This window comes from Neodiprion lecontei, chromosome 6 (genome assembly GCF_021901455.1).
Source record: "Neodiprion lecontei isolate iyNeoLeco1 chromosome 6, iyNeoLeco1.1, whole genome shotgun sequence".
Lineage (NCBI taxonomy): Eukaryota > Metazoa > Arthropoda > Insecta > Hymenoptera > Diprionidae > Neodiprion > Neodiprion lecontei.
The window spans coordinates 1,422,073-1,922,735 of NC_060265.1; the positions used below are offsets into that span (position 1 = coordinate 1,422,073).

A 500,663-nucleotide genomic window follows, 5' to 3' on the forward strand; every position below is an offset into this window, starting at 1 on the left:
TTCCAGCACTTTTTAAAATCGCGAAAATTTTCGCTAAAAATACAAAGGGGTTAACCTTCCTTTTTTTTTCACCAAAAAATTTTTCGTCTCAGAATTGATTCGTATGACTCTTTCCCGATCAATTGGACCACCAGGAACTCACAAAACGCAGCAAAAAGAGCGTGGGATCAACAGGAGAGAAGTTACGAAGGAAAAAGCACCTGCTGAAAAATGTCGAAAATTCGGGTTTTCGTTTTTTGGCTGTAACTTTTGATGCGTTGATCGCAGCGTATTGGGACTGCGCCCAATCGATTTCTCTCGCGAAATTACGTCGGAATAGTGCCAGAAAGACCTGATTCCAGCACTTTTTAAAATCGCGAAAATTTTCGCCAAAAATACAAAGGGGTTAACCTTCCTTTTTTTTTCACCGAAAAATTTTTCGTCTCAGAATTGATTCGTATGACTCTTTCCCGATCAATTGGACCTCAAGGAACCCAGAAAACGCAGCAAAAAGAGCGTGAGATCAACAGGAGAGAAGTTACGAAGGAAAACGCACCTGCTGAAAAATGTCGAAAATTCGGGATTTCGTTTTTTGGCTGTAACTTTTGATGCGTTGATCGCAGTGTATTGGGACTGCGCCCAATCGATTTCTCACGCGAAATTACGTCGGAATAGTGCCAGAAAGACCTGATTCCAGCACTTTTTAAAATCGCGAAAATTTTCGCCAAAAATACAAAGGGGTCAACCTTCCTTTTTTTTTCACCAAAAAATTTTTCGTTTCAGAATTGATTCGTATGACTCTTTCCCGATCAATTGGACCACCGGGAACCCAGAAAACACAGCAAAAAGAGCGTGGGATCAACAGGAGAGAAGTTACGAAGGAAAAAGCACCTGCTGAAAAATGTCGAAAATTCGGGTTTTCGTTTTTTGGCTGTAACTTTTGATGCGTTGATCGCAGCGTATTGGGACTGCGCCCAATCGATTTCTCTCGCAAAATTACGTCGGAATAGTGCCAGAAAGACCTGATTCCAGCTCTTTTTAAAATCGCGAAAATTTTCGCAAAAAATACAAAGGGGTTAACCTTCCTTTTTTTTTCTCCCAAAAATTTCTCGTCTCAGAATTGATTCGTATGACTCTTTCCCGATCAATTGGACCCCAAGGAACTCAGAAAACGCAGCAAAAAGAGCGTGGGATCAACAGGAGAGAAGTTACGAAGGAAAAAGCACCTGCTGAAAAATGTCGAAAATTCGGGTTTTCGTTTTTTGGCTGTAACTTTTGATGCGTTGATCGCAGCGTATTGGGACTGCGCCCAATCGATTTCTCTCGCAAAATTACGTCGGAATAGTGCCAGAAAGACCTGATTCCAGCACTTTTTAAAATCGCGAAAATTTTCGCCAAAAATGCAAAGGGGTTAACCTTCCTTTTTTTTTCACCAAAAAATTTTTCGTCTCAGAATTGATTCGTATGACTCTTTCCCGATCAATTGGACCACCAGGAACTCACAAAACGCAGCAAAAAGAGCGTGGGATCAACAGGAGAGAAGTTACGAAGGAAAAAGCACCTGCTGAAAAATGTCGAAAATTCGGGTTTTCGTTTTTTGGCTGTAACTTTTGATGCGTTGATCGCAGCGTATTGGGACTGCGCCCAATTGATTTCTCTCGCAAAATTACGTCGGAATAGTGCCAGAAAGACCTGATTCCAGCTCTTTTTAAAATCGCGAAAATTTTCGCAAAAAATACAAAGGGGTTAACCTTCCTTTTTTTTTCACCCAAAAATTTCTCGTCTCAGAATTGATTCGTATGACTCTTTCCCGATCAATTGGACCCCAAGGAACTCAGAAAACGCAGCGAAAAGAGCGTGGGATCAACAGGAGAGAAGTTACGAAGGAAAAAGCACCTGCTGAAAAATGTCGAAAATTCGGGTTTTCGTTTTTTGGCTGTAACTTTTGATGCGTTGATCGCAGCGTATTGGGACTGCGCCCAATCGATTTCTCTCGCAAAATTACGTCGGAATAGTGCCAAAAAGACCTGATTCCAGCTCTTTTCAAAATCGCGAAAATTTTCGCAAAAATACAAAGGGGTTAACCTTCCTTTTTTTTTCACCAAAAAATTTTTCGTCTCAGAATTGATTCGTATGACTCTTTCCCGATCAATTGGACCACCAGGAACTCACAAAACGCAGCAAAAAGAGCGTGGGATCAACAGGAGAGAAGTTACGAAGGAAAAAGCACCTGCTGAAAAATGTCGAAAATTCGGGTTTTCGTTTTTTGGCTGTAACTTTTGATGCGTTGATCGCAGCGTATTGGGACTGCGCCCAATCGATTTCTCTTGCGAAATTACGTCGGAATAGTGCCAGAAAGACCTGATTCCAGCACTTTTTAAAATCGCGAAAATTTTCGCCAAAAATACAAAGGGGTTAACCTTCCTTTTTTTTTCACCGAAAAATTTTTCGTCTCAGAATTGATTCGTATGACTCTTTCCCGATCAATTGGACCTCAAGGAACCCAGAAAACGCAGCAAAAAGAGCGTGAGATCAACAGGAGAGAAGTTACGAAGGAAAACGCACCTGCTGAAAAATGTCGAAAATTCGGGATTTCGTTTTTTGGCTGTAACTTTTGATGCGTTGATCGCAGTGTATTGGGACTGCGCCCAATCGATTTCTCACGCGAAATTACGTCGGAATAGTGCCAGAAAGACCTGATTCCAGCACTTTTTAAAATCGCGAAAATTTTCGCCAAAAATACAAAGGGGTCAACCTTCCTTTTTTTTTCACCAAAAAATTTTTCGTTTCAGAATTGATTCGTATGACTCTTTCCCGATCAATTGGACCACCGGGAACCCAGAAAACACAGCAAAAAGAGCGTGGGATCAACAGGAGAGAAGTTACGAAGGAAAAAGCACCTGCTGAAAAATGTCGAAAATTCGGGTTTTCGTTTTTTGGCTGTAACTTTTGATGCGTTGATCGCAGCGTATTGGGACTGCGCCCAATCGATTTCTCTCGCAAAATTACGTCGGAATAGTGCCAGAAAGACCTGATTCCAGCTCTTTTTAAAATCGCGAAAATTTTCGCAAAAAATACAAAGGGGTTAACCTTCCTTTTTTTTTCTCCCAAAAATTTCTCGTCTCAGAATTGATTCGTATGACTCTTTCCCGATCAATTGGACCCCAAGGAACTCAGAAAACGCAGCAAAAAGAGCGTGGGATCAACAGGAGAGAAGTTACGAAGGAAAAAGCACCTGCTGAAAAATGTCGAAAATTCGGGTTTTCGTTTTTTGGCTGTAACTTTTGATGCGTTGATCGCAGCGTATTGGGACTGCGCCCAATCGATTTCTCTCGCAAAATTACGTCGGAATAGTGCCAAAAAGACCTGATTCCAGCTCTTTTCAAAATCGCGAAAATTTTCGCAAAAATACAAAGGGGTTAACCTTCCTTTTTTTTTCACCAAAAAATTTTTCGTCTCAGAATTGATTCGTATGACTCTTACCCGATCAATTGGACCCCAAGGAACCCAGAAAACGCAGCAGAAAGAGCGTGGGATCAACAGGAGAGAAGTTACGAAGGAAAAAGGACCTGCTGAAAAATGTCGAAAATTCAGGTTTTCGTTTTTTGGCTGTAACTTTTGATGCGTTGATCGCAGCGTATTGGGACTGCGCCGAATCGATTTCTCTCGCAAAATTACGTCGGAATAGTGCCAGAAAGACCTGATTCCAGCACTTTTTAAAATCGCGAAAATTTTCGCTAAAAATACAAAGGGGTTAACCTTCCTTTTTTTTTCACCAAAAAATTTTTCGTCTCAGAATTGATTCGTATGACTCTTTCCCGATCAATTGGACCACCAGGAACTCACAAAACGCAGCAAAAAGAGCGTGGGATCAACAGGAGAGAAGTTACGAAGGAAAAAGCACCTGCTGAAAAATGTCGAAAATTCGGGTTTTCGTTTTTTGGCTGTAACTTTTGATGCGTTGATCGCAGCGTATTGGGACTGCGCCCAATCGATTTCTCTCGCGAAATTACGTCGGAATAGTGCCAGAAAGACCTGATTCCAGCACTTTTTAAAATCGCGAAAATTTTCGCCAAAAATACAAAGGGGTTAACCTTCCTTTTTTTTTCACCGAAAAATTTTTCGTCTCAGAATTGATTCGTATGACTCTTTCCCGATCAATTGGACCTCAAGGAACCCAGAAAACGCAGCAAAAAGAGCGTGAGATCAACAGGAGAGAAGTTACGAAGGAAAACGCACCTGCTGAAAAATGTCGAAAATTCGGGATTTCGTTTTTTGGCTGTAACTTTTGATGCGTTGATCGCAGTGTATTGGGACTGCGCCCAATCGATTTCTCACGCGAAATTACGTCGGAATAGTGCCAGAAAGACCTGATTCCAGCACTTTTTAAAATCGCGAAAATTTTCGCCAAAAATACAAAGGGGTCAACCTTCCTTTTTTTTTCACCAAAAAATTTTTCGTTTCAGAATTGATTCGTATGACTCTTTCCCGATCAATTGGACCACCGGGAACCCAGAAAACACAGCAAAAAGAGCGTGGGATCAACAGGAGAGAAGTTACGAAGGAAAAAGCACCTGCTGAAAAATGTCGAAAATTCGGGTTTTCGTTTTTTGGCTGTAACTTTTGATGCGTTGATCGCAGCGTATTGGGACTGCGCCCAATCGATTTCTCTCGCAAAATTACGTCGGAATAGTGCCAGAAAGACCTGATTCCAGCTCTTTTTAAAATCGCGAAAATTTTCGCAAAAAATACAAAGGGGTTAACCTTCCTTTTTTTTTCTCCCAAAAATTTCTCGTCTCAGAATTGATTCGTATGACTCTTTCCCGATCAATTGGACCCCAAGGAACTCAGAAAACGCAGCAAAAAGAGCGTGGGATCAACAGGAGAGAAGTTACGAAGGAAAAAGCACCTGCTGAAAAATGTCGAAAATTCGGGTTTTCGTTTTTTGGCTGTAACTTTTGATGCGTTGATCGCAGCGTATTGGGACTGCGCCCAATCGATTTCTCTCGCAAAATTACGTCGGAATAGTGCCAGAAAGACCTGATTCCAGCACTTTTTAAAATCGCGAAAATTTTCGCCAAAAATGCAAAGGGGTTAACCTTCCTTTTTTTTTCACCAAAAAATTTTTCGTCTCAGAATTGATTCGTATGACTCTTTCCCGATCAATTGGACCACCAGGAACTCACAAAACGCAGCAAAAAGAGCGTGGGATCAACAGGAGAGAAGTTACGAAGGAAAAAGCACCTGCTGAAAAATGTCGAAAATTCGGGTTTTCGTTTTTTGGCTGTAACTTTTGATGCGTTGATCGCAGCGTATTGGGACTGCGCCCAATTGATTTCTCTCGCAAAATTACGTCGGAATAGTGCCAGAAAGACCTGATTCCAGCTCTTTTTAAAATCGCGAAAATTTTCGCAAAAAATACAAAGGGGTTAACCTTCCTTTTTTTTTCACCCAAAAATTTCTCGTCTCAGAATTGATTCGTATGACTCTTTCCCGATCAATTGGACCCCAAGGAACTCAGAAAACGCAGCGAAAAGAGCGTGGGATCAACAGGAGAGAAGTTACGAAGGAAAAAGCACCTGCTGAAAAATGTCGAAAATTCGGGTTTTCGTTTTTTGGCTGTAACTTTTGATGCGTTGATCGCAGCGTATTGGGACTGCGCCCAATCGATTTCTCTCGCAAAATTACGTCGGAATAGTGCCAAAAAGACCTGATTCCAGCTCTTTTCAAAATCGCGAAAATTTTCGCAAAAATACAAAGGGGTTAACCTTCCTTTTTTTTTCACCAAAAAATTTTTCGTCTCAGAATTGATTCGTATGACTCTTTCCCGATCAATTGGACCACCAGGAACTCACAAAACGCAGCAAAAAGAGCGTGGGATCAACAGGAGAGAAGTTACGAAGGAAAAAGCACCTGCTGAAAAATGTCGAAAATTCGGGTTTTCGTTTTTTGGCTGTAACTTTTGATGCGTTGATCGCAGCGTATTGGGACTGCGCCCAATCGATTTCTCTTGCGAAATTACGTCGGAATAGTGCCAGAAAGACCTGATTCCAGCACTTTTTAAAATCGCGAAAATTTTCGCCAAAAATACAAAGGGGTTAACCTTCCTTTTTTTTTCACCGAAAAATTTTTCGTCTCAGAATTGATTCGTATGACTCTTTCCCGATCAATTGGACCTCAAGGAACCCAGAAAACGCAGCAAAAAGAGCGTGAGATCAACAGGAGAGAAGTTACGAAGGAAAACGCACCTGCTGAAAAATGTCGAAAATTCGGGATTTCGTTTTTTGGCTGTAACTTTTGATGCGTTGATCGCAGTGTATTGGGACTGCGCCCAATCGATTTCTCACGCGAAATTACGTCGGAATAGTGCCAGAAAGACCTGATTCCAGCACTTTTTAAAATCGCGAAAATTTTCGCCAAAAATACAAAGGGGTCAACCTTCCTTTTTTTTTCACCAAAAAATTTTTCGTTTCAGAATTGATTCGTATGACTCTTTCCCGATCAATTGGACCACCGGGAACCCAGAAAACACAGCAAAAAGAGCGTGGGATCAACAGGAGAGAAGTTACGAAGGAAAAAGCACCTGCTGAAAAATGTCGAAAATTCGGGTTTTCGTTTTTTGGCTGTAACTTTTGATGCGTTGATCGCAGCGTATTGGGACTGCGCCCAATCGATTTCTCTCGCAAAATTACGTCGGAATAGTGCCAGAAAGACCTGATTCCAGCTCTTTTTAAAATCGCGAAAATTTTCGCAAAAAATACAAAGGGGTTAACCTTCCTTTTTTTTTCTCCCAAAAATTTCTCGTCTCAGAATTGATTCGTATGACTCTTTCCCGATCAATTGGACCCCAAGGAACTCAGAAAACGCAGCAAAAAGAGCGTGGGATCAACAGGAGAGAAGTTACGAAGGAAAAAGCACCTGCTGAAAAATGTCGAAAATTCGGGTTTTCGTTTTTTGGCTGTAACTTTTGATGCGTTGATCGCAGCGTATTGGGACTGCGCCGAATCGATTTCTCTCGCAAAATTACGTCGGAATAGTGCCAGAAAGACCTGATTCCAGCACTTTTTAAAATCGCGAAAATTTTCGCTAAAAATACAAAGGGGTTAACCTTCCTTTTTTTTTCACCAAAAAATTTTTCGTCTCAGAATTGATTCGTATGACTCTTTCCCGATCAATTGGACCACCAGGAACTCACAAAACGCAGCAAAAAGAGCGTGGGATCAACAGGAGAGAAGTTACGAAGGAAAAAGCACCTGCTGAAAAATGTCGAAAATTCGGGTTTTCGTTTTTTGGCTGTAACTTTTGATGCGTTGATCGCAGCGTATTGGGACTGCGCCCAATCGATTTCTCTCGCGAAATTACGTCGGAATAGTGCCAGAAAGACCTGATTCCAGCACTTTTTAAAATCGCGAAAATTTTCGCCAAAAATACAAAGGGGTTAACCTTCCTTTTTTTTTCACCGAAAAATTTTTCGTCTCAGAATTGATTCGTATGACTCTTTCCCGATCAATTGGACCTCAAGGAACCCAGAAAACGCAGCAAAAAGAGCGTGAGATCAACAGGAGAGAAGTTACGAAGGAAAACGCACCTGCTGAAAAATGTCGAAAATTCGGGATTTCGTTTTTTGGCTGTAACTTTTGATGCGTTGATCGCAGTGTATTGGGACTGCGCCCAATCGATTTCTCACGCGAAATTACGTCGGAATAGTGCCAGAAAGACCTGATTCCAGCACTTTTTAAAATCGCGAAAATTTTCGCCAAAAATACAAAGGGGTCAACCTTCCTTTTTTTTTCACCAAAAAATTTTTCGTTTCAGAATTGATTCGTATGACTCTTTCCCGATCAATTGGACCACCGGGAACCCAGAAAACACAGCAAAAAGAGCGTGGGATCAACAGGAGAGAAGTTACGAAGGAAAAAGCACCTGCTGAAAAATGTCGAAAATTCGGGTTTTCGTTTTTTGGCTGTAACTTTTGATGCGTTGATCGCAGCGTATTGGGACTGCGCCCAATCGATTTCTCTCGCAAAATTACGTCGGAATAGTGCCAGAAAGACCTGATTCCAGCTCTTTTTAAAATCGCGAAAATTTTCGCAAAAAATACAAAGGGGTTAACCTTCCTTTTTTTTTCTCCCAAAAATTTCTCGTCTCAGAATTGATTCGTATGACTCTTTCCCGATCAATTGGACCCCAAGGAACTCAGAAAACGCAGCAAAAAGAGCGTGGGATCAACAGGAGAGAAGTTACGAAGGAAAAAGCACCTGCTGAAAAATGTCGAAAATTCGGGTTTTCGTTTTTTGGCTGTAACTTTTGATGCGTTGATCGCAGCGTATTGGGACTGCGCCCAATCGATTTCTCTCGCAAAATTACGTCGGAATAGTGCCAGAAAGACCTGATTCCAGCACTTTTTAAAATCGCGAAAATTTTCGCCAAAAATGCAAAGGGGTTAACCTTCCTTTTTTTTTCACCAAAAAATTTTTCGTCTCAGAATTGATTCGTATGACTCTTTCCCGATCAATTGGACCACCAGGAACTCACAAAACGCAGCAAAAAGAGCGTGGGATCAACAGGAGAGAAGTTACGAAGGAAAAAGCACCTGCTGAAAAATGTCGAAAATTCGGGTTTTCGTTTTTTGGCTGTAACTTTTGATGCGTTGATCGCAGCGTATTGGGACTGCGCCCAATTGATTTCTCTCGCAAAATTACGTCGGAATAGTGCCAGAAAGACCTGATTCCAGCTCTTTTTAAAATCGCGAAAATTTTCGCAAAAAATACAAAGGGGTTAACCTTCCTTTTTTTTTCACCCAAAAATTTCTCGTCTCAGAATTGATTCGTATGACTCTTTCCCGATCAATTGGACCCCAAGGAACTCAGAAAACGCAGCGAAAAGAGCGTGGGATCAACAGGAGAGAAGTTACGAAGGAAAAAGCACCTGCTGAAAAATGTCGAAAATTCGGGTTTTCGTTTTTTGGCTGTAACTTTTGATGCGTTGATCGCAGCGTATTGGGACTGCGCCCAATCGATTTCTCTCGCAAAATTACGTCGGAATAGTGCCAAAAAGACCTGATTCCAGCTCTTTTCAAAATCGCGAAAATTTTCGCAAAAATACAAAGGGGTTAACCTTCCTTTTTTTTTCACCAAAAAATTTTTCGTCTCAGAATTGATTCGTATGACTCTTACCCGATCAATTGGACCCCAAGGAACCCAGAAAACGCAGCAGAAAGAGCGTGGGATCAACAGGAGAGAAGTTACGAAGGAAAAAGGACCTGCTGAAAAATGTCGAAAATTCAGGTTTTCGTTTTTTGGCTGTAACTTTTGATGCGTTGATCGCAGCGTATTGGGACTGCGCCGAATCGATTTCTCTCGCAAAATTACGTCGGAATAGTGCCAGAAAGACCTGATTCCAGCACTTTTTAAAATCGCGAAAATTTTCGCCAAAAATGCAAAGGGGTTAACCTTCCTTTTTTTTTCACCAAAAAATTTTTCGTCTCAGAATTGATTCGTATGACTCTTTCCCGATCAATTGGACCCTGAGGAACCCAGAAAACGCAGCAAAAAGAGCGTGGGATCAACAGGAGAGAAGTTACGAAGGAAAAAGCACCTGCTGAAAAATGTCGAAAATTCAGGTTTTCATTTTTTGGCTGTAACTTTTGATGCGTTGATCGCAGCGTATTGGGACTGCGCCCAATCGATTTCTCTCGCGAAATTACGTCGGAATAGTGCGAGAAAGACCTGATTCCAGCACTTTTTAAAATCGCGAAAATTTTCGCCAAAAATACAAAGGGGTTAACCTTCCTTTTTTTTTCACCAAAAAATTTTTCGTCTCAGAATTGATTCGTATGACTCTTTCCCGATCAATTGGACCACCAGGAACTCACAAAACGCAGCAAAAAGAGCGTGGGATCAACAGGAGAGAAGTTACGAAGGAAAAAGCACCTGCTGAAAAATGTCGAAAATTCGGGTTTTCGTTTTTTGGCTGTAACTTTTGATGCGTTGATCGCAGCGTATTGGGACTGCGCCCAATCGATTTCTCTCGCAAAATTACGTCGGAATAGTGCCAGAAAGACCTGATTCCAGCACTTTTTAAAATCGCGAAAATTTTCGCCAAAAATACAAAGGGGTTAACCTTCCTTTTTTTTTCACCAAAAAATTTTTCGTCTCAGAATTGATTCGTATGACTCTTTCCCGATCAATTGGACCACCAGGAACTCACAAAACGCAGCAAAAAGAGCGTGGGATCAACAGGAGAGAAGTTACGAAGGAAAAAGCACCTGCTGAAAAATGTCGAAAATTCTGGTTTTCGTTTTTTGGCTGTAACTTTTGATGCGTTGATCGCAGCGTATTGGGACTGCGCCCAATCGATTTCTCTCGCAAAATTACGTTGGAATAGTGCCAGAAATACCTGATTCCAGCTCTTTTCAAAATCGCGAAAATTTTCGCAAAAATACAAAGGGGTTAACCTTCCTTTTTTTTTCACCAAAAAATTTTTCGTCTCAGAATTGATTCGTATGACTCTTTCCCGATCAATTGGACCACCAGGAACTCACAAAACGCAGCAAAAAGAGCGTGGGATCAACAGGAGAGAAGTTACGAAGGAAAAAGCACCTGCTGAAAAATGTCGAAAATTCGGGTTTTCGTTTTTTGGCTGTAACTTTTGATGCGTTGATCGCAGCGTATTGGGACTGCGCCCAATCGATTTCTCTCGCAAAATTACGTTGGAATAGTGCCAGAAAGACCTGATTCCAGCTCTTTTCAAAATCGCGAAAATTTTCGCAAAAATACAAAGGGGTTAACCTTCCTTTTTTTTTCACCAAAAAATTTTTCGTCTCAGAATTGATTCGTATGACTCTTACCCGATCAATTGGACCCCAAGGAACCCAGAAAACGCAGCAGAAAGAGCGTGGGATTAACAGGAGAGAAGTTACGAAGGAAAAAGGACCTGCTGAAAAATGTCGAAAATTCAGGTTCTCGTTTTTTGGCTGTAACTTTTGATGCGTTGATCGCAGCGTATTGGGACTGCGCCCAATCGATTTCTCTCGCGAAATTACGTCGGAATAGTGCCAGAAAGACCTGATTCCAGCACTTTTTAAAATCGCGAAAATTTTCGCCAAAAATACAAAGGGGTTAACCTTCCTTTTTTTTTCACCAAAAAATTTTTCGTTTCAGAATTGATTCGTATGACTCTTTCCCGATCAATTGGACCACCGGGAACCCAGAAAACACAGCAAAAAGAGCGTGGGATCAACAGGAGAGAAGTTACGAAGGAAAAAGCACCTGCTGAAAAATGTCGAAAATTCGGGTTTTCGTTTTTTGGCTGTAACTTTTGATGCGTTGATCGCAGCGTATTGGGACTGCGCCCAATCGATTTCTCTCGCAAAATTACGTCGGAATAGTGCCAGAAAGACCTGATTCCAGCTCTTTTTAAAATCGCGAAAATTTTCGCAAAAAATACAAAGGGGTTAACCTTCCTTTTTTTTTCACCCAAAAATTTCTCGTCTCAGAATTGATTCGTATGACTCTTTCCCGATCAATTGGACCCCAAGGAACTCAGAAAACGCAGCAAAAAGAGCGTGGGATCAACAGGAGAGAAGTTACGAAGGAAAAAGCACCTGCTGAAAAATGTCGAAAATTCGGGTTTTCGTTTTTTGGCTGTAACTTTTGATGCGTTGATCGCAGCGTATTGGGACTGCGCCCAATCGATTTCTCTCGCAAAATTACGTCGGAATAGTGCCAGAAAGACCTGATTCCAGCTCTTTTCAAAATCGCGAAAATTTTCGCAAAAATACAAAGGGGTTAACCTTCCTTTTTTTTTCACCAAAAAATTTTTCGTCCCAGAATTGATTCGTATGACTCTTACCCGATCAATTGGACCCCAAGGAACCCAGAAAACGCAGCAGAAAGAGCGTGGGATCAACAGGAGAGAAGTTACGAAGGAAAAAGGACCTGCTGAAAAATGTCGAAAATTCAGGTTTTCGTTTTTTGGCTGTAACTTTTGATGCGTTGATCGCAGCGTATTGGGACTGCGCCCAATCGATTTCTCTCGCAAAATTACGTCGGAATAGTGCCAGAAAGACCTGATTCCAGCACTTTTTAAAATCGCGAAAATTTTCGCCAAAAATACAAAGGGGTTAACCTTCCTTTTTTTTTCACCAAAAAATTTTTCGTCTCAGAATTGATTCGTATGACTCTTTCCCGATCAATTGGACCACCAGGAACTCACAAAACGCAGCAAAAAGAGCGTGGGATCAACAGGAGAGAAGTTACGAAGGAAAAAGCACCTGCTGAAAAATGTCGAAAATTCGGGTTTTCGTTTTTTGGCTGTAACTTTCGATGCGTTGATCGCAGCGTATTGGGACTGCGCCCAATCGATTTCTCTCGCGAAATTACGTCGGAATAGTGCCAGAAAGACCTGATTCCAGCACTTTTTAAAATCGCGAAAATTTTCGCCAAAAATACAAAGGGGTTAACCTTCCTTTTTTTTTCACCAAAAAATTTTTCGTCTCAGAATTGATTCGTATGACTCTTTCCCGATCAATTGGACCCCAAGGAACCCAGAAAACGCAGCAAAAAGAGCGTGGGATCAACAGGAGAGCAGTTACGAAGGAAAAAGCACCTGCTGAAAAATGTCGAAAATTCGGGTTTTCGTTTTTTGGCTGTAACTTTTGATGCGTTGATCGCAGCGTATTGGGACTGCGCCCAATCGATTTCTCTCGCGAAATTACGTCGGAATAGTGCCAGAAAGACCTGATTCCAGCACTTTTTAAAATCGCGAAAATTTTTGCCAAAAATACAAAGAGGTTAGTTAACCTTCCTTTTTTTTTCACCAAAAAATTTTTCGTCTCAGAACTGATTCGTATGACTCTTTCCCGATCAATTGGACCCCAAGGAACCCAGAAAACGCAGCAAAAAGAGCGTGGGATCAACAGGAGAGAAGTTACGAAGGAAAAAGCACCTGCTGAAAAATGTCGAAAACACAGGTTCTCGTTTTTCGGCTGTAACTTCTGATGCGTTGATCGCAGCGTATTGGGACTGCGCCCAATCGATTTCTCACGCAAGAGTTCGTCTACTTACGGTCAGAATAGATCAAACCCAGCACTCTTCCAAATCGCTAAACAATGGATCGAAATCATATGGAACATAGATTGATTTGTTACTTATGTTCTGTGTTTCAGGACATGAAAGTGACCAGTTTCGTCGACTAGGGAACGAAATCATCGTTGCACCAATAGCTGCGGAAATAGGCAGAAGATACGATTAAGTCGAATTGTTCGTTTATTTTAATTCAGGACACATACGACGGTAACAATATGATACATAGTGTATTGCATTCTGCATAGTGCGTTGCACGTGCATTCAGGCCGGAATCTCAATCATACTTACAAATAACAATAATAATTGTCTTGTATAATATTACACATATCTCGATTCAGATAATTCACATTGCACTCTTTCTTGTACATACAATAGTTAGAATTACTATGGAATGCTCCTCATTAAATCATATTTTTGCATCTCTTTTTACCTTTATCTTTCTCACTAGTCGGCAACTTGTAATGTACTTATACACACCGACACTCGAACACTTGTACTAGAATTAAGGCATGTTGAATAAATTGTCTATTAACTGAAACTGATCCTTCATCGTTATGAAATTATGATTTTTTCCCCCACCCATTTAAAAGCCCACTGCAAACTTCACATCTTCCGGCCGTATCTTTCGACAGGTCGCTCGCAACGAGTCGAGAACGTGCGCAGTGGATTTCTCTCGTGAATTTACATTGATGTAGGGTCTCAATAAATAGATTCCAGCAGTTTTCAAAATCTGGAAAAAATGCAATCCAATTAGTTTTACTTCTCTTTTTATTCTCGAAGCAAAAAATTTTCCAGCCCCGTATCGACATAAACGACCCTATTCAGACTAATCGCACTCTCAGGAATGCGACGAGGATATGATATCCCGAATTATGCTCAATCTGGTAACAGCTCGATGTTCCGCAACAGTTTCCTTCCGCTGCTTTCCGAGTACTCATGCAGCATTGAGTCAACGCTACCGTGAATACCACATAAGCTTAGTCGGTAAGAGCGTGAATGATCGTAATTCTTTTTCAACCGTTAGCGTAGCGACGAAGTGAGTTCTATTCACGAGTAACTCTAACAGATGGAACCCTGACTTGAGCCGATCCGTCCTTCCCTCTGTGCCAATTCCTGGTACTCTCTGGGAGTATTTTGTTTCACTCTATTGACAACAAACAATCCACATGTTATTTCCACACTGTGACGGCGATCCGTTTAGACCGCGGAGATTAAATTTTTTTAAATTGCTCATAATTGAGTACCGGCTGTAAATCGTCTCGCGGGCACTTCTGCCATTAATTCGTATTCAATCTGGTTTTCGTCATGCCTGCGTGCATCATATGTGTCGGCAGAAACCTCGATATGTTTTTCTGCAAGCTTTTACTTCTAATACGATAAAATATCGATGAACGTTTCAATTATTACACACAACATCAGTTCAGTTAACTAGTTCAGAATCACACTTTGCACAATAATATATTCATTGTGTTTTTGTTTAACAAGCGTATAGGTGAATGTGTTCATTTCTTACATTCTGTGCATGCTCAATGTTTATAATATTCTTTCTGATAATTATACACATGATACATGCATCGTCTCTGCAACTACAAATTATATTCTGATATGCAATTTGTCACAAGTCATCCGTGCAATCCTTGAGGTAAGCTCAATCTATTCGTAGCTTTATATTTTCTTATTCTTACTTAACCTCGACAATATCAAGCTCGTGTATCCATCGTCATCGTCGATGTTGTTCAATTGATTTCACCTTGCTCTCCCATTTAAAACCAAAGTCACGAATCAGTCAACTCATACGACACGGCAGAATGTAGATGAAATTGTCTCGTATACTGTGAATCCCTGTAACATTTTATTTAGCTCTTAGCTCGAGTCTTGGCTGCTTCTCATTCTAGTTTATTCTCAGTTTGTAAATGTGTTAAAAAAGTAGAACATTTTTCAGGTTTAGTGTTCAGCGTTTCTTTCAGGCTCGAAGCATGCCCAATAGATTGGAATGGCTCGACCATGGATAAGGTGTTTCATTGGAGCCATTGCGATATCGACGATGTTTTACTTCTACTTGTTCTCGAACGGTGAGTATGTATCTGCCGATATGATCAGGAATCTGGGCATCGTACTGATTAATATTGGCCGAATTAAAACAACATCCTAAGCAAATTATTTGATCGACGGTTTTGACATTTTCTCAGTTGCAGAAAGTGACAAATCCAAAAAAGCACTTCAGGCTGATCTCAAATTTAGAAAAGTATATACTAGCATAAACGAACCACATAATCTCACTGGCTACCGAATGCCCGACGAGCAGCCTCAGCCTCGAAGGAATGTGGAGGTAACATCGTTTCACTTGTCCAGCTCGCCTGTGGGTGATTCTAGAATATAGCATAGTCCGTTACTCTGTAAATGCAGCTGCATTTCAATAATGATATCCTAAAATTAACAGACCGAGTGCAGCATCATCCACGTAGCGATGGTATGCGCAGGATACAACTCGACATTTACTACCGTAATTGTGGTCAAGTCCATTTTATTCTATCGAAGGAATCCTCTTCACTTTCACTTCATCGTAGACGAGATTGCCAACACAACTCTTTTTACGTTATTTGAATCATGGAATCTACCGAATGGTCAGTACATCTATACTTGCTGTTAAACAAAGTATTCGCTAGTTATAATTCTGTGAAATCTTGATTTCAAAATGACATTTCCATTTTATAAGTACAATAGTTTTGAATAATCTTCTAACAGAACATTCTTCCTCAATTTCAGTTCAACTGAGTTATTATAAGTCCGCAGAATTGGTACCGCGAGTAGCTTGGATACCGAACAAGCATTACTCCGGAGTTTACGGTCTGCTAAAACTGATTCTTCCTGAGGTACTAAGTGTTGATAAAGTGATAGTACTTGATACTGATGTTACCATTCTAACGGATATACTAAGGCTATGGAAATTGTTCGACAACTTTGAGTCTCAGCACCTCATAGGATTAGTAGAAAACCAAAGTGACTGGTATTCAAAACCGTCAGCAAGAAACCCGTTTCCCTGGCCTGCATTGGGTCGAGGTTTCAACACGGGGGTCATTTTGATGCACTTGAAGCGACTTAGGAGTATGGAATTTCTGAAAATATGGGAAAAAACGTCGCGAGGTACCCTAGAAGAGATTTCCGAAACTCATCTCGCCGACCAAGATATAATAAATGCTGTGATAAAGAAGTACCCCAGTATATTGTACAGGCTTGATTGTACGTGGAACGTTCAGTTGAGTGTTCAAACATTGAGTGAAAATTGTTATACTAACACGAACGAAATAAATGTAGGCTACTTTCTATTCACTGTTAAGTCATCGTCTCATTTATCAATAATTTACGAACATACAGAAATTATTATGCTCAGATTATTCACTGGAATTCACCAAAAAAACAAGACGTGACCAACAAGCATATTGACGACTTTCGAAAGGCGTATCAAATATTTTTAGAGCTGGACGGAAATCTGCTGCGAAGGCAGCTTTTCCCATGCCAAAAAGCAGACGAGCGAGTTTTTTCCCAAAACTCGGTAAGTTCGATTGTAAGAATTTTTGGTATATCACGTTCTAGAGAAAGTCACCTGTATATAATTCTTTAGTTCAGTGATAATCTCTATAAATGCTGTATTCTGCCTTGTTTCTTGAACCTTGAACCGGGCTTATTTTTCAGGAAACTGGTCACGGCACGTGTCAGAAATTCGAGGAAAGTTCGCGAATTAACTATCGTACGTATTTGTTCCTTCTCGAGTACGAAAACAACTTTCGGTACATCCCAGACGTGACTCTGATCACGCAGTGTAGTGGAGACCGGTTAACGCTTTTGGAAGATTTGTGCAAACGTTGGAGAGGCGCGATATCCGTGGCCCTGTATTTTACGGACGCAGACACTTATAATTTCATTAAATTTGTACGGGGTTCGGAGGAGCTGAGCAAACGAAGAAACATCGCCTACCACGTCGTCTACAAGGAAGGGGTAAACGTGTTTTCTGCACTATCATTGCACGAATTGTAATCGGCGGCCACACCTAAACGTAAAATAACAATCTTCATTCGCAGGACTTTTACCCGGTAAATTATTTACGCAACGTAGGAATGTCGCACGTGACTACATCCTACGTATTTCAATTAGACGTTGACTTTTTACCCTCCAATGGTTTATACGATACACTGATGAGCAGTATTGTCTCCCTGCGATTGACCCAAGATAGACAAGTTGCGTTGATAGTACCTGCCTTCGAAACCGAAAGATACAGGTATCAAGATTTCACGTGCGGTAATCCGCAATCCTTAAATAATGCATAAATATATTGCCCACTTATGGAAGAAACCCTTATTATGCTCAGGTTCAATTTTCCCGAGAGCAAAGAAGCCCTCGTTAGGTCTCTGAACCGTGGTATGTTTTACACATTCCGATATCACATCTGGTCCCAGGGACATGCGGCAACGAACTACACTCACTGGTGCAAGGCTTCTGAGCCATACGAGGTAAATTATACAAGTACGATGTGAGTTCTAATATTTAGAAGTTTTTTACCTCAACGCGATTGCCAATTAATCTTTTTCTATGCATCAGAGTCGTTATTTTTCTTGCAGGTTGATTGGGAGCCAGACTTCGAACCGTATGTCGTGGTTCCGAGTTCGGCTCCTAGCTACGATACCAGATTCGTTGGTTTCGGTTGGAACAAAGTCTCGCACATAGCTCATCTGGCGGCGATGGGATACAGGTTTGGAAATTTTTATAACCTGGTGAAAAATATATTATCAGGCCGTCAAAATTTTCTAGAATTTATACTTTCGGATACAAAAATGGGCTGTGATGTTATTAAAAGTATCCTGAAATTTGAAAAAAATCAAGTTCAATATACGGCCTGGAGGTTTATCATGTTTTACGTCGAGGTAAAAAATTACAGGCAATGACTTTACAGGTTCGTCGTTCTACCTGACGCGTTTGTTATCCATCGTCCTCACGCACCGAGTTTCGACATCGTTAAATTTCGACAGGACTCGTTATACAGAAGGTACCGAAGTTACTTTTGAGGAAAACGCGTTTCCTACAAGGATGCATAACTTCATACCGCTTGGATTGTTTTCATGTTGACTTTCTTTTATATTTCTTGACTTTTATTTCAGATGCCTGAAAAAATTGAAAGACACTTTTGTCGACGAGTTGTTAAGGAAGTACGAGGCTAGTGCTGTTTCCAATTTGAAGAAGCGATCCCGTTCATCCGGGACAAAAGTACGAGATGAAAAGGAGCAAAATGCTTGATTCGCCGTCTCTACACTCTGGAAATCACCTCGCCAAGTAATATTAATCTGGTATTTAGACAAGGAACGCATGATTCGCATACTACCTACACTCAGCTCTCCAGAGAAAATTGCGTTCACTTTTACTGTACCAAATGCAAAGTTTGACACGAACGTGCAGCAAACCGCCAAGACGTTTAAAAAAAAATTTAATAAATAAATAAATTAATATTCGCGCGCGACAATTTTGAAAATGACGTAAATTCTTGAGTTGCGATTACCGCTTCTTGCTCTCTCTCTCTCTCTCTCTCTCTCTCTCTCTCTCTCTCTCTCTCTCTCTCTCTCTCTCTCTCACACTCTCTCTCTTACTCCTATTGTAGCCAGAGATTCTAAATTTTTCCCATTAGTTCCCGTCTACGGGAGAAACTTAGTCCTCTTCTGAGGCATAAGCCGATTAATTACTTATCACTCGCCCCAGGTTTCCCAACTTTTCCCATCCCAGAACTGCGCGAGCTCCATTCTCTTATTGTTTTATTGTGTCGAGGCCTGATGCTACTTTTGAACCGGCAATGAAATCTGTAAAGAAATTGCTTTTCGTGTTGCCTGGAAACCTGGTACTAGTCGAGAAATTTTAAATTCACAAACTTTTGGCTATCTAGAATATTTCAGCGGGATTGATTAGTTTACAGCGCAATGCACACAGCTTGCGTTGGGAAGAATTTATTCCACTCCGAAGACACTGAAAGTTTAGCGCCTTCGAAATTTATACCTTGAATGCAAAGCGCTGCTAATAAACACCTCGCGATCAGACATGCGAATTTACTTCCGAAATGAGGTTCTAAGCCATTAAGCGCGATGGGAAGCACTCAAAATGGTTTGGCGGACTGGCAGGTATTAGATTAAGTCAGTGTCTTGATTTAAAGGTCCCAAGAAGGCGATTTCCCGTGATTTGGTGTTTTTTTTTTTTTTTTTTTTTTTTTTTTTTTTTTTTTTTTTTTTTTTTTTTTTTTTTTTTTTTTTTTAAAGGGAGAAGAACAACGAAGGTTCTTAAAATTTCGAATGTTTTTTAAACGCAAATTTGAAAAGTACCAGAAAAATTTGTTGTCGTCAAATTGTGTGTTGAAATACATTTAAAATTTGAAGAAGCTTCGTTGTTTCTCTGCATATCAAAAAAAGGAAAATAATCCCCGTAAATCACCATTTTTAGGCATCTAAACCAGGACACCGCCTTAATTCCAAATCGATCCCGGTGTAATATCATATAATATTTCTGAATACACCTAATTACAGTACCATTACAAAACTGAAAAGTGCAAAAAATGCGTGTAGATTCGTAGAGAAAGAAAAAAAGCGAACGAAACAGTAATGTTCAATTTCAGAATTCTCTCAGCGGCGATGAAAGAGGAAACAGGCTAGGGGGTCGGATTTTGTCGGGCGAAAATCCTGTGCCATGGATAAAATATTACTCATCTCCGAAGACGTGGAAGTCCCGAAGGCTTCACAGGGCGTAACTCGTGGTCGGCCAGAGAATTGAAGAATAACTGGTAGCTTCGAAGTGATAGAATGAAAACAGGAATGATGCGAAATGATAAAAAGTCAGCCAGGCGCATTTCAAATCGAGTACAACGCGTACATTGAATACATAACTGTCGATAACGTGGAAACAGGAATAAATCGCGATCGGTTGAATAAATCGGCCTGATCGATTTTCCCGATTCAGCTCCAAACGCGGGTTTGTACTCGACATTTTCGCGCTGCATCGTATTTCGAACGGAAATGTGCTACTCGCATCTCCCAATGCAATTTAGTTGCCGCAATTCGCAATAAACTATACCAAAAACTAAAAAGACTGATGTTCAAACACGCTGCTTAGTCAAATGGATTTGACGGACTTTCAGTTGGGCGTAATTAAACTTTATTTGGCAAATAACTGAGGTTTATAATAACGAGAAACTCCGGGCTTTACTAACTCGTGATTTCAACAGTACCGAGTACTAATTATTCTAATGCAATACCTCTGTTATTTATTCGCGTGGTTTTAGCCTGATTAGCCCGCGTAGTGGAATTCCAATATTGAATCATCCGCGTATTAACTCGCAGGGACTCGGCGTATAACGCGATCGATCGATCATTACAGATCTTTCAGAGTACGTGAACGAGTAATTATTTCATTCATAGATCTCGGCGCTGAACACTCGATATGATCAATCCAGCCGCGCCAAAATTTCGTCTGATTATCCCGTACGCTGTTCACTCTCCGAGTTTGTTGAATTATTTTCACACAGTGCCTTGTACTCTGGTACCCTGTACATATTATACAAATATGTTTATCAACTCAAAACCAGCTCCGATCACTCGCAGTATTAATTCGAAATATTATTATAACTACGTTTCGCTGCCCGCAGTCACGGAGATTTGGAATTACGCTTAGTAGGCGATACGACTACCGTTAATTTTAATCATTCGATAATCCAACTAATTGTCTGCGGATAAAACATCTTTGCTAAGAGTTTCTGCATAGTTTTTACAAGCGAATGGCTCGTTGCGCCTTCTTTGAATCCCTTCGAATAATTCTATACATTTTTCTGTTGTTTTTTTATTAATGCATATAACTGGTTGTTCAAAGGGATTTTCAAAGAAATAATTCACTGTACCGATAGATAGACAGATAGATAGGTAGACAATTGTACGCGTACGAGTAGAATAAGAGGAGAACGGTTTTACGTACCGTCTTCGTTTCCTCGTTCGGCGGAGTAGCTTGTGAACCAAAATTTTAAGGACCAAAGTTAGAATTATACACAAAAGGTTAATTTTTAATATCGAGTAAATTTTATAATAAAAGTTAATCGTATATAAAACACCTAGGTATAGATTATAGTCAAAGTATACAACGAGGATATAGAAGATAAGAACGAAACAAATAAACAAATACCTTTGTAAAGTTATATCGATCGTGTGACACTTGAAAATTTATATCATATGTTACATACGTATATCTATGCGTAGGATTGATTCGGGGAATATTTATTAAAATTTTATGATCCACCATGAAGTGTACAGAGCGGTTATTTAATTTGAATGCTTCTTTTTTAAATATTATACAATCACCACTATATTATAGGTAGATATTAATCGTTTATAAAATATTTATGTAATATTTACACACCCCAACACCAGATTCATTTTTATGTAATACGACACGTCCCAGAAATTATTTTCTATACAAATTATTATTATTATTATTATTATTATTATTATAACGAAGCACTCGATGAAAACATTTATATTATTGAGGCAAGCTTCGACCCTACGTGCTAGTTATTAGTTAGATTATACAAGTATTGTACCGTATTGTTTTCTCTCTATTATGCATCTACGTATTATAATTTTTATTTTAACGACATAATGAACAGGCATATGTAATGTTAATCTCTCAATTACGTTGACATTTTCAGGTATTACATCTTCCTAGTTACACGGGTGACCCGTTAATTTTTATTCTCGTCAATAATTATTATTATTGTAATTCAAGCAAGAAAATTAAAAACAGAAACTTATTCCTCGATACAACTATTCGTATATCCATTTTAATCGTCGACTTTGTGCCCTCCCGTCGTCTACGATTTACCCATGCACTTATACCTATAATCATTTATGTATTTACATTAAATCGCTTATCGTTTATACACCAAATCCAACGCCGATTCGTTATTTTACATATTCATTTACATATGTATAATACCGTCTCTCTTTTCAATAACAGCAATATAGGATTATGACGTAGAGAAAAATCGTACAGTATTGTTTTTCCATTTCCAACAAACAATTTAAAGTTTCAAGTGATCTCGATGATAGTTTACAGCTAATGAATGCATCGTATCGCATAAATAAGCGCGAAAAGATATCGCGTGGAAAAATTCCGGCCGCGTAGCTTCTTCCTTTCGTAGGTATCCGAAGTTGACGGAAGTACATTTTGCGAGGGTAACGCGCATGTATGTATCCATCCGAGTGCCGGTGTTACAGGAGTAAAGAGGATTACGGGGATAAGGGATAGAAGCGGCAACGTGCCCTGCGAGTTCGCTCGGCAGAGTACCGGTTACGTTTGAAGCGTTAATCGAGTTTCTTCGGAACCGCCCCGTTTCAAGAAATAACGAGAGGGTGGGAGGGAGAGCGACCTTTGCTCTTGTCGCTTCGCTTTCGCAGCTCCTCCGGCTCTTCGCGAATTAGTTTATGAAGTTGAGAGGCGGTTTTTCTTCTATTTCTTTCATTTCTCCCCCTCGGTGTACGGGTAATTTAAATTTCTCACCGAGATCGAGACGCGCCTGTCTGACGACTAGTGTATATTACAGGTACAACGCGTAATACCTGAAACGACGCTGCGAGACCTACAAAAAAGTTAACTGCGTCGCAAGGAAGCCTCGGTATGAAGGCTGTATGAATTTGATTCAGGCCAGGACGGGGTCTTGATTACGAGGATTTTCGGAAGGCCGGTTCAATTTTCGTAAAGAGAGAGAGAGAGAGAGAGAGAGAGAGAGAGAGAGACGAGTGTCGAGATGAAGCTGTGAAGCGGTAGCCGAGCAGCAGTTGGGGAACTTGGTAAATAATTACTTGTTTTTCTGCGGTCCTTGCAACGAGAATAATTTAAGTAGCTGTAACAATGGACTGAGATCCGACTGCTAAAGTAGTCCACTTGTCATTGCGGTGGGCGCGTATAAATATATATACGTACAGTCGAGTCTCCTGAATTAATTATCAACTCGCCTTTGTTACTCTCGAGGAAATTACTGCCGCGTAGGATCCTTGCAGATTCAGATAAGGCGCAGTTCTCTGTCTCTCTTTCTCCTTGAGCTCTTCCGACACCGAAAAACGGTGGAAAACAGGTCCATTCGAAATACAAATGGGGCACGGTCTTTGCTCGTTAACTCAACTTGGGCTGTGCGCAATTTCGCATCTCTGGCGTCAAGTTTCACCGATATATACATATATATGCATACGAAATTACTTGTTATAATTTTTCCTACAATCCGACTACGCGAACATTCAATTCCGTATCGCGAAAAAGACGACGTTTTGCCACAATCGTAATAGATACATATCATTTTCATTTCATCACATTTATCGTCTTTTTTTCAACCCTCCGTACCCCCGTACGAAATTCCCCTGCAGCACAATTATCGCCGTTACACGGCGTTCAGTCAAAAAGTGCTTATCTGAAATGCTAATGGACTCTGCAACGACTCGGTTGCCGGCGGGCCATAAAGCAGCTGCAGCGAGGGGAATCGGTAAAACACGCTATCGGACAAATAAAGCCCTTCACGTTGAGCGTAAAAAGTGGATGCTTCGCCCTTCTTCCTTCGCCCTTCGAAAAGTGCTTGGGCGCAGATGTGCGAAACGGCCCAATCAGCGGTGACAAAAAAAAAAAAAAAAAAAAAAAAAACCCGACCAAAATGTAGATTTTGACACACGGGTCTTCATTCTCAATCCGAAACTCGACGACCCCGTCAATTATAAATTCCCAGGTCACGCGGACGGATAAAGTTTTTGCTGAAACGGGACGTGCACGAGGGCACTGTACTAAATAACTAACAATAAGTTTCGCAAGTCCTCTGTATGAAACTGTGAGGCAGGTATCTACGTGCGTGGAATTCTGATTGCGCAAAATTCTCTCTCTCTCTCTCTCTCTCTCACTCTCTCTGCTCAGCGTATCTCGGGACGAGCAACACCCCTGCACACTTTGTCTATTGTTTTTGCCCGGAATTGCCACCCTTTTTCCACTTTGCAGCCACACTGTTCCCTTTTATCTACACACAGCGTCGGCTAAGTGAATTCGCAATGAACGTTCGCGGATTTTATCTTATCAGATTTTCAACTCTTTTAAATTTATTTACCAGTATTTCTCGTACATGTTAAGGGCAAAAAGTTTGTAGGAAGAAAAACGAAATTTCCGTTACCGAATGTTTTAAAATTGCTCTTCCTGGGTCGAAATTATGCTTTGGATATCACGATCGTTCCCGCAAATGATCAAAGATGGAAATGGAGCGTGGATAAAGTAAAAGATGAGCGATGCGGACGATTGTGTGAATAAAAGATGAAATGGAAACAAAAGAAAATGGATGTAATGTTTGAACTTTTATTGATCCCAATGGATCCATACACTAACAATCTACTATATGTAATAATACCTATCTATATCATTTAACTATAAAAATTATACGAAATTGTTAATGAGAATAATATAAATTCATTGTGTGTACATATTGACGTGGGAATATTTTTTTCTGTTAATTATACCCTTGGTATAACTGCATGATCACTTTGTTTGACATTATTATTATTATTACTATTATTGATGATGAAAAATCGTCTAGTGTAATCTCTCTACATATTAGCAAAAGAAGTCGATATAAAACTGATGATGTAAATTTGACATAAATCGTTTAAATTGATTGATCAGTTAATTATTGTACGAATAAATCTTTATAATCTAAATGCTTCAGCGCGTACAATAGTTTGAAACTTATAATTTAACATGGGTCCCATACGTTTAATTATACAATAATAGACGATAAATAACCAAATATAGTGTATAATATAATATAATGAACGTGATATAACTAATTAATACCGAGTAGAAGAAATTGACGCAATAAAAATCATACGCATACATATTGTGCGAGATTAAGCACCCGTTAAATGCGATCATTGTTCTTCTCTTTCTTTTCTGCTCGTCAAACTATAATTTAGTTTAATTTTTTTAAATCTTTAAATTGTATCCTAACAGACTTTTAGTTTCCCTAATGGCGGGTCAACGTTACACTTATATTGTCAATTAAAAACGATCAGGGTTCACTTGTAAATACAACAAGGAATGCGCGTGCGTATTACAGCTGCAGCTAGCCACGAGTACCGGTGAAGAAAAATCTCTGTGTTTCAACTTGATCGTTGGACTTGAAATTAATTAATGCAGATCGATTTTTAAATTCAAGTTAATTATACCGCCGTTTTGCAACGCAGTTTTAATCGATTTCTACGCAATAATATCTGATCTTTGGACGAATGATTGCCGTTGTGATCACGTTAAACATAATAAAACGACATCAGCTCGGTGAAAAGATTTCCCTCCGTGTATGTATTGTTATTTGTTGTTTCCGTCGTTATACGCGACAGCTGCACGGAGCTGCAGCAGCTGATCCCTGTGTAACATGTTATATTAATAACAGTAATTATAACTACTTGGAAAAAATTCACATTATTCATTATTATCGTTACATACTTATATAATAATTATTTTTATATATTTATATTAATATTTAAATATACCTATATACATATGTATACGCGTTAATGCTAATATATTAGAGTCATTTATTGTAATTATTATTACGTAGACCATAGTTATAGAATTTGAATTAGTAATTAGGAATTAGGTGTCCTGAAACAATAACTGTTAGTTTCGCGTAGCGAGAAAGCGCGAATTGTTATTGAGCCAGTCAATGTTACACATGTATATATATATATCTCATCGATCTGTGTTACAATATAGTAAACGACGTTATATCAGTTACAATATTTAATCCGCGTGCTGCGAAAAAGTGACAAGTATTTTAACAATCACGAGAAGCGATGTAACTATATATTATACAAATCCCTTTCGATCGTTAATCCGTTGTTCATCCGCCTTGATTTCCCTCTTTCTGTTTCATGAATTTTGTCCTTCAGTTATTACAATCCTAAATTTAAAAAATATATGATGTGTGTGTATATATAATAATAATAATAATAATAATAGTATTAACAACAACTATTATTACGTATTACGCTAAAAGGAATATGTGTGTATATGTGTATCGTATAGATATCGGCTCGCCTATATATGCATAATGCATGGATCGTAGAACGTTGCAAACGGGGTGGGAAGTGGCGAATATTACATGATTCAAAATACAAAATTACAAAAATATATTCGTGGACGTCATCCCAGCCTAACGAAAGTCGCACGTATCAATCGTGTCGCATATATAGTAATAATGTATAATTCGCTATCAAATCTTTTTTCCCGAGCTAATATGCATAAATTAGTGTATTTACATTGGACGACTTCCAACTGGGATGAGCGAACCGCGACTCTTCTAGGCCGCTTAAAATATTCACGACATCGAAGCCTGCTGCTGCTGCGCATCATGCGTCGCGGATAGATGCGCGAAATTTTTGCGCCCCCTTTTTAAAAAAAAAAAAAAATACGAGCTTAGGAGGGTGGATAATAAGCGCGAAATTTAATTTCTTTTTTTTTTCTCCAATCAACACCGGAAGGAAGGTGGCCAAAAAAAGGAAAGAAAAAAAAAAAAAAAAGAAACCTCGGGCGGTAATGTATGCAGGGCACAAATTGCAAGATATCTGGGGTACGTTGGTGTGTACTTACGTATACGTGTCGTTTTTACGCCGCCACTTCCTCCCCGCGCCGTATAATATGTACACACATAACGTGTATATACCTACATATATGTAACTTAATTCTGTCATACATTCTGCGTAATACTGAACAGTTATCGTATTGTGTATAATATGTGTACAATATAATTCAATATTGAAACGGATAATCTGAATCCGGGGTTTTTCACCTTGTTGTTATCATTTCTTACTTCTTTTATTCTGTTTTATTCGCATACATGTTATTATATTATGAAATTGTCGTTCGTGTCTGTCTGTGATTGATTTTCCCTGTGACACGGGTGAAATTCATCGCGAAATTACGGAAAAACTTATTTGGCATAAGTAGCATGAAAACGAACGACTTTGGTATATCTGTAGCAGGGAAAATCGAGGGGGCGAGAGATAAAACTGAAGGAAACCGCCGTTATGAACGAATGGTTTGAGCGTGTGTTATAATTGATTTTTCGCCGCTGCAGCGAACCTTGTACGTACGCGTATTATTAATAACAAGTAATCCATCAATTTGAAGTTGGCTCTCGACATTGTGGAAAACAGAAATGAAACACACAAAACCAAAAAAAAAAAAAAAATGTAAAAAAGAGATTGAACAAAAAAACATTATATTTTCGCAAAGAAGTATAAGGAGGCTGTTGTTGCCGTATGAAAAATGATTGAGTGCCTAACCGAGCTGAATAATAAAAACAGCGAGAGTTAAAATAACGCGTTCAAACACCATCAGATAAAATGTCGCATTTCACGACGAAAGGCATAAATTATTATTGTATTATTATGATTTTTATTATTTTATCACCTTTCGTATATCGTGTGTACAATATTCAACGATCACTGAATTCAACCGCAGAATTCGTAATATGTCTATTTATTGAGGAGAAACATTATTCCTTTGATTTCAAAGCTGTCACTCAAGTTCATACGTGCGTTTCTTTTGTGTTTGATTTAATTTATTTTTTTTTAAGAAAGAAAGAAAAATAAAATCGACCGACTACAGTCGAGACTTTTGCGCGAAGTTTTCTGCAGCTTCAAAGTTATATATCAAAGACCTTTGCTGCTTCGTTGTATGTTTTATATATATTATGTACCTATACCACGCTCATCAACGGAGTTCTCTTGCAATTTATGATAATTAACTCGTGCAAGATGATACTCGCGATTATTTTCCTCTCTAGGATCTTGTTACTTTTCCGAAGAAATATCACGGAGCAATTAAGATTTTTTTAGCGGTGCATTAATTATCGTCACAATTATAATCAACGCGAATGGGTCAACGAAATTGCCAGTGGTGAATAATCGCAGTCTGCAATTGATGATTTCTTACATCTTAAACGTCAATTTTACTGAATTTTTACAATTACAATCGTGCGTAAATGGGAAAAAGTTTTTCTTCAATTCAAAACAATTTTCAATTTTCAAATGCTTAATATTATGATTGTAAATCCTCCATAATCACTACTGCATTATTTCGTGGCGCAAGGATCCCCCGAATTTCAGACAATCCATCCATTTGACGTATGTTGTTATTTGTATTACTAGTATTATGTCAGTAGTATAGTACAGTATAATAATACCAGTAATACCAACAAGTGACGCAACGATCCCCCGATTTTCAGAAAATCCATCGAGTTGATGTATATTATTATTGGTATTACTGGTATTATTATAATTATTATTACTTTTATCGCCAGACATTTCAATTGCGTTATAAAATAGTAGGGGAAATCGTTGAATGACATCGTTTTTTACAAATGAATATCACCCTAACAACAATGATAACGGTAATTATGATAGTAATAAATTTTCGACAGTCAATTCGAAAATAAGAATAATTCAAAAAATAATAATAACGACAACGATGTTATGAAAGTATTCTCTATACGTCGCATATCTTATCTACTAATTTATGATACAATATATCGTTATACATACATACCATATGAATATACGAACAATATTCATCGTGTAATTGGTTGATTCGTACAATTATTGATCATTTATGTATGATATATACGATGTTGAATTATACAATAATCGTATATAACATACATAATTGCTGTACAACTAACACGTAATACTAAATTGTTTAGGTTTCTCAACGTTTGTGCGTCGAGAGTTTCTTTTTTTTTTCGATCTTTTGAAATGGTAACTATACCATTCACTTTCTATACAACTTACAAACAGTGTAGTAGGATATAGTATATGTATAGACAGTTGAATATACACTTGGCAGCACACCGTTGGACAATGACAATTGAAGAGTCAACGAATGAACGGAAATTAAGAGGAAAAAAAAAGAAAAAAGAAAAGAAAAGCCAACAACGATAACAAGTAAAAGAAATACGGAAAGAAAGCGCAGTTGATTGGACCAATTGTCGTTACGTCAATTGTCACAACTGTCGATTCTTTCGTTACGCGGCGTAAGCGACGTTGATTGGTACAAGGCGCTGATTGGAGAAAAGGTTAAATAAAAATAGAAGTAGAAAATAAAAATGAAGAATTACATTAACAGTACCCGAGAGAAAAGTTGTAACGTTCTTACTATACTCGTTTTCACTAGCTTCTCGCTTTGAATAACGTAAAGACGTATCATCATCCGGTATCCGGAATCCCGCACGTTTCATAAATTCCCCAGTGAACGCAGGGAAAACGGAAAACGGAAAACGGAAAACGGAAATAAAAAAAGAGAAAAGAGACAGATATCGTCGAGGTAATTCGCGAAACACCCATGTTCCGTACACACGTCGCGGCCTAGCCGCCCCTTCAGACGGCCAAGATATCCCGAGCTTTTGTCGTCTGAGGCGTCCGACATCGCCCGGGATTCCGGGGTTCGCCTCGCCTCGGATATTTCCTGGCTCGGGTACAAGAGCCTTTGGGTGTCCCGACGACGGGAATACCGGCGTCTGTCTCTCACGCCCCCGGAGTTCTTCCCGTTTCCATCCCTCCCACCCTTTTCCTCTCTCTCTCTCTCTCTCTCTCGCTCGTTCGGGGCGTCGCGACGGCGGCGACGGCGGCGGCACTCCTGCCAATTGGATGCCGACGGTCTGCTCTTTACTCGCGAGGACGCGGGGAGAAGAATGACGGGGGGGTAAAAAGGGAGAAGAAGAGAAATATTGTATTTCCCGCCAAAGTATCTTACCCTCGACGATGTGTGCGCGACGAGATAAACGATACGTGTACGTGACAGTAACCGATGAAAATCTAGCTCGGTGTGAGTTTCCTCTTCGTCCGCGTGCCTCTGATTTCCGGCGGAAATTCAACTCGAGGTGCAGCTACGCAATAAACGGGTATAACCGATTCGGCGTTGCTGTATATACTCTTTATCTGCTTCTCTTAATGTCAAAAATTTCCTTCGTTTGGCGGAAATCAAAGGCCTCGAACGAGTCTCGAGACGAGTTAAACGTAATCCGATATTGGGTCCGTATCCGTTACTGGGTGTGTTCGAATATTCTTGCTTTAAGGCGGTGGTGGCAGCAGGTGAAGAGAAAAAATACAAATATTTGGGGGTCTGAATTTATAAACGTCTGAGAATTTGCGGTAGCCACATAATAATATTCTGACCACTTTACGAACGACGCGTTGATGTATAGGAGAATTTCGTTGACCGGAGAAATGCAAATGTTAACGCGTCTCGCATGCATGTATAAAGTTGTGACAGGAAGGTGGGAGGCTGGTGGGATTTCGCACACGCTTTGTAGAAGCCTCACGTTTCGCTTATGTGCGAATAACGGTCTCATCTCAACATCGAGAAAGGGAGGGAGAGAGAAAAAGAGAGAGAGTGTTAGAGAGAGGCCACCTTCACATCGTTTCCATTCAACGTCCAGATCTACAATTAGGCGTATACGTCGAAGAACTTGATCCCATTTTTGAAATCCGGAAATCAGCAGGGTTGCTCCAAAATTAAATTTTTCCTCTTCCTGATGGAAACTTCGCCAATTGTGAAATAAAAATTTCTGAACAAGCACGTCAATGATTTGGAGTATTATTTACAAGAATTAAATTTTCCAACAACCCTGCAAAGATGTAATACAGGTATATTGTAAAACTATAAACTAAGAGTTGTTTTAATACATATGAGATAAAAAAAAAAAGAGGAAAAAGAAAAAAATATCACTGAAAAATGATTCTATACAATAACCTTCGATCTGCACCGCGGATGGGTGAAACAGTTTCTGTTCGAGTTTTGTTGTTTTGTTTTTTTTTTTTTTTTCACATTCTCTGCGGGAAGCCCTTACATGCCGACGACTATGCGAAACAAGAACAGAGTGTACATCGTAGTCCAGTAAATCGCACGTATCCGTCTTAGCACATGATAGTAGTAATAGTAATAATATTGTAATAAAGTACAGCGATTAAACGACGAATAACAATCGCGCACACACTCGCACACACATCGTTTACATTACAAGTTTGCGTAAAGGCACTACCGGTTAGAAGGATTGACGGTACGAGACGATCCTGAGGGTCCTGAGGGCGCGTGGCGTTGGCCGCGATTCGTCGCGGCTCCACCCTCATACCTCGGTTCCGTCCTCGCCCTCGTCCTCGTAGAGCGGCCCGTTCGCGGATTTCTTCTTGGGCTTCGGGGGCGGCCGCGGTGGAATCTTGCGTCCGAGGGTGCCGCCGCCGGCTAGGAAGGGCACTTCCGTCTCGTCGGCAAGCTTGGAGGGCCACTCCGGGGCACCCTCGGGTGCGGCCCTGTCGTTGGGACTGGCGGCGAGGATGTTAGGCGTGCTTCGCTGTATCGCGGGATGAAAGTGCGCCGTCGGGGTGCCGGGAAGAGGCCGCCCCCGCATTCCCGAAGGTTCGGGACTCTTGTTTAGGGAGAGGACGGAGCTGCCGTCGGCGGTCGTGCGTATGCCCAGGTTGTCGTATACGGGTTCAAGGCCGTCGGGCGATGTGGGCGGGGCGCTGCTCCAGCTGGGGGCGCGGGGCCGCCGCGGTATCGTGACGTATCCGTGCCGCGGAAGCACGGGAGGCCCCGAACTGTACGGAGCGGCGCTGCGGTTGTGCGGCAGCGTCTTGAACCCCGGCGGAAAGGAGGCGATGGTTCCGGTCGGACTGAAGCTACCGGGCTGCGAGGGTAGCCGCGAGCTGTCGGGGGCGGTGGAGGCCTGGCTGGTCGGGGAGGCCCCGCGGCCACCCGAGAAGGCGAGGAGATCCGGAGGGTACTGCCGGTAGGTGGCGCCCCTCGGCAAGGTCGATCCCTGATCGAGTTCCGGCGTCGACCGCTCCCTGTCGTCGTCTCCGACACCTCCGGCTGCACGGCGCGCGGCGAAGAAGCGTCGTCGCAGTCCCGTAGGAGTGAAAATAAAACAGAAAGAAAGGGGATGAAAATTAATGTAAAGATCGAGGAAGGTAGCGAGGCCGGATTACTTGGCCGGGCATTGACGCGTGATAAGCGAGGCGTACTGACCGAATACTGATTCGTTGTCCAGAAGGGTTCGGTTCAGCTCCGTCGTCTCGGTTCCGTGGGAGGTCACGGACGGCGCGGCTTCGTACCTCCGGGGCGGTTTCACCACGGGGTTGATCGCGGTTATCAGGGACTTCTCCTGATCCCCGAGGCCGTGATGTTCGATGGCGTTCGCCTCGGTGCTCTTCTCGTTAGGCCGGGAACGCTTCCGACAACAGTAGCACGCGCAGAGCACGAGGGTCAGGAGGACCAGGACCAGGAGGGCGGTCAGCCCGAGGCCCAGGGCGAGGGCCAGGCTGACCCCGGACTCAGTGTTGCCCACGACGTCGCCCAGGACGGTCAGCGTCACGTTTTTCTTCTCCGAGCCGCCCGGGCTGACGGCGCGACACTCGTACTCTCCCTTGTCGGCGGACGTCGCTTTCGGGATCGTCAGGTTTAGCCAGCTTCCGGCCTTCGACAGGACGTAGCTCTTTGTCTCGAGAGGGTAGCGTCGACTCGAATTGCTCAGCTCTCGCTGGCGTAGCCACCACGTAACCTCCGGCAACGGGGTGCCAAAGACCTTGCAGACCAGGGTGACGTCGCCGGGTCCGATTTCGACGAGGGGGGCAGGACCGACGTAGACGATCTTGGGCCGGCAGGCGAACTCCTCGCTCTTTATCCCGCGCCAAATCCTCCCGGCGAGGTTCGGAGGTTGGGCGCAGGTCGTTTGATCTGTATAGAAAGTGGTGTTCATCAGCCAGTCGCGGAACTCCTTGAGATGACAGTCGCACTTCCACGGATTTTCGTGCACCTCGAGGCTCCCGAGTTTCGGAAGGTTTTCAAATATCTGTTTCCTCAGGTGGGTCAGGTTGTTACGGTTGAGGGCGATCGCATGGAGCCCGGGTAGGTTGACGAACGGGTGTTGTCCGATGCGCTCGAGCCGGTTGTTCGACATGTCGATCCTCTGGAGGAAGGTATTGTTTACGAAGACACCGCTCTCGAGTTGCTGGATCAAGTTCGTGTTGAGATACAGGATCCTGAGCTTGTCGGTATCCCCGAAGGTCCCGGGGCGCAGGACCTTGATTTTGTTGTGAGACAGGTCGATCTCGATAACGATTTTCAGACCGTTGAACGCGCCGGCGTGAATCGTCTCTATCCCGCAATCGCGGAGCGTCAGTTTCTGAAGATTGTCGAGTTTCACCTCGAGGAAGGCGTCGCGGCGCAGATTAACCAGCGCGTTCCCCGTCAAGTCGAGGCTCTGGATCACCGAGGACAGCCAGTTCGGGACGGTGGTAAGATTCTGCTGGATGCACTCGGCCGACTTCCTTCCCGAGATCCACTTGCACTTGCAGGGTGCTTCGCAGTCCCAGTCTTCCTGCCCGCCGCAGATTCTCGCGGTCGCCAGCAGGAAGCCGACGAGAAAAACTAGCGTCGAATCCATGGTTGCTTGTCGCCCGGCTGTAATCAGAAAAGAGAACGAAACGTCAGGTAAGATTTCGGCTACAGCGGTGCCGTGTTTCTCCATTCGCATCCCGAGGGCGATGACGGAATATCCTCACCCCCTCCAGGCCTGTCACTGACGCTAGCACAATGCGCGAAGCCCGCCACCCCAGAGCAAGAAAGAGGAACACAGATCCTCCCGATTGCTGTTGCTGAAGGCTCAAGGAAATTTTCAAACCTGAGAGGCTTAAGCTTCGGATATTAACCGAAATGGCTTCGAAAAACGGGAAGGCGTTCCTCCCAGGTCTGGGTGCGAAATATGACGGAGGAACGAAGGGAGGGATCGAGTCGAGAGAGAGAGAGAGAGAGAAAGAGAGAGAGAGACTTGTACGCCACAGTAAATAACAAACGATATTATACCGCCGCAAAGCGCTCTTCCTCTTTCCGTTTTTACCCTTTACCCTTCACCCTCTCCCACGACGTTTCCACGAAGATAGTTATTATCCAATTACGTCGAACGTGCTCTACTAGACGGTCTTCAAACTGCAACGTGCTATAGGTCATCCAAGTCTCATTATATCCGAGTTCCGTCAAAGGATAGGAGAAAAATTTCAACTTATCGTTAGACATATTGAGAATATCATTGTAGTTGTTAACTTTGCTGTTTTTGCGGATTAGATACGCAATTACCTGTAACACAGTTGCGTTCGTTACCAATTGCACTGTGAAGCTTGCCGAGTCAAAATTCTAATTAAGTTTCCAGCTAATTATATACGCGGACAGAATAGCGGGTGTGTCTTGTTCCGGATTGCAATGGACACTCGACCTTCTCCGATTACTAATTAATCAAAGACAGGCGCGTTTGCAACGTTAGCGTCAAAGGAAGAATGGGGTGAAACAAGAACTCGCACAAAGCAGGCGGCGGGGAACAATAAATGAAATGTGGGATAATGGAGACAGAATACAGGCCGAGCCTCTTCCAAGGGAAGGCGAGCCTCAAATGCTCGGCTGTGAGGCGGGACGAAATCACCGAAAGTCAAACTACCGTCGGTTAGAAATGTAGAAAGACCATAAATACGGAAAGATGACCTGCAGAAATATAAAGAAATTTATAAATAAATTTATACCGACATTCTTTTTTTCAGAACGGCCAAAATTACGAAGGACAAAATGTTGAATTGCGAAAATATCGAAGAGTCGAAAAGTCGACTGTTCAAATGTCAGCCTCGTTCCTTCGTCGAAAATTTACGAATCCGAGTTTATGAATAACGACTGGCCAAACTTACTCGAAAGATTGGAATCCCGAAAAACTCGCTAAAGACAGAATGGCCAAAATGGCGAAAGGTCGGATGCCGTCAGAAACCCGTGTATTCTTTGCAACGCCACGCATATCCGATGGCCGGTGTTTAGTGCCATCTGGGATAAGTCTGCGTAACTATGATAACCGTATTGCGGTCTTTTGGCTTTCTGGCCTTTCTGCATTTTATGGATCGTAATTTTGCTCCTTCTCAACTTTGATCGTTGACAACTAATTTTTTGGGTATTGCGGCTATTCGAAATAATACCCGCTCTCAATTATTAATTTCGAAACTTTCAATTTCCAATATCTCGACATTCTGTGCTTCGGTCATTCGGAATATGCCGACTGTTCTGAAAATACTTTTTCGGATAAGCGAGCGTTCGGTTAAATGAACCTTCGGGAAAACAGTTATTCTACTCCGTGATTTATCGAAAATCCCAACTTCGGTACGCTGATCATTCGTTGTTTTAAAATTCGTATCTCGAAAATATCGGGTTTTCGCCAAGTCCACTTTTGAATCTTTCAGGATTTTCACCCCCATCCTGAGTACTCGTATGTTAGCTCGTCGTGGCAATCGTAAAATTAAAAAAAAAAAACCCCGTATAAATTACGGTTTTCGTCGTAGGCACGGATCGACGGATCGAGTTGTTCAGAGGAAAACAACGATTCGCGACGAGTGTGAGGGAAAGGGTTCCCGTACGTAGTTTTTAGATCCTCGCGCTTTCCTCGCTGGATTTTAATTCCCGTCCACTCACTCCGCAGGTCGGGCAATTACGAGGTGATGCACGGCCGATCGAGCGGTTCTTGGATTTGTTGAACGCAACTCGGAACAGCCGTCAAGACTCGCGAAAGGCAGACGCAACGACCCCGGGGCACGCGACAACGTTTTAATTAAAGTTGACCGACGAAAACGGTTCCAGGGTGCAGGGGCGAGTCGCTGCTGGTGCCGGTGCGCAAAGTTTACCCAAGACAAAGAAGGAGGAAAAACCAACTCACCGGTTGCTTATGCACCCACAGTTATACACGTCCCGGTAACGTCCGGAATATTAATTACTCGCCCCGGGTCCATTAATTAGTCAAATTACGGCTTGACTTTGATACCTTAAATTTGACCCGCGACAAAATTGTGTGAGCGGTGATGAACGACGGTAATATGAAATAAGTATAGGAACTCGGTGTTTGGACAAGAAAAGTGCTGTTGGCCTAACTCCGTAATTCATGTAATATTATATACCTAGGTATATATTGTACATTAATGTGAATACACGGAACTCTGCAGTTGGTTAATTGTATTTAATTCTGTCAACAATTGGCACGAACGGTATAATCAACGGCTTCTGTGCCATGCAGGCTGTAGGCAGTGGCTCTCGAGAAGTGAAGCATTACTGTATTCATCATCGCGGGTTACATAGACCGGGTGAATGAGTGTAGAGCGAATGAGTTACGAGGGTAGAAAATTTACCAAGTGGGTATTGTGCGGATTGTTGAAATAATTTTATATACCTGCGGGGAGGGATTTGGCAACACTGGTGGGTGCTATTTTTTTTACATCCCCGGATCGCGTCACCGGTGTCAGTGTGTGTTTGCGTCACGCGTAATTAATGGTCTCCTATGTAAAGCTGGGACTAATTACACCTGAGTGAGTAAAAATTCAATATGTAAATGAAAACATTTCTGCACATGGCATCGTATCGCCTCCTTCTCTCCGCCCAACCGGTTTTCCCTATGACCGTGTCGTTCGTTAGCACGCGTGCGTGGAATGGAAACAAGGAACATGATACAGCGAAGGGGAGGTCGGCTCGACAACCCGGGGACGCCCGGGTAAAATTTGACGGTTCAACGGCGACGAAGAGCGTTAACACTCGGCGATAAAAATGATCGAGTTATGGTGCAGGTGGGGTGAACAACGGGACGGGAGTGGGGGTCAATCAACGCAGTTTAATGGCGAAAAAAACGCGCGTGACGGCAGAGAAAAAAAAAAAAGAAAATCACTTATCCCGAATTTTTGCACGTCAAAGGTGATGAGCGTTTCGATGAAAAGAACGGCTCGCCCCGGTCACGGTTCCATTACGCAACAACGCGCGAGACGCCATTTTTTTTTCCCCCCGATGAAAGTGAACGCGATTTTCGGCGAGAGGAGATCCGAGGAGAATGTGAAAAATCGTAATATGTCGAGCGGGGTTATCCTGCACAGATGTATACTGTACGAAATAGCCGAAAAGCTGAAGATGAGTTTATTTTATTTTCATACATTTTGAACGAGGGTAAAAATACTAGGGAGCTACGGTGGGATCAAATAAAGAATAATAAAAAATAAGATAAAAGCGTTATTACGGGTGCATGGAACGAGGTAAATCCCGGAGACTCAGCGGGAAGTGGCGGCCATCGGAAGAAGTAGAGGAGGGAGAATGAGATCTCCGAATCCCGGGCCAGTTGCTTGCTTGGGGGTTCAGGGGGTTGGGGGGTGGTCTCTATACCACGGCGAGTGTAACGACGACATTAAATCCGAAGCACTTTCTCTCGGAAATAAGGGGTTTCACGGGAGACGGGGGTGGGGGTGGAGGAGCAAAGCGTGCCTTGCTCTCTTACGCACAGCGTTTCGTAATCTCAAAATATGGGAAGCGACATTGCCGCTTTAAGGTGCAGGTGTGTGTATGCGCGTGAACTTACAACGTCCCCCGCCCCCTCCGTCCTCTGGGAATTTTGACCCAAGGTGCCGCCGAAGTTAAATTAATAACATCTCGCCCTAACCGCGCCCTCGTTCTCCTTTTATTATTGCATTAAACTCCGCGGTTATAAACCACCGTGCCGGGGAATAAATTAATAATTGAGGGTACACCACGGCCTCGGCATCGCGTCGGCGAAACATCGCCTCGTATTTGTCATAGACGTATCTACGCAACAAGTGTCCTTCTCACTAGTCCCGTCGATGACGGTATCAAGGAGTACAACTTATTATCGGCGAGCGACAAAGGGTGGGTGGTGGGGGTGCGGAAAATAAAATCGGCAAAAAATAAAGTACAAATAACGGGAATGAAGAATTTACATCGTGTGCAGGTACTGCACTCAGATCCTAATCGTAATAAACAGCTACACAAGGGTGAGGGTGAAGGTCTATAACCACCCTGCAGGCGGGCGTTGTTTCAGAGTTCCGCTTCACGCAAGAGCTTGCTAGATTAATAACGACCTGCACGCGGGACAGGATGTGGCAGAGGTAGCTAGCTACTCGTGGCACAAGATTGCGTTCGTTCATGTGAGCCGTGCACGTAGCCGGGTACCTTACTTTGTATTCACTGCAATAATGGAAACACGATGTAGGAATTAGCCAAATATTTTCGTTCAATTGACCTACGTTTGGATAACTGGGGATAGTGATCACAGCTGCACTGCTCGTTACAACGACGAGGTATTTGAAATTAAAATACATGACGCAGTGTTGCTGAAAGATGCATTGTCGCGATGAAATGACACTAAATCGGTCAGCGGTTCGTCATTTTCCACATGAAAATTTAACGCTCGTTATCGAGTGAACAAAGTGAACGACCGAGGCTGCGAGTCTAGACCCCAATACGCCTCTATACTTCCTCCCGGAGTCAATATACACAAAGTATCTGGGTCGTTCCCTTACGTAAAGGGCATCGAAGGTAACCGGAATCATCTGTTACGAGGCAAATTGACATCGGAGCTTATAAGGGGGGTGGAAAAATGGCCGGAGCTGCTTTTGATTGAGGCTGCCGGTTCCTTGAATTTCCTTCACCCGCAGCAGCACGAAGAATCGTGTAACACGTAACGTCATCCGCAAACGAATTGCACGACTTATAAAACGTTCTTTGACTTCCGGACAAACGCAGCGCGACATGATATCGACAAGAACGAACGAACTGACGCGTGACACGCTACCATATTTTTGTTACGTTACGCATATCTGGAGGGGTGTGTGCGGTTCGAACCCCCAGATTTTTACCGGGACACCCCGCGACTCGTACAGATTTTACGATGCTTCATCGACTCTCCCATACTTCGGGCTAAATTTTCCCCAGCTATACAGCGTGAAACGGGGTCGAGTTGAAAACGGATTGGCTCCCGGACGAGACAGATTGACGTTTTAAATTGCCCCCCCCCTTTGTTTCAGGGTAATTGATTGCGTCCAGGGAAAATATTTCAGGTCCGTTCGTCAACTCAATTCCACGGCATTTAATTTCGCGAAAAAATGATAATCCAGAGGAAACACCGCGATCTCGCTCGATCGAATCGCGTTGTCATCGTCACTTTGTAACACAGTGCTTCCCAGGGTCTGTTACGCTCTGTTTGAATTACACCACCGCATACACGCCCGTTCTCAAACACTCGCTACGCATACAATTGTGCCGCGGAATTGATGCGACTTGAGGGTTTCCGCCCGCGTGTATTATCCATAAATATACATGTACATTTCGCTCCTGGAAGAGCAAATACTCCGTAGGGCGCGTGACCTTTGTCACAAACGATCGGAGGCAGGTATGGTTGTTGATTCAAGGAAGGTAGGTGCATCAAAGCAGCCGCGATGTGGATCGTGTTTTAATAATTACAATCGGAGTAGGTACCTACTCTGCGTTCCTCCTGTTTCCGTTGCAAAAGTGGCACACTAATTTTAATCGGTATTTACACGAGGGCTCGACTCTTCTGCCCGCGTTTGATGACGAAATGGATACTGTTAAATTAGAATTAAGCGTTTCCTTTGGCTGGATAAACGTGCAGCGGTTCGTTTCCACCCAAGAACTTTAATCACAGTCATCAATATACGGGTTCGGCGAAACGATCGTTCACGCAAAATTTTACCCCGTGACGAACTTAATGCCAGTGAGGTATTGGCCGTATTTTTCTTGCGTTACCTTCATCCGATCAGTTTTCTCTTACTCTCTTTGACCGGTGAAAATGATTACACGATTACCCGAACGTGAATAAAGATAAAAGGAAGATGTACCGTCATCTGTTAACGTAGAGAATAAAAAATTTTCGTCTTTCTTGAAAAAAGATGTGAATAAAATGGAAAATAAGAAGCAAGGGGTGGAAAAAGATTGACGCACGTCTGGAACCTCGGCGAAAAGCTTCTTTCTTAGGATTGATATTTATGAACGCACTTCATTTCGGACTATTAATAACAGACGCATAAAATCAATGTAGCTAAGAGGTGAATAAGAATGATTGCGATAAAAAAAAAAAAAAAAAAAAAACAGCATAAAAACAACGTTTAATTTTACCCTTATCCATAATTCAGTTGAACATTTTCCACGCTACATTTTCCGCCTCTGTACCCCGAAGTTAATGAGGCAGGGTTGACCGGAGGAAATTGGAAAAGCGTTGCCGTAAGAACGAGCAAACAAATAATGACATCAGACTTTCGTCTCATGCTAGGGGGGTTGCTTCGTAGGTAGGCAAAACACCAACATCGACACCGACGTCAACGGTGAGATGCGAATGTCGCGTGTCGTTTATCGTCACCTCACCCGCCATGGCACAGAGCTTTTTGAGAGAGGTTCAAGCCTGAGGCCATCTTACTCTCCTCGGTATTCACGAGGGTACAAGCGGACGGTTCTTCCTTGAGCTCATCCTGCTCTTAAATTTGTACGGGTTTTATTCATCCCCTTCCCGACGTTCCTCTCATACCATCTTAATCGCACCTTTTCCACAAGAGAAAAGGTAAGAAAAGGCAGAGAAGCGCAACTCAATTGGTTCGTTACTTTGTACAATTTAAATAAAAAGGGGAGTTTACCGTTTCGTATATTACAGGTGTACGATACGCGTGGTCGTCTAATGAGAATTCGAATTCATTCTTCCTTTCTTTCTTTTTACTCTCGATGGTTTTGCATATCCTCTCTCCCTCTCTCTCTTGCTTTTTTACCTCGCTCTTATACCACGCCAATCCCCGCCCCGAGTTTGAAGTAATTAAATATACGCGATATGTTAATTACCGGGGAATACATTACGCGCAAGAGGGGCTCGCGGTGCTTCGGCTTCAACCACGGTGTGCGGCTCTCGTGACTGCCGAAGGTGGGAGCGGCTGCCCCCCGTTCTCCAGGTGGGCGGCGGTTGCGGTGGTGGCCTACCTGCCGCATCGACCGCAGAAACTCTACAATGCCCCTCGTGCCGCATCCAGCATTAGGAGAAGCCTGAACTTAGTCGATCGCCCGAGAGCGAGTTGGCAAACTTGGCCGTGGCCGTACCATTCCTCATATTATCGACTAGCGAGTCGTTGGTCTACGGCCCCGTTATATGCACCGTGTAAATCGTCATCCCGTGTATCTCTCGACCACCGTAGGGCTCGCCCGGCGACCAACTTCGTCCATCACCAAAGATCCCGGAACTCAGAGATCTACCGACGTCGGGACTCGGGGCAGGAAACCTTATCGAGTGCGGTGAAACCGAGGAGAACCGGGAACTCCGTCCTGACCCCGGGAACTGTAGCCAACACGCATCGTTCTAGCGGATCAGTGTAAACCCGGAAATACGTCCTCGATGAATCGAGACTGGAAACTCGAAGCAGGGAACTTGGAATGTAGGGGACAAAGGGGATGCGATACTTTTATTCGTCGAACAGACACGTCAAATAAGCCTTGCTCTTTTTTCACCCCCCTTCCTCCACCCCATCCCCCTGAAAGTGAAGACAGGTTTGCGGAACAAGCGTTGAGGCGCGATTCTCGGTGGACAAGAGCTGGCTTTAGGCTCGATTATCCAGAGGTTCAGGAATCGAGGAATCAGTGTAACGGATTCGGAAGCTACAACGCCCGGTCCCCATTAGGGGATAAGTCAGGGTGCTGGCGGGACGTTGCGGGCGAAGCGGAGGCGGGAGGTAGAGAGATTGGTGGCTAGGATGGGCATCTCAGTTTCGGGCTTCTAGTTTTGTTGTTCTTGAGAAGGTCATTCCGGAAATCCGAGGAAATAGCCCCAAGTTCCCAAGGATGTATATCCTCGGTGTAAAACGGCGTGGAGATAGATAGAGAAATGGAGAGAGCGGAAAACAACTCCGGTGTATAATTTGTCACGGCGGTGAGAGACGGAGACAGAGAGAAAGAGAGAGAGAGAGAGAGAGAGAGAGAAGCGTTAAGAGAGACGGAGTAGTTAACGCTCGGTATAACCGGTATTTACCTTACTTCCTTGCACGGGGTTGAAATCGGGCGACAAAGCGAGTGTACGTACACCTAGACCATCGTAGATACATCACCATGCGAACGCGAACACGGACGTACGATATTTATGCATATAGACGAACGAGTGCAGGGTACTCAAGTTTTTGTGATCGTTAAAGGAATGTTCAAGTTTTCCAGTTCTACGCGGCACCAAACGAAGATTGTAAACCGTTCCGGCAACGACCCGCGGAGTCGTTAGGGGTGCCACACTGATGACGGTGTAAAAAAAGGAGCCGATGGGGTAGGAACAGAGTTGAAATATATAAATTCGTAGAGGGTAGAAGAGTGTTGGAGCGCCGCGTGGAAAATGTCTGCGCGCATAAATCGGGAGTGTCGGCGTATCGCGGCCGTTTGATCAGGGGTAATTTTGTCGGATCATATGATTTATATCTTTCTATAACTTGGTGCCGCGAAGAGCGACCTGACGAAACGCCGTTCGAATATTTTCTTTCCCCGCGAACGCGATGGTCCTATTGATTCGTTTCCCTCAAAAGAGTCTCGTGGCTTCCAAGGTAAGGGAGGAGGCGAGGTCAATAATATCAGTTCGATCGGACGACGAGCAGGCACGACAAAAAAGTTAATGGTGCCAAGTCCTGATCGAAGGCTAAACCGTACACGGTACAGAACCGACAATATCACCGATGCCCACCTACCACGGAGAAAGCGGCTCTGGTGGAGAAGAAAGTTCTTTCGAGCTCAATACTTCAATTCAAATTGACCATTCTACTGCCGACATAAAGGCAAGCCTTTTATTCGATCGAGCTCAAGCGATGGCTGCCGGCTGGCTATAGCTGGGACATCGAGATTTGATATCACTCGCCGACCGAACGACGTCGCTCGACGAACCAAAGTCCGTCAAAATCTCGGCACTCGCGACGTAACGACGAAGGTGCGATTCATTGGTGAACAAGAACGAAACCCTTGGTTTCCTCGTCGAAACTTGAACTCCTCTGGATGTTCAGGCAAAGGTTACAGACCGCAGCTACTCCTGCAATTTGGAACAATAACTCGTAAAAGGGGCAGGCACGTCATCCCGCGCTGGATAGACACGTAGCCGAACGTGTTGGTGCGGCGCACTTTGCACTTTCGCAACCCCGATATGCCAAAGTAGTCTTATTTCCGCACTTTATCGGCGGAGTGCAAACGCGGCCGGAGGCCAGGCGACGTCACTTATTCGCCGCACACTCTTTCGGGACTCGGGGTGTGTTCGACCTGCAACGCCGTAGGCGCAAGATAAGCGACGACATCGACCCCCGCGGAAAAGGGAAAGGGTCCCAGTTTTCGTCCAGTCGGAACGACGAAACGATTCCGAGATGCGCAGAGTTTATTTCAGCGAAACGCCGTGCGGGAAATGGAACGACTGTTTTCTGCATCGTGGCGTATGCAGTTGCTCGAATATCCCTCCCTATAACTCGAGGCCTGCAGACAGTCGCCGCTGCCAGGTCAGGTCGCAATCTCGCGGTTCGGCACCTGCGCATTACCATTTCATTCCGCCGAACGTCATCCCGTCGAATCCCGGTCGACTGGATTTGTGCAACGAGCTTTTTGGAAGTCGAATTCCGATTACAGCCTGCACTCCAAGTCGTTTACAGTGGACTCGAAATAACTTGCCCATTTGTTTTCCGCGTACCTACCTATAACGCAAACCCGGTTGCGAATCGAATTATATGTATACGCTATATCCATCAGTCAATTGCAAACGGAAGCGGGTTAAATTGTGAACTCAAATTATCGACTGATGGAAGTTCGGTTTAGGGTTGAGCCTCGCGAAGTTTCTGAACCCCATGAGCCTAACTCCTCCGTTGCGTTTCATTGTCGAGTATACATGTAGGTATGGTTTCTCTTTCTCTCTCTGTCAATGATGCTGAGCTTGCCTCTTTTTCTTTATTCCTTTTCCTTTCTCCCCACTTTCACCTCCATCCCTTCATCCTCTTTTTTTTTTTTACGAACGTGTGTAGACTCGGGCCTAAGCACACTCCGTTAATGTTTTACGCGCGGCACATTTGCGGAGCTGATTACCCCCTTGCCAAATGAATTCCACGCCAGGGAATATAAACATTAGCGATCCCTACCCCGGCGAGAACGGACGCCACGGTTTTTTTTCCCGTCCATTTCTCTCTATTTGTTTTATTTTTCCCATTTTTCTTTCTTTTTTATCCTCGCCAGAAAACACTAGTTTTATACGATTTTCGTTATTTTATGACTCTGACACATGTCAGATTTTACACGAACGACGACGATGCCGCCGCTCTTTCCTCCGATCGCAGTCACACTGTGTCAAATAATGCAGGAACTGCGGAAGATGGGCATTACAGACTCACAATCAGCCGTATTGCGGATAAGACGGAAGGATATTTTAGCAAAACTTTACCTTTAATTGATACTAAAGGAGCGACGGATACATGGCAGTTGGGTAGGGTAGGGTAGGGTAGGGTAATAGTAGCCCGGATATAATACAGAAATTATTGGAAAAGTTAAAAGTATAAGTTAGTTGGCAAGTTATGAATGGTTAAATATGATAATGGCCAAGTATACAATGGCCGTACCAACCAACCCGCCTACCCCCAACTCCTTTTTCTTCTTCCTCTTCTTCTTCTTTTTCTTCTTATTCATTTTTTCCTCTCGGGGTATTGGAATTGAAAAATCTTTAACGTTATCGAAGAAAGTAACTAAGTGCATCTATATAGAAAATTGGTAAACGATCAAACAGCCCGGTCAGGTAATATTGGATGCTCATTTTCCTGCAGGGTCTAGACCAAAGAACCGCCCACTCACAAGCCGAACTCAACCCCTTGCGAGTTAGCTCGAGACTATAGAATTCATTAAACCTTTCGCATGTCTTACGAAATAACGTATACAACATACATTATAACCCCCGCACGTGCGAATAGGTAAAGGTATGGATATAATAATGTATCTACTTATCGAAAGAGCCCCCCCCCCCCCCGATGTGTGTGTCTAAATTAAATTCGTCCGCTCGTTCCGACTGATGCAGGTATGTTATACGGGGCGTAAAATTCACACGCGTATCACTCCCTCGAACTTTTATTTACCCGCGGGAAATTACCATTTTAAGTATCCGCCACCCCGTGCCGCGGTGGGGCTGTGAATCGGTGACCCTGCAAGCACTAGCTTCCCCTCGCTCTGAAATGGCCGATAATTGCAGTTATGAACGACAAATGATCCGATACGATTAGTGGAATCCATCAAACGAATATACGTCAGTTTGGAGCATTGATTTTGGTAATTACGGACGGTCATTTTTCTTATTTTTAATTTTTATTCTTTTTCATTGTTGTTTCATGGAGCCATTTTTTTCGGTAATGGACACACGTATATCGACGTGACGCACGTGTTTAGCAAGTTCCAATATTCTCGTCACGTAGTTGAACAGAGTCAGAGATACTTCCGATTACTTTTTCAACTATTCTCCCGAAACTATTTAAGAATTCCAGAAGCGGCGAGTCCGCCGTAGAAGGACTAAGAGGGTGAGGGGGAGGAGGAAGGAGAGGAGAAGGGGTCGGTGCACAAAGGCGTAGTGTAATCTTTGCATCTTCTCTGAACGTTATTTAGCCGGAGGGAATTGCAATTGCTAACAAAGGCCGAGCAGTTTTACCCCGTTGCTGTAGTAATAACAGCACAAACACACAAACGCGCGCATGCCCGGAGAAAAAACGTGGATTTATCTTCGCATAGAAAAAAGGATTCCACGGCTGGTACTCCGCAGGCAAAAACCGGTAGAAAAATACATTCTCTTATCGCATCCTCGCGTCCTCGCGGCAGTGAACGGGGCGCCTCTTCTGAACCCGGTCATTGATCGAAGGTCATTTAATCATGAAAGGAATGATCCATCCCTCGGTGACTGTACGTCTTGTTGTTCGTGCACTGAGCGCGGTCGCAAACGACTTTCGAGATTGGTCGTCCACTGCTCACGGAGCACTGATCGTCAGAGAGCAAACAGCGGGCCGCGAGGATTTAGCGTCCGTTCGAGGTTGACGGTGGCTCTTTGGCGCCGAAGCTCGACTGGACGGAGAAAGGATTCGAGCTTATAATATCCAGCTCGGCCATTAGAGCTGCCCGCAACCAGCGCCGCGTCGGCGGTTCATTGTTATCATTCATCATCATTATCGGCGTTCTTATAAATAGACACCGGCTCGCGGCTAACAATCTCCCTCCTCCTCCTCCTTCTTCTCGCGGCACATCGTTGCACCACCTCCAGACTTCACTTATCTTCGGCTAGGGTCAGACCGTGAATTAAACGCATGACCGCACGATTTCACCGCCAGTCATGAGTCGACCAGCGAAATATCATACCCGTCCAGGAATCATCAATCATGCCCAGTTTATACAATCGGTCGGGTGAAATAGTTGGACGTCCTCTCCTTGTCACGCGTCGTTAGCTCGTCGGGAAAATTCAACTCGCCCCTAACACCCTTTTCCCAATTCGGAAAGGTAAGCAATTTGCTCACAACGGAAAGCCAACCTTCGTTCCGACTTGTCGAGTACCGATCGTACGTTTCGTGCCGTGGACACGAACTGGAACGGCAATTATACCATTCAACGCCAATTCTATCCACAATTGTCGAGATGTCAACGGCAGTCATTCGTGGAAAAATCAGTAGGTTAACCGGACGTTTTCAGCAATATAGTATCGATGGCACTGGTAAGAGGTTATACAGGTAACTGTACGAAAGAACGTTTGCCAAGGAAACATTTCACCATATTTTGAAACAGCTGCATACGTTCAGAAATAATGCAAACGCGTGAAGTTAATTGGATTTATAATTCTTGGTTTACACTGCAGAATATTGGCGTGCAAAAACTGGATAATCCGGGCGAACACATTGGTTCTGGGATTACGCACGAACAATGCATCAACCTACCGGTAGGTACAATGTGAACAAGTCCCGACCGAAGGTATCGTTATCGTGGTTAAAAAACAACGAGGTGAGAGGTAATTTCATAATAATTGCGTGCATATATATACACATGTAAGCTATTGCGTGATTCGCGTGACTGTAGCGCATTGTCTGGATTAAAATAAATGTGATAATAAAAGGGCACCACCACGGCCACCAGTAGGTATCAGAAACAGCAGGTGTGCACAAGGGATTTCAAAGGTCTGGGAGTAGAGTAGAGATTATATAACGGGAGAACTCTACTGAAAAGCAAACAATTGAATATCGCGCGGTGCCCCGATCGACAAATTCTATTCAAACGCCGCCCCCTTCTTCTCCCCCGTTTTCATCCCTTCAGAGGTTGTAAGTTTTCTTCGAGCCAAACTTTCGTCATAAATAAAGATGGGAGGTATCCATGGAATCTAGGGGCTACGCGGCGCTGCAGAATCTCGGAGCGTGCAAACAAATTATACAGTTTGCTCACCGCTAACGAGATTGCTCCCCTCCCCCCCCCCCGTCCTTCTCCTCCTCCGCCTTAACCTTCACCAAATTGCTCAACTTGATCAGCTCTCATACGAATATAGGTACATGTATTATACGCGTCCGGACCGATGATACCCCCTTTTCTCTCTCTTCATTTCAATGATGCTCAACGTGATGAAATATTTACCCAATCTTCAATAATCTTATATACGTTATATCGAGAATTTTCGTAACAGTTTGTTCAAGTACGTACGATTCACTGCCACGTTAGCCGATCATTTCGCACTTAAATAGATCCACGTACCTGTTTTACGTTCAACCGATACTTTGGCACACTTGAACGACCAATTTGATCGCCCTCTAAAGCGTAGTCAAACTGCACCATCGACCTGACCGTCTGACAGGATCAATTGTTAGAACATGAACTGAGATGTAAGTGATGCAAAATTGACTTATTCCACGATTGCTAGTTCTTCAAAGACTACAGGTTTGATGTTCACGATCCCAACGATATAAACGTTACGAATGATCATTTTCTCTGTCACTGCAAAGTCAGTTTTTCCCTCGTGAGACGGTCGTGAAAGTGACGTCGGTACGTTACAGAAAAAATAGATAAAAAGAAAAAAGGAAAGTATGAAAGATGCGTATCCTCGATAATTCAAGAGCGAATTGGGACTCGCCTTTCCTTCCAATCCTCGCCTCGCTACCAGGCGAACGGGAGCCTTAACGGTGTATATTACAGGCAACTGACACCTCGGGCGATAACCACGTTAACTCTGCACTGCCACACGCAGGAAGATGAGGTAGAAGGCTGAGGGTAGAGCGGGCAATGGCTGGCTCGACACCGCACAGGTGCCCCTGGAGGACTCGTGTTTGGCTATTAATATGGATACCATGTCGATACACACCTGCTGGCTTCCCCGAGCGAGAGAGCCTTACTTACGATTAGACACGCGGGTTACGCTTGTACCTGTGCGTGGTTCAGGAGGATCGGGAGGAACGCGAAGGAAATTTGTGAACGTCACAATTTCATACTGAAACGAGACTCGATGTCTCGAGTTGTCTGAGATATTGGCCAAGATATTGAGGAGGGAATCCCGACACCGAGGTCATAATTGCCGGTCGATACGACATTGAAAAGGCGAGATTCGATTGGCTGACACGAAGCCGCACCGCAACGTCGTCCAAATGTATCGATGCAAGAAGGTATAAATGGAAGCTACGGCGAGTGTTCAATAAAGCCTGTCTACCGTCTGGTGGATGTTTACAACTTTTCGAGATCCCTCAACGATGTAGTACGTAAGTAATCCGTGATGGCGCACGTCGAAAGGATTGCATATAAACTTTTCAAATAAGACCGTCTTCAATAAATCAGAAACGCCTTGAGCTGCTCAGCTTCCTCTCTCCTTTGCTCCGGTATATTCCTAGAAGTCTGATATTGTGAAGAGTATATTACGCACGCGAGGAGTCCGCCGAACTTCGGCGACTTGGTACACAAGACGTTACACACAACTTTTGCGAAACCACCCGCTTCGTCCTCCACCAATACTGTCTACAGTTATAAGCCACCGAACACGAACGCGACTTTCGTTATGTAAATATTACTCGCGCGTGAGTCTATGATACGAAGAACTTACGCTTGCACCACGAAAACTGGGGGAAAGAAAGGGGAAGCACGAAGAATTAAGGGTTACGAATTATCCCGCTACCTCCGAACCGACTCGCGAAATTTTTGAAAAATTTTTATCCGTCACTCGCGGTTTCAGTTCCCACGCATTCGTACACACACCGACACTGAGAAAATAAATTTTAACCCACCGCCCTTCGACCGAATCGCTCGAGAATTCCGCGACATAACAAAGTTGATGTATCGAAAAAAATTTATCGTGGAGGATTTGGCAGAGAAGGAAAGAACGTACAGGGGAGGCAGGGGGGGGGGGGGGGGGGGTTTGAAAAAGGAAACAAAAAATCACGCCCACGAAAAAACGACTAAAATGGTTCACGCGAATCGCGGTGCGGTAGCCCTGCTATAAACCGCGGCGTAACGTACCTTCTAATTTAGCCCCGTTGCCTCAACCCATTGAACAACAATTCTGCACCCGCCCGGCGTTCTTCTCCTCTTTTTCCTAACCACGACGACTAAGTTATAAGTGAGCGAAATAACAATAAAAATGAAAATGAAACGCGGTGTTTCACCGAACCGTGTTGTATACACTTTATACACCGCGTTAAAGCAGGAACTAAATTTTCCTCCTTTTATTTATATAAGCGGACGCAATGGCGGAAGTTCCTACCACCCCCGTGTAAATACTTCACGGTATTCGACAAATTGTTTGTCGCCCTCCCCGGACGCTCTTCTTTCTTCTTCTTTTCGCGTTAAAAACACCGCTGAGCCGAAGAAAGAGACAATTATAACGGATAATTAGAGCTCCGTCGAGTTTCGCGGATGCCTTACACGCTACGGGACGATCGACGATCCTATCTTTGGGTCTCGACCGATCATAGACAAAGGGTCCGTATTATATTCTCATTTAGCGGCATACCCGAAGCGATGGATCACCTGTATGAAAGTGCTTTGTTACGAGGCCCCTTCGGCCGGTTAAATTTCACCGGGAGAAAGATCGGTCCGGAACGAAGATCAGTGGCGGTCGAACCTCGAGACGTATCATATGTCTTCGGAACGACCTCAAGTTAGCCCCGAAGCTCGGACTCTTCTTCTCGGTCCGACGTAGAGTCTCAAAAAAAAAAAAAAAAGAAAGAAAAAGAACCGTCGCCGTCCTCTTCGCCATTTCGAGATTATTTTCACACTTTTTCCAATGTTTTCTTTTCGTTCCTTTACCCCCCTTTTCTTTTTACCTTGCCAAAGTTTGAATCCGACCTCGCTTTTATTCGCCCGCGAAATTAGATGCTGGAAGCGTGCGAAACTGACCTCCTCGTTTCACCCCCGTGTTACTTATCGCTAATTTTCTCCTTCTTTCTCCCGCCGTTTATTTCAGCGAAATGGTCGAACGCCCGGTTGCAACGGGGAATTTTCTAGCCCTGTTATTCCCGACCCTACCATCGCATCCCAAAACCGACCGACCGACCGACCGACCGAACCACCCACCCCCTGCACAGCCCTGGTGTGCTACCTTAGCCTTGCTTCCGTCTTGTGCCCCGGAAAACGCCCGAAAGATTTACGACGGGCTCTCAATAGCTTCGAACAGCCGTTGGAATGGTGTCAAGCCCCGGGTAAATTGTAGATATTTTTTTTCGGTCCAACACCCGTATAAGCTGCTAGATGTTAAAACGAATCGTGCGAATCTTGGGTTTTGTTTCGATGAGATGAGAGACGAGCTGAACCGACGTTGCAAAATATCTAAACTAGAAAAGGATACGCTCGGTCATAATTCCCCCTCGTCTAACCTCGAGAGGTGAAACTGCGAGCAAAGCTAAACACACCGAGGGGGCCACCGGTATCCGGATGTAAGCTTGGGCGAAAGGAAGAAAAAGTCGACGGTCACGAGTCGATTGTGCAAACAGCGGGGACGATAACAAAAGACAAACTTTGACGCTCGCGGTTTTCACCCACCGCCACTCTCCACTCACCTTTTATTTCCTGCAGACACAGCTATGGCCCACTAACTCGGTCAGGTCTGGCTCTCTCGTGGTTGATCCTGCAATAATAAACCTCGGGGTAAATAAAATAAAAGCCATAATGCGAAAGGGAAAAGAAGGAGGTGAGAAAGAAAAAAGAAGAATGGTGAAACAAACCGAAAGAAATACAGAAGCACGGGCCAAAGTTCGTAACCGAATCACGAGACCCGAAAAAGCGATGACTGACTCCGAAGTAATCAAACTCGAGTCGCCAATCAGACGATGCCTCAAACGCATCGCGCGTCACGTCTCCGACGAATTCGCCCGTTCCGAAGAATCGTCCGGATCACAGTCGATTCCCGGACAGGAGTTTGAAACGTGATGATACCCGCGTTGTTGTATTGTTGTAATTAATAAACACCGGCACTTGACACTCGCAGAGTGCTCCGAACGTCGAACAGCAAATACGAGAGAAACACAACAGTCTGGAAATATTTACCGAGACCAAATCGAGGTACCTTGTATCGGGGAATAACAGTAAAAGCGGCAATGGCTGAAAGGATTGCGTTGGGTTCCGCAGACCAGAGTAAAAGTGGATCGAACACTCGTTTGATTAGAGCGCTCATTCCGAGTTCGAAGGAATTGAAACGGTCTGCTCGACGCCATCGTCGTTCGGGTCGGTTTGATATCGGATTGTTCGAACGACGTAATCAGGCCGCCTAACTGGAGCTGGTGGACGACTCGAAGAAACGCAGTAACAGGACCCAGGGCACGCGTTTAAAGGTCTTCCGCCCCTAATTTGTTCGGGAATAAACGATGGCAGTCCATTCGCGACGGGAGGACCGTCAAAGAGTCGGACAAAGAAACCTCCTCGGGGAACGAAGAGCTCGGACCGCGGACACCGAGTGCTAGATTTCCGTTTCAAGATATGCAAAAACAAGGTAATAGTATTCCGGGATAACGAAGGGCGCATCAATCACGCCGTGAAATCCAAGGTTAATTGCCACGGCCGGGAAGTCGTATCAGGGAATATACGTGGAAATTCGCGTTAGTTGCTCGAGGCATCTGCAGTACCCTCCCCTATAAATTCAGGCCCGCGTTAAGGGGCAAAAATTTTTGCTCAAAATAGGCCTGCGCCCGGGTATTTTGCGCATACCAACGGTGCCAGGGGGTCTAGGTCCCTCGGTTCATCAGCCGGCGCATCCATCTACCGGGGCTGAGACAAATTAAATGTCCGGAATAGAAGCGAGGGTTGATGTCGGGGCAAGCTCAGTGGGCGGTTTGACTCCGGCCGGGGTTAAAAAGGGTAGTTCGCGGATTATGCATGTAGGAATGGGAGAAACGACGTGGGATGCGAGGCGCGCGGCTACGAGGCTGGGAAAATTCTGGCCAAGGCTTACAAGACACTTTCAGAGAAACCCCTTAATGTTTCTTCTTTGACGCCTTTCTTTGGGCCGCCTGCTGAAACCCTGCGGAGTAGTAACCCACGCGAATATTACACCCTCGCAATCGTTCCTCTCTGCGAATTACACGACACACGGATCTCGCCGTGCGAGATGCGAAGACTTTGATCAGGATAAACGAGCAACGTCGATTCATTCGAGCCAACATCGGAGGGGAACCAGTGCGGGATGATCTTCAAGGTGTTATTTGTCGATTGGACGGTCAAAGTGATCCGGCGATAATGTTCGATCTCTGAATTCACACAGAAGCTCGAACTTGCGACCGCTCGACGTGGACAATTCGAAAATTTGTCGAGCTTCCGCGGGGTCTGAGCGCGAAACGAGTGACCGTGACGAGATTCGAGATTGAACTTGTTACGCTGTTTCAATACGCCTTGACACGAGTTACGTAAGACCGAGATCCGTAACGCTGTCACCAAAGTTTGGCTACGGTCGGGTGGATATTCCCGAGTTTCCCCGTAGGGTTTCCGCCCTCGTCCTGCGTGTCAGGGATCGTCCTACCGTCCTCGCGTTTCTCGAACAGATGCTCACTCCTCGGAACCACTTGATCCGCTTCACGGAAAAGACAGATAGCACCAAGCAGACAAGTGAACATTTATAATGCACGCTGCTCTTGGCTGCAAATTTATTTAGATGTAAGCCTTCTTATATGCCATCCTCGGGACGAAGATCCGCGGTAAGCCAGCCGAGCGGCTTACCTCTGATTTATCCGAAATTCATGGATTTCGAGTTAAAAGTTCACTCCGGGGTTCCAAGCCTCTCGTTCCTCTCTCGCTGCAGCCGGTAACGGGCGCTGAATTTTCCCAACAACGACGCGCTGGCTAACCGAGCTGAGTTCGTTCCCTCGCACTTCGCAACTACTGTACTCTAAGCGTGTGGCGTACGCGGGGATAAACGCTCTCTAGCGGAAATGGCCGATCGCAGCTAAAAGCAGATTTGGATCACTACACGCTCTTCGAACTTCAAACTCGAAGCTCAACGCTTTCAGCTTACCATCGACATTTTCGACTTTCATTTATTTCGTAAGGTTGATACGAAGCAAACGAAAAAAAAAAAAAAAAGATAAAGAAAAACCTCGAACGTGAATTTTGCCAGTCCTCTATATTCCAGTTGGGGAAGTAAGGCTTGCGTAACTTATTTACCGATCGTTTCAAAACGGAAGAATGAGTAGCGAGCTCCGCAGTGAGATTGTCTGACGAAAAGCAAAAAAAAAATCGAATACACCGAGTTGCCGGTGAGTCTGTATCGCTCCTTAATCAGACGCGGAAAATTGCTTTTGCAATCAAGGGGGCGTAAGGAGACGTTAGGCGGTAGAGGGTGAAAACCGCGTTGCGAGAGAACCTCGAGGAGGGAACGTGCCTCGATTCGTGTACCGGGTACGGTATACGGTATACGGTATATATACGCGGATGAACATTTGCGAAACGTTTGTAGAGGAGAAGCGGCGAGACGAGATCTGGTATTCCTTTTCAAAGGCGAACTTCATCCACTCCATTGCTCTCTCAGGCGGCTGATCCAATCTGGTCTAACTTAGCAGAGACGGGCGTTAGACGTAACAATTTTTAATTAATTAAGGAGACGGCGGTGCCACGTGCGGTAGGAAATTCCCGTTAATGAGTTCGCTCCTTGCAGGGATCTTGGGTCAGATCCTTCCAGGGGCCGAGTTCGGGCAGCGCGAGGCGAGAAGGCGGGGGTGAATAATTGTATTCCGAAAGAGATCTCGAAGGCGAGGGTGCGGAGAATAAAGGCGTCAGGATCCGTGGGGAAAAATACACACGGCGCGGTGGCGCAGAAACGCGTACGTCCCATTGTTTTGAGAAACCCGGACACGATTATTCCAAGATGGCTGAAATCCAGAGCCCTCCTCGCCTCCGGCAGATGATAACCGCAGGCACTCGATCCCTCGGCGAGAAAGCACGCGTCGCCCCAACGGCGCGCTCCGCGAAGCGACATGAATAAATCTGTCGTGATTCAATCACATTTTGAAAACGGTGCACCCGTGACCGGAATCGGAAAGCCAGGCGGCACCCGATCGGTCGGGTCGAGAGGCAGCCGCCGTGTAAGTGACCCGCCCTTTGCCCCGGGGATTTGGCGCGCTAATTCGAGCCGGAAGCCGAGGCCAACCCTTCCGTCGGTCCCTGGGCGTCGGACGCTGGCAGGCGGGCATCTTCGCGTTGGAAGTGTCCGGCGGCCGGGTGATCCGTGAGTGCAAATCCGTGAAAAAAACTCCTCGCAACACAGCCTGCAGCCGGTATACGCGGTCCCTCGAGTTCTCGGAGAACGCGACGCCCCCTCGAATTTGCATAATTAGGGCTGCAAAGGTCCGCGTCTCGCTTCCGGGTCTCAGACACAGCCGGCACTCACTCGCGTGCTCCGCTGTATTTCATTACCACCTTTTCCGTGACCCGCGGCACGAGAGACCCATTTCTTTTTCCCGACGACCCGGTCAATGCCCGTTAAATCGGAACTCGGACTCGGGAAACGTTCGTACCTTCTCTCGATACACTCGATTGCCGCTGTCTCTGTGGACGGGCTGCTTTTCGCGGATTTCGAGAGGTTCCTCAAGACTCGACGATCGTTGCACGCGTTCCGGAAGCCCGTTTCCTTCACAGGGTGTTGATTCTTCCAAATCATCTCAAGTATCGGTGATCCTCTTTCGCGCGAAATCTCTCGCGTAATAACCGCGACGATAATTCGTCTTCGAGCCGAACGAATTCTCACGCTTGACGCGCGTATATTCGGGAACGATTTAGTCCTCGCTTGAGTCTGAGGATTAAGTTTGTTTGCTCGGGGCTTTTTTGCTCGAGTGAGTATGTGGGTGCAAGGATCGGCGCGTTGGTAAGGGAGAATCCACAGCTTGAAAGCACTTTTTGTACACAGGCATCCGCGGCGGTACGTGAGAGTGAAGGCGCGGTGCCGTGCGTTACAATAACGTACGAGATCGTAAGCCCTTGCCTCTTTGCACAAAGATTTGCAACTCCGATGTAGACGGGCAAGTACCGAGGTGTTCAAAATTGGTCCTCTACGCACGCGTTATTTTCGTCTCGCGCATAGAGGCTTTTTCGTCACTCGGGCTTATTTTGGCTTATCTTGAATTTTTCCCCGTCTGTTACGCAGCTTTTTTTTTTCTTTTATTTTTGTTTGCCAAGCTTGTTCTCCGACTATTTCACGATTTCAGCCCTCGTTTCTTCTCCACAAGGCTCGAGAGAGACGACCCGCGGAAGAACTAGAAATTCAATTTTTCAACAATGTCGGATGTTTTTTGTTTCAAAATACCGGCAATTTTTTCCCGCGAATATTCTGTCCTATCAAAATTACATGTGCAGCTGGTATAATTTCAGGGCAGAGTCGTGAGGTGGTGACCCATTAAAAAGGCGATACATTCTCGGTTGCAGTCGCGCTAATGTGTAGGGGGGGAGGCGGGCCGATAAGGCTTCGGGCGAAACGCTGGGTGATTTTCTTTTTTCAGCACTTTTGGACTATTAGTAATATTTATAACCGGCCATTTCGTGCGTCCTCCCCGCCCACCCACCACAACTGCGAGCCACGCTAATTGCACCTGTTCCTGAAAATAATTATTATATTACATACATTCTCAGACCGGGTTGCAGCGGCAACGCGACGTGGTGAAAATTTGAGGTAGTGAAATTGTAAAAAATTACCCAAAATTAACATCCGCGTTGCAGGGATTAATGCAAAGCATGTAGCACTGTTCGGTTGGGAAATTTTTTGTTGAATCGGAGAACGACGAAAGAGAAGAAAAGCGGGTCGATCCTCGATCGGGCTGAAAAAATCTGCGGGCAATATCCGCAGCCCGTTGCCAAACGCCGTCGTGGAAACTAATCTGATTAAAGGGAAGGACTGCGAAGGTATTCCCATAACTTCCCTGATTATCGCTGCCGCGAAGTCTATTTAATTGCAGATACGACGAGGATGACGACGACGACGACGACAGCTCCTGTCCCCACATGTCGTCGACGTCGACGTCGGTGCCGCCCGGCGTTACGACTTTCCCAAGTCCGTACGGACGGTGGTTCGTCGTTCCTTGGAGCAAGACTTCATGCCACCGGTCGGGAGTTTAACGGCAGAGCTGCACGGCACCGTGAAAATTACATTCCAAATATAATGATACCCGCCCGTTTATATTGCTCGGAGGACGAGGACGAGGACGAGGACGAGGAGTGTTACGCGAAAGTAAAATCTGACCGGAGGGGTATAATACGTCTAGGCGTGAAAGAGCTTTTCACAATTCGTCAAGCGGTATCTTTCCGCGTCGATTCATGGAGACAAAGTTTATTACGCAGACGACGAGGAGGGGTTTTTGTCGCCGATGAAAATTCGGTGTGAGATATTAAATTATTACACCCTACACCTTGAGCTTAGCATCAATTCCGACCCTCTCGTGTAGAAGTTACATTATACGTATTGCAGAAGCACGAAGCATAAACGGCGCCAGATGGGTTTACATCGGAGTGAATAAACGCCGAGTTTTCACCCCGCATTCTCCGGCAAGTAGGTGTCGTTAAATCGGTGCTCCGACAAAAACCCTCTTCCTTTCTCTGAAAATGAATGTCTATAATCCACCGCTAAACTTTCAACCGAGGCGAGGTTAATCCGAGTGCAGAATTTTCCATACGAAGGAGGAAGACCAAACTTGGGATACCTACTCGACGGTCGAGGGGGGCGATTTGAGAGATTTTATTAATCGTTCGGTTCTCTCTCGACGAGAGGTAGCAGTAAGACTTTTTTTCTTTCTTTTTTTTTTTTGCAAATCCCTGCAAGCTCAGTGCGGCAAACGGGAAAAGTTCGAGACGGATACGCTGGGAGGGTGGGTAGGCAGGAAAGAGAAGAGAATAAATTGATTTCCAGCTAAGGAAAATCTTGCGCGGGGAGGCACGAGAGGTCAAGAAAAGACAAAAAGAAATAGAATGGCATAATAAGGCCCTGGAGAAAAACAAACCATTATTTCAGGTCACCCGAACTTTAACTGCCTTCCGATTCGCGTCAAGCTCCGTCGTTTTGCCGTAGAAGCGGCCGGCGGAATTGGCGAGATTTGATTTTCCTCGAGCTGTCCGAAAAAAAATTCCTCCACGCGATCAACGACGAGCGAGATTTCACGGGGTTAGATACCGTCGTCTTGGCTTCCGCTTGAAAAACGGGATACTCGCCGCGGGTCCCAGGTCGACGGGCAGTCGGAAATGAGAATTCCCGAAGGACTTGTGTTACCACCGGTAAGCAAGGGACGGCACGGCGTCACTGAAATTAGGATAAAAATTTCCCTCCGCTCGAGACAGTAGCGACAGGGTCGAGTTAGCATCGATGATCCAGGCTGACGATGAGCCGAGGGCTTGGTTAACGCCGATAGAATCGATTTCATTCGGAGAAGAAGGAAGCACGCAGCCGGATGGGTGTTTATTCAGGAACCTAGGCTACGGTCTCGAGAAGATGGTGGTTGAGATTGAAACCGAACTGTTTTCAATCAAAGTACCTACCTACCTAACCACTTTCCACGCCCTCTTTGAGAGGACCCGAAGCTCTGATTGAAGGGATATACATGCGCATTATATACCGGTCGCCGACTATCTACTTCTAGGTTCGGCTTACCGCAGCTACTCTTTTCCATTATCAGCTGCAAGATACTCGATATTGAAGACCCCGTCTCGGAGGAGCTTATATACCAGACCGATCCCCGCCCCTCCCGCCTTATACTGCTACTTAACTTTTGAACGCGGGGCAAAATTGCATTTGCGTTTACTCTTCGAACCTCGTGACTTCCTCCTCCGCAGACCGCCTTCCTCTCCACCTATTATTGCCTCTTTATCCTTGACATTTCGAGTCTGTCGTCGGAAATTAGTCAGAGAAAATTGCCTCGAGCCGTGCCGAGTGACGGTGAATGAATTTTCCGCAAGTCCGACTGTATATTCTTTAGAATCAAATTATCCCAAGTAATCGTCGATGTTCACGATTGTAAAATTAGCAAATTGTTTCGCATCCCGCGGAAGATGAAAAGGGACAATAAAACGTCTAGGATTATTTGCCGTTCGAACGAAACGGTCCTATAGTCCCGAAACCTTCACCCGCATTGAGCCACCAGCCCCTGGTGGCAATACCGTTGAGCTTTTGTCAGGGCGAGGTGATTTGCGGGAAATGGCCGGCCGAACGACTTGCGTAACTTATGTACATACGCGTGTATACGTGCACACGGATTTACAACACCGGTGTAGGTCAGATTTAAGAGGTGTTGTGTGCGCATTGTGGAAAAGGGGACGCAAGGACCTAACTAAAATGTATACCGTGTTTCGCCGGTGAGAAATGCCAGCCGATTTCAGTTTATTAGATTCGCGTATCTCAATGAAAGCGGGGCAATCAATTTCGGCCCGCTCTCCGGGTCCTTAACAAGAATGCCATAATGGAAACGGCGAAGCACATGTCTTACCCGAGGCGTGAAACCATTTGTATTCCCCCGCGCGTCTTCTACATTATATAATAATATAAACAGGCTCAAGGGAGATGCTCCGGAAAAATCAAATCGTCCAAAAACGCTGCACGTATCCGCTCGAGGTTTCTCCTCTCTCACTTGCAGCTGATGGCGCGTCATTTTTATTCCCCGGTTAACCGGATTATCATTTTACACGATACGGGAAAACACGGCAACGCGTAACCGATATTATTTACAGGCAGAGACTTGCGATGTACGCGCGGAAATACGTTGGAAATTAGTACTCGAGGTGTATAATTGACAAGAAATGATAACAACAACGATAAAAAAAAATAATATTAACAATAAAACCACAGGGACTAATCAAGCGGGGCAAAGCAGCGAAGCAAATAAACATTTTCATCGCCTTCGATTCGGCTTTTGGGACGTGCTTTCGAGGATTTTCGAAGCTAGCTGGGGCTTAGCGTAAGCCCCCAGGGTAAATTGCTAGCAAAGGAGGAAGAGGAGGGCCCTCGGCAAGCAGTTCCGAGACTCATGGGTGGCGTGAGCCAATTTATGGTGTAACAAATGCGTTAATTTTCAACTGCAGGGCGAGGAGGGTGATATGAATTGCTTCGTTCAGGAACACAAATGGAATCTGCACTTTAAACATCGCCTTATAGGCGAGGGCACATATTACATTTTCCGAGCCAGGAATGATGATACGGAATTCAATATTACCAGAGACGGAGAAGAAAAGAAAAGAAGATGAAAGAAGAAAAAAGAAGAAGAAGAATGAAAAAAAAAAAAAAAAAAACCGCTCCTCTCCAAGGGCAACCGATTTCCCACTCAAGAACATCTCGTCCCGGGCAGTCAACCACCGTTCCCGACAGCCGGGACTTTCAAGCGTCTCTTCGAATAGGACAAATTTACACAAACAAGGGAAAGTTAATTGCCTCCGACGCGAGAAACAAAGTGCCGTCAGACGCGTGACGAAAATACCCGTACTCATCGCCGTCGCCTAGAATCGGCTCATAGTTTACTAGCGTCTCGTGGTTCCGCCCGTAGAAATTACGCAACACGCGTGCCGCGCGGCTCGAAAGATTTTGATTAGTTGTTGGGATGTCGATGTTCCAACAGTCGGAGTCAGACGATTGTCCCCAAAAACTTGTTTTTCTTTTAAACTTTTTTTCCGAATTTCCTCTCCTCACGCGACGAACGTTCTTTTCACGAAAAGTGAGCGACCCCAAAGAGCACATCGACTTTTTCCTCTCCAATGTCTCAGTGGCGCATCTCTCGAGCCTCGACGCAAACAAGAAGAAGGGTAGGTGAAGAGCGTCGCTATCCAACGTTCCTTATACCTGTGTATTATACATATACAGTCATACGGGGGAGCATAGATTCGTGGGGCTGATTTTTCCTCCTCCTCCTCCTCCTCCTCCTCCGCCCCCGGACGTCTCGCCTCTCCTTTGGCTTGTCGTGTTTGCCTTTGAATCCTTTCATGCTTCATGAACAAGTTTGAATTGCGAGAACGGGGCACGGAGAAGGACGGCATTGTGCAGATGAGGAAAGGAGAGACTCGAAGATGAGGAAATGGCAGGGCGGCGTCTTTCTATCCTCGCTTGTCTATCTCACGGTAGACTTGTGTGTATTCCTCGAAGCGTCTCGTGCATTGATTTTTACAATTGCCGGCGCACACACGGGCGCGATGATGCGCGTGTTACACAACCTGGACGTAGGTTTGCACGTATACGGAGAGGCGAATAAGATGGAAAAACGCGAGGGCAAAGCGCGACGTGCGCGTTCGTCAGGCATGGAAGTAAGGCAGGGTGAAACAAAGTGATGAATTCCTCGGTAAAAAATTCATGAGAAAAGTACTAGCAGCCGCACGACGGAGAGAAAAATCCTCCTCGAGCACTCGCAATGATAAAAGTTTTAAAGTATGTAATCTCATCCTTGTCGAATGAATGGACGCGGAAGACGGGCTTATACCTGCAGTTTCCTGGTTATTATTCTTCCTCAACTTTCGAAATACGGTTCACAAAAATTTCCCCGGTACCGAGATTTACGACTGCTCCGTTCACGTGGGACCCGAATGATTGCGGAAAAAACTGACAGGGAGCGAAGGGAGGGAGGGGGGGAGGGGGGAGGGGGAGAAGTCGAGAATTTTCGTAATTAAAAACGTCCCGGACAAAGAGAGAGAAGGATATGGAATGAAGGGGATCGATGAAGCGAAAGGAAGCGATACCAGGAGGATGCCGACAAGGCTACGTTTTTTCGTCTCTTCCTACGTTCGTTCGGTTTTTCTTTTTTTTTTCTTTTTTTTTCTTTCTTTTCCCTTCTTTCATTTTCTTTTTTGCACGCAGGAAAACGTACGGTCGATTTATTCATGGAACCGTCGGGGAAAGCAATTCAGGTTCGAACTATAAATTTATTACAAACTCGGCCAAGGGCTAGTGAAGCAGAATCCGCGTCGAATACTGCAGGCGCTTGTATGTATATATATATATATAGGTAGCTACGGGAGTATAAATAAAAAAAAAAAATAAAAAAAAAAACGTCAAATCGAGCTAAGAAAGAAAGAGGAAAATATCCGCGCGGACGTTATATGTCCATACATATATATGCGAATCTCTCTATGCGCACGCGAACGGTTTCGAACCAGTTTCGCGTAGGTCGGGGTCGCTTCCACTTCGTCCTGAATAGCGGCCGCTGCTGCAGACCGGAAACAGAAGTCCTAATCAATGCAACCGGGTCATGGTGTACTAGCTATAGGAAATTCCTCAAGTTATAATAACGCCCAAGTTCCAGAATAGAGATTGGAAGGCAAATACAGACTGTGTAACAGCTTGGCCACCCCCCCCCCCCCCCCCCCTGCCGTTGCCGAGGAGACCCCGCAGCGTCGCGACGTGGTCCGTAAAATTGACCAGCTGCCTATAGAGGGAACAATTTTCCACTTCAAACTTTACCCGGGAGCATATCTTCTCTCGGAAACTGAGAGAATATAAGACGTGGAGAAGGAGGGAACGAGAATGGAACCGATATCGACGCTGCTTCGCTATAAAATAGATACGCAAGAAAAAAACGATTCTTTATTCAAATATTAAGGATCGATTTCATTTGTTTATTTTTTATTTATCCAACCCGTGATTTCGATCAATTTCATCTCTGCAGAGATAAGATGAACCGACTACGTCGTCGCTATTTAATTCAAATGAAACTCCAAAACGACGTTCCCTCCTCCACTTAATTATTTTCACCCGACCACGTGACTAGTTGTAAAGGAGCAATAATAAAAAGTAGTACTCGGGTATCAAATTATTATTTGTAGATTTTTTTTTTATCATTCCGTTAATATCTATCGTAAATATTTGTCATAGGAATTTTTCCAGATATTGAGAATTCGACGATTCACTACCGATCTTTTTAGATTTTGCAAACAAAAATATCCCAGTACCGTCGACTTCGGATGCGGTATGAGAATAAATGAACGGGAAAAACGCTGACCGATCGAGTATCGGAGTCGAGTAGATTTGCTTAAGAAGGTTTAAGGATCGGGAATTCTTTGAGGGTGGTTTATCCGACGAGGAGGCGGGCGGGCGGAATTATCCCGGGGCTCAACGGCTGCAGTTCCTCGAGTCTTATACGTAGGGTGGAAATGAGCAGTCGTAAATAAATTTAAGTGTAATTGGACAAGGGATCCTACGCGTTAGCTCCGCAGGTTAGCGGTACCTTTGCGTAGGGGGGTGGAAGAGCCGAAGGAAAATAGGCAGCGGCAGAGGCAAGGGGGGGGGGAGGGAGAAGGGGCCGAGAGAAAAGGCACCTGCGGTAGGTGCAAGAGAGGGCGAACATTTTCGAGCGGGATTCAATCCTAATACGAGACATCAAATCGTTGTTAAACCGTGATGGATAAAACGGGGCGAACCAAGGGCACGGATTCCGCGCACCTACGGCAAAAATGACACGAGATGCCGAGTTGGGGTGAAAGAAGGAAAGTCGAAGTGGAGCGGAGGGTAAAAAACGAGACAAAAGAGCGTAAGATGCTTCCGCGTTAAAGTCCACTTAATCCTAGCAAAGAGGTCGGCGAAAATCCTGATCTACCGCCGCATTCTCGAGGAGCAGCAGAAGCAGCAGCCCGCCTCCTCGTTTTGTTGCAGAAGAAATAGGTGAAAAAGAGGAAAACAGAATAGAGAAGGAATTAAAAAAGGAAAGCAGAAGAGACAAAGAAAGGAGAACGGACGCTGCAATCGGATTCTCAAGCTGAACTAACATCTACCGATTATGGAAATCATGGAATGTAAGCCGTGATCGCTTCGTCCGCTTCGGTATACAGCTTGCAAGGTACGCTGGATAAGGTGATAGGGAAATGATTTCCTAAGTGAAGTCTCAACTACGACTGCAGTCGCCTTGCAGGGAAACCGTCTTTCGCAAAACTACACCGAGAGGTCGGTATTCACCTTCAAAGCACAAGTCTCTGTACCAAAGACGCAGAACCATTTCAACGTGATTAACGACACCGGAGGTGTACAAGAAGACGCCGGAATCGAGTTCGCTTGGGAATAAACTTATCGTCAAACGGTGTGAATTAACCATTCGCTTTGGAAATTGAATCCGAAAAGTTTTCTCGACAACACTGTTGAGGATTTCAGGGGGATGAGGAGCTTCTTATACGTATCTGGTCGATTTTCAAAAATTACTACGCATGAATACAAGCTCGTCGATATGTGCGTCAACGTGTAGAATATCTACCGCACTCTACGTACCAAAACGAAAAAAATTAATCCGTATGGAATTGAAAAAATGTACAAATTTGAAACATTGAAAAGTCAAATTTTTCTATACTTCGATATATTTCGATTGTTTGCATTCCGAGTCGAAATTTAGCGTGCACTTTAAACCCTACGTAAGACCTCCTAGGTAGGGTTTCAAGATAGTAAAATAGGTTTTATTTCAATACAATATCAGACCCTATTCTGACGCTAAAAATGTCCGAAACTTCCCGATTTATCAAGTTTCGGCTCAAAGTAGGGTCTGTTTAGAACCTACTTTAACCCTCCAGAGGTTGGGTTAGACCTGCTTGCTCGAAACCCTCCCTTAACGCTCAAAATCCTAACCCGTTGATAAAGGTCCATCGATTCCGATTGATTATAGTTGAAACACAAAAACTACGCCTAAAACCTATGAAATCAAATTAAAATCCCAATAGGAATTGGTTCATGCGTGCGTTCAATCGTATCTTCGACCTACAGAAATGGTCGTGTAAATGATTATTAATAAAATTATTAATAAAAAAAAAAAGAAAAAGAAACAGAAGAACGAGAACAACAATAACCAGAGGATTCGCCAAATTTCCTCGAGTCGTCACCCAACTGATCATTCTACATTCCGACCCGAATTCCGGCAGTTTCGTTTGACCTACAGCCCGAGAAGCAGAACCCGTTAATTAGCGGGTTCCAGATCCAGCCAGTCGGGCAATTAAAGTAAAATTATTCCGACGAATCGAGGTTGGGTCATATGGAGAGTCGCGTGGGTGGAGATCCTAACCTGGGCCAACGGAGGCCTGATTAAGATACGCTGGAACGGGACGACGGCACGAGCAGCAAGCGGACATCTGTCACGCACATATTAGTATATCGTCGAGGGGCGGGGGTGGAGGAAGAGGAGTCGGTACTGGGCGTAGGTCACTCACAGCTGTCCTAGGCGGGCGGCGACGAACACGGGGCATTAATCATATCGAGGTTTCCCACCCCTGCAGCAGGCACTCCTCGCCAATAACTGCCGACCCGAAACCCCCGACCGGCGTCCAGGGTGTTGGTTCGCGATGCACGCACCCTGCGGACTCCCGATCCGCACGTCTCTCGGTCCAGACTCGCGCGTGCTGCCTGCATCCCGCATCCTGTGATACTGGTTGCAATTTCTCCTGCCACTGCCGCTCCGCACATTTACGTCAATCACACGCACGGCTTCCCGGCTGTGCCCGATACTCCGTCGCTTAATCGCACCTCGGCACTTTGCGATCTGCGACCGGCACCGCGTGTCTACTGCTCTTCTCCAATTACCTCCACTTACATTCGCTGTTCGCCGTGTTCATTGGAAAAGAACCAGACCGTGTCAATTTTCGCATCTTAGGCATATATGGAATATGTCGACTGTTTGAAAACTCGTAATAATATTGTTATTTTAAATTTACCCAAGATTATTCGAACAGAGGTTTCCGGAACTTCTGCGCTAAATTGTACGATCGCAGGAGTATGACGTGACGAGGATGGAGACGCGCGAAGAAGGTGAGCAGATATTCAGAGACGAGTATATCAGCTGGCGTCCTTTCGACGCAATTTGAATTTTTCGCAGAATCCGCTGAAGGGGGGTGTTTCGTCGTTACAAAAGGCATCGCGATAAAATTTCACGATATTATTTTCACCCCGCCCGACACTTGGGAAATATCCGTTATAAAATACATATTTCAAGCTGAATTTCAAATAAAAGGGGGTTTGGATTTTATATCGGTATCGAGTGAGTCACGATTCCGCGTTACACCCGCATATATATATATTTTTTTTCATTTTTTGTCCCCATGTTTCTTTTTTGTTCTATTCCATTCCAATCGCGATCGATTTCGAATTGTTCCTCCAGTATTCAACGGGTGAATAAAAAAATAAAAAAAAAAACACGCCACAGAGAACAGAATCAGCGAAATAAGGACCGTGCAACGGAAGTGAAAAGGACCGGCAGGACGAGGTTCAATTATGTAGTTGTCACGTGTTTGCAGCACAATTCCGCTTGTTCGTTAAAGCCCGTTGAAAATTACACAGCGACACCCTGGGAACGGTAAAAATTACCGTCAGGAATTATCCGCACAATTGAAAAGCCCGGGGATAATATCGCGTGACTCTTAACGAAATTTGTAATTCCCGGGCACGCGGTGACCCCCGAGTCGAAAGACGGCGGCGGTTCTTTGAAACGGTGACACGTGCTCTTCCTCCGCTCGTCCTTATAGTGGTCTAATATCTGCGTCACGCTCTTCTTATCGCGCCGCACGTAGGGAGACTAACGGGTAAAATACGTAAATGGCACCGGCGGGAGGTTAGCGACTTCCGACCGCGATCTCCGTTTCCTTCGCAAGGCGTACGTACTTGCCGCACTGCCGGGTGCTCGACTCGCAAAGATGCTGATGCTAATTTGCTCGTTAATTTTCAACGCAGGGTCGGCTCGACCGTGTGGAATCGGCTCAAGATGCGAATGACAGAACTGAACCGAAATCATTATTTCGCAGGAGGACCGCGGTTGTAATTGTCGCCGAGTTGTCTTCGCCCATCGGATCCTCGTCAAGGAGAAGAGGAAGTCTTCTCTGCGACAACAACGAATAGTTTCATCGTCTCAATAAGTTTTCATTATCGTCATCACCCACTCGCTTCGCAGTTTATACGTATACGTATATATATACTCCATGAATCGTCTCATCCTCGAGGAAAACGAGACGCGACGACGGTAACACCACCAAGGGTGAAGGAAATATAATTACTCCGAGATTATTTACGCCGCTTAGCACTTCTCCTCTTCCTCCTTACACTCGGCGAAGGGAGAAACTTCCTTCAGGCGCCCCGCTGACGGAGTTTCTTCTTCTTGCCGGAGTCCGGGTTTTGCCGCCAACTCTTGCACCCCGGGACTTCTCGAATAATTAAAAGAACGTTGATCACTTTTGTTTACTCGCATTTCCGGGACGCGGACACGATCAACGCCTCGGGAAGCCGAGGGTCGAAAGAGAAAGAGAGAAAGAGATAGCGGAAGGTCGCCAAGGATGAACTGGAAAGTCGTCGAGCGTTTGCATCACGGGGAAAACACAAAGCGCAAGCGACCCTCCGGCGCTGGACGGAGGCAAACGGAGTGAGTCTAAAATTGGTTGGAAGCTTTAGGCAGTTGGTGTAAACCTACACATGGTAAACCTGACATGAGGTGCCTCCGACCGTGAAACGGGCAAGTCAAACAAATCAGTTAGGCGTTTAATTTCGCCGAGGATATATCTTTGATGTTTCAAATTTTCGGAAGCGAAACGTTTGTCGATCCCGACACTGTGCGTCGATTCGATTTCACGGGTTCGGTATGTACCTTGTTCACGTTCGGCGGCGTGCTTCCACGGTTCTCTTTGGATTAATTGGTATCAAACTGAATTTGAATTTCAACCATAATACGTCAACTATTATACGTACGTACACATACATATGTACAAACCGGCGATCAAGAACCTCACCGGCTGTGGTAAAACAGTGAACTAAATCTGGTCGAGAAAAATCTTTCCACGAATGTGAACATGCGGGAGTTTGCCTATATTTCAGTACCGTTTTTGCTTTGGCCAATTTTATGTACCACTTCATGCGTGCAGCGATACGCTAGAGAGAAAAAAAAATAAATAAAAAAAAAGTAACACCGATTTTGCGAAGGTCTGTTTTTCCGATACTTCAAAATACTCGCGACTGATGAAATTCCTGAAAACTTCAGTGTCTGCAATAAAGTTACAGTTTCCTCGTCACGAGGAATGCGGCGGCCGTCGAATCGCGTTTTGTTCGCCCTTAGGAGGTCGCACCGTTTCACCAATTAAAGAAAACGTCGGCGTGTTATCGACGAATTATTATAAACATCGGTGTCGAGGTTATCGTCAAAAAAACAAAAAAAAAAAAAAATACCCCAGAATTCTTCCACCCGGTGAATTTTCTTCTCGGAATATAATGAGCTCGTCGTCTCCTTTCCGCGGTTTAGCTACATAATCGGCAAAGCGAGTGTATATAATAACAATATTTCTCTGCAAGGGTGAGGACGGGATGGAGGAGAGTGGAGGGCACCTCGAAACGGGACGCAGGAAGAAGGGTAGCGAGATAAGGGAGGAGAGAAAGGAGGGAGATAGATAGATAGCCGAGGCAGGCGCCCGTCTTTTGTCCGTAGGATGCAGCGGCTGCGATGCAGATTTCGATGGAAATGCACAAAGGGCGAATCGTATCTGGGTCTGTGCACCAACCCCGCGTATAATAACACTACCAACTATACGGGGCATGGTAACTATACGTTGCAGGGTCTTCCGCCCCGACGCACCTCTTTGCAACAGCAGCAGCACCAGCAGCACCAGCAATGGATCTCGTTCGCATTTAAACAGAACGCGAACGTCGTAACTTCGTCTACAAATAACGTCGACGGGATGGAACGAGCGAGATACCGCCACCTCGCCCAGCCGAGTTCTCCACGAGCCTCTGGAGTAGTACTAACTCGAGTTATAATGAGCAGTTACATTTGCGAGCTGCAGGTTAGGAATAAGCGTTGACATTTTTTAGGGGTAGTGGTGGTGGTGGTACGTATATCGATTTATACTACCGTACGAATTCTAGGCGCACGACGTGAATTTTTCGAAATACTTTCGGTTTTTGAGGTAGAAAATTATTTTTATCACTCAGTTTTGGAATTCTAAAAATGAGTGAGAACGATAAGGCCAGCGATTTTCGCGTCAATATAACGCTCGCCTTTCTTCAGGGTTCGTGAACGGAGATTGACGTTCGTAGGACGAGAAGCTTCGGTAGAAAGATTTAACGCCAAAGTTTCGATCAAAATCGGTAATGAATATTAAAGAATTAGAAAGGGGAAAAATCGCGTTAACGTCAATCTAATTTCGTTCGATTCGCCCCTTTTTTCTCTTCGAACTTCCTCACCTTCGTCACTCGATATTCACTCAACTTCCCAACGAATGAGACGGCATTTTATTATAGATTACGAAGAGAATGGAAAGGGGATGTGGGGGGATGAGGGCGCAGCATTGTTCCACAGTTCGATATTAATACACGAGTTATAAACAACAAAGGAAGAAGGAGGAAATAACGGCGTTCGGCAAACTTGATGTTTCTGTATCAAGTCGGCAGCTCGTTTAATGATTCTTATTGTCGTCGATTGTCTGAAGCCGCATGATTAATATCTTAGAATTAGAGCATCGGGGTGAGTTGGTGCATATATAAGGTGTTAAAGGTAGGCACATCAAGCTTGGTTTAATAATTCACAATCAACCGGAGTGTCGAGTTTACTGCGAGGGATTATTTCCGACGTTTATTACAGAATACACACATATATACAGTACACACAACGAATAGAGGGCGCTAATAAATTGAACTAATTTCATTACAGAAAATTTACACTTGTCTCATCATCCGTTTCATCGCCTTCCCTCCAACGTTCAAAGTGTCTAACGAACTTGTAATAAGTAATAATTAACATGCTATTGTGTTTAGAAACTGTCGTTCCAAACACGTGACCTCCCCAAGTTCCCCCTTTCTAAAACCCTTGTCAAATTCTCCCATCGATACTCACTTGTGTAAATATCTAAAAATCCGGCAAACCTGCGGATGAATTTCGTCACCTGAGAACGCGAGGGCTTCGTTACATTTTGTACTATAATTAGATTTCCATCTAATTTTTTCTTCACCACTTGCAATTCTTTCTTCTTCCCCCTCCCTTCCTCATCCACCTTTTCGGAAGTGCCGCAGCCCAGCGCTCAAAGTCGCTTCGGTTTTACGTCTAGAAACGCGTAGCTGTGCGGAAGAACGCAGAGCAGAACAGAAGAGAGGGTGGTTTACCACGTTAGGTATACAGCCTGCCTGCCTGCCAGCCTAAAGTGTAATTTAATCTTTGTGATGAAAGAAAGAGAGAAAGAAGAGTTCCAGAGGGGAAGAGGAATGAAAAGGGAATTGAGAAGGAGAAGAAGCAGCGGCGGTGAAAGGCCTTGGAAACTTGAATGAAAGTAAGAAGGGGGGGGGGGGGGGGGGGTCGGAAAACGTCCAGGGATCTGGTCAATCCAATTCACCGCAAGTATTTTTTAAGCCACCTCTCAAGTTTCTACCTACCTACCAACCTCTTGCGCTTTGCTTCATTCCGCGGCTCGTCTTTCACTCTTGATTCTACCGGACTGTTCGCACAGGCGTTGAACCCGCGGCTCCGACGGGAGGGTAGAGCTGGTATTTTTTTTTTTTCTTTCAACCTTTTTTTTTCTTTTTCGGGTAAGGAAGTAAAAATCAACTCTCCTACAGCCCGCGGCATGAATGCTGATGGATTATTGCATGTCCCGGTACCGTTACGATATTCCACTCAGTCGCGACAAGGGAGGACCGCCCTTACATTTTACCACGCGTTTTTAATTCGGCCGGGTAATAAAATAGGAATGCTGTTGCCCCGCGGCCCCTCGGCAGCGATACCCAAGGAATAAAGCCGCCAGCTGCGACTCGAACTTGGATGGAGGATCAGATCACAGATTTACGATCCAGGATATCTGATGTACATGCTTCTTCCTCTTTATTGGACATACGCGATATATCGACGCACCGGCCATTTCGGAATGCCGATCGTTTCGGGGAAACACTATCGCTCCTGATTAGCCGAGGCGCGCGTGACGGTTACGCGATCGATATCACGGACAATAATATTCGGGAAATGTCTTTTCCGCGAAAGGCGAATAATCCTCACTCCCAATCATCCTGAGAGGTTGAATTATCAATCGTATATGCACATCGGCGTCGAAATGACGCGAACGAATCCATTGAAAGGAAGGAAATAACGGAGGACGAAACGTAGGGAATTATTTTTCGACACACGTCGCGATCCGCCCAAGTATCGGTTAAATAGTAATACCTACAACCGTTGGAAAGGGGTGTGTAGATTCGAGTGCAATCTCGTAATGGCGGTGAACCAACCTATTACCAGGCGACTAATATAACGGCGCCCATTCGACCTGCGGAATAATAAACGCGATGGATGTACATATGTATACATATACGTACGTATGCAGAAGTCCGAAAGTCGACATGTTGGAAGTCACGAGGTAAAGTGAGACGTATAAAGGCGATGAGACTTTACTTCCAACAAGTTTTAAAATCGTGCCACGAATGAAACTGATTATTTGACGGTTAAGAATGAAACATTTTTCCGAAGCTGTCGAAGTCACGAACATACAGACAGGCAGACATATCGTTCCAGATTTCCAGCAACGATTCTCATTCAAAATATTCCCTCGTCGTCCTCCTAATCCACGTCTCGATCACGATGTTCGGGCGTCAGAGATCGAGAGCCTCGACCAGGTCCGGTTGAAAAATCACTCGGCATCAGTTGTCGTCGGTCGGGAATCCGCAGAGATAGCAGCTCGGTGGTTTTAGATGGACGAACGGATAGCGGTGACCAGCACGAAGCCGGCTGACTAGCCTCGAGGAACAAAGGAGGCCTGATACTTAATTTACCGGCTCACGAGGTGGAACAAGGCTCCCCGAAGAGCCTGTCCGTCCTTCTGTCAGTCGTATAAATATTTAACGGACTTACCAACAAGTCAAATCAGCCGCGTCCACCTCCCTCGAGTCGTCCTTCAGGCCCGAACCTTAAACCCCAACGTCTGCGTGTGTTCCACCAGTGATCGATTCGTGATTCGCCATTTCAAACTGCGAAACTTCCGACTCCTCGTTCGCCGATCACTCGCAAGTTCGAAGCCGAAGTATCGACGATTCATCCGGTGATGAAATCAAATCGTCGCGTCCCCCAGAAATGCTCCTCCGTCGACGAGCGTTTCAAAATCGACGCAATTAGCCGAAACATGGCTGCCACTTTGCCCCCTCGACCCTTCTTCGTGCCAATCAGCCAACAGCACGGGCACAATTCCCAACGACGTAAATCCCGCGCGATTCCGGCTCATTAACAGGCCCACCAATGGTCCGTGCGACACTCCCGATCCACTGTGAGTACCAATGTCGGATATTGAATTTGATTGAAGTTTGTTCGCGGTGTACTGTCGAATACCGATTCATTTTTTCCCGCGATGCTCGCTGTCCTCGAATCGAGTTTCAGAAGTACGATTAGGTATACAGCCTGCAGAGTTTCACCAGCATTTTTTAGGAATATGCTTAAGAGGCGAAACGAAAATCGACAGATTCGATACGAAGGTCTTTGACAATTTGCGAGCAACGAATTTCTAGCGCGATAAGTAACGCGAAGAGAATTTCTATAACACGCTTTGCTCACTCAGCGTAGCATCAGAGTTTGGTACAAGGTTCGAGACTCCCTACGTCGAGGCGCAAATTTATCATCAGCCAAACGGCGATTCGGTAGAAGCGATTTTGGGATAACTGGATGATCGTTGTGACGAAGAAATGAATCGAAGGGGGAAATAATTCTTGAATTATTACGACTCGTCGTTTTCAAACAAATCAATTACATCCCTTGTGCCAAAAAGTGAAAATGAAATACGAAAGTACGTCGGCGACGCGGATCGATTGAGGTTGGAAAAATTTAATATCCACAAGTTGACTGATTTTTCTCAGGGTTATTTTCACTTCACTTGTTAGTGGTATCGATTCGATTCTATTCGGTTGCCGCGCCTGCGGGTTTCGAAGAACGAGGCTTTAGGATTGCCACTTGATTCTTATCGCAAGTTTAGCTCGCCTCAAGTACTGCTTACTTATTTGGTTGTCGGCTCCCGGAAAGTGCGTCTTGAAAATTGTAATTTCCTTTATGAACGGGCGGCCGAAATCCCAGCCTGTCAGAACGGAGAATATATCCGATTGTGAACCGCTTCTCGTTTCCACTCGAGTATTCAAGATTTTATTAAGCTGGTCCTCGTCGCGTTTTCACTCCAGTTGTGTCGCCTAAAATGTCGATTCGTTTTCCGCGCCACGCCGCGTATAAAGGCAAAGAATTTAATACCCCGCAAGGAGATTGCAAACGTTACGAAAACTCCTGCTTTTTTCTGAACTCGTAGTTCTTTTGTAGACTGTTTTTTTCAATATTTCCCACCAATTTTTCTTTTTTACTTGGAGTAATTAAAAGATTTCAGCCGATAATTGCATACCGTGTCAGGTTACGAGAAGGGCGTTTCGTTCGTGGTCGAGTATTCGTAACTGTGATAGGGAGTTGCAATTTTATTGGTGAAAAAAAAAAAAAATAAAAAATAACAAAAACAGATAGAGCACGAGGGGAAATGTTTGTTGCCTGTTGACAACCGGAAAGATTCTAATAAAAATAGACACCGATGCCGGTTATAAATTGCCGCATCAATGCTAGGAGAAGAATGACAAATGATTATGTTTTAAATTAAGGGTGTAGGTATCTGTGGGTTCAGGCATGGAACGAGAGAGAGAGAGAGAGAGAGATAGAGATTCATAGTCGGAAATTATTAATCATCTCAATATATGATGATAATAATAAAAATACGAAAATACCTAGCTCGCAGTTTTCCGAGGTTCTAACTCATTTCACGTCTGGAACTTGCGTCCCCGGTTCTCTTACTTCTTCTTGTTCTTTCTTCTTCATCATCTTCTTTCAGGACCTTCGGACAATATTCCATCCGTCAACAATACAGATGACAATGCTGCCAGGGAGTTTCGCATCGTTTCGAGAAAAGCTCTATTCCGCGAACTCGGGGAAAGGAGTAAAAGCGCGCTTGCGTTATTTCCACGCGATCGTCAGGCGAATTCAATCCTCCGGAGTTCGCCAGCAGCGTGACTATTTGGCTCGGACTCAAGGGCCCGAAACTCGGTAACACACGACGACGATCACACCGTGTAGAACACCTACGGTACTCTCATTTGTGTTCTGCAACTTTCCCGCAACTACGGGACACAGCTAGTACAATAAGGCAATAGGCGCGACGTAATGTCCTGCAATTTCCAGGCGCAACGGAAGGCCGGAATGTCCGTAGGATATGCAACCGCCATGAAGTCAGCCGCGCTTCTCCGTCCCTCGGCGAAGGTAATTCTTTCGCTTGGTGAAACTCGGAGATTTATATTTGATTCGGTCGGCTAAATTTATCCCTTACTTTTTCATTGCGAAGCTGAGCTTTACAACGGTGTATCTGATACGCTGCGCGTATATCCGATGTCTTTCCGTACAAAAGAAATAGATACGACAGCGGCGAACCATCAAATATTCAGGACCTCGTGTTCGTCCGCTTTCTAGCCGCGCTGACGTAACCTCGTCTCGCGGAATAACACCGAAAGTGGATTAATTGCGTGAACGGTGTAAGAAACGCCTCGGAACTTTCCGTGGCTCCAACTCATACGCGTCAAAATGAGATCCGTATCTCCTCGTGTGTGTCTCTATCCTTGTTTTTCATCTGGAGTTTCTGCGTTCGAAAATTCGTGTGTCTACAATTCCCGGAATGGATATATCCGCGATAGAACGAACGAAGAAATCCTATCCGTCAGCAATTCATTTCCTTCGGAGAATCATTCTCGATGTATACGATTTGATTGGTCATAATATTGTTTCGATAAAACACACCGTTACCCAATGTTTGAGGACCAATTTCATCCAGATTGGTTTTTCCGGGCTTCGCCGGCATGAATTTAGTTGTACGAGGAAGTCCTTGGATACCGTACGTAAGAAGGACGAACTGTAACGAATTTCGGTTCAATATTTATACGATTTCTTCTCAATCTATTAATCGCAAAGCATCGATGACGCATTACTTTCACAGTACTCTGTACGTTCGGACCCACTGACGCCTCTTGGAGGGCCCGAGGGCCTCATCAGGTTTCGACGTCTGGGTTTCAAAGGCAACGTGTGACTTGAGAAAGAGCAGAGAACCATGTATCGTCGATTTACGATGTTTAGATAAAGAAAACCCCGCGGTCCTCGCTAAGCCAGCTAAAAAATTCCAAGAAAAAAAATTAAGAACTCTTCATGGGAACGAGAAAAGTGTCTCTCCCCTAGAAAAAGGCGAACCAATAAAGCTCGAGAAAAAAAAAAAAAAAAAAAACTACCCTTTCTACGTAAGCAGGACCTGCATGTCACTTGATTGAAAAAAATCTAGTTTTTTAGTTGTAATCAAACCAGAATCCAGTCAACATCAATTATCCACAACAAACACATCACCAATTCCATACATTGTACGTTTTCCTTCCAATATCTAAAAGATTTCGCGAGTAAAAACAAGACGTATCGGAGTTTACGGATTACAAAATTGCGTCTATTTAAAACCGAGCTTCGTTCGTCCCCTGACGTGGATTCCGTCGACTAGCCAAGGACGCATTATCCTCGAAGATCAGAGCGGGGTTCGCGTCGTCCTTCCTTCTTCCCACGTTCGGTGTATACATTATTATACCCCGAACAGCAGGTTGGAGGTAGCGTTAAAGGGACCAGCTTTCTATTTACCCGGTGACTATAACGCAGGAACTTTGTCAGGTTCAGAGGCAGGCAGCGGTTGGCTTACTTACACAAGACTTTAGATAGAGGCTGCGGTTAGTCGGTGATTAATTGCGAATCAAGGGTTGAAGTTTGACGTTTCTCAGCTCGTCGCCGGCGAATACTGCATGGAAATCACTCTCCGACGACTCGGTTCAGCCGCTGCTAATTTTAGTTCTCCCGCAGTCGCCGCGTATCTCTCTCTCTCTCTCTCTCTCTCTCTCGCTCTCTGTTTAACATATAATAATCCGTCGGCATGCACTCGGTAAGTGCACGGAATACCGATAACCGCACAGCTTTCGTCGTTCTCCAACCCTCTCCGTGTTTCTGTAACTTCTCTGTATCTCTGAACGCGCAATTAACCCGTTTCGTTAGCTTCTCGAACGATCCAAAGAGCCGTCGTACGTACGTGATGCAATGTAATTGAGCGTTTAATCCACTCTGTCGATTTCATTTACCTTCAGGTAACGGGCCACGGTTTCAACGTCTGTATATCTTCGTGTATAATAAACTGCACGTGTGATGAAAAAAATAAAATATATAAACCCAGCGGGTTTAGGCACGGTAATTATCAAGGATTGTTTCATCGAGGCGGCTGAGGTGTCAACGTCATTCGAAATCATTTCGTGATCTCCGAAATCATACTGAAATCGATAATGTTGAAACAAAATTCTGCATTAGTAATCATCGAAATAATCATTGTTATTTATGAGAAATCATTTGAGATTGTAGAAATCTGTTTCCCATTTCAAGAAACCATATGAAATCACGCAATCAAGGTATGATTCATCTGTCAAGTAATATCTCGCAATAGCTCTGTAAGAATAAAATGTAAGCAATCACGAAATACGTAATCATGGCGTCAATTATTGGTCCTGCGAAACAGTACGTGATGATTATTCATTCGAATACCGGTTAATATAGCTTTCTTGGTACGGGAGTGAAGTTCAACGATCCATTATTCGAATTCTGATTATCCACTGCTTGCATAATAATTTCGCTGTAACGAGTCAAGAGTTTTTTTCCGGATTGCCTATAATTATATCTTCTTAACGGATGTTAACACGATGCGATGTCGAGGTAAAAAGCTTCTCGGCGATATTCCATTTCAGCCATTCTTTTTTATTTATTTATTTTTTTTTTGTTACAATTAGTAATAGAAAAGAAGAAGAAGAAAAGTATAACGAGCGACCAAATAAAAGCGTAGGAATGCTTTTAAATCTCGCGGCTATGCTTCACTTTTTAACAATTATCTCAATTTACCGAAAAAGTCAAGAGAACAGACAAAGAGAAAAAAGACAAAAAAAAAAAAATTTAATGAAAGCTCAGCGAAAGATACACAAAATGGTGAGCCAAAAGCAGAGCGAAAGGGGAGAAAAAGTACAGCCACAAACCCGCCTCATGAAGAAAATAAAAAGCACCACTCCATTCAGTATTCACAGACACCAATGCTAGTCTTGGATTTATAACCGAGCTGCTACGTAGCGAATCAAAAACGTGCAAAGTTGCGTCTGAAATATTCCTTAACAATACACTTTTTTGTTCCCCAGTGTAATTCCGCGTCCTCGAGGTTTATGGCGTACCTTTATACATAAACGTGTAACGCGAGTACTTTCTTATTTTTTTTTTTTTTCTCTCCTCACTCATTGAGTCTCGTTTACGCCGCTCTTCCTATTCGCCCCCCCCGCCCCTTCCCTGCAAGTTCACCTGCAGCACGGTGAAAAAAGTGGGTGGGCAAAGGTAGATAAGTTATACTTTCTCGCAGGTTCAGGTCGTCGTCACCGTCGTTAGAGGCGGCGGCTTAGCCGAGGTTCGACCGAGGCGTTAAAGTACCCGCAGATTTTATTTGGCACGGATTCAAGATCGTAAATTGATCGCAAAAAACAGCGTAACACGAGTCCCGCGTATGATCCATATATCATCGGGATTAGGTAACTCGCACATGGATGAATTTACACGTATGTACGCCGGTAGGTTAAACACATACAAGTACAGTTTGGCTTATTACGGTAAGTAGAGCCTTCAGACCGCCGCTACTCCAAGTTCTCCGATATTTTTCAAGCCGACGTTTTACCATTTTACCATCCGCGTACGTCCGTACGCGCGAATTCCCAGAGCGCGAGAGTTTGAGTAATTTGTCTGATACGTTGGATCTTACGAATTCGCATTAATCTTTATAAAAGGAATCAAAAAATACATTATATGTCTATACATGTATAAAAAACGAAATAGCAAGCATTGGATAAACGTGAATGAAAACGAGAAATGGAATGGAATTAATTCTGGAGATACCTGTAACCCCCAAAGCAGAAAATATCGCAAATCCGCGATTCTGCAGACGTTATTCGTCACTATTTCAGGCATATCCCGATTCCCGTGGATCGTTTAATCATCGTTAGCAATCAGAGGCCGTACCCCGAAATCTATGAGCGAAGCGGAAAGATGAGAATAAACACAAACCGAGAGAGACAAGATGGATGCAGAAAAATTTCTCCACCTTAGGGTGTTTCAGTCACGTACAAGTTGATTCATTGGCCCGGCTTATCGTCTCGTTGCGTACCATACTTATTTATATTTCAAGACCGCGTGTCTATATACGTTGTACGGCTGTATATATTTATAATGTAAACCTTGATATCTGAAAATTTGCGACCTGCGATCCTGAGACATTGACGGAAATTACTTTTTGCCGCCATTGTCAGGTGTCACATTGTATAAAATGAAAAGAAAACAAGGCATGATAGAAAAAAAGAAAAACTACAAAAACGCAGTTTGCAGAAACGAAAAATTCTTCTCGAAAATTATTAATGACTTAATAGTGGCTGTACGCAAGCACGTATAATATACATATATTTCATGGTGTGAATAAGCCGCAACGGCAGCGCGTAAGGTTTCATTCGCTTTTCTCTCTCTCTCTTTCTTGAAAATTGGCGTTGGTGTGAAGAAGAAAAACGTGTGTTAATCGATCAAACTTTGCAGAGCTCAACCTGCAGCAGCGAGTCTGCGGAGTATTTCCGAACACCGTTACAAGCAGGTTAATCTTGACGAGCGAATGAATAAATTGAGTTACGTAAGAAAAGCAGGATTTACTAACCGTTGAAAGAAATTATTTTTCGAACAAACCGCGATGTCTTGATTTTCGAGATCCGTGCCGAGAAGTTCACAGAAAAATTAAACCCGAGAAATTGAATTCAGACTCTTTCCAGTCGTTATTTTATTTTTTTTTTCTTCTTCTTTTCCTTCCTTTATTTCTCTTCCTTTCTTACAAGCACAACCTTGCAGTTCGGAATTTTCAACCGTAAGCTGAGGGTCTGTCGTGACACCACCAACATGGGGTGAATATAAAATGCAAAACATCACGTCGATTGAATTTCGCACGATATCGTAGCACGATTGGCACGGATCTCCGACGTACCTACGAGTTGCGCGTTATATCAAATGATATTGATATATTCGAGAACGAATCGAAGGATTCGCGGTTGAAAATCAGTCAAAATTACATGCGGATCGTGCGATTTTGCAATATTTTTTTCAGTACGGCATTCGCGAAGAAATTTCTTCCGCAAGTTCGACGCAGCTAGGCGAGTCGAAATTCTTTTTCCCGTTCATCTTAATCTGCTCTGATGTTCAACAGCGCGGTGCGAAAAACGAACAACAATCTTACGGCGAACAATCGACAGCCAAAGTCGTAATTAACGGATTCGTTACCACTATCGGAACATTATTTTGCAGACGAGTTTTGTGTTATTAGGAAAAATTTCTACCCCGAAAGAAAATCCCGGATAAATTTCTACCGAATCGATTATACGTATACGGTATATTCCGTACGGAATCAACGTCGCTGAATTTCAGTTTCAGCGACTCGAAATTGGCGAATTGGCTCCCGGTATTCTTGGATACTTGCGGGGATGAGGCCGGAACACACAACTTAGATTGGAGATGGAATCGTGCCATTTCCGGTTACCAAACTCCACCCTCCTCGCTCCCAGTTGTTACTAACGAAGCGGTGCCTCCATACATTTGCCTTTCACCCTCGTCGGCGGCTCCACGCGGCTATGTTGCAAAACCCGTCCGGGAATTTCCTCGGAGTTAAAGCGCCAAAGGTGGTATAATATCTGCCGTGAAGGGAAATTCGGCTCGCCGGATAAAAACCATTACGAAATTTCTTTTCTTATCTAATTTTCTTCCCTTTTTTTCGTCTTCATCCGTACCTTTCTTCGTTTTATTCCTCTTCTACGTACACACACACACACACACATATATATATTTTTGTTATATTTGCTGCAGGTATAAAACGTTTTGCAAAAAATCCGAGAGACTTGCAGTCTGGACAAACTGTTTAAAAATAATTAAATTCAGATATGCTCGGTAAGCGTCGACGCTGCGGTAAAAATGAGTCAAAAATAATAATAATCGCGGCGATGAGAGGAAATCAGATAATATCGCCGCGTAGTCGTCAATGAGACAGGGGCAGGGGGTGGGGGGTTTGTTATCGTTATCGGTATGTTATTTGATCAATTTGTTTTTATGTTTATTTATTTTTTTCCAACTACTAATTGAAAATTGACGATCCATTAAGCATCCCGTATATCATAAATCCTTGTTATAGATACGGTCTATATTTATATGTATATATATATACATATATGTAATACAAACGATGAAAAATACGCGATCCCTAAAGAGATCCGTTTGCAAGTAAATATGTGAGAAAGTGTGTGCGTAGATGTATATATATAAAGGTAAATATAAAAATGAGGCATAAAGCAGGGTCGCGTATTCTGTTGAAAGCCTATTTGCTTTAAATAAACGATACTTTATATTTCCAGTCGATACAACAACGCGGGGGGAACGTTTCCACCCCTTGCAACTCGGTGTAATCGATGCCGTAAAGGCTTTTCTCGAGGCACACGGGCCTCGCCGCAATCTCCTTTCAATTTCCACCATATTTTTTTCATCGCTGTTCCCGTATTCCTTTAAAGGTAATATATATATATATATATATATATATATATATATATATATTATCCGCTCCGGAAAAATACGTGGTATAATACGAATCAATTATGCATGCTTCATGAATTAACGATTACATCACATCAGTTTTCTGAAAATTTTTCTCAAAGAAAGACAATGATACCCTTTCACAAGTACGTTACAAAGTGAAATGCGGAACAAGGCGAAGGCGGAAATTAGGAGCGAGGCAAAAAAAGAAATGAAAAGAAAAGAAAAGAAACGAAAAAGAGAAGAAGAATAAAACCGCCTCGAGCCCGAGAAACGTAGTAGGAAAAACGCGAAAAGTGAAGCGCAGCAGCGTCGTAGGCTTCTGGAACATACTCGCGGGAATATCGGGTCAAGTTGGCCTGAGGAATAAAGCGGCGCAAAAAGCTAGCGGGTTGACTACTTACGTAGTAGCTTCACCCTCCTCCCCCTCACCCCTGAACACGAGTTCACGTTGAAGTTCGCCTCGGTTCAGGTGCTTAGGCCTCAGCTCGAGCTCCGTTCTACGGGTGGGTATAAAAAATAAGGCCACGCGCGCAAGAATTGCTCGGTGCAAAAAAGCTCCGCGCTGCAGCAAATGTCGAGATCCGGAAAACACTCTGCCACCTTTTCTACCGCGTTTAGATCCGGACTGCGAGATTACCCAACGTTTTCTCGCTATTGTGCCGTTTGATCGATCGTTCGCAATTCAGGATATTCTCTGTTCTACTTCAAATTTACTGCAACAATTATTTCATAATACAATATGCATACGATATACATATACGTAGATACGTATAAATATATTTCTCCAGGTGTCTCAGAATCAGGAGGTTCTGATAATAATCTGAATGTTGGGAGAAAAACAGAAAAGAATATGTTTCGGTACGAATGGACGGAATAAAAGAGCGCCTAAGGTAGGTGTTGCAGTTATCGACCATTTTTCGTTGCATCTGTTTGATCCCTGGTTCCAAAATTACCAAGAAATAAATTTGTAGTGTTCAACCCTCTAGCGATTGATTTCAGTAATCGAGAAATTCACAATTTGTGCCGTCAATTTATAATTTTGCAAAATAAAATGTTCAACAATCGGGTCTAAGCGTGTCAATAACCGATACGCACTTACCTCAAGTCCAAAACCGAAACTTTTATCAAGCGAGAAGAAAAAGAAGAATCGGCACACGATTCACCCTTCCAAAGCGATACGTCGAGTCTGATTTGATTCTTGATTTCCGAATAGGATAATAATTCAGCAGTCCGCACCGTCCGACGACTGTACATTTTCGTTATTCAAAGCGTGTTTTTCAACGCTGCAGCAGCGGGCAGGCTGCGCGTGAATTTGGAACGGAAGGAGTTCGCCGGAAGTTGGGTCAGTTCCGGGGTGGTAGAAAAATTTTTGCAAACGAAGCTACGACAGGGCGAAGCGGTCCGGGGGGTCAAAGGGGTGGCTCATAATCGGGGTAATGGGAAAACAAAGCATGCTACACGTGTGCTGCGCCTGGAGCGAAACAGCCATCGCGGTGCGATGTGACGGGCATGCGTTATACGCGACGCTTTCCATCCCCCTGCGGTTCGAGGGTTGGGAGCAGCTAGGAAACGGGGCACGTCTCCCCTTATTTCGGGGGCGCGAACGCACGCACACACGGCTGTTCGAAGTCAACGGCCTTGTTTGGCACCGGAGCCGCACGCTAAGTACTCTGAAACGTTAAACTGACAATGAGACTCATTGTCAGTCGTGGTGACGGCGGTGGTGTCGGAACGCCGCGGAGGGAGGGGGAGGAATAGGGGGTGCGAGAAACCCGGTCGAGGGAAAATGACGGCGGAAACCCGGAGCGAAAGGAAAACTCGGTGAAACTCGGCGTGATTCTTGTAATGCCGGGGTACCCCTGACAATAAGTCGAAATTACCTGTGATTCCGTGTTTCATTCATAGGTATACCCGGCAAGAAAAGATTTAATTTTCGCAAACGATGAGACGACGAGACGATGTCTTCGTTCCTCTATTTTCTCATCGCCTTTGGCTGTATTACCGAACAACGATTCGAAGAGGCCGTACCTGGTGTACAGTTGCGCGATCCGAGGCTGCAGGATGGATCTCACTGGGATGAATCAAACCTCGATCGTTAATACTTACTATCTACTATACATTATACACACCTATAATCTACTAGGCAGGTATGAACGATAATCTGCTGGGCAATCTGATTAGTTTTCATTCGGCGGAATCTGCGAGACGAAAACCGGGCTCTGAGGCGTGGAAAGTCAGGCGTGACTTCGACTTTCGAGTCCCCCGTTCATCCCCTTGGACCTCCCCCCAGTTCGCAGATAACCAAGAGACGATTTCGCGAAGCGTGGAAATCGCTACGGGACCTCTGCCAATCAGTCGGTCGGCAAGAATTGGCAATTTCCGTCTTCGAGGAGTGTGGAGACAATGAAATTAATCCGAAGCTTAACGGTTGAGGCGCAGGGAAGCGGAAGGACAGGATAGGGAGCCGGGAATGCACCGAGAATTTCAACCCTCGGCGAATTACGCATCGAGACGGGTTTATCTCCCCGTTGCGAAACGGCAGCCCGGTAACGGTGCTGCAATGCATCTGCAATGACACGTCGACTAATGCGTTATCGTACCCTGGTCCGAGGACACGCAGGTCCTTCTAATGGACTCCGGGTGGTTCCAGTAAGACCCTTTCGGTCACGGAATTAATTTTTTTTTTTTTTTTTGGGGACGGAAGTGCAATTTTACATTTTCTATGTACTTTTTAACGCTGTTAATGAAACTAAAAACAACCCCTAAAATGGGGTGAAACCGAGGTGAATTATCAACATTGTTTTAGACAGTGTTCCGAATATTTATTTTAAGACGGGACGATTTAAGGCCGAGAATAGATGCAAGGAGGAAAAAAAGTATCCCTGTGGATTGGATTTTCTAAATCTAATGACCATTCCAAGATCTTTGTTTGTCAACCAATAAATTCCAAGTCTTTTTGGTATACGTTTTATATTATATATTCATTTACAACGACGATAAACTATTATGGATTCGCGAAAAATCCCGTTCCGTTCCAAAGTTTGAGTAATATTTCAACCCAGAGATGCAAAAAAATTCAGGGTTATGCACGGAGTATAAGAAAAATGACAGAAAGAGTCAAGGTATAAATAACGAGAGGTACAAGGTAACGGCGATCAAATAACACCCCACACTTGCTTCCCTTTAACCGATCCTCGTCTCTCTCTCTCGCTCTCTCTCTCTTTTTCTCTGCTCGTCTTCGACGTCAAGGATATCTTGAATGCCCCCGAAATACAAAGCTAGCCATGCACACTGCGTCGTGCGTTTCTCGTCACCCCCATTCATCCAATCCTCGTCTATTATACCTCAGCCGCGTGTTGCGCGGTTCTACCCCCGCGTACAGGGTGGAAAGTATGATACGGCCGGCATCCGTCGGCGCCATACTTCACTCACCCAAGTATTCATGGGGTTTGCCTCGGTTCGTCTCGGCCCCGACATACGCGGCTCTACCGGCACGTAGGTATAGAGTCGGGCTTCCGGCTCGACCACAATGAGGCTGCGAGGGTCACAATAGGCCTCGACTCGCCCTCCCGAATCACCCCCTAGAATTTCCCGCATGCAGCTTTTAGCGTCCCTTCCTACCCCGTTTTCACTCCTTCGCCATTTTTCATACCCCATGATACTTGATTGTCGTTGTAGGTTCTTCCGCCGCTGAAGACAATGAAATACACCCGTTGCACCGGGGTTGCTTTTCCAACCCTCCGGCGTGATGAAAGACGGTGCGAAACCTCTCAAAAGAAGCTGCAGGCTTTTAACCTCTTTCCAGGGTTTAGAGTTTTAAAAGCCGGGGAGAGGATTCTTTTTCCTTTTTACGGTGAGACGGGGCAACAAGTTATCCCGAAAATCAGTATCCGTTCGACGTAAGACGGCTTGATATCGCTCCCCGTCTTTTCATTCTCTTCTTTTCGCACGGTTTGTTTTTGTATAATTAAATTAGCGAGGGCTACGCGGTGACGTTTGCGACACGGCTTTACTGCAGTGTCAGGCGGTTCCTTGGCGGGGAAATTATTGACCCCAAGACGGTATAAACGTCGCGAAAGGGGTGAAGACCCGAGGCCTGGTTCGGCGCAAAAAAGAAGATATCTCAGCTTCTATCTACTCAATTTTCTAATTTAAAACTCCCAAGGCAACTTTATCTCCTGTTTCTTCTAAATTAACTTCCCTTTTTTCATCCTTTTTTTTCTGCCCCCGTGACTCCTTTATTCAGCTGATCCTTTTTTCCCTTGTCCGTCATTCCGTTAATCCGTTTCCCATCACTCTTAAGAGTTTTTAGATTGCGTAATAACCTTTCTGAGTGACAAGTCTCTACGCGACCAGGGAGAATATCGTAGATATCTACTCACGGAATATATATATATATATATATATATATATATATATATATACATATGTATTATTAAACAGGTATATTATACAATAAAATTCCAATAGTATAATTTTTATGCAAAATCTTCTTCCAAGAATACAGTCAATCTTACTATCAGTTCATGTGAATAAGAAGAATATTGTATAAGACAGAATTTGTGTAAGATAACGAAAAAGATTGAGACTGCATAACGAAGGTTTGTACAACAAACGAAAAGAAGGAGTTTGTCTAATATCACTTTATAAGTTATAAGAAAAAAAAGTGAAAAGAAAAATGGTGTTGATACACCTTTAATGAGGTCAGCTGACGTGCGATGAATTTTCTTTCAGAACTTTTACGACGATCTTTTATTTTTCCAATAATTGATCCTACTTTTCAACCGTAAAATCTAATATTCGAAAAGAGTTTCTTTTTTTTATCGCAATGAGATCAGAAATTCGAAAAAAATTGTTCGAAGACGGTGAGATTGGTAAAAAAAAATTCCATATCACGCAATCGATCGTAATAAACCAGATTCACGCTGTAAAGACTGCAGAAGATACGACTGTTTAAATTACCATCAACGTACCAACGCCTTGTGAAAATATATCCGTTCTCTTCTTCATTCTCTCATTCCCTCAATTCTTTCGTACTAACTTTTTTTTTTACGCTCTCTTAAAAATATTACCGGATTTCAAATTCGACGAAATATCGATGTGCCCAAATACTGAAGAAAACGGAATGCAGGGCGTTCAAATAGATTGTAACACGAAACCGGCAATGATTCTAATAATATTAAAAAAAAAAAGAAATTAAGCGCCCACCCGAATAGTCTACAAATGGCCTCTTTAAAATTACAACTCTCCGCGGCGCTGCAAATAAAGTTCCTTTCAAAATATTCCGTGCTTTATTTTCCTCGCGATATTCCCAGAGCGAATATTCTTCACCAGCAATCGCGTAAATATTCGCAAGATAAACGGCAGAAGCCCGGGACGCGACGTCGAACTGTCGCTAGTGCATGTTTATGTAATCTCCAAAGTTACTTTGGAAAAGTTGGAAGAGCTAGAACCGTCCTTGCGGAAACTAGATAGGTAGAAACCCGGCCGAATATGCGAAAACTATACCTAAGAACCAGGCGCCTAGATCCCCGAATTTCGCAGGGTCCGCCCTTCAACGAGTGACGGGATCAACGATCAGCCGTCGTTTTCGCGCGGCGCTATTTTCCCGCATTTTTAGTGCGGAAGGTGGCTGAACGGGTTTCGGCGTTGCCTACTTTTATGCCGGAGGGTTGCGCGTGCAAAGATCGCTTTGAGAAAAGTGTAACGGGCGAAGGGTTCGGACGACGTTAGGAGACGAGGGCCAGCCGGCATCGGTGAAAATATTTTCACCCTCAATCCTGGTCTTAGAAACAGCATCGGCAGCTCTCATTCAACTCGTTCTCCCTCGGTCACTCTCTCTCTCTCTCTCTCGAAAAATACACGGTCCACCCCGAGGTAAAATTTTGATTGGAGGGGGGTGGCGAGTTTGTTGATTTATTACCGGGATTCATAATTATTATACCCGGGATGAAAAAATCTGACGGCAATCCGCCCGGAGCTTCCGCGTCTGTCGGACGGACAGCATATTATACTCTCGTTCCGACACAACGCAACGATAGTCACCCTCTTTCCAAAAGCCTGCTGATGCTGGAGGTAACGAAAAACGATAATTCCGAGTAAAATGAGTCGCGTTATTTATTTTTCATTTTTTTCCTCGAATTTACATCATTTCGTTATCATTACTCTCTTTACACGTGTCATCCTCGAGTCCGAATGAAAGTGACAAAAAAAAAAACTTGTCTCGCTCAAATTGAAAACCAACTCCACTCTCGTCACCTCTTCAATTTTATTTCTCTTTACACTGTTTGCTTATTACACATGCGAAAATAATTTTTCCCCCGCCCCCCTAAATCGGAAATGTGCCCGGTCAATATTTACAAACTTCCGTGCCTACCACAAGCTGTTTATCACAGAATAACGTTCGCCGTATAAACTGTTAAAAATCCGACGAAACTTGCACGATTTCATCTGAAACCTTGCCATTTCTTGATCTCTGAGTTCTTCCATCGCTTCCTCTTCTTCTATGCCATTGGAATCGTACCTCTTCCGTTGTTACATCGACCGACTAATCCGTGCGTACGACGTATGGAACGGTAAAAAACCACAGTCCGTTGGAGAGTAACGGAATGACGCGATAGGTGAAAAAGTAAAATAGTAGAAAGACGTTGGGAGGTTTCACCGCGTGGAGGCAGATGGTGGTTTTATGGGGTGGTATGCGCTCACAGCATCCGGTTGGGGGAGGACGATAGCGGGAAGGGAGGGACGGAGAGTGTATAGCGTTTATGAAAAAGCAATCATTTATTCCTGACAACGTCATGTTTACGTGTAACTGGATATACACACGCATACATGTATATCTATATATACTTGTGTATACGCAGGCAGATGGAATGTATTTACCGTAGTTCATATATACAACCTAATGTGTGCATACCTATACGCATACGATACGTGTATAAAGTAAAACCCGTCACCCGGTCTGCCCCTGCAGTCGTTTATAACGCTTTTCCGCGCAACATACAAACACTTTTCATTCTCGGCACGCATTAAAATCGCAATTCATAAAGCTTGAAATACTCGTGGCATTTGACGTCCAGCGAATATAGCCGCCGTTTCTCCCGATTCTCCCGGTTTTCCACGGTTTTCACCGTTTCTCCGGCAAACCCGAACGAACACCGACGTAGCTGCCGACCGGGACGAAATAAAGATAAACTATTGCTCTCGCCGCCTTCCATAAACACCCTACACCGAGCGAAACGCTCCGACGCTCCCAGGTCCAAACGGAAAAGCGTAAATAATGATTACAATAATAACAATGATAATAATAATATTAAAAACAACAACAGAAACAACGATAATAACGAAGGACTGGAATTAAAATTTATCACGGGTAAAAGGGTATAATGTATAATGGTGAAACCGTGCAGTGACAAACGAAAGGAATTTTTTCACGAACAAAGGCTCAAGTTTACGATGAAAGAGATCCGGGCTAATTGCGAAAAAATCTGTCTACCTTGTCGCGGTGATATTTTCATTTCTGAAAAATAAATTTAACATTTTAGTTTGACGATTGTCAAGTTTTCGCTTTCTTTCATTCTTTACCACGCCCCTAGGTTTGAACCCGCGATCAAAATTTACGTCCGCCTCTTTTATCCTGTAACATATGTGTAGGGATGTATGAATAATCAGGTAAACGACACAGCGTAACGATAATTCCCTAGAAGAAAGAAAAAAGATCGGAGGGCCACTCTCGCATTTCTTATTACAGCTGAATTACCATCATTATCATACAAACAGGATTTCTTGGATCCTTTCGCTTATCGTTAGTGTACAGCATATATATATACACACACACACACACACACACACATACATACACTCTCCTCATTATTTTTCTCCGAACGTTATCATTATTGATCTCATTATCGTTGTTTTTTGATGTAATTATTATTATTATTATTGTTATTGTTATCGTTATCGTCATCATCATCGTCGTCGTCGTCAGCATTACGATTATTGTTGTTACTAGTATTGTCAATCACCGCCGTGCGCGTTTTCATCAACGAACGGACTATCGATCGGGGTGCAACGGCACGATTCACGGCTGGCTATACGCAATTACTAAGCAACACAACTGGCGATAGATAGAGAAGATAGAGAGGATAGAATAGAAGAGAGAGAGAAGGAGAGAGGGTGGGGAGGGGGCGATACTGTTCTCTAATAAAGTCACGTTCACCGGCCATTCCGTTTATTGTGGGGATGAAAAGTGGCGGGGGTTGGGGCAGGTTCAGGCTCAGGTGTGAGAGGCCGAATCCTGGAGACCGGTTCGTCTCCTGTTCCGCAGCAATTAGAGTGACAATGGACCAGGACTGTCCGTCGTTGATCAATATTGAAGTTAATAGTAACGTTATCGTAATGATTCGCGCTGAGGAAAATCCGTTATTTTGCAATCTTCGAATTGTCCGAAATACGGTAAACCGTGTAATAAAAACGAAACACGCTAATACATCGAAATCTCAATTCCTTAACAATCGTTCCAGGATTACGAAAAAAGTGATTTTTTCCCCCAATATGTCGTCTTCGCGATAACGTTACACCAACTTGAAATAAGTAAAAAATTACATTAAATTACACAAAAATTAATAATAAAAAAGTACACACCGTCCGTGACGTGACCATAACGACACATGGAACATGCGCATCCATATACACGAGTGCACGGGAAATTATAGACAATTGCAATACAGCGCGAAGCGGTAACCGGTGAAAATTCATTGAACCTCCAGGTATTGCAGAACAGTGCGTGTTCCTTGTCCAATTGTTTAATTCCCTAGCGGTTAGGTTGTTGCGATGCAGGATACATAGGTCATGCGGTCTACGTACGTAAAACAGAGATAGCGACGTAGTCTGATGCACCGTTTCCTACAAATTGGCAATATATTTCATTGGTATCAGCTCGGTTGTCCCCGGGGCGAGATTCGCTCCCGATAAGACCGAACGCAAGACCAGACGACGCGGTTTCTCCTCCGCGCATTGCATTCTGAGCGTATGTATAACGTACGGTTTCTCGCATACATCGTGCATGGTACGATAAAGCGCTGAAAAGGATTTCGAAGAGGCGAAGCTCGTGGAAGCTTTTCGCGATGAAAGCGACTATACGCGGTGCATTAAAACAAGTATGTATGTACATACGTGTAGGTGCCGAGGCGTTGTGGTCCTAAGTAGAAGATGGGCAAGGACTCGACGGCTATACGGCGCTTCCAAGAGAGGGTCCGCAGCGAGCCCTTGACGTCGCCCGGAGCAAACGCCAACACCGTTTCACCCCCTCGAGAGTGTGAGTGAGAGAGAGAGAGAGATGGTAGAATGGGTATTAATTGCCGGCAGAACACAGGGCTTCGAGTGCGGCTCCCTTTACCACTTCGGTTCGTTAAGGACCAGCCTGGATGCGTCAAGGATCCGCCTGCGCTACGCGCGGTGCTTATAAGTGCCCTTCGGTATCGGTGACTGCTGAAGCGTCACTTCTATATGCGGCAGCTCCACGTGCGCATTCGCGATTGGCGAGCTTCCAACCGGGGAGGGGGAGGGAAAGCATGCGGTCCTAGTCCCAATTCCAAGTCAGATGTGAGATGAACGTACTTTTTAAATAGAGACAAAGAAAGGAAACGAACTTAAAAAAACGATGTTCGACGAGAGAGAGAGAGAGAGAATGAGGCTGCGCAGGCTTCGGGGACAAACGAGCGGCTATACAGTATCACAGCCGGGTTATTTGTCCGGTGTAATTAAGCGGGGCGCAATTAGACAGAATAAACGGTGAAAGGTTGTCTGGCTTCGTGCGTATCATCCGTCCCGGGGCTTAAGGATGAGAGAAGCCTTAGACCTGCTGCCGACGCGACCTCCCTGGGACTTTCCCTTCTCGCTCCCGCTCGGCGTCTTTGGCATCGTCTTCGACGGGTTCCCCGATCCGCATCCCTATCCCCTCCCCCTTTCACACTGACAGCAGCTTATCGCGACCTGTCAGCGCCCTCGTTAAATTTAATACGACGTCTGATCGATCCTTTACGTATAATTTATTTCTAAACGAATGATATCGGCTGGTAGGAAAAACTGCATCGCCCAGAAATTTTCAACAAACTGCAGCAATCTGTACGCATGCATATATACAGATTGTATAGAAGTCGCGTATTTCAACATTATCGAGAAAATATTAATGAAGAAAGCCAAGGGCGTGAAAGTTCCTAATAAGACCCAGGGTGTGCGGTGTATAACAGCATTGTGGGCGTAATTTTACCAGCCTGTTATCAAAGAATGCCGAAGGAGTCTGGAACGAGTGTGAAACTTCAGAGAGGTTGATGTGACGGGGCCGGTCGAGGAGGAAAGGGAGGGGAGGGCAGCAGCATTGTCATCGTGAAGCGGGAAAAAAACGACGAGGGAGAGGGAGAGGGAGAGGGAGAGGGTGAAGATGCGGCACGCCCGACGATTTGTGGCTTTCGCGTGGTCGGCGATAACGCCGTAGGAGCTTGTACTTTACAAGTGATAATAAATATGCATAATTAGTAGAGTAGGAGAGGAGAGGAGAGGCGTTTGTTAAGGCCGCGGGCTTGCGATGGTTCTTTAAAAGTGTCGGCCTTACCGCCGCCGCCGGCGCGAGGAGAGTAAATAAGAGTTCTTCTCCCTCTCGGCGGGACTTTTCCAAGGAACAATATCGTCCCCATGTAATTAGAGAACCCCCGTCAACCCCCCCTTTCATCCCGCCGCGCGATATCTATACCCTTGCAAGAAGACGAAGGAGAAGAGTCGGCGGCTTCGTCCTACAACCGACGTCGCCGTAATTTCCAACTTCGGTAAAAAAAAAAAAAAAAATGTCGATGGTATCAACGTATTAAATCATGAGGTTCAAGTTGGTAACTTTCGGGAAAATAATTACTCCGCGCCTTTAGGATTGTCCGATACATGTTTAGTTAGCCATGGTAAACAAAACGTACTCACATTTCGAAAATTCAATTCCTAGAAAGTACGTTCTGAAATTTCAAGAATGACGATTTTTCTTCCCGATGTTCCGTTACCGTAATGTTACTAACTTCAGCCTCTGTTATTGAATAAATGTTCGATGTCCGATCATAGCTAAGTCAAAAAACTCACCAAACGCTGGTATTCACCACTGGAGCATGAATGAGGGAAACCAGTCTCAAAAATTGGATGAAAATTTCTCACAGCCTTAGCGGGTTCGGATTTCCGTCTGTAAAGTAAAAAGCAAACGAAAAAAAAATTAACGCGTTGATCTTTCGTTGGTAGGAGGAAAAATTTCCATGCCCGTGGAATTTTCGGAGGTTATTTTTTAGGCGGGAGGAAAAAAAAAAGGGGTGAGCGAGAGACAGTCACTCCTCGACTTTGAGGGATGGAGCTGGAGTTATTTTTTATTTCGGAAAAGCTGCTTACACGGGCTTAGGTCGGAACATAAATCATAAAATATTACAATAAGCTCAAGTCGCGGCCCCGCAAATCTCCGGGAATATTCCCCCCCCCCCCCCCCCCCCCTTTTGCCCGGCGCGGGCGGTGAACGCCAGTCTGGACCGCGTCGTATCGGCCAAATAGCCGGGCAATTTGTGGTTCAAGGAAGGCTGTAACAGGAATAAATTATGGCCTGAGTGTGCGGTCGCGTTATACGTGGGTGGAGATGTTTCCTTGGTGGTTCGCTTTCGCCTGATTTCGTAAGCCTGTTTTCCAGGAACACCCGAGACTATCGTCAAATAATCCTGAATTCGTATCTTCGTGGAAGGCTGTTCGAACCCCTGTACAAAATTATTATTATAGACGTATTTTAGCGCGATGCAATGATTGCCAAAGGCAAATATGACCGCAGGTCAGTCAGGCGCGGGTTTACCTTGGATCGGATTAATGGAACGGACGGATTAATTTGAAACGTTTGATACGCCCCCGCGTGTATTTGCCCAAACGCGAAACTCATTAGAGAATCAAAATTTGAGTATAACAATTCGCGGGATATCGTGATTTCGTCCTTCCGAAATCACTGCCCGCATCTCCCTTTCGGAAAATTATATGGAAACGCGAGGTAAATTTCGCACGTGGAATTGTCTCATTCAGATAATTGTTACGCAACTAACGTTGAAATTGTAAAAGTCTGGTACAATATTTTCATCCTCGTTCTTGCCGCGCTGTTTTCTCTTTAGCCGATGTTACACTTACGCGTGCTAATTGCATGCAGGTGATGCGGAATTTAATTAAGATAGATGTTGCCATCGTCGAGTATCGCAGCGCTCCGAACAACGTCTGCCGCAATTAAGGGCATACGCGTTGCACCTCTCAAGTATACGAAGAATCGAACTTTTTTCGAACGTTATACCTACATGACACACCTATTCTAGGCCAACGGCGAGAAGAGAACACGGAGAAAAGAAGTTGCTCGTTAAAAGAAAACATTAGGAGCGATAGCGAAAATCGTGCGTAAAAAAATTGGAACAGATATAGGTACATCACGGATGTACAACGTGTACACTGTAAGTACAGTTTTCAAAATCTGAGGGACTTTGATATGACGAATACTGGTTCAAGTTGATAATTCACAAGAGATCGAGGTCGAGACGCTCGTTCGAGAGAATTGGTAGGATTTCAGTGGTCCTACAAATCACGTTGGTCGAGAGAGAATAGAATAAGAAAGGGAGTGCGAGGGAGTGTGTGTGTGTGAAAGAGAGAGAGAGAGAGAGAGAGAGAGAGAGAGAGAGAGAGAGAGAGAGAGAGAGAGAGAGAGAGAGAGAGAGAGAGAGAGAGAGAGAGAGAGAGAGAGAGAGAGAGCAGAGTGTTCGTTTCAAAGCTGTTAATTTCACAAAGCGCCAATCGATTTGTTGAACGTCTGCTTTCCGCGAGTGCGGGTATCGGTTCATCCACTGCTTAGATTAAAGTTCCTAGACTGTGATCGGGGAGAGGGAATCTCTTTTTCTCTCTCTCTCTTCGTTCCACAAAGTTTCAAAGCCCGCAAAGGAGGGAATAATCGTAATGTTGGAAAAGGAATCTGTCGACGCCTTAGCAGCTGTTAAGATCGTTAAGATTTCCAAATAGTGTCTTAGGTGATAATCTTAGGCTTCCGAGTATACAAAGTCCGAAAGAACCGCAGGTGTTTATAGATATGAAAATTGATTATGGTAAGGTAATTTTGGTACAGAGGGAACTTTGAAATTTTGAAAAATCGCGAGACGCGGAAATTCGAGAGTACCGGTTACGCGTGCGGAGAAAAGAATAGCTGCGGACACATCGTCGACGTAAAAGCTGTTGGTTCACGGGTGTGTACATCTGCTACGCCGTCACTTGGTCCTAAATCAAGCGTGAAATCGCGGATATCTTTGCGACTCAACGCGCCGATTTTCCTCGATGGAATTTTTCCGAGGTTTCTTTCATTTTCTTTTTTTCTTTCGTCGAGGTTTTCTTCGACGCTTGCGAACGCAAACGGATGAACAGATATTTTGAAATTCATTTCAAAACGATGTAGCAAGCAGCGACGCATGACTCGACGACTTCTCCATCTTTCGTTCCGGGAGACTTGACACATCATCTCCGTTTCAAAATATTCCTCCACCTCGCCTTCGCGTCGCCGTATATCTGTAATATATTAGGGAAAATACTGTACGCACATCTGTAGAAGAGAACCGCGAAATATTCAAAGGGAAATGAAGAGTACGAAGGACAGAGATAAATAAAGAAAAGAAAAGAGATCTGCGAAATTGGGTTTAACCCGCGGAATATTCCCGCTCTTGTCACAATCTTTGACACGTACCTCTCTCTGCAGTTTGCCGCGGTGGATCTTCTTTTCCTCTTGGCAAAGCTCGCGTGTCAGAGTACAAGGAGAAGAAATGGCAGAGCGAGATGGAGTAAAGAAATTCCCGCGTTAAATCCGCGAGTATTACGCGTGCGGGACGTTATCTGACTACGGTGTATAAAAGCGGAGTTTGATTGATCGCCATGCACCCGGTACAACGTATAAGAGCGTAGCGCCGCTGCTGATTAGAGGAGAATTCCAACTTTCCGCACCTCGCTTCGTGCAAGTAATTGTTAATAATACACCAGCCTCGTATCGAGTAATACGCGAAAGTATACTTTTAATAATGTAATCGATAAGATAATCGAAACGCGAATCCAACGATTTTCACACAAAAATTTGAAGAAAACTTATTGCCGAACCGCGACCAATTTCAACGGACCAAAATTTGCACTTCATTTTCTCTCCTACTAGTTTCCGAGTAATTATACGTCCCTGAGAATAATTACTGTTGTACGAATAGCGCATTCTCAGAAAGTTATATTCTGCTTTGATAAAGGCCGCATTGTACGTATGCGATTGTCGACACGACCGCAGCGACCGCAGTTATATTCTGCGGTTTTACTCGCGTTGCAGAAACGTTCGGAATTCTTGTACCGGTGTGCTCATAGAACTCTGAAGATATTCCGCCACGCCTGTTGCTAAGTCGCAGAGCGGGAAACGCGTTCAAGAATAACTTTTGCAATCCCGTTTACGGTTATTCCGTGAATGTCTCGCCTCGTTATTTCTTTGCAATTTTTTTATAACAATCGCGTAACGTGTGTGTCTTGTTTTGATAAACTTGGATAAATTTGTAAATTCGCGCATACGTAAATAACGTACTACGTCGTGTTACGTACAATTTCATTCAACGAGTTTAGACAATTTGACAAACATTCATTCTCGCTTAGGCGTGACGGCTGAAACTTCAACGTCCCTTTGTTTTGAATTCCTCGACATTAACAGCTTTCACCATCATCTCCGTCGAAACACCGAGAGACCGAGCCATTGCCATAATTGTTACTTATTCGCTCGAATATCTTGACGTTCCCTAGAATCTGTCTGAGCACTGAAATTCCCCCGACATTTCTAGACTTTCCAAAATTCCACATTTTTCACAGCAGGTCGCAAACGAACTCAAGCGTATAAATAAAATATCAAACCATAAAAATTTGTCTTTAATCTTTTACCCGAAGCTTCGCCTCTCGTAATACTCCATACGTAATTCAAAAATATCTTTCAAGGGTACAAGAGACGATCTTAATTTCTATCTCGGCGGTAGGTGAATCACGTCTAAAAAAATCGCGCGCATTGTTCGTCAATGTCAACGACTCGTCCGCAGAGTTTATCCCGCAGGGCGTCGAAGTGGATCGAGCTTGCGGATTCTCCCTGCTGCCACATTTCTCATTACACCGTGTTATTAGCCGGTGCGCGGGTTTTAAGGGCGCGGGTAAAAGGTGGCGGGGGGACGAACTCGTCGAGGAATGAGAGGGACGTACGGTTCGCCGGTTGTTAAGGAGTTGAGTTAAGGACCCACAGCGCCTTCCGAGCACCCTTGGCAAAAGCCATTTCCGCACGGGGAGAGCTAAATTTCAAACAAGGTTTCTTCCCGTTTCACCCCTTTCTTTTCGCCACGTGTGACGCAGTGAAACATCTGTGAATTCGATCAGCCCTATAGCCGTACGCGTGGGTTCTATAACTCTCTATTAAGCTAGAGACGGTGACAATCCGGCCCAGTTTTCTTCCTCGTCTTCAGGTTTTTTGTTTATTTTTTTTTTTTTTTTTTCCACCGTCCTCACTTTCTCCCCGATTCTTTCATTCTCCGCGCGATAGTAGAGAAGGAAATATCTTTTTCCTGAAAGGATCTTTTCCCGAAAATAAATCGGCCGAAAATAGAGACACCCGGCCACCTTCGGATCCAGAAGCTCCAGCAGCTTCGGCACCCTCGACGCCACCGCGAGATCCTATCTGAAATTCACCCTCGCGCCATGCGGCACGTGCCGAAATCCAATTCGCAATTATTATTATACTTCTTCTCTCCCCCCCCCCCCCCCCCACCCTGCCCCTCCTCCACGCAGCCAGTAACACCCGAATAATTGACCTGAACAGAACGCTACCTACTCTGATATTAAATCGGGTATTTTTGACAAAGATTTTTATTACTCTTTTACTTTTTCAACCAGTCGCACGTAGTTATACGCTAAGGGGTATTGCGAACGGAATGATTGTTCGATTGTAAAACCGTTCTCACGCGGGTACAGAAAAATGGCAAGTAAAATTCAATTTTCAACACTCGCAGCTATTGTGGCTTTATTTTCGTTCAGTCATTTGAATTGTACCTAAACATTTTACAGTGATTCAAATTCAGGACAATTACATATATTCAATATAACAAATTACTCCGCGTTCGGCACAGATGAAAATCATTCAACGAATCACCTCGTTGTTAATAAAATTGACTCGAATAATTTTATCCGCTCATCGATGAAAATTGCGGTCGTTTTTTCCAAGCAAAAAAACATCACGGAACGTAAAAGCCATATCTCCTACCGCGGCGGTAACACACAAGGCATATTAGTAGACACAGTTGACCGCATAATCGGTGAAAATAATTATTTTCAATCACACGATTGCCAGAAATAAAATTGATTGGCGCGAGGATCGGAAGAAAGAAAGAGAGGGGGACAAAGTCGGGGGTTGATAGGCGTTATATACGAGCATACATACACAGGGGTATATATACAGACATATATATCTAGCTACTTGGCTATGCCACATCGCATTTTCAACTTGGGAATTATTCATGTCACGTTTCCCATATTTTATGCCGGATTGGCACCAGCCGCCGATTACGAGTGAGGAAAGAAGAGAAGACGGAGAAGGAAAAAATGAGGGAGGAGAAACGGAAAAAGAAAAAAAAAAAAGAATTGACGTAGAAAATGGTTAGCTCTAGCTCTGTGTGCGAGTGTGTGTTTGTGTATGTATATCGCACGTTGTACACAGTTGCCTGCATCGGTCACCCCGACTGATTATCACCAAAATGCAATTCATAGTCGCGCCCGCACTCGGGAAAGTAATTTCATTCGCCCTCTACTCCGATTATATTACATTACAACAGTTGCACAAATAGAGACTTTCGACCCCCCTTTTTTTTTATATCGTCAAATAATCAGCATTTTTTCTCGCCTTCGCGCTTTTACACACTTGGTCGCCGAACAAAGAATTTCATTATCAAATACTTTCGAAGGATTTTCTGTGAAATTGTTTTTTTTTTTTTCGTTTTTCCGCCGCAATTGACGTATCTTTACACGAATCCGCAACCCCGCGGTGTAAGAATATACGCGGCCGTTGTACGTATAACTCTCGGTTCAACTTTCAACCCTAATAGAATGGGTGTATCCCGACGTAAAACCGTGCGCGGGAATAGTGGAGGATTTGGATATTGGATAAAGGAAAGCTCGGCGATGCGCGGAGTGACTGATTTCTGTTATTTCCTTCGCCGCGAGGAGCTTTTGCACTACCTACAGTACTTTATACACGCGGGGGATCGATCGATTCCGCGCGCACAATTTTTGCATCCAGCCGTAAAAGTGAAAATAAAAAGAATCGATAAAGGTACGCTGCACTAGTCATTTCCATTGCGAATATCCGTAAGCGTGTTAGCAGCTTTGCGCTGCTACAATGCGGTATTGCAATTGCTTCTCAGTCGGCAAAGCGGGGCGGTGAGAAACATGCAGGACATCCCGATTGTGTAACCCGCGGGATCCGCGTTATATACACGTTGTATGTGTACATGGAAATCGTGCGACGTATAACAGGAGGTGGAGAATTTGCCAATTTTACGGTGGTCGCTTGCCAAATTGAAAATTAGCGAAGCGTCCTCTTCAAGCAATATATCCGCTGCCGTCACGTCGTTCGGGTTTCGTCAATTAATTGTCATTGATAAATTCCTCGCGAGAATACATCGAGGCCCGAAATTCACCCGCAGTAAAGATGCGAGCCTCGAATTTCCGTTGGAAAAAAAAAAAAAAAAAAATTAGCACAAATGGAAAAAAATCGCAGCTTCTTTCGATTATGCGCAATTTGTTGTGATAAAAATTGTGATAGATCGAACATAGACGAAAATCCTCACTCCGTGGCTTCGATATCCAAGGATCCGAATAAAAAAAATACCGCCCTTATCCTACACACAATCCCCTGAATCGAAATTGTCGTTTGCAGCATAAAATTGCACGTATGAATCTTGGAAGCGGGCAACTCGGGGTGTTGTTATACGTATATCACCGCATCGTATCCTGTATTATGTATATCGCCGAAAGGTATTTTAGTTTTGCAATTTTCGCGTTATTACGCGTCTGCTGTATTATACATGTCCGTGATGCTCGGGACTTTGCCCACCGTGCGATTTTAACGCAAGCGATATTGCACGCCATTTCGCGATTCTGCACTGCGAGAATAATGGAAATCGAGCGTCGCGCGCTGCACCTGATTTATATAATCGTGACAAATCTCCGATCGACAACGTGTAGTGTAATAATAATAACAACAATAACAACAATAATAATAATCGTTGCTGAATCGTCGCGATTCGCACCAACTGATTTGTACCAGCAAACTAATTGGTGTTGGAAATGGTAGATTTTTACAAAACTCAAAAACTGAAAACTACGGGAGGGGGGTTGAAGAAATTTAAAGAATTATTAATAGGTATAATTATAGTCGTTGGATTGAATTAAAGTGCAAAAATAGGAAGTGGGAGTTTCATCAAAGAGAATGGAAATAAAAAATAGAGAATCAAAAGAAAACAAGAAGAATTGAGCAAAGAATAATTAATTTCACAATTTATATCCGACGACTCAAAGGTAAAGGACGCATCCAATTATGCATCAAGAACGAATCCTTTTTATCCTTTTCTTTTTTTTTTCTCTTGGTCTGCCTTTCGCTCCGAACAAAACCAAGCTGCTGCTACACGTTCAGCTTTGCGAAAGACGTGGATTACAAAGAAGGTTAAAACGGCAAGAAAATAAACAAACATAAAAAAAAAAAAAAACAAAATAAGACGAAAGCACAAAGAAATGAAGGAATGAAAGAAAAAGCACCATCACTTTGAGAAACGTGACCCACACTTGGTGGAAAAAATTACATTTTAACGTACATCGTTGCATCCTGGTATTATTAAAATGCAAGCCGAGAATAATCGAGCACATAGAACGAGAATAAGGAGCCCAAAAAAATCACTTTGAGAAATATTTTCGATATGAAATAAATATTATTATTCCGGGTGTGATATAAAATTGCAACGGTCGGTTGAAAATTGGGAAAAAAAAAAAACTGCAACGTGACACATTAGTCACAAGTCGAAGACGTTGTTTTTCATCTCTTCTGCATGCTGCACATCCCGTAGACGCTAAGCTCAGGAGTTTCGTCAGATTGCGTCTGGCGCTTCCCTATTTTTCTCCTTTTTCTCAAGATTCTCGATTTCTTGGCATTCGATGAGCAACCCTCATACACAACGTACGCGCAAAGTTACGGCACGGCGGCTACGCGTCCCGTATTTCAACGAGACGAGGACCCAGCCGGCCCTGGGGGCCCCGAAACCCCGGGGCGCCGAATTCCCGATCCACAAAAGGTACGGGAGAAAAAAGCGTGCCGCATAATTCCTCGCGGATAAAGGGATAAAAAATAAATAAAAAAAAAAGGAAAAAAAAAACAAACAACAAACGACAAAGGAAAAAATACAAAGAAATACGAACGGAGTTGAATTTGACGAATCACGAGGTTCGTGTACCGAAATTTTTCCTTCAGTGCACTGCCTGAATTGAAATTATTCATTGATACGCCGACGTTGTAAACGCCGCAGTGTATAATTGAGGGTAAATACCGAACATATTAGGTACAATTCGTTTTTTATAATATACAATTAATTGAAATATCGATTTTCACAACGCGTGACCTGGTCGTTTCCGTTAAAATATAACAGCGGTACACCTGCGGGATATGTAGAAATAGGTAGCGGTATGTGTACGCTACGGCCGCACGCGAGAATTTCGTATAGTCCTATCGGCTCATGTCTTATACGTGGATTATTTCATACATATAACATATATATATATACATATGCATGTATATGTATATTGCAGTATGGTAATAATCATACCGCCCGCGCTATTAGAATAATGATTTGAAAGGCAAATTCTAGGCCGTAAGATACGTATAAATGTACGTGTAGATATATTATATTTATACATGTGTATGTGTGTATATATATACATATGTATACACATATACAGGGCGCAAAGCAGCGTAACACGGTGTAATGCAAATTATCATACTTACAAGATAAGAACACCGGTGTACATATAACGTACGCTATCTTAACCATAAAGTACTTGTCACCTTTCGCAGTGTCAGGAGGGGGGAATTGGTGGGAAAATGTATGGTAAATTTCCCGCTTCTTACCACTTTTCTTTCTCGTCTGCTAGATCGTTAGGTTTTGACGAGAAATTCACACGAATCGAATGATTGTAGGTACTATTGACGGAAATTGTCGCGCGCGATCAGTTGTGCACTAGGATAATTATCTGACTTTCGCTTTCTAATTTTAACAACAAAGAAGAAACTTGCCGCGAGTATTGAAACAAAAGAAACGTAACGAAGGATTTCATTAAAAGCGTTGAATTTTCATCCCCTGCGAATTTGGTAAAAAGAGCCGAATTGACGGGGGTGAAACTCGTTTCCGACCCCACGCCGCGTGTCGCCCGCTACCGATGGTTTGGTAATTTTGATCCTGGTTCGATTCACATTGCAGGCAGACCCCGCCTCTTCTGCGTCCTGAGCGTTCTTTGACACCCCGGATTTCGGTAACGTGACGGCAGCTTCGATATCTGCACAAGATTAACAAAATATACCGTTGCACTTATCGGTGAAAGTGAGTCGGATTCAGAGTCGGAGAAAAGAAAGAGGAAAAATGAGGGGAAAACTGTTTAAGGACAATGTACGATCTTTGTACTTGGAAATTCGTGGTTTTTTTTCCGCCTCATTCTGTAAAAAGTTGTAAGAGAGAAGCAAAGAGAGAGAGAGAGAGAGAAAGAAAGCGGCAAGAAAACAAGCAGGAGCTTAACTTAATATTTGGTATTTCCAGTATATTTCCGATCTATTTACCGTGGAAGCACGATGGTAAAATTTATCTGCAAACTTGGTGGAAATTGTACGAGACGAAAGTAAAACGAAGAAATAACGACGGACGGGATACTGCGGTGGTATAACGAACCTCGAACAAAAAGAATAATGTATATGTATATTGTGTATATACACGTAAGGAAATCTCTCTGCTGCAGAGAAAAAATTAGTTGAAAACTTGAGGGATTTCATCGAGTACTCCATACTGCGCCGCGCGATAGTATTAAAAGCTGTATAGGTACGAAAGGTATACGTACATGCATACGTAGACGTGTACGTACTACGCTGTATTAATCGAAAGCCATAGAGGTAAAAAGACGGCGGAAGAGGGATCTTCGATTGAAAGGAAACCTTTAAAATAAACAGAGATAACAAGATCGATGGGAAATTACGATTCCGATATTACATTTTCATTGAAATTTATCTGACCAATCGAATCTTGTGTAAAAAAGGCTGACGAACAGTCTTGCGGAACAACAAGATATGTACAAGAGAAAAACAAAAATCAATCACAAGCAAAAAGAAAGTAAATAAATGGCATGGAAAAAAAGAGGAATAAATAAATAAATAAAAAAAAAAAAGCAACTCAGAAACGAATCAAAAGCTGAGGGGCAACGAAAATCCGAAACAAACCGTGAAATTAATGAACGAGTAAAATTTATAACCCGCCACACATTTGTCGTCCAATTAATTATTCAAAGCGAGCCAGTACGCTCCGGCAGGACAGCGAGCCGCTGTTCGGGTGGTCGAGTATTCCCGTTTGCAAGATAGATGACTCCATGTACATGCGCACATGCATACGTGCGTACGTATATACACGCACGTTTCAATTGTCACGTATAAGTCGTACGTAGCGCGTGTGCGATGTAGATAGTATGCATAGGCAGGCCGCATGCCCCGATCACGTGTACGTCACTCGTGGTTGTCTATAAGCGTGGGGCAAGAGTGCGGTTCAACACTTAAATGTTTAACCTATAATCAACTCGGAAGGATCGTGAGGGGGGAAAAAAAGAGAGAGAGAGAGAGAGAAAGTTGAAAATAAAATTTAAAAAAAGGAAAAAGATCTCAGATTCGGGAAGAACCGGAGAGAAACACACACCCGTAAGAGTCAAAGTTTAAACTGCGCTGCTCGAGATCTGATCGGTAGCGGGACTTTGGACTCGAAAACTTTTCAATTTCCCCATTCTTATTTCTTTCTCATTTCCCACCTTGGCTACTCTTTTTTCGCCAATTTTTCTCACGACCAGATCACAGGGGTGAGAAAACGTATCGCACCGTCGCGTCGTTTTATATAAATATGTGCCTAAAGCGAGATAGAATTGAAGAGGGTTGGAAAATATTCACGGTATATACTTCCAATCTCTTCTTTCTTCGTCTTGAATATGTTTTTCTACCCTCGTCGCTGCAAAATTCATAAGTACAGTTTTACTCGGATTGAGAATTCGTCCCTTGACTCTCCGTTCGTAAGCTCGACCGACGATGCTCTTCCAGAGGAGACAAAATTCCAGGAGGAATTGCAGTAGGCGTGAATCGAGGCGCAGCAGGAACAAACTCCCGGTATGCCGAAAATCCTGGCGTTGATCCTTTCAGCGGTGTACACGCAGTTTCCCGCATAAATCATGTGTTATTATATTCCTTCAACCGGATGCTTTTAGTTTCATTCCTTTCCTTTCTCTGTTCTCTGGATCTTAATGGATCTGACCTTCTCGATTTTTCCCCAACGCGTGGCATCGATGCCCCGCTGATCGGACGCATCTCTCCTCCTTTTCCTACACTCTCGACAACCCCAAGCGCTTGTCCTGCTGCACTACGCTCCGAAACCTACGAAGCTTTTGGGTCTTCGAACAGCATCGAACTGCAGGATCTTGGCGAAGCCGAGGGTCGCGCTTCGTCTTTGCTGCATATCAGCGGCGGGTCTCGAGAGTCGATATCGCCGCTCGTAAGGGGGGTCGAGAAGGAATGTTGATGTCGAATGAGCTGAATTAATGGATCTACGTCAGGCGCAATAACAGAGTCATCACCCGCCGGACTCGTACTGGCTCTACCAGGTTCGCCTGACTGGCTGTTTGCCCGCTGCTTGGCTGCTTGCCTGGCGTTTCTCACTTCCCGACTTTCATCCCCACCCTGCCAGGTTTGCAGGGTGTTTTGCAGTTTGGTGCGCTCCCCGAAGCCTTCTTGGTTAATTGCCACCGTCACTCCGCCTTCGAAATGAACAACCCGCTCGGCCGGCTTATATGCAATCCGGAATCACCGACCACCGCTAATTTTCGCATGTATTCGCACACCGCCCCGGGAACCGAGTTCACTTGTTATGCATCCGATCGGCCAAATTTCATTACAATTATGAAGAACGGCTCGTTTGGTGGCCACGATTATCGCGTCACCTTGTTATCATTTTCGGTTTTCGGTAACATGTTTGATGAACGTGTCTGTCTATACGACGAAGTCTAGACTCCTCGGCTCCCACAGGACTCTAAAATACCTTGTCGATTCAACATTGTTCAACGATGAAATAACTTTCATCGCTAATTATTCAATTAGTCTCCACACAAATCGCGATCAGAAAGACTTGAATCCGAGTTTCTGAACTACTCCGTTGATCAGTGCACGCGGTATAAAAACCTTTAACCTTCCAACTTTTCCGCCCGACGTCGAAAAATGCTAAATCTGAGGAAAGTGTGCAGAGAAATAGAGACGCACACGCAGCCTAGGTTATAACCAGCATCCTCCACTTATCCATTTTATACCAGCACGTTTCACCGACGACGGTGATAATTTATTCAAACCGTGTCAAGTGTCGGTCATGATATCTCGAACGTCGCTGCATCCATAATGCAGGCGGTTGTACCTACTCCCTCTCTCCTTTCGTCCGACATTTTACTCGGAGGTTGCAGAAAACTGGGTACTGTCGTGAAAAAAATCACAAAATACAAGTAACAAAAAAAAAATAAAATAAAAATAAAAAACCCAACAAAACACAAAGTACAGGCTGAAAACGTGAAAAAAGAAAGAGTCTATACGCGGATAATCTGTCGCGGCACGCGAGCTTAGCGTCGCACGGTTACAAGGTAGGGTAGCCTCGATACACCTCGAGGGAAATGAAATAGAGCGGTGGTACGAATTAAAAGAGAAGCTGAATATACACGACTAATAACCGTGATGCGGTAAACGTTACGTGATGCTCACTCGTCTGGCGCTCGTTAATCCCCCATCACGTCTCCATATAATTTTCGGATGAGCTCGAACCGACGCGACGCGACGCCTAATAATCCATATGAACCGGGGCACCGCTGCAAACATATCGGCGACCCTCTGTTCTCCGAAATTCGAAGGCCGAGCGAGGGTGGACGGCGATCGGGATGTAGCGACGGCCTGCAAGGCTGCCAGGAAAGCGGCAGCCGGCCTCAGTTAAGGGCGTATATCACTCGTTTGGTTACCCCGTGGGATTTTCCCGTGTTAGCTCTTCCATCTATCCGTTACTATGTATATATGCAGACGTGTTTCACACTCGGTCACGTCGCTGGCGGTCGGGGGTCGTCCCACCGCTGCCACCAACGGTGCCGTCGTATCGACGTTACAAGCTTAAGCCGCTTCCAAACCACTCCTCTCAAATTTGAATAAGTGTTTTTCATCGACGAGGTGGTGGAAGGAAGAATTCAGGTGGCAAAACGAGACGAACGGTTTCAGGCTTGATCAATTCTTCTTTGCGTTACGGGACGTTTTTTTTTTTATTTTTTATTCTATTTTAGTTCGCCGAAAAGTTTTCGTTCTTTAACCGGATGGAATAAAATCTCACTCTCGCAGCACTTTGAGACGCTGAATCGTGACTCGCGCAAGCTTACCAAAGTTCGCGCCACTTGGAACACTCGCTCTCGTTACTCTGTGCAGAAATTGGTACCAACCAACCAACCAACCAACTTCGGGGTTTAACACACTGCTCAAAGCGCGCACAGAACTGCAACTTGTCTGCAGCATCGCGCCTCGTTTCACGTAACAGAGTAAAATATACACATCGCACCGCAGCACCAGCAGCAGCAGCAAGCTGCAGGGTTCTCTTGGTCGGAGGAACTGCATTCGCCGCGGGCTGTTCGTCCCGCCGTACTGCTCCAAGACTAGCCGAAACTAAATCAAACTTGATTACAGGGTATTCCATACGAACCGGAACCATGCAGCTGATTAATTTGCAATTTTTCATCGACATATCCGAAATGCGAGATCAACTTATGCGGAGGAGTTGAAGGACAAGGAAGAGGGAAAGTAAGCCGAAGTGAGCTCAAGTCCTCTTTTCGTTTCAATCAGCCGTCTTACCACCGAGTACCTGGTAAGGACGACGACGCGACAAAGACGAGACTCGTCGTCGGTGTGAAAAGCTCATTTGGTATTCTACAAGGATAATTTTATTCGAATCCATTAGACATGGCGTCAAGCGTCGCGCCGCCGTCGCGACCGTTCCTTAAGTCGCGGTAAACGCAGACGCTAATATCTCATCTTGGCTTTCTTTCTCCCTCTCTCTCTCTCTCTTTCTCTTTCTGCTTTCTCTCGCCCTCCTTATCCAATCCTTTTCTCTTTCCCGAAACGGGCCTCCGGCGCATCCGAGGACGCGGAGCACGTCTCAGTAGCGCAATTAGGCATCCGTAGCGTCGTCACCGATCGGTTCACGGCGAGCGCGTGCCATTGAAATCATTACTGGCGCTTTGTGTCTCTGCACGCGTGAATCGTTACGACGCGAGGAACGACGAAATGTGAGGGGACGAAGACTCTTTTCATGTGGAAAAATCTCACACGTTATACATGTACAAGTAGGTAGGTACGTACGCCTGTAACAAGCAGCCCGGTGTCAACGCCGAGTGGTATTTTTTACCCGATCCCCGATAAGCCGCGCATGCCGCGGCAGGCGGGAAGCTCCTCTCGACCCAAATTTAAAGTTGTCTACTTAAAAGTTTTCATTACCTCCACCCTCCTCCTAGACCCGCCGGGGTGTTATGCCGAGCTTGATCGAAGATATAACTCCTCGGCGAAGCGAGGAGTCGACTGTATTTATACGTATGCTGCCTCGTCGAGAATCAAATAATCCAGCTTACAGTCGCACGTAGGTATTATTATATTCTGTACGTACCAAAGTCCAATTAAAATATCCTTCGCAAATTGTAAATTTCACCTTATCTGGACTCCGGCATCATCGGGGGTGAGAATTCGCGAGTTCGGGTTCGTCGACTTCGCACGATGAAATCGCTCGGCGGCAAAGATTGGAGTGAATAAAAATTAAAAACGTCGCCTAAACAAGACATTCTGTTTCAGATAACGCGGCTCGAGTCGACCGATATTCGCAACGCGTGTTGTTACGATCGTTTCGACAGTTGCTGTGGTAAATTTAAATTTCGCCTTACTTCGTGTCAACTCGCGATTGGGAATATAATCGCGTACGTAGACGTATGTGACGCCTCGGTTTAAATGTTGGGAGGAAAAAGTCTAGTATACCGTAATGTGCGCATGTGATACACAATTGAATATCGAAAAAATACAGGCGGATTTCGTTTTTCGACCGTTCAATGGAAAAACGGCGAGATCGGGAAGCATTATTTTATCCTCCCCGGCGCTCATCCTCTCTCTCTTTCTCTCTGTCTATCTCCGTCTACCTCTTCGCCATTTCAACCTTAGTCCCAGGGGGCTATTCGTGAAGCAGTTATTTATTCAAATTGATGAACCCGAATAGCAGGGGCCGAGGAACGTTGAACGTTGAACGTTGAGCGTAGGATTACCGGTTCTACGTTAGAGACTGCTACAGGTATGCTGTAACGTGAATACCGATTCTTCGTTGCCAAAGTGTAGAAAAGAGGGGAAAATGCAGGGTCTGCTCGAATCGATTATTCGCAAAGTGGGTTAATAAATTATCAATTAATCGTGGCTTCAGCTATCTCTCCGCCCGAGTCGTACCGCATAAATTAATAATAAATCGACAAAGAGCTGCAATTTATAATAATTATGCATGAGGGCAAAGGAAGAGAAAATAAAAGAAAAAAGAAATAAAAGAAGAAGAAGAATTTCGCCCGAGCTCAGAGACCCCGCAGGAAATTGACCGCGTGGTCAGAATTGTTCGATCTTGTCTGCACCGCGGTCGTGGTGGAATTTTCACACCGTGTGGTAACATTCCTCGACGACAACGTACCATTCCAGTTTCTCCAGCTCCCGCGTGTCAACAGAAAGTAAAAATTTTCAAATTCCTCGTCTCTGGGTCGGGTCGACTGACCCAAAGAAAAAACGTTTAACAAAAGACGGTAAACCCCCGCATATGACACGAATACCCCGTATGGAAAGTGTAGTGAATGTTTGATTACGAAAAGAGACGAAGTGAAAATTCCCAGTAATTTTCAAAGCTTAGGCAATATACGTTATACATACGTACATAATATGTATAAATTAATTTCCCTTTTATTTACTTTCACATATTCTTGCAGCCCTCCACTCAGGTTCCTCTGTTTTGCGTAAAATTGCAACAGCACGTGATCATAAAAGAAGTTACGATAGGGGTTTATTTGCAATTCCAGTTCCCCGAGAGCTTCCAGCAGGGGGAGGATGGAGATGGGGTTTGGGGTCAGATCGTGAGCGCAAAGAGCCCTTGGCCAACCAAGGTCCTCGAGCGGTTCGCCCCGGTCGAGTGTCGTGGAGGGTGGTTTGGATTTTATTAATTCCAGAACGACCGCACAACGCTTTTCGAGGAGGGACGGAAAGGAAGCTGTTGCGCCCGGTGTAGCGCCTTTAAGACGACGATGAGTACGGCAAGCGTCGAGGCGTGTTCCATTATTCATTCAAAGGGCGAGGAATAAGGGAGGGGCTGAGAATAACTCGCGGAATAAAGAGCGCGACGTCATTAAATTATTTAAATTCTCATTCCATCCCTTGCGCGCAATCAAATTACATTGAACCGAAGGCGCTCTTCGTTTCGTTTCACTTCGGCCCTGGGATTGGTGCAGCCGTGCAGCCGATGCACAATTTTGCAGACAAATGGGAGGACGGAGACAAGTCAAGGTCACGCGGAGAGGGCGAAAAGGAGGAAAGCTGGGCTCCGTTTTCACTGAAACGAAGCTGAGGGTGGAAACGGGGGAACAAACACGCATCGTTGCCATCCCCCAAAGTTTACAGGCATGGAGAGGACGGGGAGGTTTGCGTCACGCGGTTGCGTGCGAGGCCTTCCTTTGTCGATCCGGCTGTCCGAACCTAGAGGTAGGTAGGCAGGTAGGTAGGTAGGTACGTGAAAGGAGAAATGCGAAATGAGAAAACTAGAAACAAGGAGCGAGAGGTATACCAACTCGTCGGACGAAACTCCTGCCTCCGCGGCTTGGCACGAATTTCCCAAACCAAGACGAATTTCCTCGGTCTCGCTCTCTCCCGCTCTCTTCTCGGCCAAATTCCGCTACGCACCTGGGGCGTTTTCAATATCCGCTATTGCACGAAGGGCAACCGCCACCCACATACCCCAAAACACAATCAATACTCGGGAACCTACAAATTATCTCTGGCTCTGCTTATCCTCCCGATGATCCTTCAAGGCGCACTACAGCCTACAAATATGACGTTTCATATTTAAGAGCACCGGAGTCCGAACTGACTTTGATAAATGGTCCATCCGAATCCAGGTGTTATTTGCTGCATAGCGAAACTTGACTCATCTTCGAAACGACGAAATTAAACAACGGTATTCCTTTCGAACTATTTACCCGTTCCGTGTACTACCTCTTATACTCGGAAGTAGGAACCAGACAGCGATATTCATGGTTTCCGAGAGCTCGAGATTCTATCGCAGAGCTTCGCTTCGCAAAAATTGAGATACCAGTGGCCTCTTACCTCGCGAGCGAAACTCGACCCCGAGAATCGTGGCCGGCTAACGGAAGTTCCTAGGTACCTTGAACTAATAACAAGCTGGACTAGCTTGTTTTGGAACGGTGCACAGCTGGACGGTTCGCAATATCCGCCACTGAATCCACTCGTATCAGTTTCGGAGCTACAGTCGACCCTTGCGAAATTTATGCTCGGGAAATTTCGCGTAGGACTGTCGACAATCCGTTATTTTCATCGCGCCACATTAGGACTTCCGCGGCATTTTCGAGACTCGGCGTAGCACGCGTGATACAATTCGAAAAAAAGAAATATTACGCGAGATATTCGGTCAGCTTTGAAAGCCGGACCCATTAGCCTGCAGCCCCGAATCAGCAGTTAATTGACTACTTTCCTTCATCGTGCTATTTCTGCTGTTAGAATTTATCGCTGCCCTGAATCTGGCGTTATTCAACGCTGAGAGAGTATGTTGGTGTTGGTTGCCAATCAAGAAACACGGCATAAATCATCTTGCTCCGCCTAGTGCGCCGCCGTTGATGCATTTTACGAGTATGAATATTTGTGTGCAGCCACTTTTGAAACGAGGGTAAGTAGGTACGGGACTTTGATCGAGGCGCCTGCACACCGGCGAAGAGTTTGACTCGGGAATATTATCGAAACGAAATCTTGATCGACTGATCGGTGCATGATCTAATTTCATTAGGAAAAAGAGAAAGAGAGTTATGTTAACTGGCTTCTTCATGTGCGTGCGATAATTAAGGAGGCCAGTTATCGTGAATCACTCTTTTATCTCGAGATACATATCCGAGTTTGGCTACGTGTTCGCCTGGCTGATAAAAGCGCCGGGTATACATTACAGCGCCTTTTGTCAACTATCAACTCGTACTGTAGTCCGATGTTTCGTATTATCGCCCACTACGTGAAGTGCCTATACACGAAAAACGTGAAAGGCTGAAATTTCAAGGAAAGTGCTACACTCGTATTTCCTACTCGCCCACCCACCCCTTTGCTTCTATCCCGAAAACGAAAAGTGGGTAAAAGAAAATTCAATTCACCCAACGTGGTACGGCAGCAGCAGCAGCAGCAGCAGACGTGGTGGGATCTGATGTCACGTGAAATGGACAGGGGTGTTGTTTTCTCCGGTACCGTGTAGTCTCTAACCGTACAGGCATATCCGGCGCTTCGGTGCAATTGATGTTTTTGAGTAAACAACCGGGTGTTGTACGTTTGGCTGGGCAGATCCTCTCTTGCACCCTCCCATCTCATCTGTTGCCCAAGGACGAAGTTATATTTCTACAGGATTCGCTATACGTGACAGGGACATCAGCTTATCATGTTTGTCTGTCAAGTCCGAAAAACATTTCCCTAAAGGCTCGACTAGTCAACCGCCTCGACGCGCGACGTTACGAAGGCCTGTATGAATAAATTATTGACAAGTGAGAAATGAGGATTTTTCGCGTTTAATAAATAATTACCGTGCTGCGACACCCGCCTTTGACACCGATCGAACCCGTTTCGTGCGAAATGTATCTTGGCCGGAGGAACGTTATTCTTCGAATCCCTTGTCGCGGCGGGTCGACAGTGCGATATGGGAATGAGGTAAATATGGACGTGTGCCGTAGGAGGGAGAAGAAAAAATGGCGTGCTTCGTGGCACGGAAATCGCGTGTCGGGGAAGCACGCCGTTCGGATCTGTTTCATGTAACGACGTTACAACCGTCGGTCAATTGAAGATTTGAAACGCCTTCGAAACCGGGACGAATTTCCGTGTATATTTTAGGATCGGAGATTCGAGAGGTAAAACTTTCCCGCCACTCGACCCACTCTGACCTAATGAAATTGGAAAGGAAATGAGGTTAGGGACGCCACAACGCCCAAGGCTAGGCAAAAGGTCTAACTCGTGCTTAAAGCAGTTCCGAAATTTTCAACGATCCTTCCTTTCCAAATACACGCTCTCCACCCGATCCTCGTTTCCGTTTCTGAATCGACGTGATCGCTTTCGGTATATAGAGATAGATAGATAGATAGATAGATAGACAAACGGATAGATAGATGGAGTATTTATTGAGGATCAAGACCCCCCAAGAACCGGTGAATAGTAGAGTTGAGGATGGCATAGCACGGTAGCAAGATGACGGACAACGAACTGGAATTGCATCCACAAAGTCACTGAACACCTCGTGTAGATTACCAACATTCTTCTCGTATTCCAAAGTCGTCCATAATCCATGGATAAGAATGAATAAACAGCGTGAAACGAAGAACCAAAATAAACTACTGTGCGAACGAGCCGCGGCTGTTTTATGGATTTCCGCAAACTTCCTCCGCGGTAAAGAGGGCAAAGAGAAGTAGGGAGCGATGTGGCCCTGTAGGGTTTTAAGGTGGTTCAAAACAAAGCTCTCTCTCTCTCTCTCTCTCCTCCTGGCAGCAACTCATATTCCATCCGAGGTGTATATACACAACGCGTGCTTGTCTCTCCGTATCGCTTTTCCCAAACTACCCGCCGCGTCATCCGGACAACGTACCCCAGCAACACAAAGACAAATTCCCCATGTAGTATGCGAACGAAGCCTGCGGGCAAGCTCGTACAAGGTGTTCGAAACGCTACGAGTTCCGCACATACATTACGCTTCCGCATATAGTAGACGTGGCGACGCGACGAGGCCATGAACCGGAGTACCTGGCAACGTCATTGGTAGTGCAGAGTATGCAGTCACGTGATTATGAACCCGTTCCGTTCCGGACAGATTTCAGACCGACCGTAACATTATCGTCCCGGGTCTGAGTCCAGGCCGCGATGCGGTTGTATGATTAGGCGCGAGGATTTCCTCGTGAATAGTTTAAGCCTCTAGTCGAGAGAAATTTCTCGGGATAATCCTCGAGGCTTACGGAATGACAAACGGGCCGACCCAAAAACGCATCGGTATTTCCACAGAGTGATGAGGATATTTCTCGCCGAAACTGAGAGGCCTATACATGTGTATATCCACGCACACTCTCAACTCTCCAGCGACGAGCTGCAGACAGTGTGAACTGAAAATCAACCCACTTTGGCCGGTTTAACACCCGCGATAACTGAGCCCCGGTTAAACGCTGCCCAGCAGCGTTTACAACGTTATTCAACGAAATTGAGGAGCCGCCGGAATCCTCCCGAGTCCTGGTCTATAACCTGCCCGGTTTCGAGCGGGTATTTCCGCGATAATTTATGAACTAAGGTATCTGCGTCAACGCTTTTGCTTCGACCATTTCCTGACGACTTTGCTTGACCTCTAGTTTCAGCGGCGACGGATCAAATAAGAATCTGGAAACACCGCGAGTGGCAACATTTTTCTTTCGCACCTTCTATTCTCCGCTGACTGAAAGCGTAGATTGTATACTTGCATTATTTCTACGCATTTGTTATCGCCAGCGAAGAACGGGTAGTTAGGGTAGATTGGGATCGTTGAATAAATTGCTCGATTCTTGGGAAGCGGTGCGACTAGGTAAACACGAGGTGAAAGTTTCAAGAAGGTCGAACATCTTGTTACACGCTCAACAAAGAGGGTTGAACAAGGTCTCGCTGAGAGTGCATATCCACCACACGAACCAACCGCCAAACGTGTTACAATGTCATAAATAAATCGTAAAGCTGTGTTAAGAAAATTTCTGCACAACTATCGGCGATACTCGTCGGGCACTATAGAACTATAACCTCGATGCCAATAAAACTTCGATCTAACAATTATGACATTGTAGCATTTGATACGTCAAGTTTACACAGGTTACTTGACACACCGCAGGAAAAATGCTGACGTCGAATTGTCAAATTGGCAGTGATGAAGGCTCGACGAGAAGCGTGTCTTGTCTTCGATCTGTGTATCCTCTTCCTCTTCTTCTTCTTCTCCCTCTCATCTCTCCTCTCTCTTTTTATCTCTTTCTCTCTCCCCCCTCAAGCCGAGCCGCATAAAAATACCTACACCAGTATCACGGAGTGGTCCGTGCACCGATGGCGGAGATTTTTCTCGTCTATCAGCGACCGGAAACTGGGTTCCGGTATCAGCGCTGTCTTTTAGATCAACAGAGAAATCCGCAAGTTCCGACCGGCGCGTGAAACTCTTTTTTTTCTCACCGAAATGGGCACCAGTAAGCGGAAGAGGGGATTCACTTTTTCCGGCTCAAAACTCGCCCTTCTATCTCACCTGTGTGTAACGTGTACGCGTGTGTGTGTTTACACGCGTGCGCGGGATATTCGCAGGAACGTAAAAATTTACACGGTTTGTTGTCCCGCAGTGCGTATATTATACATGTATAAGATGTATATGAGGGAGGGATCAAGAGACGGGAAATTGAACGTGAAATGCGAGACAAAAATCTGTACAAACATTTTTATATAACCCAGTGCATACATCGGAGCGAGTTACTTCCGTTTTGTTTTCTCTTCTTTTCCTTACCTTTTTCTTTCATTGTTTTTTTTTTGTTTTTTTTTTTTTGTTTTTTACCACTTATCGTCTTTGTCCCCTTTGTGCGAACGAATTTGTTTGTTCAGCTGTCAAAATTTTTCCTACTCCGAATACGAGAATAAATTCTTTCAGATTTTCATCAATGAATATTAAATTCTTTTACAACGCGTTGCTGCTTCCGTCGGCGTTTCCCCTCTGGATTTCTGTCATACGATTAGATTTTAATCCTTGCGTTATTCATGAGAGTAGGGAAAAAAAAAATCACTATACACAAGGACAAAACTCGCAAGTTTAATATTATCGGTACTCGCAGTGAGTAAATATTTCGGTGATTGCTCGAAAGATGCGTAAAATGCCAAGTGCAGCAAAACGTATTGTACTATACACGATACACGCGGAAAGTTCAAAGAGTACGAGTAAGCGACGAGCGTATATAATTCAAGAAAAAGTATATAAATGCAGAGTCAAAAATTCCCGGTCCATGATCTCGGCCAGAGCCAAAACCTCCTGCGAAGTTGGCAAGAGTCTGAAAACACCCGGGTCGCTTTGTTTTCGAACGAAACTATAACGAAACTGCACGACAAAGTTAAAGTTAACCCCTGCTCCGTTATACACCGACACAGGTACATGCATGTGAAACGTAAAGTAAATACGGATGTATGAACGGTAGTCGCACAGGGTTGCTGCACAGCGTACCAATGGAGTACAATAAGATTTGATAAAAATGAAAACGCTCCATTTTTGCAAGCGGAAAATTGTTCCGAGCATTTTCGGTATAAATTTTTCAAACGCTCAGCCTTGAAAAAAGAGAACCACCACCCCATTAAAAAAATACCAAGGGGAGTACGTGGTTGTTTTTTTTTTTTTCGTTTTTTCGGTCTTGTTACATTATTAAAAAGAATTTACCGCTGAGTGTCTCGACCGCTTCATGGCAAATTAAAGCTCTGCACGTTTGCAAGGGGGAATGGGGAAGTGTTGTACGTGTGTGCCACGCGTGTAATCAGCGGTAAGGATTTAAAAGGCGATTAGACCTGAAACGCTCCGAAAAACATGAGGCCGCGACGACGCTTACGTGTCGTAAGCTTTGACATTGCGCGCATTTGAGAATTCCCGGGGAACAGGATATTCCGTAAATAATTTCTACTTCGGCGTTAATTTAAATGACAAACGTGGCTTCTTTACCCCCGTTGCTGCCGGCGGTGGCGCTGTGCTGCAATATATAAACGTCTACTGGGATAAACGTTGCTTATGCAGTAAGCAATTTATGATAAACCATCTGGAAGAGAGATTTAGCCACGGTCACCGCACCCGCCCATCAACCAACAAAATTAATAAACGGGTGACTTTGAAATAACTCGACTAAACAATGAACGATATTTCGTAAAAAATGAAAATATATAGAGAGGAAAAAACCAATATTAAACCGAATATACGTATACACCTACACCTTGTATATAAACGGTACGTACGTATGTATCTTTTGATCAAAGAACAGGAAAATCAGTCACCCGGATGTTGATGTACAAATTTGAATAAATAATTAATTGATAAAGCTGCGTGAGGTGTTGAAAGTTAAATTTTTTCAACGCTAATTACCACTTCTCACAAATTGCCCAACATCAACGTCGATCAAGCCGATTTGGGGGTAAAACGACGATAACGAATGTCATTGAATAGTTGTAAAATCGGCTGAGGCCTACATTGCAAAATATAATTTATTTATTGAATCAGTTCGCGTGCTCTCGAGGAGTTAAGTCAGCGTCGAGTATATTAGAGATGTTCGGAGGTTGGTGTTCCGGGGCACGGAAGACGAACCAACCTCCTCCTAACTTATTCCTTACTCCTCGTCTTCCTCCTTCGTTCCATTCGAGCGGGTATCTTCCTAATTTTGAATTTTATTTATTTTTTACGGTCAAGGCACTTTCCACGGTTCTGCGGTAGGATGGCACAAGGGTTCCCTGTCCTCGAGTCTGATCGTCGTAGTCGTCGGAGTGGTTGTTCGCTCTCGCAAACTTTTAACCGTTAACCTCGCGCCCCGTTGGCAGAAATATAGCTACTTTTTCGCCGTGCGGTCGAATGGAGAGAGGTTTGAAAAGAGGCAAAAAATGGAAAAATAGTGGGTTGGATACCGGCTGGCTTCGTACGACCAATCCACGATTAAACGGTTTCACGTATTACCCACGGATCACCCTTCAGAGGTATGGAGGACGAACGACGTCCGTCGATAATCAAACCGGAAGTTCGATATCCCCTTGGCGGAATGGATTTATATCCAACTGTATATATATATATATATATATATATATGTATATTTTTTTTTATCCTTCCTCCCTCTCTCCCTCCCTCTCGCTCTTTCCCGCGTAATTGAAAAGGGATTAGGTCGTCTATCGACGATTGATTCCCACAGGGTGAGCATGAAGAATCGTCCTGGCACATATATTCCCAAGCCTCCACTTCCTTCCTTCCTTCCTTCCTTCCTTCCTTCCTTCCTCCGGCGTGTGTATAACCGGCTGCCGCAACCAGGCTGATACTCAAATACTCACCCCAAGAGTTCGATACCTCGCCTCGCCTCGCCTGACTTTCCGATCTTTCATTCGCCGCAGGGTAATGGGAAAATGAGGGCGTGGCTCGTGCCGAGGTAGGGGAGGAAAAATGCGACTAAGATCGAGGGAGGAAGACCCGTGTCCAAGTTTACGCCTCCTTTTCTACCTATCTATCTATCTATCTCTCTCTCTCTCTCTCTCTCTCACACTCTCTCGCTTTTTATCACTACGAATGGATAGAGATTCGTCATCATTCTTCATTCTCGCGAACTTCGGTATCAAACGATCAAGAGTTCCGCACGAGATCGTCCGCTCGCTCTCTCAAGATCACGAACGTGGATGTGGAAAGAGCCGAATAAGACCAGTAGACTGCAAACCCCCCACCCCGAAAACTGAAAATAAATCCAAGCACACGTGTAGGTATACGTCAGTCGTCCGCGGACAGAAGCGTCCCTTTCAAGCCCAGAGAGAGCATTTGTCTGTGGAGGAAGAAAAGTGATCCGAAATGTCCGGCTAGCTACCCTCCTCAAGGTCGGAGGGTCTCAGCGTCTAACAAATACCTCATACGTCCTCCGGACCATCGAGCGACGGACAAATGACGTCGAAATTCGTTTCACCCAAGCAGGGCAGCCAGCTCCAGCCGGCATGTAATGCCAGCAATCATCGGAACCCACTTTTTCATTCCAGGTTACATGCATATTCATGCCCCTTGACCCCGACTCTTATAATATACGAGGGATAGAAATCGAGAGAAATTTTTACCGTCATCCCGCCGCGTTTTTTCATCCTCCGCGAGGACAAAAAGAAGAGAAGAAGAAGAAGTATAAGAAAAAAGAAAAAGAAAAAAAAAAAAACAAACAGGCTAATTTTACTTCCAGCTTCGGATGATTAACGCGAATTACCCCCGAACTGCTCTTTCAATCGGATCGTTGGTTTGCCCATTATTGCCGCGTTCGTTGCCTTGGGTGTGTTATCCTCGCAGCGTTGTACAGAACGACGGTTATCCTATAAATTTATCGACTTCTGTGACGCAGCATTTTCCAATGGTATTAGAGGAGGTGAAATATGTCTGCATCGTGATCTCCGATGGATAGATTATTAACGTTCACCGGGCACTCGCCTCCGAGGTACAGGGGGTCCATACCACTCACGATACTGCAATATACCTTTCAGAAAGCTTCGCAGTTTCCTGATACTGCTGCGGTTTTATGTCCTGCTCTTCGACCTCCGGCGCCGTTCCTCGGGCAAAGAGAGAGAGAGAGAGAGAGAGAGATAGAGATCGGCGGGAAACAGCATGTAGTACAGATAGAGACGGTGGGGGAGGGGGGGAGAGAGGAGAAAAGGGGCGAATCATCTCATCTCTCTTTCTCCTTCTCCTTCTCCACCTCGTCCCTAGTGGCATAATTATAGTCACGTCGATGTCTGACGCCGTCGTCGCCGACCTCGTTGCTCCGACGGTTCATTAATCCCTCCTCCCCCACGCCGCCAAATCAACGTCAGACATCATTCCGCACCGTCGAAATTCCGGACTAATTGGTCGCATACCAAACTGTCGCTGGATGTCCGCTAAAATCAATCCTGAATAGATTTGAAGCACCGGTTTTCAGCCGCGGCGTTACTCCCTCTTCATCCCTTCCTGCGTATCCGCGACCTCGTCGCTGCAGGTAGGTACGTTATGGCGAACGCTGCATTTTCCCCGAGTTTCCGCACTTGTTCGAAACTTTCCTCGTCTACACCTGTCAGAGCGGTGGAAAAGGAATGTGGAGAATTGACAAACTTCAGGAATTACGTTCGTCGTCGTCGTCTGAAAATCTGCACCGCGAAAAGTTCGATGGATATTTAATTTTTTCTCTCTTTTTTTTTTTTTTTTTTCTCATTCACCCTCGGTGAATAATTCCAACAATTTATAGATTACGTCGACAAATAAGCTTTCTATGAATTGAAAAATTATCTACCTATTATACGTATACCTGTCAAATTCGCAAATTTCGAAAATAAACGGTATACATCGTTTGTATCCCGGGAGGAAAAGTGAGATTGTTCCTAACCACCGTCTGTCTGATATGGTACCAATCTCGTATGATAAATTATGAAAACGCAAATCATAAGAAAGATGATTGATGAATCTGTCCAAGGAAACAAATTGAGGATAACTCACGCGCGGGTTTCTTTCGTTATACGTATACCTAAACCGCATTGTTCAGAGGCAGAGCTTTGTGCCGGTGTCCCGATCACGGCAAAGAAGGGAAATAATAATAGCCCTAATTACGATAATGACAACAACGACAATGGTAACGAGGAGGATCGGAGGAGGTACTTTTGTACTTTTCGTAGGTTTTTTTTAGGCTTACGTGCGGAGGAGGAGCTGGACGGACGACGTGCCCCGTATCAAGTTAAACAAGAACTCTAATTAGATGCCACGACTTGTTTGTGTGTTCTTATCCTTTATTTCCTACTATTTTTCTACCCCCGTACTTTCTTTCTATGCTTCTTTTTTCTTCAATGAAGAATAATAATTAGATTGAAATACGAGGCTTCTGAATTACCAACCTGTACCGAGGAGTAGCGGAACTTTGGACCAACTCAAGAGTTGTAATTATGGGAAAGCAAGTGCACGGTTGCACGGATCGATATCTTCGTGCATATCGAAAATCCTTTGTTCTTTCTTTTTTTGTCTTCTCTTTTCTGCACTTTATACGACAATTCGAAAATAAGATAAGGGAAGAACTAACATTGCTCAATATTAGTACATATCAACTTGTTTGCTTAACCGTTATGTCGCATTATTTGCGCATATATGCTCTTTTGATGAGTCGATGCAGCATTTCAGCTGTACTACCCCTGTCGCTAACACTTCGTCAAACGATATCCGTATTTGGTGTGTTTGACATAAACAAGAAGCAGATCTGTCGGTGTTTGACCGGTTGCAAGTTCGATCGGACAACAGAAATGGTAATCGGCTCTTTTCCTAACAAGTACGCGTTATCTGTTCCAAACCGCGTTTACGTCAAATAACAACTTCCGACGCGACATGCTACTGGAATGCTTGAGTTCATCGTTATTTCGGCACAAAGTAGCCATGAGCCGGAAATAACAAACGCAATTCACGGTATAAAGTCCATTAAAATTAGTCATATAACATGGTAAAAACCGTCCAAGTTGTTCGTTCGTGAAAATGACAGCTATTTCTTTCTCTTTTTTTTTTTAAGACAATAATTGGAGTCGACTCATCAATAATTATTTTTTCGTATACAGAATTTCAAATTCAATCCGCGTTTTTTCCTTAATTTTTTTTTTTTGATTTTTTTATTTCCTTTCTACACTTCAATTTTTCACAGGCGTGTAATTATCTAATACAATAGCGGAATAATAATTCAGGCAACTCGCGTTAGCGAATTGAAAACGGGACGTAGTTTGTACCTGGTATAATACCCGAGGTCGTGGTTCCCGAGGGCGAACGGGTTCCGGTTCGGCGTTTTAATTTCGCAAGCTCGTAAGTCCTGCGTAATCCGCGATTCGTAGTCAGCCGGTCGGTGTTGCAGGTATTGGTGAGCGTTGGTTTAGCGAGCCGAAGAAAAGGCGGGCAAAAAAAAAGCTCCGCAACGTTTCATCGCGAGGGAAAAAGGGCCAGCTATAAGTATAGGTACGTATACCTTATACCCGTAAGTACAGAGAGCTTTCCGTCGGATGGATTATCCGTCTAGAAAAGAAACCCGGTGAAAAAACGTTGTCGTAAAGTTTTCGGCGGTGAACGAGCCGGGAAACCGCAACTTCGACCCAAGTCGAAAAGCGCAAATATTTACCAACGACGGGAAAATCTCTTCGTTAGGATATTCGCCGAGTTACCAAATGTATATATGTATGTATATATATATATACACACTTCTCTACGAACGCGCGATGAAGTTGACAGCGCTTATTGCGAGGCCCTTTGCAACGTCGATCAACCAAGTTTCTCGAGGTTGCAACGTTCACAATAAGTTCAAAACCGAGGATACAAGCAGGGATCAGTTTTTGCTGCTGGGTGGAAAAGGATATCCATTCGTACTTTTGATGTCAGACCCCCCCCCTCCCCCTCCCCCTCCCCCCGCCTCCCTTTCTCCTCGTCAAAATTTCACAGACATTTGGACGATTCGAGAAAATATGACGATGCCTTGAAAAATTATCAAGGTACAGATTCACCTCGTGCTGATTATCGTAATTTTTCGAAACTCAACGAGTTTGACTAAACTCTGAGATTCTCCGAAATATCGATTCAAATTATACACGTCGACGAAGAGATTCGGGTTAAACTGCCAAGTGCGAAGATGTCTACACCGTGAATCTGAGAATAATTGGCGTTTCATGAATGTCAATCGTCAAACTCACATCCGTGCACGTCACGAAATTTTCGAGCAATCTGCACCATTTTCAAGATATTCGAAACGCGTGCTTCGCGGTCAATACTTATACCAACGAATTCCGAGAGTTTATATCTGAAATTACAACGAGTATGTATATACCGTTAAAATATTTAACATTTCTCGGAGGTTTCGTCGACGGCGCCAGCGGGAGATGAGAGTGAGCGACTGACTACAAGGTATGTATGTGTATAAACGCTTGAGATAGGAACGTGGCTAGTTACACGTTGTATCTTTATACTTGCTTGTTACAGAAATGACTCGACAAAATTCCACGCGCCTCGGAAAACTTCCCTCGCTGTTATTTTCTCTTTTTTTATTATTATTATTGTTATTTTTTTCCACCCAGCTCTCCCCCCCCCCCCCCCCCCAAAGCGTAACCGGCAAAGCGAAATTACCCCAATCTAAGCGAAGAGCTCAACTCTTCACCTCCGCGATATTTGGACGAGCTACTCACACGTCAATGCATTACAGTTATACCAAAATACCTATGAATTGTTCATGTGTATACGTAGTCCTATTCGATGATGGCGGAAGGGCACGGAGGGAGGAAAGGGCCGTGAGAAAAGTACAGGTGATACCATTGTCCATACCTGCCGGGGTATTTAGATATGGAATAATAATTCCAGGCACGTATACAGGATTGAATCTGACTATCGCCGGTGGAGATTAGCCCGTTTCGCGTGTCGCCGAGTTCTCCGCTTGTTTGAAATCGCGCGGGGATGAATGAAAGTGCGATCCGCAGGAAGTTCCCAACCCCCGACTGCAACCGGTGTTTTACCCCTTTTCCTCGCCATCGTTTTGCCGGATTTACGGGCAAAAACCTCGCGAAACGTGCCCCGTCACCTCTGAATAAGAGATACCGAGCTGCAAAACTTTCCCCTGTCTGCCTGACTGCCTGCCTCCACCTTAGGCGTTGTTTGCCAAGTTAAAGACGTCCGTGTGTCTGAGATGAATACGCGAAAACAGCAGAATCCACTCAGTGCCTCGATTAAACGCCTACGTTATGTTATTTTATACGGATTTAGGAGTGTAAATATCTCTATATTATCCCCTGTGTTAGACTATAAGAATTGACAAAAAGATGTGTAAAAATGTGAAATGAATATATACCTTACAGTTTGTGTGTTTTTTTTTTACACATACGTATACCTATATATAAGGTGTGCAGCGACGTTCCTCGCTGCAAGTCGCGCTAGTATTTTCCCCGTAGTTATAATTAGGTAATCGTGAATAATTAAACGCTGCCGCATTTTTTTATTTTTTATTTTCTGTTACGTTAATGTTTTTTGTTTCATTTTCCCTCTAACATCCAGACGCGCGCAACGCAAACCGTACGAAACGGAGTGGAAAAAATGTACATACAATTTACCCGTATTTGCTACCCGGTATAATATACCTGCAGTTTGCAATTGTTGCGATATTATCAAGGTAACGTGAGAGGAATTAATACCGCACCGGGACGGGGTCTAATTAGTGATGGAAAGGAAAAACCATTCGGTACACCGACGACATTGCAACCCGATAACGCGTCGAGTTGCTAACCGGATTATATATTTGCACCTTGGATTATTACTCAAGAGTCGTAAATCGATACCGCGAATTGATATTTTGCAAATAAAAAATAAACGATTCTCGCATCGATGTGTAATTTTTTTTTTTTTTTTCTTTTTCTTTAAATGACACAATTTACAATTTTTCCATTCCATTCGATCGGAGTAAGCTTCGTATTTCGTACGATAACTAACTGTGGAAGAATTTTTAATATTTCCTACAACTTGGAACTTCTCGGTCAATATTGAGAAAATTTTTAGCGTATTTCACTCTGGTTGAGAATATATCGCTTTACGACGACAACTCAATAAAAGTTTCGTACTCGCGCTAATAAACCCAGTGAGACGATGTACGTGTACTATATGCATTAAGCCCACAACAAAGAATGAGCGCAATAAAATTCCACTGAAAATTCCAATTCCTCGATATCACGCATCGCAAGTTATTCACCGTCATATTTTCAATAATTATAACAATCGGCATATCGCTATCTGCTACGCGGAGTTGTTGCCGCGAAAAGAATAACAATTTTTCCGTGAAAAATTGTGCAGAGAAATTGGAAAGTATAAGAATAACAGAAGATATTTTCATCGCCTAACCGGAAATTAATTACTTTATATTCATCTGGAAGCGTAACGTAAGTACATATGTAATACTTATATGTATATACGTATCTATATACAATGTCGAAAATGAAGGAGAGGGAGCGAGAGGTACGGGTGCAAGAAAACAAGAACGTTTCCTCGCGAATATCCCTACACCCGGACACGGTTTCCCCTTTCACACCCCCACACCCCCACCGCCAAGAATGCGAAGATACCAATTTCAAAAAGGGGTATTAATTCTCGGGGCTGTTAGCGCAGAGCCAAGATATCTACGTGACTCTAATTATTTCTCAAGATCTACACCCTTTCCTCCATCTTCTCTCCTACCGCGGTGATATCGTCGAACACGTTTCTTCGGGAACGACGTTGAATTTCCCATCCCCGTCATCGACTAGAACCGTTTTCTCCTCGGCTCGTTCGGCATACGCCCGGTATATACTATATATATAATAATACCATCCTAGCTCGTATGTTTGGCTGACAAAATGACGAGGCCATCTTGGAAAAGCTGAGCCGAAGCTACACGGCGTAAATATACGTATATACATAATATATACGCACACATACGTATATATGTATATAACACCAACACCACACGCCCCAGCATATACAAAGAGAATTTATTTATGTATATTGGGGTGAAGTCTGGGCGCGACTCGGTGTGATTTCTCAGGCGTAAACGCATACACGTCTATACGAAAAGTTTTGTCTACCCGGTGTCTCGTTTTAAACAAAATCATCCGGTATCTTCGCACCCTTGAGGTCCAAGGCAACGAAGAGCACGATTTCGTGTCATCTGTCGTCTACGGTGTTCACCAAACTTCTCCCCGTTTTTTATAATTCTGAACGACCCGAAGCGAGCGATGTAAAAGTCCAACAAGAGCAATCCCTCGAGGTGAAGATGATCGTCATGAAAATCGGCACTGGACACCGGCCAATCAATCACGTGATATTTTTAATATAATTTTTATTTTCGAGAGTATGTATCACGAGTCTTCTTCGCACTTTTCTTTTCCCTCACGCCGTTTCCGGGATATTTGCGGATCCTGTTTTGGAAATGGGACACCCCGTGCACACCAGTCGGATCGGAGAGAACTGAGCGCGTAAATTGTGACGTCGAGGGTGATGGTGGTGGTGGTGGTGTACGTTGTTAGTGTTTGCGGACCGAGGAAGATATTTCGTGTATATTTGTCGTTTCATTTTTTTTTTTCTTATAATCCTCCCTATTTGTCATTCACGAAAGGCGCGGAGATTTCCAGAGCTATGTAACACCAACGCTCGCACCCACATCCACAGTCTGAACCTAATACGCGAGAAGGAAGAAGAAAGAAAAAGGAGATTGTGTGTATAACATAAAACCAGAAGCCCCGTTTTCCTATCTCCAAAAGTGACGATCCGATACGATGCGGATTGTATCTTGAAAATTACCCTTGTTTTTCCACCATCCACTCTTGACTCGAAAAATCATAGCTTCAAAGTCAATCAATCGGTAGTTTAAAAACAACGATCGAGAAAATCAAATGACCAAATGTAGAAAATCACTCAATTATTTTTATTGCGAAATTTGTATTGCATAGTTTCACCGACACAGATGTAACAATTACGACTTAAACAATCGAGCGTGACAGACCTGTGACACTTTGCTCGGAGAGTAAACGTTGTCACAATAAATGCCGAGGCATGCCTGCACGAAATCGTTGCGTACAAGGTACGATTGAAACCAATCGTTTCAATTGAACGTGTTAAACCGGAGCAATCCCTTCGTTTCTTCTCCCCTTCACGAAATTAAAGTAGTTAGGTACACGGGAGTAGCAATGCAGCGCTGGATTTCGTGCCGAGCATTCGGTGCCCATAAAACAGCCGAACGTAAGCAAGCATAAGGCGGCTATTACGCGCGTACCTTCCCACACACAAACACAAGCGCAGCAATTCCACATGCCGACGTGAAATTCGATCCTTGGTCGAGACTCGGTAGGTAGACTTTTAGTCATTGTTACGACCACGCGCTCACATAATTAGTATGTTTCCGTAACAATTAAGCGGTCGGGCATAACGGAAACTCGCCGCGTATATTTGACGGTCGAAAACTTTTTAGGCAACAACAATCGGAAAGTAGACGACGGAGTGAAGGAAGGGTGAAGGAAAACTCGGGGAAAAAAACAAAGCTCGAGAGTTTAAGTTTATGTCTACCCTACGCCCAAAATTTACGACCACGGTATTTTCGGGCAGCACTAGCTAATTGTGAGCATTAGCGATAAGGGATGGAGAGAAAAATAGAGAAATCTAGATGCAGGGTTGTATTGTACACGGGAATGTATACATATAAGTTTTACACCTGTCTCAGCCGTCCGACAGCCGATAAATAATTGTTCATTATCACGTACCTTGTATCACGCGTGCAGAGCTGGACAATGGCGTATCACCTGTAACAAAAAGTAATAACAACGTTATCAAACAATTTTTCACAATCAAATTTCCGCCGACCATTGTTTTCAACTTTTCTATTTTCTCCCTAGGCCTTCCGTTTGATTTACGTCAACGTCGTAAATCTACATATACTCTGCGTTTATGTCGGCTGGTTTTTATTTTTATTTTGTTTATTTTTTGTGTTCCCTTTCCTTTCCATCACGGACAAGCATCGGGATTCGAATTTTAATTAATTTATATCATGCCGAAAAATGTGCTAAACCCGATTGCAAAGACTCTTGTTTAACTTTAGCCTTCGATTCGATGTTTCATATTTTTTTTTTTTTTTTACGCAATCTTTCTCTCTGCGCGGAATTTTTACAATTAGTCTTCTTCTAATTTAAGCCCGTTGCATTGCAGAGGCGGCTCTGTTAATCCGTGCAATTACCTCGCTAAACCTCGGTTATACGCTCACCTCGTACAAGGATGTAATAATACCCGGTGTTAATACCATAGTTAATAATCACACCGTCTCTCTCTCAGAATGTATTTGCTGCTTCCGTCTACATCTAAACATTAAACACAAGTAAAATATACACACACATATATACGTGTATGAATTTCTATTCTTAGCAAAAGTTTGTGAATTTTGTCAATGATTTCTCGTGGCTTATACTCCCCTGAATGTTCAAACAACAACATTATTCCTTTAAATCACTACTACATATTATATAGCCTGCGGAATTGTAATTCTTTTTCTTCTACGCTATTCGTAGACAATTCATACGTACGTAATGTATTACACGTAACAGTCATAAAATTGACGGAACACGTACAGACAGAGATATATCGTAGAGAAAGGATATCTAATGTCTTTCGACAGACGAGAAATGGAGTAAATTTCGTTGAGCTATATCTATTTGAACAGACACGAGAGATAATATGTTCGGGCAAGTAACACCGATGCACCCTGTATATAAATATACTTGAACACGTGTACGTGAAAAGCTATTACATAACATTTCTTGTAATACAGGTTGTTTCGGAAGCTTGAAATAGGCTCCGGGATTAAGAGCAGGGGTCGCATTATACGATCGAACATTCAAGAGCTGCGTTCCTACAAATTAGGTTTGGGGTTCGAGGAAACCGACGGCGGTCTAAGGTAAAAAAGAAGAAGAAAAAAAAAAACCCTCAGAAAGAGAGACGAAAATTAATATTAATTATACAACGTCACGAGCGTACGCTGATTTGTGACATCAACGCACGCTTTCAGGATTCACTCGATGATCCTGGGGGATGATTCTCTTCTCCCTGCTTTCAAATTCCCTCAAGCCTCGATAAACAGGACAAATTGATTCCAGGAAAAACCATCAGCTTTTTCTCACCCTTCAAAGACAATCGAGACACCTATCGTTTCCAGAGACAGTTAAGATCAGCGATTTGAAATCTCGTGTCTCTCGTTTTTTTTCAGATTTTTTTTGGACAGTTTTATAATCGTCGAAAGACATAAAAAAAAAACAATGTTATTCATTTTTCCTAAATTTCATCAACAAAAAGGAAATACAGAAATGCATTGAAATCACAAACGTAGAGGGAAACGATGCATTGTGACTACATGCACGTGAAAAATAATATATTCACATTAATATCGAGAATCAATTCGACGGAAGATACGTTTCCATGTTTTTTCGCTTTCTGTATTTCGTTTTCTCCTTCATTCAAATGCATTATTCAGTCTCTCACGGACGCGTCGGACTTTCTGTATACTCACGATGAAGCTATAAATCGAGCTAAAATTAGGTTCGATTTGTTTCGCTCGCGGGTGACAGCTTTCGGATCATATTCCGATATCAGCACATTTGTTATTTGTCTTCCCTTATTTTCTTTTCACATGTTAACCGCGTAAACAATCACGTGTATCGCAATTCTACATGTTCACAACACATCATTGTGATTACGTTATTACCTTCATGATGCTGAAAAGAAAAAAAGAAAAAACAAAAAAAAAAAAAAAGAAAAAAAGGAAAAACGAGTACGAAAAATATTCTCGATACGCTTTACCGCATGAATTATTGTTACCATTCACGTTTATAAATGTACGTAACGTGGTTGCGTGCGGTGGATAAATTAGGAAATTATCAAGGTAAACAAGCGTGATTAATACGTGTGAAATGTCTATAAACGTAATGGAACGCACGTAAAGTGTTTACAAATAAAGGTGTGTACCTAACCATAGAAACAATTCATAGAATGTATTTGAAAGAAGGCAGAAGGATGCTAGTTAACATGGAAAATTCTATTCCTGCAATTTCACTGTTCAAATTTGAATCTCCGAGTCTGCGTTGAACGAATTTTAACAACGGTGTCTTTTCCAGGCCATGTAATGTAAGTAGATACGCAGTGCCGATTCTGATTACAGATTCCGTTACCAACACTTTACCTACAATTAGCCAAGACGCAAACCTTTTTCTAGAATGTTTTTACCAAGTGTCGATAACGAAATCTGTAATCACAACCGACACTGCCTATCTACTAACGTGCTTCACGAACTTAGCGGATCGTCGCGGAGCGTTTTGCGGAATAGTTGCGGATGTCCATTGTTCTCTCGGGCAACGTTTCAACGATTCCTATAAGCCGAAAATGCTCGTTCGAATTATTTAAAAATTGCGAACAGCACAGCAGAGCGAGGGTCTATCACTTCGTAGACTCCCTCGGCTTTTTATCACCGAGCAACGTCAGCGGATATAGTAGTATAGATATTCCGGTTCTTTTTCCCGTGTAATCGGTACGGACGGATTGACAGGGCGGCAGAATTTGACGACGGTCTCTCCGTACGTCTCGAGAAGTATCATTTTTCCTCTCGATAAGACGTCGCGAAGCGTTTCGCAGATCTACTTTACCGCTCCGCTGCAGAGAATACCTTTCCTCTTGATCGCCACCTCCGGGCCGGATTTTCCAAGTCGAGCCTGAACGGCATCATCCCTGATCGCGAACCTTGTTCCACTTTCATTGCAGCGAACAACGAAAAACAATATTATATTCACCGCCTGAGGGAAGAACGACGATAAATACCAATTCGCATTTCCCGTTCCTTGCCGCACTTTTTTTATCGATTTTTTACATCCATCACCGTGAAATTTCTCACCTGACCCAGAGCCAATAAATCACTTTTGTTTATTCATCGCTTCGCTACGGCACGGCAATGCTGGTACATTGCGTATCCGTTTAACCTCCAGTTTAGGGAAAAACGGTGCGAGAGAAGAGGGCTGGTGAAAATTTAATTATTTTAAAGAACCGGCGGATCGACGAGGAGGGTTGAAAACAATTCTTACGTAATCGATCAGATTCCAATCAATCGGCATGCGTACATAGGTATAATAAAACTACGCGTAACGCTTAAAGTAAAATCAATTTATATCTCCGTATTCAGGTATATTCGGAGAGTGCACTGCATTATTGTATTATAGTAATATAGAGCCGCGTGAAAGCCATGGGCTTCACCGATCGTTGTAAAATGATTTTGCACAGTTGCTTTGTGATATTTTTTCAACCCCTATTTCAGAAAGCGGTTAGCCGAAAGTATATGAGACAAAGAAAAAAGAAACCGGAAAAAATGTTCGGTGTATAGCTTGAGAAGTGAACTCAACGCGAAGTAAAGAAATTATAAGTTGGCATATATTTTTTTTTCTTCTTTGTTTGTTCAACAACTATCCAAGTGAACGTCTAGTAAACGTGTCGGCAGAGAGCATGCACGAATACATAAAATAACGTACCGTTGCCGGTAATTGCGAGCGAAATTGAGGGAAACAAATTTCATCAAGGGAGGGAGTCGGGACCGCAACAAGAATTATTCGACGTTTGAAATTAATTACTTTTCCGACGATTTTTCGAAGCGAAGAGGGTTTAATTTGCCGAACGGAAAACAACACAGCCTAACTCTCGCCAAGTGGGCGAACGAGAGGAAGAAAGAAACATCGGAGGAGAAAAGAAGAGGTTCATTATTTCCGTCGGTTGGAAAATTTTCTTTCTTCGCTTTCCGCACTGTTGTTACGCTGAAGCTATATATGTATATAAGAAAGCGAGATAGATGATGCCGACAAACGAAAATCATACGGCTTGTTTTGCAACTTGAAGAATATTCAACGCCGTCGTCGAACAATGCCGTACAACTTATTGTACGAGGAGAATATGATAAAGTTGAAAGCTCCAGACCTCGTTAAATTTCGATTTTAACTTTCGAGTTTGAAAAATTGTCGATAATTTATAAAAATATTTCTTACGTAGCTCCCAGGGTACAACCGGTGTCTATCTATCGCGTCGAACTATTAGGCCCGCCACGATTAGTCAAGTGATATGATTTAAAAAATTTAAACACAATCATCTGCAAAAAGTTAGCAGACCTATTTTTAATTTACTTTTTTGCAGAATGTTTCACGAAGTAAGGAACTCGGTTGCATGCGAAAAGAAGACCCTTTTGTATTTGATCTTGTAAAAAATAGAAATGCAAAGTTCACTAAAATGTACGAAGGTTTAATATACCTCGATACAAAAGAATGAAGAAATAAAGACACGCGTTACTTGGATCTTTGCGACGAAAAAGTCAGGCTCGCGCGATTTTCCAAATTACCGACCGACCCGTTTTCCACGGGTCGCGGAAATTGAACGGGGCATTCAATTTTCTAACGCGAATTACAATCAAAACGGAATGCACGACTGGACGAGACGGGCGAAGCACGGATTAATCGACTTTGTTTCTCAATTAACTCTCTCTTTCTCTTTCTCTATCTCTCTTCGCTGTTCCTCCGTAAAAACAGGGCAAATCCTGATCTGCAGGTTGGTTCCCGAGGTTCTGACAGGTTTTCCAATACCGCCTATGGGCCAAGCGGGCGAACAAACCCGATGCCCACGCCAATTCCGGCTGATATCTCGCGTCAATTTCCAAAAGTATCGACATCCCCGATATAATTTTAAACATGTCGATAATTTCTTTGAATCAAACCGTTGTCCAAGCAAAACGGTATAAAAACCATCGGCACCGACGATACGGAAATTGTTAAAAACTGTCCTGTTCAATCGTCCAGTAATCGGCTCGACGCGAACAAATACTGCGCAGCTCTACCGAAATCCTCTTTCCACACTTTGTGTCCAACAATTTTATTTCAGCTCATTTTCAGGAGCTAACAATAGGCCGGGAATATATGTACGCGTGTAATGGAACTGCCGAGTACCGGCTCGATGGTCTCGTTTTGGCAAGGAATAAACGTCACGAGTTACATGATTTGTAGCACGCTTCGCTTTTTACAGCACGGACAGTGACAACCGAAACACCTTGAGCCGTCTTATTCCGTTCGATTTCTCCGTCGTATCGATCTCAAATTCTTTTTCACCTTACTTCTTCTCTGCCATGTCTGGCTCCCTTTGTTACGGTTTTTCCTCTGCTCTTTAAGGCCTGCGTCCGTTGGCCCCCGACGAGATTTGGTTAGAGCTCACGTAGCAGTTGAGAAAACGTGCGGAGAAGATCAAGTTGATATCTGTGTATGGAGAAACGATAATACCTGCGAGAGGTAGAAACAATGTCTGACGAAAACCTTGATAATCATCTCGAGGACAAAATGCATGTGTATCTTAAATATGTTATCGCATTATTCAAAGTTCAAAATTCGAAAAACCGAATCATTTGCAGAAAATTTCACGGAGAGAAGAAAAAGAACAGATTTTACTCAAAACTGCGGGAAGAGAGGGACACGTCAAGGTTTTTGGTTTAAAAAAAAAAAAAAAAGAAAAAAATATCCATGTCAACTATATTTTTTTAATACAAATGTAGCAGTCTTTACTCTTTGTACAATGGTTTTCACTCTTTCTAGAGTAAATTCTGCATTTTACGAAGTATATTTTACCAATAAACCTGACGTGACCTCACCTCTCTTCTCACAATTTTGCCTAAAATCTGATTTTTTATTTTCTCCATGTGCCCAGGCTTGTTTTTCTTAGCATTACCGCGAACTGAAAACACCGATTTTTCCATCGAACGGCCAAGGAATTCGAACCAAAATTCGCAATGTTTTCCTTCCGCCGCATCTTAAAGCGACATACCTCAACTGGCGAACTTGTACCGCATAGTCGTTGCGCAAGTACATTGGCTTAGTGCAGCAGCACTTGGCCTAGGCTGACCTGAAACTTTTCCGTTAACGTACATACACCGAGTAATTCGCGCTATACGTGTACACGCGGTGTTACAAGCTGCGAGCAAGCTCCGGAACGAGGTAGCGGGAACTTGGCTTTGCGAAGCAGGAAGAAGATGGCGGGATCACGATCGGGAATGAAAAATTCAAGAATCGTTGAAAAAAACGTCATCGTCCCGAGTTCGCCGAGTAAAGTGAAATATGCAATTCTTGTTCCAGCGATGAAAGGCTTATTTTAAATCGGCTAAATGTTTTATCCGTTTGTTCGCAATTGTCGAATGACGATTGGATGAAAGAAAAGCGTCTCGTCTTTCGTCACAGCTCAGAGACGTCATCGACGTTTCGGGTAGGAAATCGTTATACTCGTCTCGACATAACGCCGGTGTCGAAGGTTGCCGAGTAGGTGGATTGGCTGGCGTCTCGGTTGCCACCTCGTGAATAACATAACTAGATCGATCGGGTGTTTGGGATCGTTTAATGAGCCATAAACACGAAAGCCGATAGTCTCCGAAGGGGAATATCGTCCCGCACGCGTCGCTTCTTGAAATTTTCAGGTGAAGCTTGCGCCATAGAAATTCGGAAAACCAGGGAGAAAATAATGTAAAACGGAAAGTATATCGGTGACGATTCTTCCAAGTTTTTCACCGCCGCGGTTTCGTCGACATTTTCCCCGACTCGAAAAGCAGAAACCTGAGCTGATCGACGATAAGAAAGAACTTCCCTGGATCTCGTTAACCGCGCGTTACGTATTTTCCTCATGCGGTTGTACATATATACAGTACATAGATGCAACACAATACGTAGAAACCGGAGCTGAATTTTTCCTAGAAAAATCTGTGAGGGTTCTTATCGGCTCGTCGCGGTATACGCTCCTATTACGTCCGACCTGCGGGGCTTCTTTATTTGCGTCCACAACGGAAGCTGCATCCGAACCGAGATAAGAAGCAAGAGTATAACGAACTTAACGCGGCCCCTTGTAGCATAAAATTTCACTTACGCGTCAGCCGTCGTAATGTCATCCATACCATACCACTCGTCGAGTTCATTACGATCGCTAGCTCGCGTCTTTTAAATCGTAACTCGTTATTTTTCTCCAGTTTCAACTCGTACCTTGCGTTTGTTTTCAGTGACCGGAATTCTCTAGTGCGTCACAATTGCACACTATTTGCCTAATTACGAGATGAAACGCGCTTCGTTCATGACTCGTTTAGGCGTATCGTCATCGCTGGCTATACGTTCGCAACGTACGTATAACAAGTTTATACACGTGATTCGCGTGGGAAACTTCTCTCTGCCGGCAAACTCGTTTCAATTCCCATTTCCGTTTTACCAAATGCGATCCGTCTTATTGTCAGTTTTCTCTATTTTCACCATTTTCTCTTCGGGAACGGAACGGAAGAAAGTAGGAAAGACAAAAATAGAATAATAAAAAATACCGCGCGAACAGCGGACTTTTTCAAATCAATTCAAGCGCCGAAGGAAGAAGAAAGAAAAAATTTCTTCCGCAACTTCTTTGTATTTATCGGACATTTTCATCATTCTCGCCATTATTTTGTTTATTCTTTCGCAGATAAAGAAGGGATCAAGCCGCAACCTGAATACGTGATAATTGGCAGAACTACGAGTATACAAGCAATGAATGACAGCGATCTAGTCGCGCCTGATACCCTCCTTGTCTTGTCGTCGTGCCCTCGAATTTGTGTAACGTGGCAAGAGATGCTCGGAGAGTAAGCCTCGTCCAATTTCCGACTACTAATTTAAACCCTGACCGCGATTGTCATCATCTCAAGAGGTAGGCGGCAGGATAGGCAGGCAGGCAGGTAGGTAGAGAAGATAGAGTTACGTAGGAGATAATCTCGCACAATCTTACCAGACCCAACTTCCCGTACCATGCACCGGATTTGCGGGTCTGATTTTCGCGTTTACAACCTCTACGTTATTCTACACACACGTGCGCAGTTAAACATCGACGACGTGCGATATATTATTCAATAGTCCGTTTCAGGAGCGGAAAAAGATCGGTGTAAAGCCAACGAAGGCGAAGGCTAAATCGTAGAGATAAGGAGTTTCGTACAATTTTTCTACCACCATTACCGAAATTTTCATTTATTTATTTATTTATTTATTTATTTAATCATTCACTCGCAGCTGTTCAAGTTAATTTACAAAGATCATAGCCGATATTACGTACAACGTGTGTATTATATACGCCAAGATAAAACGAAGACGAACGGGGTGAAAATTGTTTCGTAAAAATGGCAAATCCAGTATTGCAAATCACACGTGATACCTAATCACGTCGATATATCTTTTTTTCTCCTTGGCTGGCCGACGGAGCTTGACTTCTTTTTTATACCTACGGCAATCTCACGGGCTATATCTTTCGCTCCCCTTGTTCGTGCCTGGCTTTTTACTTAACGGTGCTGTTTCCCCGCATACTGTATCATATGCCCGCGGTACATAAGATCTACGCATATAGGGGTATAAAGGTATATAAGTATGTATATATGTACATGCGAAAAGTTGTCCACTTATCGACGACGATCGGCCGAAAACTTTTACCAACCCCCTTAACCTGCCGTTTATAAACTCCCAGCCGATATATTACATGAAAGAGGAAGAGAGAGAGAGAGAGAAAGAGAGAGAGAAATCGCTGTCAAGTCTTCTCTACCTCCCCTCACCCCACCCACCCACACTCTCGACCATAAATTATGATCTTCAACGGATTCAACTCAATTATTTCGCTCGATTATCGCTGTTCACCACTTCCTATAAACGTCGTGATACTCTATTGTAAGAAACACTTGAATTACACCGGCATACGAATTTTCCAATTTCCTGTTATTCGTATAGTGAAATATTGATAAGGAGAATAATGGAGAGTGGAAAAATCCGACTCAATTTGCGTGTATTGTATATTATATGTATTATGCACTTTATACCTCTCAGTATACTTGTTAGTTTTAATTACAGTTCTAAATTCATGGTCGTCGTCCAAACTTTTACTTTCTAAATTTCCAAACTTTTCCATACACTACACTGTACACGTAATCGTTTACACCTGTACCACATCCCCGGGTAATCAAACATATTCACACGCGAAACGCGTACGTCACACATATTTCGTCTATACCTGAATAAAACTCGAAATAAAACGTATAATTACGTCGATGACTGAGAGAAAGAAAGTGGAAGAAAGAAAAAAGAAAAAAAACGGAAATAAATGATTACACTACTTTAAAAAGTAAACGAATTCTAAAATTATTCAATCTAAATTCAAAGTTTTCGTGTGTCAGTTTTTTTTTTTTTTCTTTTGTTCTCTTCGTTCTTTCTCTTTTCCTCTTTCGCTCTCTCCCCATCTCCATTTGACAAAATTTCACCATACTTTTCCACACGGTTTTTCCCTTGCTGCAGCGACTCCCACCGTGTAAAATGAAAACTCTTCGAAGACTGTGCGAAAGAAGATAGGCCCGGCATATACATTTACATTATAATATACTTTCCGTATAATTTCTGCAAACATTGAGTCCATACACGCGAAAAATTCCCGTCGGGCACTTCTCATTCTTTGCAAGATTATTGTCTCCTCCTTTATTCACTACCATGTTATTTTTATTATTCACATTTACTTATTTATTTATTTTCTTCGCGTTGTTGAAGCTGTGCGTGAGCTTTTGTAATGCTCTTATTCGTACATCCCCACCCTCGTATCTATATATGTACTCACCTTACAGAGAGTTACCGGAATATGGAAACAGGCACTAAAGATGAAAAGGAGAAATAAAAAAGAGGAAAAAAAAAGAGATGAGAAATACACGATGGCAATGAACGTGTTTCGTAGTACGTACATAACGCAATTAAGGGCGGGGGGGGGGGGGGGGCTTTTAGTTTGCCTGGCGCTTGTCAAAGACGTTGGATTATAGGTGTGCCTAAAGAGAAATATTCAGGAGGCTCGTGTTTTCCTTCTCTCAAACCACCGTCACGTTTCAAAAAAAAATAAAAAAAAAAATAAAAAACCGCGACTCGTATTCACCTCGCTCGCCCTTAACCACCGTCTTCTCGTGATCTCTACTACACACAGTTACACGCGCTTGCATGTATACTGTAAATCTAAGGAAGAGAAAAGACTAAACAATTGTATATTGCACACGGCGATTGAGTCCATTTTTTTTTTCTCTCTGCTTCTCAGCAATCCCTTCATATTATATTCATTTCGCAAGACGAAGATAAATCAACTTGGTATATTATAGCTGCGCAGGTGTAACAGCTAGCGGATTCGCGTGAGGTGATTGAGAAATACGGACGTCTGAATATAGAATTAAAGACACCGTCTCTTGGGGGGGGGATATCCAAAATGTGATTAATTTACGTTTGAAGAAGAAGAAGAAAAAGAAGAAGAAGAAGAAGATAAAGAAGAGGAGAAGGTGTATACTCACTTACACGTGTATATACCTATATACACTACATCAGAAATACATACCTGTATTGAATGGTATGAAAATCAAGACCGACGAAAACGAAAGGGATGATGAACGACCCTTGAGCAAGTGTGTATAATACACATTCTGTACAATATATGCAACCTCATCAATTGCTGCAGGCAATTTTACCCCGCGTATTCTCAACCACTGAAAATATATTCGAAGAATAAACTCTCACAGACCGCGTATAATGTGACAAGTTCCTTGGATCGAATTCAATCACGAACTTGTCAAAGAGTCATTGAAAGAAAAATAAACGCGAAAAGAAAGAAAGAGAGAAGGATAGAGAGGGAGAGATAGATAGAGATAGATAGATAGAAAGAAGAAATCACGCCGGGATTCAAAGTAAATAATCCTTTTTCCCCCGATGCTGCAAATAACGACACTTTGAACGGAGCGTCCGAGCTGTCCGCGGGACATTAGGTGAAAAGAGGATAACGAGAGGATAAGAAAGTGCAGGATAGTAGATTACAGTGTTGGATCCGGCCGTAGGATCGGAGGGTCCCGAATGGGTCAGGTTGAACGCTCGGCGGTTCGCCGAGCTATATCGGTATAGCGATAGCGATAAGAGTCCGGCGGAAGGCCGCGGCCAGCAGCTTGCAGGGTCGCGGGTCGATCCGTCATCCGTGATACGCCAGAAGCTTCCTTGGGGAGGGCCGAACTCGACTCCGAGAGAGACAGAGAGAGAGAGAGAGAGAGAGACAGAGAGAGAGAGAGAGAGAAAGGGCGAGGGGTTGGGTTGCCGGAGGGGTCATTTATCAAGCAGCGATGAAGTTGTTGCCGAGGGTGCTAGCCACCCTGTTCTAGCATACGTAAAACTTTCCCACTATCGCCCGAGCGGATCCCGACGTAGGTACCCACGTAGGCCTTCTTGTTAGGGCCACCTCGACCGGAAATGCACCAAGAGCTCTTCCTCCACCTCCACCTACCCCCAAAGCGAAGCGCGCGCGCGCGTCCTCGGCCTGTTTTTGTAACCCGCAAAGCGGAAGGGGATTCCTGGAAAACGACGAAGGGTCGTCACCGCGATTCGGTTCAAACTTGCTCGTCGAGAGTAACGTCAGCAGACGTCGTCGTCGTTGACGCGGCCTCTGAATAAGGCCAAGGAACCCCGCGCCTCGAGCCCAAGTTTCACGTTAAATTTTCATTCACTCTAGGGCTAATAAACGCCAAGCCGACGGCGGCTGACGGTATTGATGATAACGTTCCGAACCGTCACGCGACAGCGGCAACTTGGACTCGTCAATTGACGACACGAAACGCGTTTAGAGTGAATTCGCGACGCCTGATTACACGATGCTGTGATCGCTTAAAGCTCGGCCGCTGTGCTTGGATTCAATTATACGTTGAAAGGACGCTAAGAGAGAAGAAAAAAATTGAAAGAAAAAGGAAAAAAGGAACAAGTTGTACTTGTTTACGGTTCAAACATATAACGGGTACTTTTTAACAGCTCAACATATATCTCGGTTTATACAATACACCGCAGGAAGCGTGCAGTTTCAAACATCCCGTACACAATGGGCTTGCGCTCGTCAAACGTTAGAAAGTTATTACCCGGTGTGTATAACTAGCAGGTATATAACAACCACCTAACGTTAAAGTTGGAATACCCTGCAAACTAACGAAAACGATCGATGGATCGGCACATCGGAGCAGTGGTGTAAAGGGTTTGGTCGCCGCTACCGATCGCCAGACTTCCCGACTAACATTAGGTACAAGTTACACATGACCGAGGAACAAACCATGACTTGTTCAGTAATGCGTAATTCATAGCTCGTCCGGGTGAATCCCCCCCCCATGGCCCCACAGCAGTTATAAGTCTAGTTAATCCGGGAGGAATCTGCAGAGTACTTGGTGTTTGACAACTGCGAATTTCCGACACTATATGAAACGACTACTGTCTACATAATTCCATGTAGGTACGACGATTTGCACACACATACGCTTCCATTATAATCATCGCTAGTCAACTTAGCTCTCAGGACGAGGTATCATCCTCGGGACTAAGCTTGACGTCGCTTCACATTGAAATTAAGCGAGAGAGAGAGAGAGAGAGAGAGCGAAAGAGAGCAACCCAGAGTAAGGAAGCACCCACGGGACTTTCCTCGACGAGGTGGTAGAACGAGCTATTTTTTCCACATTTTTTCGCTGCCTTCGTTAGCTTTTTTTTCGCTGCTCCAATTTCACCGATCGTTCAGCTTTTCGTTTCCTATTTCTACTACTTTGTCTCGTTTTGATATTTGTGTTGGGATATTTTTGAATAAGTATTTATAACGCTTTCTTTACTTTTATTATTCTCTCCGTTTAAGATACGGGTACGTTGGTATTTTCTTACAGCTTACTCGGATGCTGTGAAACTAAACACTTGGATCGTCGAAGCGAAAAACACCGTATACGTGCTGATTGAATAATCAACCAACTTTTTTCCCCGGTCATCTACGTATACGCGTATCAAATACAACTTCGGGTTATATTCGAACATAGAGGCCAAAAAATCAAATTTCAGGTACATATCTCAGATATATATATACGATCCTTAGACACGCGTATACCGATCAAGGGATGGCAGATAAAAGGGAAAGTATTTTTTCCAAATTGTCCAATTTGCGCAATTTTCACACGGATGATTTTGTCAGCGAATTTGCATAACTTTTAACAATTTTCCCTTTGTTCTAGATTTTTCTTCAACCTCCGAGAATTTTTATTAACCCCCCAACCATCGCAATCAACGATCTTAAATTCAACAGAATCAAATTTCAATTTGCAATCCTCACTCCAGTAGTGAGCAACAAATATCTTCAACAATTCGTCGCGACGAGTCCTTTTTGCAGCATCCGTTATACATGCGAAAGTACGCACATATAAGCCCGATCATCCCGCACTACAGGCGATATCAAGGAAAGTTTAGCGGTGTAGAAAGTCAAGAAAGAAGAGGTGAAAACGGGCGGATCGCCGCAAAGGGCAAAAGCGGTTGGAAGGCGTGGACGCGCGACCCTTTCGGGTAGCGATTATATGAAAGAGACTCTCCTGAAGAAATCCGGAGACCAACCAAACAAGCCGAGGACAGGGAAATTGACCTATTCCAATTCTGGCCACGAATTTCGTCGCCTCCCCTTTTCCCCCTGACTCCAATTTTCCACTCGCGAATGCCGCGAATATATAAAGCGTCAAATTACACGAGGATAATAAAAGATACTAAACGCTTGCTTTCGGATTATAGAATTGATAGTCGACCAGGGTGAAAATGCGCAGATTGCTTCAAACACAAAATAGTACACGCCAAATGACGAACAGAGGATAGCAACGAGGAACAGGAAACTAACCCTTATGTTCCACGGTGTTTGTTTGATGTCGGAACAGAACCGCATTGCAGAGGCAAGCGAGAATTTCGCACTTGAATTAGCTGCGGTTTGCCCGGGCATTAGTAAAGACGACACCCCGGAGCGTCTTTGGGATCTCTGAGCTAAGGTGGCGTCATGATCAGACTTGATCAAAGAGTTGGAACGCGCTGTGATGGAGGTGGTTGATATTAATGAACATTGCGGGAAATCAGTCACGACGCTTCGGATCGGAGACGTAAAAATCCGCCCACCCTGACGAGCTTCGTATATCCTTAGATATACGTACGTATATATAGTTTAGTGACGTGTACAGGCAAGAATTTCTCAAATTCTGATTACCGCAGAAGTGATATCATTTTCGCGATACTGAACTGCTGAAAACAGGGTTGTACGGATGGCGGATGCAAATTACGAGACGGACGGACGGACACGAGGAAAACAGCAGCGGAACATATAAACGCTGATTGCTGCTAGTTACGGATTCAACGAGAAGAATGAAACCAACGTTTTGTTTTTACGAATGGTTTCTGCGGGATAATCGATTCGTCCGTCCGGCCGCCGCGCATCGAAGCGATCTAAAAACTTCGATCCAGTCAGCATATCACGCTGCTGACGCCTGAGCGCGGACCAGTAGGGCAAGTCAATCATTGCGGAAACAAATAATATACAGAGTTTGAGAAAAATTTGACTTCCTGATCGTTGAGGCCTCGTTTTTTTTTTTGTTTTTACAATTTTTCTTTCTTACTTTTATGCCAGCTGAATTGAAAACGTGTACCTACCTACACTGATATCCCAGGAAGAGAAAAGAAGAAGAGCAAAAAATGCGATCCAACGATATTTTAGTCCGCGTCTCGTTTCGTCGTAGGGAAAAAAGTAAAATGAAAAAATTAAAAAAGCAATGGCGTCAGGCTCTAGTTTCCTTCTCCATTATGACGTAGCGGGTTCGTTATATCAACATGGGTTATTCAGCATTAGCCCGAGGTCGTCGTTTCTTCGGAAGTTAATAAACGCGCGTAAAGAGAGGGGTATAAAAAAATAAAAAAATATTACTGAACCGCGGCACAGCGACGGCGGGACGTCTGTTATTATTCAATAATGTAATTATAATTCAATCAAGGGCGGACCGGGACGAGAGTTGAAACGGTGGTAATGTTCTGTTTCTTCAACACGTTTTCCAACCCTCCCCATCCCCCCCTCCCAAACCATAAAACGCGCACGCGCGCGCGTTCATGATGGAAATGTAATTTTACTCGGTGCCAGGCGTCGCGACGCCCTCCGAATTATACCGCTTTGCTGCCTAACCGGCCAACCTCTTTCCCTCGATAGTGATAAACCGATATTTATACGTCAAAAACAAAGTCAATAATAGAAGCGCACCCGCACCGATTGTTGGGATACATTGAATAAAATAAATCCTGAATCGCGAGCGTATAAATTGATCTGTTTGAAAATTATTTTCAATTAATATCCTGACGGGTCATCGTTGTACAGTTATAATAACGAATAATAATTAAAAAAAAAAGAATGTTTAAAAACCATTAGATATGTTAAATTCAATGGATGAACATGATATCCCTGGTTTTGCACTGCTGTTTGATTTCACTTGATTTGAAATTGACCAAAACGAACGAGAGATACCAGCCGATAACCGCGTCACGTTGTCGATTACTAATCGCGTTATTAACATGGACAGGCACAGAGCGTACAGCAGTGAAGTAGGTAGGTATGCCAATGCGATAATTGAATTGAAAATGTCCGATGACGAAGGGGCAACGTCGACGATAATGCGTCTACGTTGTATACCTGTACAATGCGTAAGCGGGACAGAAGCAAAAACGGTCGAGTACGCGTATAATCGTAAAACGGGATGCACGATGGTGGAGATTTCTCATCGTTGCTACGTACCGGTATGTTGCGATAATAATGATTTCCATAAAATTTGAATGCATTTATATGCGTTGTCGATACGCGTTACGTTGGTAGATAGGTGCTATGATGCATTACGCTCCGATACGTATTATAATATCGTATAGAATGAGAAAACAACCCCCGGAGACCGAGGATCATAGTTCAGGAATAAATAAACAAGCTCGGTAAACAAAATAATGTTATGCGTATCATATCATTAGCATCCGATTAAATTCTAAAACTCTTCAAACTCTGTGTATAAAACTTTAACACAAAATCAGATGTAATGTAATCAGGGGGAGATGATATTTTGCATTATATAGATACGGAAAACAAGTCCTGATTATATTACGGAGTATCAAAGAAGTATATGTATATATGTACGTGTACAAGTTGGTCGTACACACCTATGTATGTATACTGTACACACAATACGCCGAAATCGTGCTGTCAGACATATATACGTATGTATGCGTATATAAACTGCGTTCCTGAATTAATTAAAGAATAAAAACGAGCAGAAACAAAAAACAAGTATACTTTTCGTCGTATGATATGATATGATATAAAGCTTCCAATCCTCGTGTGTTTGTTACCCTCGCATCGTTGTACACATAATTTCCGAAATGGTTGAAATTATCTCTCAAAATGCATGACTCGTGCATAATTTTTATACCACGAGAAGCGTTGCGTGCAGGGAACGCGAAAAAAAGGAGAATAATAATAACAACAACAATGGTAACAACAGTAAAAATAATAATCATAACAGCGATAAAGAAAGCAGTACATTAAGCAGAAAGTACATTTGGTCGAACAGTCACTAGGTACGATGCGTGAAATTTACAAGATGCGAATGATACGAAGCGAAAGATCATAATGCCCGTAGTAAATGAAAGATATTAATATTAATATTAATATTAAACGAACCTTCCCTTCTCCTCTCTGCGATGCTGGGTGGTAAGCCGCGTACGTGTTACTGTACTGCCAGAATTCTCTTTGATCACCCAACTCGCGTTTTATTTCCGTATCATTACCCAGCGGCGTTGTGGCTCGTACCTGTAAACATATAAAAGCAAAAGTTGCGGATGTAGAACTGTGTTTGTATATATATGTATATATATATATATATCAGGGAATAAAAAATTAAGATAAAATGGAGAAGATCGTGAAATAGCGCGGTGAAGGGGATGAGAAATGAAAGTCGGAGTTCGTGCGTTAATCCCTTTTTATTTCACTCTTTCGCCGGTTCGTTACTCGCTTCAGAAATTTTGCCGCAAAGGTGACGGGAAGAATTTAAAAAAAAAAAAAAAATTGAAATAAAAGCTCTTGGGATTGATTGGGAAGTACAAGTGGGAAAGGCGGACCTGCAAAATACACACGCGCGGAAACAAAAGAGTAAAATAAAATAAAATCGGTCAGGATTGAATGGATTAACTTCCGCACTCCGTTGGCTACAGGGATGATAATTCCGCCATTGCAACAAACTGCAGACCGATCAACGTGCGTGTATCGACGAATCGAACAATTTGCCAATACTGCAACCGACGACCTTCGTAGCGCTGCTGACTGCAGGCAAACATACTTATTGTTAGGTGTATGCAGCGTGTATGTAACACAGGTCAACTCTGAAAATCGAAACAATAGTAAAATCGCCGATCGTTCAGGTAAAACAGAAACGAACACCGCATCGCCATGAAGCCTTAAATTTCCTACCTCTGGTAATCGGTGCCTTGTGCTTCAGAATTTTATAAAATCGCATATGCGCGTATAATAAGTAAAATTGTGCAGCCGTTTCGCGCGACGTGATGAAATAGACGACGATTAAGCGAAAAACGTTGCCGATTTTCAATACGTGTAGCCACGAGTATTTAATAAAAAATTTTTAAATCTTTTTTTGACCATTCGCCTGACGGTGCACGCGTGTTTCGGAAATATAACCATGAGAACGAAGATAGAATCTTCGCAGCATGAGCGACTTGATGTGTTCCGATGCAGAAAAAAAAAAAAAAAAAAAAAATTGGGGGGGAGGAGGTGAAAACTGGCCGGCATTCGGGGTTCCAAGACCACCGAAGGAATACCGAGGGTTGGATTTCTCTCGTACAACGTTTAGCCGTTGAATCCCCTCATGAAACACCCATACAATCCCATTCCGTTACCTCTCCACCCCTGGATAACCGCGGGGTGCCGGGATGGCGGAATACGCGGTCGGGATATCGAGTAAGAACAGGGTATAATTTGATGTTGCAAGATGAATGGGTAGAACCGAGTGACGGTAGGTACTATACAACCTACTCGGTCTGATAAAAGCATTACGTTTAATTCGTTAATTGAGAATCACGTCTGGTTTTAGTATGCGATTCGCGAATTCGTTTCGGGGGGGGGGGCGAAATTTAAGGGGGTCCGTAAGACATTGGATAACGATTTTGCAACATAGCCGTATCGCCCTCGCATTCAAACTGCCACGCGGGTCAGAGTCGGTTGAATAATTAGCAACCAACTTCGAGGCCGCACACGCGTACATGTATCGAAGTGTTCAAGTATCGTCCGTACCGTCCTCCGTCCAACCAGCAGCAGCTCCTGCTACAAACCGTCACTCGAAGTTACTGCTAATTATAACAACCGGGATATGTCAATTAACGATAACTATCCACAGAACTGTTCCGCGGATCGGGCCACGGCCAAATACCCGATAATCAACGGTCTGTCACTGCTCTTATTCCCTAATCGAATCTGACCGCGCCTGTAATCATCAACGATGTCAAAACGAATTGTTACTTTTCTTTTTTGTGCCAATTCCCACTGGCTGGATAAATTGTTATTATTATCATTACTATTGTTATTATTATTACTATCATTATCATCGTGATCATCCCGTTCTGGAGTCAATTAATTATTCATAAAATGAAGAATTTGCATCGCGACATTTGACTGCATTCAGGACGTGCATGAATAAATAGTCCGATGGAGCGGACGAACGAGAGACTCGAGCGACCGTTCTTCCGTGCAAAAATTCAATTTATATTTATTCAGTGTAAACCTATACATACATATATGTATAGGTATATACCTATATGTATGCACAGGACGACTTGTAGGTACATAGGTCAAAACGATATTTCGTTTTCGACAAACATGAAAACGTCGAGTATCGTGTACGCATGTGTCAGAGGTTTGTGTAGAATGGAGGAATTTTTGACACGCGAGTCTGCATGAATATTATGAGCGGTGCAATAAACGGCTGAGTCGATATTTGATCTGTAGTTGCCTTCGTCGTGTAGAAAAATTTTCGATTCAAAACCCGTTCGCGTATCGTCAAAGAACCTCGGGATGCGGGTATAATAATTTGTGAATATTCTCGCGAGGCAATTGTGACGCGTGTCGAGAACGATGAGGTTAATAAACGAATGAAACAATATTATAACCAAAGCCAGCGATGTTTTGATAGAGGGAATATTATATCCCCACTACCAGGGAAACTATTATAACTGGTTGTCTACTCCAACTGCGGATGAATACGAACCTGCAGGCGTCAGATAGTTGGTAATACAGATCCCGAAGCGAATGGGGCTCGGGTGCAGGGAAATTTTCGCCTTGGAAAGGTATTAATGCGAAGGTGAAGTTTAGAGATGCCGAAGGCGAATGGCATCGTTTCGCAGAATGCGAGGAAAGGAAAGGAAGAAAAGAGACGCGACGCGTGGCGAAGCGAAGGAAAGCGAGATGGTGGAAGTCCGATGAAACTTTGTTAAAACCCCCGTCCGCATTGTAACATCATCTCATTTAGGGATGCAAATGGGTAAATGCAGGCGAACGGCGAATGTCATTATTGGAACGGCGAATGGAACAACCCTCTGCGTACGTAGGTAATCCACACCTAGGTGCCGGAGAAACTTGGTTGCGCCTCGACGGTGAGCTTCGAATAAGAACCCAACCCCGTTCCGCTGATGGGTACCTAGGTACATTATATACCTAGCAGATAATACCATCCCGACATTCCAGTCTGCGTCCTTCGACGTCTGATTCTCGATCTTGACGAGCTACCAATTGCTAATTACAGCCACCCGCGATTGTTCGTCTAGAGCAAAAACGGTCCCAAAAGCAGACTCCTGATTGTTCCTGCAGACTTTCGACTCTTGTCACTCGCTTTCGGATAGACACGTCGAGTCACGCGACTGCTTGAATTCTGGTAAAAAGTAGACGGGAGGAGGGAATATGTGTGACGCCACGTGTCCGGTGTGCACACGGGACAATCGATGCAGGTCGAATCCTTTTTCCCTTGTTCTTTTTAGCTCTTTTCCTCTCGCTCTCATCCCTTTTTTCTTTTTTCTTTTTTTTCTTTCTTTTTTCCAGTGAGAGGGATGAGGACACGTACGTTTTACGAACAAAACATACGACTGCACGTACTCGTTTATCGTAGCTAAAACCAATTCGCGTGAACGTGACAATTTTTTTAAACGCATAAACCACGCTGCTTCGTCCTCGTCCTCGTCTTCGTCCGGCATCTGGCCCCCCGTACGCGTTTTTTTTTTTTTTTTTTTATCCAATTTTTCAATCCACTTATTTTCCCGTTTGCCACCCGGGAAATCTCTCCTCTCTACCTAATGCCATATAAACCTTACATGAACTTCCGTGTCGTCTATACTTTTCGACTTTGTTGTTACGTGTCGGTTTTCTCTGATACGCTGCACGTCCGCGGTTTGTTACACATCAATTTACATCCGCTACGGTAATAACAAGATGTGATTAGCTAAAAACTCTGTGAATCGTTTGGCGAATGTTGGAGAAATCGAGAAAAAAAAAAAAAAAACCAAAAAACTGCGCGATATCCAGCCCAACGAATGGTTGAGGAGTTGCATCGGATACCGTAGCTAAGTAAGGTGAAAAATATAGCGGTTTGCATTACTTAAATGTTATACAACCCACGCGCGCGGAACTGTCTAATTAATTATATACCCACCTACAGCGCGCATTCATAATAAGTACATGGTTTACATTATATTAGTAAACGTGTATATATATATATAAATATAGAATCAGCGTTCATTGTTTGCGCGTAAACACGTGACACACTTCCCAGGGTTCGCGTTTGCCAACCGAGCGAATAACACCACCCGCACCACCGAGTGCACGGTGCATCTGCTGCATAACCGCATGTTAAATACTTTCCTTCGGGGCATTCCGCTGCATATTATACGCGGGTAGAAATACAGCGAGGAATATTAATTCGGTTATCGGGAGTTAATCATTAATTCAAAAATCGTACGATTATTTTTTTTTTTTCAATTTCTTCTTTTTTTTCCAGAGAAGATAAAACTACATTCAGTGCAGACCTTTCGCGAATTTCGAAAATTAACAATGTTAAAATCACCCGCAACGTATGTACGGCTAGTTTGATTTTTTTTTTTTTTTTTTCATGCACATAGAAATAGGGATCTGCGCCTGTATAATTTTTCATACTCGCCAAAAGGTAAGAAACAAACGATCGAAGAAAATCGAACCTGTAAAAATTCATTCCCATAATATATCTATGATGCGAAATTCCGTACAATTGTTGTAAAAATTCAAATCAATTCGTTGTAGCCGAGCAAATAACAAGGGTATCTCGACGACAGGCAGAGGAGAGAAGGAAAAACTGTAAAGTATGAAGAAAGAGAAATCGTTATAAATACATATTACCAACTTATTTTCCTCCTTCGTCCGAAGGGTCTCTTCGTCCGCCGGTGCGTGCAACTTTAGCGACACGTGAGCGAGGAAAGAAGGAACAGAAAGGAATAAGGGATCCGCGTGTACCGCGAGACCGAACTTCCACCGTTTGTCTTCCGTGTATTTTTCCTCCGATATTTCTCCTATAATACGTAGGTTAGGGTGTATCTCGATCGCGATGAAGGGGGGATCGAAAGTTGGAGAGACTTTCCACGCGTCCACGTCCGTGACTTGTGTGTTTACACCCGTCGCGGTTGTCGTAGGTAACCCCGAATATGTAACGAGGACACGCGTGGCTCAGGTAGGTAGGTAGGTACGTACCTAAAGTTTCGAAGAACGAGGGTTACAAGTTACACGACAAAGTGATTAACAATAAATGTATCGCGAACGCACGGCATGAAATCGATTACATCCGTCCAGTGGTTAGATTCGTCGTGTCGCCGGGGAATGGACTAAAGCTGAAATCGTTACAGTCGTTGGGGTATAAAATTTTGAAAAAGGCTCGAGTATTTGACCGGGCAATAATCTATGAGAATTCGTTAAATGAGTTGGGTGAAAAAATGAGGAAAAATGGAGTGAAAGAATTGTTTGTTTCAGCCAATCGAAACGTTTAACGGAACGAATATGTCTCTGGTAATAACTGGTCGATATTTGAAAAACCGAGATGAAACAAGGCCGTCGGGGTTCGCGATTAAGTAGATTATACAAGTAAAATTTCCCACTTGGATGCAAGTGGTTTAGGTATGAAAAAAAAAAAAAAAAAAAAAGGAGAAAAGAGTTAAAGGCTCGAGTTAACGTTTGGCAAAAACAAACTTGATCCGAGCGAAGGCAGCCGCCCTCGGCACAACATCCCGCCGCCGCATACGTAAAGACTTCCGCTTCACCTGACCGCGGAATGAAAGCTTTTCATAATTCATAGTTGGCAGACTGGCGGGCAGGCATGCCTGCATGCAGAGGAGTATATCGACGAGTTACTCGTGCAGGGTGAGCCTTCTTCCACCATCCACCCTCGGTCGGTTGGTATATCGCAGCGAGACCCTTTACGTCCCCCTTTAATTTAGCCTCCTTGAGCCTTGCAGGACCGTCTTTGTTTCATCTTTCGCCCCGGCGCGTACGTCGGTATGATTGTGCTCTGCGTTAAGGTAGGTATATGATAACATACGTTGTACAACTGGGCAGGAGAGGTATGTACACAACTTGCGAGTTGCAAGGCTGCGTTGCTGAAAAGCCTCTCGGTGCTACCGCTGCGGAGTGTAATTCGCAGAGAGGAGGAAGCAAAAGCTTGCATATTACATACACCTGTATCCTGCGATAGAGCGAAGCGGAGGAATGCAAAGCAATCCCCGTCTAAGGCCGGCGTTTCGTTGTAACGAGTGGTTCACCACCAGGGTTGCGTGGCCGGACGAAAAGGCGCGACGTACCGACGTAAAATAATTCCTTCCAACAACAATTTCGCCTATATAGAATACCTGCTCTCGTTCGTTCTCAAAAATAATAAGAATAAAGTTACAATCTACCTTTTTATTTTTCATTTTCCGCCGACCGGGCACCGGCGCATGAATCAAGTTAATTTTCAAAGGCGAGGATATGTTGCCGCTGTTCTCTCTCTCTCTCTCTCTCTCTTTCTCTCTTTTCGCCTTTCGGTCCTGAGGAGAAAACCATTTTTCAACCCCAACCTGCAGCTCGCCCAACGGAGAAACATCGAGTAGTAGGTACCTAATTGAACGAAGAGTGATGAGATGAAATTTTAAATAAATTTCACCTCGCCCTTTTTCCCCTCTCCGCCTCCGCCGTTTTTTCATACACCGCTGCAGGTATAAACGTTCTCTCTACATACCCTTATACTGCTACTGCCTACAGAGCTGTCTCATTTCCGAAATTCACATCCGTTTACTTTGTTTACTTCCGTAAAATGAATCTCGCAAATTGAAAAAATTGGAATATACCGGTGAAACATTAGCCATTCTTTTTTCACTTATAATAACAATTTGAAATGGCGAAAAAGTAAACTTACGATGGATCTTTTTACCTCATCAACGAGACAAGCATCGACGTATTCCACCGGTGTGTAACCTATGTAACGTAAAATCGAAACTAGAAAACCCGTCCGGCGGCACGCGGGAGGTTAAATTTTTGTAACCCAGTAACGAAAGAGGCTTCTCTTCCCAACGAAGCCGATACAGTCGGTATTGTTTACCAAACCCTAACGAACCGCGGTACGAAAAGAGCGATAAGATATCGATATTCCCTTCTACTCGTTACGTCTGGAGTTGAGTTCGCGTATGAGAAACTAGTCGACGTCGTCGTAACGTCAACGAAGCTCGAGGATGAGTCGAGGAAATTGTATACCGTATACACGGTGTAAATAATACCCTGCACCTTGGCAGCGATCGTTCGATATGCATGCAGGTACGATTACGCCGTTGCAGGCAGACCACCATCCACTACACCTCGTCTCATCTCTTCTCTTCTCTTCTCTTCTTTTGTCGTCTCTTCTCCTCTCCTCTCTTCTCCTCTCCTCTCCTCTCCTCTCCTCTCCTCTCCTCTCCTCTCCTCTCCTCTCTTCTCCTCTCTCACGCGATGTATAAGGTCACCGCCGATGCGGTGTAGCGTGACACGGCGCGACGTATAAATATCGTCAATAATAAATATAGAAACTATGAACGAATTCGCCCACATGCGTGTTAAAGGCACGCTGAGCACTAAAACCACCGACTCGTCGGTACAACCGGGTGAAGGAAGTTCGCTCCCTCCCTTGGGTTGGATATTAAATAATTCAAAGAGCAAACAGCACTCCGCTCGGATTGTTTCCCCGGTTTCATGAAGGACGACGACGACGAGACGAAGACGAGCGGAGTGAAAAATAGAGAGAGAGAGAGAGAGAGAGGGCGAAAAGGGAGCGAAGGTTAAAGGGAGCGAAGGTTAAAGAGTGCTTGATTAAACCATCGTGCGTATACCTTAACCTAAGATTTATTTAACCTCGGCCATCCGATTCATGTCGGCGGGTTTTTCCTCACAAAGCCCGAAAGAATTGGACTGAAGTGTCGAGTTGACGAGCGATTCACCTTTCCAGATTACATATCCTGCCAGCTTTTGATACTTGGGTAGAAAAGCCCATTTTTCGTATATCAAGGTGGCGGTGGCAGCCGCAGCATCAGCAAGAACGGGAACGACGAGAAAGACTCGTGAAAAGAACAATATAAGGGGTTTTTTTTTTAAACGTGAAGCCTTTGCAGCGTTGCCGGGAACTTCGGGGTTATATGGACATGTATAAATTTGAGCAAGAACTCGAGAGCTGTGTGGGGAGCTTTTCGGAGTGTGAATAATAAAATTTAAAGATAATCTCGAAGCTTGGCGCAAGTTGTACGTGCCAGCGGTTACACGCAGCGTTACTGTTTCTAGTTTTCTTATTCACCTCATACGTCTTCGAGTTCTTCATCCTCTCCGTCTCTCTCTCTCTCTCTCTTCCTTTCTCTTTTTACCTAGCATGACGCATAATTTTCCTCTCCCCGTGTCTTTCTGGGGACAGAAAAACGCATTCAAGATTTACGATTAGCACCGGTGCATTATAAAAAGTAAGAGAGAGATACGTACATGGGTTGTATATACTAGGTATGATGTAAAAAGGAATGCGAGGTACCATAAAGCTATACTATAAAGGGCGGCGTGTGTATACCAGCCTGCAATGAAAGTAGATGCCGATACAAGGGACATATCGAGATACGAAGAACTTGTGACGAGATTCCAATAATCTAAAGTTTGAGCAACGCAATAAATCATTCCTGTACATAGTTACGTCGGTATATAACCCATATATATTATCTATATACATATACCATCGGTACGGAAAGCGTTCGGAGGTTTTATGCCTTTCTTCGATTCACCTCTATATACCACCATTAATACAAAACGAAGAGAAGAGGATGAAACAGAAAAAGTTTCGCGACGCCCGAAACAAAAGTAAATATATATATATAAATATATATATATATATATCAGGAAAGAGAGGTTTTTATTTAATTCGAGTAAATGACAAAATATACCCACTCACGCTAGACTGAGGATAAGAATTGGAAAATTTTGAACCTAAAGATCCCACATAGCCTATAAATCGCGTCTAAAACAGGATTAAGAATCAGTAATGATTTAGGATAAAGCCATTGCTCGTCGAATCACGTATGTGTAAATTCAACAATTCCAAATGTTGCTGGAGGAGAGAATGGGTGTTTTACGCTCGCTATTATACACGCGTAGCATACGGCGGGACAAGAAGTCTGGAAGAGGAGTAAGAGGGAGGGGTAAGTAGGCTTGTCCCAACCTGCAGTGAAAATCCTGAAGAAGGAACAGGGTGGGTGTAACACGGCGGGTAGAAGGGTACACGAAAATCCCATAGAGTTATATTAATACGGCTAGCCAACCCGGCCGAGCATGAGGAAAGTTCTGAAGGGCTGACTGGCTGGCGATGGGCGATGCGGGAGACGAGGGAACGAGGGTAGGAGGGTAGTGCTAGTTCTGCAATTTGCACTCGACAGTGTCAACGCGGAGTCTACATTAAGCTTTATTAAACTCGTATAAACTGTTTAATTTAGAGTAACACGCCGCCGGCGGAGTGGAGGTGGAGGAGACGAAGAAGAAGAAGAAGAAGAAGAAGAAGGATTACCTGCGTTTCCACTCACCGCCATCCAGCCGTCCGCGCCGTCGACCTTCGAAGAAGGTAAAGGTAGCGGACGACCCCCGCTGGTGGAAGAAAGGAGGGGGGAAAAAAACCATTGCCGATATTGCTCAGCCTCGGAATAGACTATACACCATACATCTTTTTACCGATACGAAGTCGGTGATGCCGGAGAAAGATATGGGAAAGAAAGTGGATAGGCGAGAGATTTGAGATACATGCCTTACAGTTTTCTACCAGACCAACGCGTGACAAACGTTTCGTTTTGCTGAGACGACGTAATTCGTCGTTACTGATGTAACCGGATAACGCCGGTCGCTAATGAGAAAAAAATAATACGATTATTTTCATAAAATACTCAACCCTAAACCCCCCCCCCCCTCCTGTCCGTCATACCGTAGTTTGTTTATTTCTGCTTCGGTCCGAGGAACGAAGAGTATTTCCAGAAAATAATAACCGTGTTTCTATCCCATGGATCAAAGTAATTGTACCCCATTCCGCGGCGCTCTTTATCATTTTCAAGCTACAAGGTATACGTATACATGTACGTACGCATTATACATTTGTACATATACGTATAAAAGTCGAGAATACAACTGGATGAGAAGCGAGGAATGGAAGAAGGCCAGAGTGTATTTTATTCCCCGTCCCGGGTCTCGCGCTACTTCAACTCCATTCGTCTATTCTTCTATATCCTTATTCCGCACCGAACCGTGCCAACTTTTCCGGACCGTTTTACCAGACGACTAAGCGTCGCGGATTCAAGGGGGTGGCCATGTTGGTGTCCCGCAGGCGCGAGTCCTCTGCCGGTGCAGGGTTGAAAAGAGGCGTCCCAGAGGATGAGGAGAAGGAGCGTTCTCGCTTAGCCAAGAGCAGGAGGAGGAGGAGGAGGAGGGAGTCCGCGATACAAAGGCATTTAACCAACAATGGAGCTTGTTCTGGGATATAAATTAAGTCAAGTTTCGCACACTGCAGCCGCCACCAAATGGAGCGGTCGCCCGGTAGATAGACGGGGGAAGGATGGAAGTAAGGAAGGCTGTGCACGGCCCAGCGAAATGCAACAGGACTCTCTGCTCGGCGGGCCGACATCTGCATTTAACCTCAAACCTTTCCTCTACTCGTGTTCTACTACACGCCCCCTTTACGGGATGATAGGCGGCGGCATTATGCCATGCATGCGCTGCACCAAGTCCACGGAAAACTATTATCCTCCGTTCCAAAGCGAGCAATCCGGTAATATCCGCACAGACGGTGCAACGGTGGTGGTGGTGGTACTGCTGCTGCACCGGAGGAACAATTTGAACCCATGCCCTACGACTGTAACCCGTGCATCGAGGATGATTGCCGTTCGGGATTTACATTGTTCCACGGATAAACGGGATAAGCGGAAGATTCGCGTGACGTCTCGTGGAACGTACGAGTTGAGAGTGCCGGCAATCAGTCGTCTAAAAATACGAGGCCGCTTCCCTCCCACATCAAGGGAGGAAACTAACCGAAAGGCCGATTCGACCCGCCTCGACATCTCAATCAATGACTATACGCGTGGCAATATTGGCATCGGAATCCGATTACCATCTTATCTCATGAGACTGTAAATCGAGTCTTGCGAGACAGTACGAAAGTCATTGTTATACGACGGTTGAGAAGGGAAGGAGAGATTATGCGTGTCCTCTCGTATAACGTAAGTTACTCGTATCAAGGAGGGCAAGTTGAGTAAATATGATGATCGGAGGAGGTGGAGGAGGAGGAGGAGGAGCTCGCGGAAAGTCATGTAGGCGGTTTCTTTTCGAACGAATTCACGTTCCAGGCTTCGGTAAAAGACTTTGCGTTTATTTTATCGACCTATAACCTCCGTACCTTATGTACCCCTATATGTGTGCCGCACTATAGCCAGGCCAGCGGCGAAATTACTTTGCATAAATTCAACCCCTTTAGAGGTAGGTAAGGAAAGTTGGCAAATTGAAATCGATTGTTGTGCTCCTCCAGCAGCAGCAGCAGCAGCCAGGGAGAATTTCGGACTGGTGTAGTATTAGCAAACAGCCAGAAGACGGCTTAACGAGAATATTTTCATTCAAATTTCAAACTCCGTGGTCGACCGAGTTTCTTCCATTATTATCAGTCCGATTGCTTTTCATCTCGTTATTCTGGATTTATACACTTGTGCCCTAAATCATCATCATCCCAATCTGTCTTGGAATTTGCGAGTCAAGTTCGGCAAGGCCGGTATGAAATAAGAAGAAGGGAGGCGAGGGATTAGTAGAAGAAAAGTTGCCATTTTTCTCTCTCGGGATAAACCCGGTGGATTTCCTCTTCCCCTCCCCCGAGTTCAAATTTCGTAGCTTTCTTTTCCTCCCTTTCCATTCTTCCAGTATATTTTCGCCTCTGCGCTTCAACATTTCGTTTTATTCCGCTCATTCCGTACACTTTACACCCTCGCACCTACACAAATACATCGTACCTACCCTAGCCAGTAGTACACTTTAACACCGTAAACTAAATTGTACGAGGTTGGGTATGCACGCGAAATTGTAACCGCACATCCGACGTACATGCGGGGAAAAAAAAAAGAAGAAAAAAATTGCAGAGAGGGGAACCGGAGCTGTATAAATAAGCTGCGTGCAAAATCTCAGGGAGTATCCTGTGAACTTGTGTTACATGTTTGTGTATATATATATATAATATGTGTACAATGTGCATACACAGAAGAAGGACTTTCAACACAACTTCACTCGGGGTATAAAACATGGACACTGTGCGCAGCTACCAAAGAAAGCACGTGACTAGAGTACAGCTAGGCAGTGTCGTGTTTTCGCCACGAAACGAAATGAAATATAAAATAAAATTAGAAGAAGAATAATAATGAAGGAAATGGAAAATAAAAAACAAAAACCTAGCAAATTACCAGACTGCGGGTCTCGGGCAATAATCGTTTCTGCGCAGAGCCAACAATTACGTGACCGGATTAAAGTGCAGGCGTAAAGTCCTGCACAGTCTTTGCCAAATGTACTATTGCACTTTCGTTTCTCTGTACGTATGTATAAACGTGTAATAATTCGTCGCACGGAGAAACGGCAACTGTGCCGCACAATTTTTTTTTTTCTGTAAAATCACGCGACAAATCCGCCAAATAAAAAACAAATCGGGAATGTAAAGTAAGAAGAATTAATTTAAAAAATTACTTTGACGAAAACATACGATTGTTGGTGTGTAGGGAGGAAACAACGCAGTTAATGAGAACCATATATTTGTGGGTAACGGCAAGCAGTCATGTTACCAGAGCTATTGTATACATAAGCCCATATATATATACTAATGTCTGACGCGGTTGGTAAATGGTGGATAAAAGTTTTCTCCCAACAACCGAACAATTTCTTGAGTTCCGACGACTTAAACGTTCTTTCGAAAAGTTTCAACGCAGCCAAGGTGGGTGCCCACCGCCAAACTTACTTACCTAACCCAACATAATAGAACACAGCTTGACTCGACTCCACTACACTCCTCTTCTCTAATTCGACCCGATGAAACGACCAGCGCCGGCAATCAAGTGCCTTGTTTATTGCTATACCTTTGAAGGAAGAAAGGCAGCAGTCGAAGCTACTGTGAATTTAAAGCACATTTATATACGGTGAAACTCCGACGAACCTACGTAGCTATACGTATACACGTATACATACACAAAGGTTCATGTTACCATGGGTCTGCAGATATTGCCCTGCAGCTCCTCCCCCTATTCGGCAGGCTTTGCAAACGCTCGAGGGCATGAGATTCAAAAACAATTCAACGAACCCGAAGAATCAGAGACGAAAGTTACGAAGCGAATATACCGTGACGGCAGATCCAATCAATTTTTATCCAAAGCAAACAATCAGAAGAACAGAATATTGCTGATAGAGATTCCGCCGACGGTTGATCATCGATACTCCGTGACTTACGTACTCTTCTACGTATTATCTATTTTTAAACGTAAAGAACTGAAACTAAAGAGAGATAAAAATCAAACAAAACTGAGCGACCGAATGCATAATTTATAACGAATAATTAATAAATCTTACTCTCCCCCCCCCCCCCACCCTTCTTGCGGCAAAAGTCAGCCTAGTCTTCGAAGTTTCTAGTTCAAGCGGCTGTATAATTTACCGCGCAAAAGAGAAACTTGAGGGTATCTTTTTATCCTCGAGAATACGTAACGTGGTATAATAACCTGTTAGTTACAAATACAGGTATATTTAATATTTAAACGAAGAAACGTTTGAGCTCTCCCTCATCACGATAAAAGACGAGACCCGTTTCACCCGGGTCAATCGTTCCGAGTCCTGCAAAGAGCCCAGGAGCAGTGGCGATTCGCTAACTGTAGTTAGGTACCTACAAGGACCAACTAAACACAGTTATTCAAATATTAATAACGACCGTGGCACGCGTCCGTGGTACTCCAGTCAACAACCGAGCGGTCGTAGTAATTTTGACGAAATGAGTTTGCGATACTCCTCCGCACCTCGACAAATTTGCCCAAGTTATCCGTCCCCCAACGGTGATATTTTCATGCCAAATTTTCGCCGCTGATATCCTCCTTGTCTCTCGATGCAGGCTTGATAATCGTTGCACGAGTGCCTAGAGGAATCAGCAATGGCTGTGGAGCTCGAAAACTGAAGTGGACATTTGATTGGCACTTTGTACCGAATGGAACATTGGCCGATCGGAATGGCAGTGCAAACATTGAAACACGGCGTATGTACGCCTGTATACACACGGCGCTAAGCAATACCTGCAGAGGCAGCAGCCACGTGTTCATATATGTATAGTGCGTTCCACTACATGGGCGTCCAGGACGGCGCGGTGGATTTTAACCACAGAATCGGCTTCGACCCCCGTCGTGTAAATCGATTCGGCATCGCGGGTAAAATTTCAACACTTGGCGATTACAGGACTGTGACATCATCTGGAGTGTTTCACATGCGAATGGTTGGGCATAGCCGTGTTATACGCGTCGGTAAACGTCCCCGATGCTCGACACTCTATATAATTACACCAGTGATGGGCCTAACCTGAATATTACATTCTCAACGACTGTTCGCAGCTCAGGTATGAAAATTCTGAGTGGATTTCTTTCCCCTTATTTCCTAAAACGTAAGGGCGGGAGGCCAAGCAGCCTTGTCCGACGAAATAACATTATTCGTCCGTTTGATCTTGGGGAACTTTTATGAACACGAACAGACCTCCTCCTTGTTTCGCTCCTCATTTTTAATTTCTTTTCCTTTTTTTTCTGATTCTCTTTCTCTTTCTTTTTCTTTTTCTCCCCGTATTTGAAAACAATCTTATTCATTCAATTTCTACCTTTTTCGAAGACGAAAGTTAGACAGCAACTTGGTAAGAAAAGTTACGTATTGACGTCGGGATATAAATTAATTCTTCGACATTACCAAGAGGCGAGGTCCGGTCATAAATGATTCAACAACTGACTGTATAAGTACTCCTGCCAGCAGCTTGTAATTACATTCGGAGGGAATAATTATGATGATTTCAACCTCTCGTTCTTGGAAACGAGATCTTTTGTTTTTTTTTCTTACCTGATAGCTGCTGCTGAGAAAATGGTGTGAAAAAGAACTGAGCATAAATCAGCTCTGTTCAAACCACTGATAATTTTTACCGAGATTAGATTTCTATTATCTCAAATTCCCTCCCAAGAACCAATAATTATATATCATATTGAAGTCGGTAACGTTATCGTAACGATTTATGCTGAGGAAAAAACCGTCATTTCGCCGTTTTGGAATTGTCTGAAATTCGTTAAACCGTAATAAAGCAAAATACACTCATGTTTCGAAATTTTAGTTCCTCAAATATCGATGTAATATTACGAAAATAGCGATTTTCTCCTCCAATGTTTCGTCGTTGCGAAAAATGTACTAACTTGAACCTTGTAATAATATCGTAATCGACTCGAGGCACCGGAATAGGTAATTATAATTAATGATCGTGCATCCTCAAAGTTGACGGTGGCTTGTTATTTATGTTATTACTAAAGTATTCAATGAATCCGTATCTCGTTCTTTTGTCCTCGATTCCTCTTTCGGCAACTGAAACGAACGAGGGAAAACCGTTGTTGCGTAAAATACAATACGAAATAAAAAAAAACATCCGCGAGAATATAAATTTGTCGGAACCATCGGCCCTCGTTTTCAGAATAATTTAAACTCTAACGACAGGTCCGAGCCTCGAGTAAATATGTGCAACAAGATCGTATGCGGCAGCCGTGTAGGAAAAAGTGAAAAAGTCAAACAGTCGGCAAAGAGATTAGGGGGAAAAAAAAAAAAACGAAAAAATGCAAATAAGAAGGAAAGAAAAAAGAAATCGTCCGGCCGAGACATCGAACTCCGGCTCTAATAATAGGGCGTAGAAAGAAGCTTTTTTTCATTACGATGGGGGTGATAGAAAAAAAGGACAAGAAAGGGGGAGAAACGAAACGAAGGGCACGGAACGAGAAGAGAACGGAAGAAAAAACAAAAAGAAAATGAAAGAAAAGAAAAAAAAGGAAAAATAAAGGAAAGTGGCAAGAGTCGCTGTACGGTAGAATCTCTGGACCCTTCGGAGTAGAAGAAATTCATCCGGTGTCGTTGAAAAATGCAGAGAAACGAGACATCTGGCAGGCTGTGCGAGAGATCTTCGAAGAGAGCCCTGCAGCATCCTCCAGCCTTAGTTTCCTCATCTCGTTTTCGCCGTCGGGAGGAAGGGAGGTACGTCACGGCAAAGCGACAACATGCCGCTTGCCCGATCCTCCGTCCTCCATCTATATTCCTACGTGTTTCTACGGACCTTTGGCTGATATATTGCACTTAACTCGATCCTGCTATAAGCTAAGCCTGCAGCACAACCGCTGCGCGCCGTCCTTCCAAAACTGAGAAACTGAAACATCCAGCCGTGCGCTTGAATTTGAAAATAGAGCCAGATCATGTAAGGTTTAGTGTACCAGTTATCGACAGGTTTAGAGCCTTTTATTTTTGAAAAATTATAAATTGAATAAAACCAATTGCTAGCTGGTTAGACACTAAAAATTTATTCTTTGATGATTTTAGAATCGAGGATCAAACTCAAACAGCGAAAAAAAAGAAAGGTTAATAACTGGTACACGTACCTAAGACGTAATAATGGATATTTCAAAGACACAGTTTTGATTATCCGTAATTACCGGCATCCTCGCCTCTCAAATTCCAAACCCCATCGACTAAATATAACTCACAACCCTAACAGTCGATACGCCCATGACGGTATCCAGAACGGAAAATTCCACGACGCGATAAAGCCAAGAATCATGGAGCGTAAAACTGTCATCACAGCGTAGCTGCAGGGAGGAGCCCGTAATTTTTTCACTGCATATGCAGCAGCAACGCTGATTCAACGGTCCCGGAATTAGGGGTTCCATTCTACGTCTAAGCGGCCGCTCCTTTTCCCTACAAGCTAGCCGTGCACGCATGACCGAGTCCATCGCGATACAACTTGACACCGTTTTCATTAGTCGCTTTTTTTCTTCTCTCCTCCTGTCGTCGTTAGCAAAGTTTCACCTTAAATCGCCCGAGCCACGTTCGCCGTTTCGCAATAATTAAACGACGATATTACAGTCATTAGTTTCGAATGCCTGTAAGGTCGACATTGTGCAAGGGGGAAAGGGACTCGCGCTAAGCCGTACAAAATTTACGTCGATACTCGATGGTCGACCATAAATCTGTATTAGGTGCATGCCTGCAGCTTACAGATACATATACCATAATTGTATTAACCTGTACGGGTACGAGGATCTAGACTACCGGCTAACTGAGATCTGCGAATTTGCACAACCGTATATGTGCTAGGTAAATTTCACCCCGTGGCACGGTTTTAATTTATTTTCTTTCCTCTACAAATTTTTTCACCAATCGTAAGCGCCTGAAACACAATACACTGTTGTAACGACAATAATATTCTATCAACGACTCTTCTGAAATATCCACGTCGGTAAAATTTATAAATCGTTAAATCGTTGTTACATTACAATAAGGCGTAAATAATAACTTACGTAAATTATTCACATACGGAAATACATTGGTAAAAAAAAAAATTGTTTATAGTTATTGCGGAATTGTGCATAGTTTTCTATTTTGATTCGATAACCACTCTATAGATTTCTCGGTAAGATAATTTCAGCTCGATTTTGCGAGAAGAATTCAAAGATTGGAGAAATCTTCGGAATACTTGGTGAAAATAATCTCATCCTATAACCGTATAACGTGACAATGTTCTATACGTTCAGAGTACCGTAATAAGATATAAATACACTTTAATCGAATGGTACAAAGAATTATTTCCGTTCTTTACCACTTTGTGCAATCTTTCGAGCACGTGATGAAAAAAGAAATTCCCAATTGCACGTAAAGGCAAAGTCGATGCGGTAAATGCAAGCATAAATTATATACAAGTATTACCCATCGTTGAAACAGGAAATGACGAAAGTTTAGCGACCGCGAGTAAGGCCGATGAACGGAGTAATCGCACGTATGAGAAAACGGTAGCAGACAAATACGTAGTTGGGTATATTTGAACCTACACCAAAACGCGATGTAAACTGTCCAACGGTGGAAAAAGAAACAGACTCGTTGCTATTTCCCAAATTTTGTTTCGTCAAAGACTTTCAAATATCCGATCATCAACGCAATTCAGCAATTCGGTTAAATTACATCGTCTCATTTAATGCAATATTCAATTATTGTGAATAATATTATTTTTCATTTGGTTCATAATATCATTTCGTAGCGTGAAGTCGTATTTTATAGGTGAAACCTCGGCCGCGGTTGCGAGTCGGTTTGAAATAACCGTCGGGTACACCTTGAATAATGTATGACCGTGTACCCACGGGTAATATTGTATTATTCGTCGGTGTTGGCGGTGATGCAGGTTACAAGCCGCCGTAGCTGAAAAGCATAATTTGGCAGGATGGAACTCGGCTGGGTGTGCGGAAAGTGCAGGCGATGGTGACCTGTGGTCAAGCCGCCGGGCAAAACACGGAATTTCGCGAAAGCGGAATCCCGAATGGCTAAATTTTTCCCAAGGAAGAAAAAGAAACGCAAGAGTTTGCTGCAGGTCGTTTCGGTGCTTGTCAAAAACTTTCAACCCCCGGAAAAGAAGAGAGGAAAAATGCCTCCACGACTTCCGGCTTGAGGATTTCCCGCGTCCAAGTTTCGTTCTATACGTTTTTACAGGGAAGAGGAAGAAGAATACGAAGGCCACACTCAAACCGTGCCGTCAGCTACTCTCGCATTCAAAGTACCGCGATAAAAAGGCATAAAGTACTGTTTTCCAGTTCTTCCAGTTTTTTTCTTTTCCTTTAAATTTTTTTTTTTTTTTTTTTCCCCTTTTCTTTCTCACTTCTGTTTTTCTTCCCGCCCTTTAACCGCAATGGTTCTTAACTTTTACTTAACGGAAGCATCGTGAAGCGACCGACTGAATCTTATTATTCGGTAAAAAAAAAAAAAAAATCCCGTAGGTGAGAGAGAATATGACGTTAAAGAAAACAATTTCAACGATGAAGTGTTTGTTTAAAGAAAAATCCAAGAGACGCTTGTGCAAAAATCAAAAAAAAAAAAAAAGAAAAAAGAAAAGAAAACAAAGAAAAAGCATGGGAAAAATCATCGGCGTTGTCACCGAACAAGGGATCGGATTATTAGTACGCGGGTGCTGCTTTTATGAACGGTCGTAATTGAGCCGCAAGCTCGTGAACAACTTTGCGTAATCGTGCAAATTGGATTAGCACACTGGATGCCAGTGTGCAGGGCTCGCTGTATAAATGCGATGTGGTTAAAGTTGCATATATAATGACAGAGCCCGGTGTAATCCTCCCTTTCACAGTGAAATTCGTTCCTTCCATCTGTAACAAACTTTACTGCACCCCTGGTAGTGTTATTGCAGAGTTAACGAGCAACACGCAACACCTTTTACACAAATTGCAATGATAAAACAGAAGAAGAATAAGAATAAACTATAATTGAATCGTATGCATTTTAACTGGTGCATATATACGTATAAATTTCAAACGAAATGCCAGCGTTCACTTTTCGGCAAGTTTATCGCTTGTTCGTGTTCGTTATACAATATGCTAATTTATACCCAAACTCGGAAACAATCCGGTTCGCTCACCCTTGAAGAAAAACAACGGGCAGAATCACCCCGCTGAGAAACGAATATATACGTATGTATACCGAAACTTTTCGGCAAACGCGACATTATGCAGCAGGAGGACGATATTTAGTCCTTGTACCTTTCGAAACCCTAACCCAAACAACCCTGCAGAATGGCGTTCGGAGACCATCGTTGGCGGCAGCTCTATCTCTCTGTCCGATACCGAGCCTAATTCAACAAATTCCACAACATCATTCTCCGAAAGCCGAAAGCACGTCGAGGCTTAACGACAAGTCAAGACCACGAACGATGAAACACTCATCGAACATATTACCTTGCGTGAAACACAAAGTTGTCCATTTCATGGATACGTTTCACCCGCGAGAAAGGAACAAACGATACGCGGAAGCTAAACAGTGCGAGAAATCGATCCGAGAAAAGAAGCTTGCGGCAAGAGGGAAAAGAACGACTCGATAGGATATTACCTTATATGAAGAAGAATCGAGAAACTGTGAAAGAAGTGTGCTAAGAACCACCAAATACCGGACCTTCCTCTCCATCGGGAAAGGCATCGTCGATCTGTACATATACATACATATATGTATGTATATACACTTTATTTCCCGACTTTGCTTCCATCCAACGTTCCCGCAGGTCGGACTCGCGTTGTATATATATAATAGAATCCAGGCAGGCAGGCCGCCACCATCGATGGCGGAATGAGAAACTATCGGTCTATTCGATAATTACCAGGGTTGCCCTGCATTCTTGTTAGTTCGTTCGTTCGATCCCCTCTCTCGGAGCACCGTCGTGATTAGTTTTCCGAGATCCTCTGCGAGGTTAATTGTCCGCGCGTCAGCGGGACCTACGCCTCCAATCGGAACACCCGACGACGGGACGCAAGGCTTGGCTCTCGTTAGTACGTTCGTTGGTTCGTGGGTTCGGTGGGTCGATTCGAAAGCAAATGCACAATGCTGCGATGCACAACAGTGTCGAGTGTGCAGCGGATTGCTGAAACCTCTGTTGGAAAAATTACCGGGAAATGACCGGTGAAATTTCACTCTACAAAAGCGTCCGTTTATGGCGCGTGTATATATATATACACATACATGGATATGCAGATATGCACGCGTGCGGTAGTCTCGCTGTGTTCAAACACCAATAAACTAGTTCGCATCCCCCTTTTAGAGGCATGTACGCTGTACCAATACCACACCACTGCGTCAATTTAATTTCTGTCACGATCCGCAACTCTTGTTACACGTGCGAGATTAAAATCCCATGGATGTCACGATTGTCTCATCCCCCCGTCACACTGTCGCACTGTCCTCGTCACAAAAGGTGTACGTGGAAAAAAAAGAACTAAAAAACAAACAAAAATAAATAACCTGACTCGATATTGCATTTTCCATATAGTAGCACGATTCGATCGTTGATCGTTTCATCGAGTAATTAAAAACACACACATACGCAACTCTACAAAGAAACAAGAAGAATTCAATTAGCTTAGTGCACACAGTCCAAAGACCAAATCTTTTAATCTTTTTTCAACAAAATGAAATACCGCTTCTCATTTCGTTTCTTGTTTTTTTTTTTTTATTTTTTTGTCGATTCAATATCGGACACGATGGAATGCATTTCGTACGTTTGCCGATCACGGTGAGCGTACAGGGTTTGTTCCACAAAGAAACCACGCACATGTAGAAAAGGTAGGTGGACAGAAGACTTGACGAGATGCTTTTCACGCGTCTGAATGTAAGCCGGTATAACGAGTGGAAAGAGGCCAAGAGAGTCTAGCCAGAGTCTGTCTCCCTCTATTCCGAGGTTTCACTTCTTCGTCTGAACGAGCGACTTGCCCCTCCTGAAGTTTGAGGGTGTCTTACGAGAGCTGATGGGAGGAGGGGGGGGGGGGGGTCCTTATCCCTCAGGAACGAAGGAGAAGGCGGTCAGAATATGCCGGGAAGAGAGACCACGGAATCTCTTGTGAAATATTTGTCAAGTTTGCTCAAAGATGCGCGAGGGTTAAGGAAACGAGGAAGAGACGAAGGGGGGAGGAGGAGGGAACTCGAGAGGGCACGCCAAGTTACGCCGGGGATTTTGCTGCCCCAAAAAACTCGGGTTGGTCGAGATAAGTGTTAATTAAAATGTCCTCTCTCGTGCCGCCAACGAAAAAGGGAGAGTACCATCCCCGCGTGCATGGATGAGAGCGCGAAGAAGCTAAAGACGTGGAAGAGCCGGGAGGGAGAAAGAGAGAGAGAAAGAGAACGAGAGACGTGCCGAGGAGGATGATACAATTCACGCATTATTAATTATTAATTATTTATCTCCTGTGTTGCATAACGCAGTTCCTTCTTTCTTATGCAGTTTTTATTTTTAATCTGCAACAACCGGAGGACGTTGCTCTCTGATCTGTCGTTTCGCTAGCTAAAAACAGCCAGCGACACGGTCGAAATCTACGTCACGTGTGTACGGCACTGATAATCCCGTGCAACAAGTACGGCAGGGAAAAAATATTATGGGAATTAAAAATTTCAAAAGCAATATTCGGCAGAGAAAAAAGGGAGACAGATCGTTTAACTTTTACGGTCAGGTTTTCCATAAAGTGAAATTCGCCTTTTATCCGCATCCGATTGGAACTTTGTTTAATTCTCATTGCGATTCCTCGAATTTTTCGTAACAATGGCCTTGAACTTTCATATAAGTGTGTAATATTTCCAGCGAATTAGACAGGTAAACCCGTATCACACACCGACCGCAATTCGTACGTCATATGCGTGAAATGTAATATGCATGTAGGTGGGTAAATATCGCGGGTGTGTAATTCCTGGCTACAGATAAACCAGCGGTGCTTTTGTGCCAAGTTTTTCGAGCGCTGCCTGAGGGGGGAAAAAGGTCAAAGGAGGGCGCAGAGTGCAGAGTGCGGGCCGCGTAAGGTAGTTTGATTTGAATTCATTCGGTCATCAAACACTTTGAAAGTATCCCTTTGAGGTTGAAGCAATTTCTTTTTTTTCTTTTCTTCTCCCGTTCTTTTACACTTTTTAATTTTTACACCCCAGAAAACTTCCGAGAGCGCCGAACGTTGTGTGAAGTTTTTTTTTTTCTTCGACGAATATGGATATATGTATATACTTTTTTATTTCATTTTTTTTTTTTTTTTTTTTTCCTGCAAGCGAAGAAAATGAAAGAGAGTGTTTGAGGGACGAGAGAGAAGGAGAGAAGTTGATGGGGAGGGGGAGGGGGAGAGAGAGAGAGGAGAAGAAAGAATATGAACAAAACAAAAATTGAGAGTTGAAGAGGGGAGGGAAAGAAAAAAAAAGGAAACAATCAAAAAGAAATTAAGAGGAAAGAAGCAACGAAATTGAGGAGAACGAAAAAGTTTATCGTTTGAAAATTTCTGCCAAGGCAAACCCCGACGCGACGGGGAGATTTTTCCTTTCTTCGGCACCGGTACACAAAGAGCAACCGGAGGTGTCAATTATGAAATCAGATTCTCACGTAACGATTCTTCTCGCGAATCTTTCGCTTCAAATTATCAACTTATTACTCTTCAGCTTTTCGACACTCTGACAGTCGGCCAGTCGTACGAAAGAGATGGAAAAAAATGAAAAAAAAAAAAAAAAACAGAACGACTCAGAGTCCGCAAATTATCACATTCGAGTGTCAAATTAGTGCGGAAACGAAGCGCATAATTTCATTAACGTATTTAATTTCGTTCGGCTGTCGATGGCCTCGATAAATTCAGTGTATGTACTGGAAACCGGTGGAAAATTAAATTCGTCGAATATTTGGAAATGGATAGATGAAATCCGGGTGTAAATTTATCATGTATACATCTTTTTCGTCAGCGTAACCCGCGCGAAAATTTTCAGCGTGTACCAACATTGTATACCCAGATCAAAATCTTGTGACAGTTTCGTTTTCTCATTCACAGCCATATATCCGGATCCCTCCCCCCTGTTATTATTCTCAGACACCGTTCGATACTTTTGAATTCTTAAAGAAGAAACCGGCTAAAGGATGAGAAAATAGAGAAAAAGAAAATGGAAAAAAAAAATTGAATCTGTCCAAGGCAGTACAACAATACGAGAGATTTATTACGGGTCGAGGCTTATATTCGCTGGCTGCAGAACGCGCTACTTGGTATCGTAAGACACACGCGTTGCGAGGAAGAGGGAAAAATAAAAATAAAAATGAAAAAATGTGACAAACAAAAGTGCTGCCTGAAATATATGGACTGTAATTCAACCGATTCCGAATATAAATCAAATTTACGCTTCATCCACGGTTTTATACGCTCATTCAATTGGCATATTTCAATCCCTAGGATTTCACCGTTGAACCGCGATTGCAAGATCGCTAGTTTTTAAATCTTCCCGAAGCAGACCAGCCAGTATTTAGACGTTATCCCATGAGGGAATAGCGCGCGGTTCAATCCAGCGAATCTGAGGTTAAAGCACAACTTTCGCCCGGAGTTTCTCACCACCACCGGCGACTCTCGACGGTCAAATCCAATTTTCGCAGACGTCTTGGACGGTAGTTGGCAGTCGCGATTGCGGGTCTCCGGAACCCGGGATACGGTCGACATTCGCGTTTGCCAACGTCACGATCTGCGAAAGTTTGGACGTTGGGAGAGGAAAAGCTTTCGGGTTTCCTGTAGAAGCTGGTGAAGTAAAAAGAGGAGGAAAAAAAAAAAAAGGAAACTTATTCAAAACAGGATTGACTAGAAGCAAGCACCGAGAGAGACGCCGCGTCGCGTGAAACTTGAGGAAATCTGAAAAGCATACCGACGTGCTCCAGGAACACGAGTCTATCACGTCACGAGCTTAGATATTGACTGAATGACTGACGAGGTGAAGACCACGAAGTGCAAGGATGTCTTCTTTGAAACTCGGGAGCGAGCGAACTGATGCAAGGGAAACTTTAACGGGGGATGGTTAAGCTTGGCCGATGAATGGGATGGTCGGATTCTTTCTTTCGGCGAGCATGCAACCTTACGAGAAAACCGTGGGAGAGGATACAAGAAAGAAAAGAAAAGAGTAAAAAAAATAAAAAATGGTCGGGAGTAGTGGATGTTCCTTAACGGCCGGGCCAAAGCACATTCCATCAACGCGGACTCTGCCGCGTCTTTCCCTCCTCCTAAGATATAAAACCCTCTAACGATACGACGCATCAGCGTATCTCGAGGCTTGCCTCCTGCGCTCACAAAACCGGGAGACGGGGGGTGGTGGCTTCGGTCGGGAGAGTGAAAGGGATACCTAAAGTTTCGATGTCACTTACGCGGAGGACAAATGCAGTTTTTACCCAACCGAAAATCGCGATGACGACTTCTGCGAATTTGTTATATCTCTGATTATCGAATGGAGGAAAAGCCCGATTCGAGAGAGATGGGCGGACAGTTTCATTCTCGTCCTCGTGACCGCGGTTTCCAGTTTAAGTGGCTCCTTGATAAATGGATTTACATTTGGAATGATATCGACGGACATCGATTGGCGAGCCAAGTCCGACCGTCGTTCGTCCCTCGGGTACACTTTCCGCGTAACACCCTGACGCCGACGACGAGGACGACGAGGGTGAACGAGTAGATGGGATCCGATGCAGTGTTACTCGGGCTTCGACCACCCAGCATCAGGTTCGCCTCGTAGGCGTAATCGCCGCATTTTTTTTTTTACTCGACTCGCCCCCTCATTGACATTAAATATTTTATTCGGAAGATTGGATACGCACACGTATGTACCTACCGATGCGATTAAACTTTACTTTTTCACGTTTTCTTTCCTCCAGTTATTCCTATCGATTGAACATCGCGAAGTTAGGTATATTAAAAACATTTCGTGCGTTTTCAGTTGCAGAATAAACATGGCGGTAGTCGAGAAGCAAAAACGTGACTGGACGTTGAAAAATGCAGACGATGACAAATGTGGAACGTAGCAGTAGTTAAAGTAGCCAAGTACCGAAATACACCCAGACACCACACCCGTAATAAGCGTATGCTGCATACGGTCGGCCTTATGCCCGCGTTTACAGTCGCAGTCGACTAACGACTAGGAGATGGCTATCGCAGGGTTCGTTTATGGGTCGACACGGGTCGCGCCCTTAACTGTACAAACTAAAAGACAAATAGTCGGTCCCCATTTATACTTACGCCCCTACGTACCCACCGCCGTTGTAACGACGCAAATACATAGGCAGGGGTTAAGGTGTATATATGCAAACGCATAGGTATAAGCTCCGTACATGTGTAAGCCGGCATAGATAGGCACTAATTACAGGGGGTTAGACAAAACCGAGTCGAGCCCGTGCAGCAACTATTGTTTTCGGTTAATTTAATCGGCCGGTTCTTCTTCCTCGCTTCGAAACCCTTCGCGTCATACGCGCCGCTGGACGATTATTACGGCGCTTCGTGCGCGTGTTACACGTTACGTACGTTACGATACCTCACACATGCATGTGCAGAGAATTTGCAAATCTGGAACGTATATCCAGATTTAATCATTATTAATTACCCCCATTATACGTATTCCCGACTTTCCCACACTTCTAATCGTTCCTCGTTATTAATTGTCAATTGCACTGGGGTGTAAAATATGCGTAGGTGTGTACAAATAAATATCGACAGTATTTGCGCGTGTTATGACCAGACCTGACCGACCGTATTTGGGAGAAGGATGGATGTTACATACTTTATTTTTCATCTTTGAATTTCGCTTCGTTCAGGCATTCCATCGCACCCTGCGGTATAAATAGTGCGGAGTTGGTTTGCGGCGGATGCTGCTGCACCGTTTCCCGACGACGAAGTTGTCATTCTCGTCGTCGAAAACTCACTCTCTCTCTTTCTCTCCCTCCGCGACAACGATAATCGATAACCCGCCCCGATAAACTGCGCCGCCGGGCGTCCAACACAGGAGGAATGGTGCTAGGTTACAGTATAATATCCCAGCAGACGACCGATACATTAACGACGTCGTTTTATTTAATGAACCTGAAAATATAACAATAACGAGATCCGAGCGAACAGCGAGGAAACAAGAAGAAGAAGAAAATCAAGAATGAAAAAACAAGAATAACGCCCCAGCTTTCCTGTCATCTCAAGATCTCACGACCACAGTCGAAATTCCTGACATAATCTTCATCTTTTCCCTCGTCTGTACGCATGTATTTGTACAAAAGCTGTTTTTATCAGCACCGGCGAAGCGTGAAGCTCAAGAACATCTCGTAAACGCGCGAGGAAAAAAGTAACTGTGAAAATTTTGGACCGCTTGTGGCTTGACCGATGCGGAAGAGGACGTAAACGTTCGTATAACTTATTGACCCGAAACTGAGATGCGATACGTCAGTGGCATTCGCCGTTCGTTGAAAAAGAGAGTAATCGTATCCTCGGACCCGTATCAAGCATAACGCGATTATCTGAGAAAACACTCGGCAGTTTATCCGTTTATCCGTTTATATCTGTTTATCTCCGTATCCGGCGAAGTGCCCTACAGATCTATTTTACCCGTCGTCGAGCCATTCAAGCCTAGCGGGCAGCAACTTCGGGATGAGAATCGCCCTCCTTTCCTTTCCTTTCCTTTCGTTTCCTTCTTTCATCCTCTTCCTTCCCACATCCAGGGGATGTTTCTCCCTCAGAGCTGCGGGAACGGAGGCAAAGCCGCGTTATATGCATGAGGGAAAATTGTGAGCAGCCGTCGTCCCGTCTCGGCGGCGACGGCACGCTATCAGCAACAAAAGCCAAAAGCCAAATGCCAATTTGGCCAACGACGCCGCTGGGTTATGCCCGCCACGGCTGTGTCCGCGATTCGAAGGGACGCGCGCCTTTTCCGCATAGAAAACCTTCCTTCCCCCGCAGTGTGACCAACAGGATTTCCTCACGGCCATTGTCCGGCAAAGACCTGCCCGAGCAATCAACAAGCTCGTTTGACATTTGACTCGGAAGGGTGAAGGGATTAAGGCGGCTTGTTTCCACAGGAGAAAGCCACGCGTGCAGCACGACGTTTACACTTCACCACCACCCGACCCGACCCGACCCGAGCTAATATATGCACGTGACTGCGTTATACTCGGGGAAATTTTGCGTGCAGAAATTGATAGAGAACCGAGAGAATTACGGACGGACACTGAAGGAGGAAGAGGAGAGGTGAGAGCCGAGCAAAGTTAACAAACTTCTTGGCCCGAACTAACCGCACGGAGATTATTGGCACCGAGAGTCTTGTTTCCGTAGTTGGTCCCGTGTTCTTCGTTCCGCGTTATCCTGGACCAGTCAGCGCAACCCGAAATTCACCCGTTTTTTTTTCTTTCATTACACCCCGTCGCAGAAGCGGCAAGCCGCTTATCGTTAGTCAAACTACGACACTTTGTAATACAGTAGTGAGAAAAAAATGGGAGCGACGCGACGCGAGTCGAGTGGTAAAAACTCGTAGAAGGAGGAAAAAAACCTGGATTCGAATAAGAGAGCAAAAATGAAAGAAAAGAAAAACAAAAGAAAAAAAAGAAAACACTCTTAAAGTAATCTCACCGAACCTCGGTGTAACACGTGGCCTGTACGTTCGTGCAATTACGCGGGTACAAAGGCCGGAACCATTGAGAAAAGGGAGCGAAGGCAAAATGAAGGGGATAAAAATGACGACGAATAATAATGAGGAAAAAGGAAAGAAAAAGAGAAAGAGGGAAAAAGTTCTACTCCAACATTGTGAATTCGACCCGAGCGATAATTGATTTTCAATTCAAACTCTCTTCGGTTTTCGCAATCATGTCATTTTAACGTTAGCCTAGCCGCCCCTTTTCACCCCCAATTATTCGAATTTACATTCAGCTTCAATGTTAATGAATTGTTTTATCCTGCATCGTTTCATCCGTTTTTCTCATTTCCTTTGCCTCACTGCCACGTATGTATACATACACTGGGTCTAAATTATCCCGTGATTCTATTTAGCTTGTCAAATTTTATTCAACTTTTCTTCCTCCTTTCGTAGTCCAATTCTATTCATCCAAGCTTGCAGAGCTTTCTCGTAAGATCCAACCAACCGCCTAATAGAATCAGTAAACTTCGGCAAAAAAATAAAAAAATTCTCGTATCGAAAAATATACCCAATGCTCGACTGAAAAATGTAAAGTTTTTCACGTAAATTTTTAAACCGAGTTTCCAAGCATTTTTCTCCGAAACGGAATGTGAAATGGAAATAAAAATCCATGAAAATTGAAAAGGCAATATTGAAGAGACGATGGTGACTAAAAGGAAACATTATGCATTGGTAAGTTGACAAGAATTTAAAAAAAAAAATAAATAAAAATAAATAAACGAAAATGAAGACGAGCAAAATGACATTTAAAAAAAAAAAAAAAGAAGAAGCACTTATCGTAGTGCGCAATACAATATAGGCACAGCTTGAAATACATAATACTGTGGTATACGTAATCGATTTTCGGAGAAACTTCCTGCAGCCGGTTATCTTAATAGCGTCGATAACGATAGATTTGAGTCTTATGCACACACGTCTGCCTGTAAATTATATACATATACCAATATCGACGCGACGTCGAGATATGACGTTGGTTACACAGCCGAACGCCGAACTGCGAGAGGGGAGAAAGGGAGAGATAGACGGATGAGAGAGAAGAAGAAGGGAAGTAAAAGCAGAGAAGATGAGGAGGAGAGTTTGGAACGTCACGGCAAATGAAATGCAATTCTTATCATTCGGAGCCCCGTTACGATGACACGAAACTCGTAGGTAGCCAACTTACCCAACTTCAACATACACAATATATATTCGAGAGACTTTTGTCGCACCTTACAGAAACCTGGAAACTAGCATTCGATACCCGTATCTTTCCACGAAGTGCGATCGAAATATATGTATGCACCCAACAACAATCGAACACGTAATGAGATTTACGTCATACTTTTATACCTGTTCAATATCGCTTCTCGGTACGTGTATACGATAGGTGTATAGATAAGTACCTTATCTGGAACACCATTAGACGTATTCCCAAAGCAAAGAAACTTCGTATACATTTGACGATAATGATTTTCATACGTATAAAATTCGATATTATACCTGCATCTGCATGTGTATTAATAATAATTTCTGACAAATAATGAAAAACCAGACTTCGTTTTATTGAATCCTGGCGGTATAATAACTCGGTAAAAAATGACTAAAAAGAATTAAAAATAAACACGACGTGTCTGCATAACTTCTATATCGCGATGATGATTTATCTGAACCGGAAGTGACGAATGTCAAGAGGTATCGACGAGCAAACAACGAGCGTGCATCGTGCAGCGTTGGCTTTTAGGCACGTATAACGGAGGGTAGAATTTTTGACAAATGTTGTTACGCCATCTCGTAACGTATAGCTTTATCAGCGTGTTATCACTCGGTGCGATAACACTCGAGCTCTCTTCGTCACTCGCGGAACAGCAGCGACTTTAACAAGTATTATATATATATATATATATATTATATATCGACTAAATTAAAGGCGATACAGCGATCGCGTGCCGCGTTGTAGGAAATGCAACGGGTATAACCCGGCGTGAGTAAACACTGCGCGTGGGTATTCAATGTTCCGATCGTATTATACAACTTGCACACACGCCACGAAAAGAGAAATAAAAGAAACGGGAGAATTTCGGACCGGAATAGAGGAAACCTCAACACACCCTCCTTCTCTCATCCGCTGGGGTTGATAGCTATAAGGCGCTTCCGCTGTTTCGTCGATTCGAAACGTCCCTAAAGTACCTCCACCCCTCCTCTTCCCTAGACGGAGTCAAGCACCTACTGAATCACCCTGATTTATCGCCCAGTAATAATTCGGCGTGCGTGTGTCTGTAAATTTGCACACGTGTGTACGTAAAATAATACATCTATGCGTATACCATATACATGTATGCATAATACATATGCATGCGGAAATAGGTGTGTGTGTGGGGGGGGGGTTTGCATTGGACTCGAGGGAAATATTTGTGGCCGTTTGACTAAATTTGCAGTCCTATACTATACGCGTGCAAACCATCTTTCTTCGGTGTGTTGAATGCGTTCGTTCTTTCGGAAAAAAAAAGCGACAACTTTTCTATAACCTGATCGGACTTGCACTATTGGGGCAAAATATAGTAAGTGATTGAAAGAATATCGAGATCCAACCAGTTTTCACAACCAATGGTAAATTTTCGATAACAACAGGGAGTGTTTGGAACTTCGTTTCGCTCGGTTGGAATACCGCTTGCGCGAATAGGTACGGAGTATGTGTTCCGTGCAGTATACATCAAGGTGTACGCGATAATGAGCAATAAACTATTCCTGCAGATAGATCCAAGGCGAAATTCGATCATCGATAGCTCGTTCGACGCAGTGCTTGGATGTGTATGTACGTGTGTATAGCTATATAGAGACGCGAGGAAAATGCCCCGACAGTTGAAACTTTACTAAATTGCTCGTTCAACCTACGACGACGACGACGACGACGATGCGGCAGCGCGAGTTGTTGCATTAACCGCGGTAATGAACCTACCACCAGCGGCAACCTAATCTTGACCCAGAAACCAGATCTGTCGAAACAGATATTTGAATCTTATCGTTAGTTCAACTCCCGCTTATACGGTCTACGCGTTACGCGTTCACGCGAATTTTCATTTCGTCTGCACTTTTCTCGATTCAAAATCAGACCCGTTAATCATGCCTATGTTACAGTTTGCCTACTAAAGAAAAATATACCCATCAATCTCCTGTGAAAACCCGAGTAAGGATTTTAAACTTCCTCCTCCCCCCCCCAAGGAATCCTTGAGCTAGATTCTATGATCAATTTTTCGATCTCGAAAACTACTCGGCAAAAGTATACGGCGAAATTTATTACACTGTTATATAGGCTCCTTCCTCGGTATAAGATGTAATACGTCTCTGCGATTTTATAGCTTTGCGAAAAGGCTGTGATGTACAGGGTGGTCGTAAGGTACGTCGCTGATCTCTCATTCGTGATCTAATCGAGACTTTTTTTTTTCATTAAAACAATTTAAAAACGTCTCCACTTTTCCGATAAATGTACATAACATACGTTTCAACACTGACGGAGGCGCAAAAAACAAGTTTGCCAAATTCGAAACTATCGTTTCCTGCGTTATGTTCCGTCGCTGGTGCTTTCACCCTCCGAATAACAGTCGGTTACCTCGGGCTTTCCGCAGAGAATACCGAAAGAGAACGTACGACTTGGGATCGAGTCTGAAATTCTTTAAAGCCGGTGACAAAGGTTGTACATACCAACAACTCAGGGTGAGGATACCCCACCCCGTACGCGAAGCCGGCTTTTCCGCATCGAAAACTTTCCAAATTTCCATTTCTACTTTGAAATTTGACGCCGTAAAAAGAAATCCGACTCTCGTCGCCGAGTAGTATAACCATACCATATCGTACCGGCTGAAACTGCACACTCGGAAATTTTTTCACCCCTCAATTTCGTATCCACTCCACAGGCACGCATGTCTATAATATATGGATTTTAACTTAAGCCTGTAACTCCGGGTAAGAGAAAGGAAAATTACGAGTGAGAATAAAATTGTGTAAAAACAGAGCGAGTGGCGTAATTATGTACCCGTAAAGAAGTTTACACAAGACGGAAGTAACTGCCGTCTGACGTCGGCAGCGAGGAGCTGCACGAATATGCTCCTCGGTCGTATATCTCGAGCGCGATAGTTCGCCTGATTTAAGATCAACACGCTTCATTACAGGCTTTTCCTGTACTTCGTTTGTTTGTTTGTTTGATTTTTTCCATTCCATTCGTTTCCCTTCATCATTCTCCTTGCCCCTAGCTGCAGACTCGTAAACTCTCTCTCTCCCTCTCTCCCTCTCCGCGGTTTTTAAATATTTATAAGCGACAATTTACGACACTTTACTTTATTTATTTACTTCATTATTATTCCTTCGTATTACTTTCTTCGCCTCGATGCGGGAGTACTTAAAGTTCGAATCCATCGATCATCAAAAACTTGTATCCACGAAAACTCGTTTAAAAAAAAGAAAGGTTTCAACTACAAGGAAAAATTGTACGCACATATTTTTCGTTTTACCGTGCTTGCATAGGTTTCATATTTCCAAGGGTAGGTATACACGTAACGTTACCGCGACCACCGTTACACTTTAGGAAATAAGACGATACAGAAAAACCGACGAGGATTTCAGTGTACGATACAAGCAAGCAAGCAGCAGCAGCGACGGCATATGCGATATGACCACATCGAGTATGCAGAGTGTACGGTTATATGCAGATGCATAAAACGTACGTATATACCGATACAGCACCAAGGGCTGAACTCTTGGCTGAACGTACCGCATATACATATAGGAATATCCTCGAATATACAAGGATACGAACATTTTTCCTACTACAGCGGTGCGTACTTACCGTTTGAGGGATATTCAAATGTTATTCGGTAGCTAGAGGCGGAGGTCAAAGTGGAGGAAGAGATGAACGGGAACATAGAAACTATGAGAAGGATGGCACTGCGGAGGCTGATCTCAGTATGTATAAATGATCTAAAATATTGCCTCATACGCGTCTCTGTAAAGGCACGAGCAAAGTTTATACGTCGTCAAGATAGGCAGTTTATACTTTACGTATATACTCGTACACATGTGCGCACTAGAATGCAAGTTAAAGTCGAACTTTTGCGTATGCATGATCGTTACGTCATACGTGCAGTGTAACTTGGAAATGGGTACAAAATTATTCATGTCTTTTCTACGATATCGCTATAGAGGTGGGTAGGTACCGGGTTACACAGTAAACTCCACTCCGTAACTTCTGCAGGGTTTGATCCGTATTAATATTACAAACGGCGCCGCCTGCAGAGTACAAGAACTCGCGGAATTATGTACAATTTGCAAATTTATTACAAACGACGTGCATCGTAATTGTGAGAATGTGAGGCGAAGTGACGAAGATGTAGAAAACATTAGCTGCACAAGTAGTGTAAGAAAATTTGTTCCTAACTCGTGAGAATAAGCGCAGGGTTATACGCGCGGATCATAAACCGTACGAAAGACGAATGGATCAGTGAAAAGCCATAATTTGCAGTAGTACTGAATGTTAAAAGAACCCACAAAAAACACGTGCGAGCGATAACGTAGGAAGAGAGAAACTTTTCGTCTAGTAGCGAGAGAGAAAAGTCGTAAAGAAAGAAATATGAGCTCTTGATTCAAATGTCGTATATTACAGAGTGGATCCTCGTGCATGCGTCATGCATATATATATATACATGCATATACATATAGGTAGGTATAACCGACCAGCCAGAACCTCGAGAGAAAAGTACGAGGAACGAAAACTATGTATGACAAATATTTTATCGTATAGTTTCTTCCTCCTCCTCAGGCTCGTCGCACCGGTGTTGAGAAATAGAAAATCCGGACGAGATGAAGAGAGAGAGAGAGAGAGAAAGCGAGAGGGAGAGAGGCGAATAAAAGAGATGAGAGAAGAGGATAAAAGAGCCGGGGCGCAATATCTAGTGCCTAGTCGCATACCTTTTGTGCCTTTAGACAAGCCCTCATCCATCCCATGCTGCGGCTGACCTTATATATGAGCGTTTGAAGAAACATGCGCATGTAGGTACCTACCATACACCTACCTACGTACCGTCGCACAGCAGCCATGCACGTTTTTTCGTCTCACGTGGCATTGTCTCGTTACTGCGACGTGCTCTTCAACCGGGTTCAACTTCGGGTGACCCTTCGCCGAGTAGGACGAGCAGCCTTGGAATAGAGAAGAGAGAATCGAGGGTGGTTAGCTACGTAGCGAGAAGAAGAGAAACAAGTCAGCGTCGTTTCGGGACCGACCGTTACTCGAAGGAGCCGAGGAAGGTCGAGAGCCTCTTTGCAGGACCTCCGTGCCCAAGTAGGGGTTGAGGGTCCTTGTCCGCGTTACCGCAGACCTCGTCGTCGCGTAATGCCGTCACGGGTACCATTCAATTACGGAGATTAATCGTCCCCCGCTTTTCGTACGGAAAAATTAAGCGATCACAACGACGATGAATCATCTTTCCTCGGTAATGAGAGATTCAACATTACGAAAATCCAAGGCCAAGTTTCATGGATTTCAATAACTCGTTCTCCATCCAATCGAATTATACGTATGCTCGTTGCAATCTCGTCGACGACCGAGTCGAATCGAATTCGAGTTTCGACCAAAGATCAGAAGTGGAAGGCGACTGCATTGACGATTCTGACAGCTGTATCTGCCTGTTTGATACTCCTGCGGGGCTTGGTTCGAGCATGATAATCCCGTAGGTACGTGTTTAGCTTTGTCAGCGGTCCGTAGGGGGAGAAATCCGAGCGAAATGGATCATCATCGACGATTAGCGAGGGCGCACAGACGCCGACCCATGCCCACGATTCAATTTCATCCGGAAGCGTCCTTCTATATACGGCGTTGGCCACACGTCATTCCTAATGTTCGGCGTTACCGAGGCACAGAGCCATATCACGAGTACAGGGTAGGATTATAGACTTGATTATAAGCCAACTGACGGCCGTAATTAACGCCGTTTTATCTGTGCGCAGGTGCCGCGTAGATAACTGTACCAGAGTTCGATTTCAACTGCATAGGCATCGAGTTATCAGGAATTTATGACTTTGGGGATGGCTCAACTGTTTCGGAGATAGAAATACGAGTCCGGGTTTACGGAACAATTGAATAACATTCATTCATTCATCCGGCGTACTGTAATAAGCGAAGAAGAATTTAATTTGTGGTTCCATCCACAGAAATGCGCGTAAATGAATGTTACGTACAACTGACGATACGATCTCGAGGATCAGCGCTGTATGGAAAGCCGCACTGGAAATTTAACAATGCGTCTCGTGCAGCGGAGGGTTGAAATTTAGCAGCAGTGAATCGTTTATTCCGCGAGCGTATCGCGAGTCAGGTTTTCTGCACTGTAGGATATACACACTCTGCAGGTTATGGCGTACAGGCATACACGTCCTCATTCGCGGTTTTACTATCCTTCGGGGTATATATTTCCCAAGATGCAACGTAGAGAGCTTTCCCGATTGTTATTACGTGCCGTGAGTGTTACAGTTTGAAAGATTGGAATCAACCGCGCGCAGCGTAAAATTGGAATGCGACTATTTAAAAGCGGCATAAATTTTTTCCGATAAAAACAACCTGCAGGGATCATCCCCAAAATACGAGTGCGGTTACATCGATCACCGAAGCATATAAATATCGCCATATCGAAGCGCGTAACTTGCAGCACGGGCAAGATGGCAGGTAAATGCCTCTGAACTCTCGAGTCGAGCTGCGGAAGATCGGATAATATTCGTTTGTTGGTATCTCGACACGCGGACGGTCGAGACTCGAGTGATGAAAAAAGAGGGGAAAGATCGGCGCAATGAACTTACGAGTCGGGCGGTGCGATTAAGCAGATGGACCAGACGGTGCATCTTGATTCTTCGTTCTTGATTCTTGATTCTTGGAGCGAGCGACGGAGGTCAGGGTTCATTCAGCGACAGCGTTCCTTCGACTTGAATGCCGGTTGCGTAAGCAATGAGAGAGAAAAAGAGAGAGAGAGAGATGACGACGTTATGATGATGGAGAGATGCAATGAGAAGAGGGAGCGAGCCGAATGAAAAAGGATGTAACGTCGGAGAAAAGAAGATGAAAAGTGAGTCGGAGAGAGAGAGAAAGAGAGAGAGCCACACTCTGACGTGATCTTTAAAGTGGTGACGGAGGCGAACGATGTCGCGGCAATCCGAGCGAGCACATCAACTGATTAAAGTGCGCTGAACGAGTATGGTAAACGTCTGTAAACGTACACCTACGTCACAGAATAAATTGAAGAATATAACTGTGAATACTGGATAGAAATTTTTCCATCATCCTTGGAAAAGCGATTCTTGTCTCAGTAGCAGAATATACATTAGCTTCGGATGCTTACTTGCGGATCACAAGGTACAGGAATGATTAAACATTCATTAAAGATGATCGGCGTTTCTTATATACCAAGCTTTGGTCTTCACTGTTGTATGTTTAACGTGCAGAATTTTTTTCCACATCGAGTGCCATGAGCTCGGATAATACGTAAATCACGGAGGTCCGAATTAACGCAATCGCAAGGTTTCAGTGATCGGATTATCAGGCTAGAGTATCCTGGCACGATTATTCGGAGCAAAGCCGACGTCGTTGCCATTTCTTGTAATTTCGGTCCCTCCGCCGATGATAACAACCCTTAGGGCGCGTATATCTCGTCACCAAATTGCTGTTCTTAGCTCGGCGACACCGGCGTCGAGTCGCTGAGGTAAAATCGATTATGTTCAAAGGTCAAGACGCGTTTTCCGACCCTTTGTACAAGGAACACGTACCCCAAGTCTGTGAAGTGAAAGAACAGCCGTTGTGTTAAATTTGACCTTTGACCGAGGAAGAACAAAAAAATTACTCCTCTAGCTTGAGTCTCGATGCTTCTTGTCTTTAGTGTCCAGTTTTCACGTACCTTATTTTTCTGTTGAATATTTCACGAAAAAAATTCATAATATATTGCCGTACAATGAGTTTGAGCGCACATATAAGATGCAGCGGCAATTCCCACCCCGGCAGCTATCCTAGAATCGACTATAGAGAAGAAAGCAGAAAGGAGAAAGGAGAAATGAGAGATGAGGGAAAGAGAAAGACGGAATGAAATTAGCCAGAATTCAGTGCACTGGTGGGCTACAGAGCCATTTTCCAAATTGGTTTGCTTGCGTTAATCCAAGTTAATGGGTGAAACGTTTCACAATAAGCAAGAAGTGAGAGGAAGGCTTGCGGAGCACCGCGTCTCCGTGCTGCTGCTTCCGCTACTGCTACTCCAAGATTGACGATCTGTCTTTCCTCTCTCTGTCCCTTACCCCGACCTCCTCCTTTCCGACCGCTATTTTTTGGCGACACGTTCACGACCACTCCCAAAACCCACGACGCTTCTTACCCTGTCCTTTTCCCTCGTAAATGAAGGAGAAAAAAAAAATCGTAATCATAATTGCAAAATAAACAACGTGGCAACATTAATTACACAATCGTTTCTCGACTGTCGCTTCTCCCATCTGTAGAACAAGCGAGAGCATTCGGAGGTTGGAAGGGAGTGTAAATTTGTGGGTTTAGTTGTTTAATTGATTAATCCGTTTGAAACAAAAAGACCAAAAAATAAATAAAAATAATGGATTGCCGACAACGAGCCACGTCGCGGTTGGCTTGGTGGCCGTTTGTGTCATAGCCCGCGACCCGCTGCAGAGATAGGCGAACACGTTTTGCACGACGCAATACTGCTGCATCGACCTGTGTAACGGAGTAAACAGAATAGCGTAGAGCCATCGTCCATACGTAATACAAGCTTTCAATCGGGGTCTGACCCTGTGGTGCTGGGAAAATTGTTATCCCAGAGGAGACAGGAAAATGCCGCATGAACGTTGCACGCAACAGTTACGCTAACTACTACTGCTACTACAACATAAAGCTGACGATGAGAGAAAATTCAAAGCTTTGCATGACAACGATATTAACATACGTGCAACGGTACGTACACAGATTTTATACCTCGGTGTGTATAAATTTTAAATGCTCCAGCTGTTGGTTTGCATACCTAAATAACAGTAGAGCACGCTCTACACACGGATTACACACCGCATAACTGCTGTGGCTACACCAACCTGCAACTTCCCATGGCTGCGGGTGGTTAATAAACGAGTTAAAACCGGAAAGAAATTTTTAGATGATTTTTTTTTCAAGTTTCTAACCAGTAGTTATCTGCATATACAATTTTCCATTGAAATCTGGAGGTCTCTTATAACAGCGACGAGACGCGATTTCAATTTGTTGCTGCTTGCGGGAGATCATTCTTTCTCTATAGATACGTTACGTATCAAGACCGTCAATAAGCCATACGACAAAAGCAAGTACGGAGTGCATACGGTTGGTTGAATATCGTACTAAATTAATTTTGAGAGCACGAAGCAGGAAGAAGATGAGCGACAAAGGGACGTGACGATGGTGCGACTGCAGTACAAGGTAGGCAACAAACTGCAATAATAATGACGACGACGAGGAGTATGGTGCAACTTTATTACACTTCACAACGCGTCGTTGTGAACCCATTCACACAGAGGGAAATTCTGCACAGTTTCGTGTCACATGCAGAGTACACATACACATATGTATACCGTGATACCGTACTCTACGTAATGTACCATGAAACTCGAGTGTTTCTATAAACAATCAACGTCGTATTTGTACAACATCTCGGATGATAATATATTCAAATCTTGTACAAGCCTGTATTATTTTTCAACAAATATTTCATCATAAAATGACTATAATCAAACGCAGGCAGGAGAAAAAAATCGCTTGGAAAATTACTAAACATCGTAAGATTAATTTATATCGACATTAAAAAAAAAAAAGAAAGATGATTAATTTCCATATTCTTTTTTCTTTTTACAACGCGTTTCACTTAAATAAAGAAATTGCAACGATGTTTCTGTACGATTACGCGCGTGTGTGTGAAGCCAGGTAGGCGCGCGTTTGTTGGAGGTAATTAGTAGGTCGGTTTCGACATGAAAATGGAGGCGGGTGGTTTTTAAGGATCAATGTCAGGTAACAATGGGTCGTACGTTACGTTAGGCGGGGCCCTCTCATCTTCACCCACACGGAAATTACACGGCAAAGGTGAGCTACTATATCCAACAACGTATACCTACGCATAACACACAAAGGGTGAGTTTTATCTACTGTCCGCCCACCCTCCACCCCATCCCACAAGTCCTCTTTCCTCGACGTGAGTCGTGCCAACCGCGTCTACCATAAATTCAATATAACATTGATGCACCCACACCCAGTGTTATTATTGTTACCTAGAGGGGGTGTAAAGTGCGGTTTCTTCCGGATCGTTTATGCACAACCGCTGTTTGACGGACATAATTCACGGTCGTGTGCTTGATCACCTAATCCGGACAAAAATGATCGTCGAGAGTAAGAAAATACGAGATTGAAGTTCGTAACGTTAACGTACAGCGATTCATTTGTCAGGAAAAATCATTATTTTTTATAATATACATATATTTTTTTCAGAACTAAGGCGTATATTCAGATTGTTTCGAAACCGAACTCCTTCACGGTCGTTCTAAATTTTCAAAACAGCGATCTTCTTTTCAATATCTCGTTACGTTTAACGCGACTAACTTCAATCTGGTAAGAAGATTCAGGGTATCCAATCGAGTTACTGCAATAGTCGGTCTCTGCTCGTTTAAGCCGCATAATTCGTATACAAATATAATGTAACGTGAATAAATACCGAACGTTATTACGAAGCGTGGATGAAAAATATCGACAAAGATCGAATCGCTTATTTGATTTGTAACGACACCTTCGAACCGCCGCATTGTAGATTTTCAAACCAAATATAGCGTGACGGATGACGTTTGTGAATGTAATGCAAACGATCGATAGCAATGATGCCGGTGACTGCTGCGGAGAGTCTCCGTGTATAATATCGAGTTATAGCCTCGTTATGCCGAGGAGGATGAAGAGGAATCATGCACGCCGTTGAATTCTGTACGCCACGCATTGATTGAGTCATCTCCTCTCCGCGTACGAACCCCTCTCTCGCTTTGTTTGTACAGTTACAACACGGTACAATGACATCGAATGTGATTAAGATGATATGGACGAAGGGCAGAGAGGGACCCTCAACGCGCGCAAACGGACGATTTTCAGGGAGAGAAGAGAAGAGAGAAGAGAGAAGAGCAACGGAGCGAGCAGACGATGATTTCGCGCTCTAAATGTAAACGTCGATAATTTTTTATACGACTCGACGAACAACGGTTGACCGATTTTCATTTTTATCGAGTCTCCCGATCGGTTCGCTCGTTTTCTTTTCTATATTTTTTCTTCTTCTTTTTCATCTCTTTTACTCGTTTTCATTTACCCCACATATCTCTGGCGCATGTTGCTCTCTAAACGTCCAAGTCTGCGCCAAGTCTGTATACCATCACCTGAACCATTCAAGTCTGCGACCTAGCCACTTGATATCGCTGAGCGCTTATCGACTGTACAATCCGTATTCTTTTTCCCCCCATTGTCAATTTAAAAGCCCCAACCGAACGTATAGCGTGTCGCGAGCTCGGTCGTTGATTGGCTAACACGTTTATGTGTAAGGTGCAATAATGATTATGTAGACGTACGTACGTAGACGTGTGCTGTATACAATAAACGGGCTACACACCGTTTCACTTTACACACGCGAAGCGGTATAATTAGAGCTAATTACTACCGTCCTTTGTTTTACCTTTTTCTCTGTTTCTCTCTCTAGATCTCATTTCACGGAAACGGGACGGAGAATTTATTTCCCCGTAATATTGGTAGATTGCAGTTTGCGTAACAATGTTTGAAAGTAACTGCAAACTAATAATTTCGCAGCGGATGCACAGCTTCCCCCTCTCAAGCAATTCCTATCTCAATTCCGATGAAAATACACTGACTCATAAATCGTCAATTGAGTGGCCAAACAGTACATAAAAGAGAAAAAAAAAAAAAAAATCATATGAAATACTGCTAATACGTCTGAAAATTATACTGCATTCTTAAAGGGCGAAAAACCTTTTCGATATCACGTTTCATTTCGCTCTTTAACCTCGATATTATACATCCAAAAAAATGAATTTTCCAACATCGATCACTGTAGTATACTTTACACCGTATAATAAGATGATCAAACTTCTTCCCCTCGAAATACTGTATTCTTCGGTGAGTCAAAGCATATATATATATATATGTATAAGAGACAATCACGCGTTCTTCGAGTATGGTCTTTAAATTTCATTCTTCAGTCTGACATGCTGAGAATGCGCAGAGTAGTTTAAGCTTTGTAAAATTCAGAATCCCGGGTGCTGCTGATCCGGGCTCCAAATCGAGGAAGAAGGGTTCATAAATTTGGCAGGCGAGTAGATGTGTGTATATATAAAACGCCTGGCTGCATATAGCGAACGTGGAAGCAGGGGTTAGAATCTCGGAAGATAAATCCGGCGTTCCTGGGCGTAAAATACACGGTCGTGAGGAGGATGGCTCCCTCTAAGGTCGGCCCTCCTCATTGCGACTGCATGTGCAAAGGCACCTTGGCATGTATACTCACTCACCTACTATATAACCTTCTTCCGCGATCCCTGCAGGATCTGCCCTGGTAGAGATCCATGTGCCACTCGCTAGCTTCCAGGATAAGGTTGAAAAGCTCTTTTCAGTACTAGCTTTCTCTCTCTCTCCCTCTCTCTCGCTCTGTCTCTGAAAGCTTCTCACATACGGTTCGCGGAATGCAATGCACCCTGCAGTTTTAATAATCATTTGCATAATTGACGTGCTCGGTATACACGCCGTTGGTGCAGTGCTTCGCCGATGACTCGAGCTCGTGCCGAGAGTCTTGAGAGGAAGAAAAAAAGAGAGAGAGAGAGAAAGAGAAAGAGAAAAGTTTATTGATCACAGACTACGGACATTTCCAGGGCAGAGGTCCATTATAGACCAAACAGTTTAGAATACCTAGTACAAATTACAGCTTGGCCAAGATCGTAAGATGTCCGTCATCTCATGTACAAAGAATATAAAAAAAGAAAAAAAAAAAACGAAACCAAAGACATGTCAGTGAGCACAGAAGTAAAATTGAAGAAGAAAAAAGACAATAATAATCAGAAAACGCAGAGTTAGAGAGTGAGTGAGAGAAAGAGAGAAAGTGAGAAAGCCTGGCTGCTGGTGACTGGGACGCGAATCACTTACACTCGTCGGTCAACGACGAGTTATTTGTGCCGCTTATCTCGCTCGGCGGTTATTAACGAGCCATTGTCCCCATGTCAGTCGGTAGTGGGAATCTGGTCCGATTTTTTTTCCCGTACGAAACGCACTGTGAAAATCTTTGAACACGTCGATGATATCGACAGAAAAAGAAAAAAAAAAACACAAACTCCTCTTTCTTCTTTGGCAAAAGTTAGATACGTACGTCATGGATCCCGATGAAGAAACACCACGGGAGAGTGAAAAAGGAGAAATGAATAGATAAGAAAGATAGGAGCAAAAGGTGGGAAAAAAAAAAAAAAATGTCTAGCAAAAGTACGATCCCGAAGAAAGATTATCAGACGGCGGGAAATATATACTATGGAAGAAAGATTAAGCCGAAGTTTTGCCAATCCCTGCAGTTTTTGCAACGCCTATCGATATCTGGCCCACCTTACAACCTTCGCGTATATTCCTTACGTACGGAAAGTAATAGAAGGAGATTAACCTGGTGATAAAAAGAATGGAATAAGACGAGTATACGGTAGTGAAGGATGTAAAAATTTTCCGTCGACGTTGCAGCGCGGTGAGAATTTCAATTCGCCGCGAATGTGAGATGTCGCGTTTTAATACTACGTAGTTGGAGTGAGTGAGCGAGTGAGTGTAAACATTGGTCTCGGTGCCACGTGCCTCCGCAATACCTTGTTCGATTTTGCAGTAAGAAAACCGAGCTAGTGCGGTTCAGCAGCATCGTCATGAACTACTTGGAGAAGTCGCGGCGGCGGTCTCGGAGCTTTTATATATGCGGTGGAGGAGGATTTTGCAACGTTTGCAAACCGCAATTTGCTACCGTATACAATGCCGTGTCTATGGCATGGAATACAGATTACTGATATGCCCTAATGGTAATGATATGTAATATAACGACCGATTCCGAAGGTGACAGCCAGTCGCCGACTTTATACACAACCTATTATATTTCGATCCAGCCGAAGAGATCCGTTGTGCGCATAATATGTTATATACAATATTGTATAGACGTGTGTTTAACGATGTTTATACGCACGTTAACCGTACCACCGTATCGATCGTATCTCGATAATTGACCGGAAAACTTTATCCACGATTTACAGCACGGCACACGAGTTGTAAAAGCGACGATCGTAAACGATCCCGTTTATTGAAAATCGAAGGAAAATTTACGCCGCTACTTATGAAAAGATAAATATTCAATATAGGATTAATAACGTGGGACACGACGGAGTTTTTGATCCTACATATTGATAGAGAATCAAAGATTTGTTCAATACGTGTAAAATTGAAGGATGCAGTGATAAATAAATAAGAATTATTTTTTGGACGGGGTCCGTTCGAAATAGATCAAAACAACTCGCTTATTGCACATATCACGCATGGTCGTAAAAATTTCAAGTAAATGGAAAATTTTTACAATCCCAAATAAATCGATTACCAATTCATTCGATTCATATGTTTATTCGGAGTACATTGCACATGTAATAATAGAATATCTAAATCGATTCTAACCAGTTAGGATCAGAAAATTCACTCTAATCAAGCGATGTTTTACTTCCGTCTTTCGATTTTAATCAACGTGACTCGTGACACGTGATGTACTATACCCCTGCACTGAAATTGTAAAAAAAAAAAAAAAAAACACTCGGTCCTCTCCACCTCGCTTTTACAACATCCCCGTATTACGTGCACGTGAAAAAAGGTCGAAGGGTCCGCTGTTGCCTATATACCTAATGAAACCCCAAAGCCACATATGTACAACCAACCCCTGTTCGTGATTTCCTGTTTGTATTACCCTGAATCGAAGTGTGCAGGTTAATCGATATTACACGTGAGATCTTATCGGTATTTAACACCAAAAGCTATAACGTGATCGGAAAAGTATAATACCATAATTTCATTACAGGCAAGATAATACAATCGCGAAAGTTTGTCGTCGCGAGTGCTTGAGCAGTGATTAGAAGAAAATGGAAATAGAAACAAACGGGGGGGTCAATGGAAACACAACAATGTACGTATGCGAGAAGTCGAAATGAAAAATGCTAAATGATAAAGAAACTGCACAGCTGTTACGAAGAAAATTTACTTTTTTGCCCCTCACTCGCAATACAATATGGCATACATATAATATACATGTGTGTGTGTTTTTTTTATATATTTACTTATACACACACACACGCACACGCGCACGTCTACCTATAATACCGCAAAGTTGCCGAAAAAAAAACCCCCGTTTCTCACCGGCAAATATATTTCATACAATGTAGGTATAATACGTTCATACACGAGACGACCATTTGTCAGCGGGCAAAGAATAAGGAAGGAAAAGTCAACGTCAGTTGCATGAAGAGATATTGTGTACCGCGAGGATGGATTTCGCGAAGCTTGGGGGCCTTTCGAGCAAGCCGAGGTGACTTCGTGACTCTGGCAAAGCGCCGTGAGTTCGTATCTTCACGGTATATTGGAGACTGCAGCCTCCCTCCCCCGTGATCCCGGGTCATATTTGCTTATGAACGAGATGAAAGGGAGGGAGATGGAGAGAGACGAGAGGCAGAAGCAGCATGGAGATATCAAGTAGCATGTGCAGCCTGACGGATCAGAGGTTCACGCACACGCACACAAATGTATCTCGTATCCGTACTTCCTAGCCGTCTCCTTCGTCGTTTGCGAGGGATGAGGAAGAGAGAGATAGAAGTCGACGCATGCACTATTAATGGTTCAAGCTTCCAGCACTAATTTAGTCGATTAACGTTTATTACGGTAATCAGCTCGAACGTGCAATTAAAGCATGTGTGATGTATCGTAAACAAGACACACGAGACCAGGCTGCAGGGCCTGCGGATCAACGAGTCGCGTCGCAACGAATAAAACACTTTTATCGTCACCCTCCGCATCTATACGTTTATAAATATTGTAGATAATGTGTATATGTAGCTATATTTAGTTGAGTGTATACCGAGTACACATATGCCGGCATCGCTCAACCCTGTCATGCATTTCGATAAGAAATGTTTAATTATTATTTCACTGCGGCAGACCGCCTCGGAGATTGGCAATCAATCGTCGGGCTTGTAATACGGAATAAATTGAATTCAAACGTCAAGGAGAAAACAATCGTAAGGGGAAAAGAAAAAAAAAAAAAATGTGCACCGTGAAGAGATAAAGCTGTATAATAATCGTTCGCATTCGCAAATCCGATAAACTACTCGACGTCGATTGTCCTTTGCAAAATGTTGTTCGGGTTAAAAATATTTCGAAGAACAATTGCAGAGGTAGATAATCGAAAAGAATGAAAAATAATATCCAATTTCCTACGGCAATTTTTATTACATCAAAAATCAACGTCGTCTCCTTTTGTTCGTTACCGCAAGGCATAAAGGAAAGAATAAGCTTATATACATATAATACCGTAATAAGGATTAAGGGCATACTAATACAGAGACGAGAAAATAGCGCCTTAATTAAACTCTTTCTTTTTTCCACCGGAAACTAGCCGCCGTAAATCATTCGAGCTGGGTTGGTTCTTCTAGCTCGGTACAGGAACACACAACAAGGTGGGTAATCACCTATCTCCCCACCCACGTGGGCAGAAACCTCGACCTCCTCTCAGAGCCTGCTGCAGAGTAGCCGAGAAGCAGGCGAGAGGAGGACGAACTTTATTGTTAGAAAGGAGCGGGGCAACAATGGGGTTAGGGAAGATTCACAACGGTGAATGATGACTCAGCTTTATTCCTTCCTTTTCCTCCTCCTCGTCGAACAATCCAAATACTTTTATGATGGACTTGTACGAGTGCGCTGGGCATTTACGAAAAGTGATCGGATGTGTAGTAGATCTTTAACCTCCGGTGAAAAATTATGAGGGTGAAGTTAGTAACGATGCATGTATGCGCAACTTTGAGACTTTCCGAAATTTAGTGAACTATAATGTTATAAACGGAATAAACATAAACTGTTACTGAAAAGCCGACTCTTTGCTAGTCGTCCTAGAATCGCCCGATAATAATTTTAACGTTACCAGCTTGACCTTTGTGAAAAATTGATCAGGCGTTCATTCGTTGATCACGTTCATTGCTGCAAATTAGCCTCGCAAACGACGCACAGCAAAAAGATAGTTGTTTGCAGTATATCGGAGTCGCGGCGTGCTCGTGTGCACGTCCCTTAAGGTTGGTTGGTTAGGTCTCGCGTGCTGATGCAATGCCGTGGCGGTAGCGAAGGACCTGATCACTGAAGGAAGGGGGGGAGGGACCGGGAGCCAATGTCTGCCACCACCCTCTGGGGAAATACTTCAGATTGGTATTCTCCAAAGTATAGTGGAAGAATGGGGGAAAAGGAAGAAAAAGAAGAAGAAAAAGAAGAAGAAGAAGAAGAAGAAGAAGAAGAAGAAGGTGGAGGAGGAGCAACAGCACGGAGTGGACGAGGAGAAAGGAAGCACCCTTTCCCGCAGATACGACAAACTAATGCCAAAGCTTAATGGCTTCTGCCCCTCGCGAGGTTTCGCCAGCAAAATATACTACACCCAATAAGAATTATCAGTATCTATTGAGGAACGGAGGAAAGGAAGGCAGAAAGGGCACGGTTAACCACAGAAGCGAGAAAGACATATTGAAGAAAGAAAAAAAAAACTTCTCACGATTTGTACATTCCATTAGAATGATTCGTCGTCCGCAATATTCCGCAATAATCCCGATATTCGCAAACCTTTGTACGTACAGTGTACCAAAGTATTCCAGACTTCACGAGCAGAGGAGATGACGAGGACTCAAGTGAGGAAAGAATGAAAAAAGAAAAGAAATGACAAAGAGAGGAGAAGAACTTGATATTCCGGGGGTAAAGACGCGGGGTTGTTATTACCTCGAGTGAGGCTTTTTCTCCCCTTTTCTTCGCCCTCGTCGCCAAAATGGAGTTGAAGGAATTAATTAAAGACTTGTCTCTCTTCGATTACCACCGGTGGCTACGCCAATGTACGTATATATGTATATACATATATACAGTGTATACGCGTATATACCGCGAAGAAGACCGTGTACCATGGATATTACCACCACTGTGCGATGCCGGGCTCGAGTGAAAGCCAGCGAAAAGGGTGAAACAAGTAAAGTCGCGGCGAGAAGAGGAGAGGAGAGGAGAGGAGAGGAGAGCAGAATATTCGCGAAAGGTAATCCTCGCGTTTTCTCCCGGCGCAAGAAGAAAACCGAATAAGGTTAGGCCCGTGCTAATTATAAGAAAGAGAACTGCTAATCCCCAATTTAATCTCGCCGGGTTATCAGAACGCGACGCAGCGCGTCCGCACCGCGAAGACGGTTTTCGAGGTAAGGAAAGAAGTGGCTAAAAGGATATAAGACACCTCTTCTCAGCAGGAATACGACGTCGCTAGTTTCGGTCCTTGAAAGAAGAGGAATAGAAAGGCAACTTAGCTTGACAAGTGCAGAAAGAAGAAGAGGAACTTTTTCAAAGTCGAATCAAACTCTCGTCCGGCAAACTTCTCTCAACTCCTCTCAACCAGCATCAGAGCACCCTTCCAACTATAACTCCCCACCACGATTACGGATTAACAATGCATATGATACATAAAATTCGGGGAAACGATCGTTTCCATGCGTTTCCTCTTCGTGTAAAACGAAACCACCCTACGCGGCGTTCGTAATCATACACAACGCAGGATTTCCAGGATCGCAGCAGCGCCCGAAGGACACTGTATGCGTGTATCGGCAGCGGCACGAGACGGAGTTAATTTTGGTCTCTGTGTCCACCTCGGCGCTCGTCGTTGGACACGCACAGGTGTGCTTTGGGCTGTCCCCTGAAATCCTGCTCAGCCCATTCGGGTATCCTTGTCCTCGTACCGTGCCGGCGCATTATCACATCGAGTGTGCGTGTGCGTGCGTGAGGACGGTACGGTACCGAGTAATGATAAAGGTACACGCGTGGCATGCGTACACGGTACACACGTGTATCGTTATTCCTTGGCAAATAATTTTAGGCCGATTATTAAATTCCCTACCGCTCGCTTGGCATTATCCCTTTTGCAAAATGGGACATTAATCCTTCTTCCCGTCATTCCCGCAAGCAGGAGTTTGCAAACTTAATCAAACGCTCGGCGTCCCTCCACCTCCCCCGGCATTGCCGGCTCGTGCGACCACCACCGCGACCAAAAGGTTTTACAAATTAGTTGGGTACCTGCGCCATCGCCATCCTCATCCTCATCCTCATCCTCATCCCCGTTCCCATTCTCCCACACAAAAGCGGCCGTTGGCATGCGCCGAAACGATTCGCTAATACGGAATTTTAACTTTAATCATTTAATAATCGAAACCGGAAATTTAGAGATAATGAAAGGAAGCTTCTCATCCTCTGCAGTCGCGTTAATTAATACATTGTATATTGGATATCGTACCGTCGGCAGAAATCTTTTCTTAACAGCGTCACGGAAAAAAAACAAACCATCCCGACGGAGGTCACAGAGTTCGACATATTATGATTTCTTCTTTCCGAAATATTTCCTCATCACGATTATTTTCCATCTCGTTATATCGCTTGAAAAAGACGTAATCTTCTACATTATTTTTATCACGGTTCGATACAATTTGACATTCGGCGAAAGCACGATATTTGACATATCGAGAGTGTGTGAAAAGAGAGATTTGTCGTCAAAGCTTGGATACGGCTACCCGGGAGATAACTCGATAAGGACCGCGTGCGGAAGGAACAACACTTGGTCTCGTATCATGTAGTGCAGCTGTACGTGCAGGAGGCGCACGTGGTTGAGGTACGAACGTGACTTCGTGCATCCGCGAGAGAGGAAGATACGTATGCGCAGGGAAGTGAGTAACCGAGGAAGAGGGAGGCCGCGAAAGCAAGAAGCGTGCCTCGATCCGAGTCACGTTCGACATTTTCAGAGGCTGCGGGCTGCAACCACGACTCGACATATTTCTACCGGCCGACACGATATACATGGGGCATGTACTGGAGCACCATGGAAAAACAACAAGAGTACGAAGAAGAAGAAGAAGAAGAAGAAGAAGAAGAAAAAGAAGAAGAGGAAGAAGTCAGTTATGACTAAGAGGTGAATAATTTTAACGCGGTCGCTGCACGTCACGAGCCCAGCATCTATCTCCGCGTCTTCTTTCCATGCAACGGAGAAATTGTATACATACAACGACGATGTGCACGACGACTAGAGAGCTTTCACGTCCAAATAACCTTATACCTATTTCCGTACATACGGCACGTGTGTGTGGGAAGGTATGCGTGTAAACGACGATGCGCATCTTGGCTCCATCCACCCCCACCGACCCTTTTTCAAAACGACGCCTGCTGCACGCGACGTCGTTGATCCGACTAGTCGAAGGCGTCCCGGACGTGGTGCACGGCAGTGCATTCGCTTCACGTGTTTGTAATTAATGTAAACAGCGTTTCCTTACTTTTCTCCTTCCATCTTCATGATCGGCGCACGTAAAAATTTTGTGTATTATGCGAGTGTCTCTGTATATACGATCAAGGGATCGACGCGTCCCTTTTATCCACGTATTAAGAATAATTAATTGTTTCATAAGATCATCAGAGAATGAATTCTGAATTTTATCACAGTATTTTCTGCAAAAATTGATTTTCTCTCTCTCTTCTTTTTTGTTTTTTGTTTATCTTCTTTTGTTAATTTTCCATATCGTGTATTTGTCAGTCATCAGTCCTTAGGGGATCGTAGTGTCCCAGGACTTTTAATAAACCCGTTTCTCTCTCTCTCTTGCTGTTACATAATTGACTCGCGATTAGCTTCCCGATTCACAAAGATTATACGGCCGGGTCGTATAGTTACGTACCTTACACGGCGCGTGCAATTCAACCCCGATTGGAAGGACTAAGTGTTAAATCCTCGAAGACGTCGGCGACGACAAAGACGGCAACTGGATGATTTCGAGGTTCATTCACGAGCGGCCGTGAATCTTTGATGCTCGGAGGACATCACACGAAAGGATTCCTCATCCCACCGCGATTCCGACCCGTAGAAATTTCTGTTTCAATCATCATTTCCTTTGGAGAAGCAGGTCCGGAAAGACGACGACGGACGAAGTAGCGAGAGGGAAAGAGAAAGATAAAGAAGAGAGAGAGACAGAGAGTGAGAGTAGGAAGAGGGACGAGGAGAGTAGCGGGTGGAACCCGTTTGATTTCGTTAATTCTATAGCCCAGGGCTCGCTGCTTTCGCAATCGACTTGTAGTAGCATAATCAGATTGAAGATTCTGCACTTTGTAAGACAAACTGTTACTCGTGCATACACGCCACCAAGATAGAAGAAAGACACGCAGCAGCAGCAGCAGCGGCTGACTTTCGTTGCCTCTTCTCTTTTACTCGTTTTTTTCTAATTCTTTCTTTCAAATATACACGTAGACTGCATTAAAAAAAAATCTACTATTTTTTTGTTCAAAATTCAAGTCGAAAATATCGTTCCAAATGACGAAAAAAAGATGCTTTCCAAGTTTCAGCTCTTCGTGTTAATATTCATAATTTTTATAACCTGGCAACGCATTAGTGTACTGATCAAGCCATTTTGGTAGGGAATTTAACGCTCCGCAACGAAGGTCTCTCGTCATTTTATGGCAAATCTACTGTTTCAAGTTATTTAAAATCGAAAGGTATTTAAGAACCTTGAACAACTTTTGAAACAGTAGATTTGCCATGAAATGACAAGAGATCTTCTTTGAAGAGCATCCAGTTCCCTACAAAAATACTTATTGGTCTTATCAGTACACTAACGCGTTGACAAGTTATAAAATTCCAAAGTAAAAAAAAAAAAATGTCCATGTTATTTAAATGGAATATAGAAAAATCGCGATGAGGCGGCTCTAAATATGAATATTAAGATATGAAACTAGGACAGTATTTTTTTTTTTTTCGTCATTTCGAACAATATTTTGGACTTGAATTTTGAAAAAAAAAAATTGTCGATTTTTTTATACAGTCTACTAAATATATATATATATGTTCTACAGTGTTATCCGTATATCAGCACATCTGTATCTTCTTCTTCTCTTCTATCTCCTTTTCCTCGACACCCTACAACAGAGGACGACGATCAGGCGGAAAAGCCCGCGGCGTACAAGCGACACGTGCTGTTGAAATGAATTTCTGCAGCCGCAATCAGGGCCGCGAGCTTGTGCTTCTGACATGCGGGATGAGCAGGAGGAGTTGAAGAGTTAGAAAAGCGTGAGAGAAAGAGGAAGGAAGAGAGGCGGGTCTCCTCCGGGGCATCAGGGACTTCGACACAGGGAACTGCATGGATATTCGAAAGGTGTAACATATTACAAAAGCAACCGCAGTTCATTCCTCGTCGAGACCATCGCACGATCTACGTTCTCTTCCTACGTTTCCACATCCGTACGTTCCGCATCACGTACCCTCCGCATATGTATATATATACACGTTCACTCTGTGTGAACGTCTCGCACTATCCATCTCTATCCCCCCCCCCTCTCACTCTTCACCTCTTTGTTACCGACGGGATAACGATCCATTCCCGTACGTTATACGATCGTCGTTGCAAGCGTGACTAATGCTGCTTTATGTTGCACATGGATATCGTGTGATTCAAACAACAAACTAGATACCGACCATATCGTCGCGCGGTTCAAAACGGGACACTGCGCGTGTCTGTAGAACGCAATGCCCACGAAGCAGCATACGGAGATACCTGATCTCGAACAATTTTTTCGTTCGATCCATTTTCAACAGGTAATACGTCCAACGCGTGCTCAATCGACGAACCATTATCACGAAATGATACAATTACACATCTTGTAAACGATTGACTGTGAAAAAGAGAAGATTCTTTTATTTTCTCTTTCTTTGTCTCTGTGCACCGTTGAATAACGGGTGGACTAACATTTTTTTCGAATATCAAGCGATTCGACACATACGATGAACTGAGCGTTGTTTCATCGGTACAACGAATACCCCTACGGTACACTGCGTTCACGATCAGATCTCTATGGTCCCTCCCCATCATATTTCATTATTAGTTTCTGTGCACAGGCTTTAGGTGTGCTTTTGTATCTTCTATTCCTCCTTTTTTCCAATTTTCGTTGCGTTTCACCCCGGGTAAAGCACAGAAGCAACTTTTTCATAAAAAAAATACGCGAAACCATTCCAACGAGTGATGGAATACGCACGTACACTCTATACTAACAAGGCCTCGTTTCAACCGACATTGGAGATGCAACATATACATATATAACGCGTTGCAGCTACTGTTTCATTGTACAGATCACCGCTGGCTTTTCGATAATCTCATTGTGCCGGAACATCGATATTTCTAAAATCCGGTATATTACAAACACACGTGCGTTTGGTGAAAAAAAAAATTAGTTTTATGACACGTACCAAATACAAAGTAACCGTCGTCTCTACCGAGAAAAATTCACCATTATTATCGAAAGCGATAATCAGGATAAGAAAAAGAGATAAAATAACCGCTCTATCCAATACATTGATTAAACTTACATGAAAATGTAGAGCGATACACGATTGCAGGTATGGTACAAAGAATTACAAGCCCCGCCATGACGAATATAGTGACCCACCCTATATATACGCGGTCCTTTCACGCTTTTTCTACTTTTACGTTCCGTTTTTTTTTTACCGCATCAACGTTTTGCTTTTGTTAATTCCAGGTAAGCACAAAGGTGTGTTATACAGCGGTACGTATACGTACGTATAAGTCATGTGTACGGACGCGGACTCCTCGCACACAAGTTTATAGATACGTGTGTGCACACAGCAGAACACCCCGGGATTTCAGAAGATGAGGGGAACGAGAGGAGAGAGAGAGAGAGAGTGAGAGAGAAAAGGGAAAAGGAGAAGGAGAAGGGCAGGCAGAGCCCTGCAGCAGCAGGCAAAGTTGCTGCAGGAACGAAACGGACAAGGCAAAGGAAGGCGGACAACACAGCTGGAGTGAAAGAGTGAAAGAGTGACTGAGGGAGAGGGAGAGGGAGAGGGAGAGAGGGGGGCGGAGAAGAAAGAGAGAATAACGTGACCCAAGGCAGTGATACTCAAACTTTACGTTCGCTGACACAATGAGCATGAGGATGGACGCGTGTGTAAAAGTCGCGCGAAAGAGAAATGGCGCAAGGAAATTTATTATTTCGTTGTTTCCAAAGCTTTCGTGGTTCCTGTAAAGGATCTCACTTGTTTCTTTTTTTTTTATTTTTTTTTTTCAAACCAACATCGCACGTCGAAACAGTATCAGGTTGAAGCTTGTAGCGTTATTGTGATGATGGATTTTTGGAAAAAAAGTCGTTATTTTGCAACTTTAAGGAGTAGTTGAGATTTAGTAAACTGTTAATACAGCGTCAACAAACTGAGAATATGTAAATTCAATTTCTTCATACATTGCAAAGGTGAAAAATATTAATTTTTATTTCAACGATACATTAACGTTACTAACTTCAGTCTCGTGAAAAGAAATTTATTCACCTACAACATGTGAGACGAAAACAGATCTAGCAGACGAAAACGACGACGACAGAGAAAATTGAATACATTTCTTATTCGTCTTTACAGCTTCTTTTCCAAGACAATTTTCCGTTTCTCACGTAGGTGTGCAGGTATCATACATCCCTCCGCGTATCTCTGCAGGTAATGGATACCGGTTCAATCTAACCTACTTTACACCTATATATATATATTATATGTTAGATATATATATATATACACATCTGTGGATTTGAACGTGGAATCTTAATGTCGGAGAAAAGAAGCTGCTACAGGCTTTTCAAAGTTTGACACAAAATTCCCACAATTTTTTTCAGCCAGCCTTGTCCCAAGCCCAGAAATAACAGTTTTCGATACTGGTACCTGAGAAAGACATTAGTGCTGAAATAAATCTCGAAAATAAGTTTTCAAATATTCATAGCTTCTTGTTAATTACCTATTCATTTGTTTATTCTTGTCCTTTTTAATAATTTCCGATCGAATTAAATGAAATCACAACGATTGGGTTAATATTTCAAAACATATACACATATTGTGTACAATTGCATAGCTTGAAAACAATTAAGTAGATTATGATTCGTTGTCCAGAGCACCAACTGCCTTTTTCCTTCCAACACGTTCTATATGTTAGAATAACGCAAGCGCGGTGTAACAATAATTGTCAAACTGTGTTGTAAGAGTCCGCAAGGAAAGTGCGAATACAGCCGTCGTCGGTGACGTCAACAATGTATTTCAATATATTTAGGTATACATACATACCTAACACGTATTGTACATAATATCAGCATAGGTACGAGTATTAGTCAATCAACGAGAGAGTCACCGGCGGCGATTGTAATCTATCGACTTGAATGAAACCTTCATTTCGCGTAAAAAAACTAAAATACTTAAATGCCGATGTACTATGTACGAGTATACAGTATAATCCTATGCACAAAAGGTTCACGAAGAGACGGCGACGTGACGAATTCAGCAATATTCGCAATCGAACGAACGCTTTCGAATACTAAAAGCAAAATATATGCTTCTATTGTTCGTAACGATTTTTGTTCCCGTTACAAAGTTACAAAGTGCGTGAATACAATAACAATAATATATGACAAAAAATATAACGAAAAATCATGTTTATGATTATAGACAAGAATATGACTTCTAGTATGCCTGACGTATATGTTTAACAATTTGCAACGGAAGTATCCGTCTGTCCGGATCGAACTGATATAAATGCGGAAAACAATATCCTGTGCAAAGAAGTGTCATTAAACGAGAAGCTTGATGAAAACCCGTACGACCCACGACGACGAAGACGACGGCTAAAAGCTTCCTCTTGTACAACATGACGGGAATTACATCCACACGCACACATATGTGCGAAAACACCCGGTAGTATCTAAAATACGCTTCACACGTAACACAATGGCCACACCCGGGTGGTGGTGTTAATGCGTATTGAATTATTTTCGCGTCGTGTCTCATTCTCGCGCATATTGCGGATTTCCGACGGTGACACGACGATGCATGCTGCCGGTAGCTGTATAGATACGATTAAAGCGAGCTAGACTAGACGCGGAAAAAGTGCCGCGTAAAGAGTTCGTCTAAATACCTTATATACCTTCACGATTCTCGATTCGCGTATACGCATACGTATGCGTGTATGTCGTCCAAATAATTCACTCATACGTACATACCTGCAGCAGCGCAAACGCCGCACTTGTATGAAACTGCATCATCAACGACCCACCGACGACCCAGATTCCACGATTCCAATTTATGCTACGTGGGCAGAATGGATCCGGCACATATTCATATACCAATTATGTTGCAATTTCTAAACGGCGCGACGATCATTAGATGGATACTCAACGAACGCATAAATATCTCCAATAATCAACCGTACTCAACAAAGGTGTGTGTAAAAACATACGAGGGTGAAAATGGTGAAAATAGTGAATCCGAAATCTCTTCCTACGATTCTTCCACTCCATTATTCCAGCTTCACGTATGATACCTAACAATTATATCCTGAAAGGTGTACCAGAAGCAGCAGCGGATACGCAACGTACCGTTACGTTACAGGTATATGTTTAATATGTAATAAGAGAGAGAGAGAGAGAGAGAAGATCGTCGAGCGTCGCGGAGCGTCGGTGCCGTTAAAGCCGTCGTCGTCGTCGTCGTCTGCCAAAGATAAGCGTAAAGATTAAACATAAGCGAGAGATATCGAAGCGCGGTTATTTGAGTAGCTGGTGTAGTACCTCCGAGATAAGAGAGGAGAAGACGTGGGATATACGCACAGGAACGACGAAACGGAAACGCGTGCATGTGTATAACGGAAAGATTACGCACGCGTAAATTATATACACTATGGGTGACCGATGATGCACACCTTCTTATACGCTTATACGCGCCACGTGATACCTAACGGAGAGAAGTTGTAGAGAGAAGAGCAGGCACGAAGGCAGGGATGCATTCCGACGATGATTGCAACCAAGGCAGCTGCAGCGCCGCGACGCTGGGAAACGCATTAGGTGTAAATGAAACGACGAAGAGCCGCGGCCGCAGCCGGCATTGTGTGAAAAAGAACGGTGAACGCAAGCATATCGAGATGCTGCGATAGTAGTTTGAAAATATTACACCGACTCCAGTGAGATTAATTAATTAATTAATTTATTAATTTATTAACGAACTCGTGCACGGTTCAGTTGTAATACGCGGGTCAAGTTCGGGTCTTCGCGAAGCTCTGCAGATAAGGACGGTGCTGAAAAAATACTGTACACACTGGCATGAATAATATATTTTCACACATGCGTATGGAACTCAACGTCTAGACGTCTTCTGTCTCTCCGTATGTTCGCTAATAACAGTATTGACGGTAGTAACGTTGACGTAACGAAGCGTCGAAACAAAACTCGTTGATTTAATATTTTGGAAAGATTTTTAGAAAGTTTAGTGTTCGCTATGTATGAGTACGTTTTGCTTAAATTACGAATTACCGAATTTTAAGCAACCCTGAAACTGCTGCGAAGTAGGTAGCGTTTTTTCTTGAATATGCATAGTTATATTAATTAACGTTACTAACTTCAAACTCGTTGCTAATAACTCCAGAACTACCGAACCGATTTCGTTTCTTTTTTTTTTTTCTATGGACAGCTACATCGGCTGGCCAGGTTTTAGGCCAAGTTTCTTAACAACCAGATCGATGGTTTGAGAGATAAAAAACTTATTCGATCGCTGACAGAACTCTTACAGGTACAGTAAAGTTACGCTCAAGAGTTTTTCGGCGCTACAAAAAAGTCCATGGAAGCATATACGGCTATATCTAATAATTTCGGCTGAATAAGAATTCAACAATATTAGCTAATGTACGATGTAAACGTACGTGAATACGCGATAACGAATTGCGAAAGACTTCCTTCTCCTTCGTCGTCCCGACTCTTTTGTACATTATTTTACCCGTAATCCGTCTATTATAACACACGGGACTTTGTTTTCAGAGAGAGAAATAGAGAATCTCTCGAAGCTGACGACAGTCGTGTCAAAACTGTGGTCCTCTACCGAAGCGCGCGGCTAAAACTAGTCGGTCTTTTTACTCTTTATATCTCCAAGACTTTGTTCTCAGAGAACGCTGCTTCGAACTTCTTTCAGGTGATACGGATGTTACACAACTTTATCTCCTCTCGTCAATAACTTTCGTTTGACATCTCGCACGACCACCTCGCCCGCTGCGATGTGTCACACTAGCTGTTTGATTACCGACACATATATAACACGTATCGTGCAGGCAGTGTGTAATATTAATCACGTAGTAAGAACGGAGCTCACTCATAATTATTCCTGGTATTAGCACGGATGTATTTTCTTTTCAGTTTACAGCTTGTGAGGTGTATTCAATCGATACATTCGGCGCGAATGATTCATTTTCTGATTTTTCTGTATAATTTTTTTTCTTTTTCTTTTGGCACATCTTAACATACGCACATACGAATTATTCTTAATTCCGTATTCTGTTTGTCTTTCTTTTTTATTTTATCATCGTACGATAACTTTTCTTTGAGATTCGTGTTCGAATTACGTTTATAAATAAATGTTTTAGAAAAAAAAATTTAATAAATACGGTCGTTATTTTGTATGCAGATTGAGAGGATAAGGATAAATATTTTACTTGAAAAGATAGCGAAGAACTAAGAAAATAAGAATATTTCGTCGTATTTTCAGAAATTATCGTTTTTAAAATTCTGTACCGGGAAAAGCATAATTTCGATGAAAAATAAATTTCGATATACGGATGAAATTGTACCAATAGCGACTCGAGTTTTATTTTCTCTACAAAAACCGTCATCGTTTAAAATTGTAAAATAATCCATCCAAAAAATAGTTATTCTGATTAAAAAAAATTCCGCAACCCGGATATCTGTCGGAAGAATTTCAGCCATTCCAAACTATTTAAGACAAGGAATAGCGGCATTGTTTTAATTTAGAACGTTAGAAAATAAAGGCGACGCGATTACGCGGGCAACGATCAGCAAAACAATTCCTCCTCTTCCTCCTTCCCCCGACCGACACGTTTCACCAAAATTCCTGGAACGCCATGAATAATCGATCGATTTTCAACGCCTCGGTGTAATGTGACGTAGCATTTTGCGGCGAGGTTGAGTGCCTCTGATCCGAGGGGACCTCGGCAGGCAGGCAGGCAAGCAACGATGGCCGTGAGTCGCGACCTGCAACTTCGTGCAGCCTCCTCTTCGAGGTGCGTCAGGGTCGCTGTGTTGTTGGTTCGACGAGGAGAATGAAACGAAAACGAGAAGAACGAAGCGGGACGAAAGAGGACGGAAACCGAGGAAATGCTACGCGGTAAGATCGGAAATATCCAACCGAAGCTGAACGGCTGTTGTTGTTCTTTACCGGGGACATTTTTTTTATTAATGTTTTATTATTGTTTCGTAACACTGTTTTTAACGCGATGTTGTCGTTAAATATCTATTGTCGTTCGATCGAATCGCGACGACAAAAGAATGATCGATTCGTTTGGTCTGTCTCAAGAATCTGTACAAAATTCTGTAACCGTTACGTCGAGTTTGTCCGCCGGTCGACAGAAATGGTAGAAGAAAAATAATTAGATGAAATTTAGAACGCAGAAAAAGTAGACGGAGGAGCGACGAGCCTGCGGCGGAGTGGCGAACTTTCCAAGTGACGGCGCAGCGGCTGTATTGAAAATTGATACCCTTCTTTATTCTTTCCTTGTTCTTTCGTTCTTTATTTCATCATTTCTTTCTCGCAACGTCAAGCAGCTCGTTCAACGAATAAGTTACGAAACGCCGGCCAACTTTCCGAAGTGGATACGCACGCAGTGATGGGTTGGTTCTTTCTAAGCACCTCTCCTGTCTCTCTACCACCAACTTGAGAGAAATTTCATCTATGGAGAGTCAATAGAGTATGAAAAACGATCGTTCCTCATCTCCAGGACCGCCCGCCCGATGCTGAGAATTCAATACGAGACGAGACAGTCGAGAGATCGAGGAGGAACAGCGAAGAGTTTGACGCAACACTGTGTGTGGTACGTAAGAGGGAAACAAAGAGTCGCGGTAACTACTGGAAAACCTGATATAAAATGTATGCGAAAGAGCTTTGTAATGTTGAAAAAATAAATCGCAAAGTTGACCGCAAAAATGCGTAGGTTTAAGAATCGCTGCGAAAACGATACGAAGAACAAGCAGTTATGTGATACGCCGATCATTGGGTAAATACAGTATAGACATGTGCTACAAGGAAAATGCTACTTAAACGCTAATTAGACAAATTTCTCCGTCAAGTGATGTGAATTTTGATATCGGACGGAAGGCAACCTCGCAATTTAATTAAATTAACTTGTTAACCGGGGTCCGTCCGGAAGTTTCGACACCGAAAGATATGAAGCTTGATTACACTGTCGAGGAGTTGAAAACGTCTCGAAATAATGAGATTTCAACGCGTGAGGTATTTCGCGAAGCTGAAGCCAGCAGCCAGAATTCACCGGTTAAACGTTTTGAACGTTTTGAAAATACAAAAATGCGGTACTGTTTTATCCTCACAATTCTATAAAGGTATTCGGACCTCGCCATCTTGTTCGAACGAACATTGGAACGTTTAGCTGCTTGTCTTCAGCCTCGTGGGTACTTCGCAGGCAAGTTATGCACAAAAGGGATGGGAAAAAATTATAAGTTTCTCACTTCTTGGATAGTATTTGAATAAAAGCGATTACACACCTGTCTTCGCACCAATCCATATTGTCATTAATTGTGCGATGTACGGAAATAGATCAACCGTGTATGGGTACGTAAGAGGAACGTTAACCAACTCGTTCTACTCACGATATCCCCGTTCGCATCTCATGCGTGACGCATATCGGGAATGACGTCGCTTTCCTGCTGACTTATACTTGGAACAGCGTACACGCGGAGCGGATAGGTATCGGGTTGTATTTTTTCATCAGCATGGGTCGCGTATAATGCACGCGTTAGGAAGAAGGTGAGCTGTCGCAAGACCGTGACTAACTAATTTCCAACAAACAGCGAATAGAATCAAACATTCCGGACGACAACCTGCACGATCGGCAAGTATCGCAGGCACATGACTCGACTCTCTGCTGTTGAGTTGTACGTGGAGTATATTAACCGACAACTGTGACGAGGACACGAATCCAATTCTCTCCCCCCTCCACTCTCTCACTCCCGTCCTCTCTCTTTCTCTCTTCGACATTCAGCCGCAGCTGCAGCATTCTCAATAATGACAGTGACCTTGGACTCTCGGAACCAAGAAGCGAACAAGAGATTGGAAGCCCGCTGCTGCTACCGCCGCTGCATTGCGTGCAGGTTCCTCAACCTGAATCCAAAGGTAGAAAACGGCTGTCGATGTTGTTCAAGCCAGGATGGTAAAAATCTTTGACAATCGTTCAAGAGATCGATTTCAAATCGTTGCGATTGGTTGAATCATAATCGATGTTCGAAATCGTTTAGTATCTCTGAAAAATTTATGAATATTGTTTCAAAGTATCGAAGATAAAAACTTTGATAAGACACAGTTTGATATTCTTCGGGAACATTTCAGAATCGTTCGAATTGGTTGGAAATCATATCTCACGAGTAGGTATTTTCGCATTGTTCATAAACTGTGCAGGTGACGCGTGAACGAGCAGAATAATGTAGCGCAGCTGCACCAATCCAATGCTAACATAGATGAGGCTGAAGTTAGTAACGTTAACGTAACGAAACATCAGGGGAAAAAAATCATTATTACTCAATTTTAGAATGACTTTCAAGAAGTTGGCTTTTCAAAATAAAAACATATTTCGTTTATCAGGGTTTACACTTAATTTCGGACATTTATTCCTAAACATGCATCGTTACAATAACGCTACCAACTTCATCCTCGTTAAAGTTGAAAGATCGGTAAATTATCAAATACAAAATGTGATCCGTTAAAACGGGAAACTTTAGAGGGAATCGCGGTTATCCGATCCTGTTGGACGAGATGAGCTTCTCCGGCAGAATGGAAGCAAAAGCCGGTGAAGAAGAAGAAGAAGAAGAAGAGCCGGTTGAGGCATTCCAGCGGTTGGGAATGATGGCGGAAGGGGGGGGGGGGGGGGGGCAGGTAAGCAGAGGACGAACAGGTAGGATGAAAAGAAGGCTAAAAACAAAAGAAGTAAAGCAACAAGATGATCTACCTTACCGCCATATAAGGTGTCCGATCGGCGCTGCTTGTTGGGGTCCAGCCTATTTCTTTCCCCGTGTACTTGTATCGTCCTCCGGGTTTATTTCGCGCACAACACTGCTTTCAAATACACACAGTCGTCACAGAGAAAACACAAAGATAGAGAGAAAAAGAGAGAGAGAGAGAGAAAGAGAGAGAGAGAAAATTAAAGATAGAAAGAGAAAAAGAGAGAAAGATGTATCAATTATATATTACGATAATATTGAACTTGCACCACAAGACGCCGCGCGACGACCTTTGTTTTACGTATCGATATATATATATATATATATATATATATGTGTGTGTATACTTATTCTTGACACTGTCGCCGTATTCACTTGTGTCAACGATCAGGATCGATCTTGTTTAATCACTGAAACAAACTTTAAACTATACTCAACTGTAACGTCAGATCACTAGCACGCAGTTTAACCTGCACTGCATATGATACACATCGGATAGAAAAAGCACAAAAGTAACTCGCGAGGCACTCGTTTTGTCATCGGTTATTGGTGTAAATTCTTCGTCAAGGTCACTGAACGATATAACAACAACAACCCCGCAGGACAATCGGCGATATCGTCATCATCCTCCCAAACACCGTTTTCCCGAAAATCACCTCGATAAAACCATACATCGACAATTGTATAATCTTACCGTGAAAAATACTCAAGGTATACGGAATAATCACATTGCGGCCGGCGGCGGGTTCCTCTCAACAACAACATCAACAACAACATCGTCGTAGTCGTTTAGTCGTGCATAAACACCTTATTACTCGCAGGATCAACAAGCGGTGTGAACGTTGACGCGGAACGATCGAACAACTCGTCACGTGACCGACGCGCACTTCTTTTTTTTTTCCCCAGGCCAAACTCTCCGACGAGCTCCGAAGAAGAATAACGAGAAGTACGAGGAGGCGAAGAAGCCGTTTTTCTCTACTTCCGTACCACGCGGGCGTCAAACTCGGCGACCGAAACACGACCGTTGACTCTCGACTTTCTCACACGCAGCGCATGCTGGACTACGGCCGACTGAAAAGCGCCCGCAAATACGGAACGAAGCGTCGTCGACGCTGCTGCCCTCGTGCGGCCGGCCCTCGAAACTAATCTCAGAGACGCAAGCTACGTTCGACATTCTACTAGTTAACTTACTACGGCATTCTAGTCTAATTTGCGACCGCCCCCCGCTGCCGACGCACCTTTTATTCCGAGGACGAGTTATGTAAGTGGTAAGTAAACCGTCGTCCTTCCCTCAATCTTATCGTCGGATTTTTAATCGACCGTGTAATACGCGGCACGTTGTCTCTATGTTTGCTCATCCCACACCTCGTGCGTAAATAGCCTGTCCCCTTGAAGGGGGTTGCCCTGGTCGATTTTGACGTTGACTTATGCGTCTCCCAGATATCAAAATCCACGAGATAAGAGGCTTGACAGCCCCATTCGACTCCAACGCATTTTCATTTTAGGTAGAAATGAAGATGTGGCACGGATTATACGAAATCGCGACAGTAAATTCTTTTCGTTTCTTTGTTTCTGCGTCAAATGAAAATATATTCGAGTGCTTTTGTTCGGAATTGCCTGTGTACGCGAACTTTTTACAAAATTCACTTAGCAATTGCAGTTTTTAGTCGAATAAGAAAATTTTCTACTACCAATTTCGACCAGCATTCGCTTCGGCCGCCATATTGAATTTATAGCTTACGGTGGCAAACATCGATCGTAGTGAAAACATTGTTGTGACCAAAGTTCAAGTTTAGATACCGACCGGACCTGTGGTAAGAGACGTAAACATTTCGTCGGGCGATCGGAAGATGTGTGTAGAGCGTTGTTTGCAAGCAGTCGTACCGTGGCGTCTTTCGAGATTATACGTCCGTAATTCTAGCAGCCAGCCGAGATACCTCTCTCTCTCTCTAGGACCCGTCCATATTACGACTTCTAGTAAAAAGTTGAAAATCAGCGAATTACCCACTAAAATAAATTGCCCTATGAATTCAATATGGCGATGAAAAAAAAGGTATGTTCTTTTAAAACTTCGTTTTCTACTATAATTCTAAAATAAAAATAAAACAAAACTCCGAGTTTTCGTCTTGCAGACTATTTCTAAAGGATGGAAATCAATTTTCCTGAATTGCAGCTGAACGAATATGAACATTATGGTAAAAGAATGTTTTCAATCAAACTAGAATCAAGATTTGAATCGTGAAAACTGTTGGGTAATTCTTATAAAATATCATGTTTTCGACGTGAAATACAATAAATGGTCGGATATTTTTAAAAAAATTGAGAATATTCTGTGAAAAAATCACGTTCCGAGTAAATTCTGAAAACAATTTTCATCTGCAAGCTTAGCTCGCCACTTATCGTTAGTTTCCACGAGAAATCCGGCGGCCACTCGGGACTGATTAAAATGCTAATCTGACGAACTCGTGTATTCATCCATCTGTATTTTACCTACCTATTTATATACCCGCATGACCGCAACATGCGTTTGTCAAAATATGATATAACTCTTGTCCGGCGGATAAAATATGTTCCAACACCTCTTTGCACCATTGAAATTGACAAATGATTCGCAAAATTGCAGTTATTCGCCCTGCTGGACTACCTATAAGGGCGATTCTGGGAAACTGCCTGCAGAGCTGTACGCATTATTCGCGGCTATGCATGAACGGATCGGAGGGCTTCCACTTTCCACCCTGCAGCTTACATCCCATAACCAGATGCATCGGATTCTCAGATATGCGGTAAGGATGTCCTTCTATCTTTCGATATTGAAAACGCGGAATAAGGGAAAGAGAACTTCAGCCTGCGGTACGACTTTATTCTATACGTATATATAGAGGTTATTAAGTTGCGGGAATTTTTTATTTTCAATCTTTGAAAGGAGAATGAGAATATTCAAGTTTTTTGCTCGTTTGATTTGGTCCACCTTGTGCACGTCGGATTCCGACAAAATCGATTGGAAAAAAAATCGTACCTATTCAAACAAGTGATAGCAGATATGAAAAATCACTCGCTCGTACATAAAGGGTATAAAATTGAAAATTGCCTACATGTAGGCATGTGCGTGCGTTGTGTAACACGCTAAGCGCACGAATACAGGTGTGCAAATAAATAGGACTCGGTGATACACGTGATATTGCGTTTCTCAAATAGCGAATGAATTTTCGCGCCTGTGCGAAACGTTTTCACCTCGTCGCTCGGTTTTGTGCCATACATTACACATGTATCAGTACACAACGAGCGATAATGTACGAGACGCGAGGAGCCGAGGTCGAATACCACATGTCAACGAGAAACGCTTGTTTGCGAAGACGAAGTACAGAAACACACACACACGCGCGGAAGGAGGAATAAACAAAACTTATTGCAAAATCGCACGAATAAGTAAACGACCACGATTTCGATTTTTCATTTATTCTTAGTTCTCTTTACACGTTTAACGTCGCACCGAGAGAAGGGATAAAAATTATATGACACCTTGGGGTGTGCCAAAATAAAATAACTTTTTTTTTAAAACGTGTATCAAAATTTTGGTCCGCGTTTGAAAAAACAAAAATGTTTTTATTTTTTTGTTACACCCTATTATACTGACAGTTATACGCGAACTGTAAATTGCAGAAAAAAAACGCACGAACTTCGTTCGTTCGCGGTACCTATACCTAAGGGGGAAAATGGACGGCGAGCTATTTTCCGCGAATGATACACTCCGGCGATTGGAAATTTTTGGAAATTCCAACCCTCGGTCCGGGGCTACGGGACCCCGTTTCGAGCCTGAACAAACACCGGGATTTCCGGAGGGGCTGCACCGCCCCTGCAGCGTACCCGTACAACGTTGCAGACGATATAACAGAAACCGCGGGGTTTTATTGCGGAGGGGATGAGCGACACCTGGTTCAAATGAGCGCCATAATACCCGGGGGAAATAATTCGGTTTGCCGGTGAAAATCCCGCACCTTTGACCGATAAATTTTACAACCAATTATTGACTCGACGGCAAATTGACGCAAGCACGGTAAGGGAAGTTTTGCCTTACGTTAGACCTGCAGGTACTAATTCTAAGTAAGGCCTTGCTAAATCCTATTTGGCTCTTAAATCCTGTTCAGTACCGACAATTGCTATTTTGTACACTCGAACCCGTTTAAACGACCGTAAAAGTATTTATTTTTTTAAAGCCACTCGTTCTATTCTTGCACTAATCCCCTCGTTTGAGTTAATTAGTATTACTTTTGGTAAACTAAACGCATGCTAATAAATCTTTCAGACAGTTATTGCGACGATTGACGATTATTACAAGAATTTATTACTCTCAATTCAGAGGTAAAGCTTAGATTTGCAAAAAAATAAATGAAATATGTATTAGTAGGTAACGTTAATCTCAACTACTGGATATCATAATTGATATTTGAATTCGATATCACTACTTACTTCGATCGATCTTATAAGTATTGAAATCAAATTCAATCATTATCGAGATTCTCGTGGCCAAGAATTTTGTGGATTCTCCCGACCTGCAGTACATTCAATAGTGGAGGATATAAAGGATCAGTAGAGGTCCTAATTACCTCCTACTTTAGACCTAAACGTGGATGAAATGGAAACATCTGCCACTTTTAGGTCCAAAGTAAAATCTCTCTTCGGTGCAAAATGTGTCTTCCATAAGCCCAATTACGTCCTACCGAAAAATTTCGACTCGGGTTCACGAGAGGCTTGAAATTTCGAAAAAGTAGATCGTTCGAAAAAAGAGAACGTAGCAAACTTGCCGGTGAAGGTTTTTTCCCGGTGCAGCAGCAGCAGCTCGACACGGACGGGCATCCATTAGAGCCGCGAAAGCACGTCGTCAGCGGGATTTTCCAAACCACTTGATCCGCGGTTCGAACAGCTCGACCCTTCGAGTTCTCGAAGAGATTCGCCCGGCGATCGAAGTTGGTTACACACTGGGAACGAAAATGGGACTCGAGGAGCCGGGTCAACTTGGTTGTGAAATTCAGCGGCACTCCAGAGCCGGAGGTCACATGTGCACACGTGTCTACGCGGCGCGGATCCTTCTCCGCATCCGGTTCCGGAGATCTCGCTCGAATTCACACTCGGATTTCCATCTGGTCGAATTCTCATTTCTCTACGGGAATCTGGCCGGAGACGAAGCTGGAGTTTATTTAAAAAAAAATGTTTTTTTCCCCTTTTACCCTGTTTCGCATACCCGCTCTCGTATAGTTCGACGATTTCGCATTACTCTACCCAGCGATAAATCGTCGTCCCGTTTCGCCAATTGAACGTACACTAGCTGCTAGTGTGTCGGCAAATTTTGCCCCCGTTGCGGAGCAATAATTAATAGGTTTACGCCCCGTTATTATGCCCCGTTTGTAATTAAATCCCACAATGCAGGTCCGTTCACGGGTTTCAGGGCGCGCGGTCAACCGAGTGTCGGAAAAAAAAAAACAAAAAAATTTCGCGACAGTTTGAACCGCGGATTCGGTGCTACGAATTATCGAATATCCGCAGACGTCGCTGAATCGCCTGAGAAAGTGATTTAAACGTAAACGATCTTGAGCAGCTTTCGTTCGCAATCGCGTTGCGTAAATAGCTGCTACAGTGCCACTCCACGACACCGTGATATTTTTTACTTGTCTCCCTCTCCCTGCATTCGGGGCATAAAGGTTCCGCTCTCCCGGCGGGCTTTAAAATCGCATTACTCTTCAGTTGAACATTCATACTTCTCGCGCACGCCGCGATATCTGCCTCTATGCTCCGAGAAGCTCTTTAAAGGTCGTCGTCTCCCGGCCTCGAAGCCAAAAGCGCATACGCCACAGGTCTGAAAAGCTTTTGCCATTGCAGGATGGTATATATATATATATACATAGGTATGGTATATATATATATATATATACATACATATATACACTTATGTACCGGGGTGAATTTGTTGCACTGAATATTACCTGAAACGCATAAAGCCGGCGTACGGCCTCGTAACCGTGAATAGAGATATCGCCCTGAATCGACCCTTCGTCGATGTAGGTATTTACCTTATAATATACCCTCGCTATACGTGCTCCGGGCGAAATGTATTCTTATCTCGGAGAATGACTTCTGCAGCTGTTTTCCGCGGAAGGATTGAAAAAGTGATTTTTACGCTCGCCCGCGATACCTACACGCGAAGGTAGCGAAAAAGTACGCGTTTCCCGGATGTCATAAGGAAGACGAACTCTCTCTTATCGAGATCAGGCCCACACCTCGACCTGTACCCGTACACTCGAGTCTCCGAGGGAGCTTTTACATGACTCCGATTCGACGGAGTTCGGGGCAATAATTCCCGAGTTTGGCCCATCGGAACGTGACTGCGATTCCACAGCAGCCACGTTGTGGAACATGGTGAAAACTCGGGTGCGGAGCTTTGACGTCGACGCGCCCCGAGGATGCCGGGTTTACGGGGTCCCTACAGCGGGGGAGATACGACCTACGGGCGGAATAACGCCGCCTGGGAACGCGGCCTCTGATCCAATCATGCCCCTTTTATTTGCCGTAACTAGTGGGTACCAATAAATAGTATTTATTAACGTCAATTGAGTTAAATTACGTTTTATTCATCGCGTCGAGCGCATTGTGCGAGCACCCAACGACCGCTCCGAGTCCTGCTTTGATTCGTCAATCAGTCCGTACTTCACCGCCTCTCACGCAAAATACGGAGGTATCACGAAATTACGCTTATGGTTTCTTACGTATGCACACACCTACGTACGTATGATTAATTCAAACCTCATACCTACGTACACGTAAGTGTATCATCCTGCGATAAAAATTATCCCAATTATAATAATCGAGAGGTCCTTCGTTGTCAGACAAAAACGACGCCCATTGCTACGTATATATATATATATATATATTCGTCTCGTCAATTGAGTTTCCGACCAATTCCCGAAGGCTTTCGCGAACCTTTTTTCGGTCGAGGTGTTGGGTTGAATTTTCTTTTTCTCTATTTCGATTTCGCAAAGTGTAATACGGTCCTCCCGTATTTTCCTGCACCTATTCGAAGAAAGGATCGGGGGACGGGGGCTTCTTTTTTTACAATACATAAATTATTTCACGGCTATATCGCGTATTCGGACATTGTAACCAGGCACAATAGGGGTCACTGGGTATGCATGGCGGCACCGAGCCCTGCGGAGTTGTTCCTCCTCCTCCTTCTCGAGCAAAAACTACATTCGTACATAGATTCGTACGTGGGTAAGGTGGGTACACCCTGCAGCTCGGAAAATAATTCACTTTTTCTCCGCTACGCGTATATCTATACGTACTCGACAGTCTTGCCGATGCTCGCGCCGGCCCTTCCTACCTTTTTTTAAGGGCTCATTGTATGCCCCAGGCTCTCCTTTACTCCGCAGTTGTCAACCCTTCTTTGGCTATCCTCGAAAGGAAAGGTAAAACCAACGACGAAACGGAGAACGCGAAATAAATTCCAATTTTTTTGTAAGTAGGAGTATACCTGTTCGTCCTTCTGTCTTCCGGCTAAAGGATAAAGTTACAAATTTACAGCAACAATTAACATGCTTTGAATCCCATACGGTATTTTTTAAATGCCGAATCCTGCATGGCTCTTAGCACTAATAATTTGCTGTAAATACATATCATTTTAACTATATGCCTTCAACTTTTGTTAGTGTAAAAATGTTTTGCAAAACAGAGCGAACCGGCTGCGAATATAATTTTTTTTTATGTGCAATTTTTTTACGAGGCTTTTCATAATAATTGTTTCGTAAAAAAGTCGGTTATAAGATTTGCGTAGGTTGGTTATGACTAATTAGTGAACATGCCTTCGCGACCCGCCGCAATGGCAAGACGTAAACACAATTCGCGGTCGATTTACGGAAAATTGTCACAATTCTCTAATTGGATTACGTCTAACGAAGGTCGCGTCACCCTCGTACAGATTGAGTTATCGCCCAGCAGCCTTCTCCTACAAGGTCGAAACGGAAGCCGTTTCGTCGACGGAATTTTATCCCACGTTAATTGTGAGCAAAATCTTATTCATCAGCGGTACGCTGTTGAATAAATTTTGTATCAAATTTACGATTTCGAATACTTGTCAAAAAGTCGACATATTGAATTTCGAGAATCGGAATTCGTCTGTGATTTTAAACAATAAAATAAACGAATTATCCTGTAGAAAGTTCAAGTATAGAAAATTGGAAATATAGAAACGTCAAAATCTATAATCTGTATACGATGTATTCTATATTATGACAATATATATTCTGACCTGTACATTTTCCTGTTTCTCCATGCTTCAATTTTCTACATTTTTTAAATAGGATAAATTGAATTTCCGCTTCTTTCAAACTTCTACACTGTGGCCTTACCGTTTTTTCATCCTTCTATATTTTCACCCACGCCAAAATTCTCCTGCCGGAGGATCAAACAACGCACGCGAAGATGTACGATGGCATGGTGCTAAGAATTTGCGGGGTTGGGCCTAATTTCGGGGCAGACAATAGACGGATATTTGTCTCGAGAGGGCGAAGGGATCCGACAGCGAACTCTAAACTCTGAAGTAATATAAAGGGTAATGGGAACTGACGAAATATCTCCGCTCGATGGGCTTTCCGGGGGTCTGAATAAGTGTCCTTGAATATTCAATCCCGGATTTCCGACGACTGTGAGAAGATGTCGAGATGCATTTTCTGGGGAGAGTTTCAAAATTGAGTTTTTTCCACTCAAGAATCAGTCGTGTAATTCAGCCTCGTACAGCTCCGATGCAGACATCAGTTTTTACTCTCGTTTCAATGATCATAAACGCGGGGTCGGGATACCGACAATGAGTGTGTTTCTATCGTTGGAGGGAAAATAACCACTAATATCTTCAGAGTTAATGGCGCCCTCTCTCTTCTCTACCAGGTTCAACGGGGGAAACTGATAGCATGACGAGTACAAATCCACAAGCGAATTCCCCCCCCCTCCCGCAACAATAAAGACAAAAGCTCTTTCAAACTCCGAATCTTCTTTCCTGTTCATTAATTCAAAGAACATTTCGCGTTAATTGACGAGCCCTCTTCACAACGGCTCATCGATCCCGTACTTATACGTATTATATGCCCTGTATATACCAATTGACAACAATGGGAAAAGCCCCGGTAGACAGAGACTCATTCCATTAGCCAATTTCCCCCTCGTCGTATCCACGGAACACTTCTACACTCGTATTAATACATCAGTGTTATGCATTATGCCGACGACGTTCCGCCCGGCTAATTCACCCTTCGGTCTTATCAATTTTTCGCGGCTGCTTCTTTCACCACCTTTTATCGGAAAAGAGGCGGCTTTGTCCACTTCCGAAACCGTTTCATTTTCCACGATATACATAAGAGCGGGATAAAATGAAGATCCGAGGCGCAAAAACAACCGCAGAAAATGGCGACGTAATGGCTTCTGTCAAAAGGAGACAAATGAGAGGCGAAAGGTTCGATATCGGCGAAGCTACTTCCCGATTCGATGCGCCTGTACACCGGAAGTCCGATGTCAATTTCAAGCACGTCGAAGCCGCCCGCAAAGCGCGAGAGACGAGCTATTGACAAAATTTGTCCGGTACGCGGTAGATAAATAAATTACCAGGCAGTTTCTTAATGAAACCCTTGGCCTCGCTTCGCTTGCTTTCTGGCTGGCTGAAGTGGGAGGATCGAGCCTCCTCCGAGGCTATTTTTCAACCCTGCAGCCGGCGTCTCCTTCTCGTCGCCTCAAGAGCCGCAAGGAAGAAGAACCGTGTGCACACCGAGGCCGAGAATTGCCTTTGAAACATTGATATTGCGGTTGTAAAATGTCTCGATAGATACACACCTTGATATATTCCTTTACCGACTCTCCATTACTCTTGCCCACATTCATGCATTACGAAGCTGAGAGAGAAAGAGAATGGCCAGCGAGCATCGATCGAAGACTGCCTATGTATCTCCGCGCACATCCTCAGGCCAAGGAAACTGTGGTGCCAACGTTGTAGACGTTGCCGAGGAAAAGGAATAGATGGAAGAAAAGAGATGAGCTGCAGCTCTGACACACCGCGAGTTGATTACCCGTAAAGTCAAGTGCCCAACGCTCTTTAAACTACCATGAATCCCCGGAAGTGTCTAACGGAGGCTTTGAAATTCGAGGAAATTCAGTGAAATTTCATCAAGTGGGTACTCAAGCTGAAATATCGCGAAATTCGTTATGAAGTCTGCAGGTTAATGCGCCGAATCAGCTGAAATTTGAGGAAGTAAGAGAAGCGAGGTCACGCTGGAAGCTCTCCATAAAATTAGAAGGATGCGAACCGAATCCTCCGAGTCGTTCTCACCGGACGTAATATATCCTTGAAAAATCGTGGCTGATCAATCCAGGTCCTACACGTCATCCTATCCGATGAAATTCTGAAAAGTTGTCGAAAGCTACGAATCCATCGCTGAAAGCAATTGGAACGACCAGAGAGTACATACCTACATGCTACGGAGAGTGGAGGTAAGGAGAAGTATCTCATGTGAGTTTCCAACTGAAAAAGTACTCACTAAAAAGCGAGGGATAGTGGTTCAACAAGTCGCTAGAATGGCGCCCATAAGTAACGAGGGTTAAAATCTGATTGGCGCTTTCAGTAGTAATACAAGAAGAGTTCTGCGTACAGATCACGATACCGATATCTTACGTCAGACACAAACCCTTTTTCCGATGATCGGTAAAGTCAACCAGAGTGGGGATAACCCCACACAAAAAAAAAAAGGGTTTGTGTCTGAGCAAAATGTCGGTATCGGGATTTGTACGCAGAACTCTCCTCTACTACTGCTTTCTGGAACTTTTGTTACAGCAACGTTATCTTAATTTTCCTTTACTTTACGGACACTTTCTATACATGGAGATGATCCTCAATACCGCGTACCTACATAACTGCAGATGAGATCTTAAAGTTGAAAGGAAATCGTCAAACGCCCAGAAAGTTCGGGGTTGGCATTTTCTTAGAGGTGATTGCTGCCTGGCGTGTGAGTGAAACGTGCAAAGATCCAGAGAGTGAAATAACAGGGTCTACACGCAAGAGCGGGGGAAGAGGTGGAAGTTGGCAATCAGTGATCGATCAGTGTTTTCTTGACGTTCCGGCATCGGGCACTCTCCGCGACTGTTCTTGACGCGGAAACAAAGCGGTACAAAGCCGACGCCTTCCTCGATGGGGATGGGCTCTCGGATATCTCGAGAGGCTCTCGTCGCCTCGCCCCTTGTACCTTACAGGGCGAGTAAATCAGTCGGCGGATCGTCCTGCAGGCGGCAAGGTATTTCCCGCGGCTTTTGTGTCTCTGCGAATCGAATCGCTACTTAACTCATTTAGCGCAGCTGCTCGGTCAGTGGCATTCTAGACCTTCAATTAGGTTCTATGTACCAACGTGGGGTGGATTCCTCTTGGAGTCCCTGACCGGACACTGTGCATGGGACAAGCGTAATTCGGATCCCGTTGTCCATCTCGATCTTCACCCAGAGGGGAATTACGATTCCCCGAGAGGCGCTTGTACCGCAATCACGTACAGAGTGTATGAAAAATTTCTCGCTTCGATCAGCCAAACGGAATTATCGACTCAAACGACGATCAGAAGCGGTCGAGCAACGCGGTGTTCGGATTTATTTACAATTCCAACGAACTTGGATTGCTTCTTGTATGCTTTTTAAACCACACCCCACACACACGTTTTCACTTAGTTTATTTTACGAACGCGCAACGGTCAGGAGAATGTCTCATCAAGCCCAGAATGCGAATCGTCTGCTCTGGCGTTGCACCGCATATCTTGCTTATGTGTTACCACGTTGCGGGTACCTTGAAGAGTTCCGGCCATTCTGGAAGTCCTTTTAACTCGCGAGCATATCTCGTTGAAATACTCGCGTTTTGCAAATAACGCGGAGGAGATTAAAAAGGAGAAAGAGAACCCGGACGAGTACCGGACCCGTTTTTCACACTCCGAGAGTCACACTCTTCCTCTCTTTTCAAACCGCGCGGTGTCTTTCCATCCACGTATCGACGAAAGCCGACCGCTTCCTCCCGAGATCATCCCTTCTTAACCTGTTCCAATCCGGCCTCCGATGAGGAAGAATTGAGCCGCACAGAAAATACAGGGTTCACCTCAATTTCCGCCGATACGCGGTCAGCTCTGCGTTTGAGGTATGTTCCTTTCCAAATTGTGCGTATGTGGGACATATTATACGCATAATCGGATGAGACGGGAGCCCGGCGAAAAGCCCGGAGCTTTTATAAGTGCGAGAGAAGAAGAAGAAGAAGAAAGCCACGCGGAAAGAAGAGCACTGGTATTCCGACCGTTGTGTAACTTCGAGCTGCGTTTGCTACCTTGATGATAAAATTCCGGTATTTCAAGAATTTCTAATTTCTCGCAGGCGGTACCACTAATTTTCCCCTCCCCCTCCTCCGTCCCATCTTCCTGCCTACCTCCTTTCGTTCGCTGATCCGGGACGGCGGTTTTTCGACGGGTCCAAGGCTAAGAAAAGACCCGATATGCTCCGGTCTTCCGCCCAAACGGCAGACGGGAGTCGTTTTTCACCCAGTCCTTGAAAGGCATCACCTTCCGTTCAGGCATCTGCCGACGTGTGTTTCAAATTTTTAATCACCCGCCCTCGTCGCGCATGGGGAAAATCACCGGCGCGGCGTCGAGTGCCAATTAGGGAGAGTTTATACCCGTGACTTCTTATCGTTAACCCGGGTTTTTAATTACCAACAAAAAAGGAGAAAAAAATTTTTTAAATAAAGAAGAAAAAAAATACAGAGTGTGCGGGGTAAATTTCCATGCGTTCGTCAGCCGCTCTTATTTCACGGTAATTTCGCATAATTTATTGGCTCGTTTCGAATTCCAGCGTTTATTACGCACGTGCGTGAGTACGTATATATTCTTGTAGCGAGGCGTAATCGTTTGCCTCGTGTGACGTCGACCTCAGGATTTGTAACACGCCAAAAACGGCTCGTAATACAATTTGTCAAATAATGGGTGAATACGGAGTATTTCGAGTTTAAATTATTATTTTTTCGGAGAAACTCATTTCGGTTTGAGTACGAGCATCGTACGTAGGCGAAAATCAAGTTGTTCCAAACTTGTGTTTTTTCCTCATTTTGTAAAAAATCGTTTTGCATATAAGCTGTTTGATGCCCGTTACCGAAATTTCCACGTTTGTTGACCCATGCAAATGAAACATTTGCCATTTTCCGTCAGTTACCTCGCGTGTGCCTTGAAAATCGAATCAACGAGAGCGAATGATTATTCATATTACCGGTTCACGGTTACATATGCTGGTTTCAATTGCTCGTACCGCTTTGCCATTAGTTCCACCATTTAGTCGCAAATTGTCTTCCGCGCATCGACGTTATTCCGCCGTTTAATAACCAACTCTCGTTGGATAAAAAAAAAAAATTACATCAAATTTTGTCATGCAGTTGGCGTGATTCAGGAATTCTCATCGATTGTCAAAAATAAAATAAATCAAAGTAACGTTTCTCGATTATTCTTGCATTAAATTCTGCTGTAGCAAAATTTAATAACGAGCCTGAGAATTTTTCGCAAAACTGATGAGATAATTTTCATTAAAACTCGCATTCGTCTCTAACATAATTAACTATAAAATCCTTTTGAAAGTTTTAGTGAAATACTGTTCGGCTAGCTGATACCGCGTTTTATTCGAAAGTGATGAATAACGAAAACCTTGAACAACGATTAAACATTCCAGCTTCACAATTGCGGACCGACTTCACTCTGCCAATTTAAAGAAATGAATTCATGCACATTCGTAACGTGAAATACAGTCTCTTTCGAGCGCTCAATTCATCTCCGAACGAACGAAGGCGTTGGGTGAGATTTTGCAGCAGACTCGTTAAGAGTATTTCGTGTCAAAGTTGCGGGGTAATTCGGTGCCAGTTCACGGACGCTTTTGGAGTTAGAATTCCAATTTGGAGGCTCGTTCGTTATTAACTTGGCGGATAATAAACGGCAAATGATCTCCAGCGTAATATCCTTTGAACCCCTCGATCCTTCCATCCCTGATTCACCGGACCGGCGAGCGGGCAACTTTGAGGAAACAGTTTTGCTCGCCGAAAATGGTTGCTAAAACGTTGCGTCCGCGGGCGCAATTTCGCACGCCACGACTACGTGGGTATGATACGTACACGCGGCCAGAACGGTGGATTTCGGATGCATTTTAATGCGGATTTCCCTCTTCGTCCCATTTTTGCGGTCAACTAAACGCGGTCGAAACCAAAGCGATTGTTTCAGGCAACTCCGCGAATCGCGTCTGCCTTTCCATAATTATCGGCAGTCACTACAGAGTTCAACGTGACATCTGGTATCACATGGAATGAGCACGTGACGTAAATTTCCAGAACGGTACGCGTAACCTTTTACAAGGTTCATGAAGCCATGCCATGTCGTAAGGTACGATCTCTAATAAAGTGTGAGCTACGCTCGGTTTCGCCATTTAATTATTTTCTGGGGTCAAAGTTGCCAATACTTTATTTACTAGCAATTGCAACGTGCAATTAGTTTAATTGATTTTACTTTTTTTTTTTCACTTAAATAAAGTCTTAGCACCAGTTCATTGTTGCATCAACAGCAAATTATTCCAGATCGATATCTCCGATTTGATTTCTTTTGCAATATGTTATAATAGGCTGAAAATTAAGCGGCATGAATTTTTTTTTTATCTCCTATTAAACGTTTTTAAGGGGGTAAAACCATCCTCCAAAGTAAGGGAGGTCAAGGGGTGATTTGGCAGTTTTTCTTTCTTTTTAATTGACAAAATTACATTTTTCACTTCTCGTTATGAGAAAACTTTTCCAGTTGGATTGGTTAAAAAATATTACGTTCTCGAGGGTGAAACTGATAAAATCACCCCTTGACATACCTTACTTTAAGCGTTTAATGGTAGATAAAAAAAAAAAAAAATACGTGTCGCTTAGTTTTCGGTCTACTATAACACATTAAATAAGAAATGAAATCAACCTTCCATGTTAGTAACACTGACCATGATCAAAAATAAAAGTAACAGATCTATATTATATTCTCTACTTACAGCGACAAAACTAGATTTAATTTTTTACCCAGACCTCTATTTTCGGGTTCGGTAAAAAACGAAAATAGCTACTGTAGTAACTGTAACTTAAAATTTCTCTCAGTGTATAATCCCGCTGCGATGATTTAATTAAATTTCGAGCTCCAAAAGCTTGTCAACTTTGGTATCAGATTGATTTTCATCCTGTCGCAAGATGCTCAATGTATATCACGTCCAACCGACGCGACGTAACCTAAATTGGTTGTCAGAAGTGGATCGTCGCTCATATTTCCTCGGTTATGTATTCATTTTTAAGCTCCCGGAGTCTTTTCGAACTGTCATATTCACGTAAACTCGACGGTCCTCTGTGGTAGTCAATTCTGACCAGGCTGTTCCCTTCGAAATAAACCTCAGTATATCCACTTGTCACAATTTGTTCACGCTATGAACTTTCTCTACTTCCGGAAGGATTTCCCCTTGTCCGTACGTGAGAATTCTTGTTTTGAATGACTAGAAATTCGTCGTTTTGCTGTACTACACTCGGGGAAAGCTGATACATGCTATTCTAAAATTCAGACGAAAATTCGAATCAGTTACTTTGTGGTATAAAAAAAATTTTCTGTTAACCCAGCAAGTAATCTTTGTAAACGTAACTCCCTCCCGCCCATGCCTCTCTCTCTCTCTCTCTCTCTCTCTCTCTCTCTCTCTCTCTCTCTCTCTCTCTCTCTCTCTCTCTCTCTCTCCTCTCTCTCTCTCTCTCTCTCTCTCTCTCTCTCTCTCTCTCTCTCTCTCTCTCTCTCTCTCTCTCTCTCTCTCTCTCTCTCTCTCTCTCTCTCTCTCTCTCTCTCTCTCTCTCTCTCTCTCTCTCTCTCTCTCTCTCTCTCTTTCTCTCTTTCTCTCTCCTTTTCAACTAGCAATCGACCTGATTCCATTCCGCCCCGGCTCCCATTGTGTAACCCATTGTCGAACTTCGCCTTGGTCCAAAACTCCGCAACCCCTTCATTGCGGGGGAAAAAGGAGTCTCCCCCCGCATTTTATGGACCCATTGTAAACCCTAACGTATCACCCCGGGAACCTAAAAAATCCCCTCCAAGTCGGCCTGCCTCATTCTAGGATCCTTAGAGCTCCTTGCCGTCCTGGCGCAACGCGTGTCATCGTTAAAATTAAACCCGAGCTTTCGTTTTCATTGCGTCCCACTTCTTCTTCTCCTCCTAATTTTATACACGTTCAACGATACAGAAATTTTCATTTCAATTACGCGCAAGTTTTCAGAAAATCCAAACCGATAGTTATGTATAGAACGAAGGAAAAGTATATCCTTGTTCAAACTTGAAATTATAAAATTTTCCAATTCGGTGCCGACGACTTCCATAATCAGGATTTATCTTGAATATTTACCTTAGGCAAGAGGTTTCAGGAACGGGGAAATATTTCCAGGAACGATTGCCTGAGATTGGTCGTAGACTCGTACGGATCGCGAAGGGCTCTTCGAGTGGCATTCACGCCGTATTGTCTCCAAATTCGCCAACTTTCGAATTCCATCTCTTACATAGCATGCGTGTCCTGACATAACCGAAGATCCTTTCGAGGCGCGTATCGTCTGCCTGCCTCTCTTATTTCTCACCGATTCCTCCCTCCGTTCATCCTCTTATATTCTATATTTCACCTCACGCGTACCGCGTGGTCTCGTTCACGGTTCGGCTCTGATTGGTTGGGCCGAGTTTATTACCCGTCGTTACGGGCAAACCGTATATCTACAAATCCGCGGCGCCCACGCCGGCATCCTTTCCCCGCACCCGCCGCCTGCTTCTTTCCTTCCCCTTTTGATACCTCGGTTGGAGGCGTTTGATTACGACTCCCAGGCCTCCGGCGCGATGTTTAATTTCTTTGTACCATTCCGCAGCTGCACCGCATCCACATGCTCTTGGTGCACCTTTGCGTACGCCTCGAATAGTAACCAGTACCTACCTACGTAGGCCGTATTCTCTTTGTTCATTTCTAGATATTCCACCGGAGTGCACCGAAATAAGAATAAAAAAACTCAGAGTCCCAATGAAACTGCAACGATCACAAAACACAAGATGAGCTTTTGTGAACCATGTATTTATAAAATTAAACAACACTCAAAAATTTCTAGGGTAAAATCTCACTGTGCGGATGGATCTGAGTTTCCGAACTGCGTTCCAAATTAGACTCATTTCGCGGGGTTTATAAAGCGGTGGTTAAATGGGCGGCCGAAATGGCGTTGCAGGGATGCATCGGCAATAAAGGTGTATGAAATAGGCAGCTCGCTAGGCGATGGGCCGTATCCCGGAATTACGATTCAAATAAATTCTGCAACCTGAAGCCGCGTGCTTCGCAGGGTTGATGTGAGGCCGCGTTGGCATGCGGCCGTTGCATCTGGGATCCATTGCACCGCGTTCGAGCCGCAGGCGGTGCAGACGCGGAGGAACGGATCGGTGCTAAGAATTCCAAGACGACCGTGCGGCTTTAGTGAGAGGTACTCGAGTGCGTTCGAACGCATAAATGACGGATGCGCGTTCTTCGGAGATGTTCGTCCTGGACTCCCAGAGACGACTTGCACCCGCAGCGATGTAAAAGATGACCCGAAATTGGCGTTCTTGATCATCGGGACAATTCGGAAGTAACGGAGCAACGAATGTCGGTGCAAAGTGATGCGAAACCCTCCGAGTGAACACAAACCGAGGATGAAGACTCGGCGAGTCTGTTTCGTGTTGTGTAAACGGACCCCGACTGCACATCGGAACTCTGCTTATTGGGATGCAAAGTTATTCGGTCCGTATGCCGTTCGAGAGGAAGATATCGGAACGGGAAACTGGATCATGATCCGTCGGAGAATAAGACGCCCGTCAGAATTGAATTCACCTCTCAAATCTTCGAGTGAACCTCCGGTAGTTTCAGGATTTATGAAAGAACGCGCGAAGGAAGGCTGATTGATTAAATACTCGGGGTGGTTTCCTTCTTCGCGGCTTTTGGTCCAGCGGTTTTATTGATTACGCTTTGGTTTATCAACTGCGAGATCTCTATGAGACTCCAAATTGCCTCAAACTCGATGCGTTCTTCCTTTGTATTCCACCCTCCTGATCTGATTCATGCCGAGTTTATCCTAAGTTGTTATCGTTAGTCGTACACTCGGACGACTCGTCTTTCATCGCCTCTCTTTCTTCCTTGATACATTTGCAGTATAGCACAATTAAGCTTTTCAAAGCTTTGTCAGAATAATTATTGATATTTCCAATTCATCGACGGATGCAGATGTGCGACTAAAGAAGATGCGAAAGTTCGATTACACTCGAGAGTTTATCGCACCTCGAAAAGCGATTTTTCTTTCGTTCCTCCTCGAAGATAAAAGAATTATTGACGCGAGGTCAGCTGCCTGAATCATTGAACGTTGATGTTGGCTCTTTGTTTCCAAGTCTAGACGTCATCTCTTATGCTTACACGCACGCCAGAAATTCACGATAAGAATTATCCCAACGTAGGTATACAATGTATATATATACATATGTTCACCTAAAGTAATATTAGAAATGGACGAAATCGTTCGTGGCAGACGTTCCCGATGCGTATATCTACACGTACGTACTTTTCTTATACTTTTCGGAAAGCAGCGTTCAATTGCCAGATACGAATATCGTACTAAATCCGTAAAAAGGTGATGGAAGATTCGCAATTGCGTTAATATAGCTCGACTCGCTTTGTTCACCAAATAGAAAAAAGCCAGGGAACGATGCTACGCGTGTAGCTTTCATCGATGTCGACCATTTTCACACGTTTTTATCTCTTCATTCTTTCACGTCGTGGGTTTTCATTAATTTTCTCCTTTCGCCCAGTGTTGAACTTCTAACCATTTTACCATTATTCGAGCATAATTTACGAGCAAAAACGCCACGTGAAAACATGTAAAGGCAGCGATGAACACGCGTCATTATACCCACGTTAAATTCGTCTATTTCTGAACCGACGGAATTTCAATTTAAGGAGTTATGGATCGTTTCGGATGGAGTTTGAAAGAGGAGATTATCCGAAGCGACCCAAAGTCGCGTATAACTTTCCATGTAATTCATAAATTGCTACTTCTATGCGTTTGACTTTTATTGTATTTTGTCAAGCTAAACGCGTTTGTTTTCTCTTCTCGGAAAAAGCTTGCAGCTATTTGTGCTCGACATTTATTCGACTGCGATAATGTATGCCAGGTCGTCCATAAACTAGATCACTGGTTTTAAGCTTTTTTTTTTTTGCCCCCTTCGCCCCCTAAAACATTGTTGCTTTTTCGAAAAAAATTTTATTTTCAAATTCAAATAATACAGACAACAAAACAAGATCGCATAGATAAACATAGCGCATTTTTTAAAAGTAACGTCACTTCGGTGCATTTCACTCCCCCCCCCCCCCCCCCCCCCCCTTGCCGTTACCAACCTTAGGGTTTTTGATTTTAACCCTCACCCCCCAAACCAGTAACGTAGTTGACGGACCATTCCTTAGCCATGTCGCAGAATTTCAAGTACCTACATAGGTGTATCAAAATTCGGTAAATCAATTCAAAACGAATTGAAAATGATGAAAAAAACACATTTCTTTGCTGCTGATTCTTCTTACAAATCTATTGAATCGCACTTGACTGCTGATTCTTCGGTATAAATACACGATCCGTAACCAATTTTCACCACCGTTTACACATACGATCGCTACCATTATAATTCGATGATAAACGATGATCGGCTTACTTTCACCCCTGCAGGAAACCGTCGGTGTGTAAAAAGGGGTGTTTGGATAAAAAAAAGGGCGGGGGGGGGAGGGAGGAAAAAAAGTAAAATACAATTCGTTGATGAGAATCCTGCGGGTAGAGAAGCTCAATTAATGATTATTAAGGATATCAACAGCTGTCTGGGACGGAATTAAAAACAGGTCGATATCACGATATCAAGCATCACGTACACGTAGAACACGTGGTCCCAGAATAGACCGGATGTAAGTGCAGCGCGGCAGCTGATGAAGGCTTTTTAAATCGCCCCTGATGCAGCGAAGGTGCAGCATCGCCGAGATGAAGATTAGCCATGGCGGTTTTCACCGTGTGTTAAGAGTCAAGGGTCGTGCTGCAATGGAGACGGTGAAAAAAAAATAAAATAAAGTAAAGTAAAGAAAAACGAAACTACAGCCTGCGGTAGAAAATGAATGACTTAAATGTTGTTTAGCTGCAGTCCAGGTTTTATCGCCTGCGCGGAACCAGCAGCAACGGCCGGAGACAGAAAGAATAGGTTCGCCGGTTTTTCCATCTCAGTCGCAGATTATTGCGCGCCTCGGGGCGCCGAGATATCCTCCGGAAGATGTGCGATGTCTATATGCCTGCACCTGCATGCGAGGGATAATAACGGAAACGTGTGGACGCGGGATTGCATTGTACAGCAAACTGCATAAGCAATTCATATTTACCGGGGACGATGCTGCTCGTCTGTCCATCCACTCTACGTATACGTCGGCGTATCTTGCGTCGGTGCATATTTATTTAACGCGGGCTATGTGCCGGCTCGCATGGTACGATAAAAATTCATAAGCCGAGCTGCGACGCCATGCAGCCTGCAACCTAACGTGTGTGGGAAAAAGTGATGTCGCAGGGTCCACGTGTCTGCATTTTCTATGCATGCATGCTGATACCCTATTTTTCCTACTAATATTTTATGACGTTCAACGGAATTACTGTTTTCTTGACAAACTTGAAGAAATTTTTATACTTTTCGTACAACGTGTTTGGTTTGTCTAGTTTCAAATTTTTTTTTTTTTCTTTTGATTTCGTATTTCCAATTTATTGCAAAATATTTTCATTTATTCTTCATCTCAAGTTTACATACAAATTGAAACATTTTAGTTTTTACGTTGATCGAAAAGAGAATCGTTTGGAAATATCGCTGGAGAATTGAGACTGATTGATTTTTGAGTCGTACGTCGAACGAGTGCTTCAACAAATTTGTGTTTACTAAGGTACGCGAGGTTTTTTTTTTACAGTGAAATTTTTATCAGACGTTGATTCAACAATTTCTGATCTGGCAGAGGTATGTGGATAACGGGAGAGCCGGTTTCGTTAGTGAACGTCGGTAACGAACCGAATCTCTGATATCCGATGTTGATAAACCGATAAATATTATTCCTACGAGGTGATCGGAACCGATAAATAGCGCTCAGAGTACGCGATCTTTATTTTTGAACACTGTCTTTCAACTTGGGAGAAATTTTTCCGGCCACACTTGACGCGAACGTAATTTATCAGCGGCAGTTAACGTGTGTCGTTGTTTAAGTGTACTTTCTATCCGGACGTTGGGGAGGCAGACTCCGTTTTACTTGCCGTGCGTCGATATAAAGTTCAGCAGCTTAAGCCGTGGGTAAAAACTTGAAAGCTCGCGTAAAATCTTAAATCCTCGCATGGAAATCGGTGTAGCTAAAACCCTGTGAAATGACAATTAAAAATGTCCGAAAGTTTGAAAGTTATGTGAATTCCCTTGAAACAACGCATTCTTTGAATCTGGAATGTACTGTACGCACAGCACGTGACATTAGATTTCGTCTGAAATATATTTTCATGAGAATCTTTTTATTCGCTCTAATGATGGAACTATCGTTATTTTTGCTCCATCGATATTGTTTGGTATCATTAGAATTCAAATAAAAAATTTTATGCGGCTTAGATTTGATGTGTAGAAAAAAAAGCGACAATATCGTATACAATAATGTATAATGGATAATTGATAAGCTGGAATGCTGCGCAGTTTGCAACGTAAAATGAAACTCCTCTTAAATCTTCACCCTTGACTTCGCCTCGAAAAAAGTATATGCTAAGTTTAGTTTGTTCGTTCTGTTGAACCGTTGAAATTCGATTGTTGCTCGTGCACCGACAGCGTGAACGAAACGAATGCGAAACTTTCATGCGATGGCAAAGTGAAACGCGCCTAGCTTTTCGGTCGATAAAAAAGGTCGCTGTATATAATTTTCCCCGCATAATGCCATCGAGAAGTCTTATTAGTCTACAATTGTATACCTAAAACGACTGTCACGCGAAAAGTGCTGAAAAATAACGTACTGCGCATAGGTTGAGACAGCGATCAGTGTTTGCACATTTTATTCATAATAATATCATTTATACATTATACAATATCCATTTACCGTAAAACTCTGCGTATAAATAGTATCGGCATATAATATAACATATTTGCAATATTTCTTCAGGTCAATTATAATCTGGCCTTACAGTTTTTCCATAAGGGAAACTTACGCTGATTTATTGCCTACGCTTACACGTAATATTCTTGCTTTGATTTTTTAATTTTTTTTCTATGCTTTGTCCAAATTATCGTTACTGTATATATTACTTGCGGTATCATTGTTCATCCGTCATTAATTATTTTCCAATGTCAACTCAATCGCTGGATATTTATCATTACATAACACCGTAACGTTGTCGTTATGAATTATTATTATTTTTATTGTTATTATTATTATTATTATTATTATTATTATTATTATTATTATTATTATTATTATTATTATTATTACTATTATTATTGTTATTGTTATTGTTGTATTAGCGACACGGTATACCTAATAATAGTATATAATGTGTATACATACATACGACGGTGTGAGTCTATGATAGTATAATTTAGCGTGGTGCATTAGTTGAGAATTATCCTTGCATAATATAGTATGACATACATATCCTATGTATATACATGTAGTACAGATATACGCGTAACAACCCTTGGTACTGTACGATCTTGATAGCTGTACAAATATTGCGTAGGTGTACTCGTATACATGTAGGTATGTATAATATCGGGGGCAGGTCGATTTCTACGTGCCGTTGCAAATGCCCAACTCTTCCAGGGCCGCGTTCACGTGATCGTCAAGGGGGGCGTCATCCTCGACATCCCCGTGTTTATAGCCGTTCAAGAAGTGACACGTACCCGGTAAACTGGCCGGTATTTCTTTCGGTAGATTGTCTTTGGTCCTTGGTTCCAGGATGAAACCGGCTCTCTCCGTCAGGCATCTGCGGCAAAAGGAGGGGAGATTTTACAGGGTGGAAAAAGCTTGAAATCCAGACTTGTTTCGATTTACGTATCATGTAAGTCGGTTTGTTTCTCAAATTTGAATCTTCACTCCGAACACACTCACGGATAGGTCGTCGGACTGACGTTGATTCTCAGAGGCTCGCTGGTTGACTCGAATTTGTTCGCCAGCGTGACGTTGTGCCCGAAAAGACAGTAGCGTGGCATCTTTTTACCAACGACACCCGCGAGCACCGTCCCCGTGTGAATGCCGATTCTCATCTGAAATAACGTCGCGACACATTTGGTCGGGAATTTACTACGAACGATAGGTAACGTAGGTACGCGAAAGGATGAGAGAAGGACAAGATTTGTGTTATATTGGAAGCTGGACATTTGTCGTGTACTGCGGTAAAAGTATAATAAATGATGTGAAATAAAGGCGAAACCACTTTGAGATAAACGGCCGACTGCCAACAGACAATGAGAAAAAATATGTGAAAGCGTTTTATTCTCAACGCTCTCCAGACGAGACGATTATCGTTCCGTTATCATTCCGGTATTATGGAGCAATTCTCCGGTTCGACGATGCTTCTTTTTCTCGATCACCCGACGACGGAACCTTTTTTCGCCCATCGATCAATACTCGATCAATTTTTTCACGGCTTCGTTATTTTCGGAAAATATATATAGTTTTATATACGAAGGTCGAAACTGCTGGTTCGCAATTTTCTTAGGCCTGAGTTACGAATTTGCGAAAAATATTTCTCTCCGTTTTCCACGAGCTTATATCACGGACGACAATAAATAGGAAGAAAACAACTTCACGAAACTTTCATAAACCCGATGTATTGTCGGCAGGAGAGCGCAGTCCAGAATCGAATTTTGCTACAGCGTACAGTGAAGAAGGCTTCCGCATGATACGGGAGAAATCGATCCGATTGGCAGCGATAAGACCAAAAATAACCGATTTCCGATTAATCCTGTATAATCGATTATTTTTCCTCGTAATCCGTCTTTGTTTTTTACCTTTACCGTATCAATTATCGTCATTGTCTTACTTACCGTGTACTTATTTCATATAATAAGTGAAAGTTGAATGAATATTTTTGCCTGAAATCGAAAAATCTCTTAAATGAAACTATAAATTGCCAGAAAACGTTTTCGTTTTTAAGACCGCATACCGAAATATACGAAATTTTGTTTCAACACGCACCGTTTTAAAAATAATAGGAAACAATCGATTCATCATTTAATCGATTAATTTTTACCGATTCGATCGAGTCGCGTTCGATCATCATTCGGCCTCGATTATCATTTTTAGCTCAGTGGGCATCGCTGGACGCAGCGAGCTTCGTGCGGCTGACGATTCGCGTGGCGTAATAACCCGACCCACAATCGTTGACCCCGCGGCGTGTTGGCCCAGCTAATTTCGGAAATACAATCGGCCTCCGTTACACCGCAACTCTCCGATGAACTCTGAGTAATCGTGTTCCCGGCAGCAGTTAGCTAGAAATTCAGTACAGGTACCGCGGAATGGAATCCCGATGGTCGAAGGCACGCGTTCCTCATAAGTTACCGGCATGCCGGTCGCGATTAGGGCTCCCTGCACCGATCTGCTCGTCGAGCTTTCGAGGAGCCGCAGAATTCGTCCTTCGTCAGGGGAGATTTCGACCCACCTTCGCAAAACGATAAATAAATAAGGCGGCACGGCGGAATGCGCGAGGCCTGCAGGAATAAGGGATGGATGGGATGGATGGAATGGATGAGCGATCAATGGTTGGCAGCGGCATCGGTAATTAGTCCGTGACCTCTTCCCTCTCACCTTTATTGGTCGGCCGTCGTGCGTCAGGTGCCGAGAGCACGTCTCGATCATCTTTAAGGCCATCCAGGCGATCTGCTGAGCGTGCGTTTTCGTGTTCCTGTGGAGTCCGCAGGCGACGCAATAGGCGTCACCGATCGTCTCGACCTGGTGCGAACAAAACATCCGACAGGGTGCAGGCTATGGGTATTATGCCCGAGAACCGGGTTATTATTCACTCCGCCCGCCCCGCTTCGGAAAGCTCATTTCGACTACCGATCGATCGGCCATTTCGCCTCGACGACGACGACACCGAAACCGTTCGTTGCAGCCATTTATTGATTTCTTCGCGAAACGGAATCCCCCGTTGTCGACGAATAATCTACCTACCTCTGTGTACTTATGCCGCCGTGCGGTTTCGCTTCGGCGCGCGTGCAATAATAATAATAACTACGACAGCAATAATGATGATAAAAGTCGTGAAAAAATTTATGCGCCTCGAAACTTTTTTCCCGATTAAGGCAATTGTCGAATTAGTACGATATATACGCTTTTATTACATCCCATCCTTCGCTCTTCAAGTGCCGAGGGCCCGTGCAGTAACATCGAGTTTTATTCGTTTTCAAAGTTATTTTTCATCCACCCCTTAGAAACGAGCGCGTTTCAACCCCCGGGATATCGGCAGTCGCTTCTGTACAGGGTATCTCTAATCGCGGACTTTTTTCCCCATCAGACTTTAAGGCACGCTTGATCCAGTCCTCGGTCCGTGGTATTGTCAGAGAAAACAGAGGCTCGTCCGAACGTTGGGACCGAAAAATGGGAACACGCGGGGCGCCCGATAAAACGTTGAATAGTCCGCTCTTTGGTGACTGTGAAAATATTTTTACACTTTGGCGAAAAACTCACCAAATATCGTTTATAAAGAACGCGCTCATCCCTCGAGTTACGGAGCGAGTATACGTACGTATAAATGGGTTATTCCCGCACACTTTGAGCTTTCAATATGCGAGCACATAAATTATACGGGGAATTTTACGAGTCTTCGATTTCGAATTCGAGGCTGAAATTTACCGAATTCCATCTACGAACGGTAAACCGAACGCCTATATGCTTCGAACGGGTAGAAAAACCAGCCACCCTTCGTCGCTGCAGGCGCAAAGAATCCTAATTTCACAGTATCGCGCCCGTCTGAGTACGGACATGCATATGCATGACGCTGTGACACAGCATCGTTTCGCCTCGTTCGTTTTACTAAAAAAATCCCATTTCCCCGCGCCGGCTAACGAGGAAGAACAACAACGTTCGCGTTGTTCCGTCGTTTCGTATTAATTCGCGTCGGTCAAAGAAAAAATAGAATCCGTTTCAACCGCCGCGTGAAAAGTACGTATACCAAGCCTGCGATACTTTAACAATAGGCCGAACCATATGTATAAATGTACCTTGTAGACGTCCAGCTGGCCGCAGTATATGTCGAATTTCTCGTATATATTCTGAAGCATGTTGATGACCATCATCGGGGTGGCGGTTGAGCAAATGGCAGTGAAGCCGACGATGTCGCTGAATAGCATCGTGACGTCGGCGTAGGTCTTAGCTTCGATCGGCTCCCCTGATGTATAGAGGGTAAGTATATGTATAAAACGGGGCGGGGTCTCGCGATTAATACATCTGCTTACACCACGACGGTGTAACGTATACGTGTAAGAGGGTTTTCCGCTGTTCGGTCAGGGTGGCGTACTACGGCCTCCGGGTAACGCTCGGCCCGTCGTCGTCTGGTTCAATTCGGAAAACGAGAATCCACTCGCTCGCGGGGTTATCGGTTATTCCCTTTGCCCCCCCCCCCCCCCCCCCCAAACACCATCCTCGAATCATCTCTCGTAAAGAAGAGATACAAGTGTGATTCTCTCGCCCTTTTCTCGGTCAATAAGTCGGGCGACCACGAGCTTCGCGTTACTTACACCACCCCTCGAACCGCCTTCGTCGCTGCGAGTGTCTATGTGTGTACCTACGTACGTGTAATACATGCACGTCCCGAAAACTCACCCAGCCAAAGACGCTTCGCTATGTCTGGCGGGAAGATAAGGTGGAGCAGACTGACGTTCTTCTCCCTCTCGGCGTCTACGGCACGGTTCGCTTCCTCGATGGAACTTTTCAATTTATCCATGCGTCGTCTCAGGCCGTCCTGTATGCAACAAACAAACACACAAACACACACACACGTACACTTACTTGCGAGTGGGGAAACACGGGAGGACACTGGGTGAAAATTCGGTCTTGTTTATTAACCCTTTTACGATCTCTGTTGCTGCTGGATACTATTTTCTATATACGTTTTGAAACTCGATATAGTACATCTAATATCGTAGATTCGCAGCAAAGCAGCGAGCTAAATTAACGGGAACGATTGCCGATCGTCAGAGACAGACGATTCTTCTATCTTACATCGTCCGTCAAATTGCCCGTAACAAACGTGATCCTTCAAGCATGCGTAATGATCGCTCGTTTTGTTCGAGAGAATGAAAGCTCTCGACTCGACGGTGCACGGTGAAGATTTTCTTCTCCTCCCCCGCGAGAGATTACTCGAAATCGTGATCAGCCAGCGATAAAAACGACCCGGTCACGTATCCGCTAGGATAGTAAACGATTGTAGGCCGAATTTTTACGGTGCATCACGTACGGAAGAACAATAACGATTTTTCAAAAACGTGCTTATCGCGTTATCTCGCACGCGCGATGCGTCAGTGCAAACCTTACAGGTACTACAAAAGACTGGGAAATTAAATGTCAAAGGTATGTGTATACGTGTATTATAGGGGGTAGAGAGAGAGAGAAAGAGAGAGCTAGATAGATGGATGGATAAGATTTATCAAGCCCATGGAAATGTTGGACAAGAATCAGAAACACAAATAAAGCAGTAAGAAGAAAGAAAATTAAAGAGGTAAAACCAAATGAAGTAGAAGTACGAAGGTATACGGGAAATAGAATGATAATACAGTGGGAAATGACAAGCACGTATGAAATAAAGTAAAACTGAAGCGTAATAAAAAATAAAATAATACAGAGAGAGAGAGAGAGACATAAAAGCTTTTATTATTAACGAAGGAGGGACGAAGCGAAAGAGCGTCGAGTGTTATACGTCGAAAGAGGCGTTATTTTAGCGCGATTTTTTTCGGAGGGTTAACCGCTGGTGAAATTGGGTCGATGGGAAGAATAATATCTCGATTTTGATCTCGCGAGTTTGACGAAAAATGACCGCCCCGTGTTCGGCTTTCGGCGGAGAATTAAAGTCCCGAAACTCTCTAATTCCGCGATACGAAGCTTTGCTCTACGCGTCGGGTGGAATAAAGGAATCTCCTCGTCCCGCCCTTTTCGAGCGCGGTATAAAAAAAAAGGGCTTACCTGCGCTCTGGCCTGCTCGCCGACCAGAATCACGTCCCTGGTAGCGTCGTGGAGCGGAATATCCGAGATGAAGAGGCCGCGGCCAGTCAGGCCCTCGAGGCCGTTCAGGAACGGCGAGCTGACGAACAGGATGGAATCCGATTCCGGGCAGTGCACCATCTGACCTTTCAGCTCCAGACCCTGCGAAAACATCCGATTAGCCACCCCCAGAAACTGCCCCTCCGAGAGGACCGCCGGCGACCCCCGTGAAAGCGAAAGAGCCTTGCCCACCCTAAGTGGTAATAACCGCCCGTGTATACACTGCTCGTGTATTTTCCGGCTGCGGACGCCTCGGTGGATAGCGGAATAGGAACGGCTTTGATCGCGGGAGTGAAGCTTAACAAGTTCGTTTCAGTCTCGGAGATCGTCTCGATCTAATCTCGGTCTATCGAGTGCCTATCGAATGACCCAAGTTTTTCAACCCCGAGCCCCGCGCGACCGTGGAAGAGAGCTTTTAGAGGCTTTTTGCGAGGAAAGTTTCACAGCCTAGATTCAAGACCGAGAAGTTCCTTCGGAATGAACTAACAAAGTGAAATAACTCCTCGATTCGGTCGGTTTATGGGTATAGTTATTAGGGCGTGCAATGGAAAGGGTACGATTTCAGTCTCCTTGATTTTTACGCTCGTATGAGAAGCGCGACCTTCTGCATACCTGCTCGAAGGGAAGGGATTATTCGAGTCAAGTGATATTCGTTTGATTCAACGAAGCGCGACGAACACGGTATACTTACTTAATTCGACGAGATACTTTTGTTGAATCAACTAAACATTTTGTTGAACCGATAGATCTCGAATTCGGATGAATAAATATTTACTTCGCTGCCCGTGACCGCACATTTAGTTGATTCAGTGACTTTTTTTCTCCAAGTGTACCTTCTTTTGCTTTTTGCACGCTCTGTAAAGGATCGGTGTACGAAATTCTCGGAACATCTCGGATTTTCGGCACATTCGTGGAGTTGCGAAACTCGTTGACTTGAGATTCATCGTTACGAATCAACAAATTCGTTGGATACCCTGCATCAAAGATATTCAAACAGTTCTCCACCCTGCCGCTCAGTTTTCGTTTCCTCAGTCCCGAACTCGAATTGTTTGATATAACCGGGATGCAAATAGAGCGAGGCAGGCAATTTCCCGAGGTATACGATATTAACAGAAAGTTATACCATCCCGGTGGTAATCGTTTTTGATCGTTTTCACCTTGATGAATAATTTTGCATCGGTGTAGAGCCGGTTTAGAGGCTCAAGCGGGCTCCACAGCCGAAGGGGTGTAAGAGGAATAAGGGGTTGAAAGGTGAACCGCGAGTTTAACGCGATAATTAAGCAGGCATAGTGGGTCATTAATTACAAGCAATTATTGTATCGAAACAATTGGAACCATCAAGGCAACGAAAGTTGAAAATGTTAAAAGCCGAGCTCCGCGCCAAGTTTTCGCCTCGCAAGGAAAAGTTTGGCGACACGGGCCGCTAAGGAGGGAATATCCTCGGCGAAATTCGGCGCTCTATAGGCATGTACACCCTACGTCCGGAATTAAACGGATCCCGGCCCTTCGGCCTTTCCGTCGGTCCTCGTCGCGGCCTCTCTTCTTCTTATAATTAAATTTCTCAAACCTCGGCCGCGAATTTTTCAACCCCCGGCGGCTTCCGAAGCGTCAGAACGAACGGCGTGTTGGCGCGCTTCAGGATCTCGTGAAAGCTGATCGTCACGCCCCTCGGACGGCTGAAGACGAAGTAGGTCGATATGTCCATTCCGAGCCTGTTGAAGAGGTGCCCGAATATCCGCATGAAACCGGCGCCCAGCTGGACAAGCTCGAGGCGTCGGTCGACGACGAAGTGCCAGGGAAAAGCCTTGCAGAAACTCGTCACGCCGACCATCAGGTCCGACGCGTGCTTTGACAAAGGTTCGAAGCCGCCCGATACGACGTCTCGATCGTCCTCCTCCTCCTCGTCCTCATTCTCCTCCTCTTCTTCTTCGTCATCCGGCTCGTTCCCCGCCGTCTTTTCGTATCTTTCCGGTGTTATTCGATATCTGAGGGCATCAAGATCGGGGCATCGCCTTATCTCGCTTGTCAATAACCGTGCTCAGTCCCGAGAGAGGGTAGCGGGAGAGAAAGTGGGATAGAAGAAAAAGAAAAAAAAAATCAAAAAAAAAAAAAAAAAAAACGTCGTGATAAAAATTTGACAACGGAAGGAAAAGAGCGAAGCACGAGCCCCCGGTGCGTGCTTTGAATTTCACGTCGAAATGGGTTTGGCAAACCGGGGATTCGACCCGAGCTCTTCCCACAACTCGAGGGTTGTAATTATAATAACACGTGCATGCGGAAATTTTCTGCAGTCTCGTATCGCCGCAGTGTTTTTACGTACACGCGCATGCGCGTGTGTGCATATCGCGTATGCTTACCTGAAGAATTTGGAATTGTAAGCGTCGGGTAGAACGCGGACGTCGGCTTTGTCGTTGTAGAACTGCCTCGCGATACCCTTCAGGCTGCCGACCAAAAGGTAAGCAACCGGCGGGTGTTCGGTGGTGAAGTGCAGCTCGAGGGCTCCTCGGTTATCCGTGCAGACGAACTCGGCCTCGTTTTCCGAGCCCGACTGATGCTGAACGACGTCGTTCACCCCGTCGAGGGTCGTTAGAAAGGTGGACAAATCATCACCCAGGCACCGAAAGGCTCGCTCCAGGATTCCGACGCACGCCGTCGCTATTAATTCCTGGCCCAATTCGTCCAGGAAGGTATTTACATCCGTGTCTGAAATCACGCGTTTCTACGGTAAAAGGAGTATCGTATCGCCTTGAGATTCGCGAGTTTGAGGGAAGGATTGGGGCGGGGTAATGAAATTCCGAATTTTAAAAGTTTCACAAGCGCCGAATTCAGAATTTTTTGCTGGCGAAACTTGAATCAGGGAAATCAAATTTTGAAGAAACATCAAAGTTTCGGATGGTCCGGAAGCCGACGTGGAAAGTTCGGAATGTGCGAAAATGAGAAAATTTAAAAATCTGAAACAGCGAAATTTCACCACTTTTATTTTTCTTTGTTTTCGATATTCTTACGTTCGGAATCCTGGTCATTCTGATTTTCGGTTTTTTTTTCATTTTTTACACCCATTCGTTGAGCAAACTACTTGGAATTTTTCTTCATCATAACTTGAATTTTCGAAACATTGAGCCGTCGAGTTTCCGACCGTTCGAAATTTTGTCATTTCTCTAATATTTGATTTCTTTACTTCAAGTTTCGCCGCCAAATAATCCGGAATAAGGCGCTTTCGGAACTTTTCAAATTTGGAACTTCAACCCCGTCCCGAAGGATTCCGCTTTGAATAAGGTTGTTTGAAAAATCGACACCTGAAATCTTCCCAGGGGATGCATTCAAGAGTGAAATATCGAGCGGCTGCAGGGGCCGATTCATCTCCATGAATCGCAGTCGAATACGCCTGTTCATTCGGCTTTTGCGCAAAACAAATCGTCAAGAAAAATCGCGGGTTTCGGAAATGCTAAGATACCGAACGAGGAGTCCCCGTAAACACAGTCACGTGACGCGACTTGATCCAACAACAAAGCGTTGCTCCAAATTAGCGTGAATCTGTACTCCTGGCGAAACTTTGAGCCCTTTATCGCGCCTCCTTCTTCCGGAGTAACTGGCAATGTTTCAGGGATCGTTACCAAAACGATGTTTATCCCCGGGTATATTAAGGTACTCAGAAATCCTGGGGGACGGGAGCCGTGTATACAGAGAGATTAAACGGGCACGGGGAGCGAACTAAACGATCCGTGACACTCGGAAACTGAGTTAGGTACGAACCCCTTGTGTGCGAGGCTCCGGAGGGGTGGGGGATAAAAAGCTGGGAATCAAGGAGGCACGGTGCAATTTCAGCTCGAGGCTGATGAGTGTTTGCGAGGGTGCAAGCAGGGCGGCGTTTCCGCATCCGTATGCGGAGCGGAGCGAAGGTCGGACAGCTTTCGTCTGGAGAAAGCTCGCGCCGCGATATCAAGTCTGTCGGAAAATTTCATCTCCTCGCAAATTGAGTGCACCTGGAAACCCAGTTTTTCTTTTTCCGCTTCTCACCGTCCCCCTCGCCATCGCCACCCTCCCTGGCCGTCTTGTCGGTTTTTAAACAGCCGCCGGTTCCAGCTCCATTAATCATTCGGCACGCGAACGCGGTAACCGCCAACCTCACGCCTACTGCAATTAATTTCTGCTCCGTTTGTTCCCCGACGAGTTTTCCACCCCTTCAACCCCCGCTAACGATCATCGCCTCGACAACGAAACTCGTCATCGCGACACGTGGCGTACGTGGAGGTACGCGAAACACGATCAGTCGCTGCAGGGTCTGAAGGCGAACTTCCAAACTTGGCAACTTTGAAACTTTGAAACTTTGAAATTTGACAATCGAATTCATCTCAAACGTCTCCAACTTTTTCCTCTTCAGTTTCAAATGTTTACACCCTCACCCTGAGTCAAATTGAACGAGGTATTTTCACTTCGATCTCCGGCTACTTGTACCCGTGAAAAATACACAACTTCAAAGCTGCACGACTTCCAAGCTCTACCCAGCAGCTTTTTGACGCTGGATTTCAGACACCTTTCACAAACGTAAAACAATCAATGTCACAGATCGCAGAAACGATCTCGAGTCGAACGAGAAAGACGCAAGCGAATGATCGACCGATCCGCAAGTTTTACCTCGATATAAACGATGATATTTCCAAGTATGTGCGAATTATGAACTATAAGTTTCGCGAGATCGGACCGTAAAATCCCGTTTTTCTCTTGCCCCGCATCATTTTCATCGCTCTCTCTCTCTCCCCCTCTCTCTCTCTGTCCCGCTCTCTCAATTTCTGCTCCCTTTTTCTTCGCTTTTATTTTCTCCACCTCTATCAGGCTCGACGCGCGCGAGGTAAGGAAAGATTGATGAAATTCGATAGCACGTGGCCGTCGAGCCGTGCAGCGCAAAAACGTCCAGGTCGGCGGCTGGGCGGGTTATGGATATAGGAACACTTTTGTCCCGGCGGGTTTCGCGGTTCTCATCGCGAGAAACGTCCCCCGTCCCTCATTCCGGACCGAAAAAGGTTTCATCTCATTCCCTCCTCCCGCACAGACTGGCAGCTTTTGCGGCATCCTGTTTTCCTTTTATGAGCATCGCGCTCTCCCAATTCCTTCTTCGTTTTTTCGTTTCACGCGTTTCCGACCGCGCACACGTCGGAAGCGCGATAAGTAAAACGTGTAAAACGAATGGAATATCGCATAAGGATGTAAGAGAAATGCGGGAAATGTATAAGAAGGAGCCCGACAATCCTCGGGCATTTATTTCGAGAATGACGCGGCGCAAAGTATACGCCAAACAAAGCGACGCTACAGGAGCTCTTGTTTGTTCGTATAAAAGTCCGATCCACCTGTCGTTTATTTTCCTCCTTCAACCGCTTTCCCAGTTTACGTCCGCCCCTCGAGCCCCGGGACGAAAAGTCCTTTTCCACCCCTCGGCTTTCACGAGAGACGCTTTTCCCCCGCGGGGTGACGCGTACCTGCGGGGTATAAGACGCCTCCTGGGTTACGAGCATCCGTATGCCTTCCATTTACCTTGCAGCCCGGGCTTACGGACCGTACGGGCTATTTTGCATCGCAGAAACGGTGCTGCCGGCGACTAGCGAGGCTTCCGATCCTAAACGAATCACTGAATAACGTCGTTCGCAGTCGGTATGGAAAATGGATGGGACGGGGCGACGGATGGAAGCGCAGTAAAATTCTTCCCGATCGCTTCTACGCTCGCCGATTATCTATTCGGCGTGTATAATCGCCTAGAGAATCGAAGATTTGAGCAGGTAAACGAAAATGCGACAGCAAATGTGGACTGGAAAAGAAAGTTTCTCCAAAATTGAAAAAAAAAAGAAACGATATTACGCAGGATTATTCGTGTTAGCTTTATTTTTGAAAAATCTTTACCCTGATAGGACCGAACCGTGTATATTATTTTCCCCAGCAACTCATCGCTTACGTCGGAAATAATTTCAGGCCTAAGATTCGAAGGAAAATGTCTTCTTTTTTCTTGTACTTCCAATTGCTCCCGGTGATCGATCGAGGGGTCAAATTATTCATCCGCTCTGTCAAGTTCGCGAAGAATGAATCGCCATCCAGCGTATATAAACCGTAACGTCGTTGTTTGTCGTAAACGTTCCTTCGGCGTAGTTGACAGGTTTTACAGCTTGACTCAGCTCGAGCTATTAATTCGTAAAAGTTACACAAGGTGTATTTCCGGAGAGTTGGCGGATGCACGAGCGCAGCTAGGCAGGTGATGTAAAATATACAAGCGACCCGACGCGACGGGCCAAAGATCGTAAATCAGTTGGCGTACACGCGTGTTATGGGTGTACGTATGTACTCACGCGTGTAATATATCAGGCGAGGAAAGAAGAATGAAATTGCTCCATTTCACCGATATTATTATACGCGCGGGGAACGTGGGTATAACACGAAAGCCATGAGCGATAAATCAGCGGGTGCAGGGCGATAAAAAAAAGGTAATAAATAAATGAATAAATAAAGTGGAAAAAGAAAAAACGGTATACGGTATAATTGCGATATTTATCGCGACGATGAAAACGAACAAGCGAGAGAGTGAGAGAGAGAGAGAGAGAGAGTTGGGAAAGTAAAAAGAGCTCTACTCTCGTCGAAACGAATATAAGCTCCAGCTTTTCCATATCCGTGTCGCGGATTTCCCGCTACTATAACGGCCGGTGAAAATCCTGAACCCGCCTCTCCACTTTTATAAGTCGTAGTGAAATATAAGACTTTGTTACACAGTGTATGAATTGTGCATGCGACTGACACTCGACTATCTACCTTATACACGCGTACGTAAATACATAGATGAAAAGAAAAAGCGGGCAGAGAGAGGAATTCTCGAGCACGAAAGTGTCGGATAAATTCTCATCCATGCACGCGGCGGGCAGGCTTTGAATCTGCGTGTAATTGTGTAGCAAGTACCAGGTTGATTTGTTTGCTGAGCACACACGAGGGTTGGCTGGGGTGTAAAAGCCAAGCTGCTCGACGATTAGCTCGGGAGGTTCGTTGGATCGTCGTGTAAAAAGTGGCCGGATTGTTTGTCGGAGGAGGCGTGCAAGGCACTCGGTTCGAACCGCTCGTGACAGAAGCTGGAAGAGAATTATATACCGGAGGTATCGGAGCGTCGAGGGGCTGAATCCGCAAATGGAAAAGCTACCGTTAAATATTTATCGGGGGTGTAGGCGGCGGCATTTATTCCTCTCTTTCCGTTTGTCTGCTCGTCTCGCGTGTTATCTCGATTGCCGATACATCTCTCGGTTCCGCTCCCCCGTCAATTTTCAAAAATCGGACGTACGCGGCGCGAATCACTCCTTGCACGGGAGCCGTACGCAAGCCGAATTCTTATCGACCCTCGCAGTAAGACGCGGCTCGCAATCTGCGACGACGACTTAACTTTTACAATCTAACTTTCTTCAAACGCCCCGCGCTGCATCCGCCTAGAGCGTTAAAATCCGACGCGACGCTCGTTTCGCGACCATCAAACGTGGATTTCACCGCTTCGAGCTCTGCTTGGTAGTCGGGCACGTTTTGTTATTCCCTCCTCGGGCCGAATTTAGGATTCGAGAAACAGCTCGGCTCTTTAGAACGACGAATACAAGCGTATCTGTCTCTGACAGAGGATATTTGCCGTATCGGTGCGAATTGCCCGCTCTACGTTTTTACACATATTTCCGTGCAACCTCGAATTTTCATCGTTATTCATTATCGGGATACCCCGGTGATCGAGGTAGTAATACTCAGCCGTTCCCTTATAGCCAGAACTGTCAACGAGTGAAACAATTAGTGTAACAACGGCAAAGCTTGAACTTTGGTTTGGGTCACTGATTCCAATTTCTTCGGTGTAGTTTCTGTAATTGATTTTTTGTTTTTACCTTTTTCCAAAAATAATTACGACGTGACCCGAGGGTCTGCATTTTCTCCATTTGTCAAAGTTAATTCGTACCGGTATTCTGATTAATTATTCTTGCGTCGTCGCGAAGACGGTGGAGCAAAATGAGGAGTTGGAGTTGGAAGGAAAACATGGCACCGGAGTTCCTTTTATTTTCGCTGAGTGTTTTCGCATCATCTTTTTTTCTCCTTATTCTTCCTTTCGCCCTAAGCGTCTTCTACGAAAATAGCAATTCGATCATTTTTCCACGTGTATTATCTGCGATTTTCGGTTATGCTCAGAACAGAATAAACGAGCTGAAAAAATTTTCCTTATTAATCGGAGAACGAAACCGTCAATCAGGGTGAAAGAGACTCGCGTATAAAACTTTTACCGCGAAAGTTTACAATACAGTCGAAATAATAAAGAACTGCAGAAGTGGATGAATAAAAAGTGATTCGGATTTTACGGACACGGGTTGTAAAATTAGATCGAATTTTTGTTTAACTCGGCAAATTCTCGGCACGCCGAGAAGGAGAAATAACAAAATGAAATTAATCCACGGTTCGTGAAATCGCGCGATTACTCGTCTGCAAATGAAGTTTATGTACCCATCGAGTTTGCTTTGAATGGGGCGGAAAAGAGGCGCGGGGTAGTTTGGCAGTAGGCATCCACGTCCGTAAACTCACCGCGTCGCGCTTTCATCTTTACTTTGAATTTAGCCCGGGGTCGCTGGAAGGATGCCGACGCCAGCCGCCTATAACTGTCCGTGGAAGTTTCGAACTTCCTTTTCGGGCCCATCATGCCTATCCGTCTCTGAAACAAGACGATAATCAACCCACTTGGGCCGCACTATAACCGTTAAACAAAAGCCCTTCTCCTACCCGAAGCTCGATGCGAGGGGGCCGAAAAGCTTCCTCGAGTTGAGCGAAAATGAAAATGAAAATGAAAATGAAAATGAAAACAGCGGGACGCCTCGAAACGCCGCCGAGTCTAGACGCCGCGGTTTCTTGTTAAACCCATAACCTGAGATGTAAACTGACTCGGCAAATAGTCCAATTCGACAATCTCCTGTCTAAAAAGTTGCCCCCTGTCAAACCGGGAGGGAATCCTGGAGCGCAATGAGCGGGAAATTTCGCGCTCCGAAACAAACTTCTCGAACCGAAAAGGCCTCCGACTGCAGGAAGCAATTACTTCGATTCGTCAATTTATTTCGAGGTGAAGTTTACCTCGCAGCGTGGCGGAACGAGGAAGAAAAAACGCCGGTTTTTATCCCTCGTCGACAAGTTTACAAGCCATATACGACCGCATCCCGCACTCTCGGCGAGACGGTAACAACCCGTGATAATACGCATAATACGCCCGATACAGCTCTTGGCTGTTGACACCCCGATGCCATTATATATTGCCATAATAGTAAATTCGTTACGTTCCGCCGGCTCGCCGCTCCCTTTGATCGTCACTCGTCAGGATCATTATTGTTTCGGTTTATACGGCTAGAGCAGTAAACCCCGACTCCCGTAAAATTGTTTGCTCGCGCTTTCGGTCATAATTTACCTCGTTAAGGTACAAGTTGTCCGCGTCCCTGTCCCGTTATAATTGCAGTGTATAGCCCGTGCAGAGTGCGCGCGCGAAAATTGAAAATGGCACAATGTACGTCGATGAAGCGAGAAAATAACCGACTCTGTAAAGAGAGAGAGAGAGAGAGAGAGAAAAAGAACAGAAACAAACAAAACGAACGACAGCGAGATAAGAGGGGAACATATTTTCTTCGTTATGTTTTGTTATTACTTTTTGTTTTATTTATAATTCTCATAATTCTCACTCGGTCGAAGGGATCGCGCGATAACGAAAAGAGGAGAAATACTGGGGCCTCTTCGTCTTCTTTCCCCCGAGTCTTCTTTACTTTGTACTTTTGCATAACGAAATTATTAATGCGCGAGGGACGCGATGAAAATAATTCAAGTTTAACTGCGCGAGGAGAGGCGGAAGGAAGGGAGGGAGGGAGGATACGGCCGACGGGAGAAGGGGAGGCACGGAATTACGCTGAGAAATGGATCGGAATGGAACTATTTAAACCGGGCGAAATTTAAAAGTGGCTCTCTCCATCCTCCGGCTCCTTCTTCGGCTTTCAATGTCAACGGAGAGCTTTTTTTCTTATCCTTCGAGATCGTTCGACGCGTTGAAACGCAAGTCGCGCGCTAATTGAGGGGATGTCGAAAGAAAAATGTAGCGAATTAGAAAATAGATATATATATGTAGGCCGGATAGCCGGGATAATATAATTACCATCGACGATTCGATCGATGAAAAATTTCTATACCGAAGAATTTTAACCCTCGCTTTGAGGGGGCTCTGAGGGTTGTTAGGGGAATTCAAGGGGGTTGGCTAACCCTTGATGAGTTACCAGTCAATTAGTGCCACTGCATTTTTTACAGCCTCGTAGCCAAATGGTATCGACTTTTAGGCATATACAGTGAATTATTCAGAAGCTCTAACGACGAACTGATTATACCGAGATGAGGGCAGCGAGGAATTCATGATTCTAGAGTTTTTTACCGAATACCTACAGAGGAACTTGAACTTCTTACGACCAGCTTCAATCTTTCCAACTTTCCAAAGTAGGTATCTACTACATTGAATTATATTCCACGGAACCGCAGGTCTGTTCCACTTTAACCAACAACGATTCGACCAGGCAGATGTAATGTATTTTCATTGAACGAAAGAAATCGAATTTGCTTGACTCGAGGAGTTGCGTCAAGAATAATACAAAAGTTAACGATCGTCTCACCGCAACTGCAATTCAGGGTTTCGTAGATGTCCTGAAGAAGGCTGTAGTTAACATCGGTATCGGGGTTGTCGAGTAATTTGTTCCTGAAAAAAAGAGAAAGGCTCGTGAAAGTATCGCAGCAACACAGGTATACAAGCCAGGCGTCGAACGGAGGGTGTATCCATTAGAGAGATACGGAAAAGAGGGCGGCTAATTCGATTATAAACTGAGCAGCCGGGCCGCGCTTTCAAGGCAGGTTCGAACGTTTGTCGCTACCGAGAAGAAAGCTCGGGGGTTATCGTCTATTAGGATCACGTTTTCGGGAGCCAAGTGTCGGCGTCGTCGCCCCTTCCTCATCCTCCTTTGTCGCCCTGCGAAGACAGAAGTCGGGGGTCGGATTTGGGGCGAGAAAAGAAACGCGCGCGCCGTTTCCGCTGCGGTACGGCCGCGCGGTAAAGCCCGAGGAAACGCGACGCGTCACGGTTCTTACCGCGGTAAGATTTTCATCCCGCCCCAAGCAAAATACGAAAATACGATCTTCTTCGAATTTATTGCCCGGAAACTTGTCCTTCAGTATCGTACGGACGAGCGTTGGGCTCAAACGAGGCGAGACGAGGACGAGGATTCCCGGTCTCCTGGCCTCCCCCCCACCCGCATGACGTCCGCGTTTCATCCCTTTTATCGAATCGCTGCCTCGTCCGACCCTTCGCCACTTGTGCGAGCCGTTAAGATTCGGACGCGGGTTGATAATTATTAATTATATTTATCGACGATTATTGTACTTACAAGGCGGTCGACGTCGATTGCGGCAGCTTTTCCTTTCTCACCACCGTGCCAAGAGCCGTCGCGATAGCCTCGTTCTGAAAAGGGAAGAGAATATGCGAGTCATTGGGGCGAAATTGAAAACGTCGCGTATAAGCGGAGGTGTTACGCCGCGGCGAGAGTCGGGGGATCATTGATTAAGATTCGGAGAGAAAAGGCGGAGGTGAAAAGGGGAAGAGAAAGAAACGTCAAGCACCGCGGGGCGAAAGGGGTGCAGCAAAACTTTTCAACCCCAATCACCGTGAATCCGAGTTCTTGCAGACGCTTCTCGTATAACCCAAGGGGTGATGAAGGAATTTCAAGAAGGAAAAATAAAAAAGAAGATGAAACGAATGTAATGAGAAATATTAGCGCCGTAGAGCAGAATGACTTTGCCTTTTTTAATTCTCTCTTCTCCTTTCATTCATCATCCTCTTTGCTCTCTTCTGCATTTTATGGAATACTCGATATGACTATTAATTCGAGTTTCACGGAGCTTCGAAAAGTTCTCAACTCCGATTTCAGCTTTTTCCTCTTCGACGATATGTATACATATATAGATACGTATATATATATATACATATATAATATATCAGCACTTATATAACTTGGCTCGTGTATTTACTAAGTTTTCTCCTGATTTCTTCGCAACAATTTCCTCCCCCTAAGAACCGTTTTATACCCGAAGTACCCGCGTTCTCGGTCTCAAAACACTCCGGGGGATGATGTATATCCGTTTTTCGATAATAATTCTTTGCCTTGGAAATTACAATCTTACGGTATATTTTGCCCTTTGGAATATATTGTTTATTTAGTATACAGGCCGCGGTTTCAGCCGGATTTGCGCAACGTTTCCTTCGCCCTAAAATTCTTGCGTAATTCCTTGAAAAATTATACCGACTTCAATTTTCGCCGTGACCGAAATCTTTGTATTGAAAAATTTCAAGTTTTACAATTCTATTCAATCAGCGCGTCAATTACGATGGATAAATGTGCAGATGGAACTTGGCGTTCGTCAGTCATTTGTTACGAGTCTGAAAAGTTCTTCTTTTCAGAAAATAAGCTGTCACATGACTCGATCTGCATTTTGTTGGTTCGCCAGAGATTTCGAAGCTTTCGATCTTAACGTGTATGGAAATATTTGAAAAGTCAGAAGCTTTGCTCCAAATAATTCAACGTATTGGAATAATCTTTTTCGACGTAAATTCGAGTTATAAATTCTTGGGTAGCGACTTACAGCCCCGAGTATCTACTTTCCTTTCACCCCGGCAGGCGGGGGAATTTCGGCCGGTCCGCGATGATGGATCCGGCAAGTTTTACATACGGCTGCCGTTCGGGTTAGATTGATTTGATTTACGAGGATCGAGCGAGTCGACGCGAGTTCCCTGTTAGCGCGCAAATCTACCGACAGGCGAGGGCCACGCACACGTCTCGCGATGTTCATCATTCACCCTCAGTCTGGGAAAAGCTCCTCGCCGCGTCGAGATGCATAATCTGAAAGACTGTCAGTTCGCAGTCATGTTAGCGTCCCGGATCCGAAAATCCACCGGCTGCAGCCGGCAATGTCATCCATCTGGCGAACGCCTCGATGGCCTCCGGTTTCTTCGACGCGTCTCATTACGCGTGGGAGGTGACTTCGCCCGGCGGAAAGGATAACGGAAAGTTATCGGATCGTGACTGCGCGGCGAAAGAATCGCGGCGAATCTTCCCCGGGACTTACCCATTCCGATAACCGGATTGTCGGTGGGGAGGAACCGGGAAGAAAACCAGCGGACACGAGGATCGCGGCGGAATTGTGGGGGTAATTGAATCAGTTAACCGAGAATCACGCGCCTTCGACGGAAAAACAAGGTGCTCGATCAGCGAGGCGAGGGTCCTTTTGTCAGGTGAGGTCAGGCGAATAAAGGACGAGGACCTCTCGAGAGGCAGAGAAAGTCCGGCTTAAGCGGCTCGGCTGGAGACCCTAGAACGAACGGAACCGCCTAGCGGAACGAGAAGCGGCTCTGACAATGGGGCTGAAACTGGCTAAAGGAGTGCGGGAAAATCGTGGGTGAATTTCAAGTGCAAGGCATGTATACTACCGAGGGATTGGTAAGAACGAGGACCGCCGCTCTTAGGTGCTTCAGGTTCAGGGTCTGCGTGTTTTCTTGGTCGTCGACATCGTCGCCGACGAAGGACGTGATTTGCACGGACGATTGTCTCGTCGGTCTTGTTCGATGATTGTGATCCCCGGGTCGCCGTTCCTCCTGATCGCCGCAACCGGTCGCCGGCACGTGTCGCCGAGAGAACGGACAGGCCATTTTTCCTCGTATTCTTCGAGCCTCGCTGAAACTGCTTCGCGTACTGTCCCGCGGCTTCTTCACCCCGTATGCACCATCAGCTGTGTCGACGAAGCGCAGAGACCATGTTCATGGAATACGATCACAGCCGCTGAGTAAGCGAGTGACTTACTGATGTGCCATTATAAATTCCGCGCGGTTAACGAGCCGCGAATCTGGGCAGGTGACTCCAGCGGCCCTAATCCCGGGTTCTTGAAAACCGTCCGCAGCTGGTGGATTATGCCTGAAACTGTCCTCCGGCGGCCCCGCGTCTCCATGACGCGGTCATTAAACTCACGGCGTTTAATCCGGACGCGGTTGGAACTATTCGATTCGCGTTGCGGGTTCAAAAGTGAGAAGAAATAGACGCACTGGTGTACACATGGGTGTAATTCGACCCGTTACGCTGGCTTGCACCCTTCTATTAGGTGCCGATTTCGAAGTGGCCCAGGAGGTACCGTTTGCGACGATGCCGCGGTATTATGGCAACATGCCGCAGCGCCGGTCGTGACGAGGCGCGTAGCGCCATACTGGATGAAAATTGACCGAGGGAGTTCTGCCAGCTCCGCGACCACCACCACCGTCGTCACCACCACTAGCGCGAGCAGCCACCCTTCGCGAGTTCGGGGGCTAACGCTGCGCGAACCCACCCTGAGACGGGCGGAGAGGGAAGGAGAGGAGAGGAGAGAGAGAGAGAGAGAGAGAAGGAGGAGAGGAGGAGAGGGGTGCGCGTGCGTAACACGCCCTGGCCGCCTCGACTTCGCCAACGACGACGACGACGACGACGACGACGTGCCTTGATCTTCATCCGTCCCAATTTCCACCCCCGTGAAGGCGGCGTGGTTGCCTCTCGTGTTACCGATGTTGTTACCCGCGTTTAGAAGCACTTAGCTGCCGTGCAGCAGGCCACTTCGATCTCTCGACCGTCACCGTGTAAAATAAACGCTTTTATTTCTTACAACCCCCGAATTATGTTTCACCACGCGAACCGGCGCCGATTGGATCACTTTTAACAGAAATATTATATAAGTATAAGCCACGATTAGCTCGGTGAAAGTCATTTGGTACCGCGATTTGTTTCGTTTCTTTTCTCTTTCTTTTTGCAACCCTCGTACCATAGTACTGATTTACCACCCCCGGTAACCTCCTCCTCTTACTCGGTACCGCGGAGTGTGACTAATAGACTAATCGAGTTTGGCAGGCTGTCGATATTCTCAGGGAAAAATGATCCGCCCGACGGGCGTGCACGGCTTATGGCAACCCTCCGCATACCCGTTTAATAAGACTTTGGTGATACCGAGGCATTTCTCAATTCTGGTTAAACGACGCCGCTCCACCGACGCACCGACGGGTTGCATATAAATTTTAACCGTGACTACAAATTACTTTATTATTCCGTAATTCTCTCGTCTGCTCCTCTCTCTCTCTCTCTCTCTCTCTCTCTGCCGTCACTCCCTTTCCCGTTCCGCGGGTAAATTGAACCCGGGTTAATCCCACGTGTGACTCCCCGGCACCTTGGTCCTTTGCCAGATTTCTTGAATATGCATAAAATAAATTAATGCGTAAGTATAAGCAAATTAATTGGGTAACGCGGAATTTCCCAACGCGGCGATAATTTCAGGAGAATCGGACTGCCGGAAAAAAAATGGTAAATTTGCGGGCAGATTAGATTTCCATCGCGGATCGAGTAGCCCGCGGTATCCATTCCATCTAAGTCGACGGTGGAACGTACTTGGCAGCTACTAACCCTCCGGAAATTCATTTCTGCCGTTGGGTTGAATAAAAATCAATAATGGGAGCAGGATCATCTGTAATACATATAAATATCGTATACGTGCATGGAGACGCGTGGGTGGGGTAGCTACACAAAATTTGTGGACAGCTATACGTGCGACTATCCATCCGTGTGGGTATCCTGACTCGGAATATTCAGCGTCTGATATCCATAAAAAAAAGGGGGAAAAAGCGAAGTAAGGAAAGGTAGAAATAAATAGATGTAGGCAGGGAATTTTCTCGGGGCTGCAGGTAGCCGGTCAGAATTTTACCCCCTGTCACCTTAGCCGCGCGGGCGGACGCGGGGTGAAAATTTATACGAAAACGTGCGCCCCGGAACTCGCAGGGGCTGCAGGCTATCAAACTCGCCCCAGGCTCTCCCTTTCAAAATTTCAATCCCGCGAATTCACACCGGTCAACATTTACCCTTGAACAAACACCCCCGGCTTCGACGAACCCGCCTCGCATTCTATATTGACACCTTCGGATTCGAATCTGTTTTCACCGCGTTTGATACAGCGTGGAGTACGAATCGATATAAATATATCTATGGATATATTAGGGTGGTCCTTGTTTAGGGTGTTGACGAATTTTTTCCGCCCCGCCGTTCAAAGAAACTTCAAATAATTCAAAAGCAATCGGCTAATTTTTTCAGATTTTTATCGCTTATTTGAAGTTGATTCGGGGGTCGGTACGGAAAAAATTTGCAACACCCTGAACAACGACAAACGTAATGTATCCAAACTGACAGAGTTCGGAGGGAGGAATTAATAACGGATTACCGAAAATGGCACGTTGGATAAAAATATATGTGTTTGTGTGGTACAAGAGGACGAGGAAAGGGATATTATGGGGGAAAACTAGGATGAGATGAGGAGACAAACAATGGGCAAAGTCGCTAGCTTACCAATCGAGCTTTTCCGAAGCGATAAATAAATCCGAGCTCGGAGGGTTTATCGCTCGACGTCACGATATCAACGAGAAATCCATCGTAACGAGCTTATGCCTCGTGTGCGTGTGTCTATGTAACTACAGTTTCTGTGTCCGATCGTTATAAAAATCTTGTTATTTTTACGATCATCCGCAGTACAAACCCCGTGATTGCAAATCGATTTATACGACGTAAAGGCAACGCGAAAGTTCCCCACTCCCCGCACCGTTCATTCCCGTTTCACCTCGCCTCAAATTTTCGTCCCCTTTTCCCCTCCCGTACATTTTTCCGCTACTCGTACGCGAACTTTCCAAGTCTTTGCGAGTCCCGTGTATCGATGTTCGTTACCATATCGATCGGTCGGCAAAGTCGGATATGCCGGACAACCTATCCCTCGGGAAAGGCGCGGGACAATTCCTAGGGAGTGTACCGATTCCCCGGTAACGTTTAACAATTCAAAAAGCGGGATGCGAGGCGGCCCGAGGCGCGTGTCGTGAAACAATAAACGAAGCGGGGGCGGATCGGAAATTCGGCCAAAACTCACCCTTGCTGGAGGACAGAGTAAATCCACGGCCCCCGCGGTTACCGAGAGTAAATATGCGAGGGAGCCGGACGGTAATGTAACCGTGTCACGGGGCCGTCAAAAACCAAACCCCTCGAGCTTTTTTCTCCGTAACGTAAAGAGCAAAGTTCTCGGAACGCCCGCGGCGGCGGGACAGCTCGAGAAAACTCGCAAAGGGGTTTTTTCCCCTCCCTACCCCTTCAGACCTGCAATCTGCGGGCTTATGCATTAATTAATCTCTATGCATTACTCCAGCCGCGCCGCTTCCTCGGCCCCGAACCCACCCCCGACTCGGAAATTGTTGCCTCATACGTTACGCGTTCGCCTTTCTCTACGCGAGCCTTGGCTAGGCGAGCTATTCCCCATTACTCATCGATATCCTCCTTGGTCGTATATCAACGCTTCAAACCTTCCGCGCATGCTGTAAACACTTTCCCTCCGGCTAGATTTGTCCGTCTGCACACCGCCCCGTGAAAACCAGCTCTAGGAAATTTGTTTGCCCAACATTCGCTCGTCTGTGCTTCGTTTTTTATAATTCCTGCAGACGGGAATTTACGACCATTCGTAGGACGAGTGTGACGTTTATTATACCTACGGTCATTCGTGAAATTCGGAATATTTTAATAATTATGATTCTTGACTTGGAGAGCTTCTAACAATCCCGACATCAGTCAGTTCGATCTGTTGGCGAAATTAATACCAACTATCGAAAAAATAGTCGCCTCAGAAGGACGGAAGTAAGAGAAACCTTGAGAGCGTCTTTCAAGTTGGCGGGCGGGGTGGAAATTCACCGTTTCCTAGGATAATTTCCAACGAAGAACTCGACGCCTCTCGGTCAACGCGATAATTCGCGTCGGTTCGTCTTTTGCAGGGCTTCGAGGTGAGCTGCCGGCGACTCGAATTGCGCAATATTCAGGAAGCAAATCGAGCCCCCGGCCAACCAGGGATGCGTGTAAACTCCCGAAGGAGGGGCAAGGCAGGCCGAGTCGCGACGAATGAACCGGAGATAACGCTTTATAAACCCAGTGACCGATTCTCGAGGGTTCGCCGGAATGTCGGATCAGATCCCTTTCCGCCTCTCGGCTCCGCCTAGACGGAGCGTCATTTCCGCGCGGGCAGGACAAACTTTAATCGACAAGTTTCCGATAAAAATCCGGCTCGAGATTGAAACCAGGTCGTCGAAATAATTCAAGTCGGTAGGTACATAGGTACGTATATAGGTCTGCTCGGAGAATCGGGGAACAAACAAACGGCAAATCCTCAAATAATTTACCCCGCGGGGCTTGCAGACCGGTTCTCAACGCATTTAATCCCATTATCGCAAACAAGTCCGTGTCTATCGATCAGCGTGGCGGAGGAGCCGAAGGCGAGCCGGGGAGAAACCTACGAGCAAAAATCACGAACGGTCGTTTCGTATCGTTCGCGGGTTTGTCAGCTTACGCGATCAGTCTGCGCGCGACACGAATAACGAGCGACTTTTCATCCCCCGAGTATTTTGTTCGCCCACCAAGCCGGCAGCACCTCCATTCGGTTATAATTAACGCCCAGGCGCGAGGAATCTTCGCCATCCTCCCCCTGCATTCGCAGGGTGTGTTTTACCATAGCCTGGCCGCCTTGCCGAACCTTCGCGTCTAGTCTAACCACCCTCGGGCTCTGATCGTATATCTTTACATATTGTCGGAGGAGCGGCGTAGCTTCACTCGAGTAAGTTAAGCGGATTGAAGTTTTCGCGTCGGGTGAAAGAGGGAGCGAGAACGTGGTCGTGGTGGTGGGGGGTGGGGGCGAGAGAAAAGCTTTCATTGAGGGGCGGGAGAGCTGGAGGGGGAGAGAGTCGGCTATCTAGGTGGCGCAGCTGGAGTCGAAAATCGATACCTATCTTCTCCGGCGGCTGGTTTGCAGTCACTGCCTCGTGTGCACGAGGCGAGCACCATTCCATGGTTGGCTGCGACGCGAAATGGAATGATATTGGCAGCGAGCACATCGGGGGGCACCACGTTCTCGTACATTGTACATAAATTGTAAACAAGTATGGTACGTCCGGCGGAGAGGGTGGAACCACTTCCTCGCCAATTCGAATAATATCGACGTTCTGTCGCAATTTGTTATTTTTTATTTTATTTTATTTTCTTTTTTTTTTTTCAAAATAACCGCACTTATTTGAAAATTTATCCACCTTTCATTTCGTTCGGTTATTCTTCGCCAGTTTGTTGTTACGTTCTCCCGTTATTCGGAGACACCCCGTGGTCGATCATGCGTTTAGTCGATATGACAAAAGAGTTTCACGTTTCGATTGTACCGATTTTTATTCACGCAATGGTTCGCTTTTAACAAACTTGTCTCGTTTGTTGTGCAGTATGGTTTTGTGAACTACGCCCTGGAATTGCTGGTAGTGAAGACATTCGACACCGAAACATGGGAGATTATAAAGTACGTAATTACCGTCATGCACTTGCCAAATTTCAAACCCTTGATCAATTTTTCACACTCTGTGTGCGATACTGTTTTTATACAATTCCATCCCTCCCTGCACGCGATGCACGAAGCCAGAAAGGAAATCGGTCACTGTTGAATTTCCATGATGTCGCCTACAAAGGAAAAAAATTAGACGTTTTGTGCTTGTTTTTATGCAATTCGATTTTCGTCAAAGTCTTCGTTAGATCTGATTAAAAAATTGTAGGGGTGCAAGATGGAAGACGAGAACACGAGTTGAAACCACGCGACGGCACCGATTCGCAAATTCCTCGATCCTTCGAAAAATGCAGTATTTATTAAAACCTGTGCGATATTCATCCGGAATTTTTATCGTTATTATCATTATTATTACTATTTTATTGTAGAATATTTCACGCCTCGTATTCAACGGCAATCGGTAACGAATTAACGTCAATTAAAGTCTGACGCGTTGCGGAGGAGTAACCAGGTTCGCTTTGGTAGATGTGACAAAAAAAAGAAAGGAGAAAAATTTGAAACGGCTTAAAAATTGGTTTATCGATATCGAAACCACAGGTATCAGCCTGCCTGTTGACTGCTCTGCGTTGTTAAAGCGGCCCAGCCTCGTTTCCACCTCTAATTCAGTACAGATTGAAAACGGAAATTGGCTTAAATTTAATAAAGATCGAAAGATGTCACTTGGACTAGGAGATGAACATTTTTTTCCGTCACAGAACCCGCAAATAAATAACGAATATCCCACGGTGACAGTTTAATAACGATGATAATTGATCGATGGACGAGAAATAATGAAGACGCGGATGAAAATGAAATGAAAAAAGAACGGGCGTAAGTGTGATTAAATTCTCCATGAATATTTCAAGATTAATGTTTAAAGAAGCTCGTTTGAAGTTTGTCTGATGAAAAAAGTTTAAGAAAATACTTCTTTTCCATCGTCGGGCAACGCTGATTCGAATACCGAATTCGATTTACTCTCTAAGGAGCTTTCAAACTTGTTGGCAAAATCGTTTTTCCTCGATATCGTCGCTTTTTCTCTCCATCTCGTCGCGCCCAGATCGGCTATCCTGCGGCGTGTAACCAAAGATTCTGCAGCGGGGCTGATCTACGCACGGATTACGTTCGTAGGTGTAATATATACACGCAAAATGGGTTAAAGGGATTGCGTCGACTCGACGGCCCTAAGTACGACCGACGCATAACGTATGTGTGCAACCCTACGAGAAGGGGTAGCTCGGTACAACCGACAGTATCGGCGAAAGTTCGACTTGCGTGATGGATGAGCTTTAGGGAAGGGACAACTGCAATGATAATAACAATAAGAAAACCGTCATATTGCTGGGAAATATTTTGCCTCCCGGAACGATTTGTCATTTGAATATTTTACAATTTTAAACCCGTTTTGTCGACACCTAAAACGAGAATGATTGTTATCGTTGTTGAAGAAATACGACGCCGCTGAAGCGTGGATTGTTCTCCCTTAATCCTGTCGCGGAGTTCTTATCTTTTTACGCGTCTGTAGGTCGGGAGGGAAAGCTGGCTTGCACGCAAGTGAAACAACCGCCGAACGAAAGCTCGTTTGATAGAAAATTTTGTGACTGGTTAGAGAAGAACTTTTTTCCCCGTGCAAGAGCGCGAGATTAAATTCGATACACGGACCTGTTTGTTTGCTTAATTCATTTTCATCACTACAGGAAGGACGCCGCCGTCAATATGGAGGGCCAGTTTTTGGTACGGCAGATTTACGACGACGAGATTACGTACAATCTGATAGCAGCCGCGGTCAACCGCCTCAGTAGGTATCATCGATACACCATTGATATTTCATTGATAACCCTCGGTCCGATAAACGCCCGGCTCCCATCCAAATTCTCCCCGGGGGCTCTTTTCTTCCCCTTTCTAATTATACCCGTGACGGTGGAGGAAGAAAAGTGGATGAAATCGAAGTAGGATCAAGGAATCGCGAAGTGCTGTTTGACTTGGGGATCTTTATTATTTCGTATATATATATATATATATATATATATATGTAAAGGAATAAAAGAAGCTGCAAACAGTCTTCGCAATTTGTTAAAAAAGGTAGTGAGTTTGGTTTTTTTTTTCTTCTTTTTATCTCGCAAGCAACACAATACAGACCCGCATAGAGACAGTCAGATTATGCAAAATGTGATTTTTCCATTCCTCTCTGCCTCCCCAATTTGCACACGATTCATATCTCTGCATTTCGCTTGTGCAGAATGAAAGTTTAGGGAAGAGTTTTAGCGGGGATTCCGAGTTATTTCCGGGGAATTTACTTCCCGACGTTTCCATTTCTTTATTTTCTTTGCATTACCGTTATCGTTATTATACATTATTTCTTTCTTCCCTCTCTTTTGTCCCATTCTTGACTGCAACGAACCTTGAGCGCAAAGCGAAAATCCCTCGCCATTTAGCCGAGCATCGAGGCGTGCGCATGGAAGAATTATAGTGCCGGATTAAATTATTACATTAATGAAATTGCCGTGTAATTTATTGCAGACATCCCGGCTAACGAAATACTCGAACTATTCGGTAAAATGTTCTTCGAATTCTGCCAGGATTCCGGGTACGACAAAATTCTACAAGTACTTGGCGCTACGCCGAGGGATTTTTTACAGGTAAATATTTCACCCTCCCTTGTACAAAAGCGAAGACGCAAAGTCCCATCTTACACGATGAATTTCTCGCAACGCCGCGACGCCAGAAATCGTCAAACCGGATCAACGGCACTTATTCGAATCCTACGTTTTTCCGTACGCGTTTCATGCCGATTGAGTTTGCCCGTCGCTCTATATATGTATATATATGTGGGTACGCCACAAAAAATTATTTTTTTTCAAACATCCGACAAAATTTCGGTAGAACATCTCAAATAGAACATCTCATCCAAATATTCGCGCTTAATATTCATATTTAGAAATGCCTATTTCGTTTCTTCCATTTTCCACTTAAATAACACGTAAAGAAAGTCGGGAAGTTTTTCTTTTCGTATATGGCTTGACGTATAAATTATCTAAATGCAAAGTCTTGTAAGAAATTTCACGCTCTGTAAAAAAGTACCGAGATAAAATATTCCCAACTCTAACCGATTAAGAGATATTTGCATGTAAACATTGGATCATATGCGAATATCTTTTAATCGGTTAGAGTGAAGAAAATTTTATCTCGGTACTTTTTTATAGAGCATGAAATTTCCTACAAGACTTTGCATTAAGATAATTTATAAGTCAAGCCGTTTACGAAACAAAAATTAATTCTGTAATTTTTCTATTTTCTTTACGTAATATTTAAATGAAAAATGGAAAAAACAAAATAGGTACCGCTAATATAAGTATCAATAGTAAGAGCTCGTACTTGGATGAGATGTACTATTTGAGATGCTTTGCCAAATTTTGAGGCGCGTTTGAAAAAAAAAATTTTTAAATATATAACACATAAATTTACAATTGAAATACATTTTTAATCCAATTTCCATATATACGGAATTCTCTCATATACGTGAACGAAATCCGCCATTTCTACGTCGCGCCACGTCGGATTTAGAGAGGGAATTTTCACCACCTGCAGCCGCTCGTTTCGCCAGTAAAATATTCTACGTGTATTGTTTTTTTTCTCTCTCTCTCTTTTATTTATTAATTTTTGTCTATTTTCCATTTATCCCTCCGCAATTTCGCCTCTCTTTTTTTCGCCGAATTCAATATTTCTCCGAGCACCGATACGCCGTCAAGCCGTTCATATTATTCAATTTTGCATACGACAATGTGTATTATTACGTTGATCGAATTTGATTAAAATACAAGAAACAGAAAGAGAAAGAGATGGAAAAGAGAGGGTGAAAAAAAAAAAAAATGTTAAAACTCCTTGGGATTTAGTCGCGAGGCATAAAGCGACAATCCGTCAAAACTCGGAGAGCTTTCAAGGCGAGTTATAACCGGGTCGCGAATTTCCACCCACAAAGGGCCGGGGCACGTCTCTTCTGGACGGGTGTAGTTAGTTGCGCGCGGGAAAAGGCGACGAGAGGCGTGCCTTTGAGCGGTGGGAAATACGGTTTATTACGATGAAAAGAACGAAAAGCGAGGGAAGAAGGGGGGGGGGGGGAGGGGGGACTAGAATGAGGCAAAAGAAGGGAGGAGGGATGAAAATAACATGCAATCCAAGAATTTGGACGCCCTCCACGACCACTTGGGCACGTTGTACCCCGGAATGAGGGCGCCTTCTTTCCGCTGCACGGAGAGGCCTGAGGACGGGGCTCTTATCCTGCACTACTACTCGGACAGGCCTGGACTCGAGCACATCGTCATCGGTATAGTCAAGGTGAGCTTCGTTACTTAGCAGAAGGGGTGAGTTACAGCGGTGACATTTTTAGAACCAAAATATAACACGACCAGGGCTTGGCAAGTTAGAAGCTCCGCTCAATTCAGCTGAATTTTATCACGACATGACTGTTTCGTGTCTAATTTGTGGGAAAAATATGGAAAACTTGGTATTGTCTTGGAATTTGTTTACTCTCGGAGAAACAATTTCAAAGCTTCTTGTTAATAAGATACTCTTGAAGTATGTTTCAACGGAGAAAATAAAAGCTTTTTTTTTATTATACTTTTTACTAAAAATGCACATAATTTTGAGCTACTCTGCATCAGGATGACTATAAAATTCTCCAAGATAAGCAAAATTCTAAAAGTGTCTGGTGATCGTTTGACGAAAAATGTGTCTCTAACGCGTCTGAAGAAGTGTTTAAATTTTTCTGAACAATCTGTAATTCACACTGTTTTGAGTTGACAGCCTGTAGGAGAATCACTTGCCATTTTTTTTTCTTTTTTTTACACGGAGATTGATTTCAGACAATTTATTTCTGTATTCTCTGAAATTCCTTTTCATTTTCGGTATAAATTTTTTCACCGTTCTCCAACGCGTGGCTAAATTTATCAGCAATATTTTTGTTACTTTGGCGAAGTGTTCCGCAAAATTTGATGAAACTTTCGTTAGACCTGGCAGTGCGACATTTTTTCGTCAAACCGAAAACCTGTCGTGGTAATCTGGCGCAGTACGTGGTGTTCCACACTACGCGGCCTGCAGATACACACTCGTTGGTTAATTTCCCATCAATTTGCATGAGGGGAAATTGACGTTGAATAAGGAATACCGGCTCGGAAGCTTCGCAGGGATGAAGTTGGGCGGTAACCGGCCGGTCTTCTTCCTTCTCTCAAGTCTCCCGGCCCTCGTCCGTGTTCAAAATTTTCGCCAGTATCAAGATTCACTCCTTTAGAGGATTGAAACCTTACAATATATCGGATGTAAACTTTGCTCAGACCGTGGCGAAGAAGCTGCACGGAACGGACGTCGACATGCGGATACTGAAGACGAAGAACGAGTGCGATCACGTCCAGTTTCTTATAACGGATTCCTCGACCCCGGGTGTCGTCTCGAAGCCGATGATCGCCGAACTGCAAACTTTGTCCCGCGGTAAGTGGAGATCTGCTCCTGGACGAATTCCGCCGTCCTTTGTCAAGTTGTTTTTCATCGGTTTCTTCCCGTCTACTTTCTGCTCTTTTGCATTATACTGCACCGTCTGCACAATTTTATTCAGCAGAAAACTTTCCCGGCGAGCAATTGTTTAAAATATCCTGTTTACTCGGGGAGTTTTTGCCGCGAGCTTGCGGGCTTCGGATAATAAAAAACTTGGCACGGCGGAACTTCTAGTCGCTCTTTTCAAAAGTTAAAAATAGGAGGGAAAATTCTGGGCGAACTGTGTGATATGCTTGCGCTTTGTTTCGCCGACTTCTCGTTTGTTTTCCCGTCGCTTTTCAAAGGCTGACGAGACGGAGACGCTGCCCCCAAAAGACGCCAGATAAGCGCCGACGCTTCGGTGTTACGATTTGAAACAACACCCACGACCGCAATTTCTGGGTAATTAGCTCCGGCGCTTAGCGATGATATCTCAATTCTTGGCTTTCGCAAATTTTACTTCAATTGTAAGGCAAGACAAGCCAAAAGCACTCTCAAGCGTCGGCTGCAGAGCCGTCGGTCGAATCTTATTATCCGAGTAATCTTGTGTGCATTCAGCGAATCGTTCATAAGTGGAATAAGAGAGAGGGAATTGAGGCTTCGGGCTTTATTGTTACATTGACGTAATAGCGGGGGTAATGATAATAATAACAACAACGAGAACCTTCCACGATTTCGACATACGCCCGACCCTCTCGCTCTTCTCCGAAACGTGAAAAACAAAGGGGACGAGAGAAATGTTTTGTTTTTCATTTCAAAGCTTCGCAACCCCGGCTGACCTGCCGCACGCCAAAATTGAGGGTAAGATAATATCAACAAACCGAGGCACCGGGCAGTTTTCTCCCCCATTTTTAAAATTAAAACGGTTTTGCATGTACGACCGACTTTACATTTTGCGATGAAGCCTTTTCCCTCCCTCTGTATTTTTTTTTTTTTTTTTTTTCATTTTTAAATTCCTTTTGTTACACGAAATATCATTGCCGCCGGCGTAAACGCGCTGAATATGGATCGGGGAAATTTTATCGCCGCACGTTTAAACTTCCGTCCATTGAAATATTCGACAGTATATCGAACGGATACCGACTTGGCTCTGCAGGGTGATAAAATTTTTATTATACCTCCCTACAGTGACCGTAAAGGTTCCTTTTGTTGAGCCGGCGTCACTCTTCTGCAGATCTGCACTTCATCGACCCTCGATATTGTCCCTTAATGTTGCAGAGCCCAGGGTTAGTCCGGCTACTTTTTGCCGGGTATTTCCCTTTCATCTAATGTTCAACAGACAACTGACGATCGTGCAGACCGGCAGCACGATCACCCGGGTCATCCCCCAGGTTTCGACCGGTAATTGCAAGCTGAACGACATCCTGCTCACCGTAAGTCTCACGCAAGTCCAACGAGTCGAATCGCTCGCTCGTTTATTCTCGTATTTGTTTTCCAATCTCGTTTTCCCTGTTTTCTTTTTATCCACCTCGGATATTCGGGAGTGGATATTTCCGATATCTGTCAAGTCAACCGACACTCCATTACTCATCGATTCGAGTTTCTCTGGATTGACCCAAGCCCGTTCGGTCCGGGTGACGTAACGTCGCGTTTTGCTTTGTCGACGTTCTTTCGCAGGTTTAAGAAGTTGATCCAAAACCCGTGGAATCTATTGGGATCAGGTACTCGAGGGGTCTGAAATATTAGAAATCTGATGACGCGACGGGAATGAATGTCCGGGATTGAAAGAAATCACGGGAACCAATGAAACTTTTTGATTATACTCCAATTCTCCCGCATTTTTTTCCCCCTCGCATTCACTCTCCTCCCTTAGTCGATTCATTTTTCCAGGTCCGGCCCCACCTCGAGCTGACTTTTGAAAATATATTATCGCACATCAACACGGTGTACGTCTTGCGAACGAAAACTGGCGTGATGAAGGTCGAGGCTGCCGAGGAATTCTCGAACATGCGTCTTAAAGTGAGGCTAAAACACGTTATGCTAACAGTGATTCGAGTGTTTGCACGGGGGAAACCGTTTCAGTGGAGATTGAGCGTTATAGGATTTCGGCGAATCAGTGCGAGAAACAGTCGGGAGTTCTCGCGGGTAACGAAGAGATAAAAGAGAATCGAATTCACCGCCTTGCGGCGGTCGTTTCAGGGTATATAGAAAAATTACTGAAACGGTAACGCCGAGACGAATGCTAAATAATAAAGTCGAGTAATCGGAGTAATCGGCATTCGCTTTCGCTCGCAGGGCCAGATGCTTTACATCCCGGAAGCGGATCTGGTAACTTTCTTGTGCTACCCGAGCGTGATGAATCTCGACGATTTGACCAGGTAACAGTAATATTTATTTATCTTAGGTCATTTCTCGAGACGGCGTATGAATAAATTGTGTGTATAGAATTACGTCACCTTGTACCATACACGCGATTTGTCTCTTGCATGGCTCGTATAAAATTCCCCCAAACTTCTTCCTCCGCACGGCTTATAAGATTCTCTTCCCTTATTTTATCTTCGCGCACGCACATTTTTTTTTTTTTTTCTTCTATCATTCTTTTTCCCTCATATCTTTCACACCCGGCTCGTTCCCTCGCAGGCTTTAAATCGCCAATAAATCGCTGCGTTGCACCGAATCCGGAAGGTATAACCTTCTCCGAAACGTCCAATAAATTTTCCCGGATATCACCACATCCCGTTACGTTCATCTCTCGATTAAACACGCATCAATTAAACCCTCCTTAGTCCGATTTCACCTGGCCCTTGTTCCTCGCGTAAGCCAAATCACGCAAAGCCTTGAAATAGGCAAACGTCTGTTCATTCGAGTTACAGTCCGTTGAACCAGTCGCTGGTCTGTAATACGCTCAACTTGAAACTATATTACCTTTGCTCAATTTTCTCCAGTCTTCTCGGCAATTCAGGAATCTAGTCTTGCCCGTAAGTCGAGGTAGAAAAATTTTTTCGCCCCTTTAAATTGGTTTCACAAAAAAAAATTTTTTTTTACCACCGTATAAAATCCCTCGCGCAGCAGTAAATATATCCCGAGTGAAATTTTTTTACCATCAGTTTTGCTGGTACAAGTTGTCTGAAAATCCCTTCCACCGTCCATTTTTTTCCACTTTCTTTTTATTCCTTCACTTTTTACGTTTCTTCTTCTGCTTATATTTCGCATGAATTTCAGCTTACGAATTTGAGCGATATAAAAATGAAGGGGGCTGCCGAGAGAAAAAGGGAGGGCGAATTTGTCACGTAATATCAGGAGGGGTGGAAGTCTACGTGACGGAGTGCGATACGGTAGTGAGTGGGGCGAAAGGGGGTTGAAAATGGGAGAAAACAGCCTGACGAACCTTTTTATTGGTTTCTGGAATCTCGTCATCGCTCCCTCAAACTTTCTGCCTTTCGCGAATATCCATTTTCTCCTATATTTCTTACTTTTCGAACGAGAGAATGGCCCGCGAAGCCTCACGCGCTTATTTTACGTCTCAGCAGTCGTGAACGTAACTGTGAAGGTATTTACCTCGAGCCCCTCGCGACGCATAACTCACTCTGAGATATGTCGTTTAATTCCATTGTTTCTACGGGGTGAAGTGCCCCTCTGTCGACTCCCGAGAGCTTGTAACTCCCCTTACCTACCCCTCTTTTCCGCCCTTCCTCTCTCTCTCTCTCTTATTCTCGTCTTCTCCTTCTCTATCGATCCCTCCTTGCAGTGCAAGAAACGCCTTTGTTTCACTCGTTTCTTTCCAGGGGGCGACTTTTAGTGCAGAAGGAAACGAGCCCCGTATCAGCCTTCGGGCTACAGCGAGAAATACTTGCCTCTGACACGCGATGTTCAGCCGATTTTCACCGCGGCGGATGTTTCAGGGCAGGAATTTGGCCCCGAGCCGAACCGTGAATTTTCATCCCTTCGATGCCCGGCAAAAATTTGTCGAGGACAAATCGGGCGGTTCCGACAACTTGCCCCTTTTCTTCCACCCCGTATCTTCAAATCGATTGTTTGCGGCTGCACTTTCCTACAGGAACGTTTCGGCAAGCTTCTCGAACATTCTCACCCCTGATAAAGTCTCTTATCTCCCTCGGCGACCCGCGAGAAATGAAATATGCTTCGCCGGCCATGACCGGGTTTTAAGGCAAATCTCTACCCTCGAGATAGTTTTCCCTCCACTTTGTGCACCCGTTTACACTGTACAGGTTATGCACACATGTACGCTTCTTTTTTTCTCTTTCTTCCTCGCCTTTTGTCCCTACCGAGTAATTTCTCCGGCACTGGCAGTTTTCTCTGGAGGGATTTGTAATTAGTGTCTCGGTACGCAATTATTATCAAATTACCTCGCAGGTCTCGTCAAACAGACGCAATTGTTCTCATCTCATTAACCTGTGTTATGCCTTGGTTTGCGTGTGTTTTCTGCATTATTCAGGTCTCTCTGAATAATTCGCGAGTCGGGGATGACTCGAGTTTCCTCAACGCCTCCTACCATCCACAAAAAGAAAAAAAAAATCACCGCTTCTAAGGAAGATCATTTTTTCCAAACGACTCTGCGAACAAAAAAAGCCAGGGAACCGAACTTCGTCTTGAGACAAATTCTATATAACTACGAAGTTGAATTATCTTATTTGTTCGTCTGTTTTCATCCCAGAGCACATTGCAGTGACGCAGATCTGATTTCGTAGTAAAAGTTTCTTTTTTTGCTCCATGTTTTTTCCATCTCTCAAGTCTCTCTCCACTACGAAATGGGTCAAAGAAACGAGCGAAAAACAACGCCGTAGTCGTACCGTGAAAAATTTTTTCGTCCTCCCCCTCCATATATACCTACGTATATCAATCCTTTATGGATATTCGATGACGATTTTATCGTACCTCGACGGGACAGACAGACGCCGGTTTCACCCTAACCGTCGAACTTCACCCCTACCAAAGCGAACATTATCTCTTCACGTCTCGCGATAGTAGCTGTAGACGGTTTTTTTCGATGGGTCACCCGTGCAAGTGATTTGCTCGAGAACTCGCCTTGTTCCTTTAGGCGCGGACTCTATCTCAGCGACATTCCCCTTCACGATGCGACCCGGGATCTCGTCCTGATGTCCGAGCAGTTCGAGGCCGACTACAAGCTCACCAGGAACCTCGAACTACTGACGGACAAGCTTCAGCAGACCTACCGCGAGCTGGACGGTGAGAAGCAGAAGACCGACAGGTGAGAAGTTCTCAAGGATTCGAATCGTTACATGGTTTCTCATTGCTTTCGCCCCCTTTGCGACAGGCTCCTCTACTCCGTACTTCCGATATCGGTGGCGAGCGAATTGCGCCACTCGCGACCAGTTCCGGCGAAAAAATACGACTGCGTGACGCTACTGTTCTCAGGAATCGTTGGGTTCGGTGCCTACTGCGCTGCCCACACGGATTCCAGCGGCGCGATGAAGATCGTAAACATGCTGAACCAACTCTACATCGCCTTCGACGTGCTCACGGACCCGAAGAAAAACCCAAACGTCTACAAGGTGCGATTACCACTTGTGAAAAATGCCAGCTTTATTACGGTACGGTAACTTGTTAAAATTATTGTTGCCGCGGAAACTTTACAGCGTCCGCGATTAAAGGCAACGTGCTCTAATTGATGCATTTAACTACATACTCTGAGGAACGGATGCCGAGACCGATGTGCCGAACCAGTCGCGTTGATGCGAGACCGGCAAATTAACCACTTACTGCCAGCAACGTAACACGCGGCTGTTTCTGCCACTTGGTATTGAGGCGACCGTACCTGCGTTGATATAACTCCACTCGTCAATGGTGCTCGTGGTACTCATTCGCTGATTGGGTACAGTAATCGAAGCATGTCTCGGTTACCAATCGTCACGCGGTTGAATCGAAGGGTTCGATAGAGAAGCGGGGGGAATTATTATAAAAGGCTTCCATTCTACCGGGGTTCATTGACATGGCAAAATTCCACGGTACTTCTCAGCGCTGTTTTCTCATTCATCCCAATCGACCTTGCACCGAAATGTGTAATAACGAAAGCTGCGACGCTCATTTCCAACCTGTTCAATGCCTCCGTCAGGTGGAGACTGTCGGTGACAAGTATATGGCAGTCAGTGGTTTGCCAGAGCCATGTCGAAGCCACGCTCGCTGCATCGCCAGGCTGGCCCTGGACATGATGGATCTGGCAGCGGACGAAGTTCAAATCGACGGGGAGCCGGTGGTGAGCATTTTCTGTTTTTATTATCATCGTTTCCAAAGCGCGGGCGGCAACCCGTTGAAATATTCATTTGGCTGTCGCTCGAAGAAGAGCCACCTCGACGATCAGATCGTTCTAAGATACGGATTTCATTTCCGTATATTTTCTTACCGCCGTCAAAGTTTCTCCTCTGGCTCCTATTTATTTGCATTACAGAAGTCTCGCCCATCGAGTTTCTGTGAATTCCGATAGATCGGAACTTGATGTATGATCGCAAGTTCCTTCGTAACCTTTACACTCAATTCATAAGGTTTTGTGCTCGATTATGATTAACGGTTATGATTTGAGGGTAGTTAAAGTTGGCTCACTGCAATAGTCGCGTCTTTCGTAGAGTTATCGACTTTTCACTTTCCTTGTCAACGTGTTTCTCAAGTTTCGCACAAAAATTCCTGTTCGCCAAAGAGAACAGGTGTTTTTTTATCTTCAAAAACCAATCAATTATTTCGTAGATCAGGGTTTATTGATCGGTTGACATAAAAATATAAAGGAAAAACAGTGAAAACAGTTAAATCATGAATCGGAAAGCTTTTTTGTAATTATTGTAGCGAAGCTCTCAAGTCCAGAACGAAAGATTGCGAATGAGTTTTCGAGGTAAATGAAGTGTATTTTCAGAAGCCTAAAAGTCCGACGAGGGGAAAAAGGCTTTGATCAAGCAATTAAAATCTTGAATACATAACGGACGATAAGTCGGGCATCCTGCCGAGTTTAAAAGTCCGCTTGTTATTAGCAGCCCCCGCGGTAGTATAGCTGTAGCGGTAGGAGAAAAGAGCCGAATGAAAAACGATTGTTCAATTTGCAGAAAATTACAATTGGGATTCACAGCGGGGAAGTCGTCACCGGTGTAATTGGGCATCGAATGCCGAGGTACTGTCTCTTCGGTAATACCGTTAACCTGACCAGTCGGACCGAGACTACTGGGGAACCGGGAAAAATCAACGTGTCGGAGGATGCATACAGGTATGTACGACGAACATCGAATTCACTCAGCGACACTCACACCCGCTAATTGGCAGGCTTTTCCAAATCAATGAATCCAGGGCGCGGATTGTTCCGCGTGATGAATAACCACGGGTGATAATTTATTATCAAATCCCACGGTACACACGGCTCGGCGGAGTACAATAATTTATTCATAAAACTAGAGTGTTCCCGACACGATCCGCGCCTCATCTCCGCCAAACAATGCTGATCCCTCGATCAGGAATTCCAACTGTCAGTCGGCGAGCAGGTCCAGGTACTCCCGGAGGGACTGGGGTATCCTAAGTTCCTTAATCCCGTGGGGGAGGGCCCAGTTGTCGAAGAGCGACTGTCGCACCCGGCATCTGCAAAGGTGTTTCAGCTCGGGTGGAGAGACGCCGCTTCGTTCGGGGGGCACCAGATTACTCTCGACGAATTTCGGGTATTGATCGTAGAGCGGAACCGTCTCCACCCCGCTCCGATCGGCGATGTGACTCGGGGTGTTGACCCTGACCAGAGGTACCGTCCGCAGAAGCACCCTCAGACAGGCGACAAGCTGAGGCGGATATTGACCGGGCTCCACTTCCAGCTCCGAGAATTTGTTCAGGACCATTTCGAGCGGGGACGGTGATAATCCGTCGGCGAAACTCGACGCTCCGTACCTGAGGAGAAGCAGCAAAATGTCCGGACTTCCGAGCTGGATGACCACCCGGATGGGGATAGCCTGCCCGTAGGACTCCATTGGGACGTCGACGAAACGGCACTTGCCGGTGGAAGCTGGGCTCGAGTAGAGGAGCCGGCCGGAGTTGGCGTGATCCATGAAGTAGATCAAGGCCCTGATGTTCTCTTCGCGGTCCTCGAAGTCGCTCTTCCACCCCGACAGGAAGTGCGTCACTCTGGTGCCGAATATCGCCCCGACGAATATCCTCTCGAAGGTCTTTTCGCAGTAGAATATGTCGTTCAGCAACCGCGAGACTATCTCGTTGTTACGTAGCTCCCAGTCGAAGCACAGCTTCATCGCTACGTACAAGACGTTGTGGAACTTCCCAAGAAGACAGATCGACCCGTTTTCCACCAGCGTCAAGTTGTGGTAACGCAACGCCGCCAGCACCGCCCTCTCGCACACGTCCGTGTTCTCCAGCTCCTCACCTGGAGCAATAAGGGTCCTTTGAAGCGGGTTTGGAGGAACCGAGAGTCAGCGCGTTTTTATTTTTCGGTGGGTTGAGAGGAACACGACGGCTAATGCGGGGGATTCTTACTTTGCGTATTTCTTTTTTCGTTTCTTTTACTTACCTTTGGCACAGCCTTGGATAATTGCAGTGAAGTAATTGACTAAGGCACGTCTTTTGTACCGGGATAAAAGGCTGCTGCGTTCCATTTCGGAGAATATTTGATCAAAGTAACAGTCGATCACCACCTCCATTATATTTTGCCCGGGGTCTGAACGTCGGAATGAGATAAAAATCAGCGAATTGTAAATCAACGGGGTCGGATCGGCAAGTAGTTATGAAAAAAAAACGCGGTTGACACGACGGAGGCCAGCGTGATTTTGCCAAGGGAACGTCTGTCCGTGGAAGAGTGAAAAGCTGCGTAAATTCGATTATACTTAGGGGTGCATTTAGCCGGCTTCACGGCTGCAGTTCTCGCTCGCTCATCGTATTAGGTACGAGACTCGATATCACGTGACTCTCGCATTCCGCGTATCCCCGTTGAGAATGTATACGTACCATTCTGTTTACCGTTTCTCATTTATTTCAGTCGAGTGTTTTACGAAAAGTAAAATTATATTTTCACATTTAATTTTCATCCGAGTAGTAAAACGAATGTTTAGCTACTGAGCGTGAAAAAAACGTTGAAAAAAAAGAGGAACAACATTGATACGGTTACGGCGTAAAACGTTGTGGAAAATATTTTTTCCCGAACTAATTATAGGAGGCTTTGATCTCGTTGTAATTAACCAGCTCACCGAGCGAGGGCCGTTAATTAAATACCTGCTGGCAATTTTGCATCGCTCAAGAGTTTGAGAAACGTTAAACGATGGAGTTGGGCTACCACATTACCTGCAATAACGAGTAACAAGCTGTACAGATCGAAACTGCGTCTGTGCAGTGGATGGATATAGCACGCATCGTCAGGTGCAGGCGATGAAGATATTTTTTACGTGCCAAATGAGTATGAACATATCGAAGCCGGGAGTCGATGATATCACGGACGGTGAAGATTTACAGCATTAACGGACAAACCTCGAAATGTCATAAGAATAACGACTATACTAATGATTTTATTGCCAACATTCCAGACTCGTTCTAGATTATCATCATTGCTATGAAGTTTATCAGAGCGAGTCGCATTATGAATATGTATCGATGATTTCTGACAAAAGATACGTATCATCTCTCTGGTCACATGTAACGTCTAGATTAGATCCGTCGAATCAATCCCGTTGAAGTGCTTGGAGTGCCTACTTGTGATCCGCGTAATGGACAGTCAGACTCGGCGATAATCAAGCGGCTCGCGACGTCACGCAAGAGCACCTTGGAGTCACAATTACTGTCTGACGAGCCCGTGCCAGGAGAGATGAATACGGTTCGTTAAGGTTTGGGAACCGGCTGCGCCGGAAATTGGTCGAGCCTCTGGCATTTCGTTTCATAAATTGACCAGCAGCAGCTGTACTCTGCATGGTGTGCGCTGCGTCAGATTTAAGTTTCGGAAAGAGGTGCAGGTACCTGTATGGAAGTAGCGAGTATTTCGAACTTTGGATCGTGGTCGAAGCGGTGGCTTTCTTATCGGCTTACTTTGTTCCAGATACCTTTGCATGCCGGAGAACCAGGACCCGCAATTTCTTTTGGAATACCGTGGGCCAGTCACCATGAAGGGGAAGTCGGAGCCAATGAACGTCTGGTTTCTCACCAGAGAAAGGGAGCTCGCTGCGTAACTTATGTCTTCAAGGAAAAACGTGTATACCTGTACTCGCTCACGTCATTATTTATTCATTACCGAAAAATTCTCTCAATAGCAATAACGACACGAGTTAACGACCTACATATACATACACACATGAATATAAATTATACAAATACACTTATACAAGATAACTGATGGGTAGGCCTGATAGTAAAATGTAATGATAATGTATACAAATAAATATCGCTGTTAACTATAGTTGCAATAACCGCGTTGGCGCTAAATTGAAAAATTTCAACCAAAGATCGTCGTAATGTCAAATTTAGGCCGCGCCGATACGCGCCGACATGCGACAGCTAAATGCCTGTAAGTTGAAAATTTTCAACGTCTCAATTAAGATCACTCTGTCTCTTGCGAGCAAGAATCTAAGCGTACCTACTCGGTAATCTCTATTCTTAATGCAAATCAGGAAAGCCTTGTAATACTATTGTTGTTATCGTATTATTATCATCGTCGTTATATTCAAGCGGCGATCAGTAGCTCGCAAATTGATGTTGCTGTTGCCGCTGTGCTGAAATCACTATACTCACCGTCAGCGACAATTGAAACTACTAAGAAGTCGAGAGAAACGATGACTACGACAACGAGGGGGAGGAGAGGTTCGCACAGCTTTCTTTCTTTCCACGACCGGATTCTGATGAGCCAGCGAAAATGAACGATTCGTCGTGAGTCTTCGATTCGTTTCTCGCTGCTGCTGCATGCAAGACTGAAGTATATACACTACGAAAATTCATCACACGGATCAATGGTTGCCTTTGATCAATTCTTGGATGGACAAGGTTTTAAGAATATCGCATCACTGCACTGAACTCCAAACGTTTTGAAATTCTTTGGCTTGTCGGCCGAACGTGAATCGACATACATGAAATCAAGGAAAGGAGGAGCGACTAAGTCAGTCAGAAAGTAACTAACAATTAAGTAAGTTTAGGAGCCAAGAGTCAAGTCTGGTCTGGCCCATGAATAAAAAGGTGCAAACATCGTACAGACGACGGTGCAAAATAACCAACGAAAAGAGTGCAGCTCAGGAAATTGAACGATGTGTACCGAGCATATGTAGCTGCACAGTTGAAAAGGATATCAAGAATGCAGAGTCAGAGAGAGAGAGAGAGAGAGAGAGAGAGAGAAGGCTGACTGCAGCTTGTGCCCCGCAAGAGAGGAAAAAATAATGATGATTCAAAAAGAGCCGAGGCATGGTGAAAAGGAGAGAAAAAAAGGAGGAACAAACACGACGTACCCACTCGATGCAGGAATGCGGAGAGCTGAGGGAGTGTAACGGAACCTGTTCTAGTCGTATTCTTCCTCTTCCGTGTCTCCGTCCGTGGGCAAGGTCAACATAACGAACCCGCTCTACGATTTCATACGATCGGACCACAGGTGTCTGCGCTCGACGTGCTCGATGACTTGGAAGGCGCTGCATCTCCGTTGAGTGGGAGTTAAGGACGAATGCTGATGCGAAAGGACGAGGTCCGCCTACCTGAGCGCCGATTTCGGCAGGTATACAGGTAACGCGGATATCGGCGTCCCGTCCATGGAGGTTCATTTAAACGACAAACCGGGGGAGACTGTGCTCGGCGAGTCGTCAGAGGACGCCACGGCCTTCTTACCGGACCGAGAACCCGCTTCGAAACCAGCCAAGGCAAAGGCGAAGGAAGGAGAACCACGGGCCACAGTCACGAGGGTCGAATCGACTCGACTCGACTCCACTGGGTTCCCCACCCGAGAAATAAGGCTATTGGAGAAGGAGTGAATCGCGGGCCGACCGCACTCTCCGGTAACAGTTTACGGACAACCGCTAGAGCCGAGCGTTCTCTCAGTGTCTTGGGTTCTACCTTGCTTTTTGCGACGCGTCAATATATACACACACATATATATATATATACATAGATTTTTTTTCTCACGGCCGATCGGAGTATCGCGAACGGGAGTAAATCCTCGAGGATTATCTAGATTGCGTCGAAGTCAAAGTGCCGTTTCCACTTAGTGATCGTTATCTCGCCTTGAACGAGTAGCCGATATCATCGAATGGATCCGGCGAGTCGGTACAGCGGTATATCGGCGCAGGTAATAACGATGTGAAGATAAGAAACAGAGCGACAGAGAGAGAGAGAGAGAGATAGCAGGTGATACGCAATCCGTGGACCGGGTCGTGGAGCCCAAGAGCGACAGACCTTTTCGCTACTCGGGTATTAAATGGACGAGGTGAACGGAATGACCGTCTCTCCGGCACTGCCACCCAAGGAACGGAGCTGCAAGGTAACCGGGCAAGATGCGCGCCAGACGACAATCTCGATCCAGACTATCCAGAGCCTCTCCCTCCCCGTGGTGCCGGTCGGCGGCGGTCCGACTTCCGAGGCCGGAGCAACGGTATTTGTCGGTGGCACAGTGCCACCAACCTCGGCATCGTCGGCCTGGCGAGTACCGGTGGTGCAGAAGTCGAACGGTTATCAGTCGCTCCAGCAACACTCCTCGCAGCACCATCAGCAGTCCTCCCAGCCTGCCCACGTTGTCAAGATCCGTATAAACCCGGACGACTCGGCTGGCAAGGTCGTCTCTACGGTGCGGGTCACTCTGGACGACGAGAAGGTGTACGAAAACGGTAGCGGAAGCGGTAACAAGAACAACAACAACAACAACAACAATAACAACAACAACGAAAAGCACAACAACCACAACAACACCAACAACAACAACAACGAAGGGGAGGAGGAGGAGGAGGCGGAAGGGAAGGACAGCGACAAGAGTAAAAACAACAAGAATACAAACAATACGATACACAACGCGGACGGCGCGAAGGTGCAGAGTGCGGGTGGCGTGGTGAACGGTATCGCGAGTGACCGTGGTTGTGTCCGAATAAGTGTCGGTAGCAACGACGCGGACATTAATCGGGAGGACATGATAGTACAGCGCGAAGTTCCTGGCGCGTTGAGCTCATCGGCCGGGAACAGATCCAGTTCCTGTTTCTACTACAGCACGTTTCAGGGCTCGATCGGGACGATGGTGATGTCGAGCGGACAGTGCTCGCCGAGCGATACCTTGGACAGCGGGACCTGCAGCGATCTTGACGGAACGCCGCCGCCCTTGCCGAAGAAGAAGAACGCGAGCACCGTTATCCTGGGAAGCGGGCAGCACAACAGGACCGGGAGCCTGACCAGCAGCGGGGCCGAGATCGACAGCGATGACAACGAGAGCAACGTCAGCTGCGATTCGCTGAACAGCAGCGAGCTGAACGCGGGCGCCGACGAGCTCGGTAGCAAACCGAAGGAGCCCGACGAAGCTCGCAATCTCGCCGTCAAGGCGGCACCGATATCCGTCAAACCGCCGGAGCCCGCGTCGCCCGATAACGACGCTGCTCTCAGTCAAAAATCGAGCCTCGACCGCGCTCCGTCACCCGCGACATCATCGATCGGGACCGGCTCCGTCTCCTCGAAGACGTCGAGCACCCCTCGCGTACGGAGCCCCGACGGCCAAGAGCCGATCCGGCGCTCACCGCCGGTGGTCAAGGAGTGCGCCTACGAGGACAAGAAGATGGAACGCATGCGAATGCAGGACGAAACTGCCGCGGCCGAGTTCTACGCCAACTTCAACCGCGGGAACGGGACCAAGTACCTCTACGACGACGACAGGTTCTACAAGTTCCACGTAAGCGAGAACCTCGAAGAGGCCAGGGACGTCGCCGCGGCCGCTGCCGCTGCCCTCGCCGACCCCGGGAGCGACGAGTTCTTCGCCGGGTACAAGATGCTCGACCGCGAGGCCATCCGCAGCGCGCGAGGCACCGTTCGGGGCGTCAAGAACAGGGTGCGAGCCGGCATCGCGACCTTCCTCCAGCAGCCAGCTACCAAGGTGTGTATGCGTCGTCCTTGCCCCGGGTTTCGACCATCTTTTCGCGAGTCTCCGCAGCTCCGCGGCCGGGTAACGGTAGTCCGGTAACGCGTTGCGAGTCGTCCTTGTCCTGCGGCTGTCCGAGCTCGTTGGTCCTGGACGTGGCGCTTCTTCCTCGGTAAATTTCGCCCCGGGCCACCGAGTTCGTTGATCGGTCGCGAGGCGAGCCGTCGACGAGTCACCTTTCTCCAAACTGATTGCAAACGGGCTGAGAGCCACTGTTCGGTACCTGTTTCGGGACCGGCTCATCGTCTTACCGATTTTTTTTATTCCTCGTTCTTTCCGCTTCTCCTTCTTCTTCCTCTTTTTCGTTTTTCTCGAAAATTTTATTTTTGCACACGCGCGAATACCGCCTTACGTATCGAAGCTGACGACTCATCGGCACCGGGCCTTCGCTACGTGGTCTTGAAATTATTATCGTCATCATCACCGTCGTCTTTTCGTTGTTTTAATCCCTCTCTTCTTTCATTCGGTTTTTCTCACTCGCGAATACAAAGCCTTTCTCCCCCACCGTTCGCCGTTGACGGACGCATTCTTACAGTACCGTCTCTTCGGCGAGTTTTAGCTTCGAGGTTTTATTTCTGTACGGTGTTCGTCAACCCTTGCAGAAAAGTTTTGGTCCATTCACGTCGAAACTTTTCTCGAAAATCCGCATTCCTGAAGACGAACTAGGACGTATTATTACATCGCGATTCACAGGCAACCGAAACCTCGCTAGCCTCCGGCGATCGTAGGTAAACCCAGGGTACATGACTAATCTCATATCCTCTCCGTCGCCTCGGGGGCGGAGAGGCGGGTACCAATAACAACGCGGTTGACAGCTGGCCACGTCACGTATTGAACGCGCGTACTGAAGGAGCGTGTCAATTTCGTACACGGGAAATAAAAACACTCCACGTAATATATAAACAACAATATGCCATTTTGCAGGCAACGAATCGACGAACGGATCGAACCGTGCAACTCGAGGCGCGGAGCGGAGGAATTTCGCTTTGTGCGGACAACGTGTCGACGTAAACCGTAACTACATAACGGTGTAATTAATTGATAGAAAGTGCATGCGCCGATGGTATAAGACCGCGAAGCGTGCCAGATAGTCGACGCGGTACCGGTGCACGGGCCGATAAGATAACCGGGAACCGGGGTAACAGCGATTTCGATCAGGTATCAGACACGATGCGAGTGTGTGAAACCGTTGCGGAGGAACGGCGCAAGCCAGTGCGCGTCTACGGAAATCGTTTTGCAAGTGCGACACGTTCGCCTGCTATAATAGCAGAGGCGCTCTTCGCTGTTCGACACTTTTCTAATAGCCTCGCCTAGCGTTACCGTTCCGTGGCACGATTCAGTCAATCAGGAAGGACCCACCGTCGACGGAAACGGCGAGCCCCGAATTCCCCAAGTTATCGGAGTCGACGGCCGTTAGTCGGTCGGAATGGACGAGGCGATAGCCCGCGACATTCCACTTGAGAGAAACTTTCGCCCAAGTTACGCGTACCTACCTGAAACTTTTTACTCGGCCTAACGTGATCTGCTGCTGCTGCTGCTGCACTGCCGTAAAAGTACGCGAGTTCACAGACGGGATTTTATCTTGTTGAAAATGTCGCGAAGCAAACTTCGGAAAAAATAAACAGTCGGATTCAATACGGTGGCGTATTTTCGTCCATTGTTCTCGACGAAGGATAGACCGAACCGAGGACTCGGATATTTTTTACGAATTCCACGGGCGTCTCGAAGGATTTTCCCCACCTTATACCATCTTTTCTTTCCAAGTTCTATCACGTCGCAGAGCTCGGGGTCTCTACAGGTTCTTCGAGACATCGCAGAGGCGAAGTAAAAGCTGTTTTATGCGGAATCTGATTAACCGTTGCCCAGAAAGTTGCGGCTTTGCAGTGCGAGATCTCTTATGTAGTTTCTAATTGATCGGAAGATCTTACGCCTCCGAAAAAGACTGAGAAAGAAAATAAAAAAAAAGTCATTTTTAATAAGCTTGTCCACTTTCATTTGACAACGAGATTAACAATAAATTGATAAACGATGCACCACTTTACCGCAGGCTGGAAAAATTCTTCTAATCGAATGAATTGGTTTGGTCGGGATTTTTAATGAAAAAAAAAACCACAAAAAATACGGAATGTCCTCACGATGCGCATTAAATTACTTATTGTTAATGGTATAAGTTGCGCCCGCTGCGGCCCCATTAAATACCTATCACGGGATGAAACTACGGCGCATCGCGTAAAAAGTCCACCCGATATTCTCCGCCTGATTTCAGTTTGATCAAGAGAGGCTCAAACATTCCACTCGCAGTCTCTTATAGTCGGTCTCTTCAGAGTCACGTTATAGGCATTATCGATGTTTTCGCTGGATGGCGCAACCTATTCAGACCCAGCCAATGCTATTCCAACAACAATCCTGAATCCCCGAGCCTGGACCGTCTTCCGGGTTCTCCGGCCGCAAGGTTGTCGCGGACTTTACAATCTGAACGGTCGATCTTCCCGCCTGACGATTCCAAAGAAGGAGTCGTCGTGCAAGCGCCGTTCGTTACTCGCCGTACCCACGAATGGTAAATTTATTCACGTGTTTATTCAATTAAACCTCTCCGAATAACTTCTGATTAATTATCCCGAGTTGCGACGAGTAACGCGCGATGTCGGTCACAATTAAAACGGAGGCTGGCTGGAGCCGGCGTACGATTCGACGTTTCAAAAAAATTTCACAATTTTCGCCTCTCATCTGGCCGATAAATTTTGGGCAAGGTCGGGCGGCCGGGTGCGCGTTTATTTAAATATTCTCTTTGCAATTTGGCGGCTGAATTATATTGCCCAATGCCAAAGTCCCGATCTCGGGACTTTTTTTAAATTTCTTTATTTTTCTTTTTCTTTATACTTCTCTGGCGAATTTGTCGGAGAGAATCAGGAGTGGGAGAAGACTTCGTGATGTTGAACCGCGTGACTGGGCGTTCATCTCATTCGAGGAATTCATCAAGGATCTCATAGTCGTAGTGTGTTGAACAAAGCGTGCCGGATGTCGGCAACCGGATATCGCTCGCTTCTCGCTCTGGCATCTCGATTTCCTTCGTCGAGAAAAGAAAAGCTGGCGAGAAAAATACAGGGACAAAATATCGCCGTCGACTACTCGGGCATTACATGCCAGAGGCTGGATATTCGATAACCCATGAAAGAAAGTTTTTACAACAGCAAAGTAGCCGTGAGGAATCCGCGAATGTTGACAAAAGTTTCACTAAATTCTCATAAATCTTTGCCGGCCCCTGCAACGCGACGTAATATCTGAATATGTGTGCGCTCGCGATATTTGTCAAGATGTTATACACATATTTGACGTTCCCAACGCTGGGCCGCCAAGGCTTGAAGAGCGAAATTTTGTAACCGCGTGAGAGATGACGTTACGCACGTTTTTGTAGCCAGCTCCTAGGCGTCGAAGTGCACACAAATCTCTTATGAAATTTTGAAATCCCGAGAGATGAAATAATCGATGAAAGGGATTGCCAATAAAACCGCTGCGCAATACTTGTCGCGATATTTGCATTTAGAAGTGTTTCACTCCTACTCTGAAGTATATAAATAATTATGGATATACGTGTATCTACATACCTATATATGTATATACATACATGTATGTGTATACGCGTACCGCGCATAAAGGAGGTAGAAAAATATTTGGACCAAACGAAACCTGGACAGAAATTAATCGACGTCGTTCGTGTTTAATTTCGTTTGCCGGACGATTAATTATCGTTTTATGAAAAATAGGAGCCACGGCGTCGGGAGGCTTGTTATTCACCAACGTAAATAAGATTAATCCAACTTTTGTCAAACGTAGAGTTGTTGGGGGAGCAGGATGTAGACTTTTTACCCACAGAGGGTGACGTGAGTAATCGGCTTGTACGAATAGTTGTAATAAATCGGACGGAATATCATACTGGAACAAAACAATCAGTTGAAACGTACGTTCAGGAAAACATTACTGAATTTCGAGAGTCGAAGAATGGATCCGCTTGTTAGATTTAATTGCCGTAAACGGTTTCTTTGAAAACTCGGTCTTTAGTCTAAGGAAAAAAGTAAGTGATGGGAATGAAGATCTAGACTTGTCGAAACTCATTTCGGTCTATCGATCTCCGCGGCAGTCAATCGACACGGTTATGTAAAACTCGAGAAATTACAATTCTTTAACGATATGAATCGGCTCTCTTGAGCTTCCAGATTAATGGGTAATCCAATCGCAGTTCAAAACGTTATAAATTTTTCACAAAAGAATTACAACACACGTACGTGCACGCTGCACACGAACAGCGATGGTTCGGTCACAATTTTTCTCTACACGCTTCATAATCCCGAAAGCATCGTCGACCTTTTTTATCCCACTCTAAAAATGGTGTCTGATCAAATATTCTCGACAAGAGCGACGGTAGTTTTCATTTTTCCAATTCGTCGAGGTTCACTCGCGGTGTGGACGTAGCCGTTTAGCAAAGATGCGAATAGGACGGGAAGGAGAACCTTGACACTTGTTCTGAAAACGGAAACCCGCCCGTCTCAAGAACTTTCTACGATGAGGTTAACAGGTTCCTCGTTTGATAGGCGCGTGATACAAAGTTTCTTGACCTCGTAACGCCGCGTGTCGAGTCGCATTTAAGGCTCCCGATGATCGGGGGCGAGAAACCGGGTAGGAATTTGACTTTCCGCGCCACGATGGGCGAGGACGACCCTAACCGGTCAGTTTCAAAAAGCCATCGTCGACCCGGTGAATTTTCCACTGGAAGAAAACTCGGCTGCGGCACTGTCCGAATCAGCCGGAGGACACAGATCGAGGGGGAAAGAGAAAGCAGGTCAAAGAGCCGACGAGCGGCGACAGCAGCGGAGGCAGCAGCAGCAGCAAATCCAGCAGACTTCTCTCTCCGATCCTTACCTGCCGATTCCATCCGCGCCTACTTCTTCTTCTCCTTGCAGATGCGAAACGCGACATTCAGTCACATTCGGCCAGAGAGGAGGAGTCAGTCTTCCACAGGATCGTTTTTGCAGACCGATATAGTGCAAAGTCTCGTCTGGAATAAGAAAAACGGAGAAACAAAGCCGCGATTTTATCCTAATTTTTTCCACCATCATCAGTGGCGGAAAATCGGCTCGTTATCCCCGAAGATTAGGGTCTGCAAAAAGTATTCAACAAAGTAGAAATCCCTCGGGTAATTCACGCTCGCGTTGATCACGCACATCTCGCGGATAGTGTATACATAATGTAAGATGGAGACGGTGTATAATGTAATGACTCCTCTCACACGCGCTTACAAATCGGCGCTACCATGATGAAGAACAAGACCCTGCGGAGCGAGGCGCTTGTTTCAGCGACTACGCACGATCCTTCTCCTTTTTTACACTCGTCGGTTAATGAAAGAGTTTCAAGTGCCGCGGCTCGTGCTCTATCCGCGAGCTTAGTTAGTGAGTATATTACACGAAACACGGGCCACACAAACTCCTGCGCAAGTACGTTGTTTGTAATTATAAAAAGGTTGCTCAATTTTCGATTGCGTCAGTCCAAGTGGGTCGCGCAACGGGCAGCTCGTATCTCCTTCGGAATTTTGCCTTTTTTCTCTCTCTCTCTCTCTCTCTCTCCTCCTCCGTTTTGCTTCAATTTTATTGCTGCTTGTTAATAAACCTATTTAATCGAGTCCTCTGTTTCTCTCAGCTGATTTTCGAAGGAGTCCAAGATGATTCTCGATTCCTATTATCATCTTTCTTCCCATTTGTAATCGGTTCACCATCATCCAGGAACGTTCGATCTCAAATTAAATAAAAATATCCCTGCAGAAAGTGAAGCCTACTACAACACAGTCGTGATCACGTAGGTAGCACGCTCTATATATGTTATATACATATGTGTAGAAGCGAGTTTATTAGTTTTTGCGAGGAATTCAATCTGAAAGTTTTGGAACTTGGTACGTATATAATACATAGGTATACATACGTGCTCACACGCAAAGGCACACGCGCGCATTTATCCGTGACTGGAATATCGCGTCGTCGGTGCGGAGGCTTTGTTATTTTTTCTATCTTTTTTCACTTTTCGGTTTGTTTGCTCCATTTCATTCCAGCAGTTTTTCTAAGTCGCGACGCCTCTAGCCATGACCAGTTAGACCCAGCGTATTTTACATACAGCTCGGCGTAATGATCCACGCGCGTGTGCGTGACTTTATACGCGTTACAGGCACGAGAAACGGATTATAGGCATAGACATATAGGCATTTGGACGGACGGTGTGCCGCACAGGTGAGAGTCGGGGACCTTAATAATTCCGGGTCTACCCCACCCGAATTTTGACATGTAACGAAATTGGGTCTAATTGGCAGATATTTGAGCGGGTCGTTAGAGTTTCTCTCGACGGGTCGCGTACGTATAGCCGAGTTTCAGATTTCTGTGCAGCGTTCAAACCGCGCGGTGAAAAGGCGCATATCTCTTGCATGTGTACAGACAGAAATTGAACCTTGGCCTCGTTGATCGGTTTAGTATGCAGGGTGAATGAGTAGGATCGTTGGTTTGTTCACTTTGCGCTTATCTTTTTTTTTCATTTTTTTCCCCCTCAATGCACCCTAATTGACCGCGTTCGAGTTTCGATCGATCGTGTAAAATTTTCCCAATCGCTCTCTCGATTTCGATACCCGGCACCCATGATACAGCTGATTAATGTTACGATTTCTACTTCCGCAGAATATATCGACGGCATGGATTCGGCGCCGGTTCGAACGCGTGATATCGTAAGATCGTCGTGCAATCGAGGCCGCGGCCGTGTCTCGTTGTGAAATATTCAAACCGCAATATCGTATATGAGGTATTATAATCCCGGGTATATATGAAATCCGCGGAATCGCCGATGCATGTTGCCCGACTCTTAAGTCGAGCCCGCTCCGGGCTGCAAGCCGGGTAAAGAGGAAAGTCATATGATCCGTGAAATTAACTCCCGACGATCGTGGTTCTTTTTCTACTTTTCTACTTCGCACACCGATCATAACTTTTAATACGAATTTAAATATCAGCTCAGCAGCTGCGTTTAATTGGAATGATCTGTCGCTCGTGAACGTTATTATAATGAGGTGTAAAAGCAGAGCAAGAGGCGGTAAAGTACGTACCCAGCTAATCTAACAACTCTCGATAAAGGTGCCAATTTAAACGGTGTTACCAGGAAGAGTGATCGCATGTTGTAGGGATTTTCAGATCGAACGACCAGAATCGTGTCCTTTTCTCCCCTTTCGCGATCCTTATTCTGATAAAATATCACCTGCCCCAGTACGCGGTAGCTTGTTACAGTGCGACGCGTACCTTGTAAATAAAGTGGAGCTTTTGTGGGATCGGGAACGCGTGCGGAAATATGCGACGTTCGCAAAAGACCCGGCAGATGGAGAGTAGAACGGAGGCTGTGGCGGAAGGGAATGACATGGAACGGAGACGTCGTTTCCGGAGCTTGCGGAACAGAGATTGGGTAAAAGGGTCGCGAAAGAAGCTTTGTTTCAAATCTGCTTCGTGTCTCTCTCATAACTCTCCGAGTGCAATTAGCGAATACCCTTTCATCCCTCCTCTCGCACAGTTGGACCAGATGTCGCGGTCGCCACGGGCGCAATCGATACCTACGAAGCTTGGCTGGTATTATGCCAACCGACACGTTCCCGGCTACGTGGACGCACCACCGCATTGATTCGCGAAGGGTGCAGGACACGAGGGGAGGAATTCTGCATGGCTATCCGGCAAGCGTAACCTTCGCGTGACGTCACGAATTACGCGCAGCGTCTCGACGCATTGATTAGTCTCATTGTCACAGCCGGGTTACGCGTACGTAATAATGCAGGAAGAAGGAAAAAGAAGAAGCGTTAGAAATGAAAGCATTGCGAAAGCGCCTGATCGTCAAACGGTGTTGCGTGTATCAGTTTTACCATTTCGTTGTGCGGCACCATCGGGATAAGCTCCTCAACTTTATCGAAAGGTCAACGCTGTGCGTAACTTTGCTATTCGCGGCCAGGGAAATGCAAGTGCCACGTGATCTGCAGAGATTTCAAAGTCGTGGTCGTTCCAATAACGTGCAGACAATCAACAGATGTCAATCTCACCGTTTCCAAAATTGTACCGCATCGGCGAACCTTCTGATATTCCAGACCACATTTCGTTTCTTACTTTTACATATAATTTCCATACTTCTTAGCTTCTGAATTCTCTTCTGAATTCTAGTGCCTCGATTAGTTCACCAAATGTTTAAGCTCTTCCAGTTTTGTGCACTTGTATTGCCAATCAATCAATCTTACGGAAAAAGTGATCCTGAATTTTGGAGAGAGGAGAACGAAGAGGTCGAGAAACAAGAAAAGGAAAGTGGGGATTTCTCTCCTGGAACTCGACTAAACTTCTAAAATATCTTAGGGTTTTCACCAGTTGCGCCGTGGGTGAGATTCTTGCAGGGCATAACAGCTCGGCAGTGGGTGAGATTGTCGTAGATGATGACGTCTCATATTCGACGACCTTATAATTACACGAGAAATGCATCACGTCGTTACGATACTCCTTTTACTTAATTACACGGCACCGACCCACAATGGGTATTATGAAAAAGACAATTCATGCCATATTGCGCACATCGCGGGTCCTGACAGCCGCATCGCACTATACCACACCTCTCGTAGGAAGCGAAGGCCAGCCGTCCGCGATGAACACTGATCAACTCCGAAACGATCGGTGATCGCAATTTGATGGGACGAGGTGGGATCGAGGCGGATACATGGGGTCGAAAGATGCGATTCGAAGCCGATCCAGAAGCGCAAGGTCAAGATATCGATGTTCCATCCGATTCTCGAAAACAGAGCCGCCGCTTTTTTGAGTCGGTTAAAAAGATTGTCACGACCAGTACCCACTTCTCTGGTGGTAATTACCCGTCTCACCAGGGAATCGCGGAACGCCAGTTCCAGCTGCGAGGCCAAAAGGCGATTTAGGTAGTCGCGGAAAACTCCCGATGATTATTGTTCGACTGAGAACCTCCAAGAGGCGGTGGAATCAATCATAATTCCGAATAATTGAAGGGGGTTCCGTGCCTGGTTTAGCGGGCAGCAACCGGGCTGAATCGGACTCATTACAAAAGGGTGTGAAACGCTAACGGCAGACGATGGTGGACACATTGTGGCGTACCGCTAAGTAGCAGCGTTGAATTCCGGTCAGTGGGCAACCTGATCTGCCGTAGCATTACCCCAGTTGGTTGCGACGGAGAAATCGACTCCTGCAGTCGACGCGCAGCGATGCTCGATCTCGGTTTGTTGGCGTCGTTTAACGAATTCGATTTGTTGCTCGGATCACTCGAGAGCAGTTAGTAACCACGGGCCGTCTCGATGCTTACCCTAAGAATTTTCCAAGTGATTCGTCAGAAACCCGCGGAGGTGACCGACAGCTTCGTAACGTTCCCACGTATCGTCGGGCAGATTGTCATCCGATAAACGTGACGACTCGCTATTACTCAGCAGCTTTATTTGATAACGCACTCGCATGACTAAGAAGTGCACAATCAGCCTCCAAGCGGTGTGGATTACGGCGTTATCACGAGGAAAACGGATTGTTTTTGTTCCAATGATAGCTCCGTGGTTTGAATTCGACGATGAGGCTGCCGGCCACTTGTTGTCTCTTATCTCTGCACTCGGGATTTTTCCGTTATCGTCACCGCGTTTCCGATTTTCACTGCAAATTACGAGTGATCAAGTTTTAGGTAGTCCCGTAGAAAGTCGTAGACTCATCTGGCCTCAAGCCGGTAGACTATTTACCGGAACTGCCTGCCTTTCCCGTAACCATTTTACGGTTAAGGGGGCGGCCAACGTGTCTCGGGATAACCACCATAAACGGAGGATCGTCGGCGATGAGCGTTTTCGAAAGCTCGCCAGGCTATCCGTTTGTAATTAGTTCCAGTTATTCTGCACCGTCGCGGGAAGATGGAGGGGGGTGGGAATAAAGGGCGTTGCACAATTATCGGTGTACGTCACGTTAATAAAAGTGTGTAATTTTCGAGCACTTCCTACGATTAGGCGGGCAAGTCGCCGGTCATTGTGCAGCCAACCGTCTACTTCGATTCGCGTCATTTTTAAACGATCATTCATCAGTCAGCCTATTACGTTGTACCTCAATCCGAATTTCAAATTCTGAGGTAAAATTGCGTGCGGCGCTAGGTTTTCCTGAGTTTTCAAGAATCTCGGTTCGTTCTCCATAAATTTACGATGCTCTTTGTCCGGTAATTTTCCGGTGTACACGTTGTACGTATAACCTACCTACCTACTCGTCGAACGGTAATTCGAGAAGTCTCCAATTTTCGAAACAAATGCCGTATCCAATTTTCCACTCGCATTTTCTCTCGTTCTCTTTCCACTTGAATCTCTCACCTCGTTAAACCTTATACACCGTGATATAGGTATACGGTTACGGAAAATTTAACGGCCTGTAATTCTAAACCATTGGAAAGCTCCGCCGAGAATTTCGAGAAGCTCTTCGCTTATTCGATCCCGTTACGGTTTGAACCCCCCTGAATTTCAAGAAAATCATCGTACTTGCGTAGAGTTTTGTTAATCCGCTTCCTTTCCCAGAATTCCGTCCTGCTGTAAAAACCATTTCCAAGAAAACCCTGGACAAAGGATCCAGCAGCGACGATACTCCAACTTCTTCATGTTTCACGAATCGCTGCCGATGATCAATGCGATAAGAATCAACCAGCGAATATCCTCACCCTCTCGATAAATTGACTGCACAAGTTTTTTCTTTCTTGTATCACTTCATCCTATCTTATTCACGCATTACGGCATATTTGACCGTAAAGCCTGCGGACCAGAGGCCCAGTTTGCGAAGAGACTTCAAGAATAGCCTTGCGGTGCCCGAAGGTCTACCGTAGATATGAATCAATCCGCGTTCTGAGAAACCGTTATCGCGCACCGAGTACCCACTGTGTCAGTCGTAATCGAGCGTATAGACAGGCACACGAGGAACGAGAGACAGTTATGAAAATCGCTCTGCGGTTGTAAGCCGAGCAAATTCCTTCGGCCTGGTTCAGCTGAGGGCGATATCCGCCAGAGCAGCAGGTGAACGATACGGGTCTATAATGCTCGCATGTATGTAGATCCGGTGTCCGTGGTACAAACAGTCTCTCGTATCGCCGCTCCGTTATACCAATAGCTGACTGGGCAGGTAGGTACCTACACCCCGGTGAAAGTTAATTTAACAAAATCATGATCTCTCTGTGGGACCAGGTTACGTAAAACGGACAAGAAAATATTAGAAGCTTGCCGTCGTCGTCGTGGTCGTCGTCGCGAGGCCCGTAGCAATTCTTTCCTTTGCGTAACGTTGCTTTATAAACACCAGCTTAGGTACCCGCTGCCTCATGCTCCGTATGTTAGTCCGCGGTCTGCCATGGCTGCGAGGAAGGCACCGAGAACCGGCCGATTCGTACAACGAGCGTCTCACAAAGTGCCAGCCGTGCAGCCGATGTCGATGAATTCTTATCACACGTCCTCCTCGCTGTCCTTTCCGAGGTGACAAATCGTTCCCATGACTGTCTTGCAGGATGGATGAAACCCAGAGGTCGAGGACGCCGTCGCGCTGTACGCTGATTCCACGCAGCCGGCGGTGGACGCCTCGAGGAAATGGGATCCGGCAGGACTTACATTTGCCAGCCGCGTACTGGATTATCATTAAAACTTTAGGCACGTGCCGTTTTCCCCCGAGTTATGCTTATACTCACCGGTCCGCACCTCGAGACTTCGAGTACTTCTTCAGGCCGCTGAACCGCGAGTTAGCTAATATCGGACGGTGTAAGTGAGAGTTGGAACGATTTTTCGAGCACCGTTGATCACGCCGATGCGTTTTATGCATCGGAAGAAAGTGTAACATAACGATCAGATCTTCAACAAAGCTGTAAGGAATTTCGACCACCGTCCTTCGTTCAACCGTTTTTGCCGAACACGAATTCGGTCGGAAGCATAATTGGCGCCGTGTAATCCTGACCGCAAACAAAACCGCTCGTTCTCGGAAAAGCAGCGATGCTCTAATCGCGCTCGTCTCGCGATAAAACCGGGTGGCCAGTATTCGCTAATAATCGTTATTGTACCGACCTACACGGAATCGTTATCTCGTCGGTAAATTTTGCGTTTTAAAAATCCGACCATCCGATTGTCCGTATTACACCGTATGAACTGTGGTGGCAAATGAGTTTCGAAAGGCTGAAAAGGTGGGTGCGGAGACCCGGAAGCTGAGGAATTTCATTACCATCCACCTTCGGTTTCGGTTTCCTGGCACCCGCACCTCTCCCTCCGTCTCGCTCACCTTTCAACTGGACTTTTTTGTTTCAGAATTACAAATTGAAGGACGCCGGGAAGGTTGTCGTCTACACGACGACAATGGGGATCGTAAGAGAGACCTACTACGCTTGTACAAAGGTCAAACAGATACTCAGGACACACATGGTTAAGTACGAGGATCGTGACATGTTCATGAGCACCGAGTACCAGAAGGAACTTCGCGACCGGATCCAGTCCACGACCATTCAGGTCCCCCAGCTATTCATAGACGGGCAGTATATCGGGGTGAGTGCAACAGAAAGCGAATCACGATGCATTCAGCGTCCGGAAAAGCCGTCTGACGTATGGAAATAAAAGTCACTCGAATCAACTAAATCGCGAGAGTTAGTTTCAAAGCAGAGCTGAATTCGACGGTACGACGAGCTAATGGACAGAAGCGTAATCGACACTTGTTCGCAAATTATAGAAACTCTCTAAACGTCGTTCCACTTTTGTCGACGGACCCAAGCTTTCGGCGTTAGATCGGTTCGAGAGCTCGTGCGAAACGTGGCACACTATTCCTCTATACATATTCATCCCATTCAATCACACGACGCCCACGAATGTCCGAGAATCTATGGTCCCGTGGGCGAAGCGCGCCAAAGCTGGCCTAATTATTCCGTTTGTGCCGTGTCTCTGCAAGCTCCCGGCTAAAGTTCCGCCTACTTTTCTTCCTACCGTTTTAACATTTTACCCGAGACGTTGACGCAGCCTTGCATCGCACGTGGTGGGCGAATACGTGGGACTCTCACGCGGCCTCATCGACGGTTCATATCGTGTGAGCATCTGCGTTTGACGACGTCAGCACTGATCGCTGTTAATCGATGAAAAGAAATGGACACGTTCGACATTGGTAATGGGTGAATTCCTCTTTTGTCCTCTCGTGATGCTCCACGTGGAGAATATGCCACGTGATGAGCCCCCCCCCCCCGGGGGGTTCATTTTGATATTCATTGAATGAACTGAATATAGCATCATTACGTAGCTGGTATATACGTCAACAACTTGTCCAGAAGCTCTTCGGTGTACGTTCGAAGATATTTAAGCGAGCTGCCAAAATTATATACAATGCGCGCCTGTAGCTTCGTTGTCAGGATCTCTCCTCAAATTTGGATGCTCATGTCGGCGAATATATAACGAGTATTGATTAATGGATGCGTATCCAGGTGTGCCGTAGATGTAGGCTGTATTCAAGTCGTGCCGATCAATTACCGTACAGCGTTGAGAAGAGACAAATAATCAAGGGAAAAGAGAAGGAAAAAAGAAACGGCACCGATACGTGAATACGTATTTTCTCATAGAATGATCGTGAGAACTTGCAGCGTGCGATGGAGAGATGTTGGTCGCAGGGATTAGTTAGACATCGGTTAAACCACCGGCGTCTCGTCTTGGTCCGATGAAATTTAGTATAATGTACAGCCTCCTGGAATGTTTGGTTGTCAGTTATCGCCGCGACGAGATTAAGGGGAAAAAGATTTTTGAAACACTCGAGACTTCAAAACACGACGCGTTTGAGCTGGCTTAACGAAATGCCCTCCTTCCAGATTTAATGGAAAGGATCTTGCCTTAGCTCATCCTTGGTAACGGTCGTCGATAATCTAGAAGGAGAGGCTCTTGATGATCGAAGGATGTTGCGAAAGTCGCAAGAACTTTGGGACCAGTTTGACCGAGACGTGAAATACTCTCGCACGGTTAAAGGTCAAGCTAGTCGAAAATCAGTGTTTGCCAGGCATCGCGTCGGGCGAAAAAAAAAAACAATCTCGTCATCCGGCAAAGGTGTACGTAATATCATCTGTTTGCATACCGTAAGACGACTGGCGTGTATGCTTCTAAACGAAACGTTGCGTAAGACCCAGATGGACATGCGTGTGCTCCACGGCTACTCGAGCTTGAAAAAAATGAATGGTACCGTGTGGGGATTAACTGATCAGTATGTGAACATTTTTACGATGACGATTAATTATCGCCGGTGAAGTGTGTCTGCGGTTCCTCGTGACAACAATCCAATCTCACAGTGCTCGTCGTTGATCTTGATAAATCTGGGAAATCAAGAGTCGTAAGAGTGACTGGAAGAATTAAAAAGTGACAACAGATCCGTGCCTTATTTACATTCCGAGAATTCCGTCTCGGAAACTTGACCCGCCAGACGAGATTTTCTTGAAAACGAGATCGGATATTTAGTCTAGCTCCAGTTGGAGGGAATGTGGCAACCAAACTTCAGTTTCAATTCCATTAATCGATACATGCGTTGCACTAGTCTGACGATGAGTCCTCGTCTCCTCTGTTCAATGACCGTTAATATCGATACGCCGAACTAAAACTGTGAAAATTAGTCTTCGTGTCAGTGGCAAAGCCCAGAAGTAACCTTTGGTGTTGACATGTCAGGCACCGCCGAACAAAAGATCGATGAAATTCGAAAACGCTGGCAGCACGAGAGAGAAATAAGGAAGGTTAACCGAACCATTCGAACGGATTCCAACTTTCGTCTTAAGTGTAAAATTATACCCATTCGTGGAAGAAACCAAAGAAGCGTCTAGGTGCCAGGTGGGATCCGAAGTGATTGTGATTACTGACGTTCGAACGCAGTGATATGGGTATTTAAAAATCTCTCGGCACTTCGATTGCCGCAGAGGTTTAAAGCTCCTTTCGAATCCAGTATCACGGCACGTTTTTCCCAAACTTCTTGACGTCGACTACGCTCAAAGAGTGTCAATCTTTGCGCAAATTGTTTCCAACGCTTCGTCGCTGTGGCAGAGATCTTCGCGATGGCTTGAACGTGAGAATTCAAGAAACGTCAAAGTCCCTCCGGTCTTCTCGACTCGAGGAGTTGCCAATAAGCGTAAAATACACCGCGAGGAGTTCCAAGCAGGTTGGATACAGCCGGATGGATAGAAACGTGCCTACGCCGTGTCGCGCTCATATGTATTATATTCGAACGAATATGTGTTCACATACGCAAGTGAAATGTCAAGCCATTTGATCCAAGGCCGTTGGCGAGAGGTGAGGCCAAGCCTCGCCACCTAGAACCACTTCTTCATTTATACACACATTCTCACCTGGACAAGTCTCATGTGCCACAAACCACGTGCGTACAAGTCACTCACACAGATCACTGTAAAAGGCTGCATTCCAATTCTCCTGCGTCACATTATTATTTTACACACTCAGCGAATTCGAAAAGTCGAATATAAGTGCGCTCTTCGCAATAATGACGATTAACGATTGCGGGCGATCGTAACGATCATCGGGAACGCTTGTATTCGATTAAATTTTCATTTTCGAGCCGCATTAACCTGCCCGCTTTTAAATTTTTAGTTACCAGCTTATTTATTTCCTTGAACGCGGCAGAATTTTATATCCCTTCTTTTTTTCCCTCTTCGTCTGATTTTTTCTTACTTCAATTTAACGTCAAAAATGCGGTTACGAGAACCGTTAGCATCGCGTCCTGCATACATTATAAAAGTTCGGGGCCGGCGTCGCGCGGCAAAAATCTCCAATCTTATCCGATCTTAATTTTGGCCCTGAGGAGTTGGGTATTGAAATTTTATCAGCTATTCAGTATCCAGCTGCCATCGCCACTTTCCTCGTCGTGCCGGCAGATTCTTTAACTTCATTTCTTGGTCCAACATCCCCGGGGCGGTCGAAATTTAATTTTTATTCATTTATTTTTCCTCCTTTTATTTTCAACTAGACGTAAGATAAACAACATGTGAACAAAAAATTCGCACTCAAAGTACCTACAAACAAGCGTTTTTCACGTGTCTCATCAAATTATTCTTAGTACACAGTACGTCAGACGAGGAGAGGAGCAATAAATAAATTATCATCCCGCCGAGTGCGGAATAGCAATAAGTTGAAAAAAGGAAACGATAAAACTGGCATAATCAACGTATACCGCAAACTGATTATATCATCGATCAGTACAGCTTCTCAGTACGTGCGAGAACAACTCGCTTGATAAACATTCGGAAAAAGCATCTAGGTGTTTGTGCACGTGTGTACATAAACATTGTGCACCGAGCTGCTTTGTTTTTTTATTATTATTTTTTTTTTCTTTTTCTTTGCAGCCTTTTACCACAGTCGACAAAGCCAATTCCCCGCATCAAAAGAACCGCTTTCTCGAATATATATACCTTGTATTACAGATATATACCAGCAAGAAATATTTAAAGTCAAAAATTCTAGAAACTTCGATTCAGTAACGATTTACAGATACGCTGGTGTAAGCTTGGATAGAGGAGTAAAAAAAAATTTTTTAAATCGTAGCCGATTATCTCAGAAAAAAACGCGTCATGTAACATCAATTAATTTGAATTCGTTCGGCGGATAATCTGCACACTTAATAATACAATACCACGAGGAAGTGACACAGTAGCCGACAGTAGCAATTTTCTTGGTTACTTATAAAAGCTGTCGGCTGAGAACCGAGACGTGACGAGGCAACATCATTTTTCTTCCTTTTATCTTCCTTCTTCCTGTTCTTCTTGCCTTTGCGCGGTTGTAATCAGTGTCAACGATACTCGAACGTCCAGCCACGTAATTTCAGTACCTACCTCGTCATCGACGAGAGTGACAATTAGCGACGGCTATCCGATTATCTGTGTTCAATAAAAATTCGTAACTCTCGTTTGCGTTTATTGATGATTTTCTTTAACGCTTGTTCTTTCTCTTCTTGCCGCAGGATGCTGAAGTGGTTGAGAGGCTGAACGAGTCCGGAGAATTGCGACGCATGCTGAAGCCGTACAAGGTATGCACCGTCCTGCAACGTCGTCTGGTATAAGTCAACGTCACGCGCCCTTTGAAGTTTTTCATTTAATTTTCCTTCATATCGTCTGTTTTGGATTTGAATAGGGAATTTTTCAATTTCATCGGATCGGTGACCCCTGAGACGCGTTATTTTAATATATTCACGTCGATGTCGAATATTTTAACGATGTGTTCGCGTGCAATGCTGACAAATTTTACGAGCCAATTACCGTTCCGTGAGGACGTTATTTTATTTACATAAAATCTATTTCTACCGTTCAACGACGCTCTGCGCGATTATGCTACTACTTTCCAAACTGATTATTCTTACTTTTACATCAATCGTGCGTTTTTACCAGGGAATTACTTGTGAACAGAGTTCGCATTCATCGTCGAAATATAATACAACTAGTAATTACTTCCGTGATGGTGAAATTCGCACCTTGTTCTCTGTCGTTCAATATGGGCTTCGAGAGTAGAATAAACAAATATGAAACACAAGTAAAGGAACCGGTAAAACAATATTACCGTTTTATCGTTGAACGGAAAACGTGCAGAGTGAAGGAACAAAAAAATAAATAAATAAATCGCGTCGATGACGTTTCTGCGAGGTGAGAATCCGCAGTTCCCTGGATTTCTTTTATCTGTGATAACTCGGGAAGACTCTTTTATACGCGCTTTTACGCATTCCTTTTATTTCCAGCGCTCTGCGCGGCGAGGCTTGTAAAATTTGCATACCCCTGAATATTTACACGCCGCGTGTATAAAAGCCGGGAACATCGGGATACGAATAACTAAATGAATGAGTCATTTATTCTTAGATGTTCATTTATGTTATTTGATGCGGACAATTTTTGCAAATTTTTCAACCAATCGCGGACGTGCGCGTAACTTCCGTTTATGACGTAATAAGTATAGCAATTTGCATCCCGTTTTTGCGACGCGCCTTACGCAATAAATCACTGCTCAATACTTTGAGAGGCTATTATTCAGCTCGCGAAGCTACCCTGAGTTTACAGGAACAGAGTGTTCCGTTTGCCGAATAGTAAAATGAAGAAACCGGCGTGTAAAAAAAGATGGGAAATAAACGTTCAATCCTTATACACTCGGCTGATAAATCTCTTTCCCATATGAATACGTTATTCCTACGTGCAGGCATATGTTCGTACAATGAGTATATTCACACGTGTATACATACATGTAGGTATATCTATAATATGACAACGAGCAGAGCGCTGTAACAATACAACCCGCCGTAATTACCTCTAATTATCATTTCAATCTCACGCGCGTCATTCGATCAGAATAATTTAACTTCCAGTGTTTTGAAACCTGCAGCCGGTGGGGCAAAAATGGTAAAAATCGTATGAAACAAAAACTTTTATCGTGAAATCGTTATTCTTTCGAAGTAAGAATTTCGCCCGATCGTTCAAGTTTCGACAAATCTCCAGTTCCTGGCATATTTAACGAAGGGGATTTTCGGTCAGCAGAAAATTTCTCCACGATGCAACTCGATACCGCGTACGAAATTGAAACGAGTGTAATATCAAAAAGATAAGTGGCAAAATGTTGCGCAAGTATATCCAAAGGCAGCACCGTTCGAGACTCCGAGGAATCCGCAGAAACAGACGACGACGCTTTTGCTGTACCTATCTATCCGACAATCGGCTTATAAGCCGAGCTCGGCTTAGCTCAGATCTCGATTTGGGTTAGGCTAGGTTGTGGCGAACACAAGGTTGTACAAATCCTTTCACTTTTATCTGCCGCTATCTTACAACCCCCTACCACTTTTCCTGATACCTCGCAGAGCCACAGCCTCGCTGGAACACCGCGTTCTTACCGCCGTTCCCGTATTGCATCGTTCGCAATTTTTGGTCTCATGCAATAATGCGCGTCAGATTTTGCGTGCGATAACTCGGAACTCGATTTTTATTATACAGTGTGGGACGTCCCGTGTCAACTTTAAATCAGAGTGGACGTACCGAAATTTTTATTATCCGAGCTTTCGCGTATATGCTTGTGAATTTCGAATAAGTAACGGGTTTTCAAAAATTCCTGCAAGAGAACGTGCCGAGTGCGTTTCAACGTTAACATAATCTGATCGTGCAAACTTGAGAGGAGAAGAGAAAGAAGACTGTTGATCAAATCGCAGAACGCTGGGGTTCAACGCCACGATGGTCGAGTGAGCATGGAATGCCCCATATACCAAGTCCGGTAATGCTTAGCTGCAGCAGCAAAGGTCGTTACACCGGGACGGCGGCGACCCGCCTCCCAAAAATTCTAGCATCGACCAGTTGTTCTAGTTTTACTACCCGGCTTATAAGCCGCGGTAACGCTCTGGTAACGTTCTGGTCGCCGCTTACAACGATTGCGGGACCGTTGCACTTGCCTGATGGTCGGTTATCCTCTTTGGTAAATCCTCTCGTTCTCAGACGCTGGCACGAACGGTTTGTGGAGATCTTACAATTCGTAGTAGCGAGTGAGAAAATTTGCCGAATGAAATTACAACTCGTTTTTACAAACACTGAACATGAAGTGAAACCGGTGTAGAGCTGGAATTCGAGAATAAATACCGGAGATTTACGAATTCTCAAATTTTTCTTTGAAACAATAATTAAGCGTCAAACTCGCCAAGACAAGCCTAATTTTTTACTCGTGGGGAAAAAAGGAAAGGCGTAAAACCGAACACGGCGAATGAGTCGTTTAAAAAAAAAATCTTTTCATCGATACTTGTCCAATTCTTTTACTTGTGCTTGAAATTGGAACGTAATCTCGGGGGTCAAGTGAGGATTCAAGAAAAGTTCAGAGAAAGCCGTATTATGATCGAGAGAGGGAATTCGTTGAAGTTGGGCGTTAATTATCAGTTGCTGAAAAAAAAAATGAATAAATTTCCTCGCAATTATTATTCCCACGCGGATTGAAGAATTTCTATCGCTTAATATACGCGAGTGAATAATGCCCGGCAGTACAAAGTCTCTAACAATGTGTGAAATAGGAAATATATGATATCCGCGAAAGCGTTTGAGTGGCTTATACCGGATTGTATATATCTACCTAAATTTACTTTCGTTTCTGACGTTGTATCTCACGTACACCTGTTAAATAGTCGTATCACGCTTTGCGTACGCCACAGCGCCGGTGCGAATACAACGCAAGCGGTGCGGAGATTGTAGGAAAGCAAATAATGGCCAAAAGTTATCCATTCAATTGGGCAAATTTCTATATCAATGATTCATAAGAAAAAGAAAGAAAAACTCTAAAAATTTGCTGTGCATTCCCGCAGTACGAGTTTCCGAATGATATTGTTATCGAAACCGGTTGTAATATTGAAGTGGAAAATTTCCTCAGGATAGCAAAAATAGTTTCAAACAAATACCGACCGTATCGCATAATTAGACTTTCGTAAATTGGCTAAATTTTGTTTTATTTCTTGGTTGTCGCCGTTTGAAATTGAGAATATCGTCTCGTCGTAAGATGCGAATGTGTTTTCTAAATTCCAGAGTCCGGACGCGTGCACAACTTGCCAGATCTGCGGCGGGTATCGTTTGCTTCCCTGCTCGGTCTGCAACGGCAGCAAAAAGTCGGTGCACCGCAACGACTTCACGACGGAGTTCGTCGCGCTGAAATGCATGAACTGCGACGAAGTTGGCCTCGTACGGTGCCAGCATTGCTGACCATATGGATAACGTACCTATGATCCTGCTCAACTCGAATCAACTCAACGCTACCTTACAACTCACCTTCGCCCCAACGATTACAAATTGCAGGGACGTTAACTTATACATAGAGAGACACGCGTCGCACGCACATTATATACATGTATATATATATATATATATATATATATATATATATATATATATATATAGATACGTATGTATATGTGTGTATATGTATGTAAAAATGTTGTACGCAGCGATCAAGCTGTAGACGTTACGGTATTTATAAGATTATGCATGTATGTAGGTATACAAATATACATATATTATATATAAATATAAACATAAATATAAATATAAATATGTGAAAGTGCTATACGTGTAAGAGCTATATAAAGTTATATTATAATAACGACAGAGTAATTTCTATTATTTTTTTCTTCTTCTTTTTCGTTCTAATTGAAGAAAAAACACTTGTAGGTGAATTAAATATCGTAACTAACGCATATCGTACTCGGAAAATAGTGACTAATTAACGGTAGGGACGAGGTCCGCGCCAGTCGTTAATTAGCTGATATATGTATGACCTACCTATGATCGATAATCAATTGCGTGAACATGCTCGTGCCCTGGTGCGTTTGAAAATAAGATAAACTAAACTAAAATACACTGTATAAATATATTATATTATATATATACACACACACATATATATATATGTATAATTTAATTATATGCGTATAATCGATGTATCAATAAAATATTAAATTTTCTTTTTTATAATTAAAACAAGGAAAACGGGGGAACCAAACAAAGTCTATGTATGTAACGTGTACGTAGGTATGCTATATTTACATTCAGGTTAATATTGCCCCCGAGTGAAAGGTGGATCCTGCTTCATTTTTCCTCGGCTATTAATTTTTTGAAAGGGAATTTTCGACCCCGCCAATCCCCCGGACGTTGCGACAGCGGCAACGGCATTAGGGTGGAAAAATATTGTTCTTTCTATCCGGTGAGAGGGAGGGGAGCCTCTTTCAGCCCTGAACCCCAATTTTAAAGTCAACCCGAGACCGAGGAGCCTCGAGAGGTAAGAAAATAGAGATTCGCGTTTCGAATGGCCCTGTGTATTCGCGGGTAAGCTGGGCGGGTTGACGTCTTCTTCATTTTTCCAGAGATAGAATAAAACGGACTGGAACGGAACAGAGAGAGGAGGAGAAAAATTTTCAAAGTACCACCCGCAGCTTGTGTCCGATTTCTCGAGCGGTTCGATTATAACCGCGATTAACGCGGCATCGCGACGAGGATACTCCGGATTATTATTTAGCCTTCTCGTTACACCGGCAGCCCGCAAATCGAAAGGATGCGCGAGCATCACGGATCGAAGAAGCGACCTGATATACAGTTCCGCCACGCCAGGCTAAGGCGACCCAGAGGAAATGACTTTATTGGGAATGTAGCTGCCTGCGAGCGCGTGCTAGACGCGATAAAATGCCGCGCAATTACCCGGATCCATTTTTAGTACCCTTCGATATTCAAGGTGATGCTCGATACAAACTCAAGATCCTTCGCAAAAACGACCACGTCTTTGTAATATTCTCGAAAGACATAACGTATAAGTTACAGGAAATGTTGCTGCGCGGATCCGCGTTGTAAAAATTTTTCACGCGACAATTCGCATGAATAATTCTTACTCCGTTTCAGGTTTCCTAAAGGAATATTCTTATCCACGTCACACGCCAGGATAATCAATCCTGTAGATTATAGATCAATTCCCAGGCGATCGATCGCACGGCTTTCGGGGAAACTCTTCGTTCAAGACGTTCTCTCACATTCCGCGTACAACGGTGAAGATGTAAAGCTGCAGCCGCTTTCGGTGATCGATTATGATGTATCACCCTCGATTCTTCCTCAGCCGATGTGCCTACACCCCTTGGTGTGTACCTATATATACATTTATACATTTATACATTTATATATATATACTCGGCGCATTTGTGTTCTCTGGTTCTTACAGCACCGTTTCTGACCTACTTTTGCACAGATGTCTTCACCTTTGTCGATCTCGTTGCGTTCGCGCTTCGCTGTACGGTTATTTTAAATTTTGTAAAAATGCCTTACTCGTTATACGGTTGAAAAATTGGCGGTATCATTTCATCCTGCAAAGTGTTTCCTCTTTCGAGATCTGGTATTAAAGAAAAAAGTATACGAACACCCGGTGGAAAGACGCCTGGGAAATCGAGTGAATTTAATTCATTGGGATACAAGGGCGAGTTGGGCGAGTTGCGAATGATCGGGATGCTCGTCACGGTTGCAGAAGCGGTACTCGATGATCGAGTTTGGCAAATCAGTTCATTTTCGCTCGCGTCGGTATAACGGGCACGTTTCCCCGTCTGGCATAACGACGCGAGGTGAAATTACCTCGACGATTGCGAGAGTGTCGAATCGGAGAAGGGTGGGAATAATCTGTGGATCGCATTGAAGTTCGGTGAGAAAAAAATGCATCTGTCTCATTCGGTGATAAAACAGACCTGATTGTTGAAATTCCGCAATTGTCCGAGGGGCCGGATTGTGGATGTTTTTGTACGCCGGCGGGCGAAATTCCTTGCGATATTATGACAGCGCGATTTTTTCGGAATGTTGAAAATTTATACGAGAACAGATGTTTTTGTTATTTTTGCTAGGAGGCTCTATCGATACGATATTGGCGATCGGTTTTCGATACCATTGAATCGCGCAGGAATGAATATACCCGTACAGGTATCTTCTTGGATGTACACAGAATGCATTGTACGTACACACCGTCCCAGACGCATTATGTGTACTGTTGTGTGTACGCTGTATAACGTATTGTAACGTTTCAGATTTTTTTTTTTTCTTTCTTATTTTCGATTCTTTTCACTCTTTCACCGTCATCGAGCAATCTATCAACGTCCTATTACAGTATTATTCGGAGTATAATACACACGGTGTACGTATATTATATACGCCCCGAATTCTTTCCGCGAATACTGACTCTCGAGATAAAAGAGTCGCTTGTCTTTGAATTATATTCGCAATGTTCTTTTGTTTGATCGATAAAATATTGACGGTTCGACAAAATATCGACGAAAATATATGATAATTTATGCTCGCCACTTGTACATTCGCCCCGAGAGGAAAATAGTGGATAACTAAAAAGGAAAGCCGTCTTTCGAACAACGTCGAAATTATTGTTTGTCACACCTTTTCGAGCAGGACACAATAAACCGAATGAATATACAAATGCATGCGACATTTGCATGTTTTTCTTGCAACTGCTGCAGTATCGATTGAACTCGCAGATCAACGTCACGCTATCGGGACTCGAGACATTTCGGAATGCACTCTTGTTCTCAAACAAATATATGTATTGAACGGTTTTGTTTGGGAGATTGCACTTGTCGACTTGGCGGTGAAATATTTCGGAGAATACCGATAAGATATCTTTGAAATATTGTTCCGATTCGTAGTCCGCAGGCTTTGCTCGACGCGTACGGCAAGCCTCGATTACAGCAATCTGTCCCACATCTGCGCCATCGCGAAATAGTTTCTCGAATTGGATAGATTTGCATCAGAGTTACCCAACGCCGTCAAATTTGCAACATTAATTGAATATTCGGGGGAGAACGTGATGGGACCTCGACATCGGTAATCGGAACCATCACCGTGGTGATTAAATTACCCGTTTGGATTACTCCTCTTCGCGGAATCGGGAGAAGAATAATGGAGGAAACAAAAATTACGCAAATTTCGAATAAAGCAAATTTTCCGTCCAGAATTCGAGAGCCAATTCGCGACTAAAATGTTGCAGGTACAAAAATTGGAAAAGATAAGGGTGGGAGGTAGGGAGGAGGGAGTGGGGGGGGGGGGGACGGGAGGGGGCGGTAGAATTCTCGGGAGTGCTTTACAAGCCTTACCCCGGCAGAGAGAGAGAGAGAGAGAGAGCTTTGTTTACGTATGCAACAAGTTGAATCGATATTCTCCCTTCGGCGGCCTTGACAGCGCAGAAACGGAGGGTGAGAGTCGGTGCAGGTCGCGAACAGCGGGCTAAAAATGAACCTGCAGCGGTTGTCCGCGCGTCAGGAATCGAGGGTAGTTTGGCAATAATTTTGTGATGAGACACCCCGGCTGATAATCCCTTTTACGCAGTCCGCTGTTCTTGTTTTTGGGCTGTTTTTTTGGCTCCTCGTTTACAGTATCGACACTCATGGGCGGGCACCCCGATGTTTTCGGGGGCGCGTTTACTCGGCACCCTCGATTATCGGCTTGTCCTGCACCCCTGCCTCGCCGCCCGTCATTATCTGTACTCAGAGGGTGGAAACGTGACAGCTACTCATTAAGAAGGCTTCCGCTTGTGGGCGGAAAATTAATGCTTTCAGTTACCCCCGACGTATCATCGCCGGCTCGGTATCATTGTCTCTTACGCTTTCTGTTGATCAAATTTCTGCTAGTGATTCGCCACGGTTTAATTCGGTCCGCTGCTCGTATTCTCTGATACCCTAGTAATTTTGAGACATTAGACCGCGGGAGTGCCATTAACGGTTTGCATTGTACTGTGAAGGTGGGCGCGATCCAAAAAGTGAGAACCACGTGAGAGGGAATAATTATTTTCATCCCTCGGAAACGCAGGAGATAGATTCGAATGGCGGCTCTATTTGCCAAGATGAAAATTGGAGGACGTTGTTGACAGTTTTTTTTTTGAGGTATTAAAAACAATTATTTTACCCTAGTGGATACAACTCAGAAGCGTATCATTTTTTAGTCTACTGTTCGTTTGCCGAGGGAAAAAAATTCGTCAAACACACCGAGTACGGGGACAGAAGTACTTTGTCAACTAAATTAAGTGAGCAGGTATACAAATTTTCGTACGTATCACTTTTCTCTCATATCAAATGCTGTTTGTTTTAGCCAGAAAACCACTCTCTTCGCCATATTTGATCGGCGTATTCCTTAAGGCAAACAAATCCTTTTTCTGCGCGTCGATACAATTTCCCCCTGTCATTGATATTCTGCATTCCGTACGCGGCGCTTCGGCGCTCTTATCGGCATTGCCCAAAAACGTACACGAAACATATCGATTCACGTTGGTTCAGACGTATCGCGTACGCGTCTCTCGAAATACACCTTCAAATCCCACGCGCGTCTGCGAGCTTTTACGGTATACACACGGGGTTAAGGCCACCGGAGTAGGACGTATCTTATCAATTGAAAGATGACGGTCCCTGAGTTTTTCGCCAAAAAAAAATGGTAGGGAGTAAATTGAAACGCATTTCAATAACGCTGGCTACTCGCAAGCTTTATTGAGCCATGTCGGAACGAAATTTAAAACCTCTTTCCTCTCTTTTTTCAATTTCACGGTACTGCAAGGTACACAATATGTGGATGAAAAAAACGGGGTAAACAAAATGAGTGGAAAAAAGCAACCTTCCGAGAAATAATTAAAGCTAGCGTAATAAGAACAACGTTTTTCTCAGAATTTACTCGTTTCGATATTGACATAACGTATTGTTATCATTGTTATTATCATTATTGCTCTTGTTTTACCTTTGTTCTTACCGCTCTCTAATTTTTTCATTTTTCATCTACCTTTCCTTTCGTTTTCGTTTCTTGCAACGAATTCTCGAATTCACGCTTTTTAAATTTGGAACAGACAGGTAAGTTTCACCACTTTCAACAATTTCTCTCAACTACCCATTAATCCGCGCCTGAACGGGCGAACGTTTGGGTAGATCTGAGGTTGAAGGTGGTGGTCGGGGGCTGGGGGGTGGCAAAAGCGCGATCAAACCGTGCCTCGGAAGTCTGGGAGAGAGGAAGACGGCAACAAGTACCCGCTGTACGGAGAACGGTAGTCGTTGCATAGATAATAATGTGTAGAAGAAGGGAGGCCGGGGGCAGGAGCGGATCTCGTCCCCAGGAGTCGCCGCGCGTGGCGGCCGCGTCCTCGGCTCCTCGTCCCCGTCGATCCTGGCCCGCGGCTGGTTTCCCGCGGGATGCAGGGGGAGCGGAGGAGCCGCGACCTTCACCGAGACCCAGTTGCCGGCCCCACGCGTCGACGTTGGTCCCCCAGCATCCCCTGCGGCGCCCAGCCGCTACTCGCCTCCTATCATCCCCTGCCGGCAGGCCGGCCAGGTGAATACGCGCACATGCATCTCCAGAATCGCCACCGCGGCCTCGAATTCTCCCGCAGGTTCACCCGGCTCCCTGGCTTCGTGCACGATGCGTGGGGCTGGGAGCAGCGCGTGACGTCAGCGCTCGGCGCCGGCGCGAATCGCGGACGCGAAGCACACCGCGAGGGAGAGAGAAAAACGACGCCGAGCGGCGTCGGGACGCGTCGGTGCGACTCGCGACACGACAGGTAGCCGACCTGGCTCGACTCACTGAGTTCTCGTCATGGGAGTGGTGAAGACGGCGTCCGAGAGCATCCTCGAGGAAACCGTTATTCCCAGCGAGGAGGCGAACCACTCTCTTCAGGGGCATGCCGGTGAGTCTTCTTATACGCACTGACGGACACTCGATCACGACCAGCACCCTTTCGCGGTGCCCTGTTGCTTTTGTCCGATCCCCGATTCGCAGTCTCGGTACTTGAACTAGACGAACCAGACGACGCGGCGATGACCACGCACTGGGACGTCATCGCGGAATGGGTGTCGTTACGGTCACGCTTGAATAATTACTGGTATACGTTGCGATACGCGAGTAACTGTAATTTAACGAGATCCTGGCCGTCGATACAACACGTCGTCTGGAGATCTCAAAGCTGGCTTGTCTTAATATTTCTTAATTTACGAACATTTTGTCAAATTACCATCGCAATCTTTGTAACAATAACCAGACTTTTTTCGCGTAAAGCTGAAAAGTTCGTCTTCTCTAGTCGAAACGTCGAGTTAAATTTTTTTTCCGTGCAGTGCTTCCTCGTAATTGTTCTCACCGTCTCCTCTTGCCATCCTCGCTCCAAATTTCGTCAAAATCGCGGCCCTCTCTTTTCCTCTCTCACGCGGAGGGGATGCAACACGGTCGACCTTGAGTGCGACTAACAGGTGTTTGCAGATACAGATATAGATCTGTCCGTGCCGTCGACGGACGAGGTATACGGTTCCTCGTATACGCTAAGTACAGGCTTCGACCACTCATCTAAGCACACGACCACGTCCCGTTCTCTTGGTTCGTGTTTCAGCACATGCCAAGTACGTACACACTTATCGCGATCACTCGACAGTAAAGCTTGCGGAAACGGGTCGAGCTTTTCTCTATTTACAATTTCAGATATACCTCCTCGCACTTTTTGACCCCATTTATTTCTGTATACATATAATGCTTGTAACACCTTGAACAGAATTTATTATTTCCCATCAATTTCGCGTGCGTAACTAACGATATTAACTTACGTTCTACGATTAACTTACCGTTAGCTTAACTAGGTTCAATTTTCGACGAATCCGTTTTTCAAGTGCCCGCGTACCTGCGATAGAAAATTTTTCTAAACTCGCGCTCTCGAACGTGCTTCGATAAATTCACCAGAGTGTCTCGCAGTCTATGCGTATATTCTCCGAGTGATCGCTGCCAAGACCCGAGCACTTTAATATTCTCCGTATAATCGGAAACCGAGTTTTCGCGTCATGAAATGTTTGCCGAAGGCTAGCTACGTGTAAGTTTCAGTTAGCGAGTTAATTAAGTGTGCGGAACGGAGGAGATGGGTATTAAATTCCTATACCACGTCGACGAACGCTGAAGGCATGCATGTCAGGGGGCCCAGGGGGGTGCATTGTACGGGTAGCCATACTCACTCCGGGAAACTCGCCGCGTCGCTGTAGAATACGCGCAGCGGATACAGAATGCCGATAATTTTTCATTCCCGCTTCTCGGTCGGGCGATACTTTCCGCAGGCGTGAGTAAAGTGTACAAGAGCCGATCATCGAGATGGCCAGGAACCGATATGCCGCTTGTGCTAATTGATCGCAATTCGCCGCAGTCGTAATTCAGCCAATCCTGTACCTAACTCCTCTACAACGGTTTAGTTCCTTCTATACGGAGCGTTTTTTATATTCCGCGAGCACCGTATTCGTATCGGTAATTAAAAATCCTACGGGCTTACTCGGGTTTCGATTTGTTTGCAACAAAAGTGCTTCACGGCTACTTTTTACTATCGATCAGCACTCGGCGCCGCATAAATTCGCGCTTTACGACCCTGTCCAGGGGGTGCAGGGCGCGGTGAAACTTTTTTATACAACTTGGAGCTCGCCGACGCTGCGTAACGTCTGTTTTATAGTGAACGCAGTGTCGCTTTTGTGAGCACTTCGTTGAAATTCCCATCTTTTGATAAGCCCGTTCCTCTTATCGCCCTCGTAGAATTCAATTAAAATTTTGTACAGTCGTTAAACAACGATACAGGATGAAATGATTTGGAAAAAAAAAAAACAGGGCAGATAATTGCTCGCATACCGCGCTACACCAGCCGTCAACTAACGCGTGTACGCGGGTAACGATCGGCTCTACCGAAGCGCTAATAACGTCGGCAAAAATCAATCATCATCCGGTCGCGGCTCGTTCAATCCATCACGCGAGCTGCCAACCTGTAGATAACCGATCTACTTCGGTCCCAAAAGTCCGACGCGTCCTTCTCGTCTTTGCGACGTGTAGTAACCGGAATCAATCGGTCGCGCGGTGAATCGGCGGATTTTTACTTTGCCTCAATTTTTTATCTTCCATTGTTTCTCCCTCATCGCAACTCGAGCCTCGACGGATTATGTCGCGGAAAAAGAAAGGAAAATTGTGTAAGGTGAAGTCATCAAGCAAAGTCTGAGGGTTCACTGGTTCGGAAAAGAGAGTTACGTATTTTTAAAATATCGATTCCCCGACGGAAGAGGGGATCGAGAAAGCTTCTCGCCACGACGCGAGCTAGTCTTCTTCTACTGCTCAGCCTCGTCGGCCGAGCTCCGTGCTCCCCTAGGATCCTCGAGGATTTCGGTGTCCGCGGACTTTGCGCGGGTTCGGTAGAAGGCACAGTCGACCGTCGTTTCCTCGTCGTCCTGGTTCGTCGTCGAGGGTCCTTCCGTCCTTCCAAGGTACCGCTCCGCGCCGCTGTCCACCTCGTCCCGAGGCAGCAGGTCCTTTTGGAGGTCCTCGATCGCCGCGAGCAGCACGCTCATAGTCTCGGTGTAATCAGGCTCGAACATTTTTCCCTCGGGATTTTCCCTGAACAAGTATTCGGCCTGCAATTCGTGCAGAATGAGCGTCGATTTCGCGGGTTCGTTCGATCGATCGGACAGTGCAGAGCACGTGCTGCTCACCAGGTAGTCGACCGGGTCATCGGGCCGCAGCTCGGCCACCTTTACGAGTCCCTGGGTCAGGGTCGGGAATATGTACTTGACGAGGTAGTGGCGCAGGGGCTCGCCCATGATGCAGAGACGGCTCTCCTCCTCTTCTTTCAACTTCTCGAGGAGATTGGTCTGCGGGATCGTGCCGGCGAGAACCGGAAGTCAAATTAGAGCCGAGCACCCGATGCGTGCACTCAGGGTTTTATTACACGCGACGAGGTAAGGCGCGGTGAAATTAGAACCGCGCATCGATTCTCTTATCTTCGTTGGATCGCGAGTGCTCGGCTTCCCTTCGCGTTTTCGTACGATAAATTCGACCGTAATTAACAGGTGGCCGCATCGGGCGGCAGGAAGCCGAGGGTTCTTCGTCCCTGCAGGGTTCAAGTGCGCCCGCCGCCTCTTTGGGCTCGAGTTTAAACCAGGCAATTATAAACCCCCGGGATAGCAACGTAACTAAATGAAATACTCTTTTTGCTCTCAGCATCTCTCGGGGTGATGGTAAATTTGACCCTAGGTTACGGAACATCCGCTTGTTGCTTGAAATAACGACGTTGATTGAAACGGAGTCCTCTACTGATCCTGAAGCTTGATTTATTCCGCGAGAAGAAAATTTAAACACGATACTAACAATCGCGATTCTGTAGTGGATCGACCGACTCTTGTTCCAAAAATTATCTCGAGAACGGTAAAAGTTATTTACTCAGACGAGTGCGGTTCCCAGTGAGACGTATCGTTAACGCCGGGTTGAGTCTTATTGAACGTACCGTGATCACGTAAACTGCCCTAATTGCAAGGTGAGCGAAAAGAAGTCCAACAAGGAGAGCTGACAGGTTAAAGTTTTTTTACCCTCGTTACCGAAAGCGCGAAAACCCATTGAGGAGGTGGAGACAGCAGCCGGCTATACTATTCGGCGAAGAGTGGAAAGTGAAAAAGTGACGGTGAACGTGATTGCGCGTGCGAACTTCGGACGAGAACGCGGGTAAAAAGTTGCAAGGTATCGGTGGAGAAGAGACTGGATAAAAGTGGTTGGAGGCTGATCTGCTCGTGCAGCCGGAGAAGTTGGAATGAAGTGTGGACGTTAGCACTTTCAAGTCGGCACTGTGCCGTTCAAGCACACTCTGTATATTGCGCGTTAGATGAGCATTACAGACGCCCTTGAATGCCCCGGTGTGTTTTTAAAGGAGCCTGCAATTTCTCATCCGGACGATATTCCAGCCGACTCCCTCTCATACCTCATCCCAGACACTTTTTTATTTCTGCTCCCCTCACATCGCCGTTTAATACCCCGATTCGCCTAATTCTCCCTCGCGGCTTTTCAGTCGTATTTTTCGAGTATATATTTTTCTGGTTTTCCTCCGGTCCTATTCTCTGCAAACGAGATTTAGAATCGAGCCACGGAGCATCTTCCATATCGCAAGGCCGGGTTGATGAAAGTATATGTAAACGCGAACTCAAGTTATTTAATAATAATTGCTTTGCTTCTGACCGAAAAAAAAATATATAATAATGAAAAGTTGAGAAAAAAGTGAGGGGTAAAGGTACAATCTCGTAACACTCTCTTTTTATTCCCAGTATATGCACATGCCGCGTTCTTTACGGCTTTGAAGACAAAAGCGTATACAAATATAGCAGCGGTGTATATTTTTTTCTTATTATTATTATAACTATTTTTGTACTGAAACGAATAATGTAATTCACAGTTTGTTCTAAGCCCCAGTCTCCTGTTTTTGTTCGTTTCAAGTTTTCCTTCGTTTTTCCCCCTTTTCGATTAAACGGTAAAAGCTGCTACTACAGGGGTATAAAATTTCTCAACCCCACGAAGAATCCCGACCCTTGATCTTGTTCCCCGAAGTCACGCTCGCTTGCATTCCGTGATTTTTCCATTTAGTTTTCAACGAATCTTTTGAAAAAATAAGGCGCGAAATAGCTCCACCATAGAAATACGGGCATACGAGCTTTGGCAGCGACGCACGGCGAGGACAAAGACTTTCATCGAGCAACTTTTCCACCCCAGAGTCGACGGCACGCCTCAGAAACCCCGAAGGTCAGACTGCGAAACGCACTGCCTGTAGTTTAGAGTGTAGACGATCCAGGGGTTGCAGGGGGTTCGTGGCTCGGGGCTTGACGCCCTTCGCTATCCCGACGGTTCACGACCCGCGCTCGACTTGAACGCCGTTTGACCCCGAGCTGCAGAATTTTACATACCCCGATGCCCGTGGTACAGAGACGTGCAGCAGCGCGGTCGCTGAATCTTAGGTCATAAGCCGGGTCGTTTCAAGGTCGTGAAATTCGAGACTGACTTCACCTCAACGACCGTGACGGCAAAGAACCGACTCAACGGGCACGTTATTACCGGGATATTATACAGACACGTGCTTTATGGCGGGGTAATACGAGAGGTTTGGAACTAAGACACTTTCTTGGAATAATAAAAGTTCGAAAGCTCCCGAACGCGACGTCTTTTTTTCGTCTCAGTGACGGATCAACGTTTCATAATGCTCCGTTCTCACAATCAGAATTAGTCACTTCAGATTCGGAAACAGTTTCATCCTCGTTCATTCGGTTCCAGTGGTTAGTACGAAACGTAATTGGACCTTTCCTTTGTCGTTGCTTCGATTTGCTTCGATCGATCGACACTCTCCGCTCCAAAATCCCCCTCCTCGTGTGAGTGATTAAAATTTTGCCTTCTTAATCGGTCGATTCTCTGTAACAGGGTATCCCTATACGAACGTGTGCAGACAGAAAGGGAACCTCCTACACCGACACTATTGTTTGTGAAACGTAATTAAACCGGAACTTTATCGGCTGACACATGTTTCTTGGCGGCTATGACTTAACTGGCTCTTTCAAGTTGTCCCTAACACACTTCAAGACTGCCGGGAGACTTTGTTAATTAAAATCGATTGAATAACCGTGGAATGGTGGTTCTTGAAAGCCCTCTTGCCATACGAGAATTTCAATCTGCCTATAGTATAACCACGAGTCGATGCTTGCGCGCGTTAAACCCTCGCGCTGTGATCTCGTACCAATGGGGGTCTTTCATTTTACTTTATTATTATAATGTCATTTGGACTCTCTGTCTATCCATTCGGTTCGCGTGAAATTGTCAAGGATGTGCACATTCGGACATTATTTCCCGACACTGCACCTTACCTCGATAACTAAATAAACCAGACGGCGTCTTTACGCTTCTCTTACTAATCCGATTTCACCTCGATAATTCCCTTACCCATTCCATCATCTTCTCCTCCCGCTTAGCCTTCCGGTTCAATTCTTCGGCCACTTGTCTCTCCGTCTCGGCTATTACAGCAGCCTTCGCTTCGGCCGCCATTCGCTTCTGAAGATCGGCTAGTTCCTCGGCCTCTAATCCTAATAACAAGCAGATAAAGACTTAACGACAGTATTAATGCAGTTTTCGTTCAAATTAGCTGAAATCCGTTACCGTAATTCCTCGGCCTTCCAATCTTCTTCAGGCAGAGGTTGAAGCTGGAGAACATATTGGGACACGGATCATCCTCGACCCAAATGAAAAGCGGATGTACCTCCATCTCATCAAAGAACTGGAGTGGAGTGTTGTCGTCAGTATTCCGTTCCCTGTGGCGTGAATGCGAAAAGTTAGTCAGGAACTCGCGAGTGAACATCTTCGTCAAGACGAACCTATATTCGCGAAATCGTCGGATCAAATGCTCCTCCGTGTAGTGGGTGCCCTGGATTTCATCTTCGGAAAGAATTAGCAGTCTCTCGGTGAGGAATTCGTCGGTTGCATCTAGAACGACGACTAGCTCTGGCATGATTTCCGCGTTGAAGCCCTTCGGCGCCGATTCTTCTTCCTCGCCATCGCCAACGTCATCCTGGTTCTCCGCATCCTCGACCGTCCCGAAGAGCTCTTTCGCCTGGCGGAGGGTTTTTGGATATCCGTCGAGGACGTATCCCTGATTTTGGCACTCCTTCGAGGCCAATTTCTTCGCGACTATTCTGTGAATGAGCATTCGACGGTTCAACGTACGGATCCTGTGAGACGGCCTCACCCCAGGAATCTCTGCAATTTTTTCTCCGACTCGTTTACGGCTCGATAAGAATGCGAACACATGTTCATACCCAGCGTATCCGCAAACCGTGTTTATTGGTTGAAAACGTTTTGCCCGACTACACACGCATGTGATCAAAATAATTAGCTCATCTATCAAACGCGACACCCTTTCTACTCTCCCGCTTAGGTTGGTAATTATAGAACAAAGGATTCACCGTGTTCGCTTTGAATATCATGAAAGCATCACTTAATGACGAGGTAATTCGATACCCGAAACAGTGGGCGCGTCCTTCCGCGCGAGATGAGGGATTTGTTCACCGTATGAAAAAAACAAAGTTTGCCAAAATTATTTCGCAACAAGGTGTAACGGAGCGTCAAGAATGTCCAACTAACTTGTTTAAGATCGCGTCATCCAACCGTCCCCGATTCTCCGATAAATTCCGCCTAATTTCGTCGAGTTCCGCCTGCCAACTCTCGACGACGTCAGTATCTTCCTCATCGATTTCATACTCTGCATAGTCGTCGTCATCGTCGTCGTCGGTCTCGTCGCCGGCTCCTCCTAAATCCTCCTCCCCTGCCGCCGGACTCTTGGCCTTGCTCGCTGCCTCGATGTCGTTAGTCTGTAATGCCAGGGAAAGAAATGGGATCAGCGACTGCACCGGAAGCACCCAACGACACTACCGAGAGAAGATCTCAACGACAGCTCACGAGCTTGTTGATCCTATCCCTGATCAACGATTCAACGTGAACGTAATGGACCCTGTAATGTTCTGCCAACATCTTGGCGAGGCGAGTCTTTCCCGAGGCTGGCGGTCCCAGGACGACGATTTTAACGGGGTGCAAATTCCTCGCCGTTTTGTACTCTCTCGCGATATCCGCGATGTTCATGCTGAACGGCAGATCCGTGTACCACTCCAAATTGGCATCTTCGAGGTAGGCGGGTTCGATGTTTAGGTCCAGGGTTACCATGTCGTAATTTTGCTGAGTCACACCGTTTAGCAAAAATGCCTCCTCTCTGGCGATTTTTCGCACCTTACCGCTCGCCATGGCTTTGCTGATCTTCTGCCCTCGCAAATGACAGACAGTATTATTCTCGATGACGATGAACGATTCGTTCTAAACCCAACATTTCGCGTGACTTTCACTGAATTTGAACCCCTTGCCAAGTGCGAAGCTTGCTATAGCCCAGATTTTGAGCAGGGTCAATCCCTTCGCTCCGGATGACCCTCGTCGGCTGTTCGCTCGACTGAGGTACATGTTTCGAAACGGCCAAAGCGTACGTACACAACTAACCGGAGATTTGGGGCTGCTTCGTACCGTAAATCGCGCTTTCTGAAGACGGTACTCTGAGCATCAAAATGGATCGAGGTATGTTCAGAAACTCTGGGTCTATTGTCTAATTCCGATAATGGATAGTAGCGGGCGCATGGAAGGGGGTGAAATAAATTAACACCTCGGGTAACCCCGACCCTGCCAGGTGCCTGTGATTAATGAAGAGAAAAAATATTTCAAGGCTGAAAATTTTATGTGCTTTGTGACCCGTCGCGCAGATATAATCGCTCTGCTCGAAACGTCTGCTCGCACCTGTGGATAGCGTGACCCCTGCGTTATTCGCTCATCAGTTAAACGCAATCAAGCTCAATTAGCTTTCATTCGAACCGGCAAAATCTGCGGACCTTTGATACTGACGGCAGATTTATACTACATACGGGCCAGTTCTGGGCGAGGAGTTGTAACGTATCTGCAGCACGACCTCGTAGTTCTGTCATTTACGGAAAACAATGAGATCCATTTCCTCGATAGAGCGAGGCTGTTATTGGAGCTCGGACTGTCCGTTAATTGAAATAGTGATAACACCCCGTCCATCGCTCACCCTGAGGTTATAATTGAACCTTCAACCTGGTTCACCGTCACCTGACCATTCCGAAGCCGTTAATTCTTCAACGCAAGCAATGACCGTCGTACACGCACCTTAACGATTGTCTTCTGTGACATGCGCACGTGCTCAACGGCGACGACGTATCGTAACTTTGGCCAATCTCTAACAAACATCAAGACGATCCTGCAATAAGAATTTAAAGCCGCACATAAAATCGCGGGTATTCAAATCGCGGTTGAAGCTTGTAACTCACGTGGGTAGATTGCGAACGTGCAGAACTGGAATCCTGTTGGTACCATCGCCAAAAATAGGTAGCTCGGTCGCGTTGTGCCAAGCCATTTTGAAAAGGTAGTGAAACGGACCCTCCTCGTCGCCGTAAGTTATGCCGCAGCAGAGAACGATCGTCTTTAGCTTGCCTTTCAGTTCGGGGTACTTTTTCATAATTACAACGTCCTTCTCGCACTGAGTGTGCTTCTTGAAATTCGCGTGCGGTCTTCGCTTTCTGTAATCCGCCTCCGTAAAAGGCAGCTCCGGATCTTCGACGTAAATGGGTTTCGATAGTGCCCAAGTCATCACGGTGGAGATTAAAATGAAGTGGCGAACCTCTTGGCTCCGCTTAAAAGCCTTCGGTTTCTCGGCAGACATTTTCAGAAGCTCGCTCGCGATCGCTGCTCACAATTACATGTAAGGAGGTACGTGGTCGCGACATTATTCTCAAATCCCCTCTCTTCAGGGTATTACTCCGCACGGAAGCAAATTCTACCTTACCTTCGAGAGCCCACTGGGCTTCGGCTACTTGAGAGGGATCTTGAGTGATATCGTACACGATTACTCCGCATCTCATCAACTCCGCCAGAAACGCGTCTTCGTGCCCCTGAGCGCGGTTTATTATCATCAGCACATCATCCGGCGGAGAGTACTGCGAAGATTACAGAACACGGTAAGATCTCGAATTCTTTTTATCGATCTCCCCGTCGCGTTGTAAGAAAGCTGATGTGCAATTTAACACCGCGCCCAGTCTACAATTGTTCACATGCAAATGTTCTTCATGCTGGATTCAATATCGTTCGATATTCATCGACAGAAAATAATATTGACAGTGAGTAAGAAATCATGTCTCTTCAATTAATTCCGTTTTTGCTTCAAATATTTTCGGTATATGTGAATCAGCACCGAACACTGCTGAATTCAACGCGAAAAAATGCGAGTCACTGCTAAATTCTGACAGGGTTAGATGAACATCACCAGTTTTTTTACAGCGAGAAGCAACGTATACGTGACAACCTGACCTCACTGTCCATCACGGTGCCAACCACCTCGTACTTCCTGGCTAATTTGGTAGGAGCGTCGGCTTCCTTTATCTCTTTCGTTTCTTCTTGTTCCTCCTCCTCTTCATCCTCGACATCCTTTCCTCCCTCTCCGGTTTCTTCCTCTTCTTGCTCTATTTTGGCTGAATTCTCGTCCTCGTCGTACGTATTTGCGATGTAAATTTGCTCAGGGAAATACTAAGTGAAGTGGGAATTCATTATATATGCGTCTTGACAGAAGTGATAACGTAAAAATTATCCGCCTTTTGCGGTCAAAGTTTTCAAGGTCGGTTCTGCGTCACTGAGCAACTTCTATTATTAACACCCTCCAGGATTACATAACTTATTCGGGGTACGCTAACGGTACTGAATGCCTTTAGTTGCAGTGAGAGAAGTGGATATCAGTCAGTGAATACCTAATGTATAGGACTTATATGCGTAAACATTGTACAAAATTCAATTAATATCTTGTTGTGTTTTGTTGTGTAATGTTCTTGGCTGTGCTTTGCGCCAGAGATTTGCCCAGTTTTCGAGGGTCAAGGCTAAACGCTAATTTTAACATCAGGCAGCTCAGCTCTGATGAAATTACACCCGCCGCCGCAGCCAGGCACCCTCTTAAAAAGGGACTGAAATCTCAATTTCTCTAAGAGAGAAAATTTCGCCGACGGCGAAGCGTCGCGCCGCCGCGCCACCCCGTTTCATCCCTGAATTATGCTATGCCTCACGCTAACCGAGATCCCGCGGTAATTATTTCGATAACAAGACAACTTCGCGTGACTTACGTCGGCCAACTTCTTCCCGTGGTAGCTGTCTATCTGATTGACAAAAATCCGCCATGGTACAAAGTCCCGGACTCCGTCGACCTCCATCGTTCTTCCAGCACTGTTCTGCTGACCGTTCTCCGGTTCCTGGATCTTCTGCTGCTCTGTCGACATCGCGTTATCTTAATATCCTGCGGCAGTAGACTGGCAGGCGTTGAAGCGAAGTCGGAAGAAGGACAAACGAAAATCGCGAAGTCGACAATCTCACATCCGCCAGCCATGCTGCCGGAGATTTTGTGTCAATATACCTAAATTTGTGCGGTTATAATTTCGGGCTGGAAAATGTCGCGCAAACCCCCGGCAATGGTGCTTTTTCCTTCGAGGAACGACGAGGACGCACCGGGTCCGTCTCGAAGGCCGAAGAAGAAACGTTATACCACCAAACCGCAATCCATTGTGGAGCGTTTCGACAAGATGGCGAATGCTCACCTCGACGAACATGACGGGGGTTGTTCGTCGACCGACGAAGATGACAAGCTGCTTTCGGGTCCAGTGGAGAATCGTCGACCGGTGAAAAGCGTGTCCAGGAACCTGGCGGGCAGCATAACAGGCTTCGACATCGCCGAGAGCGTCGGGGTTCAGCACGACAACGAACTCGCCGAAGCTGTCGAGAAGCTCATCAAGGCCGAGGAAACCACCAGGTTCACCGAACTCGTCGTCGCCGCCGAAGCCGCCGTCGCTGCCGCCCCTCCGGATCTCGCCGAGGAAGCCGCGCTCGCCGTTGCCCACGAGTACCAAACCCAGAACCTCAGCATGATACAGGAGGAGATTCCCGGAGAAACCATCATCGAGGTTATCGGTTACGTCGGCATTCGACGTCGCAAGGACAACGCTGACAAACGCAGCTGCGTTTGCTGACGAGGCGTAGTACGTCGCACGTGAATTGGCTTGTCATAATCGTCTGTCTCTCCGTCCGTAGATTCATCAATTTTGTATCGTCAAATACAATGTGACGGATTTTTAGATTGATTGATTATGTTTCTCTGTTGAAGATTTATGTTTATCGAGTGTGTTAGTCACTGGTGTATGATGAAGAAAAATGCCGACGGAATTCTGTGCATCGGGAAAAAGTTTTGCTCGCCATTAATTCAGGGATGTAAAACGCGTCGATCTCTCGAAACTCTCGTTCCATCTAACTGAACTCACATCTTTTCGATCCCCTTCTCTTCGAGTCTGCAAAAATAGGGGAAAAGAAAGGCGAAGGGAAAAAAATAAAATGAATAAGTTTTTAGATACCATGAATGCAAATGGGTTTAGTCGAGAATCGTGCTCCGGACTGGAGACGTTGCGAGAATTTTAATTGAGCGAACGATTTGCGGCAATATATGCGTCCTTGGCTTTTCACACCTCGAGTTTTAGTCACCCTCGCTTATTACCTTCGTTTTATTATAACGTCGACGGAAATTGAGCGTCTAAAATGCACTCGTCTAAAATTTATCGTTATATCTCATAAAGGAAATTTCTTTATCCTCCTCCAATTGTGTTATCGCGTCATTTTTCATAAAGAAAATCCGGCTCCGGGAAGAACGATCCCCGTAATTCGAAGGTCAGGTCATGTCGCTCTCTCTTTACGTAAATATTAGCCATTGAACGAAGTTGAGTATCGGTCTCAGGAAATTGGATGAAAGGAACAAAAAGTAATAATGATAATAAGGTAATGAGGTATTCGAGCTACCCGCAAACGAACTTGAATTATTCTTATTTACTCTGAGAAGCTTTTTTCGGTTTATTACGTAACCATGCAACCAAATCTTTCATAGTCTGAAGATCTTACTTACCAGTATGTTCAGTTATTAACTACCTATCGAGCAATAATTCTCCTCTATTAAACACGCATGGATTTCGTATTGCGGTTTTGCGATGATTGCGCAATTGCAATGTTCGACATTTCTTATGCACAAAGGAAGGCACCTCCCGCGATCCCTCTCCATGACGAGTGAAAACACGAAGAGACTCACTTCCGTAATTGATGTCAATTTGCGATCACTACGGGAGAGCGTTTCGCCTTCCCCTTTGAAGCACGCCGCAAAGCTCTGCACTTCGGTGAATCGATAACCATGCCGAGTTTTCTCTAACAAACGCGCTCATCGTCGGACTGCCCGGACATCCATAAAAATCACCGAAATGTTTCTGAGCAGCTAACTTCATACAGATATTAAAATTAGCCCTTAGCTCTGTTGGACACGGTTAGGTGGATGATTGCAGGAGGTATCAATTCAATTAGCGGCCGTCGGTCGTCCTCTCATAAAAACAACCATAAAAAAAAAAAAAAAAACTTCAATCCACGTATTCCGGAGAAAAATCATCCACTGAATTGCCTCGTGAATGATGATTGCAGAGGAGTGGACTGGCAGCTTCCCTTACCAGTTATTGATAGGTGTTGGGGTTGGACTGATGGCACTGGTTCTCCTCGCTGCGGCAAGTTTTCAGTGTTCAGCTACCTGGCGTTGGCTGATGGGTGTCTCAGGTCAGAACAACGATGAAGACGCCGACGGCGACATCGGGCACCAGAATGCCATCCGGATCAGCCATTCGCTGCCGGATCTTCAGTCCGAGCCAATCACTCACGAATACGTTCAAGAGCAGAAGGAAAACAAAAAGGTTACAGCATAGAAATACGTGAATTATTAGGCCGTATGTATCATCCGGAAGGCTGCGCAGTGTAATAGGTGAAATTTTTCTGGTTCCAGGTCCTGCGGCAAACGACCCTGCCGATCGTTCCCATGCGCCATCAAACCTTCCAGCGGCAGTTATCCCATCGGCTGGATTTACCCAACATCAAGTTCAGCATTTGTAGTCTCGAAAACCGCAGCGACTCCAGTCTCGGATTGCTCAAGGCAAGTGAAATTTAGCTCTAGATGAGGAATACCTTGTTTCCGGTATATCTCCGCCAAAGAGACGAATCAGTAATTCAAGTTTTCGACGAAAATTTCAGCCCGAATTGTACAAAAAGGATCTAACGCGGCAGGCGAGCACCGAAAGTTCGAGTACCGTTGAAATGGAGTACTCTGGTAAACTTCACTTCGCGTTGCGATACGACAAGGAGTTTGAAGGCCTCGTTGTTAAGGTGAGTTTGAAAGGACGCCTCGGGGCGAATAACACGAATAGGAATTCCGAATTGATCATAATAGCCGTGGCTGTACACTTGGGTAGGAGTGCGAAAATAGCTCAGACCAAGCGGCTCGTGCATGTTTAATTACCGTGCTGAACCGGCGTTAACCAGAACCTAATACGCAACACGCAGTAGGAACTTCCCCGTGCCGGAGTCACGAGCTACATTTTGTCATTCCCTTGTACTTCCTGGCATAAAATTCCCCGAGAAATTTAATTAAACCGCGAACGGTGCGACGCACGTACCAGACATTGCAAAAAGCAAGCGGCTTAATGCGTTTTATTGTCAATATGATACGGCCGACAATGGGAAAGGTCGACATTCGCGTTAACGGACCGCGCTGCGGACGGTAAGAGACGCTGGCCAACATTCCTGTCCCAGTTCGCTATCCTTGAGACTTTTAACATACTGATTTATAACTATTATATACCCATTGCATCATTTGCCGAGCTCCTCGTACCGCAATGAAGCAGTGAGATATGCCGTTTCGCCATTTCGGACCGATCGTAGCGGGCCGATGGAAATGGAATAATCATCCGTTATTTTTGCCTAAGAAAAACTAGTTTCGGTTCAAGGTGTTTGAAAAAAATATCAACGAGTCCTGTAACCCCCACTCCCCGTAAAAATTACAGAACCGTGCATCACGCGTGAAAAAATACGTAAATTTATCCGTGAAAATTTAAACCGTTCAAACTTTTACCTGGAAGTTTGATTTCTTTGTATTAACTTAGCGACTCCTGCAACTTTCCTACTCAGGTTCTGGAGGCTCGGGAATTGCCAATTAAGGATGTTACTGGGAGCAGCGACCCTTACGTCAAAGTCTACCTCTTGCCGGATAGAAAGAAGAAATTCCAGACGAAAGTTCATCGTAAAAATTTAAATCCCATCTTCAACGAAACCTTCATTTTCAGGTTGGTAAATAGCTCCATGGCTTCATAGTCCGATGTCTTACAATCGATTCTCATCAAGCTTTGAAACTTTTGCACATTTTTTAGCGTACCTTACGACGATCTTCGCGAGCGTTATCTCCAATTCTCGGTATACGATTTCGACAGATTCTCGAAACACGATCTAATCGGCCAAGTCGTTCTCAGGGATCTTCTCGACTGCACCGACCTCGAACACGAAATCGAATACACGATGGACATTTTTTGTGCTCTTCAGGTATATGGCTTACATGTATATTTATTCCCTGAAATATTCCTTTACATTTACAGCGGGATCAAAAATTAGTTTTCGGCGCTATGATACCGCGACTACATTTTTCCCTCGATCATTTTTCCCGTATTTTTATACATCGCGAACACAACTTCGTACATTTGATAACTTTCATTATTTGGTATTGTTACAAATATTCATTAAACCGAATTGCTTCTCATAAACGATTACATACTTTCAAACTGCCGCAGCTCACAGCTTTCGTCTGTGTTTTATTCATTTTTACTTTCTTCCGAACCGTATATAATTGCAGATAACTGCAAAATGAATAAAAACACAGAGTTCTTACGATTATATTATAATAATATCACGACGCGACGTATCGAATACACAGGTAACAATTTTCGGAACAACTTTCTATAAAGAAATAATGAAATAAAACCGAAAACCATTCCTTCGCCCCTCGGTAATTCCCGGAAGTTCTAACTCTCCGAGTAATAACGGTTCCAATAAAACAAATGCTCCCCTTTGGTTATTCGCGCAGGAAAAGGTCGACCGAGGTGAACTGATGCTGTCTCTTTGCTACCTACCGACGGCTGGACGATTGACTCTGACAGTGATAAAAGGCCGGAACCTGAAAGCAATGGACATCACAGGTTCCTCGGGTAACGTAATATTTTATTACATGTTTACCCAGTAATTATGTACACGTACGATTCGCAAATACTCGATAAATTCCCTAGTCCTTGACCCTTAGCGAATGATGCCGCGCTGTTCCAGATCCTTACGTGAAGGTCTATCTTCTGTGTCAGGGGAAGAGGATAAAGAAGAAAAAAACCACGGTTAAGAAAAAAACTCTCTGCCCGGTGTACAACGAGGCCCTCGTCTTCGATGTGCCGTCAGAAAACGTTGAGGAGGTCAGCCTCGTCGTGAAAGTTCTCGATTACGACAGGTACGATATATATACACGGCAATACCTCCTTCCAGCTTCCATTCGCCAAATTTTAAAACAACCTTTGAGTTTTTCATACCGAAGAGATTGAAGTAAATATCTTATTTACATACCGTGACACTGAAATCAAGTAAGACGTTCTAAGGTCCTTTATTGGATCGTTATTTCGTGTTTTTCGGGCAATAAAATCATCCCCCGGTTTTACGTTGCAACATTTGGTGCGATTGTCACGGGCCTCGTAATTCATAAATCGATCGGGTCATTATCCAGTTTATTGAGCATTTTTACGACTGCGGTCGGCTTGTCGAACGAACTGAGGAGCATCTGTGGAACAGCCATCATCGACGAGTGAATAATATAATCTGGTCGGTGAAACACTCGATTCGTTCGTGTCGTCGATTTCGACGGACGATCTTAGTGCCCGTTGTCTCAATAGGTAGTTGCTCTGTTAATTCGCATTAATTACCCCAACGACTCGACGACGAGCATAATTCCCCGAGGCGGTTGGGGCTTGATCCGAGACTCGCGGCACGAACGACTTCGCCCGGACATTTTATCGCCGATCATGTATATCGCTTTTTCACCCCGCTTCAGAATTGGCCCCAACGAGCTGATGGGCTGTACCGCAATTGGCGCCAGCTTCATAGGCATCGGTCGTGATCACTGGCTCGAGATGCTCGATAATCCCAGGAAACCTGTGGCTCAGTGGTACCCGCTGCACGAGACAGTCGCTGGACACATACCAGCAGTCACCTCGGAACCGCTTCCCGTCAGTCTAAGCTGCCTAAACAGCAGGTAACGACAACGTCAGGTTTTAGAGGAACATTTTTGCCAGTGGCGATGAAGGTGTTTTTTTTTTTGCTTGTAATAACGAGTCAAAATTCTCTGCGACTTTTAGATGAAGAAAGAATGATTAACGTCAGCGTGGTGGTTGAAAAATTCTCATCGTACCTACTGGGCGTCAGCTGGCTTGAGAGATCATCCCTTTCTGTCCCTACTCGTATTATAATGCACCACGTCCTTTGACTGGCTTATACGCGAATGACGAACGAGTTAAATCTGGCTTTCCAAGTCAGAATGTTGGAAGTTTAACGTTGAAAATTTCTATGCAGGGCACCAATGGAACGCACTGAGCATGTTGTCCGATAACCAGAGTTCAGAGTTGATGATGAAACGTTGTAAACTATGTATTTTTGACCTTAATTTTCCTCTCTTTGTAAAATAACGATGTTGCATCATACATATATATATAATGAATTTATATATAATGCATGGTAAAATTCTTATACATATATATATATATATATATATATATATATAAGGATTTTACAAAGCGATCAAAACTAAATGAAAACAATTATCATGTACAATGTATAACTGTGTTACTCGGACCTCTAAAATGATTAACGACCGATACCGGTTGAGTATCTATTGGAGGTTCACAATTAATGTTGTTATACACATAGACGTGTAAACGGAGATGGCCGGCTGGAAAGAGGATCAAAGTCGCGGCTATAATAAATACTTCCTATAACAGAAATCTGTCAATGTGATATAATTATACATAAATATATCATACATCCATATATATATATATATATGTATATATATGCTATATATATATGTAACATATAGTATTGTAAACTATACATATTATACAGAAAATTTCACTACTACACACCTGATATACTAACGAATGCATGATCCGCACACTCGTGAACATAATATCCGCCGTATAGACGTAGATGAAGTAAAATTCAGTGTTCAGGTGATGAAACGACATGCGTTATTGACTGATGTGTAGGAAAACAGAGTTTGTCGAGATCGAGCAAGTGTAATAAGTGGGTAAATATCAATCTGATATACGCACACTACGCGCTATCCGTTCGACATGCAAAACGTCAGTGTTACAGTGCAAGCAAGGATATAAGTATGTATTAATATTTTATCCATCAATTCAGCTTCGTTGATGCAATCCGTGCGGCTCGTGTTGCGCTCGGGCATGAAGTCGTTCAAAGACAAACGTCTAATTGTCAGGAAAATAATAATATAGTGAATGTACAATTGGCATGGGAGAAGGTTACAGTATACACCCTTTTACACCGTTCGATAATTATATGATGATGATGATGCTGGTGATGATGATGACGATGTTGACAGATTGTAGAAAGTACTGCGTGAGTAATTAATTTACGAACGTTGACAATATATAATGAAGCTGATGAAATGACGATTTGAGGTATGAACTAAAATTCTGAATTACGTAACAATAACTGAAATGCTTATATCATATTTTACGACTTGTATGTACACAGCTGTTGATGAAATTGGTGTAATGATGTTATGTAAGTGCAGGTCTTTAACTAATAAGTGACGTTATATATTAACATTGAACAAGATTCTATTTATTATATTATACACATATATATACAAATCTGTTCAATGATATTCAAAGCAAAGTTCGATACATTCGTGGATTTGTGTTGTACGTTTACATATCTTTGATTGACTATGTCCTATGAATAAATTTAATTCTATTGTACATCATACACACATAATGATAGGCTACTGTGGACGTGATTACGATAATTTAAGCAAATATCAGTCAGTGTGTATAATAAAGAAACTGCAGTTGCATAGTCAGTATTCCTAATACTTCGAAACTAACCCTGTCATAGCTCAAGTTCATGAAACACATTTCCGATCAATGATAATAATATCGGTTTGTCGCGACGACCGTCACAGAAAACTCGTATATTTTGTTTATCCAATTTTGATATATTTGACGGATTGATAGGATCATTTGATTCGAACGCTGAAACGACGTGTATTTGTCAGTAATGACCGGAAACAAGTAGAAGTTTATCGTATTTCCTCTGCTGTTGGTGAGACGTGAAGCTGACCAAGGCATGTTTCCGTAATTCTCAGATCACAATGACAAGGACAATGAAATTTTGAGATTCAATATCAGATTTGGAGTGTGAAACTTCGTGGCGTTTTTTGCGAATGTGGAAAAAAATGGAATAAATTCAATGAGGCGCCATGTCGACGTAATTTTGCGAGAGAAATCGATTGGGCGCAGTCCCAATACGCTGCCATCAACGCATCAAAAGTTACAGCCAAAAAACCAGAACCTGAATTTTCGACATTTTTCAGCAGGTGCTTTTTCGCTCGACATTTCTCTCCTGTTGGTCCTACGCCCTTTTCGCTGCGATTTCTGAGTTCCTGAGGGTCCAATTGGTCGGATAAGGATCGTTTAAATCGAATCTGAGACCAAAAGTTTTTTGCCTAAAAAAAAAGTAAGGCTAACCCCTTTCCATTTTTGGCGAAAATTTTCGCGATTTTGAAAAGTGCTGATATCAATCAATTGTAGCACTGATCGGACGTAATTTTGCGAGAGAAATCGATTAGGCGCAGTCCCAATACGCTGCGATCAACGCATCAAAAGTTACAGCCAAAAAACCAGAACCTGAATTTTCGACATTTTTCAGCAGGTGCTTTTTCGCTCGCCATTTCTCTCCAGTTGGTCCTACGCCCTTTTCGCTGCGATTTCTGAGTTCCTGAGGGTCCAATTGGTCGGATAAGGATCGTTTAAATCGAATCTGAGACCAAAAGTTTTTTGCCAAAAAAAAAGTAAGGCTAACCCCTTTCCATTTTTGGCGAAAATTTTCGCGATTTTGAAAAGTGCTGAAATCAATCAATTGTAGCCCTGATCGGACGTAATTTTGCGAGAGAAATCGATTGGGCGCAGTCCCAATACGCTGCGATCAACGCATCAAAAGTTACAGCCAAAAAACCAGAACCTGAATTTTCGACATTTTTCAGCAGGTGCTTTTTCGCTCGCCATTTCTCTCCTGTTGGTCCTACGCTCTATTCGCTGCGATTTCTGAGTTCCTGAGGGTCCAATTGGTCGGATAAGGATCGTTTAAATCGAATCTGAGACCAAAAGTTTTTTGCCAAAAAAAAAAGTAAGGCTAACCCCTTTCCATTTTTGGCGAAAATTTTCGCGATTTTGAAAAGTGCTGGAATCAATTGATTGTAGCACTGATCGGACGTAATTTTGCGAGAGAAATCGATTGGGCGCAGTCCCAATACGCTGCGATCAACGCATCAAAAGTTACAGCCAAAAAGTCAGAACCTGAATTTTCGACATTTTTCAGCAGGTGCTTTTTCGCTCGCCATTTCTCTCCTGTTGGTCCTACGCTCTTTTCGCTGCGATTTCTGAGTTCCTGAGGGTCCAATTGGTCGGATAAGGATCGTTTAAATCGTATCTGAGACCAAAAGTTTTTTGCCAAAAAAAAAAAGTAAGGCTAACCCCTTTCCATTTTTGGCGAAAATTTTCGCGATTTTGAAAAGTGCTGGAATCAATTAATTGTAGCACTGATCGGACGTAATTTTGCGAGAGAAATCGATTGGGCGCAGTCCCAATACGCTGCGATCAACGCATCAAAAGTTACAGCCAAAAAACCAGAACCTGAATTTTCGACATTTTTCAGCAGGTGCTTTTTCGCTCGCCATTTCTCTCCTGTTGGTCCTACGCTCTTTTCGCTGCGATTTCTGAGTTCCTGAGGGTCCAATTGGTCGGATAAGGATCGTTTAAATCGAATCTGAGACCAAAAGTTTTTTGCCGAAAAAAAAAGTAAGGCTAACCCCTTTCCATTTTTGGCGAAAATTTTCGCGATTTTGAAAAGTGCTGGAATCAATTGATTGTAGCACTGATCGGACGTAATTTTGCGAGAGAAATCGATTGGGCGCAGTCTCAATACGCTGCGATCAACGCATCAAAAGTTACAGCCAAAAAACCAGAACCTGAATTTTCGACATTTTTCAGCAGGTGCTTTTTCGCTCGCCATTTCTCTCCTGTTGGTCCTACGCTCTTTTCACTGCGATTTCTGAGTTCCTGAGGGTCCAATTGGTCGGATAAGGATCGTTTAAATCGAATCTGAGACCAAAAGTTTTTTGCCAAAAAAAAAAGTAAGGCTAACCCCTTTCCATTTTTGGCGAAAATTTTCGCGATTTTGAAAAGTGCTGGAATCAATCAATTGTAGCACTGATCGGACGTAATTTTGCGAGAGGAATCGATTGGGCGCAGTCCCAATACGCTGCGATCAACGCATCAAAAGTTACAGCCAAAAAACCAGAACCTGAATTTTCGACATTTTTCAGCAGGTGCTTTTTCGCTCGTCATTTCTCTCCTGTTGGTCCTACGCTCTTTTCGCTGCGATTTCTGAGTTCCTGAGGGTCCAATTGGTCGGATAAGGATCGTTTAAATCGAATCTGAGACCAAAAGTTTTTTGCCAAAAAAAAAAGTAAGGCTAACCCCTTTCCATTTTTGGCGGAAATTTTCGCGATTTTGAAAAGTGCCGGAATCAATTGATTGTAGCACTGATCGGACGTAATTTTGCGAGAGAAATCGATTGGGCGCAGTCCCAATACGCTGCGATCAACGCATCAAAAGTTACAGCCAAAAAACCAGAACCTGAATTTTCGACATTTTTCAGCAGGTGCTTTTTCGCTCGCCATTTCTCTCCAGTTGGTCCTACGCCCTTTTCGCTGCGATTTCTGAGTTCCTGAGGGTCCAATTGGTCGGATAAGGATCGTTTAAATCGAATCTGAGACCAAAAGTTTTTTGCCAAAAAAAAAAGTAAGGCTAACCCCTTTCCATTTTTGGCGAAAATTTTCGCGATTTTGGAAAGTGCTGAAATCAATCAATTGTAGCCCTGATCGGACGTAATTTTGCGAGAGAAATCGATTGGGCGCAGTCCCAATACGCTGCGATCAACGCATCAAAAGTTACAGCCAAAAAACCAGAACCTGAATTTTCGACATTTTTCAGCAGGTGCTTTTTCGCTCGCCATTTCTCTCCAGTTGGTCCTACGCCCTTTTCGCTGCGATTTCTGAGTTCCTGAGGGTCCAATTGGTCGGATAAGGATCGTTTAAATCGAATCTGAGACCAAAAGTTTTTTGCCAAAAAAAAAAGGAAGGCTAACCCCTTTCCATTTTTGGCGAAAATTTTCGCGATTTTGAAAAGTGCTGGAATCAATCAATTGTAGCACTGATCGGACGTAATTTTGCGAGAGAAATCGATTGGGCGCAGTCCCAATACGCTGCGATCAACGCATCAAAAGTTACAGCCAAAAAACCAGAACCTGAATTTTCGACATTTTTCAGCAGGTGCTTTTTCGCTCGCCATTTCTCTCCTGTTGGTCCTACGCTCTTTTCGCTGCGATTTCTGAGTTCCTGAGGGTCCAATTGGTCGGATAAGGATCGTTTTAATCGAATCTGGGACCAAAAGTTTTTTGCCAAAAAAAAAAGTAAGGCTAACCCCTTTCCATTTTTGGCGAAAATTTTCGCGATTTTGAAAAGTGCTGGAATCAATTGATTGTAGCACTGATCGGACGTAATTTTGCGAGAGAAATCGATTGGGCGCAGTCCCAATACGCTGCGATCAACGCATCAAAAGTTACAGCCAAAAAACCAGAACCTGAATTTTCGACATTTTTCAGCAGGTGCTTTTTCGCTCGCCATTTCTCTCCTGTTGGTCCTACGCTCCTTTCGCTGCGATTTCTGAGTTCCTGAGGGTCCAATTGGTCGGATAAGGATCGTTTAAATCGAATCTGAGACCAAAAGTTTTTTGCCGAAAAAAAAAGTAAGGCTAACCCCTTTCCATTTTTGGCGAAAATTTTCGCGATTTTGAAAAGTGCTGAAATCAATCAATTGTAGCCCTGATCGGACGTAATTTTGCGAGAGAAATCGATTGGGCGCAGTCCCAATACGCTGCGATCAACGCATCAAAAGTTACAGCCAAAAAACCAGAACCTGAATTTTCGACATTTTTCAGCAGGTGCTTTTTCGCTCGCCATTTCTCTCCTGTTGGTCCTACGCTCTTTTCGCTGCGATTTCTGAGTTCCTGAGGGTCCAATTGGTCGGATAAGGATCGTTTAAATCGAATCTGAGACCAAAAGTTTTTTGCCAAAAAAAAAAGTAAGGCTAACCCCTTTCCATTTTTGGCGAAAATTTTCGCGATTTTGAAAAGTGCTGGAATCAATCAATTGTAGCACTGATCGGACGTAATTTCGCGAGAGAAATCGATTGGGCGCAGTCCCAATACGCTGCGATCAACGCATCAAAAGTTACAGCCAAAAAACCAGAACCTGAATTTTCGACATTTTTCAGCAGGTGCTTTTTCGCTCGCCATTTCTCTCCTGTTGGTCCTACGCTCTTTTCGCTGCGATTTCTGAGTTCCTGAGGGTCCAATTGGTCGGATAAGGATCGTTTAAATCGAATCTGAGACCAAAAGTTTTTTGCCGAAAAAAAAAGTAAGGCTAACCCCTTTCCATTTTTGGCGAAAATTTTCGCAATTTTGAAAAGTGCTGGAATCAATTGATTGTAGCACTGATCGGACGTAATTTTGCGAGAGAAATCGATTGGGCGCAGTCCCAATACGCTGCGATCAACGCATCAAAAGTTACAGCCAAAAAACCAGAACCTGAATTTTCGACATTTTTCAGCAGGTGCTTTTTCGCTCGCCATTTCTCTCCTGTTGGTCCTACGCTCTTTTCGCTCTGATTTCTGAGTTCCTGAGGGTCCAATTGGTCGGATAAGGATCGTTTTAATCGAATCTGAGACCAAAAGTTTTTTGCCGACAAAAAAAGTAAGGCTAACCCCTTTCCATTTTTGGCGAAAATTTTCGCAATTTTGAAAAGTGCTGGAATCAATCAATTGTAGCACTGATCGGACGTAATTTTGCGAGAGAAATCGATTGGGCGCAGTCCCAATACGCTGCGATCAACGCATCTAAAGTTACAGCCAAAAAACCAGAACCTGAATTTTCGACATTTTTCAGCGGGTGCTTTTTCGCTCGCCATTTCTCTCCTGTTGGTCCTACGCTCTTTTCGCTCTGATTTCTGAGTTCCTGAGGGTCCAATTGGTCGAATAAGGATCGTTTAAATCGAATCTGAGACCAAAAGTTTTTTGCCGAAAAAAAAAGTAAGGCTAACCCCTTTCCATTTTTGGCGAAAATTTTCGCAATTTTGAAAAGTGCTGCAATCAATTGATTGTAGCACTGATCGGACGTAATTTTGCGAGAGAAATCGATTGGGCGCAGTCCCAATACGCTGCGATCAACGCATCAAAAGTTACAGCCAAAAAACCAGAACCTGAATTTTCGACATTTTTCAGCAGGTGCTTTTTCGCTCGCCATTTCTCTCCTGTTGGTCCTACGCTCTTTTCGCTCTGATTTCTGAGTTCCTGAGGGTCCAATTGGTCGGATAAGGATCGTTTAAATCGAATCTGAGACCAAAAGTTTTTTGCCGAAAAAAAAAGTAAGGCTAACCCCTTTCCATTTTTGGCGAAAATTTTCGCGATTCTGAAAAGTGCTGAAATCAATCAATTGTAGCCCTGATCGGACGTAATTTTGCGAGAGAAATCGATTGGGCGCAGTCCCAATACGCTGCGATCAACGCATCAAAAGTTACAGCCAAAAAACCAGAACCTGAATTTTCGACATTTTTCAGCAGGTGCTTTTTCGCTCGCCATTTCTCTCCTGTTGGTCCTACGCTCTTTTCGCTGCGATTTCTGAGTTCCTGAGGGTCCAATTGGTCGGATAAGGATCGTTTAAATCGAATCTGAGACCAAAAGTTTTTTGCCAAAAAAAAAAGTAAGGCTAACCCCTTTCCATTTTTGGCGAAAATTTTCGCGATTTTGAAAAGTGCTGGAATCAATCAATTGTAGCACTGATCGGACGTAATTTCGCGAGAGAAATCGATTGGGCGCAGTCCCAATACGCTGCGATCAACGCATCAAAAGTTACAGCCAAAAAACCAGAACCTGAATTTTCGACATTTTTCAGCAGGTGCTTTTTCGCTCGCCATTTCTCTCCTGTTGGTCCTACGCTCTTTTCGCTGCGATTTCTGAGTTCCTGAGGGTCCAATTGGTCGGATAAGGATCGTTTAAATCGAATCTGAGACCAAAAGTTTTTTGCCAAAAAAAAAAGTAAGGCTAACCCCTTTCCATTTTTGGCGAAAATTTTCGCGATTTTGAAAAGTGCTAAAATCAATCAATTGTAGCCCTGATCGGACGTAATTTTGCGAGAGAAATCGATTGGGCGCAGTCCCAATACGCTGCGATCAACGCATCAAAAGTTACAGCCAAAAAACCAGAACCTGAATTTTCGACATTTTTCAGCAGGTGCTTTTTCGCTCGCCATTTCTCTCCTGTTGGTCCTACGCTCTTTTCGCTGCGATTTCTGAGTTCCTGAGGGTCCAATTGGTCGGATAAGGATCGTTTAAATCGAATCTGAGACCAAAAGTTTTTTGCCAATAAAAAAAGTAAGGCTAACCCCTTTCCATTTTTGGCGAAAATTTCCGCAATTTTAAAAAGTGCTGGAATCAATTAATTGTAGCACTGATCGGACGTAATTTTGCGGGAGAAATCGATTGGGCGCAGTCCCAATACGCTGCGATCAACGCATCAAAAGTTACAGCCGAAAAACCAGAACCTGAATTTTCGACATTTTTCAGCAGGTGCTTTTTCGCTCGCCATTTCTCTCCTGTTGGTCCTACGCTCTTTTCGCTGCGATTTCTGAGTTCCTGAGGGTCCAATTGGTCGGATAAGGATCGTTTAAATCGAATCTGAGACCAAAAGTTTTTTGCCAAAAAAAAAAGTAAGGCTAACCCCTTTCCATTTTTGGCGAAAATTTTCGCGATTTTGAAAAGTGCTGGAATCAATCAATTGTAGCCCTGATCGGACGTAATTTTGCGAGAGAAATCGATTGGGCGCAGTCCCAATACGCTGCGATCAACGCATCAAAAGTTACAGCCAAAAAACCAGAACCTGAATTTTCGACATTTTTCAGCAGGTGCTTTTTCGCTCGCCATTTCTCTCCTGTTGGTCCTACGCTCTTTTCGCTGCGATTTCTGAGTTCCTGAGGGTCCAATTGGTCGGATAAGGATCGTTTTAATCGAATCTGAGACCAAAAGTTTTTTGCCAAAAAAAAAAGTAAGGCTAACCCCTTTCCATTTTTGGCGAAAATTTTCGCGATTTTGAAAAGTGCTGGAATCAATTGATTGTAGCACTGATCGGACGTAATTTTGCGAGAGAAATCGATTGGGCGCAGTCCCAATACGCTGCGATCAACGCATCAAAAGTTACAGCCAAAAAACCAGAACCTGAATTTTCGACATTTTTCAGCAGGTGCTTTTTCGCTCGCCATTTCTCTCCTGTTGGTCCTACGCTCCTTTCGCTGCGATTTCTGAGTTCCTGAGGGTCCAATTGGTCGGATAAGGATCGTTTAAATCGAATCTGAGACCAAAAGTTTTTTGCCAAAACAAAAAGTAAGGCTAACCCCTTTCCATTTTTGGCGAAAATTTTCGCGATTTTGAAAAGTGCTGGAATCAATCAATTGTAGCACTGATCGGACGTAATTTTGCGAGAGAAATCGATTGGGCGCAGTCCCAATACGCTGCGATCAACGCATCAAAAGTTACAGCCAAAAAACCAGAACCTGAATTTTCGACATTTTTCAGCGGGTGCTTTTTCGCTCGCCATTTCTCTCCTGTTGGTCCTACGCTCTTTTCGCTCTGATTTCTGAGTTCCTGAGGGTCCAATTGGTCGGATAAGGATCGTTTAAATCGAATCTGAGACCAAAAGTTTTTTGCCGAAAAAAAAAGTAAGGCTAACCCCTTTCCATTTTTGGCGAAAATTTTCGCAATTTTGAAAAGTGCTGCAATCAATTGATTGTAGCACTGATCGGACGTAATTTTGCGAGAGAAATCGATTGGGCGCAGTCCCAATACGCTGCGATCAACGCATCAAAAGTTACAGCCAAAAAACCAGAACCTGAATTTTCGACATTTTTCAGCAGGTGCTTTTTCGCTCGCCATTTCTCTCCTGTTGGTCCTACGCTCTTTTCGCTGCGATTTCTGAGTTCCTGAGGGTCCAATTGGTCGGATAAGGATCGTTTAAATCAAATCTGAGACCAAAAGTTTTTTGCCAAAAAAAAAAGTAAGGCTAACCCCTTTCCATTTTTGGCGAAAATTTTCGCGATTTTGAAAAGTGCTGGAATCAATGAATTGTAGCACTGATCGGACGTAATTTTGCGAGAGAAATCGATTGGGCGCAGTCCCAATACGCTGCGATCAACGCATCAAAAGTTACAGCCAAAAAACCAGAACCTGAATTTTCGACATTTTTCAGCAGGTGCTTTTTCGCTCGCCATTTCTCTCCTGTTGGTCCTACGCTCTTTTCGCTGCGATTTCTGAGTTCCTGAGGGTCCAATTGGTCGGATAAGGATCGTTTAAATCGAATCTGAGACCAAAAGTTTTTTGCCAAAAAAAAAAGTAAGGCTAACCCCTTTCCATTTTTGGCGAAAATTTTCGCGATTTTGAAAAGTGCTGGAATCAATCAATTGTAGCACTGATCGGACGTAATTTCGCGAGAGAAATCGATTGGGCGCAGTCCCAATACGCTGCGATCAACGCATCAAAAGTTACAGCCAAAAAACCAGAACCTGAATTTTCGACATTTTTCAGCAGGTGCTTTTTCGCTCGCCATTTCTCTCCTGTTGGTCCTACGCTCTTTTCGCTGCGATTTCTGAGTTCCTGAGGGTCCAATTGGTCGGATAAGGATCGTTTAAATCGAATCTGAGACCAAAAGTTTTTTGCCAAAAAAAAAAGTAAGGCTAACCCCTTTCCATTTTTGGCGAAAATTTTCGCAATTTTGAAAAGTGCTGGAATCAATTGATTGTAGCACTGATCGGACGTAATTTTGCGAGAGAAATCGATTGGGCGCAGTCCCAATACGCTGCGATCAACGCATCAAAAGTTACAGCCAAAAAACCAGAACCTGAATTTTCGACATTTTTCAGCAGGTGCTTTTTCGCTCGCCATTTCTCTCCTGTTGGTCCTACGCTCTTTTCGCTCTGATTTCTGAGTTCCTGAGGGTCCAATTGGTCGGATAAGGATCGTTTTAATCGAATCTGAGACCAAAAGTTTTTTGCCGACAAAAAAAGTAAGGCTAACCCCTTTCCATTTTTGGCGAAAATTTTCGCAATTTTGAAAAGTGCTGGAATCAATTAATTGTAGCACTGATCGGACGTAATTTTGCGAGAGAAATCGATTGGGCGCAGTCCCAATACGCTGCGATCAACGCATCAAAAGTTACAGCCAAAAAACCAGAACCTGAATTTTCGACATTTTTCAGCGGGTGCTTTTTCGCTCGCCATTTCTCTCCTGTTGGTCCTACGCTCTTTTCGCTCTGATTTCTGAGTTCCTGAGGGTCCAATTGGTCGGATAAGGATCGTTTAAATCGAATCTGAGACCAAAAGTTTTTTGCCGAAAAAAAAAGTAAGGCTAACCCCTTTCCATTTTTGGCGAAAATTTTCGCAATTTTGAAAAGTGCTGCAATCAATTGATTGTAGCACTGATCGGACGTAATTTTGCGAGAGAAATCGATTGGGCGCAGTCCCAATACGCTGCGATCAACGCATCAAAAGTTACAGCCAAAAAACCAGAACCTGAATTTTCGACATTTTTCAGCAGGTGCTTTTTCGCTCGCCATTTCTCTCCTGTTGGTCCTACGCTCTTTTCGCTGCGATTTCTGAGTTCCTGAGGGTCCAATTGGTCGGATAAGGATCGTTTAAATCAAATCTGAGACCAAAAGTTTTTTGCCAAAAAAAAAAGTAAGGCTAACCCCTTTCCATTTTTGGCGAAAATTTTCGCGATTTTGAAAAGTGCTGGAATCAATTAATTGTAGCACTGATCGGACGTAATTTTGCGAGAGAAATCGATTGGGCGCAGTCCCAATACGCTGCGATCAACGCATCAAAAGTTACAGCCAAAAAACCAGAACCTGAATTTTCGACATTTTTCAGCAGGTGCTTTTTCGCTCGCCATTTCTCTCCTGTTGGTCCTACGCTCTTTTCGCTCTGATTTCTGAGTTCCTGAGGGTCCAATTGGTCGGATAAGGATCGTTTAAATCGAATCTGAGACCAAAAGTTTTTTGCCGAAAAAAAAAGTAAGGCTAACCCCTTTCCATTTTTGGCGAAAATTTTCGCGATTTTGAAAAGTGCTGAAATCAATCAATTGTAGCCCTGATCGGACGTAATTTTGCGAGAGAAATCGATTGGGCGCAGTCCCAATACGCTGCGATCAACGCATCAAAAGTTACAGCCAAAAAACCAGAACCTGAATTTTCGACATTTTTCAGCAGGTGCTTTTTCGCTCGCCATTTCTCTCCTGTTGGTCCTACGCTCTTTTCGCTGCGATTTCTGAGTTCCTGAGGGTCCAATTGGTCGGATAAGGATCGTTTAAATCGAATCTGAGACCAAAAGTTTTTTGCCAAAAAAAAAAGTAAGGCTAACCCCTTTCCATTTTTGGCGAAAATTTTCGCGATTTTGAAAAGTGCTGGAATCAATCAATTGTAGCACTGATCGGACGTAATTTCGCGAGAGAAATCGATTGGGCGCAGTCCCAATACGCTGCGATCAACGCATCAAAAGTTACAGCCAAAAAACCAGAATCTGAATTTTCGACATTTTTCAGCAGGTGCTTTTTCGCTCGCCATTTCTCTCCTGTTGGTCCTACGCTCTTTTCGCTGCGATTTCTGAGTTCCTGAGGGTCCAATTGGTCGGATAAGGATCGTTTAAATCGAATCTGAGACCAAAAGTTTTTTGCCGAAAAAAAAAGTAAGGCTAACCCCTTTCCATTTTTGGCGAAAATTTTCGCAATTTTGAAAAGTGCTGGAATCAATTGATTGTAGCACTGATCGGACGTAATTTTGCGAGAGAAATCGATTGGGCGCAGTCCCAATACGCTGCGATCAACGCATCAAAAGTTACAGCCAAAAAACCAGAACCTGAATTTTCGACATTTTTCAGCAGGTGCTTTTTCGCTCGCCATTTCTCTCCTGTTGGTCCTACGCTCTTTTCGCTGCGATTTCTGAGTTCCTGAGGGTCCAATTGGTCGGATAAGGATCGTTTAAATCGAATCTGAGACCAAAAGTTTTTTGCCAAAAAAAAAAGTAAGGCTAACCCCTTTCCATTTTTGGCGAAAATTTTCGCGATTTTGAAAAGTGCTGGAATCAATTAATTGTAGCACTGATCGGACGTAATTTTGCGAGAGAAATCGATTGGGCGCAGTCCCAATACGCTGCGATCAACGCATCAAAAGTTACAGCCAAAAAACCAGAACCTGAATTTTCGACATTTTTCAGCAGGTGCTTTTTCGCTCGCCATTTCTCTCCTGTTGGTCCTACGCTCTTTTCGCTCTGATTTCTGAGTTCCTGAGGGTCCAATTGGTCGGATAAGGATCGTTTAAATCGAATCTGAGACCAAAAGTTTTTTGCCGAAAAAAAAAGTAAGGCTAACCCCTTTCCATTTTTGGCGAAAATTTTCGCAATTTTGAAAAGTGCTGGAATCAATTAATTGTAGCACTGATCGGACGTAATTTTGCGGGAGAAATCGATTGGGCGCAGTCCCAATACGCTGCGATCAACGCATCAAAAGTTACAGCCAAAAAACTAGAACCTGAATTTTCGACATTTTTCAGCAGGTGCTTTTTCGCTCGCCATTTCTCTCCTGTTGGTCCTACGCTCTTTTCGCTGCGATTTCTGAGTTCCTGAGGGTCCAATTGGTCGGATAAGGATCGTTTAAATCGAATCTGAGACCAAAAGTTTTTTGCCAAAAAAAAAAGTAAGGCTAACCCCTTTCCATTTTTGGCGAAAATTTTCGCGATTTTGAAAAGTGCTGGAATCAATTAATTGTAGCACTGATCGGACGTAATTTTGCGAGAGAAATCGATTGGGCGCAGTCCCAATACGCTGCGATCAACGCATCAAAAGTTACAGCCAAAAAACCAGAACCTGAATTTTCGACATTTTTCAGCAGGTGCTTTTTCGCTCGCCATTTCTCTCCTGTTGATCCTACGCTCTTTTCGCTCTGATTTCTGAGTTCCTGAGGGTCCAATTGGTCGGATAAGGATCGTTTCAATCGAATCTGAGACCAAAAGTTTTTTGCCGAAAAAAAAAGTAAGGCTAACCCCTTTCCATTTTTGGCGAAAATTTTCGCGATTTTGAAAAGTGCTGAAATCAATCAATTGTAGCCCTGATCGGACGTAATTTTGCGAGAGAAATCGATTGGGCGCAGTCCCAATACGCTGCGATCAACGCATCAAAAGTTACAGCCAAAAAACCAGAACCTGAATTTTCGACATTTTTCAGCAGGTGCTTTTTCGCTCGCCATTTCTCTCCTGTTGGTCCTACGCTCTTTTCGCTGCGATTTCTGAGTTCCTGAGGGTCCAATTGGTCGGATAAGGATCGTTTAAATCGAATCTGAGACCAAAAGTTTTTTGCCAAAAAAAAAAGTAAGGCTAACCCCTTTCCATTTTTGGCGAAAATTTTCGCGATTTTGAAAAGTGCTGGAATCAATTGATTGTAGCACTGATCGGACGTAATTTTGCGAGAGAAATCGATTGGGCGCAGTCCCAATACGCTGCGATCAACGCATCAAAAGTTACAGCTAAAAAACCAGAACCTGAATTTTCGACATTTTTCAGCAGGTGCTTTTTCGCTCGCCATTTCTCTCCTGTTGGTCCTACGCTCTTTTCGCTCTGATTTCTGAGTTCCTGAGGGTCCAATTGGTCGGATAAGGATCGTTTAAATCGAATCTGAGACCAAAAGTTTTTTGCCGAAAAAAAAAGTAAGGCTAACCCCTTTCCATTTTTGGCGAAAATTTTCGCGATTTTGAAAAGTGCTGAAATCAATCAATTGTAGCCCTGATCGGACGTAATTTTGCGAGAGAAATCGATTGGGCGCAGTCCCAATACGCTGCGATCAACGCATCAAAAGTTACAGCCAAAAAACCAGAACCTGAATTTTCGACATTTTTCAGCAGGTGCTTTTTCGCTCGCCATTTCTCTCCTGTTGGTCCTACGCTCTTTTCGCTGCGATTTCTGAGTTCCTGAGGGTCCAATTGGTCGGATAAGGATCGTTTAAATCGAATCTGAGACCAAAAGTTTTTTGCCAAAAAAAAAAGTAAGGCTAACCCCTTTCCATTTTTGGCGAAAATTTTCGCGATTTTGAAAAGTGCTGGAATCAATCAATTGTAGCACTGATCGGACGTAATTTCGCGAGAGAAATCGATTGGGCGCAGTCCCAATACGCTGCGATCAACGCATCAAAAGTTACAGCCAAAAAACCAGAATCTGAATTTTCGACATTTTTCAGCAGGTGCTTTTTCGCTCGCCATTTCTCTCCTGTTGGTCCTACGCTCTTTTCGCTGCGATTTCTGAGTTCCTGAGGGTCCAATTGGTCGGATAAGGATCGTTTAAATCGAATCTGAGACCAAAAGTTTTTTGCCGAAAAAAAAAGTAAGGCTAACCCCTTTCCATTTTTGGCGAAAATTTTCGCAATTTTGAAAAGTGCTGGAATCAATAGATTGTAGCACTGATCGGACGTAATTTTGCGAGAGAAATCGATTGGGCGCAGTCCCAATACGCTGCGATCAACGCATCAAAAGTTACAGCCAAAAAACCAGAACCTGAATTTTCGACATTTTTCAGCAGGTGCTTTTTCGCTCGCCATTTCTCTCCTGTTGGTCCTACGCTCTTTTCGCTGCGATTTCTGAGTTCCTGAGGGTCCAATTGGTCGGATAAGGATCGTTTAAATCGAATCTGAGACCAAAAGTTTTTTGCCAAAAAAAAAAGTAAGGCTAACCCCTTTCCATTTTTGGCGAAAATTTTCGCGATTTTGAAAAGTGCTGGAATCAATTAATTGTAGCACTGATCGGACGTAATTTTGCGAGAGAAATCGATTGGGCGCAGTCCCAATACGCTGCGATCAACGCATCAAAAGTTACAGCCAAAAAACCAGAACCTGAATTTTCGACATTTTTCAGCAGGTGCTTTTTCGCTCGCCATTTCTCTCCTGTTGGTCCTACGCTCTTTTCGCTCTGATTTCTGAGTTCCTAAGGGTCCAATTGGTCGGATAAGGATCGTTTAAATCGAATCTGAGACCAAAAGTTTTTTGCCGAAAAAAAAAGTAAGGCTAACCCCTTTCCATTTTTGGCGAAAATTTTCGCAATTTTGAAAAGTGCTGGAATCAATTAATTGTAGCACTGATCGGACGTAATTTTGCGGGAGAAATCGATTGGGCGCAGTCCCAATACGCTGCGATCAACGCATCAAAAGTTACAGCCAAAAAACTAGAACCTGAATTTTCGACATTTTTCAGCAGGTGCTTTTTCGCTCGCCATTTCTCTCCTGTTGGTCCTACGCTCTTTTCGCTGCGATTTCTGAGTTCCTGAGGGTCCAATTGGTCGGATAAGGATCGTTTAAATCGAATCTGAGACCAAAAGTTTTTTGCCAAAAAAAAAAGTAAGGCTAACCCCTTTCCATTTTTGGCGAAAATTTTCGCGATTTTGAAAAGTGCTGGAATCAATTAATTGTAGCACTGATCGGACGTAATTTTGCGAGAGAAATCGATTGGGCGCAGTCCCAATACGCTGCGATCAACGCATCAAAAGTTACAGCCAAAAAACCAGAACCTGAATTTTCGACATTTTTCAGCAGGTGCTTTTTCGCTCGCCATTTCTCTCCTGTTGATCCTACGCTCTTTTCGCTCTGATTTCTGAGTTCCTGAGGGTCCAATTGGTCGGATAAGGATCGTTTCAATCGAATCTGAGACCAAAAGTTTTTTGCCGAAAAAAAAAGTAAGGCTAACCCCTTTCCATTTTTGGCGAAAATTTTCGCGATTTTGAAAAGTGCTGAAATCAATCAATTGTAGCCCTGATCGGACGTAATTTTGCGAGAGAAATCGATTGGGCGCAGTCCCAATACGCTGCGATCAACGCATCAAAAGTTACAGCCAAAAAACCAGAACCTGAATTTTCGACATTTTTCAGCAGGTGCTTTTTCGCTCGCCATTTCTCTCCTGTTGGTCCTACGCTCTTTTCGCTGCGATTTCTGAGTTCCTGAGGGTCCAATTGGTCGGATAAGGATCGTTTAAATCGAATCTGAGACCAAAAGTTTTTTGCCAAAAAAAAAAGTAAGGCTAACCCCTTTCCATTTTTGGCGAAAATTTTCGCGATTTTGAAAAGTGCTGGAATCAATTGATTGTAGCACTGATCGGACGTAATTTTGCGAGAGAAATCGATTGGGCGCAGTCCCAATACGCTGCGATCAACGCATCAAAAGTTACAGCTAAAAAACCAGAACCTGAATTTTCGACATTTTTCAGCAGGTGCTTTTTCGCTCGCCATTTCTCTCCTGTTGGTCCTACGCTCCTTTCGCTGCGATTTCTGAGTTCCTGAGGGTCCAATTGGTCGGATAAGGATCGTTTAAATCGAATCTGAGACCAAAAGTTTTTTGCCAAAAAAAAAAGTAAGGCTAACCCCTTTCCATTTTTGGCGAAAATTTTCGCGATTTTGAAAAGTGCTGGAATCAATTAATTGTAGCACTGATCGGACGTAATTTTGCGAGAGAAATCGATTGGGCGCAGTCCCAATACGCTGCGATCAACGCATCAAAAGTTACAGCCAAAAAACCAGAACCTGAATTTTCGACATTTTTCAGCAGGTGCTTTTTCGCTCGCCATTTCTCTCCTGTTGATCCTACGCTCTTTTCGCTCTGATTTCTGAGTTCCTGAGGGTCCAATTGGTCGGATAAGGATCGTTTCAATCGAATCTGAGACCAAAAGTTTTTTGCCGAAAAAAAAAGTAAGGCTAACCCCTTTCCATTTTTGGCGAAAATTTTCGCGATTTTGAAAAGTGCTGAAATCAATCAATTGTAGCCCTGATCGGACGTAATTTTGCGAGAGAAATCGATTGGGCGCAGTCCCAATACGCTGCGATCAACGCATCAAAAGTTACAGCCAAAAAACCAGAACCTGAATTTTCGACATTTTTCAGCAGGTGCTTTTTCGCTCGCCATTTCTCTCCTGTTGGTCCTACGCTCTTTTCGCTGCGATTTCTGAGTTCCTGAGGGTCCAATTGGTCGGATAAGGATCGTTTAAATCGAATCTGAGACCAAAAGTTTTTTGCCAAAAAAAAAAGTAAGGCTAACCCCTTTCCATTTTTGGCGAAAATTTTCGCGATTTTGAAAAGTGCTGGAATCAATTGATTGTAGCACTGATCGGACGTAATTTTGCGAGAGAAATCGATTGGGCGCAGTCCCAATACGCTGCGATCAACGCATCAAAAGTTACAGCTAAAAAACCAGAACCTGAATTTTCGACATTTTTCAGCAGGTGCTTTTTCGCTCGCCATTTCTCTCCTGTTGGTCCTACGCTCCTTTCGCTGCGATTTCTGAGTTCCTGAGGGTCCAATTGGTCGGATAAGGATCGTTTAAATCGAATCTGAGACCAAAAGTTTTTTGCCAAAAAAAAAAGTAAGGCTAACCCCTTTCCATTTTTGGCGAAAATTTTCGCGATTTTGAAAAGTGCTGGAATCAATTAATTGTAGCACTGATCGGACGTAATTATGCGGGAGAAATCGATTCGGCGCAGTCCCAATACGCTGCGATCAACGCATCAAAAGTTACAGCCAAAAAACCAGAACCTGAATTTTCGACATTTTTCAGCAGGTGCTTTTTCGCTCGCCATTTCTCTCCAGTTGGTCCTACGCCCTTTTCGCTGCGATTTCTGAGTTCCTGAGGGTCCAATTGGTCGGATAAGGATCGTTTAAATCGAATCTGAGACCAAAAGTTTTTTGCCAAAAAAAAAAGTAAGGCTAACCCCTTTCCATTTTTGGCGAAAATTTTCGCGATTTTGGAAAGTGCTGAAATCAATCAATTGTAGCCCTGATCGGACGTAATTTTGCGAGAGAAATCGATTGGGCGCAGTCCCAATACGCTGCGATCAACGCATCAAAAGTTACAGCCAAAAAACCAGAACCTGAATTTTCGACATTTTTCAGCAGGTGCTTTTTCGCTCGCCATTTCTCTCCAGTTGGTCCTACGCCCTTTTCGCTGCGATTTCTGAGTTCCTGAGGGTCCAATTGGTCGGATAAGGATCGTTTAAATCGAATCTGAGACCAAAAGTTTTTTGCCAAAAAAAAAAGGAAGGCTAACCCCTTTCCATTTTTGGCGAAAATTTTCGCGATTTTGAAAAGTGCTGGAATCAATCAATTGTAGCACTGATCGGACGTAATTTTGCGAGAGAAATCGATTGGGCGCAGTCCCAATACGCTGCGATCAACGCATCAAAAGTTACAGCCAAAAAACCAGAACCTGAATTTTCGACATTTTTCAGCAGGTGCTTTTTCGCTCGCCATTTCTCTCCTGTTGGTCCTACGCTCTTTTCGCTGCGATTTCTGAGTTCCTGAGGGTCCAATTGGTCGGATAAGGATCGTTTTAATCGAATCTGGGACCAAAAGTTTTTTGCCAAAAAAAAAAGTAAGGCTAACCCCTTTCCATTTTTGGCGAAAATTTTCGCGATTTTGAAAAGTGCTGGAATCAATTGATTGTAGCACTGATCGGACGTAATTTTGCGAGAGAAATCGATTGGGCGCAGTCCCAATACGCTGCGATCAACGCATCAAAAGTTACAGCCAAAAAACCAGAACCTGAATTTTCGACATTTTTCAGCAGGTGCTTTTTCGCTCGCCATTTCTCTCCTGTTGGTCCTACGCTCCTTTCGCTGCGATTTCTGAGTTCCTGAGGGTCCAATTGGTCGGATAAGGATCGTTTAAATCGAATCTGAGACCAAAAGTTTTTTGCCGAAAAAAAAAGTAAGGCTAACCCCTTTCCATTTTTGGCGAAAATTTTCGCGATTTTGAAAAGTGCTGAAATCAATCAATTGTAGCCCTGATCGGACGTAATTTTGCGAGAGAAATCGATTGGGCGCAGTCCCAATACGCTGCGATCAACGCATCAAAAGTTACAGCCAAAAAACCAGAACCTGAATTTTCGACATTTTTCAGCAGGTGCTTTTTCGCTCGCCATTTCTCTCCTGTTGGTCCTACGCTCTTTTCGCTGCGATTTCTGAGTTCCTGAGGGTCCAATTGGTCGGATAAGGATCGTTTAAATCGAATCTGAGACCAAAAGTTTTTTGCCAAAAAAAAAAGTAAGGCTAACCCCTTTCCATTTTTGGCGAAAATTTTCGCGATTTTGAAAAGTGCTGGAATCAATCAATTGTAGCACTGATCGGACGTAATTTCGCGAGAGAAATCGATTGGGCGCAGTCCCAATACGCTGCGATCAACGCATCAAAAGTTACAGCCAAAAAACCAGAACCTGAATTTTCGACATTTTTCAGCAGGTGCTTTTTCGCTCGCCATTTCTCTCCTGTTGGTCCTACGCTCTTTTCGCTGCGATTTCTGAGTTCCTGAGGGTCCAATTGGTCGGATAAGGATCGTTTAAATCGAATCTGAGACCAAAAGTTTTTTGCCGAAAAAAAAAGTAAGGCTAACCCCTTTCCATTTTTGGCGAAAATTTTCGCAATTTTGAAAAGTGCTGGAATCAATTGATTGTAGCACTGATCGGACGTAATTTTGCGAGAGAAATCGATTGGGCGCAGTCCCAATACGCTGCGATCAACGCATCAAAAGTTACAGCCAAAAAACCAGAACCTGAATTTTCGACATTTTCCAGCAGGTGCTTTTTCGCTCGCCATTTCTCTCCTGTTGGTCCTACGCTCTTTTCGCTCTGATTTCTGAGTTCCTGAGGGTCCAATTGGTCGGATAAGGATCGTTTTAATCGAATCTGAGACCAAAAGTTTTTTGCCGACAAAAAAAGTAAGGCTAACCCCTTTCCATTTTTGGCGAAAATTTTCGCAATTTTGAAAAGTGCTGGAATCAATTAATTGTAGCACTGATCGGACGTAATTTTGCGAGAGAAATCGATTGGGCGCAGTCCCAATACGCTGCGATCAACGCATCTAAAGTTACAGCCAAAAAACCAGAACCTGAATTTTCGACATTTTTCAGCGGGTGCTTTTTCGCTCGCCATTTCTCTCCTGTTGGTCCTACGCTCTTTTCGCTCTGATTTCTGAGTTCCTGAGGGTCCAATTGGTCGGATAAGGATCGTTTAAATCGAATCTGAGACCAAAAGTTTTTTGCCGAAAAAAAAAGTAAGGCTAACCCCTTTCCATTTTTGGCGAAAATTTTCGCAATTTTGAAAAGTGCTGCAATCAATTGATTGTAGCACTGATCGGACGTAATTTTGCGAGAGAAATCGATTGGGCGCAGTCCCAATACGCTGCGATCAACGCATCAAAAGTTACAGCCAAAAAACCAGAACCTGAATTTTCGACATTTTTCAGCAGGTGCTTTTTCGCTCGCCATTTCTCTCCTGTTGGTCCTACGCTCTTTTCGCTCTGATTTCTGAGTTCCTGAGGGTCCAATTGGTCGGATAAGGATCGTTTAAATCGAATCTGAGACCAAAAGTTTTTTGCCGAAAAAAAAAGTAAGGCTAACCCCTTTCCATTTTTGGCGAAAATTTTCGCGATTCTGAAAAGTGCTGAAATCAATCAATTGTAGCCCTGATCGGACGTAATTTTGCGAGAGAAATCGATTGGGCGCAGTCCCAATACGCTGCGATCAACGCATCAAAAGTTACAGCCAAAAAACCAGAACCTGAATTTTCGACATTTTTCAGCAGGTGCTTTTTCGCTCGCCATTTCTCTCCTGTTGGTCCTACGCTCTTTTCGCTGCGATTTCTGAGTTCCTGAGGGTCCAATTGGTCGGATAAGGATCGTTTAAATCGAATCTGAGACCAAAAGTTTTTTGCCAAAAAAAAAAGTAAGGCTAACCCCTTTCCATTTTTGGCGAAAATTTTCGCGATTTTGAAAAGTGCTGGAATCAATTGATTGTAGCACTGATCGGACGTAATTTTGCGAGAGAAATCGATTGGGCGCAGTCCCAATACGCTGCGATCAACGCATCAAAAGTTACAGCCAAAAAACCAGAACCTGAATTTTCGACATTTTTCAGCAGGTGCTTTTTCCTCCGTAATTTCTCTCCTGTTGATCCCACGCTTTTTTCGCTGTGTTCCTTGAGTTCTTGGGGTCCGAACAGCGTAGATGGGGTCGTCTTGTTCGATCTCCAGCTGAAAACCTGACCACCCTAAAAATTAGATTTTCTATAAAAATTTGATATTCTCCGAACATTTCCTGACCATATCGAAAAATGCGACAATGTTTACAGTGAGGCAATTCAACAATAAGCCCGCTTCATGCAGCTAATTAAAAGTCACGTCTGAAAAATAGATCATCATCTTTCATCTTTTCTGGATCCTCCCAGCTGCTCATTTCGTGCTGACTAAAATGAACACCCCATAAATCTGGATAGTCCAACCCAGTCGATTTGAAAACAAGTTGCCGGCCGCAAAGCTCGGAAGAAGAACCATTTTGTCCGTTGGCTCATTTTTGTAATAAAGTCTGTTAATAATGGTGTACGTGGTGAGGTGTCGAAGTAACAAAACACAAGAATGAATTAGGCAGAGTAATAAATGTACCATGAATCTATTTCACTAATTTTCACAATATAATCTACCTTAAGCTAGATTACAACTTGTTCAGTAGGTTACTTTTTTTTTACATGACATTGTTATTCTAAGTATAAAATAAGCCTGAAAGCTCATGCGTTATATGTTTATAATCTAATAATTCAAGGTTAGCGACGACTCAATTATTTCTACATTCAATACTTCTGAAGCCTGCCAAAATCAATTGTGGCGATGATGCCGCAAAAAAGGGTTTGATGATTGTTTCGATTACACATTCACTCCGGCATGACCAGATCATCCATCAAGTACTTGTATTGTTCAAAGCAATTTTGTACGTCGACCAATACTTACTTCTGAATCGTTTTCCACTTTATGTCGTTTTATTTATTCATACTGAATTTTCTACAGTGAAATACGTGTACGTCGTATATCGTGCTGACTACAGCGTTTTGTACCGCTAGCTATAGTTTTCGATTTCGTATGGACCTACACAGACATTTCTTGTCGATTTTGAGAGAAGTTCAGGAGGTCGGACATTGATTCAATATCCGTTATCGTTTTCACTTTGCAACGAAATCGACACATGGATCAAATACTTTTCGGATAGCAACTTTTGTCATTAATAAATAAGTGTTTTGACTTCAAACATCATCTTCGGATTATTTGTAGTGATTATTATTTCAATTTTTTTGTCAATTTTCTAATGTATGATTTTTGTCCTCCCTTCAATTTTCTTCGAAGTGAGGCTTTTTCAAAAGAATCTAACAATCAAATGCCTGAATGCGCATCGTCACTCAATCCATTCATTATTATAACTTCTTTTTCTTTATTATTTATCATTTTTCTGTTCACCTTCTCATCAGGAATGAACTCTTCATTTTTGTAAATGTTCTGTAAACGTAGTACATATCAGTAATAATTACTCGTAACATTATGGATATTATATCATGTATGATCTATTTCAACGGCAGGCTTACACATTATAACAGACCAGATAAAACTTTGTTACACGATTTTACTCCTATACCTTAATTATATTCTATTCATAATAATAGTAATAATAATTATGTAAGCTAGTAAACTTTTTCAAAGATTCCACGCATGAACATTGAATATGTACCTAATCGTAGAATGTACAAATGTATACTTTATGCTTCATCAAGAATCAATATTCAATGGTAATAATGACAAAATGATAAAAAGAAACAACAATAAAGACAATAATAGTATAGGCAAACTCTTATTAATTATTTACCTATATAGCATTGTACTTAGCGTTACTTATAATATTTTACAGGTATACGCATGTGTATATTATCATGAATTATATGCATACTGACGAGTTACATAAGTTCGGACAGAAGTTGATTTGACTTACTCTTTTTTTTCCACATTATTCTCGCCATTTTAATATATATATATATATTTTTTTTTTTTTGGTTTTTTTATTTTTATTTATTAATTTTTTTTATTCTATTTTTCTTCAATTTTAGCAAAATGGAGGGATTTCACTAACAACTTGCTTGAAAAATGCGCTGCACCATTCACACCTATAAACAAATATAAAAACCTCTGCGGACACATTCATCATCCCAATAATACGCTGCATTTTTGAACTTTTTTCTAATTATGTATATGTATGCATGTGTGTAATTTATATCGAATAATATGACTATTTATTCGTTAACGTTATCATTATTATACATAGCTGCGCATGGCAATTAAATATAAGTGAGATGTATGTAACATCCGAGGATGTCTATTGTTTGCAGGTCGGACATTGATTAGCATAGCTTTTCGTTACACCGCGACATTCTGAACTTTCAATGCAATCTACAAAAACGAACAAGATGATGCATACATATAGGGCAAAAAAACTACATACACTGTTTCTACAATACAATACTGCATTACTTAAGTAACGTACACACGATATTTTATAACATATAATCTATATGCGCATAAATTTATGTCGAATACTATTTGAGTTTTACAATCACGTAAGCGGGATTTCTTTCATTCGGTTATTTTTTACGTTCCTTCTTTTCTGCATAGTCCTTAAATATAGATAAAACTGTGCAACAAACACCTTGCAGTTAAATCGGCACAACTATGGATCATATCGTCCGATTAGCCCTTAATATAATGTGTCTTCGAAGCATCTATTTACTATCGATTAGCGGATTATTTATCTGGTGCATTTGATAAAAGTAGACTCTGTTAAAATCGATAATAGTAATAATAATGATGATGACGATGACGATGATAATATTAATTAAATGTGTGTAAGTGATGTATTTGCAACACAGAATTAATGTGTGCCTTTGTATTTATATCAATGCGTAGATTAGAATACTATTTATAATTGTACAATACTCGTAAGAGCACAATAAATTATTTTTGATTGCTGAATATTATGGTTTTTCAAATATTTTTTCGCTTCCTATTACTATTATCTGCAATTTTTAATTATGTGGCACCTACATTTGATGCATTTTTCTATCTCTTCTGTTCCGATTCGATTTTATCCATTTGGTATTTGTGAATTAACTGAAAGTTGAATTTGTTGTTTATTCCTTTCAATTTTTCAGAGCTTCTCGTATTGTAACTTTTACCCACCGTACATGTGTAAAGTAAGTGAAGCTTACTTGGTTTACTAACTGCGCCCTTATACATACTAAATGTTTTTCTTTAATTTGAAAAAATGATAAGAGTTCCGATTCGGCAGACCAATTAATATCTACGTCCTTTTTATTCATGTTCCATTGATTATTATTAATATTAATATTGTTATTATTAGTATTATTATTATTATTGTTATCATTATTATCATTATTATTATTACCATAATTATTATGTTTTGCATGCGAAAATATTATCATAAGAAATATCCTCCACAGAGTTAAGCTGGACGGCGTTGATGAAATTATAGGATCTTTGTTAATTAAAGCACAAGGATGAGTTATACATATAGGTATGTATATGGTTGGGGCAGTAGGGAGATCAAAGTGATGGTTCATCGATATTTATACACTCTGGATAAAAACTTCAGACAGTATCGCGAAAGAATTATCTACGTAATTCGAATTGGCGATCTTCGCTACAACGGAATTATACATTTATGTACCTGTGTCAAGTATGTATACATATATTGTACATATGTAAGGTAGACATATGTATATAGCGTATAGGTAAGTATGCAGGATATTATTAACATGTATTATGTACAACGGGTACCACGGTATAATTTATTGAGACAAATATTGGCGCCAAACTTACGTTCAAAGATGCATAAAAATAATTTACGCACAGTTTGGCATCTCATGAAATGTTAATTTTTAAACGTTTTATTTTACTTTATTTTTTTTTTTTTCGTAGTCGTAAGCTTTCGAAAGATTGCAACGTAGACAGTTATATAATAGATCAAAGTCTCCGTAATTGACTAGCGTTAATGTTAATAACAAATCTTTTAGTTACTTATTATATACACATAATTATGTATGTATATAAAGAACCAAGCTTTTATACGTTATGCAGTAAACAATTCGAAAACTATCATATACTCGACACAATCATCATAATTATTAAATATCTCGGCTGATTCAGTTGTGAATTGTTTGATTTATATCTATTATCATTGTTAATTTTCTCTCAATTTTTTGCCTCAAACGAATTTCTGTGCAGCATTAAGAACTGTAGTTGTATTAAGGTTGAATAATGTTGTTTATACGAAAAATACCGAGATACATATATACATATGTACCCTATTATTTAATACATAATCAGAAAGTACTTTCTTAACAACACTATCATATATATAAAACACCTAGGCGTAAGTACATACTGTGCCTAACGATCACGCGGCAAATCGGCGATCGATCTGATACGTTAAAAATTATAATAATCATGATAAACACCGATTGCACATAGACGACTGTTCGTATAATTTAGAGATTATACGGTATAAATATTTGAAACATATTTTTTCTTGTTTGACGTCGCGAATTAATGAATAAATTATATATTATAAATTTATATCCGCGGTCATTTTTAATAATGTAACATATAGTTCGAACAAGATTAGTATATAATACTACATAGTATTCGTTGTTGAAAATTATCTTCTCATTCTTTCCTTTGATTCTTATTTTCGCATTTCTTTATAGGGGTGAAAAAACAATTTAACAAAGAGAACAACTAATGATGATAGTAATGATTAACAAACAATACTTACAAAGTAGATTTCTCAATCATGCTAGAATCATATTACGTAAACATAAACGTAATTGCTTCAAAATAAAATCTAATCGAAATCCTGTTTCGATTGTACATATCTCTATCCTCCTTCTTTCCTTTTACCAAATAAATAACACTGTTTAAAACAGAATCAAAAGTTACAATTATAATTATAATCATAATGGAACCCACTCCAAAGTCTATTTTTTTAAGGAAAATAAACGAATTTTGAACTCAGATCTGATAAAGAGTTGAAAATCCAGTTAAAATATGCCTTAAAAAAAATATCCTCTTAATGGAGGTGGACATAAAGTAAATTTAATTGCTGAGAAATGGAGCGAAAAGTTCGTCAGCGTTATTCAAGCAATTTTCTAGACTTATAATATAAGTGTATCAAGTTCCAATTATTACTATTCTTTTCTATTCTTTTTTTTTGCCATTTTTTTGTGTTTCGTTTTATCAATTTGTGTCTGTTCCAGAGTACAAAAATGCGTATCATCACAGCGATAATGGAATGACGGATTTCTTCTTCACTCTCGATTATCTCGCTCGAACGCTTTATCCCGCCGCTCAGAAGAATTCAGTAGCGTTGCTGAAACTCGTGATGCCATCTGTTAAAATCTATGTGGAAGATGACCATTGAGCCGTTTGCCAATCCGGCTAAAAGGAATCTGTAATAAAAGAGTGAAACAGAAAGGAATGAAGTATAGAAGAACGGAGGGGATCTGACGTATCGCCGACGGTAGGCACCGTGGCGGCACCTACGTCAGGTCTACACTTTCTCTTGGCGTCAAGACGCCAGGGTGGTACGTACTTTTGGTCGTGCGATAGCGCCAGCGATCTGACGCTGCTTTCGCAGGCCGGGAATGCGTAGAGCAGCGCGAGATTGAAGGTTCGCCAGACTTCAACGATCCCCTTGTCTCCTCCAGTCATCAGGTACTCGCCGTCGCGGCTCAGGAGCAGGCACTGAACAAGGAATAATGGGAGTTTTTAAAAATTGCAGACATTTTATCACCATTTCAGGTTCCGCAAATGCATGCTGCAGTAAGAATACTTCCAATGAACTTCTCTAATTATTATGAGAGTAGCGAAGTTCCATTTCGATTCTCATCGCCAACCTTACCTGAAGATTATCGTTGTGAGACTCGTGACGAAGTCGTTTTCCATTTATCGTAAAAGCCGCGACGTGTCCCCGCTCGTAATTGACTACTATGACACCTTCCCGGGACATGGCGATGTTCTCGGGCGAAGAGTAACCCGACGGAGCATCGAGGGACCGGAGAAGATCACCGAAGGTCGTGTGAACGAGGACGGGGCCATCTTTAACATAATTTGAGGGTGAAAATGGACGATTCGAAAGTTTGAAAATCGTCGGGGCTTTCGGGGACTTACAATGCGATCCTGAAACCACCAGGCCAAGCTCGGCAGAGATGACGACGGCTGTCACCGGCTGCTCGTGACCCGTCAACGTCGCCCGGGGAGCGGGAGCCTCGCCTTCGCCGACTATTGTCTGGGTACGCGCGTTCCAGTGCCAGAGAAGGACCGTGCAATCTGCGCTTCCCGACGCTATGTAGCAGTCGGATGTGATGTTGCACTCGCTTCGGGAGAGGCAGGTCACAACTCCGTAGTGCCCGAAGACTATCTGGACTATTTTAGCTGCGGGAGAAGATAACTTGTGATGAAGAAACGGAGCTGGGAATTTATTTCTTTCGAGATTTTGATACGCGTGCGGATTGTTTCATCGCACGGGGTTTTTAGGGCACTTCGAGAGCGATTAGAGTGCCCCTACGATTTCTGCCGTAAATCTACCGTTTGTAGACTAAACTCAAACCTTTTGAATTCTAAAAGGTGTCCAAATTGACATGTTGCTTTTGTCTGTTTCAACTAAATCTAAACGTGATGCGTGAAGCGAGAAAAGCTTCTTCACACCATCAGACGGAGTATTTAGATCAAGTCATTAGACAGCTGAAACTTCCCATTTTAATATGAATTCTTCGAGTTGTTTCATAAGGTAGGCTAAACGTCGTTAAGTTGGACCTAATTTTTTTCCATTTCGTTTTTGATTTCAATAAAATTGAATGGTTCTACCTGTCTCGGTAGAAAATACGCGGAAACTGTTGTCCCAGAATCCGCAAGCAACGAGAAATCTGCTGTCAACTGTTGTGACGAAGCAGTTGCTCCGAATCTTCAGCTTCTGGCTGAAATTATCACCCAAGTGTCGTCGGAGCGCCGGATTTGAGCTGTTTGACGTTTGAGCTGAAACGCGAAGGGTAGAAGGAAACAAACATTGCGGCGATAATGTGAAAACTGAACAGCGATAGAAATGCTTTTTTTGTTCAACTCACAAAGAACCGGATCCATCGACAAGGGCTGATTGACCGCCTGCGTTTGCGGAGTGTCAGCGTAGCTCGGAGACTGGACCGATGCTGAAACGGTCAATACATGGGAATATTGAGCTTGAGATATGGAATCAGCAAACAACGTGAATTATCTTCCAGATAATCTTACCAGCGTAGGTTGTGTTCCACCGATTAACAGCGAACTGTTGTCCCGTGGTTACCGTCACGACGGAGGGCAACGGAAGCTGGGGATAAGTGTTGGCCGATATGTGGCAAATCGGCGAGTTAGACGGGAACTTGATCGTCATGCATACGTCGTCCGGAATGCTCGAGAACATCATTGGGGACTGCGGAGAGAGGAGGAGGGGGGAATTTTATTTCATCATTTAACGTTGTATAATAAATTTCGCGTCATTAGACTTGCAAAATCCTCACGGACTTGGGTCAGAATTTCTTCCTCCCACTTACCAGGTGCATCGCCGAGCTTCTGGGAGGATGCGGTTCCATCAGCAGCTGAGACGGGGTCTGTCCAAAGTTACGGATCTGGTTCTCGATAGCCTCCTTCATTACCGGGTCTCCGATAGAGTCTAGTTCCACGCTGCCCTCGTAGGTCAGGTAGTAAAATACGTTCGTGGCCCTGACGGCTTCCGGACCTGCGGAAAATAAAGTGTTTTTGCTTTCCGAACAACACGTAGAAGACACCGAACGTGTCGCGAGATCGTAATAACGCGAATGAAAAATACGACCTCCACCTAGAACGCATTAATTCCTTTCTGAATAAAAAGTAACAGATACGAGAAGCCCGGTTGTCATTTTGTTATTATTTTCTTTTTCCGTTGGGATACGTGTCGCATCACGCAAACGCCCGGATGGAGAGGACAAGGAAACGTGTTGCGTATTACAGGGTGAGGCCGAAAACACGTGGCTAATTGGCGAGGAGTTGCTTTTTCTCTCGTTCTCTCCGGATTCGTAGGAAAGGCGATCGAGCCGAACTTAAACCTGCACGGCTGAAGAAAACTTGCGAGTAAAAGCCGTCGAGAGAATGAGAAACGGATCGGGGACCGGGTGCAAACTAAAAACTAATTCCTTCCATACGGTCTCGCCTCCTACGCGAAGGGAGGGTAAAACTGTCTCCCGCATCAGAAACAGGGCTCGGGGACATCTTCGGGGAAGCGCCGGATATAGAGGCGTCTCAAACAATTAGCATCAGCCAAAAATTTAATTTAAAACGATCTCTGTGTACCGACACTCCGGCAGAAGGCGGCGCCGTCGTGACGCGACTCGTGGAGGATTTTAAGTCGTTCCTAGGATCTCCTTTTTTTTTTTTTTTGTTTTTGATTAGAAATTACTCACCTTTCTGCTTGTACCCGAATATCAGGTCGATCCACTGATGCAGCTGGCAGGAGACAAACTCGGACTCGAGTGCCTGCGGCGCAAAAATAAATGGCGTCATTTAATTGCAGTTTCATTTTCTAAGCATAAGATTGCAAATTTGCTCACCATTCGATTGATGCGAATAAATTCTTCCGGCGAAGATGCCCACGGTGGTAAATCGACGTCGCCGACAGCGCTTCCGTCCTCCTGTCTGCCCAATCGGTAGCGATTACTGTTGACAAGCATCTCGGGCAGGAAGAAGAATTCCGGAATTAATTCCTGGATGCAAGAAAAATGGAAGAGAATAAAAACGTTGGCATGAAAATAGAACGCGTAGCTATTTCGTGTACAAACCTTGACATCCGACGTGTCTCTCTGGCAATTCTTCCAGGATAGTGCTATAGACGAGAACAGTCTGTTGGGATGGTCAAACTTGCCCCCCTGGAGTGCTAGGAACATTGTTGTCATCGGTTCCTGAATCCAGAAGGTGCACGTTGAGTTTGAATAAATGGTAACGGGTAAAAAAGCAAGAATCTCATTTTTCACGGCAGATATTTTTGGCACGAATCAAAACGGTACGAGTTCGATCCTTATTCTCGTCTGAATCCTGTTCTTGTTCAACTGAATTTCTGTTTTACGTTCCGTAGAATTGGATTTAATTCAAGGTTCTATTCAAAAGACCGTATCTATACATTCGGGCTGGTTATGAAAATACAAGGTGAGAAATAAAACGAGGTTTTCGGACGGCAGACGCGGTGTCGGAGTAAACGAGGCCTGATAAACACTCGGGTCATTCAGATGCGAGTTTAATTACGAATAAGTGATTATTCTGAAAGCGCCTAGTCACGCGTGTTTTCGTGTAAACGAGAGAGCCCTTGGCCTCGTCGTACGTGCGAGTACGGCTCAATTATTTCCACCACCAGGTGAATATTGAACCTGCTCCAGGAAGTCGCATGGTTTTTACACGTCCCGGAGGAAGTAAGGAGGCAGCCGAAAAATCCGGGGCAAGCAGCGCCGCGCCAAGGCAGCGTTGTTTACCATTTCGGTGAGGAAGAAAAAAAAAAAGGAATGGAAAGAAAAAAAATAGGAAAAAAAATACACTCGTCTATGCTCCGTAACACCAGGCGGTGCCGAGTCCGTCTTCAAGATCTAAAAGCCGCCACTTAGCGACACTCAATTCTCAACGGGGCCCTCAACGCGCTTCCTGACATCCTCGAGGCGCCTCGACGCCTTGACGAATGTTACCCAAGTGTCCCGCACTTTGACTGGAAACCAGAGGACTCGTCAAAGGCTCTCCTTCATTCTCTGTCTGTCCCTCTCGCTCTCTCTCTCGCTCTCTATGCTTTGCGAAAAAAAAAGTAAGCGAAAAACGACGTTTCGCGAGATTTTTAAAGAGAGAAGAGAAGAGTAGAGTAGTTTTGTTGCTATATGTTGGGCAAAAAAAAAAAAAAAACTACAATATTGTCACAGCATTACAATTGTCATGTTCTTACACACAGCACAAGTCGGTGTTTGATGGATTTTTTTTTCATTCTCGATCAAATGTTTCGTTAAACTATTAGAAAAATAGGAATAAGGTCGGTTAAGAGTAGCAGGAGAATTAGAATAAAAAATTGTCAAATTTAACGACTGCACAGTAAAGCTACTCCGAATCGGGGTTTCAACAAGCGGGACGCTAAAGCTGCAGGGTGTCTGCTTAATTTACGATCTGTAAATGAGTTGACTACTCAACAAAAGATAGTCGGAAGCTCTACTCTGCGCACAGCCGCAGCCATCGTTGTTCCATATCTCATCTGGCTTCGGGATGAAACAGCGACTGCTACAAACTACTTAACGAACGACTGACCTTCTCCCATATGTTACACTCCTTAATACCCGTAAGGCTAGATGTAAGCCGGTGATAACGAGTCAAGAAGACTTTGGGCAAAAAAATATTTCTGGAAAAAATTTTCTGTGCCCCAAACTTTAGATGTATCACCGCGAAAAGCATCTTCTTGGACTCAGGAACAGGCATCGTCGCTTGTTCATGCATGAAAAAATTGTTTATCGCTACGAAACTCTTTTTACACCTCATCTCACGTCGAGTGTTTGTTTTTCACTCTAAAATCGCATTGTCCAAGGAGCGCAAAAAGACGAAATCCAACGTCACTCACCACGCGAATGAGCCAGTTGAGAACGAAGGCAGCGGTTGAGTAGTGAGTGCCGTAGTGAAAAGGTGGAATACTATCATGTTCCCAGCTCTGGTAACGTTCCTCAAAGTAGGCGCGACGACTCGGGTTCAACGCGCCGATGGGCTGGAAACAGGGTGAAAACAGAGTGTTCAACACCGGTGTTAACAAGAGCGAAGCAAGTTCACTGCACAAGCGAGCGAAGTACCTTCGACTTGTATGTTGTGTAACGCACCTTAGATAGGTCCCGATAGTTGCTCGGGAGGCTCAGGTCCAGTTCCTTGGTCTCGTAGTTGGTCAGGACCCAAGGAAAAACGGGGTACTGGTTGAGGTCGTTGTAGGTTCGCCCTGGAATCAGAAACGAGAATGGATGAGGAAAAAGAGATGCGCCACAAAGCAAAGAGACGATCTCACCGCCATCCTGAGGCAACGAATACTGCGAGCCTCAGGGAACTTTCGAACGGATCAACTCGAGTGTCTCGATATGACGAATGATACGCGGTTTTGGCTTGGCCTCGGTGCCAACTCGGGGTTCCGATAGGATCAAAGCGATCCGTCACCGACGGTCGTAGGTGGACGTGAAGTCTCCAGTTCTTATCGCGAAGTTTCGCCAGAACTAAGTCTGGCTACACGCGAAGTACAGGCGGTATTACATATTACACGAGGATCATGCAATGCCCGGGACAAGGATTGACTTAATAAATCGGAGGATGTGAAGTCTGTTTGCATTAGCATAAGGAGCGTGTAACGTAATTATGTACGGACGCACGTGTACCGGAAACGGTTATCCTTTTCCACGACGAGAGCAACTCGCGTGTACAAGCTCACGGTCGTCGCGGGTTCGGACCGCAGTTCGAATCGCACCGCCAGGATTTACTCGCCGCATGTGCCTTATACCCGGAGGCCTCCCACCGCACGGACGATGCGCCGAGTTAGTCAGCTCATTAATAACACTCCGGGGATGGTTTTCAATTAAGAAAGTAAAATACTGGCTTTGCAATTACTCATCACGTGCCGAGCACGTGAGGAACGGCGGGATGCTTTTTCGATACCGAAATTGTCGGTGTAACGTCAACTCTGCATCGCTATCGGTTTCGTATCAAACGAAATCGGAGTATCATTTGGCCCAGTGATTTCTTAGGAGGCCGTAATTTGACTGTTACGATTTGAAATTTTCGAGTTCGAGTTTTACAAGTTATGTGATCGCATCTACGTACCCGTGACCAATTTTTTACGATCGTTAATAGTCCGATATCATTGACACTATCGACTTCGTTTACCGATTTGAAGAACAACTGAAAAAGAAGCGAAACTTATGGGTACAAAAAAAGAAAGGAAAAAAAAGAAAAAAAAGGAAGAGATAATACAAAAACCCTTGAGGTAAAGTCAAACTCATTTACGTCCAACCTCCGAGCGGGACAAGAGAGTTCAGGTATAAAAATGAACAAGCGTGATAATTAAGGCAGGTTGATTCCTCGGTTCAGACGTCGAGTATCATTGACGGGCGTGAATGCACGCGTGCCCTGAGGGGTGAATTTCAAGGATTGCGTTAGTCGAGGACCACCCACGCGATGTGCGGGTTGTGTTTTTCAGCAAGTTGCAGCGAGGTATGTAATACCGAGCTTTGGTAAACGATGACTGACTGTCACCCGCGTAACGAAGACGACCAGAAATTCTTTCGGACATATTTTTTGTCGAAGGGTTTAAAGTTACACTCGTGGCGCGTATCGATGCCGGAGACTTTCCCCTTATGATAAATGCGAATGAAACGTGATCCTCCGAGCACGGAGTCGCGGCGATATTGCTATTCGTTGGTGTACCAAGCCTCGAGATCCGAGCTAAGCTTATCGTTAATAATTAATGCTTCTTTTATAATGCCGCGAAGTTATGCCGCCCGCCTCGTTACTACAACCGATCTGGTCGCTAACGTCGTTCAACGTGTTTTTTTTTTTTTTTTATAAAGGCCGATAGAGCGGCTAACCACGTTCTTAGAGCGACGAGTGCACACCTTGGTTAGAATGCTCTTCAACTCACCGTCGCTCAAGGGTCATCCGAAGTTTCTCGAAACGAAGCCGCGAATTAACGCAAAGTCGTGGAAAGATGAGGAATTTATTTTCGGAGTGAAATTCAAGAAGAAACGTACAATTTGAATTACGAAGAGACCCTCCCGACTACGGAGTCTCATCTTCTCCCCCAAGGCTCTTGGGTTTCTTCCATTTTTACACGCGGCAGCGGAATGGATACACCAGTGTGCGATACATGCTCACACTTGCGCATCTCGGGGCGTCGGTCGTTCTATTTCGAAGCAAACCGAAGTCGGGCTCAATGGGGCGCGGTAGCCCGTTTAGGATGAGCATAACTCAGAGCCTCTCGCCTAATCGCTTCTGAAATTGTCACTCAGGTCGTCCGGCCCCCCCTCTTCAGCATCCCTATCTATTTTCCTCTCACCCACAAGAATGAACAAGAATTAGTAACGGCAGCCAGCCAGCCAAACGAAAACGGACCGCTCGTCATTTCACCACCAACCGCAGGCATACGAACGCTAATTAAAACGTGTCACCGCCCCGACAAGAGGCGCCCGCTTAAGTATACCGGTAAAAATTGAAACGGGTGATAATACGAGGAAGCGAGAGAGAGCGAGACAAGTATCGAAACAAAAGGATTAGGTAAGGCGATTTGAAGAAAATTACTCTCGCGTGCGGGATAAAAGACGACGCCGTTCGTTCTGCGTGTACGAAAGTCACGGAGGAAATTGAGGATAACAATTCAATTCCAGGAATTATAAGATTACACATGACGATGGTGATCATGATGATGATGATGATGATAATAAATACGCAAGGGATGCGAGGGGATAATTTTGGATAAATCATTAGCGGAGAAGAGTGGCGGCGGCGCGGACGGTGGAATAAAGCTTGAGGAGAGCGTTATGCGTCAAAGTGATAATAAATGAGGGCGTCCACGTGAGTGAGGGTCTGGGGATGTCGTCGCGACACGGGAATGCGGGGGACGGATATCCAGAGACCGAGAATTCTGGTTAGAGGGATAACGCTCGGTGTCTCACTACTCCTATTCACATCCTTAGGCTTCTTCGGGTACGCGAAGCCCAACCCGATGAGGCGTCTCTGCGCGGGAGGATGGCCGTCCACTTTTACACACGCACGTCCAGACTCGTAATAATAACCACAAACAAACGCCTCGCAAGAAGAAGAATGAGAGGTAGAAGAGACGAGGAGACGCAACGTTCTCCGTTCTCCGTTCTCGGTTTTTAATCGCGTCGACGACCAGTGCGAGGCTTGCCGCTTAAGGTAGATATAATTCCGATAGCGCCGAGAATGAGAAGCCGGCTAGATGTAGGTATATCAGTTTTTTCAAATCTTGATTGATGCTGCGGCGGAAAGCGCAGGCTAAATTATATCAATTTCTATCCTTCTATCGGTCAATCACTGACATTTTTCTAAATCAAACGTGCATTCGCTCGAAATTCATCGGCGAGTTTGCCACGTAAGATACGATGAGACTGCGATAAGGAGGAAAAGGATGTAACAGTTTTCGACCGGATGATTTATACAGTTTTATTTATTTTTATTTTTTCTTTCACATACCGAGAAGTAGATATATCAGCGCGGTGCTTGTTACGTGGCTTTCTTCGCACGATATACGCCTCGTACAAGTTTTGTGATCATTATACTATTAACCGCCCACTTATAAAGCCCGTTCTCGTACAATAACATGTTACATCGCAATGAATCCTATCTCATTCCATTTCAAGAGGCGAAACTTGCGAACACGAGAAGCACCGAAACTGCTCAATTAATTATTTGGAAAAAGTAGTTGGAACGAGAATACGAAGGCGATCTGGAGGGGCGATTCAGAGTTCAATTCGGAGCGAAAATTTTTATTTTTATTTTTTTATTTTTATTCACGAATGCCGCCGCTCGATTCGCGGTACGAAAATTAATCCAAGTATGTGTATAATAATTACGTACGGATATCGCGCAAAGCGGGTGTATCAAGGATGCAGAATTCCTGCAGGGGAAAGGATCCACGCGATGTTTGCGGGCAGATATCTTACCGATAAATCATTCGCCTCCGAACAATAATTCACCGGGATGCCGGGTTGTGTGCGGAGCGAGAAGGAGAGGCCTCGAATCGAGCGAATGAGAGACTGCGGCAGCCCGGCGGAAGATCGAGAAAGATCGAGATAGTTGGATGCATGTATACGCGGAGGCCTGCAGATAGGATCGAAGAGGCGAAAGCAGAGACCTGTTGGCAGCTGGTTTGGTATAGTTTCGTGTCGGACACGGCCGTGAGAGATGGCCGGCCGGAGTGACGGGGATGAGGCGATTCCAGCGGGATCGGCGGCGAGGCAAAAGCCTCTTGCTGCACGCGTTACGGGCCGCGGAACCGCGGGGCCCGCATCGTATTTACGCCGGATTGACTACCATCAATTTTTGGCAAACGAATACGGAGTACGAACGAACGAACAGCCGCCCTCGAAGCGCGGGAGCCCCGGCAGGACACCGAAGACCGGTTCCCGGTTCCCGGTTCCCCGGGTTCGCGTGTTTCATACCCCCCGCATATTTATTTATCCGCACAATTAATATATGCGCCTCGTAAATACCGGGAGAAACTTGGACTGCTATCCGGTTTAACTGGTGGACTCTGATTGCGCGCCTGACGCGATTCTGCTCTTTATCGGACTTCGTATACCGTCGACATTCTATTACAGGGGTTGAAATGCTCCGAAACTTGAACGAGAGTCGAGCGAAGCGAATTTTGGGCCCTTGCGTTTACGGTTCAAGATTTCTTGCCCGGATTTTCGTACGAGCAGAATCTGTAACCCCGACAGTTACGGCTTATTTCGAAATCGTTACGCCCGATTTAAGAACTCCTCGCAAAAAATATATGACGAAGAAATCTGCAGAACCTGTTCAACTCAATTATTCGCTGAAATTGACGCCGGAGGGAAAGAGAAATAAATGGTATATCAACAAACAATAAAATCATTGACCGAAATAATTTAGTTTTATCAAGGCGTCAAAGAAAAATTTCGGATAATATTACTGACTATACTTTGTAGAATCTTCGAGTCAAACGAGGCTTTTTTTTTGTTGCACAATTTTAAGCGATATTATTTTCAGCAAATAATAAAAAGGGGTATTTTTTGACCGATTCTTTGTGCAAAACAAAGTTGATACTTCGCAGAGGCGGTGGCGGGGATTAAGCCACGCGGAACGCGAAGAAGACAGACAGACAGACAGACGTGGAGCGTCGAAATTCCCCGAGGGGGTAACTCGGGTGCCGGTTTTCCTGAGGGAGAGAGAGGATTACCGGCGGCGGTGCGCCGTGATGGGACGAGGATTACACCCGGGTCTGGGGTGAGTGCGGAACAAGAGACTGATTGAGAACGCCCCTAACGTGAAACGACAGACTCCATCCGCCCGTGCAGCCCTAAAAAGACCGCCTTGCCCCGTCTAGTTTACAGCGTGCGCAAGTACGAGTACCTATACGCCCTGGAATTACGAGGAGCACACAACGTGTAGTTTGAGGGCGCGGTTTTTACCCGCTTCCGGACGAGCGATGATTGGTCATTTTTCCTGATTCTGAGCAACGCCGTTGCTGGCCTTTGCCATTATCTATCACCGCAGATGCGCGCCTCGGGAACGTTACAGAATATGGGGTGACTAGTTTTTACTTACCAGCAATCGTGTTGAGGAACATCAAATATTCGAAATTCGATATCTCTCTGCGTTGCCATTTTTGGGTCATGTTTGAGCTCCGCATGAGTTGACGGGGCGACATCATCGAAGCTCTTCTGTAAATGGAAAATCGAAATTGTACACGTCGTTTTAACGGTGATGTAGCTACTTTTGGAAAAAAAAAAAATAAAAATTTATGATCCTCGTGCACGCGAGCAGAGAAGAAGACCAGCGGAGAAACGATCACGGGATGTTTATTTATAAAGCAATATCCATATCCCAGCCGAGGGTTGAATGTCTAGTAGGATAAATGGATCTGCCGCATCACTTTGATATACGTAATTACGTTCGCACTTGTTTTCGATTTGCAGTAAAAAAGCGTTATGCATTAAGATGCGCGCGATGAGCTCGGCGGCACGAAACTCGTAAATTAAATCCTGACTTTACAATCTTTGATTCAAGTCTCAAGTGTTTATGTACCCCGGAGTACGAGGTTTAATGACATTTGAAAGGTGAAAGCTCGCGGTCTTCATAGCCGTGCAAAATATTACTGTTCATTATTATTATGAAAACTATTATCTATACCTTACCCAAGTATGACGAAATGCTGACAGGCAAGTATTGACAAAGCTTAAGAAATAACCGGTTTCCCCGGAATTATGTAAATGGTTTCAGAATTTGTGTTCGAAATTAATTAACTCGCTCGTTTCACCGCGATTCCAATCGAAACACCGTCCGTAGTAAGATAATTGAATAATAAAAGATGAACGTTGCTTTTGATAAATCGGCCAATTAACACCGTGCGTGATGAGTGGACAAGCCGTACGTCGGGATCGATCCTGATCGGTTAGCCGCGCGAATTAAATTCGCATCTTAGACAGCTCGCTAACGAAGTGACAATCCAACCGTGTGGTTGCAGCGTGCACCAGCAGCATCGGCATATGCTGCAGGCTTCAGGATCAGCAGAGAGATCGCGAGAGGAACGGCCCGAATGATATTTATATTGTACCATTAAAGTTTTGCGCTGAAAATAATTTTCATTGCCGATGAAAGAGAAGCGAATGAGAGAAAGAGAGAGAGAATGGGAGAGCGAGATGGAGAGAGGCGGTAAGGGAGGGAATCAGCTTTCTCAGATCGGTCCACCAACTTGGTTTATTTATGGACGTCGTATCTTTGCCGGGCCTCAGAGGAACGTTTAATGGATGACCGGCTCGGCGGTCTCGACGCGGACCTGTGTTCTTCGCCGCTGTTGTACAGGGGAGGGGTGAAGAGAGAGAGAGAGAGAGAGAGAAAGGGGGGAGGGGGAGAGGGAGAGAGTCGAGGTACACCTCGCAGGGTCGCGGAGAAGGGGTGGCCGAAAGGACAAAGAGACGCAAGAATGCATCGCCCGTGTTTCGCTTCAACGACCGGCGAAGACTAAGTGGGCCGGTAACCGCGACAGTCGGACAGCTCGTGGCTCCTCAGGAACAACGCAGGACGATCAGAGGGGAAACTTACCTAGTCTGCGGAATCCCATATTTGATTCCAACGCCGACCCGCGGCAGCGCCTTGATCACCTTTTTCACCGTTGCCTGGTCGGGGAATGCGAAGAGGATCGAAGCTGTTGACAAAAAGGCGTTAACCCTGCCGTACGTCCACCTCCTCGACGTAGGTGTGTCGACGTCATTCTTAATGCCCGGTTCCACTCGAGCAGCACCCCGGTTTCGTACCAACCGCGATAACTCCTCATCCCCCGGATTTTTTTTTTTTCAACCCCCCTCTTCGACAATCACGCCAACGGAAACGATATTCGCGTACTTTTATAGCCGAAATTGATTGGACGTTTCTTCGCGTGAGGAATAACGAGTGGCGATGTGTAATTGCTTCAGGGACAAACGCTGATGGTGACGCTTTGATTAATCGACGGTATAACGCGAGAAGGAAGATAGGATCTTATTACGGATGAGGTAATATGGAAATTTTCAACTCACGAATAATTAAAGTTAACGCTGATGATTTTTTATGTTGTCAAAGCACGTGGCGATGGTGACGGTGAAAATTTTTAATTGCATTATGCTGCATCGAAACTCCCGTTGTAACGAAATATATTTAAATGATTTTACTCGCGTTGACGTACGTAATGGTTAATTTGAATTAAAGTCCTCGGTGTTTGAATTTCGATGATTTTTTTTATCAAGTTTACCGAGTTTTCGTAAAATTTCCTGCAGTTGTTCAAAAGCTGCACCGGTGCAGAGAGAAGAGAAAGTATAATCGTTTGTGTCTCGGTTATTCGAGATTCCGATATTGAACGAAGGGAAGAAGCAAGAGTTCGAGGACTCCGAGCAGATGTTGCGAAAGGATCAGAGCGAAGGGATTCGAGAGCGTATAACCGCATATGGAAACGCGGCTAGTCGAGGAACGCTGATCGGACTTAGACGAGTCGGATGACCGGGAAAAAGTTGCACGGACGACGAGCAGGTGCGTTTAATTCGTCCCCCAACCGCCCGAGATGAAATAATAAATTTGAAGACTGTAAGAAACCGTGCAATCCGCGGGTGATATTTATTAGGTAAAAACGTCGGCGATGGCACACCTCCGAGCGAGCTCTACATTCCGATCCGCGGATCTCGGCTCGGAGGCTGATAAAACGGGGGCAAGAAATCGGTCGCAGAATGTTGGAAGGTTAATTTAAAGAGGGTAAAGAAGGTGCGGCGGATACTCACTTCTGCTCGCGAGGAATATTTCTATCGCAACATTCTGGAGCAGGTAGCGACGCGAGAATATCGCACGCACCTCCGAGAAGTACCATTTTCCATGAAGGTGATCGCAGTACTTGAGGACCTGTAACAGAAGGAAAAGAAAGCGGTCGGTTAATCGTCAATGACGGCTGGGGGTAGGAAAAATGGAGCTTTTTCAAAATTTACCGATCGGCTAAAATCTCGGTTGAAAAACCGTCAGCTCCGTCTTCGATTGGTCGAGCATCGAGAGCTGAGGACCCCGGGCACTCACACACGTGAATATAGGCACGAGCCGAGGTGTGATGTGATATAGTGAACCCTCCGAGAGTCCAAGATGGCCGACCCGCGGTGGGAGGAGCCTTGCCGAGTCACGGGAATCGATCCCAGGACTCGACGTGGACCTGCGCCGAGCGAAGCGAGGTCTCCTTTCTCAGGAGGGGCGAGGGCGACCCGGAGCCGAGGGGCTTTCAATTTTGGTGGCTAATGAGAGCGCGACCTATCGGCGAGACCCGATTAAGATCCGCAAGGAATGAAATTATCAAATTATACCGAAGACTATCAAAGGCGGATGTCCCGCGTTGCGGTAGGAATAGGAACGAGGTAAAAAAAAAAAACCGCGACGACTCAACGATGCCCGGGACTTCTTGTCGTCCCGGAAAGGACGCTGCCAGCTCGGATAACCGCCGCGGTGCGTCGCGTCGTCCTGCGCAAAAAGAGGACCGTTTGCCTTATCAGGTTATTCTATCTCTCCGGCGATTGACAGCCCTTCGCGATCACTCGATCAGTGACAGAAAATCCGGATCGGACCGAACGGCCCGGCATCGCCATGTCGGGAGGTAAAAAGCTCCGGTGATGAAAAAAATGCCAACGATTCTATAAGACGCGGGATTATCATCACCGAGCTGGGACACGTGCTCGAACCCAATTAACTCCCGTCGAAGCTGCTTTAGGTTCAATCTCTTGGGGCTCTAAAACTGGCATGTGAGTTTGCAGCGCGGTTTCGACGCCCCGGGACAAAGCCCTCGACTATTCCCCGATGGGAAAACAGTCCGATGAACGACGGTAGAATTACTGTTCCATCGATGCGCTAAAGGAGTGTCGCATTTGTGTGGGTGGATTGGTAGTCCTTGATCAAGCGGTAAGTGGTAAGAGAAATTCCACGTTCCTGGCTATTCGATCGCAGCCATTGTGGCTGGTGCCTGGCACAACACGAGGGGCGTCGCGTGAGAATTACCTCACAAAAGAAGATTAAACGAGATTCAGTTGAATGCACGATCCGCGGGACAAACGGGATGAAAAACAAAGGATAACGGAGTGCAGGGGAGTGGTGGGCTCCTGAGGCCTGCAGCGCGCCCTTCTCCTCCTTCACAAATACTGCAGCGGGTTGATAAGACCCTGCGAATCATGCCGCAGAATCCATTATTCGATTCAGTCTCGAGGCGGGTAGAAGATAGGTCACGTAAGGTTGGAGATTCGAGAGGAATTAATCCGCGGCCGCATCAAGAGGGCCAATGATTTTCATCGAGCCTGGGAATCGCCACGGCGTAAAACGGACTCTGTGCTTCCGTCGTGTCTCGTTGAGTATTCGAGCCGTCGTCCTTCTCTCGATCCGTGACAAATAGGGACGAGAATGAAAATATACTACTCACGCCTTCCCGGGCGCCGCGGCGCAACTCCGCCGTGTCATTTAAATAATTCATTGTTTTCGAGAAAGTTTTCCCTTCCGAAACTTACGGGCGGTGTTCCGCACCTCCTGATCCTTGGGTGGCGGTTGCTCGGATAATGGATCTCTGCTTCCTGCTTCACCATCGGAAATATCCCGGAGCCAGGACTTTTTCACGATCAGAACCAATTCCGCGTGCGGTTTGTTTTGCAATAATTATCTACACTCGGCAGTGAAATACGCGAACAGAACTGTTGACGGTTCGTTCAGCGGCGAACAAAGGCAAAAGAGCATCGCCTCCCGGACACGTCCATGTCACTGAGTGTCAAGTGGCGGATGATTAGTGCACCCCGGAACGTAGCCGGGCTTCGGAGCAGCATGTGATGTAACAACACGTGTCTCGTTCACAGCCCCCCATAACGTACCGCACAAAACGCAGCGTCCCGCTGCTCTAGCCCTGCAACACTCGTCGCTCCTCCTCGCTCGACAGAATGGAGAACCACTTAGCAGCCCAGAGAGTCCCGCTGAATTGTGTACAACAAACAGATTAAGTGCCCCCAGAATGCCCACCCGCCCCTGTCTCGCATCAGCCTTGTCTGCGTGTGCTCGAGTATGCAGTGCGGCACTCATCCGACACCTTTGAGCGTCCCCCGGGACCTGCGGTGTTTTTTGGCAAGGCTCTCTGTGACGGGGTGGGCAGAATCGATGGACTAGCCGCAATTGCCGGGAACTCGGGATTCCGGTTGAAGGTTGACGATCGGGTACACGAGTTGGGGGGTTCGGTTTACCTGAAGCCGGCAGTTAATCGTCGGGGCGAATAGTTAATCGATGGGGGAAACGGCCGGGAACACGATTTCACTTCACGGCGGTACATGGAAGTATGGATCGATGAGGGCGCTGTCCGCAGTATGCGTCTAGGCCGTTCCATCCTTCGTCCGATCGTTCGTTTGTTACGCTGTAACCATATGTACCCACCGTCACGATTTCCCCCCTCGGTTACCCTCCCCGAGACCCGGCAATGAGTTATGTGCCTCACGTGCGTGTTCTCATACCTTTATTGCCGCATCTCACACGAGATAACGGCAGTGCGGCCGGTAACGCACAAAGGGACCACCGCGGATGGAATCACTCATCCAGAGGACGCGGATCACGGCGTGTGCTGCTCGCCTTGTGAAAGACAAATAACCGCTGCAACCCATTTCGTGACTCGCACGATGCAAGGATTCGAGAATTAAGCTCCGGAGCACCTTGTAACGCAGGGAAACCGGCAAGTGTTCGTTGTATACCTACCTCCAATTACGCGATAAAGTAGAAAGTAGGAAAAACATGCCTGCGGTTCGTTACAAAATATCATTGAACAACTCCGTTTCCATCTTTGCATATAATTATTCTCTGATTCACGCGGGGGCAGCTATATAAACGTGTGTCATAAATATTATCGGGGAAGGAATTTATAGGAGGGGTTTAATTAACTCGTACCCAATAACAAACCAACAAACAACTTAACCGTTTCCCATTTACCATAAAGTAAAAAATAAGACTGCAGCGGCTTCCGGCACCAGATGCTCCCGGCCTGGTGTCACTGCGACGTTAATTGCACTCGGTAACTACCGTCTGAATGGGGGACGACGACAGTCGTACAAACCTGACGATTAGACGTTACGAACGCCTGGAATCGCGTCTCCGTCTAACGGTAAGCGACATCAGAATTATCCGTGTCCTTTGCTTTTCGCCTAGCGTTCCGGCTGGGTCGGTTCGACGATTTTGATTTTCTCTACGGGACAAGGACGAGCCGCGTAAAACTCTCCCTGCGATTTTGAAAATAGACGGTGCAGGAGGCTGCGGAGATCAGATCACCGGCTGGCAAGGCTCAACTCTCCCGAGCTCGGGATTACTCGGGATTAGCCAAACGACGACGTTGGGTCGTTGTGATTTACAAGGGCCTGTTACCCACGAGCATCTTGGCCATCCCGGAGATCGTGCAGCGGCCGCACAATGCGCGAGTTCTCTCCGCAGGCGAAAACGAGGCGAAGAATAGAAAATAGTGGAATAATGAAAGGAGTTCGAGTCTCGAGATCAGCGCTCGCGTATCCCCCTACAAAAGACGTGTTTGCGAAACATCGAGCAGCGCGCGCTGCTCTTTTTCCAGCCCCATGGTGAAAAGACGTTGCGCGATCCATCGTCGTAATCCGAAGACTATAACATGTCACTCGACAAACTAGGCAAAGGTACGAAGCCTGCGAGACCCTCTGCACTTACCGTCAAAAGGGAGCCGCGCTTGGTGTGCTCGAAGCACTTTGTAAAAGGCAGGCAAGCGAAGACGCTGCATGCGCACGTACCGTTTAAGCGGCGTAAAACGCGCGTCAAATTACGACCCGAGTTCGACTTGTCGACCGTAACAGCTGAATTTATGATCAATCGGTGTACGTGTCTCCGTGACGGAATTGAGGAACGGTAATGGCGTCGGAATGTTTAGCCTCTCGAGTCATATGGTTCCGTCTAGTGTCGAGAATCGAGGGTTAACGACACTCCCTTAACCCTATTCCCTTCCGTCAGCTCGGACGCGGCACGCGGAGTGTGTAAATAATTCAGGGTATAAACGAATCACGCGTCCGGATGGGATGATGAAAGGCACATTTGGAGCTGGTACCCTGGCGCTGATGCAGAGCCCGGATGACGGTGTCGGAGACTGCTCCGTGGCGCAGAGTGTTTGACCCCCGAATTGTACCGCGGGGGGCGGCTGGGCGCCAGGCTCGTGAATCAAGTCATATTAGCGAAGCGCGGGGATGCGCACCCTCGGTTGTTCCTAGTGGATTGGATTTCGGTGTGCAAATTCGATTACGTTCCGCCCGTTCCCGGCGATGCAGATATTCCCGAAGCGCGAATGCACGTTTGAAATTTTTCCTGCTATCCTCCGATCACCGGGACGCTGCTTTAACATATTCAAATACATACCGGGCAGGTACGTTTACCCGATAAATTTAACGAAGGGCGACGTACCCGGCCTCTTAATGAATAAAAATTTTAATTTCGCACCGCTCGTAAAACCCGCGAAATTTACTGCTCACGGTACTGGAATCGTGACGAAAATTTGAACGCAATTAAACCGCACTGTCGCGTCTACGTTTATTTATACAAATGATATTCCGAGGTCAGCCTTGACAATTGGATCGAAATCGAATTGCCGTCACGGCATCGCTGCGCCTAATTTACAGCGTCTGAGCATGAGTAATGAATCAACATTGACAAATCACGACAATATAGATAAGGTCGCATTACAATTGTGTCACGAATAATATTGTTCGTTGGATCAACGAACACTGACGCAAGCGAATGTTCGAAACATTCTGATTCCAGTGCGCCAATCAGGCGTCCCGAGAAAGTTAGATACTAGCGAAATTCTGGATTGCCAATACAATGTCGGAATATACCTTCCGGGTTCTCAAGGGTCTTTGAAATAATATACTTTCAGGTATTTCGGGACCTTCCGGACCATTGTCTTTTCAAAACTTATGACGAGTTGTACAGATCAAAATGTATTCGAAGGTGATTCAGGCTACTCGAAGTCTACGAGAAGTCCGATGGAGCGGTTCTTGCCAAATTCAGGAGTACGCAAAACATGGTTGTGACGCCTACCTGCGTGCAATGTCGACGTTGAGTTCTCATCGCCGCAGATCGTAGTCTGCTTCTCATGCCGATGTCGAATATTCAAATGATCCTTCTTTCAGCGGAGTTATCGGACGAGGTGCGTGCACCGCATGCTCGATGATCGCGGTGGCATTTCGCGATTACAATACCCAGAGGTGTACGTCTGCCGTTCGGAACTCCGAGAAGGTGTGCATTCGTCCACGTACCGCCTACGCACATCGTTCGTCACATGGATAAGCCAGAGGCGCAAGGAGGGTACGTGATACGCGGGCTTTTATGCCGATGCCCGATCTGCACATCTTTAAATAGCGATCACGTCATATACCCCGGACAACAACGAGACGAGCAGGTTTATTTACGAGAATACAACTTCCTAATCTGCAGGGGATCAAGTGCCCGGTAAAGCTGTTGCAGACGCCACCGGTTGACCCTGGACGAATTTGAAAGCTCCGGGATCGGAATTCGTTACAGAAACGCTTTTCCATCGACTGTTACGAATTTTGGAAGTAAGCGAGAGCAATTCGGTCGGCCTTTGACGAGGTCAACGGTATGTAGATTTTAGAGATGGTAGGTATCGGACGGTACGCGCGTATATGAATATGGATTTGACGTATCGTTGGAAGTGAAAGAAGACCGTTGTGAATCGTTTGTTGTAAATTCGGGAAAACGGAAAGAGAAGATATAGCTTCAAATTTCTTGCCCGTCTATAACGCAGCGTGGAGAGGAGTTTCCAAGAAATAAGGACCGTGTGCGCTATGCAGCAGTGCATTCTTGGGTACAGATATAATCGTCAACGTTCGTTCGTTCCTCGTTCGGTCCGGACTCGTGGGTAGGTATACGAGATACTTTACATGACGTAATTTTATATAAATGAAATCCGAGAGGCTCTGCTCTTTTTACATGTATATATAAAAGAAGCTGTAGTAGAAGAGAGTGAAAAAAGAAAGGAAAATGATGCGCGGTTGAACGATGCCGTGCTCCGAGATCGTCTCCTGTGTTCAGCGCAGTGCACGTAAAAATTTAAAAGGATAATTTCACGCTTCACTAGGCAGCGGAACCTTTGAGGAAGATCCGTTTCGAAAATTTCGTTGCTCGATTTTCGTTGGTTCGGGATCACTTAGCGTTACCACCGCGGTAGTCCGATACTTCTTGATCCGCGTAGGTATTATCATATTTGGAGAAAAAACCACTCGCGGGTACAGTGTCCGCGGAAGAAGAGTATTAAAAGTAGAATGAGTTGAAATAAATCTTCAAACAAGTACCTGAGGACGAAAGTCTTGTGTACTCGCTTACCGATACAATTCACGTGCGGCGCATGAAGTCCTGCAATAAAACGATAACGTGAACATCTCGCATCCATTTGCATGTAAACTTACGGACACAGGTAGCGATAATACGGCACGCGATCCTCCTCGTAAAGATGCAAAATTATTCGCAGCTCGAATGATGCAGTCTTCGACGATGGTCTGAAAATTTCGCGATTGCATTATAACCGAAGTGAAATTACACGACTGTTAAAAATCCCGCTGAATGAGAAAAACGCATCGCGAAACCTGGCAGCGCGACTGTAAGTGAAAGGGTCCGAAATTTGTGGAAGGACATCAATACCTGTACCTGAGGGTTGTCGGGAGATCGGAACAAGTGACAGATGCTGGTATTTCGGTGCTGGCGCTCTGTGGCATGTAATTCCGGGAGAGCATCCGGGGGCGTGGCGTTCCACGCGCACACTCGCGACGCTCGGCGTCGGGAGGCGGTGCCGACGCGTCAAAAGTTTGCCCCCACGTCGGCGCGTTGAAATCGTAGCGCGGGGCGAACGCTCCGTGCCGGCGACAGCGCACCTGCCAAAGAGACTCAGTGGTCCTCCGGTCGCTGGCGTCGCTATCCAGGTCGCAAACTCGACCCGCACGCGTCTTCCTCGGATTTGCGTTACACGGTCGTCATGACGGCGACGAGCGCCTCCAGCCTGTGGCTGACCTGAGGCGAACCCTGACGGGGATTCCGGCTGCAGGCGAGGTGATCAGATGAAGGAGAGGAAGAAGAAGGAGAGAGAAGAAGAAGAAGAAGAAGAAGGTCCTCCACGGAATCGCGAGACCCGAAGAGATGTTGGTACCGCAGGACATGATGGCGGCCCAGTCGAAGATGCTCTACCAGATAAACAAGTACTACGGTGAACGGGTGCAGGCGCGAATGGTCCAGATCCAAAAGACCATTCGAGAGGTGTGCAAGGTGGTGCAGGACGTGCTGAAGGAGGTCGAGGTCCAGGAGCCACGGTTCATCTCCTCCTTGACGGAGTGCAACGGGCGGTACGAAGGGCTGGAGGTTGTCTCGCCGGGGGAGTTCGAGGTCGTTCTGTACCTGAATCAGATGGGGGTCTTCAACTTCGTCGACGACGGTACTTTGCCGGGGTGCGCGGTCCTGAAGCTCAGCGACGGCCGAAAGCGTTCGATGTCGCTCTGGGTCGAGTTCATCACGGCCTCCGGCTATCTGTCGGCCCGAAAAATTCGCTCGCGATTTCAGACCCTCGTAGCTCAGGCCTGCGACAAGTGCGCCTACAGGGACTCGGTGAAGATGATCGCCGACACGACCGAGGTCAAGCTCAGGATCCGGGAACGATACGTCGTGCAGATCACGCCGGCCTTCAAGTGCTCCGGCGTCTGGCCGCGGTCGGCGTCGCACTGGCCGATTCCCCACATTCCCTGGCCTCATCCCAGCCACGTGGCCGAGGTCAAGACCGAGGGCTTTGACCTGCTGTCGAAGGAGAGCGTCGCCATGCAGGGAAAGCAGTCCGCGATGGAAGGCGACGCCTGGGTGTTGTCCTTCACCGAGGCGGAGACGCGGCTGTTGCAAGGCGGTTGCCGTCGGCGGTGCCTGAGCATCCTCAAGACCCTCCGCGACCGGCACCTAGACCTGCCGGGCAACCCGGTGACCAGCTATCACACGAAGACGCTGCTGTTGTACGAGTGTGAAAAACACCCCCTCGAAGCCGAGTGGGACGAGGCCTGCCTCGGCGATAGGATAAACGGCATTTTCTTGCAGCTGATATCCTGCCTGCAGTGTCGGAGATGTCCGCACTACTTCCTTCCGAACCTCGATCTATTCAAGGGCAAGTCGCCCAGCGGACTGGAGAACGCTGCTAAGCAAGTGTGGCGACTTACTCGCGAACTTCTGACCAATAGTCGGGCTCTCGAGCACCTCTAGTAGCGTCAACGAGTACAATAATTTATATGTATATAAACGTCAGTTCAACGTCAATACCGCATGGATTTCTGAGATTACGCGTTCGTGCTTTCGGACGTGTAACGAAATCGCTTCGTTAAAATTTGCGCTTTGTGACGTGGGGCGTTCTTTACTAATTTTAATTTATTCCGCCCGACGAGGAACTTCATTCCCTGCGATCTGGTTTACAAGTGCCAGTTTTTAATACCGTACTGTAACTATTCTGCGTCAACGTGTAGACACACCCTGCAAAAGCTATGCTACAACTTGTTCGTGAATCTTCGTACTATACAATAAAGCGTAATGTGATTTGTTATCGATTACTACCACTATACCATTTATCCTTACTATGACGTCATTACATGTATTATTAACAGTTGATCACGCATTTCTATACCCATTAAGGGGGCTTTCCAGTGTGACAGCCCGAAAAATCGCTGTTTTTCGCGATTTTTTTTTTTAAAGAAAAAATAATCTAATCGGTCTGGTTTTTTTTTTGTATATTAATTGGGTATTGAAGAATACAAAACAATTTTTTAAAGATCGATTTATTTATTAATTATTATCTATAAAAATGATGAAACAATTGTTGCAGAAAATGCACTTGGATGTGGTGGCCACATTGGGGGTCACAATTTTGATCTGAGACAAAAAACACAAAAAGATTATTGATCGGTATATAATTGGCTTTCGTGCTATGGAAGCTTTTTTCTTTTTTTTTTTTTTTGCAAAAATGGCGCCGGTTTGAACAAAAAGTATCGATTTTAGCATTTTTTTTTGGCAGTTTTTTTTACAAAAAAATAGGAAGATGTCAAAAAAAAAAAAAAAGCTTCCATAGCACGATAAACAATGACGTTAAGAATATTGTGTAAAAAATTCAACTCGATAGCTTTAAAACTCTGCCCTCCAAGTTGGCCACCGTTTTGAAAAATGCTGTTTCGAGAAAAACGCGTTCAAAGTTTCAAGTGAGGAAATTTTAGGTAAATCGTTTACTTACGGTCAATCAGCGATGCCAGGTCCATACAATATCCCTTCTGCTTCTTCGAAAAGATCGTGCTCAATGGATTGTTCAATCCGACGAGCTGTCCTCGCCTCTTTGCTATCCAGGGACGCCCGGCGGTTTGCTTGGGTGATGCGCGCATTCTTGTATTTAGCGGCGAAATCTGCGGCGCTCGGCCCTATCGTGCATCCCATCGTCTCCAAAATTTTTAAAATTGGGTCGTAACCTTCATTGAAGGTGCACACAGCACACTGCGTAGCGATTTCTACTATCTGCTTGCCGCAGAATACGTGCTTTGGGGCTAGTTGCCACACACAGTGATTGAAGCTCTCGTTATTATTTTGAGTGTTCGCGCCCGTACATCGTTCTAAGAGATCCTCCGTTGTTAGATCATCGTAAATCGGTTTTAAAACTTGTTGTACGTCTTCGTCGAGTGCTGGTGGATGGGTGTACTCCTCTCCTGTGGCCTCGGCCTTGCGCCATTCGCAACACGAATCTTCTCCCGGAGGGCAATACTCATGCTGAGGATTTTCATCAGTTGAGCTTTTGTGATGAAATGTAGCCCATATGGCTTTCCTCATATTTTCCACGGAATTGGAATTTCGACGAACTGCCAAGCCATAATATTCCGAGAGATTTGTCAATAATTTTAACGTCAATTGCGCTCTTTTCGGTTCAACAGCAGTGTTTTTTGTTTGATTTTTTTTAGTTTTCGGAGAACTCGAACGAGATCCTTTTTTTTTCGGTTCACTCTCCATTGCCTTGTCTTCGATTTGATTTTTGGCCTTTTTTAGTTGAACTAACCTTTTTCTTGCTTCGTTTCCCCTTTTATATACTCGCTTTTTCACGTGCAAAACGCATTCCTTTTTTTTTACCGTCAAATCGTCACCGTACGGCTTGGCTTCTAATAACATCTTGAATGTTTTTGTATCGCCGTCTCCTATATAGAAACCGTATTTCGCGTTGTGCAATTCTTCTGATCTCTTGAATACTTCGATTATACCGTCGACTTCCATTTTTCCCGCGCTGCCTTCGTGATTGACGTTGCATTCGGATTCATGCGTCTCAGACCACGCCTCGTACTCGGTTGTTCCCTCTTGTCCTTTCCAGAATACACAAGCCTTGCAGAAGCTTGATTTGACAGCAACATCCAAAACTTTGTTGGTATATTTTCCAATCACGGACACGATACCCATGCGCGACGTGAAACCGCGTTTCGACCACGATCCATCACCGGACACCGTCAGAATATCGCCCCGATTTTCTGCTTCCAAAGTTTTTTCCTTCTCTTCGGTACCTGCTTTTTTCACGACGGCCTCGTATATTGATTTCGCTGCAATCTGCAGGATTTTTACGATTCCATAATAGGTGTTATTATTGAAGTTTGCAGTTAAATCCATCAAGGCGATAAAATTTCTAATGCCATTTATGCCGATGCCGACCAATCGCATGACAAAGCAGAAACGACGATTGATTTCATAAGCATTTTTTATCAAAGGACAAGAATCTATCTCGGCCGGATCTGGACACGAACACTGAACACAAATTTTAAAGCCCAATCCGCGAATCGATTTTTTAAAAAACTTCACGTCGCTATTACACTTTTTGCACTTCAACAGTTCCTGAAGAGCGCCGAAAACCAAAAAGAACTCCAAAATCACGTAGCTAAACGTTTGATCGATTCGGACTTCAAACTCTGGACTCTTTTTCAAGATTTTTGCTGCCGAAGTGCTCGCAAACGTTAGATTCGTTTCGATATCGTGTCGATTTGTTCCCTTGAAACCACCGGATCTTTTTCGTCTATTTCGCGGATGTCCGCTTCTCGAGCCTTTTCTATCCTGCCACGCACATTCCTCTTTCGTACATCTATCCATTTTGAATGTCGAAATCGAACTGAACGACGAGCAGGTAGGACGTACATGAACTTGGCTCGCTAATTATCGAAAATATGAAATCGGACTATTGCATAATTTGCCGTCAATTAGCCGGAAATTAGTCACGCCTTATTATTTTGTCGCACCCAATTAAAAAAAAAAAAGCGGATGGCGTGCTAAATTCTAAAGACATCCGGTTTTGTATTTGAAAATTGAGTGCGACAAAAACAAAAATTCGACGACTAATTTGCGGCTTATTTGCGGCAAATTATCAACCTAATCAGAATCACTCATGGTGCTCGCTGTGCGTTATTTTGGTAGTTGGCGGGCTAAATTCTTGAAAAATCAGAACGCCATCCGCTTTTGTTTTTGAAAATTGAGTGCGACAAAAACAAAAGTTCGACGACTAATTTGCGGCTTATTTCTGGCAAATTATCAACCAAGTCAGAATTACGAATGATGCTCGCTGTGCGTTATTTTGGTGGATGGCGCGCTAAGTTTTTGAAAAGTTAGCACGCCATCCGTTTTTTTTTTTTCAAAATTGAGTGCGACAAAAAAATAAATTGCGCGACTAATTTACGACTAATTAACGGCAAATTATGCAATAGTCCGAATTCACATTTTCGACAATTGGCGAGCCAAGTTCATGTACGTGCAGGTAGGAACGAGACAATAGAAATAACAGTCGCACGGGCAGACGGCCGACGCGGCAGCTGTAGCGCTCCGTTGCCTTCTACCAAGAAATGCTGTACAGTAACCGAAATAATCTGAATTTCGGCATGAAAATTTCAGGGAATATTCGGAAGAGTGTATACTATTCGATAAAGCAAAAAAAAAAAAATCGATTTTTTGAAAATTTCACACTGGAAAGCTCCCTTAACATGCGGCCCTTATAAATCCTCAAAGAGATTCTACGCTACCGCGTATATATTGTTGACTGTAAATAGTTTTTTTTCTATATTACTAAATTTTATATTTGAAAGGAAAAGAAAATTATTTATTTGTTAAAATTAAACCTTTATATTTGCAAACAATAAAATTGTATATACGTACCGAGCAATTAAGTAACGCATTTACTTGAAAAACAATTTCCCATAAACCATTTACAGCTCACTAATTAAGTATTATTATACCGATGTAGAATGAATTTTATTACTATGTTTCTCGCACGATTGGCAATGATTGGTTTGAAAAAAAAAAATTGTTTCCTATCGACGAATCGTCCATAAAACACAGACCTTATCTCCCGCGTAACGCAATTTATTTCACCATAAATAAGGAGCGGCGATCGGTTTCATCGGAAGACGAGAATAAAAAATTCTTTCCGTATAGTCGTATGGCATTCGACAAACACCTGTTGGAAAAGAAACAAGAAATTTACATGCAGCGCGTTGGCGGGCTGTATTTGAAAATATAATGACGGAATAGAGATAGGTGACTCTTTTCTCTTTTTGTTTCCCCAGGTCTGTGTGAAAAGTTGAAAGTCGATGCATGTCGAAACTCAACCTTTCTAAAAAATGATCTTTAGCACAGCGATGAATTGCAAGAATTTCGATGATTTTTCGACAGTTTTCATTTTCGCGTATTAAATAATAATGCGGTGAATGATGCCAAGTTTCACTCTGAGAGCGGGGGAAGAGAGCAAAGCTTCAATTAGGAGTCTTGGATGTTTAATCTTGGCGACGTTTCTTTTTCTTTCCCATATTTTTTTGTACCTCGCGGTCAATTATAATAATTTACTAGAACGACGCGACGTTAGCGAAGATACGTGACATTTGGATTTCCACCATGGGAGATGTAGGCATTCTTGTAAACGACGACGTGAAGTAGTTGCCTTCTGTGTTTAACTGGAGGTCGCTACCAGTTATTACCTGGTTTTCGTTCCCTCCCAAAGTCTTAATGAGTGCTGATAATTATCCCGCTGTATGGAGACGGTTACGTACAACGAGTGTCGACTAAGACTGAATTAAAGATTTTTATCAGAACCCAGGCTCAAGACATTATACGTTCCGTTTTACCTCTGTATTTCTATATTCCAACCATCCGAGAACCCCAGGAAGAAGAGGAACTGTTTCATTCGTTAATTTATCGGATACCCGATGCCCAGCCTGGCGCCCACCATTAAAACGACCTGTTCGTTGGTTCTCGTTGTTTCAGGAATTCTTTCCTCGTCATTAAAATTACCTTATTAGCGTCGAACTCACTTCCCCGTGCGAAGAGAAGCACGGGCACAAAGAACCTACGAGAATCGGGTCCCTTTTTTTCTGATCTGTCTGTAGATACGCGGGCAGTCAGTTATTTTTTGTAGTAAAGGCGATCCTGAATCTGAGTGAAGGATGAAATCTCGATATCTCTAGGTGAATCACATTCCTTGACTCAAATTATTAAAACCTGCAAGAAACACGCTACATAAAATACTCAGAAGCATCGTGTAAAATTTTATTTCAGAGACCGCACCGTGCGATTTCGGAAATTCCATACCCTGAATATTTACCAGAGTTGTTTCAAACGCGCGTGGTTAACAGACACGTCGAACTGGCTCGTACCTCCCGCGTTAACATGGACAGACACTTTTATGACTGCAATAAACACGTGGATGAAGACAAGAGTCGAACGTTAGTCAGCACTATAAACCAACGATCAGTTCGAGATTGTCTTTAACAAATTACGGGCCACATAGCCAGAGCAGTCAAGAAAGCAAAGAGAGACTTTCAGGTTTACCACCCCAACGAATGACCGAAGAACGAGACCTTCTTCCACATCCATGACCCGTCGGATTGTTATATTAGGAGAGATCGCTGACCGCTTTGTTCCTTCATCGTTGATCATGGCCATAGAAAAGTGAATACATCACGTGATTAAATCTTGACTTCGAAATAACTTCGATACTTTCACTCTGCAAAATGTACCGATCTTGCACATCGGACCATCTCTCTGTGTCGACCAGTTGAAAATCCTATAAATTGTCGTGCTCGCTGATCCATAGTAGCCGAAGGATCGTAGGGGCAGCATGCTTTTACTTTTCCTCAAACTACCAGAAGTGAGCAATAACAATTCTCTGACTAGAACAATTTTTGAGCATCAAAGTTAGATTATTCTTCCATGAGATTTTACTTTGAACGGTGTTTTCCAAGCTGGAGTCAGACGAGGAGCTGATCTATAGAGTTTCAGGCAAAGGACTACAACTTATCTTGACGAATTCTAGCGTACTGCAATAAGATTTCCGAGATTTTCACAATTTTCGTTCTGGTTTCCAGTTAACGCCTCGACGGAGATCATCTACAATTTCTATAAACTCGACGATCATTGAGTTCAGCACTTTTGAATAACTTGCGAGAGCTGCTCGTGAGGTGAAAACAAAAATCACATAGGCGTAGGTATTGCTCGGAATGAAAGCCGAGTCCAACAAGAGTATTTCGGAACGGTGTTAGGGTGAAGTCGAAGATCCGGTAAATAATTCGTTGCAGAAATAAGAGACACGCATCGTGCCCTCACGCGTGGCGGGCAGTATAGTGTGCGTAATATCGTAAGGGGGAGGACGACTAGACGTTCAGGTCTCCGGATCGATCGCGGTAGGCGGTTCCGAGGGGGCGTCGGACGCCGAACGGCGTTCGAGGATTGGCGGTTCGCCGGCGTCGAGTAGGGACGTCGGGTTCGGTCTCACCTGCCTCTCGTCCCTCGGTAGAGGAGGCAGAGGTAGAGTCGGCGAGAGGTGGCAGCCGCAGTCCTCATTCCGCTCCAGCGTCGAAGACGTGTCCGTAGCCGGCGATCCACCGATTTCAAGAGCTCGCGCGTCGTCGTCCGTCGCGACGTGGCCGTTCGGCTCGCCGCCGAGGGTAGCAGGATTTATTGGATAAGTTCGTTCGTCGAAGCGTCGGTGCCCGGGCGCAGGATGCGGTGACTGTCAGTGGCGACGGAGAGATCAGCGGTTCGAGCCCTTGAAGCGAAGAGCGACCGATCCAGGATGCTGGTTCCGCCTGACATGCTGGCGGCCCAGTCGAAGATGGTGTACCAGATAAACAAGTACTTCGGCGAGCGGGTCATGACGCGGAAGAGCCAGGTGACCAAAACCATCCAGGAGGTATGCCGGGTCGTCCAGGACGTGCTGAAGGAGGTCGAGGTCCAGGAGCCGCGGTTCATCTCCTCCTTGACGGACTACAACGGCCGCTTCGACGGCCTCGACGTCATATCGCCGACGGAGTTCGAGATCGTTATATATCTGAATCAGATGGGCGTCCTAAACTTCGTCGACGACGGTACTTTGCCGGGGTGCGCGGTCCTGAAGCTCAGCGACGGCCGAAAGCGTTCGATGTCGCTCTGGGTCGAGTTCATCACGGCCTCCGGCTATCTGTCCGCCCGAAAAATTCGCTCGCGATTTCAGACCCTCGTAGCTCAGGCCTGCGACAAGTGCGCCTACAGGGACTCGGTGAAGATGATCGCCGACACGACCGAGGTCAAGCTCAGGATCCGGGAACGATACGTCGTGCAGATCACGCCGGCCTTCAAGTGCGCCGGACTCTGGCCGCGGTCGGCGTCGCACTGGCCGATTCCCCACATTCCCTGGCCTCATCCCAACATCGTCGCCGAGGTGAAGGCCGAGGGCTTCGACATGTTGTCGAAGGAGTGCATCGGACTGCAGGGAAAGCAATCGGCGATGGAAGGCGACGCCTGGGCTCTGTCCTTCATCGACGCGGAGAATCGGCTGCTGCAGGGCGCGAGTCGCAGACGGTGTCTGAGCATCCTCAAAACCCTCCGCGACCGACACCTAGACCTGCCAGGCAACCCGGTGACCAGCTATCACATGAAGACGCTGCTGTTGTACGAGTGCGAAAAGCATCCTCACGAGGCCGAGTGGGACGAGGCTTGCCTCGGCGACAGGATAAACGGGATATTCCTCCAGCTGATATCGTGTCTTCAGTGCCGACGGTGTCCCCACTATTTCCTACCCAACCTGGACCTCTTCAAGGGCAAATCGCCCAGTGGACTTGAAAACGCTGCTAAACAAGTGTGGAGACTTACGAGAGAGTTGCTAACAAACAGCCGTGCCCTAGAAAAGTTGTAGTAGAATTAAACGAAAGGAAACGGGAAACGAAATGGAAGTTTATCCGAACAGTGTCGCCGCTTAGTTCTCGTCCTTCTCGTCCTTCTCGTCCTTCTCGTCGTTCGTCTTCGCGTATGCGTTATATATTATTATTACATAATAATAGGGATCCCGGCAATATTAGGTATATGTGATTCAACTGTGTTTCCGTGTCTAACATTATCGTGCCATATAATAATATAACGAGTCGTGCAAATGACGCTCTAGTTTTCCTCTTCCATTTTCGTTCATGTTCAAGTTGATATAATGTACACTTACATGTTCGCACAGACTGCAGGGTGAAAAATAATTGAAACACGCCTTGTCTAAGTGAGTGTCACCGGCAAAAACTCTTGTGTGTTTTATGAATTGTGCAGAGATGAAGAGAAACGTTCGTTCCTCGCGCCAAGTATATAGATATACCTATAAACAAAACAGGAAAGAAAGAAACACGAAAAGCGTATATATACATGTTAGTATATATAAGTGTGTACGTAAAAGTCTGCCATCAATCGCGTATCGCTTTGTACATAGTTTAACATTACACATTAGATATTATAGAGATATTTATTGATCTGTAACAAAAAATAATAACTGCAAAATATATAGTAATATTTATATGAAAAATCATAATACCTGAGTGCAACGCGTTATAGAAAAATTATTTCACCGCCACAACCTATATCGTATCGTTAACACTCTCGTTTCCCTATTTTCTGTTACTTTTCTTCACGTCATAACGGCTCAGAAAATCAATTCGACAGAAGTCAAGCACGGGAACGACGACCATTCGTATAAGATAGTAGGAATATACATCTTTTTTTCTCTTCTTTTTGCAAAACGATTAATGTGCGGTCAGACGTAAGAAGCCAGGTCGAAATACGTTCAGAACTCGTTCAAAATTCGAACATACAATAATTTAGCGAGCCTACGAGACATTCAAGTACGAGAGGATATTTATCTGCATATTCAAATTTGAGGTGTACCGGTGTAGAGTAGAGATCTGACTTAATCCGTGCGAACGGAACTAACGACCAACCGCTGAGATAACGCGAACGACTTTTGGACGAGTCGTAAACTTGTCGGACATTCGGAATTTCCGACTAAACTGCGACTGCCTCGCGATCCTACAAGATTTTCGCCAATGACTAGCTCCGAAATCATTGCAGCCTGATATAATCATCGCGAATGATTTGCAGATTGAAGGTACGCGATATGAACACCGTTTTCTTTGACTACCTGAGAGTGACGACCGTAATTTCACAGTTTGATTTGCCCAATTACATGGATACTATTGCCTTACGGGTATCTAATCTTGATCTGCACCGATATGGTAAAAAGTTGCAAAAACCGCGGAGATATTACCATTCGATGTGAACGCTAGTTATTACATTTTTCCGTCATTACGGAAACGGCTAGGCTATGTTGAATCGCGCGGTGGCCACGACGAGGCGCGTTTTGTTTTACTCAGGACACTTGCCGTCGGTGATTTCAATTGCACGGCCCAGGCTGGCTGGCCTACAACGAGCTTCCCATAACTTATTACAAAAAAACTAAAAACAAAACAAAAAAAAAAACAACCACCCATAGTCCGAATATTCAAATTTAACGTATTTTCGCAAGCTTTAGCTCTAGGCAATTGAGCAATCCACCTTAGTCAGTCAATTTTAAATATTTACGAGTTTTTTTCTTTGATGTAAATCTCTGCAGGTTATAATGGAATATTTTTTTAAAACGCTAAAGAATTCTAAGAGAATGTTCATTCGGTGTGAACGAATGCAATGAGTTAGGAACTGTTCTTTTTTTTTTTGAACGTCTTCTTTTCTATCTCTTGTTCAGATTTCCTGACACAGTCAAGCTGTCAATACAGAATTCGAGCTCTGCGTCTCATCGTCAGTCTAGTTCTATTGTTCTCTATAATATCGTTACAAAGACTTGGAGGAGGTTATTACCCACGAGTTTACGTTTGACGGGGGGAGGGATTAAATTCCAGGGGTTGGTTAATGTTTGACGAAACACGCGAGACAATATTGATCTATCGCAACAACCAGCGTTTTCCAAGCCGTGCCAAGAGAGTTGCCGGCTTCACTCTGTCACACATCGTAAAGAAAATCTCGAAAAGTTTTAATCTAATTCTCCTCTATAAATTACGGAATATTATACAGCGGGGGTAAATTTTTGTTTTTTTAATTGCGAAACACCCGATTCAAGATTTGTGCAGCTGCAATGCTAGCCTCTGGCAGTGCCACGCCTAAAGTCACAGTTTCTTCGTACAAGCAAGCGGATAACCAAGCCGATTTAAGCATGCTCACGATCTGACATATTGCGCAAGTTTAACACGTGCCCACGACGTTACGTGGTTTAGGAATATCAAATGAGAAAGTACGGAACGTGACTCGATCCGAGTTCACGTGGACCCCGCGCGATAAAGATTCAGGCCCTTCAGGCCCAAAATCTTGCCTCGAAGTAATTAATTCTGCGTTCGCCAGAGTCAACCGCTGCAAAGGCGACTCGTAATCAGTCACTTGCGTGCAAACATGTAACAGAAGATTGATGTTTCAGGAATGCGAACATAGTTGTAAATTTCCCAGCGCAGGGTGAAGTCGGTTTCCATCAAAACTAATTGGTACTGTGGCCGCGTGATTTTTACGAGGACCGGTGTAATTTGCGGTGAAAAAAAGGAGAAGAAAAAAGAAAGGAAAATCAGGAATAAAAGTACACGTTTATTTTCTAATTCGAATTCCTCAACTCGTTTATATTATACCGTGTAATGTGTGAAATTTGAATAAATTGAGACATGTATACACACGGCACCTGTCCTAATCACGACGTCACACAAATTTTAACTCATAGAAAAATCAGGCTATATTTCAATCCTGTTTACGTGATTACTTGTTTTTTTTTTTTTTTCTGCGGTGCACGATTCTCATTCGAACGTCTGGAAGACATTTTTTTCTCATTACCGCACAAACAACACCAGCTCGGCAAGAGGTGGTCATCAAGATGAGTACGAAGAAAAGAGAATAAAAAAAAAAATAAAAACCGTAAGTAGATATCAAGTTACACGGGAGGTCGCGGAATTTTTAATGGCCGCTCGACGTACGTGCAACGGACGACGGATAAGCCAAGTCGGGTTAATCTCGGGTTTGAAAAACAAAGGGAAAGGTGGAGAAGGTCCGAGACCAGGGCCTTAATGAGACGCTCGGGCAGCGATAAGACCCGGCAAAATTCCTGTCCCTGGCCCCGTGCAGGGACCACCGCTCAGTCTTATTGCCCCGAAGAAGGTTGGACCCGACTCGGCATAAACTTGGCGGCTTTATCTGCCGTTTTATAGCGTCGCGTCCTGTCGGAGTCGCGGGGAAGAGGGGAGAACGGATCGGGCCCTCCCTCCCCCCCCCCCCCCCCCCTCACCCCGCGCCAATTACAATGTTTGTTTTCGCGGATTCCTCGCACTCTTTGTTTCGTTACCGCTCCCTCTGCCCGTGTGTGCCTCTACAGACAAGCATGGACACCGTCGAACACGCGAGATAATCTATGGCGCCGCCAAACTCGAAAGGACCCTGATATCCCGAAGGGTCCGCCCTGATCTGCGGATAGAGGAATCTTATAGCCCATAAGGTTTCAGCTGTATAGAAGGAACTGGTCCCATCATTTACATATACCCTTATATACACCGACGCTGCGGCGTCTCGACTCTTCTTTCTGTCCTTTCAATTCTTCTCGTCCTTCCGATCTCCGGGAGACTTTGGCTGTTTGCAAATTTCTGCGAAATAATCACCGAGTCGTTTCTCCGGGGACTTGTTTCACGGATAATTATATCATTATCATAATCGTCGTCGTCTTCGTCATCGCCGTGGTCTCCGTCTTCATCCGCGTCGGTTTTCTCGATTCGCGAATCGCGCCGCGAGTTTCTAACGCACGAATCCGTGGCTCGGAGCCCCGAAGTACGGAGAGACCGGCGTGCCTACCTATGCTCGTTATTCTAATTGATCCTGTGAGCTCTTATTACCGAGACTCCCTTCAGGCCCCACGGCCAAGTCGACGACTAAGACTCACGATCAAACGGGTCCGCGTAATTGGTAGTTGCTCCTCGCGTCTTCCCTCACCAGCGGGCATACAACCGTTCCAACGATTTTCGCAAACATGTCAAGAGCCTGCGATGCACGCAGCAGCTCCTCGTTATGCAAACGGGCTCGAGGAATCGGGCCGGAATTTTCACCCGGAGCGCGGTTACAAAGATTGGCGGGAATGGCCCATTAGCTGTTCTTCATTATTCAACGTTCGTCTTTCGTTTTCTTCAATTTTTTATCTCGCTCTCGCTCTCTCGCTTTTCCTCCTCGCATTCCGCACCGCAGGCAGGAATCCCATGTGCGCCAGGGTCCCTTTAGCGCTACTTGATCGCACTTCCTTGCACCATCACCGCCACTTGTGTAACACCACCGGAGTCAAGGGTGCCTAGGGTCCTCGGGTGTTTCCAAGTGGGCGCGATCGTGGCGTGGTACTACCGCCAAACATTACAGACACAGGTTTATGGCCAAAACCACTCAAGAATATATCGCTCCGTGGGTAATGCCTGGTGTTCAGTGATTAAATATTCACACTTCGAGGCGACCGCCCGGCTCGAAAACTCACCCTGGGTAACACAAGGAGTGGAAAAACTTCTCGAGATTCTTTTCGGAGCGAGGAGTTTTGCAATGACAAATTTATTTAGGATCTCGATCGTGTTTTCCGGTTAAAATGTTTTCAGAGAGCATCTTATTACCAACCTCCGGATGTTTTGTCGATCTTGATTTTGTTACGTGGTAATAACGGGCAGATTTCGAGCCGAGTAAGTATCAGCACGGTTCCAAACCTCTCTTCGGGATGAAATTTCGTCGAGTGACGTCTAGGCCGATTCTTAATCTCAAAGACGGAGCTCCGAGGGTCCGCACTTCTAGAGCAATTAGGCGCATGGTCTGTCGTTATCTTCTTCCTCGGGCAATTAATGGCGATTAGACGCGTTTGTCGGCCCGGGAAATTGCCGCACGCGGTATAAAACGCGGATAAGAGCGATAAGGAGGGAGGGTGACGACAGTCTGCGGTTCGACGATGAGAAAGCGAGGGAGAATCGGGTGTCACGGCTGCAGGGGCATCCGGTGATCTGGTTTCTGTCCTCCCTGGGCGCTGCAGTTTTTCGGTGCACACCGAAACCGCTCTCTCGTGAGTTGCGACACGCATAACCGGAGGAGAGGCGCAGGCGAAGACGTATTCGACCAAATGCGTTGAAACCTGCTTCACTAAATTACACCCGGTGCAGCTCCGACGCTTTTACAAAAAATCATCACGGCCTCGAAGACTTTGTGACCGGTCTTTTACCTCACAAAACGATCAATCCTACTGGGAGGAATTTTTTTCTCTCGATATTTGACGCGGACCAGATTCAATCTGAAGTAGAATTTTATCAACGGGGCGCACGGGTTTGTTTCATACTTTTGTAGAAATAATTAACAATATTATTTTTTCTAACGATCTTCGTTTCTCGTTTCATGACGCTTGTGGAAAATTTCTCCTCTAGGTCTGTTCTGTTGGTCGGGAGTTACTTCGGTGGAACTTGTACAAGTATCGTGCACAATGAAATTGATTATATAAGCAGCTTCGGAGATCTATTTCAGAACAAGTTTACCGTCCGCTTAGAACAGTACTCCTAGTTAGATCGATACTGAGGCCATGTTTCTCTGTGCTACGTGACGCAGTATCGCACCGTGGGGATAAAACAAACAAACCGTTGTACACGGGTAATAACGGTTATTACGCAATCGAAATTGGCTTCGAAATTCATGATTTTTAAGCTAACAGCCAGAGTTGGCTAGTTTTAAGCCTCGTTAAAAATTCGAGACAATTTTTCACGGATTCCCAGTGATGATCTGTCGAGACTGACAGAGCCTCGAGTATTTTTTTTTTGTGTTTTTTTTGTCACGCCTTCAAGCAGTTATAGACGAAAGAAAAATAGACGCGCTTCGGAATAAATGAATAAACATCTAATATGCGTATACATCTATTGAATTACGTGGCTTATGATATTCACTTACCTGGACAGGTGCTGACAACTGACAAGTTGGTATAAATTTTTTCCCTCCGTCGCTTATAACAAGAATCCCTAATTACATAAATTGTTTCACGTTTTGCCGGCGTCATTATATATTGCATGCGCTGCATCGCGGGAGAAAAGAAACGCGAGGGTTGGGACCCCGGTATAGGTCGCTCTGAATTGATATAAATGGTTGAAACTTCTCCTCAGAGACCCTCGATTCGACGTATCCGATGTCCGCTAGGTGGGTAGGCCCGAGAAGAATTGTATGGCGTGCGGAAGATGGATAAATAAAGTTGTAGCCTCAAGAAACAAGGGGGAGAAAAAGAGCTCGCACAAAGTGGGTACACGATATCGAAATTCATCGAGGATCGAAGCCGCTCATAGAAGGCTTCTTGGAAAACGGAAAAAATATGTTAAGAAAATGAGACACTTGAGAAATGAAACGAGAGAAGAACATCTCGCTTTACAAGACCGCCGAGTGCTTTTCCGAGGCAAAGGGCTGACGGAAATTTATGGTATAATTAAAAGAGCGATCACGCTATCAATAATAAATTTTCTACGAGGCTGCAGCGAAACCCTTTCGACCTTGCGACGCAGCGAGTGACTGCGGGATGAAAATTGAACTCGAGGGAGCTTCGCGCCCTTCGGTTGTAACCAAATCGCGTTTTAGATAACGGGTTAAGCGTCGGGGATCAAATTTCATAACAGTGACGAATATTAAGAAGACTCCGACGACGGATTTTCCTGCTCCTTCCCCGCACTCGAAGCGACGTTATGGAGACGCAGTCAAGTGCTTTCCGCTGCACTCGGAATTACTCTGATCGAGCAAAGAAGAGTTGATTCGAGAATCCAAGAGGACGAATTCTTGGCAGCAGTACGGAGCAATTCACTACGTGATGAATTCAGACTCGGGGGGTGGGGGGGATCCGGAATGGTGGATTTCGCGTCTTGGAAGATAACTCCGGTGCACGTGCAGCGGAGCGTAAAATATTCGGTGTTGTATACCCGATAGTGATACAAGCTACGTACGTGTCCTTCTCCTCGAGTGGGAAGATTAATTTCGGTTGTAAATGAAATAAGCTATACGGACCGGATCGGACTTGGAGATAAAGTGCGAACTTCGCCACCGGTGAGAGATGAGCCTCTGCACGCAGAGACCGCAAACCAGCGGCGGAAGTGAAACTGAGAAACGCGCCTACCGCGACTCTACATCACTCCAAATCCGTCGCAGCGTCATTGCCGAGGTAAGGTTAAGGTGATTTTATCCGTCATACGAATACCGAGTTTTCCCACCAATTCCCGTATTTTCCCAAGTCTACGAGGTCGCGTTACTTTCGGTCCAAGTATTTCCGGGCTTCCCGTCGAGAGAAGCGTGACTGGTATAACTGGATGTGGACCGAGTGGTTCGCGATTCGGTTTTAATCCGAATCGAAATTTGATTAGTTCCGGGATGATCGCGGGCCCCTCACTCGGCCCGCACCCACCCCGACGTTACCCGGAGATTTATGGGGCGGTCTTTTCGCTGGAGTACGAAGCCGAAGCTGGAGGAAGAGAGGAAGTGCTGCTGGATCCCGAGGGACGCGGAGCTCCGAGAACCGTCTCGTAAGAAGGAGGAAGACGAGTGTGCTGAGAAAGATGAGGAGAGCGGCAAACATCGGTCTATTTCTGGGGCGCTTTCGGGTCTTTCGAGTCCCTGGTTCCAGGCGCAGGGAGGGAGAGAGGATGGATGCATCCTTTCGCTTGAATTATCACCGCCTCCAATACACGAGATTCTCCCGCGTCCCTCGCTCGCTCCGCAGAGACGAGATAGAGGCTACATTTTTTGCCCACCAAAAAATCCCTTCTCTCTGTCTCCGTACCTTTTTTTTGTTTTTTTTTTTCTTCCCTATCTCGAGTGTATCACTCGCGCTCTTAACTTTGGAAACTCGCTGAGCACATATCGGCTGTTTACACTCGTAACTTCAAAGACAACAGCCGCGGGGCTTCGATTTTTTTTCTTTCTTTTTTTCAGATTTGCTCGCTGCTTTTTTTTCGTCATTCGAAAATTCGTCGCCAGTCGGATCACGATCCTCGCTTTCGAACTCGCACAATAATAGCTTACGTACTCACCGAGTAGCCGCTGGTGGCGATCGTGAGTTCCGTAAATGTATTTGGCATTACTCACCTAGAACAGAAATAAGACACGAGAAAGTTGAGTAAGTTGTTCAAGTTTTCAGTGATTGAACGATTGTACATACAGTTACAATTTCAAACGTTTTCGGGGTGGAATTGACCAAAGATTTGACCATCGAGTAGTAGGTACTGTACCCACGTACACTGAGAAAAATTTCATTTGTATAGTAACTAGGAAATTTCAGTAAAACAGATATCGTTAAAAAAGCTGTTACAATATTGGTGGAATTACGAAAAACGAGGTACGCGTAACCATTTTGCGCTATCGTCGATCCTCTTTTGGTAATTGCAACGCAAAATCAGTTTGTGCGGTTTACTCTACTTTTTTAGTTAAACATGGCTTTAACGTCAATTTATTCTTGCACAAGCATTGAATTTTCGCACCAGTTACCAGAAAATATAGCAACAGTGATCGTAATGAGAAAGAATAGTAACGGATACTAGACTTTCCGGTAACAGCTACGAAACTAATTTTCATTTTCTACCTAGAACAATATTTTTCGATTGTGGTAAAAAATGAAAATAGTCAAGGACTGAGCGGTAACAGGAACTGAAAATTTCTCTCAGTGTACTGTGATTTCTTCGGGAATCCAGCATCCCGAAGGAACGAGGAGCAAGGGGCGAGTCTGGGCTATTCCAGGAAAGGATTTTTAGGCTCGTACATATCTCGCCGCATCAACATGGTGCCAACAATTAATCCGGAGGAACATAACCGAATAACCGAAGGGGGGTAACCCTATACCCGAAGCAAAGGAAGCCCCTGGCATCCAGTCGCCGCGATCCTCCCGGTCCCAATCTCTCGTATCATATTTCGTGTTATTCAAATGCGAACAATGCCATTAAAGGATTTCTACGGTAATCCTTTCCCGTTGCCGCCTTGAATGTACACCAGCCTGGCAACCAGGCAGTCGGCGGACAATAACTCCCGAGTTTACGGCACAGCGTACAAAACGCACCGGGTACAAACAACTCGGTACAATGCGCCGAGTTCCTATCTGCAAGCTTTGTTCTTACTGATCGCGGCCCGGCTCGAGTCACCCCTTATTTCCTATTGCTCGTGAAAACAGGAGCTTTTCATTTCCTGTTTGTCGTTCGAACACGCTTTGTCGAAGGGTCTCTTAGCGTTATTGGCCTTCTTTTGAAAAAAAGCACACACACACACGCGCGCGCGCGCGGATCTCTTCATCTCCGTCATTAGAGGTAGCGAATCTCTGCCGCTACGCGGAACTCGTTCTTCCCACATCGCGGTGACATTTGCTTTTCGATTTGGTCGATTGCCCTGACGATACGAGAGCGAAACACGGCGATGGTGAATCTGCACGAACGAGTCGGGGGATGAAGTCATCACCGGCGGAGTAAGACCGGCAAAGCCCCCTGCCGTCCTTCCACCCTGCAGCTGCTCGCTCGGAAACAATCACATTATATTTTGTACATCAACCCACCCACCCTCCTCGAAAGCAAGCCCAGCCTGACCCGACCATGCCGCGCATTTCCCCCGTTGTCGTCAGGGACGCCAGACTAATGTAATGTAATGATTCCTTATTTATTTAACAGCGGGAGATCTTCTGGTTAATTCAAGAATCGGATTATGTCCTAATTAAGTCGGTTTTAAGACACCTTCTCTGGACGAGCCGAGGTATTACCAATTCGCTTCGTTACGAAAAATTCACGTACGGTGAAACGTCTCGCCTCGCTCAATCGATAATAATTGATGCGTTGCAGAAACTCTCGGTAACTTGAGATCTTTGTCTGTCTTGGGGCGACAGTATATAATGGGACCAAAGTTTTGACTCACTTGTTCAATTTGTAATAACATGTGACTACGAATGGTGAGAGGGGGTCGGTCAGGGGTCATTGGGATTCATATTATAAATGCATTAAATACTCTGGACTGACTTTGCCGCGTAGAGGGAGGAAGATGAGTCAGGGTTCTGGGATCATTGGGGTGGCAGGTGGCGCTAATTTCACGGACCGACGGCTGTGACGGATGCAGGGCGTCGCGACGTACCGAGTACCACCAAACCATTCCTTCCGCGCGAGCACTCGTCACACGTGATCGCTTCGACGAGCACCGATGTCACGGCATGTTTTATGGGAAGCTGTGCGGTGGGTGTAGGAACGAGGATCGTGAAAGAGGCTGACGGAGAGTGAGGCGCATATTCGTCAACACGCGATTTGCCCGACGACGACGATGACGAAGATGAGATTCGCTATTCGGCAAAACGGACCCGGCAAAGAGTTTTTGACGGTTCTCACGGACTAGTAAATAATTATCGCGTGGGTGCTGGACGCGATGGCTACACCGTATCTTTATGTGTCTCTTATACCTATATATGAACTTCGGGGCTCGCGCGCGCGCGTGTGTCTCATTAGTGCTAATGAGTAATGAGCCGATGATTAGAGAAGGCGGGGCAGGGGCGTGGCGGGACCCTTGATCCTGCCGACAGAGTAAAAGCGAGGACGAAACTTCCGCGGTTTCGGACTACACTCTGCTGCAATTCTCGCTGGAATGGAAAGGGAAAGTAGGCCGTCCTTTTTGTCTCAACTTTTAGTTACACTGATTACTTACAAAGCAAGTACCTGCCATTTGCCAAATTACACCGTACGGATATCTTGTTAACGATGAAGTTTATGAAAGATCAATCGGAATGAAGCTTGGAGCTCGTACGAAGACACCTTTGAAAAAGCATCCACCTACCAAAGTGTTTCTTCGTCACTTTTTCCCAGATGCTGGTAGTAAACAGTTTCAATTTTCAATGCGCCAACCAAAGACAAGCAGTTCAGATGCTCTTCCCGGCCTCACTTACACTGTGCCAAGTGAAGAGATGGTCAGAGGATACGAGGTGAAGGTCCGTGACGGATTCGGTAAAGATAAAAGAGGGATCGTTTGCTTAGCCGTGAATTCATTTTGAGCCCGAGGCGTCGGTTGGTGTCAGACAGCGGTCTCTCCAAAGAGTTTGGTGCTTTGATTAGGTCGTTAAATCTGCTAATGCACCAGCATAAAACCACTGATTTAACGAAGGACGTTGGTTCGGACGCGGGCCTTTTCTAGACCGGATCTAGCCGTTGCCCGAACAACGCTCGAAAAAATCCTCTCGATACGAGGCTAACGAAATCGACGATCGAATTCCAGACGCTCAATCGAGGATCGGACGTCCTTATTCGATGAACGCTGCACACAAAGACGCATCGCTTCTTTCCCCGATATTCAACGACCGTAATTGATTTTGATCGATACTTAGAGTCCGGTGTCACGCGGCGTCTTGTTTAGGATGGCTCACGGGCTGTTTGGTGGTAAAAAGTTCATCCGATCGCAATCATCGATCACGAGGTGGCTTCGGCGATGGTCGATTACTTTTTGCCCAGTTCCTCTTACGCGCGGCATTTGACGGAGCTTCACCTGGCGTCGGTGGATCTCGGTCCATGGCCGCGTTAACGGCGAATGTTCGATGGTAAAAAAGCGCGCAACACAAGATGGACGGTTGCGTGCGACTGGGGGAGCATCTCAGGATACGAACGAATGAAAAATCTATATTAATTGAAACAACCAAAAATGTATGCCCCAATTACACGCGGTTGTAAATACCGGAAAAATTCGGGGGAAATTTGGGACTCGATACAGTAACGACATAATAACGGATGAAAAGGTTGTTTGAAAGTTTTTGGTAAAGCTGAAAAGAAGAAGGCGGGCGTCCCGCGGTTAGTGTCAACGTTTGACTTTACGAGTTACGAGAGAGAACTGCCAACGAGGAGAATGGAAGAAAGGCCCATGAACGCGGGGGTCCGTGGGGCACAATGCCCACCCGTCGCGGGGCCCGGTCCTCAGACTCCCGGGCGGGAGGCGAAGATCCGTTCACGAAGTTCGTCAGCCAACTTTTTCCTCCCTATATTAAACGGTTCACTCCTATTCCAGCGGATCGGATCGAGACTCGCGGAGAGGAAGAAGGACCGTTCAGCACCACGGATGCTCGTTCCTTCGAAGCGTTTGCAAGTTGTCGAGCACTCCGAAATGCCGGGGGAAAATTGAAACGGTGTACAAGGTCAGTTCCGAAAGGACCGATTCCGGAGCTCCGTCTTACGGGTTGTTCAAGCTCAAAGAAGAAGGTCCCTTCGAGGGACAAACGAATGCTGATGCTGCCCACTCCTTTTACTCCTTTGCCAGGAGTCTATGCACAGCTTCTTCGCGTCTGCAGCGAAGTTGCCGAGGATCATTGTGTCTTTGAAGAAGACCGACCACTGGGAATCGGGTAAGAGGAATCCGAGGCCTTGCCGGTTCGGATGGATAGTTGCAGGCTGTTGCTGGTCGGGTAACTTGATCGCGTTATTCGCGCGACGGAGCACCTGATCCGTAGGGTGGAGGGACCGCAAACCGGCGACGAGGAGAGGATTCGTTCCATCGGGTCCCGGGTTGGGCTGCGGCGCGGCTGTTTTCCCGGAGGTATAATAAGCGTGAAGAAGATAGGGGAAGGAGATAAGCATAAAATGGTCTGGTTGCAGGTAGACCCGATCGCCGTACTACCACGCCGGCGAAGATGAGGAAGCCCTGGAACCAGGACGCCAGGTGACGGCGGCGCCTCGGCGCACATCCATCTTCGTGCCCTGCCTTCGAGTGCGCCGACTCGGCCTCCTGTCTCCGGGTCGGATGATGCGGTCCGGTCTTCGCCGGGCGAAGAGCCCACCGGAGGATAGCCCCGACTGGTTCCCGCGTTATTTATTGGTAGTCTTCGTTAGGCGCAGGCCGATCTCACTCCGGCAAGTCGCACCAGCCCACCGCCTGGTTCGACCGGGTCTAGGAAAGGTTAGGGATGACCTGTCACGCGTCCCGACCGGCCCGTTATCTCACTCCACGCATTGTTTTAATCTACGTGGCGCTGTCTCGCCACTCCCGACCCACGTCCTTCGTCCTTCTCGCTCCACGTCGCGCGACGTCGTCTCCGTATCTTTCCACGCCAGATACCATCAAGGGTCACCTTCTTGCGGAGGAGGTATAGACCGAGAACCAAGGCGAGAGGAAATTCTCTAACACAGAGATCGAGAAAGTTGACGTTTTACCCACATTCTCGTCGCCTTTCGTCGATCCCCGTGGCGACAATGTGGCAAACCAATCCCAATCATGACGAATACCATTAGCCTCTGGTTAACTATGGTTACCGCCAGTTTAACGGTTCTTGGGTCCAAGTTACTCGAAACGATCATCAACGAAATTTTTCAATCTATGCCTGGGGATGAGTCCGAGAACAAATACTCGGAGGCACAAAAGTTGAGCGGGTGAGTATAGGCGTGTCCGTAATTAGGAACGGCGGCGCAGGTGCGGGTTCGAGAGTACGGACGGTGTATAGTGCACGAGCTATTAACGCAGTGGGTAAAGTGAGAGAGAAGTGGGAATAGGTAACAGCTGCGGGAACCGGACGATAAAGGCGACATTGCTGGCGCTCCCCTGATCCTGGGGATTGAACCGCGACCGTATGGGCAAGATGGCTGTTTCGAGTGTGCGGCTCGGTGTCTTGATATTCCACGTGTATAATATTGCCGCACGCGCTTCTTCACACGGAGAGCGGGATAAAATTACATTACAGGTGTCTTCGCGGCATAGAACCGAAAGAGAAACCCAGAAAGTAGAAAAGGACAAAGACGAGGGACGGATCATCGGGTTGGTGGTTTTTGAGACCCCGCGTCGCCTAAATCATCCTTGCTTCAAGAAGAGTTTTTAATCACTCGACACTTTTACACACCTCCTATAAAACAATGAATATGCTAGCCAGAAAGAGATTTGTTTAATTTATGTTTTTCGTTGTTCTTTTTTGTTTGTTTTTTTTTTGTACTCTTTTCTTGTGTTTTTGTGTGTTCTTTTGTAGCCAGAGATATGCAGATAAAGAGAGCTGCCGTCCTGCAGCCGGGGTCGTATATCAATTTTACTGCGACGCGACGTTGTCCTGCGGTGTTCCCGCGAGCTTCTTTGGTACGGTCTTCGGCGTCAGGCCCAGGACTCGACCACCGCGCCTCGACGCATCTCCGATCCCGCGTTCTCCAAGAAACACTCTCCGCATTCGTTTTGACTGGTAGTTTAATTAGATCAGCGTCAGACTCGGCCCGGTCAAAAGAGCGTCAACGCCGACAAGAAGCGGGCCTGAGCTTCACCGGGGCCACGACCTCCTGGTACAGAGGCGCCAGTGATAGCCGGGAAGATAGCTAGACTCGGCCGCTCCTAAAGCACGAGGATTCGAGATATATATATATATATACATATGCATACACGTGCATACGTAGGAAGGCGGTGTCTGAGGCCGCAGGGGGCGCCGGCGCCGGCACGTAAAATCTCTGCGTTATGGGGCCTACTCGGGGTCCGTCGGGCCGCAGCCCCCCACCACGACTCGAGCAAACCCTCCTCAAAACCTCGGATGGTCTTTGTTTTAACTTAAAGGCACGCCAACGATCTGTCCAATGATAAATGGAGGAACCAGCTCCCCCCGCGAGTCCAGAAACGGGAATCGGGCTCGATCGCCGGACGCGAACAACGTTCCATCGGCGAAGCCCGGGAAATTTAAAGGACGGGTTTGCTTCCAGCGTTTCCGCGATTCCAACGGAATAACGCTGATAAATCCCAGCAACCCGCGGATGGAAAACGATCCTACGATTTTTTTCTGAACCTGCACAGTTTTCAACGGAGCTATGTTTATAGCCGGCGTAGGTGAGCCACACGGAGACCGTCGGTCGGGCTGTGTTGGTGGGCATAATTGAATGTTTTGTATAATTAACCTGCGCCATAACTCAGCGGCCGTTGCGCCTCTAGCCGCGGGGCCAAGCCCGCTTCCCTGCATGTTCCTTTATTTTGCCTCCCTCGCCGAGCCTTTCGACCGACTGGCGTGTCCGTATGTTCCGCACACTTCCACTCGCACGGTTGTGTCTGTAGTTTATGCCCATTACGGCGGACACGTAGAGTACGGAGCCTGAGCCACGTAATTAGGCAAAATGCGGGTCAATCGACGCGCTGTTCAGTGCCGAAGTGCTGGACGGGTTGCGGAATTTCAATGGCGAAACGTGATTTCTCGTTATTTTCTTCGTCCTCCGGATATCCGAGATGAGGGGAGACATTTACACCGGGAACCGGGTAGACAGAAAAATAATATCCCTCCCTGGTGCTGTTCTTCGTTGTTAATTAAAATACAGGATAGCGGCGGTATTCACAATTACAGAAAGCGTTACGGAGAACATTGTTAAACGATAATAAACGTATGATAAAATACTCGTACGAGGTCAAGTCGATCGTAAATCTCACTCCGGAATTGGGAAATACCTGGTTGCTGTTAATGAGCTTCGAGCAAGTGAAGGCACTGGGCCCCAGTTTTAGTACGGAGGGACAATTTGGGCCTCAGAGGTGATCCCGAGCTCGTTGCTGGTTGAAAATCGGATCCGAGCCTCTAATTCAAAGGGGTTTTAACAAGCGGTTAATCATTCCCACGAGACTTCGGTCAAAGCAAGAAGCTCGCGTCAGTTGAGCCTCTCTCGCTCGGACCCTTCTAGGACCCAAAGAAGGCCCTAGAGTCAAACTGGGCCTGACCTCATCCCACCCACAAACCGGCACCCTGAATGGTCATCCTAAACGATTTTCTACGGGACACTGTAGTCGCTCGGCTACCGTAATTCATCCTCATATTGTATCTATTATAGGCTTGTTGGTATAATAATACTTGGTAGCTGCCCGACGGATTATCATGCCCACTTTATTAGGTTTGAGGTTCCTCAATTCGAACCCTCTCCGTAAAACCGCTGAACACCTTGTCGTTGTTCACACTTATCCTGGAAAACTGAAAACTGTTCAGTATATGTAGCTCGATTTTTTCAAGCGACATAAAACGATTGGCGGTAGTTGATGGATAGAAATTCGTCACAATGGACAAACGTCAATCGTAGATCTACTATTACTCACACTCACAATTAAAATACGTTTAATTTACCAATACCATTTTATCCAAATTCAGATATGTATCTTGTTCATCAGTTTTTCACGCATCAAGTCTGACAATTCTAAGGAGGTAAAGTATGTATTTATTACGGATCCTTTAATCGGTCATTTAAATAGATATATTTTAGCGAAGAATAGCCGGGAAGACCAGTAACCTGTTGGAAAATCATACCCTTGTCGAAATAATCACTAAATTATAGGATACCGGTACGAGGTATAGTTTTAACTAGGACTCGGTAGAAATTTAGCGCCTACGTTTGACCCTGCCAAGGTTTATGTAAATCCTCTTTGAAGGAAACTGAAGCTAGAAATCTTGAGCCAACCCTACAACTTTTAAAAATTTCAGAGCAAACCCTACGTTGAATCTCTAACTCCTAAAAATTAAAGTACCAAACCATAATTTGACATTCTCAGTAGACGATGCGAGAACTTACTTTACTATCATTAATCCCTACGTAAGGTTTAAATTGGGCGCTAAATTTCGACTCGAGGAGCCTCTCCGCAACATGCGGTCTCCCATTTTTTTTACTCCTATCTCTCGGACTCATCGACACTTTTCTTTTCGACATACCTGCTTTCCAACTCTCGTCTGCGTCAGTTAGATCAATCAAACCGTAGCCATGATCCTTACTAAAAGTCACGTCTTTTAAATTTACGTCCAAAGTGTTTAGAGTAAAATTCAGTGCCATTTTCGCCATTAGTTCGCAATCAGTTGTACTTTGCAAGCCAGTACAACGAAAAAAAAAAAAAAACAGCTTTTGCATCGACTAAGAATCGAATGACGAATTTTTGCCGTTAAATTTTCTTTTTTTCTGTTCGCCCTCAAGTAAATATCGCGTGGCACTCACCGCGCGAAACGATAGCATCGTTTTACTCGCTGCGGTTGTTTTTTTTTTATTCTTTTTTTTTTTTTTTTATAAATGGTAGAGCACGCGAACGGCCAAACGAGAGCTTGTATACCCGGTGAAAAAAACATGTAGAACGTTATTCAAATGTGCAACGCGCGATGCGAGCTGGACTTTTGTTGCCTGCGTAGCCCCGAGCCCCGAGTCTTGACTTCTGACTCCTGACTCCTGCGAGATCTTCGGCCTAATAACTTACAGAGAGTGGATACTTTAATTATAGGCTAGGCCCATACGTTTACCGAGTCGAGAGTCAGGGAGAGGAATGAACGAGAGCCTTCAGTCCGCGGTGAGGGCTCTTCTGACCAGAACCGTACGTGACGAGGACTACCGTCGACTTCGGGAACGAAAGACGCCATCGGATCACCGTTTCGAATTTTTCGGATCTTTTTACCTTCGCTGGTTTGACGCGCGCGCGCTCGAGAAAGGGTTAGAACAGATGTAATATACATGAGAATCTTTTATGGGGAAAGCTTTACGCTGTTCAACATTGTTGCTCTTATCGATCATCCGAGGAATTTTCTCTGCATAATTTGACTTGTTCGTGAGTGAATGTATTACTTTTCTTTTTCTTATTCACAACGAATTTACATTAGGAGGTAAATGACACGTTATACAACACCGTGTCGAAATCAACAAGACGGGGAGTATATTTGGACTAAAAATTTTTTCAGTGATCCGAAATCATGAATCACATTTCATGGGGAATGTCTCGATAAGTTCCATCATTCTTATTCACACCGGCAGTTAATTCTATTTTATACAAATGTAAAATTGCGAGATTGGGATTCTTAGTTAAATTTTCAATGAAAAAAGGAAAAGGTTTTCATAAATCACTGCAAATTTTAGTCCCTGACTCGCAACCCGGAGAGTTTCATCTCGAAATTCCGTCTCGTTAAATATATATAAACCGTAAACCTGACGCACTGATATTTTTCAATCGACTTCAAGACTTGACGAATATCCTTTCGAATCTGTAAACGGTACAACGTGACTGAATCATTGAAAAATTAGTGTCGATTAAACGGTAAAAATTTCACGCGCCAATTATCGAGGTCCATACGCGCCAGTGTATCTAATAACAACGACTGGATCCGGTAAAAAACACGGACGTTCAACAATTCCGAAAGTCTACACGCGAAACCGAGGTGTAGAAAAGCATGACGAAAATCGCGATGCACGAACCTCGGGTATCGAATCCCGCTGCCCTGCTTGTTAGGCAGGATGTTTCGTGTATCTGGAAGGTGAGGTTTATCCCTAATAAATTGTTTTTTAAAATTTTTTCCGGCTGTATCCTCCGGGCCAATAAATATCGCATCCGTGGCTGAGAGGACGTAGGAGAAAAGAAGCGGGATCCGGCGCAGGGGAGGGGCGCTACTTATGCCGTCAGCGGTAATGACGGGGTGTGTTTGGGTTGTTTGCTTAGGGAACAGATTAGTGAATGAATCCACAGGTGGGCGCCATCCGTCACGCGGAGGATCGCCTGCTCGCCGGTCGTCGGGCCGACCGATCGTCGACCGGTCGGATACCCGCCTCTCGTCTCCTCTCCTCTCCGCGTTTCAACGTCGTTCCACACTCGAGACCGGCGCGCCAGGTCGCGCGCCTTGGAGTGTGGGCCTTCCCCTGGGTGCCAAATGGCCAAGTTAATAACGGGCGCCCGGCGGACATCGGCCCCTCGATGTCCGAGGACTCCAACGGCCAAGAGCCATCTTCGGCAGCTGCTGACAGCCACGACTACTCGATGCCGGACAGTTGCCTACCACTAGCGTATCTATCATCGCCTCTTTCACGGGGCCTAATTGCTGGATACAGTTAATAATCGTCGGCTCATACCGAACGGCCACTGCTCGCGCGAAAAGGGAAAATAATCTACCAATTACGAGGCTACAGCCACCCGAACTGAGAGTTCGTTAATCGGTCTGCACCTTTCGCTGCTCGCAGCATTACATTTTCCAGAATTTTGGCGCGGTCGAAGATTTTCTAGAGGTTTATGTATAAGAAGAAACCTCCGAAAGCGATGAAACGAATTGAGCCTACAAATTCGGGAAAAAGCGTAAACCCCAAGTTTTATAATTGGTGAAAAAAAACCTACATCCAATTTCTTTCCCAGCCTCGGCGGTAATGAGAGGATCTCACCGACGTTACCCTAAAAACATATACCAAGAAAAAAAAAAAAAAAAGGAGCGTTTGGCACGAACCGGAACGGACCCGAGCGTCGCTTTATGACCGTTCCTAGATAGGAAGGGTGTGGACGGTAGATGAAGACTGAGGTCCGAAGGAACTCTTCCCGGTTATCAAAAACAAGTGTAAGAAAATAAGACCATTTGGCAAAATAGTTTTTTGCAGGTAGATGGCGGTTAGTAGCACCTCTCGAGGTCCTCGGATGGGGGGAGGAGGGCAGGCCGAGGTACGGATATGATGAAGTACCCCGAAGATTGGCGGACCACCGGAGCGATGCCTGGGCTAATAGCAGTGATCAGCGTTGTTGGTCCAGCCTGGTTTTGCCTCGTCCTGCTCCTCCTTTCCTCCCACGGAACGGTGAGACCTGCATCGTCTTCGCCAGCGCCCGGATTGATGGATGTTTACCGGACTAACCGCCTAGTCGGTGCCTCCTCCGCCCGCAGGATCTCGTGCCCGAAGGGTTAAGACCCCGGCATTGTTTGGTCCCCGTGTTATTGAGCCGCTTTCGCACGTCGGTGGATAAATCCGAGCGTTTAATCGGGTACTCGAGGTTTTCGGTCCGGCTGACTCATTCCTCTTCGTCGTTAAATCCGTTTATGCCGTTTCACCGAATTTTCAAGCGGACATCGAAACCAGAGAAATCTTGGAAGAAAAACAACGAGACTTGACGGTGTGTCCTTTGAAATTTATTTACGATATGCTCGACGAGTTTTAGGATATAACCGCACGCGGATCTCGTGAGCGCCGGGGAGAAGTCTGCGCAATAAAACGATCAGCCCCGGGTATATAACTGCGGCAGCATTTAAAATTCCCGTGTGTTTAAACCGTAGGCATGTATGATCCTTCTTCGCGTATTATTATATTCAGCAGCGATGGTTGTATGCAGGGGGGGGAACCAGCGTATGTGTGATGGGTGCAAGGATTGGCTCTGCCGCAGACTTTCAGACAGAGTAATTATAGTTGCATTATTATAACGTCACTGGCAATACATCATCCACGGTATCATACATATATTCATGCCTGCGCATAAGTATACATGACCGTGATAAGAGGAAGGGCGACTTTAATTATACGCACGTATTTATATTATACATACGTATACTATGCGTGCACTTATTCGCTCAAAATTTATACGATTAGTATATTATTTATTAGAATGTTTGAAAACAATATTATAATACGATGATAATTTTTCCGTTACAGGATCCCGTTCCCTGTAATATTATTCATATATATTCGAAAGAAAAATCTTTCAATTAAATATTCTATCCACACGAAACTAATAATTTACGTTCACTTTCGTAACGTCGATTGAAAAATTCTGCTGTCGATGCTGCCCTTTTTTTTTTTTTTTTTTTCATTGTTGCAACGAATATTTTTACTGCCCGCAGAACATCGTTAATGGTAATTAATAAAAATAATTAATCCGAATATTTTCAACGAGTTCGTTTACACGATTATCGAGTAAAATTGTGTACAACAATTTAATACAAGAAATACAGTAAAAGGTCAACTTGGCGTAGGTATATTACGAATATGAATCTGTAATCGAATATGGCGAAGAGATGTAGAAAAGAATGTTTATTTCAATATTCAGCGGGGGTTCATGGCCCGGACCAAGGAGTGTTTCTCAGTCTCCGATACACGCGAGCATGCCTATATACACGCATGTACCGGAACGTTGTGTTTGGTATGGTTCGGTATGGTTTAGGCGCCAACAGGTTTCGGAGGCAAATGCGGGTGGGCTGGTATGCCGGTTGCCGATCTGCCTCTCTCTTACCCGATCCCCAGGGAATCCGGCTTCCCCGGTCATCGGATTTAATTAATCAATCGAGTCGCGTAAGAATTTCATAACTTTCGTCAACGAATTCGACGAAGTTTGATACATTATCGACCGATAAGCCAAAGATCGAGTCCAGGTGTTTGAAGATTTGAAAAATTTTCAATTCGGCTCGACCTATTCCGTCTTCTTCGCATGCTGCATAGTGCCATGCACGAGATCAATTAATAATTCAAGCACGCTGTTAGATCGTCGGTCTATCGGGCGGCGCTGATCGTGAGGACGTGCGGTATACGTATAGTATGTATACACCAAGGAAGAAGTAAAGAGAGGAGAGGATATATCGTGTAAACGATAAATCACGATAAATACGTTTACCCAAGCCATTATATAAAAGCCGGGGTAAGCCGAGAGAGAGAGGCACCGGTCAAACCTCAGCGGGGTGACCGCCGCCAGACGCCGATCGCGCTTCTTCTAGTCGACTTACAATCACTTAAGCAAACCTTTAACTACTACCTTCTTCCCGCGGCCCTCTGGGTTCTTCGAAATGATTTATGCCTCGCGATTTGTTATTATATACATCCACATTATGGCGGTGCGACGCGAATTATAAACTTTTTCCACCTCCTCTCATCTCTTTCCCGTACTCACTGAGGGCAAAAACCCGTCTCTCTTTCCGCAGACGCTTGTAATATGATTTCACGGAATTAAATATTGTTCTTAAGTGCTCATTGAATTCTAATCGCGTTTTTAATGGACGCGAACGATACCGATTCTTGTTGGTTTATTCTTATTTATTTATTATTATTATTTTATGTTTTTTTTATTTTAATCGTTTATATTTTTTATCCGGTTCGATAACACTGTAAGAATAATCGGCCCATTACGTCACCGTTCATTGATTGGCCTCCGATGTTTCTCTGTAGCTTCAATACTGGTTCCAATACATCACTCTCTTGACTCGAGTGCCGATGTAATAGAAAGTCTTAAAACAACCCACGATCATTTGTATCGCGGTTGATTTCTAATGAGGAATTATTATGCCGACGGAATTATTTAACAGGCGGCATTTGTTTTCAGCTGCTTATAATACAGGCACCTATACGCATCTTCCGTCTTCCTCGCTCGAATTGTTTTTTTTTTTTTTTTTCTTTTATCTTTACCTCATCAATATTCCCCCGAGGAGATTCACCGATCAAAGAAAGCGACCGCAATGAAATAAACAATTACAACAAATATCGCGCGCAAGTATAATCCCCATGGATCCATAAATTGAAATTCAAGGCACGTCTTAGTTGTAGAAGATAGACATAAAAAAAGAAACATTGCGCATATTCCGAAGATTTCACACGCAGGAAAAGGATTTGATTCGCAATAAAGCGGTGCATTCCAGAGAATATCGCACAGCCGGAACCAAGAGAGCGGAGGAGAGAGAGAGAAAGAGAGAGAGAGAGAGGCGCGGGTAGTCGTCTCTGAGAAAAAGTTTGAAAAAACCCGGAGGAAGAGAGAAGGCAGGAGTAGATAGATATCGGGCCCCGCGGGGGGCTCATAATTGCCGACCCTGAAGAGCAGCAGCCCCATGGGGCCCACCTCTGTTTGTTTTATTCCGTAGTTAAACAAACCCGAGAGATCTACGGGCAATATATGATAATCGTCCGTCCCCACCAGAACTACGATCTTGGGACCCCGCTTTGCCCGCTGCCACCGCAGCGTCTCCCTTCCTATAAGAAGAAGATGAAGAAGAAGAAGCCTTTCTTCTCCCATTACAGATATTGATAGACAAGAACGCGGCGCCTGTTCAACTCACGAGCGAGCGGAGTCGGTGCTGCAGGAAGCTTTTGCCACGTCTCATCACTTATGGATCGCATTTATTCAAATTCCGTTCCCCGTTCCTCTGTGATTAATATTCCTCGTTATACGAAATCGGCTACCATATGCACCGAACGTGGCGGAGACTCGTTGCTGCGCAGTTATGAACCTGGTAGAATTTTCAAACTCAGTGTAGATAACCGGATACTGTATCTTTGCAAAAATTAGTCTGCCAAGTTTTTCTACCATCCCTTTTTCTAGGTGTATCTATAGCAATTATTCATCTTTGGAAGAATTTCGCTATGTAGCGGGTGGAAGTAGCATGAGATTGTTTGGAAGGCTCGACAATAAATCCTGAAGGAGGTCATTCGGTTTGAGGTTTCTGACCGATGAAGAAGTCGGGCTACCGAATCGTGGGATATTGGGCGGTTCAAAACCCGTGTAGAAAAGAATCGCAAGTCATTCCATGGGTCTTGACGATTCTTTTAACGTAGTGGCGGCTCCAACAGCAATCGGACGGATCGCTCGAACGAAGACGTGGATCTAGGTTTAAGTGTACGCAAGCCTCAGACTTGGAGGAAAAAACATTAATAGGCAGACACTGACCCGGGTCAACGGTCGTCAAGCTAATTGGGCCACATTTCACGGTAATTACGTATCGTATACACATTTTTTTTCCTTTCGAATTTTTTGTACCTTTTCTCGGACTTCTCACATGTGCCTGAAACTCTGCGTCTAACTCATCGATGGTAAACGGTGAGCGCGATTTCACTCCACTAGCTAACGAATTTAGATGCTCAATATTGTCCATTTGTTCGTTCATTTTACGTGTTTACGAATATAGTGAGAACTTAAACCGTCGATTTGACTCCGGAGTGTAAGTGCGCGGTGAGTATCGAAGCTCAGAAAACGACTTTATCGCGCTAGGCGAGAAGCGCGACCGTATTTCAACTAGATAAGTTAACTCGAGGCAACAGGTCGTTCCAAATGCATCTCTAATAGGCGCTATCTAAATGAGCTGAAAACGAGGTGAGTAATTAATTATCTAGATTACTCGAGGTGGATACATGTATAGCAGTCGGGCTGGACGGTTCCTGGAACGACCGAATGCGCCCGTTTGCCGCAGGTGAGCCGCAATTGCGCGATAACGTTCCAGCCGGTTGACGAAAATCTATCAACGCGACGTTGAAACTCGAGACTTCGCCCCTTGCCAACAAATTCAATTGCTCTAACGGCTATTCGCTGTATGTATCCATATATATTATGTAAAAAAAAAACTCACCTCAGTGTCGATCTTCTTTATTTCGGGGTCGTCCTCGTCCACCTCGAAGTATAATTCCGTAGATGTGACAGAGATGATACCCGGCGCCACAATTCCTGGTGCTATCAGTTTGCCCTTCGTGCTAATGTTCACTGGGCCTGTGAATGACGTTGAAATATTTATAAAGTTTGTACCGAATAGCGTTGGTGAATATTTTCACTAAAAAATTTGATTACGATATAAAACTTGCACCGTTATGCAAAATACACAACTAATTGGAATAAATTCAATTATAACTGAACCGTCAGTCTGTTTCACTGAAATCAACTTACCCGTAAGATCATTGTCAAGGTCCCTGTCGTCCGAGAGTAATTCACTGTCGTCCATGAGGTCTGCAGATTGTATTTGCTGCTGATGAGCTCGTGAAGCAGCGAGATGAGCATGGAATTCTTCTCGAGCTTGAAGAATCGCGTCTTCAGGTGCACCGTGTTCGAGGGCTGCCTTGAGAGTGGCTTCAGGATGACTAGAGCCTAGCGGATTGTGCACGAAACGTTTTCGCCTCCGTGCATCATCCTCCCAAGCATCTAGTTTCCAGAATTCTGCCATCCTGATGACGATGAGCGAATAAATAAGGTTAGGGATTCTCTAGCGTGAGAGGAAAGAGAAAGAGATTACTAAGTCTAACCTTGCTGCCATCGGGTCCATGTATCCCCAGGCACCATGTTTGTTGGACAGTATATTGCGAACTTTTTCTAAAACTCGACTTGCGATCACGTTGTCTCTTCTTCGAGCTGCCGTTATTAGGTGATCGCACATTCGCTCCTCTTCTCGACGGTCCAAAAGAGTTTGAGCACACTGCGACTGAAATACGAGTTACCTTTGATTAGCGAAGTACTTGTGTTTAGTAGAAAATGTGAGAAGTGTGAAATAATAGTATATTTCACATGAAGATGTCTCTTGGTGGCTTGCCACAAGGAAAAATTAAACCTAAACTACTTTATATGAGTTTAGTCAAAGGCTCGAATTGGTGAGGCATAATTCACTGTCAACGGAAGTTGTAAAATTGATTGATTAGGCAATTTCTAAGCTTGACTCACAACAATATAATTTAGAACGCATAAAGTTCGAGACTACTCACTTCGAAGTCGGCGTGTTTAAGTACGTCATCGGCTCGCATCCTGTTCAGGATGAATTCTGCCTCATTTGCTACCCGAACTATGTGATCCTTCATGGCGTGAGATAGCAGCCTATAAAAATAAGTGACATTTTCAGATTCAGTTCACGTCATATGAGTAAAATAAGCGGAGGTATGTTGTCGGTGATGAAATTGAGCCGTGACTGTTGACTTACCTTCCTTCATTAATCAGTTCAATGAAAGCAAGACCCGCGTGTTTCTGCAAAGAATTTTGCCACTCCTGCGAACACAACAGCATGACAAGTTCCACAACGGAATTGCTGTTCTTGAAGGTGGTCAATCCTAATGAGGACAGGAAAAAAATGTAAAATTAATGCATCTCGCCGACTAGACACGATTTTATAGGCCTCTCTCAGTTCAATGTTCGGACAAGGGTGCATTTTAATGTACTTTTACTGTCATTCGTTTCACGACTTGAATTTTAATTTCTCATGTCCAGACATCCATCCTACATTAAATGCATACCAATAAGGTTGCCGCTGACGTTACACAAGAAGACCTTGAGACAATAAACTGAGAGTGTTATAAGTTTAAGTTATAGCCATAAAAATGTAACGCTAATACATTAAGCAGTGTTTATTAGACGGAAAAATGTTGTAACATGATTTCTCGAGTAAAGTAATCAACGCGCATTCGTGCTGAAACGTTAGTTGCAATCGTGGAAAAGATTCGCGAAAAGAAACTCGCAGGTTTTATCAATTTATTTTAAACTTTACACGAACCTTTGCCCTCCATAAGCAATTCTTGTCCGTGTGAACCAACAAGGGTTTTTGACAAGAATGGTGCAAAATCCACCATAATTTCTCTGAGTAGTGGGCATACGGAGCCCAAGGCCATTTCGAGCTTTTGTGTGAGCGAAGCTTCTCGCGATGGTGTTGGTATAGGAAGATGATCAACCAGTCCTTTAATTGGCAGATCGTCAGGCCGCGGCGATGTCGCTGTCATCATCAATCTATCTGGCACTCGTACAACCGATATTTCAGCTGTTGGTTTTTCACCACGTTCAGTATTAGCCAACATTTCCTGGTCCAAGACATTGCCTTCATTGTCGGGAATATCGCCTGAAAAGAACGAAAAAGAACAATACATAAAACTGGGGGATCGAACAAGATGATCAACTAATAACAAGCTGAAACGTGTGTTGAAATTATTTTTCTCACCCCGCGAGTGAGCAATATTATGAATATTCCGAGGATCCTCTCTTGGATTTGTAGCAGAAATGGAATCTCCATCTTCATTGAGATTGACATCGGTCCAAGCATCTTCGGAGGAATTAAGCTTGTTTTCGTTATCAGTAGTCGCTTCCGAAGGACTGGGATCCGCGGTCATATTACTCTGGTGTATTGTTTCTTCGCTTGAGTCGTTACTCTAATAAAGAATGAACAAGATAGGATTTAAATTTAACTCTTGATAGTTGATTAAATTTCCAACTTCGGTGAAATCATGAAAAATCTGTTTGCTTTGATCTTTCTTTGTGCAATCGATCTGTACGTAAGTGATTGTGCAAACAAGCGGAAAATTGCATGGTGTAACATCCTAAGATTTTACAATGAACAAAAATAAAATTCAGTAGACGTTCCATCAGTTCAACGCGAATATGTGGACCTTTTTACTCCTATCTTATACAACAGTTTGATGAATTGAGAAAGATAATCGCAACTGGCATCTGCAAAGTAAACTTTGTATACCGTACTTCGACGTTATTCCAGGCAAAAGCATGTAATTGTATTACTGTAACTAAGAAATCTTCTAAAATTCTCAAATTTCTTATACAAGACATTCAACTAAATTAATTATTGTATCAAACTTCTATAATATGGCAATCAATTAGTTTCACTCTGAAATTACTGTATAAACCTATGAATTGTAAACGAATATCCATGCGATTAGTAATACACATCTCACACAAAAACCGTTAATCAAATACAAGTAGAATAAATAAAGCACTTCATCGCTATGTAAGCCTGAAAAATAAAAAAACTTACTTTCGATGCAAGTATAAATCTGTGTATGTGTGATATTTATTTACACCAATGAAGAAACTGGTAACTTCGTGCAAAATTTAATGGTAATTAACCGAAAAATAACACTTTTAATTGAAATCCGAAAATTTGTTATGATTGTTTAGGTAGACTTTGAAGCAGCTGTAGCAAAGTTGTGAAAAATTCTCGCCATCTTTTTTAGGAACGTAGAATCCAACCAAATTTTTTATACCTGAATATTTCTTGGGAGTGGCTCAGGTCTTGGAGCATAACCAAGCGTAGAGTCAGGTAAGGCGTAATTGTCCTCCAGGATAGTCCGTGACCGAGGTACGCCACTATGACCTCCCTTCAGAACCGGTAGTTAGTACGCATAGCAATGCAAGCAAAGGAAGTTATCAGATAAGTCAAGGAAAAATGCCATACCTGCTTCAGTAAATAAACCGGACTTGTGGACCAATTTAAACGTTGTTCTTCGACAGATAGTTCTTTTCAAAACCAAATAATTTTTTTCTTACTCCCTTTCCCAGTGTAAGTATAAAAATTAATTACACATTCACGTCGTACTATTCTACACATAAGATGCTTGTTATGCTGCGTTAATTACTGAATTTAGACAACGATTTTCAAACTAAGTATTGATAAGGTTTTAGTTACAACTGGAATACTTTAATTTCTGATCTAATATGTTCGATTAACTATATCACAGAATATTATAGGAACATAGAGTAAAGTTTGTCAAATAGTTTCTAATCTAGTTAATTGAATCTGCTTCTAATGCACTAGTATTATTAGTACAAACATTATTACTTCTTATTAATCCGGTAAAACTACGTTTTAGAACTATAATAGAAAGTTTATAGGGATACAATAGCTTGATTTTTGTTAAATATCTCTGTCGTAAGCATGGCAAATTGAATTGTGTGGAAGTTGAGTTTTGATACACAATATACGTAAAATTTTAATAAAGAAACTTGGTAAAACTGCGCACGGTTTGCAGACAGTTGCATATGTATATCTGTTTCTTTGGAATCATGTAAGGACTCATGCAGCTGCCATGATTATTTAATTTGTGCACAATATATAATAAACATATAAATATGTGAGACACATTTAAATAACTTGAAGAATGAAGGAGGTTGTGTGCGCACATAAAGTAAATATCGTGGTGGCGCTAAATGTTAATCCGATTATTCGATTACATGAATTACCTTGATAGATGCGGGGCCACTCGAGGAAACTTCATGGTCAGCCAATATGGAAGAATTATTTTCACCGACAATGATAACTTCATATTCGCCATCATCTTGGGAACCAGACTGACTCATGACACCGCCGCTTCCTATAATATGTATAATGCGTGGGTAAGATGACTGATGAAAAATCGATTATTTGTACATCAATCTCAGGGAAATTACAGGGACGTTTGTCATGCTGTAAATTTCACATATACGCCATTTGGTTACACAAATAAATAATTCGAGGACAACAATCAGAAATTTTCATATTGATCATGTTCAATCAGGGATATTTTGTTCCAGGCTGGAGGATGTAAGAATTCTATGAAAAAAAAACTGAAAGTACATGGGATTAACTGAACTTGCAAAGCTAGCTCATTTATACAGATCTGTGGCTCAATCTAAGTAATTGCTATCATTACCGGACTGAAACACCATCAATACGGTGGAAAGTAAACTCACATGCAACTTGGCGCTAAAATAATTGACCGAAGCAAGTAATTACAACAAGTAAAACAACATGCTCATGCACTTACATAACGGAACAAAATTCAACTTACATTGATTTAGAAAAGTGAAATATTCTACAGGAACAACGATACATGGTAGTACATTTTTCACTCATCCTGCTGTATAGATGTATGTACTTGACGTTGCAAATGAAAATCAGAATCGTGGTATGATACTATCGCGGAACGGACCAGGTTTAGTTGATTCAAGATATACTAAAATAATGCAAACGTTGGAGAAAAATTGTCTTATTCATTACTCAACTGTATTTTCGTGTTAGTAGAATCAATCGATATTGATATTGACTAGAATTATATGATTGGTACAATACTTGACGATTCATTTTTTGCTTGAAATCAGATTGGAAGTGACAACATGGCGTACGAATTCATAATTGCCGTATAGTATTCCAGTATACTACAGAAACACCGCCTGACATCGAAAATGTGTAAAACTTTATACTGCAGGTCTTCAAACTAAGAATGTAATATTGACTCTAATCATTTACCTTAGATGAGCGAGTTTATTGTAAGATTTCAAAGTCCTACTCGGAACGTTCACCACTGATATATTTATATTCGAGTTTGAATAAACTATTTTCAGTATAATTCATAATACCAACAAGCTAAAGGCGTGTTTTTTTTTTTATTACAGCAAAAAGGGGAATAGGATAGGATTACCAAAACTACAGTATTACATTATTTAAAACAAGCCAAAATAATAATAACGACCATAATAACGAGATGTAGGAGTAATAAGTACAGTAATAATAAAAATAATAACAACAATAATACGAAACGAAAATTCATTCTGTACTCAGAGGGAGCGAAGACGAGCAGTTCAAGGAATATGTACGAGCAATTACCTTGCAGACCGACACCAGAATTTCTATGATAGAGATTTCGGGGCTGATCGATATGCTTTTGAAGCGTATGATGGTGATTGTTGTTATTATGGTGATGATAATGATGATGGTGATGGAAGTTATAGTTATTCGAGTGATGGTTCGAGGAATGGTTATTGTGGTTATTCGGGAGATAATAACTGGATGGGGGCTGGCGACTAGTGTGCCTGGCAGCCGGTGGTAGTGGGTGCTGGTGGTGGTGCTGGCTGGTGTGGTGGTTCGCATTGGCGTTGGGGTGAGACCCCGGGAGGAACTGAGGGTACACATGGTGAGACCACTGCGGAAACAGTGGTCGCCCTCCTCCACCACCACTCCCATCTGCTGCGGAACCACATTATCCACCTTTACTTTCGTCCTTCTTTCATTTTCAAGCTACGTGCTAGTTCTCGCATTCTACTACGCCAGATACAGAGTCTAGTCCTATTCAGCTCCACTTCACAATATTGAACCAAAAGGGAAAAATAGTCGCGACAACTAAGCGATTACGATTTTCTCAATGTTTGTCAATCTTTTCCATACCAATGTAGAATTAACAGTGACGGTATTTGTCGAATGAAATTTTTTTTACAATCATTAGAAAGCTAATTCATCCAAATGTTTTGCACTTCTGACTCTATGCGAATGATAAAAATTGAAAGAAAACAATAAATGACGTTGAACTGTGATGTAAGAAATAATACTGAAAAGATACCAGAAAAGAACATTCGTTTGAGAAGTCTAAGAATTTTGCTGTCATCAAAAGTAATTCATTTTAAATGGAGACCCTAAAGTCGAATTCTTAAGATAAGAATTTTGCATGGCAAAGTGGGAAAAACATGGAGACTATAGGGGTAAAGGGCGATGATTGAAAAGACGATGTGCTATTTTGATCACTCTTACAAGAGAACTTTTATCCTAAGATTTTTTCACTTTCTATATAGATCCAACAGACGGTCAAATACCCCAAATTCACGGATGCTTGATTTTTCAAAATAAAGAAGCTCCAACTTCGAGCTTTAAGCTGTTTCGGAACCGAATTGTGACGATGAAATAAAATCGGTTACACAGTTCATGATGTACGTGATGTTATGAACTGATGAAGAGTAATATTAAAAATATATTGGTAAATGAGTGCAGACACATTCGACAAACATCAAAACTCTCACTGTCAGATACAGATAAGAAGATAATATTTATATCTACACCAGTGCAACCACGCATGCTTTTCTACCATTTGGAGTAAAGTGTTAAGATGTAATGTTTATTTATCGCTAGTGCAATTGTGATTTTCTATAACTACCTAATGTAATGTTTTTCTAAAAGAATATCAGATTCTTTCATTTTAATAATCAGTAGAATGATGAGTTTTTCTTCAAGGACATGGTAAGATAATGTTGACGCTCCTTTGCCATTTTTTTCGTACGAATTGATAGAAGAGAAAATGTATTGATGGGTGTGGTACATTCAGCACATCAATTGGGTATGTATGCAATATTTAAAAAAGTTTTATACCAACGTTAGTTCACACGAAGTGTTAGAGTTATACTAGTTTTTGTATGAATTCAAAATCAGCAAGGACAAAAGGTGAAAACCATTTCAGTCTACAAACATGAATAATATCTGAACTACTGGTTCGTTGCTCTGCTGGTGCTTGCATTGGTGAAACACTTTGTTACATGCGGTTACAGAAATTGTAATACATGCCGTATGTTTAAGTGATGGCAGGAATCAAATTAAACAAACCTGATTACACTATGAAAAGTATCGGTTTTGACAATATCTCAAACTAAATGGAAAATTTATTTATCTGACACGTAAGAGTTTTGACTAATTGTAAGAATAAACAAGACAATCTTCTTGTACCAGTACTTCTTCACGTCACTTTGAAAGAAACGATTCGTACGTTATGGGCATGTTTTAATCATTATGACAAAAAAAAAAAAAAATTACTAGATTCAAAAACGTAACACAGCAAAAAACTGATAAAAGTGACCCAGAGAATAGATGGTTCGAAATAGAAAAATAATATGAATCACCTACACGAGTCAATCAAACGAGGAACGTGTCTATTATTAATAACATAGCATCGAGTGATTAATTAATGTTCGTAAATTAAGTGATAAATTATGAAATCGATTTAAGCCACAGAATTACGTCGATATCGTGGGTTGAAATTTTACTTCGTAGTTTCATTGACTGAGTCAACTATTCAGTATGTTTGAAACGTTAAATCAAATCTTCTTATTCATCATAGCAGATTAGTAAACGATTTTATACAGGAATAATAAGAGAGAAACTAACCTGACGGACTTCCGGGCCTAATGTTAGTTCCATTTGTTTGTACATTTTGAACTGGGCTCGGCGGTCGTTGAGGAATTGGTGGTTCCAGTATGTCGCGATATTTGGACACCATTAGTACAGAGATGAAGTAAACTATAGCCAGGGACAGAAACTGAGCCTGCTTGGTTTCTTCCTGTAACGAGATATGAAATATTAAACAAGTTTTGTAAACAAAAAAAACCTATGTTTCAAGATGAAGTACGTACGTAAGAAAGAAACTTACAACATCTCTGTAAATAACAGCTCTTAGGCGATTAACATCCATATCCTGCAACAACTTTTCAGGATCTTTGACCGGGCTTAGCTGCTGAGTTGCCAGCTTGTCCAAAACAATCTGAAAATGGACCGAATTTTAAATAAGTTCAACCCATGTCTGACTAATATGTGCATAGTACGTGATATGTGCATAATAAACGTAATTAATTATTTCAATTTTAGCGAGAAAGATTTGTGTAAAGATAACGTACCGTAGGCGAGGTCTGAGCTCCTCTTATGAGCGACTGTATGTGCTGTGATTTATTACTAGAACCGATCTGCCGACCTAACATGCTGTAAGGTCTGCCACGTTCTTTACACTCTAAGCAGTTTCTAACAGCACATGTACAGACCTAAACAAGCAATATGTTATATAATTACACATAAAAACGTATATAAAACTCGACGAAGGCTACTGATTAATTTGATTGTCATATCTACCTATTCTAGGTAATATTTACTGGTCGATTTTGAAGCCCTAAGTAAATCTAAGTGCATTACCTCGTTTAGAGTTTTATTCATATACAATTCTAAACTAGATACAGATTTATTATACTCAAAAATGCACAATAATATAAACGATTAGAGAAATCTGAAGTACACCGCTGCACACGATGTGATACTTAGATAAAGGGAATAAATTCTGATTTCAATATTCACCATGTAAAATTGCTTTCAAAAACGACTATTACATAATGCTACAGGTCAGGATCAAGAAACTGCGATCGAAGTCAGCTGTTTTCAATATTTAGTAGAAATACTGCGGCTATATTGTACAAATAAAAATTTTAAGAAATTAACAGATTTTGGAATAAGGATTTCAAATATGTACAGAACTATTCGAGTATTTCAGAATTTTTATTTTTTGTTTCTGATAAGAAAATAATTTGAAAAACATAAATAAATACAAACCAATCGTAGACATTGCCGTAGGATCCCACCGCTGGACATATTTTTCTCTGCCTCTAGTTCTCCAAAATTTAATGAACTAGCGAAAATGAGTACGTCGGCCATATTGACTAGTCTTTGCAGAAAGGAAACAGCTACCTCAATTGGCATACCCTGAGTCGGCTCTATTACATCCAGTTCGCTCTAACAGAATTATTTGTTTATTAATGATTAAAAATGAACAAATATACACTCTTACGGCGTTTCTTGTTTCAAACATGTGTTTCGGTTCAGAAATTTTTTTTTTCACAATCTATTCGTCGCGCAAATCATTACATTTGTAAACACTCCAATGCAAAACGGGTAATGGCTATGCGACTACTATAGAATACATAAATGTATTGCTCAAGTGTTAAAAATGCAAGATACAGGTAATCTAAATTAGGTTTTCAGAGAGAAAATAAACTGCTGTTATGATGTAATATTTAATTATATATTGAAATGAAACATTAATTCATGTATACTCACGTTGGGCGAAGTCGCAGATGCAAGTAACGGAAGGAGACCACCGCAGGCTATTATAAGATTGTCGGCAAGCTGAGATATCAAATGAACAGTATTCACTACGAATATAGCATTCTCGCTGCTGTTTACAAAGTCTAATACAGACTTTGTTGAATGGCTGCAAGAGGGGACATAAAAATCAGTTAATACAGATTATATCTAATTCGAAGTCTTCTTTACACTACGTACCTTCTCCAGACTTGAATGTCAGTTTCCAGCGAAAACAGAACGTCGGAAAGTAATCTCTGATGTATGTACGACCATTTGAACTCGGGTATCCTAAATGGAGGTCGTGTAGGGCCTGGACTGAACATCGGTCTTGTGGAAGGGTTTCCTTGCTTTGCTCGTTTTGACTCTGAAGATAAAAATAATGTTTTATCATTGATTTGTGAGTTATGAAATTGGTAGATGGTGTCTCTTAACGAATAGATTCACGCACCAAAGTGATTAGGGTCTACTTGTGTCGATGTTGAGGCACTCCTTGGTCGCTTTTGGGGTGACGACATCTTACGCAACGGAATGGGCAGAGAAGGTGCGTCATCCATACTTCCATCGGTGATAGTCTCAGAGGGAACAATTGGCAGGCTGGATCTGCGATGAGCGTCTATGTGATCTGTAGTTAAGTTATTCAACAACTGATCGTCAGTCGTAATAGTTTTAGAACTAACAATTTTAGGCACACCGTCGGGTAAATTTTTTGTTGCATCACAGACCGTCGATATTGTTGGAATATGCTGTTTAGGATTTGGCACTTGAGTCACATTACCTACAGAACTTTGAACGTCACTAATATTAGAAACACTATCTTCTATTTTTATCGTTTCAGTCCTCACAGGAATGTCTGTTTTATTATCACTTATGCTAATAGAAACATTGGACGGTTCTCCTGAACGTTCATCATTTACCTCCTCTTTGTCTTTTTCTTCATTGCCATTATCATTACCATTAACAACAGCACTTTTATCCTCTATTACAGTCTCGACCGTGCTATTATCTTCGTTACTTCTTAACTCACTATCTGCTACCGATCCCAAATCATTACCCTCCACATCTATTTTCTCTTTACACGCTTCAGAGGTTTCTATTACACTAGTTGAGCAAATTAGACTTTTTACATTTTCTGCGTTTTCATCTTTCTTTTCTTCGTCAGTCTTGACGCCAACGCTTCCATCATCACCTTCGGGTATTTTTTCATTGCTAACATTCTCCTCCTCAACCGGCGGAGTTTTTACAACATCCTTAATGACTTTGTTCAAATCATCCTGATTCAAACTGACTTTGACCTCTTCGTTTTCTATAACATCTTGATGATCGTCCGCTGAAGGTTTCTCGACGTCTGTACTAACTTTTGATTCATTTTCATCAACAACCGGATTTTCAGATTCCAATTCTACATTGGTGTCAGTTTTTACAACCGAAGACGTGGTTACCAAGTCTTTGGCAGATTCAACAGATTCTTTATGCTCATCAAGAACAACCTTTTCCACTGCGTTTTTGTCAATAGTACTTTCATCGCTAGCATTATCTTCGGGTTTTTTATGTTCTTCGAACTTCTCTTCACCCTCATTTTCTGCCATTGGCTCAGCTTGAGCCTCTGTTGTTGCTTCGGTTTTAGTTTCACCCACTATTTTTGATTCATCAGTTTCATCTTCTGCGTCTCCTTGAGAAACTTTCGACTCCACTTCTTCCTTGATTTTGGACTCAGCATCTTTTGCCAAGGTTTCATCACTATCTTCTTCATCAATCGGCGTTATTGCTGGACTGTTATCTTCTCTTACAATCAATGGAGAACCTGCATCACTCTGTGACTCTTGAGTGTTGGTAATAGTTTCTTTCCTTGTTTCTTGCATCATTGAATCTGGACTGGAGCTTTCTATTTTATGAACGTCACTGTACAAATCGCTAGAGCTTTCAATAGATATAATCTCGCTAGTTTCATGCGTTGTTGGCAACGAAATTGGTTCACTGTTCGCCTCCTCAAGAATAGTCGGTGTGTCGGAATTATTCTCCCGAGCTGTCGTCGGTGTTTCAGGTTTGTCACTTAGCCGAGAATCTAACGACACTGTCTCACTAGATTGCAATGTATCCAACGTTTCACTACGAGATTTGATTAAGGCTGGACTTCCGTCACTTTCCGTATTGTCTATTGAATTGAGATCGCAGCTGCATGATTCGTCCAAGCGATCAGCCGCGTCTGGATTGTCAAATTCCTGAAAACCGCACAATTTTGGCGATGTTAACATGAATGTGCTGAAAGTAAAAGTTTCTACAGTAAGAAGTGAAATAAATAATAACCTTGTAATGTTCTTCCGAATTCGGCAGAGTAGGCTGCTGAGCATTGGTCCAAGGTATCGGTCTAGTGTAACCATTATTACCAGAGTGTTGTTGATCCCATCCTGATATTGTGCTGATTGGCCTCTGTTGGCGCAGTTCCGGATCCGTTATGTTGTCCGACCTCTGACGCTCGTAATGTTCGTACATTTGTGCAAATTGTAATTTAAACTCTTCGTATGACACCTAAAATATTCAATCGACAGATTGTCAAATTTCGCTAAATTCCGTCGTAAATATTGTACACTTACTTTCGAATGAACGATGGCCAATGTATCGACCCAGACTCGCCATCCTCCATACTCGTGTTTAATAGCATGATGAAGAAGCATACGGAACAACGAGTAAACCATATCCGAAATCTTTTGTTCCTCTGCATTTTTTGGGTGTATGTAGGCCATTGCGATCAACCATTCTTGCCATACGGACATTTGCAAAACGGTCCGTCGGTTTTCACGATTGTTGTTACAGAGCAAAGTCATGTCCGAGAGAAACAGTTTCTTCACTTCTAGCAACTGTTCCGTTTGCTTTGACTGTCTCACCAAAGTTGCAACGACTTTTAATATCACTAAAAAAGGGCAAAAAATATTATAAATGAACAAATTCTAGTCCAGAAAATAAAATCTTCTAAGATCCGAATCATCTGAAATTGGATAAGACTTGTAATTTACTTGGATTTTCCAATCGGTAGAGCGATTCAGGCTCAGGATGTCGAGTGTACAGGATTTGTTGACTTATATGTTCAGTCATGATCTGTAACAAATTATGTTGAAAATTAATTTTGAAGGGAGTTTTCTCGACCGTGTAAGATATCTGGGCATTTTCTTGGTATCCTCGGTTGTCAAATTAAAAATATAAAAACGACGTTTCGGCCCTTGGGGGGGCTCCTCAGACCATAATTTATTAAAAGAAAGAAAAAAACTTTGTACGTTGTTTTTACGTTTTTAATTTGATGACCAACGACACCGAAAAAATACCCACGTCAAACATTGATCTTGGTATCCGCACCTCGTAAAGAACGTTGTATGTTGGCAGGGACAGAGTCTCTTCGTTCAGCAACAGTCTTTCAGCCAACAGTGTATAGAGATTATGCGGACTCATGACATCGTACTTTCTCCTGGATCAAAAATTTCCTTAGTATTTTGAATATCGTGATATGAAAATTCATGACGTTTGATATTAATCCTTACTTATGCGTGCTGCGACTCAAGAAAAATCCGAGCAGCTTAAGAGCTTGAAGACGTATTAATTGACTCTCCGCAGCCAAGAGCTTGAAAATTGTTCGCACTCCTTGTTTAGCGTCAAACGCAGGCACCATAGATGACGGATGTTCTGACATCAGAGATATCAGCATTTGCAGAACGTCGTGCAAATTGTCATCCTGAATGTGATGGGGACCAAATCAGTGGTTGCAATAAAAGAAATTAGTGAACTATGGCGGATAAAAACAAAAAAAAAAATGTATATAAAAATGCTCACCTCATGCATCGTTGTTAAATAATTGAGAATGCTTTGCAGCTCATCGTCCTTCACGCCGTTTCCTATCATTATCAATTGCTTTAAAAATAACAGGATGTACGAACGTATCGTCAAAATGTCCTTCTGCTGCGGACGGGGTCCGTCTAAAAATTGATTAATCAAAATAATTAATAACTACGCCAAGATAATTTATACTTTTTTCCTCCCCAAAGCCCTTGAACATCATCCTGTAAAATTGACGGCATTAAGGTGAAATAACTGAGATGCATAGTGAAATAGTAGACCACATACCCAGTCCCTTGGGTGTAATGCCGCTCTTTGCTCTTGGATTAGCTACCCAGTAGTAATACTTTAGAGTGTGTACGGTTTGCAGCACTGTTGATACTCTTCTGACGTTTGAATATATTTGGGTATCGCTGAGGAATTCGGTTGCCAGGTATGAGTACAGGCGAGATTGTACTGGTGCCGGAGTGTAAATCCATAAGGCAGGATTAAAGAGGACATGGTCCAGCAGCTGCCATGTCAGGAATGAAAAGTAAAACAACTACATCACCATGGATCTGCCTGTCCTTAGGACACACCAATCTAGCCGACTTTTCATTTTTTTTTTCCCATCAAATTCATTAAATATTTATGTCAATGCAGTAAAGAAAAAAAGACTGTATTTTTATGTTAATCTCTTAATGCCAGTTTGCAAGTGTCTAATTTTGGTTTCGATGGTCAAGATTATTCGCCGTTTACATTTTTCACGAGAATTCATTGACACAGATTGGATAATTGTACACAAAACGACATATTGTATCAATATGAATTACAGGACTTAAGCCACAACGGATAGAAGAGTTTACAAGTGGTAGACATTCAACATTCAACATGTTTGACATAATGGCTACTGTAATTGGTGACGAATCGTTAACATGAGGACAAAATGAAGGATGATGAAAGAACATGATTGAATCTAATTTTTAACTGCAAAATGCGCGTCGAGAAAAGTCAAATTTAGATGCACAAAAGAGACTCGGTTAGCAGATCAGCAAAACGTTGTAGAAAAATAAATTTTACAAGCAGTCGCAGAGTAATGATTGAAATAAAAAAGTAGAGAATAATCAAAGCTTCGGAAACTTTCCAAGTGCAATAAAGAGAACTGCAGTACGTTTGCTTCAGGAGGAAGTCTTTCAATGGAAATGAATCATTGTAATTCATGACCGATTCGAATACGCCGCGTACACGCCGTCGTTCAATTATTTTAAATCGAATACAGAAATGGAAAAACTTATCTTTTCGAGCTCATTTGTTAAGTGTGAAAATGTAATGAGATTTTTTGCGAATACTTCAAGAAATTCGAATGGAAATATAATTTTTAGACAGTTCTATTGGCAATAAAAATAAAATATTGCAGAGGCATTAGAAAAGAAACAAATTTGAAAGTCGGTAGATTGCATGCTAGTCCATTGATTGAGAAACTTAGAAGTAGCTTAGTAAATAATTCAGCCATGCTGAAGGGATCTTGAGTACGAATCATGTCAAGCAAGGGGTTCTATGACTAATCAATAGGTGTACTGCAAATTATAGCTGTACAAACGTAACAACAATCAAAAAGACTGTCTAATACAGAATGCTAATTGTTGGGATAATACTTTTAGCTAGTCGTTACTACGTTTGGGAAGAATATACTCGGAGAGATTATAAAACTTAGCTAAAATCGGTATCCCGAGATGCAAGGTAGAAATTATATTCAAATAAACATAATGGAATCAGGCAACTAATAGTCGTTCTCTATGGAGGAAAGTTTTCATATACAGGTAATACGCTGTTCATGCGACGTACATAAAGTTAACGTAAAGAAAAAATAACTCGATCATGTCAGACACTCTTAACATAGACAGATTTTGAATTCACGTCTGTAAAAATTATTTTCCTGGGAAGTGTTAAATGCCTATTTATTTTGGAGTCTGATTTAAACGAGCATTCAAACCTAATGCCTAATTTGGCATCATCATATCTCTATGAATAATGAATATGAATCGTATTTCTAACCAAACGATTCTAACGATACATGTATATACCAGTGTCATCACCAATTTGATTTTCAGTGTAATCGAACGATTTATTCTGTATTCATTGTTGTAGATAATCGTGCACGCAGTTCCTGGGGCTGATGTATGAATACAAAATTTTCGTACAAATCACTCGTTATTACATGTACACCCTAACGTGATTTTTCGTCCATCGAATGATGACTAGTATCGTACAACGGTGTACTGTACGTAATTTAGTGTGTTATACCTGTTTCAGTAAAAGGTCGCTGTTGGCACTCAGACATGTGACGAGGTGCTTCGTAAGCTCCAAAAACGAAGCCAACACCTCTGTAGTCAGGTGGTCCCGGCTTGCCCGTTGAAGCATGTAGCTGATCACTAAAAATCCTCGATTCTGAACCATATGCTGTTGTACCGTTTGCGAACTCTCTACCAAATCGCAGATGAAGCCCAACAGCTTCGAACTGGAACATGATGTTTCTCGTGAAATGACCAACAACTCAGCAGAACATGTATGAGTACTGATTCGGTACCGAGACCCGAAACGAATTACTCTCGTGTTGTGAAACGATAACACATCTTATCAAGATTTTCTTATAATCACCATAAGGTCGGATCCCTTTTGATATCATTAGCAGTGACGCAATCGTACGACATGTCTAGCTGGGAGAACAACGGGAACAGAACTTGTATTCCGCCGATGGAATTCAAGGTACTGTGGATAGAGTGAGTGATGACAGCTTTTACTTCCTGTAATGATGAAGAGAAATCGGTGTACACGTTGTAGAGTTCGAGTGCAATGGAGATAGATTGGAGGAAGTTTGCAAGGTGTGTTCCGAACCTGCAGCATGAGAGCGTGGGGCGTGTGGACAAAATAAGACATGTTGCCTTTTGGAGCGCTCTGCAAGCATAGCTGCGAGTCCGTCGCAACGGGGTTGTACATAAAGACTATAGCGTTCGATAACTTTCCATCGTAGAGTACCTGCAATCAAATTTAATGTACAGTTTATTTTATGGGAAAATATGAAAAATATCGCGCCATTACCTACAGTAGTGGTACATCATATCAATAAACTCATTTCATTAGCCTTTGTCTGTACCTACTAAACTTTACGTTCGTCAGACAATAACAGCGTTACTAGTTTCGCAGATACGTATCTACAATGAACCACGGATTGTACAGGTACCGAATGCGCATGACATCGTGATGATTTCGCAATTCTCACGGTACCAAGTATCGGTATAATCTATTTTTTCTTTCGTATGAAATCGTAATTACGTTTGGTCGGAAGATTAATTGTATCGTGATTGGATTTTTACCTTCAATTTCTTGTCAAAGTTGAATCGAATACCGGTCTCGATATTCTGACGATCGTATAGGTATAAAAAAAAAAAAGACTACTAAATATTCATATGCCAGAAAAAAATACTGACAACTCGAAAGTCAAGCATGCGTCAAAAGTGTTTCGTAACAAAATTTGCTTGTCAAAGAAAAAACTGAAATACAACCACAAGAAATTAACAGTGTTCTCGACTCTATTATCTACGACAAAGTAACGACACTCAATTACCTGCATAGTTGTTATTCAAACAAAAATAAATGATTTTTTTTTGCAACTGAAATGATATGTAAAATCTACAAATTTACCAAGAAAGAAGCTCTTAACTACCTACGTTAAATTCATGCGAAAATTATGTCGACGCATGACCAAATTTATTTATCCACAACGTAAAATACAATATGCAAGCGATCTGATTCTGTGTTATCAGACTCTGAAACGATTACCTTGGATGAACTCTATTTATTTTTATGCACTGTCTTTTCTGCTTTTCACAAACTATAACAATAAGCGGTAATCCGAGGAGGGTAAATTTAATAATTACAAATTAAATGATAAATCAAAACGCAAAATGCTTACAGGCTGTATACTTTGGTCCAACATGCTAACGGGCTCCTGCTCGTCACTCACCCTTTTGTGATTGTCAGGTAGATTGAGGTAACATTCGTTATCAAACCGGAACTGGCTCTGAAATTGAATTTCCGAATAAATTGCTACACTATACGAAATAGAATATAATTTACTGTATTCCGTCAATTAGTGGATAATTAGTTCGACCGCGGACACCGAATTATCTGTCTGACTGCGCCGTGCGACAGCATGTCTCCTCCTACATCGGCGGTGTGAAATAAAACTGTGCAGGTACCTTGTATCCAGGGCCCAGTCTGTGCATCGCGCATATTTGATGCGTGGTAAGTGCTTCGCTGAATAAGTATATCGCGCTCATTTGCCCGCAAAACACACGTTCCTCGTCCAATTCCGGCGTGGCACCGATGTAGCATTTATCGAATGGCTGGAACGGCATAAGGTCACGTTTAAGGTAATCGCCGGCTAATCTGGCCGCACCTTTTTCCAACAAACGATTAAAAACCGAGTACTCACGTCGTTGGTCGAAACGAACCATGCCATTTCCGTACTCGAGGCTAGCTGCCCGTTCACCAGACACTTTATTTCGCTCTTCGTCCATCTGTTATATATGTACACTATCGCGATCATGTACCACTGAGGAATGAAAACGGTAAGGATTAGCGAACGGTCGATTTTCACGTCCGAGAAAAATGGGAGAAACTGAAATTAGACGGTCGATGAAACTCACCTTTCGTGGTTGAAACTCGTATTTGACACAATGCTGGAAGCCCTTCCCTTTGACCTTCATAGAAGTGAGCACCAAGCAATTTCCTACAAAGTGTGCCGAGTACCCGACCCCTTTGCTTGTTTTGAAACTGTACGCAGGGTGGAAAATAGACGTCGATTAACAGAACTTGTCGAGATCAAATTCAACAGCAATAATTCGGTCTCGTTGAGGCGAAACGCGATAGCGGGTTACTTACCAGTACAAGTAAGGCTTCTCGCGTTCAATGTTTACTGAGTTTATAGGGTCAAGTCTAAACCAGGTCGTAAATGTGAATCCATTCTCGTACGGCCATTTCGCAAGAGGTGGTAAGACCACGGCCTGAAATTCGTTAAAACAATTTTTGCGTCGTCGGGTGTTCAATGAATTACGAAAATGAGGAGAACGGAAGAATTAAGGAGCCACGAGTAAATTAGAGGAAGAAGGAATCTCAAAGGATTTCAAATAAACTGTTGAACAGAGTTTAAAAGCGTTTCGTCAGTTCACCTTCGACGCGAATACTTTATTATTTGCTCGATAATTGGGTTTCGCAAAGCGGTCTGTTCGGTTTGCGACATTTTAAGCCAGTGACCAAAGGCTTTGAAGTCTGTTCATAGTCTACGTGCTATGGACTAAGGATAATTGATAAGCCGCGTTCGGCAACTTTGGCGAGGAACTCGCCCTTCGAGTTTCCAGTGTCACAGCGTCACACTGACGAAGCTCGTATACCTACACGTAATTTGTAGCGTAGTCTATATTCCGCCTGTTCGAAGTTTATCAACGTTGCCAACACCTAGACCTGGCCTATCGCCGGTGTTTAACCGAGTAAATTAACTGCAGAAAAGGAGTCCGTGATGAACATCGAACTCGCCAAAATTCACCCTCCGTATGAGGTGTAATTCAACCGTATACGAACGACAGGCGTTGCGAATGCGAGTAAATACTCTTACTATACACCAGCCAGCACCGAGTGAATTCGGGCGCCAGAGAATGCGAAAAACGAATACGTGATTCGCATCTTTGATCATTCCTTATTTTTTTTTTTCTTTCATTTCATTTCAGTGATATTCAGGATTTTGAAATTTCAATAATTTCTGCGATTCGTAAGCAGAGCTGCTGCGGAGGGTCGGAATATTCCGCGATTCCCGAACAAAGGTGGACGTAGGGTCTTGTTTATTTTTCGTTTCCGTCTTTTTATTTTTTCCTCTTTTTTTTTCTCTACGCTTTAGATAAGCCGAATAGGTACATATATTGTATAAAACGTATCTCGATACGGGTAACTACTGTATACACACAGACGATGTATCGCCGAGGTGTGTTTTTTGATACGACGACGCGACAGTCAGGGTATGTATGTACGTACCTGACAAGGAGAGGAGAATGTATGCGCTTAATCTAATGTATACACATATATAGAATGGATGCGTGTGTGCGTGCGTACGTGTGTTTATCTACGCGCGATATCCGATACACGAAATAGCAACGTTCAGTTTCGCAGTGAGCGGCGAGAAAGGGAGAAGGAGAAAAGAAAAACTCAACGAGATACGGGAGCAAATATAGGTGTAAGGTGGGGGAAAATATTGACTCACCGAACCCTTTCTTCCAGGAAAACTGAAAAATACATCCGGCCCGTTCCTTTGTGGCATTTGGCGAAGAACGTTCAACAGCTTGGCCGAGTGTCTTGGCTGCGAAAACCACCTTATTGTCAATAATTGCAAAGAAATTTTCTCCTTTCGGATTTTACACAGCTTCAAAGCAGTCCGATACTTTGGTGAAGTTTGTTTTTTAGTTTTACAACCAGCTGGAAACGATAGAAAGAGAGAGACAGAGAGAGAGAGAATGAAATACAGCACATTGTGAAGAGCTGGCCGGTCTTCCGGACTTTTTACGGCAGTTGATCTCCGTTTCCCTGTTCCTGTTTTTCTAGTTTCGGTTCATCGGCGTGATACATGAGACAATTTCACGCCCAAGATATTACGATAAATCACCTGTAGTGAATCGGAACTTTTTTTTTTAAATTTATCTACTCATTTTTATTTTTTTTAACAACATTCAAAGTTATCGTACAATATACGAATTACGAACTTGTTGTTCAAGATGCAGGGTGAGCATAACGTATCGATTAACAATAGCGTCTAGTGAACAGCGGTATAGTTTGTATTTTATACGTACCCATTTCCCTTTCACCGCTTTCATCGCTCCGAACAAGAGCTTCAACTCTTTCACCGTGATGCTGTAGCTCGCCAACACTCCAAGCATGTCGATAAGCAAGTCTTGAAAGAACAATGTATACGTACACCTTTTAGAGAAATTGGAGAACGACTTAAAATCGTTGAACGAATTCTCGCTCTCCATCTACATGCATCCCGAACGGATGAGATTCGAACACGTTTCGGGAAAACAAATACGCCAACTTCACCCGTCTCTCAACAAGTGGTATGTAAAGATGAGAAATAAAATAAAAACGCAAATAAATAAATAAATAAACAAAGACAAGGTCGACGTCCGTGTAGATCTGATAATTGAGTAATTAAACGCGAGCGCACAATGTGCACACCATAGATGTCCAGGAGTTATTGATCTGGCAGCAGTGAGCCGAAGGCAAATATATATCCGAGGTAAATAGGAAGCGAAGTCATGAATACCTGCGACGACAGTTTCAGCCCGGGTTAGCCGGTGAAGCACGTGCTCGATCAGACCGACGTCGGTACAAGCCTGGAGATTGCGAACGCTCTTCCTGAGTATGGCTATGAAGACGCTCCATATTTCCGCCTGGAATAATACAAGGTGAAAAGTATATATCAGGATTAATTCAATACCAGCTCCCCCATCGAGTGGGGCGTAGATTATACATCTGGGGAATACGACGAGAGGAAGGGCGGATAAGAGGCGCACCGAGGATGATACGGCTCGTAAAGAATTCATCGCAGTTGAATCCGCGCCGTACACGTGCGAGGCCGCTTCGCGGATTCGAAAAATCGCCGTCCATATTTCCGGGTGCACTCGGTGCTCGGTGCGGCGGTATCGCGGCCTCTTCACCGGTCTCGTATAATAATATTGAAAATCCTGGGATTGATATCCGGAGACCTGCCCCTGGCCGATAAACAAGACCGTTGAAATTCCGAAGCTCGTTCCTATTCAATCGCGAGCGTATTAACCCTCTGCGATTCGGTCCGACCAGCAATCGCACAGCTCTCGAAGACCCCTTGTGTATGGAAGGCCGGGCGTGCGTGTCTACCTCTACACGCAAACGTCACGGGGGATCCGGACCGGAAACAGGACCAGAGGCTGGTACACGGAGCGTGAGGAGGAGTGCGGTCTGTTTGAGAGACGAGTTCGAAATGTTTGCGGATAGTTACCAGCTACGGATGGGCATGCCGCCGGAAGACGGGAGGATTTCGACCCCGAGGATGATGGGACAGGGTCAATCCTCCGACCGCAGTCCTCGCCGCGCTATGCGACGTCCTCCTTCGCGACTGCTGGCTGTTTCTGCGAGGTCCGAGATCGCGGAATCGCGGAGGTATCGTAGGAGCTTTTTGCGGTGGGCCAAAAATTAAAGGGACGCTGCCTGGCCCGCTTTATGGATCAAAACTCGGGGCGTGGGTAAGCCCGGCGTAATCCGAGTCTTGAAGCGGTTCTTTTCAACGAGGCCCGCGCCATTGTCGCGGTGTGACTAAAGGTTTTTTACTGTCGCGTGTAAGTACCACGGGGTTGCGAAAAGTGTGCCGGGAATAATGGACAAGGTTGTAATGTGACGTTGAATCTCGGTGTCAAACGTCGAATCGTCGCTTCGATCAATTTTCATCCCATGGCTTGGGATGAGGAGGAAGAAGCAGAGGGTCGGAGGATCGAGCCGGCGGAATAACGATGAGGTTTTTGCACGACGGGACCGCGCCTCCCGCCGGCGTATAAGCTTTTTGTATCGAATCTCCTCGACTGTGTGATAATATACGGGATTAATAACTGGCAATGAACGCGTTCGTCTTTTTTCATCCCGTTTTTTCCGCCTCTTTCTCGTTGTAAACAATTACCCTGGCGAGGATGATGGATTTCAGAAGTCCGGGAATCCGCGATTCTCCGACCACCTTCGTCGAGGAGACGGTTTATTGAAATATCGTCGAATCAACCGTATACATATACGCAGGTGTACCTTTGGATACGGTGTACGCGTGTTTCGCGATCCTGAATCAATTTATCGCAGTTATAAACCCGCGCGCATATACAGCATAGCTGTAAACCGTAAACTGTCAACCCTAAACCCCATCGCGATCGGATGAATCGTAATAAAGCGTTTCGCGCCCGGAATCGCCTCTCCTCTTCACGCGTTATGGAAAGTTATTGCATCCTGCACGAGCGTCGGGCATATTATCTCGATTCGAGTAAATAGCCGAGAACAACGTTAATTATCAAACACCGAGCAAATTCTAATACAATAAACGCTGAAATTTCCGTTTGCCGCGTTTCATTTCATAGAAATATCCGAGTAACATACCGGACCTTTGATATTCGCGCGCAGACGATTGGGAAAAATTCCGATGATAATTAATCAATTATCCGCTGAGCCGTGAGCTAGTTTTTTTGTTGCGCATCGACGGACCGGCGTAATCGTGGAAAATAAAAACACGGGCAATATTGGTTCGCGGGAAAAGCACGATGAAGCACGTAGAATCAATAAGTACCAACCCGGCCAACCGTCCTGAGGGTATTTGCCTAGAATTAGGACCTGCCGCACGACGTCTATTTTCCAACGTTATACCAACGCGATCGCAGACGAAGCGGGAATTGGAGGCGGCTAGGTGATTACACTCGCTTATACGTACACCGCACGATACCCCGAAGCGTTGCGAGCAAATTAGCGTAAAGTAACAGAAAAGCAATCGCATCAAATTCGCCGATTCGGTTATAAAAAGTTAATTTGCAATTTTCCTTTCTTCTCTTTCGCACTTTGTTCCTCTTCCCCCCGGCTCGTTTCGATCACAAGTCCGCGATTCTGCACGGGCGAAGAGAATGCAAAGTCTGATTTTCCGATTCGACATAAAAGCGTTAATTGGCGTAAGCCCCTTTCGTCAACAACATTGATCCCGCCGGCGCTGCCCAGAGCCCTAATTCTGTTTCGACACTGGGAGTGATCGGTCGCCTGGAACTCCCGACATCGCGACTAGTACAGGGGATTACACTCGACCCTTGCTCTGCGATCGGCGAGCTATCCGAATAATATTTCCATCGACATGTCTGCTTATTTTCGCACACGTCGCGCGTTCCGTTTATCCGCGGTAACGTCGTCGAAAAAACAAACCTTTACCAATGGCCGATAGACGCTGTACGACGACTGAATGATTCAATGGAAAAGCGGACAGGTAATCAGCTGCCTTCTTTGTCCTACTCCTTCGTTTCTACATCCCTCCCCATTTTCCCGGCAGGTGCCAGTCTCGCCTGAGTCTTTGATCTCTGACGGCGGCAGCCTCTTTTCACCGATATCATCCGTCTGAAGGGTATGAAAATTTTCACTTGATCCGCATCCTCGTTTGATGGAATTGGAAAATTGTGCGGTGACACGTTGTTATTGGACGCAGGCTCGAGTGAGAAAAGGAAGAGAAAGAAGAAGATGAAGAAACAGACGTGTCATGAAAAATCGATCGTGATATGGAAGTATTTCGTACCGCTGTACTCCTCACAGAGACTAAAGACTTTCCTCTCGAACTATGGAGCACCGATTCCCGAGAAGCATATATGTGTCTACGTATAAGATGCAGGGACACAACGAAGCAACAGGCCCTGCGAACAGCCGTCAATGTAACGAAGCTCGAGACGTGTTTCGAAAAATGAACCCCCAAGTTAAAATTTAGATTCAGTAGGCCGAATTGCGTCATTTCGATGTATATAAACGACAGATCATCTCGACTTATCAGTCTCTTTCTCGAACCGTCACTTTCCTTCCGGATTCCCACCGACCCGGCATAGCTGAAAAGCGATGCGAATCCGTTTTTGTAAACCGGATGAATGTTCCTCACTCGGCATCGGAGACACAGGGTGACCATAACTGATCAATGATTATTTTTCCTTACTTTTCTTCGATGATTCTTTACAGGAGCACTGCGTCGATATTATTCGCAGGAGGAGACGGGCAGCATGCAACGGAATGTGAGGGAGATCGGAAACTCTGATTAATTTCTCCACGTAGTTGAAACAAGTTTTTTCGGACAAATTCTCGTAGAGTTTACAATTTAATTTGTCATGCATTGCTGAATAAAAGTACCTGCCCCAGTTTGACGGTATCTACGCTTTGAGCTTTGATAAAATGATAGCAAACGTAGTTGGGCGACTCAATTAGAGAAGTTGTAATTTTTTATCTTTGTTAATTTTTTTTTTTTTTTTTGCTGAATGAAAATCGCCCGAACTCTGCGTGGTAGCAGACAAAGAATTGTCCTATTTAATTACGCTTTGGAGTTTTTTTTATTTTCCATTCCTTTTCTCTCGCGTCAAACCACGAATGCACAGAACAATCTGAATATGACACATTTTAAAATAATTTATTCTTTTCGTACAAAGTATAATCAAGGTCTGTGAAATAAATTTCTTTGAGGATCAAACGCCGCCGAGCCGTGCTGCCATGGCCTGCGGTTCCCTCTTTCGTTCATCAAAAACTAAATCAGAACAATTAGCCGAACATTTTCCACTGCGCGGAAATTGTACAATACCCCGTGAACGAAAAGCAAAACTTAGAAATTGCAATAATTATTGAGGGATTCGCTGTGTTCGTTGATTTTAAAGAACTGGAAAGGAACAGGCAGCAGAGATTTGGTCGAAAATTCATGCTTAAAAAAAAATTGTAACGACATTTTCGACGTTTCGATTAATGGATGGAAACGTGACTCTCGGAAGTCCCGAATAATTGTTTACGTAATGATTTTGAAGTTAGCAAACAAACGCGTGCAACTTTTTGAAAATACAAAAACGGCGTCCAGTTTTATCTTCACAATTCTATAAAAGTATTGCGAGTTCAAGGTATATACCAAAATAGTTATTATCGGACTTTGCCGCCTTATTCGAATGAACATTAGAACGTTTGGCCGCTAATCCTGGCCGCTAGTTTGAGCCTCGTACTTCGGACCGGTCTCCTCAACCTGAAACGGAGAGTCAAGGTACGCGTGTACGTGTACCATGGTTAAATCCCACCTCGAGTTACCGGCATGAAGGGGATATTTCGCGGAGTCCTGCAGAGGCCGAAGTCGAGAACGATAGGGAGAGGTTAAAGCTTTGGGAAACTCGTATAATCCTCGGGCTGATATACAGTCGGGTTCGCAGGGCCGAGCGCTTTGAGAGATAACAAACGAGTACTAGTCGCAGGACCTCGAGGGAGGAAGGCGGAAAGCCACGGGGTGACGGGTCGAAAGTTTGTTCGGCAACCATGAGAAGGAATCGAGAGACAAGAAGATAAGTAACGCCGGCGCGCGAGGTGCCGAGGATCCGACTTACCATGCAAATCGCCGCCGAGCCATCGCACTGCTTTATTACGTCTGTACGTCTCTTACCCTGTTCCAAGGAATTCTTAAACAGATTTCGACAACTCTCATCTCGCTTTACAACTGCCGACGAAACGAGCACCGAACCTTTTGCCTTATCAACGTTCCGAAGTGTGCCTACCGACCCGGCAGGTTGGCCTACGTCGCAATAATCGTGGTAGGTACAAGAGAGAAGAGGGTGCGAACTCGACTTACGTCATTAGATGCTCTCAGGTTAAGGAGAGCCCTTTAATCTCTTCCTCGAGCACCCTATACTTCGTTCTTTATAGCTTCGCACGCCTAACGCACACACCTTGTTACCGGCCACTTCTGAGTTGGCCTGGAAAGATCTTTACCTGAAGCATCTGGCGTTTACCGTATCGACTTTCTTCTCAGGTAGGTACAATAGACAGCAGAAGTTGGCAAATTATTTCCCCGCTCCCGAGAGTACAAACTCCGGGATAATTGTTCGTTTATTGTATTTTTCCAATCAGTCTTCGCAGCAGGTATATATACGGCATGTATACCGGTAGCGACCGATCTACTAATGTATCAACTTATACTAAACCTTCCCCCAATTAAATTATAATTACCCCTGCATCGCGTAACCGGTAAGCTTTTGAAATTGTTTTTGAAACGAGTTTAAAAATAAGGTGACTTAATTATAAGCTATTTCCCCGAACCCCGGTTTGCCGACACAGACGCTCGGTATTCACCGACGTATTTCCTAATTTCCCGAAGTAATAACAATTTCTTCCTTACATTTTCGAGTTCAATGACGAATCTCTGCGCTATGCTTCTGAACGAATTCGCATTCGCTGTATCAGTCGTGCGGAATATTTCTTCAAAATTCCGAATTTTGAGGCCGAAGCGATGGTACAAATTCTCGTCCCTTCTCCTTAATTACAAAACCATGATAAGTAAAGTTGGATAAGCCATTACCAAGTTAAGCGCGATAAAAACGTAGCGAAAAAAGGGCCCAAATCTAGAATTCGGGAAATACTACTAATTACACCTACGGATCCGAAGAGCTTTGACCTAAAGTAAAAAGTGAGGTTAAACGCGATGTTTCTTATTCGTGTGCTTTCCGACATCTTGATTTTTCTTTTTTTCTTCTTCGTCCAAAGTTTCTCGGCTTCGTTCACATCGGATCGTGGGGTAAGGTACGGGCAAAAAATCCCAATAGGGTAGAATTCTCGTGAGATAAGTCGTTGGCCTACCGGTGAAAACGTTTACGATCCACTGAGCCGTCTTTGATCGTATATAGACTTTTTCTAAACTGGGAATTGGGTCAAGGAGACGAAGAAGGATCTCTGCCACGACGCGGCGTCAAAGTTCAGGTCTACTTTTGACTCACCCTCTCGACTCCTCGAGATGAGAGATAATAAGTTTATCATCGACGTTACTCACTCGACAAACTCTGCGGTCGCAAAGAAAAATAAAATATTTAGGCAGGTGCAGAAGATGAACGCGATTGATGTAGATTCTTAAACTTTTCCATACCCGAGTACTCTTAAGCCAATTAAGTTTGCGGGAAGATGAAAATCGCCAAACTCGGCTCGCGCCGTGTTTCAGTTTTTCTCAAGCTTGATCGAACGAGATTGTTTATATAAACATTTCATCGACGTGGGTGTTATAGGTACACAATACATAAACTTCGTCCCTGACACGACTCGTGGGCGTCGGTATAAAATCAATTCGTTTAAGGAAATTAAATACACCTACGGTGAAAACGAGGATAAATATGCGTAATATCGACACACGTTGCAGGGGTTAAACAAGCCTCACGTCGCGGCTCGTATCCAGATGAACAGTTTCACCAGATTACTTCACGTCTGACGTCCCAAGGCATCGATACCGAATAATATGCCGGCAGGTTGAAGAATTGCAATTTGAAATTGATTCAAAAAGGGATATTATTAAATTCACAAGGGGGATATTGAAGGGAGGAGCGAAAGAAACACGCTCATATATACCCGCGCCTACCCGCTCATATTTCCTGAGGGATTTTAAGTCTGTAATTAATGATAGCGGTAGCATTACCGTACCAGTCAGCACTTTTCACCAGCGGTGATAACTTTTACCCAACGGGTAGCTGAGAGAGAGAGAGAAGAGTGATTGATAGACCTCGGCGACAAAGTCCTCGTCAGCGCGCAACTTGACAGTACGGCGTTAATACCCGCAGCCTCCCCCTCCCCCTCCTCACCCACGCACCCTTCTTCAAGTAATCATTTTATTCTTTCATTTAATTGCTTTGTAGCAGAGCTCCAATGCCTTTCCAAACGGGCATCGGAGCAGCGAGCTTTCCACCGGAAGAAAGATTGAGTACCTCGCAATTGATCAACTCGAAAGAAAGAGCGAAAGAGAGAGAGAGAGAGAGATAGGAAAGTCATGGCGTAGGTATTCTCCTTTTTATTTTTCTTTGGTCTTTGGTTTCTCTCTCTCTCTCACTCTCTCTCTCTCTCTTTCTCTCTATCTTTCACTCTCCTTTACACGATCCATTCTCATATTATTCTCCGTTTTCGCGTGGACATAGATCAGGAATAAACTAGTGAGCACTGAGTCTGAGTAGATTGATATACTAACTACCCTCTTTCGAAGTGGCGAAGCACTTTAGGTCCACGCTGTTCGGAAAACAAATCCCGGCGCAATTTTTTTTTTTACTCTCTTTCAAGGTCGAAGGTAAAACACGAACGTCCCGGAAGAATTGCGGCAGCAATTCGTCCTGGGGCAATTTAACCGTCACACCGAGGTAGAGACGTGGACCAAAGCCCAGTTTCGAAACATTTGTGAGCGTTAATATTTAAATGATGACCCCCGACCCCCGAACCGTCTTGTTTAAACCCTGTTTGAAAGTGCCCTCGGGATAGGGCGGCTCGCCGACATCACCTGCTGGACCGTTCCTTCCGAAGCAAAAGCTGGGGGCCCTCCGCGATTTGGTGTAAAACGAATCGGGGGAAGCGTGGTTAGGAAGGAGATTAATCGATCGCGAGAAGGTCGCTGAACCGCGGACGAGAGATTCGGAGACAAACGGGGATATTTTGCATGGTGCAAAAGTGGAAAAGGATCGGATAAATGACCCGGAGTTTGTCCTCGTTGATGCTTGGAATACCGTGTACCGTTCTAATGTACTATATTTATAATATCTCCGAGCGTCCGACAGTCGACTCGGGGCAAATGAGGATGTAAATGCATGATTACTTAGTCCATTTTCCGCGACCCTTCGGCGATGTCAACTTCGTAAATGCTTTTTGTTCGAGACAGTCGACTGCGACGCTACCCTTGTCAACTCGGACCGTCATTCCGGAGTTTTAGTCATTTGTTCGTACACTCAGCTTTGGGTCGTTGAAGACAAAATATTTCCGATTTAATATAAACTTTATGGAACTGCTTCGAGATGGGATGATCGCGGGTTGCTGCAAAAATCGGAACACTGAATTAAGACGAACGCCGAGACGAATCAATTACTGGGAAAGGACGTCGCCTCTTGAGAGCAGCAGGCATTCGAACGGTATAACGCGTGGTTCTGACTATTCAGCAGAGTGATTTCGAGCTCAAGATCGCGTTGAACGTTGTTAATCAAGGGTGCAGCTATTACCTCCGGGTTTACAGCTTGTCGCCCAATTTAGTATGGCCGAGAATTTCGACAATACAGGTACGGAGACAGCTGCCTTGGAACAGATAGCGCGTAAACGTCAGAGTGCACCGTACTTGCGGTGAGAACCTGGAAGGATCCATGGACGCAGAAACTGCAGTGACGTCGCCGTCAGACTAGCCAGCCGAGGTATCCGGTTGGCGCAGTTCGAGCGAAGAGAGCCAACGGATCTTTCACACCTCGAGTGATAAACGGCTTACCACACCATTAAAGCTCAGAGTTACCAGCGCCCGATGGCTGATGACCCTTTGCAGCATCTTCACTAGTCTGGCGAATACCGCGTGGAAATACCGGGGGAATCTGGGCCGGCTTAGTCAGTTCGAAAAGACGACTTAAGGAGGTATCCAACGTTGAACTGCCCGAGTGTATTAACGCTCTTTCAGGTATCGTTAGCTTCTTTGAGTCCATTGATCATCGGCAATTCATGGCGACTGTATAGAAAACGGTTTTCACAGGGTTACCGTTCGAAGATTCGCTCGGCTTTCAAACGACTTTGGAAGAAATTCATCCTCACTTTTATACATTAATTATAACAACGCGACGACGAAATATTTCGCGACGATTTATCCAACGACGCGTTTTCAACTGCATTATTATTATTCGAGAGTCATTCCACTGACGTGAATATCAGAAAAATGTCTAGCTCGCACAGCTGCAGCTGACTCGGAGGTCTTTGGGAAAAATACACTTCTTCACCGAGCTAGATAAATTCCATTTTCCCGTTGATAATAATATAACCAGTGTCACACAAATTCCTCTCTCCCTGGCGAGATCGGGCCGTCTCCGAATGCTCGCATTCAACTGTCACGTAAACTTGATGGCCAGACTCAACTGGCTCAAACTGTTCCCAAGTTATGGGGCTAAAATGTAACCGAAACGTGACAGACACGTCGCCTCAAGCTCAAATGTTATATTTTACACCGAAAGGCGGGCCACCGGGGCAGTTTCTTCTTGTCACCCCATTCCAGATGGTTGACAGAAGAAAAGGGAGTGAAATTATACATCTTGTTATTCTTGCAAAATGTGAAAAATAAAAAAAAAATCCTTCTGTTTTTTCTACAGCCACGCTAGGGAGCGTGGAGAATCGGATACCGGGACGGGTGGCTGCAGAGAGGAAATACAGAGTTCAACTTCTCGAGAGCAATAAGAGAAAATAAAGGCTTTTGCTAGGGGGGGGTGGCGGCGGGGGAGGGGGTGAAACGGGACTGGAGAAACGGTTATACTCCGGCGGGGGATGAGGGTGCCAAGTACGAGGGTAAATAAAGAGATGAAGAGAGAACCAGCTCATTTAGAGAAATGAACAAACAGCCCTCCACCTCTAGTTTGCCGACTGCGTAGGTTCTGCACAAGCTCGTACCATCGAGAACCAATGGAGACGTATACGAAGGCACCGCGTACCGCTATCGCCAACTTTTTCTCACCGATATGCCCTTCGATTCGCCGAATAGTATTTTCCAACCTCCCGGAAGAGTGAAGAAGCGATATGTCGCGGATAGAATTCGCCTCTTGATCTTCAACGGCTCATTGTTTTTTGTCTTTATTTCTTTTCATCTCGTTTATTCCCTCCCTCCCTTCAACCCCTCCTCGGCTTTGATTGCTGGAGACGAACTTTAGTAGACGGAAACTAGGAGGGAAGGAACGGGGATAAAATGAAAAAACAAATGTATAAATAAAACAAAGAAATATAAATGTCAAGGCACATAAATTTGATCCTTCAGATTTTCCTCCTTGCCCTCTCCCTACCCCCTGTGTCCCGTAGCTTTTTCCCCGGGTGTAACGAAGTTTGACTCTTGACTTCTCAAACTTTCTATACCTACCTTATATCTACCCTCTGCTATAACGCTCAACGATATTTCAGACCTATAGTACGAGGGTGTAATTGGGTCAAAATAACATCACCTGTGGATATACATCTCTCGCTCCCTCTCTCTCTTTTCCCTGTTTTTTATTTTATCCTACTATCTTAGTTCAGTGCTAATTTTAATTTGTTACTTCGTTACTATTTAGCTTACAAATTATTAATTGTTTTTTTTTTTCTGTTTCGTCTATGTACTGTTCATACTTCCGTCCAAGAAGACTTGTCACACGGCGAATTAACGCTTAACTATCTCTCTCTCTCTCTCGTTCTCTCGCCTCTTTGCAAAACTTCAAAGTATCTCCTCATTTAAAATATGATTGTTTTTTTTTTTTTTTTTTTCCTAGATTGTTGGTCACGGCAATTCCCTTTCTCTGGCCGCAGTATCTCTTTCTTTTTCGGGTCTGGTTGTGAGCGGAATAACATCGCGTTTCTCGCCCACCTACGTGTTCAAAGTTCTTTATAGAATTAAAATATGCTAATAGGGTGTCTGAGGGAAGGGCGGTATGGTCATGGAAGAGAAATGTGTAGAAAAAAAAACTCGTTTTGTAAACAACAAACAACGAAAACGAGTTTGAAGCTCGGGTCCGTGCATGTGCCTCGAAATTCCAAACGCGGAGGGGCGAGAGGTTCAGGGGTCGATCGACGAATGCATTAAACATTATTCGCGAAAACTTTTAGGCTAAAAGCTGGCTCGCCTATATATATATATATATACTTATATATCTATACTCCTGGTCCGCAGAGCGTTTCGCGTTGAAAACTTTCAAATTAAAACACTCCGGCGGGACTTTGAACGATTCCGAGTAATTAATACGTAAAAAAAAAAAGGATGAAAAAAAATTATCCCAAAACTTGGCGCCCGAACGCTTTTTCCGCCACGCGTACCATATTCCGACAAACAACCCGCAGCCGGTTCCACAGATTTATATAACATACATCAGGTGTGTATGTCGCGCATATTTGCAAATGGACGGTGCTGCTGCAGGTTGTTAATTAGCTAATGCTGTTTAGTCGCCCTCCGTAAAGTGTATTTAGCGTGATTGGTGCTCGCGTAAATATAAACACGTGTAAATATGAAGGAATTAAAAATTGGGATATCATAATTGAGTTGTAAAAAAATAGCTTCGCGGCAGAAACGGCAACTCGTCTCTTCACCGAATCGGGTCGGACAAACTCGTCTCGTGCGCGTCGTCCAATCTTTCCGAGTGCACGAGGAGTGTATATTTATGTAAGAAAGCAAGTGCGTGCGTACCGGGAGGAATATCTCCTCCGCGAAGTACAGCTTACCTTCTCGTTTCAGTTCCCTCAGTTTGTCTTTTGCCGCGATGTCGTATATACCCTGTACACATGTATAGGCACGTAACAGGGTAAGGTAGAGTTTACGCAATCAGGCGCGCGGCGCGACGAAGATACGAGAAGACGAAGTAAGCAATCCGAAATAAGAGGAACGAAAGAAGAACTTTGCTATTGAATTTCATCGGGCTTCTCCGCCGCACGTCGATACGTACGTGTGCGCCGGCTACTCGAAAAGCATACGGAAGAAACAGGGAGTCGGAGAAACGCGGATTCGCCGAAGCCAGAAGCCTCTTCAAGAATTTAGGACTCGGTCCCGGCACTTCCGACGTCCGTATAACCAAACCCGATCCCCCTGATACGATCTTTCTTCTCCCTCTCTCCCTCTCTCTCGCCCGACGGATGATCGGCCAAAGTCGTAAATAAGAAAGGTTCGACTACATTCAATGGTACGTATACATCTCAAGGAGGCTGCCGTCGCTTTGTACCTTTTGAATCCTGCATCCGCGAGGACCGCCATACACACCTATATGCGCGGAATTAGATCCTCCCTTCCAAGTTTTATCGGGACGTTGAAGATTAATGACCCTCACTGTCAGTCCGCGGGGTTCGACGCTGCAGAAACGCCATTGATTGCCGATGCCGGTACGTTTCTTAGAGATCCCCGACGCCGGGCACAATGCGTCTCCGTCGGTTACTCTCCTCGCCGTCCCCCAGCGCCAATAATTATTAATAACGTTCGACCGCATTGAAACGACTCGGTCGCTTCGAAAAACAGAAAGGGAAAAGAGAGGGGACGAGTCCAAGGGTGTGCAGGTCTAGGCGGAGCGAGGGAGGAATGGCCCACCCTCCGAAGGAGAAGACCGAGATTCATAGCAGATTGTGAGCGCGCACCCTGCACCCTTGATAATCGATACCGAAGGGGGGAAACTGGCATTTATTATTATCGAGATTTCCACACTCGGGTTGCCCGATGCGGAGTTTTCGTTATAGGGGCACGGAAGCTTGTACGTTTCCACTTTTTATTTTTATTTACGGAATACGAATGCGAACTTTTTCGAACCTGCAGCGGCGCCAGAACCAGATTACAGAGACTATCGGGTCCCAAAACTGGTCCTGTTCTTATTCGATCAAACGTTTCAACGATGACGCAAACTCAGCGTGAGAGAAAAAGCGAGAGAGAGTTGGCGTGAAATGGTAAAATCTCTCGAACGAATGCTCGCGCCACCCCCAAGAGCTCCGATATCAAATGCTAAAGCTCCCGGTTCCGATCGTTGTACGCGGAAATATCTCCCCGGAATTTAGGCGTCCCGGAGACAAAGAGGCTGAAGCGAGGCGCAAGCGTATCGAAATATTTCAAAAGGAATTTAATTTGAACCGCGACATTTGGCTGTGGTATTTCCGAATTGAAATGTTGCAATTATGGCTGCCCGTCCGAGTCCCCGCAACGGACCGACCGACCGACCCGATTCTCGCAACGCAGGCATTCAATCACTCGGAGTAAATTATTTCACAGTAAGCCAAGGGGGTGACGCACCTGAAGGGTGGGTCGGTGGGGAATTCCCTGAAGCGTGGAGAAATTCGGGGAATACATGGGTTCGATTAAGGGTATCTCGCGGACTGAGCTTTGGGTACGTAACGTCGACGTTGACAAAGAGATCCGTAGGTATTTGTTGATTGTTCCGTAATTACATCCCGCGAGACGCTCAATATCCCCACGGGATGCGGGGGAGGAGGGAGAGCTCGTGCCCTCCTCGAATATAAGAGCGCACGGTGGCGTTTCGCCGAATCAACGTCGCCATTCTCATTTCTTCCTCATTGTCCGTCTCCACCTTTTACCCCGGTTAATAACTCCGGTCCTTTCAATACCGCGCGGACCAATTTGTGCGCTGGACCCTGCCAGCTGCTGTATAACTGCCTGTTCAATCGGCCCGGCATTCGCTCGTAACATCGCCCAACCCGGCCGCGAGGCAAATATTTGACCGTGCGTAAACCCTGCAGTAACCGCCAAATATTCATCAAGGCGTAAGTTGCTTAATAAGGTTAATTAAAGAGGCCCATCGCCCGACCATCGCTGATTCCGTCAATCCAGAGGACCCGGATTTGCATAGGTAACAAGCCTTCTTGAGTAATACAACCTTCTCCGTAGACTATTCGAAGGGTGTTCATCGGTCGAGCAGAAGTGTAAAGCCACCCTCGACTGCCTAACGACGGTGGTACAATTCCAGGCTTATTAGCAGCTCGAGGAGAAGAGAAGCTTCCGCACAATGAGTATGCAGAGAGTCCTGCACAGGCGTATACAAAAGAGTGGAACAATTATGTCCTACCGAACGAAGGAAACGAGCGGCGGGCAATTAAAGTTACACAGTTAGTTCATAAACCGGAGAGTTGGCTGGCTCTCTCTCTCTCTCTCCCTATCCCTATCAGAGTTTAAACGCTGTGCATTATAAGGAGGCTACCTCTTATCCTCGGTAGGTATTATAGTTTCACTCTCCATGGCGGTAGTGCTTGGCTGTTTGGAGATTCGGCGAGTGTGACAGAGGAGAAGAGAGAGAGAGTGAGAGAGGGAGAGACAAATTGAGGCGTAACCGTGGTCGTAGACGGGTGAACGTGCTTTTTGATTAATAGCAGCACTTAACTCGTGATCCTGGACTGCCGATCAGTCGGCGAACACGTCTACGTTCACGTTACTCTAACCCACTCTGCAGCGGCAGCAGGAATCTACCATAGCCCACGACCCCATAAATGTCCTTTTAATTCAGCTTCCAAAACCTCAGCGCGCCATGGAGCGATCAACCTCTCCGAATGTTCTTCACCCATGACAATAGGTCCAACGCCCTTCTTGGTCTTCTCCCTCGGTACCGAGGTAAAGCAAATTTAATTTCGAAACTGCTACTATGCGCCAATTGTGCAAAGTGGATTCAAACTTTGTGAATTGTGGATATCAGGCTAGCTACGAATGACGTTTGCGAAAGAACTTTGCCCGAAAGTTGATAGGACGAAATGATATTTTTTCTTCCATTCGCAGTCCAGGGTACGATTCGTAACGAATTCTGAGTGCAATATGTGAGAAGCTGATAAACGTAAGGATTTCAGTACGGTAACGCGATTAAAGATACTCGCGAATCAGCAGACATTGAAAGCGCAATTATCGGAACTAATCTGACAGCGATAATTGTTTCACATCGAGGAACATACCGACTGCGAGCAGAACCGATGAATACCGGTTAGTTAAATAGAGGATGATGAAAACCACAGCGGGAAACTGTAATACGCGCGCCACGTCGGTCCGAAGGCAAATGCGTTTTACGCTCGGACAGCTAATATCCGGTCGATGGCAGTCGCCAGTCCAGCCCGGCGAACTAACCGTTGCACAGATTCAACAGCGGGGGAGTTTGATGTAATAAACAGAATCTGGGTATCCCGAGCAGATTGCAGGATCAATTCAGCAACGGGTTTTGATTTGTCGACTACTGCAGAACCCGCGAATCAACCCAATAAAGACCAATGATCCATGCGTGTAAGGCTGACCTTCCGGATTGCGCGCAAACACGTGATGCAACGCCACAGCGAAACGACGGTATAATCCATTGGCCCCCGTGTTTGTCATGGGGTTTCGCGTCCCGACGCCTCTTACCCCGCCAAATCATATCGCTGATCATCCGATACTCACCGACGTATCAATAAAGTCTCTCGGCTTCTTTCCGAAACGAGTTTTCCCACCCGCGATAACGCGACGATAGCTCCACTTCCGGTATTAAACACGGACGTGGAGGAGGAGGAGGAGATCGATCGTGCAGCATCTCACACGGCTGCGGGAGTTTCAATTTGCAAAAGGCAGAGGAAGGCAGAAACCGCACGATTCAAGCTTTCGTTTAAACTCCTCACAACCGATGCGTAATTCTTGTATTTTTACAGAAAAAAAGACGACGACTGGGACCAAGCTCTGCTACGAAGTACGAAAGCGGCGCACCCTGTCAACGCAATTTAGGTTACTGGGATAGGAGGGTGGGAGAGGGGCGCGGGGACTCGGGGTGTGCATGCCTAACAACTCGTTAGGGAGGTTTGGGGAGCACGCGCATCATTTTAGTCCCGCGAGTCCCTCTTCGCAGTCTGCGAGCGACGAGAAAAGTATTCGCCGGGAAACGACGAGCGGAGTTGTATCGATCCAAGTATTTTTTATTTGCTTGGATTAAATATTCCCCCCCCCCTTTCTTTTTTTTTTTTTTTTTTTATTCGCCATTTTTACTTCCCTTCGAGTCTCTTTTCCTAACCCGTGAAATTGTTCATTTTCATACCGGTAGTCCTCCATTTCCCAGTCTTCAACCCCCCCCCCCGGTGAATTAATGAAATAACCGCAAATCGCCATTAATCTAGATTAAATCATTCAGGAAATATATATACGCGAGGATATGGACCGGTCACATTTATTTCCTTTTTTTCTCTCCCACTCTCCCTATCTCCTTCCCTCTTTTTCCCTCGGGATAAGTATAAAACACTCGGATTTTATTATTTTTCGAAGCACGCTCGTGCATATTTCGATTTTATACAGATATCGCGTTTATAGCGGCACGGAGCGCGTGAAGGTATAAAACCGGAATGATTAATACCGTTCGAAGATCCATGAAATTCTTCTTAATCCGCTCTGAATTTATCACGCGATTTCGACCTAGCGTATATCCTATACGCCGCGTACAATGTAGGCAGGTAGGTGGCCACCTAACTATACCGCGTAAATCAAACTTTCCCGCCCCGGCATTCGCACCGCGAGGTTCGAACGGCTCGTAAATTTAGTTTAACTGCCACCATCGAATATGCGATGATCATAACACGTGTATACGGAAGTTGATAGACATTTAACAGGCGGTAGTTGGCGTAAGCGATGATATACGTCGATTTTCGAGGGAGTAAACTCTCGCCAATTTTTCCCGCTTCGCCTTCACTAATTCTCACTGTAGAAGCAAAAATTAGTGGAAATCATTTGAGACTCGGAAAGGGATTGAGGCGAATTGCAGAAGCTGTTACTGACAATGAGATTTGCCGAAAGATCGAAACCTGCGAATCGTGAGATAATTTAACGAGATTGACGCTTACGTCGGATTTCCCGATAGTTGGAAAAAGGACCGTTAAAAATGCGGGTGCTACGAACGCCGAAGGCGTGAAAATTTTCATCAAAACGAAGACAAATATGTTGTACACTTTCGATCTGATGGTGTAACCGAACGGCAGAAAAGTAATCTAACGTACCTATGTAAGAAAGTGTAATGCAGAATATTCGGTGTCCCAGAAGAAAATCGCGGATGGGAATCCGTTGAGCTGTAGAAAAATGAGGTATTCGTTATTCAGTTACGTCTTGCTGAGCTTAAGGGTTATTTTGAATTTAATAGAAAATTGAGTGAAAAATGTTCGAAATATATAATTCGCGATGCATTTGCTGCGGATAATTGGTGTTAATCTGATTGTGGATTTTTTTTTTTTTTTAATAATTAACATATACAAATAGACAGAATAGGGGGTGATTTTGAATCCTACGTGACGCTACCTAATTGTCTTTTTTTTTACAGGAAAAGTCTTCGGTTTTCAACTCATCGTTGGCGGTACCGTCTTATCGTTACAGTCAGCTTAGCTAGGAGATCCGAGTTTCCTTTCTCTAAGCATCGTAAACTGACGATACACGATTTCCTACTCTTTCTCAAGTCACTCGGTGCCTTTGCCACTCGCAGCGTCGAAACCCGAAAAGCCCTTGATCCCTCCAAGGCGTCAGTGGGTCCGAACAAAGGTTGTTCCTCAAGTTTCTGCCCGCGATCTTGAGAAGTTGCTACTTATCGTGAGGGGCGAGGGAACCGGAAGGACAAAAGTGAGTCGATTCCTCAGTTGGAGGTAGAACAACCGCAACAATACATCCGTCCAACCGAAGGAGCCGAGATCCCGCATTATTTTTCTTGAGGACTCGGCAGAGAGTCGAGAGGGTGACTTTGAGGCGGGGAATCGAAGAGGATCGGAGAAAGGCGACTTTGAGGCTCGCGAACAACATTACGGATAGAGTCGAGGCTCCGGCTGTATTGGTAACGAAATCACATTATGCGATGCAAAACAACGCGAGTCCCAAAGGACTCGACGAGGAGGAAAGGGAGGAAAAACCCGCAAGACTCTGCAAAGGTACGCACCTGTTCTGTTTAGTTTTCAATATGCTTGAAATCGTGCCGAAGACGCGACGTCCCAAGAGTGTAGGAAAATTGACGTGCTAAAAAGATGATGAGATGGCACGGGGGAAAGGCGGCGACAAACGCGAACCTATCGGCGAGCTGAGAAGAAAGGATTTTAATCGAACGGGAACACGGGAGAACTTAAGGACCTCCTGCTACCTCGGCAAGGATCAGGATCTGCACGCGTGGATATGGGTAAATTTACAGAGGGTGAATTCTCGTCGTATATACACGTGAATACCCACCCCAACCGAGGATCGGCGAATCCGTCCGGAATGCTGAATAATAATATCGACGAAGTAAAATAATCCCTCCATTAGAGAACACAGGAGGGTGACCAATGTTCGAAAGCTTTTGCCTGGGCATCGCTCGATCAATGTCAGAGCTGCAGAGCGTTCTGAACGAGGATCAGGACTCGATACGAAGACAGAGAGAGAAAGAGAAATAAAGAGAGAGAGGGAGAGGGAGAGAGAGAGAGATTCGAGTCTCTTATGTATTATGGAGCCTGAGTCTGATGATCCATTCGTCTTTTCAGTATTGACATACGTGTATTTTCAAAACTTTCCGCCACTCGAGAGAATTTTTATGGATCGACGGTATAACGAGGGTCTGTGTGTCCTTTACCTCCCTCTCTCTCTCTCTCTCTTCTCTATCTCAAGTAAAGGCGACGTGACGTGTCTGCCTGTCGCGTCGGTTTCAATTTCCAAACTTGTTTTGATATACCCATCTGCCTACACGTCGCACCTAGTTTATACGTGATCAATGAAAGGAGCTGGGAATAAACCGCGAGAGATTAGACACTCGTGTACAGGGATTTCACCGTTCGTGTGTATAATGACGTGACGTCGATCCTGTCATATCCGCCTTTCCCGAAGTTTACCGCAAACAGGAGTTTCGCGTTACGCGAGCAAAATGGCCGCCATTATCCTGACGTCTGTCGAATCGAATATTGCACTTCGTCCATATCTCTCTCTCTCTCTCTCTCTCTCTCTCTCTCTCTCTCTCTCTCTCTCTCTCTCTCTCTCTCTCTCTCTCTCTGCAACAAAAGTTCACAAGTGGTTGACTATTCTTTTCAAGACCGTTCGACAAACTTCAATGTCAGCTTCGAAAAGCCTGTCACAATTTCGAAATGATCCGCGGAATGTCCGACTGACAATGTGTCGTCCGTCTTGAAGTTGAAGCGCGGAGAGATAATCCGGGAAAGTAATTTGGCCATAGCGGAGGCTTACCTTGGCCTCGAGGCTTTCCCTTGATTTGAGATAAGAGAAAAGAAAAAAAAAAAAACTGACAACGAAGAAAATCGATGCGTTTCGTAATTCTGATAATTGGATTTCGATTCGAGGGAGAGTTAATTTCAGCGTCAATTAGTCCGTCGTTTAAACGGCTGCTCAGGGTAGGCGGGCGTTAAATTATTATCGAGGACGTAAGCATTTTCGAAATCTTACGAAATGACGTCGGGTGACGTAACTTGTGTATTAAACTCGGCTGAGAAAGTTTTACCGTTACGCAATCAGTCACGACAAGTACGAGGCATCTTTGTAGGGCGTCGCTGTACGTATATTTCTAAGGCTTCTGCTGCAAATAAAACGCAACACAGTCGGCTAGGAGGAGGAGATATTATTATTGCTATTATTATTGTTATTTAACATACATAGAACGGCAAGGAAGAAAACTCGGTTATTGATTCAGCCAAAGATATACTTTTTGTTAGATTCTTATTGGAAATTACACCGCTCCGTGAAAAGTAGTGTGATAGAATTTTTCCAACTCTAACCGATTAGAGTTAGGAAAATTCTATTACACTACTTTTCACAGAGCGGTGTAATTTCCAATAAGAATCTACATTTGGATAATTTATAAGTCAGGCCGTCGACGATAAAAAAAAAAAAAAACATTCAAAAATTTGTCCATTTTTTTAGGTGTTAATTGAATGGAAAATGGAAAGAATGAGATGGACATCTCTGAAAAAAAAAAAAAATTAATAATAGACTCTTTGAACACCGACTAGGAAATTGAAATTGTATTGTAATTGTACATATATATTCCGAACTGAAAAAAAAAATCTCGTTTTTTCAAAGCTTATCGTTTTCAGAGAACTTTTGTACTGTTGTCTTCGGATGTTGTGAATAAAACGTCGAGTACTCAGTGATCACATCTGATTCATTACGCTACGAAGAAGCGCGCGCGGTACCAAATCCATCAAAATCCTCCTGAGCCGTTAGGATGAGTTTCCGATCATGGGCATCTTACCTCAAAATGCTTGCCTTGGCAGCCCATACAGACCCTAAAAGTTTGCCCCGAGTTAACATTAACACCCTGTATATACATATACATATAAGATAGGAAACAAAGGAAGGTGAAAATTTCTGATTACATAAAAATTGGCCTGCCTCCCCCCACTTTTAACTTTATTGAAGTTGTAATCACTCGGCGAAAAGTGCGTACGTAATAAGCTAATGTAAAAAAAAAAAAACCAAAAAAATTGCAGCGTATTTGAATTTCACAAGAGATTAAAACATCTGAAGGTCCGTCAGTCGGAGGTTCATCGTGGAGATTTGAAATAATTCGAACTCATTCTTCAACGTTATTATTTGAGCAGGGAATGAAAGAAAAACGGAATATATTTTCCCCTTTTTCATTCGCTTTTTTTTTTGTGATTATAATTCGTTGGATAAACTCGTCTTCGAAGTTAATCCCTTTTTTCACTCTTCTTCTTCTTCTTTTTTTTTTTTTTTTTGCACAAATTATTATCATCATTGCCTACAGGCACATCCGATGGTCCAACGAATGAACTTGATAAGCAATTAGTTGAACAAACGACGTACTCGGGAGTAAGTAATGAAGCGGCTTAGACTGAGATAAATCGAAAAACAGAATCGTTGAAATACAATTCCGCAGGTCATAGTAATGTTACAATATATAGGTATAAAATAGATGGACAGAGTGAAAGAGAGGGAGTGAAATCCGTCGTTGGTCGAAGGCTCGCACTTTTTCCCCCTTTCTCAAATTTCAGTCATTCGGCATCGTAGGCGAAGCACGGTTTATGTATATATACATGTATCGAATTTAATTCCGCAGAGTGGTTCGAGCCCAGAAGTCATTTATGAAATCGAAAAAATCGTTCCTCTGCCGTTTCGGCGTTTTAATACACCTCATACCATTGTCGCAAAAGACGCTGAAAAAACGCACAAGGGGCGCGGGAGGTGTAAAGAATTGAAGCACTCGGTGAAGTTTTGCTTGTTCTGACTTTGGAGTCCCGTAATATTTTACACACCGCGGGGTTAGATAACCAAGGTCATTAGGTTGCAGGGTAGATATCAATTAACTGGTGTATTCACTTTCATTCGGCGGATATGCAAATTGACAATTAAACTCGGTCTCAAGCACCTTGTGCCCGGCATCGTTTCGTCCCACGGAGAGTAAAATTGGAGCGCAAAGGTGGGAGGATCAGTCAAGATGCGGGAGGTGGGAGGGAATACAGGCACCCCAAGAGGGCGGATGATAAAATGGATGAAACGTTCGGCTCGTCGATTCGTTTGTTTCTCGACGATAAAGCCGCTCTGAGCTGCTCGTGGGTATTTGATGGGGCGTATTTTTTTTAGCTGGACGCATATAAAGCAACGCGTCGCAGAGAGAAGAAATCCCCCGACTCCGAAAGCATCACTCTGCATAAATTTTTAAGGTTCGAAAAGTGCTAATTAGAATCTCAAAGCGGAGTAGCAAAAAAACAGGGTTGTTTTTGTTTTCCGTTTTGTTTTTCACGCGTCTGGTATAAAAAATGAGAAATACGGCAAGGAGGTGAATTTGAAATGTAAATGCGACGGCCGACAGTCGATTGTGTCGTGAAACCGTTGTCGCTACGTCGAGTTGCTAAACAGCCTAATGTTTATGCTCGTTACATTATCCGTTTAGGTGACGTTGATGCTCTTGTAAAAGGAGCTAGGATGTCGCATTAGCATATATTATGTTCGAAAGGATACCGCTGCATAACAGAATGCAAAAAAAAAAGAAAAAAACACCGTCCGCCACGTATATACAGCGTTATTTCGCAGATGAAAATGGAAATGGAAATGAAGCGCCGGGGGCGCTTCGAGCGTTGCAGATTTGCCGTTTTACTCGCGAATCGCTCCGCCGCCCGTTTAGTGCACATCACGCTCACCCAGCTCCGCTACGCAAAGTGTTAAAGTGTTAATGCACGCGCCGAGCGAGAGCCGAGCTGTATCCACGTATGTATCCACATCCAAATCCGCAAAATGCGTCGGCATTACCGTATGTGCCGCCTTCCGGTATGGGAATGGCGTATCGAATAAATCCGGGATTCAGGGTAAAACGAGGGCAACACCGCACGGACGACCAAGTTTTCAAAGAAAGCTCGTTTCCCGCAAACGAACGTTAGAATTATATAAAAAATTTATAAACTTCCACGCCTTTTCTCGCGACAATAATTATTTCATTCAAACGCGGATCTTTTCACAACTATTTCTGTAACCTACGTTTGCATGGCAGTTAGCGATGCAGCGGATGCTGAGCTTTTTCTCTCCCCTCGTAGAAATTCTACATTCCAATCTCGCCGCTCATTGTCGAGTGTAGAATCTCTGTACAGGTGGCCTGATCAAAAAGAGTGCGAGGAAATTATATTCAACCCGGAATAAATTACGAGCCACGTTACAACTCGTGCGTTCGGGTTACACAGGACGGTGATGTCGGAATTTGCGTAAAGAAATTCCTTTGAACCGTTTGTACATATTTCAGCTCTCTCACTCTTTCTCTCTCCCCTCCCGTTTCGCAATTATTTGCGACACGTGTACGTGTAGAGGAAAGCTGAATAGCCGACAACATCAAACTTCGAATTTCCTTCCTTTTCTTATTAACTGATCTGACCACTGAATGATAATCTTATCTAGAATATTACGAATATTATATAAATTCTTGTTGAAACCTATGAAACAATAAGAGATCTAGATATTTGATTTCCGCGCAACACTCAAGCCGGAAATTCGATATTCGAAGTAGAAATGAGCTTCGGTTTGGCTTAATCCATTGACATGCCTGTGATTTCCCACCGACTGATTCGCACGTCGTATCTTTGCCTCGAATTCGCGACGAGTGATTGTGAGAGTAAAACTGGACACCGATAGAGCGGAATTCGGTTGGATTGAAAAATATGATGTAAACAATAGAAGTTGAGGGGATCGGATAGGAGGAATTGGAAAACAAAATACAAATCTCCGCCCCCGAAAAGGGGCCGGTAGCAATTTCAACTTGTTTGCATTGCAGGGCCGGGTTTTTTTTTTTTGACCAAACGAAAATGTATATCAGTCCGCCTGTATACCAGACGCAAGAGAGCCGCGATTTTCCGTTATCAAAGCGAAACGCTAACGGCACGAGAGCCAGGCACCGTGCAAATAAACCTCGCCAGTTTTCAACCGGCGATCACATATTTACGTATAAACTTCGACGCCGTCGTCGACAGTTTCCCCAAGGCAAACCCTTCGAGCATTGATTTCTTCTTTGCCGAAATTTAACGGTTCTGTTTGCTCGTCGAATCGAGAAAAACTACTAGCCCGCGAGATTATAGAAAACCTCGCTTCAAAACGCCGACTCTCTTATTTTTTTCTTTGCTTTATCAAGGGATAATTGGTTCGGCGATATGAGAATTTATGGCAAAAAAATGAATAAAAGATTGCCGATAAAATTTGCGCCCTATAGTGATAATATTTCCGCGCGATATTTTCATCGGTCTTTTACGTAATTTCGTTGGTTAGCAAAGAGACTTGCGGAAAAACCACCGATCGACTTCAGAATACCAAAATAGCTCTGTGCCCTCCCCTCTTGACTCAACCGCGCCGATCAAGCTGGGAAAATTTAATTCCTGCAACGAATTTAGCGATCCTCTGTATCGGCCACGAGATTCAAAATACAGTTTGAAGTCTGCTGCAGCTTCGAGGATGATCTCATGGTATATCTGTTGACCAAACTTTCCCTACCTAAATAAGAGGCGAGGAAGAGCGAAAACATGGTTCAATCTCGGTCTCCGCGAACCCGCAGCGTGAATTTCATTAACTTTTCGAAGAATTTACAAAACGAGCTTTCGGACAAAAAATAAAAGAGATCCTTATCTAATTTGACCGAGCAATGTTGGTAAATGATTAAAACGTATAACTCGGTACGTCTGCGGATCGCGATTGCCGTCAGTTTCAAAAAGAATAATCCCCAAGTTTTCTGCTCGGTAGGTAGACTGACAAAGGAATAAGACGAGAGAGAAGGAATCGCGTACGCGTACTTCAGCCACCCTATTATTCAGTATTCAGCATGCTTTTTGTTAAGCACCGAGCCGAACGATGTTATCAAAGTTGACGCGAAACAAGCCGCACGTTTTATTATTGCGGATGACGTGTAACTTGGTCGAAATTCAGAGAGTCAAAGGTACGTCAGCTTGTACCCACTATCGTTTGATTCGAGTTATCCTTCTCTTTGTCTGTTAAAAATACAGTGAATATACCTGTAACAAGAGTGGAGATACGAAAGAGAGAGAGAGAGAGAGAGAGAGAGAGAGAGAGAGAGAGAGAGAGAGAGAGAGAGAGAGAGAGAGAGAGAGAGAGAGAGAGAGAGAGAGAGAGACTGACACAGAGGTTCGTAGTCAAAGTGACAAAGCTATTTGGTATTCCATGAATAATAACCTTTGGGAAGCCGCATTCGGTCTAGCTGGGAATATACACAAAGACGTGTTCGGCTGTGAACTATGCCAGAGGAAACTTGCGATGAACTTTGGACGTATTGTTAGATTTTGTTTCAAAGTAGTTATTCACGAAACGAACAGGATCCAAAGGTAGGTGAATCCAATAGTGTTTCCTTCGTTCTTCGATTAATCGCCCTCTCTGTGATAGATAGATTCGAATAGATCAACCGAGTCGAAGCGCTTTCGCTACGACGATAAAGGTAATAATGTACGAAGAGTGAACCGAAAGTAGAAACTCCTGGGAACTCGGTGAAATGTCAAATATATTTGAATCGACGACTTTGTACACGTTTCAAATGCCACAAGAAAGTTTACCCTGGTCATTAGTCTCGCAGCGAGGAAGAAAAGGGTCTTGGCGAACCCCGAATTCCATTCTGAAGAAGTACCCGCCTTTCTTACCGCAACGTAATAATAATAATACGCAAAAAACGGAAACAGAAAAAAAAAAAAAAAAAACGTACAAAGCCAACAGCAAGAGGGAAAAACGTGAAAAAGCTTGGCGGTAGGCGGGGTTAAGTACATTTATTATAGATTCTTGCACGTGTGAAAGAGAGATCGTGGAGAGCGAGACTTGTTTCGCGGAAAAAAGTGTCCAAGGGAACAATACGAGGAAAAAAGGACGCGAGGGTTTCGCTTGACACGCGCTGTGATGTCAAAAAAGGCATTAAACTTGATGCTGGAAAAACGGGACCAGCAAGAAAAACAAGGAATCGCCCCTCAGCCGGTTTCTTGGCATTGGTATACCGCTCCGTCTCTCTCTCTCTCTCTCTCGCTTTAGGCCCACGTTTTGGGTGAAAAATATTCCAACTTACCGCAACGCCTATCAGCCGTTTTTCTACGCTGCAAAAAGCACGAGTCCAAAAAGAAGAGGGGTGGAAAAAAAGAAGACAAAAGTGCACAGAAAGCATATATACAAGTTTCACATTTTAGCAGATTTATTAAGTAAAATTTCGGGTGACGTGAAGCGAGGTTTAGTTTTGCGCAGTTTTTTTTTTTTAGTTTTTGTGAATCGTACTCAGACATCGAACGAACATGCGACGATAAAAGCGTCCAACAAAAAAATAAAAATATCTTTTCGTTATGACGAAAGCGGGTGTAACTTTATTCGCAAGGATAGATTTTCCATCGCGTCTCTAATTTCTTTCACTCTCTCGGCTTGCTTACACCTGAAGTTTAAGCAAGCGGTTTGTTGCGCGGGGTGAGATTGATTAAAAGTAGCATAGATTCGCTTTCCGCGACGATAGTTGTAAGAGTTATCGAGTGTTTGGGGATTAAACCCCGTTAACCAAGCACTTTGTGTACTTAAGTAAGTGTCGTAGGCTAGAAATTGCGTTCCACCCTTTGTTTCGGGCCGCTCGCTCTTTCCTGTCGTTTTATACCACGCGCCGAGTCGACGAGAGATTCGTCTCGAGGTTCGTCCCCAGGTATGTATATAATATACCTATACCTACAACCTGTAACAGCCGAGCCGACTGATGCGAGTTTAAATGTTGAAGAGGGAAGAATGAAAGAGGAGTGACGGAATACAAACGCAATCTTGAGTGACACAGGCCGGATTAGTCATCGTTGAGGTAATACACCCGTAGGAATAATTGAAGCGGATTGTCGAGAGAGCCTTTCTCCCCCCGGCATGGTTTGGTGAAATTTAATAACTCCAGGAGAATAATGGTCGACGTTTATCAAACGGCTGAATAATCATCTAACGTCAGTTGAACTCTGAAGTTGAATAATGCGAGCACACATGTGACGATGTACCATGCACACACTCATTGTATACATATATATATATATATATATATATATATATATATATATATATATATATATATATATATATGTATACAACGAAGCGCGTCATTTTCCGCAATAAATTCTATACATGACATATTCCGCTGTCAAATGTAACAAGCGAAAAAAGAAGTCGGCGCAATTTGGGAATTAGTCGGAATTCGTTGAGGCCCGGAGGTGAAAATTGAATTGGATAGCGAGACGAGAAAAGTGTCGGACGGGTGGGAATAAGGTCAAAAAACCGGATCAGGGTGCGAGAAGGCAAAAGAAACGGCTTCTGTCGGGGTTGATTTCGCCGTCGAGCAGATGACGGCGGCGGCGCGTATTCGCGAGGGGAAAAGAAATTAATATTCCGCGAGGATACGGCGGCGGCGGAATATAAAGCGGTGCATGAAATTCGCGTCCATGTACCGCGGCGAGGTGGCCCGGAATTCGAGGGATGACGTTGCGTGTTACGTTTCTCCTTTCCTCCCCCCAACGGGGGGGGGGTTTTCGCCACCGACTTAGCTGTTTGAAACCGAATCGCGGGGCTGGATCGAAGGGTGGGTATATTGGAAGGTATGGGTACAAAGGGGAGAAGGTTAAGATAAATTCCATCAAATCGAATCGTATTTGGACTCTCGTCGAGAGGCGAGCAAGCAAAGAATAAAAGAAAGGAGATGAGAGGAGAGGAAAGGAAAGCAAGAAAAATAGCGACCGAGAAGAAAGCAAACGCGGGAACGGAGCAGGAGCAGGAGGAGGAGGAGGATGAGGAGGAGGTCCCACGTGGGGAACGGCGAACACTGAGCGTAAAGGGAATATTAAACACCATTGGGATGAGGTCGGCAATCCCTCACGTAGATGGACGGGTCATCCCCCGCCGCACCTCGTCTCTGCTCTACTTGTCCCACTCAGCCTTCCACCCTTGAAGAACGACGCGCCATCTCCCCGCCAAAATGTCTTGTCAAAATTGTGGACTATCCTCTTAAAGTGAAAGCAAAACGCAATCTACGATAGATCGACGGTGTGATAATTGGAGATTTCCTAACGGTTGCATTATACGTATAACAAGTTTACGCGAAATGTGGTTTTCCGTACCTCGAGTGTTTCAATTTCTCAATTTTACAGGCGTGATTTCATATGATTCGAGTCTGGGACGAATTACGATGGAGTAGCTCGCGTCGCCGAGGGTTTCTCAAGTCGCTACGACCAACGAATTTATAATTTTCGCAATTTAATTTAATATTAAACCGTTGGATAAGACTTGCAATATTATATATATACACTGCCTAGAGGAGGAATAAAAAGGTAGGCGGGGGAAAGCGAAGGGGCGAAGATGGGGAAAAGCGAATTAACCGTGTAAAAAAAGCGTCGTGTGCTTTGAACGAAGACCTCGTTCGTTAACGATTAATACACGTATGACCTGTATTCTTTTACGATCTTATTTCCGGACGCATTCGTCCGCATCCCTGATTGCGGAAAGACGTGGCACTTGAGCGCCGTTCAACATTTTTATCAAAGAAAAACCAGTTAGGCGGGAAGTGTCTTCACCGTGAGTTGGACACACGAGAGTTGTTTTTTCTGCCCTCTCGTCGTAACGAGTGTGAAAATTGACGGGTGTTAAAATATATGTTTGCGAATTTCAACGCGGCAAGCATCAATTCCACAAGTGACCATCGCGTATCCGTTCTCCAGCTATAACACACACATCGTACTTGTGTAAGGTAGGGCTGAGCCACGAGTCACGGCCTTGCGACGTAGTTTGTGAAATTTCTCTAACGAGCTCTATTCAACGCGCGATTATTGAGGTCCATATTACGTGCCTGACCTACGCAGGATGTCCACCCGGGGGTGTCAGAGGCGGCCGCCTGCGATGTCGCAACTCGACGTTTTCATCCCTCAAAAAGTCTGGAGGCTCACTTTTTGCTCATCAATGCGGAAGAGCGACCAGCAAAAAGGTCAGTTTTCAGAGTTCCGATTCAATTCGCTTGAGGAAATACCGCGCGAGTCTGGCGGATCACTGTCAGAGCAGACAAATTGAATCAGATGGAGTATTTTGCCCGAGTCAAGATTCCGGAAGGTGGACGGTTCGCGGATTTTTTTCGCGAATCTGAACCGCTGGTGGCACCGGCAACGCGTATGCAAACAGATCGAGAGAAGGAGAGAGAGTGAGAGAGAGAGGAACGTGAACCGCGATCGAAATTGCAACCACTAGAGACGGGAGGACGATAAGATTCGACCGAACGAGAGTATAGGTGGCTCTCTTATTCCGCGGATATCTTCTTTCCCGTCAACCTCGGTATACCGGGATTTCGATAATTCAATGCCGGCATGAGATTGGGCGCCGGTATCTGGAGCGAAGAGTAATTGACGGAGGCGGGTGATATAGGCAAAATCGAATCGCAGGAAGATCCTCCGTAGGATGATGTCGTCGATACCCTCGTTAGAGACGCGAGAAATAACAACCAACTGGTTACAAGGATAGGTTTCCCGGTCTCTTGTTTTTTTTATTCTCACCGTCAACAACCCGAGGTGAGTAATTGATCATTTGCGTTGGTATTATTACGCGACGTTAGCCGCAGGCTGAAGAGGCGTTCGATACAAATCCGTAGAACCATAAATGTCGAGCGAAGAGGTTCCTCGGGTGAAAAGCAGGCTGATATTTGCGTGAAATTGTCCTCTAAGTATCGTTTGGTAAACTTATGTTGTTCGCGTTGTGTGTCGAAAGAGCGGTAAGGCCATTTGTAAGTAAAATAGTCCGAAAGACATCTTGCATCCTTGAAATATACGAGATCTAGGTCGTTCGAAATTGTGGCGAGGTTTCTTCCACCGCGCATCGAACGTCGCGAATCCTTTATAGATCCACCGCTGGTAAACAGATGGTAAAATCGAACGGGAATGACGAATATAACTCCGCCTAGTCTGGCCTCTCTGCATAAACTGCACTTCTTCCGCTATCCAAGCGGCTGGAATCATTGGCTCAAGAATCCGATAACCGCGAGACGTACCCCGGTTCGAGAAAGATCGGACGAAGCTTTCCCTCTCTCGCTTCATCTCCGGCCTTCGAGTCCGTCAACCTGCCCCTTCGATAATTCTCTCCGGCGATATATCCCGACCAGCCAATGCGAGATCAGCACTCCGGATTCGGGAAAGCTCTTGAGATAACAACGTTATCAGAGACACCGAAAATGTTATTTCTCCACTACGCGTCGAGGTCCGAGTGTATCCGGAACCGAGTTCACCCGGAAATTGGTGATATTCCAGCTGCACCTGTGCGTTTCCTTCGGCGTAGGGTTCAGCTTTTTGTCGGGGTGTGTACCTGCGCTTTTCGTTATACGACCGTGGGATTGGACTCTCGGTAACCCGGGTCGATTTTGTGGAGCATAATTGGTTGGAATCTCGTGTGAGCCGAGTATGTAAATACCCGAGAAGAAGCAGGCGGTGGGCTGCTACTTTATATATGGGATCCATCTCGTCTCGGGGAAGCATGGCGAAACTGCCTTCTGGCGTAGTTAGCATAAAACCTGACTTTTTATCCCCTAGAGTCGATCTTTTCGTCATGGAAATTTCAAGACACGGGCAGGGCCTCGCCTTTTCCTTACCTTTTTCACTTTTCTTCTATATTTCTTTTTTTGCCTTTATTTTTTGCGCCATTAAAGGACAAACGACGCGACCCGATTTAACCGTCAACTTTTAAGAGAACAAAAATCTGGCCGACGTTGCAACAAGTTTTTCAGTTAATGCCCCCCTATTCCGGCCTTCAAACTGCGTCATATTCTAGAATTTTATGAATTGTTGGTACAGCGAAGTGGGAGAACGGAAAGAGCTCGGCAATTCTGCTGAATCTATTTCAAAACCTTTATCTCTCTGTGATATTTCATCCCGTAACAGCCGGAAACTGGAGTGAGATTTTTCTCCGCGTAATCCTATATTATATATTCTCGCGATTCTCCCCAATATCGACGACGCTGATCTCCCACTGGCTTTTGATGTATCGACACGAGATTATAATCATCAATTATAACTTTGACGGTTCATTGTTCAGAGGAAGTTTAGCTCAGCGAAGAGAGTGTCCAACTGAGACTCATTGCTATTTCCGAGATAAGTGTATACGTGGGAGAGGACCGAGAATAAAGAAGAGTCGATACAAATCCCCGGGAGTAAAAGATTAAAAGGTTTACTTTGCGCGCGTGTCTTTGTACTATCGAAAGGAGCCCACTTTGAGCCACCTTAATTAACGGGGTGCCGGAGAGAGAGAGAGAGAGAGAGAGAAAACGGATATCGGTTTCTAAGAATACAACGAAGAGAAGGAGGACCAGTAGCACCGTCTCAGCTTTCCCGTCTCCAGCAGCGTTTGACGTTCCTTTTACCCGGATCCTGTTCCACATTCCGCTCTTTCTTTCTGTTTTGTTCTATTTTCGTGGAAACGAACGCTCGGAGTTATGGAGTTTGAAGAATTTTGGAAACAACGTATTCAACCGAAGAATCTGCTCGCGGCAGCAAAGCCATATATTATCTGTCTGTGAAGCAAATAACGAGCTTTCGATCAATCAGAGCTTTGCAGACGAGCCTGACGTGTAACACAGCCACGTCTGGATACTGCTGAAGAATTTCTGCGCACGAATCGTCATTCGCCGTTGCAATAACTGCTACCATCCGAGCCCGGAGTAGAGTGACGTCAAGAGGCGAAGCTAAAAGCGTGGCTTTTGGGTGGCAGGAATGACGGAACGGCTTCTTACGTGAAGTCCTTTCGCCGGAAGTATCCCGGGAGACGAAGAGGAGGATGGGGAGGAGGTCGGACAACGTAATTTGTCGCTGTCCCGGAATGCCGGCGCGGCCAGGTGATCGTGACGTTTCATCTTCCTTAACGTTAAGGCGTCGCGAGACCGTCACACCGATTTAGGAGGCCGTTATTCTTCCGTTATCGTCATACCCCGATAAAGGTTACAACGCTGCACGCTTTGCCGAACGTACGTCCATTCTTTCATCCCTCGAAGCTGTCGCCAATCCCTACAATATTATCGTCGCCTCCGCGAACTGTCCTCCATTTATTCACGACTCAGGGTGCATCAGGTTTTTATTCAATTTTCTTGTCACCCACGTGGTCGCTCTCTCTCTCTCTCTCTCTCGGTTTTTCCTGGTTCTACATGGGTGGCTGCTCAAGCCCATAGCCGAGGGCCTCGCAGTATTTTATTTCACGACGTGTGTCAACGCTTTGTCTCGCTCCTTTGGTTCCCGTCATTTATATTTTATATCCCATTCCTCACCCGCCACAAACGATTCCAGAGAATTTCCTAATTTTCACCCGACGCACGTAGCGTCTCCACCCCTGAAATATAGCATCCAACCTCTCAGTCTCACCTTGAATTCCCAACGTGAAATAAGAAACCTGAGGTACTTAATTCCAGCTCATCATTCGTCGATTCAATTGCGAGTAACAGTTTCTCTTTCCATGTTCCAACGTGCAGACCGGATGACGAGGATTGCAGCAGAGACTCATCGAGGCGGATGCAGGACGCGTTCGAGTGGTATGAAAGCGGAGTGGTGAATCGGTTGGAAGTCGATTCATCGAATATGACTACTCCGATAGCGTTTCAGTCCCCTAGAAGGCTCTCCAGCCGCGTTGAAGCAGGGAAACCCCTGCGGTGGAATAATTTTCCAGTTCGCGGGTGAACGCTAGGCGCAAAGCATCAGGCTCCGGGGATGAAGCTAAGCAAACCGGAACGACACACACGCACGCACACGTACCAGCCACGGGGAGTAAGAGGAGCGAAGTAGAAACAGAACAGAATGTGGCAGGCAGGCAGGAAGGAAGGAAGGAAGGAAGGAAGGAAGGAAGGACGGCGCACACTCAGCCATGTCGACAAGGCTTGCTACCGCGCAGTATGGCGCCGTTGTCGCTTCGTGCAGCAGCGAACGACGTCGTGACGTCGACGCAAATTCTCTCATCGGTATGTCACGGGTGCACCAGGTAGAAGCCAGCCACTCACCGCCGCGTTGGATACACAGATTAGAAAACTTGTGTGAATGCGGCGAGCTCGAAGACGTCGTCGAGACAGTTGACGCTAAAGACGAAGAAGTCGTCGGTCGTCGCGTTGGATTGGACTCCGTGGCTTCGAGATCGGAAATACTTGGTTAGAGTTCCGTAAAACTTCGCGTAGCCTCCCCTCGCAAGTTTATTCCAGCAGCAGCATCACGATGCAAAGGTACTACAATGAGACGCGATTGGGTATTCATAGGGGTCCTTCGAGGCGCGATTAAACATAGTTGAAAGTTCCTCCCTGGCTAGAATCCTGGAACGAACAAAGTTTCTCCAGGCGGTAACGGTACGTGCCTCGTGCAGGTTTAACCCGTTTTCGGTCGACTCGACTCGACGCTCGCGAGCTTGCTGCACGGCTCAATTCCCTTGTCTCTTCCCTTAAAGAGTTTGAGGATCCTTTCCTCGTTGCTTTTTACGACCATCCCAAGTTTCACGCTCTCGTCCAGACTGATGGAGCCCTTGATTTTTCTCCGGCCTTAGCGCCGCCGCTCATTTCCACCCCTCGGTTACAGGCGACACCCTCCTGCGCGACGGGCACAGACACACACACACCCAAAACAGTTGGTTGAACGACCCCGTTCCGAGTTTCACTGAGCATTACGCATTGTTTACGCACCAAGCATCATCTTCGAAGACTTTCCACCCTCCGTTAGCAGCCGTTGTAACTTTAGGCGGAGCCCGAAACCCCCACAAATCTCAGAAACGACGGTACCGTTCTGCAGGTTTCTTCGAGTCGAAGCCAAAGCTCGAATTCAAGTTCCTCACCTTGCATGCAAATACGTGATCCAGCAGTCATGCACAAACCAGGACAAAGTGTCGTTCATTAATTTTCTCCAAGCTCCGAGTAGGAGGGCGAGAGGCCATAATTCACCGCGATGCGCGCGTCTGAATTTATTCGGGGTCTTCATCCTCCGTCTCATATTTGTCGTCTCCGTGTCGTTGAAGAAACGCCGTCGCTAGTTGACGGAAGAGACACGGACGCGGATTAGAGAGTAATGGAGAAAGATCGCGAGGGCAGAGTAAGATGGATATAATTTATCCCGCAGGACTCGTGCGGGTCGAGTCGATTCCTAAGACAGCTCGGCTCCTCTTCCAACCGTATGTCCAGCAGTTTCGAGGCGTGTGTCGGGCGTTTAAACGAAAACCGGGGATCGAACGAAAGCCATTAGTCGGTAACACGGGTCGCATACTAATGTCCTCCGCAAGTAGCAACGGCACGGTTGCCACCGAGTCCGAAGAGTAGAGTGAAAAATGGGAAATCGAGGGCAGCCTGCATGCAGCTTGTACGATAAGACAGAGAGATTCGATGCTGCGGCCTCTAATCAAATCCAGGGTAAAACTCAGCCTCGCTCGGCATTATTGGACTGATCGGTTAAAATTTCAACCCACATCCCAGGATGTCGACGATACGTTGCCTTGTTCGAGAAATTCATCAACCACCCGTCGTCGATGATTAACGCCGTTACAACTATCGACGTTTCCGAGAGTACGGCTTCAAAGTTTCAGCTGCACAGTTGCACCCACCCCAAAAGGACTCCACTTCTGTGTTTCGCGCCTCTCGATTGACAGTGCAGAACTGAATCTTTCGCGCTCGGTTCAAGTCGGGAGGCGCCGATTGTAATCACGGCAATCAGTTCGTCGGAGACATTGTCAACCATGAAACAATTTCCGTTTCATCTTCCGCGAGCATCCCGAATGCGCAGAAGGCATTAAGGGGGTTTCAAGGACTTTCGAAGTGGATATTCGATTGTTTTTCATTTCCGGGACGCCACTCGATGGAAGGAAACTGGAATGGAGACGTACAGCGATCCGGAGAAGCCAGGCGCGAGGAATTCCCGTCGGTCATCGGAGCGTCATCCGGAGGATAGCCGTTGGCTCCGACGGCAAGCCAGACGAGGAGCCCTTCCCAGAGAGCTTGCGACGAGCCGGTTGGCCGGTCGGCTGCTGACGGTGATAAATCAATATATTCTACTCACGCAGTGGCGTAACCTAGGCGAAATGGCTGCTTTTGTCGACTAAACCAGGGTAATTCGCTCTACCGAGCAGGCAGGCCGGCCGTCGAGAGTGTTTCTTTCCTCTCGCGCCCCAGTCCATTCAGGCGGGTGCAAAAATGGGCGGTCCGCTATCTGTCTGACCCACGCGCGTCGTTTCCACTGCGATATCTTTTAAGACAGCGTAAATAATACGTCTTGGTCCAGGGCTAATAGAACCAACCAAAAACCGGGCGACCTCGAGGCGTCGTCGACGTAGCCGTCACTTCGAGAAAAACACCACCACCTTCGTCAAGAATCAGAATTGTATAAAGGTTTCGCGGATATTAAACAGCTGACAAGACCGAAATGTTCTGTTCGGAACACGGTAATAAAGGGAAATGAAAATGTTTTTTTGGAGGCTTTGGAAATCGTGGAACGAGGATGGAAAAATATGGGCGAGCCTCTGGATGCGAATTTTTAGATGCTGGGTAGCCCAAGATACCATCTCGCTCGTGACGGGGTGGAGGGAGGATGAAAAAACTGCCCATTCACCGAGTAAGTCAACGTTCGCTACTCGGCGGAGAAGAGTATATTAAATTTTTTTTTTTCTACGTCAGATTTCAACGAAGAGTAGCCGAGCTGATATAATTACCAAAAGTGACAGGGAGGAGGCTGAAGCGGGGGCAGGGTCGCTGATTTTTTTATATTCCAACGTAGCGAGGAGAATCGAGGGTCTCAGTGACTGTGAGACGGGACAAACTTTTAGCCTGCGTACTTTGTGAAAGTACGGCTAATGTTAGAATGCTTAAAAACGCCTTCAGGTTAATGGAAAGTGTTAAATATGGATCAAAGGAAAATAAGAGCTTTGCGAAGAGCGGAACGAGCGGGAAGGCGCTTCACAAAGAAACGGGAATTTTCACGAGGCGTTGTCGTACGTGGAGAAATATCACTATACCGCGACTTGATCGAGATAAAGAGGATCTCTAACGGATCGACGGGGCACTGCGGCACACACATGTGGTGAGTAAAATTCGCCTCCTATAGCTGTTCTCTTTTACCTGTACGAAAAAAAAAATAAACAACTTTGACGAACAGAGCAGTCGATTGAATGAATTCCAGAGAGCTTTATACGCAGGCATATCCATATCGAAGCTAATTTAATTATCCGAATTATCAGTAAGGGAAACATGTTTGTTTTTGGTTTACAAATTTAATTTGCATGTTTAATTTTTGCAGGCTGCTATAAATATATGAACCATATTGTATGATTAGGTACACAGAGTGATGACAGGCAGTTGCGTCGGTTCGTTACGTGGACCGAAAATCGAGGGGCCGGCGAATCACTCGAGCAATTATACATATATATATTCATTTATTTTTCGTTCCCCCGTTCCTTACTTTGTCCGGCAATGTTTTCCTCACTCGTGTTTGCAAAAAAAAAAAAAGGGTGAAGCGTTGACTAGTAAATTAAAAATCGTCAAACACATATATAATGTGTAATGCGTCAAAGTTCACCTCGTTAACAAAATATCGAACGAAGCGTAAGTAATACTTTTGCCATACAAGCGGGGTTCGACGGTGGTTCACTCTTCTCTTGGTATGCGTTACATTAAAAAAAAAAAAAAAGTTAATAAAGCAAGGGAGGAAAATCAAAGCAAAGTTATTAGCAGCGCGCTGAGTGCACGCAGAAACTTCAAATAACGAACATTTTACTTCACGCTACATGCGCGGTTGGGCGATATTACTTTAACTGAGAATTTTTAATATAGAAAAGTACATTTTTCTTCTTTTTTTTTTTTTTTTTTTTTTTTGAATAAAAATTTTCGCCCGTTCATCGTTTACATTTACTTTCTCTACCTCTTCTCTCTTTCGCTCTCTCTCAAATACGTCACAGGCGGTTAATTGGAGCTAAAACGGATAAAAAGTAAGACGTGGATAGATATTATAATATCTCAAGAAGAATGCAGAAAATTTCCAAGAGAAATGAAATGAACTGGATATAAGATGTACTTTACGTAGCAGCTGAGTAGTTTAAATGAGTACAAAAGCTGATGAAAAATACCGTCGAGAGTCTCCCCCGTTTCATTCCTTCTGGCAAAAGAATTTTCTCAGTTCTCGCATGGTTTACCGTGGTAAAATTTTTCCTGCAAAATTCTGACTAACGTAGGTACATATATAAAGAAAAAATTACAAGAGGTAGAAAAAAAGAAAAAAATCTTCGCGGAAAAATATCCTTTGAGCAAGTTTTTAGAATAAAACAATCATTCCGTTCCTACATCCCACGTTGAATACGACATATCGTTATATTTCAATTACGGAATGGAGGCAATCGGGATGAAACGCGTGTAATCAAGCTTAAAATCGCGTTGGTTAAGGCAGATACGCGATACATCTTAAACACTCAGAGAAATGATTTCCACCAAGTTTGTAGACGACAAAGATCGAGCGTCGAGCGCCACGAAACTGCGACCCGTAGTGGATGGCGGTGGGTAATAATTGAACCTTGGCGTTTCGCCAGGATCCGTGTTAGTGCCAATTAAGGATTACCCGTCACGCAAAGGTTGGCTCTTTAGGTGTCCTGGCCCATCTTAGCCAGGACAACGCAGTGAACGAGTGACTGCGAGACGGCGGCAGATATATCCGTTGACATATGCCCGGAAGGTCCTTCTTTCCACTATTTGCCCGACTATTAGCCCCCGGCGAACCCCGAAGCCGGGTTCGGGCGACGCGTACGCGTAAGTATCACGAAGGCCTTTCCCGAGGACTTTACGCCGGCTGAATTAATAAGAACACCCAGCAAACGCTCTCGCTTTTCGCGCCGAACCGGTGAAACCAATCGCAATTGCTTACAATCACGAATTCGGAGCTTTCCTTTCTCGTCTCGTTGCTTAAAATCAGTATGAAACGGGTTTCCACCAGATGTCGTTTTATATATTTTTTCGGCTGAGGTGTGAGATATTTGACAGGCCACAGACGGGAAAACGGACAGGGGATGAAGGCGAACGGCCGGGGGATGAATATATATGAAAAATCGCACTTCGCAACCGTTACCCTTCACTTTTCCATTATTTTCCACTTTTCAAACGACAATGAAGATCAAAATACTAAAAAGATTCAAATTGCGTTGTTACATTCGATCCCGGTGGGTGAAAAAAAATTGCGCTGGACGGGGGTCGGGTTCGCGTTAGCGATCGAATCCCCGCTTTGATCAACGTTACCGTAAATTTGATGCTTCGGTCAAAAAAAAGAGACAAACTCACGAATAAACAGGGAACGGCAGAACGAAGAATGATACGTGAACAATTAAATTCCAAACTTTCATTTCGCGCAAACCGATGACGAATATTTAGGTACCGACACCCGAGTAGAAGACGATCAAGTTCCAACGATAAGTCCTCGATGCAGGACAACTAACAGAGGTTGCTGAATACTTCTTGGAAAACGGAAACACCGAAGACAATCGACGATCGACAATCAATCGGTAAAGAGGGTTTGGAACCCGATATTCTTCAACCGAAGAAGAAGATGCGCTCGCTCAGTCAGTCGATCGATTGTGTCCGTTTACTCGTCCTTTCTCGAAAGTCGGTCCTTTGCCGAGTGAAACCAACGCCGACTTCAGACGACTGTAGCGGAATCGAGAAGATTCAAGATGCGGTCTTCTTCCGGGAAATGTTTACTCCTTATCTCTCGTACTTCGTAACGAGTCTCTTTGTAATTCGCAACCCTTATACATATAAGAGCCCGAAGAAACCTGATAGAGCATCCGACCTTACTCTTCGAAGAGCGCGATGCATGCTGTGGACTGTTAGGCACAAGGGTGTTATATTACACGAATTTGCGGGTGTGTGATAAAAAGGAAACTGTGTTCCTGTGCTCCTTACAGGGATGAGTTCTCCTCGTTACGTTGCTTGCGAGACTGTTGTATGAATTTCCAACACGCGAGACGTTTGACAAGCGTTACAATTTTCAGAAGGATCTTTGCTTGAGAAACCGTGGCACAATTAGTGTACACGTACCTACTTACTTGTTTCGACGACAAAAGGATTCGATGGAAATTGATGAAACATCTGCGTACACTCGCAGCTAAGGTTTGACGATACCGAGTTTCAACAGTTTGAACAAGTTTCAGTAGACCACGGATAAACTCAGGGAACTTGGATATTGCGTGCGAAATTATTGATCTACTCGATGATCAACTTCTAAAGTGAAACATGGTTTTCGGTACACGTAAAATGAAATACGGGCTCTTTGCGTTTTGCCTTTATTTTGACCGTTTCGAGCTCTCCGAAAAGGCAAGTACTTTGAGGCTTCTAGTTGAAGCTCCGATAGTTTGTTTCACTTAATCATTTATTTGGGAAAATGCGGCGCGCGCTTTCTTATTCACAAGATATACACATAACGATAATTTATAAACCGGAGCAACGCTTCAACTTATTGCTAATTGTAGAGCAGATAATATAGCCTAAAGTGATTATAAACTTTTAAAAATCTGTACAAATTTTAAAGATTTCCAATCGAGTCGTATCGTTTATTATTTTATTTGTCGTTATTCGGTTTGAAGTATCAAACCGATTCGCGACACACGCGCACAATATCACGTTATGAATTTTTTCCCAAAAATATTTTTTACTTGCTTTAACGTGGATGAAAAATAAATTTAAAAAAAAAAGAAAAAATGCGGTATTTTTGCGAAAGGATGACGTAGCGGTATTTATTATTGATGTTACTGCCACCGCATAGCGTTCATTTAAATTCCCAGCGGGTATATTCGACTGTATTCGAGCCTGCAGGGGTGGTTGTGGTGGTGCAGGCGCAGCACGAACAGCAATTTTTAAGCTCACCATTTTTCCCTCCCACGTTTTTTCCATTCCTTTTTACTCTGCTTCCTCCTTTATTCATATCGCCAGCATTTTCGCGTACCGCAGTTAATATCGGTTTATTTCTTATACGGGTTCGTTATTATCGGTTTCGATACTGCAGCCGGTGTATCCGGCCATGCGAACGCAGTCTGTGTATATTGTGATCGATAATAAATTTCATTCTTTATTCATATTCGTTACGTTTAATTCAGTCTGGCTGAAAATTTTCACATATTTTAATAATACCGAGAAGTCAATTATTATACGATATTATATAGGAATACAGGTACGTCGATCGAGATTAAACAATGTGGACGATATTCATTAAATTCTGTATTATACATAACCAGTATGCCCTCGAGCGGCGTAAGCGTTACAAGTTGCAATACAAAATTCCTCAAATTAAATTTCTAATTAAAATTTCATGCCTCATACCGAGGGAAAAATTAAACCCCCCTATGCGGTTATATTATATTGTTAAATTCCCGTGCAACATGTGCGTCGTCAATTTTTCTACATTATTATAAATTTCGCGAATTAATTATGCTTCATTCATCTATAGTGCGTTATTCGGGTATGATTAATCGAACTCGCGCCAATATATTCGTTACATATTAACGCGATCATCGCGGCGTGGCGAGTGATTAATCATCACGACGGGAATATATATTATATTTTCACTTTTAGACAGCTCTCAGGCTAAATATTCCCCTATCTCTCTCTATCTCTCTCTCTCGCTCTCTCCAGTTTAAAATTATTGCAAATACGAATAAGTGTATATTTTACTTTCTGTAAATTATTGTTATTTACTTATTTATCTATTTTTACTTTTTGTATTTTTAAATTTAGACTTATGGTATAAGAACAATTGTATTTTTTCAACGTCAACTCCAACAAAAAAATTAAAAACAAAGTTACAACCACAAGAAGAAGAATTATCCAATTAGTTGAGTAAAATGATTTCGTACAGCATTCACTAGAGAGAACCGTCGAGTTAAACGTGTGTGACGCTTTTTTCTTCATATACGCAATAACGTTTTGCGTACACGGTTCGAAGAAAATGTCCCAGCGGGTCTACTAAAATTTTTGAGTCAATTTAACCATTTTTAGTGTATGACTGAGTGAAAAAAAAAAAAAATAAGTAAAAATTACAAATTAAACGTTAAAAATTCTAAAAATTTGAACAAATAATACAATTATATAAAGTGAACCTGCCGGGACATTATATTTGGTTAAATTTTTCCAACAGTGACAATACGACTCACCTGTAAATTTGGCGGGCAGTGATCCAGCAGCTCGAGCATGTGCCTGATGTTCTGCGCGTCCTGAATAACGAAGTTCAGTTCCATGTCAAATTCGCCCCCGACGAGCTGTAAGAGAGAAAAAGGAAAAGATAATGAGCAATTATACAGAAATAATATTACATTAGCACAGCGTGCTCATCGTTACAACGGGAGGAAAGTCTGTAGGCTTGAACGACGATGTGCGAAGCCACCTTAGCCTCTTATTTTAATAGTATAGTGTTTATATACGCATAAGTATTCATGAGACTTGACTCATAATTGACGGGATTACGAGGTTCGTACAATTAACAAACCGTTCCGTTGAAATATCAGCCTTCTGGGCTCTCGGCCTACCCGCGTCATAGAGTTACCAATTCCCATGGGAAATTCACAGAGCGATCCTACGAGGTGGGGCGTTGGATATAATACTCGTAATTCGCGATGGGAAGGTCGAATTTTTCATTTATTTATTGAGTTATTCCACCCCGTCGAGATCTATCCACACCGTTATAAATTTAATTTTGAATACAGCCGCGGCGTGTCAAGTTGTTTTCACGTGGTGCAAAATCGGTGAGATCATAAGTGGGTATCAGACCGGATGAAAGAAGTTATACATATTCCGAAGAGTATGGGAACGAGTAAGAACGAAAATATGGAATAAGGCGAATAAGTTCGGGGGATTTATGCCGGCGGCGGGATGAGAAGAAAATGCAGAGAGAGAGAGAGAGAGAGAAAACGGAACACGGTACGAAGGAAGGAGAGAAGCCTCGCGGCACCGTTTATATCAGCAGACCGGAAACGCTGCTTCTGCGGAGAGCGCAATTTCCGGCCAAGTATCTCGCTCTGCTTACAACCCCATTCCCGCGAACGTCTTACATCCAGGACGAAGGCGGCAGGACGACGTAGTCGATATGCCTACCCTTGTGATGAATTCACACCGACATTTGTGTAGGTGTGTAACGGTACGAAAACCCATCGAACCCTAGCCAAACATGCTCGTATTTATCGTATCGGCGCAATTTGTCGTCGATCATCGCGTTGATCCGAAGTGTCGGATACGCGCAAGGTAATAAGAATATTCATCTCGCAGAGGAGACGTACAAAATTTAACGAGAAAGGTTATACGCCGGAATTGAGTTACGCCTTTGGCAAAGGGTGAAGAAAGCTTTCTCGGAGATTCGTTCATCTGAAAATAAGAAAGAAAAAAGAAAAGAACAAGAAAACTGACAAATATTCGAGGAAAAAAAAAAAACACAAAAGCAGGCTACAAAGAAGGAAGAGGAAATTATACTCTGGTTAATTTAACACCCCCCCCCCCCCCCCTCCCCCCCCCCCGTTTCTTATTCTTCCATTTTGAGCTCCAGACTCTGGCTACAACACAACTACGTTTGCTGAGAAAAAGAACGATAAGCTTTTCGATACCTGTACCTTTGATTCAGAGGAAGATGAATCGAACGAAGGTGAACAAAAAAAAGAAGCTTTTCCCTCTCACCGGTAAGAAAAATTTCGCCGCCTTGTACGTGACTCGAGTACTTCTTTTGCAATACTTTCTCATATTCAGAGAAATATTTTCTCACCCCATCCATCATCCTGAACTTTATTGATATTATATAAGTGAGATTCTTATTATCCATTCCACTCGAAGGATGATTTCATAAACTGTGTAAGTACATTATTACGATTCGTAGAAAGGAGAATTATTATTTTTACAGTAAAACAGCCCCGTAGCTTCAACACGTATAGTATACCATCAGAAGAATATATTCCAACGGCAAAATATTATTATTCTCGTTATAATAATAAGAACGCATAACCAAGCGTTTCACCGTGTAACATAAATACAGCTGAACAAGGTTCGCGTACCTACAGTATTTTCTACTAACATTTTGTAAATAATTGTAACCCGTTCGAAGCTTATTAAATTTCAATTCGTTCCATCAGCGTGGGTACATTGGTGGTTGAGTAGCCGAATAAACAATTAGTAAGTAAACCTGAAAGGTGCGTATGATGACTAATGGAAATTACGGTCGTTCCTTGATTCGTTTAATTATATTACACATATATCCGAGCACCCTTTGCGGAAAAACGCTGCGGTTAATTCCACGATTTGCGAACTAACGTACGGTATAAGCGTACATGCGTGCAAACGGCAAATGCAGATCAGGGGTGACCCTTTTTTGCGCTAAATTCGCTAATAATTGAAGGTGAATAAACGGAGACCAAGGAGCGGTGTTAATTGGCGTTCACGAGAACTTACGAGCGGCGTACATGCGCGGTTGCAGAGATTTTCCTCTTCGTAGAAATTTCATGTTAATAAACTTTCGTCGATGGTAATTGTGAGAAGCTACGTCCGCACCTTGAAACGCGTACGTTTGGGATGTTTTTGCTCACGCCTAAAAGCTGGACGGCCATTCGATTTTCAATGATTATTTTATGTTAAACTGACTTCAAAGTACCGTATACAAATTTGAGTACCTACATTGCCAATCAACTGATCGACATAATCAAACGCTTTAACTCGACTAACGTATATTAGTGTTTAACTGAAAGCATTCCATTATATGGGTATACCTGTACGGAAACGCAACTGCGAATCTTCAATTTTTTTTTTTTGTTTTAGTTTGTCTTTGAAACCAGTGAATATTCATGTGTACAAGTTGAATGAAAATTCAACGAAATGAGTCGAAAATTAATTGCTCGAAGAGTGGTTAGAGAAATCAATTCCACTGTAACGTGTGTCACGAATTGGAGTACCTTATTTATTCAATTCCCTGTTGAAAGACTGATTTTTCTTCTCTTTCCCTCGGAAAACAACAATTACAACACCGATGTTGGACAGGAATGAGGAGAGTGTAAAAAGTACAACGGATATTATTGCAACAGAAAGGCCGCAGGGTGATTTGGAGAAGCCCCAAACCTGCCTCGAGTAAAAGGAGTTAGTTATCTTATTCATTAAAACAACTGGTCCGTGTAATAAAATGACTAAAAGTTGAGGTCGCGCGTTACCGCGGGGTAACTTATATAATTACACGTATAAACTCTACGCCGAACTGGATGGGAAGAAGTAGAAGAAGAAGAAGAAGAAGAAGAAGAAGAAGAAGAAGAAGAAAAAGAAGAAGAAGAAGAAGAAGACGAAGGAAAAGTGGGAGGCAAATCGGGATTTGCAAATTGCTGGCGGGCGTGTGAAGTAACGGCGAGGCTGCACGCTTGCTTGCCGGGCGAAAAGTTATTTCCATCTTAATTAAATCCAACCTTCGCCTCGCGCACTTTTCTTACTCTCCTGGAAGTATCACGCTTCGAACAAAAATATAACGAAAGTTGCACGTAGACATAACTGGAGTGCGAGCGTTTGTCGGTTTCTTGCCCGAATTTCGCAAGAATGATTCAACGCGTCGCATTCCACTCATTCTCTCCGACCCAACTCACGCATTTTGCACGCCCGTCCGTCAAAGAGGAAAGGGCTTTACCGAAACGAAAACTGACATCGAATTGACAGGACTTCCATTTCCTGACAAATCAACTTCCGATATCTCATTCCTAATGCCGAATATGTCTTGGGGGGAAAACGAAAAAGTGTCGTGGAAACTTTTCCGGTTTCACGTATTATTAAAATAGACGAAATAGACAAAGAAGAAAAAAAGGAAAGCAAAGAGTGAAAGCCGCCTGTGGATACTGGGTTCTCATCGTGTCTCGAGCTTCCTAACTTGGAATGATTAGCGAGCCTCGAGGTACGCAGGTGTGATGCGCGAGGTTAAGAGCCGGTGCAGCTGCTAATTGGAAATCTCTCCGACCGGATCGTCTATGTACGCGCTCCTCTTGAAATTAGAAGGTCAAGTTATACCGGGCTGGCTGGCTCAGCATACTCATTCAGCACTGCAAACACGTCGGGATATCCAGCCACGGTAATAAGTATGCTCATTCTATAAGAATTTCCAGAGAATGAATAGGCACAGAGATTAATTTGAGGTTTTTGTAAAATGAAGATCATCGCGAAGATTGATCGATAATAATGAGTATATAACCGAGTTAACCAATTTTTACCAAACGATTCGAACACGGGTGAAAACAAAAATATGTAGCTATGAACGACGACATGAGAATGGGAATAACGTGATACCTACCCTTTCGTCTGTAGAAAAATGTTAATCCAACCGGGAAAATGAAAACGTGATGAAGGCAAAATCGTCAACAAGAGGAAACCACGGCTGTTGAAGATAATGGATGAAATTTATCGTGGAAGACAAGAAATTTTCTCCTCCTCTCGTGTCAATATATAATATCGTCAATATTCAGTAAAAGAGACGAAGAGGAAATGGAACAAGAAAAATAAAAAATTGAAAATGGTAATACCGAAAGGAAGAATCGCTCGTACATATTTGCAATTCAAAGAATTACGAATTGAATATATAAATATTTCCTTAACGAAGCAGCGAGAGCAAAGGAAGGAGAGATTATCATTAGCAACGATTAGGATACATCGGATAAAATTAGCGTATTGTCGTGAGAAGTGAAGTAAAATTGAATAAAACGATCATCTTCTCGACACGAGCCATCAGGTATGTAAAACAGATAATTCAGCCCCACCTTGCACTGGTGCAGAAAGATGAACTTTTATACTGTCCTTTTCCCTACCGTTTTTCTCCATTTTTGATGAAACAGTTTAACTCGATACGCGTTTAACGCTGCATCTGGTGCGGAATGGCGAAGTGAAGCGTGGTTCGAGCTCCGGCTCGAAGATCATATAAAGGCCGAAGATACTCACTCAGGTCACGTTCCCCAGACGGTTTTACAGTGAAGACATTCGTTTGATGTCCTATTTTATCGTGAAATACTCTCGCGTAGTATAGATACGCGTCGATATGTCGGCTATACCGGTGGCGGAAGGTCCTGGGTCCCGAGGCCCGATCAAATATTTAGAAGATAATAAAATCAAGGCGGGAGAAAACTTGGATATTGACTTACACGTCGCATCGAAAATACCTCAGCGAAAAACGCTGCTCGAAGCATCAGCTTAATTGGATCCTTTCAGAGTCAGCCATTCGGAGAGCGGGATTTGATAAAAACGAGAAAATCACAAAAGGAACGCGAATTTACGAAGTGCCAGAAAAATGGGACAGCGAGTAATTTGGTTCGGAAATAAATCCGAATAAACACATGGAAAAACAAAGGGAAAAATTTGGATAAAACGAGCAAGGCTTGCAGGGTGAATTTACATCCATATACACATCTCTGATTTTCACACCCTCTTGCGCAGGGATGATTTCCCTTCGCTGGTTTTTCGCAGTGAAAACACGGGCGATGGTGAAACAATAAGTTCCCTGGCGCGCTGAACAACAGCTTGGCAGTATAGAAAGTTACATTCAACGCTTGCGGCGGCAAGTGGACGTCATTTTGCAGAATATATCCACGTATAACAATGGCTGTATAAAGTCCGCGAAACGCAGCGGGAGAGAGAAAGAGAGAGAGAAAGAGAGCGAGAGAGAAAACGAGGAAACCATCGGGCAGCATTGTCGTATATGAAAACGTTCTGATATCGATTCTTCAACTCTGCAGTATTGCACTAATAGCGCTTCAAGTTTAAAATTTTGTCAATCAACAATGTCTTAGGTCAGATATCTACGATGTTTTTCGTTAACATTTTACTTACAACACCTTTAAGTCGAACCTTCACCAGTGGTAAAATTATTTCTTCAAGCATCGCTAAGCAGAGGTACGATCGAATAAAGGGTTCGACCGGAGTACTTCGCGATGCATAACGCGTTGTAATATCGATCCTCAGAAAGGGTAGAAACTTCCGGTATAATGCAAATTGTCATTGGCGAATGGGGTCGGGGTTAACAAGCGCGGTGTGTGCCGGTGCAGTGGCGGGAATAAGGTGAATAAATTATGGATAGTATACCGTTGCAGTCGTAGGCGGCAGATGGTCGCAGAGACTCGCGTGTTGACTACAATTCAGCAGCCCGCGATCTGTGCACAATATACGGATGCAGCATGCAGCGTTGAAACGCATACCTCGGTTAAGGTTAATTCAAAGGAAGCGTCGGCGATGGCGCAGCAACGGGTATGCATGTTTTCCCATCGTAGGCTTTTTTGCCCGGAGTCAAAGTTCTCGCTCCTCCATCGTAGTCAGTCGTTCATATTTAACCAGTAGCTGCGTTCCTCGCAATTAGGTGCAGCCATCTTACACGCCCGTTGCTCCGGATCTGTCTGCCGCATTGTTCCTCGGTGGTAGCTGGTCGAGCTGGCTTTTCAATGCATTCGGAGCTGGAAGGTTGGATTTCTCGCATTTCCCCCTTTGTGCATTACACAGGGAACACCGTCCCCCTCGCTTCTGAATCGCGAGAGGAACGAGAAAAGAGAGTGGAAAACCGCGGCGACGCTCGGCTCGGTCGGGAAAATCTTTAGATTACTCCAGGTTCGACGTCACGCTACGCTTCGGGGAATATAGAGCGTGTCCTCCTCCAACTTTTCTCCTCTTTTCTCCTCTTTTCTCGTCACCAAGTTCCTCTCGATCCCCTCGGAGGATGGCATCCGGGAAAACGCTGACGGATCGACGAACGGAGATCGCCTTTCCGCCACATCGTTTCACGAAAAGAACTGACTTGCACCGGATTAGTTTATCCCGGACTCTGGTTGACGACAAGTCCGTGGTTGTAGAATGTCCGTCGTCTTAGCCAGCGCGATTCAGTTATCCACTTCTCACCAGTGGTTAAAAACATTGAGGCTGCATGCGAGAGCGACGGTTCAGGATCCTGCAAGATATCCTCCCAAGGACGCCGGGACAACCGCCAACTTTGACGAGGGTGAGGTTGGACCGCTTGTGGCGCTACCCTTTTCACAGTGCGAGAGCACACGTTCGTCAACGTCGCTTTGGTAATCCAGCAGCTTTTACTTTACTAACCAGGTGACTTCTCGCACGCAAAGCTCGAAACGTAACGCGGGCTTGTTCGAGTCACATCGGATCCCTCCGAGCTTTCAAATTTACCAAGGTTCGACACCGCCGTTAACTTAACAACACACGGATGCCAACGACGATTTCTCCATTCCTTGGATAACGATCGCGTCAATATCCTTTTTTCATACGACTTAAGTTAATCCTTTTCAACATACGCACAATTCTTAATCGAGTCAAGCGCGTACCGATGGTTGAATTTAGGTGAAAAATCAGGAGACTCGTGAGCCACGTTTTGGAGTACAGTTGACGGTCTACAACGAAGCAACCTCCAACCAGTCTAGGTACACCTACAGGTTTAGAAAAGTTTTTGAAAGCTAGGCTCGTCAAAGTTATATCGGAGGGTTTTAGCGAACGGGACCGGCGACGACAACGATACGTGTGGGGCTCAGCTCCTTCGATGTGCCCATTTAGGAGGTATACGACGTCGGCTAGACGGTTATATCGACGTGAAGAAAGATTCGTTGGTGGTAGTAGAAAGCATTTCAACACATGCGATATGACGAACGCGTTCGATCGCAAAATATTGCCTCTTCTGCAAGGCACAGCCGAAAGTGGAAAAGTTTCAAGTGAATGGGTACCTACATGCCAATTTCGAAGCCTCGGCTTTCTTCTGAACCACGCGCGTCTTTCTTCCCCATATCTCTTGCAAGAGAAAATTATTCTACAAGGGAGGAAAATAATAAAAATAATATTCAACCGTAAGCAATTTTCAATTACGAACTGTGGTTCGAAGGACAAGCTCGGGCACGATACAAAGGTACACGGCATAATTTCAACTTACGAATCGCACTGACGTGTTGCATTAATTTGATGAATGAAATGCAGATTTAGAGGTGGATACGCGATGAGACCTGACCGAGTTTAATTACTCCGGCGGATGCGGCCGGCGTCTATTTGTACTTTATATAGCTTAATACGTCCAGCTACTGCTTTCCTCGGTTAACCCGTTTTAATTTCATGCCCGAGGAACCCCGCAGTGACCGCTACTTTGGGTTGCCCGGTGGGGGTTTAACTCGTCACTTGACCAATGCGGCGCCACGAACTTCCGTGCGTCATAAAGGTACGTACAACGTTACTCGTGGATGAGTAGTACAGGTGTAGTCAAACGAATTGGACACACCCGCAAACTGTCAGAGTCCTTGTCACGTCGCCACGCAGTTAATTACGCGATTAATCCACATGGAAATGACGGAATTCATTCGACTCGAGGAAGCCGAGCCGCGAATTACCGGTTCCATTTTGATCTCCCCTTGTGGCCTGCGCGATTGGACACCTCGGTGATCACGCACATCGACGCGGTTGGTCAATAAAAGTAATTGGGAGATAATAAATGTTTCATCTTGCTTCTTCACGCTGGAGTGTAAATTTTAAATCAGTTTGCATTCGGTGATATTACAGGGGAAATGCTGGGAAAGATTTGAGCTTGGAAAGTGGAAGTAAAACGAAAAGAGCTCGCCTACGAATACCCGCCAATATTTACCCCAGGAATCCTGGGTGTGGGTGAATACGTGAATACACGGAGGACGAAGGGAACGACTTCCACGGTTGGACTGGGCCAGCCCTCAGGCGACGGGGGAGATTCGCTTAAAGGCGTAAAGGCTCAATGGGTTTTTCGCGCGCCCCCTTTACGAGGCACCCTAAAGAACCTCTACCATAGCCTGCGCCTGGTTGCCTATAAGTATTTCGGCTGATTCGATCCCGGGGGATAGTCGGCGTCGATGCATCCGGAGACACGTGGCGTTTCGACGGATAAATAAACGCGAGAAGAAAATGAGGGGAAACAATTCGGCAGCCACTCTTCTAGTTGAAGAATATATGCAAGACCGGACGGACAGTAGAGAGAGGACGTAATTAGAGACCGCTGAAATATTAATGGCAGTTGCTGCTCTGCTTCGGTGGAAAAGATTCTATCCTCTACGGTTTCCTGTTTCCTCTCCATAAACGCGTCAACTGATCCGCAAAAAGGAGATAAATGAGAAAGATGAAAAGGAGTCGGTTTCAACCGCCAAAGTAAACGATTCAGCTAATTCTTCTGTCGTTAATCTGCTTGTCTGTTATGGTGAAAAAGCCGAGCAAATTCTTCATAATTGTACGGGTTTTCCAGGGGAATAGAGATTACGATGATCAAGCGATAATTTTCGTGAATACACATCGTCATTTCCGTTTCCGAGTGAATTTCGATTGAAAGAAATTCATTTGTAATTCCGTATAATCTTAGAAAATGTTTTATTTCTTCACTAAAAAAAAATGTTAAAACGCGACAAAGCTCTTTGGTATTGATTTACCAACGTCCCTAGCGAAAAGCGGTTTTCGAGGCCGAGAATTCGATCTTTCAAGATTCACAAAATATAGTACATGTATGCAGAACCTCTTCAACACAGTTCATTGTAATAACTCAAGGATCATCAAGGCTTGTTTTGTTTCAGACTTAATTAAGCCTCTTTTCCGAGGACGTCACACAGGTTTCTCCGTACAGTCGAGAGTAGATATTAAAATTAAACTAAAATTCCGAGGATTGCGTTGAGCTCATCACCCGAAGTATCATCTCTTCGAAGAAGATGAATGAGAATGAAAATGAGAAGATGAAGAAGAGGCAGGAGATTGAAATTTGATGAAAATAAAATGGGATGTAAATTTGTAAAGGATAAGGAAACAAACAAACAAACAAAAACAGAGGTGAAACGAAACTCGTTTGTAATGCTCGACCACGTACATTGAATGCAACCCCTGCCTGCCTATCTCACCCCGTGATCCTCTTTACTCTCTTATTCGCACTTATTTTCTACTCTCGCTCCCTCGCTCTGAAGTGAGAAAATTTTCAAAGTTATTCACGGACACGGACCACGACTTCCGGCGCATGACAGGTAATAACGAAGCGGTTCACGGGTGTAATTGAGCCAAGTACTCCCCCGTGATTGAACAACCCTGGGAGTGCAAATTGCGGCTCAAGCTGATACGGGATATGGAATATCTATACGTGCCCAGGTAAAAGAAAATATATTCATATTGGGGTGTTTCGGAAAAAAATAATTTTCGATTTTCCAACCGTGGTACCTCCGATAAAGTTTGTTTAGGTTAGAAGACAAATTTACGTATTTTATATATATAATATAATCAAATTTTGTATAAAAAAAAATTCGAGCCTATATATATATATTTATAAATATATAGTTATACAAAATTTGATTATCTACAAAATCAAATCAAAAACAGCTTTCCAACTGGTACAGTTTTCGAGATATTTCTGTAGGAGTGTTTAAAAAATTCAAACTGGATGAGACTTCATTTATATATATATATAAAAAATCCACGACGCTTACGTGCGTCAGGATTTCGGTCACATCATTGTCGAGGACAAGGAGAATTGTTCTTGAAACAATTGCAACTTTTGTAGCGGGCAGTGGGTAACAAGTTTCATTTTTAATTTGAGGCCGTTCGCGCGCAAGCCACTCAGAGAAAAATTCTTATTATAGTTGAAGTCTCAACGTTTCCTCGTGGTTTGTGAAGAGAGGGCACGATGTAGGTGGTTCCATCGTCACACCGAGGTCAAGAAGAAACGCTTCCGGGGACCGAAGAGCTCAGCTCAGCTCAGCTCAGCTCAGCTCAGCTCGGCTCGGCTCAGCTCGGTCGGCTTAATTGCGAGGATCGTAATTTCGCGTCGCGACGCTCGTCTCGCCTTGGCGCCACCACTTTCTATCCAGCTGAGAAACAGAGGAGAACTTCGTCGCGGGTTTACCACCAGGTACAACCAGATGGATCCCTGCGGAAAAAGTGGCTCTCGCTGTTTCCAGTATCGATTTGAACGAGTTTACTGGATTGTCAAGCATCCCGCCGATACTCGAGACAAATATGATTCAGGTAACGATGAGAAAACGAAGCCATCGGATTGTATCGCCACCGCCCGTCCCACAGCTGACACCGATATCGTACGTGTTACGGTTATTTTCACGTCGTCATGTTTTGGAAACGACGTCAAAGGCAGATACATGCTTCACTCGGTGTTGCGATTACAGTTCAGCTTACAACACTCGATACCGTTTGCAAGTCCTCACGAACGATCGGAGGATCCGATATCAAGCCGTTTCGGTATAGTTTAGCAACGCGAGTCGGGTCCTGAACACAACCTCTGGGACCTCAAACCAGTCAACCCTCGCGTTTCGGAATATACCTCGTATTCACGGTGCATCTCTTGCATAACTCTGGAGGCAGTCGGTGCACCAGCCACTATCAACCGCATCCCTACGTCACGACCACGCGGCGAGGTGATGCCAATGACAGGATCTAAAGGTGATGACTCGAAGGACGCGAAGAATTTAATGTGCTTCGTAAGAGATCTAGAAAATCGATGTGACGTTGGGCGCAGCGTTACCGAGTTCTGTGAAAGCACCCGCTACGTATAAACCGGAGAAAAGAAGGAAACTCACCGTTTTCAACTATAAGGTAGCGGGTGCTGCGGATGGTGCAGATGCAATATCTCACCACTCTGTAACACGACCGAAAGTACGGAGGCAGGATAAATCGTCTGCTGCAGGGTATCGCGGTACGATAAATGTTGCGATGGCGCAGAATTGGTCTCTACAAGGCGACAGCACATGAAATGGTGTTTTAAAAAATTGTATATATGGGTGCTGCCTACATACGCAGACGAGCTGAAGATACCATTACACCAAATTGCTTTCATCGGCTAAAAGGACAAGGCGTTCCCAGATGACCTGTCGCTGTTACCAGTAACGGAAACATATGTGTACATAAAAAGGCAGCTTCCGACATCACTGACATAATAGTATTGTGTCGACTGATTCTCGGGATTTCTGGAATAAATGTCCCCTTTTATTTTTTGAACCGTACAGACGCTAGTCCCAAATTTCGATCTTTTAATTGGACACTCTCCAATCTTTACCACACTGGAAGCCATAAATCACGGTCAAGAATTTTGCTAAGATCGAATTTTCTCTTTTCTCGCTCGGGGTACAATGAAAGGAGGATGAACCTTCGTTGTTAAATACAATGGGATAAAATTTCTGCGAGTAATCGAGTTTTGGCGAAGCCCGTTTTCAACACCAGCGAATAACTGGGAACGGTGACTTTTCCGGCGACGTATCATCACGCGGTAAGAAAGTGTCGTCAATTCAGGCGTCAGGACGGAGCGGCCGGCGGTCGGAACCAACAATGCGGTACAATGGGTGGCGTACATTGTGAGAAGGGAGCAGGAAAGAGGCGGAACTCACCCCGTCTCCGGCTAGACGGCAGACAATAGTAGGACAAGATAATTAACTTCGTCAAAGGGTAAGCGGATTCAGTGGCCCGTAGGTAGATATTACGTGAGCATGCAGGCCGTGCCGTTAACACGCGCACGCATACATACGTATAAGCTGTAATACAATACGTCTAAGAACGCATGGCGAATAGCAAACGTGAAGACGAAAGCCGATTTTCCTTGTTAAATGTAATACCGTCGGAGGATTACTTATTGTCTGTTACTGAATCAGGGGTGTGTTGTTTCTCAGATCCGGGTGAACACTTCGGAAAGTCAAAACATTTTGCCGCAATAGTCTTTAGAAGTGAAAGATCAAATACCGCACGTTAATAGTAACGGTCCCAACTTCGCTACTATTGCAGGATGGAAGCGAGGTTGCACACGGAGGAAAAATGTCGCCGGAAGAAAGGAATAAAGGAAGAGGAATAAAACGAGACGATAGAAATGAGGAAAGAAATGAGAAGGCGAATGAGAGCGCGAGACTCAAGATCTTATACGAGTATATAAGAGACGAAAGGAATTTCTGGTTCAAAGGACGGAAGGTTGAAAACTCCTGGAGCTTTGTGCTTTTGCAGTGTTCCTTCCCGAGCTCTCCCTGTGCCCGCTTCCTCCAAGTTTTCCGTACAAAACACGCCTGCCGAACTTTCGCCCGTACGATATTATTTGATTGAAATTTTTCCAGCAACCGTTACGATGACGGCTATACATACAGTAACCCAACTAGTATAGCACGTTGATACACGGTAGTACGTATCGCTGTTGGAATTTAGCTTTATGAGATTGAGCGCTTGTTTTTCTCTCTCAGAGGAACAACTCCCATGATAATATTGTTCAAAGTGATCGGTTTTGCGGTAGGATGATGCCAAGAATTTCTGGCTGCACTGGGATCGACACGAAGTTTGGTGCGCGGTAACTTAATCCGAAAGCAATTGAAGCGGGTTCTGTCAGGGTATTGGAGAGAGTGGCGCAACACCAAACAGCAACTGTTAGGTTGACGGTGAGGGTGGGGCCCGATTGACTTTGTTCGACATAGTTTTGATTCCCGAACTCCCGCCATGCAGCTACGTGCAGTATGCGGTACGTTACGTTCGTACGTGAGCCCCGGAGAATGGTGCAGCGGCACTTGTCCCGAGGATAACGTCGGCAAGAGAGAGGAGCGCACAAAACAGACGTGTACGTGAGCGTATTTTCTCGGTACATATAGTACATGCCTGTATATCCACCCAATGAACTGGGTATACACCGCGGGGTTAGTTCTATTGTTCCCTTTGTTGCCTCTCAAGCTTCTGCGTATGTCAGTGGTGTCTTGTCACGTTGTCTCTGACGTACGCGGGGCGAAGCAAATAATTACAGATGGCCTGCGTTGAAGTGGCAGTCGACTTCAAATCGAAACACCTTCCTCAATAGGAGTGACGATGGCGACAGATGAATATTGTGACGATGGGATGTACGACGTTGCGATATCCGGTTACTCTTGAAAACAGCTGACGATGAGTATTAAATTTTTTGGCTAACGTATCTACGATGGTGTTCGAACCGTGAGGAAAGTTTGAAATTGCGTTAGCGTCAGCGATTGATAGCAGAGAGTGTGCGGTAGTGAAGGAATTGGATGTCGTTGGACTGATTTTCTGAGTTGACTACATCGTTTTAAGTTCGGAATGGTGTTCGTACTTTGAGGAACGAAACGTTTTTTTATCGATAAAAAAAAATAAATAAAATAAAAGAGGAGCAGATGTTGGGAAAAAAAAAATGAAGAAAGTTTCGATTCCGGCACGAGTAATTTCCTTCCTTTGCGTTGTCGTCGTACAGTAAAAATTCTCGAGTGGCAGAAACTCGCCCACTCACAATGGTGACGACGGATTCGAACCAATTTCGTTTATTGTAAAGGCGAGTGGAACGCTGCCCGTAGCCAATTCACATTTTCGGTCGAGGTAGTCCGAACGTTTTTGAGATGGTCGATGTGTGTGCGAAATTGAAGCCGTAGTTTCCAACCGCCGCAACACCTGGGATTACGCGCACTGAACGCAAAAGATATTCGAAAAAAGAAAAAAAAAATAGTTACGCTTTATTACGTCCAAAATTTCTTCTAACTTTCTTCCATTTCATCGTAAGTTTTACCCGAGCTTTTTCCCAAACATTCGTCCAATTCCATTCCCAAAAGTAACGTATTCCTCACGGTCATGGTAATAGACACGGGCTTTAGGGAGGAAAGATATTCCGGGGGACGTTAATAACAGACTTATTAGACAGGAAAGTGACAGGTGCCAAGGGTGGAAAATTTTCCGAGGATAAGTGTGGCAGGATTCCGTCTCACTTTGACGCTCGGGTATCTTTCCTACCTTCGAGGCTGTCTTATAGTATCCAGTGAGGTGGAGGAAGCTCTTATTGGTTGAGCCCACAACCGGGCTCTGGAAGGCGACCAGAGCTGTTTCATTGCCGCAAGTGGTTTAGTTAATACGCGCCAATTACGAAGCCGCCACAACCCAATTTATATTAACCCACGTAGGAATATACCCACCTACCTAACCGTACGCGAGACGAGCAGCACAACTGAGGATAGGAGAGAGAACCCGGCGTTTCATCCGCATCATCCCGTTCATCTTCCGCCAACACCAAAGGCCTCGCCTCTGGAAGATTACGGAAACGCTCCGGATCTCGGTGTGTATATATATGTATATAGGTACACATATACATGTACGCATACACATACCACATAGATACACACACACACACAAACCTTCGCCCTTGATAAAGTTATTCCAGAGAGTTTAGCCGGGAGGAATATCTTGAATAAACCGTTCAGTTATCCCTGTAGCACCCCCAACGCCCCTGTTTGTTAGTCGTCGCCTTTTCCGCGAGAGATTGGAGATTCCGCCCGACGAGTAGATCCGCCTCTAATCAATCGCGCTGGGTGGGTATTCATCGGGATACGACTAGGGCTTTCATGTACGAACCTGCAGTACGGGATGAGGGGATACCCAGCTACGGTAAACAGGGAGAAGAACCGATTAACCATACACGTGTTGCTCGTCCTTTCCGTTTATTTACTTTTCGTTTTCATTAATTTCTGCAGTATCAGCCCGTCAACATATCAGCATAACTTTGTCCCTCATTTTTCGTAAGCTTCTTTCGCCGTTTACGTTGATAACAATAACAATAACAACAATAATAATAATAATAATAATACTTCCGAAGTAATTTTCATTGGGCTGTAGTGGAGAGGTGAAACTTTGAAAGAGTGTTGTCAAAACGATCATCCCCGTCTGGCCGCAGGCTTTCAAGTCCCTGCAGGACCAGTCTCATAAATATCATCGGATTGATCAATGAAACTGAACAACGTATCGACGGATAAATTAACCAACTGATATTCTCAATACCTCGTTATCGAGGGGGAACAAACGCAAAAACAGAACGGGATAGAGACGAACTAATTTCATAATGGGAGTTCTTGTGTCACGTTCAGGAGATGTTTGTTTTATATTCCTCTTCGTCATTACGACTATCATAGCTGCTGTTGTCGTCGTTTTTGTTACGTTTTTGTTGACATATCGGTTCGCTGCTAAGGTCCTTTTTTTCAATTTTTGCCTCTCTATTGGCGTTTACGAAAGAGAAACCGCGCGAACCCAGAGTGTTAATCGATACACTTTTGTTATCTCTGAAGAATCGCGCGTCGAGGGCGAGAACGAAGAGCAGTTTAATTGAATAAGTTATAAATTATTGTCGAGATACAGAATTACGTATAACCTATCCACAGGCGATTGTAGGTTGGAGCGATCAGGTGGATACAGCCAGCAATATAATAGGCAGTATAGATTAGGACTAAACGACGTCCCTGGGTGCCTTGTCAAGATGCTTAATACACCTTTATGTCGTCATTAACGTCCTCGAGATCGCGTATAACCGTTAAGATTCGACGGTAGAACTATTGCCTCTAGCATCACCGTTATCTACTTCACTCGCTCTCTCTCTCTCTCTCTCTCTCTCTCTCTCTCTCTCTCTCTCTCTCTCTCTCTCTCTCTCTCTCTCTCTCTCTCTCTCTCTCGTTGCTAGAGTACCCATCAACCCTTGGGATAACACGGTGCTGTAGTATTGAATTCATCCAGGGTAAGACGCAGAAAGAAAGTGTAGATTTTCGAGGCGAATGTACACTGACAAGGGGAGTGTCAAACTTGGGAATCACAGATTTCCATCACTTTTATATATATTGTAGGGCAGGGTCCCCTCAATAAATATATAAAGCGGCAAGACGCCATTCGTTTTTATTATTGAGAAATTTCAACTCAAAGTTCTATATGTAACTTAAGTAGAAGGAACCTTTTTACCGGTTGCAGCAATAGTTCCGTGGCGTAGCGGTAACGCTCTTGCTTACTGAGGGACCGAACGGCTGTTTAAGTTCCGTTAGAGTTACTTTTTTTTTTTTTTTTTTATAAATTATTTAATACAAAAATAAATAATTAATAATTAATATTTCTATAAATTATTTTTTTATTTTTAAGTTAGGAAAAAATACAAAAAATGATAAAAATAGGATTTGTAATAATTATAATAACAAAGTAATCAATATTATCAAAAATAAAGTCGTTCAGTAAGCAAGAGCGTTACCGCTACGCCACGGAACTATTGCTGCAACCGGTAAAAAGGTTCCTTCTACTTAAGTTACATATAGAACTTTGAGTTGAAATTTCTCAATAATAAAAACGAATGGCGTCTTGCCGCTTTATATATTTATTGAGGGGACCCTGCCCTACAATATATATAAAAGTGATGGAAATCTGTGATTCCCAAGTTTGACACTCCCCTTGTGAGTTCTGTACCTACGACCTTGATTTTTTTACCCGTGATCCTTTTTGCGCAACAACCAATCCCGAACAATACAAATTTGTTCAAGGTTTACAACGACACACTTTTCAGGTCCAAGTTCTGATAACGTGACTTTGAGTTCGCCGAAGGCAGACATGTTCCTCCTTGCAGATTGGATTCCACAAATCGTGGAAAGATCCTAGAATATACCTTGAAATGAAAAATTAATTTTAAACAACCAGAATCGATTGACTTATTCTCTTCTTTCATCTCAGGACGCGACGTCATCGTCAAGGTCTCCTGGATTTCGAATTTCGAATATTCGTCTAGCGCAGGCTAACGATCTAATCTTTCCTGGAGGTTGAATAAGGTGGATATCTTACAACTAGCTACCCGCCGATCCGCTCTAGGACAAGATGGGATCGTGGATTAGAGCTAGGCTTAACTCAATAAGCTTGTGCCTCTACTAGTGGTGGTGCTGCTGCTGGTTCAAGGAGAGAAGCTTCCATACGTTACGCGGTACGAAAACGTTCGTTCGTTGGGGCCGCTAACAGATTGGGTTATCGGTAGTCTGCTGCACTGTACGACGTCATTAATTTCCAGGATAACATCCAACGGAGGAAGTTTGGCCAACGGACAACCTCCGATCCTGAGTTAAACACTTAGTCAGGCTTTAATCGTCCCCATTTAGTTAACACCAAAACCCAGACCAATATTCTGGACGCTTCGTCACTCGCGTCAGCCGTCAAGCACGATCTTTATCTTCGCAGCTCTATAAGTTTGCGTTAAAAAAAAAAAAAAGGACAAGTTTTGGTATATGATTTGACTTCAGTCAACTGTATCTTGTTTCTACTGAAATTGAAACTTTGACAAGCTTTGTCATACGTGAAAAATATTATTTCTAATATTTTGAAAAATAGAAAAAGAGAGAGTAAGACAGAGTTGAGGAATGGAAAGAACGACACCGTCTGTGAATGAAGGCTGAAGTCTACTACCGTCGCTGAAGCTGAACCACGCCAATTGTACTTATTTCACTTCCCATCGATGGAGCGAGTGACGTATATGAATTGCTCGTATTCAAAGTTCCGTATCTGCAGAGAACGTTTCGAACATACATAGTCGCGACGGTAGGAAAAAGATACGTGTAAAAAAAAAGAAAGAAAAAATGTTCACGAGATTCTATGGTTGAAAAATCGAAGGTTTTCTGAAGAAGTGAACGGCGAGGGTGAGGAGGGTTGGAAAACGGTTAACAAATTGCGTATCCCGAGCAGGAGAAATGTTTGTACGTATATGAGGTATAACACATTTCGCTCGGGAACTGAGCTCCAACCCTTATGTAGGTACACTGGGTTTACCAAGGCCGACGTATAGATCGGCAAAACAGAGAAACGGCGTGAAGTAGTCTGCGTCTAAGATCGAGGAGGAGAATCGGAGACATATCGAGGTCCCGTTGTAACGTTTAAAACCATTTTCTATACCGCGAGAAAAGCCTAAAAGGAAATTCGGAGATTCGTGGAATCGGATATTCGGCGATATCCCTTCTCCATCAGTATCGCCGAAAGTTCGTCGTGAGAATTGAACGCTCAAGCCGTCACTGTACACTTACTTCAGACGACACCGCAGCAGCCGAGCACAAGCGCGAGGAAAACTTTACCGATTGTTCTGGAGAAACGTTTGGCGGATCGATCTCTCGGCGTCAGGCGTATTAAATAGAATAAAGAAGGTGAGACGGAGACAGAGCGAGTTCGCTTCTGCAAGAAAATGGGGGAGAAACCTCGAATGGGAATTCTGATCAGCCGTATCTTTGTTATACAGGAGCTCCTTAATTTCCAAATCTGCAGAATCTCACCGAATTATACGCCCCTGCCTCTGACTTCCGACCTCCGTTCCCCAGAGCGTATTTTTATTCCTCGTGACTTTAGAATAAGACAATGAAAAATTCATCCCTCTGCCAAAGGCCGATGCCTTAAGAATTCCCGGATAGCTGCTGCCAGATGGGATATGGGATTCGGAATTACGAGATTACGGGATTGAAGACTACGGATTTTCCGCCGCGTCGCGGCCGAGGCCGAGGATCCACGTACCCGCCCCTAACAACCGAATACTCTCCTCGTGGGTCCGATGCCGGAAAAGGTCAACCGTCAAGGTGAAGTCCCAATTTTTTCTTCCAGAATCGCTCGGATGCAGTCAGCTCCAGATATCGAGTTTGGCGTTTCGTTCATTCCCAGGTTACCTTGAAGCAATCGACTAATTTCGTAGAAGGTTTCGTAGATACCCGCGTACGCCTATCAAAAGGATGAAGAGACAGAGTCCAACCAGCATCGCATCGATATTCGAGGATAGCGGTAAGAACGAATGACAGCTATGGGCTGTGAGTCAAGTTCCGAATCTGGTAGTACTAGATCGTAAAGAATAAGCCCAAAAGAAGAGAAAAAGAAAAAAATATATGGAAAAACGCTCGGGAACTTTTTCTGGATATTTCCGGTTACCTCGGAGGGTCTCAGGGGTCTCAAGGAAAAGCCGAGAAGTATAAGAGAGAAACCAACTAAGCGGGAGAGGAAGTCGAAATCGCAGTAGACGAAGAAGACGGATAAGTAGAAGAAGAAGAAGAAGAATAAGAAGAAGAAGAAGAAGAAGAAGAAGAAGAAGAAGAAGAAGTAACAGCAGCGGAAAAAAAGTTGTTTCCAGAGCGATGTAAGCCCCCACTTTAAGGGCGGTTCAGACATCTCGCTATTTTATCCGGCGCACCCACGCGCACTCACCATGAACAAATAATACACCGCACTCGAAACTGCAGAACACATCGAACTTTGCCAGATACCGTGAATTTATTCGCTTTGTATTGGCAGCTCCGGATAAATCACCCCATTGGCTATCGGTGAACGGGGGTTGAACGGCGAGCCGAGCCACGTCGCGTCGTGTCGATTTTCCTCGGCAAGAGGGACGACCCATCGTGTACGGCTACACCTGGGCACCCATCGGCATGTGCGCATGGTGTATAAGGCTCGTTTTACACGTGCGCAAGTTGATATGTCTCTTGGTAAAACGTAGCACAGTGTCACCCAGTTCGCACTGTACAGGCAAGCGAATTTATTCACAGTCCGACGTAAATCCTGGACCGAAACTAACTTTTCGATTATGCTAAGTGCAGAGTTTAAAGTTTAAATTCATTGCCAGAGCGAACCAGGACAACGATTCACCAAACAAATCTACGAAAATACCATCGGTGCAATGCTTCGTTACTCGACTTATTCATCTAACGGCAAACGGCCAGATTAACAATTCGGAGTTGTCTGAGAATTTCAATTTCTCAAATCAACGATTTTTACAAGGTTGACATCGGTTACGATAACGTAACGGAACATTGGGGAAAAGGAGGGATATCGTAATTTTGCCATTGTAGAATTACTTTCACGCAGAGTTGAGGTTTCAAAACATGAGTATCTTTCGTTTTATTACGGTTTACCGAATTTCGTACAATAATAATTTTGCCGTATAACGTTTTTTTTTTTTTTTTTTTAACATGCATCGTCGCAACAACGCCACTAACTTCAAACTCGTCAATTTTTCGACTGAACACTTTTCCTATCACGTAAAAACTCACAAAATTGCTCCAGGTTTTCAGGTCGCTGCATTATCGTTTTTTATTATCGAATTACTCGTTTCATTTATACAAACTAAAACTGTAATTCGTGTCGAAATCGCAAGTTTCAAACTTCGAATATTTCTGTCCGAAATAGTAAGTATAAAAGATAACACAATTTGGAAGATTAAAAATTAACATTGCGTTACATCAAAACATCATGCAAAAAAAAAAAAAAAAAACATAACTTTTTACCACATGTCCGTCGACAGTATTGCATTCTACAAATCTAAATTTTCCAATTCGTCATTTCAAAAATGACAACAATGTCGGAAGACTTAAGAGGTGCAGTTTGAATGAATATGGATTAAGGTGCGGGAATTTAATTTTCATAAATAATTCGATCCTCAGAACGACGAGTTTCTGTTGAAAATATCCGATACTTGAACGTGACACAGCTCTGGTTCGTTTCACATTCTAATTCAATTATACTTCAGTTACCAACCTACGCCAGTTTTAATTCATCAGGGCCCGCAAGGTCTCCGAGGTTATACATCTGGATTCCGGGTTATATGTAGCTGCACCGTTCTTCTCCCGCGGTCTTTTTATGAACCACCGCACATTTTTCTCTGCATGCCTATATCTATAGGTGACAAAGTACAAAAATTCCAGGAATCGTGACCGGAAGAAATTTCCACCCATTAAACGTCACGACTCAGGTTCTGACACACGTGTCTAATTGCCCAACTGGATATACTACTTGGCGAGTAGTAAAAGTGATGCATTACAAGGAAAATCGCGAAGCGATGTTTAACAGAAGTCGTGGAAAAATAATGAAAGGAATTAAGTCAAGATAGGGTTGAAGCATAAGATGAGTGGTTTTGGGAGTACATTTTGTACGGAATACAATATCCCCTCATTACTGTACGAATAAGATTTACGAGAAACATAACGTAAGGTTGGTCATACGTTCTGTTTTCGTCTCATCTTTACAGTAGAAATTTCATTTAAACTTTGTGAAGAAAACGAGTGCCCCAAGGCATCCTATTCTCTCTTTCTTTCTTTTCTTGAAAACTCACCACTTATTCTACTCTTGTAGCAGTAAGCGTCTTTCCGGCAAAGCTACGCACGCCCCTGGCTTGTTTGCAAACTTAAATCTTACTCGGTTCTTTGCCGATTGACTTTCCAAATTGAATTACGCCACCCTGTGCACCGAGTTCGCTACTCAGATTAAAAGCAACGAAAATTAAAACTTCGAAAGATTCTTACGCTAGCGCGATGCGGCAAATTTAATCTGTCAGTATCACGTTTTGATATCATGTCAAAATACTCGTACGTTTTCCAATTTTGTAATTTACCTAGCGAGTTTCCTCGATATGAGAAAAAAAAAGAAATGTCGATACGAAATTCTTCACTACCATACCTTCACTCCTCGTCGTGAATCGAGTTTTCATCTTATTATTTTGCCTACAGGCAGAATCGCTATCAATTCGACTTGCCCGAATAACTGGGTCGGCAAAAGGAGGCAGTGATAGATTGGTGAAAAGAAACAAAAACAAACGGTAGAAGACACGCGGTAAACGCCCAAGAAAGACTCAGGGAGGGAATGACGTGAGTACAGGATGACAAGTCTGGGAAGAAGCAGAGGATGAATGATTTTACGGGACCGAAATCGGCCAGGACGATAATTTCCAGAAAGTTTCGTCTTCTCCATCGGCAACACAGCAGTTGAATCGCAAGGGAGAATTCCGGGATATGCGTGACCTGGCTGTACAGAGCGTACAAGGATTGTATTATTGGGTAAAACGAGACCTTTGAGGACTGACTACTCAGGGGCAGCTTTCTCTCGCGGGGTTGTAGAGCTGTATTATTTACATACCAGTATAGAGGTATAGGCACGTAGGTGTACGCATGACCACGACAACGGGACCGAGAATTATTAAGCATTACGATTCCTCCGGGATTCATTCGCTCCACGCGCAAAGTTACACAGACTCTCGAAACTAGGTCACGAACGAACGGGAAGTTAATACCGGTATGAAAAAGCAAAAAGCGTCGCATAGAGAAAAATAGAAAGCTAGAACACCGAGATAACCACGTATAATTTCATTCTTATTTCAAAATACACGTACCAACTGAAATAACCAGCCGCTGCATGGCTAGTCGGGATGTGATTTGGAGTGGTGGTGAGGTACAGGACTATTCATCACTCGACGAAGGGCTAAAGCTCTGCTCGTGATGACAAACACTTTCGGTAAGGGAGAATCACCAGGTGTCGGTGAAGATTGCCTGACGCGTCTCTGATTTAACCTGAGATTTCCCTGATCCCTGACCAGTCATATTTCACAATTCCACAATACCTCTTTGACCAGCTTATCTATAACGAATTTAAAATACATTCAGCGCCTTTCCCGATATCAGTGCTGGCCAATTCTAGGTTCCCTGACATCCTCTTCATTTTCCCATCGTTTTTGATCGATGCTAACTCCTCTGACAGGATTTCCCTACATGTTCAAACTAGTCCAAGATCCAGTTTCCAAATTTCCACGATCTTCAGCATTTTTCCTGGGGAAATACTTGGGATTCGAATTACAAGTGAGGATAAAAATTGGAGCAAGAGTGGATGTGAGGAGAGCAGCTGTATGCGTTAGGAGCAAGTGAGACCAGATGGAGAGTGTGCGCAAGGTGCGAGAGAAGTGAGCGGAAGTCGCGGCAGAAATCCCGTTGAATATTGTGCGGAATTGAGATTGGTTTTGGTTAGGAGAAAGCGAGGCTTTAACGTCGTCGTCGTCGTCGCTGAGAATAGGGGCGAGCATCATCCGAAGTCTGGAGGAACGAGGTGGGCGCTGCCCTACGTTTGGTTTGCCGGACACCCTCGTAGCGCATTGCATTCACGTCACGCTCCTCCAGCTTTATATCTATAGGCAATCCCTTGCCGCGGATAACCTGTTTGCCGTTTCTTTACCAATAAAAATCCCCGAGTAAATCAAGGATTTCTCTCTTCTTCTCGTCCCTGCGTCCTCCCTTCGCTCCACCGCTATGAATCCTGCTATATATCAGGTGTGCGTGTGTGTGCGCAAGTGTATATGTGTGTGGGCGTGGACGCCTACGCGTGTGTGAGTCGTACGTATATACATAGACGAGTTAGCAATATCCCGATGGCTTGGCAAAACGCTGAATCAGCCTTGCCGTAACTATAGGTGCGGTTGTTATGAGAGAAAACTGTGTAACGGGGGGGGAGAAAAAGAAAATATAGAGAAAAGCCACAGACACGTGTATCCGAGGAATAAGTTTCTATGCCTGAAGGGTTGTCAAATGGTTATACGTTCCAGGATCGTCCTTCTCCTCGTCGTCGTCTTCGTCACGTGACACGGGGAAAGAATGGCAAGGCATCTTTTCATTGCGGGGGTATGTAAAGAGGGTATAGGTAGGTACGCTTCGCTTCACTTCACGAAAGAAGACAACTGGTGCTGTACATGTAGGCTCCTATAGCTCTCCTTCCATCAACCCCGTAGCGGGTACGACGAGGCGAAGAACGACGCAGGTTTTTCACCATTTCCAACGTTTCTTTTTTTCCCTCCCTTCCGCTTTGCCACATTGTTTTCTTCATTTTCTTTGCTTCAATTACTACGGAGAACAGGAAATTCCTCGAGCCCGGGACTCCCGGAACAGAGAGACTACTGCGGAACCACGGTCATTTCATCGTCGTGGTTTTACCTTTACTTATTCCATTTCTTTCATTTTGTTTGCGTTCTCCCCTTTGTTCACTTCCTTTTCTCATTTGCACCAAGCCCGCTAAGCTGGGTGGTATAACATGCAACGTCCCGGGTAAGTAACTGTTATATATTTACGCCGTGGAATCAGCAGCGGAAAACATCGTGACGCGAGTTAATGCCACGGTGGAGAAAAAGGCATTCCGGGATGGCGGCACAGTAGATATATGATACATTAGTGGTGGATGTTTCCGTCTATCAATTAACGGGGTGGTTAGGTGCTTGCGTGTACCTGTAATGATACCAACCAACCAGCCAACCAAGTATTCTCTACAAGTAAGTGAGATTACTCTTTCCTTCTGCTCTTTTCCCTCGTGCTCTACTTTTTCAATTCCAAAGGTAGGTGGTGTAAAAATTTCTTCTCGATAACTGCAGCACGCGAACTACACATTCCTCTTTCTGATTTTTCGATTTCTATAGCCGCGGGGCAAACGAGCGAGCGTATTTTCACGATGAAGGTAACTGAGAAGATAAAAAGTTGCTGAGAATGAGAAAAAAACAAAAAATAGGTTACTGCGAATAGACAAACACGCCGTATATAACCAGCAGGTAGGAATCGTACGGAATGTGACATTAGGTGTACAGGTATAAGGTCACTTATTCTCACGAGCTAAGCATAAAAACTTGAGACTCTCTTCTTTTCTCCGTCTATCAAATCGAACGCGCAAGTTAAACGTTTCAACTCTGCATAAAAACACAGTGTTTCTTGCAGCGAAGTAAGAGGGGTCGGTAATAATTGGCCTCCCTCTTTGGCCTGGGTGAAATTTTTAACCACAGGTCTCTGTTTTTTTTTAAATTATTATTCAACTCCTGGGATCTGGATGCGAGCTTCCGTCGAAAGAGGAACTCCACGGTTCGCGCGAGTCGGGCGAAGCGTCCTCCACGTCACACGCACGTGCCTCTCATCCCTGCGGATGATGGGGTAGCCGCATCAAAACCCGGGTTCTGAATGGCCCTCCTCGGTATACGTGGTGATACGTGTGAGGGATACTCGGGTTTGTATTCTACGTGGATTTGGGCATGTGTGTACTTTTACTGCAGCCTCGGTGCAGGTTCTTTTCGATATAAATCACAACTTCGGATTCGCGCTTTTCAGTTTTTCAACCCTCGTCCCAAGTTCGATCCAAAGAGCCCGTTGAGCCCTGTCCAAGCCTCGCGATGTGACATTAATCCGTGAAGCGTTTCGACTTCGTTTTTCAGAGAAAGAAGATGAAAAAAACGGTCTTCAGATTTCTCGGAAAAATTGCGTTCCACCAAGATTAAACCCATCACTTAAGTTGCATAATACATGAGACTGCGCTGTCTTTGTGCGTACAAATAAGAGTTTGAATGCCGGAGGCTTGCTCGTCCGGTACGGATCAACAAAAGGAACAAATATAAGCAGGATCGACCATCGGGCACGTGAAAAGCTCAGCTCGTCGCGGCTTCGCGGAAAACCATTGACGAGCATTCAATGGAAGACACGAATCGAAAACATCCCTAACAATAAAATTCCAGGAATGGAAATGCCGCCGGAATCAACAATCGGCTGTAGACGATCTCGTCATCAGGATTCGTTTGTACCGCGTACATTTTTGCCCTTCGTTTTGTTCAATTTTAGAAAATGAAGACATTTGCATCTTTCTTTTTTTACCCGGCGATGAACCGTACGAGAGAAAAACAGCGTTGTTGCCGGTTCGATAGGAAAACAAACGGTGTTTCCGTCTTGGAACTCTAAGATAAAACTTGGCCTACTTTTGCTTATCAGCTATTGCCTTGTAAACTCTTTCCAAGTGTCATGTTGTGCCGCACCATGCGATATGGTGCCCATACCTACAGGCCGCTTTTATCTTATCGCGAACAATCGACAATCACGTATGTCCTTTAATCAACTTCCTCAAGAATTCAAGAAGAAATAACATTTCTGACACCGTGTGAATTGAATTTTCTCCTATACTCTCTCTGTTTCCTTTTCTTTCGTCTTCTCGCATAAAGTTCCATCTTTATTCTCCTCACTCCCACGATAAGAAGTTGGAATTATAATTTGGTACGAATTTTTTTACATTTTCATTATTTTTATACATTGTTCCGTTGTTATTATCGTCAATATATTATTGTTGTTATATTCAATTCAGAAAACTTGGAGAGTCCCGTCTGCCTAAGCTCTCCTTGCCAATTTTCTTTTTTTCTTTCTTCCTTTTCTTCGTTTTTCACGACGCGAGGTGAAAATGAAAAGAAAGGGGCGGAAAAATGCGGGCCATTCTCTGCGGTGAAACACGTCGTTAGAAAATATTCTCTCTGTCCCGTTGTCTCTCTCTCCGCATTTCTCCTCATCCGCATTGCACGAACGCAGAGAGTTTTCAACGTCATCCTCCAGAGAGACTCTTCCGCACCAACGAAAGGCCAAGGACTCGCAATTTTTTCACTATCTTTCTATCTTTCTTTATTTAGGTACTCCAGCGTTTCTCATTCCAAATTTATCTTCTCTGTACGACACGACGCGGATGCTGGGTACCAACGACATCCATAATTCCCAAGCCTCGCCCAGTTTTTCGTCTTATCTCACATCGCATTTAACGTGTGCAAATTTACCATATTTCTTTTTTCGCGTATACCTAAAAGGCTAGAAAATCATTAACTAACAGGTGAGATTGACAACGAGCCAGAAGCTGCATAAGATACGAGTATGCATAGGCAATAAGGCTTCGTTATTCAATTATTTATAACGCACATCGAGATGGAAATTCGTATTAGCACAGAGGCTTGAGCAGCGTTCATAATCCCTTATACATATATATATATATACTCGATATATGTATATATATGTATATATACATGTATAAGACGAGGGAGAGAGGGAGAGTTTGGAATTCAATATAATTACTTAATTTCTCGCGTGAGAGGTACTTGACACCCTTCGATAGTTTCATCTCCTTCAGCCCTCAGGGTTCGACTATCTCCCTGTACAGACGGCCCAATTAAGAGGTATCGATCCGCCTCTCGTAATTAGCTATATATATATATATATATATATATATATATATATAGGCTATAAGGCGCGAGACGGAAACTGATTGTGAGGGAGGCGAAAGTTTCACGGAAATAATTTTTCGATTTCGAAAAATTAAAAAAAATAGTGATTTTCGACTCCAATGTTTCGTCGTTACGATAACGTTACTTACTTCGACCTCGTTTTCAAATAAAATCAATTTCGCCTTACCGTCCGTAATATGCCCCCATGTATTAAAAATCTGCGAACCCATAACGACGCCTACATCTGGCTACTTTCGTCCAAAATCGGTGGGGCTGAGTTATGCGCGAAGGTACAAGGTCTGGGTGTTGGCTGTTCGTTACCGAGTCCGCGGGTATAAAAACAAGCAAGGCGGGGCAAAACTTGCTTTTCCTCTCTCCGTACGTAAACGCCGCGTTTCGTTATATTGACTCCATAAATCCTTATCAGGTTGTCGCAAACCCGTCATCGGCATTCATTAGCCTTCTACTGCTCGTATAAATTTCGTCTGGTGCAATTGCCGAGTTTCCGCCGCGGTTTTCGTTCGCAGGAAACGCGTAAAATGGGGGAGGCGAAAATTAAAACACTCCGTTTGCCGGGATTTTATTGTGCGAGATTACGAAAGGAGGGCACGAAACGACGAACATATTATATACACTCAATTTGGATTCTACAGAAGGCGACCGTAAAATTCTGCAGGATCGGTAGCTGCGATCTACAAGGTACAATCATGACACTGCGCTGGGCGAAAACCCGATATCATTATCGGATTATACCCTTCAGGGGTTTTTTGTCCTGAAAGAAGAGTGAAAAGGAAGAAAAGAGAGGAGAGAAAAATGGAGAAAAACAAAACCAACGGCGTGAGTGACGAGTCGTCGGGCTTTGTTTACGACGCTGCAATTCGGCTGTGAACATCACGCAGAAATGCGAGTTCGAATGTCGGACGCGCGGTAACTCGATCCGTTGAATTTGCGAGGTTTCGCCAGGGATGAGAAAAACCCGATGCGAGCTTGTAGCTATAGAAATTAAATTATGATTAATTATCAAGTGAAAAATATGTGGAAATATCCCAGGTGAACAATCGCAGAGTTCGCCGTAATAATATTGCAGAAACGGATTTCGTTTTTTTCGCGTAACAAACTAACAATGATATGTTAACATATTTGGTCAAACCTCTCCTCGATATGTTATTCGAAAGAATCGCGTTTGAATTATTTAACCTCTGTATCAACTAAGCATTTTATCAGATTGACTTCAACATTTTTTCATTATTAATTTCCCTTCTTTAGAGTGAAATAAGAAAAGATTAATTTTCACCGGTGCACAGGTTGACAAATGGAGAAACCTTCCTCGGTGTTTTGTATACTTTTACCGATCGAAGAGAAGAAGAATCCCGCGGTCCCCGTTGCCCTGAATTTTTTAGATTTTATCTCCGGTAACGCCGCAGCACCCGTAGGGATTCTAATTCACCGCAAGATCTTTCTTTTTCTTCTCGATCTTCTTCATCTTTCCATTCTATTTTTGCTTCTTCCTCAAGTATGAGGCAAACAGGACCAGGACGGGGGACGGCCAGAGCTTTCTCGAGTAGTAAGGAAACTCCTGATTTCCATGCGGGAAATGTAAATATCCCTTCGCCCAATCTCGCGCACTTGCCTGATCCTCCTTTCCCCCCGTCCAACCCCCAATCGTTCGAACCGTATATGTATAATACAGGTTTTGCAAGCGAGGTGAAGGCGTCGCGACGCCCATTCGTATATGTGCTCCGTCTGTGAAGGAGTCCCCCCTTCGCCTCCCCTACCCCCACAGAGATCGAATATCTCTTCCCGCTAATATTCCCAGTGCGAAAAGCGGTGGACGAATTAGTTGCGTGGCAATATTTCATCCAAGCCGTGTGGTTAAATGTATTTTGACAATATTTAAACTCGTTTTACGTTATGATGAAAACAAAAAAGAAAGGTTGAAGAAGTATAAACAGCGAAACAAAAATTCAATCGAAGTCTAACAACGGATCTCGTTGAAACTTTTGCTTTCATCCACCGAATTCCGAAAACTTGGTACAATACCTTATATGTGCATTGAAAAAAATTTATTTATTTTCTTCGGTGTAAGGTTGACAATTTTTTTTCTTTTTTTTTTCGTAATAATAATTGTTAAAGAGAAAATAGGGTGTCTCGCCGCCTCTAAAAATTCTTCCGAGGTTGAATAAAATCGTTGTCAAATTAGCGTACCCTGTAATTTCATTAATTTAATCTTCCTTCTCTGAATACCAACAGTAATTCTCCCCAATCCTAAAGGCTCGCTCAATTACCTAGGCTTGAGATAATCAGAGATCTCCCTCCTCTACATCTGTATATATATATATAATATATATATATATATAATATATATATATATATACATAATATTCATCACCACGACGGAGTATTCAATAAATAATTTGCGTTTATTATGTACTATAATACCGTAATTCTCTCTATGCATAATTAGGATGTTTGAAGAAAAAAATTATTTACGATTTTCCTTCATGACACCCCTTAAAAAGTTTGTACCGGCTGAAAGAAAGATTCTGTGAAAATATTAGCGTTCTACGTTATTTTAATGATCGCATTCATTTGATTATTCGCATTTTTTTTTTTTTGAATTTATGATGAAACACGTTGTCAGACATGAATTATTATTTCTTTCGTGACATTTTCTATTCAACCCAAAGATCACGATCCGTAAAACAACAACATATCAACCGAGAATCTTATTCTCCTAAATTAAAAGTTTAAATTAACTTACAACTATTTCATTAAATTGAATTAATAACGATAAAAAAGTCGTCGGATAGGATTCTCAAACATCAACTAGAGTCTTCATATTTCAAGTATGGATCTTCTTTGTGACGTAAATTGATATTATAATTAATGTAAGCTACTAAAAAACAATTTAACAAAGATACTTTGTAAATTGAAAACGAACAAAAAAAATGTAGAAAAGTGAAAACTCAATTTGATAGAATCTTTCCTTTAACCTATACAAACTTTTAAGAGGGTGCCATAATGGAAAAACTGAAATAATTTTTTTCTTCCGCACCATAGCGCGATGAATAAAAATAAAATAAAAATGTCCGACAATTATTTACAAATCACTTACGAAATAACGAAGAGCCTCAGGTTTGCTAGGTGCAATATTCGCTCGTCAACGTGGCGTATATACGATACGAACGTGAAAATACACAGGCGTTCAGGAGTTAAAAAATCGCGCAAACGTCAGGGGTTAACTTTTGGCGAGGCGGGCACGTCACGTTGGTACGTCACGTCAGGTCACGTCACGTCATGCGTCAGCGAGAATGGGGAAGCCGAATTGCGGTGTAAAAAATCATTCCGCCAGCCCTCCTTTCAACCTGCAAGCCGCGATCGCGGTCTCGGGCAGGTTTATCCTCTGATTTATTTTTCATGCCTGCGGTACGCCGGCGTTGGCGCTGCGGCACGCCTTGCGGGAAAACGCAATTCAATTTATACCATTTCATGGAGCGCTCTTGCTGCGCCGTGGAGGGGATAGAAAGCTAGGGTATACCCAAACCAAGGGCTGGTTACCCAAGGCGCGGGATAGCTGCTGAGTCTGGTCTGCTCGAAAGTCGAGGAAAACCACCGAAGAGAAAAGTCCAAGGCTTCGGGATTACGGAAACCTCGCTGCCGGGGAGAAACGCGAAGATTCGACGTGGATACACAGAAACCTGCTTTCAACTTTCTGCGCAGACGGACCGACGTCGAAATCGGAAAAACACTCGGCTACCTAACAATTGTTTTTTTTTTTTCTCATTTCTCTCTCCATTTCATCTTTCAACTTGAGGGACAAGTCCAACCTCAACCCTGCGACGATTGTCACAGGATAAAAAGGCTTTCGAGTGATCGTAAGTTTGAAAATTACCACCGCACGGTGAGGGTTTAAATAAATTCTCATAGATCGATCGAGCAGTGTTAATTTTATGCCATTTTATTGACAGGACGAAAAATCATCAGGACACGTATGAGAATGAAAACAAAAAAATTCTTGGGTATATGGTGAAATTTCTTTCGGACAAGAATTTTTCTACGATAAAATTTAAACAGCAATCTAAAGCTGCCGCCACTGCGTGGACAATCGATTGCGTATGTAAGGTAGATTGCAGTCCGACACTCGATGTGTACTTTTACTTCAACTCCCAGTTTCTTAAACTTACCGTTACGACTCTTCTTCCTTCTTTCTATCACCTCTCATCTCTCTCTCTCTCTCTCTCTATATCTCTATCTCCGTTTCCACCGATTACGGAAATCACAGTCCGCTCGAATGCCACGCCGTTATCTTCATCTGTTTCTAACGAGACGACGCATATTATACATAGTGAAGACGTCTGCTGAAGGCTTGGCAGTAATCGAAACGACGTACGCGAGTATTCTAACAATCGGAAATAACATAATGTGAGATGTAATAATAACCCAGAGCCTGCTGCGCGTTATAACAGAAGGCGGAAGAAGAAGTCCCTGATAATTTGAAAGCCGTGCTTTTAATTACCGAATACAGGGGAGGATGGAAGGGTTGACCAACTGGCGCCTTCTTCTTCATCTTCAACGCGGAATCGACTCCGTCTGACCATGTTATCATCAATGTGGGCATATTCTTTTTTGTCCGTCTCTTCGGCTCAACTAAAGATGCTCGCGGCATTGATCGATGCTCGATTCTAACCCGTTTGGCTGATTTTAACCGTAGCAATAAAGCGTAGAGATGTGACACAGTGACGGTGAAATGTAATACAGAGTCTGCGTAATAGCCGCGTAAAGTGCAATTAAAATCTTTTATAAGATAAGATTATACAGCTTCATGGATAGCGGACGACCATTCGGCGCCGTAGTCATCGTTTCCTTCTATACCCATTTGCAATTATACGCTAAAGGAGATAAAGGAATGAAATGGCGGCGACGGCCCAAACCCACCCGACACTTAGAGAGCTCAGAATTGAGAGGATCGATAGTCGTATCAAATTCAGATTCAAATGCCAATTTCAAAAGTAGTCTGACGAACCGTGAACATTTTCATCAATTTCTTTGTTTTATCAACGCGTCAAGAATCCCGGAAGATTATCAAAAATCGCGTATATTTCGCACAGTTTATAGCGACCAACTGGTAACGAGAAAAATCGAAAAATTTTATGTAACATGCATAGCGAAATGAGTCGTTTTTTTTTTTTTTTTTTAAATTTTTATCCGCTTTATATTTTATAGAATGACGCGATGTTGCCAAGCGTAGAGGTGAAATTAATTTGCAAACCGTATTGAGCAGCGGCGGCAACTCCGACGGTTTCCGAGGGAGACGGGGGAACAAGACATTCGGGAGGAATTGAGTCTTTGTTGTGAATTTGCGAGGAGGAACTGGATCGAGGAGGGTGGTACTAAAATTTGTAAATCGGTCGCGGGAGACAAAGGTTAAAAGTTTATTTACAGACTCGCTCAACCCCTAACGAATGACTTTTGACTGCAAGGGTTCCCTCGAGGTACCGAGACTCCCTTTTCTAACTTTGAACCTTCAAAGACACCGCGAATTTAAACCCACAGGAATCTCGGAAACAGAGATCTGATCGTAGCGAAAATCGGTTTACGCGTGAGACGATGCTAAAACGATCCGCGAGTGGTGAGTTCAAAATGGGTAGAAAATGAGGAGAGCTGGTGGAAGGAGAGTAAAATCGTTCTCAACTCAGCTGAGAGATCAGAATCCCATCCCTGGTAATGAGTGTGAGTTACGAGGTACAAATGTTGGCAATTAAGTAACACCTAACTCCCGTTATTAAGGAGCACTTTTATCTTCATAAATTGAGTTGCGTAGGTTATATAGAAGAGAATAATAAATTTCACGGCTAACGTTGTTTGCCCGTTGATGAAAAGACACGATGAAGAAAAGCAGAGCGGATGTGAAGAGGTGGGGAGAAGAAGAGAGACGATATAAAAAAAAAAAATAAAAAAAACGAAAAACAGAGAGGAAGAGAAAACAAGAGAGCCGAAGAATGAAAGGCGAACCCGACCAAGAAATTGACGAGAATGAAGAAGAGGAATATGGGAGACGAATAAAAGAAGTTGCTCAAGTAACTGGCCCACTCACAGAAGGCGCGTCGTGGGACTAACCTAAGAGCATGTTATATATATAAAATAATAAACCGTATATCGGTAAAAGAAGACTGGCTGCTCTCTGGCGGTAAAAACACAAGCAAATATTATTTATGAAAGTATCAAGTGAAAGGGGGAGAATGGGAGTGAAGTGGACGGGGACTTTCGGAGACCTCCTTAAAAGCTCTGCTTCTCCTTCCCGCACTCCTCACCCTTAAATTGCCTTCTCCTTCGCTCATCGCCGAGTCATTAATCATAGTATGCTCGTCACGATCTTCGCGCGACAGTCGAACAAGACCCTGCACAGCGAAAACTGTATCCCACACTTTCATTCGAGAATTAAAACAGCAGTACCTACTACATAATGTACGGGGCGGTTTCCGCCAACTCGATTACTTTTTTTTCATCCTCTCGGATTTGTTACATAATTGGTTATGTAGTAGTACTACTTGAAGGTACTCTCTGAGAATTTTTTCAGATTTTTTAACTTACTCGCTGAGGATAAAGTTTTTTTGTTTCAAACCTATACATGTATGGAAACAAGGAACTCCCATGTACCTTAATTGAAAAATAATTTCCATTTTTTTTTTCTGATGCCATCAGAAATATAACATGTATTGCATTGAATGGTTCGTTTGAAATCAAAACTTTTTTGTATTAAAGTTTTTTTCTTCCTATTTCAATCTTACAGGATATACGGTTTAAAAAAAAAAAACATTTGCGAACGGAGTGAATTAAAAAATGTGAAAAAATTTACAGAAAGTACCTTTGAGTATTACTATTATTCAACCAATTATGGGACAGATCCGAGAGGATAGAGGAAAAAAAGGTGGCTGATTTTAGCGGAGACCGCCACATACATCGAAAGTGTTTCGAGGTAGGTATACTGCAAACAAGTCTCGAGGATTTATTTTTCATGCGGCTATAAGTATGAAATTGTCGGAAGCTCAAGAGCCGAGGGCTCCTTCTCTTGGGGATGGAAATAATATCAAAACAAGCGTCTATAAGAGAACGCTGCGGGCGGTCCATGATCCTCGGGAGATAAACCGTGAAGAGAATAAGTCTCTAATCGATAGTTGTGGCGAGAAAAATAAATGCGCCTGCCAGATGTAGATACGCTCTCTCTCTTTCTCTCTCTTTCTCCCTTCAACCCTTGTGCCTAATTTTACTTTATTACCCCTTTAATCGAGCCTAGACAGTCTATCCAGGGCAAACACGCCGGCGGTTAAGCACCGATGTCATATTTAGCGTCAAACAACCGGATGCCAGACTACACGAAAGAGCGAAACGATTATTTCTGGATGATTTCACAATTTTTCAAGCTTCGAAATAAGTCGAGGTAACGGGGAAGCAGGACAAACAAGCAACTTTCGGAGCGCCGAACTTGTGGAACTCGGGTTCGAGATCGGATTCTGGGGTTTCGGGCGTGGTCGTTCGCATTCGATTCTGCTGCTTGAACCAAACACCGCTACGCTGCGTCGGGGGATCAAAGCTAAACGGGTCAGGGTGTACGTGGCGCCGGTGGCGTTACCGATCCTCCCGAAAAACCTTGGTGAGCAATGTCGTATGTATAACTGGAGAACCGGGCAGTATGGTATGACGCGGTTTACAATATGGTGTCAGATAACACCTGGGTATATTCTGGCCCGGGGTGACTCGAGAGCATGAAGAGGGTCCAGATAGAAAGAGAGGTGAAGATAGTGATAGAAGAGGGTCGTGAGAGGGTCGTGAGAGGGTCGAGACGGTCGACGGTGTCACCGGAGTGCACTCAGTGTAGGCTCACCGCAACGAATCACCACACCCCGTTCAATTGATTCCCATGAGAAGCGTCGGGGGAGGGAGGGGAGGGAAGGATTGGCGTCTCTAATTTACCTCCGGACCTCGATAGATCACTCGCAATACGAACACGCGAACCCTCTCATCCCCGCCAGCCATTGGCCGTGACTGTGAGGCGAGGCGAAATCCCTGTGGAACCGGTGTGAGGTGTGACAATCTACTAATTCGGAAGCCGAAAAAAAGTCCCAAGTTATTTATCGCGCCATTGCGACACCCGGGAAAGGGTCAACAACGCGCGACTGATTCCTTGCGCGTAATTAAACGTTCTTACTCCGATTTTCACGTGATTCGCTTCTCCTTCACCTACAGAGGAGATCGTCAACGCTTAAATGGAGATGAGTTAATGAAGTCGCGAGGTTTTTTCAAAGTACCTGGCCTTGAGCTGAGAGTGGATTACTATGAAGAGCTTGGATATGGGAGGATTGGCTGCCGAGTGTAACTTATTAATAGAATCTGGTAAACCAAGCGTGTGATGTGAATTTATAGGAGGCGATTAACAGATATTGCTCCGCAGGCTCATTTTGCACCGTCTCAAAACAGATCGCGGATTCGACGTTTCAAACGCCCGTCAGACCGTTAGATTTATTGAAACTCTTCGAGTCTAGTTGACGATCTGGGTACGCATTTGGAGTGCAGTCGTTCAAGCGCCTTTTAATCCAACGTTAACAGACTCGTCGTTTTGACCATGAATGGCATTTCTGGCAGTCGTTTATATCACTTCACAGCTCACTCTCTATTCCTCCTTTATTGAGTCTCGAGAAAATCGTTCGTCAGAGAAAAAGGTAGCCCCGTGTGGTGACTATTGAATATGTGGTGGCACATTTCTGTGGGACTTCAATCTTCTTCCATTTGACAGTGGAGAAAGTAACATTCATGATTAAACTAGATTCAGAATTTTTCCAAGTCGCAAATCACTGCATTACCTCGAGTGGCGATGAACGAGTATTTCACGGAGGTGTCGGTCAGACGAGGAAGGTTCGAACGCCTTCTCAAAGCCTTATGAAGAAATTATTTCAGACTGTCAACGATTCGAACTAGTTGATAACCGTCAACGTCAAAATGTTATACGTTATATCCAACTGACGCCATTGACGGTCTCTTGCTACTCTCGGAAAATGATTAGAGGAACTAGCGCAGAAGGTGCCTCAGCTTGTCTAAGGCGTTGAGATTAACGCGAGAGAATGGAAGGCCGCGTTGAACTGTGAATGTTCTACTGGAAATCCGTCAATCCCGCCGACTTAGGTGTGCGAGGTGTTCAGCGATCTTGTTGACAAGTTCAATCATATCAACTTCACGTTGCCATGATCGTTAGCAATCCCTCCAAGATTTGGATGGAAACCGCGGGGTGCCTAAGGTAGCAGGACGGGTAGGAACTGGTGAAAACACGTCGTTCACTCAAGAAATCGATTTCACTGCGCGACGAAAAATGTTTACAAGGACGAAAATTCATCTCGCTCTGTTCCAGCTTGCGCGAGCTATAGCTACAGACGAGTGAGTAAGTCAAGTCAAGGATTTTCGGTTCCATAGTCTCGAGTAAGTTTAATCGGATATCGCCAAGTTTAATTAGGAGAGCTGGAGCTTAACCCGTTTGTTTTGTTCCTGAAATAAAGACGTCCTTCGAGTCTAAGCTCCTTCCTCGAAGAAGACTTTACAGAGACGAAGAGCGAACCTCTTTCCCGAAACGGCTATAAACAAGAACCTTTCCACGGTCAGATCTGTCTTTTACAAAAGTACCATACTTCAAACCCAAGCTTACGACCAACGGAATCATAGTTACATTTAACAAGTCTCGCAATACCCGAAGAATCAAATAACCACAGTTTTGAACTTCCTGATAAAAAGAAAGACGTCAACTACACTCAATTTGCAACCATACACCGAAGTTTGTGACTCCCGCTCCGGAGGTGGATATCGATGGTGAAGCTATCAACATTAACGGATGGCACTTAGATACCAGATCTCAGCGATAAGCTGAATCCTGAGAAGAACCCCTGTCTCGCCAGCTTCCCAAGAGTGCAAAATCTATTGGAACATATTTCCACTAGTTGTATTATTAGCAGGAGATTCGTGGTACGAATTAATATTCACCTAATACACCATAGAGCTGGGGTATTAATTCACGGCTTCCCTCCCTATCTGCGAACAGGGTTATCAGCCAGGGACAAACGGAGACTTAGGCGCTAATTAACGAGAAATACGTGTATACACCCTGGTTCCGTTTCTACATGGAACCACGCCGGGTAGACAAAGCCCGCTTGGGGTCGACGAGAGGTAATTTTATATCATCAGCCAGCCATCGCTCGTTTACGTTGTATGTAGAGCCAGGACTTTATCAACGCCTTTCAATTTCCACAAGGATAATATGGGACCGCGATAATCCAACCAACCTAGCATTACCCTTTGCTCTTTAGGTCCGCCGCTCGAGTAGCCGATTCAAAGCCCGCAACGTACTCGTATCAGCTGGGTCAATCCTCACCGGCTTCGAAACCCCAAGAAAATGAGTGATGGACAGTACTGAGGAACAAATACCGCCACTGGCGCTCTATTCAAGTTTCGCTGTTATTAGTGGCAAAACGTTGTTGATACAGCCGCGATACTGTTTGACTAAGGACTTCATATGTTCAGGATTCTATATGAAGGACGAGAGACGAGTCAGAGTGCTGTTGCTAGGATGGTGTACATGCTGGCGTGTGTACGTTTGTTTGCCATGTACGTATAGACAAGAATCCGATGCAGTTGGATTCTACGATATTTTGCGGTCTTGGGAGACAACGATAATAACAACGAGGCTGACAAACAAATTTGTAAAATTAAACTGTAATTTCAAACTATTCGAAACTCGGAATCGTATTTACATAGGTGCGGTGACTGAAAATCCGTGACTCTGCATGTACCCAGTTTGCAAACGGACCGATGTGGGTATATATAAATATATATATAATATATATAAACTTGTAGACCGCCGCGTATCTGCTACGCATAGGTAGAATCGTTTCAATTTAATTAGCAAAGTTTCCCAATTTCTGCCGACAGCAGGTACAGCATTTCGATGTATTCCATCGGGTTGATCTGGTTCGCCTGCAGCCGAAATTCGTCGACAGGAAACGCGTTGCCAGTAGCCTGGCCAAACAAAGAGTGCGTCGAACAAGAAGCTTCCGGTTCCGCGGGGCAGCAGGCGCGGAGCCTCCGTAAATTGGGAGACTCGTAGAACCAACAAAGAGACTGGGCACGATTCCGGTGGGTCCGACCGAGCAAATCCCACTCGCTTTCGGTATAGGCGTAATAAAATTAAATAAAAGCCAGGAGCCTCACGGTTGAAGTCGAGCACAAGTTCAACGAAAGCTGAAGTCCCTCCCGCCCCCTTTCCTCTCGCTCTTTCTCTCTTTTTCTCTCCGGCTTTCAGTCTTCTTTGCGCACACCCTCAACAACCACGAAGACAGATAAATACCTAGGTCAACCAATTCAGGTTCACTCGTATCTCAAGAGTAACAGACGGAGACAGGGAAAGCCGGAGAGGTTGAAAGATGCATTTCCTCGCAGCGAAAAAAGCTTCCGTACGGAAAAGTTTCAACTAACGCGCAAGCGAATAAATAAGTCACGGCAGCACTAAGAGTAAAACATACAACGTTAGGTATACATACATAGGTATAATACACATCTATGAGAGTGGATACTAAAAAGATTTGAAAAAGTTTATCAAAAGAGACCGAGAAATAGAAGAAAATATGTTCAAATCTGAGCTTTATCTGGCAGCCCGCAACATCCATCCATCAAGGTATATATGAGCATCGACTTATTCAAAGCTATTCCACTGAGGTGAGCTTCTCGCTGAGCTAAGATTACAACACAACAGGTGTGCGACGACCTGCGTAAGTCGCTGAATGTACACGGGGATCTATTACAAAGGTAGGCTGGCTGTACACGCGTGTAGGGCTCGGATGTAACGTATTACTGACTGCAAGGGGATGACGTGTTTCAAGAAACTCATTCGTCGGAGAGGATCTTCGTATTTAATCTGACGGATTAGTGGAAAGCGCGCCTTGTTGTAATCAGAACCCAAAGGTGCGGGTCGTGCGAAAACAATGGCTTAAGAGCAAGTCGTTCGTCCCCCTAAAGAGAGAATAACGAGGGGTGAAAAAAATTAACCAAGGTACATTTTGAGCAATGTACTTCTCTTTTTTCCGCTTGTCTTGTACCTTTTTCTTTCTTCTGTTGTTTTTTTTTCTCTCTCTCTTCTTTCTTCTCTTCGTCAATCATACTTATACAAAATCGAGAATAACTGGCTTTTGAAAATCATTCGATCATTAATTTTAACGAGATTCCTTCTACCAAACAACTCTTGAATTTAAACAGCGTGAAATAAATTCCGGTCGTCTGAATATGAAAGAAACCACCGAGTAACAAGAGCATTCAATATTTATCCACCAAAGACGTCAAAGTCGGCACTTCAAGAGTCTCGTGAATTTCACCGCAACGCGACCGAGAGAGTGAGAGCGGTGAAAAATTAATTTAATCGAACCAAACCCGATGGTGTATATACAAGCTTATGTACAAAGTACACACGTACAAATTGCGTAATAACATTTTGCCCGAAATACGATCCCGCACAGGAAACCCCTTGCAGGCAATATAGCCCGAAAATTTTGATTAAGGTGAATATTAACGTCACGAGTTCTTAGCCATCCCTAAGCCCCGTGGCAAAGTAGGAGACGAGGTCTGACACGTCAGGGTGAGAATCACTGTAGGGTACATACAGTATGCACGAGACCGCACCACCGTCCTACGCCTTAAATCGTAACCTACTTAGGTCTGTACATCACCTGCCTCTGCAAAGCGATGCAGCGACATGTAAAACCTTACCGAGAATGCTTTGAGGAACACGAGACACTGTATTATTCCCTCCATAGTGTCGCCGGTCAGGCAGAAGGTCCCTGTCAAATGGCGTCCCTTTCGGCCAAAGGCCGAGCAGAGGCTGGCCTGAACAAACGCGTTCTGGGATCGGGAGGCTGCGGCCAGAGCGGTGGGCAGTGGACCGGCACTCATCAAGCGTTCAAGGGAGTCCATCGCTTCGCTTCACGGATTACGAGAGGAGGTCCGTCCTCGCCTTGGCTCAGGGGTCCGGGTCTCGCTGCGCCGGGGACGCCGAGTCCTCGACGAGTGGTGGCGGAGTTCGCGACCCGGGTCACGTCGACGACGGGGGTCCACCTGAGCCCCGACCCCGAGTCCCACGTGCGGCCGGATGTCGCGTCATAAATCCTTTCCACCAAAGGGAAAAGAGGGATGGGATGAGGTGGATGATCCAGGCAAAGCTTCAGCGAGACGCTGTGAAAGGGCGATGTGTTTTTCGGGACTATTCCTCCTCGATTACGGTGACGGTGATCCGTGTTTATTCGTCAACCGTTGCACGAGCCTCTCTGCGGGGGGTTTGCGGCACGGCGCCAGAACTCGAGGCATGGCGGTATCCGGTGAGTATGAGTCCTTGGGTTTGAACGAGAGCCAGCGACGACGTGAGTTCACTTCCTCCCTTCCTCTCTTCCGGTACAACGAGAGTTTCCCCGGAGGCGGGAGAACAGTCAGTCTATTCGCAGCAGAAGTTCGGCGGGCTCTGGAGATTCTGGGAAATTGTATAGACCCCGGGCGATCGGGGCGTCGGTTGCGATGCCGAGGATGACGGGGAGGCGTTGGACATTTGGCTCTGGGGTTCCGGCACTGGGGGTGTCGCGTACCGTATTATCAGATCGCACATTCCGTAGCAAAAGAAACAAATACCCAGTATCATGAGCGTATCCATGTCTCGATGGCGTCGGTCGAAGGAAACGAGACGGATAAAAAAGGCGAAGGAGAATTATCGTAGATAGTGAGAAGGAGAATAAACTTGTTCAAGGTCCTGCAGGATACGTACGCGACAGGAATTGCGCAGATGGATAGAGAAACAGAGCGAAAACGGGAGATGAAACAACGTATCCTCAAATTTCGAAGTCAGCGTTGCCTGTTCCACCGTGCCGCCGTCAACAAAAATCAACACTGCACTGATTATAAGTCATATTATTTATACCGATGTTAAGAAACGATCGAAGGTACGCTTCTCGTCTTGTATTCGCCCGGCAAAACTATGTTTCCGAAGAAGATGATGATGATGACGATGATGACGATGATGACGACGATGAGGGGGATAATTTACAGATTAACACAAAACAAAAGTAGGTAGTGCAGGCTATCCGTCACACCGAACTCTATGTACCATAAAGTACACAAAATCGGAACTACAATCCGATCCACTGAACAAATTGTATTGGACAGAGCAGTACGCTGCTTCTCACTAACATTCACTCAACATTTCAACAGACACAACAACGCGTTACATCGCGACATGAGCCTCCCTCAATAGCGAACGTGAAAAGAAACCACGTGAGGAGGAGACGAATCGGTAGTCCAGGGTTGACGAAAGTAATGAAAACAAACAATAAACCCCGTCCTACTCTTTAACGACGAGGATAAAATCTCGCGGTGAACCACGACCAAGTGTACCAGAGCACGCGGTACAGCCTCTGTCTGATAATTTTCACAACTGGGTTAAAATATCATCGACTAATGAATATTCATCCGTATAAACGGTGTCTGTCCTGAGACCGGGAGACAAACCGTGCGGTGACAGATGTGATATTGAGAATCGCGAAACTGTCTCGTCCCTTGTTCGGTACGACGCTCAGCGTATGACTACACCATCGACGCTCGACGGCTGCAGGGTGCGCGATTTGGGGCGGGAGGATTCAGGCAAGCTGGGCGACGGCGCGGCCCGCGGCGCCGCCACCCCCGCCCTCCTCCTCCCACCCTCACCCTCACCCTCGCCCCCAACGACGCCCCGCAAACCTCGTCCTTCTGCTCCTCGATACCACTGGAATAGTCCGATATGCCACCAAGGAATGTACGGAGCCGATATTTTCCCCGAATTTTCCGTGCCAGGATCGCCGATAGGAGCGTGAAAAATACCAGCATAATCGATTTGTTCGTTCTTAGCGAGGCTGAAGTTGGTAACGTTGAAAAATCATTATTGGCCAGTTTTGGGATGAATTTCTCAGAGTTTGCTCCTCAGAATCACTGTATATTTACTTTATTATCGTTTACGAAATTTCGGATAAAGCCCAAAGTCGCGAATTAGCCATTTTTCCTAAACGTACATCGTTAATATAACGTAACTGACTTCA

General features: G+C 44.3%; 9 protein-coding genes across 20 annotated transcripts; 5 read left to right on the top strand and 4 right to left on the bottom strand.

Annotated features, from left to right (window-relative positions):
* The first annotated feature begins 14,209 nt into the window (after positions 1-14,209).
* On the top strand, positions 14,210-19,302 carry LOC107217058 (LARGE xylosyl- and glucuronyltransferase 2-like). Of its 5 annotated transcripts, none has more exons than XM_046744024.1 (12): positions 14,210-14,709; positions 15,010-15,139; positions 15,257-15,426; positions 15,508-15,691; positions 15,834-16,378; positions 16,459-16,620; positions 16,761-17,063; positions 17,147-17,343; positions 17,434-17,575; positions 17,684-17,814; positions 18,016-18,108; positions 18,221-19,302. In XM_046744024.1, exons 2-12 carry the CDS (start codon positions 15,061-15,063, stop codon positions 18,354-18,356), a joined length of 2,142 nt encoding a protein of 713 aa, XP_046599980.1. In that variant the 5' UTR covers positions 14,210-14,709; positions 15,010-15,060; the 3' UTR covers positions 18,357-19,302. The 5 variants fall into 5 exon arrangements, with proteins under 5 accessions (XP_046599980.1, XP_046599982.1, XP_015509907.1 ...); XM_046744026.1 differs by having other exon boundaries at positions 15,263-15,426; XM_015654421.2 differs by having other exon boundaries at positions 14,211-14,709; positions 15,257-15,396.
* An 11,590-nt stretch (positions 19,303-30,892) lies between these two features.
* On the bottom strand, positions 30,893-204,331 carry LOC107217056 (leucine-rich repeat-containing protein 24-like). 5 transcript variants are annotated; one of them, XM_046744021.1, is made up of 9 exons: positions 203,931-204,331; positions 203,584-203,646; positions 203,250-203,348; positions 141,688-141,816; positions 124,830-124,868; positions 91,226-91,322; positions 51,041-51,108; positions 32,190-33,623; positions 30,893-32,033 (listed from the first exon to the last, which is right to left on the bottom strand). In XM_046744021.1, the coding sequence occupies exons 8-9, from the start codon at positions 33,604-33,606 to the stop codon at positions 31,288-31,290; spliced, it is 2,163 nt and encodes a 720-aa protein (XP_046599977.1). In that variant the 5' UTR covers positions 33,607-33,623; positions 51,041-51,108; positions 91,226-91,322; positions 124,830-124,868; positions 141,688-141,816; positions 203,250-203,348; positions 203,584-203,646; positions 203,931-204,331; the 3' UTR covers positions 30,893-31,287. The 5 variants fall into 5 exon arrangements, with proteins under 5 accessions (XP_046599977.1, XP_046599976.1, XP_046599979.1 ...); XM_046744020.1 differs by having other exon boundaries at positions 203,245-203,348; positions 203,584-204,331; XM_046744023.1 differs by lacking the exon at positions 141,688-141,816 and having other exon boundaries at positions 203,584-204,331.
* A 1,528-nt stretch (positions 204,332-205,859) lies between these two features.
* Positions 205,860-292,191, top strand: LOC107217059 (soluble guanylate cyclase gcy-33). Its single transcript, XM_046743102.1, has 18 exons — positions 205,860-206,019; positions 251,040-251,113; positions 252,829-252,929; positions 253,652-253,770; positions 255,311-255,466; positions 256,462-256,615; positions 257,876-258,030; positions 258,488-258,616; positions 258,893-258,975; positions 261,657-261,827; positions 261,894-262,131; positions 262,692-262,832; positions 263,668-263,825; positions 266,631-266,756; positions 268,979-270,629; positions 283,027-283,260; positions 287,696-287,761; positions 291,261-292,191. Exons 1-18 carry the CDS (start codon positions 205,936-205,938, stop codon positions 291,432-291,434), a joined length of 4,014 nt encoding a protein of 1,337 aa, XP_046599058.1. The 5' UTR covers positions 205,860-205,935; the 3' UTR covers positions 291,435-292,191.
* On the bottom strand, positions 225,433-246,029 carry LOC107217061 (head-specific guanylate cyclase). Of its 3 annotated transcripts, XM_015654425.2 has the most exons (11): positions 245,184-246,026; positions 243,088-243,161; positions 242,323-242,405; positions 234,007-234,352; positions 233,217-233,634; positions 231,572-231,751; positions 230,216-230,354; positions 229,615-229,781; positions 228,200-228,343; positions 226,502-226,656; positions 225,433-226,376 (listed from the first exon to the last, which is right to left on the bottom strand). In XM_015654425.2, the coding sequence occupies exons 1-11, from the start codon at positions 245,400-245,402 to the stop codon at positions 226,181-226,183; spliced, it is 2,121 nt and encodes a 706-aa protein (XP_015509911.1). In that variant the 5' UTR covers positions 245,403-246,026; the 3' UTR covers positions 225,433-226,180. The 3 variants fall into 3 exon arrangements, with proteins under 3 accessions (XP_015509911.1, XP_046599985.1, XP_046599986.1); XM_046744029.1 differs by lacking the exon at positions 228,200-228,343 and having other exon boundaries at positions 245,184-246,027; XM_046744030.1 differs by lacking the exon at positions 225,433-226,376 and having other exon boundaries at positions 226,581-226,693; positions 245,184-246,029.
* On the bottom strand, positions 263,912-265,386 carry LOC107217060. Its single transcript, XM_015654424.2, has 2 exons — positions 265,119-265,386; positions 263,912-264,974 (listed from the first exon to the last, which is right to left on the bottom strand). Exons 1-2 carry the CDS (start codon positions 265,246-265,248, stop codon positions 264,082-264,084), a joined length of 1,023 nt encoding a protein of 340 aa, XP_015509910.2. The 5' UTR covers positions 265,249-265,386; the 3' UTR covers positions 263,912-264,081.
* Positions 292,192-297,767: 5,576 nt separating the features above from the next.
* LOC107217057 (synaptotagmin-10) lies at positions 297,768-316,649 on the top strand. Of its 2 annotated transcripts, none has more exons than XM_046743889.1 (10): positions 297,768-297,918; positions 311,127-311,389; positions 311,479-311,625; positions 311,724-311,855; positions 312,657-312,811; positions 312,896-313,064; positions 313,603-313,723; positions 313,839-314,010; positions 314,605-314,805; positions 314,909-316,649. In XM_046743889.1, exons 1-10 carry the CDS (start codon positions 297,828-297,830, stop codon positions 314,910-314,912), a joined length of 1,455 nt encoding a protein of 484 aa, XP_046599845.1. In that variant the 5' UTR covers positions 297,768-297,827; the 3' UTR covers positions 314,913-316,649. The 2 variants fall into 2 exon arrangements, with proteins under 2 accessions (XP_046599845.1, XP_046599846.1); XM_046743890.1 differs by lacking the exon at positions 297,768-297,918 and adding an exon at positions 307,463-307,600.
* A 20,793-nt stretch (positions 316,650-337,442) lies between these two features.
* LOC107218698 (neurobeachin) lies at positions 337,443-500,148 on the bottom strand. Its single transcript, XM_046743880.1, has 53 exons — positions 498,319-500,148; positions 458,126-458,230; positions 417,614-417,740; positions 417,141-417,241; positions 416,558-416,653; positions 415,189-415,310; positions 414,954-415,080; positions 414,740-414,859; positions 414,504-414,650; positions 414,218-414,325; positions 413,140-413,280; positions 412,903-413,048; positions 412,549-412,762; positions 410,554-410,806; positions 410,263-410,405; positions 409,974-410,164; positions 409,792-409,900; positions 409,455-409,536; positions 409,035-409,351; positions 408,748-408,969; positions 406,892-408,662; positions 406,642-406,807; positions 406,417-406,570; positions 405,913-406,092; positions 405,213-405,353; positions 404,969-405,079; positions 404,707-404,878; positions 402,388-402,747; positions 400,986-401,116; positions 400,010-400,123; positions 398,956-399,163; positions 398,518-398,856; positions 397,951-398,077; positions 397,739-397,847; positions 397,286-397,461; positions 396,933-397,207; positions 396,622-396,758; positions 355,967-356,084; positions 354,762-354,864; positions 353,265-353,380; positions 347,798-347,910; positions 347,548-347,688; positions 345,749-345,868; positions 345,521-345,673; positions 345,374-345,446; positions 344,489-344,673; positions 344,190-344,367; positions 344,027-344,107; positions 343,770-343,937; positions 343,074-343,337; positions 342,805-343,001; positions 342,496-342,647; positions 337,443-342,352 (listed from the first exon to the last, which is right to left on the bottom strand). Exons 1-53 carry the CDS (start codon positions 498,520-498,522, stop codon positions 342,262-342,264), a joined length of 9,999 nt encoding a protein of 3,332 aa, XP_046599836.1. The 5' UTR covers positions 498,523-500,148; the 3' UTR covers positions 337,443-342,261.
* LOC107227034 (protein mab-21) lies at positions 363,153-364,906 on the top strand. Its single transcript, XM_015668057.2, has one exon. It carries the CDS (start codon positions 363,393-363,395, stop codon positions 364,488-364,490), a length of 1,098 nt encoding a protein of 365 aa, XP_015523543.2. The 5' UTR covers positions 363,153-363,392; the 3' UTR covers positions 364,491-364,906.
* On the top strand, positions 371,093-373,079 carry LOC107218697 (protein mab-21). Its single transcript, XM_015656661.2, has one exon. The coding sequence runs from the start codon at positions 371,347-371,349 to the stop codon at positions 372,442-372,444; it is 1,098 nt and encodes a 365-aa protein (XP_015512147.2). The 5' UTR covers positions 371,093-371,346; the 3' UTR covers positions 372,445-373,079.
* Positions 500,149-500,663: the final 515 nt, after the last annotated feature.

Coding starts and splice junctions, on each gene's coding strand:
- LOC107217058 (XM_046744024.1), top strand. CDS start 15,061: ATGGCTCGACCATGGATAAGGTGTTTCATTGGAGCCATTGCGATATCG. Junction 15,427..15,507: donor TTCACTTGTCCAGCTCGCCT/GTGGGTGATTCT, acceptor TAAAATTAACAG/ACCGAGTGCAGCATCATCCA. Junction 15,692..15,833: donor ATCATGGAATCTACCGAATG/GTCAGTACATCT, acceptor CCTCAATTTCAG/TTCAACTGAGTTATTATAAG.
- LOC107218698 (XM_046743880.1), bottom strand. CDS start 498,522: ATGGACTCCCTTGAACGCTTGATGAGTGCCGGTCCACTGCCCACCGCT. Junction 410,807..412,548: donor GCGACCTTTTACTGAAACAG/GTATAACACACT, acceptor ATGGTGATGTAG/TTGTTTTACTTTTCATTCCT. Junction 345,447..345,520: donor TTATTCGCATCAATCGAATG/GTGAGCAAATTT, acceptor TTTGCGCCGCAG/GCACTCGAGTCCGAGTTTGT.
- LOC107217056 (XM_046744021.1), bottom strand. CDS start 33,606: ATGGATTCGACGCTAGTTTTTCTCGTCGGCTTCCTGCTGGCGACCGCG. Junction 32,034..32,189: donor GGACAACGAATCAGTATTCG/GTCAGTACGCCT, acceptor CGCGCCGTGCAG/CCGGAGGTGTCGGAGACGAC.
- LOC107217060 (XM_015654424.2), bottom strand. CDS start 265,248: ATGGAGGTGGTGATCGACTGTTACTTTGATCAAATATTCTCCGAAATG. Junction 264,975..265,118: donor TATCCAAGGCTGTGCCAAAG/GTAAGTAAAAGA, acceptor TTATTGCTCCAG/GTGAGGAGCTGGAGAACACG.
- LOC107217061 (XM_015654425.2), bottom strand. CDS start 245,402: ATGGCCTGTCCGTTCTCTCGGCGACACGTGCCGGCGACCGGTTGCGGC. Junction 233,635..234,006: donor TACAATTCCAAATTCTTCAG/GTAAGCATACGC, acceptor TGATGCCCTCAG/ATATCGAATAACACCGGAAA. Junction 231,752..233,216: donor TTGAAAAATTCGCGGCCGAG/GTTTGAGAAATT, acceptor ATGTTTTCGCAG/GGTCTGGAGCTGAAAGGTCA.
- LOC107227034 (XM_015668057.2), top strand. CDS start 363,393: ATGTTGGTACCGCAGGACATGATGGCGGCCCAGTCGAAGATGCTCTAC.
- LOC107217057 (XM_046743889.1), top strand. CDS start 297,828: ATGGGAGTGGTGAAGACGGCGTCCGAGAGCATCCTCGAGGAAACCGTT. Junction 311,856..312,656: donor TTGAAGGCCTCGTTGTTAAG/GTGAGTTTGAAA, acceptor TTTCCTACTCAG/GTTCTGGAGGCTCGGGAATT. Junction 312,812..312,895: donor AACGAAACCTTCATTTTCAG/GTTGGTAAATAG, acceptor CACATTTTTTAG/CGTACCTTACGACGATCTTC.
- LOC107218697 (XM_015656661.2), top strand. CDS start 371,347: ATGCTGGTTCCGCCTGACATGCTGGCGGCCCAGTCGAAGATGGTGTAC.
- LOC107217059 (XM_046743102.1), top strand. CDS start 205,936: ATGCATGAACGGATCGGAGGGCTTCCACTTTCCACCCTGCAGCTTACA. Junction 262,833..263,667: donor AAATCGACGGGGAGCCGGTG/GTGAGCATTTTC, acceptor TTCAATTTGCAG/AAAATTACAATTGGGATTCA. Junction 270,630..283,026: donor TCCAGCAGCCAGCTACCAAG/GTGTGTATGCGT, acceptor TTTTTGTTTCAG/AATTACAAATTGAAGGACGC.